This window comes from Falco rusticolus, chromosome 11 (genome assembly GCF_015220075.1).
Source record: "Falco rusticolus isolate bFalRus1 chromosome 11, bFalRus1.pri, whole genome shotgun sequence".
NCBI lineage: Eukaryota > Metazoa > Chordata > Aves > Falconiformes > Falconidae > Falco > Falco rusticolus.
Genome location: NC_051197.1, coordinates 30,758,755 through 31,245,939, shown reverse-complemented (window position 1 = coordinate 31,245,939; position 487,185 = coordinate 30,758,755). Strand labels below are relative to the sequence as shown.

The window sequence follows — 487,185 nt, the reverse complement described above, 5'->3', positions numbered from 1 at the left end:
CAAGGAAACGTGCAGAGAGACAGGTGGGCAGAGGAGAGCACTGGTACAAGCAGACAAATACATGGATCGAGGTGTGTCACGCTCCTCTGGCATCTCTTTGGAGTGGATGACCGCGGGCAAGGGCTAAGCCAGGGATGGCACGCGCGGGTTTAGACCAAACCCTTCAGGACTGACCTCTCCAGCGCGATGGAGCAGCCCTCGTGGCTGCAGCCCTTCACGTTTTCCCACCTTTCTTGATAAGCATTGTGGCCTCCCGTCTGCTCTGCCTTTTCTGCAGGGATGCCCCATCCCTACCTCCCTGCGTTCCTTCCCGTCTGTCCGTTAACCAAGTGTTGAACTTGCACCCCAAAAAAGGCAGAGATGTTTGTCCTCTGCCAGCGTCCTACGGCCGTGGGTCATTGTGGTGCTGCCCCTGCAGGCAGAGGGATCTGGTTGCTTAAAAGAAGCACCAATTCTGCAAACCCCTGGTCCTCCTGGGCAAGACGTGGTGCAGGAGCGTTTCACCCGTTGCCCTCCCACCTGCTGGGTCTGGGTGGGGGGTGGGTGGGGGCTTGGGAGGTTGGAGCACAGCCATGAACGGCAGTAAAGTTGGTCCTCTCATCTCTACTGGGCTAACGGGAGAGGTCTTGGAGCAAACCCTCAGCAAAGCGTATTATTTTTAATTTTCTTAAAAAGAGAGAGAAAATAAAAAAGAAATCTCTTAGAGGAATCAGTGTTCTCTCTTAGTGACACCCTGCTGCAGTCCTTAAGAGGATCTGTTTTTATCTCCCCATGTTCATCTCCGCCGCCTTGCCAGCTGTGATGCCCAGATGCTGTTTCAAATAACAAGGAATCGCCCTCCCGTTGCAGGTGGCCTCTGGGAGGCAAAAATGTTATGCAAAATTAACAGGGTGGGTCCCCATCCCTGCCTCTCTTTACAATTCTTTTGTAACAAGAAATCAGGAATATTTAGTTAGTTATTTCCAGGTCTGAACATGTTCCTGATACTCCTGCTCCCCAGGGACAGAACGCCCGTTGCACAGACGTGGGAAGGGTAAGGGAGGCATGGCGGCACCAGTACATCACACCTCCTATCCAAACTATCTTTAATAATTACTCTGTGCCAATAGTTGTATTGACGGGCGGTGACTCAGTTTTCCCATTTCCACTTCCCAGTTAGGTCACCCAAAGCTGGAGGATTTCAGCTGCTCTGGCAAAAATTCAGCCTCAGCTGCTGCGTGTCCCATCGCTCAGGTCAGCCCAGATCTGCTGGCGGCAGGAGTCCCATTTTCTTCTGAAGTTCTACATAAAAAAGATAACGCCAATAAACGCCTCCAGCTGGAGCGGGCCCTACAGGACAGTTTGCCTGGGAGAGTTCACCCAAGCCACTGAGCCCCAGCGCGGGTGCATCCATCTTCATTAACCCTCCGGCGGCGGGCGCAGCGCGATGCCGTGACCAGGGCTGCTCCAACTGCATTTAAGCCAAACTTGTGCAAATGCAGAATGCTCAGGGGTACCCACACATGCTTTTGGGGAGCCCTGGGCCCGTGGGGACGGCTCGGGTGCCCCGCTGGCTGCGACACCAGGACAGACCTGCTGGCAGCAGTGCAGGGCAGAGAATGAGAAGAAATACAGCCAAGCAGCTTCATCTTTTAAAAGATAAGCCCCCAAACCTTACCCGAGCATTTGTCTGCCTTCACACCCTTTGCCAGGTGCTGCCTTGCCTTCGCACCACTTTGGGGTGTCTGGGTCCCTGGGGTCTGGGCATGAGCCCTGGGGGAGGGGGATGCTCGGAGCTTTGCGCAGGGACCTGCAGAGCAGCGACTGATGAGCAATTCAGAGCTCGTGGGATTGAATTTGATGCATTTTAGGAGTTCTCTGTGGACTCTTCTCCTCACGGGTGGCAGGGTGGTAACAGAATAAATGTTGATCATTAGAGCCGTGCGTGATCCTCCCCTCCACAGCAAAAGCCCTTTCCTCATCCCAACAGTCCTCGCGGTCCGGTTTAAGAAAATTATCAAAGATGACTTAGAAAGGCATAAGGGGAAAAAAAGGGGCAAAAGATGTGCAGGAAAGGGCAAAAAGGCATTTCCAGCACCGGCGGGCTCTCACAGCTGTTTTATGTAACCAAGCACGTGGCTTTGCACGTTTATTTTCTGGCTTGACACAGGTTATCTGATTGCCAGGCAGAGAGCATCTCTGTTAAATGATGTCAATCCTCGCCGCACTAGCATTACACCATCATAAAAAATTACATAGCTGCTATTTTTGGGTAGCAGCTCTCTCCAACTCAGTGAATAAATGCATCTCCATATGACTCACTCCAGGGGATTATTAATAGACACAAAAGCAGAATGCCAAACCCCCAAGAATATCACTCAGTTCTCACATGTAGCTTTCTAGTTTCTTGCAGTAATCACACGAATACTTTTTTGTCTCAAAAATTATTATTTTTTTAAAAAAATATATATATACAGGGGAACAAATTTGCTATTCAACTCACACCTTGAAGGCTTGTGGAGGGAAAGAAAGTCTGCAGCGCTGGAGGATGCTCGTTGCAGCAGCTCGGGGCGTGCAGGGTACCACCCTCCCGCCCAGCACCACAACCAGGGCAGACCCGTAAGGCCAGGCGGTCGCTGATAACAAGGCTTGAGATCAAAGCACAGGTCTCCTGATTTACACAGAAACCATCGGGATGGCAGCGCAGCAGGGACGAAGCGAGTCGTTCTGGGAAGGAAAACTCACGGCTCCTTTTGCTGTGCGACACCAGCGGATAAATCAGTGATGGGCAGCTACTGTCAGGAAAAGACACGGCCTCCAGCCCGGAGCTCACCCCACGCCAGGGCCGGCTTCTTCGTTCAACTTTTCAGGAATTAGGGTGAAAGCCATCGGTGGGGTCCCCTGCCGTCCTGGCCCCGCTGCCACATGGAACTGCTGCGCTTGAAGAGTGTCAGCTTTGGTAATGCTGGCAAACCTTGGAAAAAACAGGACAGTTTTCTCCTAAAATGTGCTGTTGGTGTTCACAACGCTGCCGAGGCGCTGCTGTGGGCGCAGGAACAGGTGCCCACGAGGACGGTGTTACTATAGGTGGCTTTTACGAAGCAGGTTCACAGTCCCACACGTTTATGATGATGATGAAGATGGAGAAGATGGTAAGGAAGAACAACAAGATGATAAAAATGATTAAAGCGGATGTAATGGGTAGAGATATGCAGTTACACTAAAAAAATAGATATTTTTTTAATATATATATTTTTTAAAGCAAGTAAGTATCGGAAGGCCAGAGCAAGGTCTCCCGGAGCCCTCCCTCCCCCAGGCTGAGCCACCCCAGCTCTCCCAGCCCGTCCCCACAGCAGAGGGGCTCCAGCCCTCCCACCGTCCCCGCGGCTGCCTCTGGGCCCGCTCCAGCAGCTCCATGGCTGGCGGGTACTGGGGACCCAGGGCTCCAGGGGGGTCTCACCAGAGCGGAGCAGAGGGGGGGGCACCCCCTCCCCGGGCTGCTGGCCACGCTGCTGGGATGCACCCAGGGCACAGTGCTGGCTCATGTCCAATTCTTCACCCACCAGTGTCCCCAGGTCCTTCTCCGCAGGGCTGCTCTCCATCCAGCCATCCCTCAGTCCATCCTGATAGCGGGGATTGCCCCAGCCCAGGCGCAGGACCTTGCGTGTGGCCTTCTGGAACTTCATGGGCCCACTCCTCCAGCCTGCCAAGGTCCCTCCGGGTGGCATCCCTTCCCTACAGCGAAACAACCGCACCCCTCAGCTTGGTGCCACCCACAGACGTGCTGAGTGTGCACTTAGTCCCACTGTTGATGCCACTGATAAAGCTACTGACTACTACTGGTCCCCGGAGGGGCTCCTGAGGGACACCTGTGGCACAGCCACGACCCCACAGGCAGGTGCTCTCTGGCTGTATCGGCCTCCGTTGGCTTTGGCTGGCCCCTCCGCAGGCTGCGGGGAGCCCTGACCCTGCTGACATCCCTTCGCTTCGGTGCCTTCTCCCTGCAGATGCAGAAATCGCCTCCACAAGCCACTCGGCACCTCCGGCTGGAAGGCAGCAGTTCTCCATCCTGCTTGGTGTGTGCGGGGACCTGGCTGGATGCACGCTTGCAGTCATGCAGCTTTAGAGACGGTGCTGCCTTTGGAAAACGTTGTTTAACCTTTGTCGAGTTAGAAAACGTGAACTTACAGCGGTGATCGTGCCGGGTAGGCGGTTTCACGGAGCCTGGTGCTCTTCATCGGTGGCAGCGGGTGGCAGTGAATGGGGGGCACGCTGCGCCGCTGCTCCCCACAGCCTGATGTGACCTGGAGGTGCCGTAGGTTTCCCCCATGCTGGGGGGGTGAAGGCACCTGATGGGCCATCAGAGCACAAGTTTGCCAGCTCGCAGTTCAGAAAACAAAGGAGAAATGGCCAACGTGGCAAGTCACATTGGAAGAGGAGCATAAAACATGTATGCTGGAGACAAAGCCTACATGGTGTCACGGACTGTCACCTGCAAAGCTGCAACGCTAACCAAAGCTGCTGGTGGGACAGAAGTCCCAACTGCAACTGGAAATCGCTCCCTTTTGTTTAAAGCTCTTATTAAATTCATTCCTTGGTGGATGCATACATCACCCAGCTGGAAGCGTCTCCTATCCTGAAGGTCTGGCATGTCAGCCAAGCTGATGTGGAGTTGAGTCATTGCTAACTCCAAAACTGAAGTGACAGGTAATTATTGTTTTATAGTCTTGACAGAATTGAAATGGCTGAGAACCGAATATTTATCTTCAGTCTCATTTTCGTGCAATGATGGCAGTGTCTTTGGAGTTGAAACATGTCTCTGGTGCTTCATCTACCCATTCACTCGACTCATCATTCAGATTTTAAAATACTTGTGCTTCGTGGGCTCTCTTACAGCCACAAAAAGGTACGCTGCAAAAAAATCATGCAATATTGCTGGTCACTGCCTCCCTTCTCTTACAGCAGTGGCCGCTGCGTCTTGAGGCAGCACCTCGCACAACTCCACCGGCTGCTGGCAAGGTCAGAGCCCGCCCAAGTGCATGCAGGGATGACGGCATGAGGGTGATGGAGGGCGTTTGAGGGATGAAGATGTCACCTGTGCATCCAAGGTCTGAGCAGCACTGCTATTCTTGATGAGCACAAAGGGATGGAGAGGTGCAGTAAGTCAGCCCAGGTTCAGCATGGCCCGTCCGTGGCCACAACGAACTTGTGGCACAGGAGGAGACCGAGCTGGGTCTTCTGGGTCTCAGCAGAGAGACTTAATTAAACAAAAAAACTCTTACTGAAAGCAAAGGAGGAAATTAATGTTGAGTTTTGTATGGTATAGTTTTGGGGCTGAAGTCCAGTATCAGAGGAAGGTTCATGGGAAACAGCAGTATGAGTAGTCAGCTAATTAACTGGCTGCTTTGATGAACCTTTTCAAAGGTATTTGGCCAAGGTCTGCAGATGGGTTTCTCAGTTTTATCTGTTTACCCATCCATCCTCTCCAAATGTCTACACTGTTTCCAGGCTGCTCTTCACCCTCGAAACCGTAACACCTGTGAGCAGTAACATCTATCTGCACCAGGCAAATAAAGCACCTGCAGGCGCGAGCCCTTCATGGGGAGTCAAAGTGGATCCTGCCCCAGTCAGCCCAGGCTTATTTCTAAAAGGTAAATTCAAACAGAGATTAGAAGTAACAATGAAAGGAAAGGGCATTTGCCACACACTTGTTCAAGACAAGTGTTCAAGACAAGTGCCAAACCAGCGAGTTCAAGACAACATCCTAAAAAACATCAGCCACACCAGCAAAAGCCCAGAGAGCTTCTAACACCCTGCCCAGTTCTTCATGATAAAGTGGGAATCTCCACAAAATTTCAGAGAAGCCCAGTTTGCCAAGCTGTGCTCCCCAGCGGTTCCTACAGATCTTCGTTTATGTGGACATCATGGAAAATCCTGCAGTAGCCCAGCAAGTCCATCTGACCACGCATTGCTCCTGCGAAGCCTTGCTCCCAGCCAGGACAGACTGGGGTTTGCTCAGGTCCTTCGATGCTTTCTCAGAGTCCCAGCGGTGGAGAAATCACTCCTGGTCCCTTGTGCTGCACGCAGAGACCTGGCCCAGAACATCTCCTGCCAGGAGTCCCAAGGGACAAAAGTACAGCTGTCAGCATGTGAATGATGTGAAATGATCCACAGCCTTCCAAGAAGAAAAAAAGCACCAATATGATTTGGGGTTTCTTTAATCTAATGTAGGCGCAGACTCCTGCGGCTCAAGAGATGCCCTGGGTCAAGCGATGCTCTTGGTTACAGCGTGATGCTGTCGAGGCAAAGCAATGCCTTGGCACCACGGGTTGGTGCTGGCATCCAAGAGCAGGATTTCCCCTTGCCCCTGAAAAATCCAGATTCCAAATGCCAACCTTCCAAACGGAGTAGAACCAGAGCAGCACACAGAATGGCCAGCTCCTCCCTGGACCAGAGCAGCTGCAACCCAAGCACGTTAGAAAATTGTCCTAAGCCACACAACCACACTTCAGGTAGGAGGGTAAAGTCTCCTCCTGCCCGCCGTGACCGGACCTGCTCCCTTGGTGAGCTGGATGCTGTAAGGAAGGTAGAAGGGATTGGGAGGGGACACAGGTGAAGAGAAACTCTCAATAATTAATAAATAAATAAATAAATAAAGGCATCAGCTTTTCAGGTCAAAGCGTCTGTGTTGCAATAGATACAATATGGAGACAGACAGTGACTGAAGGAGACATTGCCAAAACCTCGCAAAACTAGACCGAAGGCAGAATGTGTCCCTGTCTCTAGTTACTAGTGATGGAGGCAGAAATTAGTGTCAGGTAGCCAACAAACACTTAAAACACTTTTTTTTCTTCCCCGCCCGCCCCCCACCCCCCGGAGTCCTGCTTCAGGTGGACCGTGCCCTAGGAGCACTGCATCAAACCGCTCCCAAACTGCCCCCAGTGCTCCAACGTTTGGTCGCGGCAGCCCCCAGCAAGCCCCGCTCCTTAGGTGACTGCCCACGATGACAGCGGCACAGCACAGCTCTGCTGCACCGGCTCCGTGCCCGCCTGGGATGGAGCATCCCAGCCCTTGGACGGATACGGGTCCCTGGGGATGCGGGTCCCTTGGGTTTGTATCTGGGAGGCTTTGGTGGGCACTGGCTGGATCTGGGAATGGCCACCAGCCTGATGGGAAACTCTTCCAGCTCCCCGGCTCCTCTCCTGCTTGGGGCAGGCTCTGAAGGCACAGCTCAAAGGGTTTTAGACGAAAGGGAAAAACATCCCAAGGGGAAAAGGCTGATTGTAAAACCTCTTCTCCACAATTTTCTCCAAGATCCCAGAATATGGCTTGGAGCTTATTAAATAGTGCGTCAGCCTCCTGAAGAGAAGTTTGGCCCCAAAGCATTTTCTTGGTATTTCTTTTAAAAGAAACCTGGAAAAATCCATTTACAACTAAGCACAGCGTATCGGATATAAGCACTTTTCCTTCCCTTCCTCTTTTCCATCCTGCTGAATGTATTTGAGTGGAGGAAAGTAACACGGAGGTATGGCTTCAAGGAGAGCTGCATCTTAAGCTACCGTAATCTGCTTATGTTATTATAGATCATCAGCTGCTGCCTATATATATTTAGACTTCTAGCAAAGTTTGCTAGGATTTCATAAAGGTGAGAGAAACAAAGCAGGTTCAAGAGCAACGTCCATCCAAGTGACCTCATGGGTCTGCTCGCGGCACGTGCAACTGCTTACGAGGAGGGTCAGCTGGTCCCGTTCCTTTCCCACCTGCTGCACCGCTGCCGTCAGGTCCCTGCACTTGCTCTGGACATGATTTTGCAGCAAGTTGCTGCTTAAGGCTTGAGGAAGTGGTTATACTGCTTCAACAAGCAAAGCAGACAGCTCTTCGTGGCTGAGGGGTGGAAAGGATGTCAACCCAAGCCTGAAGTGTGTAGAAACCATCTTATATTTCATAGACTTCAGATATTCAAGATTGGAAAGTCTTGCCTTCTGCTAAGTTTTGTTTCCATAAGCACGGCTCCTTTTCCCAGGTAAACAGTGAGCATCTTTGCTTTTCCATATCGCAAAGAGAAGCAAGTCTCCTGCCTGACCAAGAAGCTCAGTCAGCTGAAAACCATCAAGAAATTCCTGGGTTGTTGGTTCACCTGGTACATGGTCCCAGTAGCAAAACATGCCAAGGATTTGCTGACTTGGTATGAACAGGCAACCCCCGCCCCCTGCCCCAAAACCTCAATTCTGTTCAGGTTTCTTGCAGAAGGGTAGAGCAAACTGAAGTCTGTCACCCTCACCCCAGTCCCACCAGCAGCCTGCGGCGGTCCTGGAGCACGTCAACTCCACAGACAACTGCTGCTGCCCTCCAAACCTCCTGCCCAGCCTCATGCCTCTACAGCCAGCAGCAGGACAACCCACCCATGCATTCACAGACACCGTCACCTGAAGGTCCATCAGTGTGGTTATAATTTATACAGAAGACTAAAGCATTTGCTGCTGGTCACATTAAGCACACAGGCAAGGTGGGAATTGCTTTTTCTCTCTCACAAAGCTTCCACCGAAGCCCGTACCTTTGGTGCCATCACCATTGGCAAGGAAAAAAGAAAAAAAAACAAACCAAAACCTAGTGACTGAAAGAGACTCCAAGTACAAGGAGGCTGGTGTACTGAAAGACCACGATGTGTCTGTAACACAGGCGTTGTATGGGGAAATCTATACACGAGACGTTCAGCGTCTAGAAAATGAACCTAGGAAATGTTTCCAAAGGACAGACCCAATTCCATCACTCTTGTACCACCTGCTAAAGCTTTATGAAGCACTTCTGAGAGAAGGATTTGTGGGATCAAGCCCCAGGACTCTTTATTAATTAAAGTGTTTAAATAATTGAAAGGTGCAGGCTCTTGACTCTCCTTGGCATGGCTACCTGCTCAAGCGCTGACATAAATTATGGAAAAAAATCATATGCAAGGAGGCAGAGTTATCACCGTGAAGAATTCCTAACAGATCAAATGGCTCCGTAGCACTCCGAGATGCCAGCAGCCCTAAGAAGGATGATGTGATGGGAGGAAGGTGGCAAAACCTCATCTTCAGGGAGGTTGGGATGCTCAGGAAGAGCTGTGTGGCCAAAGCAGCTGCCAAGATGCAGCGAGGATTGAGGAAAATCAGAATTGGCTGGCAATTTTTGACCACCAACAGGATAAAGATGCACATAGTGAAACATGCCGGAGAGGATCCTTTTACATGGAAAGCTACTGAAGCGAGGTAGCGCCTGAGTTGTCCCAGTCCTGCAATCCAGCAACCACTTGACTCAAGCTGAGGCTGGCAGAAGATGAGGGGCCTGAGCAGTCTGCAGTGTGCAGGAACAGCTTCTGCCTTAAGAAGACAGCCTGCTACTGCAGCCTCACAAACGCTGCTTGGGAAGCTGCTCTTGCCGGAGGTGCTCACATCCAGTCCTGCATGGATAAGAGTAACTCCTGGGCCCTTCTCCCTGGTGGAGCCTCTCTCCCTACCCCACTGCCTGAAATCCAAAGGAAAATCCAGTGCAGGGAAGGAAGAGTGAAAAAGCTGGGCTTTTTTTTTTTGACATATTCTAGGTATGGCACAGCAGCAAGAGGGAACAAGATCTTCTGACATGGACTGACTGTCCAGCCCCACTTGGAGCACACACTGGAGGAAATCTCTTTAGTCAAGACATTCCCTAATATTTTAGAGCCTTTCAGAAGTCACAGGTGATTTTTGATGGACTTTATGACAGATCCTTTAAAGGGATCTGATTTTCAGAAGATCCAGTGAAAAACAGCCAAGGTGAAAGGGCTTTGGGCTGAGTGCCCACCCAAGTGTTGGCCACGTCAGCGCAAGGTGCTACTAATGCAACCTCATGGCCTCTTCCACAGACACAACACACATCAGAGCAATGAAATCGACACAGTACAGAAACCTATTGTCCTGACAAAGTTTCTCCATAGGATGCCATGCAAACCTGGCCCTCATATGGTGTCAAAGCAGGAAGAAATATCAGCACAGGTAACAATCTCCTTTGAAATAATAAATACAAAAGGTGTATTCTTTTCTTAAGGGGTTTTTTTTTGTAGGTTTTTTTTTTTACTCATGACAGCATTTGTTAAAAATATTACATCTGCTTTTGAGAAGGTAATATCCTCTCCATAGAATACGGAAAAATAAACTCTACAGGACACGCAACAGATACCGCCAGTTGGCACAGAGCTGCTTTAAGAGATTAGATCCACAGACTCATCAATGCAGAGGGCTGGTTTTGCCTTCCTTGTCCCCAGACTCTTAAGCATTGTGTTGTAGGAATGGTAAAAGACAAGAATACATAAAAACAGTAAAATGTTTATTTTCTTAGAAAAAAAGAGATTCAAAATGATTGTGATCACACTCCCATTCGTGCTCAGCAAAGCCAATACTGCAAGCTTAGTCCTTGATTAAGATACCTATTAAATGAAACTCTTTTTCCTCTTAAAATACAAATTCCTGCTCCTGCATCACTTCCAGTATTTCAGTGATAACATGCTTTTAATGGATAATAATTTCTCAGCTTCTTCTCAGCAGAGAAACAAGGCCTGCCACGGCAAAAACATCCCATCTCCAAAGCTTGAAATCACCAGCGTTAATAAGCACTCCGGCCCGAATGCGGACGGACAGACAGCTTAAGGGTGTTTCTTAGATGCTTGAATGTTCACTTATGGAAGCTTTGTATAACACTACCTCATCTGATAGAAAACAGGCCAGAAGCCTCAATAAAATCAACAACGTCTTTTGGATTAACTTTAAGGATTTGCTGCATATCTGGACACAGAAAAAAGTGAGAAGTTGCAACAAGTTTTAACTAGCAGCAACAAAAACAGTTCCTTACAAGTTCTTAGCAATATTCCTCATCTGTTCATTAAGAAACACTGTAACTGAATGGAGCATATAATGTGGAAATGATCTTCTTCTGTTATGTAGTGCTGTTCGCTCTAGAAGACTTCCAAAAGGTCTCGACTGGGTTGTAATCTATTTACACAGTAGTATTCCTGGTGCGAGTGGCAGAATTGGCACTATGTGACATCTTCCTCTTCTGAACAATAATCACGACCCTGTAAGGAGAAAAGCCAGATAGTTTGTAAATGACTACTTGAAGACAGGAATACCATCAGGCAAGGGAGCACTTACTAATAATACGTATCAGTTCTCTAAACTTAGAAGCCTTAAGTTCAGAGCTGGGTAGAAACCTTAAAAATAGGGAACAGAATTTGCACAGCTCCTCCAACTATTTCCGGAAGGTTTGCACGAAACCAGGATAGGAGACTCATCCCTTTCTGTCACTATCAATCTCATAAATCTCATCCCCTATACTCAATTCCAGGGGGAGTCCAATGCACTGATTTACAAAACTATTTTATGTAAAGATAAACCTTGATGGACAAAACCCTATAGATCTGCTGTGAAAACATAAATCTCCAAGGCAAAAAGCAACGAAGCACGTAATCCTACGAGCAATGCAAAGCAGCTGCTGTGAACAAGAACCTCATCTGATAACCTCACCAAGAGTATACGCAAGAGCAAAAGATGCTGTTTGTATCGAAACTGCACTTGCACAACATGGACTTCTCACAGAGCAGGCATGTCATGCCTTCCGTCCCATCCCGAACACAAGGCTTGCAGCCGCATCGATCTAGGTGTTGCCCTCGGGAAGGTCTGGAGAAGGGATGTCCCGTCCCTCACTTGCTGTTTCTTGCAAAGCAGCGAGAAGAGGACCTGACAGGACCCACTATCCTTGTTTCTCCACACAGGAACAGCTGGAGCTGAGCTTTTCAACACACAAGCTACCCACGATATCCTGCATAAAACAAGCATCTCAAATGCAGCACCAAAAACCTAAATGTCCAGGCTATCTCCCATTGTTCCCGTGTGCCAGGTGCATCACCCAAGCACTTGCATGGAAAATCCCAGCAGCTGTGCAAAGGGCTGGTGAAGGAGAAACACAAGCGTCTCAGACCTGCAATAAAGTGTAAAACCTTGACAACGCCCTGTAAGCAGAAGAGCTGAACTCAGCATGGTAAAATGGGTGAAGCTCTACTCAGTCAAGGAGGGGCACCCAGTTGCCCCACAAATCAAAATTGGTCACTGTCCTGCCTGGAAAGGGTGGGGTGGGGTGTGGGGCCAGAGAAAAAAGTAAAAAAAGAAAAGGGAGAGATGTTTCTTGATGGAGCGATCAGTTTCTTTGGGATGCACAGCTAGGGTACACATTGGGAACAAAGGCTCCAAAATGTCTCTGCAATTAAAATCCCACTGACGATGCCGGGATCGCAGAGCTCACTTTGCTGGAGGGTCCACACCCAGGAATGTGTGCTGCTTTAACAGCTCTCTGTGGCCCAATACTATTAGGAAAAAGGCTTTCTTAGTATGTTAAAAAAATAAACAAACCAAGAGTCTTATCAGCCCTAATTTCAATTCAGCAATCCCTGACCCAGAAAGAAAGAAAAAAAATACATTTTTTAGAGTAAAAGATTCTACTCAGAAAGAAGGAATGCTGAAATACTTCACAGCAAAGCCCAAATCCATCAGTTTTCTCCATGCCAGGGACCACAATACATCTGGACAAACCCACGAAACGGAACTGCTGGTGATGAAAGCTTTGTCCGACATGCTTCAGAGCTGCGAGAGTCACCAGTAGTGAACGATGACTGAGGCTCAGAGCATTTCCACGAGTCTCATTCACCCCGGTTCTCCCGGTCCCCCAGCCCCCTGACCAAGGCAGAGCCCCACGGCCCATCACTGCCCACCACACTCTGCACCAGCGGCCATCGGTGCTATTAAAGGCTCGAATGGACCCAAATGTGGAAGCAAGCCATCTTGCCTTTCTTCCCGCCCATTATTCCTGCCGTTCAGCTTCTGGGTTTGCTCTGTGGCAACCAAGTGCATCACTCCTCAAAAAGATACCAAGAAACCGCTTAAAAAGCAACGTGCTGAAAAAGTCCTTTCCATGGCATGGAAATACTGCCGCTCTCCGCGGGCTGCTGCCGCTGGACAATTTATTTCCATCTTCACGCCGGTGGCGATGGAGACACATTGGTGTCTCGGGGGTGGCCTTTGAGGCCATGGCCCTCCGTCGCCGGTGGGCAGCGACCTGCTGCCATCCCAAGCTTCCCACCACCCCGTGTGGGCGGCAGCAGCGCGGCAGCAGCGGGGGGGAGGGTGGGACTGCCTGCAAGGCCACAGAGCCCACCTACGCCTTGCTGCAGCCTGGCGCACATCCCTCCGCCCGCCCGGCCTGGCACAGCCCCGCTACCCCGGCCTGCCCAGCCAAGCCGCTGCCCAAGCCGGTAACGGCTGGAGGAGCCCCGCCACTGTGGGCTCTGAGGGGAGCGCTGCAGAGCTGGGTGCGCTTCAGCAGCGGCCGCCCCCGCCAGCGTGCCAGCTGGCAGGAAGGGGGAGGATGCGGCGAGGGACCGGGGTGGCGGGGGGGAACCAAAAAAGGCTCCCGCGACCACTGAAGCCTTCACATCCACTTCCCCGCTCCACCACAGGGCCGCTGCAACGCAGGGGAAGGGACGCGTTTGTTACACGCCAAGAATAACGTCAGAGCGAGGGCGCGGCGGGGTGGCAGCTTGCACGCAGCATTGGGGGTTTGGTTTCACTTGGGTTTTATGGCGAGTTAAAGAGGACGCTGCTTTGCTTTCCTTGGGAGAAGGAATGGACATGTCCCCCCTCCCAGCGGTGGAATGCGATACAGCCTGTGGGACCCCCCCCTGCCTCTGGCAGGTTTAGTCTATTTTGTCAGGGGTGGGAATCACCCGTGACAGCAAACACCCTGTTTCGCATGGACTCCTGCACCCACGCCAGGCATCCGACACCCACTGCCCCAGCTACGCTGCAAAGATCCACACCAACACGCGCCTGGCGTTCAATCCCAGCATGAACACAAAGCGTGGGGGGCTCAGCCCGGCAAGGTCTGAAGCATCCTGGCCCAGTACAGCAGGGTTAAGCACATACTAGTCTTTAAGCACAAGGGAAACAGCATTTAAGCCCTGGAGCAGGTGACAAACCCCCCAGATAGAGCAGCATCGTGGCTGGAAAATGAGGGGGCAGGACTGCCAGCCAAACCCTGTGCCCTGCTGCCCAGGGGAGCAGGCTCCCATCTCCAGAGGAGCCACAGGCACTGAGCAAGCAGCTAGCAACAGGAATGTACGGGCCGTCCTGTAACAGCCCTTAACAGCACAGGCTATCAAATAAGTTTTAATGGCTGAGAATGTAAAGAACTCCACTAAGGAAGATGAGAATGGGAACAAGCATGTCCAAGCCCAGGTAAATCCCGCCTTTCTCCCTCACAGTTTCAAAGTCCATCTTTCAGCTTTTGTAGATGTCCACAGAAATGCCTTAACATAAGTGTATGAATTTACGGTAATTAAAAACCCAGCCTTACGCTCCTGTCCTGCTGCTTGCACCCAGACCAGAAGGGCTCACTCCCCTGCTCTCTCCCCTTGCTGTGTCCAGAAAGCACCACCATCCCGATGCCCCTACCAGAGAATGCACCAGGGCTGATGATATCCTTTTAGAGGAAAACAAAAAAAAGGAAGAAAAAAAAAAAAAATCACAGGAAAAGCCCTTTTCCCCATTGTTGCGGGTGACAGGCCAATAAACAAAACCCCATGCCGCCCGAATGCAGAAGCCTTCCCGGTTCAATAGGCTTTTGTGCGGCTGGCGGCCTTGCCAAGGAGAGCAGGCAGCTAAGGAGATGCTTCTTCTGCCACGGCCCCGCCGCTTGGCACCAGCATCCTCCCAGGGCGGCCCTGGCCAGGAGAGGAGGAAGAGGAGGCCTGCCGGCCCGGGAGAGGGAAATGAGCTGCACCAAGCAGCCCTTTCTTCTGCGATGGCTGAAAGAGCTTGCGGGACACAGTGGCCCCTTTCAGAGGAGATGGCCGGCGCTGGGAAATGTTAGCCTGGCTCCGCGGTGGGAACCCTTTTCATCAATCTGGTTTTGTTTACAGCGCTTGCAGAAAGGATGGGAAGAAAATGCCGAGAGGCGGCACTAAATAATTGTATACTGTGCTAATTTTTGTCCGTTTCTTATTTTGTTAGAGAAAAATCAATAGAGTCATTAAGAGCAATCTACTTTGCTAATGAGTTTTAGCCTAATAATTCTGCCCTTGCATACGTTTCAGTTAGCAACCCCCCTTATTTCTAACGGCACTCTTTAGATACGATACAAGGAGCTGCATTGTGCCTTCCCCTGCATTTCATGCCCAGTTTTACTAACAAGGGGATGGAGCGAGTTGCCGCCGGGCATCTCTCCCGTGGCCTCCAGCAACAAACTGGTAACCTCCAACCCAGCTCCCAGTGGCCAGGTGTGTGGATCAACAGAGAAACTCCTGCAAATCCACCCTGACACCTGCCCCGGTGTTCAAGACCAAGTTACCTCTCGACCTAAAGCGACATCCCCTGCCACAGCAGAAACACAATGCCCCGGGCTCAGGGTATCCACCAGCCGCATGAGAGTTCATAGCCAGACATTGCTATGACAATTTTTAATCTCATTTTTTCCATAAGCATGTTTGCATTGTGATTATTTTTTATAAGCCACTGTAGCCACGTAGGAAAAAGCTTGTGATGATGGCAGTGGTGATGATACCCTCTGGTACAGCTTACCTGGATTGTTTTGATGGGGTTTTCTTAAACCACAAAGCCAGAGATGCTTCTCTTCTGGGGGTACAATCCCCAGACATAATCCTAGAAATTGCTTGTCAACTGTTCAGTTATACCTCAGCCTTGGTGTTTTCTCCTACAGTGAGACAGCTGCCTGCACACTGTGCCACAGCCTACAGTAATAACATATACTTAAAGGAGATAATTTCTGATGGTTTTTTACTGCTCCATACGTAGGGTTCAGAGAAAGCAGTCATTTCTCAGATTTTCCATGACAGCCATCATCAAATGTTTTTGCTAGCAAACACTAAATGGGGTAAATTGTCCACATTCAACACTTTTTATGTCATAGCTTTTAATTTTGCTTCTATTTGATATTTTCATGCAAGAAGGCCCCCTCAAGTCTAGTCTTGAGCCTGCAAAAACTGCGCTCAGGATTAACTCCCTGCTCTGAGCCATCCTGTTCAATTAATGAAATTTCTTCTTGGGGCATGAAGTGGAGTTTGCATGTGGTCCTGCACTATCAGGGTCCAAAAAAATTTGAGATGCAGGAAGGAAAAGAACCCAAAGGCTGGAGAATTTTTAGGAGAGACATGGTAATTCTTCTGCTGTGTTTCACAGCGACTCTTTGTGAATCCGTATGCAATATCTGACTAAATTAGCCCTTGCACTATTTGATTAGAGAGAACCAGATAACTTATTTGCCTGAATACCAATACGCATGACCTAATTTTGCTACAGTTTCTGACTGCAGCCAGCAGAACACACCAGGTGTCACACAGACAGGGATGCTCTTACCAGGACAAATTTCTATCTTCTTATTTTGAGATGGTATTTCAAAACCAGATTTATCACACTGTGATGAGTGAGCGACTTTCCCCGTCCTGGCTGCAGCTAGTGGGGCTCATTTCTCTTCTTCTGGGTATCATGCAGCAGTTCTCAGATTATCCAGTGGCTGCTGCATTTGCTTTAGAAGGGATGTGTCAGTTGCTCTCTGCTTCCTTCTTGGGTTTTCCAAAGTCATATTTCTGCCTTCATCTCTCAGGTCAGGCAAATCACTTGTACTTCTGACCCGTGTCTTTCTAATTGACTCTGGGGGTCTCTCTCCTCAAGCTTACATTGCTACTATTACCTGTTGCTCTTCCTTCGCTGGAATACATTTATGTGATTTCACACAAGCCCAATTTTCAAAAAATGACGATACCGTGGTCACCAGGTGAGCTGCCTCCTTACCGCTGCCTGCCTCTGCTCCATTTGCTTCCCAAACTCTTCACACGCATATTTCTTTTTGTCTCCCAAAGCAAACCCGTGACCCTGCTCAAAAGAACTTCAGCGAGTGTGAAACCCTGAGAGGACTCTCCACAGCTGCTGGCGGATGTCAGGAGCATTTCTGAGCCAGCTCGGGCCCCAGCCCTCGGGCCTCATGCTGCTCACAGGTGCCTTGGTCCTTCCCTTTCCTCCTCTCTCCCAGTGTGGTGCTCATCCAGCCCTGGTGGTGTGCCGAAGCTGTGCTCACCCTCTGCCACTGCACCAGCATCCCATCATCTGAAAACCACCCCACAGCTGCGCTGAGATCTGTTCAACCTTTTAAGCACCTGGTTCCTATCGTGTGGACTCATGCTGCCGCTCGACGGCAACACTACGCCGCAGTCTGTCCTATACATATAACCACTGGCTCCTGTGCTGCTGGCTGCTTAACTCTACCCAGCTACTCCCAACCTCCCACGTAACTTTTTATCTCTGGCTTCTCATCAGGTTTTAGGGGGTTTTTTCTGCTCCAGTTCTGGTGCCCCTGAAATGACTGGGCTGACTCTAGCAGCACCAGCATCTAACCCTATGTGCGAGGCTGACTTCTACATTCTCAGTCGGTCCTACCTCAGCATTCAGTGTCGAGCCGTCATTTCGTTATTCCTTCCAACAAACCCTGTGACTGAATTACTGGGATCACACACAGCTCCATACACGCAAGTTCAGCTCTAGCTCTCCAAGCAGGGACAGACACTCGCACAGAGACACAAACAGATGTCTCCCTCTGAATGCCTCACAGTGTTTTGACACCAAATTCTGCTAGACCAGTCCCATGCTCTGGGGTTGACATTCTGTTTTTTTACCTTTGGGTGGCATTTAGAGAAGGAAGTTCAGCTTCACAGGGGCAGCCAGGAATGCAGATGCGGGCTGGGTACCAGCAGGGGCTAGACTTAAGAGAGAAATTCTCCAGACCATTTCATTAAGGCTTTTTTTGATCTCCAGGATTCATAAATACTTCACATTTTCAGGTGCTAAAACGTCTGCCTATGTTCTTTCCATTCGACACTCTGATTGCAAAAAATTTATTTTAGCTGACCTTTCTGTCTATTTAATTGTTTTGCTGAGTCCAAAACACCCATTTAGTTTTCCTCTCTAATTCGTAGCGCACACGTTAAAGTTGTTACTCATTCACATTAGGTGACCTCACACCCCTTGGGATTTCAACACAAGTTGAGGGACGTTTTGCTTCTGACTGTAGAGTTTCTGCAGACACAGCCCACAGAGTCAGTGATGAACAGCATGTCTCCATTACAAATCAAACGCAACTCATGGCAACACTTAGCCCGTGAACACTGCAACATGTTTTGGGATCTCATCAACCATAGGCAATGCCCCCCACTTCTGCAGACTACTTCAGCTGTAACTGGTGAGCTGCTCTAGGGATGTAAGTAATTGTCCAACTGCTGTCGTCTGTTTCCCTGGAGAAGGGACCCAAACAATCCCCCTCATATTTTCCAATCTTTTTTGGCATTTGTGGTGGACACCTATAAAAACAATGTATTGTGGGCAAAGATTGATTGAAAAACCCAAAACTTCTCTTGTGAAGATTATTTCCTCAGACACAGGAGGTCCCCAGAAAAAGCAAATCCCATGTTCAGCTGCACATTAACACCTGCCAGCAGGTTGAAATGCATGGTCGCCGTCTTTCTCTCTTTGACAGATAAAACTGTGTGTTTCCTCTAAACAGGCAATCGCCTGATATAGAAGATAAAGTAGTACAAGAGCCCTGGAGAACACCTGTAAACATCTGAGAGCATGATCCAAACCACGAGGAGACACGGTCAACTGCATCTCAATGTGGCAGCCGGTGAATGAATGGTATTACTGTTCTGAAACAAATCTCGAAAACAAAAACTAACCTCAATTCATAATTAGATACAGCCATCAGATGGTCTGGTCTGTAGATAAGATAGATCTTTGGAAAATCCATTTCACTGTGGATTTTGTGTTTAACATTATGAACATGATGATGTCCAGGAAAAGCATCTAAATATTTATAGGGTGGATGCATTTATTCAAAGGAAATGTAGCTATATTATGGATATGTAGAAATTCTACTTTTAAATGCATACAGGTTACGCAAAATCTTACTCCTGTGAAATACTGGCATAGAAATATTCTCAGGAATCTACAAACTCCTCCTCACTTCTATTCTTCCCCTTTATCTAATATAATGCTTCCATAATTCATATTTTTTTAAAGTAGATTAACACATTTCTTGCTTTGGACAAATAAAGAGATTCACCTGCTGTAGCACTCCAAGTCCTAAGATCAGGAGTGCTGGCAAAAATGGCAGAAATTCAGAGTCATCCAAGTAAAAATTTCTCTCCTACTCTGCAGCCTAACACTACAACTCGAACAGAACAGACTATTTCAGTTGGAAGGGACCTACAACCACCACCTCGTCCAACTGCCTGACCACTCCAAGGCTGACCAACAGCTGAAGCACGTTCTTAAGGGCATTGGCCAAGCGCCTCGTAAACGTTGACAGGCTTGGGGCATCGACCACCGCTCTGGGAAGCCTGTTCCAGTGCCTGGCCACCCTCTTGGTAAAGAAATGCTTCCTAATGTCCAGTTTAAACTTGGGATGACAAATTATTGCAAATTATTGCAATTGCGGAAGCAAATATTTAGTACCAAGTATTAAATAAAATAGACTGCTCCAAAACATGAAATGTAGCGAGTATATTGGTGAGTGAACATCAGCTCAAGGCATAACCAAAGGCTGAGATCTAGGCTTGATCCAAACAGCCCATTTAATTCCTCAAGTCTCAAGTTTCCCATCTACATTGTGGTACAATCATTCACTACTATCTCACAAAGAATCTGGGATTCTCATTTGAAAGACTTGGGAAACACACAAAAGCTGCTATCGAGACAATGAGATATGCAAAGAACTAACTATTCACTTTCTTCAAAACATCTCCAGCATCGTTATTTCACTCAGCATAGCCTTGAGGCAGGGTTATCCACACATACAGATACACTATCCCTCGGAGCTGGGAGCTATTTTGAAGAGATTCAGCAAGAAATTAGCTGGGTATCCCAGATACTACCCGCATTAAGATTCCAGTTGTCTCCCACAGAGATCAAATGAAACATCAAATCACTAAGGGCATAAAACCCCACTTTGCTCTTCTTTATCCAGTAGCTCACGTATACACTGACCATTTGAGCTAATTTGCCATTCATTGTAGACTGCTGATGCACCCACAAAACAAAGGATTCTCTCCCGTACCTCCTGCAACCTCTTTACCTCTTTGATCATCTTTGCACGTGAACTATCTAATCACCGAGCGGGGTAAGGGGGATCTTGGACCACAGCCCCTCCAAGCAGTGGAGAACGTGGAGCGCTGCAACACACAGTGGCTGGCTGTCCTCCCCAAGGAGCTGGGAAACCAGTGTGTCTGCTCCCTGAGTGTATTTACTTTATTAGAGAGAGCATTTACTTTATTGCATCTTACCTTTTCAATTTTTTCATCGAGCATTCTGAAGAATTCTTGTTGGCTTTCAGAGATGTGCATGCTGAAAGGCAAAGGAACAGTATTAGTACCGACAGGATTTCTTCCATTTCTAAATACTGGTGCTGCAGCCCTGGGTCGTAAATCTTTACCACGATGAAAAATAAATCACTTTACACTTTTGTCTACAATGGCAATTTTTTAAATCTTTTTTTTTTTTTCTTCTTTTTTTTGCCCATAGAAGAACTATTGCATTTAGTTCCGTGTATGTGTGCTACACTTGGGACGGTAACTAGGATCCACATACATCCAGAGGAGACTATTCCCTTTTCCAAACAGACTGCAGAAACTTACTAGCCCACTACCTTTCCTTGGGCCAGTCAGAGCCCTCTCTGTGCCAAGGCAGGTTCTTCTGGACTGCCAGCCTCACCACCACAAAATCAGATGCCTATAACACGAGGTTAAAGGCTCGCGCTGGACGCCCTGCGTGCCTGGCTCAGCTGGGCTCTGCACTCCACACCCAGGAACTGCTACAAGCCCAGGCTGGTCCTTGCCTCCCAGGGGGTGGTCCTGACTGCTCCCTGAGCAGATCCAGCAGATTACTCCATTAATTCTGCAGCATCAAAAGGCTTGGGGTTAGTGGTATGATTTTGCATTAGTGAAGGCAGCTGGAAAATACTCGTACGTGTTGTCTGCAAAACACTGATAGTGGCACAAGACAACAGGTCCTTCCCCAGGGGGGACCTGCACGCTAAAAATACAGGAAGGCTGGACAGAAAGGAAAGGATGAGGAGACAAAGATGAGGATGCATGGCAGACGGTGCTTGGGGTGTGTCTGCTTGATTTACATTAGGGGGTGTGAGAGCCTCCTTCCTGAAATAACGCTTTCCCTCTGGGAAGGTGAAGCTGGAGCATCCTCTGGACCTGCAGCGGGGAGGAAGGAGTGTCTGGGCCCATGGGGGCTGAAGAACTCAATGTGGGACAAAAAAAAAGATGCAAAAAAGGAAGGATGGGAGACTGGTGTTAGCGTTAACAGTGATGGCAAATGGTTAGAAGGACAAACAACTCTCGGACATTTTCTCTGACACTAAAAGCTGGTTTGGCTTGCTGAATTCCCACTGCAGTCCCCTCTTCCTCAGCACGATCCTTTCAGCTGTTATGAGTTAATACCTTTCCTAAGTGCCCAACAACACGCTGCACTTCCCTACAAAGCTCAGCATTCATACTTCACTTTCTGTCAGGATGAACATATACAACGATATGCTTATGCTGGACATAAATGAAGGCTCAGTTCAGAAGAAAAGTTCTCAGAAGTGGCATTAAAACCTAAAGCTGGTAATTCAGGAGAGAGAACAATTCACCCTTCAGTGGCTGTGGGAGTGTTTGTCCCCACCTGTCTGTCTGTCTGTCCCTCAGGTTCCCACCTCCACCTGAGATGGGGAAAAGATGTCTGTTTTGGGCAGCCGACCCTGTCACCTGCACATTCTGGTGTCTCAGAGAGGGTCTTTAGGGCAGTACAGTCCTTTCAGGGTAGGTGAGCACTAAAAAGATATTCTTGCTTTGCAATATCATAGATTCAGTTTCTAAAAAGATGAGATATTGTAGTGACTCACCCCAACCATAATTTATAAGGAAACTAAATGGGGCGTGTTGGGGGAGGGGAAATGGGAGTATTGTGCTGCCATATACAAGAAAACTCCCACAGGAGGTCCTCAAGCCTTTGCAGGCCACGATCTTCAGAAAAGTTTGGCTGGGCAGTAAAATTGCCCTACGATTCAGAGATGCAGTACACACACACAAGTGCTGACACAGGGTGTGTTTTGAGGAGCCGAGTAAAACTTTACAATCTGTGGCAGGGCAGGGAATGGACAGAATTAATGACTGAACAAGTCAGAAAACCACCAAATCTAAGCAGAGTTCTTGGGTATCCCTCCACAAAAAGCAACCTTCCCCCAAAAGAAATGTGGATTTAATTTTCCTTGTAAGCAGCGCCTCAGAAAGCATGAGAACGCAGTTTCAGCTGTTTCATGGCAGGCCACTGAAACATATTTTGCCAAAAGATGGGATCTTTATCTCCAGTATCTGTACCAACTGAGTGACGAATGGACTGAGAGCAGCTCTGCGGAGAAGGGGACACTGCTGGGTGACAAACGACATGAGCCAGCACTGTGCGCCCACAGCCCAGCAAACCAGCCGTGCCCTGGGTGCATCCCAGCAGCGTGGCCAGCAGCCCGGGGAGGGGGTGCCCCCCCTCTGCTCCGCTCTGGTGAGACCCCCCTGGAGCCCTGGGTCCCCAGTACCCGCCAGCCATGGAGCTGCTGGAGCGGGCCCAGAGGCAGCCGCGGGGACGGTGGGAGGGCTGGAGCCCCTCTGCTGTGGGGACAGGCTGGGAGAGCTGGGGTGGCTCAGCCTGGGGGAGGGAGGGCTCCGGGAGACCTTGCTCTGGCCTTCCGATACATTAAGGGGGCTTATAAGAAACATGCAGGGTTTTTTAGCAACCCCTGTAGTGCCAGGTCAAGGGACAACAGTGTTAAATTGAAAGAGCGCTGGTTTAGACTGGATACAAGGAAGAAATTCTTTACTGTGAGGGTGGTGAGGCACTGGAGCAGGTTGCCCAGAGCAGCTGTGGATGCCCCATCCCTGGAAGTGCTCAAGGCCAGGTTGGACGGGGCTTGGAGCAACCTGGTCTAGTGACAGATGTCCCTGCCCAGGGCCGGGGGTTGGAGCTAAATGATTTTCAAAAGTCCCTTCCAACCCAAACCATTCTGTGAACCTGTGATTTAAAAGGTTAAATATGGTATGAAATACTACTTCTTTCATTTTATGCTTCAGGTTGCCATTACTCCATGAGTTATGAACATGTCTCAGTGTACTTGCTGGTCACAGATGTCAGCGGAGTGAGTTTTGAGGATGAGAAAATGCAGTAGGTGCCTGAGAGGTCAGGGCAGCGTGCAGGCATGAAGCCCCATGAAGCTATGGCAGGCACCGGGATGCAGTGTAAAGAGGAAGGACCAACCCCTTGGCCTCTGTCACAGACCCCCATAAAGCTACCGCTGGCTCCCTACATACGCTGGTTTTAGAGTCCAGGGTTCTAGGCAAAAAAACCTAACCCTTCCTACAAACGGGAGGAGCCCTCACAATCTGACTTCTACAGCCCACATACTAAAACTCCCTCCATTGTGAATGAACTTCTAATTTGGTACATAGTCCATGTTTTGCTTTGAAATAACAACTGTTCTACAAGAATGGTCCTAAAAGATGGATCTAATGATTTATCTATTCATTTCTGCTCTTTCAGCTGAGTAGCCCTTTTTCTACCCAATGTCACCCCTCCTTGCAGTCAGAACTGGCATGGGGTTTAGATGATAAACCTTAAAAAACCCAAATGCACATGATAACAGATATTTGCTGACTTGGAGCAACTCAAACACACGTAGACACTTTACAAACAGAAATCCAGCGGTAGGTAGGGTAAACAGCAGAGGCTTGGGCAAACAGTGGAGCTTTTACCCAACAACCTAATGTTACATTCTGTAACTCTCTGAGAAGTTTCCTTATTTTTGCAGGACTGTGATAGAAACATTTACCCTCTGCCAGTGCAACGTCTTTAGGCTTTTTGGTGAATGAAGGTCAGTTCTGATTTCTGCCAGGACTTTTAAAAATCAGAGTTTGATGAGACAATGGACCCCCTGACCCCATGCAGTTCTTTTGCCTTGGATGCACCAGAAGAGATGACCTCTCAACAGAACCAGCCCTTTTTTAGGCCAGGTTGATTAGTCTCCTGTTAGAGCATCTTAAATACATCTCTGACCCTGCTGGGAACAACCAAGCCACAGTACCGAAGTACAGCTTTGCTGAAGGGTGATTTTTACTTCCACCTCCCTACTGTGAATTTCTTTGCAATTACATCTGAAGCACGCAGGTTTTCCTTTTGAAAGGAGGCTGAATTATACTGTCAGTTGATTAGGAAATTACTAAAGTTTCCAGACTCAAAACCATGTACAATGTACTTGGTATGCAGCAACTTTAAGTTAATAAGTGCCCTGAAGGCACGGCATAAAGAACAGCATTTCTACTATTGTTCAAAATCCAAAGCAAAGCTTTATCACTTCTTCGATACCAACCCGATAGACAGCTCCATGTAATCTGTTATCTTCAATCCAATTAGCGATTAAAATGTAACAGTGATTTAGATAAGAAATGAGTTACTAATATCAGTAAGTAGCTCTGCCACAGGGGTTAAATGTTTCACGGCACATGTAACACTGACTGATAGGCACAGATCTGCGAGCAAAGGATGGAGAAACTCTCAGCTGCATCACAACCCTCGTTTTAAGACACAGCTTTACCCTTTTAATTGGAAGAAGGTTACCATTCCTAATTCCAGGCAGTATAGCTGCTAACCTAAGCCAAGAGCCAGCAAAAACTTCCCTGGGAACTTAACCGATAGTATTTAGGAACACTAATGCATATATAATTTTGTTTATGTGTAAGTTGTATAGAAAGCTGAGAAATAACACAGTATGGTACTCCTATATGGCACAGCAAAATGCATCTCACACATTTTTTAAGTCCTGCATCTTAGCCGTGCAAAGGACAGGATGCTGAAGGGATGCCAGCACAAGTGCTGTCCGGCTGTGGTGCTGGTCTCAGGATACTGGTGACCTTGCCTATTTTATTTAAATTGGGCATGGTTTTAGGGCTGCTGGAACCACCAATTGGTTTTCGCTGAGCAGTAATTGGGAATCTCACAGATACTGCTTAATCCTGTGTTTATTTGTATTATGATTAAAAAAAAAATAATGAAATTACACTTACTTTGCTCTGGGTTGATGTACTAATCCTGGGATCTCTTTATTAGATTTAAGTCTTACGTTTGAACTGGCACTTTTTTCCTGAAACACACAAAAACCACACAACAGAGATACCATCAGTATTTATTAAGCACACAAAATACAACAGGCATTTGTCATCATGGTGTCACACTGCTGGGTTCAGGCTCTTCTACCTGTACGACCGAATGAGAAAAGCTCATCAGAAATGAAATTATAGAGGCAACACAGTCAATGCAATGACCCCAGGTGGGCAATTTTTAAATGTCATGGGTTCGGTGGCTTGGGGGATTTCCTCTGGGCCACTGGGCAAAATCTGGCCAGGACATACAGTGAACAAATGCCACGCTGGCTAATAACTCTCCAGCGGTCCATGGAAGACAAGGTGTGCAGCTGTGGCTTGGCTTTTCGTAAGAGTCCCATCAATAATAACACCACCAGGCACCTTTAACAGAGCAAGGTAAAGCACTGAAAAGGTAGAGCCCCAGAGTCACCCCAGAGCTGTACATTTGCTCAGAACAGAGGCGAGAAACTTTGGTGAAAACCGTATGCAGGAAAAAGCATACATTAAACGTGCCAGTGAGGAGAGCAGCACCGGCAGGCTTGACCTGCTCAGCCAGAAAATTGGACACAAGGGGCCCAAGGAAGCAAACCAGAATATGTTCGTAGACAAGAACACAACTATGTCCTCTGCAGAGGACCCGAGCCACTAAAAATATCTTTAAAAAGGTATTGGGAGGGAAAAGAGTTTAGTTCAGAGCCAGAAGTTCCAAGGTAATGTCTTGTCCTCATGCCAAAAGCTTCCGTTAAACCAAAGCTTAATGCACACATGCATCTACCGTCTGCAAAAACCTGGAGAAGGATACGGCCCCTTCCAGACCTTCCCAGCACCACACAGTCGGGAAAGCTGCTGGTGCAGATGGGAGAGAGCTGCGTCAAATCCTACAGCTCACCCGCTCCACAAATCCCTCTCAATTTCTTAGGCTTGTCATACCCATGACAATTTAAGAAATGGAAACCCAAGAATTAGTACTTTTGTGGGTAATTTTGGTGGTTTTGTTTTGTATTATTTAGCCGTTGAATGTCTGAATCACACAACATGGTTTTTAAGAGGGCTACTAAATCACTGAATTGAAAAAAAAAAAGAAAAAAAGAGGCTGTCTAACAGTTAATATTTTAATGAATAATTCTACAAGAGTTGTAAACATCAACTGCCTCAGCATATTTAACACTGTTTAATGCATATCTTCTAATCCCCCTAAACAGAAAACGGTGTCTTGCATGAAAATAACAGTGAGAGAAACAAGCCTTTCTTCCAAGCCTTAACAAACGTGTCTGTACATTTGTTACATCCTAACAGCCAGTGCCTGCCAGCAGAACAGAAGACGAAACCACTTGCTTTCAAAGCATCTTCTAATTTTAACCACGTTAACGGGATGACATGCATGTTGTGCGGTGAACACGCATGTACGTAGCCATACAACTCATGTATGAGTTATGTATAACTCACGTGAGTGTCAAGCAAACACATTCAACTGTCAAATAAAATAAAAAGAGAAGGATAGTTCTCATGGGGTGGACACCAAAACCAGAAATCAGCTAAACCCCAACCTCATGCACCAGGTGAACCTTTACCCTCAAATCTGCTCCACCAGTTCACTTGCCACAACGCAGAGTCAGAAACTGGGTATGGTCTGCACTACGCATCTGGGATGGCACATCTGGATGGTCCAGTGGTAGGCATGTTCTGCCCACCCACTGCTTCTATCTCTGCATTCTGTCACCCTGGAGGAACAGACCTTTCCCCACCAAAAAACCCGCTGTGAATCCATTGCCTCAAAAGGGAAGGGCAGCCCTGATTTACAGCTCCTGCACTGGCAGCTGTGATAAATCACGGCAGTGCAACCCCAGCTTTCCACACCTCTGCCTGTGGTTTGGCGTCAGTGCAGCTCTATCAGTAGCTGGAATCAGCATAAATCCCAGCCCAAAGAAACTTCTGTCACTTAGGAACAAATAGAAGACACAAGAAAAATACGCACTGCCTTCTCCCTGTGGGTCCCAGAGTGATAGTTGGAATATTAAGTGACTCACATAGGAAGCGGGAAATAAAATTCCAGTTTACTTGACTTCAAGATCCCAAAGTTTGTTCTTTCCCTCCTATTGCTTCTCACAATTAACACAACTCAGTTACCTCTTACAATTCTTCTATTTAAGCAAAGACTATGTTACCTTCTCCATCTGTTGCTCAGCAGGAACGAACAGAAAAAGAGGAGTTAAGAGAAAAATAAAACCCAACCAGGTCTCAAATTGGTTCGTTGCTTTGTTTATAGCTATTACTTACGGCAGTGATATTTCATTACACTGACCAAAATATTTTTTAGTATTGGTTTTTATCAAAGCCAGTAACTCTTCCAAACACAGATAGAATATTTTTCCCCATCACTTAGAAGAAAAACAGACTCATCAGAAATTAATAGTTTGCATTCTAATATCGAGCTCACAAAAAAACCCCAAATGCTTTAACGCAGTCAGATCGATCTTCCAGGTTGACTTGACTTTGGTTGAAAGGTCACTTCTTGCAGCCTAACCTCATTATCTCCCTTATTTAACCCTCATTTCCTCCCTTATTTAACATTAAATAAGTTACTATGCATCAACAGAACCACAACTACTTTTAGAGTCCTAATCTGTTGCAAATAGAAATTAATATGCAAAAGTTTGTTTTTAATCTAGCTTTGTTTAAGAGGGATTATTTAAAGTAAATGCAGCAAAAGATGCCTCACACCACAAGCTTAAAAGCAAACCCTCAAGGATTCTGTAATTTGGGTAGCGGCATTAGCTAGTCTATAGTAAAGAGGTGAATAGTGGACATTTTACTCCCCGTTATTTTTGAATTAATCATTATCAATGTAAAGCTGTCATCCAATCAAGGTGATTTCATTTGATAGATTTGTTAATTATTGTTAATTCCTCCATAAAGGATGCACCGTGTTCAGAATTTCAGGACATTAACAGATGGCAGTGACTCTGCTGCCAGATGCTATTAACACAGCAACAGCCACTACTGCCGTTATAATTAAATATCTGTCAACATTTCCCTTGACGCTTCCCCTCTTACAAACCCATTTCTAGAGACATGTGAACTTCATTTGAAGTATTTTGCTTTTCTTCGTAAGACTGCCACAGATGGACTCAGGTAAGCTGCTAATAGTCCTTCTTCTCAACTCACTTACCACTCACAACTTACTAGAAAAGGGCTGGGTTTTAAGAGACGCTTCTGTAAGTGCAAACACACTTTATGAAGAGGCTATGCATTATTTTATGCATTTTTAAATTGATTAAATTGGCCAGGAAGAAATCAATTAAAGATGATAGCAGCAATTCTACTACCTAATTGAACGGCTAATTTTCATTAACTTACAGTCACATTTTGGTCTTTAATTATTTTTCCTCCCAAGTTACAATAATTAAAAAAATATACAACCAAATGGGGGAGAACTCCCCACAATTAGTAAAACTGGTGTAAGCGAAAGGGGAGTTCTTGCTTTCAAGGCTGTTTTTTGTTTCATTTGGAAAAGGCTGAAGTACCCAACTTGTAACTGTCTTGGAGCCACTGATGTTGAAGGTGGCATGCTCCCTCTAATTAGTATAATTTTTAAGATGAATTTGTCTCTATAGGTTTGCTACAGAGTAAAATACACTGAAGTTGGTAAGAAACACCAAAGATCCTCCAGATAGTGACCATGTTTTACTCAATAGTGGTAGTTTACAGCTGTTCAAATATTTATAAAATAATATTCCTGATTTATATCAAGACAATACTTTTATTCAAAGAAGCCCACAGAGCCTTTCAAAGTGCTTTCTGGAGCTGTGTGATTCATCACTAAAATCATCTGGGGGAAAAAATTAAGTATTTATTTCCTTTTTATACCATAAACTGCTCTTTAAAATAATTGTATCTGAAAAGAAGAAAACCAAATGCATCAGTTAGAAATGGCATGAAAGAGGAGATGTAAAATTTGAATATACCAGCCCAGCACTTTTTACCTCCCTCAGCTACGAGGACCAGCCTCAGGTAATAATACTATACATGGATTGTCTCGATGCATCAGGGTGAACAAGGAAGAAGTACTGACCTAGGCGATTTTATTCAAGTTTCCTTGCTTATACATAAATGACCTTTTTTTTTTTTTTTTTTTTGTATTGGCTTTTGGCAGGAAGAGACCTCTTCTTTCTCTAGCTACCTGGCAACAAAACCACCTGAAAATGTTATTCAGGGTAACTTTGTAACGAAGGGGCAAATCAAGCATCGCAAAATCTCCGATACTGGTCAAAGAACATTATTCTTGGATGCAATTTCATCAGAGGAATCACATTATCCCTGCCATAATGTGTGTACGTGTCTATGTTGTGCGGTCCAACAGGGGGTCTTGGGCACACTGGGTGATGAGGTGGGGCACTGTATGGATCACGTACATTGGACCGTGCTAATGCAGGGAGTCCATTCCCCTCCTCCTCCAGGGATCCTATGCATGGCATGAGGGATGATGAAAATCAGGGACCCATCTGAAGACAGAGGTGGGTGCCTGCGTGGGCTGAAGTTTGGAAACCAGGCTGGAGAAGGGGCTCGGTTTGCACCCAGCGAGCACCGAACAGCATGCTCCAGATGCACACTGGCTCCAACATATATATAACGCCAGGGCTCAGTAATGAATTTAACCTTCATGGCACACACGCAAAGAGAGACAAAGAAATAGATGTCATGCTGAGAAGACGCCTGAGAAAGACATTAACATCAGAGGCATCAGAAAAACCTTCTACCTTTCCAAAATAATTCTTTCTTAAAAGCAATCTTCTGCCAGCAATGGTTAGAACAGCCAATATTGGAACGAACTCCCCAATCTCTCCAGTACACCTCCCAGGTGGCTGCAGTCACGGAGGCTCCTGGAAACACAACTGTGACACCAGTCAGCGCGTGCTGGCACCTCTCCACTATTGACTCCCGTCTTGCCCCAGGCTCCTAGAAAACATTGCTTGCAGCCTACGGCTGGAGCTCGGGTTTAAGGAGCACCCTGTACCCGAGGCACCCAAGGCAACAGCAGTGTCCAGCCTGTCCGTCTGACCAAGCGCTGCTGTCCTGCCTCCTGGAGCACCTTGGTCTTCAGAATGAGGACTTCAAAACATGGTTACTGTTTGTGGATTTGAATGAAGCTTGAGGTTGTGTTTCATAATAAAATCTTAATCTTATATGGTATATTTTAATAAACATTATTACTGCATCAGGCCAAAATATCCTCAACTAAGCATGAAGGATTTTCCCATGATTCCATAAATATCTCCATCCCTGGAGATGTCTAATAGCTGTCTGGACTCAGCCCTGGACAGCCAGCTCTAGGTGGCCCTGCTTGAGCAAGGGAGTTGTACCAGATGACATCCAGAGCTTCCTTCCACCCTCAACCATTCTGTGATCCTGTGATAAAGCACCCCTCTTAATAAATTGGACACTGGAAAAAAAAAAAAAAAAGTTGAGTAGGTTTCTTAAATTTTATCCCCAAGTAACAGTGGGAGAGATGGAAGCCTGAAGAGTTCAGACCCAAATTGTGGCCATTCAGGCATGCTAAGGGAAGGCAGAAGCAGACACACTGACTGGCATTTATGTTGGGAAAAAAAAAAAAAAATCAGATTCCGCAAACACAGCCAACATCATGCAGTGAGTCTGCACTGGCGCTGGGAGTATAACCCAGATTTGGCAGAAAAATCCTGTGCTTTCATCAGAGGTCCACGCTTTTCTCAGATTTGCTCCAGATGGCAGGCCTCATCCTGCAACAAGATGCTTAACAGAGCCCTTCCTTCCCAGCTATTACCAGGAAATTTTGCTGTGGCAACTCCAGCTCCTGATATGCAATATAGAAGAGCAGGATTCAGAAAACACACACACACAAATATTAAAAATTACTCAAAATGGGATAAAAACAGGTAAAAAAAAAAAAAAAAAAAAAGAGAAAGGTGCAAATCCTGAGCAGCTTTCTACAGCCCACCAGAAAGGCATCCATATGCTGCAATGTGAGAAATTAGATAATGCTGCTTTTAGTGTTTATTTACCAGTCATACATATATGCATGTATACACCTATGCATCTTGCTCAGCAAGACCTGGCTTAAAGTCAACAAATCTTTCAATTGAGTGCGAGGTGGCTTTCAGCCAGGCCTTCAAAACACAAAGGAGAAATGCTTGTTGTGTCTGCACAAAATAAATATAACCTACGCGGCGATCGGATAATCCACTCAGGAAGCCAACACAGAAATTCAGGGCAACTGCAAATGAGAAGAATGAAATGACACTACAAAACAGCACGGATTACAAGGAAACTGGGTGCGTTTGGAGACCAAGAGAAAAAGAAAATGGGTACTAGCTGGGAACACGGTACAAACTCTGAGAGTGGTTTACGTGGAGCCCAATTTACTCTTCCAAGGGACGAAGCAACTCAACTCCTTGCAGAGCATGGCACTGGCTGGAGGCAGGGCAACAAACCTGCTCTCTCTGCAGGTTTGGTCCTATTTCAGTTCTTGCCCCACTGGCTCTTAAATATTGAGTTCCCGCTCCCAGGACATCTAATCTGAGGTTACTTGCTTTCTGTTCAGGTTGTCACCTGCCCTTCTTCCCCCCCCTGCCCCTTGGATCAGTTATTTGCTTATTTGGCTGAAACTGGTGCAGTGACTAATTTGTAGTTGCTTTTTAAAATGCCTTTAGGATGTTAAAACTGACGCAGGGGTGTGGAGATCATTAGAAGAACATCTAACATGGCTGTTACACCCAACTCAAGCTGCAGGATCTCAAAAGAATCTGGAAAATTCAACCAGAGGTGTAAAGTTTGTGTATGGGGGGGGACACACATGACACAGGGTGGGGGAAAAAGGGAAAAGGAAGGAAGCACATCCCTCTGGAGAGAGTCGCAGGACTTCTGCAGTATCTAAATATAGTTCACTCTCAGCCAAAGTTACTGGTCTTTGAGCTTTGACAAAGAACATCATTACAGAGCAGGGAGAATAAATGATGGGCATCTCCCTCCACTAAAGGGTTTTCAAAGGGCATCAATATTTACTAAATCTATTAGCTACAAATTTAAAAATGTCCCCATCAGCTTTTCAACTCCTTCTCCCTCCCAGTCAATATTGCACAGTCTGGACTAATTGGTTACAGTACTTCCAATTAATTCTGTTGAATAACCAAATACCAGGAAGGCTGTAGATAAACTATAATGTAGACATGGAGCAGCTGGCATGAAGACAGGAAATTAAGGCAGGTAAACAGATGAAATCACCAGTGAGGGGCGTAAATGATAAATAAGTATGCCCAAATAAACCCTCCGGGGCAACTCTTACGTGCACCTTGCCACCCTGTTCCCCTGCACAGCTCTGCAGTTTTATCACCCTGCACATCTGAATCCTCTCGATATGGCTTGTGACACCAAGGTCCATAAAAATAAAAATCTGTGCTTCTATCTGAAAGTTCCTTTCTGTAGATAGACTGATAAACGTCGAGGTGTCCCCTACAGAAAATGAGGGGTGTGATCACTAGAAAAACACTCCTGTTAGGAAATACGAGCTTTACACTGCCCTAAACATCAGGGTTTTATGGTTCCTTCACCCTCTGTGGTACTCCAAAAGGTCAGCCAGGGTGAGAAAATGAATGTTACAGACATAAATAAAGTCAAACCCCCTGTACCCATAGCGCTGCACAAAGTTTCATTTCAAACAGGAAATTATCTTGCTCCTTCAGCAGAAGTCTTCCTCACCCATGTAATAAACCACTGGGTTTCACAGAGAACAGGAACAAGAGCAGGAAGCAGAGGAAGGGACACGGCTGCAGGATTTCCAGTGGGAAGCGACTTGCAAAATGAAACTGAGGAACATCCATCCCCTCTACGAACAACTTTGCAAGAGGCTGCAAACTGTCCTTCACAGTTATATACACTAGAAATTAAGGTGACAAGGGATTGCTTTAGAGAATACTTTCTGACATCAAAAGATATCCAGAAATACTGCAAATAAAATGCCATAGACAGAAAGAAGACCTGCTCTCCAACTCTCATTAATATACCAGATCATTAATGGCTTTGGTACATCAGAAGGGTTGAAAATTTTATCTAACAAATAAAAAATAGATGGATAAAAGTAAAAAACTGCATTATTGACAACTTACAGGACTAGACTGCCTCCTGAGGAAGCTGCAGAGGCTTTAGGGCACTTGGTAACAAAAAGCAGAACTAACCTTGCTCACTGACAGGTAGGTCACTCATCTGGATTGTACAGTCACCCTGGATAACAAAACCTAGCTCAAAAATTAACTTTCTACTTATTAAGCCTGTGTCATCAATTATTCTCTCTCAATCAGCAAGCTTTTACCAAAAATACAGTTATTTATAGTAAATGTATATTACTCATGCTCTCAGTTCTTCCTGCGTGTCTCCTGAAGGCAGTTTTCCACCAAGTATAATGACATGGGAAGAGCTGGCATTAAGCACGGAACAACAAGTATTGTGTGAAGTCTGTACAACATTTAGAGCCAGGAATAAATGGTGTGGACAGTCTTGAGAGTAACCCGGTGTACTGCGCAGCCTGTCTGCAGCAGGGCATGCATCCATTAGTATCTGCTTCAAGAAGGCACTTTGTTAGAATGGCAAGCAGCTTGTCACTACTACAGTCTTTGCACAGCTTTTTATTGGGATGGTTTTGAAGCTTTATGCCCTTGAAACAAATACGGGAGAACGTATCTAGAGAATGAGATGTGCTCTGTTTTGTGGCTTTTTAAACAGCTGGGCCTACAATTTCGGCAGTTGTCGTGACTTCTAAAGCTGGTTTTCTAAAAGCAAACCCAAACAATTTCAGGCTGGTTTTGGAACATGCTCTACGCCCACCCTTTGTCAAATCAGTTCCCCGAGAGATGCCTCCACACCAGGCACATGCAAGTGAAGCCTCCTGAGATCTCCCTGTGCTGTCAAAACCAACCAAGACTGATGACCTCCCATGTGCACATATGCTACCTCGCTGCCTTAACGTTAACTTTTGGGTTATGTTTTAGGCTGGGCTCATTGAAAAGATGGTGACCATCAAACAGCCACTTTGAGGAAGCGTTAAAAATAACATTTGGTTCCCTCCACCTCCAAACAGCAGCATTTTGATGGTGTCTCCTCTTGTAGTCTGCAGTTACACTACTCACTGGCTTTTATCTGCAGGTTTGAGCAGATTATGACTTATTTCTTACTACATCCAAGCTGTTCTATAAAGTGCACTGAGATCCTCCTAGATGTTAGGACAACAAGTGTCCCCTGATTACCCAGCCTTAATGGGGAATTCTGCAGGATACATGTAAGTGACTTTTCCCCCTCTTGTTCAAACCTGAGATTTACAAAGGATGGAACAGCAAGGGAAAGCAGTGAAAGAAAAAGGCCTTCTAGGTTTGCTGCTTACAACTGAGAAGAGGAAAACCAGAACTAATTAGAAGATACGGTGCAAGTGAAAAGACACCATTAAGCCAAATGTAAACAGAATAAAATGGTAGCCAGAAATTTTGATCGAGATAACCCTGAGAAGTGACATGACAGAAAACGGAGTAGCGCTATCCATCAATATAAAAGTATTTGCAAGAGGAAGCTTTTGGGCATTCACAGCCCATAGAAATAAGTCTCAGGCATAAAGCAACTGCATAAACACAACTTTATCTCCACGCGTCCCGCTAACACGCAGGCATTCTCACACCCATTATTCCCACCATGTGCTTCCAGTTGCCACAGGCTGACATCATGGGAAACACCTTCGGACATGAGGAACACCACACGCGGCACGCTCACACAGATGGACGCTGGTGGCTAACTGCATTTCCCACTTGCAGAGCTGTGTGGCTGATGAAGGGAAAAAAGACCATACTAGTGCTTGTTCCAAACCAGCAAGAATTCCCTACAATAACCTCTCATTCCCCAGCACCATCCAAGCCTCAAATTTTTAGATTTTTGGTAGACTGCAATTATGTAAATGCCATTGCTGGAACATATTTTCAGTGTCTGTATTTTGCTCCTCTCAACGTCTGTTTTATCTGCATTAATTCTCATATTTGCACAAGGCATAAGATTTAAGACCCGAGAGAATGAAGTTATATTTTTTGCTACATGGCAAATTTCAGTGAGCGTAGGTAAAATGTACATTTTAAAGGACATAATAGTTTGAATATTATTAAATGTGACATATGTACTATGACACACGCGAGAGGTATTGTGGCTGCAGGAAGAGCCTGAAATCTGATTTATGTATTTTGTACCATCTTTTCATTGTTTTAGTTAGCCGTTATTTTTGAACAGTAGAAAGAATTACTATTATTTCACAAAGAATAAGTAGCCTGCTCACTTACTGAGTTTCCAGTCCTCAGATGTATAAGCATGGATTTTGCCTGGATTTTCCAAATAAACCTATCTGAGAGTAATACTGAGAATAGATATAATATACATCAGAATGAAAGACAATCATGAACCAGTAAAAAATTTCATAAGCTGTTTAAATCTGTAATGGAGGCTGGGTTTTTAAGTGTTTCTCCCCTCTGTGTTTCCTCGGGAAAAGAGCAGATAAATCAGCATGTCTCCTCCGCGTTAGCAAAAAAAAAAAAAAGACACCAATAAGTAAATATATTCCATCAAGGATGTATAGAAATAGCTTTGATACTTAAGATGCTGCAGATTAGAGGAAGATAACCAAGCCAACACTGGGTGAAGAACTAGCTTAAAATCCAGTTACTGTCCTGGAAATACTCATGTCCAACGTTTAAGACGTCCAATATTTTAAATCCCAAAATGACTGTATGCCTGATACGGTCTTTACCGTCCACTCTGATTTTAATGCGTCCATAATCTCACCTTCTGCATCACCTCTTCCCAAAACCACCCCTTGTAAGTGGCTGGGGACATGAAAAAGCCTCAAAATGTGCTCTGCCCTCCTTTTCCTGAAAGCAGCCAGCCTCTTCGCCAGGGAAGTGTCGATGCCAGCCAAGCGCGGCTGCTGTGCACCGGTCCCAGCAGTGGCATAGCCGTGAGACAGGCCAGCGCTGGGATATGGTGTCTGCTTGCTCGGGAAGGGCTGGCCTTGGGAAAAGGAGGTCTTTTACACCATGCAAGATCAGGCTGGCCAGGGACAGATCCTTCACTCACCCACAAAATTTCAATGGTTTCTTAATCAGAATGCAAAATAGCATTGTGAAACTCTACAACATTAGTCTCTTGAAAGCTTCACATGGTATCAACCACCACGAAAGGAAGATATTTCGAGGTATCACCTAATTGCATCACCTGAGGACATGTACCCAAACCACTTCAACAGATTTCTGCCTAACCTGTTCTCCAAACTCTTATCCTGCAGGTTTTCTCAACAGCCTGTCTTTCAGCTTGCCACCTCCCTACAAGTTCAAACGTTTATCCTACTAACATTTAAATCCTTGCCTGATGTCTTCTTGTACCCCCCAGTGGTCACAGAGAAAAACCGATTGTCATTGCTTAAAAAAAAAAAAAAAAAGCAACCTTTTATATATCAAGTGACTTGCATTTCCTTCTGTATTTTTAGGCTAAACAAATCAATTCCTTCCATCTTCCATTACAGCTTACATTTGCTAAACCTCCTATTCTTGTCACTCCCCTCTGGGCTCTTTCCCATCTGCCTATATCTTTCCTACAGAGCACATTTCCAATTTCGGTCACAGTATTTAAAGCTTCACTGAAGTCAGGATGTATCACATGTATTGCCATATTTAAGGGCAAGAGAAGCTCCCATTTTTAATGCGGTATCTCAAAACAGCGGGGTTAACCTACCGTATTCAGAGATGGCATTTCTCTGCCTGCAGCAGCCCTGAGACTCATAAACAAATGGATGGAAGGTGCATGTGGCTCTACCAACGATTTTTACTGTTGAGGTTTTCCTAAAAAAGGAAAGCACATTTATTTTGAAATGCAGGTCAGATCCCGTATTTGGGGATGAGAGAGACCAACTCCTTCAAAAAGAGGCAGCTCTTGTTCAAATCTCTCCAACTTCTGTGAGCCCTCTATATCTACTCATTTTGTTACTATAAATCATGGTTTGCTGAAATAGCATTGAAGTTTTATTACCACATATACAGGGGACATCTGTAAACTGTGCAGTCATTCTTCAAAAAAAATGAGGTAAATAAATGCTGAAGGAGAAATAAGCTGAGCTTGACTTCTCTAACGGGTATGTAAAATTTGCGGTACAAGCCAAAAAGCTGGTGGGGATGATCTGTCTTCCTGCCTCAGACCTTGGATTATTTAACAAAACAATTATTTGGTGCTAGCAGAATTATCAGAAGTAAAATATCTGCATGTTCCATGACCCACAGTCCAACAGGTCTTCCTAAAATTAACAAGTCACATGCAACAAGCAAAACTGGCGTTTTTAAATAATTTCAATGTTGCTATTTCTAGTCAAAACTACCTTTCAAGTCTACAGGTTGATTTCCAGCCATTTGCAGATGCCAAGTTTTAACACACGCTCCATTTTCTTTTCAAGTCAGGTGAGCGCAGCGATAGTACCTTTTAAATTTAATAGGGTTGTCCCATCACATAAATGTTTAGAAAATTATGGACTGCCATGTTACTACCAAGTGGTGCAGCTTTTTGTCTGAATCAGAAGTATACTCTGATGCATGCTCATAGGCACGGTATTTACAACGAGGGGAAAACTACAGTTTAGTATAAAATAATGCCTCGTTTTTCACTGCAGTCTTGTAGTATTAGCATTCAATTACTTCCCTACACTTAATTAACTCCTTGTTGAATCTTAATGTGATAATGAGGACTTTAATTCAAACCATATACCACATCAATGGTGTGATCCTAACAGCAAAAATAGATTTTATTAAAGTCACTGAAGCCCCATAATCCCTCTGCCTTTTTATAACACTATGAGCCCTATAAAAGCACAGCAGCTGCAACAGGCCAAGAATCTTCCCTGATTGCCACTAAGAACATTAACAAGTAAATCTATTTTGAAATCAAAATCAGTAAGCTGTGATTAATATTTCTCACTTGTTCATCTCTCTGGCAAAATGAAGAGCTGCAGAGCCATGCTGATCAGGGCTCTCTGCAGATCCTATAGCTATGTTCAACCAAAGACCACGTTAGGTCATTTATTCTGTCAAAATGCTCAACTTTTGACCAACCCATAGCAGAGACCCATGACACGTATTCCTTCCTTAGCCCTCCTCTGGCCTACACTTTGTAAACTGTTTAAAACAGACTAGAGACCTAGCAAGACCTAGAACATCAAGACCTAGCAAGGAGCACATTTGGCTTTCAAGCAGGCTTATCAACTCTATCAGGAACACCAACAAATAGATCATATAACTTTTACAAAAGAGAACTGGAGACGCTGTGCTTAGTGCTTAGCAGCCAAATCCGACAACTCCTACACAAAGCTTCTCAAGCTGAAGGACTGCAAAACCAGTTTTGAAACAGGGTCATGGACTGTGGGTCAGGATCACTTCTTCCCCTCCCAGTGAAATGGAGAACTGCTCTCATTCACTGACTCTCCGTGAAAAGTACAGCCTCCCATGTCACAGAGGCTATGGGATGTGATGGAGCATGTCCCTAAAGAATCATGTGCTTAAATTCATCATTAACAGTTTTCCCCACGTAAACTTCAACCTAGGCACACTTCGCTCCTGGTTCTGCAAAGCACTTACGGGCCCGTTTCATCTCACGGAGGTGCCTAAGTCTCCCTTACGGGCCCGTTTCATCTCACGGAGGTGCCTAAATCCCCCCTGGGTCAGTGGTGCATACGTCCAGAACACTGCTCTCCTGAATCACAGTCTGCACGACTCTTCCACAGCAGAAGACCACATGTGCTGAAGACTAATTTTGCAGCTATTAAACGTCACAACGATAACGAATGACTTTATGCTGGAAGGACTCTTTGTAATACTGCTATGTACGTTTAAAACAGCTGGGTAAGCCATGCAGGGAAGGCAAGCCAAAGGGAGCACAGGCGACCAGCCAGCCACAGGAACAGCATGGGGGCCAACTCAAGAAGCCTATGCCACGTAGAGGCAGAACTGACAAAAAAAAAAGCCTCCACCAGAGAAAGGAAGGGCAAACAGCAGATGGAGGACCACAAGATGGGGACACATGATGTTTAAACTTCACTCAAACCAACAGCAATTGAGTGTAATGAGAAGGAAATATGCTCCTCTCAGCCAAGACTCCTCTACTCATTCCTTCCAAATGGAACACAGGCGGTCACACATCGCCCTAAACTTGCAGCTATAAATAAGCGGGTAGTAACACTGCACTGTCCTATTAATGTTCGAGGGCCATTAAAGCCTTTCTGTTACTATGTATAGGGCTTGCTCCTTTGCCTCAGCAAACGTGATGGCCTCGCTGCGCACTGCTTACTGGTGTACTTGCCTCAAACCTGTGAGCTCTGGTGCCCGTGGTCTCTCTTCTCCAGCATATCTATGGACTTTCCTGCTGCTCACCATGCCAGGTGAGCTATCTGTGATTACACTGACCTCATGCTGAGGTGGTGCATGGCTATTTCCCCTGTCCGCTCCCTTCTGAAAGGGCATGTTAAGGAACTCGCTAACCGTCCAGTGGGTGCAGAGAACCCTCAGGACGTTGTCACGGCTCATCTGGGAAGACAAACACTTAGATTATTAGGTGGTCTCCTTCTAATCCTCAAATTCAAAGTTTAGTTTAAGCCCCAAATTCCTGAAGCTTAAAATCACTTTCAATTAACATTAGGCACACTGCTGCCAGGTCTCCCAGATCCCCCAAGGGACCCAGCAGAGCTGCGCAGCCAATTCCACGGACAGTCAGCACATGCACCCCCCTCCACCGATCAGAAATTCTGGTCAACATTAATAACACAATAGACGTTCAGAGAATATTTTTCAATATTGAAAGGTATTTATTTACTTTTTGGTAGGTCCCTCTCTTGTCAAGAGTGCAGTTTCACAGTCATTTTACGGCCATTTGGCTGAGATCTGCCACAAAACAGTCCCAGCCGCGCACTTCTGGGATGCTCCTTCTGCAGGACCAGAGCTTGTCTGGCCCTGGGAGGACCTATTAACTCACTGATCTGTCTGGACACAAAACTTTAAGTCTTTTTCCCAGGGTTCATTCACACCAGCTGACTCAAATGGCTGTTGCAGCCCACCGAGTGACAAAGCCAAAGCACCAGGTAGATGGCATGGTCGGGGAAAATCCCTCCCCGCTTTTTGGTTTCCACTGCAAATCTCACCTCTTTGGAAAGCTGCACACTGTTAGCTGTTCTCCTCTGTTCCCACTCTCACCTCGTCAACCTTTATTTACTTATGTATGAATGCCACTGTGAGCAGAACAAAGATGTCTCTATTGTAGCTGATTGATGGCTTCGCAACCACAAGATCGTCTTCTCCCTCCCCCTCCTCCTACCCATGAGGTACCTTTGCAAAGACTGTAAACTATGCAACTTGCGTCTTTGTGTGATTATAAATAGCACCCGTTGACACGGCTGAAAAGAAGGTTCCAGAGGAGAAACCATAGATCAGGAGTAAGTCCTACATCCCAAACGTACAATAAGCTGGACTTCCCAAATGAATTATGAAAGTAAATTTCACAGTGTAATTATCTTGCTGAAAGACAAAAGGGTCTTTCAGATGTTTTGTTTAAAATTATTTAACATCCAAGTATTGATTAAAACATTTTAGATCGACTATTTATCACAAACCCCAGAATACAGTGAATAATTTCAAGACAAGAAAAATAATATAATAACAAGTAACATAATTTAATTCTACACGCTGTACTCTGCCTCTTGTTATATTTGGTCTAAGCTATCAGCCTACTGTAAAAGCTGGCCAAGAATTCTTCGAGCCCTGCCAGAGCTAGAAATACTGGCCAGAAATATTTGTCATATCACAGCTCAGTTTCCAAAAAGTAAGATGTGGGACTTCCACAGCCAGGAAAATACAAGGTGCAAAGGACAATAAAAAATGGACTTATTTGGAATGCATCAGATCAAATGAATCCAAGTGCTCTTAATCCTGTAGGACTGCAGCATGACAAATACACTTCATTTAGATACCCAGTCCCCGTGAGTCAAATCAGTCTGGAAGATTCAGCTACACAACTGCTGGATGTTATTCAATTAGCATTAGGCAACGATTTCCAGTCCTCGGCAGCCCAGGCAGCCTTCTCCTTTAGAAAGCCAGACAGTTTTACCTTGGATTAAATTTATTGATTTTTCCACTGTGTATAAATAACAGTGTCGTCAGGCAATTTCAGATGAGTTCACCGACCACAGTATTAATGGATTTTGCTAATTTTTTCAAGCACTCACAAAATACAAAACAATAGTGTCTTATAATTCGGTGTAACCGCAGAGGCAGCTTCTGCAATACGTATATCTCCAAGAAAAACGTGTTGACACAGACATGCCCTTAGAAAGTTTGGGCTTTGTATTTACTTACTGTAGGGTACACTACCTTCAGCCACAGCCAGCCCTACTCATTTCAGTGAGCCTACCTGTTGCAGTTAAGGCCTGCTCCCAGGAGAAGGGTACCAGGAGGAACGATTACCTCTCAAAGAAACCATACCTCTCTGCTGTTCTATTCAGGACTCAGACCTCCGCTGAGTCTAGTCAAGGTAAGATCCGGTGTACAAATTCCTAACAAATTAGGAAATTAGGAAGAAAATTAGGAACAAACCCTAACTCTTCATCCTGTGATCAGTCACAGGTGTGCAGATGCCCAGTCTCAGGATAGCTGCTGTAAGAGCATGTTTTCCACCCACCTTACTTTCAAGCAGCAGCAATGCTCACGTATCAAAAGAGTGTATTTATCAATTTACAGTGAAAACATGCCCTGAAAACTGTCTCTGATTGGCATCAGGAAAGTTCTTCAGGTGAGTTAGAATGTAAATATGTTGGAGGTACTGATTCTGAAAGAAATATAAAGCAGGATTTTTCTATTATTTTAAAGGAGAACATGAGGAGACCCGTTTTCACACTCATTTTGATGTCACACAGTGATAAAGTTCACTGCTGACACATCTCAGCTAACTGATCAGACTGACTGAATCTGAGCTTTGACTAATACCAGAGGCACTCGATGCTCTTCATTCAGCAGCAATAAAACTTGTTCCCCAAATTCACCCTTTGGCTTTCAGTTATGCTTCACAAGCTAAGCTTGTATTTGAAGGCAAGTACCCATTCTGTAGTATTATTATTTTTAGGGAAAACCTTTACACGGGAAAAATATTGTAAACTAACAGTACTTGAAACTTGTATTAAAAAAAAAATATCTCGTCTTTTGTAAATACCGTATTTCAGTTATATTGGTTGCCATGAACATGTGAGACGCCTTGATTTTTGCACAGCTTTTGTCACCATCTCTCTGAGCATTTTCACAAACAAGTTAAGAAACCCAAGTCTGTTTGTCTAGACCTACCAGGTGAAAGTACTCCAGGGGAAGTGCAAAGCTGCTGGGGAGCCATACAGAAGGTGGCTTCCAAGGGCACATTGCTAAATTGGAGGAACAGCTCAGGTAGGATTTTGTCGGTATCTGTCCTGGAGCTGGATTTACTTTAGGAACTGGGATGATGAATAATAATGACCTAGAGACTACAACTGCTTTCCAAAACCACAGAGAGCATCAAGCCAGGAAAAATTCTGCTTTGCAGGATTCAAAGTTATCCTGACAACTTGGAGAGATGTACTGAAAACGACAGGAGATGATTCAAAGAGGGCCCAAGTGCCAGGTATTACACCTAGGCAGGAATAACCAACTGGATATACACAACATGGAAACACCAGTTTACAAAGCAATTCTGGTAAACAGGTTCTAGAAGCTTGCTGGACATGAGCCATCAATATCGTGCTCTTACAAAGATGACAAGCATCATACTGATGTAGGTAAAAAGTATAACAGGCTGCAGAATATGTGACCTTTAGCTACATGGACCAAGAAGGTCTCAGAGAAGCACAAGAACTAGAGCTCCACAAAGCATGACCATTGAGAAAACACTTCATGAACTAGAGCTGCTCAATTTAAAAGAGACAGAAGTGAGACATGGTAAAATTCTGTTCTCTGTACCTACGACTCCAGCAACCATGATGACAAACTGACTATTAACTTACAAGTTTGAATGGCAGTGCTGTTAACTATTTCACCACCCAACATTTGGATGGTGGTTTTCAACTGAAGTCCTTGTTTTGTAATCACAATATGCTTTGCCATTCCTGACAGCTATTGATCCTATTGCTAGCCCACTCCCATGACTGTTCCTGACAACTTCTTTATTCACGTAAGGCAATGAGCTTGAAGCAAGAGCAGAATAATTATTTGGTATCTCCTATCCCAGTGTTAAGTTCCTCTAAACTCAATTAGTCACGAAGAACCTCTGGCAGCACAATTTGCCAGCAAGATACACCAAAGTAATAAGCGATTTCACATTCTGCTTTTGAAGACAAGTTATTAAATTCACATACTGTACTACTTTAATCAAGAATAGTTAATTAAGCTGTTCCCTTGATATGAATTTTTATCGTTCTGCACCAGCCATACATCACATTTATAGGACTCAGACTGTGGCCACGATGCATGTTTGTGATCTGTCTTTCCAAATTAATCTGTCACCATTTGTAAACTTAAAGTGGATTCAGTACATTTTGTCTTGCCAGAAACTGTGCCAACTTTGGGGACACCAAGGACTGGAGTGTGAGTGATGCTGGAGCACCACTTTGCAAAATGGTTTCAGTGGAAAGCTGAATTACCAGTCCCTCCGTGGTTCATCATGCAACGTGACACAAAAGACTTTGTTATTATTTTAGTGCTTTGTGTTTGCATCACTCTTATTTCCTTAAGTGAACTCAGCTTCATGCTCTATGCCACTGTCATAAAATCAATTTAATAACTTACATTCGCATAGTAATCATCAGCACACATAATGCAGGAGACATATGTATAAGGCCATAAAACTATGGAGATCTGTAGTGTCAGATTATTAAAAACATTAACATATGATAGGAATCTAAGTCTAAATTTATTACAAGCAAAAATCCCCAACGATTTTCTATTACATTACCTGAGCTCAAGGACAGGCTAACGCAATGCTTTCCCAGGAAAAAACCTTCAGACACGGCAGTCACAGGAACTAGATTTGAATCTCTTCTGTTTTAAAGCACTCATAGAAGTATGATACAAAAAAAATAAATTACATCACTGTTTAGCTATGTGACTTAATCGTAAGAAAAGAGCTTTATAAAGTAAAAAAGTGAACAACATGAAAACTTGGCCAAGTTTTGTAAACCGGTGCAGGGATCCTTCACTGTGAATGCTCTGATATTATGCTGTGAGATTCTGCTAAAATTCACCCCTGGGAAAATAAGGAGCACAGAAGACAGAGGTGGAGAGAAGACGTGTCATCTCATCTAGCCTTCTGTGAATGTATACCATCGACTCACATCAAGCTGCCTATATACCCATTTGACCATTTTTATTTAGATTTTCTAAAAGGTGAACCAATAAAGTTGACATGAGGGTGTGAAAATAGCCAATTCACAATTTTACAGACAATTTTAAGGAAATACAACCAAAGGAGGTATTTTAACATGGGACTGCTGGATCCCCATCTCTATCAAGACTCCACTCAGCTGGCCCTGGAAAAGCCCCCCTCTATGGAGGCAAAAGGAGAAGCATGTAAGGGCACTTAGTTAGGTCACTTATTTTTAAAATGAAGATAGGAAAATAATCTATGGGGTGTTTTATTTAAGTGAGAAATCAAGTACAGCCAGAAGAACAGCTTCCAAAACACAACCAAGCCCACAAGGAATACATGCAAGTCCACTCGAAGAGCCTTTGAATCGGCAGGTAGCACTTGGCCCTTTTATGTGTTTTTCCCATTTAACAGTTAGATTTGTTTAGATAAACTCATAAATATCATTATTTACATAGCAAGATGGAACGGTATATATAGGGATTTTAAGTAGAGGAAAATTCTTTCATGCTAATCATAAAACGAAAGCATGCCAAACTTTAACTAAAGAAACATGTTCTAACACCGAAAAACTTTTATAATTAATCCTTGCCTTAGATCATCTCAGAAAGAGTTATGACTCTAATTAACATCAGTTGAGAAATTGCTCATGTTTCTGAAATCACTGAAACTAGACACTGGGTAAGAGACAATCTGTATCCTTTCTATCCCATGACCAATTTATGGCTAAGCCCTGACTCACCGCATTAAGTCCGAAAATATTTCTCAGCATTAGCGACAGCTCATTGCAGGCACAGGCGAAACAACAGACTCCGTCATGGGGGCGGGGGGAAATCCCCTCCAAACTTCACCTCTTTACAGCAGAGGTGAAGACAATGCATTGCTGTAATTTTTTTTTATTTTTTAAATTTTTTTTTTTGGGGGGGATCTTTTTTAAAAGAGCATTGGGGCTATTCTTAGAGGAGTTCCATGGTGTGCAGGCTGCAGCTAGCAAAGGCTTGGCTGGCAGCCAGCTCCATCCGGGTTCGTTTCAAGGCTGAGCGATGCCTTTAGCTTGGTAAAAAGATTTCTGCTTGCTTTTATTCAGAAAAAAAAAAAAAAAAAAAAAAGGATGCAGAAAACTCAATCCACTTCCCGCTAAGAACAAGCTGTACTTCGGAAAGGCATGCTACCATCTCCTTGCATCTGCCATCACCACTTCCACAGCACTGCTGAAGTCCTGTTTCATTGCTGCATGTTTTCCCTGGGAAGGAAATGAGTGTAAACATTGCTGCAGAGACAGCGTTCCCATACGGATGTTAATCCTTGGAAAAGCTGGGCAGGACAGAGTGACTTAGAGAGCCAGGAGATCTCCAGAAGCAACAAATCCCACAAATATACAAGCTGTTAAACTTGTGCATCCAGCCAAGCCTTTGTAAAATAGAAAGCACGTTTTGACCTTGACACTCACTATTACAGACTATGAAGCAGTTTGAAGCCAGCTATTTCAGAGCCCCACCAGCCACCTGAAAGGGCTGAGGATTTCCGATGTTTAGCTCAGGTATACTTGCTCAGGCAATGTGCTCTCCACGTCTAAAAAGAGAGGGCTATCTGGCAAACCCACAGCGTTACACCAGCAGAAGTACAACGTGAGCAGCATCTCTCCAACCCTGAAACCGCCCCCTGGTTCCCACCACACCTGACAGTCAGACCCATCCCTCCTCTCCTCACAGCAGCTTTGCTTCTCCAAATAGCTAAAGGAAAGAAGAAAACCAAGGGAAAAGTGCAGCTTGATGGTGTGCTCTTTCCCACTCCCCCCCAGATTGTCCCCTTGGCACCATGGAGGTCCAACATCCAAACACACTGGGGAAATAGGATGGCAGCACATCATGCTCTGCCGCATACCACGCCTTTACCCTCTCCAGTTTGCCTTTCATCTACTTCCTTGGGGTTTGGTAACTTACTCCCAGGTTGCTTCCCTGGAAATACATAGGTTTTGGAATAAAAGTGCTGGTTTGGATGAAATTTTTGGGAAGAATTGCTCATGTATGAGCCCCTTTTTGCTGTGTTTGCAGGCAAAGCAGCCACTTCTGATTCCCAACTCCTGCCTTCAGGTGCTGCTGTAAGACAAAACTACATTTAAATATATATATACACACACAATTATAATATCATTACCTTATTAAAAAGCATTGGTTTTGTGTTCCCATGCATAGACTATCCAGCAGCTTGTTTATTTTGTTTAAAGCCACCTGTGTTTGATGCTATCCCATGGAAAGATTACATACTAGATAAAGCAGCACGCAGAAGTACACCAGCCAGTGTGGTTTGCACAGATCAAGTGTAAGAGATGAAAGTGGAGCACCGGAGTGCTGTGTTTGAACTCTAATATTGCTTCTTGCTCCTGCAAGAATTTAAAGCCAACAATTTAAAGCCAGAAAAGGATGTTCTTCCCAGTGAGAATGAATATTAAGACTGTTTGGTAAGCTGCGAATTAGCTTAGTTCAGTATTACTTTGCTGTGTAAACTAGTGCTTCACATTAAAATTATTAATGTATACAGGAGATTTTTTTTAAAACATACCTGCATGTAATTCCAAACTGCACTGTCCTCTGTACACACATGGGTGTGAATTATTTTCATCCCCTTCACTTTCACAGGTCTATCACATTTCTAGTTTCTTTTTTTCAGGAGGCTGGGGCATCAGCAACATCTCACGAACACCAGGAATGTCATCAACCAATGTGTGTAGGTTATACAACCCAGCTTTCATCCACCACCAGGAATAAATCCCCCCCAACTTTGTTGTTCACTCACCTCCTCCCTGTGGGTTATCCCACAGCTTCACACCACCCTGGAGGCCTCTGCAGTGGCCACCCCAGCACCAGTAAACCCCTGGGCAAGGTGGACTGGCAGAGGCGGAGGAACACCGTTACCTTCTCAATGGTCCCAAAACGCATGGCAGCCAGAGCGCAAATGGCCAAGCGCCTTTGGAGTTCACGCCAGGTCTTGGGGAGACCTGGATTTGCCAAGCCTGTCACCCTGAGCGTGCAGAAATTAAGGGTAATGAGCTAAAGGAGCCTGTTAATACAGCTAATGCACTTCCCAGCAGCCACCTCCAGTTCTCTTTCACTTCCTCTAGAGAAGACATCATTAAATCGGGATGTCTTCTGCCCACATGTGGCCTCCGCTGCAGCACCATCCAGGCGAGCCTAAGCTGAAAAAATGCCTGGGTAGCCCAGCCCTCTGAGACCCTTCATTTCCTGGGAGGAATTTTAAAAAAATAATTAAAAAAATCCACTTAACGCCTACTGTGGTTTCCAATAATTTTGTGCAAGATATCACCATTTTCTCCATGGCAATTTTTAAATATTTACCAACTTTGTTCACATATTGTGATGAAGCACAATAAAATATCAAGCAAGCAAACACAAGATAACTGCTGCAGCAGTGGAAGATGTTCCTGCTCAATAACGATGCGAGCATACAATTGCCTAACAGGTGGAAAACTTAACAAAAACAACTATTAACAGGAAAAGAACATTTCATGCTCATTCAGTACAATAGACATTGTCTTCTGAAGATCAGTTAAATAATTGGTGCTCTCCTGCTACAACTTTTATTCCTACAAGTGCTCCTTACTCTTGGATCTTCTACTCTACATTGCTTCTAAAAGTATTTTTTTACATTTCTTACTACATAACTGGGGAAATAAAACCACACTAAAAATAATTTAGGTGATGATAAAACTCTCATATGGATTGAATAGTTGAAAAACATGGCACTGTTTATGTAAAAAAGGAGTCTGAATGTGTTTCCAAAAAAATAATGGTGCAAAATGGATTGGGGGCTTCTGGTTTTCTAATCCCATAACAGAGAAGCAATAGGACTTTCAAGAGAAAAGCAGCGAATTCTAAACTGAAAGCGCTCATTTGAAAAGAAAAGCTGGAAAACTCTGTTTTTCAAATAATGCTACTATCAAGTGCTGTTCATGGCAAAAGCTCAGACCTGCCTGTTGAAAGGCTCTGCACCGATACAGCCAGTAAAACCATCAGAATGCAGCAGAGAGACATTGGGACCTGACCCACCTCCTACCACCAACACTGGGTCTGACCACGGCAATCCCCATGGGATTAAATTGGGAGAGATTACATAAAATCACCAGACTGCTCACAGAACACCTGGAAAGAAACACTACGAGTAAGCTCCCACCTACATCAGAAAGGCCACATCAAAGTTGTTCTTAGAGCTGATGAGTGCCCTCAGCTACCGCTGCGCGGATTTAATGCCAAATAAAACGTTGGCTGGTGGGATGCTACCTTTGCTGCACAAAACCTCTGTGTTTTCCTACACATCTGTAACGAGGTGTGCATCTCATTAAGGTAGCCCCATGGGCTACTCGGGGTGCTCCACTGCTTACAGGATGCCTCTCCTCAGCTCGGGCAAGCTGAGAAGTTCTGGGCTGCAGAAAGCCCTCTGACTCTCTTCACACCTCTCCTTGTAATGTTTCTGCTCCCTTTCCCCTTTTCTGCCCCACCTTTCATGTTCTTCCCTTCCTCCTTTACCTCTACAACCTCTTCCCTGGGATGGTCATATTAATTCCTGCTTGCTTCCAGCAACCCCTAATGCAGATTCCTCTTTGGGGCTCTGGACTGCACTCCCCCAGCAGCTCTGCTAGCCACAGAAGTTGCTACCTTTCTTGCCTGTGACTCGAGAAGATGCATTAAATTCCACCTGAGACAGACATCCAACACGGATGTTAAGGTCTGCTTTGCACTAGAGAGCTGTCAAGCGTCATCTGTTCCACTGTGTTTGAGATCAAACCAGCTGTCACCAACCCCAGAAGACAGCAGAAGCAATCTCTTCCCTAAAAACATGAACAAATCCCACTGTTTCGGAACCGTCAGCCCTCACTTTTCAATCTGATCTCTGAATCTATACAAAGCCAGCATAATGCAGTGTGAGCAAGCTGAGCTCCCAGCTACTGGAAACCACTTTAAAGATGTATTTCTCTATAAAAGGCCAGGGGATCAAAGTGCTGGTGTTTGTCAAAGAAACAGAGAGAAGGAAGCATCTGCCACAGGACCCCAGCCCCTGCAGAGCATTACATCCCAAGAACTGGGTGCTGGAGGTTTTTTTTTTTTTATGTACAGCAGACATTTGACTGTCTTCAAGTCCACCTCTTTTAACTGGTCTTTCAAGACATTAGTTAGGGAAGTTCACAAAAGAAAACACTTTTCACACTGAAAAAATAGCCACAGCACAAGCAAGTTACAGCAAAACCGCACCAGCTGTAAGAAGGATTCACCTGAAACCAGCACAATGCCCCATCCCTCTAAGAGCACCATCTCAGCTTCAATAAATCAAAATTAACAGATTCACTATTGGTTTGGGGTCTAAATAGGCACATTCCATCTCTCAACACCTCGAAACTTTCTTTTTCAGGTGCAATGTTGTATCCAAACTAAAACTGAGGGTTCATTAAGGCTGCATGGTTAAATAGCCAATGGAATATCTATGGATAAATTTGCTTGTTATCTCCGTGTACTTAAATAGTCCAAAATGAGCACCTCACCAGATACGTAAATTCTGGGCCCTACATTTTCTCCACAACCACCTCAACTGAAGAAGTCCTACGTCTGAAAAGAAAGCTTCAGCAAACCCATATAATATTGTCTGTAATTACATCTGACCAGATGCAAGGCCAAACTTCTACCTCGCCACTATCAAAAGGAGGCAAGAGGACAGGAGACCGCAGCTCACCAGTGGGCAGTGGTACTCCTACCCTGGCACTCTCAGGCTAGCCGTCAGCACAGCTGCTTGGATTTGCCAGTGCTATTCTCTGACAGTGACTATCAATTTTAGGCATTTCAGTGTATTCATTCCTGCCTGTATCCACACTCTGCTCCAAAACAGCAGAATTCATAATTAACGCCTACCAGCCAATCGCTGAAAAGCAAGTACCAAACAGAGGATACAGGGAGCTTCTAAAGCTGACAACTTTCAAAATCTTATTGCCCATTTTTCTTCAAGCTTCAGTCCCTCAAGTTTTCAGATGCTCAAGCTCTTGAAATAATAATAAAAGAATAAAAAATAACTTCTACTCTAAAAAGAAAGGGCAAAAAAGGTTCCTAGTCCTCAGAGTCATGGAATAAACACTTAAACAGAAACTTCCAGAGCTTTATGTATGTTTTTAAATAACAAATTTTATATATAACCTACACATTTTGTTCAGCTGACTCATTTTCAAATGGCTGATATTGGCAGCACTGCAGCACAGGCTGGTTTACCGCAAAGTGCACAATAAGCGGTTACAGGGAGTAGTATGCATTTCTATACCTCCTCCTGGCGAGCAGCATTGAAAGTTACGTGTCCAGAACATACACACAATGCCCATGGCCTTGATAACTTCAAGGATGGTAATGACAGGATTTGAGAAATACCCACAAGCTCGTGATTGCTGGTGGGACAGTATACTCGGGGCTACGGGGAAATGTCACTGTGCCCATGTCTGCCGCTGCCAGAGCTCACTGCAGCAGCATCCGGCTTGGGCTTCAGCTGCTGGCATTTATAAACCCTGGATGATGTGGCCTGGAGAAGTCCTACACATTTCAGCCAACAAGCAGCAATGCCATCACTGCAGACTCCTCTGTTTCAGCAACAGCCCCGTATCCATCCCCCTTCTCAACAGCACCAGCTTTCCCAAAGAGGGGAAAAAAATCCCAGGCAGGAACTCACCCACTGAAATGACACAGACATGGAAAAACCTCAACCTCTATGTAAAACAATTTGCTTCCACAAGAGACGGGAATGTCTCCACAAGTTTTGCAAGAACCCTCTACACCAGACTGTAAGCTGGTCCTGAAAACTTGCTCCTGACAGCTGCCCAAGGCTCTTGGGCATTTGACCTTCGCTACTACTTTTTTTACCCCAGCAAACACCAGCAAGATTGCAATTACATGTTGCTTCTGAACACTGTTATTTTAATATGCTTAGAAAGAAAGATTTTTTTTAATCTACTTTAAAATCACATTCATCAAGAGACTGATAAATTGTATTATTCTACCTCCTAATAGAGCACTATGCAAATTTACTCAATGGAGGGTGAAGACAGAAACAAGGTCTAGTTTGAAGAACTGCACCTGCAGCACAAATACTTTTTATGTTACTTTCTGACTTGTTAAAAGTATTTATTAATAGTACCCACTTATCTTCCAGGTTTTCCAAAATTAAATACCAGAGGAAAAATTAATACTTCTTCCACCAAGACAATTTTTAATGGAATCCAGAAGAAAGAGAGTATCAATACTCAGTGCAATCATTTACTTTGATATCTATATAATATGCAGTGACCTTGTAAGTGGAATGAGCCAAAACTGTCATAAATTCATTATGAGAAACTATTCTTTGAAGAATATCACTGCAAATTTGAAAAGAAATAGGCAATATGGAAATAAGCTAATTGCATGGCATTTAAAATAACTGGCTCTAGTAACAATATCCTTTCCACGCACTTCTAATTCAGCTGCAAATGCATTTCTTCCAAAAAACATTGGAGAGGCTGGTTTATAAAAACTGAAGTGTTGAAATTACTTAGCACTGATAGGGCAACATTCATTTAGGATCTCAGACTTTGGAAAAAAAAATCCAAAGGATGAATTTATAATTTTAATTTCCCCAGGAAAAGGAACCTGGGAGTACATACAGCATAACATGCACCGATCCAGATCCTGTCAATGAAGACTGGAGGAAAATACATGTGATGAACAACTGTACACTCCCAGAGGATTTTCTTAGGCCTTGTCTTATAAAAAGCAAAAAGCAAAATTCATCTTCACTGAGTGGGGCAGCACAACATCATTTGCTTTGCCCGGTCTGTCCCAGCGCTGCTCAGAGTGGCTCTACCTGGAGGAAACGACACCTTTGCCCTTGCAGTTGCCCAGGGCAGGGAGGTTCACGGGCACCCCAGCCTGCCCACCGGCCTGGCCTGCGGGGTGCAGGATGCTGCCTCCTTTATCCTAACACAAACCCTGCCACCTTCACCAGAAAGGAGCTTGATACTATGCTCGTCACCCCTTCATTTGGTTACTTTTAATTTTTCATCCTTGGCTTTCATTTAATTATTCTGTAGCTGCGTTTTGTAGCGGCAGCTTTTGTTCTGTGGTTTATTTCTTGAACTCAAAGAGAGGAGCAGTCCAGATGGGGAGCATCTCTGCGCTGGTCTGCGAGGAGCCTGTGGGACCTGTTTCCACAGACCTCCCTCGGGGCCCCGGGATTTGGCTGATGCAGCATCTAGGCAAAGCGGATGCCTCTCCTTGTGGGAAAACGTGTGGGGGAGTAGCCTGGCTTTGCAGCCCTCAACTTCTCTGTGCTCCTCTCCAGCTCTCAGGATTACAGGAGATGCAGTGGGTGGGCAGTGCAGGAACCCCTGCACATTAGCAAGTCTCTGTGCTCATCTGGCAATGTTCACTTTGTCCTTTTATTATTCTTATGCCCCAGGAACCAAAGAAAAAGGGCATCTCTGGTGCTTTTTTCTGCTCCCAGAATGACCCAAGCTGTATTTTTCAGTGTGTTCTTGTGCTTTTCTCCCCACATGGATTCCAACAGAAGCATTTTGTTGAAGTGAGGCTTTATAACTGAAAACTGAAGGGAAAACAGGGCAGCAAGAGGCAGAGAAGTTAATATAATAGCCTCTCTTTTATATACAGAAAATATTTAAATATCCAGCCTTGACAGTGGGTAATGAAGCAATGTGATGCCATCATCCCAATGCTTGTACGTGGAGCTGACGCCATGGCAGCAGTGGGACAGGGGCCCCTGGATGATGCTGCATACAGCACCGAAAGCAAACAAGGGGTTAACACAGGATTTAACATGCCAAAACTCTTCAGGGTAGACAAAATCCAAGGAAAGCTCTTCTTTCTAGGGGCTTGAGGGCTGCTGGTCTTGGGCCTTTCTGGTTTCTTTATCCTCATAAGCACAGCATGAGCAAGTTTTGTCCTGAAACCGTGCCTTTCAAAATATGCTATCATGGCAAAAACGGCTTAAAATAAATAATTAGGAAACTACAGCCTGAAATCTTAGTATTGTAATATACATTACTATGATACTATTAATTTTTACAATGCTCTTCACCAATGTACTACAACAGTGCTGTGATAAATAGTTATGCTTTTAAAACACTGCAGTTCAAAGGTTAGCTAGCAATAGTAAGTAGCACTGGCTTTAAACACTTTAAAGTACCAGACCAATTGTATTCCCACGCTTAAATTTGCACTTGTGGTACTTCGCATATGTACAAAGGAAAACACCTCAAATACCCTCAATAAATTTAACCCCAGAGAGCAGTGGCTAGGTTATGTCTTTTAGCTAGCTTATTTCCCCATCTTTTCTTTAGCACCTAGATTGGGCAGCTTGGCAATAGAATTAAAAATATATTTTCCTAAATCGATCTGGAATTCAGACATATGCCAAAATTTGTATTGCACATTACAAAATGTTTATGATTGATGTATCTATAATACACACTTTGCATACTGCGTATAATATAAATATTCAAATAGGTATCGTCCCTTTCACATATTACATTTTATATAGTTATTACCGTTGTTTCATCCCTCATTTTCTGCAAGGCTTTTAATTTCATACACTTCATCTATCGGATACTCCTGTCTAATTTTAACATATCACTGCAGGAAACGGTAACTGGTGTTGAATACAGAGTCTTGAAGACTGAGGTTTTGCAATACAAAATACGGAGCTAACTGATAAATGGAGAACAGCAGCTGGGCTGAGAAGCTCAAGACATCGTTAGGAAATAACAGTGCACACAAGGCTGACAAAAATTACATTTGCAGGTAAGTGGAGTGGAAATTTATACTTATTAGGAAAAAAAAAGGCAAAACATTGCTCATGTTATTAAGCGTGGCCAGAGATAGCAAAAGGAGCACAGAGAGGCAATTTTCTTCCAACTCCAGCAGGAATTCATCTCAAGCTCTAACATGCAATTTCAGTATCGAGCTTCAGGACAAAACAGAGGATTATGCCCAATTGTTTTGAGGGTTTGGATAACAAAGGATAAAAATCCCAGTAAGTAGCCTTTTGTGCCAATGCAGAACAGAAAAAGACTTCTATTAGCAAAATTTACAAAAAACATCCAAAAACTGAACTGCAACAAATATTGAGTTAACCACCTAACACAAAAAAATGTAGCTTTAGGGATTTGATATTTTCAGAAGTATCTGTACTATTACAGACCATCTCGGAGGAAAACTGATACAGCTCATCAAGTCTGCCAAAGCAACGCTAAGCTGCACGAATACAACACACCTTCTTCTTTTACCTTTTCTGGCAATAAAATTTTGCAACGGAAAGCCATTAGTGCTGCAAGACTATGGAAATGAGGACAATTAAACTTGTCCTACTATGAATGTTAAATAGGCTGTTAGGATTGTATTCTGTATATTTAACATGATGGTGTGGAGCTAAACAGTGAGCCCTTTCAAACAAAAAATTAATAGATCTTTAGAAATGATAAAACATGTTACTTATTCCAGTCATACCTGCTTGTAGCAGGTATGTTTTAGAATAGATTCGGCCTTTTAAAATATTAACGCTTTCTGATTTTTAGCATTTTAGCTTTCCAGAGTAACAAACCCAGGTATGTGACATATGTGATTAGACACAATTAATTTTTGCTAATATTTAGGGCCAAAAAAACCCATCCAGATCTGCTGAGTGGTAAACTCCAGGTTGGTAAAACTCTCTTTGGTTTGGAGAAGGCATATCATAAAATCCTTAAACAAGCCATAGTCCCTCCAGAAAGATGAAGAAACGCAGGAGAGCTCACCTCTGTCCCAGCAGGGTTTTGCAGAGCCACTGTGGATCCCCCAAGGAGTTGAGATTTAGTTTTAATACCTGGGGAGTCACCACCTCACTTGGCATGTTGGCACCAAGCTGTACGTGGAGACAGCATCGTCTTGGCTGTACCTGGGCAAAGCCAGCCCGCCTGCCCTGCCTGTCATGCCAGCCCAGGAGGCCTGTAAACCATCACAGCTAGCCCTCCGCCTTCTGAACCCACGAATAACATCACAGTTGCTTATTTACCTCTGGGAATAAAAATACATCATGACCTTCTACGCACAATCATATCTCATTTGAAAACTAACACAATTTCCATGTTTTCTTATATATCCGTAACCCTACACTTGTGATTGAAAAACGTATATAGTACAAATGACTCCTTCCTTCCATCTACTAGTTCATTACAGATTTAATTCCAAACATCCCTGTTCTAGCTGAGCAGCTATTGTAAGTGCCAGCATGCAGTTTAAGTCCAGCTCTCCAGCACCTAATCCTGCCACATCCCATTCCCATCTGCAGGCTACAAGGATGTGTGACTGTCAAGCCAGGATTTTCCCTCCCAAGTGCAATGTGTTTGGCTTCATTTTGAGGATGGAGATCCCAGGCAGGATGCTCAGGAAGGTGCCTGGAGGCAGAGCTACCAGGAATGAAGCCAGGACCAGTGAGATCCCAGCAGCAAGTGCAGAACCAGAGAAACAACCTGGGTAAAGAAGTGAATCGGGCTAATGGATACGAAGGAATGGCAGGAAAGCAATAACTGACTTCGAAAGAGTCTAAAACAAACTTGGGTTTTTCACCCTTTCTTATTTTCTGCCCTGGCCCTCCTTGTCAAGAGCCTACATTTTAATTCAAGGAGGCCTTTGATTCTGCCAGAAAATGTCTTCACATAGAGCATCTTCTGTTTCACCTGGCGTACGGCCCTAGCACAGCCATTTCCATCATCACTACATCTTAGCAGTATTTCTGCTTGACAATGTCAGACTCGCTCAAGTTTTGAGCCCTGCTTAAGCCTCAGGTTGAAGCTGAGAAGATGGTGATTCACTGGCAGAGCCTAATTTTTCCCACAGATAGCCACGCTTGTACCAGTCCTTCTCCAGCTCTCTCCTTACAGGGAATAAAAGCCTGGGGCCCTGATCACAGGACCCTGGCATGAAATGACAATTTGCCTGGTGACTGCTATGTCCTCCCATTCTCTTTATCCACTTGTGTGACCTTCTTTCCCCCCTGACTTGGAAATACAGCAGTACCAAAGGCAGAAATGCTACCACATCAAAGAGCCTAAGTTATAAGGGAAGTGGTTTTATTTTCACTTGAGCAGAGATCTTTTTTCTTTTTTTTAAGCGAGACTTCAAAATACCTTAAAAAAGTAACGGTGACGATAATGAGACTGAAAAATTTGATGGCATCTGAATAACATAATTCAAGCATAAGTATCTGAGGATAAGATAACCCACACCGGAGCAGTTCCCATGGAACAGACTATAATGCCATTCAGGTTATACATCTCATCTGGGCCATGTTTCTGAAGGAGATGTGAATTAACAACCCCGTGACAATAAAGAAATGTAGGATTAAGAAACAAGAGAGGAGGGAAAAGGGTCGGTTGATTCTCCCACCGCCTTTTCTTGTTCCCAAAATTTCTGTTGCCTGGAAATGGCTGATGAGAAGACGGGATTATGTAAGCGCTTGCCAACTTTTCACACATTAAGAAAACTAAAGCCTGAGTGATGGGTAGCTTAACCCATCTTCTAAGCAGTGAAGTAAAACATGTCTACTAAGGAGAACTGGAACAGTGAAACCCCTTTAAAAAGCCCAGGAGTGACAAGGACTTGACAATTCCCAGGATTAAAAAGCTGCATACATTACAGACAATGTAATCTCCTTATAGTAAGATGAGGAAAAGGAAAATAAAGCCTTTTTGGTGTGTAAGATGGTTTTTGTTTTGAAGTATATACATCCTGTCTGATTGAAGACTTTCTTGCGTTTGTTGCCTTTTTTTTCCTCCTGACAGACATGACAGAGAGCTATACCAGCCCTCCAACTCCGTATTAAGTTATATTTTCCAACAAACCCATTGCTCCCATCAAACACAACCTGTCAAAAGTAAAAGAATAAGCACTTGCGCTGTAGAAATGCCTCATTCTAAATTTAGTTGGGCTAATACTTAGGTGCTACAAGCAAGCAGGCACCAACGAAAGTGCAAAGTAGCTCTTACCTAGTTTTGAGTACACCTTCAGCAACTGTGTCACCTCAGCAGACCTAAGCTTTCCTGAACTCTTCCTTGTTGTCATTCAAGTGGCATGTTACCTTCTGCAAATACTCTAACTACAGCTGAAGGCTAGTTTAAAATTTAACCTGCAAAGCTTCTTCCATTTTTTAACCAAACAAAGATTAGGATTGTGCTCATTCTTGCTTTTTCTCTATTTATCAACAAAGCACCAGGGTCTCTAAAATAAGCAAAAAGTTATTGCAGTCACACTTCCAATTCAAAACAAACGTGCTTACATTGGCAATAAAGCTGAATACACTGTGGATGCTGCTAGAAAAGGTGATTTTCTCAGCAATGTTTCTGAGGCACTAAACCCCAAAATCCTGCTACAAGCTGAAGTTGCACTGCCCACTGGAGCATCAGCAACGCAAAATTGCAGGTGGCAGATACCTAACCTGGAGACCGAAGCAGAAATCACATTGCCTGGTGCTCAACCACCACTTGAACAATGAGGTTAAGACACCAAAATAAACTCTGCTATTTACTACAGGAATGCACATGTAGTTGTGTAACACAAGTATGTGTGTCTAGAAGAGGGAATATAAAGTATCAGGCTGCCTGGAGCTCACTTACATCTTCAGGAAAAGAAAAAAAAAAAATATCTCAAACAGTGGATTTTTGTACAGCTACCCAATGATGGCAAAAGGCAAACCCTCAGCTGGTGATGATGGTCATGGTTCCACTGAAAGCTGCTGCTGATGTTCCCCCCTTGGTCTTGCTGATGGAGGGGAAATAAAACACAATCCTAGAGGAGGAAGAGCTGCAATGAACAAGTAGAACCAGATGTGAGATTTTGCACCCAACTATTATGATTGTGGGATGTCTTCAAAAATTTAAACTGGGAAAAGCCCCAGTCAGCCAATTACAAAATCTACATTCCTTCAGCTTTAGGAGAGAAGAAACGACTTCTCAGAAATGCCAGAAGTGACTCAACTGTGGTTTTTAAGCCACTTTAACAGCACCCTAGTTACTTCAAGGCACATTAAGTTTACCTGTGATTTCCTTCCCATAAATGGAACTATGGGCCAGCATAGTTTCTTGTGACTGCTGTGTTAAGAATATATTGTGTTTTCTATTCTGAACTGCTTTTCCTGTGAATTTTGAAATATGTAAAACCAGGAAGTGCAGAGTAAATAATATCTACGTAAGTAGGTCATTTTTCTTAATGGCAGTGCACTGCTACTTTACTACCGACTCGTTTGTAATACAGACATATACATATCAAAGTGTGTATATTTGGATCTGCAAAGGAGGTAAGTGAGTATAATCGTGGAAGCACTCACTCCAAGATCAACTAAAGCCTAATTCAGAAAGACAAGCAAGTAGTATTTCACACCTTCTATGCAAGCTTCACAGAGAGTTATGACATTCTGGAGAAAATCCTCTTGCTGCAAGTAAGCTGTAGTTTGAATGTGCTGCATGTTGCATATTTCATTACAAAAGCAGAGCCATGTTATTTCATTAGATAAGTGATAAGTTCAATCCTTACCAAGTTTTCTTGGTTCCTGGCTGCTATTTTCTGATCATCTTCTCCCCCATTTTTCATGTATTTGACCTCTTCCACTGGTTTGATCCTATACTCATCTGAGCACCAAGAAAAAAAAAAAAAAAAAAAAGAAAAAAAAATTTGAACCAGTGTACTTCAACAGCTGGGGAAAAAAACCAAACTAAAACCAAAACAGCTGACTAGAAAAGACCCTAATTAAGCAAAGCAACTAAAAATTACATGTATATCATTTCAAAGGCTTAAATGTGACTGATACCAACGAAGTTTTTTCTGACTGAAGCTTCAGTAATAATTTCCAGTTCTGGCTTCCACAAATGGTTCAGTAGCTCTCTGGTCCATGGTATAGCCTCGGCACCATGACCAGGGGATGTTCAGTGCGCACTCTCCCCCAGATCTCTAGTTTCTGTATAATATGTTCAATACAAACAAGTTCTTTGTCTCTGCATCCTCCCTGAATTCTTTTGCCAGTGTGCAAACAAGCAGCGTACAGTAGATACTACAGAGAGGAGTCTGCTCATGGACATTCCTTGCATTGAAAAAACTCCTTTGAAAAGCAATACTAATGGAGGCTATTTAAGTTAAAAGGTGGGAAAAAAAACCCAAGCAAAACAAAAAGGCGAACACCAAAACCCACTGCATTTTTTGGTGGTTTTTTTTATTTTTATTTCCCCCCCTGCACTGTTTTTTTAACTGAGCTAAAGCAAAAGGTACACAACACACAGTCATATAACAGCTTCTGGAGAAAAGGCTCCATGCTGACCAACCTCCTCTCCCCACTCCCCCTCCACGACCATTTTTCCTGCACATGAATATTACCCAGATAGAAATCCAGCATGAAATAAGTAATCAGAAAAGATTCCTGGTTTGCCCTTTATCAGCTAGGCGTTTCGGCTCTTCAAATAATAAACTCCCAGCTCCAGTGCCAGTACAGAAGTATTATCTAACATACATGTGCTACCCCACAGTGAAGTAAACGGCCACACCTAAAGCTTGAATAAAGGGATTATTTTTTCCTTCAGCAGGACAAGATGGGATTTTGGTAAAAATGATTCTTCTCTCTAGCCTGTGAATCCAATGCTTGCAGTACCAACACTGCATTTTCTCAGCCACTTTTTCCTCTAGTTATCTTTGTAGCATGTGAATCTATTGGAAAAACATGGAGTTTTGCACCCACGCTCCTCCAGCCAGGATATATAACGCAGAAGAGAAACTTTAAACCCCAAAGTTGAAAATGTTAATACAAAATTTAATGACACAGTACACTGGGAATAAAAGACAAAATCTTGGCAAATTAAAAGAAACCGCACAAACATTATTCTTTTTCTTTGGGTTTTCAAGCAATTTCTCTCACTTGCTAAGGGAAAAACAAAACAAAAATAGTTTTTTCTGTGTTACTGTATTGTTACAAAAAAAAAAAAATCTGAATTATTTACAAGGAAGCTTGTTTTCAGTAAACTGTTAACTCGAGTATGTAAGTTAAATAAGCCTAACTTGAAAACCAATCTTTTTTGAAAAAATACAACATGGTTTTGCATGTCTGTATCTATATGCTTTTTTTATTATAGAGTTTAAATAAAACTGTGAATGTATCAAATAGCAGCATCTCAGATGCAGCATCTCAAAACAGATGGAAGAATTTAAGACATTATTAGATCAGCAAATGTGAACAACTCAGAGTTGGTGGGTTTTTTTCGTTTTAAAATGTAATTTAGCTAGTCTGGAGGTGACAATTCATAAAACCAAAAAGGCTGAACACAATAAAGCCTGGGAATTAGAAGTACTTGATTGACTGCAACATCTAACTTACATTTTTCTCAATGCTACAATGATCACTGTTGTGATGAGCAATAAAACCCACATGCAGAAAAAGCATAAAACTCCCACGGCTGCATGTACAGATTTGAATAGGAAAACAGATGAGAAAGAGAAAAATAGCACAAAGGAAGTTTGCACAACCCGCAGCTAGTCCCCATGAACTAAATGAGAGAGGCATGTTCAACCCAGCCTTGTAAAAAAACCAAGTAAGGTATGGTGGTCCTGATGTGCAGTGGCAAAAATAACCTCTGAAACGTGTCTTCTGCTTATCCCAAGAGATTAACTGTGATAGAACACCGAGCGCGTGCCCTGGTAGCAGACTATCCTATGTGGACTGCATGTAAGGGATGCTTCCTTGGAAGACATTGTCTCTTATAGCAAGTGGACCAGGGCACTAATAAGCCCGATTGATAAACACTATCATCAGATTTATAAATTTATAAATGATTTATAAATGATAAAGGGTTCAATAGGATGGAGGCAAGACAGGAAGGAGGGGGTTTGTTGGAAACAATGCTGTATTTCTTCTCTAACTGATTGTAAGAGAGTGTGGCCAGGCATCGCTGCTCGGATGTCTGAGCTGAGAACCCACCATCATCATCACCATCATGACAGCCCTCTTGTAATTACTGCACCATTACTACTTACAAATCTGTGCTGCTTTTACTGAGTCAACAGACTAGAACAGTTCAGTTGGGAGGGACCTACAACCACCACCTCGTCCAACTGCCTGACCACTGCAAGGCTGACCAACAGCTGAAGCACGTTCTTAAGGGCATTGGCCAAGCGCCTCGTAAACGTTGACAGGCTTGGGGCATCGACCACCGCTCTGGGAAGCCTGCCCCAGTGCCTCCCACTGGCCATAGCCCAGCGCCCCAATCCGTCTAGATCCCCCTGCAAGGCCTCCTGTCCCTCAAGAGTCACCTGCACCCCCCGCCTTTGGTATCGTCAGCAGACTCGTTACGGTGCATTCAACTCCTGCCTCGACGGCTGACAAACATGGAACAGCCTGAGCCGAGAATGGAGCCCCCAGGAAAACTGCTGGTGACCAGTCGCCGGCCAGACGTAGCCCTGTTCACTATGACCCGTTGAGCTCTGCCCTTCAGTCAGCTCTTCACCCAGCACACCACCAACCTGCTCATCCCACAGCTGGGCAGCTGGTCCAGAAGGATGCTGCGAGGGTCAGGATCAAAAGCCTCACTAAAATCCAGAACAACTACATCCCCCGCCTTCCCTTCACCCCCTGGGCTGGTGACCTTATCACGCAAGGGTATCGCACCAGTTACACAGGCCTCTCCTCCTGCGAACCCACGCTGGCTGTGCCTGATGACTGCGTTATTCTAAAGAATAGAATAAATTCTAAAGAATAAATGCCTTTCAACAGTACCCAGTATGATCTTCTCCCTAATTTTTCCAGGTGCTGCAGCTAGACTAACAGGTCTGTAGTTTCCTGGGTCTTTCCTCACATCCTTCTTGTAGATTGGTGTAATATTGGCTAGTCAGCAAGGACCTACCCAGACTCGCAAGACCTTTGGTAGATGATGGAGAGGGGTCCTGCCATAACATCCATTAGCTCCTTCAGAACGCTGGGATAAATCCCATCAGGCCCCATGGACTTGTGAACGTTCAGCTGATACAGCTGGTCCCTTACACTTTCAGTGTCCACAAATGAAAACTGACTGTTCCTGCAGTTGTGGTCCTCTGACTCAGAGGACCGGGCAGCCCAAGGTCTACCAGGATTACTAAAGACCGAAGCAAACAAAAGCAGTGAATGCCTCCGCTTCTTGTTTGTTGCTATAGGTCAGGTGATTTATCTGATGTTTTCTTTAGCCTTTCTCTTGTTACTAACTTCAGGGGAGATCCCCCTGAATGGTGTAGGATTCATAAAGAGAATAGATGTTAGAGAATCTGTGGACACAGTTGGGCCAGGTGAGGGTAAGGATTACAACGTGACATGGACACAGGACATTTAAGGAACACTTTGAGCTGCCCAGGCATCCTGCTCCCACTCTTTGTGGTTGTGTGAATTTCTAGGCTATGCTTCCTTTCCAGCTTCAAGGAAAGTTCTCAAAAACTTAATTTCAAATTCACGGTGAATATGGGTGCAGTTCCATCAGATGTTGCTTTTACCAGATGCTCCAAGTAGCCCTGAAATGGTGGCAAAGAACTTTTCACAGATTCCTTGTGTAATTTCCACAGATATTTACAACAGTGTTAGTAAATGTGCTTCCCCCCAATACTTTACTTATAATAACTATTCAATTACCTGTGCAGCACAGCGCAGTTGGCATTAATCTTCCCTCCCTCCAACCAACTGCAGAAGTGCAGATGCCTGGACAATTCATGCCTCAGACATGCAGCAGCAAGAAAGTTTCCAAAAATGAACCAGTCATTTTGCATCACGTTTTCAGGACAAGCTGAATACACCGTGTCAACTAACAAGTCTTACTTCTGAGAAATCCACCTTCTCCTTAGAAGAATACAGAGTAAAAAAAGAATCAGGGGGTAAGAGTAGAAGACACCTGCTTCTGCACGTGTTAGTAGAACTAGTCTTTTAATACAGTGTGTCTTACCAAATTTAGCATTAATGTCATGGCTCCATTATATGGTATGTGCTTGAGCATGAGAAATCTCTACTTTTATCTCAAAAAGCAATGCAAATTTGACACAATCTAATGCTGAGGATCTGCCTTAAAGGCCAAGACACTACCTCTTAGGGATGAAGCACATCAAGGAAGAAGCAGGCTGAGTGGCCAACACTTAGGCTTCAGTGCCTAAATAAATGATTAACAGATAGGAGTACCAAGCAGCTAGCAACTCCACCAAACCCATGTGTTTTGAGCAAGTGGTGCATGTACCAATACCAGACAAAAAGGCAAACACAGCACTGGCCTGTGGAAAGCCAGTGATCAATCTAATTTTGGTTAATGAGAACAGAAAAAAGGACTGAGCCATAAGTAACTGTTACCAGATACACACAGAAATGAAGGGAATGGATCAGCAATGTTAAGTTTGAAGCAGTATTATTACTCATAAGCTCTTGTAATTTCCTATCACAGGCAAAATATTTTGCTTAAAACAGAGAGCACAAATCTAAAGTATTGGCAACATTACAGCTGACTGCAAGTCCTCCAGCTTCCCATGTATGACAAGGCATACCTGGAAACATCCACTTTCTGAACTAGCCAACACATTGAGGAAAAAACCCCACCTCTAACTAATTTCAGTAGCCACTGAACTAAGCTGCTTAAATAGATGTTAACTACCTGAATCACAGCTGACAGTTTATATTTATACCAGCAACCTTCCTGTTGTCTGAGGAGAAACAGTGAATTTTGCTCGTAGGTCTCTCTCTAGCATTTACAGTACTCAGTGACACAAATTTTACCCTTCACATTCATGATGAGCTCCTTTTTTCTTCCCCCAGATCAAGTTAAAACTGTAAAATCTCTTCATTTTTATGGGCCTGTCACAGGTCTTTTTAAGTACAGACTTGACACGCAGAACAATTCCTGAAAGCAATGGGACCACTCAATATTCAGCACATTCCCAGCCGAGGCTGCTGACTACAATAAGTGGTCAACCAAAAGGGCAACCAAAGGGTGCAAAGGAGAAGGTGGTAGTGAGCAGCTTAGCTACGGAGGACACTGCTAGCTGGAGTAGCAGAGAAGAAATGAGTCTGATGTGTAACACCTTATTCACAGATAAGACCACATTAATTATTTCAAATATACTAAATGCAGAAATTAAATTCAAATAACTATTTGCAGAAGAAAGGTCTTCTATATTAGATTATTATCAGAAGGACACAACTATATATATGTATACTTTTTTGACTAGGTGAAGATAACATTTGTCTTCTATAGATATGATATATATAAGATATGGTGTGCAGAAATCACAAATTCCGAGCTATTTATGAGATTGTTCTTGCCCTGAAGTTACTGTCACAGTGAAAGTGCTCCAAAAGCAAAAGAATGGATGTTTAAGCAATAGATGGACCTTGAAGTATGTCATGGGGTGTACGGTCTTTAATGGCTTTAAGTGAATATGAAAATTAGAGTAAAGGTATGTTGGAGGAATGGGCCTTTGATGCCTTCCCTAAAGGTAACACCTTTAGGTATTTGCATAAAACTGCTAACCAGGTTTTGCTTGATAAGGTAAAGAGTGCACTTGGAATTGAAGAATTAAAGGATGCTAAATTCACCTTTAGATTTTTACCTTCTGATTTCTACTATTATTTTGAGATATTTTGGTCTGAGTGATCAGAAATGAACCCAGAGAAATCCTGGAATGTTGATTGAGATCAAGCAGGACCTAATTAGAGTCTGTCAGTCAAAAAGACCATTAAAACTGTAAGAAGTTCAGGGTAAAGGAAATTATACAAAGTTCTATGCATATTTGCCGTGCTCTATCTTGCTAAACAGTAATATCTTTTTCCAAAATACAGTTTCACACCAAAACCAAAAGTGAACCATCTTTATGCACCTTTCCTGTACAAAACTAAAAAGCGAGTAGTGAATATGGTAAAAATCTTAGGACACTATCACTCAGTGTGGTATATCATATATAAAGAGAAATATATCTTTATGCTCCTTTCATGTGTAAAAGTAAAAGATCAAGTACTGTCTTCCATTGTGTGGTATATCATATAAAAACAAGTTTTTCAACAACTCAAATGGGAAAGGAATGGGTTTGCAAGACTAGCACAGCAAACACCAAACTGAAGAAAAGCAGCCCAACTGAATCAAAAGAAAAACAACATAAATGAACCACAAATAAAAGACAGAAATATTGTCAAGCATAACACCCACCACAAAATCCATCACAGGATATAAACCAGAAAGCAGTAATGCCTCTAGCCTGAAACTCTTTGGAAGGGCAAGGGAAGAAGAAATTTAAGTTGAATATGCTGCAAAAATTCTCAGTAGGCAAGTCTTATGAATGAAGATCCCCATCTGGAAGCAGATAATTCTACTCAAACGTGTCATCCAGTTGCCATGGCAATGTGACAAAGAAAAACAGCACTCATTAATAATGATTTCAGTGATAAATGAACATATCAACTTATAATATTGAAACAATTACTAGAGGGGAGGAAAAAAGAAAACTGTGGTTGTTCCTATGAGAAAAATCTCTTCAGCACTTCCAGACATCAATGTAGAGTGCCATTACCACAGCAACATCAGTAATGACACTATTTCTGGCTCAGTTAAAAAAGAACACCATCAGAAAGAAGCATAACTCCATCAAATATATCTGGACTCACCGTGACTTTTGCAGAAATCTTTTGTTAGACATCAACTCTTCAAAAAAAATAAGATAAGTAAAATGCTGATTTACACTGCATTCTCATTTCAGACATCTAAGGACAAACATATATGGCTCTGCTGTCATGAACAGGGAGGATGGGTGAGCCTCTATTTTTACTGACGTATCATGTACTAAACAGGAGATAATGGTGCTTGAGTCATACCACTGAGAAGAAAGTTTCTAACCACACCTTCATTTTCCTGTACATTTCTTTTTTTTTAGTATCTGTTGCCTTTCTGTTGAATGACATACCAAGATTTCTCCTTCCTCCATAATTAAAAAAATGTCTCTTCTGTAAAATATGAACTTTTTGTCTAACAGATTTCTCTGTACCATACTTATTTCTGCCAGGTGCAGAAAATACTCCTACCGTTGTGATCATGAGGAATGCCACAGATCAGAGTCACGTGCTTTCCTCTCTCAAAGACTTAAAAGCTATATTTAGATAAAGGACTGAATTGCTCTTTCTAAAAATATTTTTTAAGGACCATAAGAGATTTTGATGCGATTTAACTGAAACATGTAACAGCAGGTGAGACACTTAGATGCTAAACACAAAGCTTGCCTAACATCATCCACAATGCCACCGTGAAGGAGGAATACTCTTGAGCTCCACAGCTGCACGGGGGTATGACATGAACAGCGGTGGGCTTGACTCTAGCAAGAGCCAGGAAAAATCATTAACCACAAGGACAGTCAAGGAGCAGAATTAGATTGTTTATGTAGCTGCAGTTTCCATCATCAGAATTGCTGGTATCAAGCCCCACAGGTTAAAGTCCATCCCATTTTGGAGCACAGGAGGGATGATATGGGCTACTCTGATCATTCCAGCCCTGTTACTGTATGCAGGACTCAACTGCCTGGATACCAGGAGAAGCTATGTCAAAGATTAAAAACAACAAAAAAAGTCAACAGTTAGAGGAAGAAGTTGCAAAAAATCTTGTAAACAAATATTTCTCGAACTACATACTAGGTAATGGAGGATATCTAAGTTACCTTCTCAGCTCCAGCTTCAAGCGCTCCAAGAAAGCAGCATCTGCATGGTTCTTCTGATTCAACATGACTGTTTCTGACTTAACTGCTGAGATTTGCAGCTGCAGGGGTGGATTTCTGATCCACCTCGATGTGGGTTGAGAGTGACATTTCACTGGAGATCAACCAGCACTGGGTGAGCCACCAGTTGTCTTCCTCTGTCATCAACCCTCAAACTCTCAGGCGATTCTAGATCCTAGCGATCATGTTGGTTTTACTAACACGAACTAAATAGCAACAACAGCTTAGGAAATAAATCAACTCATTTTTCTGCAAGGACTATCTGATGATGCTCATTCAGATTTCCCAAATGAAGTTACCTTACCTTAATCCAATCTAAAATCCAGCCACTGCTGGAAGCTGAGGCAGTGAACACCACCAGATATTAAACAGAGAACAGGTACACGAACACCACACCAATTCTGCCAACAAAATACACAGCATCTGACAGAAAAGCTGTAAAAATCTGAATGTATGACGCAGATCGCAGCACATCTGGAACGACCACCCTCAAATATTTTTTCTTCTTCCTACACAATGCTAACATGTGCCCAAGGAAGGCTAACTACTGTTTCTGCACAAGGCAGACGTGACTGCTAGGGCTGAGGTTTTTTGGAGGAAAAAAGCAGACTGAGACATTCAGTACAACAAAAACCAGCCCTGCGTGGAAGGCTTCTGCAGTATTGGAAGGACACTTGCCTAAAGCTAGGCAAGACAGGGGTGGCTATTTTCTAAGCTATCAAGCAGTTCCTATTACCGCTCCATGTCACATCCAGCACTCTACGAAACATTAACTCCCTCAAGGATGATGCCTACTTGAAAAACTTCAGCAAATTCTCTTCCACTTTACCAGACTACCCCTTCCAGGCCCAAATCATGACAGCTTTCAACAGCATTCCCCAGAGGCTGACAGGTTTGACAGGAGCACAGCTCCATTAAATTCAATGGACATCATTTTGATCTTTGTTGCTGCAGAAGCACAAAACCTCATATTGCCAGGTCAACCCATCCTTCATTAATGCTGCTGGAAGTTTCCAGTGCTGTAAAGCTCTTGATCCTTCGGGTATCTCTGTCCTCTCCTGTGAAAGGCCCAGTCCAACTTCTGCCCGAGGGAGGAGGCACCATTCCAACACCTGTGATGCTGCTGCCCGAGTGCCTCAGTTTCTCCAGTTTTCTGATTTCTTTTCCCCTGATCTAATAAAGTGGCGGATGATGACGAGGCCATAACTTAGCTCCCTTGCTTCTATAGGTTTAATTTTTGAATTTAGTATGCAACTTGTAGAGGCACACTGCAGTACACGGGAGATGTGCAGCTGAATCAAGGAGATCATTACTTGGTTCCTTCTTGGCCAAAACATTCCCAAGGCTACTCTACATTTGGACCATCACACAGTTTAAGTACTGTGAAAACTATAGTCGTATGTATAATTTTCTAGCACATTATGCATAAAGGGTCACGTGAACAGAACCTGCACCAGGGGCACAGGCCCACTACAGTGTATCTGTAGGTCTACCTTAGTGGTGGGTAGGTCAGAGAAGTACCTTGGCAGGGGAAAAAAAAAAAATATATATATATATATATACACACACATATATACTGGTGTGCAACCCACGGAGTTGGTTTGTAGGAAGTAATTTTTCCGTAAAGATTTCTCCTTCATACACATTCTCTCTATTAATACCATGTGGAGAGAAAAAAAAAAAAAAGACCCCTTGCAGGGGGCTTGCACAACCTGCTTACCTGCTGGCAGGTCATGCCCCCGGGTCTCCAGACCTAGCAGGGAGGACAGGGCACTGATCAGGGTACAGCCTACAGCTTTTGCTGCTCTAGCCCAGACTTCCTCCATGCTCCCGGGGGTTACATCTTTTTATGTGAAAAGAAGTGCAGGAGATACGTGAAGAAGCAGAACATACAAAACCACTTGAGAAACAATTCTTGGGCACAAGGGGGCTCACGGATGTGTGTTTTGGTTAGGGGACGATTAGAAATCTTAGACACACACCCCCGGACCCCATGAAGAAGGCAATGCTCTGCTGCTGCTCTGCTCCATCATGGCTCCCCGACAAGAAGGTCAGGAACCCTCTGGCCAACTCCACCAATGCATCCCTCTGGCCAGGTACCTGCGGCCAGCAGCTGGTTCAAGCAAGGGGACATGTTCCACAAACTCGGAGGCCGTTTCATTACCTCAGAAAAAGACTTAAAAGTACAACCTCAACATCCTAAAATCCAGTTACCACTAAACACATGATTTCTGCCTCACTTGTCCTGTCTTCAATGACACAATCTCCAGATCTCTCAGACACCCACTCATAAATTAAAGATCTGAGGAAACTCCATACATAAGATGGCACTGAAAAAACAGCCATGTGATCGTATAATTAAAGAGTTTTGTGCACTCGTCTGTAACCAAGAAGCCAAAAAACAGTGCTGGTGGTATGGAGTCAGAGCTATTTTTCAGCTACCCCAATTTTGCTTGCTGAAAATATAGAATATATCGCATACGCACACAATTTTTAAAAACTTTTTTTTTTTTCTCATTTAATTAACACATAACTTTGAGCCAGACGCCAGGCTGTTCAAAGGAAACCATTTCTCAGGTGAAGAAGATTACAGCCATAGCACTTGGCAGGAAGGATACTCAGTAAATGCAATTATCTAGCCCACTAAAAAGATCAAATTGAGAAACGAAAGCAGGAGAGGAAACAAGCAGCAGAGAGATTAATTAAAGGAACAGACAGGAGGAAAACAAAAGGTCTGTGCCTTGAAAATACTGCTGTTTGTATGAAGGCACCAGGTAGGTTTTTGCACAGAGGCTGCACCATCCTGCCCAGCATCCCCACACCACGACAGGGGAGCAGCACAGGGCTGGCCCCACGCAGGCAAAGGAGCTGGAAATTCAGCATTTCCAATCCCTTACTACATTTAAACACCACAAACTTATTTTTAAACAAAATTGTGCAACCGTGCCCTGAAGAAAACATTTTTTGCTGCTCAGAAACTACAAAAGCAAAGCTTGAAGAATTGGCTTCACTGCCACAAACCTCTTTGTTGCGAAAGGGAGCGACAAGAGAGAAGGGGAACAGCTGGGAAGCAAACCTGCAAATGTAACAAACTACAACACAAGAAGGGCTAAAACTTCCTGTACAATTCAACTAGGTGGCAAAAACCTAGCAGGCTTGTAGGCAGTGATGGCAAGACCTCCTCAGCTGTGGAGGAGAGGCGGGTGCCATCCTCTTGCCCCTCAATGTCGCATCCTGGAAACTATCTGGATACCAACTCAAAAGTTGCCACCTTAGCCAACCTAGACAGCGCAGCACAGCCAGGTCAGAAAAGCTACTTCAACTCCATTTTACTGCTCCATTTTAAAATTCTCCCTTAGAAAGGAAAAACTACCCACCAAGGGGATTTTTTTCCAGGTTTTTCAACATCATTAACAAAGCTCCCTGTCTCTGCTAACTCTTCCCCAGCTGTCATCCATTTATGTACTCTATTGTAAAATATCTATCATTTTTGCACAGAATCTGTCAGTGACTATTCAGATTCTAGAAAAAATACCCAATTGACCATTACTGTGAGCATCCCCTGTACAGCAGTGTAGGTCCCAGTCCTTATAGCCCCATTAACTTATCAACCAATTCCTCTAGACACCAAAAACCTCCTGAACTAAGCCACCCCAAGAGTTCCCTGGAAAAGTCATTACCACTGCACACACCCAAAAATACACATATTCTATTACTGCAAATATATGATGAGGCATGTTCAGTTTCCTTGTTAACAAAAAAAAAAAAAAAAGCGCCGATTCCTCTTTACTTAACAAATAATGTCATTATCAATCAGTCAACTATTAAATGAGGTTGTTGCCCCACAATGTACGACTTCAAAAGGATTTTTACATCCTTCCTGGCATAGTAGCTTTCTTCTGTTAATACTAGTCTATCAAATTTTCACTGCTCATGTACCTCAAAGAATATTTGTAAATCCAAATCTATTTCATTTTCTTAATTGCATTAGGAAAGGGACAGAATAATTACCCAAGACCAGTAATGTACTGGAGATTCACGATGAGCACAAATGTCTTCTCATTGTTAGTATTTCTGTAAACCAAGAGGGGAGGGGGGGACTAATGCAAACTTGATTTATAAAATACAGCACACATTTCCAGATGCAAAAGATACAAAAGTTAATTACATTACTTTACTTACAGGCCATCTGAATAGCTACAAAATTAACCTATCTGAAAGATTAATATTCTACTCTGGTTACAATGTTCAGAGTTGATTTGTTATCTCTGAAAGATGCCTATTTCCCCAAATAGTATCCATGTTGCAGAAATTTTATCTAAAGCCCCTGAAAGCAAATACCTACCACCCACACGGTGCCGATGGAGGCGTATCATTTAAGCAATCAACAGTAACAATGGAACACCCTAAGAAATTCCCAGAACCGGAGCAACATCGGGCAGCAAGGGACTGCCTGGCTCACAGCCATGTCCAGTCGTGGGAGATACCTTGTTTAACATCTCCATCTCACCACACAAGCCAAGCCACAAATTAAATCCAATTCTCTGCAGCACGTAGTTGGTGCTCCTCCACGCCATCTCATACCATTAACGATCTCCTGCCTTGTCCCCACTGTCATCATGAACATAACCTGCTTATGAGACTAGAAGTACTCGCCCCTGTTCGCTGCCTGCTGTCTTGCGACCAGCTCAAAACCACTCTGTGCAAATAATACATGAACAACATTTAAGATATGCCAGAAGCGTAAAGATGACTGGGTGGAAAAGAAAAGAAAAAATAAATTTAAAAAAGCTAGTGAATTTCCATGCCTCCTCCCTTTCCCTAGGGGCAACACTTTTAAAAAGAAAGCAAAATATCAATGTGTGAGAAAAGGCAGGTTTTAATAATAGCTAGAAGAAAAATCAAAACGTGTGCTTAGAGCACTTACATTAGATAACCACGTTCTGCCTAAAAAGACCTCAAGATGCACCCAGTTCCTACAGTTAGAAATTCAATATATACCTGATGACAAAATACGGGGAATAAAATGTATGTAATTTTAATAAATACATCCATTAATACAATTCAGGAGACTTCCATGAAAAAAAAAACCGCCCCCCTTTTTTTTTCCCATTGAATAGACCAAGATCATTCCTGAAACCATGAATCTTGAAACAAAGGCGACTTCATGCTACTTCCCAGTATTGCAGAACATAGAGTGCTCTGCACCTCTGTCACCTGAACAGCTCCTTGGCAGCACTCCTGTTACAAAAGCAGAAAGGAAATATATAATTTAAGAGAACCCTAAACCCGATTCCTTTTTGCCAGAGCACCCCCTCAAACAAATAAGAAGAAAAGGTGTGTGGGCAGGGCACGATTACACCCACTCAGCAGAACCCAGGCTTTGGCTTGTTATAAGCCCACGAGGCAGCAATCTTAATATTTCCATTTTTTTCCTGGTTTTTCCCAGTATTTTCCCTTGGTGCAAGCTCAAGACAGAGCACCATCAGGCTTGGGTCTCAGACCAGGGACAACATGAGACCACCCGGTTATAGGATTTATTCAAAATACCCACAATGGCACAGTGTTTTCTAGAAGTACCTAATGGAAAAACGCCTTCTATGTTAGTAAATGGATGTTTCACTGTAATCTGAGCGCACAGCACTAGGAAGCATTTTGGCAGCTTTTTAGAAATCAAAGTTTCATAGCAACTAACTTTTCAAGACATCTTTGGCTGTGTATGCAGGGGTACACAAATACTTACTGGTTAGGTATCTTTTCCTTGTATTTAATAGGTATTTCTACCAGTAGATATTCCTACTGTAACGTAACAGCCTTGTGTTGCTGAAATGAATATGCATCTGTGCAGCTTCACAAGGCTTACCTGGGGAACTGAAGAGTTATCCCCCAGACTGAGGTTCTCTTGGCCAAATTTCAGTCTCTGGGGTTTGGGGGTCTGGGTTTTTTGGTTGCTTTTTCCCCCCCCCACTTTGTGGCCAAGTAATACAACACTTGGAAAATGACAAAAGAAACACTGTGGTAATTGAAAGTATGCAGCATTTTTACCATGAATTTTCCTTGTCTGCACCTACAGATAGACAATGAATGCCAAGGATTCTGTCTTTAAAAGAGTAAGTAAAAAAAATAAAAATAAAAGTTTGTCTGTACCATAAAATAAACTGATTTCCTTCAGCACCAAGTCTGCCAGAAAATACATCCTGGCTTCTTTCTAGTGAATACCAAAGGTGGATGTACGCTCCTATTTATAGCACACTAATGCAATTGTGAAATGCATCCCCCGTGCACTTTATTTGTATTCAACTTTGACTATATTCTTCATCGAGCTAAGCAGCTTGTAGGAAGGGTCATTTGCCAGAATAAAACTACACCAGCTGTGTCCACAGCTGATCTGCTTGCAGAGACCCTGGGGTGCCCTCAGAGCCCCCCCACCTCTCCTTCGGGTGCTCTAGCACCGACGGGCAGATTGCATAAGGTGAAAGCTTACATTAAACTAAGAAGCAGGGAAATTACAACCTGCTTGTGATTAATTTCTCCCCCAAAATGGGGTAACTGCTTCTCCACCCTGGTTCACCTTCTCTCTTCATACAATAAATCCCCACTAAAGGTGCTGAGTCTGATTACGGGCATATCATGCCAAACCCAGCTGACACCAGCCTGGAAACCCAGGCATTGCTGCAAAGCAGGTAACAGTGGCTGTACCACAGAAGGTCTCTATAAATACAGCACACTTACACTAAGTAGAATGACTTTGCAGAATAATTCCCTCATCTAATACCATGACATGGGGTTGTAAACATTGCAGGATGACTAACCACCAGAAGAAGATAACTACGGTGTCTGAAGGCTATCTAGTTAATTTATGGGCACCTGCTCTGCTTTAGGTCCAATTCTCTTGAAGGTAGGAAAACCTCAACAAAATTTATATGGCAAAGATCTGCCATCCGTCTGGGAAAGTAATCTCATTTAGGGTCTTTCTGATTTTTTTCAAAGGAAAGAACTGAAATAATAGGAGACAGAACTCCAAATACGCACTGAAGAATATCTTCAACCCCTGTTGCTCTACTGTCCTGGAACAATTTACAACTAAGCAATCTTTGAACACCCAGGTATTTAAAGAGCTGCTCTACCATCGCTTCTGAAACTCATTTTCTTCCCTGATGAATCAGTGAAACTACATGGTGAAAACCAATCTTGTTGAAAGTGGCAAGGCATCTTCTTGGAGCCTACATGAACCTTTCCAATGACTTGGATCTCACCCCTATGGACCACCAGACCAGCATTTCTCCACTTGCAAGTAAAAACAAAAAGAGGAGGAGGAGAAGGGAGAGTGAGTTCAATCACAGTCATTACATAAAGGTCACAATTAACGGATAGATGCTGTCAGGGCCCTGAGTGCACTAAGAGGCCAGTGACCAGTCTCACAAAATCCCCACTTGCACTTTCTGCCCATGAACCCAGGAGCTCCGTTTTGGCTGAGGCTTGGCCCTTCAGTTCTGCCTGTCTCTAGCGCTGCCTCTGGTCCCATCTCTTGGAGGGACCTCAACCCCACACTGTAGTTATCTTCTCTCCTGAGCAAAGCCCTTGGGCAAGCTCTAGCTTGTCCCCAGCCTTCCCCTAGAGCCTTGACCCCACTGCTCCTCACTGCACTCCCTGGATGGATCCTGGACCTGGTTCACTGCTGTGCCTGGGACCGCTGACAGACCTCACCCCCAGCACCCCAACAGTGAGGGCACTGGGGTCACCCTTGGCTCCCAGCTCATCCCTCCTCATGAGGCAACCCTGCTCCTGCCCCAGGAGAGATGCTGGCCCGTTACACCTTCTACAAAAGGCTCTTTTTATATTCTTTAGATATAGAGAGATATATTTACTGGCTAGAGGAGAATGAAGAGCTTTTTTTGCTGCTACCTGAGCAAACCCATTGCCCAGGAACAGCTTCTTCCTTATACTGCACAAGCAGTACTTTTTCCAAGAGCTATAAAGATGAGCCACTTCTATTCACAGAAGGTGAAAATACAATTTTAGTTCATGTGGAAAACACTTTCTTTGCACACATTGATCAGAAATACATGACTAGACAAAACCCGAGGGTGGGGTTTGGATTTGTTTTGGGTTTTTGTTTTTTTTAAAACCTTATTGCCTCCTTAGGGGAATAAAATAGTAAATTATTGACTTACCAAGGGTGTTCTACAGACTTAAATACATCATAAACCTAGATAATAAATGTAATTTTATTACATTTACCAGATGAACATTACACTGAAGTGGGTTTCTGTTCTATTCTTCTCTCTTACTTCCTGAAACGTGTTTAGGACTGACCCATGTTTACTCAGATAAGAAGCAGGCTAGCACCAAATTGTGTTGGAACAGTGGATAAAAAACAAAGGTGCTGTTAAACTAAAAAAAAATATCATTTCAATTGAATAAAAAAAGTGAGGAAAAGCAGAGTCCACTACAATTCCAGAAGATGCTCATGTGCTTCAGCCCTATGCTGCAATGCATTCATCTGCTTTTCTTCAGCTTTCAGGCACTGAAGCAGGATCTACTTTATGACATGAGCTGCTGAAATCATGAACAACACGAAAGCTACCCTTTCAGCAGCTCAGCCAGAATCTGAATTTAAGCAATGAAAATCTCCTCCTTTGAAACTCCATGTGATATTTGAAGTTTTGCACCCCTGAGACAGGGGGCCTACATGTCACTCACTTCCATGGAGCTCAGACCAAGCACTGCATGAAATGAGTGCCTGTGGTTGTGCCAGAGTTACTTGTTCATATTTGAAAATGTCTTTTAAAAAGGTTATTGTCTCAAAATATCCAGCATGGTATTAGTCCACTGCATGGTGCTGGTCCCTTTATCCATAATCACTACCGTCCCTCAAACGAGTACGATCTGACATTGCAGAAGCGTGTAAGGACAGCCAAATAAGCTAGAGCAATTACTATTTGGGTGCTAATCAGCTGACCAACTGAGTCAATAAAATAAATGCTGCCAGGCAAAGTCAGCTGTGTATTTCTGTGGAGCCCAGTGCAGCAAGACCTCCTGATCACAGCATGTGTTCACGGTCACCATGACTAAAGTTATATTCCTTAACCTATGGCTTTCCAGATCGTTTCAGTGCAATGAGGACAGCCATGCTTTCTTTCAGAAGAAAGGATTTCTCATTCTCAGCTTTAGTGTTTTTTCCTGACACCTGAGGGAAAGGGAGAGGTAACAGGAAGGTGTTATTCACTGAAAAAAAACTTATAATATATTTTTCTCACTCCACATTTTATCTGAAAAATTCCCATCTTCAGAGCTTCAAATGTCCAGAAAATGATTTGCAGAATTTTGTGCACAGGAACAAGGCAGGTTTAGGAAGTTAACTTGTAGTAGTAGACATCTGAACCGTCTTGCCAGGCCCATAGGTATTCTCAAGTGCCCTGAGCAACTACCCGAGACTGAATTTTTAAGTAAAAAGATACTTCTAGGCCTGCCTATTAAGGAAAGAGCCTTCAAAAGAAACTAACCTCTACAAAGGTTTGGGCACAATATTTTTGGAGATGACGATGCATATATAGGAAGTCGCAGTCCCAAATTCCCTGTGCTATTCTCTTCCTGTATACAGTGGGCATGCTTTAAAGGTTTTAATTATTTTAGCATCTTTTAACACTTCCTTCAAATCCACACGGCATACATCAAAATAAGTCAGAGCTCTGCTGTCTCGGGCAGCGGCTGAGATACCCACACGGATGAGACACAAGGAAGGAAATAATTGGTTGTCACAAGGAAGGGATTAGCAGAAGTGAGACAAGCCCACAAAACACACAGGAAGAAAGAAAACACCAACATGACAAAACTCATGACAAGCTGATAAAGATTTTGGGGTTTAAATGGTGGTATTTGTGAACACGAAGCCAAATAAAGCTACCTCCCTCCAGTCCACTTATGGCTGCTACAGGGCGGTGTATTTGTTTTGGGTGGCTAAGCTGAACTCTTCAGTTGTCCTCCCTTGACACTGGTCGTTGCTTTCCTGACTCTGCAGGCTGGCTGCTACCATGCAGGACAGGTCAACACTTGCTGTAGTTAAATACTTTAACTCTCCTGCTTAGATTTTGAACTATGGTATTTTCAAAAGATTTGGGAAGAAATATCGACAGAGCAGAAAACTGCTGGGGAAAAAAAACCCACAAGTGAGGAAGAACAGAGCAGAGATAAGGGCACGCACATCTGCAGGTGATCTGACATCAGGTCCCTCACACGATCTCTCCATGCTGTCCACCTCTAAAACAGGGAAGTTTCAAAGATGACTACACTAGAGCTCGTGAAGCAATCCGATCCTATGTGCATCCATCAGCTTTTCAATCCCATTACAATACCTCATTGCTAAAGATTTCCTTTTCTAGCATTCTCTCAGCTTCTCTGAGATAAATCAGTTTATAAACTATTGTGCTTTACATTCAGCTTTATTTAGACTAGCTGCTATTAATAACAGAAATCCTATCTGGCAATTGCAGCACGGGTATTCCCAGTTTGTCGTAAGATTCCTACCTGCCGTGTTTACTCTCACTTTTGTAAAGCACCCAAGAGCGCCATATAAATGTCCACATTAGCCTCACAGATTAATAAACAGATTCTAAAATCTTTTTCTTCCCCACAACAAGTCATATTACTAGTTATTTTCTTACACAAAAAAATTACACGTCAATAACATCTTCCCCAAATGAACCTTCCATGATTTTTTAAAATGGCACAAATAAAATTAATCTACAAGAGATGTAATATTATTAAAACATATGTTGAAATCAACAACCCTCACAGCTCTATCACGGCATTTTGTTCTTCATTGGTATTTACATTATTATAGCTCTTATGTATTGCCCTGGAAATCAGCTCAGAAGTGGAATGATGAATAAATGAAGATTTATTATTACTATCCTTATTAGATGGATTTTGAAGTCATTTGAGACCAACAAGACATAATAATCATATTATATTCAATCTTCTCTAGAACATCTTCTTGGATAGGCCTACTAACTCAATTATTTAATACATATTACAGCAAAACACAGTGTGCCTTCCACAATTTGGGATAAGATGGAAATTTTAATGTTTTGTTTTCAGTTAACCAGAATTTGTTCTTACAGAATCCATGGGGTTTATGGTAGGTTTCTCAGTTTTAAACACTAGAGTTTCAAATTTACAGTGAACACCTGGCTCAATGTGTCTGCTCAATTGAAAAAAAAAAAAAAAAAAAAAAGTTTAAAAAAAAATCCTCATAGAAGCAATGATCTCTCAGATAGTCAATAGATTTGGCTTCAACCAGCCCCCCAGGGGAAGAAGGAAAAAGCATCTAGAGGCTCTGAGGAAGAGCAGAAGCAGAACTGCACCACTCCAAGCAGTTCAGAAAATAGCCTCTGGATTCAAAGTGACATCTGTAGTCCAGCAGGGTGGATACTAAGACAAACACCACAACTCCTGAAGAAAACTTTGGAAATGTTAAGAGGTGTTCTGGACAGGCCACCTTCTGAGGACTCAGAGGGAGGACTGCAAAACAAGTACAAGGCTCGTGGCAAGCAACCTGAGTGACAACAAAAAGGTACAGGGCAAAGCTGCAGCCCTCTTGGTGCTCATGGCTCCTGCATGGCTTCTTTGCCTGCTTCTCCCATGAAAAGAAGAGGGAAAAGTGCTGATGGACTAGAAATGTGCTCATAGCAAAGGAAGTCTAAGTTGGCAATGCATAATGATGCTGTTCTGGCAACTTCTGCAACATTAACAGAGAATTATTATCCAAGGCACAGAGAGCAAGGAGCTACACAGGAATTACTTAGGTCCTTTCCACCTTTCCTTTACTCATGAAGTCCTGTACCATGAGCTTACCCCAAAATGGGAAGCTTGGAAACACAACCATTTACGCAGTTCTGAGACCAGCTCGATGTCTTCTTCAGTTCAGACATGCTGTACATGTACAGCGGAACCTCTTTCACAGCAAGAATCTGTGTTTAACTACAGCCAGACAGGTCTTGTCTCCTGCCCCCAGCACTCTCATTACAGTTACAGCGCTTTCCCATCAGTTACAAGAGTGAACCTTACAACCTTGTAACCCCAGGCTATGACTAATCCCCTTCTCTGCCCTCTGAAATTTCCACCATTATTCAACTTTGACAGCAGAGACAGTATAGAGCAGTCACAGGTTCTACAGCACTGGCAGTCCTTATTGCCCAGCTGGAAAATAAGTGCAGTGGTATCGATGACCATCTAGTTCATCCCTTAGTAGCTCCACCACCTACTTGTGGAGCTGCAATTGTAGCAGTGGAGCAAACTGGGAAAGCTCTTGAGCACCAAAGACAGAGCTCAAAGAAAAAGAAAATTCACATGCTTTGTTGCCAGTGCACTCATTTCTGGAAAAAGAGTGGTATGTAGGAAAGCGAAGGTTTTTCAGCCATGTGGGTAATGCTTACAACCATGCACTACAGAAATCCCTAAGTGCCAAAAAATAAAACCCTGCAACTTAAGGTATAGGTAAGAGCAAAACTGGGTAGACCCAAATAAAAGTATTTTCATGCCTCTCCTCACTCAAAATGACCTATTTAATGCAAAAGCAAGATGGAAAGTACAACCCTTACTATTGACACTTTCTGCCTGCAGCTCCTCTGGGGATGATGTTCAGAGAAGAAAGAAGAGTACCATTTTCATCTCAGGCGTTAGGCAAACAGCAAGGGGCAATACATGGTAAGCCACATCTTTCAGATCACGCCAGCTGCCCAGGGAAAGCAGCACCAGCACTGAAGTATCTTCCTTTAATTCCATCATTGCTGTTCCAAGTCCTTCAGGATTTCCTCCACTTGTGAAACATCTGAGACAATCTGGGCTACTACAGCTATGAAGCTCATACCTGCTACTTCTGCACAGGCACTTTATGTCAGATTAGTCCCCAGATGCGAACACTGCAAGTGTTCAGCATCAATGAACATCGTGATATATGCATACTAATATTCTCGGGATGTTATTGATGCTATCACACTACATGAGCCACCTTCCAACCCCACTTGTCTCTGTTTTTTTACTTTGCTGCCTCCTTCCCCAAATACACTTCTCTTACAGACTGCCTCCAGTTCCTTTTCCAGTATCTTCTTCCTCCACATGAACCAGCCAATTTCCCTGCCACTCACCTTGGTCTTGCTCTGCCTAGTCATTCTGCAGTTTATTTTTGATCCCTGCAGGCTGCAGAGTACTCTGCTCTTGGCCACTGGCTGGATGAGACACTTCTGTCCCTTCCCAGAAATCAGGAAAGAAACATTCAGCAGTTCTTGGCACCTGGAACTGGACAGGCAACTGCATGATGGAAGTCCTGTGGTGCTTTTTAACCTTTGTTGACTCTGTGGATCCTCCTGTATCTCTGGGAACTTACCCTGCTACAATTTGTCATCCTAGCTGAGATAGTCTGTGCAAATCTAGTACGACTACCCGCTCTCGTTGCAGGGAGCTGATATAACAACAGACCTCTGATACGGCACTTACTTCCTCCTTGATGACTAAAGGAACAACTCTGTGGAATATGTTACATGGAATGAATTTGGAACTAACAACATATAATAGTTTAATAGAAAATGAAGTGGGAAGAACAGTCTGAACTTTCAGATCTAACTTGTAACAAACAATGCAATTGCCACTACAGTTTCCAATACAGAAGAAGAGGGAGCAGGAATCTTACTCGGTCTTCTATGAAAGAGCTCTGGGCGTTTGGCAAGTCCAGAAGATTTTTGAGAAGGATGATAAATATGATGTTAAGGTGTAATTTTCTTGCCTCTCTTTTTTTATATTAAAAAATTGTGTTCAGGAACTATGCAGGGCACTGTACATGTGAAGCATGCTGCTCCCTGTTTTCTGGGCATCTAAGCATCCCGCTGATCATTTATAGGTCCTGAAAGGAGAGCAAGTAGTAAAGCCAAGCCAGGTACACTCTAGCTCACCTTTCGTATATGCCCAGTTCCTGATCTAGAGGCTTTCCCTCAGTAGCAAGGGAAAAAAAGTGGCTTCTGTGCTCATTCTGGTTACCCCTCAACAAGTTGTTTCACTCACAGGCTCCAACTCCTTGCTAAAAAAGGGAAAAGCAACGACAAACTGCGTACCTAAACTAAAGTATGTGCCAGAAAATGGTTAACAGCAGGTAGTATTCCTGACAGTGATAGGCTTCTCTAAAATAAGGGATTAACAGCCCTCAAACGGATCCCGGAATAGCTAAATGATACTGCTGACACCAGCTCAGCTCTATAAAGTGGGAGCCCTTTAAAATCCCTTCAGCCTTCTTGATCCTCTGCCTCCAGATGTTACTTTAGGTTTCTTGTCATTAAAGTTATTATCTTTGGCCCACAGCATGTGGTTAATAAAAAAAAAAACAAACACAACACCAACAAACAAACCAGCTTGAGACACACACATTGCCAAAAATTGCTCCCTCACTAAGGATCAGCTAAAATACAAACTCCTTTGAGAAACTAATAGAGCTTTTTGTTCATGACAGCACTTAAAACCTGTTTTAAACAAAAGCAACATACTGAACTCGCAATTCCAAAATCAGCATCTCCCAGGCTAGTGAAGAGCATGCACAGGAAAACAACCCATCATTTAGTACTGAAGTTTGCTGAACAACTATTTTCTCTTCAGATTATGCCTCTAGGTATTCTTACTTTGGGATCCACTGTGAGAGCAAGCTAGCCCTCAGAAAGGCTGAAAAAGTGAAATATCATTGCTTTTGAAATTAAAGGGAATTTTTTTTTCTGGTAGATGTGTCATTCCTACTACTACACAAACAATCGCTATAAAACCCACCAGAGAACAGAAGTTTGGCATACTCAATAGCAACGCACCTATTTCAAGTATAACAGTACTAAGCTTATTCACAGCTGATTTAACTTTCAGATAGCTATCTGGGCAGATCTAGAAATTTCATTTCTGAACAGTCTTCCAGATAATTTCTAACATCTTAAAAACTGAATTGCAATTTAGATCATTATCTAAAAAGCACTTAGTGTATACTAACAGAATCTGGGCGAGGGGGAAGGGTGAGAAATGAGTCATGAAGCTGACTGTGCATTTTATATCATGTCACTTTACCTTTCCTAATGCACAGGTGTGTGTGACAAGACCTGGATCATAGACCAGTCTTCCCACACAGTGAAACAGACGTTTTCATCCCAGGTTGAGAGCCTCCCAGTGAATCCTTCACAGAAGGTTACTTCTAGTTTCACTGTACCTTCAAACCCTGTTTGCTGTAGGATTTCAGAACTAATGTTTTATTGTTTTACAGGAAAACAGTATTGAGGAATTCTTTTTCTTACTGAACAGGTTTTATTTTTAGGAGAGGAGTCAAGTATTTTAGTACCTAATGACAAATATATAACAGAGAGACAAATATAAATATGAGGGGGTTGTGCAAGTCATCATCTTTGAACTAGTCCAAGGATTTGCAGAGTTAAAGACAGTGCAGTACTGTACATCACTTAGAATGTTATTTTTCCACTAAGGATTTCACTCCGACCTCTGTTTCAGGTGTCATGGTACTGTCCCTTGGAAAGGCCAGCTGCACTGTCATAGTGATTTGTTTTAACATGCATTTTCCTTTATATTTTGTGATAGGTTAAGGCTCCCAAATATACCTTCCAGAACATTCATGATGTTGGGAGAAAGGTGAAATCCTGCAACACTTACCACCAAACACATCTCCGTTCTGATAGTTTTTCCCCTTCTGAGTTTCCTCTTCGTTTTGAACAGTAGAAACATGCTTGGCGGAGGCACAGCCCATAGCTTCATTCAGACTGCTCCAGCTGGACCGAACAACAAACCATGTCTAGAGACGCACGCTCATTGTTTTAAAAATAATTCACCTTCCTGCTTGGTTGTCAAGTCGCTTTTACCTAAAGATGGCAAAAGAGAGAGAAAAATATTGACAAAAGGTAACCTCTAAACGTGGAGCTTCAAGAAGACAAATAATGGGGCTTGTGAAGAGGAGTACAAGAGCACAAGCTGTCTCCATTCTCTTAGATTGTTAAAACCATATTCAATGAACATCTGATATAGGTAGGTCACGATACAGATAGATCAATCCTGCCTTGGGACAGGAGCACAGCAGTTCAACTGAAAGTCTCTTCCAGCCCTATTCTTTAATCCGTGACTTGAAGAAAGCAACACGTGCACAAATATGTTTCCCACCCACCCAGCTATTCCCACAGAATACAGGGGTTTTTTGGAAGGAAGAAATCATCAGTATCTGCTCCTCCTGTTCCTTTTACCAATCTACTCATCAAGCCAGTGCTCTTGCAAAGTGTTTTAGTGATTAAGAGCTGCTAATTGCAAGTGTTCAGACAAAATAACCCCCCTAAATCAATTAAAGATCTTTTGTTAATAGACGTGAAAGGCAATAGCCAGCTGTATTATCTTTTCTCTGGTGTTCATTACTCTACTGAAGCCATAAAACCTCCACCACTCAAAAAGGCAACTATCCCCACTTTAAGATGGAATAACACCCCCTGAACAATCCAGATGTCACATAAACCAAAAGGAGGTAGAAAAAGCTAATTTCCAGCTGCCCTATTTTATGTAAAAAAAATAATTTAAAAACATGAACTGTTTAATTGCTAAATGTTTCCGCACTTGAATAAAAACGACTTCAAAGTTTGATGAGACATCCCGGCTTCCCTTTCCACCAGCCGAACCTTTTGGAAGAGGAGAGCAGCTACTGAAAAACGAGAACCACCCCTTTTTGCCAAGTTGTTTAGTTCAGCTATAGCACAGGATCGTACACATGATCTCTTAATTCATTACTTCTGAGCATTTACTTTAAAAGGATGTGGCTCATATTGCTCCACGCTAACCACAAGAATTGTATCTATAACAGCAGAAGGGTGCTCTTACCTAGGGATACAGCAGCATCTATCCTACCAGAAACATATAACCCTGAAGAAAATCTTTTGAGTTTGATTTCCTTGTGCACCCAGCATGAACAGCGTACCTGCCCGTGCCAAGGCAGCACCGAGACACATCAGGACACAACCTAGGAGGGCTCTGCTGCCATCCTCTGAGAGATTTCCCTGCCCATCCCCAAAGTCACAGAAACAAGGGTATGGCCAGTTGGGTCGAGAGCAATTCTGCTTCTGCTATTGCAGCCACAGGTTCTCTGATGAGCTGCTTTTGCCACGCAAGGGGAAGGACCGCATACAGAACACACGTGGTGTCTGCTCACAGACCAGCTTCCACCTTCCACCTTCCATCTTCCTCTGTACAGAAAGTGGGTTTCTCTACTTAATGAGGACGCTCCACTCAAAGCATACAAATGTATATATGCTCAATCCCTATTCTAAGCAGTTAACCCTCCCAGTCATACCTGTACGTGCATTTTTCTTTATGTTCACTACATTCCCCAACATGCCTTCTCCTTTTTTCCTTCCTCCTATATATGCACACTTGAGCATGAATTTCTAATTACCCCATCCTTCTCTTCCCCCTCAGCCACAGCTAGCCACTCACCTGAAAACACAGCCTTTTAAACCAGGCATTCTTGTTGCTAGTGGAAGGGGTGAGCAGATCCCCCGTGAGCTATTTTTTTTAACCCTATATGGCTACATGCATTATTTTTTTAAAAAGAAAAGCTAGGTTTTGCAGCAAAAGTCAGTATTAAGCTAGGGAAGCTTTCTGCTTCCTCAAACATTTGCCAAGGCTATCCTTCAAGCAGTTTTAATACATCTGCTTGTCAGACGTATAGACAAAGCTAGGGCCCTGCTAAGAAACAAATCGCTCTCAAGATCCCTCTGTGCACATCTGAGCAGTCAATACCCAGAGCAGGCCATCTCAATTACACTGCCACGTGTCATAAATACCAATACACTCATCTTACGTAAACTAGATGAGTTATTCTTCAGTTTTTGCAATGCAGTGAGGGTCGCAGCTGACAATTCATCTTCACCTGTGTCCAAACCGCACGACAGCCTGCATAAAGTAACAGGTCTTCATCTCAGTGTTGGCATGGGAAACAAGGATCCATAAGGATTTCAAGCACCAGCCACACTGTGCTTGCTTAGGAGGTAGGTCAACACACACAGAGGTGTGGGAGATGAAGAAATAGGCTGGGAAAAGGAACTGCTAACTGGACTGGAAATCAAATGTGGACTAATATTCTTAGAAGATACAGATTTGCTTAAATAGCTTTTAATAGACCAGTTGAAACAAATGAGGGGGTAAAATTAATAAAGGTTTACACCAGAGTCCCTGTTTCAGATTTCAGACAAAAGCAGGAACCTCAAGATAAGCTGAGCCTAAAGACAGTAACTCTGATCTCCGATTTAAAATATAACCAGTTATATTATCCCAGGGAAAAGGATGTGGCCGCTATGGGGCAAAGAGCAAGGCGAGACCCAACATAACCCCAGAAAAGACAAGGAGGGGTGTAGGTGGGATTGCTAACAGGCTGCTCATGGGGGAAATCACTGCACACCACAAATCCAGCATCTCCATCACAGAGCAGCTGAACTGCGCTCACAGAAGTACCTGTTGAATGAATTACACTGTTGCCTTATTCAACTATTTTTCCTCTTTCTTTTTCTGTCTGTTAGCAGGGATGATTTACAAAAGGGGAACAGCTGCTTAGTAATAAACCCCAAAGTATTTCATGACATAGCAGTGGGCTGATTTCTGGGAGGGGATTTTTTTTGTGAAGCTTATACATAGCCAACATGTAGCAAAACAAATTGCGAAATACTTATTCATTGATTAGTAGCCAGGAGGGCAATGGTCCCATCACCCAGGACTGGTGAGCTGTAGAGGCAGTCGGGAACAAAGAGATGCAGAACATGAACGCAGAAGTATAAAGCTCCATGGGAGAGGGAAGGAAAAAATACCCACAGTCAAATCTCTCCTGCAGCATCTTGGTAGCACACGCCAATCTCACTGAAAATATGGTCATGTTTGATGGCATGCTGTGATTAAAGGAAACAAACAGGAATACAGGAACTGGAAAATTCACCTTCTACATTAAAGAACAGTAATCACAGCAGTATTTGAAAAATGACACAACTAACACTTGGATTATGGAGGCAATTTCTCCTGGTGCCAATAAATTGGGCTGAGAAACCTACTCCAAAATGACCTCCAAGGTAAGTCTAACACACATTTCCAGACACGTTTCTTGAACTACTGTTAGCGCAGTGCAGTGAGACAGATGACACTGTGACACAGATACCCAAGAAAACCCAGAATTAGCAGAGGATTTAAAACACACACAAAAAAAAACCCCAAACAAACAAAAAGAGTGGGAGAAAAGCAGCATTAATCTTACAAGCGACAAAAATCCAACACCGCGATGCTCTCCAGCTTTACACTGCCCCCAGCCTCAGGGAAACCTTTCTTGCCTGAGTATTGAAGCCCACAGCGACGAGGTTTGGGTATCGCTCAGAAATGAGCTGCTGGTCCTCATTCAGTGGGCTGCCTGCAGAGGGGTTTGAGGATGTGAAACACAGTACTTCGACTGGCAGCAGAATAACACATCCGTTCCACCTCCTCCCCCACTTTTGCACAAATATAATTTTCTCTTTTGTCTTCCTGAGCATTTTGGGGGCACACAGATTTTCAGAAGCCAAAAATAAAAAGAATAAGAAAACCTCAAACCATTTGCAGTTCATGTTCACCACCCACTATCATTAATTATCAAGATTTGAGAGGCAATTTACAAGCTCCAATCTGCATAATGCTAGTGAGAAAAAGCTCTAGGCAGATCAAAAGTGTCTACACAACCTGCTGCATTTAATTTGGGGGTGAAGATTGACATCTTATGTGCGGGTCAAAAGAAGACTATAGACACTCTCAGATGCTGTACTTCATACCCCAAGTTTCTTTCAGGTTAAAGACAGGGGGGCTCCATTCTTAGAATAGAAATTGCTTTTGGAAACCTTAAGCAATGCCTTTTTTTTTTTTTTTTTTTTTTAGGCATGTCTATGTTGTGCCTTTTCATTTACCAGCTCTTTCATCACCTCATTAAACTACTCGTCATCCTCTCACCTCTTATTTCTGATGATCATGTCCAAGGCTGCATCCTTGACAAAACACATTTTACTTCCACAGCTGAAAACCAAACACTCAATAGCAAATGGAGGATCTCCAGTGTTTTACAACAAATGTATGTTAATTCTTCTATTACCACAGGTGTATTTGTTTTCAGCTTTATTGCATTGAGGTAACTGATCTCTCATCCTCTTCAGGCTGCTGATATATCTAGAAGTTTCCTTCCATGTTGACCACAGAGGAAATCAGGTTAAAATTTCACAAAGCCCTAGAGATCAAAGCAGTGAGCTTCGTACAACTATGAAAAAACCCCAAGCTACAAAGCAAAACCACACTGGCTTTTCTTATAATACAACCTAGTTCAGGCAGAACCCAAGGATTTCACTTACTGCTATTAATTACACTTATTTCCTGTAAGAAATAAGCCTATTTAATTTCCATTAGATTTCCAAAAAGAAAGCAGCAACAGCATCTTATTTTGCCCTCCATGAGGGTGGCTGGAAGGTAGCACCTAAGAGTCCCCCAACGGTGATACCCCTCTTCCTCAGCGACCCTCCACCAGGCTTTTGGGTTTTTTTTTCTCAACTGCTAAAAGGCATTTTTGAGTCAAAAGGACAGAAATTTTGCCTTTGAAGTACACCAATGGCCTAAGGAAGGGAGAAAAAAAAATAATCTTATAAGCTCTCTTTCTCCTTCTTCAAATTACTCAAACCAGCACTGCTAGTGTATAACATAGCTATATTGAAAATTAACCCCCTGAATTGATAAATGAACAGGCCAAGGTTACAGCAGAATGACAGTTCCAAGCATTCTGGAGCAACTTGCAGTGGCAGAAGAGGAAAAAGAAAAGTCAGAGTGAGTGGTGATGCTCCGGTCCTTTGAATCCACAGGCAGAACATGCTCCCCTTCACCTGTTAATACTAATAGCTATGAAACTAAGCATTTTCTCCCCTTTATGAATTGTCTTGTCTCTGCGATGCAAGATTTCTGTGTTTATTACCACACTTCAACATCCTATTGGAAACACACTGTTCCAGCCAGCTGCGTGAATGCAGCAGTAATCTCGCTGAAAGGGAAAAGAATTAGCACGGTGCTATAAAATCAATAACGCACAAGGAAACGCAAAGACAACACCCCACAGTTTTACAGCATTTTACTCAAGCTGCACTAAAAATACCATTGACAAACTAAACCAGCCTAGTTACTTAGTTGGATGGTGGAACCGCCAGTTGCGTCTATCCTCCCTTGAGAAGCCGTGCTCAGCAGAAATCACATTTGAAGCATTCACTTCTCAAAGAGAAAACAAGAACACTGCAATTTAACAGCTAAAGAGACCCAACAGAAAAACCAAAGCAGCTCACCTACCTAGTTTTTCCCAACAGGGAGGGCCTGGTTTGAATTAATGCTACTAATTCATATTATCAGGTTATTAGTTCTATTATAGAACAGACTTTGTTCCACTGAGGCTTATCTTACCTTTTTTATCAGCAAAATTAGCCTCTTATTTTCTTTTCTTTTGTTTGCAATCAGCATTTCTGCTGATCCATGTTTTTTTATGTATAAAAGCAACAAGAGATTTCCAAACAGAAGAGCTCTCAACAGCAACACAATGCTTCTAGGGAACGTTTTCTCCTTACTTGGTCTCATAAGGAAAAACACCACCAGCAAGTCCTTGGGAAGAGATTTCACAAATCCCATAGTAAAATGCAAAGGAGGAAGGGAAGGGGAATCGCATTGCTATCTTCTTCATTCACACAGGGAGAAATTAAAGTAACACCAATGTGAAAAGCCCAGCAACCCAGGAGTAAGACATGTCAGTCACAGGACCTGCCATTTTTGCTGCTTCCAAAGGAAATTAAATAGGTTTTACTGGTTTTGCTTTTTAAACCTCAAATACTTTAGAAGTAGTGATAGGAAGATTACAACCACCATTACAGAATGCAGTTCTAAGCACCTAATTATTTTTTTTTCTTGTTTCTAGGAAAATCAATAGACAAAATGTTGAGGACAGATGAGGCTTTACAAGACTATGGGCTGGCAATGCTGTAGGGTTTTTTTACCTTGCACACAAAGGAAAAACACACTGGAGATGGTATGCTGCTGGTGAGAAAGCATTATTTTCATATAATGTATTTTACCTGCACAGCCTCTTTCAAGCCAGCAGCAGTGCCACTGCTTCTCTTTACCATAGCAGGCAGTGCTACTCAACCAGAATTTCCACAGAATTAGGATGTTTATCCTACATACTTCCCCTTTGCAGAAAAAACAAGCACTTTTCATTAAAAGTAAGATCACATGACAACAAGCCGAGAACACCTTCAACATTGCCTGCTTCTATACGAACAATGGCTATAGCTGTTACAAGGCCATTACAGAACTGCAGTAAAGATCTCCGCAACACACACAAAATGTTCAGATGCGTGTTTGCTATCAAACACATTTCAGAGCCACTTTCAGAACCGGTGGGTCACTACAGTATCTCAGTCCATTGCCCAGTACTTCTCTTGTGGGTCACAGTCAGCACCAGATAATTGAAAACCCAACATAAACCAGCATGAGGGACTGGATTCAAGTCAGCAAGACCCCTTCTTCCACTGACTTTAAGTGGCTTGAGGTCACTTCCTAGAAATTTAATTTCATGGAAGAAAGATTGTTTTGTGATTTATTTCCAAACAGCTTTTGGAAATGTAGTGCTGGTGATCACAGCCCAGCCAGGCACGCTGGTGTGATGGGAGATACTAGACAGGCCTACAGAAAAGCCGGGTTCGATTCTCCTTAGTACCTGACTTTCCTGTATATCTAAGCATAATCTCCAGCACTTACCGTAATGGGAAGGGTGCCCAAGTACCTCTCAAGTATAAAGAAAACCAACAATAAGCTCTCCTATTTGATTTTACTTGTCTTCATGGTTTCAGAGCAAGATATGGTTTACTGAGCAAGATACAGTAAAACGCCCCGAGGTACAGGAACAGTGATTTATACGACATTTTGTACACGTCTAAGTACAGGTCTGAGCATCATCTCCCTTCCGAGATCTCACTCCTCTTGCTTTACCCTATTAAGAATTTAAAGATGCAGGCATTACACGTAGCCAATCAATCCCATCATTTAGAATTAGACTAAAATAAAATTATGTAGTAGCTGTAGCTGCTCCATCAACAAAATCATTCACTTTGGAGGAAAACCTTGAGAGAGAATTACCACACTGAAACAGCAGCTTCATCCTCCTGAACTCCTCCTGCCCTCTTCCCACCAGTGATGGGGGACGCACCCCCAGATGTAAACACTGACTTTGGCCTGAAGTTGAACTGTTTTCATGACTGTCCCTCTCCCAGAAATAGCAGTGGCTCAACAAGTCTCCTAAAAATGCAAAACACATACTTCTTTAGAAAAAACAGTAAAAGCACCGAGCACCTAATACCACACGTCGGTGGCATTAAACTTGCAGACTTGCACTTTTTAGACTTGGAGGTCTAATTTTTATTCGTTGTTCTTCAACACATTTCCTTTCCAAACTACTTCTTAGTCTTTCTCATGTGCTACCATGATGGTATAAGATGCTGTGCAAGATGCCACCTCTCCACCCTGTGTGGCAATGATTAGCATCTTCCAAAACTAAGTAAGAGCACCTTCTGCTCCATCATATCACAAATCCAGCACAGCTGCACTGCCCAGGAAAGGGACTCGTAGACTTCCTGAGAGCCAGGGTGTACGCAGGAGTCTCCATACCTGCTCTTCAGCCCATCCAACCTCAGTGCCATGCACCCACCCGAGGTGGTGGTGGCAGTGTGAAGTGATGCTGAAAAAGCAGAGATTAATTCTTGCTCTCCGATACCAGGGTACAGCATCTCCTGATACAGAAAAACTCCTGTGAGCCCCAAGACTGAAAGCACACCAAAAGCACCAGTGCTGTGCCACCTGGCTCTGCTGGGCAGGAAAGAAGAGGACTGGGGCTGACCTACCACCCACTGCTGCAGTGAAAAGGCAGTGAAGCCACCCCACTGCAGGGAGGAAGATTGGGGCAGGGTGTATTGCAACAAGACTGATCTATACAACATGAAATGATGGCACTGAGGGAAGGGGGCTGACGAATTAAGTCTCCTATGACCAAATCCATTTAATCCCCGTGTGTACTGTACTCCACACCAACAAATAACAGTGCACCTATGGCCGAAACAACACAAAGCTAATTGCTAATTGCCAATCCCAAAAAACTGCCAATACAACTTGCACGACCCAAAAGCAACCAGGTGACCTCTGAGGTTTTAGTTGGCATGGAAAACCGAGGGTCTCCTAGACACTGAGATGTAGAAACATTACAGCCTGCTAACCAGTCACTGAGACAAGAGATGTCGGATGGAAGCCCTGATTATTGAATCCCTGAGGTGCAGAGTGACACACAGGTTACGTGACGTCCTTCCAAACAAGCTGGACAAACATCCATCACTGATGGAGCACACTGTCAAGTACATCATCAAACAACTTTTGCCATTAATGGGTAAGGGCAACTTTGATACTTCTATGCAGTCTTGTTTCAGACAAGGTGAAAAATAGTTCCTGTGGGCTTGTGTGCATTTTTTTTTTAAGCACAAGGATTCCTAATGCAGTGATCTTTAATTGCACATTTTCAGGGTCCCGCCACCCTTTAGACCCACTATTCTATCGAAACAGCTCTATGATAAAAAGCCCCCCAGTCAGTTGACTGGGTGTTCCCTAAAAACATACACAGATGAGATAACAGACCCCATCATCTCACCTTGTCTCCAGCTGCATCAATCAATAATGACCACAAATACAGCAACAACTAATCTATCTCCCCAGATGATCGCCTTCAAATGTACAGCATGGGATTATCCCACCTCACCTTGGGAAAACTACTTTCAGTCCCTCTAACGTGCCTCAAACATATGCTCTCCAGTTATGCTGTGCTCTTTCAGCTTTCACCTAGAGACCTTTCCTTGCTCCCTAGTAAATTTGGCCAAGCAGCAAGTTTCACTGCAGAGGAAGGAGGGAGCAGCTGCAACCTAGAGGGGGGCTGCTGGATGCCTCCGCAGCAATACAGAGCCCATGATCTGCCCCTCGGGTCACTTCTGATGCATTTTTCATCCAAAGAGCTGTGGCAGGAGCTACTTCATGTGCCACTTAGGTTGAAATTAAAACAAAACAACTCAGCTATGCAGAAGCCAAGGGGGTTAGATGCTGGGGAACTGCTGCTAATGTGTCAACAAGGAAACATTTGCCATATGCACCTCTGCTGTTTCTGTACAATTAAAGCACGAAACAATTTAAATGGCCTCCTTTTTTTGGAGATGAGCTAGAGAAAGAAGAAATCTTTCTTTGCTAACCCGGTAACACTTCAATGACAAAGAAAGTGCAGCAATGCTGCTCAAAACCACAGGAGGTGGCTTGTTCAGGCCAGAGAGAAGTAATCCCAGTACAGGCACCCATTCCTGTGCATGGCTGCCCACTCTACAGCTGAAACGACAGCTACAACCTAGCTAAAAAATCATGTTAAAATTAATGATAAAAGCTAACAAAGCGGTTCATTTCATTCTTAGCTTTTGTGAACAACTGTATAGGGTTCAGCATTTCTACTGAGGATTTTTTTCACACACTCAGGAGATTTCCTAACCGTAGTCCTACGTAAATGGCACAAGTAGGAATGAATGGGATGCACACTGCAACCCACATTCCCGAAGTTACACTACTGACTGCTTCCTCTTGCTTAGCAGGGTTACTCCTCAGGATCAAAGAGAAAACAGGGGGTTTGGAGCTGAAAGCCACAGTACAAGAATGTTTGTGTTGGTACGGTGTGACCCAAGAGCCCTACATGATACCCTATACGATATTGCACTCCATGGTGCAGCTTATCCCCAGGAAACCCAAGCTGGGAGGGCAGCTATGAAAGCAGGCTGTGCTCAGGAGCTGGAGAGCTTTAGGATTCTCAGGCCAAGAACAGGGAGCCGAAAAAACACAGGCGAGAGAGGAGCTGGACTGCGGGGAGGAAAAGCAGTGTCACTGCTCCTGTAAAGCCTGTTGTGATCCATCTCCTTCTTTGATGGCATCTCCCCATCCAACACTTAGGCACGGGCACTTCTGGACATCCCTGCTGGAGGTTCAGCACTTGCAAAAAACATTTCCTTACTCCATTCCATCAACACTGATTTAGGAGCTTACCTGAGTCACAGCTTTGGGTAGAGCCTTTTCCTTTTTTTTTTTTTAATATATATTTCTTTTTTTAAAAAAAAAAAAAAAGCCTTAGAACATCACAAGTTACATTTCCCTACTCTCCATTAATGTTAACAGAGCAAATAACTGAGTTTTCCTTTCAGTGGTGACATGGTGCATTGATATGTGCATAACCAAGCCTGGATACTCAAAAAATAAGATCTAAACCACGTTCCAGCCTATAATATAAATAAATGAGCACCACACTAGCCAAAAACAATTGAAATATTTTCAGTGCCTATTAACACAGTTATAATTCAAACACAACCAGCAAGCCCAGAGCTGGAACAGCAGCACAGGAGCAGAGAAGCTGCAGACCTCCTGCTGATGATGCTGGTGTGGTGTCTGACTTCCCTGGATCACAACAAGAAGCAGCCAAGGCAGCAACAGACCTCATCACGATTAAAAACACAGAAACCACCTTCTATCTTTAAATTACCTATATTTTAATTCAGGCTGTTAGCATCATGTCCCTGTACTTTGGTCAAATGTTATGGTCCCCCAGAAGTGACCACTTCTATTTTCTATACGCATTTGGCTCCTATTTGGCATCTCACAAGTATACAGTGCTCTTGTGCTTTGACCCACAGTTTAGGGATGTATTTGAACTCAAATAAACGGTGTTTAAAACCAGTTGTGTATAAAACAAATTAAATCTTTCCAATTAGAAATTTTAGGGGAAAACGCAACAAGCACAACTTTCTATTTCATGGTGTAAACTTTTTCTGGATACTTCTTGAATTTAAGCCAAACACCATGCAGAGTAATAATTATGAAGCAATTTTTGCTGCAGAAAGAGGTTTAAGAACCACTCTGAGAACGCTTGACACCTCGCCCATGAATCCCAGCTCAGCAAAACCCCTGCAGACCTGAAGCAAAGCGCAGTTAGGTCAAGGACATGGTATCCTTTTGGAAAGATCTGTTACAGTTTGGGTGCTAGTTACGCACCAGCTGCTCATTGCTGAGCATCAGCTGGATATTGTCTCCTCTAGGCCTGACCAGCACTGATCCACCATCACAGCATTTGTTACCTGCTTCAACGCAAAGATCAGCCAGCTGAGCAAGAGCTCCACATCTTGTGGTCCACATCTGCAGGTTACTGCTCCCAGGTGCCTGTGTTGTCCTCTCTTCAAGGGACACTTGCTCCCAGTAGAGTGAGAAGAATGTCTGCCACTCCACTCAGGACACCAAGGTCACATCAGCATGTGCCCTGACTCCTCTTTGAAAGTGGTTGAATCCAAAGGTTTCTGCGGTTGATTTAATCATGACTTAAAAGAGTGACTGACCCAGCTGCTGTCCCGAAATGCACCCACACAGGATGGGTACATTTGTATTCAACCAGTTCATCCAAAGCTGGTTTAAAACCACTTTTGCAGATCAAGTGTTGCGACTCTCCAGGTCAGCAGATCTTTAGTGCAGCACCAACACATGCAAACACTGTGCCAGTGACTCTTGCACGCACAGCACGGACTCTGTGATTGCAGAAGGCATTAAATAACATTAAGTTGTCTTTGCAAAGCATGCACTCTTGAGCAACAGTGAAGATTATAAACAAATGAGTGTTGTTCACCATAAAAACCAAACTGGAACAGACTCGAAGACTGGGAACCACCCAGAAGTATTTCAAGTACTGCTCCCAACTCCCTCCACACAGCACATGGAACATAACACATCTAGGGAGGAGGAGGGGGTCATACATCAGTCTAGCTGCGGGAGCATGAAGTTTCTAAAGTCAGGGAGATTGCTGGCTTGAGGTCCTGCACTTGTGAGAGGTGTATAACTGAGTACAAACAAGCTGGAGGAAGTAATCCTGAAAGAAAACGGCAAATGAAGCCTTCTCCCACGACCCCTCACAGTTGCCTGGCCACACAATTCAGCTCTAACTGTGATTTTTCTGCCAAACTGGAACACAAATAGAAGGGTAAAAAAAAAAACCCAGCTGAAAACATTGCACCCTCACAGGAGTCAAAGTAAGAAGAAAAACCCATACAGAGCAGGAGCGGGGGGGGGGGGGGGGCGGTGAGAATACATTCTGCTCAACTGTAGGAGCAGAGAATAAATGTGTAATAAATATTTGAAAAAGGTTCCAAATACCATTGAATACAATCAGCAGGAATTGAACCGTAATAAGAATTTTTTTTTAAGAATTGTGCTGCCAGAACAATACAAATGGCTACAGGATTATAACTCTGGTGGATAGCCCACGCCAAAATACGCCAGCACAGACGTTCAAAAATGCTAAAGCTCTGCAGATGCTCACCCAGGAAAAGAAAACCTATGGGAAGAAACGTTAATTCAACACTGTTGAATTTGTAAGAGTGGAACAAACTAATAAAGGTCCCCTAAAGAAAATGGAAATACAAATCAGAAAAGAATGAGAAAAATTAGAAAAGCAAGGAGGACGTGAGTACATATGCTATGTGGCTGGTTTTGAGCACGGACTGAGCAGGCAACAGCTCCAAGGATGCAAACCCATCATCCAGGCTAGCTCTCCACTGGTCCACACTGGGCCTCTCATTCATATCCAAGGGCACAGGACAACATCGACAGACACGTGGAAATTTCACCCACTGCACCATTTTCATCATCTCAAGACCAAAAGGACAATCCCTGATTCAAGAGTATTTTCCAGTTTATTCTGCTACACTCCGAGAAAATCTTCTTTCTCATGGGGATGAATTGAGCTGGCCCTCCAGGAGCTATTTTGACTCCTTTTCCTTCTGCCCACGGTGAACTCTCCTTACAATTACTTTATTATTCAGATGCTCAAATATTGCTCCTTTTCCAATTCAATGCCCACTGCACTAAGACCTTCAGGGCCTCAGTTTATGTGATACTAGCATAAGGGTCCAAGGAACAACACGTACCTCTCCAAACTACCTACACAGCCACAAAGAACTGCTAATGCCATCTCAACAGCCTTCAAGCTTAAAATATCTTGACCTACTGCTGCTATTTGTGCAGAATCTACATGAAAACCATCACATTTCAACACTGTTTATACTCAACAGCATAGCATGTTTGGGGGTTTATGATAACCTCTCTACAAGCATGTCGTGTGGCTGTATCATCTTCCTTAGGGACTCATGTCAAAGCCTTTAGCCCTGGCACGTTTATTACTTTAATTAGTAACATAGTGTTCGTTAAATTTCATATGTATCTTTGTTTCTTCTTTATTTTGTTGTTATTTTCCATCTCCTGTGCAGCAAGGGCTAATTGCAATAACCTGTTGAATAGTCTCCATCTTCAGCTCTGCAGGTTCATGGTCAGGTGAGGTCCGGCAGGAGCATTCCATCCACCAGGATTGGCAATTCCCTTTGACAGTGAAACTTCAGCGCAGCTACATCCAAAGTCAAAAGGCAGCCAACCAACAGCTGTACAACATTAAGCTCACTGGCCCCTTTACTCCCACTTAGCTTTTTGCCATGAAAATCGCAGCTGCTTTCCTGAGAGTAAATTCTGCAGTATCTTTACAGTCTTCCTCTCTCTCTTTTAGGTCCAAGTTTGAGAAGGATTTCTTTTTAAGATTAGAAAAAGAAATAAGTTTAGGAACTGTAACAGCAGGCATGCTCTCTTAGATATGCTTTTATTATGTTAGGGAAGCAATACTGAGATTAAATTCAAGCCCCATCAAATTTGATATTAATTATGAAGAAAAATTAAAAAAAAACACACACACACGAAAATGGGAGAGCCAAACTATTACAAGCTGTAGTACTCCTCCGAAAGCTAACACTTAAAATTAGAGTTTACCAGAAGCTTAAAAGACACAAAGCCGTTCCCATCAGAGCAAAGCAAGGCAGAGTGAAGCACCCAAAAAAGCTCTCTTGCTGGGCTGCAGAGCTGACAGTAAGCCAGCCACCGACCTGAAACACAAAAACTGGTTTTAGACAGCTATGAAAAAAATCCTTCAGCCTGTGGGACAGACAGAAAGCTTAGGCATGTTTTCCTCAAATGCCAAGAAAGCTCAGCAGGCAGACTACAGTTGCTCAGCCCTTTGCAGGAGACCTGGTCACAGACATACAGCCCACCTGGCTCTGGTCTGCCAAAATCTCCCTCAGGCAAAAATCATTGCACATTTTGTAATGATATTTTTTTTCTTTTAAATTAAGGCAGCACCAAGAAAATTTTTAAACAACACAAACAGGTCCCATCCAGCTCTCTAGTCCTGGCTTTCCTTCTTGCAATGCTAAAAAAATACACAACAAAACCACACTTTTTCTTTTTCCCCTAAACAATGTGATTGCAACACACAAAAGCAGCCTTTAAACAGTGCAGATATACCGCCCCAAGTACAAGCCGGTGCTGTACAAGGTCCTACACAGATGGTGCACCTCCCTTCCAAGCCCATGAGTGTGGATGGTGATAGATGAGCAAGGAACCTGTAACTGGAAGCTGGTTCAGTGCTATTCATAAGAAAAACCACATACCTGAGTCCGGTTCCCTAGGACAGCATTTAACTCAAAACAAGATAACTGTAAATGACATCATTCATCGCACCTGTAAATCATACATTGCCTGACAACTGATAAACTGTCTCATGAAAATCAGCTTCCAGAGCAACATGCACCAAAACACCACAAATTCTTCAGCCAGTATTACTGTATTTTTCCATCCTCATGTTATATGCAAATTCTGTGCAACTGAGTTATGATACTGTAGCTGAGCACTTACCAATTATATTTTAAAGAGACTATTTAAAGGTGCCTACATCCCACTGCAAAAAACGTCACTAGGATAGAGACAGCGGAAAAGCATCAGCCCCAGAAGCTAATAAAAGGATTCTTCTCTCTTCACCTTGCTTCTCTTCAATCACAGTTTTTATAATTAAAAAATTCCATGACAAATAACCACTGTTTTGTCATCTACAGTGATTCATTTAATACATATGTCAGTGCTCATAAATAAATCATACTTCATCAAGATGAAGTTCTGATCTTCAAAACTCTGAAGATTAAATCCAGAACACCAAGAGGAGAACTTAAAGCTAAAGAACAGCAAGGACAGAGACTGTATTTCTGGTTTGGCAAGGCTTCGTGCAGAACAATGGGGAGAAAAGAACCATTCTGCCTGCAAAGGCCTTCACAGCTGCACCTTCTCCTACAACCGCATGATAAAGTACCAGCACCAACATGGAGATTCCTCTTTGTAACCATCATCTGTTTGGAAGAGCAACAAGTTTGAAAATATATTGAAATAAAAAATAAAATTTGCCACATTTTCCTGTTTTTTAAAAAACCTCTCTTCCTTTTGCTAAAAGAGAAGCAAAGTCTAAGAGCTCAGGTTTACCACATATGCTAGAAAGCTTAAAACTAAAAATAAAAAAAGCAGGACATTCTGCCTGGAAAATAATTTCACTTTCCGACAAATGGCTTGCCATAATGTAACACTCCCTCATCATGTTATTTTGCTGTGTGATAAAACTGAGGCTCTCCTATTGATGACACTGCCATCACCACCCCTGGAAGAGGTTTTTCAGTACACAGAGTCCCCACAGCACTGCAGTGCAGACAGCAAAAGCGCCTTAGCTGCAGCTTGAGCGAGGAAAGCCTGGTTTGAAACCTGCCGTACGAGCTCACGAGGAAAGCAAGCAGCACGAGAAGCAATTTTGATCAGGAATTAGGTGAAATCATCTTTATGTTACCAACACCATCCCGCCTCCTCGCCGTGAGATTGTGGGAATTATTCACTGCTTGCTGGGATGGAAGAGACCCTCTGAAGTCCCCCAAAACACCAGGGAAGGAGAGAAATGCCATGGCAATAAAGGAAGAAGGGAAGAAGTTGCTTAGCAACTCTCTTATTCTGACAGCCCAGTTGGGTGAAAGAAATTAAAAGTATAAGGGTGAAGGAATTAAACATAGAAAGTTTGTTTTCTACAGGGTTCTCACTTAACCTGAATCACATCGCTTTGATGACTTTAGTAGGGCGAAGTCAGCCTGTGCCATCCATAGATGCAGGGCAAAAATAACAGTTATCAACAGCTACCCAATGAAGAAATAAAGTAGCAAAAAACCTGGGGAAGGAAGCCTTGATCATCTTCAGGATCTGTATTGAACACACACAAAGCAGTCACTTGGATTTCATTACCCAAACGTCAACAACTCCCCCCCAGGCATCCCAAAAAGTGAGTTTCTGAGCAAGAACAAGAGATCAAACTTTAAATACAGCCAAGATGCAAAACCAGGAATGGCAATTCCTCAGGCATTTGCCAGCCGGCACGCACAGATGGCACCAGCTGGAACGGAAGCTGTAACCCTATCAGCTTGGTTTCTCCTCTCTTTTTAGGCAATCTTATACAGGCCTCTGAATTCAAAGGACAAATGATAATGTTAAGCTAAAATGTGACAGGAGGAATGACGTGGATGCTCGCATAGCCCGGGGTTTAAAGCTGGGCTTACCAATGGCTTCACATCTTCACTCTGGGCAGACCCACCTTCCCCAAAGAGAGACTCAATAAAACAAGGCAGTTACTTGATGCAAACACATATTTCTGTAGATATACTGTTTTTTAAAAAAGTATGGATTTTTGCTATTACTTGATGCAAAAGATCAATCTGTATGTGACCAGGACATTTCAGTCTATAACATAACTGATAAAAGTGTAATGGAACATGAATCATCATTTAAGGCTGCTTAAGTGCCTTATTAGGAAAAAAAGGATCTGATTTTATGTAAGCCAAAGTACAGACTCAGAGAAGTACATTAACGGATTTTTTATTTGTGTATAAAAGCCAAGCCCAGTATTTCAGAGCACAGCAGACTTTTTCAGAAGGAGGGGAACAGGTAATCCAATTTTTACATTATAAAATCCACTGCTTTTGTATTTTCACTGTGGCACTCAGCTTCCCTCCGTGGCTTACAAGTGAAAAGCCAGCCCAGGCTGGTGAACTCCCCCCTGAGCCCCAAGGATTTCACTCTCTGCGAGTGGCCACGCACCCTCACAGAATACCAATGACATGGGATGGCACATCTGGGAATCAAAACAAGAGGCTCCAAAACAGGCGAGCAGATTGCAGGCAGGAACCTCACTTTCAGCAGGAACAAATTTAATTTTAGCAAACCAAACTGAAGACATGAAATAAATAACATTGCCCAATCACTTCTCACCCGCCGCGCAGCTGGTAGCTAATGGGTATATTACAGGCAGTGTTTGAGGTGTGGAACATGCCTGTGACATTTTCCTACTCCTCAGTTTGCAGGAACACTAAATGTTTGATTTACTCAAAATTTACCAAGGAAAAGTATTCCATTTTCCATCTGAGCCAGCTAGAGGGAGGAGTAGGAAATGCTCTGGAACAATTTTGAAAATTACAGATCAATCAGACTTACAAGTTGTTTGAAATCAGAATTAATTATAGTGTTTGAAAACAACTAGAGAAACATGTCAGGTCAACAAATTCCAACCTAGCTTCAGACATGAAGCCCATGTACTTGGTTCCTTTGGATAAAGAAAATGCCACTGTTATTTGAATGTTCAAAACCCAGTGACAGCATTCTTGGAGGGACTTTATTGCAGAACCCTCCTAAGTGGCTTGGAAGGAACCTCAGAAAGCGCCACTTGGTCTGCCAGAGGGAAAAGCAGAGGAGGGAGATCTCCACAAGGGCAAGTTTATCCTCAAAAGGCTTCACTGAGTATCAGCACAAGGAAAGAACTCCAGGAATGCTCCAGAGCAAGAGCCTAACCGAGAAGAGCTGAGTGGTCCTACAGCCTGCCTGCTTTCATTTAGCCCTCATTAACTGCCCTCCAATTACACAGTAATAAACTTCAGTACTGAAAAAAGCCCTAAAACCCCACATCAGCATTCTTTATTAAATAGAGATGGGCTAAACCACATGTCCAGAAGAGAGTGACCGGGGAAGAGCTATACATGATGGGTAGCACTAAACTGTGCAAATTAATCAGGACTAGAGAAACCTGCAAAATCCCAAGGGGCCAGAGAAAAGCCAGACAATTAAGCTGCCTGGTAGCGGAATAAACTTATCTTGACAAGCACAAGGTAACACAGATTAGAAGGAATAGAAGGAGTAACATACAACTGTGACCTGGGTTTTACTGTAGACAGTTCAATGACAACGTATCATTGGGATTCAGAAAACACTGTGAAAACGTGAGCAAAAAAGATAACGTATAAAGATACGTCAGCACTGTAATGTTTTATTTCTTGCTTTCATTTCATTATTTACTAGGGCATTCTGCATACTGAATTAAAATAAATAAAAAAACTTAATCAAAACAGCAAAAAGATTCATTTGTAGTGATTTGTAGAGCAAGATGAGATACACTAGATACTCTATTTTTTTTTTTTTTTTGTAATCAGGATTATTTCTTGTAATCACCCTCACACACACTTTGTTTATGCACATGAACAGTCAACTGGCCTTACTACCAGAAGGCTTCACCCTGTTACACTGCAATTTGGGGGATCTCTCACGATTTCCAAAAATCCTCTTGAAGGCATAGCACCATTTCCTAGCAAGTTTTAGTCAGTGGAAAACACTTGGAAGAGCTGTCATGATGTGGTATAATAATACACGAGACAGTTCTTGCATATTATGTCTGTCTCATATAATCTATGATGAAAAACCCACAAGCACCTTGTTGCTGTGCACTGTTAGTATTAGCTGTGGCTCCTGTTCCCCGGTTTCTACAGACCAGGGTATCTCCCTTACCAAGATTATTCTTTCATGTTTAGCATGAAAGACTCCACATGCACATTCGATACATTCCTTCAGAGGGAAGAATTTGTATTCTTCAACGATAATGCAGCCAGCTTATGCTACAAGACAGCTCCTTGCTAACATCCCTTCATTAAGCCTTCAACTCAATGCTAAGCCTCCCATTCCATGAGTTGTTCTGTCAACAGAAGCTTTCCCTGTAAACAGGCATATTTTGTACGAGGAAGCTCAATCAAAATAACAGAGCAAGGAAGACCGATGAACAATCCTGACTCCTACACATTTACTCCCATTGCCCTACACTGAAGGCAATATATTCTTCCCTCTCAGATCACCTCCTGTTGATCCCAAACACTTAGTCCATACATTTTCACTTCTCTCAGAATTTCCTGTTTTCAAGGAGCATTGTGGACTGGCTTTCTAGCCTAGAAAAACTCCAGAGCAAAACTCTAGATCAGCTTTTTCTTTTCCTTAGACATTTTATGAAAGTCTATTAGATGTTTCATAAGAAGTACTGCTTGCTAGAGGTAGAAGCCCAGCCATCTTCAGCTTCCCTAGACACCTCTACACTTGGTTTGGAGAGAGAAATTTGTATCTTCCAACTCCTCAAGGTAAACCGGGCAAATCTAGTACAAGCTACAAATGAGCAACCAAGCAGAAGCTGTGCTAGAGACTACCACGCTCTGCGGCGCACGCTGCAAGACCATCGCCCGTGCAGTCTTTTTCCAGGCATCTCTGAATATGTGTTTGTGTCCTCCTCTACACCCTTCCCTTTGACACAAAAATGTTACAAAGGTGTACATGCGTGTGTGTGTATGTGTGTGTATATATATATAAAATATGCGTGTGTACACACACACACACACACATATATATCCTATAAAGCCAAACAAAATATTGAGAAGGCACAAATACACACATCTTTGTGTTTCAAAAACAAGGTTCCCAAAAATGCCAGCCCTTGCTGCCTCCTGTGGTGCCAGGCTCTCCCAGCTCAAACAGAATTAACAACACCCTGTGCTAGAGCTTCTGCTGGCTGGTTTTGAGGACAGAAAACATCTCTTTGTCCTCTTAAATATCAAAATTGCTTTCCAGAGTTGTTGTAAGGCAAGATTTAAAACCATTTTTCTATTAATTATCCTAACACTGGTTTTGAAAATAATTTTCAAAATCGTTGCAAATACTTCCTATGATTATAAAAGCTACATTTACTTATTACCTTTAACTTAAATCTCCAGTCACCTTAATTAATATTTATCCAAATGAGATCTCCCCCATAAGTAATAATATTGCATGGCACTTCTAAATTACAGTAAGTAGGATATTCTGTTATTCTGCAGTTTTCTTCCAAGGAGATATGAAGAAAAGCTTGCAGGGTAGGAAAGACAGGGTGGGGGAAGAAGAGCCCATAACCCTTGCAAGATGTGCACATCAAATTCCCTAAGCCAGGGACTTGCAACAACTCAACATGAATTTTAAGTAAAACTGGGAAACTTCATTTTTGACAGAAACAACGCAAGCCTTCAGACTTACGTAATTTCTTCTTGATGCCAAGCAACAGCCAGCCGCCTCTGCTAAGTTGTGTTCTGACGGTTCAGGTTAAGAAAAAGCCATGAAATGACAGCAAAGTTCCAGATGCACTATGCCAAGCAAAGAAAGAGCCACACCCTCTCAGGGTTATGCTTGCCATGCTGTCTTCAAACATGAGATTAAAAACAAAGTATTGTGAACATATTTAAGAAGGCGGGCTGAGCATCAGATCCATGTGTGAAACATGCCTTGCAACAGAGCAAGTATCTTTGGTTGCAACTAATAATAATAATACGGGTTTTAATGAAAAACACAGCTGTCTAGGAGCATCAGTTTGGTATCTGCTATGAAGAATGCTACTTTAACTTCTAAGTTTTTTTCATTAAAATGAAAGGTTTGTTATACACTGACAATATCCTTCTGGTGCAAAACAAAACGTTTCACAGTATACACTACCAAAGACTTTAAAACAGGAGATAAGCACAACATATACATGTTGAGAAACCTACAGTAAAGAACTATCTTACAGAAACTTTCAGATACTATTACTCTTAACTAACTGTAGGCTTCTCCTGTTACAGCTTCACATTACGGTGGATGGAAAAAACATACATGAAAAATAAAATAAAGATTCACTCATGCCATCCATAAATACTATCTACTCTATCCCTTGCAGAAAATAAACAGTTACTTCTAGCAAAACAGCAGGAAAGTAGTTCTACTTGAAATAATTAAAAAAAAAAGGTATTAAAGGTTTTTGCTTGCTTGTTTTCACCCCTGCTTTAAATCTTCTCTCATCTGCTGAGCAGACTCTTGTTTTCTTGCTTTAGATAACAAAAGAGCATGTGGAGTTTGATGGAAGAAGATGACTTCGCTCTGCACCTAGAAATATCTGCCTCTGAACACACATATTTAATGCTCCTGAATTTCGTTGCTTTAGACCATACCAACAACAGCCCTCCGGAAAGATGGAGAAATACTCACCCAGGACCTCCTTGATTCTCACCTGCAGAGGGAGAGCTGCAGCTACTCAGACTGTAAGGCCCTATTGGACGTTGATCATTTACAAAACTGGGTTTGAACAACCACAAACGTCGAAGTAACTTGTCTCATTTCATCAGGTACCAACCAATGCCTAACAAAGGATGCCGGTTTGGGGGTGTACAATAAAGATGAAGAGCAACCATACCACTGAATGAGGTCAAATTAAAACACTGACCCACTGTGCTAACCAAACCTACCCAGCTTACCTCCCACACCGTCGCCCAGGAAGAGTGGTCAGACTGGGATCACAGCCTCGCGCCAGCTGACCACATCCACACCGCTTCTGAAGCTCTTGAAGGAGACTTGAAAACAGCAGATGATGTTTTTGATAATCCTTCGAGACAGCTCCTATTCTTTATTTGAGCATTTCCTTAGCTTGATAATATTTTACCATTTGGTTTTAAATTTAAAATAGTTCTGATCTGAGAGAAAGCTTCCCCAAAGCCACAGCTCTCCGGACAGCCAAACCCCGACTCTCTTCAACATGATCCTTGCGTTGCTCACGACCATCACCAGAAGAGATACTACAAGCACATTACAGTATTTCTACTGTAATTACTAATTTGAGTTGTGTAAACAGCTGATACTTATTATTCCTTTTCTTACATGCAGATGATGTTGGCTTACAAAATGTCTTTCTTCTAAATATCACTAATGTCTTCCTCTTATTTCACATTTGATTTTTCTCCCTGCACCCAAAAACCCCCTTCTTTGTCTCTGCAGCCTTTCTCACTGTAGCTTTCATCACGCTCAAATGGTTCTAGGAGAACAGTTCTCACAGGTATGTGATGAGACACCAACCACACTGCAGCATAGGTATTACATGGCAGACTTTCTATGAAAATCTGTAAAACTACACCCTGTAAAAATCACCCTCTTCTAACACAACATGGGCAAGAGAGTAATTCCACTAGGACCAAAGGATTCACCTTGCAGAGAACTGCATTATATTAGCCAAAAATACTTCGAATGTTTCACCAAAAGGTGAAAAAAACCCTTGCCTTCATCCAAAAGCCTCTGATCCAACCTTGTGACGTGAAACACGTTTCCTTCGCAATGCCACCTGAACTGGACGTTTGACTAGCACTGACCCCTATAAACAGCTGCACCGTAAATCCTTGGCATTAATAAAGTTGCTTTAACACTTACTCAGTTTGCAGGTGACAGCCTGGGTCATCAAATAGATGGGCTTTTATCTTCTTGGGCCACTAAGCGAAAGAGCTCTTCTCTGAGCTCAAGATGAGCGTTCAAACCTATTTGAAACAGCTCATGCAAACCCATGCGAAGGACTGCACACACGGAGCAGCATCAGGAGCAATATTATTCCTACATGACTCTTCTCTCATGAAAGCATGGTTCCTCTGAGCATCCCTAACAGCCCAAAAATTTGCCATGTAAAAATGGAAATCTCCACTAATCCCCTGGATCAAAGAGAAGCTTAAAGATTTAAGGATTTGGCTATCCTAGGAATGATGTTCTTACAGCATTGTATACATGTTAGACCCCTTCACTTATGACTTTATTTAAATGGCATTTTAAAAAAAATAGTACGCTAGGTTTATCCTTTAAAATAGCAATGTGCTGCATTTGAAGTCTGATGTTTTTATACAAATTATATAATTACTACTTGGACAAAGAGATTAAGAAAAATTTGTAGTTTCATTGTATAAGCACAGATAAAATTTCTAAAGAAAAGCTGGCTTTCTGCCATGAAAACACTTCGTAGTAGAAACTCTCTGGGAGAGAAGTATCATGTCCTGTTCAGCTTGTAAAATACCGAAGATTCTTGAAGGTGAGCATCAGTTAAAGGTCTCAATGCTATTGCAACACAAACAGTAAGCCATAATAAAAATGGATTTTAGCAGACTAAGTAAAATGTGTTTTAACATAGCATCTTAAAAAATTATACCTACCAGGCATCACAATAGCACAGTTTATTCATTGTGCTTTATAAATAATCTCTCACGAGCCAAAAAATGAGACTATATAGTCAGAAATTAACATGAATGTAATGACCAAATTGGTTATCACCACTGACACGTAAGGGGTACAACCTTTTAATGCAGTAAGAAAGCATTTTCACTGGAAATAATGATTTCAGTGCTGATATAGCAAGCTGTGATTCTGCAAAGATTACTAGTCTGCCCTATATAAAGACATAATTGCACGAGGCATACAAAACCTTTTCAGCACATTATCCACTTTTTAAAATAATTTACATTTCAGAAAAGAAAAAGCCAAAATAAAAACAAGTTCCCCCCTCCTTTACTAAACAGCTGTAACTTCAACAGCAAAGCCAGAGGCACTCCAGTTGTGAAAAGTAAACACGTAAAAGGAATGCAGACCGGAGAATAAAAGCCCTGCACAGACAACGATAAATTGAAATTGTGAATCAAACATTTTCTCAAATTCCTGACACTACTTCAAAAGCTGGGATATGAGCTCGTTCAAGAACAGCGATGGCAGCATTTGGATTCTAGGCACAAGCAAGAAATGTTTACTGCCAGCAGTAATGGGGTTTGGTGAACAAAAAGGAGAGGAAGGAAAATACTATTAAATTTAAACTTTTTTTTTAAAGAAAAACAACCCACACAACATTTTGGGGTTCAGTATTTCCTGTATCCTAAATGTTCAGAAAAGCACAAGCCTCATACTCACTCAAAAATGTACGCATTGAGTTTATAAAACTCAGAGGACAGGATAGTAATACAGCATATGAATCTATTTAATAGCCTCTTAAATGTTTATCAGCAAAGGAAACAGTAAGAAATACAAAGAATCACCTTCAGTTTTCTCAGACTTCTAAAAAAAAAAAAAAAGTATGGCCTAGACTACATAAACACCCATTACTGTACTTTTATTCATCTCATCAAGGATTACCTTAGTTTTCTGCTTCATCTGAAACTGCACTACGACAGTGAATCCATATGGAAAAAATCTGAATACTCACAGACACTTTTCAGCATCCCTGCTCAACATCATATCCTAAAGGGCTCCCTTTCCGACAGAAATGCTTTAATTCTTACAAGTCAACCAACATGCTCACTGAAGTGGCACTCCCTCGGGGAAACATTCAAATAAGCTCTTCTATTAAATTAAAAAATACATCTGCCTGCAGTTGTTTAACACACACTTGAGTTTCTTTTACAACAGGCATCCTTCAGTATTTAAAGTAACCATGTTCCCATACTGTTCAATTATTTTCTTGTTAAATAAATATCAGACCTCTGAAATGAAGGTTAACCATTTTTGATGTACAAATTAGTATATGAAGATATTTAGGACACCACTCATATCATTAATGACAATATTGTACTTATACATAGTCTACAAGCATGGAATCCAGTAAAGAAAAAAGGCTGCAGGCTGCAAAAGCATGTTTTAAAAGGGATGGTACTGTAATTCAGCAATATAAAAATCCAAGTGAGGAGAAAACGCCACCAATATTAACTCTGTGTTCTGCTTTTTACTCTTTTAGTAACTTAACAACTACACAAGCAATTTCTTGCAGAGTACTCCTGTTAAAAAGGATGATCAGGTTTGCGCATCCTTGGCAGGACCCTGGCTGTTCTCCCTTTTACTCTGGGAACACAAGACAGTTTTGGCCAAGACCTTTTTCAAAACTATGAGAATGCCTTCCTTTGGGAGAAGGGGGGAAACCTCTTAGATCCCTTACTACTTCCTCATCCCCTTATATACGTTTTTTAAACTAATGAGTTCAGTTTCATGAGCTGTAAGCAACTCCAGATGAAGATGCACAGAGATCCAGGTCAGAATGCCACATTTATCAGCCTGCACTGGGAAATCCCTAGTATCAGGTTAGTTGGGGTCATGGATTTATGTTCAGAGTGCATAAACAAGAATGGTTACCATGAACTACCTGTACTGCACAGCTGGAACTGGGACCATCAAACGCACAGCGCAGCAGCACCAAGGAGTAAAGGATCAGAACTGTGGGCTGTGACAGAACAAGGCAGCAAATGACAGAGAAAACACATCCAGCAACAAAGAAACCTGTTCTTCCACAGGTCAGGAAGAAAAAGGCAGTGTAATTTTCACAGAGCACAATCTGAGCGCAATCAGAGGAGAAAAAAAAAATTGTCTTGTTACAAATCAGAGGCGAAAAAGTCAATAAAGCCAATTATCACTGCTTTGGTAGGCTTCCAGCCCCAGAAAGCAAATAAAGTCTTGCCTTTTTGTGTGCATGCATTTTGAATAATGAATCATAGAATGGTTTGGGTTGGAAGGGACCTTAAAGACCATCTAGTTCCAACCCCCCCCTGCCATGGGCAGGGACACCTCCCACTAGACCAGGCTGCCCCATCCAACCTGGCCTTGAGCACTTCCAGGAACTTCTCTGGGCAACCTCTTCCAGTGCCTCACCACTCTCACAGTAAAGAATTTCTTCCCAATAACTAATCTACTGTCTTTCAGCTTAAAACCATTGCTCCCTGCCCTAACACTACATGCCCGTGTAAAAAGTCCCTCTCCAGCTTTCCTGCCGGCCCCTTTAGGCACTGGCAGGCCACTATAAGGTCCCCCCAAGAGCCTTCTCTCTTCCAGGCTGAGCAACCCCAGCTGTCTCAGCCTGCCTCTGTAGCAGAGGGGCTCCAGCCCTCTGAGCATCTTCATGGCCTCCTCAGAACTCGCTCCAACAGTTCCATGTCCTTCCTGTGCTGGGGGCCCCACAGCTGGACGCAGCACTGCTGGTGAGGTCTCCTAAGGGTGGAGTAGAGGGGGAGAATCACCTCCCTTGAACTGCTGGCCACACTGCTTTTCATGCAGCCCACGGCAGGTTGGCTTTCTGGGTGCAAACACACATTGTTGGGTCTCTCTTCTCATCTACCAATACCCCCAAGCCCTTCTCTCCAGGGCTGCTGTCAGTCCATTCTCCACCCAAGCTATATTTGTGCTTGGGATTGCCCTGACCCACGTGTAAGACCTTGCACTTGTTCCTTTTGTTCATAAGGAAGGAAGATACTTCCCTAAAAAAAAAAAAAAAAAACCAAAAAAAAAAACCCCCAAAGAAAAAGAGTATGTGTGTATATATATAGTTGTCACTATCAGCCTTTACTTTCAACCACTCATGAAAACCAGCATCTTATATAATCAAATGCACTGGCAAGAAGAGATTTCATTTCAATACTACAGATGGCAATCTGAAAAGCACTGCCAGGCAGGTCAATGATATCTGAAATTAAACAAACTCCTTCACAAGCCTCTACACAGATGTGCAGGACAACACGCTATGTTTCGCAGTGCTCAGTCCCAGAAGGACTAACATACAATTATTAAGAAAGCGACTGAGAACTGTGCGCAGTTGTTCAGCCTTTTAAAGCTGCGAAGGCTGCATTCACAAATGTCTACAGAAAGAAGATCTCCAGTGTTTACTTAATTCTTGTACTTGAAAGGAAGAGTTTCAGATGACAGCAGAAGAAAAGAGACCGATAATGGGAAGCAAGAATTTGTTGGGGAATAATTCAAATGTGAAACTGTTAATTAAATATGCAAAGTACTTCCAGAAGCAGCAACGGAGAGACAAAAACCCAAATGCTGCATCTATTGTAAACAAGCGTGAACACACAAAATAAATATATCTACCTTCCAAAGTGAGATTTGACTTTCTAATCCCTTGTCTACCGATTTCAGATTTGCTTCTTTCTTAAACACATACTCTGTCAAGGATGCCTCCGCAAGATTAAGACAAGAAGTAAATATTTCGGTGTTTAGGAAAAAAAAAAATAGAAAAAAAAAAAAAGGAGAACTGTTTGTTGTTCAAGTTTTCTTGAAGTCCTCAGAACACAGAAAACAGCTTGGGCTCCTGTTTAATATGAAGGATTTACCAGTACCTAAGTAAACAGTGCTTCTTGTTACCAAACAGGCAGCAGAGAGCTCTGACAAGCACAAAAGAATTCTAGGCACAATTCACAGGGTTTCAGATAAGACAGGTGAAAGGAGGACTTGAAAGGTTTATAGCAGCTTGTGTAGGAGAAGAGAGCACAATGCATGCAATTTCATTATTACTTAAATATCTGTAGTACATAGGAGTAGCACAGGAAGGAATCCCGCTGTGCTGGACACTGGGTAAACTTGGAGCAAGAGCAGTCTCCTACAAAAAGCCTATCACTGAAGCATAAAATAGCAGATGTACAAATACTAGCACAGAGTCAAGCAGAAAACAATTTGCAATTCCTATTCAAACTAATTTTACTTCTGTTGAACCCACCAGAAATCTCAAAAAACATTTAACTAAACACTGTGACTACTATCACCCAGTCCTTATAAAATGCTGCTTGTTTCAGGCATCAGGACTGGTTTTCAGAAGATGGAGAGTACCGCTCAGAAGATGGAGAGTACCACAGTTCCCATTTTACATACAGGCAAACAGACAACTAAACATAATTGCAGCAGGTTCCAGATTAGCATAGATCAGCCTTCAGCCCCTCAATGCAATGAATCATCCTCAGCTTGAAGGATGGTTTTATAAAAGCAGAACCAGTCACTTGAGGTTTGCACAGCAAGCCTGAAGTACCAGCAAAAGGTACCATGCTCACAGAGGAGATGGGTGCGCGGGACACTGTCAGGCTCCCGGCACAAGCAGTTTTATGGGGAAAATGGGGTAAAGCCTTTTGGGGAGAGTTTTATGGGGAAAAGGGAGCTGCGGACAGATCAGGATGAATCTTACATACACAAACTGACAAGGAGAGACACGCAGTGATTGACACTGTATATAATAAACACAACTGGTAAGAGTCTAGACAGGCTTTCAGTGCGTAAATATCAAATTATATGAAACATGCTGGAGGGGACTTGCAGCAACTTCTAATTTTAAGAATCTACCTAAGTTTAAAAGAAAGGCAGCGATATCATTTCTGGCTTCTTCCCCAAATAGATTCTGCTGATTTGCCTAACCAGACAAATCAGATAAATCCTGTGGTTTCTAAACACCTTTCAAGTTTACTTTCAATAGGTAAATTGAGAAAAACTGTGGGTTTGGGGTTTTTTCCCCTGAAGAAAAAGCAGGTGAGGGAGGAGAGAGTCCCTTTCCCCCACTCATCCTGAGCGCCATCGCACAGCACGTACAGGACAACCAGGGGATCAGGCCCAGCCAGCGTGGGGTTATGAGAGGCAGGTCCTGCTTGATGAACCTGATCTCCTATGACAAGGTGACCTGCATAGTGGATGAGGGAAAGGCTGTGGTGTCGTCTACTGAGACTGCAATAAAGCCTCTGACGTTGTTTCCCACAGCATTCTCCTGGAGAAACTGGCTGCTCATGGCTTGGATGGGTGTACAGTTCACTGGGTAAAGAACAGGCTGGCTGGCCAAGGCCAAACAGCGGTAGTAAATGGAGTTACATCCAGCTGGTGGCGGTCACAAGTGGCATTCCCCAGGGCTCAGCAGCGGGTAAGACTGCAGACAACACCAAGCTGGGCAGGAGTGTTGGTCTGCCTGAGGGCAGGAGGGCTCCACAGAGGGGCCTGGGCAGGCTGGGCTGACGGGCTGAGGCCAGCTGTGTGAGCTTCAACACGGCTCAGTGCCGGGTCCTGCACTTGGGGTTGTTACGCTCCAGGCTGGGGGCAGAGCGGCTGGAAAGCTGCCCGGTGGGAAAGGACCTGGGGGTGCTGGTTGACGGCCGGCTGAACATGAGCCAGCAGTGTGCCCAGGTGGCCAAGGCAGCCAACAGCACTCTGGCTTGTATCAGACAGTGTGGCCAGCAGGGCCAGGGCAGTGATCGTCCCCCTGTACTTGGCACTGGTGAGGCCAGAGCTCGAATCCTGTGCTTGGTTTTGGGCCCCTCACTTCAGGAGGGATGTAGAGGTGCTGCAGCGTGTCCAGAGATGGGCAACGGAGCTGGGGAAGGGTCTGGAGCACAAGTCTTACAAGGAGCGGCTGAGGGAACCGCGGCTGTTTAGTCTGGAGAGGCGGAGGCTCATGGGGGCCCTTTATTGCTCTCTACAACTACCTGAAAGGAGGTTGTAGAAAGGTGGATGTCACTCTCTTCTCCCAAGTAACAAGCAACAGGACGAGAGGAAATGGCCTCAAGTTGTGCCAGGGGAGGTTTAGATTGGATATTAAGAAAAACTTCTTCACCCAAAGGGTTGTCAAGCCTTGGAACAAGCTGCCCAGGGAAGTGATGGAGTCACCATCCCTGGAGGTATTTGAAAGACTTGTAGATGTGGCGCTTAGGGACATGGGTTAGTGGTGGACATCGTAGCGTTAGGTTAACAGTTGGATTCAGTGATCTTAAAGGTCTTTTCTAACCTAAACAATTCTATGATTTTATGTAACATATTCATCAGTCTTCATTCTCATGGTGAGCTACAAAACTGAGCTGTGCCCAGAACCATCACTGTCCTGCCCAGTGCACACTGCATCGCTGTTTTTTCCCCTGAGAACAATATGAAAATAGTTTCCCACCGCACTGCTCCCAAACATGATTGCCTAAACTATTAAAACACAAAGTTAACTGCTCCTGCCACAACACTTCAGCTCTGTAAATACTTCACACAAAGCACATCTGAAATATCAATCCTTTATCATCTAACTTCAGAAATATTTTGCACGTATCAGCACTGCAATTAAAACTCCTCATGTGCTTTTGTGATGGATAACAAAACCAGAGGGCACATAGGCTACATAAATTGTTGATGAAAGCTAACCGAAAGGTTTGGGGGTTTGATCTTTCACTCAGTGAAGCGACCCACAACATGAATGCAGCTCACCCTGAACACAGGGAGAAGTGCAGAAGGATGACTAGAATTGCATCAAGAAAATTCAAACTGTAAGAATGAGAGATGCTTCCTCTCAAATCATCCCTCTCGGGTGTGAGGATAAATCACTGAGGTTTCTCCCTTGACACAAAGCCATCAGGTGTAACTCAGCCATCTCACAAGCAGCTACCTCTTTGTGCCTGCACATCTGTGCTGCTCCAACCATGGAAGTCAGTCAAGAATGTGGAAGAAATTAAATACTTCCCCGCACAGCCTGTTCTTTGGGTTGATTCACTGAAAATTCCTCCCCCCCCCCCCCCCTTTCCTTTCTCTCCCTCTTAAGAGAAAACTAGGACAATGAAGGTGTTAGCAGACCCATCTGGAAATGCTGGAATTGCTTCAGGAGGTTCCCTGATGGAGAAATACCAGCACAACAGTGAGTTCAACAATGGGAAACAGCAAACCTGAAACCCACTAAGGGAAGTCAGTATTTAAAGCAACTTAATACTTTCCATCTCCTTATCAGAATAGCACTGATGCTCTTTTCAGCCAAAGCACTTAAAAACACACACACTTCAACCACAACTAAATCGAGGGCTCAAATTTACATGCATGCCATGAGGTTCTGGTGAAAGATGACCCAAACCACTAGCAAAGGCTTTTGGACCAGCAGCAAAACCCAGCTTGCTACAAGTACTTCCGTGAGGTCTGTTCGCCACACTGGGCCAAAAGCAGCCTTATGTGTTTATTTTATTCACAGCAAGTTCATTTGTCTTAATATGTCTGACATCGCCATCATTCAACATCAGATGCCATTCTCCAGCTCTGGTCTCCTCCCCTCCTTCAGGCTTCCAGTAAAATTAGACCTTGAATTAAGCTTCCAGTAAAATAATTACAGCTGGCAGGTATTTTTCAACACTGATTTGGAAGCCAAGAAAGCAAACCAAAACAAACTAAAACAAAACAAAATCAAATCAAGCACTACTCAACTTTTCTTAGAAACAACTTGTTCTGTAGATCAAGTATTTTTACTGATGGATGGTTTTGCTCTACCACTGTTTCACGTTGCTCTATGAAATTCATAAAAGCATTGACCAGACAAATCTTAAGATAAAATAGGGGGAAAAGTATCTTAAAGTCCCTCAAAACAACAACAACAACAAAACCCCCAAACAAAACAGAGAAAAAAAAAAAAAAAAAAAGACCTGCTCAAAAACAGCGAAAAGAAAAAGGAAAGCAAAGAATAACAATTTAATCCTTTTCCAAAGCACATCTTCTACCAGCCACTGTGGGAAGAGGACTACCTTTGGAGGCTTTCTTCATATCCACAATTTCAGAGGAAAAGGCATCCTATCTCAGTCTCCTGGCCAAGAGACAGATGTCTGGGGCTGGATAGGAAAATACTGAATTTACCTCCGATAAGGACACAGCACAAATTGTTACTCACAGTTTCTGCACAAAGTAGGATATGCTTATTTAAATTCAAGTGACGTAAATTTTCAGTGAGGCAACCCAAATCACCTTCTCCATTTTTACTGGCAGCTATTTTAATAAAGCAAGCTCCCTTGTAATCAGTTGGTAACCATTAAATCATGTTGATCTTCATGTAAATAATGCTTTCTCTTGCAAAAGCAGAACTTCTTTTTGCAAATTCAGAGGATACACTGTTCCTAATAAATGATTTCATAGCTTCTGATACAGTTACCATAATTCCAAACTATTTATTTATTTCTGTTAGAAAATGTTTATTTAGGACATATTATATTATTTTGATACAGGTCAAAATGCAGTCAAATGCAACACTTTACCCTAATTTCTACCATGCCATTTCTAAAACACGCCCTGCCTGTATCACTGTGCAGATCTTTATGGGACCAGACCAACACCAAAATACAGAAGGGACCTATGCTGAGTGACTTTACTTCCAAGTCTTACGGTTAAATAACCTCCTTTCTTGCATACTACCCTTGGGAACCCACTGCTTGTTACTCCGTCATGAGTTTTGAAGACTTAGAGACACAGGTGCCTGTATCACGTAATTCGGCTCTTCCTCACTCGGAGATGAGCACATAAAACTACCAAAGTCACAGTGAGCAAGCCTGGAGCAGAACCCCTGGGCGATGTTTCCCTTCAGGAGGGAATTGCCATAGTACAGTTCTTCTCACTCACACAACCTTTTCCAAAAGTTTTGGAGTTTTGCACTCAAGGTGGTTTTTTTTCCCAGCTGAAATGTGAAAACAGAAAACAGCAACAAAATTACATGGTAGCCCTTTCTCAGTTTCCTCAGATCCCTGGCCAAAGCTGACACTATTCTTGGCATTTGCAAGGTGCTCTCCCCCCCGCCCCCCCCCCAACCTTCACAGTGGACTCAAACTGTGGTGCTCTTGATTTAAAGGTTGACTCTTTTGAAGACAGAGAGCCAAAGGACACCACTTGTTCTCGGCGTTATGCTGCTCTTGAAGAGGGAAACATTAGTGCCACATGGAAGAGTCAAAAGTGCATCTGCATTGACCACCTACGTGAAAAGAGCACATGCAAGATCTGATGAACCAAGACAGGCCCTGCCACCAAACCCTTGGGACAGGCTCTGCAGCTCTGGGAAGGCAGTAAAGCGGTAACAGGCTTTCACATCCCATGCTACTTTTTGCCATATAATACAGTTTATTTTTCTAGCCATTCCATGTGGGAATATTAGGGGGGGGGATAGTATCTATCACTCCATCAATCTGTACATCCAGGGAATGATACAAGGAAAAAGCAGCAGTTTTCACATACAGAAGCACAACACACAGGAGCCAGAGCCCTTCACTTCATTTCTGAGAAGCCTCCATCACCATCACTTTCTTTTGCATGCAGATGATATGCTAACAAGCCCTTTAGATAATTAGTCCATATATACTGTGTAGGTGTTTGCTAAAATACTAGTGCCAGTTTCCAGTCGATACAATGGGCATTCTCTCTACATTATTGCATTATAAAGTCATAGAAAGAGGTCACAAAAAATTATGAGAGAATTCCTTTTTCAGAAGAATTTAAAGTAACGTTCACCCTCTGGTTTATTTTTTACCAGAAGCAAGGCTACTGTCAGAAAGCAGTTTCCTTCTGGCATTGCTAACTCAGCACTCACTTTACTCCCACACTTTATCATTCCCCTTTCCTGTTTTTGTACTCACTGCTGCCTTCGGAGGATGATGAGTAGGGGCAAGAGGAAAACTGAAACAGGAGCCCTCAGGTTTCTGAACAGCTGCCTCGGGAAGCAGAGCATTTCACAAATGCACTGAAATGCTGATCTTTAATTTTCAGGTCAGTTAGCCAAAGATGTAATGTACAGAAAGGAAAAAGTGACGCCCTAACAACTCCTGAGGTTTCAAAAACAACAATCCCGTCCATCCAGAAAAAGCAAATCATACCTACCACTTCTTCCCCTGTCCATACCTACCATTTCTTTCTCGTCCCACACTCTTTTCAAAATACGGGATGTGTTTTAACAGCAAGCGAACAAGATTTGACTGCAAACATCTTTCACCAGCATAACTCTCAAAGCTGCTTAAGTGCTTAAGATACTCAGATGCTTTAACAAGTAACTGAACAGGACACTGTTTTGTAGATGGCTTAAAGACCTTTGCCAGGGTGGGTTTTTTTCCCCCACATATACATAGTGGAGTGGATGGATCTTTCTGGAGATGAGTCACTTAGTGAAACAACAGAATAAACTCCCACGAAATGCTGTGGAGTTTGTGTTTAACATTCTCCAGCTCCTTTTTTGGAGTATTTGGCAAGGCTCTGGCAAATGCTCCTCCTGCAGAAATCAAGCGGAGATTTTATTTGTCAGTGAAAGAAATCTCAAAGTGATTAAATATTCATTTCAGTCTCCACTTCTCTTTCTGCTTCAAGTCTGCTCCCTCCCAAAGCTGACAAAGGAGAAAGGAAAGCCACTGAGAGCAGGGCAACTGCTGACACCAAACATACAACCCAAGCTGGGTTTCCAAAGCTCCAGACCACAGGAGATGCTCAAGCAGATTTGCTGTTGTGGCTGCTTCATGCTTCTGAAGATCACCCCAGAGAAAGTGCTTGAATGTTTAGATTGGCTTTCACTTCTAAAGGGTTCAGCAGCAACATCTTTTGGCTAAAGGCCAATTAACATCTTAAGGGGCGGGGGGGGGGGGGGGGGCGCAGGGGGGGAGTGAAAGTTAAGGGTAAGCGAGGCTTTGGCACACAAGGCAAAGCAAAAGGAGCCAGCAGAAACCAAAACTAAGCCTGGAGCTTAGCGCTGCCATGGTCTATCTGTGCTATACACACCTGCTTCTCCCAAAATCTTACATACCCGTACATGCTTCCTTAAGCACAGACACCACAATAATCATTGTGATCCAATTCAATTTGCACATAAATCACTAATTAACTCAGGGCATGCAAAAGATACCAAACCTGGAATCACAGGTAGTGTCTCTGTCACCAACACTAATCCTGGAGAAATCAGGGGGCACCGGATACTTATTTGGGTAGCCGGCCTGCGCTGCAATCTGCTCTACTATATCCTCACGCATACTGCTACTTATTTAAAATCTACAATAAATATTATTATTGTTACAAATACACCTTCATTTATCACCTATACCTTATGCTACTGACAACTGTGCCTTTGATGAGAGTTACTTTTCAGAAGCGTGTGCATTTATATTATGACTGCTTTCACATCTGCACAGAGTATATAATTTCTTTTGCGTCAGCGGATACCGTGACTAAGTAGCGTTAAGAATGAAATGGGTATCACAGCAATCAATGTTTTGTGCAAGTCATCTTACCCACAGGATTTTGCACAGTCCTGTGGTAACGGGTGAGCAGCAGAAATGGGCGAGAGCTGCAGATGGGTGTCTGCAGCCACAAACCCGTATCCAAGTAGTACATGGCAGATGGCCATCCACCACTGACTTCGATACCCAAACACCATTTCATATCAGTACTAAGTGACACACAGTAGTTTCTGTGATGAAAAAATGCATGTGTATACACACATGCAAATAATCTGTGCTCTCCATTCACTTAAAACAGAATTCACTTAAGGAAAATCTTTATTACAGGTATTTCCTTACACATTTGCATTTGTCTTCTGTTTTGTATTTTTGCTTGTGTTCACATCAAATGAATAAAAATACATTCTACTTGGCTTATGAAGCATTCACTTATAAAAAATGCTGATGTGAATTTGTTTGACAGAAATGCAGAAACGAAACCGCAGAGCTCTAACCACGCACTAGACTCACACTTGTTCAACTGCACACCCAGCACAAAGGCGTGACTGAATCCGCCAATCCTACATAGATTTTTGTCATATAAACTGAAAGCAAACCTCAGCCAGGTCTAGGGTAATTAAAACTGAGGAGGGGACTTTGAAGGATGGCATGTAGTCACACGTTGCAGTACTCTCACTCATCTTACAGAACAGAGGTGTTTCAGGTAGCTGGACATTACAAACCCTCTGTGCTTAAAGAGCTGCTGGCTAATCACTTCTGTCACTATGTGCTGACCTCAGCTAAGGGAGGAATCTGATGGAGAACAGAATACATTGTTAATTTACTATAAAAATCAAATTTGGATTTTAAAAAATAGCATTCTGATTGGCTGTGCATAGGTAAGGAGGCAGGAAACGAAGAAAACTGCTACTTGCAGACTTTGGGGGGAAAAGTGCAATCTTCAAAAAAAAATAACGACTTTAAGAGGAAGTTAATTTTTCTACTGGCTTAAAAGAGACTAAAGGTAAGTTTTTTGATCAAAACAAATCATTAAGTGTATAAACATGAAAATGAGTTTTCCCACTAGCAAGCACTCATACACCATAGTCACTGAGTAACAACACACAAGGAGCAAAGGCACTCACAAAGTACTCAAAATTCACTATTTCAATTAAACAGTCAGTCCATTAACAGATGATAATCCATCATTCCTCAGAGGCTGTAAAAATACCAGCATTTCTTTTAGCACTCATCTGACAGGAAGATGAGAAAACACTGTAAAAGAAATGAAAGATAGGCAACCCTTCCTGCAACCCAAGAGAATAGTTGCTCCTTTTTGCAGGGGAAATATTTTGGAGTTTCACTGAGCTTTTACTTGTTCATCCTCATGTGCCACATAGAGGTGGCTTGCATTTTTATATCATTTCACATACAGGAAACCAAAGTACAAGTAGCACAGCACAAGCAAAAGAAGGCTCCACTTTTCCAGCCCTCTGCTCTTCCATGTGTGGCAGCAATAGGGCTTTTTTTTTTTTTTTTTTCTTTTTTTTTTCCCCGACATTTGACAGCAAGCCTCCATTATATTTCTCTGCTTTCCGGAAGTGCTGTTACCCAATAAGATCAGTGGGGGACATATGGAAACAACTTAAAAGTGTATTCCTTCTCCCAGAAGCCTGCAGTGGAACCTCCTGTCTACACGGACCCCACAAGCCCACAAAAGACTTTAAAAATCAGCTGACAAGGCAGAGTTATTCTTAACTACATCAGGTCAGACTAAAGGCCCATTTCATCCTGCACCCAACAGAAATAAAAAGTGGATACCTGGGAAAGGGTGTAGGAATACACACCAAGTAAAGAGTGAAGTCACCACGTAATGCTCTTTCCTATCCCAACCCAAGCACAGAGACAAATTTTTCCTCTTCAAGGTATAACTAAAATTGTACTGAACGCAACACAGCAAATCAACATGGAACAATCATCACGGCACAGGGTTCCTATCTGGCTCTCCTGCCCATTTCCCTGTTCCCCACCTGCCCTTGGTTGCTCCTCTCTACCTTGTGAGCTTTGGGAAGTCAACTTCCCTGACAAAAGGCATGACTCTGCTTCCCAGAACAACACCTGATCTCATCCGGAGTTTCCTTGTGCTAGCATAACACAATCAGTAACGTGGTGAGGGGAAATTTAAGAAAAGGAAATCAAAACGGGAAATGGTGTTAGCACTGGTGACAGGAAACGCCATAATAAAATCATTTTGACTTACAAGTAAAGTTAATCATGGAACTTCTTTAAAAGGTGTAGGTTTAAGTTTAAGCTTTTAGCATTTTATATATTTAGAATCTATTTAAAATGTTAAACCGATAAACACCCATGACGCAACTTTATGTTGCTTAGGAATCTGCAGATACTACACACATGAAGTTGCCCACTCAAAACCAACACTAAAGCAATTGGTCTTTGATACGAAGCCCTACCGAAGCAGGCACAGTGCCTTACCTCCATTACATCTGCTGGCCTACAAGACAGCTCCTGTTCTTTGGTGTCCTGCCAGTACTTCTCCTGTCAAATACACCATGTGCCAACACAAGTGGCAACACGAAACTCTGCAGAAATTCATGCTGGTTTGGGTTTTGTAGGTCTGCTGCATGACACAAGACAGTAAGGGTGCTGACATAGAACAGAAATACAAACAAGCCTCAACCCCACCACGCAGGTACATTAACCAGTAAAAGCTACTGAAATCATGAGAGTGATGTACTCCCACAGCCAGTATTTGCAGGGTCAGCCACTGCCCCCTCGTTCCTAACACTATGTCAGTGCCATGATAAGCCTACGATTTCTTCCATCAAGCCCCATCCCAGGTTCAACAAGTGAAGGGTCATCCATAAAATTTCATCCTTAGCCTTAGTTCTCCCCCAGAGACATATTCCTGATTAACTATAGTTAAGGTACCATGGTAAAATAGATTTTAATCCAATACAATTTCTTTCTTTCTTGTTTTGCCTTTTGCACACTTGTCTATTTACCTGTCTTGCAATTTCAAATACAAACCAGCACCGCTGAGAAGCAGCGAACTAACACAAGTGGTGACTATTTTGACATAACACCAGTTATCTAAGCAGTATGTGCTAGAAAGAAGGGTTTAGGGAACAAACAATGGATGCAGCCAGGTATCAGAAGAAATACTGTTCTTAAGTGGAATATTAACATTTCCACCTGGAAAAGATGACAGGAAGAATCAGTGAAGCGCACTAAGCAAAATCACTGCACTTCACAACTGGAATACTTAGAAGCTTTTTGACTTATCTTTAATACTTCGGAGTTGCAGAAAACCACTAAATGGAGACCAAATCCTTTCTTTCCTCTTCCCCCTTGCCCACTGCTAACAACACCACTCAGCATGATTCAGCTGGTGAATCCAGCCCAACTATATCTCACACATTAAAAGAGAAGGGTGCACAAAGAGCAGGCACTGCTTGGTGCCTCCCGCAAGAACCTGGGGTGTCACTGGCAATGAGGGGTGACCAGCCCAAGACCCAGCTTTAGGATGTGGCACTACCACCCCTGGTTACAGCCCACTGCCAGAGAGCAGGCTCTGTCCTCATTTTGACAGGCTCATTTCTTGTATTGCTACCTCTAAAAGGAAAAGCCCAGCACCCTGCATCACAGCCTACAGAAAATGGCTCTGAGCCTCTGACTCAGAAAGCTTTTATTCATAATACACACCATATGAAGAACAGGAGAAGGAAGGATTTGATCATTTCTACCGCCTTTACCATGCACCTTGAGGTAGTAAAGCAAAGTACGTGTGTGCCCTTGCACAATTTCCTTTTCAACAGCAAGTGCCTTTTGGTTTCATTAGTTCATGTCTCCTTTCCTCCTGCTCACGTTTCCAGCCTCGTGCCATCAGCTGTTTAGCTCTTCATGTTTCATCTCCAGCCCTCTACCTCACCACCTCCAACGTTTAGGAACAGACACACTACTCCTGCTCTCCATACCATTTCTCTGCTTATTGATACCAGCTCTTGATAGCAATGACCCAGAAACAACATGTCAAGGCTCTTCTCCTACCTCTTCTCTCCAAAATGAAGAGCTAGCCTACCTCACCTGCACAGCAATGCTGAGAGCCCCTGCAGTACATCCTTTGCTGGGCATCGTGGTGGGCAACCGTTACTCTGAACTTCTTTTTCAATATTAATTTTTAGTCCACACAAACCCAAGCTTCAGGCTGTACAAGGTAGGTAGGAACTGTAGGAAGGGATGGGGGAGGGGAGGGGGGGAGTTGAAGTTGGGGGACAACTGAAAGTCAGATGTGCAGGGGAGCTGTACATCTTCTAAAGAGGGCAATCAGAAAGACAGAAAGACATGTTTTCAGCTTACTTTGTCCTTTCACACATCTGTGTTTATGGCTTTAATGGTAATGTAAAGCCACAAGAATCCTTCCTCTATGGCATTTAACAGTGTTAAAAAAACACTGTGCCTCTAAACATTCAGAAGCTAAATCCTAGCCTCACTAAGCTCAAGAGTAAAATTCTCCATGACTTCAGCAGTACACAGTTTTGGCCCCAGGGTACTGAATGCAAGCACACACAGGGGCTAAACATAATCTGCACTGATATTTACATAATTTCCCTATATGTAAACAAATTAACATAGCCACAATATTTGATTGTACTTCCATCTTCCATGACCAATGAGTCAGAATTGCTTGTTTATAGTTATTAGCAATATAAACCTGCAATCAATCAGCACTCTCTTCACCCTGAAGAAGCAGGGGGAGAACAGCTACAAAAGCCATCAGGAAATAGCAAGGGACACCCCAGTCCCAAGACTGAACTCAGAACATTAGTATTTGCCATAGACAGCAACAGGAAATACTCTTCTTCGTAACTATGAATGTAAAAATAGTATTTGAAAAGCAAACCTGTTACGAGAATAGAATTAAGCTACTGAGGTTCAAGTTGATCAAAGGATTTAGAAAAATAATCCAGATTTCACTCTATTTAAATAATTGAAAAGATAAATTCGAAGCCAAGAGAAGGGACCTGTTTTTATTCTTCTGATAACAAGGCACAGAACAAGATCAGAGTCGTACCATGCTGCGTGCCACAAAAACACCGTCGCAACTGCAAGGAGTCTGAATGGGCAACTCCAGCCACAGCAGCTCCACAGCCTCTTGGGAAACAGAGCTGTGGTCTCCCAGCTCTCACCCAGCTGCATTATTCACTCTGCCATGCCATTTTTCTCCTATTCCATTAACACCTGGAAGCATGTATGTTTTTTCCTCCTCAATGCATGCTTTGTACCTGGTTTTCTGGTGCACACTTGTTCTCCTTTATACTTCTTCCCAATATTCCCTAAAACTTCCCTTTTGGGCACTCATTTCATCTAAGCCTTCCTGGTATAGACCTGTAACAAAGCAGCAAACAGGATAAAAACCAGGGGAACTGCTAAAGACAACTGCACACAGCACCAAGGGCGTACTCCTAAATTTCCAGGTAAGAACAACACACACAGCACCACAGACTGCTGTAACTTCCATCAGTTTTAAACTTTGTCCTAGAGCACCTCCAGTGACTAATCGAATGCATAAACCTACCAGACGCGCTAGCTAATGACCAGGTAGGAACGATGAACTAGAGACTGGTAAACTAGTTTGCAATCCCCACCATCAAGAGGCATACGTTACCTTAAGGGTGAAAGTCACTCCCATCTTCTGTTTTCCATCTCCTCTTTGACATTCAAATAGAGACACAAAACCAGTCCTGCAGTCTGACGATACAGAAAGGTCCCTGCATCTCCTCCAACACTGGTTTTGTTTCCCTGAACACTGAGATCAGATCAGCATTGCCACAGACAGCACCTCAGCTCAATTCAGCTCACGCTTGGAAAAGACTTCACGGATATCAAGGCTAACTCGGGGAATTCGACTTTATTGGCACAGAAGCAGCAGACTGGGAAGCTCACATGCTATTTTCTTTTTTTTCGCGTTCAACCATGCTCAGTATTTTCAAAGCAATAAAACCTTTTCAACACAAAATACAATCCAGGCGTGTTCATGAGATGTCACAGGAGCTGGCAGCAGGTAAAGAGAAAGAATGCAAAATCGTAGGCAGGAAAGAGAGGAATGGGAAATTGAACACCTGAAAAGGCACACAGGTCACCAATTTACTCACTGTGAGAATCTGTCAGTAAACAGGACCGTCCGATTCACCAGGTAGCAACCATCAAAGCAAAACCAAGAAATCTTCAGGGCCACCTCCATTGTTACCTGTGGCTTTTATTCCTGCCAATACTCAGTCACAGCCAAGATCAAAAGTGGAGCTGATCTCACACGCTCAGAAAATCCAGAGCAGATTTTTTTGGGATAGTTTCCTTGGCATAGGTAATTCACCTGGGATCTTCCATCCCACCTCTGCCTCTCACAAGGACTGCATTAACATCTACCTCCTGCTTGCAAGAGACCACATCTCAGGAACTGGCTGACACTGACTATGGCCAACAACAGCCTGTTACATGCATTTTCAAAGCATACACCAAAGCAAAAACACCCCAGAAAAGAGCTGTTTCTTCTGCATTTGACTTAAGGCAAAAAAAATACAGGAAAACAGTTATCCTGGTATTTACCCTCCACTAAAAAGATAAGGGCTGTGATGGCAAGAAACAGCAAGTGGGTTCTTCATGTGCTTTCCCATGATAGCAGTACCTCTTGGGAAACCAGGGTGGAAGAGAAGGGAGGAGGTGTTGCCATTAGGATGCTATTTTCCACAATCCTTTGACATCAGTAGGATCATTCCTACATGTGAAATAAAGGGTTTTATTTCAAAATGAGGGTGGTGATTTTTTTGTACCTTGGGGTTTCTTTTAGAGGGCAGGCAGGAGGGGAAAGCCAGCAGTAACACAACTACTTGCCTTACTCTCATTAATTGTAACAGGTGCAAAGAAATTCCTCCTCATGCATTGCAAGCCAGCTTAAACCCCAGAAAAATAAGAGTCCTCAACCTGTTGCGCTTAACAAATGTTCTCAGTGAACTTCACCTTCTTCTCTGTAGTTTCCTCTGGTCTCATGCTGCTGCCCAACCTGTTCTGCCTACAAAGGAAGGCCAGGGCAGGGCCTGGAAGGGTTTGGACCAATTTTTCACCCAGCAGCAACAGCACTATGTGCTGATTCTGCCACATTTGCTATTGCTTCAACCTGACTGCCCTCAGAAGACCAAACCCTGCAGGCATTCCACAGCCAATCTTCCCTGACTTGACAGGAACACCATCCAAATCTTGACGCTGGCATGCACCGTGCTTCTATCTGCGAGAACAGGATCTCTGCTCTCAGCCTCACATGGGCCTCCTGGCCGGCAGTCAAAGTATGGGGGAGGAAAGGCTAAGTGTTTGTTTACACCCTCTGCAGCTGATGGGTGGGAAGGGAGCTGAGAGGGATGGAGCAGGCAAAGACAGGGTGCACATCCTTAACTACCACTTTCAGAGTGGCTGAATCGGCGCCGCGTGGACGGGTATTTACTGCTGACATAGGCCTGTAATAAATCACTACCTTTCTGGAGCAACAAGGAAGTTGCAGGGGTGACTGAGTCATCCTCCATCCTGACGCCATTCCAGGAGTGGAGCCACGTACATCCCCCGGCTTTGGGCTGTGCCCATGGCCCAAAAATAGCTTTTAAGCCAAATCCTGCAGTCATCATTCAAAGCTGAAACGCTTTATTTACACTCAGCAAGAATTCAGGTATGTTTTTGACACTGCTAAGAGCAACCAGTGCTTAAGTTATTTGCTTAACAAAGGAGTCTATTTAACTACAAGAGTTACACCAAGTATGCAATGTTTTCTGACCCACATAGAAGCTAATAATTCGCATTTTATGGAACCACTTTATGTAGACAACCCATCTTAATGGCCAACAACACACTGTACAAAAAGTAATAATTGAAAAGCAGTCGTCAGCACTGTTATTTGTGTTACAGGTAACTCACAAACCTCATTAAATTGTAGTATTAAATTTCTAACGACCTTCTGGCAAGCTGTTCAGTTCAAGAGGTTTTTTTTTTAAGGTGTGAGCCTGCAGACTGGCAAGCAACTGTGGAAGAAGTACGTGACAGCTACCCAGAGCCTGTGGGAGTGCCCAGGCAAAAGCCCCCATCACAAAGATGTCAGCCTGATCCCGCTTTGGCAGAAGAAGCGACTTTGACTTCATGAACCCTCCCTCGCCCCAGCCAGTCACTTGACCGGGCTTCTCTCACAAGTTTCTACCCTAATGCCAGATTAATCCTACTTTATCCAGTCCCCAGACATCGAAGAAGCTCCAGCTCTTTTCCCTCAAATCATTGGCTTTTAAACTATTTCTGTTGCAGCACCCAAGCATTTGCTGTGGATGAGAAAAGGCTCAGAGATCAGCACAGCGGTGTAACGGCAAACAAATATTATATCACAAAGTCTGGGATTTTCATAGTCTTTATGAAATTAGGCCCCCTGAATCCCATTGTGACTCAGTGAAGAGTCAAGTGCATAACTTTCCATTGTGCTTGGTGCTTGTAAAAATCCACCAAATAAACATACAACTAAACGTAGCTCCACAAGGCTGAACATTTGTCATTCTCCTAAATGCTGTTACTAAGCCTGAGGCCTCTTATTCCATTATTTATTTATTTATTTATTTTAGGAAATAGCCTCACTCTTGCCAAAACATCAAAGATGCAGAATGCTAGTTATAGGAAAATCCACCTCAGAGTCAGCTCCTGTCGTTGGGGGAAGAACAACAAACAAACCCTATATTCCAAGCTGACAATCATCATGATCTGCCCATTAGTGTTGCGTCGCCGGTCTGTCACGCTGATGGAGTCTGTCTACTTGTGTTGGGGATGACAGTCGCTCCTCGCTGCTGACGTCTTTGCTCAGGGCTGTGCCGCGGTCTCCGGTACACAATCTGCTCCAGAACGTGCAGACTGGCTGTGCCGTTTCAAAAGCTTTCCTAGCATATTTCTGCAGACTGAAACAGGAAAATTCTGGGCAGCCAGGCGCTGATTTATCTCTGTATGAATGCCTGCGGGTGTAATTCGTGCAGCTCTTCCAAACAAAACATTTTCACTGTGATAGGAAAGGCAAACTCCCCCAAACCCAATTTGTTTGGTGGTTAATTAGTATCCTCCACTGCAACATTTGAGACAAAAGAAAGAAGTGGTCCCTCTTCTCCCATGAGCATCAAGACTTTTTAACCTCAAAGATATACCTTATCTGACATGACAAAGGCAGAACAGATCCAGCTTACTATTTTTTTTCCTCCCCCAAACAGAGGGAAAACAACAGAAACTATCTCAGAAGCTTATTCATTGGTAAGTTCTGATTTTCATTTCAGTAGCACTGGTCAGACACTTAAAATTATAGGCTCCCACACCTGAAAACTAGGTAGTAATTTAAAAACATAAATCATAAGAAAAAACAACTCTGTCCGTAAGAACTTCTGAGTGGTAAAAATAACAAGAGGCAGTATTAGAAAACCCTGGCTGGCTTTTCTTTCGCCCGCTAATAAAACAAGTCCCTGAAGTACCCATACGAGTTTCTCCTCCGTGCATTTCCATGCTGGTTGAAGGGAAGAGCCGCCAGCTCTGCTCCCTTGAATTCAGTCTGGCTTATTCAGCAGCTTCAGTTCTGCTCTTTCAGATTCCTGCAAAAATAAAGGCTCAGAAGAGAAAGCTGAGCCTCTGGGCATCCACCAGACCACAGCTACCGTGCGTACGTAACAAGCACAACTGCACTGGAAGAAAAAGAACAGTACCCAATCCTTCAGCATCACATGGCTGACCAAGATCAGCAGCCCCAACCACATCTTTAAACATCCTACTTTCAGCCCGCTGCTGAAAGCAGCTTCCTAGTGACAGAGTGCTTTGTAATTCCATCTGCCAGAAAAGACCAAACTCCTGCACATTTTGTCAGTACATTTATTGCACATCAGCTGCACTCCCTAGAAGCTGCAGCTGAGATGAGCAGGCCTGTAGACAAAATTAAGCAGCGAGATCCAAACTAGGTATTGCCAGAACAGAGAAACATCTTAGTCACCCCTCAAAGCTGATGCTAAAATGGACCTACAGACCCTTATCAGCCCTTAAGACAGCAGCATTTGATTTGTTTCACCAGCTGATTCTTCCCTCAGACTGTTCTCTGGTGGAGATGTGCAAATATTCAATATTCAGAACTTCACTGAATAGCAATTCAAAAGGAATTCTCCAAACAGAAAGGTGAACTTCAGCAAGCACGTTTCCCTAGGAATGGCACACCGACATCAGCACAAGTCAACACCAAAACCTGCAAAATTCACAGAAAATGCTGCTGCCACTGTAACACAGGGGAAGACAGCTATTCATTCGCTCCTCTGTGCCTTCCTGCTAAAACAATCTCCCTGCCCGATATCCTAAATTGCACAGGCTCCACAAATCTATAGTTAGCCATGACTCTAAAACACAGAAGTCTGTCTGCCAAACACACATAATCACATTGAAGTTGTTTTGCCTTTATTAATAAAATCTTGGGATGGGATGAGATAAAAATCCTAAGGAAAAAAGTTTAAAAGGTAAGTCCCTCCCCCTCACCGAATGAAGAGCTGTCCTTGTGTGGATAAACTCCTCTGTTGGGCAACTTGGATAAACTTTTCCTTGTTCATTATAAAAGCACAAGCTCACCAAGGTCCTTTTATGTCCTGATGTATGAAATTATTCCAGCTATATATCGTTTCACTGAGTCCAAGGGGTGAGGCTATGGTATTTATAGATACGTTCAGGGCTAGAATTTTGGTTAGCAACAACATAGTTACGGTCTCAATGCCTAACACACTTTTGGGAAAATGCCCACCTGTATATATATATCCTGGAAAATTTTTCCTATTAAATACGTATTTCAAGTGAACTTGCTTTTTGTCTTTTTCCAAACATATGCAATAAAGCCTACTAAGAAAAACAAACTGGGACCATTTCCATAGTAAGAGGGAAGACCCTGATGCTTTCAGACACATTCACTGGTTTGGGATTTTTTTTACTAGCCACAGCACTTCGCCCTCAAAAAGAGGCCTCAGTTTCACTAAGCGCATGCCACACATTAAGAGGTGAATCTCTGCAAACAACTCAAAACACAGGCAGGTAAGACAGTGCTCCACAAAAGAGAATGCATGTTCTTCCCCCCATTTGGATAACAGATGAAGAGCTCATCATGGTTTAAAAATCTATTTCTCCCGATCTCTAATCCAGAGCCCTGCCTAAAGGCTGTTCAGGACTGGACCAATACTCCAGTTAAATCACTTGGCACTGGCATCTCTTCACTCCATAACTACCTTCCTTTGAACCAAGGGATGGCAGACATGCTAGCAAAGGATGCTCTTGGATTAACACACTGTTGCAGAGATCTTATCCATATGCATGTACTGTTGTTGTGTATAGCATCATTATGTAAGTGCCTCTATTTTTAAAACAAACTGAAAACGTTTGTCTGGTCACTCTCTACTATTATCCCACCCATAAACCAGTAAGCTGAAATTCCACCCACTTTAATCATAAGTTTACAGGCTTACGGGTGGAATAACAGTAGAAATGACAAAACAAAGGTTTTCTGCTTGCTTTACAACCATGAAAATTTTACCCATTTTTTATCAATAGGATTTCAGAAGCTGCCATAATAATAAATCAACAACCTTTGGATGCCTTCTTTTAATACACCAAACAACTACCATTACCACTAGTACCAAAGTCTAGGACAACAAACTGTAACCCAGACTCCTGGTCCACTGGTACAAAAGCAAATACTGCAAGTCAATCACAGTCAAAAGATCCTGCTTCTCTGCCACACAGAGGAAAAAGTGGAACTTAAACCATGACTTTTTAACACTCATCTGTTCCTGAAGTGGTCCAGGACGGCATGTTGAAAGCTAACCTAAAGAACAAATCAAGGACCTAGTAATTGTTTTTACTGCATGATGCTGCACTTACTGGAATCTGTACCTCTTAACTTCAAGCTCTTCAATACGGTTTTAAAATTCTGTTCCCCACATCTTCCACATCCTCTAAAATGTTGCATGAGACACCTTGCAAAGATTTACTTTGGGAAGAACTTCAGACAACACTGCTGAAGTGGATCCTTGGCATACAGCAACTCTTTTGATGCCAGAGTTGCTCTGAATCAAGACTTACTGTGAACCATGTACAAGATGTACAGCTGCAGAATCACATCACTTCTTGTATTTCAACATTTTTTTTGCATGCATTCACCTAAACACAACAGCCGTAATGGTACGTATCTATAAAAGGTGATTGTAAATGGGGCTGGGAGCATACCTTACTGCAAATTTACAGCAATTACCCTTCTATACATTCTAAGACCTGTTAACATCCCCATATATAGTACTTTTCTGTGTGAAAAATCTGAAAAGGAAGATATTCTTCCAAAACTGAGATAAAATCACAGGGCAGGCACTTCAAATGGCAAGTTGTAAAACAAGTAAAATAAAATTGTTTGCAGAGTGCACAATTATACCAGACGTTCACCGACACAGGATGGTGTGAACAGTAATGCCATGAAGTTTTTCAAAACAAATAAGACGTTTTTCAAAACAAATAAGACATTTTTCAGAGAAGGCAATCCATCAGCAACTATTAAACACAACAGCCTCAATGGAACTGCCAGCCCAAAGATTTCCTAGAGTAATGATGGCTGGAAGGGTTTTACCAGGAAGAGAATGCTGTAGTTACAGTTTTCCTATCCACATGTAAGTGGCCTTATCAGAAAAGATACTGAGCTAGACAGGTCTCTAGTCTGACCAAGAATAACTGCTCTTATTCAGTTCATAAAATTGAAGACGACAAGATACCAACCGGTTAACAAATCAGAGCTGAAGGAGACTAGTACCAGTAAAAGAAATAGTCTTAAAATTACTGATTGCATATCAGATTCCACACCACCTCCTCTCTGAACGTCCTACAATAATACAGCCTTAACAGTATTACCAATTCCCCGAAGTTCCTCTTTAGATTCCAGTATACCCAAAATGTGCTTGTGTACATTTAGGCACAAATATGTTATACAGCACAAAGATCAGCCAGTAGCATAGTGATATATATTTACAAGTGCCTGTGAAATCCCTTTGCAATTAGATGCCTGCTTATATAGAATTAAACACAGTCCGCAAGGAAATAAGTAATAGTAGTAATAAAAAAAGCCACCTACTGGAGTATTTTTGAATGTGTATCCAAAACATAGTCCTGTTCCATCATGTTCTGCTGAAGGACAGAAAAGCAGCATCCAGGAGGGTACCTTATCTTTCCCTGAACAAGAGGAAGGCTGGAAGGGTTCAGGTTCCACACCAACACGAAGGCCTCTGGAAAACCGACTGCCAGGAGTCAGTTATTCCTCCTTTCCCTGCACACTTGACACCACTGCATACCGTAGTTAACGGTGGGCATGTTTCATGCTACAGTATTTTTAGAGCGAGGTCCACTTCTCCAGCACCAGAGCCCATGCGAGATCCCTGCGCCGCAGCTGCGAACTGGGTCCCAGCGAGGCACTGCGCGCACAAACACAGAGAGGCCCCTGTTGTAGCGCCATTGAACACCTACCAGGATCCTCCCTGCACTCCAGCTCCTTCCCACGCACCCCAGGCCTCCACCTCCCCCCTTCTGTATCGGCTCTCATCTCTCTCGGTGGGATCTCACCTCGGATACACCAGTAATGCCCACACCACCTACTCCTGCGCCGACCTTTGCTGGGCAGCATGCACGTCACCACCTCCTTTCTCAGCAGATTCAGGGCGACAAGCCTTAAAAATCTCTACCTGTGGCAATGCTGCTTCCACGACAACAAGAAGAAATAGCCAAATAATAATGGACCAGTTGAGGGGCTGCCAGCTTCAGCAAATGTGTCTGGAATTGTATTTTTTTATTATTTTAAAAAGCTTCCAGTTGAGCCTTGGTCATCTTTCTAGACCCAACACCTGCACTGTAATCAGCACAGCGCCTGCACAGCACCCCAGACATGATCAGGCTGCACACAAAGATGTTTGCAGAGGCCTTTACCTGCCAACTAAATGAAGCTGAAAGTTTGCCCATGCATGTGGGCAGCACCTAATGCACCACAGAAGCTCCTGGAGTACAGACAATCAATATTAAATCCATTATAATCCCAAGAAGTTTACCAAACACTTATTTACTATGTTACTGTGTCCACTCATTGTGGTTTTGTCCAGTATTTGCAGTACACTAACTGCAGCACACCTCTCCCATGTAAACACTCGCCCTAATCCACGACGTTATATATATATCATTTGTTTACCCAAAGTTGAATGATCGTTGTTAATCTGATTGCATAACAAACTACAGCAGCCTTAAATAACCAAACTGCTCTTTCCAGCATGGATTAGTCGAAATCACTCACTTCAGCACCCCACCTCTTAAAAAAGTGAAAGAGATCATGGAGAAAGAAGAAAATAAAAGCACCCAGCCACTGCTTTCACAGCCAACTACTGTGGAAGACACACTGCAGTGTGCAGATGCAATGTAGTAACTTCACACCTGGTGCAGGCTGTGAGCGCAAGATAAAGCGAAACGTTTTCAACTGCTGAACAATATTGCGCAATTAAAGTACATTCTGCTAGATCTTATTCACAGCTCCAGCGCAAGCTATTAAGCAAAATATACAGCATGGATTTTCAAAACAAGTAATTGCACGTATATAAACAAAGGCCATCATTTACATGGCAGATCCCATAAAAGCTTATCTACCACATGATGTCACACCCATAAATTACAACTTAAAGTACCAGTGCCAAAGAGCTCCTGCCCTCTCAGCCCAAAATGAACATTATTAGTATCAAACACTGCTCATCCATGACTGCACCTCTTGGAGACAGAACCCCATGAAGTACCCCCTGAGACAGAGTAGTATTTAAAGATTCTTCAGACAATGAGAAGATTTATAATTATTACTGTACTGTATTACATCACAAAGTCTTAAACAAATCAAGCTGCCTCATCATACAATGCTCAAGATAACATAAGGTTTAAACAACATCAAGCAGTATCGGCGCATTTCACTTGTACCAAAGGGCAAACACCTCCAGCCCCCATACACAGGAGATCTTCAGAAACACGTAGCCTTACAGCTATTATCAAACAGCAAGTTAGAAAAGCAAAACCAAAACACACGTATTTCTTTGAACAGACTCAGGACCATAGTTTTTCCATTGAAATCCAACCAACCAGGGCATGGGGAATGTGAAGGGCAGGCAAATGGGAAACGAATTAAGGCAAGGAATATGTTTTGGCATCTCTCGGTTTTAGTTCACCAGTCCATGATCTGCCCAAGAGAAATCAAGAGGCAGAGCCGGGGGCTAATATGAAACTGCCTATTGATCGCAGCTGGCTTTCTACAGCACACAACAAAATTCATCCCCTTGACTGATACCCACGGTGGCAGCCTCATCATGGAAGTTACAGACAAGACAGGCATATCAGCAAATGACCCTCCAACCAACACACACTGGAATACCTTTGTGGGGGAAAGCAAGCTAAGCATCTCTGCTCCAGGCACAAATATCTGCTCCTCAGAGTCCGTAGTCACCTGCAAATCCATAACAATTATCCCAGTGCCCCTATGATCTGCCTGCACCGGGGGACTACCTACACAGCAGGCCCCGCCCCAGGGAAGAAAGAGGCTCCACCGACCCTGTCCACGCCAGATGGGTCTGTGCCGTCTCCATCACGCTCAGCCTGCACCGAATTCACCATTTCTGCGCGTTATTACGAATCTGACATCACATCAGTGCAAGCACAGTCTGACATCTACAGTTAACTCGGTGATGGTGTAAGTGCCGCCCGGCTTACAGGCATTTGGTGTTGCAATTCGCTTGCTGCTGAACCCTTGAAAGAGAAGATATATATACACACACACAGAAAACCTGCTACAGAAAGCCTCGCAGTGACTTGTTTCTTCTCCATAAGGCCGGCGGAGCCGCAGCAAGCCATGTCCCTCCTCCGAGCGGGGGAACTGCAGCAGGAGACCCCCCTGCCTCACTCCGCTCCTGCGCCGCGGCAGCGCAGCACCCCCCGGAGCCAACAGCTGCCGCTCAGCCCCCGGCCCGCCTGCCCGGATGGGGAACCCTGCCCACCCTGCGGCCGCTGCGCCGCCGTGAGCCCCCGCCGTTCCCCCGCAGCCCCCGGGGCTGGCAGCACTTGGCGAACTGCGGAGGCAGGCGCCCGCTCCCCGTACAAAGCCCCGCGGGGTCATGAATAAAACATGGCTCGGAGGAGGAAGGGGGGGGGGGGAAGAGGGGGGGCGGGATACGGAGGAGAAATAAGGGAATAAAACGGCTGCGCGGCGGCCGGGGGACGCGGCGGCGGGCACGGCCCCGCGGGGGCCTCCCCGGACCCCGACGCCGGCCCGGAGCTGGGGCGCCGCCCGGCCCGCCCGCCACCGGCCCGGGCCTCCGCGAGGGAAGCGGCGCCCCTCGCCCCCCGCCCGCGGCTGCTCCCCCCCCCCGCCGGCCCCCGGGGGACGCTCACCTCAGGAGCCGCCGCTCGCAGCGGCTCTCCCGCCGCGGAGAGCCTCCGGCAGGCGCCGGGCGCGGCTCGGGGCCCGGGCTGGAAAGGACGGGGAAGCGCGGAGGACCGGGCGGCTCCAAGTAAGCGTGCGAGCGCGGCAGCGGCGACGGCAGCCGGGCGCGGAGCGGCCTCTCCGGGGAGCCGGGGCGGGCCGAGGCGGGGAATGGGCGTTGCGGAGCTGGGGGCGCGCCCGGCCGTCACGGCGGGGAGGCGGGGGGAGGCCGCGGAGGAGGAGCCGCCACGCACCGCCCGCCCCTCCCGCCGCCGGGGCCGGGTCCCGGTCCGCCCGCCGGGCTGTGAGGGCGCGGGGGGCGCTCCCCGCCTCGCTCCTCCCGGGTGAGGGTCCGAGCGGCGCCCGCCGGCCGGCCTGGGCGGGGGCCGGGGCCTGCGCGGCAGCAGCGTCCCCTGCCCGCCGCGGGCCCCGCCCCGGCCCTTCCCGCCGGGCCGCGAGGGGCGGCGTTACCTCAGGCGGCGGCGGGTGCCGGGCCGCCCTTCCCGCCCGTCGCCTCCCGCCCGCCTGCCCTCGCTCCTCGGCCCCGGCGGCCACACAGGCCCCGTGTGGCGGGCAGGTGTCCGGGGGACTTAAGACGTTTAAACGTAACAGCATGTCCTTAATTAAAGTGAAGGGTCTCACAACTGCCCGTGGAACGGTTGTAAGTTACTGCTAAAAATGTGCCCTTTCGAACGCTTTGTTTCCAACAGAACTGACAGGCAAGGATAAGGTGTTATCTTTCCAGTCATTTTGGAAATCCTTACAAAAATTTCCCACTTTGTCCTTTTCCACTGACTGTTAGGAATGAAGTCACAGTGATTATCAGGGCTGTGCTTTTTAATTACCTCACAGAAAACTTACGTGTGCAGAGGTGGAAGAATGCAGGGGTGGGACTTTTCCAGGCCAAGCTGTCATATTAACACACTGGTTTTGAAGTGCAACGTTCGTGTGAGCAGTTCGGTACCCTGAAAGGGTGACAACCAGTACAAAGGCATTCCTGCTCCCTTTCCTAAAAATCTGTGGGTGGGTTGTCCTCTCCTGAGGGAGAAGGAAGGCTGGGCACCCACCAGAGAGTATCTCCAGCATCCATGGTCCACAGTACCTCAGGGTAGGAGTCTGAGGTGGGGGAACACCAGGCATCGAGGTAAAGTCAGAGATGCAAAAATGCAGACCCCGGTGCTTTTGGTGTCCTTCTCCCACTCAGCAATGGGACAGCAGAGTGGTTCTCCACCTTACCGTGGGAGGGTTGTTGCCCAAGAACGCAATGCATGTCGGCTTTATTGCAGCATGTGCCCTGATTTTCACAGGCAAAACTGTGGGTTTGTGTTCACAGAGTTTTTCATGAAAATGACTTGTTGACTGAACAGAATTTGAGGTTGAGGTGAAACTTCTTTGAAGTTTCTGGTTATAAAAGCTTTCTCAGATTGCTTCTGCCAGGAAGTGCTACCATACGAACTAGTAAGATTCCAGCAAACCTACATTATTTTTATCACTTACAGTTTTAGTATCTTTCAATAATCCAGGCAGATGTGTTTTCATCTAAGAACATTTTTCCTTCACCATTATGAAAATAGTAAAATAAGTAACAGTTTGTTTGCCAAATCTGTGGCAAGATCCTATTTGCAGTCATTTCTACCTTCATCTTTCTAGCAATCTAATAATTTTTTCTCTGCATTAGAAATTACTATCAGGAAGGTGGACATAAACAACACCAAGAGATCCCAAAAGAGGAAATATTTTCAGCTATAGGTCGACAACTTTGAAGTTGGCCAACTTTGGTTTTCACCCTTTTCACTGCAGAGAGCCTGATACTGTTTCCAAAGACACATGGAGCTTTTACAGTGAAAAATATATGATTGCTATGTCGCTGTAAATGTGCTTCCAATAAAACAACCATAAAAGAACAGCATAAAGCAAACATATTTTGTTTAGCCTCCACAAACCTCCCTGACATTTTCCTTGTTATGTGTGCAGCTCGTTAACATTCATAATACAATTATTTACATGTAAATCTGCTTCCTTATGCACAAATTTGTTGATCAAGTCTTTGTCTACCCCTCTCATGTAATCAAAGATACATCTAAAAGCAGAAAATAGTTATTTCCCTGATTTCTTGTGTTTGTGTTTCTCATTTTTGCGAAGAGACATTGCATACTGGAGAGCTGTTTTTAGAAGCTGGACAATGATAAATAATGTAAACAATTTCTGATATCCAGAATGTTTTCGATACCAAGCATAGCCCACTCCAGCTGAGCCTGGTGTTCTGTCCCTGCCTAGTGGTGCCCAAACAGGGTATTAGTTCATTACCCCAAGAATAAATTCTGGTTTTGATATCAAAACCATGGGCTGGGGGTTGTTCCTGCAAGAAGATGATAACTTTCATCCTGACTTTTTTTGTACAGTACAAAAGAAATCAGCTTTCCCAATTCGGTTCTCCTGCTGCTGTGGGAATTAATTGACTTGGATCTGGGGGAGCCGTGGACTAAAGAGTAGCCAGATACTAATATTTGCAAAGACAAAATCATTATTATAAGAAAAAGAAAAAACACACAAGCCCCTTAAAATTCTTGGAAAGTAGAGAGGTGAAGTTAGAAATGAGTATCGAGAGAGTCAGTGGCTCCAGAGACTGCAGTTGGTTATCTTCTTTTGAAAGAAGGTCTACCTCTGGGCCAAATTCTGCCACATTGTTTTGGGACCCTTTCTTCTCTAAGGCAATAGCTTGTGTTCCCCTGAAATCCACGGGCTTGTCATCAGGGAGGCCTTTCCAAGCAGGGCTACCTCTGCCATCAGTGGGAGGTTCCTTCATGTTGACTCCAATGCAGCAACTCACCAGATGGAGCAGAGTGTGATGTGCACAATTAATTTCCAACAATGGCAGTGAGCTTTAAAGCTGGTGAGTTGGTGTCTCAAAGTCTGAAATTTTGCACTATGGCAGATTATTTGTTGGTTTGATCTACATGTTTTTTCTATTCTGATGAATCTGTTTGATTAGAGCATGCTTTTTACCTAGGTTGATGTATGTTATTTCCAATGTGGGTGCAACTGTAGGGGGAATATGGACTTGTTTTCTCACGCTTGTACTCACATTATACTGTCTTAGTGCGCTTACGTTCACAGAAGAGCATTTTCAGTACAATAACACTAGCTACACAGGGAGAGGTAAAAGTGTTACAGCTGGTGTATGTGTAGAACAAGATTTGAAGATGGGAAATGTAAAAGGGAGTGCTGGAAACAGCAATCCTCTTAGGAGAGCAGTTGAAACAGTGGTGTAGAAATACCAGTTTGGTCCGTTTATGCACACAAATAAGTTATTTGGCTTTCATCAGACTACTGCAGTGATATCAACATGTGTGTGTGCCATGCATGTTGCCGAATTATATTAATACAGCAGTGCTTGTAGTGATCTAGCTGCCTTCTTTTCTTATAAAAATGGGAATACAGTTCACTTGTCAATGCCAAAGCCATACATGTACCTGCACCCAACTTGTTATGGCTAAAAAATAAACTGTTACTTTAATCAGGTAGCTGATAATCAGCACAACAACCGCCTGTGTTCCAAGTCTGAAAATTTTTGCAAATGCCTAAGTTATCCTATTTTATTTTCTGAAAGGTACTGTTGATTTCCTCATGGTGTAATGAAGCTCTACATTTCAGAAATGGGAGAAATTAGAGAAGTCATGGGTTGGCTTACAGATATATAAGTGAAATTGCTTCACATTTTTCCCAATTAACATAAGTTCAGAAGAAAAACTAAAAAACTGCACAAACTGCTGCCAGGAACAGTTTAAAGATTGTGATTAATTGTTATCGTCTAGACCCTGCCTGGGAAACGCTAACATAAACTCCACAATGACAAATTCATTTTCCCTTTAACATCAAACTGTTTCCTAAACGTGCTAATATTCAAAGGTCTTTGTGAACATAATCTCTGGGGTTGGAAAGTCACTGTGAAAGGACTCTGACAGCTGGCATGATGAAGCCATTCCTCCAGCTGGAGGAGAATCGTGAGTTGAGGGGGCATGTACCAGATAGCTGGTGCTGCTGGATAATGAAGAGAGGGCACAGAAAGGCCCATGCTTTGTAGATTCAGTTTCCTCCCATGGATTTTCCATGTCCCATAGAATATGAAGATGTCACGTATCAAAAATTTTTACAAGATTGCAAACTTGCTAAGCTGGGTTTGATGCTGTAAATCAGCAAGCTGCTTTTTGAGCTGTTCTGCAGCTTGACAAGCTATACAGGAACAGACAGGAACTTCCCAACTCCTTTTTAATGGTGCATTGACATCAAAGTCTAGCTTTAGATATTTAAACAATTACAAATTAGTGGATGTTTATTTTACACAATCTGGCCATGCTCGTTGCATTCACTATCATTATTGAAATGGAAATGGTATTAATCTTCAATAAAGAAAAATGGATCGCAAATTCTGGGCATATTATAGAATGCGTTTTAACCAATAAAGAATTATCTTAGAATAAATAATGCCTTTGAAAACATGAACTACACTCATTCGCCTCACTGAGCAGTACACCTGTTAAGAGGGCAAAAAAGAGTCTGAAATATTTAAAAAGGGTCAAAGTTTAATCTGCATTACTTAAAGCTGCGTGATTCTCCTGCATTTCCTTTTTCACATTTTCATCATCACAGAAAAGTGCCTACATTAAAAATCTAGGGCAGAAAACAAGCCCAGCTGTAGAAGAAACCTACAGATACCCCCGGGAATTTTCAGGCAATCTTTACTGATCCAAGTTTTATATGTAATGTTTGTTTATTTACTCTTCAAATTCAGTTATTCTCTTTATACCTGAGATTGTGATTTAGCAAAATAAGGCAAAATAGGTAGATAAGCCACACACATTTTGGATTCTGTATAAAGAATAAAAGATCCATGTCAAAGCATTCAATTCTGAGGTCCTAATTCCACATTAATGTCTTAGCAAAGCTGTCTATTAATTTCAGGCAAAGGCAGAGGGAGTAAAGAGTATAAGCAGGAACATTAGTTTCCAGTTGTTCAACATTTAGATGCAGCACAGATACTGCTAAATTTAATACATTGAGTTTCTTAGCCTAAAATATGTTTTATGCTGGGACTGGAGTTGCAGGCCATGTGCCTATACTATAGCAAGATAAACCAACCAAGATCAACTTGATTTTTGTGCCTGGAGCCACAGTTTGTCAGAAATCCCCACCATCTGCTATACTACTTCTCTAACAGGGCAACGTATGATCTGAAAAAACAGGAAATTAGTGACAAGCAAGGACTGGCTGCTATGGTCCTGTTTGGGTCACCAGCAAATGATCCCTTTGACTTTCATGGTGCAGAATTGGATCCAAAGCACATGCTGAGTTACACTCATTACTGAGTTAACATCAAAAAGCCAAGAACATTTTCTTCTAGTCTACACCTGTTTCTCAGTAAAGTTATGCTAGCAGGACTTTCTGTTGAAGCCTCTTAAGCTTTAACACAGCTCATTTTGAGACTAAATTAGACAGAGAACAGCTCTACCTCCTCTTCTGGGAAGGTGGCCATCTCCTGTTGAGAGCATTGGGGGACAGTGCTCACTAGTGATTTCTTCTTCTGGCACACGTTTGCAAAGCACAGATCCACTCCTGCTCCTTACCTCCATCAGGCGTATACACAGTTTTAAGGTAAGTTAGAAAAAGGGAGATTGTCCCACACAGAGACCCTCTGTACACCACAGTGGTGTCTGCACTACCAGGCTTCTGATGACTACAGACCACATCCATTTGGACGTGCTGTTGTGGCAAATGCCTCAAAGGAGGCTGCCAAGACTTTGGCTCGAATGGGAAGGGTTATTGGGAAGCCATCCTTCATACAGGGTACTTGATGTTGAATTTTGCTGTCTGGGTATTTGGGAAATGGTTGGGTTGGTGTGATGGGATATACGAGTTGCTATGTGATGGTTCCTTGGCAGGGTGGCTGTAATACAAGAGCAGTTTACTTGTTATGATAAGATCTGAACTGCCAATGTTGAATATTGAGACAACTACATTAGGAGATAAGCATTGTTAAATTTTAAGTAAATCAGTCTTTCAGGGGCCCATAAAAATACTGTTTGCAAGAACATGAAGCAAAAACTTGTGGCTATAACAGTAATGAAGAATTAGGGGATTTTTCATATATGTTAATGCACCAGGAAAAAAACCCAACCACCAAACATTCCAAGTTCATAACTAGTTGAAAGATTGCTTCAAACAGTAAAATCTGGCTTAGGTGAAGTCATCATTTCTGTTCTACCCAAGTCATTTAACAGCATTGCAGGAAGGGACTGTACAGCGTGTGCAAGGTTAAACCCGCACACAGTTTCTATTAGATCGCGGTCTCAGGTCTCAACAACTTAGATGGGCAAACAGTGGTCCAGTTGGTAGCCTAGAGCACAGAGTGGGCCTGAGAAGCAAAGCTACATGCCATGGCTAAGAGGCCGTATTTTAACTGCTAGCACAACTTCCAATGCATGATTGGAAGAGGGCATCAAAAAGAAGTATGTAAATGGATTGGGCTGCATCAGTTTTCATACCAGAAAGCAGAATTCACTGACTTGAGAATACTGTTGTCCATATGGGATTGAAGGTCTGTTTCATTGTGCAACTTTGTGTGTGTTATTCCCTTTTAATTTCCAAGCTGAGGAAATAAAGAAGAAATATTCTTTGTCATTATGCTGCTATTATGGCAGAGAATTTAATTGCATTCAAATCAAGGCAAATTTATGATTCCCTTAGAAATTGTAACTTGGTCCAAAACACTGAGCTCTTTCGGAGTGATTGTTGCTACGCACCTTTACAGAAAATATTTAACTCACAGGAAGTGTGTATTATAGTTAATAAGGGAACAATTACATTGAATTTCACAACTTGTATAGATATGTGATTAATCACAAATGCATTTTTATTGTAATTTTTATATATAGGTTATGATATGGAGCTGTAGAGTAGGATTTGTCTGCCTTATCCTAGGCATCTCTGATCAGATGTCCATGTTACAGCTAGTTATCCATGGATCCTGTCATGGATCCAAGTCAGTGGAGAGAAGTAAGGACCTCCAAAGGCTGATTTATCTTAAGATGAAATGAGTGACCTCCTGGAAGCTCGTGTTTTGCTGGCATAACTAGCACAAGCACAGGCACCTAAGTTCTGATGTCCAAACCATGTGAGGTGAATCTGTCCTCAGGGAGCAATTCAATGGTCTTTAGGAAGACAATCATTCCATCATCATTTTTGGGAGCTTTTCCTCAATTAACGTGTAAGAAGTTTTGCCTTTCTGGCTTGCCTACTTTGCCTGTCTCCTCCAGAACCGTCATTGTGCAGTCCAGAGATACCTTGGAAATGCTACCACTTTGGCAGTAATTACCCAAAAAAGTGTTTTCATTTCATTATGCAAACAAACTCACTTGCTGCCTAGGCTGCTCAAAAGTTTCTAACTTAAAGGAAGAAGGAAAAAGTTAGTAGAAAGAAGGATGTCCCTCCCCAAAAGGCAGGGAGGATATTGCCAGCAGTCTTGTATTAATCATCTCTGTAGCTTAAAGGCAGAGAGAGAGATTAGCAATAAGAGGAATTAAAAGGCAGGTATCTGAGACTACACTTTGAAAAATCCACGAGAAAGTCATAATTGATGCTCACAGTGATTAAAAATTGAACATCACTTAGTAGTTCACTCTAGGTAAGATTAGTTTGGTCTGAGGCCAAATCAAAACTAATGTTTCCATAGAACTGTGTTAAAATATGACACACCATTTGGGTGTTATTTATGCATGTTTAAGCAGAATGAAAAAATGAGCTTTCCATCATTTTGAGCTAATGTCCAAACAATGGGGACTATTTTGGATCTAGAAATTCAGATTCAACATCCAGCTCAAAAGTTTATACATCCCAGTGAGAGGCCGTGGTGGGGCTCATCTTTGGTTAAGAATGGCATGAAAGCATTCTGGCCACTCTCAAACCAGTGAAGGGCAGTACCAAAGAGCAGTTCTGTGTTCTTTGTTTTCACAACATCCCATTATAGTCCCCTTTTTGAAATCCTAAGACCTCTGTGAAATGGGGTGGGTGCCCAGTCTTCTCACCAGCTTCTTTTGTTACTGAACAACAAGAACGGGTGAGGGGAAAGCCAACTTAGGTCCACAGGATGATGTGGGGAAGGCTGAATGTCTTGCCCAGTCTTCCCTGACTCTGTGTTGGTATAACCTGTCTCAGAAGATCTACTGGTGTCCCTCATTCTCATGCAGCATGCCAAATGGGTTGAACAGACCATCTTCTGCCCTTCCCCATCACAAAAAAAGTCCAAATTTGAGGAGGGGAGATGCAAGTTTGCATGTGAATGACCTTGTGCTTTTCATGGCAAAACAGGCAGCGTATACCCAGAAGAATGTCTGTCACCAGTGGCCATGGGGAATGGAAGGGAATCTGACCTTAGGGAAAAAAATCAGATAGGCATTTATTCCACAGTCTAAGCCTGTGGCAACTGATGTTATTGTGGTTTTGCAAAACCAGCTGAGAGTCACTAATAGCTTCTTTAAATTGCTGAGCCACAGCAGAGGCAGTAGTCAGGCACATGACTGTGAAGTGTGTGGTATTGATACCCACCCAGGTGACGAAGCTAAATATAGAGATAATGCAGCCTTTTCTGGTCAGGGGGTAAGAGATGAAAGTCTTACCGATAGCGATACAGGAAAAGAAAGAAAAGCTGCAACCTTTCTGCATCAGCTCCAACAACATCTGCAGCCTGTCGCTAGTGGAATGTGGTGCTCCAGGCTTCAAAAAGTATGGAGACATCTCCCCCAAGGCAAGTACTGCCCTGGGAGTCTGAAGAAACTATAAGCCAAATGAAATAGTAACCTACCTCCAAGCATTGTAGCAGTGTAATTTTTTACAACATACTACACCTGAGATGGTGCAAACATCTGTTACTGGGTTTGTTGTTTGTTTTGTGTCTGTGTGTGTATGTGCTCTTCAGAGAAGGGAGAGGGGAAGAACTGCCAGTCTCTGAAGTTTGCCAGGAATCAGAGGTCCAGGTGCAATGCTGAAGAAAACTTGGTTTGAGCCAGATTGAAAGAAAACACTTTAAAGATACTTAAACAAGCCTCTGTTAATATTCAGAGGTGGAGTGCTTCGTCTGGAGTTTAAAAACCCTTGCTTTTCATCAACTGTGCAACAGTAAGGGGACATTTCCCAACTTTTAACAGCTATGATAAAAGAAATGCAGAGTGTTATTTCCTCCCTCAGTCCATGGGTCTGTGTTCTCCCCTGTGAGCTGCTGTCGGCAGTTCAAAGGTGTGGAGCAAACCCAAACCTCCAGCTTGCACTATTTGTGACTTCTACTGTTGACCAAAAAGGGAAAGGTGGTTCTCAGTACCCAATGTCCATCCAGCAAAGCCTTTCAAAAATGAAAGAATATTGTGCCATCAGCTTGGTTCAAAACCTTTCTTATGGTCCCAGTCCATCTCCCTGACTCCTTCCCCCAAATATGTTTGAGTGGTCTGAAAGATCTGTTTGAATCTGAAATTTAAGAATTGGCTGAAGACAGCACGTCTGATGGTATCTGTCAGCAGCAGGCCTCGACAGTTGCTCATCTGTGGTGTTGTATGGTCTGAATGCATGTTGCCCTGTCTTCAAAGGTGGTCTTTATGCTGCCCTACTCCACAGCAGGCTTTGAGGTGTCTGGATGAACAGGACCAGACACTTCATTAGCTTGTTTAATGTGATGGAGGTGGAGGGAAAAGGCTGATCTATTTATACTCTTCCGCAGACACCAACACTTGTGACTTTAGCTGCAAGTGGAGCAGTTAAGTGAACCAAACCCAGAGTAACTAAGAAACTGAGCAAATCCTGGTTATCCGGAAGCAGAGGGATGAGTGTTTTTCTGTTTTCTGTTTCAATGAGGACAAAATCAGGCTCCTAAATGTCCTAACACATATCTCGATAACTGGGCAATGAGACTACTCGACTCATCTCCGTAGCCACCTGTGCTTCGCTACTTCCTTTCAGAAAATAGCTGCCTCCATTAATCTTATTCCATTTAACTGGATTAAGAGTTGCCTGAGTGTTATCTATATTTTCTATACTGTGACCAGAAGGGAGACTGAACACCATACATGAGGTCATTATATATTCATGTGTACAACTACAGAAGTACTGGAGGAGGTTCACCCTCACTCAACTTCTTGGTATTCAACAGGGAGAAATTTAGCCCAATAATGTCTGAAACTGAGTGGGAACATCCCCTTCCCTGCTGTGTACCAAAGGTTGTGTTCCTATAGTTCAAAATAAGATTAGGGCTTCTTTGAATATGACTAAGCATTTGCAAAATACAAGGAGCCTGTTCTTCGCTCGATGTGGTGGGGACTGCAAGGTGAAGATCAGTTTTGGGGTCCCGCCTGGGCTGTGTGCTGGGCTCGTTTGGGCCCGGCGTCAATTCCAGCCACTCAGTTTCTCAGTCCCCAGTGAAATAGGAATAAATACTTCTTGGTTCCTCACTCAAATGGTGCAAAGTTTTATTTTGCTGTATTTGAACATCATGTTGAAGATAAAAATCCCTAGCGTTACGATTTGTTTCAACATGCATGTCCTGCTAGTAAAGTGCTGCATAAAAGCCCAGCTCTCATCTCAGCTACAATGGTATTAAGAATAATCGAATGAATCAGAAATGTGAGTGGTTCAGGGCCCGTAAAAGATAGCAGATGTAAGCGAAGCCAAAAAAAAAAAAAGAAGTCTGTGTATTACAAAGTTGTATTACAAAAGACTGTCATAAAAATATATGTAGAATATTATTTGTATTGTAGGAGAAGTGTTTGGTATCCTTTCCGGCAGAAAATCATATGTAAATTACAAAATCTTTTCAAATATGTTCTATAAATACACAAACCTTGTGGGCTAAGAGATGAGTTGGAGACTGTTACCCAATCTGCCCCGGAGCAGGCCAGGAAAGTAGATCTGCTGCTGAAAGAGAAACAATTTTCCAAGATTTATAGACTATAAATATTTTATTTACCCTCAGAAGAAAGAGTCCATACTTGTAGCAAAAAATGTGTACAAAGTGCGTGCAGGGTTGGGTCCTCTTTGGTTTGGTGTGCCTGTGAAAATAAATTAAAGCATCCCTGGAAGCCAAGCAAATTCAGGTGTCCTTTAGTCCCATCCCATTCATCACAGGGAGGTACAGTGAGGTTTCCCAGGCATGTCTGGCCTGGGAGCACTGCAGTGTTCTTACACATCTGTGACCGCACAGAGAGCTTTTCAGGCCTTAACTCAGGCTGAGAAAGTACAGATGAGCCATGAATACAGAGCATTTTGATATCATTTCCAATTCACAGGCTAGTGTCCAGCATAAACTGCAAGCTGTTTCTGCTTTTTGCCTTCTTATAATTGGGTCTAATCTAGCTGAGGTATAGCATATAATTTCCAAATGCTCTGTACACTCTGAGCAATGCATAAGGGTAATGGACAGCGGTTTGGGTATGTGCATTCTCCAAGTCTCATTAGAGGTAGCACTAATATTTACTTGTTTGCATTTCAAACGAAAGAGAGTCTATTTAATAACATCAGAAAATTGGTCAATATTGGCACAGTCCAAGTGCCAAGTGGAGAGCTGGATGATGTTTTCATTAACCTCAGCACTCCCTGTAGTCTGTGCTTGGTTGATTAAGCATCTTCTTCCTTCTGCTCTACCTGCTCAGGCTGAGCCCCACAGATCCTCAGCTCCATGTGGGAGACCTCAGGTTTTGCCCCTTTCCTGCCATCCCAGCCCTGTCTGTGAAGCAGCTGATACTTGTTCATCAGCATCTACTTGATGTGACTATAAGTTTCCGTTCCTAAGATGTGGTTAGCTGGGAAGAGAAATGCAATACATTTATTTATTCATTGATACCCTTGTGAAAGCACACTATGGATTATGTTGTTTACATACTTTTCTGTGGCAGTCATCACAGTATTTTGCAGATAAAATTGAATTACTTCTTAAAATTGGTCCAGGGAAGGGAAGTGTAGCGATTCCCACGTTAGAGACAGAAAAGCTAAGGCAGAGAAGAAAGATTACTTGCTCAAGGAATTATGGAGGAAGAGTGGGAGGGAAAATCCCATCTGCTAAAGAAGGAATTAGTCTGGACTACAGGAGGCATGGGAGATGATTGAATTGCAGATGAGAAGAAGGTTGGAAGGAAGGTGAAAGCTGGCCTGAAATCTGCCTGGATGCAGGAGAGAGAGAAACAGTATTTTCTGAAATTACTCACAGGAAAGTACCTGTACATTTACAGCCAAAAGGGAAACCAGCACCTGGGTGAGGCTAGGACTCACCTCTCAGGAAACAAGGAGACTGTGAATTAGAAGGTTGTCTCTACTTGGCTCGAGCTCAGTGCTGGGCAGCATGCTTGGAGCAGAGCTGCCTGCTTACATGGAGTCTGAATTCAAGCCTCTGAGCAAAACATCCATTCTTGGTTCAATAGTTCTGTTCACTATTGAACAAGAAGAGGTTGCAAGACAGGGACACGAGAAAGAAGTCATTATTTTGCTACTGAAATTTCTGTTTCTAGCTAGTAATCATCGCTGTTTCTGCCTGTTGTATGTTACCATGCTGAAACTCATGTTGCTTTACATATTTTAGTGTTTTTTATCTTTAAAAGTGATGGCAAAATAGACCTCCAGCATGCTTCTAAGAGTTTTTATCACTCAGGGTTTTTGCACCGTGATATGATGGCAGGGATTTAGGTGCTGAGAATTACAGAAGCAATTAGACTATTCATATGAATTTAGTAAAGTTAATCTGTGCTGGACCACGTCTGTAATTCGTCTAAATTAGTTTTTCACTTGTCAAGTAATTCCCAAACAAATAATTCCCAAGCAGATTATTTCAACTCTTAAAACCAAACTTTGTGTTCAACCACCAAAACCTGCTTCTACCTCTACATCTTTAATGGTCCCATTCAGTTCTTTAGATAAAATGCATGTTGGTGTCAATAGTGAAAAAACTATGTCTAAAACCAAGAATAAAAGTGAAAGGGCAAAATTTCCCCATCAGCAATGACTTAGCAGCTGTTATCTCGCTGGGATCAGGATTTCATGGTGTTTTTAATAAAGAAATATTGCACTGGATGAGTAAAACTCCAGGCTTGTATCTTCCAACATCAGAGGAAGTTACCCATGCCTTCCTTTTAGCTGCTGACAGAGCGAATACGTCAGTGCAGGGTACCCAAAGGTACAGTGACTCTACAGGAATGAGTGAAGCCTGGTGAAATGTGAGCCAGTATGTTTTCCCTGGGGACATTTCAGATAGCTCCTATTTCTATGTGGGCTACAGACGGTGAGCGGAGATAGCGTCACAGTAGCTTTTCTGACTCGCAGAGGGCAAAGCAGAAGGCAAGTGTAAATCACCAGGACAAGGGAACTCAGTCATCTGAGTCTGGAAAGCATTTATGGCTCGTTTTTAGGTCGAGTTTTGCAAGCAAGGTTGTTTGATTGACTTGAAGAACTTCTTTGTCAACCTTGAAATACATCTAAACTAGGTTATTTTGTGCCATAAGGTGGCTGCCTGTGTTTCTAGAGCTCATATTTGTACATATCTTGGTGCTGCAATGTGCTGCTGTTCCTTTATCTTCAACTAAAAGTGAAAAGCAGGAACACTTGCCTCCCTTGTCTTTGTGATGCTGTACCTCTTCTGGGCCAGCCCAGATGTTTCCTGAGTACTCTCAGTGATTGTCCCCCGTGTCCCCTGGCATGTCTCATGACCACTGCCCAGAATGTGGATTGAAATTTTCTGTCTAAATAAATGCAGTATTTCTACTTGATGTGAAGCAAGTGTCCTTCCCGGTACCCACAACTTCCTGACAGAGGCATTTACTGATTTTATTAACAAAAACAACCCTCCCCTTTTGGAGTCAGTTTTAATTTACCTCAGCCCTGCCACAAAATTTCCTTTCAATGCCAGTGGGAGGTGAAGGAAACTTCTAGAAAAACAAAGGCCCAATAAAATATGGGTAAAATGTGGCTCTAAAGCATGTAATATTTTAGATGAAAGGCATCCTTCAGAGCAGTCCAGTGTATAGCCAGCATGATGCCTTTGACACTGCCAAGTGCCCAAATCAGCTTCAGCATTTAGATAACTCAACATCCCTCTTTGAAACGTGATGGTGGGAGAAAATAATGCAAAGATAACACATTTTATTTGCAAAGGAAAGATAGACTGTAAGACATACTCATTTTGAGACCTGGAAAAAAACCCTCTTCATAAAATTACATCTTGAGTTATCTTTATTGCTTCAGCATGCAAAAGAAGTCTTGAATGATATTATAAATGTCCTGGTGTATTTGCAGTCCCTCACCGAACTACCTGTTGGGTCAACTGCAGGTCTGTCACCAAAATTAGATGTTTTAATACAGTTTAGTTCCTTTAGTCCTTAAGGACAAAATGCCACTTTTACCCTGAGGTGTTGTTAGCATCACCCTGACCTTGGTTTACAAGCAGTTAAACTAAAGTTTTTGACCTGAGCATGACAAAACCCTGCGCTTTCCTACATCTAGGTGAGCTGTAATTCTCACCTCTTTGCAGTGACCTTCGTGTCAAACCCAAAGGGCAACTGGGTAAGCGTTGGGCAGGTGATGGATGTTCATTAGAGTGGTGGTGCAGGCAGTAATCATACTGTCTAATTTACATGTCTGCATTAGAAATCTGGTTTGCCTTGCCTCTGCTTACAGTCAGTGGAGCCTAATTCACTTGTGGTTCAGTCCAGCCAAACAATAAACTATGCTCTCTGGTGAAGAGTTTTTGTTTTGTGGGGTTTTTTTAGCATCTCCTAAGGCACCAAACCTGGATGCAGGAAAGCAGGCAGTGTGAATAACCTCCCAGAGGGAGATAAGCGCCTTGCATCAAGAAAAAAGCTTATGACACCAGCCTCCCATGAAAAGGACAGGGGTCAGGAGCTCTGCTCTTCAGATGGCTATGGTCCTGCAGGAGTGAGGCATGAGAAGATGAAGACATCAGTGAAAACAGAGGAGGGGGGTTCAGAAGGCAACACATGGCCAGGTATGAGGTAAGGAAGCTGAGAACCAGCTTAATAACTGGGAAATTATTCATTCTGAAAATAAAAAGTCCTGTGGATTCACTCCTCAGCCCTCACTGAGTGTCCCACTGTGCTTCCACACACCGGACCAAGAGTTTCTCTTGTGCCAGGCTGGAGGAGCCTGTGCAGGCCCACACAGGTGTGGTGAGGTGGACTCCAAACCTATCTGCCAGCTATCACTTTTTAATCCAATGCTGCAGCATTTTCTTACTGGGAAGAAGGGAACATGGTGAGTGAAAATACCCTTTTGCTGGTAATTTTGTATTCTGAAGCTCAGCTTATGGGTAGAAGGATCATCTGGGGGTAGAAGAAAAAAATGCAACTTCTAGTTTGACATTTTGTTCAATATAGTGGAGAAGTGACATGGGATGTAGTATTTTAGAAGAGCAAAACAAAACATTAGGCATCAAAGGAGATAGTACTGGAAGTGCCTCTGATGAACCTAGGATGATGCAACTCTGGGTGCGTTTAATGCACAAACAGGGAAGAAGGGGTCACAGTCTGCTTTGGGGAGAGGCAGCAAATGCACAGCAGGGCCAGTCTGTAGAGCCTTCATAGACAGCCACAAACTCCAAGCACGGAGAGAGCAGTACCACCACTAAGCTTCCCACCATTTCATAGGTGGTGACCCGGGTGTGAGCTCTCCCGGTGTCCAGAGGAGGCAAGGCTGGCTGGCTGGCTGAGAGATCTACAGTGGCAGCTGCAGCTCCCCTGGAACCCCAGCTGGGACTTTTGCTTTCTGAGAGCAAAACCACACCAGCATTATGACCTGGTAGGAACTCAAGTGAAAATAAACCTGGTCATCAACAAGAAAATCAGATCTGGGAAGGAAGTGTGGTGAAGGTCAAAGCAGAAGAATGCTAGATAAATTCATAATACACATAGTTTAACTATAAAGGTGCAAAAGAGTAAACTCCTTTGGGGCAAATGACAGGAGATTTACAAATCTTCTCTTGATATGCAGAAAAAACCTGAAGTATTAGCAGGAATATATTTGAAGTAGCTTAATGTTACTTACAGATGTGCCAGCTTAGTCATATTAATTAACAACTCTTTGTAAAAGGCAAAGTCACATAGACAGAAAACCAGGGAAGAGACCAGTTTTTATGCTCAGCCCTGAAAAAAAGCAAAGAATAAAAACACTGTGGAAAGAGAAGGAATGGTTTGCTGCTTTGGACATAAGCAGACCCTTGTAACAGGTACTCAGGATGTTAGTCTTTGGTCTGCTTTGTATGTATTTCATTGTTTCATTTTCAAACTTCCTATCTGATAACACGTAATGGAATATGTATTCCAGACAACTACCTCATTAGAGTACAGATTTGTTTCGTAGAAAGCCGGATGTTTTTGATGACATGTAAGAATGCCATAGCTAAAAATTATTAAAATAGCTACAGCTTGCGGCGCATGTTAACACAGAGGGAGCCTACATGAGTACGCTGTGTAAATAGCTGCACTTCCTTCCAGTGGGCTGGAAATTAATGCTTGGTTTTCTTTGCTGAATTAAAAATGTGCTATGTTAAAGATACGATTTTGCATCTTACACAATTTTATTTTCCCCATTGAACAACTGGAGAATAAACTCTTCCATTTTCAATAACGTTTTCATGTTTTCTGAAATCTGAATCCTCCTCCTTGCCCTCCCTCCGTACCACTTTGGAAGGTGGCCGTTGGGGTTTGGAGCAAGGAAAGGATTGCTCAAAGCTCTTCCACAATGTCATTAGTAATTTGAAAAATGTATTTTTAAAATCTCAGAAAGAATAGGTATTTCTGATTTAACCCTCAAATTTGAAATCTGTTCGTTTACAAACTTCTGAGTGTCTCCTGCTGTAGAAACGTGGGAGCAGCAGCTCTTTAACATCATGGAGCACAATTTTAGAAGTGTTTGATTTTGCTAGAGGAGAAATCTTTCAAATTATAGGTGCCAAAGATAATAATTTTCTGATTTATACTGTATAGATAAGTATGTATCACTCAAGTGTGAGAACAGGGAAGAGCTGAAGCATCCCCTGTGTAAGGCAAAGATACAACTTGCATTATTTTCTGTTCTTTAAGGATATTGAAGGCTATATTGTGGCAAAGAGCAGCATGTTGAATGTATGTGACAATCAGGAGCTTGCCAAAAGCCTTTCAGAAACACGTTTAGTATAGCTAATTCTTGTGATCACATGAAGTTATTCATCTTTTATCAATTCAGATGGCTCTCCTTCTGGGGACAGCCTGTCTCCCAGCTGACATTTGATGTGTACTGTGTTAGCATTGCCGCATCTCCAACAATGAAGGAAGGGTACAGTAGATTACATGAAGCGTCAGAAAGATGTTGCTGCAGTGCCACTTGTCAGCAGCAAGGGCCAGTCTGGTGACCACATCTGAAAAAAAAATCAAAGACTTGGAAGAGAAAGAGAGCTGCAAGCCAAGAGCATCAGCCTGAGCCATAGCTCCCTTTTATTCTGCAGTACGGTGCTGGCATGTTGCACCAGCAAGGCTCCCAGTCCCTTTAAAAAAGGAGATCTGTGTCTCCAGATTAAAGATACATAGATGATGAAATATGCCATGACATGAGGAGCGTGCTCTGTCGCTCCTAGCTAGCAGGGGCATTAACTGAACTCATTTCCTCCTCCCTTTTGCAGGAGATCAGCAAAAGGGAAACAGCAGCGACTTGCTGGGGCCAGGGGCAGGATGCATCCCCGGGAGGGCAGTGCTTTTTGGGGTGTGGTGTAGGGCTGGCATCGGATCCTGCCGGGGATGTTTACATCCCTTGCATCAATTTACATTACTTTCTTGCTATATGCGTTGACCCTTGAAAAGACAACCCTGCTGACTGCAACTGCTCTTGCTGCAGTCATTTAACTCTTTCATATTGAATCCAAAGAAGCTGACTGGAAGTCTTCTGCAACTGTATAATTTTCTGTAATTGATTTTTTAAATATACTGGACTTCCATACAATGACAGCAGGCCTTTGAGCAAGGCCATCAAGAAATTAAAATGAGACACAGCCTTGGCAAGTTCTAGAACACAAATAGGATATATAGACAATTGAGGAGATTAGAGAGAAATGTAATTTTGTTTGCAATGGAAAAGTGCTAAGGAGGAAGCAGAAATTTTGAGGGCTGAGCAAACCATGTCAGAAGTGAGTGTAGATTCTAGATCTAGCTAGGGCTGAATTTTTTCCTTTTGTTGTATGTGTCTTAGATACAAATTCCAACTTTATAGAAGAAAATAATTTTCTACTGTGAGGGTGGAGAAATACTGGTGTAGGTTTCCCAGAGAGGTTGTAAAACCTTCATTTTTGGAGATATCCACAACCTGACTGGCCATGGTCCCAAGCAACCTGCTGTAACTGGACCTGCCTTGACGAGGAGGTTGGAGTAGAGGGGCTCCAGAGGTCCTTCCCAACCTATGTGATTCTATGCCAACAGTAATGTGGTCTTTTTCATTTGCAAGTCAAATACTAGTAGAGGTGGATCTGTACGAAGTTTAGTGACATTACCTGTGAATATGACAGTTTAAAAGGTCTCAGCAACACCCTTTTCCATATTATCTTTAATATACTCTTAAAAAAGAAAAAATACTACTATTCTGGTTCAGTATCAGCCAGGTGAGTAGGTACACAGATGGGTACATGCTCCAGCTGGAAGCCTTGATCAGAGCAGTTGCATGTACAACCATGGCCCGAGGAGCAGCAACTAGAGCGGTAACAGTGACTCTGATTCCAGCCCCCAGTCAAATTCTGAAACAACAACCTGCCAGGAGATGACATTAATTTGTTTAGGGGGATGTCATTATATCACATAGAGCAAACACGTGGCTGCGCCGTGTCAGAGGGAAGCTGTAGGGCATCGTGGATGTCAGGTACCTACAGCATGTGGGTGGCTTCATGCTGGAGAAGGGGAGGTGATGAGCATTTAACCCTGCTCAGCATTGCTGTGCAGGACAGAATGTGAAGGATATGTTCCTCACTTAGAAAAACGTGAAGCTTTTATCTTTTCTTTTTTTTTAATCTAGTCAAAATATAATTGTAGAGATTGGAATTTGGCTGCAAAACCTGGGCTAACCTGTCCGCAAAGGCAAAGTGAACCAAGTGTTGAACCTTCGTCCTTGGAAGCATCTTTGGGCTTTTACATCATGAGATTCTGAGACTGCCCTGTCTCTTTTTTGAAGGATGCCTTTATGATTAAGCTGAAAAGTTAGATGAATTTTTAAAAATTTTATCTACTTATGCTTATATTCCTGTTAAGCCTAAAGTCAAACTGCTTCTTTGGGAGTGACAGCTCAGATGTGAGTGAAGGGCCAAACAAAAATTATGTAGAGATCTTACTTGACAAGGCCATTTCAGACAAAAGAAATGTTAAACAAATAGCCTTACACAATGGGAAATGGTGAACTTCTGCTGAACCTTGCTGATGGCTGGGTGCCAAAGGAAAGTTTGAAGCTGCCCGCATGTTCTCTTTTGGAAATATCTCTGGGTTTAATGTCCAGCATTTGTATACCATTTTAAATGGAAAATGAAGAGTGTTTAATTATCTTTCCAGAGTATGACAGCTGATAGAAATTAAAATGTCTGCCCAGAACTCCTATGCTTAACAGAGTGAAAATCCTGCATACTGGTAATTACTCAGACGATATAAACCTAGGCCATATTAAGCTGTAAACATTAACTAGGTGAGACTAGATGATTTTGCAACATAATGATAGTATCAAAGAAAATGGAAACATTCAGGTGTTACCACCCTGCGTGAGTGTTGCTTTCAAACTGCAATCTGCTGCCACAAACAGTAAAAGCAGCCATGGTCTGGGTAACTTTTCAGGATTGTCTGCTTGGCTAGGCAATGCGAGGCAAGGGCTGAGGGTAGAAGCAATGGCTTTTCTTAGGGTAGATGAAGTTAAAAGAAGCTTTCCAGCTTTCAGGACCACAAGTCCTTTGAATTTTAAAATAAAACTGCAATTTTCCTGCCTAATATAAACCAAATCCTGGGTGAAGAACATGAACTCTGCCTGTCAGGAAAAGGCTCTAACATCCAACCACCTTGTAATTACCTTTTGATATTCCAGATATTTTTTTTTTGACCATTACAGAAAAGCTGCAGTCTAATATTTTAAATATTCTGATCATTGCTATCTGCAGTAACCGCAAAGAGCAAATTACTGAAGGGATCGATCTCATAAAGAAAAATTAACTATTTGAAATGGAAAGCTGCCATCACAATCTGATGACACCAATTAAAGTTACAGAAGATGCAGCTCACTGTTTAAGGCAAAAGAAAGACAGAGGCTGGGCCAAGTTGTTTTAAGGTATGTGCTGGATTGTCCTTTTAACTCAAGATGAGCCTGAGCTTTAAGAGATCCAAAGGCAAGTGTCCTGAGGCACTGGGAGGTGCTTATGTGCAGGTTTGCATGCCACCCCAGCCCTTGTTTTTAGTAAGAACATTTCATTCTCCTGGTAGAAGAAGGAGGAATACTTCAAAAAGCTCAGAGCTCTGAGTCAGAGGCTTCTAGCCATAGCTGGCTGGAGAAGTTCACAGATTTTCTGGAATTACAACCTGTTTCTCCCCATCCCTCTTCTATGACGCCTACAAAATGCTTGGCCAGAATGAGAGCTCAGGAGCCCTCAAAACACGGCTTAGTGCGCTAGTGAAGACAGACTGACTCCACCTGCATGCTTCCCAGTCCTCCCAGGCTTTTAGATGATCAGGTCTTCAGAGTTGTGAGTTTCCTGGTTGGGATTCTGAGATGCTGCCACAAACCCAGCTCCAGGTAAACACTTCCCTGGTGCATTTGCTGGGTTTGACCTGTTCTGCTCAGAGAAATGTTTCTGCTCCCCTCACCTGCTACAAGTTCCTGGAGTGAAGAAGGGTGGCTGATGTCTCGGTTGTGCTGGTGGCTTTAGGGGGTGCCATTACATTACGGGACAGGGCTTGCTAGTCAGGGTATGCAAGTGCCAGTGCAAATCCTTCTGTGTGAAATGCCTTTGAAATCCCCAGGGGAAGCAATGGAAATCTAATAGAAATACCGATTATACAAAATTGGCCTGATGAGTAGTTTGTCTTCTAAGGAGATGCTGGTGAAAATTTCATTGTCAAATAGCAAGAGCAGCAGGATGTGTCAGTCCTTCTCATTAAATCCTCCTTCGCAGAGATGATTTGACCCCAAGGAATTGTAAAAATAAATCACAAAGCAGCTCAGCCTTTCACATGGGCCAAACTGCAGCAAGTGGCAGGTATTTTAATACAAGATGTACCTGAATCCACAGACTCCTTGCAGGATAATTGCCCACCTCCTGTACTTCAGCTGACACCAGCGGAACAACTTCCAGTGTGATGACATACTCAGAGCTGTTTTCAGGACAAATTATAAACATTTCTAGCTACAGGCTAAATACAACTTGGGTTGCCAAGTGCAGTCTCTTCCCTTGGCTTGCCAAGTGCAGCTGAATGTGAGATGTATTTATGCTGGAGCAGGAAGACCCATGAACAACTCGCCCAGCTTTCTGTCCCATTTCTCTGCAAAAACACTAATCCGTGACACAAAAATTACTGCAGGAGCTAAGCTAAACACTATTTTTCTGCCTGAGAGCCTTTTACTTAGGTGCTGTCCTACTGTGATTAACGAACATGGGCTCTTCCACTCCCTGGCCTCTCTGCCATTTACGGTGCTAAACATGCTTAGCTAAAAGTAAAAAGCTGTGAGGCTGTTTTCCAGCTGCTAGCCTTAAATTTAGTCAAATTAACGTACTGCTTCTCAGGCACCTTCTCTGTTATAAAGATTGTATCTGCCACGTTGGTCTTACTGGCTCCAGCCCATTAGCTTTAGCACCATTTAGAAGGTTCAGGGTAGGAGAAAATCCAGTTTGAGGTCTCCTGGTGCCAGCTGTTGCTGCTGAGTGTGCTGGGAGAAGAAAGGAAAGCCATGAAAGTATCTGTTTTCTTCTCTTCAGGCAGAAAACAACCATAAATTCACATGAATAACACCTGCTGAATGATAAGGTAGCTTTCAGCAGTGAAACCACGCTGGCAGCCAGGCCCAGGATATGGCCCTTCCCCACACCATGGTCACGGCAAAGTCATTACTGACCCCAATGCACTGTGACCATCAGTGGCAACTGAGGTTGTGACAGGGGTATGGGAAGAACAGTACCGGCTCTGAAGTTTTGGTGTAGTTGTATTTGCTACCACTGTCCAGAGGTTGCCCCTCCACCTCTGAATAAGCAGGTGAGCAACATTTCTATGCACAAATATTTGTAACAAAACTGAATGCTAACACATGCCTCCTGGGGAAAAAAAAATGTTTCTGAAAGTATAGACTGTACTAGGAAGGCTTTTTTACTTTGGAAGATGTTGGATATGGAAAAAGTCTGTTATCATGCCTAAAATGGATTTTCTACCTTGTTTTCTGTATCTGTTTTTTGACAGCTTTGTACAGTATGGTTTCAGGTGTCACTGTGGGACCCAGAACAGCGTGGGCAATCCAGTTTGGCTCTCAGTGTTGGCAGGCTTATTTTCTGGCTTCAGGATGGCTCCAGAGGCTAAGGTCTGCAAAACAGCTTCAGCTCTCCTCCCCTCATCTCTTGGATCTTCCCTTTCACCAGTTCCTCTCTCATGTCACCTGTGGACACCACAGCAACCACATCTCTCTTCTTTTGCTTTAGTGTCACCCAGCCAGAAGACAGCACAAGCTGCTCCCTGGAGCTTCATTCTGTGGATGAGTTGGTGAGCACATCCATAGTCAGCAGTGTCTGCTGAAGGCAATATCTAGAAGGCTAGTTCTCCCTGCTTTTCCCTCTGTGGCAGCATTAATAACATCACTTTTCTCTACGTGCCTCTCTGTTGTTACGGAATTTAGAGGACTTTTTAAGCTCTTTACTTGCTAGCTAGCTTGGGTTAAAGCTGAACACAGTCTGATGGTAACAGCCTCATTTCCACAGGAAACCAGGCTAAAAGACTTCTCGCCTGCACTTGGAAGCTGCCAGATTGACAAGCTGCCAGAGCCTGCCTGACAAAAGCAAACCTCTCCACACTTCCTCCTGCAATTTCTTTCCCATGGAACCTAAAGGTGAACTGCCAGGCCATTGATCTCACTGCAAACAAGGTATTGGCAGCAGTGGCAGGAGCTCTCCATGGGGATGAAGTGTCTGAGAATGACACACGCTGGCTGCTCGTTACATTGATCTGGTGCTAACTGGTCCCTAAATGAAGAAGAGTCACCGAAAGAGAGCCACAGGGCATATGACTTATTTTCATTAGTAGACCCAAAAAAAGTCACCCCCTCAAAAGTTAGACAAGGCATGGCATATCACAACTTTCAGCTTCAGCTCCTTTGCAGATTCCTCCAACTTTAGAACAGAACCCTTGCTTTAATCTTTAGAGGAGCACTTAATGCCAAGTCAACACGATAGCCTGTTTCTTCCTTGTTAGTCAGTGACTGATCCTGTTTCTCTGTTTTCAGCCCAGGACTGAAAGGTCGATGGCAGACAGAGCTATTAATTCCTGCCTGTGCTGGTGAGTGGCATGGCTCTGTCTGCTGCCTCGTGCTGCTTCAGCATTAACCCTCACCACCCTGCCAAGCTGGGGACTGGCACTGTGACCATCCTGTGGACAGGGAACTAAAGCCCCTGAAGTTAAAGCCACAGCTCTTTTGGTTTTGAGCATCCATCTGCATACGCTCTGGCTCTCTGGGGAGACCCTACACCCCTTGCAGCCACAGTGGCAGAGCTCTCAGTGACTCGAGCTGCAGCTATGAACAATGAGCATTTCTGTACATCAGACAAATCAAGCCAGTCAGCAGAAATCTGGGGAACCATTAGCCAGCAGCTGTCTCGGAGAAATGTGTTGTATGAAACCCAAGCAATAGTGGCAGCGGTGGCAGCTGTGGACTTTCCATCGCCTGGACCGTAAGGTCACCCCTTGCCTTTCTGCAGGCTCTGTCTCACTCTGCAACAAAGAGGAAGGGTTCCCACAGGACAGAGTTTCCATCCTCAGACAGACCTTTTTACACCCCAGGCTGACACAGAGAACATCCGTCCCATGCACCACATGAAATGCACATGTGGAGGCAAAGCCATTCATTTTCAAACCAGGTAATGTCCATAACGTAACTCAGCTGACAGCCTGACCCCACAAAGAGTTGTCCTGGCACCACCTGGGGACAAGAAACTGTGGCACAGAGGAAGTCCTTGCCTAGCTGGTGACAGCAGGAATCGGGACCATTACCCACTTCTGCAGCTGAAGTCAGTGTCATGTCAAACCACACATCAACCACACATTCCTGAAGTCTCTCTGCTCAGGGGAAAAAATGTGTGTGAGCCAGTGGCCAACGGATATGAAACTTTAATGCTGGACCTTCTGAAGTGCTTAAATTTGCAAATCTAACAGCACCAGTTTAACACCAATGTTTGTAAGTATCAGGCTTTTTAAAAGGAAGCTGAGCTCCCCACCGCACCCTGGAATCCCACCCTGTGCTCATCAGAAGCTACCTAGATGACCAACAAGGCTGAAATCCCTCAGTGTGCTGCCCAGAGCTTTGCCACATATTCTTATGGCATAGTTGATTCTGGTGGTTGTCTTGGAGGAGCTGGATAGGCCACTTTGATGTTGGCCCTCACGTCTACGTGCTGGCAGAAAAGTGATGAAAAGATGCTGTGAGAGGAGCATGTTCACCAAGATGTGGACGCAGCATGGGAACCAACAGGAGGAATGGGGGGGGCTGTGTGAATCGTCAGGCTACGAGCGTATTGGGATGGTGGAGACATGGTGGAATAGCTTACTCAACTGGACAGTGTTTGGGAAGGACAACCCGGGAGGGGGAGTTGCTCTGTATAAGAGGGCAAGAGGGCATGTATGGAGATACGCTCAGGGATGGGTCATGAGCCAGCTGAGAGCTTGTGGATCAGGGTTACTGCATAAGTGATTTTGTCATAGGTGTCAAAGAACTGTGATCAGCGGTGCAAAGTCCAGCTGGGCCAGTCACTGCTGGTATACCCCAGGGGTCAATACTGAGGCCAATCCTGTTTAACGCCTTCATTAATGACCTCAATGATGGAGCAGAGAGCACCCTCAGCAAGTCTGCAGAGGACAAGAAGCTGGGAGGAGTGGCTGATGGACCAGATGGGTGTGCTGCCCTCCAGAGGGACCTTGACAGGCTGGAGAAATGGGCTGGTAGGCACCGCATGAAGTTCAACAAGAAGTGCTAAGTCCTGCCCCTGAGGAGAAACAACCCCAGGCACCAGTATGTGCTGGGGGCCAACTGTATGGAAAACAGCTTGGCAGAAAACCTTCTGTGGCTTCTGCATCCTGGCTGGGGTGTCCTCATTGAGCCCCGATGAGGGGAGCAAATGGGCCACCTGCCTGCCCTGCGCCCCCCACCAGAAACACCGTGGCAGCTCTAACTGCATGGATATGTGCAGATAACCATGTAGATAGCTTAGATGTTACAACAATCATTTCAAGAGCTTGGCATGAAATTTGTTGCGCTGTGGAAGGGACTCAGGCTTCTGTTCAAGGGGTGCAAATGCAAACCAACAGGAGCTTGTGTGTGATCTGATTCACAGCCTTCTGCTCTTACCTTGTACCTCCAGCTCGTTTGCCTATTTTCATCCATCAAGAGATGGGATCAGGGCCATGCACCATTTTTCCATGATGCCTGTCTGGGGCGGTGAAGTCACAACAATGTTTTTTAACATTAGAAAGAGAACAAGATAATAGCTGTGCCCAGAACCCCAGGGAGATCGATTTCTCAGTGTCTACAGAAGTCTGCAAAATTTCAAGGCTTCAACATTTTCTTATCAAAAGATGGGACAATGTGTGAGAGCACAATGGGAATGGCTGGAGAACCTGACTGTTGTCAGACCCCAGTACAAAATGTGACTGAAGATATTTCAGTACATCCTGGTATGCTCTTGCAACTCTGCTGGAAACTTCTTCTTCAGAAGAGGTACTTAAGGAACAGGGTGGAACAGGAGAGTGCCCCGCTATTGATTTGCATCTGCATGAATGCACAGATTTCTATAATTACTCATTAAACAAAACCTCACTCCGCAGGAGAGATTTTTAACTGCAGCAATTAATTTATTAAAGCTACACATCGCATTAACCAACAGGGTTTATTCCTAACATGATGTAGGATGTGTGTGTAGAGCTGACTTACCTTTTCCCTTTATCACATGGAAGTGCCTAACCAACACAGAAGACAGAAATCTCGGTTTGACACGACAGTGCCTCCCTGTTGTGGGATGGCAGTGTTGTCCTCCCCCACTGCCCTGGGTGGGCCGCCTCTGCTGCGGGGGCTCAGAGCCAGGGCTGTGCATATTGAAGGGGCTGGTGGCACTGGGATCTGTCTGCAGCAGTAATTGGCAGGAACGAGGCTTTCTCTTGAATTACTCAGAGCTGTCAACCAGAAGCAAGTCTAGGGTGAGATGAGACCAAGGCATTCATTTTGGTTTAGTTTAGACCAAGGCCAAAGTAGTGGTAAATTAATTTTCACTATCCATACACAAACACGGCTCATTTGGTATGTCGAGACTTTTAGCTTTATCGTCCACTGATACTCTGTTTCAAGAAAACACTTGACAAATTGGTTGCCAAAGGTATCATCATACCATAATACGGATATTAGTAGTTGCTGAAGTCTGTGTGCACAAGGATGCTTCACAATTCACATCCTATTCTTTCCTGCTTCACTAGTTTCTGAGTTTGTTTGAGAAGGACAAATTACATGGTCAAAAATTACACTTGGTGGGTTTCATGGCTTACCCAGAAAAGTCTGTGCTCAAAACACAGCACTCAGTCCATGCGGCTGTCCCAGTAAGCAATAATCAAAAAAGCTCTGAGGGAAGCAGCTGGCTTGATTTTTATCTCGGTTTTTTAAATTATGTGTCTAATTCATGTTTCTAAGTTTACCCTCTGTAGAGAAAGGCAGAATTTTAACTGGCTTTTCCCTCTCTAACTGCTTCAGCCACAAAAGTTTCCACTGATGGAACAAATTCCTTCCAAATGCCAGCGAGCAGCCCTAAACTCAACAGCCTCGTCTGCAGCCCCACGGGGGAACCTCACCCTACGGTGGGACCTTCAGCTCCTGCATTTTAGTCCGGTGGTGCTCAGAGGAAGGAGTATTTATTTCTGCTCTTCCCCTGGGAGCTTCAGAGCCATCACTGCTATTCACAGGCTGATAAAGCTTGGCATGATGTGGGTACGTACTTCTTGGGTTTTTCCACTTGCTCTGGGTGCCTGAGGCACTGCAGTTATGTTATACCTCGCCCAGCACAGCAAGCATTTCTTTATGAGAAAAAAACAACCAGAAAAAGCCAGAAGTGTCCTCAAGTTTTATAGTCCCTGGGACAGATTTGAGCTGCGTGACTATAACTTAAGCAATTTAAATTGTGTCGTGGGAGTTAGTCTGGAGATGATCAAAGAACATAGTTGATGTTTCTTGTTCATCAGATAATACAATCCCTTTTGCTGGATGGAGACTTGGAAATGAAGGCCAGCTGTTCCTAGGGATGATGGCTAGCGGCTGGGCTGCAGGAGGCATTGGCCAGCAGAGGCACTTGCTGGGCTCAGCTGGAGGAGAAGGTGGATGGGGCACCCTCAGTCTTCTCAGCTTCCCCCTTGCAGTGATGCTGCTGAGCTCAGCCAAGTGAAATGACCTAACTGCTGGCTTACAGCGGAGTTTTCCAGGCCACTCGAGCATGGGTGCAGGCAGGAGCAGGACGCCCATGGGCTCCTGTGGGCAGGAGGACAGACTAACCAGGGGTGCTTCTGAAAACCCCACCGTGTGGCTTCCAGCAAGGAGTGCGAGGCTTGTGCTCAGGGTCCCTGCTGCTCCCTGGCTCCTCTCAGGGATGAGATTGTCAAAGTCACTGCTTTCTATTTCTGCTTTTTCTTGCATTTGTGACTGGTGTCAAGGACCCCTCAGTCAATGTCATTGCTATCTCTTTCCCTTGACTGTCTCTCAGTAATTCTCATGATCTGCCGCTGCGGGTTTGCAGCTGAAGTAATTTTCAGTCAAAATTTACAGGTGGAGAAGGATTATAACACCAAAACCAGGTTTACTGAAACAGGATCTGCTTCTAATAATTTCATTGTCACTTGCTCTAGCATTTGGGACACTTCATTGTCCAAACATGTCCAATTAGAGAGATGAAAATAGCTTTTTGTGAAGCGTTGGCTTGGGTTGGCATCTGAGCCACTACTTGTCCTCCAGCTGACGGTAACCTCAGTTCAGCATCCCTTTGTTTTGGGAGGCTTCGTGCCGCTTTCCCTACAGAGGTGGTCCAGCCTTAGCCCGGCTTGAGCTGAGCAGGGCCAAAAGAAGAGCAGGGGAGAGCAAGAACACCAAAAGAGCATGAGGGTCTATTTTCCCTTCAGCACAAAGATGGATCCCATCATGGTTAATCATAGCAGTCGTGCCTGCAAAGAGAGGTCAGAATGGACCCTGCTGCAGGTAAACAGCTGAAGTGGTGGCTTGACCCTTTACTGTTAGCAGCTCCTTGAATCAGTGGAATATGTGGACATGTGACAAGTGCCATTTTCTAGGAAAGGCTCTGAGTTGCTCCCAGATTTCATGTCTCCATTCCCCAGGGCTTCTGGAAATGGCAAATGTTTTTCTCCTGACTTTTTTAGCATTCATATGCCAGGAACTGACAGGAAAGACTGAGCACACTTTTTTTTAAATTTTTTTTACATCTCATGGACACTGTCTACAGCAGGGCGATGACTCAGGACACGAGAGGAATATCATTTTCCAGCCCGCTGGACACAGCGTATCGGAGCCCAGGGCAGTGCCAGCATGTTGATGGTGATGACTTTTGCTGCGAGGAGCCTCAAATGCAGCCAGACTGCCCCAGCCCTGCCAGCGCCACTTGTCATCCTGACCTTATGTTCCAGTTTGAGGGCAAAAGGGCCTATTTTTTCCTTTCTGTTAATTTTAAAGAGATAAATATGGTCAGTGAAGTGACCTCCTACTCCTGTGGAAATCTTTTAAGTTTAAAGCTGAACATGTGAAATTTAGCAGTAGCTCTTTTTTATTTATAGGCTGCTCATTGTTTTGCTTACCACGAGGTTATGTTGTGTGCCTTCAAATGCAACAAATTAGCACAAGGTCAGCTAGCTTTGCAAAACAGTGACATGAGTCTTTATTTTGCTAAAAAACTATTTTCGAAGGAAAAGAAAATGCTACCAGCAGCAAATAATGAGTGTCCAATGTTGAAATTTGATTGAATATAGTCTTGAATAAGGTTTCTCAAATACCTATTTTTGATTGAACAGACATCTAGGGAATTCTGGCCCCATTGAACTGGCTGGGACTGGAGTCTGGATTTCACCCTGACTGACAACTCCCAGGCCTGCGCTTTTATCGCCCAGAACATGAGCTGCGGGCAACAAGAGATGGTCATCTATAAGGAAAAAATTCTTCTTCCTGTAACAGCAGCTCTGAGGAGGTCCCAAACAAGCAGCACTGGCCAAAAATAGGCTGTGATATAAAATTGGCTTGAAATTGAGACCCTTCCTAGAACTGTCCAAAGCTTTTTATTTTCCTCATGGTGACTGCAGCACTAATAGGGCACGTTTATTAGTCTGCAGGAGGTTATTGTAATGAATGATAATGGATGTGACAACAACCTCGAGGTAACTCAGTGACTCTGAAGCTGCTCCCAGTTCTCCCACATTTGGCTATCATCCTCTCCGATTTCTGCCGTCTGCCACACAGAAGAATGAAAAAAAAATTACTTTATGAAAATTATGATGAAAATTAAACTATAAACTAGATTGCTGCTTAGGAAAGACTTTGCTTAAGGGTCAGGGAAAGGAGCATGGTTATGGTGCCTCCTTGGAGAGACACCCAAACCTCAGCCAAAAAGGCTGTGAAAGCGTGTCCATGTGTTACAGAAAGGTGTTCACAGCTCCTTTCAAGAAAGTTACAATGATGTTTTTAGATGAGATGACCAGATCACGGAACAGTTGAGATTGGTGATCTCTCCAGGTGGCTCTGAAGGTGTCTAACCCAACCCTCCTGCCCAAAGCAGGACCGGCTGGAGCAGGCTACCCAGGACTACATGCAAACAGTGCTTGAATTTCTCCAGGAATGGAAACTCCAAAACCTCTCCTGGCAAACTGTTGGTCCACCTTCACAGCGAACAACTTTTTCTTATGTTTAGGCAGAATGGCGTATGTTTCAGTTTGTGCCTGTTGCCTCTTGTCCTGGCACCACTGAGAAAAGCCTGGCTCCATCTTTACCCATTTCCATCTATTTCTAGGTAGGGTGGAGATGGGTGACGTATGAAGGTGAACCTGGAAGTTGGACCTGAGGAGGATTTATGTGGAGAACCAAAGTTTAGTTTGCTAAAATGGGAACTGTAACTGCCCTTTTGTTGGGCTGAAGCACACAGCTTTTGCTTTTGGTTTACAATCGCTGCTAGTTCATACAAGGCAAAAGGCAGCTTTGCTCCTGAAGGGCTGCTCGCTGCCCCTCTGGGTCACTCCTACAAATCACACAGGAGGCTCCTCAGGCTGCACCTCAAAGCTGCTGCTGCTGGAGATCACAGTGATATCCTGAAGCTTTAGAACTCATCTGTGACTCCATGAGAGCCCTGTCCATCATCTTTTACGTCAGAGGGAAGCATGAAAGCCTGTTTGCTAGGTCATCTGAAATAATTGTACCAGCAAGCCAAAATCTGCTCCCGTTTCCTCTGGAAAAAGCAAGAGCAGCTTTACCTGAGTTTGGATTTGCCCCAAAGCTGCTGCAGGTGGAGGTGATCCTGGGCTGAGGCTGGGGGCAGTGGGTCCCTGGCTCCCTGTAAGGTCTGGCACCTCCCATTTCCCTCTTCAGCCAGAAAAAGGCAATTTGGGAGAGCGGGTGCTCTTGGCATCATGTGGAGCTGTCAGCACAGCCCACGCACACCTCAGGGAGGTGCAGAGATGTGCGAGGAGAGACTGCAGAAACCAGAGCTATGCAGGGACTCCAGCCAGAGGTTGGATGAAGCAAAAGGGGCTGTTGGCTCTTCCCAGGCTGAGCCCACAGAGGGACTGCACAGCTTGGTAAATGCCTGCAGAGACACCACCGAGCATGGGCAATGGTGTGGGAGGAGAACGAGAGTCTTTTTGAGGGTACCAGATAGATAGCTGGTGCTAGGCTGCAAATATCTGGTCAAGGCAAAGCTCAGGGTAGATGCCTGCTTGCATACCGTGTCCTGCTAGCCCCAGAGAGGGACAGTGTCTCAACCCATCGCCTCCTAAGATGCGGCTCAGCAGGATGAAGTGATGTTCCTGGTGGAGGAGGTTAGACCAGCTGGGTGCAGCTTGCTTAGCTGTGGTGCTTTCACACCAGGCACATGAGTGAGAAAGAGGAAAGGGACCCAGGAAGCTCAATTTGTATGAATTGTGCATGGACCTCTGTGTTTGGGCTATCAGTCCTATTTATTCTGGATTTTCATTTCTCTGGGAAAAAAAATAAATTGTTCAGAGATAGCTTTGAGTAGTACTTTATCTCCTGGGTGGGTGTTTTTTCTTTGACATGGGAGGCAGTTCTGTACTCTTAAGTGACAAGCCTTCGTATAAACATAGATTGAAGTTCCATATGTTATGGAAAATGTTCCCACAGCTATGATACACACAGAGCATGGTACACAATTCCTGCTAGACCACTAGCAGAAATGCTCATTTGAGTCATCACAATATCAGGCTTTGAGCAAAGGCTACAAGGTTTGGTTCTCATGCTGAAGCACTGGGACCATTTCTTCCAGCTGGGTGTAACGAGGTACACCTTCCCAGAACTGATTAGCAGTCTTGTGTCTTGCAGATCCACCTTCTTAGTAGGTTTATCTATGAAAAAGGCTCTGATGTGAACCATCGTCACTAAACAGACAAAGAAAACGTGAATGGATAGCCATTTGTGGTGAAACAGGGTATAAGACAGTCAGTATGATGCAGCTCTTCCAGAAGTGCTCTTTGGTAAGAAGCTCAAAGCCTTGATCTCAGAGGTCATTCTCCCTGTGAAATTAAGGACTGAGCCAAGTGGCTGCAGACTGAAATCCTCTCTGTAGGTAAATGTGGTCTGCTTACCCTGGTGGGGTAGGCCCTAGATGGATGCTGGCTAAAGGATAACTTCAGCTCAAGTACTTGGTTTCAAGTGCCCAGCTTTGATTTCTGTTTTTGTGGGATCACCGAGTGCCATAAGTACAAGCAAAGTGGTTACAGAGCTCAGGAATTAAATGGATTCAGATCATCACTGTGATTTCCACGAGGGGAAAAGATTTTTGGAGCTGCACCCAGTTTTACGTAGGTTTTTAATCTTTACATGAGAAAATAAATTCCAAATGTGGAATTAGGCTTGTTCAGCTTTTTCATTTGAGTCAAATTCCAGGACAGTTGTAGTCTTGAGAAGCCTTTCCCCTTGTCTACGTTAAAGGCTCAATGTACAAATTGTTTCTAAAAATACTTGGTATTTTCAAATAAATTAATTATTTAACTTTTGCATTTAACAGTCAAAAACCATTGAGCAGCGTTGTGTGGTACAACTACCCACACCCTGCGATTTGAATCTGTTGACTCTAGATGGATACCACAGGTCCTTTTAAAATACACTGCATGCTACGATATCCTAAAAGTTCAGGTGGGTTTGAGATTGCTGTTCTTGGCCTCTGGAGACAGAAAGTAAGCACAAAATGTACCAGCCTGGGATGTACCAAAGTAGATCTGTATCAGAAAAATATGTTGCTTGCTTCTATGACAACATTGGAGACATATAAGAAATAAGACACTAAGCATCCCACACATTAAAGAGATGAAACTGCCTGCTATCTGGAAGTGACCATAAAGCTTTCTTTTAGAGGGTTAAGGACTTAAAGGGTTAATGTTCTTTATTCACATGTTTGCATGACTAAGGTGTCAGGGTGCAGAGCACCACTGAGTCTGCCATAACTTCTGCAGACTGACATCTCCTGCCATGACCCTCAACAGGGAGTCTTCAGTTGACTGTAGCTGTGGTGCCTCTGATCTAAATTTTAGGAGCCCTGGAGCATAGGGAGGCTGGGAAGAATGAGCTGATGGCCAAGGAAGGCTGTCAGCAGCCCTGTCTTCTGCTTTCCTAGTTGTATGGGGAAGAAGACAACCAATCTCCCACTCTGCAAACAAGAATATTCTTTGTCAAAGGTCTGGTGCTACAAAGTTTAAATACTATCTCTACCAAAGGTGATCCTAAAAGCAAGGTCCAGCTGCTTGACTTACCCACTTGGGACACAGGGTCAAGAGTTTGAGGTTTTTACTTTTTTCCCCTCCATCAGGGTGCTTTGAAGATAAAATGGCTTGCTTGAACCTTGCGTACTGTAAAAACAGCATAAGGGTGAGAAGAACATGAGGTAGGACTTCTGCACCCACGGAAAGCTTGTCTGAGCCTGGCTTTGTGGTAAAACTGTCTGCAATTTTCCTGACCTCCACAGGTGATCTCAGTGTCAGGTCAGGGAGGCAAAACATCTCTTGTGCCTCAACAGCATGGACCGCAGGCCCCCCAGAACCACACGCCAGCTTGGGGTTTCCCACCTTGAGGAGCTCGTTGCAGATGGGACTAGCTTAGGTGGCGGGAGATGAGGTTGCCAGGCTGCATGGACCAGGAAACCTAGCATGGGTGCTGAGGGCAAACAGGACTTGAGGTGCTGTGGGGTGGCCTTGGGACAGCTTCACCTGGGACCCCACAGTCCCCCTGCCCACAGGCCTGGGGCCCCCTCTGAGGCCGCTGAAGCTTCATGGGGGCCACAGGCTTCACAGTGCTCAGTGCAGGGCTTGAGGTGGCCTCAGCTGATGACAGGGGAAGCAGGAGGCTGCCCCAGGAGAGAACATGAGCCAGGAGCTAAGGGTACCCACAGCGACCACCTGTACCCCAGCAAGGTGACAGGGCCGGGTGACCACAGCAACAGGTTTCCAGCAGCCCCATGGTCATGGGGAGCAGGCAGCAGGTCCGGGCTGAGGTCAATGCAGGAAGGACAGATAGCAAGTCGGGAGCAAAACCGATGGCATAGCTTGGCCATGGCCTGGTGTCCTGGTTTTGGCTGGGATAGAGTTAATTTTGTTCGTAGTAGCTAATGCAGTGCTGTGCTTTGGGTTAAACCAGGGGGTTACACCTGGGGGTTCGCAGGAGACAGCCATGTGGCCCAGGTGAGGGTGGTCAGGGCAATCAAGGCCCATTAACGTCCCCAGTGCCACCTGTGGAGGAGTGGAGAAGCGTCTCTAGGTGTGACTAGACCCCTCGCCTGCACACCCCCACACAGAAGATGTTGGTAGGGATTAAAGATGGAGGTCCACCATGCTTTCCTGGTTGGGGCTTGTCTTGGTAGTTTGAAGGAGTAGAAGCTCTCTGCTGCTCTGAAGGTGACTGAGCAAGTGGCGTCCTTGGGCTGACTTCTCATTATCCTCTGCTGCAGCCCTCCAGGAGCTCGGGAGATGGGGAGGCTTGAAGGTAATGTGCTTGATCAGTTTTCTGCTTAGTCGGTGTGGTGAAGTGGGGGGTTAGTTTGCTATCACTGTATATCTTCTTAGTTCTCTTCTTCCAGCTCCGCTTGAGCCAGCGGGAGCGGTGGGAGAAGCTTCCTTATGTAATGGCAGCTTGTAATTGTGAGCTTGGCATCTGGTGGATCAGAGAAGATGAAATCATTTGCGTTCCTGACTGCACAAGGCTGGAAGCGATGCAGAGGAGGTAACTTTAATTAAAAGCAGTGGCCACAGATCATAAAGCAGCCTTATCGACTTGCAGGTGCAGCACACGGCGCTCTGGAGAGCGCTGGGCTGTGGGCAATGGGGGTGGCCCACGGCAGGACGGTAATAACAAAGCAGAGGCAAGGAGCAGTGATGGCTACTGCAAAGCAAACCTATCGACGCTGCTTCTTGCTTTCTCCCCTGGGAAAAAGACCCCTAACCCCAGCCTAGCCTGTGATGTGGCTGTCGGCACCGTGCGGGATGGGTGAGCCCGTGCTTCTGGGAGCACGCTGGGAGGCTCGTCTGTCCTGCAACCAGGGTGTGTGCTTAAGGCTTTGGCCATCAGAAGTCCCGGAGGCTCGGCTGCTCCCAGCCCAGTGCGTATGTAGGTCTGAAACTCCTCCAGGCTCCTGTTGCTTAAGCACTGACTGACCTTGGGTATTTGAAGCAGTGCAGCAGCGCTATGCACAAAAAATACTGTGCTGTGATTGTGGGGAAAGGTAGTGTCCAATCATGTAAGCCAATATAGATAAATCACTCTTTTAAAAAGTGAAGCAGCACATTAAAGGAAAGCTTTTGGCTTTCTGAGTGCTTCAGGCTAAGCCAGGCTGAAGGTCTGTATTCTGTTCCTGACCATGGATTTGCATTGCTGGGATCTGACCTGGTGTTCAGCAGAGCTCGAGCTGGGAATATGCCTTTTCCTTTCGTTAGAGATTTGAATTTGCTGAAAACGGCTAGATGTTTTATTCATGAGTATCTCCTGCAGAAGTCACAGACCAGCTTTCCTGGACTGCATTCAATGAAACAGATTTCCATATACTACGTCTATGGGGTTGAAAGGCTTGTGTGAAACTTCTGTTAGCTATGTGCAAAGAAATAACGTGAAAGTCTGAATCCACAAGAGACCACAGGATTACTAAATTCGCTGCCTCCATGAATTTGAAAATCATGAGTCAGGCCTTAGTCATAAGTTTGGGGTTTTTTTTAAATACAAAGAAGCCTCAGGGTCTTTATTTGCTAACTGGCTTGTGAACATTGCGTTCTTGTTCTCAAACACTCAGGCCATCGTAGTTGGGGAAATAAATCTATTTCTAGATGAAAAGCCAGATTCTCTTCCAGTAGCAGCCCTAGAGAAGTTGATCTTTAACTGCAAATTTTGTAACTTTTTTGGGGTGAACTGAATGTTCCTGCAGTCTAATGCTAGACTACCTAATGTGGACCTTCTCCATTTGGACTTGTGTGTGGTGCAGGTTATCACCACTAACATCAGGAACTGGTAGCTGGTTTTAAAAACCTCCCAAACTGAGCTTTGCAAAGCATGTCTGAGGGAAGAGTTGCATGAATGTCTCTAAATAATGGCTGTGAAAAAGGATGTTCCTTGCCTCCTGCTTGTTCAGGAGGAGCCAGACCTCGCACAGTCCATGCCGGCAGCAGGGGCAGAGTGGCTGGCAAAGCATGGAGGTGCCCTCTGCTCTTGCATTGGGATGACACAAAGCAGTTATTTTAATCCTAGGTCTGAACCGTTGCCAAGCTTTATTTAAAATATATATATATGTATAAAGGAAGGCAAGCATGCAAGTCATGGGAAACTTCCGGGTACATTTTAGCCATGTGAATAATGCTGCATGTGTTTCCACTTAGCCTTCACTCCTCTGATCCCCAAACCTGATACTTTGGACTGATCTCTTCACTCTGCCAGAAGCACAGTGACAAGCACGTCAGGTGCAAGTGCCTGGGGACTGTGTTTTGCTGGGGTGTTGAGGTGTTGGATCAGCTGTAGCAAGGAAAGGCCAGCACATGTAAAGGACTCAAAACTTTGAATGTAGTAAAGTTTCTTAACAGAAACCAACAGCTACCTGGCTTGTGTCCTTGCCTTCACCCTGGAAGACAACATAAGCAAAAGAAATTTTTCAAATTAATCAGTTTCTGTGAAACGCTGCCCTTAAATGTGCTTAACCATGGAAAATTTTGGGTTGCAAAGTGCCTTCTGGAGCAGGTACGTTGCGCTCGTCTGGACCTGATGCTGGATCATGTTCACCAGCTGCCACAGTTGCATTTAACCATCCAACACTTCACCTGTTTTAATGTGAATCTCACTTGCTGTTAAGCATTTTGTTTCAAAGCTGATCTCTTGAAGCCAGGTCCCTCTTTGTGAGGAAATGGTGCATCTCCAAACCAATGTGAGCTGTGATCCCTTTTGTGCTCACCTGGGTTGGGAGGTCATTATCTGAGTCTCAGGTTTCACTGAAAACATACAGCACAGCTTTGCTGCCAACCTTTTTACCTTAACAGTTAATCTCTTCTGCTGGCAACTGTTACTGTTTATCCATCCAAATTGGATGTCCCTTCCTGGAGCATGTCCCTGCTAGGAGAACCTGGTGGGATGGGGGTGGCTGACTGAAAACTGAATTAGAGTGAAATCTCTGCACCAAAAGCTCATGGGGCTAAACTATCCAATGCAGCAGTCACATTGTCAAAGACCAGGAGCTGCATTTACCTTCTCTCAGAAGGAAAGCCCCCCGACATTCAGCTTCAGTTCTCAGTGCTGGAATCGCTTTAGGAAGAGGATCAGGGATGCCACCTCTTTCAGAGCTGGCCTGGGTGTTGCAGCTCAGGGCTTGTAAAAGCTCCCTGTGGCAGCAGGTTGCCTGCTCTGCAACGTTCGTGCAGCTTTTGGGAAAGATGAAGTAAAGCTTTTGGGAAGGATTAAGTGACAACAGTGGCATCACTTGGCTGTGGGGTTGTGAGCAGCTGGGCCAAGAAGAGCAGGATCAGTGCCTGTGGAAAGCTTTCATCTGGAAAATCAAGCACTGACTCCAGCAGCCGTAATGACTTTGTGCACTGACCTCCTGGTGTTGCTGACTGTAGGAGTTCAATGTGGCTGGAGGTGCTCCCTCAAATGGGAGATGTTCCCATCCCGCTCAGGGCGAGCATGAGGGGAAACGGAGAAAGGATGAGGACGGATGGAAAAAAAGAATGGATGCTCTCTTAGCCTGTCCTAAAGTGCTAAAAAGTTTAAAATAAAATTATATGAGCTTCTTGAGGACTCAGGAGATTCAGGTAGGGCACACCTGTGCACATCATCTGGGGTGAAAGCTCTCCTAGTTCTCATTTGGTTGGGCTGTCGGATATCAGAGCTTCTGAGCTGCTGCCATCTGACAGCAGGCTGAGTCATTGGCTGTTGAGTCTTAAAAGTGCTCTGCCTTTCTGTCATTGCCTCTGTTCATATGTCTGGCTGCTTCCCAGGCGTCTTCAGGTATGGTCCTTCGAAGTGAGCAGGGGCGTTTATACTGCTTGGGTTCTCCGCAGAATGTAGTTACAGTTGATTTCTGATTCAAAGGTGGGTTTGGTTTTCTAGTTTTGAGGGGAGGTGGGTTGGTTGGTTGGTTTGTTTTTCCTCAGCAAAGGATCCAAACTTCTCATTTCTTTAAGAAAACAAATTCTTCAAGAAGATAGCAATCATTAAGATGGGTTCAGAGGCACTTGGATTCCTTGCTCACTTCTAAGGGCTCATCTGGCCAATGTTTGACCTGTTGTTTTTGAGACTCCCTGCTCAAGCATCAACAGGAGTTGCTTTTATGCAACTTATAAAGAATAGTTTCAATACTACTCAAGAGGTCAGTGGGTTTTTCCCTCTCAACAATACCAGGTGTTCCAGGGGCATCTAAAATGGCATGGATCCGTGTATGTGATGTGTTTCTTAAAGAGTGGTCGCTCCAAGCTCATTTGGGGAGAAACGAAATGTGTCTGTTAGTTACCTCTTGGGCAGCGAATGCTGAAGCTGTCCCGTGGTTTCCCTTCTGGAAAGAAGGTGAAGAGCTAGCAGGAGGGATCTGGCAGAGGTGTAACTGGCTGTGATGGCACTGGAGGAACTGAAGACTGGAAAGTCATGCGGGCCAGTGTTCATAAAGATGTTTTCTAGTACTGTTTTATTCAACGTAGACAACTGTTAAATGCTTCAGCACTGAAATAATTGATACCTGAGTTTAGTGGTACAAATATACCAAGAAATGTCTGCGTGCTGACTAATCTTAAGAAACCCCACAGTAATGGGCATGAGGTTAGTGGAGCAAGCTGGAATCCAAAACAGAGTTGCAGCAGTCACTTCTGCTTCTCCAAATGAGAAATTTTGACTCTCCAGTGGAAAGGCAGTCTTTTTTTTCTCACCTAGGTGAGTATGAGTGAGAAAGAAACAGAACTGTGTTCTCCTGCAGCGTTACCCTACTGACATTAAGAAAATGAAAATTACTTTTTTCCATCTGCTCAGGATTTTGTTTCAAAGACCACCCTGCTTCCAGTGCTGAAAGACCCTAACTTCTTCCAGCTTAAAATAATAATCATAATTTGTGACAGCCCTGTTCATTTGAGTGGTGTAGCAAAACAGCTCCTACCTCATCCCAGCTGGGGGGAAAAATGGCTGGTAGTTTTACCTAATGCAAGGTGCAATCCCAGTAAAGCTCTAAATCTCCTAACGCTCAAGTTGCAAGGCAGATGGTAGAGGTGGTCCTGTGGAAATCCACTAGTCTAATGAAAATTGCAGTTAGAGGAGAGTCTGTTGGGGGGAGGCTGGAAATCTGTTGGGATCATGGTCCGTTCCTCCCCCCATCAGACTTAGTCCATCAGTGTAGGATTTGGGGACAGGGGAGGTCCGGTGCTACTTCCCTTCGTGGAGTCACAGTTCATTACTAAGTTGGTCAACAAGTGATGTTGCTTTTATTCAGGCTTTTTAAATGTCTATGTATCTCTAGGTTTGGTGTGCAAAGTGTTCTGTGTACATATATTTTTAGTTTCTCTTTGCAACCTCTATGTGGCTTTGACCTTTGAAGGACTGTAAAGTGAATCTGTTTGTAAGAGTGCTGAGCCAATGTGGAGACACCTGGGTTTTGTTACCTTTTCCTTTTATTTTTAGGGACCTTCAGCAAGTTGCTTAGTTTCTTTTGACCTTCCTTTCTTCCTTGGTTTAAACACCTGATGAACTGAAAAAAAAATAATAATGCTGTTAGAGACTCAATAGTACTGTAAATTGTGAATGAAAAATGGGAATTACTTAGTGATAATAGATTATTAGCATAGTGGGAATGTCTTCTGGAGACTTAATGCAGGGTATCAAACGTGTCATATATTTAAAACGTACATAAAATTGGATTTTTATTCTTGCAGAACTTTTAAATGGCTCCTAAGATTAATAAGTGCTGGCTGGCTGCGTATGGGGGGCCGCGGAGACTTGCCTGGAATTTCTTTACATTTCCTTGGAGATTGTATGACGTTCATGAGGCATGAAGTCCTGAACCAAATATTTCTAGTGATATACAGTACGTTTTTTCTCAATGCACTTGTTACCAATGCGATCGTGCTATTCTTCTGCTAAAGATAAATCGAGAGTAGGGCAAAGCAATGATATCATACTCCAGTTAATGACCTGGACAACAGGCTGAGAAGGGCAGAGGACAGCCTGTTCTGCCTAGCAGGACTTGCTGCATCCCGGCTCTTGGACAGGGCTTGCATAGCCTGGTGACATGGACTATAAATGTCTGCAACAGGCCTGCCTAGGCTGCTGGGAGACTGCGTAAACAAGTCTCCAAATGCACGTGACACAAGCTTGGATATCGCTTAAGCGGTTCGTTCACACTGGGAAATATGATGTGTCTTATGAACCGTATTAGCTCACCTCTGCTTGCAGGAGGACACTGAGCCATCCTGGGGACAAGGGCCACCAGTCCTGATGCAGCCTGTCTGAAGCAAGCTTGTAAGAAAAAATAGCAAGGGCTTTCAGATCCAGTTGCAAAAATAGATGTTTCCTGTGTTTGCTCCGAGCGGGGTTAGGACGATGCCATCAGGTGCTGAGTATTCATTATCAGAGCTTTGCTTTGCTGGTGTAGAAATAAGAGATGCCTGAGAACAATCTCAGCTTTATTTCTACCTGCTGGGCAAAGATTATTTCAGAAAGAGCTTCAGACCCAGGTTTGTGTAATGACGTGCCGTGCTGACCTCGTTTGGTGTGAAGACCGTGCTGGGTGTCCCAGCCGTAGGGTCCCTGCAACCGTGTCGTCCTGGGGGGACTGCAAAACACAAGTTACTTGTTACCTCAGCCTCTGAAATTCAGGCGTAAGAGGTGGTTGCAAGTACCAAAGAGCCTAATTAGGCTTCCAAATAAATTGTCTGATGCAGATGGTGAACAGCACCACTAATTACTAATACATGGAAAGCTGTATGGGTGTCAATACAGCCTTAGAAGAGCCATTTGAGGCAGACTTCTTTTATTCCTGGGGGGTTCGTTTCCCCTGTAGGCGTTTGTTGTAAGGACTCTGCTTGCTCGGAGGATTCCAGTGAGGTTTTTAATGTCAGTATTGATTAGGGACATAGAAGGTGCATTTGATGTATGCATGAAGAGGTGCTTTATTTCCGATATCCCCTGGAGGGTCAAACAATTTCCTACCTGTGGTCAAATGAAACATCACAGCAACCAATACTGAAATCTTAATACGACCCCAGTGCTTAATTACATTTTCTTCAAACAGACGTTAAATTATAGAGACATCTACCTTTTCATGGGCCAGAAGTCACAAGTATTGCATTATTTTATTTTAGCTTATCTATACCTGCCTTGTGGTCTGTTAGTTTGTGTGCAAAAATGGTTCCCTCTGGTGCAAAATTCTCACTTGTAAGCAAATAAATGAAAGGACCATTAACAGCAAATAATCTTGTGGGTGTTTAGTTAAAGAACATTTGGAATATTCAACTAAAAAAAGCAAATGGGATGGAAAATCCTCTGAAAACTAGATGAGTTTATCTTTACTGGCATCAGTCAGCTCTTGAGTTAATAAATCATACTCTCGCCAGCTAAAGTATCTCATCCACAGTGTCAGTAGCTAAGGTATGAGGTTGTTCTATGTCAGAGGCTTGATGTATGTGCATGATGGGAATGAACTGATGACTTTGGACTCGCTAGGCATCAGAAGTCCCCTCTGGAGAGCCAAATCCAGCTGTTTTCCCAATCTCTGCCTCATTTCTGTACTTGGTTACGTGACTTGCCCTTGAGAACATTTCCTCTGAATATTGTTCATAAATATTTCCAAGAAACCAACAAACCATTGTTTGGCTTCTGTCTTCTTTTTGTTTCGTTGGGTTTTTTGGGTTGTTTTTTTGTTTGGTTGGTTGGTTTGGGTTTTGTTTTGTTTGTTTGGTGGTTGGTTTTTTTTTCCCCTGGAAAGTTTTTCAGCCAGGAACACTACTGCTGTTGGCCTTTTCAGAAGGTTGGGAGGGAGGGGGTTATTGTTTCTGGGTTTGGGCAGTTTGTTTGGATGGCTGTTGACTTTGTTGTTGTTGTCTTTCCCCTCCATTTTTGGCAGGCTGGGGAAATGGGTGGTTCCCCATTTTGTTTTTTTGACCATTTGTGAATTATTTATACAGGCAGGCTTTTGTGGGGGGGAGGTTTTCTTTGGGTTTTGGTGTTTGTTTGTAGGGTTTGTTGTATGTCGGGGCATTTTTTTTTTCTTTTGTTCAGCTTTTGCTGTTCTGAAGTTCAGCTTGCTCTTGGTAGCTTCCAAGTGGCTTCTGTGGCTGGGGGCTTCTGTAGCTGTTTCTTTTGATTTACAGTTTGATTTACAACCCAAAAGTGCTTTGCCCTTTGGTCCCAGGCTGCCTGCTGCTCAGGGAGAACAGGGCTCAGACTTGCTTTGCTCCTTGAGAAAATCATGGAGAGCAAGTCCACGTTTCTGGGCAGTGGAAGAAGGTGGTGACTGGCAATAGGCAGTGTGCATTTTCAAAGGGTTAATTAAGTGTGACCAACCTGATTGACTCTATGGATGAGGGAAAGCAGTGGATGTCATTTACCTTGACGTTAGCCAGGGTTTCGATGCAGTCTCCCCCAGCTATCCTGTATCCACATTGGGATGTTACGATCTGGATTGGTGTACTACTAGATGTGTGGGAAAACGGGCTGGATCATAGAGTCAAAGCATAGTGGTTAGTGGTTTCTACTTGACCTGAAGACTGGTTACAAGTGGGGTTAATCAGGAATCTCTCCTGGGACTTCTGCTGCTTTGTGGAGGCTGACTAGAAATCTCCTGAGGTCCCTTTTGACCTGAATAATTGTGTTAATCAAACAGACTGGTGTCAACTAGGTGTCAATGTCAAAAGCACACAGTGCAGACTGCCTATTAAAATCAGTTTTGTGTAGAGGTCTAATTGTGTTTCCACTGAAGGGATAGAGATAGACTTTGGTTCTGTAGCCGGCTTTTTTTTTTTTTTTTTCCAGAATGCACTGATGCATTTGTGTACTAGCATCCGGGTTTGTTTCTGAAATAAATTCAGTGTACACAAACTACATACACACTTCACAGCGCTTTTTTAATAAGCTATAAGAGCAGAGGTTTGCAGCCGTATCTAGAGCCTGAGCAGGAGCAATAACTCAACAGATTTCCTCCCCTTAGTCACAGTTAAAAACAGGTGAGCTTCTGCATTGGTATACACAGGAGGGATGAAGGGAAGGCAGCCTTCAGCTTCTATGCACTCATGGCCCATGGAGAAAAGCTTGGGGTGAGTTTGGATCAGCTCTGAAGAGGAATTGCTGCTTTGAAGGAAACTGTTTGGAAGGAATGAGTTGTGAGCCCACAGCCGGGTCACCTGAGACTTGCATTTGCACTATTCCTTGATTTTTAGGATCTACGTAGATGTTTTGCATAGCTCCATGGTACCCAAATAGTGTCTCTTGAGATTTGTTTCCTGAGGTACCGTTCCTATAAGGCATTAAAAAAACCAAACCAAAACCCCCAAACATGTTGCTCCATTTGCTCTGCAGGTACCTGGTGGTCATACTGAATGTTTTGTCCACCTGCCTTAGCCAATTCCCTAAAAAGCCACCCCCAGAAAGTGTTCTATCCCTAACAGATCCCTTCAAAGAGGTTTCTTCCTTTTTTTTTCTCCCCCTGCCCTCTGGAATGTAATGGGGGTCTCCAGTGTAATAAGTCAACTTAAAAAGATTGAACAAAATTTAGAACTGGTTGGAAAATGGTGAAAACTTGAGTTTACTGGATTTTTAGTTGAGCAGATTTTAAACTTGGAAGCTAAAGTATTAGGGTGGGGTCTTTTTCCTTGTTCCTTTCTGTTACTTCCTCATTCATTAAGGGTTATGAGATGGAGGGTGCTTCCTCCTGCCTTGCTTTCTTCCCCCTTGTCTTCCCAAATCCACCCTGAATATTTGGTTGGAGAAGATCTGGAAGCTGATGATATGGACTAAAAGAGTATGGCTCCTGCAAGTCTGAAAGAAGCAGTACCACCTCTCTTGCTGCACCTTCAGCCTTCAACTTCCAAGTACAGGAAAACTGGTCCTAGCCTTGTCAACAAAACCCCTGACCTGGAAGTACCAGGTTTATTTAAACCCAGTCTGCTCTGAAGCTGGTTCATCAACTCTGTCAAAGGCCACAATTCCCCATTAAACTCTCCTACTAGGTGGAGTCTGGTTTGAGTTGCCAACAGCTACGTAAACGTAGAGTCCTAAAGTCAATATAACAGCCAGTCACAGGCTCGAACAGGAACATTCTGGGCAATGAAGTGTTATTTCTTTTTTTTTCTGCAGTAGTGATACCTTAGTTGATAAAAACACATTTATCCATGTTTATCAGTCATAAACGAGACAGAAGTGACACAGTGTGGTCTGCTAGGCTTAGGTAAATCAATGTTTCAGTCTATCAGTGCTTCAATTTTGATTCTTTACAGCTTTCAACTCGCTTAGACTTACCTCGGATGGTTTATCTTCTGACTGCTTAATTTAAGATGCATGAAGGCTGATGTGGAGGTATCTGATCCCCCCATTTGGGTTCTCTGCACTGGCAGCAAGGAGAAGTTAAACCTTAACATCTGCCTCTGTTCTTCATCTGAATGAAGCCTGCCTTACCTCCAGCCCTTGGGGAGATGGTGAAGCTTTGTTTAACTGCAGTCTACTGAAACCTGCCAGTGACAGATACTAAGCAAAAGAAAGTGTTTGTGCTCAGCATTTGTTTTTTTCCACTGTTGAAATAGCTGTTTTGGTTATAAATGGTAAAAATGAAAGAACACAGTTTCATTTGTATCCTTCTGGACCAATTGCTATAGCAAACTGAGAGTCTCTTCCCATCACAAGCAGCAATTCTTACTGAACAGAAGATTAATTACATTTTCATTTGTATCTGCATCTGGTATTATATGGTATGAGGGGATTTCTGACCTAATGCTTTTTTAAGGGACTTGCTTGAAAGCCAAAAAAGAGATCTGACTCACCGTTGTCTGTGGGAGAGAGTCTGTGTTTCCACAGATGAGAAGGGGACATCTGCTTCGAGTAGCAGAAAGGAATGAAGCTCTGTCTCCTCATTCAAGAAGTGACCTTGTAGCATGAAAGTTTGCAATGAACAACTCTGTTCTGCCACATGGTGCAAGGAAGGATGGAGGTAGCAAACCTTTCTTCCCAGGGTGGCATTGCCTGTCCCAGGCTGGTTGTGGTGGACCTGGAAGCTCAGGGATTTTCCTAATTGAAGAACCTGCTCAGTAGCACCATCGTGCTAAAACTCACCTAAATTTAAAATTTAGCACTAGCAAGGATGCCTTGATTTCTAAAGGGGGCAGGGGGAACACTGGGGTGATGTCGGAGAGCAGAGAAGGTGGCACTGTTAAGTTAAAGCTGTTTTTTCTTGCATTATGTGGATGTTGAAAGCTTTACATTAAACTCAGTGTATTGTACACTTTGCAGATACATATTCTTGCATATTACCTTAATAAATCCAAATATGAGGCCGTAACAACCTGGAAGAGTCCCCAGAACTTGGACCACAAAATAGGGTTTAAAAACAAACTCATGAAGGATTGAAAAGAAAAGGCCATGGACTTGTGCAAGTCAGCATCTCAAGCCCTGTTCCTGCCTTGCAAGCTGTGCTCCTTCCCTTACCCACATTAAAATCTCCCAGCTGGGAAGAGACACTGACTTTCCATTTCTCTGGTATTTATCAAGTCATTTTTTGCTGCCCTGAAATACATTTTAAAAAAGTAAAAATGAGCAGGCAGTTACTTCAACACCTTCATGAAAGAATGCAGATACATTATAAGCTGATTTCATTCCTGTCTCCTTAAAGGGAAATAAATAGTTTGTGGTATAAATATGCAATTAAAAATAGTGGCAATTAGAGAGTGTCAAGGAATGAAATAGGACTTGCTGTGAGGTAGAGCTGGTTTCCCTTTTGTCTGTGCTTCTAATTCGAAACTCTTTGACGCTGGGATCTAATCTTAATACTTGATGCTCAGCTTCTGGCTTTGTCACACAAGTTAAACGTCATGGGCTAGACACTGATGTAGACTGAAACATGCTTCAGACCTTCGCTGCATGTTGGTGGTGCAGGGATAACCGTGTCTGTAACCCCCTATGTGCACGCAGCAGTGAAAGCTTTGGTATGAATTGGCTTTGTTTGGTCCTGAATGAAGGATAAAGATGCCTTTTATGCCTATAGGTGCCTGTGTGCATACAAAGAAGAGATGTCTGCAGGTTAGGAAAGTGCTTTTAAGCTCACCCATTCCAGTTATGGGCATTTTGGTATTGCAGGACATGGTGAAGGGTCTGAGCACCCATCTGCCCAAATCCATCCCCAGTGCCAGCTGGCAGATTGATGGCAGTGCTCTTGGTGCAGCTCAGGATGGAGGGAAGAAACTGCAGTGATGGAAGATATCCAGCCCAGCTCTCTGGAGAGCAAATCAGTAACCAGGTGCTGCTTGGAAGAGTGATATTTGGTGCAGGCTGAGACCTCACCATCGCTAAAGATCAAACGGCCCCTGCTGTGGCCCTGTTTCATTAGAGCCATTTGGTCTAGTACAGACCAGGAGCCTCTGGAGCTGCAGCTCCAATTCTGCAGCATCCTTAAGGCTGTTTTGAACTCTAAAGCACTTTGGTGAATGCATGTATGTTTAAAATGAAGTCCCCAATCCAGATGCCCAGCTACACCCCGTAGCTCAGTGCTGGCACTTGTGGCAGGCCCAGTGTTTGCCCACCGCTACCTCTATGCCATGCTTTTCTAGCTGATGTTTCAGAGCATACTAATGCAGCGTTTACCACAAAGCATATACTTCCATTACTTTTTCTCATGCTTTTGAAGCCAGCTGCTCCTTCTGTACCAGTCCATGTCCTGGGGGGCAGCTATTTGGGATGGGCAGAAGTAACAGCAAATGAAGGTTTCAAGCCCCTGCGTTCCTCAACCAGACCAGCAGACATCCAATTCTTTGTGCCCACAGCCAGCTTCAGTCACAAAACTGGAGTGCTTTAAAAACAGTGCGTTTTCTCCCTGCTCTCCATTATTTTTCACATAGACTAGAAAAATGGCTAGGATATTTTTCACATATTGTTAAGAAAATCAGGTTAAGGGCTGGCTAGAGAGGCAGCAGCAGCAGCAAGGTTCTGTCTTGAGGAGCACTTTCCATTCAGGGATCAAAGCTCAGTGCGAAGGTGCCCGACTTTTTAAGCACTCTCTCCTATCTGCAGCAAGCAATTATATTGGGCACAAAACAAGATGTTGTGCCTCTGACACATTGCTTCATCTCCGTGGCAGAGTCTTGAGCGTGACTGAAGAATAGCTTCATCAGACTTGTGTCTAGACACTATTGGCTTTTTTGCATTAGTCGTCGTACACTCAGATCCTTTCTAACAATAACGTTCACTGTGTGCTTCAGGTACTTGGTTCTATATGGATGACCCTGGACATGTGTATAACTTTTCATGCAAGTGGTTGGATGAATAGATACTGAACAGCCTGGATCTCTCTTTACCTGGGAAAACCCTGCATGAATTTTACTTACCTCCAAGTAGTGCAAATTGAGTCGAGTTTAAAAAGGATTAGGCATTGGAGGGCAGCTGGCTTCTCAAATGGCTCTTTCAGCATACCCATCCCTTCCTTGGTGGGCAAATGAACGTTAACTCAACCCTCCGAGCAACCCACGTGTCCGTGCCTGTTATCATCATCATCTTTTCTTAACTTTTGCTTGTCCCCCAGTGAGGTGGCAGTCTCCTTGGGGCAGGGAGCACAATTCACCCAGAAGAGTTTAATTACCCCAAACACCCTTTTTGTTGCTCTCAAAGGGATTTTGGCCTCTATGGCTCATGTTTGATGAAACCATGGCTCACGGGAATGACTCTACTAGCAGATATCGTGTGTCTGGGTTGAAGACGGCACCTGCAGCCATGCCAAGCTCTGGAGCTGCTCCTCACCGGCGACAGGACTGCAGATGCTGTCCTGCAGCCTCTTGGAAGCAAGAAGAAGGTCAGTGATGCTATGGTGGATGGAGAGGATACAGCAGAGCAAGCCAACAGCGAAAGGGTCGCTGCGATACTCCTGGTTGCCAACACGTTCTGATCTGCGAGTCTTAGTACTGACAATGCGAAGTTGAAGTTGCTTCTGCGCACGCAGGGTAGGCATGGGAACCAAGCAACCTTACGTACTCCTGTTTTCTCTGGTTGTCCTTATTTCTACTTGTAGGGCGGCCAGTCTTTACAAATAAATATAGGAGGCAGGCCCCCCAAGCTAGGTCATGCAGGGTGACCTCGAGCATGGGTAATGACCCCGTGAAGAGGCGGCTGTCCTCGGCTCCTGCGGGAGCTGGGAACAAGCTCGTTCCCAGGGCTGCAGCCTGGGTGGGGGCGACAAAAGACAACGCGGACGCTCTGCCCGGAGCAAACCCCAAGGCAGCACGCTGACTAATCTTGCTGGCGTGCCGGGACAGACCCAGTTAAACCAGGACATCAGGGCACGTCAATGATTCCTCCAGCCACGCTGTACTTGAGCCCTGTCCCTTCTCCAGCGTTCCTGGGGACTTTGCTCACAGCCTTGGAGAAATTATGATCCAGGCTCTTGTTTAAAAGTTTAGAAGAAGTGTATATATCTCCTGTTGTTGTTCTCTAGAGGGTTGTGTTGAAATGTCCATGCAGTGGGCTAGAAATCCTGCGAGGTTCTTCTCCTACTGTAGATCAAAAAATATTTGAAAAGAACTGAATTTCTATTTAAAGCAGTAACCTGCCTTCTGTGTGGCATCAGACCAGCAAGAATGAAAAAACAACACAGTCAGAGGCATGAGAGTTTTCTAGAAAAAGAAGCCCAATCCTTGACACTACCACCCTCCAGCTTTTTGCTGGAGTCCTCCTGCATCTCCGCTTGGCAGCCTGTGAAGTGCAGAACTGCCCCAGACCCGCTCGTACCCACAGTGGCACACTCTCTAACACTACTCGTTTACAGTTCTTCCCTAACTCTTTGCAATTCCCATGCTTCGTGTGCATCTTCTCCAGGCCCTTAGCTGAAAGCACAGCAACATCTCCTGGAACTGGGTGGCTATTGCAAGTTCAGTTGCCAAAGTGCCCTCCTTAAATCCTGATCAATTCACTCACTCGGAGAAGCTCCAGATTCATTCCCGTTGTGCAGGTAATGGGGATGACGCAGGGGTAGCCCGTGTCCAGCACATCTCCTCACCTTTGTGAGGAGGAGGAAGGGACCAGCTGTCGGAAGCTGCCTGCTCATTATTCAGATGTCCTTCAGGGAAGTTTGTCACACCTAATGAGGCAGACCACCACGTTAGGTGATGTGTTTAGAAAGAAACCAGGGAGAGAACTGGACTGTGGTGATACCACACCAAAAGAGACAGAACAGGTCTAAATGACTGGATTTAATTACCAAGGAGCTAGTCTCCTGTAAAGAAAAGCAACTGGGGGTGCGGACCATGGGTAACCTTGAAACTGGAACAAGAAGGCACCAAAAGAGGTTCTCTGTTTAGAAATAAGGTGAACTCCTGTCCTGTGTAAGAGCAGAGAGCCCTGGGGAGAGAGGCAGGTGCAGAAGGGCAATAATTGCCACCTCTGAGGAAGCACAAGAGATGGCAGCAGCGAGGCTGGGTGAGGTTTGTCTCTCGACTGCATCATCAGAGTTCCCAGCAGCTGCGTGTTGCGGTGCAGCCCCTCAGCACCCACGAAGCCTTGGGGCTGAGCAGAGTGGCAGCCCAAGCCCACCTGCAGGGTCCCTCCCTTCTTACAGAAGAAGGCAGAAAACAGCAGAAGGGAAGTGTTGCTCGCATGGCTTAGAGGGAACTGGAGGTCCTGCCATAAGAGACCCACCCAGTAAAGTGGAAGACAGTAGGTGAGGAAAGCGGGGCCCTATGGGGTGGGCTCTGGCTTAGCAAGAAGGATTTTCGACTTTGGCAGTACGTCTGTCATTTTGCAATGTCTCCTGTTGTCGTGGCAATCAGCTTCTTGCTCCGGCGCGGCCAGTCAGTGCCTGACCCAAGCTAAAGACGTTGTTCACTTGTTTCATGGTATGGCTGCATCCAGCAGACGCTGGTCACGGGTGATTTTATGCACGGTAAAATGTCCAACTAACCCACTGCACAATCCTCACTTTTTTCTCACTCTAACCTTATCAGAGAAGCTGTGTTGGCTGTGACAACTGTTGTTTAAGATGCATGTGTTTTAAAAAAAACAAACTCGCCCGAAACTGGAGGTTTCCCCCATTGAATGAGACCAGCATTCCTCCTGCTCTCATATCTTTTCAGCTGCAATGACTAGGACGAGATATCTCCAAAATAAAGGTGCCCAGTGATAGTGTCTGTGGGCAACAGGTATAGAAGTTCACACCGATCCCCAAATAATGGGGGGATAAGCAGATTCCTGAAGCAGGAGTTGCCAAATGTTTACACCACCTTTGCCGTTGAGGGTTTTGTTGAACAACTTGGCCACCCTAGGCAGGAGAGGGGCAGCGGGCAGCCTTTCGTGAGACCACAGCCTGAGGTGGTTCAGGTGCCCGATCCAGTGGGGGGGGTTGTGAACTGGTGGAAAAGCTGGTGTTCGGGCTGTGATGGTCTGATGATGGGATTCATCATGCTGTGTGAATGAACAAATCTTTCCTCCTGTGTTGCATCTGAAGGATGGGGGAAATCATCATTGCTTTGTACCTTTCTGGAGTCTTTTTTTTTTTTTTAATCATTCAAACAGAAAAAACCAAAATGTTATTGTTCAAAACTTTCATTTTGCTTTTCTGCTGAAATTCCAAGAAATGCATGTAATCATAAAGGCACCAGCCCTGCCCAGGTTGGGCAGCTCAAAGCTCCTTGACCAAGATTTCACAGCTTGAGTTTCTTGCTGCTTCTGTGCCCACTGTGCCCTGGGCGGAGGAGAGGAAGGGCTATGACTTATTTAAACATAGCTGTGCTTTTTTAGAGAGAGACCTTCTCCCCCTTGTTCTAACAATTAATCGACAGGATCATGTTACAGAAAAATATAAGAACCAGGAAGGGGAGAGCAAGGACGGATGTGAATGCAGATTTCTTGTCTGGTGCCGTACAAAGGCACTGCTTGTACTACAGCAAGCCCAGCAGCATTAGCAGCCAAATTATTTGTTTAATTTTAACTGCTATCCTTGTTGCATCTTTACCCGCTCATTAGTATTTTAAGTGCTTGTGAAATCGTTTGGTCGTATTCCTTCAGCTTTCACACATGTCTCTATTGCTATTCCTTCCTCCTGCTCTGCACCGTCACCTAAGTAACATCATTTCTGCTTCCAGATGGGTAGAATTCTCTAAAGTTGGAGGAAAACACAATCTTCTTTGCTTATTCATGCAGAGAGTGCTCTTATTTGCATGAGAAGAGATCGGGCTGTGGAGCAGCACTCCCTAAAGGCTGGGGAGAAGGGAAACTATGCTTGCTGGCAGGGAATAATGAGGCAGAAATGTAGATAAGCTAATTTTTTTTGTTCTGCAGCTACCCTGGGTTTGGATACCCCATTTGCAGCATTTAGATTGCTCTGCGCAGCTGACGTGCAGAAATTGTGGGCTGGGAACACCACTGGCAATCTCGGTTGGATTTTGCTGGGCAATTGCCTGGGTGACATACACTGCAGTTGGTACGATGCGGAGGAGGACGTCCTAATGCCTGGATTGAAAAAATAGGCATGGATTTCTGAATGAGCACGGTGACTAGTGTGTCATCATGTGGCAGGCTGCTAAATCTGGTACAGCTGTAATGCCGGCAGGCATGGAGGGAGGTACAGCAACGGGAGGACCTGTTGGACCTAAACGTGAGCCGAGGAATTTATTGAATTGCCCCCACAAGCAGGTGAACCTTGAATTACACTGACAGGGAAGCTTATATTATTCTTTCCCCACCCCCCCACCCCCCCCACCCCCCCAAGTAGTATATGGCAGTTGTACAAAAGACAAAATAAAAGCCCCTTATTTCACAGATCTCCTTTTTGGTTTTTCGCATGTACCTTTCTGTAAGTATGCAGAGAACAGCTATTAAAAACCATTTCCAGCAGGGGCAAGCTTTCAAAGCACACAGTCACCCCAGCTGCTGTTTATGAATGATGTTTGAGAGGTTCTGCAAATGGAAGAGCCATTTTGTATGTGCACAATTCTGGATATTTAGAACACAGAGGCACTTCCCAAACATTTTGAGAGAACAAAAAGTCCTTTCCCTGGCTGTTTACAGATGACTTGCAAAGAATAAGTGAGAGGTTGGAGCACAACTGAAATGAGCAGCTGCCGAGAATTCAAATAAGTGGTCTCAAACCCTGCTTTTTCCACAAGCTGAACGAGACATGTCACAGGCTGATGCTGTCCATCACAACAGTGGTGAGAAGGAAACCTTGTCTCATTTCCATTCTCCCGACTTGCTCTTTGGAAGTTGATTCTTTAAGCATTATCATTGCTGAAAGCTTTTTAGTGTTTAGGTTCCAGCCGTGATCTCATGGGCTTTGATGAGCTTTTTTGAGCTGAAAGCAGCTTGTGCGAACAATGGAATGAAGATGATCGCTTGCATCTGTATGCCGTGTTCACTGGGATGTGTCAATCCATATAATGAATAATGCACACATCAACATGTTTGATTTTCCCAGAATGGATTTCCATCTTTTGCATATCCTCAGTGGGGCAAAGTCTGACCTTCCAAATTTTTAAGGCTCTCCAAATGTATCTTCCGGAGTGATAAATTACTGTGATGAAGAACACAGGATTTCTTCCAAGGCCAGACTGGCCCCAAATCCCTGCATTGCCGACATCTGCATCCGAAAGACCTGAAAACAAAGTCACCTGTAAGGTGTCCTGTACATCCCCTGTCACCAGAGCTAATAAGATAATGCCCCCATTAGGCCATTCAAGGCCATAAAAAGAGGATTTCAATCATAGAAACATTACAGTTTCATATAAGCAGTGGGGTTTTGTAAGCTTGTTTTACTTTTCCTTGTTTGTTCATGAATTGGGAATCTCTCAAGTCCTATTCAGAAGCTGTTCGGGACATTTCTTTCTCTGCAGGTGGAGTTACTGAGCCCGCAGGAATACTTGGCTCAGACTTTACAGCAGGCAGACAGAGTACTAAAATACTATATAAACCAAAACAAAATCAAAGTAAAAACGCACCCTTCTCACAGAGGTGTTTCTGCACAGCTGGTGTAGTGTATGCAGGAGCCCTCAGTGATGCTACAAAGCTTTTACAGGGCTCATTACACTTACCTCTCTGTTGTGTTTTGAACTTGCAGAGAGAAGCTCCTTCGAACTCATGCTACCAGCAGCGTGGCAGCGATGTCCTCCCATGTCTGAAATAGTTTGGGCCTGCTCCAGGCTTCGACTTTGCTACAGTGGCAACAGCATCCCGAAGGGAGGGTGAATCAGTGGTGACTGCTTTCTCTAACACATAGTTGTGCATCAGTCTCTAATGTAAAATTAAATCTCTTTGTTGTCAGATGTAAGATATCATTTTTTTTTTTCACTGTAGCTTGCTCTGGAGTGTCAGAGTTCCTACTGAAAAGTCCACTAGGGAAAAAAAAAAAAAAACAAAAAACCCAACAAGTGGTGATTGTATTCTACTGCCTTGACAGGGAAATGGAATAAGGAAAACCTTACATTTGCATCTTTACTATAAGAGGTATTTTTTAAAACAACTTGATTCACGCTATATCAGCTCCTAGCTTCACCCATGAATTTCTTAGATGACAGAGGTTGACTAAATTTGGTCCAACCTGGGAATAGGTACCACATAATCTCTGTCCTGCAACGAACAGGGACATCTGAGAGGCAGATCAAAGTGAGCATTGCTCTGCCCTTTGTGGATGGCTTTGGGGATGTGTCTTTTTTTTTGGTCAGTAAAGACCAAGAAGAAGGTTCTTACGAAAACCCTCAGAAGCTTGAGACAAGGTAAGCACCTTGCTAAACTGAAAGGTCAAGTGGTGATGAAATAACCCTGGGGACAGGCTCGTCAGGCCAACTTCAGCTTGCTCGTGGGTAGAATTAACTGTGCAGTGGGTAGACAAAACCTTTGTCGTTGGTTGCATGTGGTTTGTGGACCTTTCTGTAATTCAGTACCAGCAAATGAAGCATTTAAGACCTGAAAACCTGCTAGGGCTCTCGTCCATGTTCTTGGAGCAAAACCAGTTTGTCCTGCTGCCTCCAGGGAGTCTGTGCTCCCATGCACAATAGTTTGCATCTGCTACCTACACATGGTCACAACTGTAACCAGACTTCTGCAGGAGGATGTGCACATATTCCATGTGTGATTTGTGAGCTGACAGAGGATGGCTGGGCTAGACTGAACTAAAACCTGCTCACGTGGTGTATGCTCATGTCATCCGTTCTTTGGATCAAAGGACTGATGGCAGAAGTGCATAATAATGAATTAACAGGGACCTGGAGGGACTCAGAAGTCAACTGTTTGACAGCAGTGGTCTGTTTGCCCATTTTTCTGACAGTTTCCCTGTCAGGCCTTATTACACAGTCACTTCCAAGTCTGAGGGATGACAAAGTGGATTAACATATCCAAGATAGATGACGTTGAAAACAAACATCTTTCATCTGCTAAGTATCCCCTTTTGGAGCCATTCCCATCCTGATGGCTGCAAGGGCCTGTTGGAGGCCGCACGCTTTCTGCTGCTTCTTTCTGCCGAAGGACCAACAGCCACTATTGGCATCCCAGAGCTGAGACAGGCACGTATCAGTTTGAGCTCTTATCCCAAGACTGCCATCTCTGCTGGGTTTCTGCTCATGACCTTGCAGCCCACAAGCTGTACAGCTGGAGATAAGCAGCTTGGAAGTGCTCTAGGGCTCACACATTCCCAACCATGAAGACATGAATAACTCATAATGCAGTACAGTGCATTAGTCGGCAAAGGATGCAGAGGCTGTTGGAGTCAGAGGGAAGGTGCTCTGTGGGCTTGAAATACCGTTGGATTGCATCCATGCTCCCTCTGAAGTCAACAGGAGCCAGCTTGTTACGCTATTAGATTTTTCTTATATTTGTCTCGGATGAACCCTAAAAAAAATTGGGTTTAGGTGTCCATGTTGAGGGCATCGATTTTGACATGTGAAAACTTGGTCTTGGGAAACAGTCACGCCCAGTGGCAGTGCGGTGGATTTATAGTAACATCTGAGCAGATCCACTGTGTGCGTTGGTGGTGTCTCCCAGACCTGCTGTTTTTATGGGGTTTGGGGTCAAACCTTGCAAGGCACTGCAGAGGCGGCCAGATTTAAGGGGAATAATATGGAGTATGGGAAACAATATATTCATTAGGAACATCAAGGAATTCCTGTGTTGCACAGCTGTGCAAACCTGCCTGGCTGACCTGGCCTGTTTTGCTGTAACGTGGTCTCCATGCTGAACCTCTTTCGTTCTCCCTTGCGTGAGGCTTCAAGAGGATGGCACAATCTGTGAGGTCTTTCTTGCTATTGGCCCTTCCACAATGTTGGCTGCAACGGTTTCAGTGCCAGCGGCCTCTCTCGCTGGCCAGGGCTGTCTTCTTTTACTCTTTTGCATTTATATGTGCTTTTCAGCTGGGATTGCTATTTCTTCTGTTCAGACAGGCTGGGATTAGGACTTTGGTTGAGCACCTAAGAGATGTATGTCAATAGGAAGAGTAAGGCTGCAAGCATTCACGTTTAGTCCCTGCAAAATACAGTTTGGAGATTTGGTCCATAGCATCTCAGCATGCCAACCAAGTAATGGCACATCAGCTGAGCTTCACCTTCGGTGAGATGCTGTCTTTGCTAGCCCAGCCCCTGGTTTGCAGACCAGCATTCCCCAAGATTTATACTCAAGGGGTCGCGAACAAAGTGTCAGGACCTTGTCCTGTTCCCTCTGTGCAGGTGGTCAAACAAGGAAGCCTGCAGGCTGCCAGACAGTGTTTGTCTGAAGGGCTTTATCAGCACAACTGAGCAGTGGGGGAGCGAGGGAAGGACCAGCATGACCTACATCTGCCGATGGTTCATCAGATAGAGGTTTCCCCACCCTAAGCTGGTGTATTGATTAGATTAGTCATGCTGATACTTGAATTAGTTCATTGCCAATCAACTTGTATTGATAAACACAACTTTAAATGCAGCTGAAGACCCAAACCCACCTACAGAGTCCAAAGACGAGCCACCAGTTAGGATTTTGTCTAAAATGAGATTGATTGTCAGTTGAGGTGCCACCTCTGTGTTTGCTGGTCATTCCCTGTTGACAAGAGGACCAAATCGGTTCATTTGCAGCAGCTTACACCCCGCTAATACCAGGGGCATGCTGTCCATCCTCCACAAAGTACCCCAAGCAAATGAAGCTCAGATCCTCACCCACAGTAATTTGTTGTAAGGTCAGCAAGAGGTCAGGACCCACAGATCTATGAATAGAGATTGGGAGCACAAGGCCATAAGTGCATTCATGTTTGTTTACATAATCTCTCCGCTGACCGTCACTTTGTCTCACGTTTCTGCTGCGACCTGATGTGTATTTGCAGGCTCGTGAGCTACGACACAAGTAATTTGCTGCAGGGTGCTTGGGACATTTCCGATACCCAGCTCTGTACGTGTGATGCCAGGGTACATCTGTGCACTGGCAGCCATCAGGATGGAAGTGCCATGTGAAATGGTTGCATTTGATTCTTCTGTCAAGGCCTCTTGTCCTCCCCCCCCACTGGCACACGTAAACCAATACCGTTTTGTAAAGACAAAGTCATCCAGGTGATGTCTAACACTTGCCTGTGATAATGCTTCTCAATACTGCTACCCACAGCTCCTCAGCTGGGACCGAACATCGTGGAAGGTGCATTTCAGCCCACTTGAACAAGCAGGCTTGCTCCAGCACTGACACTAATAGTCATTTTTCTAGACAGAATTGACATTATGAGTTGTTTGTTAATTTTCCGCTTTCTTAACACCATGGATTCCTATAGCTACAGCCTTAAGCAGCAGTGCCTGAATATAAACTACTCAGCAGTAAAATTATAACTCCATTTGGATGCAAAGCACAATCTTCTTATTGCCAGACTTTCAATCCCATCAAGAGTTTCAGGGTTACTCATGCAAAAATAACTTGTCTGCTTGAGTGAGCGTACAAGGGCTGTTCATCAGCATCATATGCAGAAGTGTAAGCGCTCGCCGTCGTGAGCTGGAGAGCAGGTTAGGAAATCTGTCTTTTCAGAGCCATACAAACCCATCTCCCGGGGAACTCCTCGTGGAGCTCAGAGCGATGCGAATGGATCGAAGCCTTAGTCCCATCTCCCGTCTGCAGCTCTGGCTCAGCTTGGTCAGACCCTCACCCCGCTCCAACAAGACAGAGCCAAAGGACATCCAGATCTGCTACTTTTGATAGTCATCCAGCGAATTCACAGCTAGCTCAGCATTTTTGAGGACATTAAAATAGCGCAAGCTTTAATGTTTTTAGTAACAGGACCACACAGAGGAACCATGGAGATGTTGGTCTTCAGCTCAGCGGGTTTCAGTCTCTTTCTATTTATAAAGAGAGAAAATAATGGTAAATAGTTGTAAAATTTGGGGAGCTATATTTGGTTATATCTCCTGCCTTTCTCATACCAGCCTTATGGAAATGCAACCTGTCCCTACACAGGCATCATAGTAAGCTACTCTTTTCAAAGCTTCTGGGCAAAAAATTAAGGGAATTGGGTAAAAAGTGCAGGAATATCCCCCACAGGGGGAGCAGCCATGCAAAAACCGGGAAGTATGAATAGTAGAACAGTGAGAAACGAGCCAAGAGTCCATGTTGTGAAGCTGCTGAAGCAGAGAGCAGAGCTATAACAGTGATGGTTTTTTTCTTTCGAGAATTTTCCTTGCTCTCCAAGGGACAGCATAAAGACCTTTTCTCACCTTACTAAGACAGGTTACAAATGGAGGTTAAGAAGAAGATTATTAAACCTGGCCACCTATGTCCACTTGAGGAATAAAAAAACCCCTTCAGAAACAAATTGTTTCATGTAAGTAGGACAATCCAACTTTTATTCTTTCCCAGGGGCTTGGTTAAATAAATACTTTTCTCTGGGTGAAAAAATGAACATTTACAGTAAAATCTGTCAGCCAGAAATGAATTTCAGTGGGCACGCTGCTGAGAGGCCATAGCAAAGCATCCCCAGATACTCAGGTATACATTTTTTTTGCTTATTAAAAGTCTGCTTTTGATATAAATAACCCCCTCTCTCATCTATACCTGTGTGTTTTTATGCACACCCACACACAGATACATATATAGAGAGAGATTGATACATATATCCGAATATAGGACTATTTATTCCTAAAACTTAGAGCAGCTTTTAGATCTGTGATGAGATGTAAATGCTCATCTCACAGGCTCTCATACCCGTGGCTGAAACATCAGGTCTGCTCCCAGCAGTGTGGATGCAAATACTGAAACACACCTGGCTTGGAGCTGGCACTGGACCTATCAGATGGCAAGCAAAGGATGTATAGATCTTGGGCCTATACATTTCCAAGTCACTCCTAGCTAAGTCATGTTTCCTTGTGAGCTGCTAAGTGGGAGAATAAGATCTTTGCTCCAAAGATACGTGCCCAGAGCACCAGGCCTTTAATTATGCAAAGAACTGGAGCCAGCTTCCTCCTGCCTTCTCAGATAAGTGGTTTCACCGAGAGATTACAGCAAGCAGAATTTGGCACCTGGCTCCGCTGGCACGAAGGGCCTTTTTTTTTTTTTTTTTGCCCACGCTGACTCCCGCCATGGAAATTTGTGCTTAGCCGAGGATCCACCCAAGTGGATCCAGTTGCCATGTCAGCAGATTACTGCCTACAAAAGACCAGCAACCCTGGGCAGAAATTTAGCATCTCCCAAAGCCTGCGAGCTGAACCATAAGGATGCTTATTTGTCCTCTTCATCCCACGTGGGAATAGCTGGCTTAAGGCCCATTTCACTCCAGTCTCTCCAGCTTCGGGAGCTGGAAAAGCAGAGAGCTAGCCCTCCTCCTCCTGAGCTGGGTGTTGCTGGAAGCTGTTGTCCTGAGGAACGAACTGGTTATGTGCGTGCGAGCGATACCTGGGCCATGGCAAATTGTGGAAACGGTCGGAAATTCAGCAGGCTCTCTAGCAGTGACTTGGCAGTCTCAGAATAACTTTCACTGTCTGGTTATTAGGCAAAAATACAGCCTGGCTTTCCTCCTTCGCAATCTTGTAGTGGCGGGTTGTAGCAGAGCAGCTGGTAGCCGAGGCAAGGGGACCTCACCCAGGGAGCAGCAGGGCAGGGCTGCTGCCAGGCGCGTCTTTGGAGCAAAGATCTTATTCTCCCACTTTGCAGCTCACAAGGAAACATGCCTTAGCTAGGAGTGACTTGGAAATGTATAGGCCCAAGATCTATACATCCTTTGCTTGCCATCTGATAGGTCCAGTGCCAGCTCTTGCTTGTGAGCAGGTTCATATCTGAATTGATCTGAAATCAGATCTATCAAAAGTGTCTTTTAAGTTCCTATGGATACAGCGAGTTGCTGTACTCGCCTGAAACGTGCAGAATATGTCTTTAGAGGCTCCGGGAGAAGCAAACCCTAGTAGCAGAAACTTGGGTGGAGGCTTTGGAAATTGCCTTGGTGTTGGGTTAATGCTGCTAATTGAAGTGAATGCTAAAGCTAATACATACTTCAAGGGGAGCGGTTACCCCAAGGGTAAATCTTGGAGATAACTGGGATACTTTCTCTCTACTTCAATGTTTACACGGAGGAAAGACTTCATAGCTGCGTATTTACTGTGACTGTACGGGAGGGAGAGTGACATCTGAAGAAACATATGCAGGCTTTCTTCTCCAAAGGAAAAATTGGATGGAGACAAAAATGACCTAAATAAACATTGGAAGATCATAGGAAGCTATTCCTTGGAGGCAGAGAGAAGGAATACATACATGCAGATTAGGGTTGTGTGTTAAAGTTGAGTATTGTTATTTGGGGGATTTCAGTGCATCAAAGGAGGCTGATATCAGTCCTGGAATAACATCAGAAGAAACATTGTCTGTGGAAAAGGAGTAGAGCGGGTGAAAGAAATTTATCTGAGCAGGCGAAGGTGCAATGGACTCGCCGGTGTTAAATACTGAAGTGGCTTCTGGCTTTTCCATGTTTTGCTCACCGGGCTTAATAGAGCATGACTTCTTTCTGCTCAGATGCTTGTGAGTGATGGAGGGATGGAAGAGTAGGCTTGGTGGGGGGGGACGGGGGCCAGGAAACTTGACAATAATTTATTGGGTCTCTGTGAGTTCAATTTTCTATTACAGGCAGAGACTAAGGTACCTGCTTAGACCTTGTATCCCCATAGACACTTGTATCTGGTCTGTCCCCATACTGGAACAGTCCACTGCTGTCAGCCCACTGTGTCGGCTCCCAGGCACGATGACAGACCTTTTGGCACAAAATCCCAGCATCGGGAAGAAATGAGGGTATCGATGGGGCTTCTCCAGCTGGCACGACCTGCTAGTTCCCTGGGGAAGAGATGCAGGAGCGTGGCAGTGAACAAGTACTGGGTGCAAAGCTCTGGGCTGTAAATACACATTGCAGAACAGGACGCGTTCCACCTTTATGCACTCAGGAGTGCATACAGTCTATTTTAAGTTCCTAAATGAATATTTTAGCTGCTTTGCAGCTGAAACATCAGGCTTTGTGGACATCTTTAACCGTTAAGATACCAGGTGGTATCCGCAGGCTCCGCATGGTTTGCTTAAGATCCCAGATGGGAAAGCGGCGCGGAGCCTGACTGCAGAAGTCCCAAATGCAGCTACACTGGATGAGGGAACTGGCTGCCTGCACATGCAAGCTGGTCCTGGGGATACTGGAAAACACTGGACCCAGGGGATGTTTGCCCTGTGGTCGGTCTGTGTACAGGAGACAACAGAAACGGTCGTGAACCCAGAGGATAATTTAGGAAGGAAAAAGGCATTGAAACAAATAAGTGATGGAATTTAGAATACTTCAAGAGTACGGATACCACAGAGCACTGATCTCAGAGTGGAATTGAAAAGGATATCATAACATGTCAGTTTCGGGGCAGAATTTAGGGTTTATTGCAAAGAAGAAAGAAAAACTCAGGGCAGAATTTGCTTGCTCCTCCCCACCCCTGTCTTTTGCTTCAGGTAAGCCTGATTACAAGATTACAAGAGGGAATGTGCAGCTTCTGAAACCATTGCAAACCACCAATGAACCACTGGAAGCTGGTGATCCACTTAGAGACCAGTCAGGGCAGAAAGAGAATAGCATCCTGAGCGAACTGCCGGCCCTCACGAGCGTGTTCTTGTGTGAAAACGGTGTAAGAACTACATACGGCTTCAAGACAGTGCTGGGTTAAATATATCATCTTCAGAGGCACCAGTGTGCTTTCTGTGTGGATGAATTTACGCTGCAAGTTACGCAGAGTGAATTAGCTTTTAAAAATAGAGCGGTGTGCCTGAATTCAGCTTGGTTCCTTCTCCCCTTCGGCTTGGTTAACGGCGCGTCAGGCGGTAGCTGGTTTGTGTCCACTGGCCCCGGCAGTCCAGGAGGGCTTGGGGTAATCATGGAGCTGTATTTTTACCTTCAGGTTCCTCCGGTTCTTGTGCCACAGCCTGATGGCACCACTGTTCTCATATTTTGGGTGAGTCACTCAGTTGTATGGGTTGATTTACCCGCCGTGGGCCAGCAGTTTGGCTTCAAAAAACACAGAGGCAGCGAGTGAAATCTGCCCTGCATGGAATTTTCTTACCTCATGGCAAAAAAACCCCACAAAACGCCAAATTCTGTCCCCACACTGATATGCGGTGACGTTCCTTTCACTTGCAGTCTGAGGTCAGTGCTCACTGGCATGCATTCTCTTCTGATATTCAGAAAAAACCAAAATGTTTGGATGGCAAGGGGTGGGGGCGTGTGACCCAAAGTGTTTGGATGGCAAGGGGTGCTGGTGGTGACCCAAAGTGTTTGGATGGCTTATTTTTGTGCAACTGCAGCTCCTGCTTGGCCAACCCAAGTCCCTGAGCATCTCTCCAAAAATCTCAATCTCTTTTGTCAGTTCCATCACTTACCCTGGCATAGCTAACATTTAGTAATATTTAGGAATACTTCTGACTGTGGGGGAAAGCTGTCCCAGTCTGGAAGACCAAGTTCAGCCCTGAGGTGCTCTTTCAGGTAGCTGCTGCCTGTTGAACACTGAGAAGGGGAAAACCAGGTTTACCTTAAGCATAAACTACTAATGAGAAGCTCTCCTGGATACTCTAGTGATCTGGCCAGAGCCTGTTGGTGGCAAGTTCAAAAAACATGTGAGGTTATTCTCAGGCCAGGGAGATACTGCACTAGAGAGAAACCTTGCAAGGACTACGTGGACCCCAGAAGTGTTTTTGGCCAAGGAGATGCTGCACGAGAGAGAAACCCTGCAAGAAACCCCCAGAAGTGTTTTTGTGTTTTGAACATAGCTTTTTTCCTTTTCCACTCTTGGCTTTATTTGCTACAGCTGCTTGTGGGAGCCCCACAGGGTCTGGGTCTGCCAGGGCATTCCCCAATACCTCTTTTAGCAAAGCCTTTGAAAGGCTTTGCATGAAAGGCGTGGAGAGAAAGGGAGATTTAGATACTTCTTACAGCCTGAAAGGCCAGCCGAGCGTGTTGCGATGCTCTGCCTTTCCGGGCTGTATTAGGCTGACACATCGCACGGTCATAAAGTGTTCTTTACGCTAAAAGAAACATGGTAAAAGTCTGTCGCTGGCTTTACCACCTGGGGAGAAACTGCAGAACTGCCTTGGCTGTGAGGTGGGAAGGTCCTGGAGGGAGGCGGGTGCCTCTGTACTTCCCTGGGGGAAATTGTCCCGTTCCCTCTTGATCTCGTGCCAGTGGTCCCAGGGCCATGGTAACCAGTCGTCTTTCCAGGGGACACTGATACCAGTGGATAGTTCTTAAGATGTCTAAGAAATAACTCTGTGCAGCCTAAAATGTTCAGCCCACCCAGAAAAAACTGAAACAGCCATAGGAATGATTTTTGTACAGATATTCTCATGCTGGATTTATTCGCTGCAAGTTTCCCCATCACCTTATTGTGCTTTTTATATACTAGTGCCGTGTTTATGCACTACCTCTGTTCACCCCATGTGTGCAGAAAGCAGCTGCTGCAATGGAGTGTGACCCAGCCTCGAGCCCTGTAGTGCCCCGGCCCATGCAGGTGGTGACAGGCTGGGCAGCCAGAGCAAGGATGGCGTCGGGGAGGATGCCCAAGAGGGGGAAAACCTTTCCATGAGTGATTGCAATGGGGAGATGTAGGCAAGGAGGAGGAAAACCTTTCCATGTGCTATAGGGGACGGGGGAATAGCTGTGGGATGCCCTGCAATAAGGGAAAGGGAATGGGCTGTGCATCAGCATCCTGCTGGCAGAGCTGCGGGCGCTGGCTGGACCAGCACCGGCATGGGTGCAATCATCCACACGCACAGCAAAAGTGCAGCTCCTGCCTCCTGGCACTCACACGGATCAGAGGCGGCTCAGCCTTTTTCCTGGGAAATGGCATTTACAAAAATAGAAAGCTGGAAATGCCACCACACGGCAGCTAAATATAGCCCCACCACCAGATGAGCTGCAGTGCTCGCTCCAACAGCAAAAGCAGGGAAAGGGGGTGCCCGGCCCCCCACCAGGGTGGCGTGGGACAGAGGAGAGGTGGCAGAGCCACCAGCCGCGGCAGGAGGCTTTGCCAGGAGGATGCTAGCTGCGAGCATGAGGTGCACAAGCAGGGGAGTTTCTCAGAGATGAAAACCTGGCTCAGTGTGAAAAAATGAACTGCAAAATGTCCCAACTTTCCATTAAAGTCATGTTTTCTTCCCTAACGCTTATACGATGTGATTAGAAGCACTAGGGTTTTTTCCCCTGAGACTGACATCTGCAGTAAAATACGAACCTTTTGCTGAGTCAGACTTTTTTTTTTTGCCAGCCCTGATGGGGGGAAGCAACGCTCCATCCTAGAGGAAAGGTTTCTCTGGCTTCATGCGGTAAATGCGGGTGGATGCTGGCAGCTGGGAGCACGCCAGGGTTTACCGGGGCCGGGGTGCTCCGTGGCCAGCTCTGCTTCCCAGGAAAGCAGAACACATGCCCAGCTGGGCCGCCCTTCTGCAGGGCTGATAATTCTGCCATCCCTAGGCATGCTCGGCATTTCCCACCTGGAAAAAACCCCTTGACTGCAGTTGTATGTTTGCAAATGCTGATTTGGGGGGGGCAGTTCTCCCCAAAGGCACAGAAGCAGAGGAGGGGGTGTGTGGTGTGACCCCTCAAAGGTACTGGTGGTGGAGGTGGGGCTTACCACATTTGCTGGCCATCAGCTGTGGTGGCTGTAAGCGCAGTGACATCTCAGGAGAGGTCCACCTTGGGGTTGGTAGCACAGCACAAGAGGGAATGTGGGGCTGTTATAGGGAGTTTTAGGATTGCAAATCTGGCACCAGGAGATCACAGCGTTCAGGCTGCTTGTGAATCCTGGGCTTGATCTTCTTGTCATCCTGGTCTTGACCTTCTTGTGCGTGTGTTAAAACAGTCTGTTAGCGTAGGTTCCAATACTGGTTTTTCCCTTTCAGTAAATGGGGAGTTACTCAATAGTCAAATCATAGAATCACAGAGTGGTTTGGGTTGGAAGGGACCTTGAAGACCATCTAGTCCACCCCCTCTGCCCTGGGCAGGGACACCTTCCACCAGACCAGGCTGCTCCAAGCCCCGTCCAACCTGGCTCTGAACGCTTCCCTCTTACCCTTCTCATCGGCACGTTACCCTCTGTTGTTAACCAAAGAGCATCCACAGGCGGCACCGAATACAGGGGTCCTGCCTTCGGGGTGCTCCACCGGAACATCAAAACAATGCCCAAACACTAACGAGCTGTAAGCATTGTAATCCGATATAATTAGATGAGGAAATTAGACAGGGGTGATGCTGCTCCCTTTTGCAGCTAGAGATCTGAGGAAAAGAGATTAAGGCCATAAGTGTGTATTAATTTCCAGTGCTCAGTTTCAGATAATGAGAGCTTAACTTTTTAATTTAATTTAATTGCCTAGCAATTCAGCTGCACTTCACTGGTTCAACCTTCTGTGGAAGCAACAGCTAAATCAAAACCCATCCACACGTCGAAGTAAACCTCACTTTAGGGGGATGAACTTCGGAGAAGGGACCTGGTCATGGCTCGTACATGCTCCCATCATTTTGGGATGGGATGTGGTTCTTCTCCTGAAGACTCAGGAGTCCTTAAGTCCACCTTGAAACAAACTCATAATAATAAGGCCCTGCATGGGTTTTTTTGTTGGGTTTTGTTGGGTTTTTTTTTAATCTCAGAGACAAATTCTGACACTTGGTGTTTCTGGGACACGGAGCTGGGCTCTGGCTGAACGTTGCCTCTCTCAGCACTTGGCACCTCAGCCCAGCAAACTGGCAAAAACATCTTTTTCTTTTTTTTTTTTTTCCATAGGATCATTTTTCTGCCAATATATGCAAACCTTATTGGGTTTTTCAACACCTACCCAGCTCTGGCGGTTTTCTGTTGGATTTTCTGTACCCTTCTCAGATGGTGGCTGCTCCGGGATTTGCAGGCACAATTTTTCTGGGGTCTGGTCCAAAAGATCTTCCACCCACAGCACATCACCTTATAATGTCCCGGTGGGATAAATACCTCTTTTTTTGCCCCCTTTCCTTCCATCAAACTTGCCCAGTGTAATGACCACGCCAGGGCATGGGACACGGGTGATGCAAGTCTGGGGGGGAGCAGCTTTTTGCAGTAAACTGGAGCAAAATATCCCAAACTCAGCCTCCATCCAAATAAACTGTAACTTCAGACATCTCCGATTGGATTTGACTTCTGAGCTTTGGACTCACCTCTGTTTGTGATGTGCATTGCTTTGATATACATCTTTATACATCTATACGTGTATATATAAACCCTGTTCTTTAATACCTCCTACAGCAGCAAGCTGTTTCTTTTTTCCCAGAGTCTCCAGATGGTGCTGAAATCTTCAGGGCTTTGGGGGTTTATTTGTTTGTTTATTTTTAGATAACTTCCCACACTTGGGCCCTCATCAGGATGCCTCAGCCTTTCCATTTACCAAACTATCTTGCTTCTAGCTTGGTTTTTGTCCTCGCTGCTGGCCCCCCCTTCCCAAGCAGGACTGTGATAAATCATCATGGTTTATTATTAGTGCTGGTGCTGAAGTTCATTTTCTAAATCTCTGTTGTTCTTCCCCTTCCCAAAATAATTTGCAATTTCCTCTGTGTTGCGATCTCAGTTATTTGCTTACCTCCACACTGGATCAAGACCAAATTTTTTGACAAGGCTTGGCTATTAAAAAAGTAAAGAGAACCGCTCATCTCATGTGCTGCTGGAAGAGTACCGCATAAATACATATATTTCTCATTCTTTTTAGGCTCCTTATTTTTTATTTGTGTGTTTTCTCAATATAACCCCACACTGTTGAATCTCATTTTGGGTCTTTAGAAATAAGTAGAACGTGCCCCTGTACCTGGGGCGAGCTGGGATGGGTTTGAGTTCCAACCCTGTTTTCCTCAAAACTTCTTTTGAGATCTAATGCCCTTTGGGTTTGTGATGGATCTTCCTTTTTCTTATGGACTCGATAAAAAGAGGAAGCCACAACCCTCCCTCCTTCAGTATTCTGATTTGTCTTGCTGAAATTATATTCCCAATTTTTTTTACACGCCCTCATTAAAGTTTTTGTCATACTTGCAGTTACATCACCTCCTTTGGGATACAGCAATGACAATATATAACAACAAACTCTGTTGCGTGCCATCCCCCAAATTTTCTCAAAGGTTGTTTCTGCAGAGGCAGCCTCATAAGCAGTTCCTCCTGTTAGCCTTGTTTTCCCTTGTGCAGTTTCTGGCTTGCGAGCTGACCTTCAGTTTCTGCCATTGTGCTTTAATTTTATCCTTACTGATGCTGCTAATTTGAGGGGAAGCTAGGCACCTCCAAACAGGAAGCTGATTTTTGCTCACCGTTCGCAATGCTCACGGCACACAGTCGAAACCACCACACCATACTGATAAGAATCGGACACCGATGGGACGCCTGCCCCTCTGGGAGGTCTCCAAGGCTGAAAACCAGCACTTCAAGGCAGCTCAGCTGCTCGGGCTCTACCAAGCCCTCCCTGGGACCCCAGCATGCAGAGGACCCTGTCCCTGGGCTGGGTGATGCCGGGTGACTGAGGACAGTCCAGCTGTGCTACAGGCTGCCCAGGGAGGTTGGAGATGGCACAGTGGTTTGTGGATGGAGGTTTTCCAGATCCACCCGAGTCAAGCCCTGAGCAATCCAGTCTGACCCCAGAGCTGACCAGCTTTGAGCAGGAGGTTGGACAGGGACCTCCTGAGGTCCCCTCCAGCCCGAATGGTGGTGTTATGCTACAGATTTATTACCTGGCCAATCTGACAGATGATAGACAGCATTTAAAGTCCTCACATTGCAAGGATTCAGAGAAAGTTTGATTTTTACACCTCATGGGATGGCTCCTACGAAAGAGCTGCAAACTTCACCCCAACCTCCAGCGACTCTCCTGTGCCAGCTCCAGCCCCCACCTGTCCTCGGCGCTGCCTTTCTCCCAACCGAGACAAAAAACCTATAGCATTAGTGAGGCTTTTCCCCCAGTTTTTGTTCTTTGATGAGCATCCGTGGGGAGAGAATTGGCTGGGTGCTGCAGATGAAAAGGGGCAGTAGCAGAAAAGGACTCCATCCTTTGCTCTCCTCTGCTTATCTGTTGGATTTGTTCCAAGTTCCAGGTCTTCTCCCCAGCACTTTTCCTAGGGTGCTCAAGCTGCCCTACATTAGCAGGATTTTGCTCTCACATTCCTAAACCCCCCTGTGATTCTGTGCAATGGGAGAGAAATCTTTGTTCACGCGTGCCAACAAAACTCATCTCCCTGTAGCCAGCGACAGAAGCCGCAACGCCTGCAACACAAACACCCTTCTTCCATCCCAGTTCTCGCTCCTATCAACCCACTAGAACAAAATGATGTAACCAAATAATAAATGTTGAAAAGGCCAGTCCCTGCAGACTCACAACAAAGGCAAGGAAAATGCTAGGCTAATTATTATCTTCCTTCCTTTGCACAGGCCTTTCTGTGAGGCTCTAGCAATTAAAGACGATGCTGGGGAACAAGCTAGATGGGAATTAGTCTGACTTGGGGAAATGACCACCCAGAGGTTTTCGGGGCTTTTGTGCCGCTATGCAAATTCCCTTTGCTCAGCTTAAACTCTTTTGACCGAATGCATTACTTTGACAACACATTTTACTAGCTGGTTTTTAAAAAACACACTTTAAAAATGTTTCCAGCTACCTCTGATCCTAGCCTGTGTTTCTCCTTGTGGTCTTGAAACCAAATTCCTGGACGCAGATGCTCTCCTGACCCTCTTACTCAGCTCCCCCAGCAAACCTGCCTTGCCAGGCGCGTGGAGCTCCAGCCGAGACGTACCGGCCAGGAGGGTAAATCGCTCGCCTGGTTATTCATATACTCCAGCCGGTTCCCTTCCTGTGAAAACAAACCTGTAATCCCAACACAACACCCATGCTGCATGAAGCAGTCTGCTTGTGGGAACTCTTTTCTCTCAGTCCCACCGTGGTGAAAAAGGGCTGTGTGTGCAGTCCTCCAAGTAACGTCTCCTTCAGCAGCAGGAGGGGCCAGCTCAGCCTTGGCTGACCTGATGTCCCTCTCAAAGGTGTTATCTGAGCCTGTGCTTCCATTTCCATGAGAAAAGGGTTTGATCAGATGGTAAAGAAGCCTTTGAGCATGTGCAGCCGCCTATTGAAGGATGTGTTTTGTATTTTGCACTCTCTGATCCCCATAGCAGCTCCTTCACACCTCTCTTCTAGGTGGGACCCACCATTCCCCAGCCTGGCCAGTGAAACCTGGATGCCCAGCACTGCACAGGGTACCTAGAGATAGGGCAGGTGCCGTGTTCCGTGCTGGTACCTACTGGGTTGCACATCTCTACTGGGAAGACTTTGCCTGAGAGGTCCTAGAAATTCCATTTGTCTTTTCACGGTCACGTTATTTGGTGGCATTTCACTGAGGGTGGCTGACGGGTTCAAAGCCTGGCTTCCACCAGTCCTAACTGGTAAGCCAAAGATGACAGCACAGAATTTGTACCCAGACATGCAACGCTGCAGGCTGGACAGAGGTATTGCCCTGGCTCTCGGTGTCATTTGTACCTTCTCACATGATATTCTATTCCTCTTTTGTATTATTTGCTGCCTTGACACTTAATTGACTTTGTGCTTGTGTTTAGTCTAACATCAGCAATTAAAATAATGAACAATACTTACTAGACCCAAGATCAACCCTTGAACAAATCTGTGAGTAACCTCCTTCCACCCTGATACTTCTCTCGATATGTACAACTCGTGATTTCTTTCCTAAACAGTTTCTCACCTATCATACTATCTCATCTCCAAACCAATTTTGCCAGTAATTATGATTGCTCTTTGTTTTGATAATTTGGCTTTAGCAAGAGCTTGGTCAGAGTATCAGCCGAGCCCATCCCTTCTCAGGACAGTGAGGATTATAAATACCTAAGTAGTAGCAACCTGGTTCTCAGGAAAATAAGTGATATATCTTAAATGCTGGAGTTCATGTGATTGAAAACTTCCTTCTACTTTCAAATCTGTTTTTTCAGGAAATTAAATTTTCCTGGGAGGATAACTGTTTTCTCTTTTGCTCTACTATTTTCTGCAGAATATAACGCATTTTTAAGCACAGCAAGTATTTCTAGTCTCTCTCAGCCCCTTCTTTCATATGATACTATGTTATTTATGTCATCTTATGTTCTTTTACATTAAAAATGATCCTTTATGGCTAGTTTCAAGCTGGATTTTCCCCTCTGGATATTTATTACCTACTTTCAAAAGACGCATGTACGACTCTAGAAGGTAGCCTGCCAGGTTCTGTGCAGGAGGTGGGCAGCTGGGATTACCACCGTGCCGGGGCCAACTTTCTAAAATTTTGTATCATGTAAGGGAGGATTAAATGGGAAAAAGCGAGGACTGGAGCAGGTCTTGAGAAACCCGCCGTGCTGGCTGTTTAGTTAGAGGCTACCACGGTGTCTAATATATGCGGAGAGCAGAGGCGAGGCCTGCTGGCGGGCTAAAAGACTCTTTTGTGGTGTCTTGCTGTAACGCTTGGCAAGGCTGCCCTTGCTTCACACCCTGCCTGCCTTGCTGAGGCACCGGGGTGGAAAAATCAGCTGCAGAGGATCCAGACAGTAGGGAGGGATTTAAACACCCCAAAGTCTTGTTCTTGTGTTTTCTAATAGATGGAGAAGCCGGCAACAATCAGTGGCCTGAACCCTGTACCATTCAGCCTAATTAAATCGTGTAATGCTATTAATAAGTGGGGAGATTTAGCGGAGCCTCTGGGGAATGCCAAAATCATGTTTTCTTTCACTCTGTCATTTAAAAATCCATGGTGATGCAAAATCTCACCCACCAACTTTCATGATCAACTTAGATCTCAGTGGTGAGAGCATAAAATGGTTGTATCAGACCAGCTTGCAGAAGAGATGCTCGCCTGTCACAAAGGAGGGGACAGCAGAGTAAACACCTCCAGAGCTGGAGTGACCAGCCCTGAGGCTGGGCTGGCTGGGAGGATGGGGAGGGCAGGGCAGCCTCAGTCCACAGAAGGATTTGGTACCCGCTGCCTGTGGGGGGGAGTGACACAGGCAGACAAACGCCTTCAGGGTGCATTTAGCTTCCATGATTTTCCACGCATCTGTCTGTGAAAACACAAAATTGCTACAGCAAAGTCACTTGCAGACCTCGGAGTCAATGGGGCTAACAGAGCTGTGGTGGCCGGTACAGCTCAGGGTACAGAACTGCACCTCGCGAGAGAGCGCCGCGCTGGGGAAGGGACCAAAACCCCGTTCCCCAGCAAGGACGTCGTGTGTGTCCCAGCTCCCGGGCAGGAGGGCGAGGGCAGCCCGGGCTTCCACAGCCCTTTGGCCAGTGGTTTGGGGAGATCCAGGCTGGACCTGCCAGCCTCCCTGAGCCCAGGTCTGGTTTTCAGGCTGAACCACCATCTCCTCAGCCTCAAGCCAGCCTAGCATCTTTGTAGTATCACGTCAGCATCCCAGAAAGGATTGTCATCGCAGGGATTGCTGCTCACAAGGGATGGTTTTCCTCCTTTTGTTTATGAGAACCAGGCAGCGGAGTGCGAGCGGAGTTTTGCAAAGCTCTGGCTTTCGCAGAGGAAGGGAAAGGCTCGGCGGTCTGTAAGCGCCCTCTGGTGCGCTTCAGCCAGCTCTGCCCGGCGCATTCATCCAGCAAGCACCCATCGTGGGGGTTCACGTGAGGGTTTCAGGGGTGGAAAGGGGGTTGACAGCCATCCTGCACCACGAAGGCAGCGCCCCCCGAGAGCCAGCCAGCCTCCCCTGCAGGGTGGCCATCAGCGTGAGACCTTCCCTCGGGTTCTTACCAAGGCTGTTGCTGGTAAATGGGATTGGTCTGGTGGATGCCCAGTTGCCACCTGGACTAGGACAGAGAAAGGTGGCTCTTGGGACACCACCTAGGCACCCCAGCAGAAGACAGGGTGATAGCAAGAAGGTCGGAAAGAAAAGGGAGCTTCCAGATAGCATGGAGAGATACGTTGGAGGGTAATTAAGGGGGGGGGGGGGGGGAAGGATACGCATGAAACATGGGCCAGGAGGGCAGCAAATGATAGTAAAAAAATGGCTGGCAAGATGACTAGAGCAGTGAGGCAATGAAAAAAAAAAAGTCATGCTAAAGATGAGCAAAGCTACTCAGCTTTAGCAAGCTAAGCTTGATGGCTAGACAAGAAACATGGGGAGAAGCTTGCAGCTAGGTGGGGACGCAAAGAATGATTAATGAGACGATAAACCATTAGGGCTATAAATGATGTCAGGTGCTGAGAACGCAGCACACAGCGTGTAGCTAAGCAGGAGCTGGGACACTCGTTAATTCACCCCAGCAAATGGGCTGTCAGTCGGGTTTGCTGCAGGTAGTGGCCGAGCCTGGGGTTCCTGGGGCTCACAGCGCCACCAAAGCATCCGAGAGACCAGAGAAAGAAAATGGAAAAGCAACCGGCTCCCTGGGATACTCTGCAACATGAGATGCAGCTGCAGCTATTTTTGAAGAGTTAGGAAACCCTAGTTATTAATAATTATCTTCATTTTTGCATAGGGGTTATTTGCCAGCATGGCAATTTGCTGTTGGTTGAAATAACGTGGGATGCTGTGCAGTCCTGGCCGGTGCTGCTGCGCCTGCTGGCTGCCTGCTGCAGCTGGGGGTGCTGAGGCAGGATCCGCACCAGGGATGCACCAAATTCCTCCCAGTCCTGCAAAACCGAGGCGTGCTGAGGTGTGATGCAGTGATGTGAAAGGCAGCAAGAAAACTGTTGAAAAAGTAAAACAGGAGGAAACGCACACGTCTCTTAAAGGAAGGGATGGAAAAGGCTGAGGCATTCAACGCTATTGCTTCAGCCTGGCAAAGTGCAATTTATCGACAGGATGATTAAAATGAGAGTACAACAGGAGTAAGGGAAGTAGAGGTGAAAGGTTATTTGGTCTGAGAACATTCGGTTAGTAGGGCCTGAATTTATTGCAGTTTATTTGCTTTGGCTAATGACTTAAGGAAGATTTAAACTGTTGGGTTATAACGGAGGACTGAAGCATCCCTGGAGGACGAGAGGAGATTAACAGTAAACCCACTGATACACAGCAGGACTTGGAGGCTAGCTGATAGAGTTTAGATTCCTGAAAACTAGTGGGACAGCACAGTAAATACCTAAGTCCCAGGGACCTGCAGTACTAGTAAGACGACTAACAAATGTATACACTGGTTATTAGAAAAAAAATTGTTTTAAATTAAACAAAAAAAAAAAAGCTTTGCTGGTTTGCTGACCCAGGAAAAAAGAAAGATTAAGATCGGTTGGCTTTAGTAATATTATTGATATTTCAATGTTGTGTCCAAGCAAAAGACCCCATGGAAAACCTTGCCGAGCTTGAGGATGGGTGCCAAGAGCTGACTCTGCCTTTCTGCCAGTGATTTCTGACAAACGGAACAGTTCTGTAGGGATGCCGAGGGCTGTTTTGTAGGGTACGAGATCCTGCTTAGGGTACGAGATCCTGCTTAGGGTACGAGATCCTGCTTAGGGTACGAGATCCTGCTTAGGGTACGGCTTGTAAGCAACACACCTTCCTCTGGTCACTGCTTGCTGGGCAGGGCTGCCAGGGACCGCATCGCTGCCACGCAGGCACACCCTGGCAAGCAGGGACAGATCATGAACTGAAGCTCCAGCATCCTCTGCTCGCCCACCTGCTCCTCACTGAGCTTACACGCAGCATGCACACAGCCACGAAGGCGTGGGTGACCCCAAGAGGAGGAGCCCACTGCCCAAACACACACATGTGCTTCTGCTCATTCAGAGTGGAAAAAGGGACAGCTGTGGTAGCCGTTCGCTTTGGGCAGCTTGTCTGCCACAGCGCATGTTTCTTGGCCGCTTCTTGCAACCACAGCTCCTCTTTATGCATCTGACAAGGCCTCCTGCTTCTTGACCAGTGGTTTTTTCGCATAAAATGTTCTGTGCACGCGTTGCGAACAGTCAGGCTGAATAGAGGACAGTTGGGGCGACGGTGCCAGGAATGCCTCAAGGAAACACAGTTTGCATAAACCAAAGCGGACACTCACTTACATAACTGGGCACCGAGTCTCGTCGTCAAATCCATGCCAAAACATCACTTTGCTTTTCTATCATTCTTTACTCAGTGGGGAAGCTTCAATGCAAATCTCTCTCTGAAGAGAGAAAAGCCTTGAAACAATAATCTACTGGAAAATGATATTCTTAAGATTTTAAAACATACCTTCTGTTGGTCAAAGGTGATCAGCAAAACGAATCAAGCTGTGCTTGGCAAATAAAACTTGGGAAAAAAAAACTTTAGAAGAGGGTACGATATAGCCTGTAAAATCTTCTGGACTGAAATAAGAGATGAGTCTGCAAAGGTGTCAAGGTCAGATGTCATGGCTTATGCTTCCACAGGTGTCTCACAAACACTTAAAGCAGAGCAGTGTTTGAATACTTTAGGCACAGCACCAAGATACTATGGATTTAGGAATTTTAATGCGCTAACGGCTCTGAGCTAATACACTTCAAGTCTCTTCCCATCTCTGTTCAGTGCCTGGAACAGCAGAGGCTGGGGCCTGTGTGCTGTTGACTTGACACACTGAAACACTTCAGCGGAACGTAAAGGAAAAGCACAGCCGGCTCTGAACTTATTTAACAACGCCTTGTTTACATTGTAATACATACGGGACAAACAGTGCAGTGAGACCATTTATTCCTCTATGGTTTTTTTCCTCAGAAATAAAACCCCACCACAATCTAAGGAGGATGGAAAAAGGCCTAGATCATCATTTCTCAGTGGGACACATGGCAGAAATCAAAGCCTCCGGACACAGTTTCTCCAACTCAGCTTCTGAAGACTGGGTAAGCAGTTTTCAGTGCATAGAAAAGGAAGCTCGAGTTACGCTCGTCTTTCTGTGCACAGAAATAATAAAATGAAGGGTAAAGCCAGGCATCGGTCATGCAGCAAACTGCAAAAGGCAGTATTTCCAACAAACTGAGGCAAATGCAAAAGAATTTGCTTTTGAGTTTAATGTGTGTCACAAATATAAATATATATACTCTGCGATGTGTAGCATTTCTTACAGCCTTCTTTGCACAAAATCAGCTCTTCTCCAGCATATACTCACACCAGGGCTGAAGGATTTGACAGCTTGTAACAAGGACAATTTACCTGGTGGTATGTAGCCTAGCAAAGTGTAAGATTTACTTTGTAGAATCAGCAGTAGAGTACACAAAATATCAATGTTAAGGTCAAACACAGCGTGTCAGGAGTCAGCACACAGGTACCCTTCAAGGCACTATGGCATCGGACCAAAATAGAACGACGTTTTAACTCCATGAGGGGAGCAAGACTGAGAAAGAGAGACGACTTCTTCCCCTTTACTCCACGACTGAAGCCCACAGATCCACGGTCTCTCCTTGCTGTACAGGAAAAGAAAGCAACCATTTTGTTTCTCACTACATCAAAACACACAAAGCCTCAGGTATGGCTTGTCCAAGTACCCTTAACAGACCGGGGTACACATCCACGCAGTTGTAACCCACCCAAGCTCAGCCCCTGCGGGGGCAGGCTAACTGCCAGAAGCAAACCTTTCTGAGCTGGTACTAGGTGGCAAAGCTTTCACCTCAGCAAACCGCAGCTTACACGCAAGGAGCTAGCTGCAAGCTATGTCACCGTTGTGACATACAGCTGTGAGAAATAACTACCAATAAAAGATGCAAAAAATAGCACCAGTGCGAGGGACGATATCAGAGTTGCTCACGTGCTCGGAGTAGCTTCCGAGACTAGTGAGGCTGCGATGGGCTCCGCAGAGCACCTGAGCACGCGCAGCAGCCTGCTCCTCGTGGATTACCAAGGGCCCCAGGTCAGCACAGCACCTCCACCCCCCCACCCCGGGCAATGGTGCTAGTGGCAAAGCTGATAGAAGACATTTTCCCCCTTACCCAAAGGTGAACACAAGAGCTCTGCGTAACAGCGCACCCTTCTCCAAGTCTGCTGGCCAAGCTGGGAGGGGTGAGCATGTGCTGCAAGCCCAGGAGCACCCCGGCAGGGCTGAGGTCTGAACAAGCCAGAGCAGCAGCTGCCTCCTTTGCCCAGCCTAGGCGCCTGCAAAACACTTGCAGGATCGGTGTCCAAACCCAACGCCCCACATCACGGAGTGCGAGGGCCTTCCGGCCCCGGGCTCTCCCTGCTAGACCATTGTGCCTCCCAGCTTATTTGGACAAACCAAGTTCAAACTCTGCAACCACAAAAACATCCACTCTAGCCATAGGGATAGCAAAGCTTAAATGGTCTTTCACTTCCAGCTTGGTTTTTTGGATTCTCTCCCATTCTTATGCCCATGCAAAAAAAGAGCTCTTGTGCTTCAAAATTTGGATGTGTGGTCCTTGGCCACACAAATGTCATGCAGACATTTTTGTACTCAATAAGCTGCTTCTGGGATGCTACTTGATTGCCAAGAAACTCCTAAGTTTAACCTGAAGATTTCTATGTGAAATACATGGAAAATTCCCATAGAAAACCCAAAAGTCAGGTTTTTTCTTCTCAGCTTACTCCAAGCTGAAGCACCTCTTGGGCAGCCAGTTTAATGAGCAAACGCTACATCAAAAAAACCCCAATAAATCTTAGAAATTACAATGGGTTTAGAAACCTGCTTGCTGCATAAAGCTAGGGTCCGCTCACAGCACAGATGACATACTTTGGTAACAGATAAAAGCGTTCGCCTGTTGTCCAGGTCCTTTTAGCCTGAAGCACCAACATCACAGTAAAAGTACGGAAAGCACAACGCGGCTATTTCAGACAGGAAGCCCAGGGAGAGGCAGGTCCCCATCAGACAACCTTACCGAACTGCGATGCAAACGCAAGGAACCTTCGGTTCTTAGGCAGCTGTCCAACCCTGTATTGGGCACAAGCACCTGGTGGTTTCTGGATCACGACCTTTAGCATGCTGTGCCTTCAGCTACGTGGGTAACGCTACCCTGGCTCAACATTTCAGGTGTGGTTGATCCAGTCACAACCAACCTCCATGCAAAGGGCTGGCCTCTGCTCACAGCTTCTTCAGGCAGATCCAGAGAGCCTTCCTTACGAGTCTACACTTAGTTCTAGTAGCCTCTGGTATTGCTAGCCAGTTCTCCCTCTGCAGAGAAAAATTTAAAGGAAGATATTTCTTTGGAAAAGTCTTTTCTCCAAAAGCAGGGGAAAGTAATTGGTCAGAAACGTAACCTGGGAGGTAGCATGAGTGCTTCTGACAGCGTTAAGACACAGACACTCAGTAAACTACAAAGCCCTTAACTTGGTATCAGTACTCATGCCAGAAACCCTTCAGATTTACCTTTAGCCAATACTTCCAGTTATGGGTAAGGATGCATTTATTCTGTTACGTACCTGACCAGATAAAAAGGAGAGACTACCTTTGGAGACATCTCACAAGTATATTTATTAGTCAGGAGCAATCACTCTCAAAGCATAACTCTTCTCATACTTCTAATGGCATTTCATTACCGTGCAGCTGCACAAGCCTCTGTTCTCCCTGAACAGATGTCTGCCTTCTGCATGTCAAGCTTTAGCACATGACTTATTTACATATGTAAGTTCCTGGATTTGTTTAGGTTTCAGGACAGTAGTTCAAGAAAAAAAAATATCTTTGTCTTAATCATTTGAAAAGCTTCTTTCTTTTCTTTCTCCACTGTTTATTGTCCACATCTTCAGTATCATCAGGAGGATCTGGTATCACAAAGCCATCAGTCATTTTATAATAGACTACTGTGGAATCTGACTCAACTATGGCCAAGGTAACTGACAGCGGGATGTTGGGATCGTCTTGTGGGAGAGACGCTTTCTTCATGATTTCTCTTATCCTGGAAGAGGAAACAGTCTGTTAGAAAGGAGCCCACAACCGCCTAACGATGGCACAAAGGTAGAAGTGCACCACTGCTATTTTTATTCAGTCTGGGTTTATTCTGCAAATTTGTCTTCAGTAGAGAAAGTGCACTATCTGTTCTAATAAAAATCCAAAGTTGTATAATCAAGCAACAAAATCCAAGAACAAAGAACCTTATAAAACATACATCTCTGCTGGAAACGGCTCAACACATGCTTTTAAGCTTTCCTTAGGTGTACTACTGTGCACAGGCCTCAGCCATCCTTCAATAACCACAATCATAGCATGGCAATCTCTAATGGCCTTGTTTTCATTAAATTAAAAACAAAATCTATCTAATTGAACAACACACGGTGTTCAATTAGAGAACAAAATAATTAAGACTTGTTCCATATGTAGAGGTAGGTCTTCCAGTCACTGTACTATAATTCTCTGCCAGACTGTGAAAGACCCAGGAACTGAAGCCAGGTTTCTCTACCTCCCTGTCTAGACGAGAAGCCACAAGACTAATGTTCTTTAAGACAGTGAGCATAAATAATGTCTTCCTTAAAAATTCAAGGCAAGGTTATGCAATTTTTCCGATTCAGCTTGTTTTAAAAGTAACATGCCAGTCACTTTTCAATTCAGAGCAGAGGATGACACTGAGTCCTGGAGTCCCTGTATTACTTTTCTGACTGGGGAGCAGGTACAGAAGGAGTGCAGTGCCCAAGGGCACAACAGTGTCACAAACCAGTGGTTTAGGTCAAAACACTTGAAGAATCACCATCAAAAAGTTTGAGCAAAATAGTTTTAGTAGCCAATACCTTTGATGGTGATTCTTTAAGCAACCTAAACCACTCACCTGTGACAAACAATAACACACCCCATAGCTCCCCCTGTGGACATGCTTGCTTTCTCCTTCACCTAAAGGTGGAAGAGGGCTCCTCTGGGATTGCCAAGAGAGGTTACACTCTGGGGAGAGGTCAGCTATGCAGTGGGAAAAATCAACCCTCGCTTCACGTGCCCCTGAGATCTCATTCACCAGAAAACATGCATTTCTGAAGTTGGGCACCGTAGTTGAAAATAAGGCTTTTTCTAAATGCATCAGCTTTTAAACTTTAATCATCATCTTCCTTCGAAATCTCTTTGATCCCTTAATAAAAGCCAAATGGAAAGCGGCAGAGAATAAGCAGCAGCCTGGAAAGCCTACGCTGTTAAGCCCGTGACCCTCTTAAGCATCCATCTGTGTTCTGAACTGTTCATAATTCAGCTTGGCTAAATTCAGTAGTGCCTTTTCTTTTGCTTTCACCACTGGCCCATATATAATGCAAGGCATGGAAATATAATACAGTTAAGTCATTCCATGCAACAGAGAGACTAAGGCTGTGAAAAGCCATATTCTGGTCCTCCTACCATCAGCACATCCCATAACAAGAGAACAAACAAGCAAAGAGATAGCGTAGTGGCCACTGGCAGGAGAGGGACACCTGCAAATGACTCTTATTTCAAGCAACTTGATACCACCTACTCTGCTCCCTGCCACCTTGGCACTGCTTTGTTTATGCGCAGGCGTTTACTTGGCAGGTGCCTCAGGCTCAGGGCTTGCTGTGGGAACACTAACTGCACCGTGGGTATTAAGAAGAGCATAAACTCAAGCCTGCCTTCCAAAGCTGCAGGCAATTCAAGGATGGAGGTGCTCTGCAACAAGGAAGAAATCCAGCACACTATCAGCAATGCCTCAAATACAGCAAGACCTTCCAGTGAAAGCACTACCTGGCAAGAGAAGGGGTCACGTGCCCGCTGGAGTTGCACCACTAAGTACCAAATGAATCACAGGTGTATAAGCAGGCACCAGGACTGCAGTAAGCAAGGACAAACAAGCTGTGAAGCGCTGTATCTCTGCGCTGGTGCTGGGCACCTTCTGCTCCTGTCACCTTCAGCCCCTCCTTAGAGGTACCTCCAGCACCACAATGTCTTGCTGTAGCTCTGGCAGATGACAAGGGCCTGGGAAAAGATTCCAGATGTCCTTCCAGACACGCTGCATGTGCACAGAGCAAGAATCCACTTGTTAACACCTTGGTAGCTCATGTCTAGAGGAAGCTCTGAGTAAGTTATCAATGGTGAGGGCAGGCTACTAGCAGAGACCCAATGAGGAAAGAACTATATCCATGGTTTTATGAAGCTGTGGATATTAATCTCTCTCTCTCTCCTGGGAATGTGAAATAGAAATAACAATAAAAAGGCAAATAAAAGGCACAACTACCCAGGAGAGATATTTTGGGACCCAAAGAAACCCATCTTGTGTTGAGCGTGTACAGCCCCATATCTGGAAGCAGACTCAGACAGTGGCCTGTATTCACCTGTCAGCCAAGGCAGAAGCTCCTTTGTATTTTCTTTAGTAACTGTCACCGTTTCTCTTCCTAGTCTGCTAGGAGGGGTGGATGTAACAGCAAGGCCTTAGATTTAGATTTCCCATCACTCATGATTCCTTCTTATACTGTCAGGCACAGACATCTGAACCTTTAATTTCCTCCCCATTTAGCAGTTAAGACTTAGAAGACGCGCCGTGATCCCAAAAGTGGCCAGGTCCTGACAACAGATGAATGACATATCTTCACACCCCTGACTTACTTTTCAGGAGACTTGAGTTTCGGGCTTTGTGCAAGGAGCACAAAGACAGGTCACTGCCTCCGGATGACCTGCTGACAGTGCTGTCCACAGAGCCCAATGCTTTCCACTGCACATGGGGAAATCGGCCTCTATCACCACAAAGAATTACAACTGCAAATGCAAGATTCTCCTCTTCCCTCTTTTCTCAACACAAGCAGCCCCAAAACAAAAGCTCTCATTCATGCATACCACAACTAGCCATAATGCAATGCAGCACATCTGCATATTAGTGAGAGGATATCTTTTAAAAGAATAAGCTTTGGAATTCAGGAAGTCTGTATCAGACGCCTGTGTTTCCTCTCCTTCCCTTAAGGCATCACTGTTAGTCTCTGCATCCAGCATGTTCACAAAGTTTCTCTGCAGCAGCAGACATTTCAAAGGAGGAGTCAGAGAACATCTGGGTTTGTGCTGGTTTCACTGCACTTGCTACCTGTCACGAACAGAAAAATAATGTATTGCAGGAAAGGTATAGGGCTTTTTCATCCTTCTGATATTTCTAACACTGTGTATTGGGGGAAAATAAAAAGTAAGAAGTGTTCTTGGCCTTCTGAAATTCAAGGCAATGCATGTTTGACCTCCTAAACAAGGCAAGAAGCCTTTATTTCAAGAGATACAGCCCTCTAGGCTACCCATCTCACACAACAGCTGCATTCAGTGACTAAAATAAACAAGAAGCCATATGTTAACACCCCCCCCCCAACAGAGCTAGCTGACTTCATTTACTAAGTTGATAGTTACAGATAAGCACCTTAATGACCAGTACATCTGCTACACCATACAAGTGATGTCAGTTATAAAAGATGGCTTTTGCTTAAGTAAAGCGTATTTAGTATTTCTGAAAGTGTCAAATATTAGAAGCCTTGGGAACAGGGGAATTCAATACATCCAGTACTTTGGCAACTCCACCAACAGTCTTGATAATGTTCCCTCACCATCATGGTGATCTCCTTTTCCTCATGAGTCACAACTGTGTTAGGACACATTCTGCAAACATTGTTCCCATTGATCCCAAGTGGTCCACAATGACTCTGGTGTTGGTTCCCTAATAGTGCAAACCCCACAGAAGATGCATTGGACTGGCTCTACCTGGTTCCTCCCTTTCAACTGGTTAGACATCAGGTTTTAGGCAGAATGTACAGACTTAACATAACAAAAGGTGCAGCTGAGAAGCAGTTAATACTGTTCTGCAGTGTCTGAATAAAAGCTCAGCAGGTTTTCAATACAGTCTCAGGTAAAGTCTGCGCTGGAAGAATGCACCATTTCACTTTGTCATCTCCTGAAGAACAGTGTACAACACAATACTCAATCACCTTAGCACATGCTCATCCACAGGCTCTGCCTTGTTCATCACCTCAGACTTCCTCATCTACAGGCTCAGCCTGCACAGGAAGATCAGGGACAGTCAACCCTATACATGCTGCTTTCTCAGGATTTATGCCAATGACTACCTGGTAAAAAAAAATAAAAGGCATCTAGAGCCCCACAAGAACACACAGAACAATGAAGCATGTGTGTTGCTGTGTGCACAGTGAGAAATCTAGGAGTTAAAAATATCCTGCAACCACTCCTTACCCTCTCTCCCCCTCCCCATGAAGAGGAGCCATTGAATGTTAAGACAGGCAACACAGAAGCTTTAGGTTTCCCATACAAAAAGTATGTCTCAAACAAAGGCACTGTGAAAGCAAAATAACACACAAACTGGGGGAACAGAGACACCAGAAGAAACACTGGAAAGTTTTATTTAAGTCCTATAAATAGAATAAGACTAATTTTTTTTTAAATAAGAATTCTCATCTGTTGTAGATCATACAATGTTTTCAGAATAGCTTGAAAAAACATCTCTAAAAACTGCTAGTGTCTGCATGTTCACTGCAAGCCAGGATCTGCTCCCACCAAGCCAAATGCAAGTAGGATTAAGCCCTCAGTTTCCACCTAAGACGCAAATTCACATTCACCTCACGTTGCAGGAGATGAAAAGGATTTCATCCCAAACACTGAAGGAGACACTATTATCCAAAAGAAGGAGCTGGCATTTCTAAAGCCCTTTGTATCAGAAAAAAAAGCTTTAGAAAAGGCTTTCTAGATACCTACAAACTACCATTGGTAGGAATTGCTTTTTTCTACCGAATAATTAGTCCTAAGAGCAGGTTTAACTTATTTAACATCATACAAGGACCACTGCAGCTAAGGTAACAGCAGGATGAATGTCATCCTGTATCTGCCTTTACTGCTGCCTTCAAACTAAATGGCAACAGTGAACTTACCTGGTCTTCTATTACTGCTGCAATTAATAGCTTAAAACCAAAACAAAACCCAAAAAACAAATTCATACAAATCCATCCAAAGAAAAGAGGGGAATTTTCCATCTTTCCCCATCTTAATTCTTTGTTAACAAAAGCCTTTCATGCTAGGTAGGCCTTCAACACATGTCAGAAATTTGTACTGTCTTTCCTAATGATCTGCTCCTAACAAAGTAACATTGACATTTTCACTCCAGAGAAAGAGACAGGTCTTCGACCGGTGAACTTCAGGCAACTGTAGCATGAGGTTTTAACTGACTGTCCAAAACCGGAAAAAGAACCGTATCATAAAGGAAAGATAACATGGGCAGCAAGCTTTGTGACAAACAAAAGAGTATTTCAGTGATATATCCCATGCAAGTACTCTGAGAAGTAGCGACAACACCGAAAGCTCAGAACAGTTTTATGGAGGTTGCATAGAGCTCCATTGAGCTGAAATGGAACTACTGCCTTCCACACCATAAAAGCCAAAGGCTTTCAATCTGCCCTTTATACTTAGATGAATAATTCATTGCAGGCTTGGCCAGCCCAGACAGCTCCCTCCCCTCCATGCAAGGCTGGGCTGGAGAGTCAACACAAGTTGGTCTCTGTAGCACTACGCAGAGATCATTACGCTGTGCATTGGAGTGCGCCATTGTACCAGACTTGTTCAGACAGGCCCCACGACAGCAGAACGTGGACAGAGGAAACCCCGATAAAGCACAGTACCTTGAAGTTGGCCAGTGCTATGAAAACAGCGCAGCATGGCTTACCATCAGGAATGCTGCTTCAGCTGTAGCTGCAGGGCAGGCAGCAGTATTAACTCAGTGCCTTGAAGTATACAGGAAGAAGCACATGATAGTGGGAGAAGGTGTAAATGGACACCACAATTTCTAGGGATTTGTTTCCAAACAACAGGAACATGGGATGATAGAAGAAATGGAAAAAAAACAACCAACAAAACACCAAAGAAAACACCACATGCCTCACTGGTCTGGAAAAGGAATTGAAATCCAAAGGAATATAAAGTCCTCTTCCATGGAGGTTGAAAAAAACAACCAAGACAAATCATGAAAAAGGGAGGAATCAGAATTCAGTGGAGTTCTACAAGACACATCAACTGTAGCATGTTCAATCATAGCACTGCATAACCAGCTCAGCTGTACAAGCTACGACAAACTATTAAGAGCTTGCATTTTGAAGCCATAAATTACATTTTCAGTGTGTGATTTACCGTATGAGTAAACTCAGTGCTTACAGCAGAAGAGCTACAGACAAAACTGTGAAGAGGATGCAAGGAGCACGTCACGCTTCCAGTGCATTTAAAATAACAATGCTTCTTATAAGCGAAACCACTTCCCATTAGAGGAAGGAAGATCTATTTCACAGACTACAGACTTAGAAGAGGATACGTTGCTTCCAGTCCTCAGATTTGCTTCTCAGGATGCTTAGCAATGTTAAAATGAACCATTTATGTATGCTTTCTCCAAAATTACCATTTTAATAAAATAACCCTTTCCCTCTTAGCCTAAACTAAACTTTGCAGTCCTCATAACCTCAGGCAACTGACTTCATCCTTCATTTCAGACACATGCATATAAAAAACAAAAAGGGCAGTGATGTATCATTTAATCTGATTGTTTATTAGTAAGATTTTGCTTAGACAATGTTATTTGTCTAGGACAGACAGCATGTAATGTCATCAGATCCAGCATCTAACTCCTTGGTCCTTGGAAGGACACACAGTTCCCTTAGATCTGGCATTTAACTCCCTGGCCCTTGGAAGGATCAAGGCTTTCAATGCTATCTAGAAGATCCAGCTAACAACAGTGTGAGCTCTCCTACCCTTGCTGAGCTTGGTTTATGCTAGTCATTTCTGTCATCTCTGAAGCAGGACTACTTGTATTTGACTGCTTCACCCCCTTCGGGGAGCCACAATTCTGGAATGTACTGACAGTCAGGTACTTGGTGTGCACCAAGGTGTAGTCTGCAGTAGTGAACAAAGACATCCCAGGCAACGGACCTATGAATTCCTCCTGCAAGTAAGAATCACTGCTAAGTTCAAAGGTGTACAAACACAAGGTTTTCCAAACCTCAGCCAGCTGTGAGTGGTTGCAGAGACTGGTCCAAGACAGACAGAAGTTGCATCTTATTCTCCAGATCTTTACTCACAGAAGATTCAGCAATCTTCATTTTAATAGCATGCATACACAGTGTGAAGCCACTTCCCAGACTGTATGAGACTACCATTTACACTGGTGGTCACGTTGCTCCAGACCTGTGCAGCCTTACACCGGCCGGGCAGGATGATCAGCATCCATCGAGCTGTTTGTACAAGCAGAAAGCGAGCTTAGTAAGCAGAACAGCTTTTGCCTTAAGCAGTTAACTGTCATGCATAAACTGGACATGATGAAATCTTAGAAGCTAAAAAACACTGAGTGGAATATTTATTTTTTTGTGGCATATTTGTATATGCCACAAAATTTTGTGGCAAATGATAAATATGGGCACCCATATTTATCATTTGCTTAGGTGTCTTGCTGGTAATTTCCACAGCAACTTTACTACGGCCTTTTTCATAACACACTCCCCTGAGTGCCAGCCAAGAGGAATCTTCAGGAGACACCTGGGAAGGCAGAGCTCGGCTGATGTCGCTTTGAGAGGAAAACCACCCCTGCAGCCCCTACCCAGGCCTTAAACAAACCCAGGGTTAAACAAAGGAAATGCTGCCCACAGACACTGCCATTTGCTATCTGCTTTTGCAGTTAGCACATTTCCAGGCCCAGCAATGAGGACAGAACATTTTCACCTTCCCAACCTGCTCTGACAACTTACTTGCAACATTGAGCTGCATTCACTTGTACTTGTATCTCTTCAGCAGGTAACAAACCCCCGAAGAATTCCTTTGAACAAAATGGCAAAGCAGCTAAGTACAAAAGCTTCCCTGCCTACCTATAACTTGGGAAGTCAAATGAACTAGGAGGGACTGGAGCATCTCCTTTACAAGGAAAGGCTGAGAGAGCTGGGCCTGTTTAGCCCGGAGAAGACTGAGAGGGGATCTCATCAATGTATACAAATATCTTAAGGGCAAGTGTCAAGAGGATGGGGCCAGGCTCTTTTCAGTGGTGCTCAGTGACAGGACAAAGGGCAACGGGCACAGACTAAACACAGGAAGTTCCATCTGAACAGGAGGAAGAACTTTTTTGCCTTGAGGGTGACAGAGCCCTGGCACCGGCTGCCCAGAGAGGCTGTGGAGTCTCCCTCTTTGGAGACATTAAAAACCCACCGGGATGTGATCCTGTGCAACCTGCTCCAGGTGACCCTGCTTTAGCAGGGGGTTGGGCTAGATGATCTCCAGAGGTGCCTTCCAACCCCACCTGTTCTGTGAGAAAATATCATTTAAAACATCAGATATATAACTAGCCTCCTGCTATCAATAATCACAACAAAATATTCATCACTGTCAGAACAAAAAGGCAGTAGTGCTGTGATACTGTTTCCCACCAACGCCTTCTGTAGGATGCCTTTTTAATGGCTTCCCTCTATGCTACGTAACATTGAGCTACATTTATTGTCTATACCCCCTGGGTTTTGCCTACTGCTCCAGCAAAGGAGCTGAGGAGTTGATGCTGTCCTTTCTCCACAAAGACAGACCAGGCCTCTCTAGTTAGTCATGACTTGCCAATGAAATGCCAAGCACGCACATGCACGTTCAATAACACAAATACAAGCATATACTATCTTCCTGTCTGACAGCGTACAGGCTTTAGATGGACTCACCTGGCACTACAGCCAGGTATTCAGCTCATTTAGTGACAATACACTCTATGTAGTTGCTCTGTAGCAAAACCTAGTTACAAGCTGTACTTTTAATCAATGTGATGCATTCACTCTTTGCTTTCCTAACACACATCCTTCCAGTAACGGATTCCATCCACACTGGTGCCAGAAGCTGAGCAAACAGTATCACCACAGTACAAACACGTTCAGAGGCTCCAAATGAAAAGCTCCAATGAAACAGTAAAAGATAGGACATACATGCAGTGCCATATCTCACTGTCATTAAAAGCCAATTTGAACATACTTGCTGGCATTGAGCCAACGCCAGAAATCAACGTTTTCAATCTAGGTGGAAACCTACTACATTGAGCAAGCACAACAACTCGGCACGTATGCACAATTTCTCAAAGATCACCTATCCTAATTTGCTGCCTTCTTTTCCCACCTAAAATCTAGTTTGAACTCTGAATAGCAGTGTGTCTCTTTCACACACATACAGTGATACACTTCTCGCAGGGAGGCTGAATTCCATTCAGCATTTCATCCTGCAAGACCCCTCAGCAACTTTCCACTGTTGTGGAGATAACACTGTACTTCTCTGCAAGACCAAGCTCACAAGAGTGACTGACCAATATTTGCAAATGGAAGATTTTTTTTCAGCATGTAGATAGCACTCAAATCCATCAATATCTATTAAGTAATCTTCTTTCCCCTCACAAACACACTCTTAGGAAAACACATAGCAGAATTAAATGGATGTCTGTTTGCAAGAGACCGATGTGTCATTTCTAAAACCTTAAAAAAAAAAAAGCAAAACCCATAGCTTGTCTAAACCACCACTCCTAGGGTGCACATACACACATCTGCTAAGTGCAATTCACTAGCTACCTACTACTTTATCAGGCTGCTGCCCACAGAGGAAGAGGAAACAGCAAACACTAGCAAGATCTGTAAAGCCAGCCCTGAGCACACACTACTAGCAGGAGCAGGAACAGAAGAAATTGAAAGATGTACTACCACATGATGCAGCTGCAATAGTTCAGGTCTTCGGAGACATCATAGGAAAGAATGGCAAATACCAGCAAGAGAAGGCAGCCATTATTGCAGAGTAAATCATACTGTGTGTTTGAGGCTGCTCTAAGGGCCAGTTAAAATATACTATAAAATTACTGAAGCAGAATTCCTCTAGGCTGCAAATATCTGAAATATCACAAAGTCATAGCTGTGCTGTCCTCTGCTTAAGAATTAGTCTTGCATGTGTAAGGAAAGTAAGCCAAAATCACAGCTCAAGGGACAGTTACACATTAGACTGGCTAAGTAAGAGGAATTTCCGGTTGAAAGTAGCCAAATTATACTTTCAAAACAAAAAGCAAGCCAAACCAAACACACCAGGCTTATCCATACATTTGACTATTTTAAAAATTCTTAGGTCCAAGAGGATTTCTTTCCTCTTAGGTACTTTAAAACCCAGTGACACAAAAAGCATTGCTAGATTTCCCAGAGTAAAAAAAACCAGCACAAGAATGTTCCAAAACATAAGCTGCGAAGGTCTTGTATTCTAACCTTGTCTCTCAAACTCATACTTTGATATCCACTGTTATCTCCTTGAGCATATGCAACTTCTAAACAATACGAAGTGTTTATCAGCAGAAGGAGACAGTTGCTGTGGGAAGCCAACATCAAAGGCATACCACTTTCAGAGACGAAGAAGCAGAGACTGATGCAGCTCAGAAAACTGAAGAAATCTCAACTGTGCATGTATGTGTGCAGCACTCAAAATAACTCTGTTCTCAGGCTGAGATACTGCTTTGCTCTGACGCCTTTGTTCCCTCCCCCTTCCCCTCCTGACCCAGTCATCAGCAGCCTGTTAAACAGATCTGTTCTTTATTTTATCTTACTGGTAATGCGAGGCAAGCATTGACCAACCACATCCTCACCTCTCGTGGCTTAATGATATGTACACAGGTACCGGCACCATCACTTGGAGACTGTCCTGTTCTTTTTCACGTGCATGTAAACATACAAGTTGCAGTTCTGCTACTCCAACATGCTTCACTTCATGCCAGTTTCTCCCTAGAAAGGTTCATCATCAATGAGAAGGACCAGAACACAAAACACAAGTTTTAATCATTCAAATATCAATTTTTGCATTTACATTAACATCTAAGGTTCCATTTTCCCTCCTTCCCTCACAGGACATTTCTCTTGAGAGATAACGACCCCATTCACCTGTCAAGTTCCCCTTCTGAGAAACAATCCTGTCAAAGAAACCCACAGGTGCAGTAGCAGCCTGCTGACTCCAGAGCTGCACCGACCGATGGTGAATAAGGATCTGTCTGACAAAGCTTTGTCTCAAAAAGGCAAAAAGACAAGAAAACTCCCCACAGATTTAGTCATCTACAGCATAAAACTGTAATCCAAATTTGGACTTTATCAGTACCGTAAACTGTGAAGAAGCAGGTGCTAAAAGCATGATTAATGATAATGCACAGTTCTTCCCTCCTACTTGAAGGGATAAAGCTAAAAGTTTTTGCTGCAGAACTACAGGAGCCTTCTCTTAAAGCCTATTAAGGCATTTTCTTCAGAGGTGTAACAATAACAGACACAGTGCTTTCTGGCCTGTAAAATCCCTCCCTTCCCTGACCCTGAGTACCACCAGCTTCCAAGAGAAACTAAAATATTTTTATTAGGCTGGCTGCCTGCCTACGCACAGTCCCTTTTCAATAAAGCTAACTTGGAAGAATTGCAGGCAAAAGTGTATATATCACATAACTCTGCTCCCCTCTTTCAAGACACCAGAAGACTACATTTCATTTGTCATAATTATTGCCAGCAGACTCCCAGATTATCTTCTCTCCTACAGGAATCCTTGCCCTTTCCAGTAAATAGCATCCTCAAAAGGGATGAGGCACACATTAGCCATTTGCTAAATGGTAATCATTATTTAGCAACTTTGACATCGATTTAAGTAAGGACTCTTTTACCAGTGCAATCATTGAACTTGTAACTTCACCTTTCTACACTCCTTTTGCTTCCCCGACTCCTCTTTTGCTGTTTTTCCATGCCAAGTGTCTTAGCCCATTTTGGCCAGCAGTTACAGGTGCAGGCATTCCAGGGCATTCACCTTCGTAAAGGCTCCAAGACAGAAATCTTGAGTGACAAAATACCATCTGTTTCTTACCTAACCGTCACTGCACTAAATTTCAGAAAGAACACCAAGGGCTTTGTAGGAAAGATCCTGCTAGCGCACAGACTTGAACAGCACCTAAAGGCAAAGATGTCTGTTGAGATGTCTATCCAGTCACGTCACTGAATTACCTTCTAAGAGGTCCAGGTATACCACAAACGCAGCATAGATTTGAGCGCTGTCAGATATGTCAAGAGACATCATATCTGTGAACTGAAACCCAAAAAGTAACGTTGGTGAAGGAAAGAAGAATTTATATTAAGCATGCACAGACCAAAACCAGAACCTGCACGGCCAGCTAAGGCACTGAAGTCTGAAACCAGTTTTAAAGACCAACAGGCAATTTAAAAAAACAGGCCTTGTTTTTGATAGTATCTTAAGAGCTCTTTTTTTCCACATTCCCCCTATTTCAGCGCTGAAGAAAGCAAGCCAAATAAACAAATCAATGAGGAATTGCAGCTATTTCTGGAACAGATCTGGCTTTGTGGAGAAGGGCTACGAATTTCACCTATTTTTGCTGCAGTAGATCAACATAAGGTGGCGGCCAAATTAAATATCTCCATGTCTTCGGTATTCTAAAAATTAAGATGAAGTCAAAATTTAAAGAGGCTCGCGTTTGCCAGTGGTGATTTCAGCGTTCACTGCCTCGTCCCGGCACTGCCCAGGCACCCACCGGCTCCCCTCACGGGCCGGGAGACCGGCCCCCTCAGGCCCGGTATGGGGGAACTCCTTATATTAAAAACTCTCCCTCCAGGCCCCGTTCTCGGGGGGGATGGGGATCAAGAGGGCCGCGTCCCCAGCGCCCCGGGCTGCCCACGATCGCTTCGTGCGCCCCGGGCCGGAAGCGCTCCTCAGAGGCGGGCGGGCGGGCGGGCATCCTGTCAGGGGCCGGGGCAGCGGGCGGGAAAGCGGCACCCGCTGAGCGACTGCGGGCCCCCGCCTCAGCGCAGGGGGGTTCGCCGCTGGCGCCCCGCCGCCCCTCAGCGCCCGGCAACCGGCGGGCCGCGGAGCTCCGCGACCCCCTCCACCGCCCCGTATAGGCCTACCGTGGGGTGAGTCGCCATCCAGTTGCCGCCAGCTCCCCCCGCCCAGCCCCCCGACTCCCGGCCGCCCGCCGAGGTGCCCGCCGCCGGGCTGCTGCCCCCCGCCGCCGGCTCCATGCGCTCCGCGGTGCAACGTGGCTTCGCTCCGGGCGGCGCAGCGGCCGAGCGCTCTCCGGCAACAGCGGCGGCGCTGCTGCCGTTCCGCTTCTCCTCGCTCCCCCGCCCCCAGCCGAGGCTCTGCGGCGCGGCCTTAAACCCCGTTTACGGCCGGGGTGATACTTATATACCTTGTCACGGTGTGTCTGCCCTTTCGCAGTCCCTTTTTCTCATTGCAAGGCCTTGTTTTGCAAGGAGGTTTGGGGATTTCAAGTATCTACCTCAGGCAGGTGGCCCAGAAAGGAGGGCCAGGGCCTGCGCCGGCCCCTGTGGGGACCTGGCAGAGGTGAGGAGGCCGTGACAGAGGCACAGAGCTCCGAGAAAAAGAAGTTTAAGGGAACAAGGCAGGATTTATAACCCAGGCACAAATTTAAGCCTGTTTGGGTTTAGAAAATTTTATACGGGCGTGGGGAGCACCTCAAAAATACCTCACATGTAGCTTCCTGAGAGGATCTCCAGGCGTAACTCATCCCATCACCACCCGCAGGTGCCACACAGACACGAAGGAATGTCCGGAGGAAGGAATGTCCGGAGCTCCCTCCAACACGCCTGGGCACAGAGGCTTTGCTGTCGTTACCAGCAGCTCCACCCCTGGAGGTGCTCAAGGCCAGGTAGGATGGGGCTTTGAGCAACCCGCTCTAGGGGAAGGTATCCCTGCCCGTGGCGGGGGGATTAGAACGACATGGTCTTTAACATCGCTTCAAACCATTCTAGGAGTCTCTAATCAGCGTGGGGCCGGCGGAGCAGCCGGTGAGGCCTGCCAAAGGTGGGCTCGTGGGGCCCTGAGCTGGGAGAAAGCCTGGGGAACAGGGGTGGATAGTGTGAGGTGGGCAGCGAGGGTGAAGCGGTGATGTCCATGTCGCTGGAGGGTGTCTGTGTAAAAGGTGGAAGATTTTAGTCTCAAGGGAAAGAGGGGAAAATGGTTGTGGGGAGTATAAACTGCAGGTGAACATAACAAAACCTGAGTGAAAGTCCCCTTGCAAAGGGAGAGAAATGCCTGGAGAGAAAGTATGAAGGGAGAAGAGTAAAACAGAAACAAAAGCAAAGAATGTTATTAATGTATGGTGTTCAAAGCTTTCATAGGCTGGTTAAGGGATTAAAATTCAAGGTATTGTTATTAAAAGCATCTTGGACTGCTTTACTTAAAAATATTTCTGACTTCCAGTGCAAATACAGTTTGCCTTATGTAAAGTGTCCCAGGTCTGGCTTAGCAGCTCCATCTGTCTTGGCACCTCTTCTGATAGATTTCAAACACTGGTTTAAATGAAGTCAGGCCTGTCTCTTGCAGCATTTTGGATAGCTTTGCGCTGGTGCCCATGCACAAAAAAAGCTGTGTGGTTTTCTTAACAGATACACAGAGCATATTGTTGGGTCAGATGAGAGGCTGCATAGCCCTCACTTGTATGCTGTGCTTGTTCTTGATCAGGCTACACGAATTAAAATGTGGCTGACCTTGGAAGCTGCCAAACAGCTACACTGGTTAAAGGAAACCCCAAGCATGACCTTGAGATGATCAGATTGATGCTGGGCCTAGTGAAAAATGAACAGTGTTGTCTTTAACCCATCTTGTTTATTGGCTTAATGATAATTATATAAGAAAGCATCAATGAAAATTAATCTATGTGTATTGAGTACCTAAACTGGCACGTGGTTTGTAGCCACAGGAAGCCATACTGGGGCCAATCTTCAAGCAATTTTGAGGAGGCTGGCCTGTTTAAAAAGCATTGTTTTAGCCAGCACTTCAATTCCCTGGGCACAAAATAAGTAAATTAAAAAAAAAAAAAAAAAAAAGAATCCAATCTCTGAGACTTTCATGGAAGAGTTGGCAGCAGTAGCCCACTTGGCTACTGGGAAAAGAATCGGGTGGATTTGTATCCTTGGAGGTGAAGAAGCAAATGAAAGGACATAGACTTGTCTATAGATGCTTGTAGATCCGTATACATTATATGCTTTATCAGAAGAGTGGATCCTCTGTTTTCTGCTGCATGGGAAACAAGTCTAAATTAGAAGAAAGCTGCCTCTGAGAGAACTTGTTACCCACAAAAACAAGGGAGTATGCCACTGCCAGAGATAGTTCTCACAGCTGGACTGTTCTTGTTTGGTGTGGATATTTAGGGGAGGCTGAAACAAATGGCCTAAAATTATTTCTGTGGGACTTATATCTGCAAAAAGCTGTTTCTTCCTCAAAGCTAGAATATTTCAACACAGGGTGGTTAATTGTCTGGTCACAGCAGGATTAGGTCTTGGCCTAAAAACCCACAGGATATAATTCTAGCCACTAAAAAAGAACTCAAAATATATGCAGGTTTCTTGGTATATGCACATAAAGATATAAGCATTTATAGATGTAAGAATGACATGACTTGTAAGGGTAACTGCTTACCTGAACTTTCCAAACTTTCACCCATGCTATGTGGATGTGAGTAAGAAATTAAGCTGAGTTGACTCCTTTCTCCTTTCCATGGAGAAACATCTCAAGTGTCAGGCATCTACTGTTTGCTTTCCAGGGTAAGGCTGGATTTTTTGTTTTGTGTACCAACATGAGGCAGCCAGCAAAGTGAGTTGTATGAGTGAGTGGAATATAATTTTGAAGAGAAAATTACCGTTTGTAGGATGCTGCTGGAGGCATTGCATTTTGCCCCCAGCAAATTGTTATGGTCCTGATGCTGTTCACAAAACAAAAAGAAGGGAGTAGTCTGTAAAGAGCTGAAGGTACTTTAGATTTCACTGAAGACTTTAAGAGCTGTACAGGCTCGCACTCAGCCTTCTGCAAACATGCTGACTGCAATAATGCGTAACTGGATCGCACCTTTAAACTTTGCTTTGCACGCAGGACAAAGCCATTGCTTTCCAGTCTCTGCCTCCTAGGTCTTCCTTTGTGGGGCGAATAATCTCCACTCGGCCCTGGCCCTGGCCTGGCCATGCTGGCTCTGGGCTGCGGGGGAGGTGTGGCCCTGCATCCCCTCACATGAGAAGGGAGCACTTGGTACACAGCCTGTGTTGTTGCATGTGCAGCTGTAGAGGCACGGCAAAGAGGAGTTACGGGAGGTGCGTGTTTTTCCTGAAGTTGCCACATAGCCTCCTAAAACCAGGATTGTGGCCCAGCTTGAACACCCAGTGGATGGACAAAGCCAGCTGCTAGCCCTCCATGTCAAGCATAATGCAAGTAGCATTAGTCCCCATGCTCCAAATGCGAGTGCTCCCGTGGGCGGCAGCGGCATTATGTGCATGAGGATTCAGCTGGCTCCGGCAAAACCCTAATCGCGTCGTACAGACCACAAAGCTGCTCCTTCTATTTGGTTGATGAATCCAAGCATAAAAGCAACATGTGGCAAACTAACCATGAAAGAAAAGCCTCATTAATGTATCATTCTAGAAGGACAATTATAAAGGTGTCGTGAAGGGCAAACAGAAGGAATATATTTTCATTAATTGTTCAGAAAGATGGTTACAAATTGCAGAAGCTTCTAAAATTTTGGTGCAGATGATTTGACCTCTGGAGATTCTTTATTGAAGTTTACTGTTTTTCCTAGGGTGGTTCTTTTTGTGTTAATTTTTTTGGGAGTCATCTGATCAGGAAACTGAGACAATGCAGCTTGGTTTGGATGATAAATACATTCTGTAAACAAAGAACACCACAGACACGAACTATATATAGAGACACTACCTGCACACAATTCACAATGAGGTCATGGATAGTTAATAAACAATTGTCTGGTTGCTAAATGTTTCCTCCTGTATGAGGCTTGCAAGCGTACAGACACCAGTGCTGCCTGCTTGAAGTGGGTTTGTTCACATTGGAGGTAAAAACCTACAGTAAAAAACAGATATGCCATGATGGGGCCCATAATTGGAGATTTCATCTTGAAACATACCCAAATCCTATTAACTTCTAAGAGCAATGATTACTATGCCCCTTTTAAGATCATGACCCAATAATTTTCATTGCTGTAACGTGTTTTATTTATCTTGTTAAATTGTCATCAGTCCATTCATAGGAGTGGTTCCGTGGCAGGCAAGTCAATGAAATAAAGGGAATGTCTTCATCTTCCAGCCACGTTCCAGCTGGGACCACCGCACTGTGCATCTGTCCTGCAGCGTGGGATGGATACAGCATCTCAGGCGGCTTTGCGCTGGCATCCCAGAGATGTTTGCAAAATACTTCTTGATATAAAAGCGCAAAGTAACCTTCGTTCCCTGACGGGGTGGGGAATAGGGTGAGATCTTACCGCAAGCAGCAAGCGCAGGGGCGTTAGCGTTACACCAGCCCTCGGAGGGCAGGCGGCCGCGGCAGCCGCACAGGGCGCTTTTAAACCCAAACCTGGGCTGACGGGTTTGTAACTTTGACCGGGACCAAAGTGAGGCAGGTGCGTGCGGGCTGCGCAAACCAGAGCGGGCCGGGGGACGAGAGGGTCGCGCCTGGGCCGCCCCGGCGCCCCGCGGGGTCGGGGTCGCGTCCTCGCCCGGCAGCCTGCGGGGGGCGGGCCGTGCCGTGCCGTGCCGTGCCGTGCCGGAGGAGGTGCGGCGAGCCGTGCTGCCCACAAAGGCCGGGTTTGGGGGCGCTGGGCCGGGCGGGCAGGCGGAGGCGCTGCTCCTCCTCCTCCCCGCGGCGCCGGGCGCGCTGCAGCGGCCGCCCCGCACTGCCGGCGCGGCTCCCCGCGGCCGCCCCGCGTCCATCATGGCTGCGTGCGCCGGGCCCCGCGCCCCCCGGCCCCCTCATCTCCTCCTCCTCCTGCTGCTGCTGCTGGGCGGCTGCGGGGCCAGCCTGCCCCCGGAGCCGCCGCCGCCGCCTCCGAGCCCCGAGCCCCAGCCCCTGCCCGAGTCGGCTCTGCTGAAGCCCACTGTGCTGCTGGCCATCATCGCCCGCAACGCCGCGCACACGCTGCCCCACTTCCTCGGCTGCGTGGAGAGGCTGCGCTACCCCAAGAGCAGGATCGCCCTCTGGTAAGGGGAGGGGCGGGGGACGATGTGAGGCAGCGGGGACCCCGGCCTGGCCCCGCCGCCCCCCGGCTGCGAGCAGAGCCCCGGCCCCCCCAGCCCCTCGGCTTCCACCCGGCTTGTGCATGGCGGGGAGTTGCGGGGGCAGCCGGCGGCGTGGCCGTGCCCGGGAAGGGGGAAGGGGCTGCCTGCGCTGCCCCGGCCGCCCCCTGGCTCTCCGGCGGGGGCGCAGGGCCGCCCTGCCTCCGCGCAGCGCAGGTAGCCGGGGCGAGGCGCGGGGGGAAGGCGGCGGCGACGCGCAGGGGCAGCTCCTGCCGTCGGGGCCGGAGAGCCGGCGTGTGCGGCTGGGGCAGAGCTCGCCCCCCGGGGCGAGGGGCGCGGGGTTCTCCCGGCCGCGGCGGTGTGCGGGCGGCGTGGGGCTACGGCTGGGAGCTGGGCTGGCCCGCAGCCTGGGGACACTGCCCGCCTGCCCGAGCGTTTGTCCGGACCTACAGCTCGGTACGGAGCGCCGGGTCCGGAGCGGGGTGCCGCTGCTTGCCCGGTAAATACCGGGCTTTGTGGGCAGCTGGTCGGGGCTTGCCAGGGCCGGAGAGCCGGCCTGCTGAGGAGGTGCTGGTGGGCATTGAAAAGGAGCATTGTTGCAAGGCTGTAGTCCGAAAGATAGATTCAAAGATGTATTCAGAAATCACAGCATGGGGGCAGCTGTGGCAATCAAGTGTGTGTCGGGATGGAGGAATTGGACCAATTTGGGAACTGGTTAATCTGCCTTTATTTATAAGGGTAAAAAGAAAAAAAAAAAGTCTTTTTCTTTCAACCTGACACAATTGTTGGGAGAAACAGGAATTGCTTGGGAGGACCCAAAAGAGATTTTTTTTTTTTTTTTTTTTTTTTTTTTGAGTGTGGTAATCCTGTAAAATAAGAAATGGTGCTACAGGGTCTGATCCAAAGTTCAGTGAAGTCAGTGGGGAGACTCCTGTTAACTTCAAAAGTCAATACAAGTTTTACTCTGTATAAAGGGATGTGGGGAAAACCACTCCTCCCAGCCACATCGCTGATGCTGGAGTGTCATTAGGCAGACAGCATTAGATGTCTCAGTGCATGCTTCAGGAACGTGCCTGTTACTGTCTTCAAGTATTCTACAGATCTTTGCAGAAAATCCGTGGCTGGTATAATCAGTGCATGGCACTTTTGTGTTTTGTTGGTGGTTGGGTGTGTGTGTTGATTTTTTTGGTTTTGTTTTTTTTTTTATTGAGGGTGTACAAAGCAGATTGTGGTATCAGCCTGAATGTGGTGTGCCACACAAACGTGGCCATGGAATTACAGGCTGGTGTGTGGCGGTGGGTGAATGAATGCCAGGCTCATCTGTGTGTAGGTCCATGATTGTGCTCTCATTTGTGTCAGTGGGAATTTGGCTGGTTTGGATTTCATTTTAGCAGATGTAGGAGTAGATACCAAACCCTACGTACAGACTGTGATTCAGCTAAGCTTGGTTTTTATAAAACGTAAGTGGGAGTTGTAAGTGCAGACCCGATCCCCAAAGTAAGGTGAATCCTGGATGCCTGTTGCTCTGCAAGTGCAGAATAAGTTTGTTGTGTGTGGTTGTTTTTTATTTTTAAATCCCGCAGAGCACTGGTTAGCTCTACAACTTTTTTAGTACATTGCTTGCATTATTCTTACTCTACTTAAGATCTCTCCGGTATTGTGTGAAAGTATTTGTGAGGGCTATTAATGAAATAACAGTGTAAGATAACTTCAAATATTCTAAGATTCTGATAAGAATATCACTCCATTTTTAAGAGGATTGCACATAGGTGCAGGTGGTGGTTAAACTGGAAAATCTGCTGTTTAAAGCTTTATAAAATGAGAATGACCAAAAAATCACGGCCCCTGAAAAGGAAGTTCTGTAGATGCACTGAGTTGCCACAGAGAACAGCACCTGTAGGGTGGCAGCGATTCTTTGGAGAGGGTTAGCCCTGTTCTCTTCAGCTCCCCAATAAAACTTGAGCTTTTGTGGAGCCAGGGATGTTCAGGGCACAACATACCCACTGAGAGGAAGCTCACATATGGTATCTATCCAGTCTCTTGAGAACAAATGAAACAATACAGTCCATTTCTGGAAGCGTCTCACATTTCAGACTTTGTGCCTGACATGAGCCTTTTCAACAGATAAATCCCGGGATTTGCCTGTATCCCTGTGCTGTTGCATTACTGGGATAGCTTGGTGTGAAGGGCGGTGAAGTGGTGGTTGTCAAAGAGTTGCATTCCTTCATTGCTGCTTATATTCTACTTCAAAGTTTTCTGGAGTAAGTCAGCGTTTTAAAATGCCCAAATGTAGGTCTTGAGAATAAAAATTAAGAACATGTATCATCTCTTTAACTCCCATATGCTCTCTGTATTGCTTGAGGGCTTAAATTCAATGGCAGATTCCTCAAGTTTGTAGGGTGGAAGCTTTATGAGTGGCAGTAAAGGGGGGTTAAGAGTCAATGTATGAGTTTGAAGCAGACACTTTCTTTTCATAGCCTATATCAATTAATCTCAATCTTTGTTAGCCAGATCCTGAGCAAAAGATATATGTGGGACAGTCTCATACTTCCTTCTTGTCTAATTCTGACTTCTTTAGTTGCTGCGGAAGAAATTGCTGGCTACTAATGAATCAAGCAGGCTGTTTGGTCCAAAGCCAACTGGCACATTGTGACCCATGTCCTTTCAGTTCAATGCTTCCTTCCTTTCTTCCTTCCCCTTCCAAGAATTAGGGAGCTGCATCCAGACCCCCTCCTGGGAATGGTCCCTGGCCTGTATTAACCCCAGCCATCCTTTTCCCGGAGAGCACTGGTGGGCATAGGCCAGATCATCCCAGGATTGTACTAATGACTTAACGGTGGAAATTCCTGTGGAACAGTACTTGGGTCTTTGTCCCAGCCCTGCTCCGCTTGGTGGGATAGACTTGGCCATAGGCAGTCTGTCTGTGAACCTGTGGTGCTGGCCACCGAGGTGGCAACAGCAAAGACTCCCTGCTTCAGCAGCAGAACCCAGCCTCCCTCTCTGCTCTTCAGCTTGGTGTTTGTGTAGCTGTGGAAGAATAGTGCTGGAGGTGACAGTTGTCCCGTCTGGTGAAGGAGAAAGGGGTCACAGCCCTCGCCTCTGGTGCTTGTGGAAAGTCTAGCCAGTATTTGGCTCAAAAATAAGTAACGCTGTGAGAAACAGGCTAGTGCCCAGCAACAGTTGAGAGCCTCAAGAAAACATGGCTGTTGGACCAAAGTCAAGCTATTTGTTAGCTAGGGAGTGTTCTTCTAAACACTCCTTGTGTGGCTGCACTTGGCATGTTTAACGGGGATGGGCTAAGCTTTTCTCAGGGCTGTGTCAGTGACTGTGCTGCAAACAGCCTAGCTGAGTCGGGGAACTTGGGCACGTTAGGCAGGCTTGCTGCATTGTTTGCATTGGTGCTGGAGAACTGCGAAGGGAGGGAAAAATGTTCTTCTCTGTCTTGGACAAAACTGACCCTGAAGTTACGTAGTCAGCATGCTCCAACTCTTTTGGGTGGTTGAGGGCTAAGGTTTGGTTTTATTTTGAACAGTAGCAATGCTGATGGTGTATTTGAGATCCATTCGATTATAGGTAAAGAGCATTTGTCAGGTGGGTTCTTCTTGGCTGTAGTGGGCAAAGTAAATGCATGTGTATTCAGCAGTTTATCACACTGGCTCACACTTCCCTTAGCCTTGGATTAACTGACAGTATAGCAAGAAAGTTGTAATTTCATCTTTAAAGACCTGCTAGTTCATAGTTGTGTGCCATCTGCTCTCTCATCTCTTACTAACCTGGGGATTAATTGCTTGCATTAAATGAGTTGGAGCTTGGAAGCAATAATTAGGTTCTTTTGTGCTTGAAAATGTGTGCCTGCTTTGCTGATCAGAGTATGCTTAATTTCAGAAATGATAATGTGAAAGATAGGCGAGATTGGTGGAAAGCTGGAATAAATCCCAGATGAGGGATCAGTGGATATACTGTAACGCTGGCTCCAGTGACTGAATGGTTTCAGCTTGAAAGAACTAGTTGTAGCTGAAAATAGAAGCTGATGAGATCAGTATAATAGTTAACTTTGATGATTATATATTATTAGTCTAGAACTAGCTGATGATACTCTATCTGAGCGTTTTCTTCAACAGTCTGCTCTTCAAATGTGAAAAATTCTACATAGAGGACAATATCTGGTAAGATGCAGGGATAATTTGAAACTTTAATGGGTGTTATTACTCACTGGGAAGTGTTGGCTTTCAAATGCACTGTGTTTTCTGTCCTTGTTTCCATCTGTGCAGTAGGGTCACTTAAATCTTCATGGTCAGGATTAATCACTTAGGAATGCTGAAGTTCCAGTCTGCTGGCTCTGTCTCTGTTGCTTCTGTCCATTGGTGTTTTTCATCTATTTAAAATTTGATCACCTGTGCTTAGACTTCCATGTGACTATTAAAACTTAGGTTTTAGAAATTAAATTTTTTCACTTGGCTTGTCATTGAAACTTGTGGGATTTAGTTTCCCATTCATATTTGTTTGGGATAACAAATAACAAAAAGTGGATACTTTATTTATAATACAGCTTTAATAACATAATCATAGACTAAGTGGGACTAAGAGTGAGATGGGTCTTGCACAACCTTGGAACTATGATTAAGATGATGTTCCTGTTGTGCAAGACGTTGCGTAGTCTTTCTTCCAACAAACTTGCATTTAGATGACTCCATGAAAAGAAGTAAAGGGAGTAAAATGCTTCCATTTTCTTGCTAGGGAAATTGGGGAAGAAAGGTTACTTATCTACACAAGATTCTTGAGTTTATTGAGACCAGAGATAGAATTCATAACTGAAGTCTTGATTCTTCTTTCTTATTGAGATCACTTTTACACTGAAATGCAGTAAATTTATGTGAGAAATGGAGAACCAGGGAAGGCTAAAGAAATGATCCCATCCCAATATCCACAATAAGTTTTGGTTGTGGTTTTGGGGGTTTTTTGTCCTTTGGGCCTGTCTCCCACATCTAAATCTTGGCAACCTTAAGTAAATGACATCAGGAAATTGTTCAGTAGAAACATTTGAAGGGAAGCCGAAAATTAGTGCTGCGCCTCACTGAGGTCTGCATGGCAAGACTTAAACTGCTCTTCAGCTAAATACTTTGCAGTTCTGCAGAGAACTGTTAAAAGAAGCATCAGCTGCATGATGGAAATTTGTTGGGTAGCAGTAGTTTCTTTATTTTTCCTATGGTTCCCACAAATTGCCAGATTCTGATGCCTTTTGATGCTATAAAACACCATTTGTTCCACACTTTATAATATATTAAGTCTTGAAATAAGTAGAAACTCTGTGAGACTGGTGAATATAATACATTGTGTGATTTTTTTTGTTTGTTTTTTTGGTCCGAATCCTGCATGCTATGTATCTTCGAAAAGGCAGCCATCTATTTTGGCTGCTGTCTTTTGGCAACCACATTTTAAGACAGGTCTGCTTCGTTACCTGTTTGTCTGTCACTTGTGTAATTGTCTACCTGATGCCTTGTACTGCAAGTGTTGTTTAGAGGCTAGATGCCAATAAAATAATATGTTGTCACAAAGAAACAGCGGGACAGAGTTGGATATCAGAGGCTGTTGTTTATTATAAGCCTTTGGATGCTTTCAAAGGTGAAGGAGAACTAGTTTTCAAGATTTTTGTAAATATGTACGAAGTAGGAATGAAAAGACCTCAAGGGGTCATCTAGTTCATTCCTGGCCAGGGCAGGATCCCACTTCATCCCTGACTTGTCTGTTGCCTGGGGTTGGGATTCTTTATCCAGCCAAGGCTGCAGACGGTCAAGGTTGTGTACTGTCATGTCTTCTGAAGCCTGTTCAAGTGTGGGAGAAGTGGGAGGCAGCTGTGGGAGTGTGTCAGAGGACCAGCTGCAACCAGTGTTGGCTGTAAAGTGCTGGAGTTAAATTGCCATTTTTTTAAGGGGCAATTTCAGTTGTACGTTCCTGGTATACAAGCTATGTCAGCTTCTTAACTTCTGGTGAATCTGGATCAGTTAGGTCTGACCCAGGGGAAGCCTACCCAATTTCTGCTGGTATCCTTTTATTACAGGGGAAAAGCCTCTTTCCTTTCACAGGGCTTCTCCAACGGGAACGTTCTGGGACTAATGCATGGATATCCTAGAGCGGTTACGGTCAGAAAGCACCTCTGAAGATTGTCTAGTCCCAACCCCTACTCAAAGCAGGCTCGGGTGAAGGCTGCCTAGTACCACTGCAGTTCAAGGTGTTAATATCTCCAGGGACAGAGACTCCATGATCTCTGGGCAGCCTGTTCTGGTGAGGCAGTCACTGTCAGAGAGTGTCTTGAAAATCACTCTGTTGAGGGTGAGTCTAGCAGAGTGGCAGGCCTTTGGGATGAAGACTGTTGTACCAATACCTTTTTTTCCTTTCTCTTTTGCATTTTCTTTCTGCTAAATTGAGCATATCTTCTTTTCAGAAAGCTGCCTGATCACTGCTAGTCAGACTCCTGAAGAAGAGGTCCCAGGTGTCTGGGCATAGCTGGAGAATGGTTGGTTCCTGGGAGGTATGGCGTGGGCCTGCTTCGGAAAGGAAAAGGAGTTTTTGCTTGGGGAACCAGAGAGGGAATAGCAGGGCAGCTAGCCCTGATGCCTGCTGGGATGTACGCATAGATTGAAGGACATTTTTGATCTTTTATGTAAAGTGTCACAACACCTGCAATTATTTATCTGAGTCCCCTGGAACGGAAAGTCTTCACGTACTGGGTCAGGTTTCTCTAAAAATAGATCCATGATACACATGGGATGCAGAACACTGGGAGCTGCCCATTGCCAGTGCTTTCTGTTATTCTTTGGTTCTGGAGGACTCCCTGAAAGACCATATGGGCTGCAGGGTGAGAGAGAGGACCGAGGTGATGCAGGGTGCTGTCTGTCAGAACCTGGAATTTCCTTCCTGTGGGATGATGTCTCAGACTTAATATTAGTTCAATATATTTATGTGCCTCTCATTTCCTTTGGTTTAGTGAACCATAGTGTACATTGATGATGCTCATTGCCAAGGATGGATTACAGCTAAATGGGGCCCACATGCATCAAAATTTCAGCCTGAAGAAAGATAGGAATAAAAAAATGTGTTAGTATTCTCTCCAGGATGGATTTTTGGCCAATAAATCCTTCAGACAGGCATGTGGCACTTCTAATAGGCTCATCTGTATGGAAAAAAACCCCACTTTTTTGTTGGTTTGGTTTTTTTTTTAATGGAACTGCACAATTTGCTTCATTCAATACCTGTATCCTGGTTTTAAACACAGAAATGATTTATTTCAGTTATATATGTGTGTGTGTGGACATGCACATCTATTTGTATATCTATATCTGGTGTCCTTGGACCAGAGTACTTTTCATTACTGTAGAATGAGTTCACTTTTCATCCTGGAAAGTTAATGGAGAACCTAATAAATATGTGGTGATTTTGAACCTTTTCCAGGTGACTATGGAACTGGTATATGCTTTCAAATGGAGTTTAGTCACCAAAGTTTTCCGAGAACTGCTTTGGTTTTGGTAATGTTTTTTGATGTAGCATGTTGATCCTCTTCTTGACAGACGTGGCACTCCTAAATAAATGGCTTAATTTTGTACTAGAGACTGAATAAGGAGTTTCAATGCAGAGGACTGGAATTGTGTTCATGCAATATTTCTTATGTTTCTTTGGGAGAGATGATTGCTTGTTCGAGACAGCTGTTAGACATGCTGGGAAATGAGACCTCCTTATTCAGGTGTGAAAGCTGCTCTGTCTTCTGCTTTCATTCTGACCAATTATTTACATAGTATGTTTCCCACCCCCCAATGTATAACTACTGTTGGATTACAGCATGAAAGTTTATAGTGTTGTTTTGGGATGGGAATACATTTTCACCAAAGTCTGTCCTTGCTCCTATTCCAGGGTTTCTTGAAACACTGGCACTGCTGGAGATGTCAGCTTCAGTGATAACCCTGATGCCCGTGTGGTAGTAGTGCATGGAAGTGAACTGCTTTCTAACTGTTTTCCTTTCATTCTGTCTGTATGCAGTGGTAGCAAATAATGCACCTCTTTTAAAGATAAGCAGGTCTTCATTTGGACCAGAAAATGTGTTTAGTTTGAGGCTGTCCCCCCTGGCTCCTGAGGATCTAAAGTCATGCTGAAGCAAAAGATAGTGGGAGTCCATGTAAACTACAGTGCTGTGGCAGGGCTCATATAAGCTCTTTTACTTCAGTTTTGGAATGCTTCGGCTCCAGCAGAGATTGATTTTTTTTTTGTTGTTGTTGTTGTTGTTCATTTTTTTTTAAAAGATTTTTATCCTTTTAAGAAGAAAAAATATGATATCTCACCCCCCCACCCCCCCGACAGGGTATGGGCTTCCCTTGATTCTAAAAGCATTGTTTGCTTCGTTTCGCTTTGATCCCTCTGCAGAGGAAAGGCTATGGGTGGCTGCAGTCTGGTTTGAATTTTGCCCAGTGGCAAAAACTAGGTTGCGTTAGCTGTGAAGTGTTAGTTTATATCCTGAAGCTGATAGCAGGTGGTTATCTCTTCAGTTAGCAAATTAAAATCTTGGTTTTGCTACGTGTTCTACAGCTGCTCTTAAAATGGATGGTGCATTGTAACTTTGAGGGTAGAATAGGAATTTAAGGCTGAGTTATTAGTATTTTCAATCGTTCTTGTCCTTACAAGGTATCTAGGAAAAAAGGCTGTTTTCTAGCATTCATACTTTGAACAGCTAATTGTGACTTCGAAGTTAAATGTTAAACTCTGACAAATGCAAATGCTTTGATTTCCCCCCAGCCCCATTCTGTTCATTGGTTTGAATCTGTGAATTACTCCCCGCCTGGCTTCAGGCAAGTGAACTTAAGCAAATTCCTGTAGTTGGACTACTTGTGCACTGTGTCACTAGATGGTCAAAACCCATCTTGTGGCAAGTGCTAGAAGGGGTTTAACTAGGAAGCATGAGCATTAGACAGCCACGAAAAGCTATGAGAAACCTTTTCAGTTCCTATAGCCTCCTATGTCTAGGAGGCAAGGAGGAACATGACCTGTAAGGCTTTGCAGCAAGACTCTTCTTCAGTCATCAGTACTTAACATTTTATGTGAGGATGCAGGAAAGTTATGTCATCTTTGCATCAAAAAAAAACCCCAAATCAACCCCCAAAAAACCCAACAACCAAGGTGTTTTGGTGAGAGTAAAAACTCCTTGTAGAGGAGCCGGTGTGGTTTAATGTTTGCTGCAGAAAGGCATGTGGGTGCATAGCATTGACCTTGGCTGCACTGTCTCGACCTGTTGCAGCTGGTTACCTGCTTTTCTTGGTGTGTGCTGGAGTGTTGTCCTTGGTCCCTTCACCTTGCTGCCTGCCAGTAGGGAGGTGACTTTTTTTGGGTAGTTATGTCTCCCAGCTGCAGCTCTGTGTGAGAAGATAAACAAACGCTGCAACAGTGACACAGCTGATGGAGAGGAGTGATGGAGGGTAGACTGGTGTACTGATTTTATATGTCCCAGGGTGCCTATTTTCAGTACTGTCTTAGGTGTGAAATCCCAGGATCCTGAGGTTTAGCTGCAGATTTGCTGCTCAGTGGAGTTTCAGTGCTGGGGTGTATCTGAATGCTATTAACTCCCCTTGAGGTTTATTGAGGATGTGTTTTTGCTCTTGAAAATTCTTCTTAAATGAAGTGTCTGTTCCTGTAGTCTAACCAGAATTTGTAATTGATACCATAACCCATAAAGACCGTGACAAAAATAGTTAAAACTAAGTGAAAAGCACAGCAGTTACATGCAAAAGTCACTACACCAGAATAGCAAGAATCCTAACAAAAAAGACATACTGAAAGCTGAACAGTCAGTGTAGGAACTGTATGACTAGTGCAAAGGCTTATGTTTTTGTTTTGGAAAACAGCCAAAGTCAGGCTATTCCTCATTTCTGCAAACTGAGGGATTAAAGAAGTTCTGGTGTCTTCAGAAACTGATGGTCTACATTTTATTTCTTACGAATTTTTGTCTAGAATTGGCTAGAATTACTGGTAAGGCCTGGGGAAAGCAGGATTGAAGTGCCAAGGTTTTGTTTTGTGTTGCTGTATTATTGGTACGGCATTATGTTGGTGTTGGCCTGGCATGGGGGATGTGTGCTGCTCTTCAGGTGCTGGGTGGCCCGGTGCAGGAGTGGAGGAGGAGGCAAGCCAGCTGTGTGTCGTTGGGGAGGATGAATGGGAGGAAAACGGGCTTCACAGAGACTCGCCAGAACAAAGATCCTGAAACCCATGTTACAAGGAAGGAGGAGCAGCAGCGAAAGATTCCCTCGAAGGACCAGTGGGTGAAGACTCACAGTAAGGGAGAGGCTGGAAACTTGGCACTCTGGCAATGCTACAAAGGCACCTTGTCTGTGGTTTTGCAATTGCAGAACAGGTATAGCACTTGGGAGAGCAGGTGAGGAGGATATCTCATCAGAGGCTGCTGAAGCTCAATCAAGTGTCTGCATGAAGGAAAAGGAGGGCGATGGTTACCAGAAGCCATGTCCTGTGGAGGGCAGGGGCGCCTACCTGCCAACCTGACCTGATGTCCCGGGCTGTTGCAAGGAGTTTGTTGAAGCTTGTCCAGCTTTCCGGCTGTGCTGCTCATCCTTGTGGTCACCAGTGGTGCTGCTGAGGTGATCCTGAGTCCTGAATGTAACAGAAGTACTGCACTCAGGGGGCCAAGTGATATTTTCCTCAGTCCTTTCGATGGGAGGAGAGGTATTTTTATTTATCTCTATTTCCCCACATGCCCCCCCACCCCCACCCCCCCCAGACCTCCCCTCTTGACTAGAATCAAGGTTGCAGTTACGGGCAGAGGCTAAAGTCTGGGTTTTAAGTAAGCCACTTTGCTTTCAGGTTCTGTGGGGCCTGCAGGATTGGGAAAGAGTCAGCATTGTACATTGTGGTTTAGTGTTGGGTTCATCCCCTCATTCAGGTTACAGTCTGGGGGAAAGGTGACTTGAAGGGCCATGCTTGTCACAACAGTCACACTGGATCAACCACAGGGATCCAGAAGGGATCCACCAGTCTATATCAATCACAGGGATCAGAAGGGATCCACGTCTATATCAACCATAGGGATCAGAAGGGATCAGAACTGAGGTTGCCGTGGCATTTGAGAGAAGAAAGCTTGAGGTGCCAGTTTTAAATGGTTTCCGGACAGATGAGGGAGGTTGTTGCTCATAACAAAAGGCCCATACATTGGTCCTTAATGTGACCTGAATTGGAAATCTGAATGTGTTGCTGGATTCTGCGTGTCTGGCAGAGTTGGGAAGAAGGTTAGTACTGGCTTGGGTGCATGGCATTTTATTCTCTGTTAGTGTATGTATGGGTTTTCTGATAATACTTTCACTCGAGTTCATGCGTGCAACTCTATAGCTTCTATAATTTGGCTTGGTTCTGTCTTTTTCAGTGCCTGCAGGTGGAGGTGGGATGTTGGTAGAAGTGAATTCCTTCTGTTCTCTTTTGCTGTATGGAACAGCTTAGGTCTGGGTTAGGTTTGGGGAGTTTCAAGCTGCTGCAGGCTGAGGTACGAGCAGATTATTCAGGTCCTGGAGGTTTAGCAAGGGTCCTGTTGCCGACAGGAGCCAAGTGCTGCATGCTTTTTTGTGTTGTTGGTGGGTACCCTGATTGTATCTGTCTTAGGGGTGAGGATGGAGAGTGCAAAGGTTCTAGACCCCAGAGCGTTCTGTAGAGCTGGCAAAATGAGGAGGCGGCCAGGGGTTGGTATGGCCTGAGGTTCCCTTCACAAAGTAAAAGGCTCGAAATTTCCTTGGGCCTGAAATGAAGCGGGCAGTCCTAGTAACCATGGGGAAGAGGCTCCAACATAACCAGTTCTTATAAGCAAGTGAGGAACAACAGAGTAGGAGACCAGCACTATGCTCATTTTTCCCAGTCTTACACCATTAGTTTTACTTGACTCACATAAATCAGTTTCTGGAAGCTGCTGGTGTTTGCTCCAAATCATATGTGCTTCTTCAGTAGGAAGTTCTGGATGGAGTTTCCATTTAGTTGTCCCTGAGGTGACTGGCTTCAGGGTTCTGGAGGAGCCTACCCAGACTCTTCTAAATAGGTTAGCAGAGAATAATAATTACTTTTGGGTCTTTCACCTCTTCAAATATTTTTTTCCTCCGTCTCTGGCTGTCAGAGACTTTGGTTACACTCATTTTTCAAAACAGTAATCTGAAATAAATTCAGTGTGTGTGACTGGAATATGAAAATGTCACTGTTGCTAAATAGTTTCTCTTAATTTATGATTTTAATTTTTTTTATTTAAAGCAGCATTTAAATGCAAATTATCATTGCTAAGTCATGGAGTGGGCTGGTGATACACATTTTATCACTCTCATCACAGACTCACTTCCCCCCTTGCTTTATTTCTCACACAAACAAGTTAGTTGTTGCTTCCACCAGAAGCCTCGTCAATGAGTTGTTATTTCAGACTAGTGAGCTCATAGCTGTCTGCTGGCAGAACTCTGCTCTGACTTCATACAAACTAGGGGTGTTGCCAGGATTTTTTGCCTAATACCTGAGCCTTGAAGGAAGCTCTGTTTTGCAGAACAAGACTCAAGCTGCTATCAGTGGGGAGCAGTTGTTTCCAGCAGCTTTGACTATAAACACTGCATCTGTCTTTTTGGATGAGCCTGTCTTTATGTATGTCATGTAAGTCTAAGGGGGGAGGACTGTGTGTTCAGAGCTAGGCCGGGGCTAAGGGAAACAGTAATTTCTTTCCTACACTCAACAAATTGCAAAAAACAGAGTGATGGTGTTGGGTTGATCCTGCTACCTGTGGAGAGCATCGATCACCTTCAGGTTTGCTGTATCGTCTGGTGCAAGGTGCATAGTTTGTAGCTGCACTTGGATTACAGGCTGCATCCTTATTTGAATGCAGACTGCCCAACCACTGCAGAGCAGGTGGATCTAAATCACAAATGATAGCAAGCACAAATTCGGTGTACCACAGAGGAGATTTGCTGAGGCGAAATGGGGTTCAAGTCTCTCTCAATTATTTTTATCTTTCTAATAGAGTGAGATCACTAAGGAAAAATAATTGCGTATTACATTTAACAGCAGTAATTGCCTGCCTGACAGATCTGACCAGCTCCTGTTGCTGCTGCAGGATGCGTGGCCAAGTTGGTTACTACACATAAGCTTTTGGGACCGGCCACAAATAAAGAAAAACATCTGGTTATAACAGTTTGGGCACACAGCTGGACCAAAACTCCAGCCTTTTCTGCTCTGGAGGATGTATTTCTTCCAAATCTAGTGAACCGACAAAGGCATGTTTCTTCCAGGTCTCTTGAACCGACAACACAGATGGAGCTATAAAGCTGTGCCAACTCTGGCATGGAAGTTTAAGAATATTCTTGGGAGAAGCCAAATAGGGAGCCAAAGAAACTGAGATTTCAGCTTGTTAGATCTTGTATCAGGTTACGTGATCTGAAGAGGTTAATGAAACACTTTAAAACAAAAGTCCTACCCTACAGGGCCCAAATAGTTTATGCTGGAATGGTTTGCGGGGTGTCTGCCGCCCGTCTCAGGTGGGTAGGTCTGGAGCCCAAGAAACAGGCTAACTGAAAACAGCAGCAGCCGTGCGGGCTCCAGAACCCTGCTATCTGCTCTGCCGGTTCTCCCAGGCAGTGGCTGAGAAGCTGGCAGATGTTTAAGGGAATGATTTCTCAAATGAGACAGAACTAGGCTTTCAGTTTTTCCATGAGGAAATTGACCGATTACCTTTATTTAATTTATTTAGAAATCCCTCTAGTGGCCAGCTGCTTCTATGACATACCAGCTCTTGCCTTGCAGATGATCTTGCACAGCCGTTGCTACTGTTGTATGGATTTCAGATGAAACTCTTGATTTCTTTCTATTTGAAAGACTTCTGAAAAAGGGCCTTAGACCGTTTCAGATGAAAACCAGAAAAAAAAGAAAGGACTTGGTGGTTTGTGGGGTTTTTTTTTTTGTGGCAAGCGGGTGATGCTAAAATCTTTGCATTAGTTTTGGGGACATGAAGTGATGCTTTACCTGTGGTGTGTCATAGGTCAGAATAAATGATCTGTTGGACACCTTTGAACATAACTTCGAAGAAACTTAATAGCTTCAGCGAATAAGTTAAAATAGCAGTTCGGTTTCAGTTTGTCTCCTTATACGTCACATCTCTATGTAGAGCCTAGTCTCTGGAAGACAGCCTGTGTCACAATAGATGAAGTGGATACACGTTTTGTAAACGAGAAAACAGTTGTTGGATGGTATCTGCTATTCCCTGATGTAGTACTGGGATTATGGTTGTTACTGGCAGAGGGAGAGCCTCGGATTGGTTTGCTGCACACTCAGCTGAGGGACTGTGGGTTCATTGAAACCTGTCACTTTCTTCTCTGCTCTTTCATCCCTACCACAGCAATGCCTTGATGGATTTATCAGGTATTCAAAAATCCAGTTTTCCAGTCTTTGAAATTGCCTCAGAGTCCCGGGGAGCTCAAATGTCCAGGCATGGGAATGCTGCCGGACAAGTGCTGTCATGCGTGCAAGGGTTGTTTGGGTCAGAGTGTGTTCCTGCTGGGACAGGCAACTCTAATGCCTGCAGATGTGTGGGGGAGTCTCTCCACTGAGGTTAGAAAGCACTGCATTTTGTGCACTTCATCCCTGTGCAATGGATAACATCTAAGCTGTGAATCTTTGCCATTGGAAATGGTTTAGTCAGGAACCACGCTCTGAAGAAACAAGGCATACGTGTATTTTATGGGGCTTCCAATTACCCAGTCAATTTACTAGGAAGTGGCTACTGAGATTAAGTAAGTGCCTGTTTCCTCTCTCCAGGCAATGAAGGGGAAAAAATTAGCTATCCTCAAACCATGTGTTTGTGGTCACTTAGTTAAAATAAATTGTGCATTTGCATTCTTCTCCACATTTATTTCCCACACTTGCTGATGCAGCCTTCAGTGCTCTGCTCTCCCTGAATTTTGCACCTCTCCAGTGATGCTTCCGGAAACCCATGCAAAGAGGACAGACCGCCAGAAGTGAGAATTGCAACGTTGTATACTGTAATGGAAGCAATCCTATATTTTGCTTAAATGTCACTTGGTTTGCATGATCCCTTTTCCTCAGCTGGGGACGAGACATGCACAGTGTTACTTACAGAAGGCTGTAGACCTATTAGCTTACAAGATCAGTGAAATAAGGAGAACTCACTGTTTTTCTTTCTCTTCTCTTTAGAGTTAATTCAGCCATCAGCATACCACCAGTTTTCCATCAGTCTGAGTCCAGAGTCATTCGTTTCCAAGAGAAAATGTGTTCTGACTCTGGCATCTGTAGTATGTCACGTGTGTTCACCAAACGGTAGCCATGTGTCCCGCACATGTGTGCCTGTGCCTCCCTCCACAGGAGAAGCCATATGGATTCCTGTATATGAGAGTGAAACGTGAGATCACAAATGACGGAGATTCAGACTCAGAAATCTTAGCTCACCCGAAGTATTTGGAATTTAAAAGAGAAATGCCTTGCTTGCACATAGCCCTTTTAAGTGATGTGGTGGTGTACTGTTTGTTCAGAGCACCATGTTATTCTGTGCTGTTGCCTGTGTGAGATGACAGGAAAACATGGGGGGGTTTTGCCACCTGAGTGCTGAGTTAGGCAGGAAAAACAGAGATTTAGCTGTCATTTCACAGCTTGCTTAGAAGCACACCCTTCAAAGTGCAAAAAGATGGAAGGCAGTTAGCAAACCAACTCAGAATCGCAGCCCTCTGATATCTGTCCCCCTTCTGCCTGCGAGGCTGGAACTGGGGAGAGATCACCAGGTCAGCAAAGGAAGCAGTCTGCTGAGCAAGGAACTCGGCAGATTTGGGTCTACTTTTGAGACACTACAACAGTAGTAAGTCATGTTTAGCACTGTGGAGGCTGGGGTGTGGGCCTCGCCTCCTCGGTAGAGTTCATCCACTTGTTTCTTAAAAGTATCTGCAAAGTATTTCTCATCCTGGAGATGTTTTGGTTCTGGTGGGGTTGGTTGGTTTGTCATCCTCTGTCCCCCCCAGTAAGGGTGCTTCAGTGCTTTAAAAAATATATCTAGAACCACATCTCCAAAAACCCAGGTCTTTTTTTTCAGTGATGAAGACAAAATACTTGGTGAAGAAGAAAAATGTTGCCTTTGAGCTTGTGAGAGTTTCTTAAAAGCAACATGGAAAAGTTGTTCTCGAGATTGCCATGGCCACAGATTTATCACTAGTCTGACAAATACTTTGTGAATGTGTTAAGTAAACTGCTCTACAGAAACTGAGTATCTGTAGTTTATTTCAGTGTGTATTTTGGAAGGAGCGTAGGCTTGTTGTATCATTCCCAGCCCTGACACCCACTCCTTTTTTGTGACTTGAGTAAATCCATTAATCTCTCTGCTTTTGTTTCCCTCCCTGTAAAATGAAGCTGTAGTACTGCCTCAGTGCGGTGCTCAGGGAGGTTCAGAGCTTTGCCGTGGATTTCAGGGGTCTCTGGGCATGGGCATGCCCTCTAACCTGTCTGATCCGGTGCCCATTTCCCAGAGGTACGATGAAGATGAGTACACTTAGCCATTCAAAGCAAGAACACTGTGAAATCTGCCTCTGGTAGAAAGTCAGAAAATTTTAATTGATAAATGGACTGTTTTGTGCTAACAAACGGGTGGGGTGGGGGGATTTGTTGCTTTCTTTCCTTCCCCATATTCAGAACCCTCTCAGCATAGGAGATAGTGTCATCTTTTCAACTGTTTCTTCATCTGAAATGTGACAGACAAAGCTACAGATGACAACTAGGAAAACTCTACTTCATATATAAAGGTTGAATTATTTTTTTTCCTGCTTGGCTGCAGTGGTTGTTTTTAATCTCCTACTTAATTATGTTTAAAACATTTTCAGCCATTTGCCAATGAATATGACATAATCCGTTTATTTTGAAGCACTGTACCATTCCATGCAATTCAGAGAACCTCCGTTTTCCAGTGTAACTGGCTACTTGAGAAAGGTTAGGCCAGAATTATGAAGTCTCAAGTTCCGTGCTGGCTTTAGCGAAGTCTAACTCTAAAATAACTTGCTGATGACTGTAATCTTTAGTTTAATGTTGGGGAAAGCAAAATTTGGCATCAATTTGCGAAGTGAAACCTGTGCCAGGGAGAGTATAATGAAACCTGCTGTGTTTGTTTGCTGAGAAATTGCAGTTGATCAAGAGAAATGTATAGTCTGACATCATTAGATGCTGCATATGATTAACTGATTGTAGGTTCACGGGTGTTATGCATTGGTTGGGCTATTAAACTGTTAAGGGGTTATTCTGGGAGGGCAGGACTGGTTGTACCTCTGGCATTAACGCTTTGTTTTGTTTTTTTTTATTCCTGATTCCTTGATCCCACAACACAGGAAGCTAAATGACTTGCATGTTTCTGGCCGTGTTCCTTTTCAAGGGCGCTCTCTGAAGCTCTGAGAATCCCTGAAAAGGCAAAAGTCTTTTCTTCCTGACCCTGTGACTAACAAGGGTGCTTTAGCCTTTGGCTAAAGTGTTAGTGGACCAAACTGCATCGATGTCATAGCTCTGGCTGGCCCCTTGTATAACCTCTGTGTGGTTGGGTGGTGGTGGAGACCAGGTTTAGTGCACATGGTGAAGAGAAGAATCTGCTAACTGTTCAGAAGATGGTCATAGAGGGAAAGTCAGGCCCCCAGATGTCAAACTTAGCATAACAGTGCAGTGAAGATGTGATGTGGCAAGGACTCTGAGCTTCATGGCGTCACTGAAATGCTTGGAAATGCAGGCTGAGTTAGTTCTAAGTCCATGAAGGTGGCATGAGTAAGTCCCTAAAGCCTGGGTGGTGAGTCCAGTATAATCAAAGATGTAGGCTTATCTGCATGTGGCTACTGAATAACAGCTAAAATCACAACCTGACTCCCAAACTTTCTCCTCTGGTGGTTACCTTCCTGATTGAGTAAACCTCTTGTCTGCTGCAGAGATGAAAGCTCTGTAGCCTTTTGCTATGTTATCATTCGGAGACAGTAACTAACCAGTTGGAACCATGTCGACTGTTTTGGTTTTGGTTTTTTTTTTAATTTTCCTACATTAGCTTTTCTGTATGGCTCTTCATAATGTTAATGCCAACTGTAAAGCCAGTGCACATGCCTTGCCTTGAATACAGATTGTCCTGGCTTGCACCCATCGTGTCCTTTCATTTCCTTACCATATGGTAAACAGCAACATCTTGGGATATACGTTTTATGATCATTTTTTAGTTGTGTGTTCAGTTTCTTTCATGTGGCTCCCATCAGAAACAGTTGTTGTAAACACCTTGGATATCTTTGGAGGAATCTGGAGATAGTGTTGGGTGGATTTCATGCCTCAGTCTTCCGAGGAGCATCTGGTACACAGCTAATTTTTGCTATTGTGTTTTGAAGTTTCTTCGCTTGTTTTTGGTGCTGTGGATCAGATTCAGGAGTTTTTTAAAAAGCAGAAACTCTTTTCCTTTGGTGGAGAGAGGTGTTAGCTCTGTGACTTTTTGGAGGGCTGTGACATTTCCCATGAGCCATGCACCTGAGTGGCTAAGAACATGCCTCAGCACATGGCAATGTTAATGGAATAAATAATGCAAATTCCTTGTATTATTGTATTGGGATGTATTGTGAAGATCTGCTATGCACAGCCTGGTGATGAAGAGATCAATCCTCTTCCTTGCCTTGCTTCATGCTGTGCTCTAGACAAAGCCTTTAATTGACATGTTATCCTTGCTTTTATAGCCTGAAGACATTTCCCTCGCTTGCAGACTTGACACTGGCCTTTTTTACAGGTTGTGCTTCCAGAAACATTGGAGTTGGTTGCCCCTTAGGACAGCTCTAAGGCTTTGTGGTCTGTGGAGGAGGAGGTGCTCTGGCAGCAGGAGGAAGGCGGCTTGCTTACAGGGTTGCTTGTGATCTAGCCCAGTGCCTGGATCCCTTGTGAAGTACAAGACGAAAAACATGGCAACTCTCCTCACACAGAGTTTGTTACAGGTCCCTGGTTGACTTTTACTTGCTGTTCTTCCTAGCTATATTTTAAAAGCAGATTCTGTTAACACTTTCCATCCCAAAGGATGCTGACTTGGTTGTTCAGAGGCTGTAGAAGAAGCAGTCAAGATCTTTGCTTCTGTTTCTATTCCTTTGTGTCTGTCCTAAATGTTATTAGCACCTGGGGTTTTATCATCCTTACACTTTCCCAGTTTGCCTGTAGGCACCCAGTAATTCACAGCCCTCCCAGGAAATCAGGAGTGTTTATTATGTGCCTGTGCCAGCCTTGTTCTCGTATTCTTGCACTGTACAAATGAACGCAAGTCATTATTGGCGTCAAAAATCATGTGAGGTTCCAGATGCACAGGTGGCTGATTGTGCTGCCTGCTAAGATTGTGCTGGGGGTCCCGCGGTAAAATTTTAGCTGGCATGGGTTCTGATGAGGGCAGTGGTGCTGATCCTTCTAGCACAAGTGAAAGGGGAATGGTATTCTGTCAGCTGAGCATAAACCAAAACACATTTTTCCAGTGGGAATGCAGATGCCTGCGTAGCAAACTTTGACTTGTGTATGATACGGGTTTTTTTTAAAGTTACCTTTCACAAACAAACTAGAAATACTCCACAGATACCTGCTGATCACAGTTTGAAAACAGCTGTTTCCAAGCCATCCTGAAGTTAAATTCCTTTGAAAAAGCCTTGCTAACTTTGTCTGCTTCTGTAAGTCTGATACCTGGTAGAACAGACCCACGTACCTGAGACTGATCTGCTGCAGGAGTAGGGAAGGAATTACCTTTTCTGGCTGGGTTTAGATTTGTCTTTGTATTCTGTATCATCCACTTCTGGTGGTAGCATTGCAGATCATAGTGGTGGAAAGAGATTCACATGCATTAAGCAATGAGGAAAAACTTAAATTCTCACAACTGCTTTTGCCTGTATGAGGCAAGCCTGGAGCTTCTGTCTCGGGGTCAAAACCTTCAAACCTGACAAAACTCTGTGTGAGAGCATGGCAAAGAGTGAGCTGGGCGTTTGACAATACCCTGCGCTTTGACAGCAGTGCTGGGATTTCTCGGTGTGTCTCTAATGATCTATTCATCTGGTACATGCTCCTGCCGCAGCCCTCTCCGTGCCCAGACAGTAAGCCCTTTTATGAAGGAGAAGTGCAGAGTCATATTTCTGAGTGCAAATTGGCCAGAGGATTTATTTGTAGTGTAGGCTCGGCCAAGTTAATTTCTCTCAACAGCTACGCTGCAAGTGAGCCACACGGAGCTGGAACAGGGGAGGTGTAAGTGAACATCAGTGTATACACTGCCAGCAGACCAGACGGAGGAGCTGGGGGCTGGCCCTCCTCTGTTGGAGGGCAGGTAGTGCAAAAGGCTAAGAGTTCTTCATCAAAACACTGATTGTCCTTCACTCTGTCTTGGTGTCTTTCATGATTAGACACTTCCATAGGATGGTGCAACAGAAATAAAACATTTTGCACTGGGCTTGTTGGCCTGCATCCCCCAGGAATGCTAAGAAAAAATCCCAGCCCTCTGGAAGTTGATGGGATACTTCTTGTCATTCCTGGAATTGCCCCGGGAGACTCTTCAGCGAAGCTGCAGTCCTCTGGCAGTCCTGAACTTGGGATGATGGCTGAGTCCAGACTTCTTCCTGTAACTCCCCTTTTCCAAGCCTTTGTGGGCAAAGACAGATTGTTGCTTCTGGTGGAATGGATATATCCCCATGGGGCATACGGAGTTTTTCTAGCTCTGTGCAGATGTTGATAGAGGGAGCCTTCGTGAGCACCAGACTGTGGAAAAGCACGAGGTCTGCCAGTAAGCTGTGCAGGTTTAGTACAGAGTGCTGTAACACAGCTACTGTCCAAAAGCCTACAGAGGTGGTGTTTTGCAAGCTGTGGCTCAGTGAATGTGTACCTGAATCCCCAAAGTCTTCCCAACCTACTGAACTGGAAGATAGCTCCTAGTATTTGTGCTGCATTTTTCAGAAATTGCCGCACATACGTGAAATGTTTTACTGTTGAGGTTTTCTTTGTGCTGTCTCTGAGCACCTGAGTATGTAGGCAGGTAGTAACTTGTGGGAGACTGGGTTTGAGGGCTTAGTGCTGTTGTCCTGTTGACAGTCCTGTTCAGCCCGCAGCAACAGCGAAGGAATTCCTGGTCCACCGGAGAGGCACAGGATCTGGATGGAAATCAACCCTGAATGCAGAGCTGACTTCAAATGTGGGGTGGCAGCTCTATTGCCTGGTTTGCACGGGGGTCTTGTTGAAAGGCTGCTAACAAAAGGTAGTGACTGCTGTAGAGCAGCCTGGGTTTATTTAAACCAGGCTAGACGTTGACCAAGTGATGGGAGGTGTGTTCTTGAGTTCAGGGGCATCAGGGACACTCATCATCATGTTTGCCCGATAGCTCTTTCATTTATTCTTGCTCGAGTGTGTTCCTTGCCCCGATGGACTATCAGTTTGAAGCCCGTGTCACTTGCAGGAAGTCTGCAGGATGCTGAGAGCACTTAACACGGCACAGCTCGTCTTTGTCCAACCGGCCGGTCCTGTTTCATGTGCTAGTGGGAGTCCCAGTTATTTGGTTACACTGAGTTTATGCTTGTGCCTTCAATAGGACAAAGTCTGATTTGAAAATGCAGCCCTGTGACTTACTGACGTGGCTTTATTACTTACGCTCCACCTGCATAGCTTCTTGAAGGGAAAGCCTGTACTTTTGGAAAGACAAATGAAAATTGTAAATTACTGAAGAGAATGAATGGCTTTCCTCAAACATCAGAAGGCTGGTGAGCTGTACTTTGAAGGTCACTGCAGGTGAAAGAAATCTGTGTAATTCAGGGACGTTTGCATTAGGCTGGTTATAGTGATGTGCAGAATGGAACTCTACAGCTTGAGGAGAGTTACAAAGCAGGTATGTTTATTGCGACGCCGGGTGCAAGGGGGATCACTCCTAACTTGCACACCGTTTCAACAAGCAGATGGGTATTTATTATACAAAGTCATGTGTATACATAAGGTTTCTGAAAATTCAGAATCTCCTCCCTCTGGCGCCTCTTCAGGATGTACTTTTCACCTTCTTGAGCAGTTACCTAAAGTTCCTGTTTATCTTTGCATACGTTAGCAGTCTTTGTTGTTTAGTTTCTGTTCTCTACTAGAGTTCTTTATACGTCATCCATTATCTAACTTTTGTTCAAGCATATAACATCTGCTAGCTAACGATTAGCCCTTCCTTATTGTCCACTCTAAACATGCCAAGCTAATATGTGCCCACTGGGCTGGTTTTAATCTATACCAGCGTGAACCCCGAGCGAGGATCCACCCTCTTTGGTGTGGGGGCCAGCTGAGTAGGAGGTCGCTGATCTACTACTACCACAATTATTTTACCCTAGTTTGTTTTCTTTTAGCAGTTAGCACATCCTCATCAGAAGGCTCCTTATTTACATTCCTGTTGGGCTCATCTGTATCGGTACTAACTGTCCCTTCTCAGAGTGCTGAGCTCCCACCTTTTGCTCTTTTTTCGGTGTTAATGTTTCTGTTATCTGTGCAGCTTCTGTCTGCAGCAGAGTTTTAGGTTTTTCACTATATCAATAGAGGTTGGGAGTTCCAGGGAGCCTGATGTGTGAATATGAAATAACCAGTGATTTTCAGTGACTACTTAACTTTGAGCATCTCCTGCTCTTCTAAACGTAGCTACTTTTCTTTTTCCAGAGGCAAAATCTTTCTGGATAGCCAAGCATCCTTTTCTACTTTGCTTGTAGGAAGAACTTCGCCTTTTCTTAGACTTCCTTGCAGTTCTTCCCTGCTTTGAAGCAAGTCTTCCCCAAATGCTGGATTTGGGTTTCGTCTCACAGAACTAGCACTCCTTGGGTTCCTCAGCGGTCTTGTTCCAGTTTGAGATGCAAATCACTGTGTTCCTATTTTATATTTCCTATGGCCTCAAAGAAAAGCTGGCTAAAAACCTTTGGGAAGAATGTCTTTATTGTTGCATATCAGCAAAGCTTTCACATGAAAGGGTCAATTATTGTGTAAATCTCACTTTAGTGTCATGGAAAAACATCCTGTTGGTTTTCAGATCACAGACCAGATTCTTGACTGGTAAAAAAAATGAGTTTTCCTTTGCTCCAGAATTAGTTTGATGTATTTCTTATTGCTGCTTGAACTCCTAATCAGTGACATGATTTAAAATACTCTGTTTCCATTTCCTATTGTCTTACAAAGTTTCTGTCAGCCTGCACTAGACAAGTGATGAAAAATCACTTTTATTTGCAACCATTTAGTTGTACAGTATTTGGATTACAATAAAAAGTGCTTCTATGTGTGTTAAAATGACTTTGATTAAATCTTGTATGATATGATTAGAATGAAAATCCATTCATAATGCAAAGGAACTAATATTTCATATTTTAAGTCAAGAGTTCCTAAAAATGTCTTGCCTGGAAAGGTACATTCTTAAACACTTTGGAAGAATGGAGCATACCTGTCTTATTGGTGTAATCCTGAAACAACTACTCCGTTATCCATTGACTGCTTTGAAGGAAGAGTGTGTTGATCCATACCAGTATTACAGTATGTCAGCAAAAGAGTCAGCTTGGTTTGCAGTAATAACATCAAGCTTTTGACCTTTAATGTAAGTTTGGAAAGGAGGTGAGTTTCAGGGAAAGGTGGGGAAGGTAAAGGGAGATACAGAGAGGTATTAGGTTTTCTATCGTGGGGTGTCGCAAAACCTACTCTTAAGTTCTGAAAATCTCAGTATTGTGTATGTAGAACTGTCAGAAGTGTAAGATATATCTCCAGATGAAAGCTGTCATTGCAGGGTAGGGGGCTGGGAGGCAAGCACTGTGTACTTACTGAGAGTTGTAGGGCATGGTTATAACTTTTGGGGGAAAAGGAAAAAAAAGAAAAAAAACCCAAACCCACCCTAAACTAAAAAAGGAGGCCGCTCAGTGGAATGACTTGAGTCTGCTTTTCTCTCCAATACTGGGTGTCTAGTGGTCTGTGATCTGAATCTTCTTAGTGGAGGCAAGGCAGACTGCGGGAACCTTGCACTCATTCTTCTGCAAGCTTGGTAAAGAGACTGAAAGCCTTTCAGATTGATTTTTTTTTTTTTTTTTTTTTTCTTTTTGGGGGGACCTTCGGTAATGTGGTACGGGCCCATGTTCAGTGTGCCCATTGAAAAAATCAGTGGTACTGGACACCTAAATTTGAGCAGACTCTGCCCTTTAAAACCCATCCATTTTTAGTTACTAGAGCCAAGAATATTTCTAAATACCAGTGCTCCTTCCCAGTGGCTTACATGCTTACATTAATTTTGAACAGCTGCATTAGCTGTTGTCTCAATTAGCATCGGTGGGAACAAGCTATCCCTTTAGAAGTTACAGTACTGTCACAATTAATTCCTCGTTTGAGCAAATTGATTTCAGAGGCTAGTCACAGCCCTGATCCTGTGCGTATGAGATTTCCCGGGCTTTCCTTAGGGGAGTTGTTCCCTTGAAGCCAAGTCTGCTTGGAAATATTCACAAGGCCAGATGCAGATGGTTTTTTGTTTCTTTTAAAGCTTTTTCTGCAGCAGGGCAACCACGGGGAGTTTAAGCAAGACAAAGTGAGGACTTGGGGTTGAAACAGCAGGAACCTCCTCTGCACTGCAAGAGAATTCCCCTTGCATGGATGCCAGAGAAGCTGTTAAACGTGGATTTTTGACTACTGGCATGAGACAGCCATAAGCAGCCCTAGCCTGATGGCTTTTCTGGGGAGATGTTGGTCCCCCCATTGTGTCTGTGCCCACCGGGCGTAAGCACATACCTCTTGTGGCACTGTACTATTGGAGACAGCCTGAGGATCTTGGAGATGAGACACCAGAAAGAGAGATTTCCTGAGGTAGTGTGGAAAGAGTGAAGACCCTGGTGTGTACGAATGTACACACTTACATACATCTGTGAATCATTCTCTCACTTGGGCTTGGAAGATCATTGAAGGTTTTAAAATTACTGCTGTTGCCAGCAAAATCTATTATCCACAAGCTGCTGAAGGGCATGGGGAAAGAGTTAGAGAAGAGATATTTGTTGCATTCCTGTACTGTGAGGTCCTGTTCTTGTACAGCTGCCCAGCCTGGAGAGTGTCGCTGCTCTTGTTACTGGCTCTGTGCTCCCACACAACTCCCTGCCACTGATCATGGCTCAGGCCACCTTTCTGCTGGGAGCTGACACCTTGGAGACCAAGTTAAAATCATTAAAACCCAAAAGAGGATGCTTCCAAAAGCCTGTCCTTAATTAAGGAAAACCTTAGAACAAACGCCAAGTCCCTATGAAGCCAAAAAGTCTTACACATACGTTGACATTTTAGCAACTTGTTTAAATGCTTGAACAGTTATTTGAACTTTGGCCTGAATGTTCAGGCCTTATTAATGAAGTGTGTGAGCATAATTGTGCTAAAATCAGTGTTGGTGTGAAAGGTTTAAATCTGTATACAGTCTCTGAACTGCATTGCTGTGAGCTAGCTTGGTGAGGCTCCTGATGTGTTATCTCCTGGTCCTACTGACACCTGTGAGATTTGAGGTATGAAATCTTGGATTAATAGATGCAAGGTAGGGCTGGCAGTCCAGGGAGCAGCACAGTTATCTCAAAGTGAGAGTGTTTCAGATGAAGAGAAAATTGTTTATTAGCTGAATCTACTCCATGGTGGGTGAGCAAGAGCCGTACCTGCCAGTTGAAGGGGGAACGCTTGAAAAGATATAGTGAACCCTGCTTGGTTTGCTGCATATTTTGGAGAAGATTGTGAGCAGGAGAACATGAAGTAGTTGACAGTAACAGCTCCACTTGCTCCTTTGTGGTAAAGAAGGGTGTTTTCACAGCTGAAACAAAACGCTGGCATTTGGGGAATGGGGCTGTACTGCCCAACTGGGTGCTGAACAGCTCTTGAGTTGTGCATCAAGCCATGCTAGGGGCTGTAAAAGCCAGCTGCTTTGGGATGGGTGGTGTGCTGTGGCCCTCAGGGGAACGGTGATAGAGCCATAGCAGGAAAGCTTTGTCTCAGGCTGTTGTAATGGTGCAGCTGCTCTCTGGTAGTTCTCCGCTGCCTTGGGACCCTCCCTCTCACTGGGTTTTTCACAAGTGTTTTGCCTCTGTCTTGTTTTGAAATTTTTTTCTTCCTTTTAGGATCTGTACCCTCTCCCAGCTGCACTGTTTCCTAGTCAAGGTAATTCACCACTGGTTCACAGTGGAAACTGCCAGTTTGGTGGTTTTTATATTTTGAATTGGTTTTCTAAGTCTGGCAGCATTCAAACAAGAAGGCAGGGAGAAGTGACTCGTCTGTTACTTTATTTATCGCTTGTTTTGGGAAATCTAAATCCAAATTTGTATTTGACTCATATTAAGACTCCATTGCTGGATTATTTTTTTTTTTTTCAGTTATTTTTGGCAGGGCTGAATTCACACCCAGAATAAGCACAGTCATCAGTCAGGGTAGCCTGTGTGACACTGAGCTCAGTTCTCAGCTCAGACCAGGGAGCTCTTTGAGCTGCCCAAAGTGACTGAAAGCTGAAGGCTTTTGCTGTTGGATCCAAACAATTTGGGGGCCTGTAGCAAGCCATACAAAGCTAGAAGTAAGTACTTGGCTGTCTGCCCTATGTTCTGTTTAGTTCAACTTAAGCTGTTAAAATTCACATACTGTGTGCTCTGTTCATTGTGTATCATTAGTGCTGTGGTAGAAAACATTGTAGCAACTTGTGAGTAGTGGCCAGTGCTGAATGAAATAGGGTGGCTTTTCTAATGCTCTGGGGTTTGAAGTTTCTGGTGTTTCCCCAGAGCATGGAGGGAGTTCTCTGTGCGGTACCCTACTGCTGCTACCTTGGGGCAGAAGGTTGCCATGAATAGGCTGAGTCCTGCCACAAGGGCTGAGCTTTCCCCTCTCAAAGCATCTGGTGGGACCACCTTTGGCTATAGCCCTTATACAGGAGGGGGGGATGCAGCTCTGCTGGCTCAGACCGAGCCATTCGGTGACAGCACTCTGCTGTCTCCAAGGCTTCTCTAGAGAGCCCAGACTAGCCAAATTCCTGTTGAGGGTTTTTGTTTGTGGGAGGTTACTTCCTTAGGAATAACTGTAGAATTCAGCATTTCGTAATAGGCTGGAAGGTAGCAGGTTAAGTGGCCTTGCTCAGCAAACAGCAAGAGAGCTGGGCCTGAACTGCCATATCCCCCTTGCATCTGTCTTATCTCTAACAAAACAGGAAAGATGAGGCTCCTGCTCTGTCTCACTGCCTCAAACGTGTGAGAACATGGAGGGGTTCTAGGTCCAGCCTGAGTGTATGGGCACCTCTGTCGGCACAAGTTGTAGAACACGGCATACAGAAATATGCTTCCTCCACCACCGTTTGTTTTGAGACTGAATGCTTTATTGCTGCTCTGTTCTGTGGAAGATGGCCAAGGTGAGCTACTGGCGCTTTTGTCACCAGTTTCTATGTTACAGTTATTAGGAGTGATCTTCTAACGGGTTTTCCATTGACTTTGGACTTTGCTTTGGAGGACAACCTGTGGGTTTAGGGCATGTGGCCAACCTGCGGCTCTTGTTTCAGTGGAACTCAATATTGGACTATACCCCATAGCAAGCCTTGGGGGTAAATTGAATCCCTGGCTGCATGCAGAGAGGAAGCAAGGGAGACTGCTAAAATACGTATCTCTTGAGTTTTCCTGGGACTTGGTTACAGGCCCAATTCAATCCTGCAGCGTGCAGAAGCTGCAGGAGCCCTGGAAAGCCATGGACACCCTCTTCGTGTGAGCCATTGTCAGTGCAGCCCCAACCATCAGCAGCCTTCTGACCATTGTCATCTGTGGTATGTGCTTGGTGGCGCGATGGGAAGGGCCCGCTTGAACCTGGCTGTCTGAGTTGGCTCTCATAGCAGTAAAGGGAGAATCCAACACCCTCTTCAAGTCTTTGAAACATTGACAGAAAGGGAAAAGATTTTCCTTATAGATCTTGCTTTTGAAAGCTGGCTGCCCCTGGTTCTGACTGTGCTTTGCAGTATACACTTGTTGAGCATGAAGTGCTTACCGGTGTTCGAAGCCCACCCTCCCTCCTTCCCTCCCTGTTTGCCAGAGGGAAGCGTTGGTACGTGTTAAATTGGGGAGGGAAATCAGTGCAGGGCCCTGGCCATAGAGTTTCCCACAACTTGTGTTACAATGTGAGCTGTACTCTGACAAACCAGAGGCACACAGTGTTGGTTTTGTCCTGTAGTACTTTTTCTATACAGATGGTGAAGGTGAAAATTTTCTCCTCTGACCCAGTGCCTGAGGTAAGTAGACCGTAAAATAGCTCGGGGGAGCAAACTGGGATGTGAAAAAGGGTGATTTTGTTTGTTTGTTTGTTTGTTTTCCCCTTCCTTTTTGGGGGAGGAAAAGATGAGGGTAACCATCAAAGCCTAAATTAACTCCCGCTTGCAAACGTAACTTGAGGAGACATTATCAGGCTAAAAATATGAGCAGTTTGTAAGAGGAACAGTTTTCCTCATACACTGCTACTCACATGTTACTTAATTAAAACAGTAGGCGCTTAATGTTGCGCTTACTTTTCCGCTATTTGTGGTACTTGAGTTTTTTTGGGAGGGGGTGCTTTGAGCAAGGACAATGAGGGCTTGTGTCCATGGTAAAACTGCTGGCTAAAGCCAAAGTAAATATTGGAGTGGTTATACTTACGCCGACATAAGACCCTATATGAACATTCTTACTCAAACTTTTCTAAAATTTAGTTTCTGTTTATTGGAAATGGATTTAAATATGAGTGGAAAAAAGCTGCCGTGTTACTGGAACAGGAGTGTCCATCTGGAGGTCTCTTCCAGTTTAATTTATTAAACTTTCTTTCCTGAAATGTGTCAGGAATTTAGATTTTTTTCCTTGTCACTCCGCTAGTCTTTCCTGGCTGTGTCATACAGGCTTTTGGTTGTAAATCTTGCAGGAGACCTTTTTTCTTTAATTAAATTCTTAAAATTGTTAATCAGCTCTTGAACGTGAAGCTGCCTCCTTTTTGGTGCAGACATAACCTTGTGAGAGAAACATGCTTTTTATCTCCTGCCTGCATTACTAGTTGCAGAGTGTGTGGGCTTTGAGTTGAGAGTTGCCTGCGAGGAATCTCTTGACCTTCATCAGATCCTGTGCCTGGGAAGGAAGAGCCCTTTGCAGTGATGCAGGCTGAGGAGCAGCTCTTCTGAAAAGGCATTGGGGGTCCTGTGGAGCTCTGGTGGCCAGCAGCCTGAATGTGGGCCATGGTGTGCCTTGGTAGCAAAGGTCAACTGCATCCTGGGCAGCGTGAACAGAAGTAAGTCAGGAGATCAAGGCGAGGGGTTGTTCCCCTCTGCTAGGCACTTGTTTGATCACATCTGGAATACCGTGTCTGGTTTGGAGCCCCCTTGGTAAAGAAAGACGTTAATGAGCATGAGCAAATCTAGCAGAGAGCCATGGAGATGAGGAGACACTGGAGAATGAGTAAGAACTGTACTCCTGGCTAGCCAGCTCATCTCTCCTTTTCCTGTAGCCTTGCACTTAGCACATCTTCTTGTAGCTTCTGCTTTGTCTTGACTGCAGAAATGTTTCAAACTGATCCACTCAAATGTGATTTGGACTTGACACTGTGCCAAGAATAATGCTGATAGACCCAAGCTCAAATAATAGTACTGTGCTCACCAACATGCTTTCCAAAAATACACAAAAAGAAAAATAGATCTGGACACTGCCTTAGTCTAAGGGCCATGTGGACTGCAAAGGTGTGTTCTTGGGGAGCTAAGTGGAGCTGGGTTAAGGTGATCCACTCTCCTCACCTTATCAAGTCCATACCATGGACCAGTAATGATCAGAGGATGTGGTAAACTTTTCCAGGACAGGCAAGTGTGGAGAGGTGATAACATCTCTTACGTGGTGTGCTTTCACCATCCAATTTACTCGCAGGGCATGCCGAGAAGACTTGTTGGCCAGTGCTGCCCCTCTCCCCCAGCGCTGTTGTAGGAGGACTTTGGGCAGTCTGAAATTGCTTTTCTGCAGGTATTGGAGGTGCTGCTTTACCTCACCTCCTGTATTTTCCAAGAGAAGCTAGCACAGGATGCTCACAGCACAGTGTCTTCGATGCCAACTTGCCCTCAGTTTATCACACGAACAGTCTCATCGCGTGGCCTTGCCTCACTGTACCAGATGTGGCACAAGTGCTGGCTGCTCTGTCCGTGTGTCTTAACCCTTCCTGACTGGCATCACCGAGGGAAAGGATGGTCAGTTTTCCAGAACTGTGCACCATGGGCAACAGACCATCGGTGGTGGTGGTGGTGAGATCTGTAGCAGAGATGGCCTTAGCATCTCGAAAAATGGATTAAAAATGGACAGGGTCCAACTGATCTGTCAATCTGAGTTAGAGCACTGGAGTTTTAACTGTATACTCGCTTCTTGAAGTCCTACAAACTGTCTATTACAGAAGAAGTGCTTGTAACAGGAAATATCCTGACGTGCCTCTTATGGCTTGAGGAGCTCTGGCTGCCAGTGGGAAGTCCTACTCACATTTTTATTTGCCTGTTTTTCTTGTGTAGGGGTTGTTATTTAAAAAAAAATAGAGGGGGGAAAAAAAGTGCCTGTTTTTCCATATGGTGGTGTTGCAGACACCATAGCTGCTATGTTTTTTCTGGGGGGATAGATGGACTGCTTCAGATACTACAGTAGGAGTACTTGCTGATTTTGTTTGATCTTAAACATGGATTGTTCTGAAACTAATAGTGATACCTGCTTTTGGGAATAGCTTGGGTTGTTTGGGGTTTTTTTTTTTTGGTTGGGGTTGTTTTTTGAGGCTCAAAGCTGGAAAAACAAAGGTTTGCCAAATTGCTAGTCATAGGGCATGTTTCATCCAGGGTGTGACAAACTTTATTGCCTTCGAGAACTTTTGGGCTTAGAAATGCTTCTGGTTGAATAGTCCTGGAGGCAGCAGTCCTTTTTTTGTGCCAGAGCTTTGTCTCATCAATGTCTGCAGGTCTAGTGGGATGTGAATTTACCTTCCACATAATGCCATTACAGCCTGGGCAGTAAAATGCCATTTTTCTTCTAGCAGTTTTCTTACTTTCCTTAGCCTGTCGGTGGGTGGATCTAAAGATTCCTCCAGGCAGCCATTCATGTGTCTCACTTCTGTCTGGAAGATGCTAGGTGTTGCGGTCTCCTGGGGGGGAGTTTTGCCAATTCCAGGAGCAGGATGGAGAACCAAAGGTGTTGGGGGGTCTGACTGACTGTTGGGAAGCTCTATCCCTAGGCAGCCATTGGCAGCAAAGGGCAAGATCAGATAGCAGCAGTCTTCAGTGTGCTCTGGCCTTCTCTCAGGATGGCGGTGTGTCCGTGCAGTAAAACTTGTGTGGTCTGACCTTACAGGAACTGGACAAAGGCGTGAGAGGAGGAGCATCCTTCAGCCCCCTTGCCTTGCCTGGGGAAGCAAAGAAGGGCTAGCCAGTGAGGGCAGCTAGCTTTTGAGGGCAGAGCTGTAGTAGCTCTGTCAGCCACTGTGTTTCAATTTTAAGGTTTCTTCTGCTAGTCGAAGTTTTGGGCTTTGTGGAGCAACTCTCAGTGATTGAGGAAACAGCCTTCTGTCATGTCACTAACTTTCTCTGAGGTTGAATGACTCTATGTTTTTTACTTTTTTTATCATGGAAACTGTGTTTCATTTGTGAACTTTGGTTTTCCATTGCACATCCCTGCAAACAGCTCCTCCACTAATACATTTTTGGCTTGTGTGTGCGCAAAGCTGGATGGAGAAAAATCTGACTGAGGCCAGGGAGCAGCCAGCACAATGCTGAGACCAATTTGACACGCACACAGCTGAAGCTTCCCCTTTCCCTCCCCAGACCATACCAAACCCCTCCACATGACCCTGCCGATCTTATGTGAGGTTAGAAGGACTGGGATGAGGCTTGTTGAGGGAAACAGGCACGTGGGCCTGACTGGGAATTGTGCGCTTAAGACTTGCCTGGACCCGGCAAAGATTGTGACATGAGATGGATTGTCACCATCATCTTCGCCTGGTTTGTGTGATGCCTCTCTGCAGTGTGGTCCTGCTATGTACTAGGTGCTGTTGCAACTCCAGCGATGACCACGAACATAAAGCAGTTTTCTTGGTTCTCTGGTATTTTAGGAATTTTGGAGCTCTTGTTTACTGTGCAGCTGGGGTGTGGGAGGAAAGCAGAACAAGACTAGTGAAAGGTGCAGTGGCTGTGGGAGGCCCAAACGAGTGTGCTGAAACAGGGGCTTGAGTGGATGAGCTGCAATGTGTAAAACACATGGAGCAAGCCTGACTTAGTGTGTTCTACAAAGTCAGCACTATGACTGTTTTAGTCTGGTTAAATGTCCTTGCAAACTACATCTACAGTGCAGTCTGACGCAGGGCCTTGGTCAAGAGCAAACCCTGAAGTTATGACTAAACCCAGCCTTGCTGTGTCGTAGAGAGCATTTAATAACAAAGAAACCAGCCTCTCTTCGCTTGCTGAACTTTCATTATTTATTGTTTTAGTAGACAAGAATAAATATTCAACAAATAAGCTTCCTGTCCTTAAGTGGTTGTGGTGTTCTGGTTATAAATAAAATCTGAATTCTTGAGTCTTTTAAAATTTAAATCAGGGTAAACCCTGCAGGAATGATATTTTCTAGTTGTATGAACGAGGAAGAGTTCATGCCCTGATGCTCGTCAGAGGATTATATGATGACTTGGGGGTCAGGTGTTTTCCTGAAATAGCTTGGAGTAGCTTTAGGGCTTGATGTGCCCCCTTTTACCTTCAGTGTGCCCTCCTCTAACCACACGTATCTCTGGCTTTAAGTAGGGTGGAGGGTGCTATGGGAAGTGCCTTTGGGTCTCGGAGCTGCAGGACAAAATAGGCAATTTATAGCAGTTGATGGGGGCTCAGCATGGCCTTCCAGTGCCCTCCTCTTACGGCCATGTTTCACACCATCTTTGCTGTCTCTCCACGGGACCTTTTGGGAGTACATATACTCCCAGAGGAATATAAAGGGGTTGTAAATTCTCAGTGGAGCTTGCTGAGCTGTGGCTGCACAAGCCGTGTCCTACTACAGAGCTGTGTGTGCTTTCCTGCCTTCTGGCCAGGAAAATCGAGCAGCCCTTCCACTTCAGGGAATTTGCTGTGGGATCTGCTGTGACCACGTGAGCAGCCAGGTGTTGGATGTGCAAAGTTGTAATCCCAGGGAAACACGTGCTGGAAAGGAGCAGCTGGGATGTGTCTTGGATCGCTTTTTCTGTGACCCAGGGGCGTGAGGATCCCAGGCAGAGATGAGCTTGTGGCTCCTTTGGGGATGCTTCCATGTGATTACTGTCAGAGATGTGGATCTGTGCATCCTGTTCCAGTTTGTGCAGCTATACTATTCAACCCTGAGGAAAAAAACATTCTTCAGATGCTGCTTTCGGGGAGGATCCAGAGGCCAGAGAGAAAGCAGGCTGGTTTCTCCCATCCCATTGTTTGAGTGCTGTTGCAGTGTTTTAATGGAATGTAGCATCTGCATCAAGCTTTTCCGCATGTTTTCACAAACTTGTAAGCTCTGTGTTGGGAAGTGGTAAGAAGGCAAGCTGCCTCTCTGGGAGCCTCAGCCTTGCTGGCTATAGCAGAGTGGGGGGAAGGAGGTCTGGTGCTGCTCCTGGTGTGTGTTGAGCATCCCTGACTTCTCCTGCTGCCTCTGTGCTCAGCTCGACCATACACAGGGCAGTGAGAGGGGCTGTGCAGGTTGCAAATTGGAGTCAAGTGGCTTTCTAGGCCTAATTATGATGCTGTAGAGCAGCGTGTGACCTGATCCTTCCCTCTGCTAGCAGCATGTTGGCAGGGGCTCTTCTCAGTGTCTTAGCAGAGCCCCTGGTCCTGGTGTGAGGGGTTCCTGGGCTGTGGTGTGAGGCAGCGCAGCCGCCTGCTCGCAGCCGGGCTGTACAGCTTACGTGGTGGGCTTGCAGGGCGATACAGCCAAGCAGAGCAAAATCTGGTGCTTCTAGAGGTAGGACCTTTGCAGTTAGCTTACCTGGGGCCGTTCGTCTTGGGATGGCCTGTCTTGTCTTTTCCAGTGGATGAACTGAACAGAGTTCAGCCCCCTATCCGCTTGGTGGTAAAGCTGCTGTGATTGCTGTGAGCAAGAGGGGAGCGGTGTGCGAGCATGCCTGCACTAAGGGGGTGCTCTGGCTTTGTGGGAAAGTGGGACTCTGCCCTGTGTCTTAAGGACTTGCACATCTGCAGAGCTTCCCTGAGTTCTGCCAGGAGATGGATGCACCTGTAAGAAATCAGTTCTGCTTCTGTTTGACTCATTTACCAGCTGGAAAAGGCAAAGGACCTAAATCCTGTGTTAACAGGCTTCCTTTGTGCTCTTGTTTTCCCAGGGCGGCCACTGACCATAACGCTGATAACACCACAGCAATCCTTAGAGAGTGGCTGAAGAACGTGCAGAACCTCTACCATGATGTGGAGTGGAGACCGATGGAGGACCCCCAGTGAGTACTGCAGCGAGAGGCTGTCTGAAGCTGTTTGGTGTATATGTCAAACTTTCTAGGTTTTTCTGGGTTTGAACCAGGAGATGTACTAAATGTCCAAGCATTAAAATGTGGATTTTGGTTTGATGTTATTGGGGGGTGTGTGTGGTTTTTTTTGGGGGGGTGGGGTCTGTCCCATTAAAATGGTGTTCTCATGGAGCCCATAAAAAGATCTCTGACTTCCATCAAGCAACTCAGGCAGAATTTCAGAGAAGGCGGCGTTTTCCATTTGGTTATTTAGCATCTGCAGCTGCTCTCTTTACATGGTAAACAAATCACATCAAAAGCTACAGGGAATAAAAACTATCATTCTTTATTTGCAAGGAAGCAGAGAAATCGTAGCCCATTCCCATAGCGTCTGTGAAACTTCTGTCTGAAACATCAAATATTCACCAAGTTCCGAGCCAGAGAACTGGATTTAATTCAGTATATTATGCCTTTGCATGACTTGTAGGAATCTTGCTTTGAAATATGATGTTAGGTGTGTTGGGCTCTTATTTGGTTGGTTTTTGTTTTTAAGATTAACCGTTCCTTGGTTTGTTCTGTTTTCTATTTCTTCCATCAGGGAAAAGTACATCAGTTTTCCCTTTCTTTGGGCTTGCTTTTATTTTCAAGGTCCTCAGTGCAGTGGTGGGGCATGTGTGGTACAAACCCACGGGGAATACTTGTTTTATTGACTTTAAGTCCTTTCTTTGCAATTGAGTTTTCTTAATCCTGTCAAACTTAGGTTTTTTAAGTTCTGTCAAAAGTTTTTGAAATTTTTAGCTCCTTCACTGGTTTATGCTGGCACTGTTTCAAAGTCCTGAATTTTTATTCCACATAGGGATCTGTCCCTAAGTTAAACAAAGATGGAAGGAAAAAGTATTTGCTTTTGGACCTGATCCTGAAAACAGACATGCACATAATTTTGTTCATGTAATTGGGCTCATGGGGTTGGGTGTTTCTAGATTTAAGAGCCATTACGGGATGTGTTAACAGTTACTAATAATGCCCAGACCCTGGGGGAATCCAGGTTGCCTTCATCTTCACCTCCTCAGCTTTGTTGGTCCTACTAGGCTTAAGGAAGCTGTATTTACAGTCTTAAAGCCTAGCAGAGGACAGATGACTTTCTACCAGAGGGTCGGATGAGGTAAATCAGCTTCAGTTCCTTTTCGGGGGTAACCTCTGCTTACGTCAGGTGAGGGCCTGCCGCAGCAGAAGAAACTCCGGGTTTCGATAGCGCTATTTTGCTTGTGGCCACGTGGTCGGCAGGACATGCTGCAGTCCTGTTTGTTCTCTGGTGCCCTGCGTACACATGCCAGCATGAAACTTGGAATCGTTCTCCCTCAAAACCTCTCCTGGGTTGCCTGAGGTAACTCTAACACTGTTTTTCTTTTGGAAAGCAAGGGAACTTTCTCTTTTTTTTTTTTTCTTTTTTTCCACTAGTGTTGTAATAGGGCTCAGAACTGGGTGCAGTCACTTTTTTTTTTTTCTTTGTTAGGTCTTACCCAGAAGAAATTGGGCCAAAACATTGGCCAAGCTCCCGATTCACTCATGTGATGAAACTCCGACAGGCTGCCCTGCGTGCTGCACGAGAGAAGTGGTCAGACTACATCCTGGTAAATACAAGGTTTGATTTATTAACTGCCCTCGAGCAAAAGCTTTTCAGGTAGTTACTTTGATATTTGGGGCTGTCGAAAAGTTTCCTCTCTATCTAAAGACAAAGTGCTCTGCAGTGAGATACTGTGTGTCATTTCTTGGTCTGATGAGCAAGAGACTTTGCAGCCAGGGAGGTATGTCCCTGGGTAAAGCCCAAGGCTTTCTTCACAGGTGTCAGGACTGAATATAGTCCTGGTGATATGTAGGCACCTGCAAGGATCCCCCAGATTGAAACATCACCTGTTATTGATGAAATGTAAGGGGAATAGTTCTGCAGGACAGTTCTGGAAAGATCTTTGGTGATGCCAGCAGCAGTTAATGGTGGCGTTCCCACAACCCCTGACCAAGGCAAGGGTTTGAGGCCAGTTTTTAAGAGTTGTTCTTGATCGTCTTCACAGAATAAACTTGTCCTGAATGTTATTTTCCCTTGCAGCTCCCTTGCCCCTGTGCTGGAGTAATTTTGTGTGGAGTCGGAGGGAAGCTTTGCATCTTTTCCCATCTCATAGCTTTGTTGTGGGGCCAGGCACCTCTGGGTTTACTGTAACAGTGATCGACCCTACAGAATCAAAACCAGCAGCTCAGTGCTTTTTGGTGGTTTTTTTTGCCAACCTAATGCCTCTGTATGCCCTGTTCCCAAGCAAGTGTCAGGGGAAGCATATAGTTTCTTCTAATAACGATTTTTTTTTTCTCTTCCCCTCTTCTTTCTCTAGTTCATTGATGCAGATAATTTATTGACCAACCCAGAAACCCTGAACCTGATGATAGCAGAAAACAAGACATTGGTGGCACCAATGCTCGAGTCTCGCTCTCTCTACTCTAACTTCTGGTGCGGCATCACTCCCCAGGCAAGTGACCTCGTGAACGGTGCTGGGTGACTGTGCAAGCTGTATTTTCAAAGGCCTCCTGCCTTGTGTCTGTGGAGCAGTGGGCATTGCTTCTCTTCTGTGGGCTTTCCCGTCTGCTTTTATAGTGTCCTTCTGAAAAGAAGCTGCTGTACCTCTGAGGCATGCAGAGGCAGTGTTGGCGTGTGGTGAAGGGTAGTTGTCTCGGCTTGCACCTGTCATAGTGGTGGCACCCCAAATCTTGGGTGGGTGTCTTTGGGGAAGGTCCGTACCTTTATAGGGAAGCTGGGAAGAAGAGTAGAGAGGATGTTGCAGTCTGTGAATGTTTTTCAGGCTTTGTTTTCTAGCTGAGCTATAGGTATGAGCAAAGCAGTACATGTTCTGCACTGGATGTGCAGGCACATAGCTGAAACTTGCTTCCTTATCTGAGATTCCTCATTTGAAAAAGTTGAATCTGGAGGAACCAGAGCTTGCTTTGCCAGAAGTGTTGGGGATTGATACAATCCCACTAACTACATAAAAAATACTGATATACACACCAGAATTGGAGATGTTTCCATATGTTTGTGTAATGGCCTTAAAACTCTCTGTACATAATTTTATACTAGCTTTCCTGTATAGTGACACTAATCTGAGAGGAATTTGCTTTTCTTTCTACAGCTCTCCATTGTGTATAGGTTATTTTTTTCACATATGAACAAGATTTATGTAGTGGGACAACATCCTTTGCATTGTATGCAGTGTGTGTGCTGAAGTGTGTATGTAAAGGGTACTGGTGTGAAGGACAGAAGTGATGAGTACAGAAATTAGTTCTATGTTACCTTTTCAGATCACATATACTGCAGAAAGTATCAGATATAAAAATGTTGTGTAGTAGAAATAGCATTATTTTTAGAGCCAAAATGAGGTTGAGCTATCACTTTACAAGCTGGTCTGTATCACTGTGGTGTGTTGACCCTGGCTGGTAGATAAGCACCCACCCAGTCACTTACTTGTTCCCACCCAGCAGGATAGGGGAGCAAATTGGAAAAGCAGAAGCAAAAAACCAAAAACTAAACCCAAAAGCAATCATCAGGGGTTGAGATAAATACAGTTTAATAAGTGAATTGGGGAAAACAAACCCCAAATAAAAAAGTGATAGAAAAACAGTCACTTACCACCAGGAGATGCATGCCAAGCCATTCCCCGAGCACCAGCTACTTTGGAAAAACTCCCCCCCACCCAGTGTTACTGCTGAGCATGATGTTATATGGTATGGAAAATCACTGTGGTCAGTTGGGGTCACCTGTCCCAGCTGTGTACCTTCCCAACCTCTTGCCCATCCCCAGCCTACTCGCTGTGGGGAACAGAGTGAGAAACAGAGAAGGCCTTGATGCTGTGCAAACATGCTTCAGCAGCAGCTAAAACATCATGTGTTACCAACACTGTTTTGGTCAGCAGTCTGAAACACAGCACTGTACTGGCTGCTGTGAAGAAAATTAACTGCATCCCAGCCAAACCCAGTATAACCACCTTGGATATGTAAATCTATAGAAGGGCAGATATATTGTCATGGTAATTTTTTGCTTTTTTTCACTCTGCCTTTGAAATGTTCTTGACTAAGCTCTGGGTAGGCTTTTCAAGACATTGAAGCTGAAATGGAGACTGTAGTTAATGCTTTTTTTTCTCCCAGGTAAGCCTCAGTAATGAGATCAGCTTTTTCACTTGTTCTCTAGTCTGCTGCTGGCATGTGTTTCCTCATCCTTCGAGGCGGCAGGATCCCAAGCTGTGTCTCTCCTGGAAAGCTTCAGAATTTCCTTCTTTTTACTTCCATGCCTGAGTCTTGCATTTCCCTCTTGGTAAAGACAAGCTTGCCCTACTGCATAGGCAAATGTGTTTAAGTTCGAGCTGCGCACACAGCTTGTAACTTCCCTGGGGCATGTGAAAAGGAATACTTCAGAGAAGCTCCATGGTCCTGCCCTTCCCTACCCTCTTGCTTTATTCCAGAAAACTAACCAGATGCTAATTATTGTCACTATTGCTGGAGTGAAACAAAGAGCAAACTCCATTCCCTTTTTCTTCTATTTACCTAGTGTAAACCATCATTCTTGCTTCCCAGTGTTAGCAAGGACACTAGTAGGGACCACAGGCAGGGCGAAAACATAACAAGTGTACTGGGTCAGACCAAAGGTCCATTGGCTACCAGCGGTTCCTAGTAGATGCCTAGGGAATAATATAAGAGCATGGCAAACAAGTAAGTGAACGATAACTTCCCCAAAATATTTTCCTAGCCTCTGGTAATCTCCTTCTCTATGATTCTTTGAGGGAGATCTTTATCTTTAAAGCTCTCGGTGATTATTTTTTATTATTATTTTATAGAAAGCACTGTCTGAAACTTTGATTTTTTTGGCACCGATGCCATCTTATGGGAAGGAGTTCCACAGTTCAGACTAACTAACTGAGTAAAAATAACAGGAAAAGGTCCTGAACTTCCCAAATTCTTGGGAAGTAAATACATAGATAAGAAACAGGGGGGTGGGCATGATGGGTGTTTACTTGTTTCAGTTTTTGTTTTAAAATGGAGATAGAAGCTTCATAGCAAAGGCGTTGTCCTTTAAGCCGTTAAGGTTAAGTCCTGAGACAGCCAGGTTTTCCACTGATGTAAATCAGCATTGCTCCGCAGGCTGAAATGGATCTGTGCCTGTGTGCACCAGCTTCAGCCCTGGCCCCTGATGTTACCTCTCCAGTAGTAAGTTTCCATCATTACCAGCATTAGCTGAGAGAAAGGAGAGGGGAAAAACCTAGCAGCAAATGTGTCTTGCAGAATTTGGTGAAAAAAAGCTGCTCAAATGAACAGGAAAGTTTCCACTTTGTTTTTTTTCTTAGTTGCTGCTGCTTGTTTTTGTGCTCACAGTCCCACAGCTTCATGCTCTCAGCCTTGCTCTCCCTGGGGACTTGGGGAGGGAGTAAGAGCTGGAGCACACCCTGAAACACCGCCTCCAGCACTGAGCAACAAGCAGCCAAACCCAGCTCCAGACAGCTTGACATTTAGTCGTCATGAAGCTAACCTAAGGCGAGCACAGCAGCAGTGCTGACAAGTTGGAGTCTTTCTTGACTACACATGATTTATGAGCAGTGAAAAGCCCCAAAACCCCACAGCGAGCGACTGGAGGAGGAAAGATTAGTTTCCAGCATCTCTCACCTGTGGGCATTCTCAGATGTCTGGTAAAGGTTGAATGTCTTAACCCTTCCTTCAGTGGGAACACCAGTAAGGTCTCTGCTCACTTGTTCCTTTTCATGAAAATCAGACCAGCTGTGTTTGAGATACCTTCTGACCATACTGTGGGGACTAGATGTCTAAAGGGCAGAGGAAAGGATCAACAAATACATAAACAGACAAATGCGCCACACCATGCCTCTACACAAAACCAGGGTAAAGTGGTTGTGCAGTGATTCACTCAGCCTTTGCTAGGATGCTCATGGAAAATATAATGTACGAGGAACTTTAACTTATTTTAGTGACTCCTATTTCTGTAAAGACCAGAATCTGCTCTGGATTCACATGTCTGGATGTCTTACTGTGCGTTAAGATTTTCTTTCTGAAGGAATTCAGTGTGTTTATTTCCAAATCTGATAGCTGTATACTTAATACACCTGCAAAAGCAGCTGTGAGCTGCACAACGTGGGTGTTGCATCCACAACGCTGGAAGGTGAGCAGAGCTCATGCTTACAGAGAAATGAGCTGACTGAAGTGCTTCCCCCAGGCAGTCTGTGGGGAGAGCTCAGGGGTGAGTATTAAACCTGCTTGCCCTGGGATGGAGGAAGCAGGGATTCTTACATAGCTGATAAAGATTGAGATGTTGCCTTCACTGCAATGAAGCAAATGATAATTTTAAATTTTTTTTAAGTCATGGTCAGAAATAATTTGCAGGTCCTATTTTGTGAGACACTGAATGTCCTTTGTACCTGTTGAACATGGAGGATGTCACAGATGCTCGTCAGCTTCCAGGATCAGACCTGAGAGTCTTATGTGCAAAAAAAGTTTTTGAAGAGCCAGGAGAAAATAGTCCAAGGTTTGATGCTCTTTTGCAAGAAAATTTTTGCAACTGTAAGGCTTGGATTTCCAATCACTGCTAGAAAGGAGAGAGAGAAGGTTGAGCCTTAGCTTTTGGGATGGAGGTTGTTTCTAAATACCCGACTGAGCCCTTTCCAAATGGGAGACACTTAAAAACCTGAGAATTGAGCATTGATCCATCTCTGCTGGGGAAGTCTAAGGGTGAGAGCTTTTGCTAAGGAGCATCTCCAAAACAGAAATCTCTTTGTAACAAGCAGCCCCCTCGTTGTGATTTCAGGGCTATTACAAAAGGACCTTGGATTATCCCCTGATTCGGGAATGGAAGAGGACAGGCTGTTTTGCTGTCCCGATGATTCATTCCACGTTCCTCATTGACTTGAGGAAAGAGGCCTCCACCAAGCTGATGTTCTACCCCCCTCACCAGGACTACACCTGGAGCTTTGATGATATCATGGTCTTTGCCTTTTCCAGTCGCCAAGCAGGTATGTCGGGAGCCTTTGCTGGGGAGGAGTCACTAGTAGAGACATGCAGACCTCTAGCTGGAGTTCACAGCCAGAAGTCCTGTGTTGACTGTAGTGTTGAGCTAAGACCCAGTTCCCTTTCCTCTTTCAGATCTAGTCAGGGATAACTAGCAGCAAGGGAGAGGCAATGCAGTTTTGAATCGGCTAGCTTCAAAGGCCATGGGAACCATTCTTGGGATGGGGGCAGTGTTTCAGAAAGAAAACGTGTGGCATCCACCCCTGGTTTGTGTCACAGCAAGACAGTAGTGAACACAGGTGAATGCTGTGAGAGCAGAAGGTATCCTTGAAGTCCATAGGTAAGGGATCTGAAGTCGCCGCTTCCAGGAGATCCATGAGGAAGGGAGTAAGGGCAAGAGACTCTTTCTAAATGTAGCAGCCCTTGCGGAAAACAAACCCCAAGTTGCTTACCTGCAGCGCTGATGAGGCTGTGCTTCACGGCAGCTCAGCAGGAATTGTCTGAGGTGTGGGGGGATTTTGTTCTGGTTTTTGGTGTTTTTTTGTTTTCTGCTTTTAAAGCAAAATCAGTGTAACTTGCAGGGGAACAATGTGGAGTCTGTGGACTGTGCTGAAAGGAAATCTCTTGCAGGCAAGAGCAGGTTAGAGCTCATGTGCAAGCAGTAAAACCTCTGCATACTTGACATTGCTTGACGTGGTATCATTGGTACTTTGGGAGAACCAGCTGAGCACAGAGAGCTGCCTTGAGATCCTTGGGGCACAGCAGAGAGAATATGTGTACCACTCTGGCTGATAACTGGGATCAGTTTCCGCTGGACAGTGGGAGGATTTCAGTTAGACCTGAGATACAGGGCTCTTCTCGGGCCAAGGCACAACCTCAGTGTCCTTCTCCTTTGTCTGGAATGGCTGTTGGTGTTGGCAGAGAGCTCTAGGTGTCTCGGAGAAATCACTGTCTCTTAAGTGCATGCGACTGCTGCTACTGCTGCTTGTACTTGTGGTGAGGATGTTTATTTAGTGCCATTTCTTTGTGGAGAGTGGAGCTGGTGGGTATTCTGTCTAAAGCAAAGTCCTGGCTGGCAGACGGGTGCGTAGCAGTGTCAGAGCTGCAAGGAGCTCCCGGGAAGGCTGCGGCTGTAATGGCCATCCCTGTGGTTCTTGGCCCTGCTGCATTGGGAAGGGGAAAGTCTGGGGCCTTACAAGGACAAAAGCACTGATGCAGCCTCAGTGGCACCAATAAACGTGCTTCGGTTCAGAGCTTCAAGACTGGTTTGCTGGCTTGCTGAGGTGAATTAATAGGGAGAAGTTGTTTGCGGGTCCTCTGAGTGATGTGCCGTTGGTGTTAGCTGTCTTCTGTTTGTAAAAGAGGCAAAGTTAAGGTGAGAAGGAAGGGCTGTTTTTGGGGAACAGACAAGCAGAGAGAAAGTGAAGAAGTATGGTTTGTTGGCAATCACTTCTGCAGAAGAGGCAGGCTGAGCAGACTGCCTTTCCTACCGTTCCCAGAGCAGCACAGCAGCCACCAGCTGTTTGTAGCTTTCATTTTAGTGATGTTTGTGGTGTGAAGGTCCTGACAAGCACTGAAAGAAATGGTCTTGTCTTGGCAGCCTAAGCAGAGCTTTTTAAAACTCAGCAATGAGAGGATAAGGGGCATCAAATGAGAAAGGAGTGGTAGAGAGGAGGCAGCAAGGGCTGAAATTAGAGCCCTTGGGAGGCAGAGGCAAGATGTGAACTCGCAGAGCACCTTTGGGGCCCTGACTTTGAGTCACGACATCAGTATGTTGGCTCCAGAGGAGAACTGAGATTTCAGTCTGGATAGCAAAGCTGGCTCCTTGACATCAGCCTGCCCTGCTTGTTCCCTCTGACAGCTCTCCCAGAAATGCAGCATCCAACGTATGTGGTAACTGCATCACATGAGCTCCAGCTGCTGAAGAAGTATTTCAGGGGTTCAAACCCATCATTTTTTCCTTCCATGCTATAACACTTCAGCTTTTCTCATGACTGATCCATGACATGAAAGGCTTTGCTTCAGCAGTCTGGCCCATTGGTCTGCTCAGATTGTTGGCTTGTGTCCTGGGCTGAGTTTGTCACCCATGATAGAAGGATGACATCCAAGTTCAGAAATGTGAAAAATGTATGGACTTTGAGGTAAACTTCTCTTTGGAGTAACTTCACTTACTTCCCTAAAGTCTCAAATGATGCTGGGTTTTGTCCAGGCCAGTGCACTTAATGCCTCAAATGAAACCGTCGATTTTCAACAGTGAATCTGCTGCTCAAAGCGATTGTTTTGTGATGCCCTAAAGAGACTGTCCTTCCCACTTCTGCTGAGAGAGCGTGGCCTGTGGGGGGAGTACGGACTCGGAACAAACCTCAGTGGGAGTGTTTTATTGGCAAGGGTGGACTCTCTGGAGCGCCTTGCACTCACAAGGTAGCGTTTAGCCAGCCAGATCTCCTGAGCTCCTTGCAGCCTGAGGCTCTGAAGCCCGACAGCCAGCCAGCTGGAAGGTCTGCTCACAGGGATGTGGGGGAAATTCGGGTTGTCTGAATGTGGCTGTGGGTTTGGGGCACGGCTGTGAATCCTGGTCGCTGCCTTACAACGGCTAATAGTAACGCACATACCTACAGCTGTTCTGTCCCTTATAGCAATCATTTGTTTTGGTAAAAAAACAGAGCTGGACAGCAAGTCCCCCTCCCCATGTTAAGGTGGCTTTACCATTCTAAAGTAGCTTTTATCCCAAAAGGAACAGAAATGCTGGCATGAATTTATGCAGATTAACAGTGTTTAAGCCAGTGGAAGATTAAGAACAGAGATCAGTGAGCCAGATAAGATTAGTTGATTAGATCAGTGCCAAATCCATTAATGTCAGCAGGTAGTATTTTTTATTCTGCCATTTACCTAAATTGCAGCTGACAGCTGAATGTGTTTTGGCAAGTAGTGTAGCCAGCAATTTGCTTGCAGAACTTAAAATGGTGGAAACACCGGGGTCATTAAAGTAGACAATTCTGCTCTGCTAAAAATACCAAGGATTAGGGGGACCAACACATGAAAGCATTGACACACCAGGTAGTGTCTGGTTTTCATTTATTTGCTGGAGGGAGGGGGGTGGTTGTACTTTTTTTTTTTTATTTTATTTTTTTTTTAAGAAATGAGGCAGTTTACATTTTTTGTTAAATCTGCTTGGCCAGTTGTATGGGTTCTAGCGGCTCTCAGATTGTGATTAATTAATAAAGGACCTGACCAGAACTCAGTGAAAAACAACGGAAATACTTTCCTTTGGCTTATCTGGCTGTAGCTTTTGAGTGCGTTGCCTGATGGGCTGTCAGGCCCTGTGTTGCCGCAGTTGTAGCGGATAGTGAGCAAAGCCTTCTTTAGTCCTGCGGGAGCAGCCAGGACGTTACCAGTGAACACTCTCAGTGGGGGTGGTGGGGGTGTCCCTCCCTTGCAAGAGTGTCTGCTCTGAGGAGCAGCTTTGCATCCTCTCCTTGTTTCACACCTTCAGATTTGGCCCCTTGGACGAGCAGTTGCAAAAGCTTTGGAGTAGAAGGCTGTTACATTACCACCTCTTTTGGAAAGCATCTTTTCTTCTTGCTAGTGGCTCTCGCTAGGGTTTTCCTCTAATCTTCAGGGCACAGTAAAACTAATCCTGGAGAGGAAAGGACCATGTTTGGTGGTAGACTTGGTGCTTCCAGGATGGTTATTGTATGTGTATACCTATTCCTCAAAGTCCTTTGCCAGCACAGGTAAAAATAGATTGCCTTTATCTTCTAGCCAAAGCAAACAGAAGCAGGAAGATGCCCGACTGCAAACCCCAGGCTGAATCCCTTGCTAGGCCAGTAACAGGCCCTGCAGCTAGACTGGTGCCTTGGGCCCCACAGCTTCATCCCGTGTGATCCCAGCAGAGCTGAGCTGCCTGGGCTGGCACCTGGCCAGCTGTGTGCTGTCGGAGCTGGGGATCAGGCTTGGCTCCTCCACGCTGGAAGAGTCGTTCTGTATTTATTGCGGTCTGACAGAGAATCCTCGCAAAGCACAGATGAAAGCTGCCATTGCCCCTTGCCACGCTGGGTTTGTTGGGATTTTTCCCTCTCCACGGCTGGCTGCTGGGATGGAGCTGCCGCTGTCTTTGCTGGGCGCGCAGGGCCGGCCACCTCTCACCGAGGGGCAGTGCTGCCCAGTCGTGGGTGCAAATGCCTCTGCCCTTCACCCTGAGCTTTGAAACCTGTGTGTTTCCCCCACCTCTGAGCCCCATGTCTCCCCTCTGGAGGCTCCCTGGGTCTCTGTGGGGTGGGAGGCCCCGCATCCCCAAGGCCACCACTGCTGCTCCTTGGCACAGCGCCGCTGGAAGCCATCGCACCGCTTGAGGCTGCCTCACTCCGAGGGCGAAAACCTGTTCCTGCCTTTGGCTCCGGGTCTGTGAAGGGCTTGTCGGGTGAGGTGCCAGGGCTGAGCAGTGCCAGCAGGGTTCTGGGGAAGGGGGCTTCTGTGGTACCCCCAGGTACCTGCAGCAGTTCTGCTGGGTGGGTCAGACACCCCTTGTGCTAAAGGCCGGTTCTGCCTTCTGCTGTAGGCTTGTTTTCATAGGCAACAGCCAAAAAAGACCCTTTCTCTGGTCAAAGGCATGGGTTCCCAGTCTCTCCTAGGAGAAAACGGATTCTGGTTAAAAATACTGCTGTCGGGGAGCGAGTAGCAATTGGTTTCATAGGAGAGGCCACTTGCTGCCAGCCAAATAAAACAGCAAATGGCAGTGTGATGTGTTTGAATTGTTTGTTTATGAAGCAGAAGTTTTCAGGACTGAGGTCCTGGCGTAAGTTTGATTGTGGCTACATAGCAACAGAGTATTGCAGAGTGCACAATCGGCTGGTAAAAGACCTGATTCTAATTTCTGTTTTCCTGTGATCCCCAGGAATACAGATGTTCATCTGCAACCGTGAACACTATGGTTTCCTGCCCATGCCCCTGAAATCACACCAAACGCTGCAAGAAGAAACTGAGAACTTTGTGCACACACTAATTGAGGCTATGAGTAAGTTGTTGTGCCCTGCCATGATGGACCCCCCCCCAGAGTTAATGTTTGTAGACCTCGCCTGCCAGCAGCCCAGCTGTCTTCCCCTTGGGAGTCTGCATCCTGACCCGACTGCTCTCATACTCTTTTGATATGCAGCGTTCCATTTTTCCACTGCTTTTCTACCTAGGGATATAATCACTTCACGGTCAGGTCAACCCCATTCACAAAATCTCTCAACTTCCCTTGATCAAATGCAAAAATGCATCTTTAATGCAAAAAGGATGCTGCAGAGCCTTGTTTTTGTCATGATGTCTGTCTGGCACATGGCTGCTGGCTTCTGCTTTGCAACGTGGATGCTTTCTGCTGTACCTGCCCCTGCACTGACTCCACATCCCAGCTCCCTGGGGCTTTAGGCCTGGTGATAAAAACACAATACATCACATTGATGCAGTGTGTATGTGAATGTGCTGTTTGGGATCTCTTCTCTCTTTCAGTCGATCGTCCTCCCATCGAACCCTCTCAGTATGTCTCTGTTCCTCTGAAGCACCCTGACAAGATGGGATTTGATGAAGTAAGGAACCTATTTTGCTGTTACTGTCTTGTCTTCCCACTCATCACCTAGAGGACCCGAGTTCTCCCTGTAGCTGAGCTTCTAGCAGTTTCCCCTGGAGTACATCATCTTTTCACATAGTTAGCTCTTCCCAATCACTCATCTTCTTGACATAAGCCTTCTACGAGGAGAAAATGCCATCCTTATTTGGGGAGAGCTGCTGAGCTCAGGGAAGCAGAAGGGAAAGGGCTCAGGGAGCGGTCTTTCCCCCTGGTGTTTGTGGTGGAGAAACAAGGCCACTCAGGTCTGTGTGGGCACTGAATACTTGCTACAAGACCCTTGATTAGAAGTGCAGGTTTGTGTACCAGGACGGTGCCCAGGAAATCTTTGGGCTTCCTGTCTTGATGATACGGATTTTAACCCAGCTCGGGAGCAGGTGGCAGAGGCAAGGCTGAAAAACAGGTTATTTAACTCCCTGGTTCTTGTGCTGTTTCCTCTACATCTGACTTCCCTTCCATTCTGTGACAAAAACTAGTCTTTTGGGAAGCCTCTTCTGCTTTCCAGTGATGGAAAAGAATGATCTCTCTCATCTTAGGGAGACACAGGAGAGCCCGGAGCAGCTGGGGGAGCCAAGTTCACAGCTGGGTTCTAGCCCAGCCGGGGTACGTCCAGGAGCGATGAAACCCATACATGCTGTCTCCTTGCCTGGGCAGCTCTCCCCCTGCCCTGCTTGGTTGCCACATATTTTTGACCTTAAGTAAAAGCGAACCAGAATGATGGTTGCTGCCACTGGTAGTACCTCAAGACCCCACAGAAATTCCTCTCCTGCCTCTGCCTCACATTGTGGAGAGAGCAGGCATGGAGGGGAGAAGGCTGGAGAGGGGTCTGCTGGGCTTTAATTCACCAGTGTCCGTGTTATTCACAGAGCCAGCAACCCCTGTGTATGCAGCTGCCAGGGTGGCAGTGGCACCGTGACCGAGGGAGCTGTGGTGATCAGGGGAGCCTTTGTTTTCTTGGTGTATTCTGCTACATCTGTTTGCATGACTTGTAAAGTCTGAACCCAATTTGGCTATGTGTATTTGAGCGTCTGTGTTTAGGACACAGCTGGTGTAGGTTTTTTCCATGTTGTCCTTTGTGGCTGTGCTTTATTTATCCAATTTATTATTTTTGTATTTGTACTGAGCTGGAATTTGATCCGCTTCTTACTGGGATGAGGTTTTGCTCCACAGGCTACAAGGCTGCACTTGTCTGCCTGGGACTGAAAAATATCCCTGACCCTCTGCAGTTTACCTGCAGATGAGGGCTTCAGCCCTCTGCCCTCCACCAGAGCGTCTGTCTCCTCAAGGCTTGGAGGGAGCCCTGCCCAGACATCTCTGTTCCGGGTACTGGCTCTCCGCTAGGCTTTCTGGCAGGGGTAGCAGTGGATTTTCAGTGCCTGAATTAATTACAAAAATCCTCTCTACCGTGTCCTTGTACTTGGATGGCGACCCTGCTGACAATCCTGAATACAAGCAGTGGCAGCGTTTATAGAGGAACATGTAGGTCAGTGTTGCCTCTAGGACTGAGGCTGGAGGTGGCCATGTGCTTGATATAAATCAGAATACCCTGTATCTCTGAAAATTATAGACTTGGTCTCCTCTCACTTTTATTCACCCTCGAAGAGCACGTTTCCCCTATGAACATTCATCAAAAGTAGTTGTTAGACAACAAGCCTCTCAACTTGCAACTCAAAAGCAACTCTTAATTTTTTGACAAATTCTAAGCAACCTGGAATGAAAAACACCCGGTGTTTTCATAAGATCTGGTTTTCCAGCAGGGCTGTTAGGCAAGGGTGGATCAGGGCTCCCTTTTTTTCCTCTCTCCCAAGCCAGGAGGCTGATGTCTTTCTCTTCTGTCCAGATTTTCATGATCAATCTGAAGCGTCGGAAAGACAGGCGGGATCGGATGCTGAGGACTCTCTATGAGCAGGAGATTGCAGTCAAGATAGTGGAGGCTGTGGATGGAAAGTGAGTTTCAGCTGGGGTTGCTGATGTTTGCGAAGAGTGGGTTGTGCATGACTGCCTGACACCATCACCTTGGATACCCTGAGCTGCCTGCTGGTGAGGAAGGGTGGGCTGAGGGGAGAGCTGAATATCACTTTTACCTACCTCACGGTCTGTTTAGGGGCAGTTTTGCTCGCTCTTTCTTCTTTTGCAATTAGTCAGTCTCCATGAGAGAACTGGGGCAGCGTGTTTCAGGCTAACGTGAAAATGATTGTTAAAATCATACTGGTTTCTTTGAACTACAACACTTGCACACAATTAAAAGGAGTCAGCAGTGAGAGTGTTTGAGAGCATTTATCTCCTGGGAAGACTGTCCATCCTAGTGCTACAAAGTTGTGCTACAGTGGTAACTATGACGGAGCCCTTTCCAAGCTTAATTTAAGGTGTGTTAAGACCCTTTTATAATGAGAAATCAAGGCAGAAATTTTTGGTCTGTGAGCTGCAAAAAGGCCTTAGGGCGATAGGAACCCACGTGCCATCTAGTGGTCTTTGAGATTTGGGTACCCATCAAGACCTCTTAGAAAAATAATCTAAGCCAAGCCACTGAAAAGTTGGTGGTCCCACAAGAAGTTGTTGGCAGAGTTAAGGATATGATTTGTCAGCTTGATTTAGACTTGTAAATCAAGAATTTAATTTTTCTCCAGGTTTTATAGCTAAACAAGTGCAAGAATTTCTTGAGATATGCTTTTTCTCTGAACATCAGCAGCATTTCCCATGTTGCCCCTGTGTCTGACTTGAATTTCCTTTTTAAGTGGTGATAGCTGTTCTCTCTCTCTCAGAGCACTGAACACGAGTCAGCTCAAAGCTCTCAGCATCGATATGCTCCCAGGATACCGGGACCCGTACTCCTCCAGGCCGCTAACCAGAGGAGAGATCGGCTGCTTCCTCAGTCACTATTACATCTGGAAGGAGGTAAGGAGTTTGTGGGTGCCTTGCAGGTCCTGCAGCCAGTCCTAGGGCAGAGCATCAAATATGATGCACGTTTCTGGAAGCGTAGGATGAAACTGTTTTCCTTAGTTTGTAGGGGATTGCACACAGGGGTTTTCTTGAATGCAGCATTCAGCTTTTTCATCTCTGTTTTCCATTTACCAACAGCTCTGAGCAAATTTTTATCAGAATATTTTCATGACTGTTTTTGCAAATTATCCGATAGACTGCTTGGAGCATGTGTGCTTATGAGAAAGGCAAGAAGGCTTTGAAGAACAAGTGGTGTTTAAAAAAAAAAACAACACACCTCTTGTTTTTTTTTCCCCTTGTTCTGCATCTGGACTGAGGCAAGTTCCAGTAACTCTGCTGACTGGCTTTTTGAAGCTGGCGTATCGTGAATATTTTTAACAGCAGAGGCCTCTGTTACCTGAGCTAAGAGATCTTGTTTGGGTGGTAAAAGCTGTAGCTTCCGCCTCTCGCTGTTCACCTGGGGAGTGACACTTGAGAGGGTCTGGGCTGCGCTGGTCAGAGATGCTGCAGTTACACAGCCAGATGTCAACAGGAGGGATTATTTGAAGTAAGGTGTGGTGGAGGCAGGGAGAAGGACTCGGTACTGAAGGAAGACTGGGCAGTGGCAGTGGTTACCCAAAGAGGCACAGCCCTCTGCCTTCAGAGGCGTTAGCTGCAGCAGCGCTCAGCAGGGCAGGGCACTGATCCAGCCCAGAGCCAGCAGGAGCGACTGCAGCACCGAGGAGTCAGCTGGACGTTTGGGCCTGAGACTTTAAATTGCCAACGGTCAGATGGGAACCTACGTGCAGGTTGTGTGTGTTCTCTAAGCTGTCAGGGCCAGACTTGGGATGCGCTTGATTGTCTGTCTTCCCAGACTTCAGCAACGCTTTCTTCCACCAAAGAGGTTTTTCTGAACAGCAGCTTTGGCATCAAAGGCTGCTGCACCTTCCTCTGAGGAGGTGGTTGCTGTGGTAGTGCCGGATGCTAACTCGTGGGTTTTAGGTGGTGCAACATCAGATAAAGGGTTTTTTTAGGTTGAGATGCTCAGCCACAGGGAATTTTCAGGACTGTTCTCACTGGCTTTCGTAGTCTCTCCCAAGTGAGCTGTGAATCTAGGAGCAGTTCCTCAGCCTCCCTACCTGCACGGTCTAGAGGGTAATGCCAGGTCAGGCTGACCCCAGCGATTTCAGGGTGCAGGCAGTGGCCCGTGTCTGCCCTTGCGATTGCTTCTGAACCCTCTTGTTTCAGGTGGTGAACAGAGAACTGGAGAAGACGCTTGTTATCGAGGATGATGTGCGCTTTGAACACCAGTTTAAAAGGAAGCTCGTGAAGCTGATGGGTGACATTGAACAAGCCCAGCTAGACTGGGAGCTTATGTAAGTACGTAGCCCGAGGCCATCTGGGAACTCCTGGGCATGCAGGGGAGGTCAGCAGCACCTGCTGCATCGGGATAGAGGTGTAGGTTAATGCTGGAGTGCAGGGGAAGGTGGGCAGAGACTTCTCAGTGGCTCTTCCCATCAGGACAGACCTGCCCTCTGTGGCAAGCTGATGCTGGAATGCCCATTGGATGCCATTACTGCCCTTTGTGGGCAGCGTTGGTTGATCTCAGCAGTGTCTGGAGCTGCTGCTGTGACAGAGGAACTGTCACGACTCAGTTCTGAGGCTTGGACTGTGTAATCTTGGCTCCCTTATGAAGTCTTTCGCAGCTATACCACCCACTGGGTTAAGGCTTGGTTGTTTGGGAGTGGTGCAGGATGGAAATCTGTGAGCCTGGTTGTGGATGGCTTCTTGGATTGACCCTTTGCCCTTCCCTGGTTCACACAAACAGTCTTGTGGTCCTAATGGCTGCAGATTCCCTTTGGTTCCAATTTCCTTGGTTTTTTCACCCTTTAAAGCTACATTGGCCGGAAAAGGATGCAGGTGCAAGAGCCTGAGAAAGCAGTTCCCAATGTCATGAACCTGGTGGAAGCTGATTACTCGTACTGGACCCTGGGGTATGCAATCTCGTTCCAAGGGGCTCAGAAACTGATCGGAGCTGAGCCTTTCAGCAAGATGCTGCCTGTAGATGAATTTCTGCCAGTCATGTACAACAAGCACCCTGTGTAAGTAGGACGCCTTTGTTGCTCAGGTTGCCATGAGCTGGGTCTGTCTTGCTGAATGTTCTTAGTTCAGATCATGCTGATGTGTCTCACTTCTGTGGGGACAGGGCTATTCCTCGTGCTATTTGGTTGTCTGCGGGAGAGCTCCTGACACAGAAGGTGACAGACCTGCTGCAGAGGGTTTATTGTCCCTACCTGGTGCAGGGCTTGTGGGCTGGTCCTGAGGGACTTGGCGCTCTCTGGTATCGGAGGCATTGGCTGTATAGATTGTGTGTGGCACTGGCTGCAGGGAGTCAGACTGCACCTCAGCCACTGCCTCCACTCCCTGGGACCTGTTTGCTCAGTGGATTGGCTTGTGTCAGTTACCAGCAGTGGCACTGATGAATGCTCACTCTGTTACTGATGATTTTTCTCTTCTCTTTAGAGCGAAGTACATGGAGTACTATGAGTCCAGAGACTTGAAAGCCTTTTCAGCAGAGCCCCTGCTTGTTTACCCCACCCACTACACAGGGCAGCCAGGCTACCTCAGCGACACAGAGACCTCTACAATCTGGGACAACGAGACCGTGTCAACGGACTGGGACAGAACACACTCCTGGAAATCCCGGCAGCAGGGCAAGATCCACAGCGATGCTCAGAACAAGGATGCCCTGCCTTCCCAGTCATCTCTCAATGCACCGTCCTCCAGGGATGAACTATGACTGCCTGCTTCCCCCGGGACTCTGTTGACAGCTGAACCTGCCTCGCACTTCAGCTTTTCACCCTTGAAAGTTGTAGAGCAGCTCTTCATGTGGTCTCCTTCCCACTGCTTCGAATGGCAAAGCACGTGATTGGACCTGACAATTAACCAAGGTGCTTAGCACAGGGTGGGAGAAGAAGGAGGAAAAAGAACAAGTGTTCCTGACCGGCAGAAAAAAGGCAGAGGTCTGAACAAAAGCCCACGCAAGCTTTTGTAAAAAAAACCAACAACCTTGAATGACGTCTTTCTACAGTTCCTCGTGTAGAACACTCTATTTATAAAGATTAATATATAGAGGTGTACAAGTGTTAATACCGTTCTGGATAGCCTGTAACTTGGCTGCTGTGTAACTCTTACTCCTTGTAGGTTTGTAGGCTTTTATAACCCTGTTCACTGAGAGAAACTGCAGGCAAGCGTTTGGGTTATTTGGTTTTGATTTTTCAGAGTGATCCCTGGCAGAATCAAGATGGTTTCCAAAAATGTTCAGTGCATTGGAGCAGCGCTTCTCTGCACTTTCTCCCTCATCACACTCCTACAGGAAACTATTGTTGGCTTCCCCTCTGCAATTTCCCCTCTGCTAGATCTCATCTAAACAGGCCTCCCAATCCACAACTGATGTCTTGGCATGGCTAAAATCTCAGATGCTAGCAGAGAAGGAGGAGGTTGCCGATCTTACTTGTGTCTCTACTGCGTGCAGGGAATGCAGGTGGAGTTGGTTTGTGTCATGTCCTGCTTCACCCCCTGCCTCAATTTACTCCTTCAGGAAAACAAAGCCTGGCAACCTATTTGCAGGGCTGTTTCATTAGGCTGTAAAACCAAGCGTAGGACTTCCAGGAACTTAAAAATTTTGGTTACAACCTGCTTGACGCTATACTTAGAAAAACCAAACAACCTGCAGAAGTGTTACTGTTGTCAGCTGTGCTGTTCTCCACAGCCTGGATAGAATTGCGCGTTACAGGACGGAAAGGCAACTTGCCTTGATACTTTTTCATGTGAGGAGCAAACTTGTCTGTTTTTTAGGATGAGTTCTGATGTACTTGCTGTTGGCTAACATGTCAGCAGAGTATGGTGGTTTTGTTTTGGTTGTTTTTTTTTTTTAAAAAAAATGTTTCTCAGAGGCCAGGTGATCACAGACTACACTGCTTAGGTTAGCTGGCACGGACCTCAAGCTGCTCTTGCAGTGGGAGGATGCCCTCCTGGACTTGCAATCTAGAGACTCACCTGCTGGCAGATTTGTGCGGTTGAGTATGTGTGGCTGTATTTTTTTTTTTTAAGTTTTTGTTTGTTTTTAACAATTACTGATCAATGTTGTGCTTTCTGCTAAAGAAGACATGTTATTATTACCTGTCAGCCGGTCTGATAATACATAGAACCTGGTGCAAGATGAGTAACTGTGAGTATTCTTCATTGGGTGGGAGTAGCGCTGGCTGGGGAAGGCCAGCTCGAGAGTTTTGCAGCTGTGTCACTCTACCATGAGGTCACTGGCTGTATAAACGTGCCTGTTGTGCAACTACTGCCTGGAAGCCGTGTTCCTTCTGCTGTCCGGGTTGGAGCAGGTGTCCATGCGACAGTGAGTATGGAGAGCAGGCCCGCCACACGCAGCTGGGGTCATTCCTCTCTAACAAGCCCTCTTGCTTCCTCCTCAGGTCTCGCTTTACGAGTGGCCAGTCTGACCAGTTTGAAGCCTGATGGCAGTTGCAGAGGTTGGTAAGAAGTTTGCTGTGACCTTCAGGAGCAGGACCGCTGTGAACTGGTGAGCATCCAGCGCATTGTCAGGTGTCACTCTGAGCACGAGTACCGTGTTACTTCTGGTGTTCCGGCACATCGTGCTTCCCTTGGAATTGGGGCTGATTTTGTAGTGGAGCTGTTTCTCCAGACCTTTGGTAATGCTGTTTGAGAGCTGGGCTGTGGTGGGAAGAGGAGCAGGGCCCCAGCTCGGCGTGGCACCCGTGCGGGTTTCCAGTCCTGCTAATGTGCCTGTGCACCTGAGTCTGGCAGAACAGCAGGGACGAGGCGGCGCTGGGTGGGTGGTCCCAGCTGGCCTCTCTCTGTAAGGGCTCGTGGTGGTAACGCTGTCTTCAGGTATGTCACCACTGTGTATCTTTTCCAGCCTCATGCACTTTTTGTTCTGTGACAGACCCATCCCTGTGTCTCCAGGAGGCCTCTCTCCCCCAGCCATGGGAGCAGACTGACCTGTGTAGCACGAGCTCTGGCTTTGCCAGCCCTCGCTCTTCTGACCTTCCACAGTCCCACTGAAGCGGTTTCTCCATTAACATTCTGGCTGAGAAGAGCTCTGTGCTCCGGTGCTCGGTGCTGGAGCGGGAAGGGACAGACACGCCGGGGGGGGCGGTGTGCCATGCTGGCGGTGCTGGGCTCCCCCCGGGCTCAGCGGTGGGGATGTGTCTGTGGCACAGCCCTTTGGCTGCTTCCCCGGGAGGTGAGGAGCATCGCTGTGTTGGCCGTGCAGGAAATACAGCATGGATTTAGTTAACTTCGATGTCCTTAAGTAGAACAGTAGCAGTTTATTAAAAACATCCTGGTAAGAGAGCAGGGGGGGTTGTTTGGTGGGTTTTTTAATGTGTGGGTTTTCTGTTGGGTAATGCTGGAAGCGAGTGATACGAGGGGCATGATGGTGGTTTCAGGGGAGCTGGGCAACAAGAATATGTGAATTAAATGAAGGGGGCTTTCAGGGCAGCCGTGGCCTCAGCCTGGCTGATGGTTCTTTTACCTGTATGCACACGTGTGCATGTGCACATACACCATTTTCTGTTTATCTCGATACGCAAGACCTGGTGGCTGGGCAGTGGTTCTACCCGCTACGGCAGGGGCTGGTTTTCCCTGTCTGTGTTTGCAGTTCCTTGGCAGGTGTTGCCCCTACTCAGGATTAACTGTATTTGGAAAAGTAGGAGCCAGTTGAAACACTTCTTGGTTTTTCTGATATTTTTCCACTTCCCATGTACTTATTTTTTTCATGACTGATCTCATGGGCTTTAAAACTAGTGCAGGTAGGAGCAGCAGCCCTCTGGCTTCGGCTGAGGCAGCTGTTTGCTGGCTGTCAGGTGTGGAGGTGCCTTACACTGGGGTTGTGCATTTGCTTGTACATCTTGGAAATGAGTTGCTGTGAGCAGAACTTGACAAGGGATAAGTAGGAATATGCCAGGCTGCTTTATGAACTGCAGGCGCTGCTTTCCCCCACCACCCCTTTTTTGTTTTTTTTTCCTTTTGGTAGGGGGTTTTTGCTCTGCTGTGGAGCATCTGCACTAAGCCCCAGGAGCCCACAGCTGATGGAAAAAACACCCAGCAGTGCCCACCCCAGTGAGCCTGGTGCCAGACCAGCAGAAGCTGGGAACAGGTTTTCCAAGGTCTAAGTAGCAAGCCAGCTGGAAAAGCAGCTTGTTCACAAGAAAGGTTATGGTGACAGGCCCTAAAAATTATCATCTGCAATACAACTGCTTGTACCTACCTCTGCCTTTGCTTTTGTTCAAGACAGGAAAAGTGCTGTTGTCCTCTCAGTGTGGTAATATGAAATCCCTCATTCCTAAATAGGTTGTATTTATCCTGAAGGAAACTGAGTAAGGTTTTGTTGTGGCAGTTTGTCTCCCTAGGTGGTTCATGTAGGAAAAAAAGCAAGAGGCAGTTTGAATTCAGGATAATCTTTCTTTTGCCTTTGCTGTTGTAACATGAGAGACCCTTTAGTAACAAAAGCAACTTGCTGTAGCTCAGGGACTCAGTGTAACCTTTGGCAGTTTTAGGAGCCTCTGCCAACGCTGAAGTGACTTGTGAACGGCAGGGTGTCCGTGTGAACGGTACAGCATGGTGCTGAAAGGCAGAAGAAGTGTCTATGCCGTGTGTAAACTCCAAACATTTGTATTGTGTGCAGGGGAGGGGAAAAAAACCCAACAAGCTAATGGTTGTGAGGCCAGGAGGAAAAAATGCCATGATGGAGACAATGGGGAAAAGAGAAACACTCAAACCAGTTGGTGGTTTTTCTTTTGGGTATTAACTTACTGCAGAAATCATTTGGTGACCCAAAAGAGAATGACTTCCTGAAGAAGTTGTAAAATTTGTCTATAACCTAAGTTACCCGGTTAGTTACAACAGGGATGTTTAAACTGAAAGCTCAAACTATTCCATAGCAAAAGCAGGTTCGCTGAGCATGACTGATGCCCTGGGATGGTTTTTGCTTTGCTGACCTTTAGCTTTCGGTAAGCTCTTGGCAGTCCTGCAGCACGCCACTGGGTTACATACGGCTCGTGATCAGCTGCTGCTACTCAGTGGGTGATGTAGGGAAGACATTTGGTTTACTTGGATGGCTCTTCCAGCCATACTGCTGAAGAAACACAAAGCCATCCCCATAAAAACTTTTAGAAATGAAAAAGTAATGCATGACAGTAATGCTGATAGTGTTACTGTTAGTGGATGCAAGGTTGAAGAGTAAAACACTACTGAAGGAAGGCTGTAGCTGAAGGGTTACACCTACAGGGAATACAGCTAAAAGGTGGTGTTGCAGGTTCTCTGGGTGACAGGGAAGGCGAGTTGTGGGAGCTGGATGAAGTTGAGAACACTTAAAACAGTAAAAGTGATGAAGAGTGACAGGGTGGGAGATGTAAAAAATCCCATGATTAACATGCAGTAATAAAGTCTAAGGAGAGAAAACAAGACTCCAGGCAAATAACGGAAAAACAGTTTTATATATAGTATCACCTAACTAACATTGCTTGCATCGGTTTTTCTTCTATTAATCTATCTAATATGACTATTAATGTAACCTGAGCAAAGTAAAAAAAAAAAAAAAGAAGAAAGCAAAGTAAAAGGAAAACCACCCTGTAGTGGTATTAAGACAAGACGTAAATCCAGGCAAGTAGTGTTTGCCTTATGACATTCATCCAAAAGCAAGTGCAGTCCATTCTCTTAAAGTTCTTTGGAAAAAAAATCCCAAATAGGTAATTTTCTGGTGTGGAACAAGTGCAAAAAGGTCTGCCAGTTGTGCGACAGCAATATACACCCTTGTGGCTTCTGCTGCCTCCAGCGCTGAGTGTTTATGTGAATGCAAAAGCCTCAGACCAGTGCTGTCAGTTGGCTGGAGGCTGGCTGGGACCTCCTCTGTGGTGCAGGCAGCATTGTATTGAGAGTTTTCTTCTCCAGTTCTATAAAAATATAAAGTTTTTCTTCTGTGTAATACTGGCACAAAGGAAAATGTTTTCTAACACAGTTGGCTTGCATTGTATTCTTAAGGCGAATGTTGCCATCCTGTTTTCCCCGCTAGGGAGGGGCTCTCACCCTCCTAGGCTAATGTGCAAAACAACAATGAAAAATAGTCCAGGCTGTCTTGTCCTATAAATACATGTCTGTCCGTCCGTATGTGGCCACAGTTCTGGATGTGTTCTGCTGTAATACTGGAAGGTAGAAAAGGTGCAGTTCTCAACCAGCTATTTCTTGTGGCCTTGCCTTCCTCACAGTGTAATTTTGCTGTGCCTGTTGCTCCAGCACCCCCGCTTGGCACTTCTGGGGAGGGTCAGGCTCCAGCAGCTCCTTATTTTCATCTGTCCCTTGGCTGAAGCTTTTTTCCGCAGGATGAAATCGAAATTCACGCAGGTGTTCATGGCGCAGAACACATTGTCGTTGCCGGGGCTCACCAGCTCTGCAAAAGAGGGACCAGAGCACGCGTTAATCTGCAGTACTGCACATCACCGAAGGAAGGCCAGGAGAGAACAGGGGTGAGCAGACTTATATCAAGAAGGTTTAGCCCGAGGATGGCCCGTATCAGTTAAACTGTGCAAACAGGTAGTAACTGCCTGTTCACAATGCCGTTTGTGGATCAATAGAGATCATCCCAGTAAGGTGCCTCCCTTACACATTTGGGACAAGAAAACATTGTGGCACTCCTGGCAAACCGATCGTGTCGGACCTTTGAGACCCTCAGGTAAAAGGAAGTATGTCCTGGTAGGAGTGGAAATCATCTCGGCCTCGCTATGGCCACTAGTGTAGAATCAGCCACAGGGGAAAACACAGCAAAGGCCCTTAAGGGGTGGCTCAGCACGCGCCGCTTTCCCGAGGAAACCCGAAGCGGTAACAGCTCACACAGCTCACGCTTCACAGCTGCAGTGGTGCAAGGGTGGCCCCAGAAGGAAGGGAGGCGCTGGGCGTTCCCCACTCCCTGTTACCCTCAGGCGCATGGCACAGTTGAGCGCACCAACGGATTAGTCAAGCGCTTTGCGAAAACACATGAGCCTGAGTGGCACCTGCAACTACCCCGTGCCATCTATCAATTCAGTAACAGAGGGAGATGGGGAGGGGAGTAGAAAGCAAGGGGGTTTACTTTCTGTGAGACTACGGCATCTCTTTTAATGCATCGCTTGGCACTTCTGGGGAGGGTCAGGCTGTAGCGGCTCCTCGTTTTCATCTGGCCCTTGGCTGAAGCTTTTTTCCGCAGGACGAAATTGAAATTCACGCGGGTATTCATGGCATAGAACACGTTGGCGTTGCCTGGGATCACCAACTCTGCAAAAGAGGGACCAGAGCACGCGTTAATCTGCAGTAGCGCACATCACAGAAGGAAGGCCAGGAGAGAACACGGGCGAGCAGACCAAGTGCACGCAGCCAGCCCCTTCCCGTGTTCTGCTGTGCCTCTGCAGCAAAGCTGCATCAGGTGGCTGCCAGGGCCTTCAGCCAGGCTGGCCATGCTTGGGGTTTGGCCTCCATCTCCTGTCCTCAGCCCCCCAGCTGCCCCTTTTTTGTGCTGGAAGCTCTGTTTGCATGGCCGGACCTGGACCTGCCCTGCTGTAAGAGTTGGTCCAAAGAGAACGATATTGTCTCAACGTTGCCAACAGTGACCTGGAGATGGAATGGGGTCCTCGTGGACACCAAGACACAAAGACCCTGGGAAGGAGAACTGCGTGGTACGAGGAGTGCTATGCTGCTCCCTGGGCCTGAAAGGAACAACTACGCTAAGGCTGCATAACCGCTGTCCAGAAGATGGATCACAACCACTGTCATAGCAATGAACCAGAAAAGCTGAACTTCAGGTGAACTTCCTTCATTATAATATCATCATAATACAAAACCACACCTCCTGGTCCCGAGCTACCCGCCCCTAAGGCAAACCACGCCTCAGGCCCTCCTCTTTGGACACAGTGGTAGCTGTGCTCACCAGAGGAGGAGCAAGGTGTGTTCCTTGGCGTAAAAGTCGGCTCTTAAGCAACCAAACTTTGGAGATCTTCCCCACCCAGGATCACGATGGGAAGGACCGGCGGGACGCTGCCTGGACCTGGGACCATAGGGGCACCTTCGACCCGTGGTGGTGGCTATAATCCTCTTTTCTTTTTCACTTCACCTTTTCTTCCTTACCTGTCACTCTTATCTATCGCACACCACTTTACAGGCGAACAATAAAGTTGCACTGTTTGATCAAAGCATAGCCCCTTGGCGTGGTTGCCTTGATTTTTTGCGCTTTGAGATCATAGTAAACGAACCATCGTGCGTTCACTGAGTGGACCGTGACACCTGACCCCTGGGGGGTCGTACGCCAGCCCCCGTGGCAGACACTGCTCTCCAGTCGCATGCACACGCCGAGGTGGACAGCTGGCACCCCACGATGTATACAGCCACATGCTGACAGACCATGATACATCATCCCTGTGCACCAGTTAGCACGGGGGCTTCATCTCACTGCCAGCTGTGACAACACATCTGTGGCATTGCTAACGTTGCTTCACGTTTTGCTCCTTCCTTCCAAATCCAGCAGAACTTTTCAAGCAGCAGCAGAGTTCTCCTTCCCTACCTTTGTCCACAGTGATGGCCTGTACAAGTTCATAATCCTCAGCTGCATCCGATTCCAGGTTGTGCTTCTGCATAGCTCTCCGGATGACAGCAGGAGCTTTGTCTTGGTTAGTGAGCTGGAAAGAGAGAGTTGCAATGAGAGATTCTGCTTATTCACTCTGTGTAATGATTTAGTCATTGACGAAGGCCTGCCCTTCTGCGGACCACTTGGTCTTGGAAAAGATTTCAGAGAACTGAAAAAAAATACGATGGGTCAGTGACAAAGTAGTAGATGCTGCCAGATACTAACCCATGGTATTTGTGACCTTTGGTGGTGGTGGTGGTTTTCTAGTTCAAGATGACAGTTACTGTACTAGAAGCGACAGCAGTAAATCGCAGTGTCTGCTCTTCTGAGCAAACACTTCAAGAGAGGAGACATACAAGTCCACATAAAGAGCTGCCCCGTCTGTTGCTTGCAGACATCAGTTAATCTGCAGTCTCCTGTGCTAAATACTTTCTTTGACATCGTGCAAAGATTTTTGGCCTTGTAACTGGGTTTACTGTCTGCTGTGGAAGTGCTGTGCAGCCGGAGCAGACACAGGGCTCCCTCCAGAGCCTTGTGCAGTCGACAGAAAGATCTGTCGCGCCAGCAGGCGAATTTGTCAGCCCCTCAGGGAACAGCTCTGCAATCTGGGGAGGTCACACCATTCAATCCCAAGGTAGCTACGCATGCTGAGACCTACCCTCCGCACCCCGTGCGTTTGTTCCCCCCTCACCCCCCAGGCCCTGAGGGACCCAAAGCGTTTGCTCGGCTGCTGAGTCTCCCTGAGCTGTGGGGAGAGATGGTGAGCGAGTCACATCGGCCACAGCCCGGCGCGCCCTCGGCTGCTGGCCCAGCGCTGCTGGGAGCCCCCCAGAGAACCAGCCTTGAGGGAAACACCTGAGCACTGGTTGCTGCTGGTCTGGCAACCTTTGCTGCAGAAAGCAGCTGTGTCTTTAAAGGGCTTGTCAGCTTCCTCACGTACAGCTCCCTCTTCCCAGAACCCAGCTCCTGGGGGGAGCTTCTCCAGGAAAACAGCACGTGGCATCTGGTGTCAAAACTCACACGCAGCTTCTGAGCTAGCGTAAAAGCTGCCAGGGCTAGCAGAAGGGCAGGAGCAGCAAAGCCTGCACTCGATCAAAACGCTTCACTTTTATCTAAAGCTTCAACCACAGGCTTTCATTTCAAGACCGGAAACCTCCACAAAGATACTATTTTCAAACCTCTCATTCATACCATGCTCCACATATCCCGACTTGTGACATTTGTCATTTTCCCTTTCAAGCCAGGTTTGATTAGTCCCTTCAGTGAACAGGGGCTTTCAACACTGAAAACACCATTTGTTTAAAGTCACCCTGAATGAAAACGTGACACCAGCAACGGTAACAGCGCTGGTCTGTTCCCGCACTACTCACCACAATGCTCTTGTACATATTGCCATTGTCGCGCTCTACGCTGATCCGAATGATACAGGTGTCTCCGTTCTGCCGGTTGTAAACGGGAGACAGTACTTGTGAGCTTCCAGGTGTCACGGAGTTGGCAGAGTCGTCGTAACAGGTTAGGATGGAAGATGGATCCCCCAAGGAAGGTCTCTCCATGGAATTGGAGGAAGAGGAGGAGGGGGAAGGGGAAGGGGAAGAAGGGGAAGGGGAGGAGAGGGAGTGGGAAGGGGAAGGGGGGCGGGAAGGGGAAGGGGGGCGGGAAGGGGAAGAAGGGAAAGAAGGGGAAGAAGGGGAAGAAGGGGAAGGGGGGCGGGAAGGGGAAGAAGGGGAAGGGGGGCGGGAAGGGGAAGAAGGGGAAGGGGGGCGGGAAGGGGAAGAAGGGGAAGGGGGGCGGGAAGGGGAAGGGGGGGAGGATTCATGGCCCTACACAACAGAAAGAAAGAAAAACTGTCATCAACTGGACATTTTGTATGTCTATACGTGTCATTCTGAGGAAGAACTTGAGAAAGCAGAAGGCACATGCAAAACCTCCGCCATCTGCACTGTGTCCAGCAGGCTGGCAGAGGTATTGCCTTGCCTCCAGAAAAAGTGAACTCCACTTGACTAATTTCACCATTTTAATGAAAACTTATTTCCAAGTTGGTGTGCTGGACACTGCGCTGCTTGTTCTGGCCTCGCAGGAGGAGCGGGCCGGGAGGTGGCAGCAGATACAGTGAGCAGAAGCAGGTTGAGTGCAACCAGCCAGTGACCAGGACCAGCTGGGGAAGAGCAGAAGGCATCACCAGCACCTCTGCTCCTGCTCCAGGTCAGAGCCTTTCCACGAGTGAAAAATACACACACGCCTCCCTGTCTGCCACTTCTTGAATAACCTTCCCTGGTTGGAAGCTGCCCCCGTCCTTCCCCTGATGCTCAGGGTTTTGCCTTTCTCTTTGTCTGCTGAGAGTATCCTCCCTGGCCAACTCATCAAACCCACCGTAACAACTGTTGCGGCTAAACAGTTTAAATGAGTTAGGGATGCCAGTATCTGGGACCTCACGCTTCAGTTGGCCCAAGAACATTTAGTACAATTTAATTTACAATAGCCATAAGCAAACCCCCAATATGACACTTTTCAGCAAAATAACCCTTTTCAGGGCTTCAGCGATGCAATTAACTGTAGTCCGCCTCGTGTCTCAGCAATATAGTAGAGACTGCAAAAATCCCAACTGGGTCACTTCCATTTTCACACATCTGCTTCTAGAGTCTCTCCATCCCACTAAAAGCAACACTCTAGTCAAGACCAGCAGAGCTGGGCAAGCGCCTCGGACCTGCCCGCAGTGCCGCCAGGCTCTCCCAGGTACAGCACACACAGCAATGAAGCCAGCCCGTACCTTCTGCTGAGACTCAGCAGGAGCGTCTGTGGCAGTGATGCAGATGTCTTCAGGTTCCGAGTGATTCAGCTCACATGACGAAACACTGGCCGAGTCTGTGCTCTCACCAGAGCTCCCACCCGGAGTAGGTTTGGGTTCCGGCTTTGTGGGTGTCCTATGGACGAGCACCTCAGAGCCTAGCAGCAGTCTAGGGCAAAAAAGAAAGCGTCAAAGCCAGTAAGTGAAAGCAGAACAGAGCTAGGCTGCGCAGAGCTGTCACGGTTCAAAAATCTTACATACTGTTTTGTTTTCCTACCTTGATTTTCATTTCCTCTGTGCTGTTGATATGGTTTGTCAAAGAGTTTGTTACACACTACCACGGTATCTTCTTGACCTGGCACACCCGCCAGCCGCAAAGCCAAAATCGGAGCTAATGCTCCAGTACCGCAAACACGACTCCTCTTTTGGTCTGTGACATGTTCAGACTCACTGGCTAGGAAATGATTGATCACAAACCTGACGTGTTTACAAACCCAGGGGATGAGGGGACAGTTAGAGGCATGGCAGCTGGCTCCACCTGACCCGCTCCTCCACGCTGCTGTCACTCCCTGCTCCCCCTGACGCCAGGCACCGTAAAACCTACTCAGTCGCCGTAAGTGAAACAGCACGTGAGAGGTAACACATGGCCATAAACTGGGCAAAGGTTTTCAAAAGGCAAATTCATCCCTGCTGACAATTCTTTCACTCACTGGAGGTGCCACAGATACCAGTTTCTCTCTAAGAGTCTGAATGCAGATGTACACAATGAGGAGATCACAAGAAAGTGTAAATTATAGGCTCTTCCTCTCCGAGACTCATTTCTAAATGCAGGTCAAGTAAATTTAAAGGAGTGTCAAAGGAAATAAGCTTGTATAATACATGAAGTAGAGAAGCAAGGTGAATTAGATGCTATGTCAGCATGCAGTTAATGACTTAAACAATTTAGAGAGGTGTCACTCACTGTTGCCGGGATGAATTATGCCAGTCTTTTCTAAAGTATTAATTTGCAAAATGCATTCAGAGCGCAGATGAAACAATTCTTTAGACAAAGACCGCACAGTGCAAACAAACTCAATACGGTAAATAACAATACTACAGCACTGCAACGCAGTCAGCAAGGAGAGAATAAAGCCTGTGCTCCACAGCGACGGTTCTTACACACAGCTCAGGCACGTGCCAAGGGAGACACAAACGAGAGGCCACCGAGAGTCCAGGCACTGTCAGCTTCAAAGCTGACGCTCTCATAACGCGACACCGCCAGCTCAGATTGACTAGTCAAAATGCTTTCCAAAAGGCTGCCCGGATATTTTTTGCGTATCAGAACCCAAAACTCTAGATTGAAAACACGCCGCCTTCTTTCAGACCCTAACCTGCAGTAGCACTGCCGTGCCGTGAAGGGCTGCTGGCTGTTCTGAGGAAACCAGGTACAAGGACCAAGGAGGAAAAGACAGTTAAGAGCTGACAGTGCTCTTCATTCGTCATTTCCCGCCTCCTCATCTTCATCGTGCCAGTGCTCTGCGGGAGACCCTTCCTGCCTCCTCCCCCGTTACGTTCAAATTTCTCACCTTTAAGATACTTTTACTTCAGTCCTTGACCTCTGCTTTCATTCCCTGCAGCTTTCCCCGAATTCCTGCTAGTCTGTTGTTTCCTGTGTCTGCCTTAGCTGCGTGCCCCTGTTCTCCACCCACCTCCTGTTTGAATCTCTGTGGTATTAGACTAAATCAGACCACGTCCCCGTGAATTTTTTCCTTCTCTAACTTGGAGGGAGTTAGGCAGATTGTTTCCATTATCAAATGCCTTTTTGCTAACCTTAATTTTCATATTAAAATCCTTCAAGGAATTTTTGCATGTGTACAGCAGATTAGATTCATAATAGGCCAGACTTACCCTCATTTACTCTGTTTTGCTACTGCATTCAGGGAAGTTATTACACAATAGATATTGAATTTATAATCCAGCACTAAAATTGTTCCCTTTTCTGACACCTTAGGAAGGCTTGTTTCTTTCTAATCTCTTTCACCATCAATAGTCCTCCGGACTACTTATAACAATCGAAAGGGACAGCTTCAGGCAGAAGTATGCATTTCTAGCTGATGGTGTCTCCTTAAAGTAACACAGTGGTCTGGATCCCCGGCCGGGTTTTTCAGCTGGTGAAATAAGTACTGCTTGTTTGATTTTTTCACGTTCACATTAAACCACCAAACACCCTTTGCCCCACCGTACTCACATGCTGAACCTCTTCACCATGCTTTTCCGAGATTTTGGTGACGTGCTACTGGTGTCAGCAGCTGCTTCAACCTCACGTGAAAGGGTGTAACTGCAGAACAGAGGCCACTGGGTTAATTTTTACAGACAATACTATTAGTTATGTATCTCCAAGTAGCAATAATCAAGAAGCTCGAGAAACCTTCAGTTATTCCCACTTCACAGAAGGTTACAAGCCCACAAAGAGGGACATAGCTCCATCTACAATTTACCACGGTGAAGGGGATGTTTCACTTCTTTGTAACAGTTTTAAAAAACTAGTGCTTTTTTGTATGACATTCATTATTTTATTTGCAAAAAAAGAAAATGTGAATCTTTGATAAGCTTACTATTTTTACTACAACTTGGTACAACGCATTAGGTATCTGTGCTTACACTCTTAATGCAGCAGAGTGGTATTCAGATACCTAGTGCAGATACTGAAATGCTGTAAATAAATTGTCTTGGGTTGGTCTTGCAGCACGTGCGGTACCGTAGAACGCGGCAGGGCTGCCAAACCCACCGCAGACACCCAGGAGACACGGATCTGACGAGCGCTCGGCCAGCTCTGTGGTGCTGTGGCTACCCGCTGCCTGCACCCCCCAGCTGAACGCTCAGCAGCTGCGTCTCGACATCCCTTAGGACGCACTTCAGAGCGTGTGCCCAGGCACACAGACAGCCCAGACACAACGGACCCTCATATGTCAGTCAGAAGCCTGATTTCCAGTCTGAAAACTAAGCCCTGCTCACTGCTCTTCTACAGCTGTTCAGTAGAAGGCAGATGTACTTCCGCTCTCCTGGAGCAGCACTGTGTATATATATATGTGTGTGTGTGTGTGTGTGTGTATAAGAGGAGAGCTAAAGGCTGACATAACCTACTCGCAGGTGGGTGTGGGGTCAGAAAAGCCCGCTTCGCCAGCGGGACTGAGAACTTACCTCTCTGCCTCAGTTAAATGCTGCTGTCTTCTGAACCACTGGATGAATTTTTGGTTTGGTGTCATGCAATAACTGTTACATGCAGACTGTAGAAGTTTGATTTGGGCAATTACTTTAAATTCCTTAAGAAAATAAATAAACAAACAGGAATTCCAATTAGAAAACAAGATAAAGTCAAATTCATTCATATACTAAACACATACAACAGATCCAGGCCAAACTTAGTTTGACCTGAAGTTCAGTTTTAGTCGAGTGACTATTTCAAGAACCAGTTTTTCAAACAATGAAGATTGGTTTGGGGTTTTTTCCCCCAGCATCCGTAACGTGCCTTGAAAAGTGAATGTTTTATCAGACACACACAAATTAGAAGACAAACACAAGGAACCACACTTCACCACTGAGCTTTTCCCAAGTAGTAACCTAAGTGTAACACCGGTGCAAACCCACCGAACAGCAGCACGGCTGCTTGTTCCTCTAGGAACAAGGGTAGCAAGTGGTCATAAATTCTTCAATTACCCTGCCCGCTCACCCTGTTCTGGCCAGACCTGCTGCCAGAGAATACTGCTCTGTACCTGGGTGGTTCTCAGGCAGCAAGCAAGGGTAATAATTAGGTAATGATCAGGGGTGTCTGCAATGGAAGCAGAGTCTGATCCTCCACAGCTTTGCACGTTGTACACTCACACTCGCACCAGGGAATCTTAAAATGCTCTCCTTGATACATGCGACTAGAACGCGCTGCTCGTCTGTAATCCCACTTGCATACACACTTTGCCAAAATAATGCTTAAAAACTCCTTGTGTTAGAGCAGGTTATAGAGTCGGGATGCAGGAACGGAGCAGCTCGCCTATCGCATTATTAGTATCCTGAGCCGTGGAGTTATACATATGAGGCAAGTCCAAGAAGTGGTTTGTAGAGCTGGGAGAGTTAAGGGAAGGAAATGGCTCCATCACAGCCAAATCCAAGTCTGCTTTCAGACCCCAGAACGGAGATTTGGCACGACTTCATTCGGACAGATGTAACCCTAGGACCTTTACTCCTACATAGCATTACTTACCTCTGACCAACAAGGATCAGGCAGAACGGAAAGCCTGATAGCATTTATTTCTCAGTCCCATGTTCCTAGTTCCCTATCTCGCAGCCTTTACCCACAAATAATTGACTGCAGCAGAAGGAAGGTACAAACGGTGCCTTCTGGGAAGCAACGGTCTCGTGCCAGCAGCTCTGATTTCGGCACATACACGTGTATGCACATACACACGTTCCCACGAGCCCCAAATGGAGGGAATGTGCAAATCCCAGATTAAATCCCATGGAAGTGGCCTGCAGCTCCTCCTCCCCTATTGCACACATGCAAAAAGTAGGCTCTGTTCCTGTGCCACCCCTCGCAGTTTGGCAGAGGCTGACAGCATTTCAGGGATCTATTCTCTCCTCACGAACTTGCATTAAAATTAGCAGCTGTTGTAAATGCCTGAGCAAAAACAAATGCCCTTGCCACGGGAACGCTCTAGAAGTGGGCATCAGTAAACTAAATATCACAGAACATTCAACTTACCTTTCGCTTCTTCTCAAAATTTATCAGGCCACCCTGTTGGAAGGAAAGAGAAGGAATCAGAGTGGAAGAGCACATGCTTAGGTGAATTTAATCACAAACAGGATGAAGTAGCAAGGCTAATGTAAAGCACAGACCTGCTCTGAGCAGTGACCTTCTAAAAATACCAGTTTCCAGATCTGGTGTAAACCACAGCACTTGTATATCCCAGTCTCCAAAGGAGACCTGTCCTTCTGGCCTAACTGGCAATCTGCCCAAGAAGAAAAGCCCAGCACAAGAATGCTCATCAAAGCTGTGGCGAGCTCAGGTCTGAAGAAACCTGCAGGGTTTTGCAGGCAAGAAACAAACAAACTTGGTTTTTGCCTGTGCTGTGAGCTTAGCAGTGAGTTTCAGAAACACCACCTGAAGGCAAAGCGCGGCCAGAAGGGAAACTGCCAAAGCGGAGACGGATGTACAGCGACCTCACGCACGCCTGGTGCGGTTCTGCCAAACCACACCCACACACACCAGCAACCGTCCCCAGCCCAGGGAGAATTTCCCATTCTTATCATAAATACCGACACCAGCACCTGCAGCCGGGCTCCTCAAGCGCCCGTCAACGGGGCCGGTTTTCAAAGTCCTTTGAAAACCTTTGAAACAAATACCTTTAAAAATTGGCCCCGTCCTCACTCTCTGTCAAACAACCAGACTCTCTTGTAATCCTTCTTCCCCACCTATGCTAGATTAGTTCCCCCTGCTTGTTCAGCTAAAGAGGAATTAAAAAAAAAAACCCAACTCTTCAATCACTTTAGGGCTCAGACGTGTCTGAGTCAGTACTGAAGCACTTCAGTGATGAGGCTGGAGAGCTGAATTTGTGATTCTGTGTATTTTACCAATTATTCCCAGAAATCTTCACACCTAAAATGCTCTTTTCAGAAAAAATAAAACAGGATAAGGGAAAGCCTAAGGTCTTCACTTTTTTCTAACCTAAGGAAACAAGACAAAATACAAGGCGCTAAGCTTGTCCCTTGAGGTAACTGCGCTCAAATTCACGCAGGATTCTCATTGCTAATAAAACTGCATATTGCTCCCTTTGTTTTGAAAACAGATCCCTCCACTTTTAAGAACTGCAGAAGCAGCCAGTAGAAGATAGAGGAACAGACACACTCCGTCCTGGGAAGGCAGGGAGGATGTTTAGGATTCAAAAAATTGCCCCAGATTACCTCTGTATAGTCCTGAAATGCTGTGTCAATCATGATGAGATCAGTGAGGAAGGTACCAAGATAAGGTACCGTGCCTTGCATCACTCCCTGCAAACAATCGGAGCAATGGTGAATTAATTGACTGAGAAATGGTAATAATTAGAGCGCTAGAATATGCCTGTATAAGAAAACGGAATAAAAGTAGTCTGCTTAACCGAAGAGTGGTCTTATAAATTGTCTTCCTTCATTGTATCATCCTCAGTATCTAAACTAGAATGGAAATGAAATTCTAAGGAGAGCAGGATGTCCTCTCGGATACTGCCAAGCGGCTCCGTATCACAGCGTTGTCACCACGCACCAATTTCTAGCAGCGGGTCACCAGGAAACCCTGCTCGTGGAAGAAGCGCTGAGCACCAGGGACGGGGCCCCTTGGTTGCCTGTGACAAGAGCAAGAGCTGGGGAACGGTCCTGGTGACCCGTGTAAGCAGTTCCTCTCTCTGCTTCATTCCGCTGCATTTTCACTTGATGACGATCTCGCACCATGTGACAGTCAAGTCAAACCAAGTCCCAGTTTTTTTCCTCCAAGTGGTGACCATTTTCCCCAGCCCTTCACTGCATTTGAACAGTAATTATTCAAATTTAAAACTTTCTAGACTGCTAGCACTTTTAGGGTTCGGGTTGTTTCTACACTTGTGAGGGAAATACTTGTTTCTATCATCCAAAAGGATCTCTATTTTTTCCAATCAAACAAATAGACAAAAAACCCCACGTTCGGCACTTTTGCCTCCCTATCCCAGATTTATCTCCCCCTGTTCTTTTAAATCTTTGCCAACTTTGAGACAAAAGCCATTTTCACCAGCAGACTGGAAACCAGACACATCTGACAAAGCAATCTCTGTAGAATTCTGCAATTTTCAAGCTGGTATGTCAGAAGCTTTAGGAGCTTGTTTAAAAGTAAATGAGATTTTTGCTCTGGGTAGAGCTAATTTTCTTTATCACAAGAATTCCAGTATTTGCATTACATATTTTACTACATAAAAATTGTGTGGTTTTCCCCATATTTCCTTCTAAAGGTAACAAAGAGGAGATCACGGAATTCTTTCTGGTAGGACAGAAACAAGACAGCTGAATATTATGAACACTTTTATGTTCATCAACCATTTATTCCCCTTTTCTATGACGGGTTTAGTGAATTTTTGGACCTGAAACTAAGGCCGAACCCTTGGCTCAGCATCGATCCTAAACAGCTGGTTGGGATGTGAAGAAGCAAGCGTGAAGGAGAGCAGCCAGCCTCTACAGCCCGTTATCCCTTTGCAAGGGACAGGGGCAGACCGGCCCAGGGAACGCAATGCGGCCCTTGCCCGTCTCCACTGAATCCTGAACTCTTTGAGCGTTCCCAGCACCAGCTCGCTGACGTGCTGGCTGCGCTGGCGCTTTGCACAGCCTTTCCCTCCAGCCTCGCCGGACGCAGGCGGGTGCTGCCGGAGGAAAAGGACAGCTGGGCTGCGCTACAACCCACAGCCTGGGGTTTACAACCTGGTTTTTTAAACCTGTTACAGCCTGGGGGCTCAGCACAGGCTTCAGCTGGGTGCAGCATGAATCCCACTTTGAAATACACAGATGTATGCATGTGTGGGATCTTTTATATATATATGCACGTTATATATATACACACACAGCATCACCTGCTTACTATGATCCGCAGCACAACAGCAATACAGCTTTGGGCGTGTATTTACTGGGACAAACATTCTGGCTGCATATTCAGTCTAAACCTTTCGGTTCACTTGCTTTGTATCAGCTAATCAATAGCGCTGATGCGACTTTTTCTTGACAGAGGGCGCGTTCAAGAGCACTACCTACTGCACACTCACGTCGTTAAACACCTTTCCAGATTTTGCTTCTTATATAATTCATTGATTAGGGCTAATTATGTTACCAGTTCGAAGAGGGGAGGGAAAGAACCCCAAACACACCATATCTTTTTGAAGCTGCAGTCGCCTCTGTGTCCTTTTCTGATTTTCTTTCAGACTGCTCTCCAGATTGGCAAATTTGGATGTTCCTTCCTGTGAGTTAAAAGGAAATTAAAGGCAATTATAGGAGGAGCTAAGTGGTAAGCTGGCATCTACGTTTGTGTAAAATAATTGCAAATATATTTGACCAGGCAAGCTAGGCCAGCAAAAATATTTGTTGTGCAAGGACATGTGTGTATACATACATGCATTAATTTTCTGGGACTCATACGCCGATTGGGAATTTTGGACAGAATCTCACAAGATGACTACAAGGGAATTTTTCTGCAAAATGGGTCCACTCTGGCCAAAGCTAAGTGCTGCTGAAAATCCTCGGAGAATTCCAATCAGAGAAGCTTAGATATAATTCATGTGTCCAGCTGCTTCTCTAAACTCTATCCTGACACTCTTGACCCCAGGATTTCAGTTTAATTTCCCAATCAGGACGGCTACAAGTAAACATTTCTGTCTTATGTAAAGCTTTGTTGTTTTTCTTATGCCACAGCATACAGATCCAGCAACTACCCTCTGTGGCTTGTTGACTAAGCAAAAAACACGCAGGGAATGAAAGTAACAGGTTTTCATCTCCACACTTCAGGCTTTTCTGGGAATGGCTAAGCTATTTCACAACAGAGCTGTCGCCTTTATTTCCCTGAATCCATACGGGATGCTGGGAGTTACTGTTGTTTTTTCCAGTGTTCAGATAGATGGGACATGAATCAGTATCAATGCCTTTTTTAAGAGGCACAAAGCAACAGCCTGCACTCGTAAAGATTCTCCCATGTCAACATTTACTTCTCTCAGCCGCAGTTCACGAACAGATCACTCAACCTGCATCTCCTTCCTAGGCTGAAAAACAGGAGCGCATGAAAAAGGAGTGTTGTCTCAATGTCCTCAAGATACCGAGAGGTAAACCTGAGATTCTCCAAGGGCAGGCACCGAAGCTCAGAGTGCAGCTCGCAGCAGAGCTGCTGTCTGGGGAGGAAAGAACACGGTGCTCCCTCCCCGGGCCGGCCAACCTGTTTCATGTGGCACTTTGTGCTACGCTTAAATCTGTGGGATGGGTAGGCAAGGTCAAAGACAGCTTCCCTAGAGAGGCTATTTATAGTGAAAGAAAACAAAAGACTTTTAAGGATTCAGTGGACATTAATCCTCCAATTGTTACAAAATGATCCAAGACGAAAAGTAGGAGAGAGGTTCTAGCTGTTCTGTGGAATTTTTCTCCTCTCACCGCTTTCCAAATGTTTTGCAAATCCACTCACAGCAGCTAGAAGGAGTGATTTGCTGGGAGCCAGAAGGTCTGGGCTCAGAGCGAGTTGTTGTTTTGCCTTTTAATATTTAGTTAAATAGGCTGTTCTGAACACACATTTTCCATCTATGCTTATTATTGTCTCACCTGCTTTAAAATTTAGCTACAGATGTTGATAAATGGATGATAAACAAAACAGACTAACAGGTTTGAGTGTGTTCACCCATCATTCCTGAGCAAAACAGTGTTTCAGATACCAAGGCAAGTGGGGAAGGTACAAATGCCAGATTAACTGGCTGGAACTGCCAAGAAGTAAACTGGTTAGCCAGTTTATAGAAACCTTTTGATGTAAACAGAAAAAAAAAACCTGCCACAAACATTCCTCAGTTTCTACAGAATATAACCTTTCCCTGCTATTCTTCCTCACTCCTTTCAAGCTCCTGAGCTGCTTGGGGTTTGCCCAGGAGAGCGCAGAAGTCAAGCTGTTTCAGACAGAGCCTGCTTTGTTGTCCATCTGGCCACACACAGAGCAGGAAGCCTGTTCCTTCGAAATTCCCAGCCCTGTTTTCTAGTTCCAAGAAAGGTACGGGATAGTCGTATAAACATCTTGGTTTAATTCCTCAGCTGAAGCTGAGTGGCATTGTTCCAGTGAAGTCAAAAGCACTACAGTGGTGCAACCCAGTTGAGAATCTCATTTGGAGCTGCCCCGCGCTCACCAGCGCAAACCTGAGCCTTTCCAGCTCTGCTCCAAGGGCGCACAAGCTAGGTTCCCCTCCTACACAGAGCAGTAGAAAGCCAAAGCGCTAATTTGTAACTCATCTCAGCAAAATTACACCGTGCAGCGCCTCTTCGCTCTGGTTGTGGCTGCAGCTCCATCACAGGTATGGTAGGGCGCACACAGCTACTGAGGTAGATGCCACCGTGCCCAGGGGAGCACCACCAGCTCCCCAGCACAGCAGCGTGTTCCGCTGGGGGGGCTCCCCGGGGTCCTGGCTGCTGTCTCGTGAACAAGTCTGCACCGAATCTGCACCGAATCTGCACTGCTGCAGCCTGGCGCTCACGGGTGTCAAAGCTCAGCCGGCTAACGCTGCTGTAGGTTCCTTCAGGAACGATCAAACCACCGCTCAGGCCAGCACAAAAGCACAGACGTACAGACCTGCCTTCCCCGCAGCACCGCGGAGGTTCTCCGTGCTCGGGGGGGACGAGCTTTGGCAGCTGGGTAGGCCAAAGGGCTGACAGCTCTGCCCGAGATCGCAAGGCTTGCGGCTCCCGCTAATTCTCACCTTCATTAGCAGCTCCCTGCTTGTCAAATAGTTGTCACGGTTTGAAAAGACTTCAGACAGCTCCTCAAACAGCAGCACTATGTCCCTGTACAGGAAAAGATTTAGGTTATTAGTAAGCCCTACATCAGATACTATGTTACTACTAATGCTGATTACAAAACGTTTCTCACAAATCATGAACAGTTGGCCATGTAAAGGGTACCACCACCAAAATGCATCCAATGAGATGCTGCACACCTGCTAGGAACCCTCCCGGGATCTTCTGGTGCTCCCAGTAAAGTCAGGCCTTATTTGACAACATCACAAAGCAATGCCACAGGTACGCAGGGTTTTGAGTTACGCTGCAGGTACGAGTTTGTTGTAAGAAAGTAGGTACATGGATACAAAGGAACAGAAAAACAGCTGTGAGAGGTATCCCAAGTATTTCATTTTTGCCCTGATCCATGCACTCTGGAAAGCTAGAAGCATTTCAGTGTACGAGTCCCATTCTCTTGCCAACACCAGGAACACAAGACAGCAGTATTTTGATCAGGAACAGGAACAGGGGGCAGCAGAAGGAATGGCCCACCTCTCTCTAGGGGAAATGCACAAGTATACACAGTGGCAGAGCACCACATTTTTTTGTTTATCAAAGGCAAAGGGAACAAACCCATTCTTCCCAAACCGAACCAGCAGAGCACCCTCTTTCCTACAGAGACACTTCTGGTCTCTGTTTGGCATGCAGTAAATGTGCCAGCTGCACAAAAAAAAATACTTCTTACAGGGGAGTACTTTATCTTCAATACAGGTTTGGATTTTGTTGTTTGTGAATATATTTTAAGGAAATGTCAGGACCAGGAGAGGATTAGTGAGAGTCTGTAGCAATCCGGACCTCCTCGAACTTCATAGGATAGAAGACAACAGGCAGGTATGTGTGCATGAGTTGTGAGTAGCTAGTCCCACGGTTTTTCAAAATAGGTTGTGGAAGATCCAATATACTAAAAAGGGCAGAAGAAACCCAGTATCCTTGAGGGCAGGTTGTCTCTTCAACGTGAAAAAGCAGTTCACAGCAGTCAGACCCCAAAAAGGGGCCTGAGACTCACAGGAATGAGAGGTTCTCTACCAGAGATGTCCATGAAGGAGCAGAATAGGAAGACTGAGAAGAACAAGATGAAAACAGTGAGCACCGAGCTTTTTGCCTTTGTCTGGGGCTAGCCACAGGAGCAGAGGGGGAGGCTTACTTTGGAACACACGCCCAGGTCTTCTTTAGCTGATAGATGGGGCTGGACTGCAGCGCTGAAATGATGGCCCTCAAGGAAGAAAAATTCTTCAGGATCCTACATGCCTGTGAAAGGAGCGGTTAGAAATACAGGAGCATTAAATGTCAGCATTACGAATACATTAGTGCTCTTCTGTTTGACCGGTGTCATGCTTGCTACACATTCTCACTGCTAAGCGGGCAGCTGTACAAATATTGAGCATCAGAAATATCACTCCCCCCTCCAGCCACCAAATATTTTATGGGCTTTTGGCACTTAAATCTTGTTTTCCTCACTTTCATGTATTTGGGGTGATGTTGCAGTGTTACAGCTTCCAGTTCTCCTAGTAAAAATAAAAGTGAAACCGAGTCCATGAAGCCAGGCTAAAAAGCATAAATGTTACACTTCTTAAAAACCTCTTTATATTTACCAATCCCTTTTACCCTTCAGGGGAAAAACCAGGCTTCGCCTCTTTGTATGTGGTATTTAAAACATAAACCCTCAATCGTCTAAGTGTCAATTAAAAACAAAGACACGCAAAGGAATAACCTGTTCTTCAAGTATGTGCACACTGTTAAAGAGAAAAACCTTCCCAGCTCTTCCAGAGTTGGGATCAAATCCTAACAGACAGACTGGTTCATAGACATTTGCCACGCAGCTTCTCTGCGGCAAAAGCTTTGATGGAAAAGGATACCGAAAACCTTCATTTTCGAAAAAATAGCAGAGATTCCTAGCAAAGCAGATGGAAGCAAAGAGGAGGGGGAAAGTCTGGCCTGTCATTTTTCAAGGAACCCCTGCAGATCTGTTGGTGGCTCATGAACCGGAGCATGGGCACCACAGACCTCAGAAACTCTTGCAAACACAAGCTCTCCCAAACAGGTGTCTGTACATGCAAATTCAGCAGCCAAAACCCGCCAATTTGCCTGTTCTATGTGGACAAGAACATACTCAGACTACAATTCCACTTCTGCAAAGTTTTATGGGGCTGATTATTACACTAATAACGCTGATTACATAAAGGAGCCTTACAGCAAAAAGAGATGCAATTTATTTCCTATGTAGGACTGAACAAATGTAAAGCCAACTTAGCATAAACAAAGGTCAGACCTTAGTATGTCAACAACTCAGTTCATGAGTTGCATTAAAATTGACTTAACAATTAAAGCCAGTACATTTACTTCCATTTATTTACTTTAAAAAAAAAAGAAATCTTTTGTGCAACTCAGGAGGCTACTTTTAACAAAGTGTGGCTTAAGAAGACTGACTGGGCAAACAGCACATGAAGCACGTTGGCAGTTAGGCTATAAAAAGACAAAAATCAACATCATGTGGTAGGGCACGCAAGACCTGAAAACTGTTCTTGCATGGTTCAGAGCCAAAGAAGCCATGTAACAGCTCTTTCTCAGAGACTGAGACATTTAAGAACAAGACCCTTCTTTCTTTATGTTCAACGTGAAATTCAGGCTGGGGAGAACACTGATTACAGGCACAAATGCTCAGCATTTCTTTTTTTCAAATACAACAGGAGTTTGGACTGGAGGATCCAATCTGGAACCATCTTGACTTAATTGTACGTTGCATAATTTAAAGCACATTAGGAATTCAATATTGGATTTTGTGTTCTCAACGGTTTAACTGACTGCAGACTAAACTTTAGCAAGCTTTTGTTAGTATATCAGAAGAATTTTTAAGACTGGTTTGAATAACTTTGTTTCATGCTGTGTCCTTCACAAGGGGAAAACCAGAAAGAATCCTGTGCAGAAGCAACTGATTTAAAAAAAAAAATTACGCATAACAGGATATTAATGATGTAATTTTTATTTATATTTTTAAAGAATATATTGTGTGAATGAAATTGGCTGCTCCTGGTCAGGAACTTTAGATCTAAGTGGAGAAGAGAAGTCTGGCAGCTAGAAAAAGTGTCTACTTTATCTTGTAAACCAAGAAACTGGACCCAACAGTCACGAACAGATAACAAACATGGAACTCCATGCTGCTAAGGTACAGAGTTAGTTGTCAGTGAATAACTGCACTTTAATGAGTGGATTATTTTCTAATTCAGGCATCAGGCTATTCAAAACACTCATTTGCATGCAGAAAGCAAGCAGCTTGCTTAGAAGTGGGCAGCTAAGTATATATGCAACAAGCTGTTCTACGTGTGCAATTATTTCGTAGAGCGTGCGCATGCATTTTTCATGTGCCTAGCTAAGACTGGAGTATTTAATTATGTGTATAAATTGAAGTAAAGGGAGAAGTCCTGAATCAACAGAGGTGGAGAACAAAGTTCTCTATCCACAGAACAAGCATGATGAGTGTGGTGCCTGTCCTGGCTTCCCCAAGGCTGCCTGCTGCCCCGCGATGATCGGACTTGCTCGCCCAGGCTGTCCCCTTGAGCTGGTACCCTCGCCACCTAAAAGATCTGCACACAGAGACCAGGAACCAGCCTTCCCGATCCAGCCACACAGGCTATAAAGCAGGCATCAGATGGTAACAGAAACGAGCCGACGTAAGTGCCCGCAGAGAGGTGAAAGGCTGCTTCCCCACACCCGCTTCCCCAACCGCGGAGTTGCCAGAGCTTAGTGCCAGGACGGACAACGCGGCCTCTGGAAGCACAGAAGTGCACGGCCAAGGTCGGGAAGCCCCTGTGTGGCTCGAGCTTTTTCTGACTGCTCATTTTGCAGAGCTCAGGAAGAATCTACTTGATCCTTAAAACAAAAGTCATCACACGTCCATAAGAAAGTGCTCTAAATGTTCCCTTCAAAAGGGCGATCTGGTTTACTGCCAGCTGCCCAGCACTCTGAGGAGAGTTAAAAAGGTTACAGTAAAATATTAAAGATCAAATCTAAGAAATCAGCAAACCGCAGTTACGTAAAGAAGGCCTGCAAAACACTTTCACACAAAGCTCTGCTACGAGATCCTCCTAGGAGCTATGCTAAGGCACGTGGGGGACAGGGAGGGGGTCTGCGACAGCCAGCATCCCCTCGCCAAGGGCAACCTAGTGACCTCCTACGATGGGGTAACTACATCACAGACAAGGGAAGAGCTATGGATGTGTATCTGGACTTCTGAAAGGCCACTGACATGCTCTTCCACAACGTCCTCCTCTTTAAATTGGAGAGAGATGGATTTGACGGGTGGACCGTTCGGTGGATGAGGAATTGGTTGGATGGGCATACCCAGAGGGCAGTGGTCAATGGCTCAATATCCAGATGGAGATGGATGACAAGTGGTGTCCCTCAAGGGTCCATACTGGGACCAGTACTATTTAATATCTTCATCAGTGGCACGGACCATGGGATGGAGTGCACCCTCAGCAGGTTCGCAGACACCAAGCTGAGTGGTGCAGCTGCCATACCTGAGGGACAGGACGCCACCCAGAGGGACCTGCACAAGCTTGAGAGGTGGGCCCATGTGAACCTCACGATGTTCAACGAGGCCAAGGACAAAGCCCTGCACCTGGGCAGGGCCAAGCCCCAGTATCAACACAGGCTGGGGGCGGAAGAAATCGAGATTAGCCCTGCTGAGGAGGACTTGGGGGTACTGCTGGATGGAAAGATGGACATGAGCAGAAAATGGGTGCTTGCAGCCCAGGAGGCCAACCATATCCTGGGCTCTATCAATAGCAGCATGGGCAGCAGGTGGAGGGAGGTGATTCTGCCCCTCGGCTCTCCCGACACCCCACCTGTAGTACTGTGTCCAGCTCCGGGGTCCTCAGCACAGTAAGACAAAGACTTACTGGAGCAGGTCCAGAGGAAGCCACAAAAACGACCAGAGGGCTGGAGCACCTCTGCTGTGGAGACAGGCTGAGAGAGTTGGGCTTGTTCAGCCTGGAGAAGGCTCTGGGGAGACCTTACTGCAGCCTTTCAGTACTTAAAGGGGGCTTGTAAGAAAGATGGGACAAACCTTTTATCACCACTTGTTGCCATAGGGCAAGGGGTAATGCTTTTGAACTAAAAGAGGGTAGATTTCGATACAAGGAAGACATTTCTATACAGTGAGGGTGGTGAAGCACTGGCACAGGTTTCCCAGAGAGTGGCAGATGCTCCATCCCTGGGAACACTCAAGGTTCGGTTGGACGGGGCTCAGAGCAACCTGACCTAGCTGAAGATGTCCCTGCTCATGGCAGGGGGGTCGGACTAGATGGCCTTTAAAGGTCCCTCCCCGCCCAAACCGTTCTACGATTCTACAAGAGAAAGGAATTGAAGCAAAGAGTAAAAATGCGTTAGAGAAATGTGTGAGACAAGGATCAAGCAGAAAGGTAAGGAGATGGGCAGGCTGGTACCGTATTGTAACTCTCTGTATTTTTTCTGATTGCTGCTTGCACACCTCTTGCCCCCTTCCAAACCCAGCTGCTTTGTATACCCGATATAAACTGTGAATAATTCAGCAGGCAAATGACCTTTCAGCCCCAAGAATCTTTCAAATCAAAAGAGTACAAACAATTACTTAAAAGTTTTTCCATGCTAAACAGGCTACTGCAGCCTGGAAGTAAGTTAGTTTTGTCTGCACTTAAACGCAGGACCTTGTGTTTACTTTACTTGCACATATACACACACCTATATAAATGCATGAAAACACAACCACTTGTGCTGTCTTCCACCACCCCTGATGTCCACTGCCACGGTGTCCATAGATGCAAGACAGGGAGCAGATGCTCACTGGCTGAGCAGGAGCAGCTGAAGGCAGGGAAGCGCACAGCCTGTTCTGACTGCGCCACTGCCAGTCCTATTCCACCCTCGTTATCCTCTGAAAACAAGCCTAACCTTCGGATGATGCCAGCCCTCACTTTACTTCTTTCACTGATGTGAGCAGTGTTTTCTTCCTAGGGAAGTGAACTGGTCGAATTTATACCTATCTTATCACAAATGTTACATTATCAAATATACGGCGCACCCCATCTGCAAGGCACAGGATCTGCCCTGCCCGTTAATTAGCACTCCCAGCCCTGTGAAGAGAGAAACATCAACCCCATTTCCATGGTGGGGAAGGAACTCGGGAGAGGAAGGGCAATACTTCATTTGCTATTACAAATAAATTCAGTCAAAAATAGGAAGAATTAGAGCTAAGATGGTCACTGGCCTGGGACCAATGCATACAACCCCCTTCTCCCCTCCCAGCTCCCTCACTCCGAGGCACCCGCACAAGAAACATTGAACAGTCTAGAACAAACGATTTACATGTGCAACGAGAATCCACTTCTCAACGATCTTGGCTCTTTGCTGTGCTTTGAGTTCCTTCCTCTGCAGGATAGTGCTGATAACACACGAAGTAACTGCGTTGAACTGGGAGACAGTGGCTTTGACGGTGAGTGCCACATTTTCTTTCTTATGCCTTTGAGACCAGATACTTCCCAAGCACTGGTGGGGCACAACTTTCTTGAAGAGTATCTGGAGTGAAGCAGAAATGTCAAAGTCAGCAAGATTCTCCTAGATCTCTACTGTCCACAAGAAGAAATGCACATTTACTAATTGGACCTAAATCTAATATGGCATTAAAAGGTAAATATTTGTTTTCTCTAAGTTTTAAATATGAACTTTAGCATACTCTCTATAGGCTTGATGCCCTAAAACAACTGCCAGCTAAAAGCCCTGGGAAAATAAGAGACACCTTTTTATCAGTTGCATAACCAATGGGAAAATCTTTTATATACAAAAATGTGGAGGAGATTGATACAGACAAACCAAATCAGAGCACTAGAGTTAAGAGCACATATACATCTTTAGGCCAGGTAGCAATATAGTCAACACGAGCTATTTCTCAGGTGTCAAATATTAAACTTTGCAAAAAAGGTTACACAATACACATTCACAATTTAAAAAAAAAAAAAAAAAAACAAACCAAAAAAACCCCCAAACGTTCAGAATGACAGAAGGAAAAAGCCCAACGAACAAAGCAAGTTTGGATAAGTAACCAGAGCTGTGTTCTGTGTCCCAACAACAGACCTGGTCTGGAACACTATACTTCTATTGACATAACTTTTAGTACATATGCTCTACATACGGCATCCATATATGTCAACTGTTCTGCCACCAGGTCTTCTGGGAAAAGAGAGAAATCTTCTGGACTGCTCATCTCCAGTTCCTCCTCTTCGTATAGGTTACAGCAGGAACTTTTAAGGAACACATCTGTCCAGGATGGAAAACACGACTTAGTCAATTTATACAGCAAACAGTGAATCAAAGCAGATGTTCGTTTACTTTAAAACATCACTGTACACATTATAGCAGAACACCCAAAGGGTCCTGTCTATTGTAATGGCTCCATGGTGCTGCACATTTTAGTGAGAAAGATGATGACCAGAAGATTAAATTGGCAAAGAAAAGGTGGAAGAAAAAGAAATAGAGAGAACTGAGCTGTTCGGGGTCTCTTACTGGAGAAGCAGCTTCATCCATTCACTAATCGTTCTTCTGAAAGAAAAAACATCACCACCACCCCAACAAAAATTCTTTATTAACATGGCAGAATTTTGCTGATCTACTTCTCAGTATTTATGCATTTTATAGTCGGGGGGTGTGGGGGGGTGTGGGGGGGGGGGTGTGTGGCAGGAAGCGCCAAAACTGCAAGGGGATGAGACTGCAGTTATATCTCAAAAATATTGCATTAGGAATGCTCTTATATCCAGATTTCATCTCCAATGTGTGGAAATTAAAGGGGATATTAAATTGCTTGGCACCCTTTGTGGCTACATGGACTATATTGAAGAGAGCTTATTCCAGCATCCCTCACCTTCCTGCTCTGGACATTTTTCCCAGAAAAGTAAATACAGGGAGCACCTACAGCATTCTGCTAAATGCTTCTCCTAAATTTACTCTGGGCAGCAGAGAAGAGGTGAGAAAGGAGAGCTGTCCTCATCGAGGGACCCAATCCAGAGCAGCAGGGAAGGTATTTCCAGATGTTCCCATGTCACCTTTTGGCTCCCACAGGCTGGGAACAAAGCCACATTAAAACACAAAGAAATATGCCCTTGTTTTCCATCGTAGAAGAGAAAGTCAGAAAATCCCTGAACATAAATCCTCTTCCTAATCCCTTTTACCATAGGGTGACTCCGTAAGAAGAGAGGGGAAAAAATGGACTTGTTGAAGACAAACAACAGAAGCGCTGAGTTTACTACTAGTGAGATTTCATTAACAAAAACAAGCAGCGTGCTTCAGAGTATGTTACACAATACTTCATACCCAGTTAAAGCAGAAGAGACATAAAAGCAACAAAAGCAGATAAAGTGATACTTCGTCATTTCTTTTTTAAATACTTCATTTTTCCTTTCTTCGTTAATTAGTAAAACCTAATAATCAACGTAAATTGCTACAGTTTTGATGCAACAAATTATAACTACAGGCTGTATCCACATTTCCATCTTTATATTCCAATTGCACAATTTATTGACAGAGATAAAGGAGATAAATGGAGACCTCTGCTCCAGTATTATTTTTCTGTGGGTGTTTTGTAGCAATACACATAATTAAAGGAATTTCTACTGAACTGTTTAAATTCACACTTTTTTCTCTCTCTTTTTCGCTATGTAACTCCTCATTTTCCTTTCAGCTCTTGGAATTCAACTGAAAATCCTCATCACTGAGTTGCAACTCTACTCAAAACCTCACAGTGCCCTTAAAGTCAGGTCCTGAAGTGCCTACGCAACATTTTCCTTTTTTCATGCTTCTTTTTCCCCTTTCTCTCTCACACTCATAAATGTGCAACCAGTCTTCTCCCTACTCTCCAAGAAGCTGGAATCCTCTTGTACTCAAGTGCCTCATCATCTTTTCAAATCACTCAGATCCATTTAGCCCTCTCCAAGCTCAGCTGCCCTCTTGACTTCGCCGAGACCGGCCACTTGCCCCTTCTGAACCTGCACTCTCTGACTCACCTCGCTTTGCATTGCTTCAGCTACAAGAATTGAGTTTTTATCCATGTATCTGGCACGGCAATCTAGCCTACTGGCATGGCTGATGGAAGCAGTAAAGGGAGGTCTGATTACACAAATCAAACTGTAGAATTAGGACGCAATTTTGTAAATTCATGGCACAACAGGACTGCTTTAGAACAATAATTATCAGTAGGTCTTGACTGCAGACAAAGAAATCTCTGAAATGAACAAAGATGGAGCTCTGATATTCCAAAACTCTCTTCTGCAGACCCCACAGGTTAATTTCATTCTCCTCCTCTTATTTTGTTCTAATTAACAGCCTCTATTCTGCAACAATTTGGAAAATGTTACCATTCGAACCGACCCATCTATTACTCAATAAAGAATTTTTTCAACTATTGCTTGAGGAAACAAATGCAGAAGCAAGGCGGCTGGGAACTTCTATTCACTTTGAACAACAGCTGAACCCAAATATAGCTCTCGTCAGCTTTCTTGTCTGACCTGGGGGAACCAAACCCAGGAAAGGATATCAACAGAAAGATACCAGCAATCCTGGTCACTTACCTGGGTTCAATAAGGAAAACGCCTGAGCCCCGCGTGGTACTGCTTTTTATGTGCGTGTTAATGACAGTTAAGCTGGCATTTCACAGTATTATGCATTGACATGGTATTTCTGGAATATCCGGCAGACATCATTTTTATGGGATGAAATAGGTTTTTTACTGCCATTTCCTTTATCCTTTATTACATGAATCATTCCCTCTCGTCCCTTTACTAAAGCTGGAAGTCGATTCTACTTCTCATTCACACACTACGTGAGCTCCCATGACTTTTCAGCTTATGCCAGAGGAAGCTTTATGACCAGGATAAGGGTATATGTCAGGCTTGACGCTGCACACAGCGTATTTGTGTTACTACAGTTCGCTATTGTTTCAGTAGATTGTGACCCCCAATAACGTAAGTTTTTCCTCTGTCCTTGGATACCAGCAGCCAGCCACTCAGAGAGGAAAAAACAGCCACAGACACTTCCTCTGGCATGATGGTAACTAGGAAGAAAAGCTTAATGACAACAAAGCTTGTGACCCAAGCTCTATTTCGTTGCAGCTCTGTATTTTGCATGTTGGTTTGGGCTTTTCTTGGGGTGGGAGGGTGTTGCAATGAGAAGACTAGCTAAAGAGCAGCTGTGTGTTTTAACTCAGCGACATGGGAAGTGCACTAACAATTAACCACTTAGCTGCCACAGCATTCTTAAATCTTTGGCTTAATATTAGAGAAGTGCTGGATTTCCTCATCCACCCTAGAATGAACAGGCACAGGCACCTATGCAGTACGACTATTTCATCCTGCACAGAACCTGCAACCTTATACAGAGATATTTTTTAAAAAAAAAAACCAAAGCAAAAAACAAACCACAAGAAAAAAGTCACTGGTGAGCCTCACAAGATTGTCAATTAGCATAAGAGTTGATGAAATGTACTCCACATAAATCCCCGTGGTACCATACAGTCTGGGAGAACAGAACAGACAGACAGAAGGGGAAGGTAACTTACCGTCATTTTCCACTTCTTTCCTTTGGAACTGCTCCAAGAGGTTCTGAGCCCTTCTCTCCAGGTCAGAGCCATCAATATTCTTCTTCAGGTAATCCAGCAACTTCAGCAAACACGGGTACTCAGGTGGCTCTCTGAAATCCTCAGAGCACTGATCAAGCCATGCTTGTAAGATGGATGTGACAGCACTAAAAGCGAATAGACAGAGAACACACTGGTTGTATACAGCATGCATTGATGCAATCATACGTATCTGCATCTAAGACAACAACAAAACCACAGAGGTATTCATACCCCATGTGAAGGCAGTATAAAGACTTCTTGAGCCAGGAATTTAATTTGTTCTTTTTATGCATGGAATCTTACTAAGATATCACTCAGATTTTACCAGGGACTTCAGTGAAGTTACTCCTGATTTGCGCTCCTAAGAGTGGACACAGTTATAGCACCATAACGCAAGCTAATCAAGAATCAAACACCTTTGAGCTATATTGAGACACTTCTATTAAATTCAGGATATCAAGTAAGGATAGATAAAGCAATTAAGGTAACAGAACAGAACAGACTATTTCAGTTGGAAGGGACCTACAACCACCACCTCGTCCAACTGCCTGACCACTCCAAGGCTGACCAACAGCTGAAGCACGTTCTTAAGGGCATTGGCCAAGCGCCTCGTAAACGTTGACAGGCTTGGGGCATCGACCACCGCTCTGGGAAGCCTGCCCCAGTGCCTCCCACTGGCCATAGCCCAGCGCCCCAATCCGTCTAGATCCCCCTGCAAGGCCTCCTGTCCCTCAAGAGTCACCTGCACCCCCCGCCTTTGGTATCGTCAGCAGACTCATTACGGTGCATTCAACTCCTGCCTCGACGGCTGACAAACATGGAACAGCCTGAGCCGAGAATGGAGCCCCCAGGAAAACTGCTGGTGACCAGTCGCCGGCCAGACGTAGCCCCGTTCACTACGACCCGTTGAGCTCTGCCCTTCAGTCAGCTCTTCACCCAGCACACCACCAACCTGCTCATCCCACAGCTGGGCAGCTGGTCCAGAAGGATGCTGCGAGGGTCAGGATCAAAAGCCTCACTAAAATCCAGAACAACTACATCCCCCGCCTTCCCTTCACCCCCTGGGCTGGTGACCTTATCACGCAAGGGTATCGCACCAGTTACACAGGCCTCTCCTCCTGCGAACCCACGCTGGCTGTGCCTGATGACTGCGTTATTCTAAAGAATAGAATAAATTCTAAAGAATAAATGCCTTTCAACAGTACCCAGTATGATCTTCTCCCTAATTTTTCCAGGTGCTGCAGCTAGACTAACAGGTCTGTAGCTCCCGGTCCTTTTTTCTCGTTACACTGACTCCTGCTTAGGGGAAGCAGAGGACGCTGCTTTTTGGCAGGTAGTCACCGTGCTGCTGGGTGCCTGCCTGTCTGGAAACAGATATGCTCTGGCACCCCTCGCCATCAGCTAGGCTGACTGTTTTCACCTGCTTAAATCCCCCGCACTGCCGGGTGCAGGCTCCGTGCCTTGCTGTCTTGTCCAGTCAGCCAGTCTGGGGTCAGTGGCTGGGGGAAAGCCCCCGTTCACCTCTCCTTGTCCACATGTATCTCTCTTTGTGTGTCCTGCCACTGCTTGCTGCCACCGCTGCTGGTGCTCCCTGCACTGCTCCAGCACCCGTTGCAATCGACAGTAACAGAAACAGCCCTCTCCCAAGGGTATAAGGTTTATCTGGGATAAAACCAACTCATTCTCTATTTACCAGCATTCATTACCATCCTGCTTCCCAGTATTGCACTGTCAAGCCAGCAAAGCAAGACTCCCAAATGACCTTGGAGTTATGCTTTGTTTAATCAGTTGAAGTATCTTTGCTTAGCTGGACCGTGACTATGTCTGAATAACTACCAGACCAGAGCAGGACAGAATTTCTTCATTCCCTTTTCTGCCAGTGGGAAAAGCTGTGGCCCAGCAAGGCTGCAACATTTGCTCTGTTACCGCTCCCTGGGACGTGGGGGGAAAATAGCAAGAAGGAAACAAGGTATTCATGGCTCCTTCAGGGTAGCAGCTCCTACCTTCAAGGTAGAGGCTAAATTAAACGCTTCCTTTGATGCCCTTCCTCTCATCAACCGCTGCTGCCAAGTCTGGGAACCACACCGAAGCTGCATATTCCTCCACACTGTATTACCATTATTCTGTATCATAACGTTATCTGCCGTTCTAGTAGAAAGATTGCCTGTTCATGAAACCTTGGGTTCTGCAAAAAGAGCGGTCTAAGCCTGAACCTAAGCCCCACGAGCACACACAGTTAGCGCGATTGCCTCATCCGTGAAGATAAAGCCCTAATCGTGGCACGTGCGGCATGGGCAGCACCATGCTGCCGGCGCTCAGTATCAAGCTTCAAGTGTCAAGATAGCTGAACCCAGAAGACAGGCTGCTCTTGCTAATCTTAGGATGAAATGCGTAACAAAAATGTATCAGCAGCATCTCGGTTTTTACCCTTAGCCCAAAGACAAGGAGGGGCTGTCAAATTATACCACGCAAAAAGGTAGCTTGGTCATGCTGGCAGTACAGGAAAAGGATGTTTAAGGACTCCAGTGCTACTGTGACCTTGTTTAGGAAAGTCATCCCGGACTTTCTTTCACATATGCAGCTAAAAAGACACCAGCTGCAAAGAACTGCCCGTGGGCAAGCCCTCTACAGAGTGAGAGGGCCAAGGGAAACGAGAGGCGATGGATCAGCGTGGCTTCCACCCTGGCTGAAACAGAGGAAAGCGATCTGTTTATTTTTTCTGATTTCTGAAGTTTTTAACCCACACCCACCTATCAGATTGGTAGTTAGATACCACGTAAACGTATGCTTACAGGAATTTCTTTAAATATTGTCTTTGTGGGAATTTTTCATCATTTCAACTTGCTTTTCTAAGAAAGTAAGACTTACAATTTATGCTATGGTTTTCCAGAGAGAACTTACACAATGTTGTTTACAAATCTCAACTAAGTGTGGAAAAATTGGAAGCAGCCTGAAAAAAATAACCAAATTTCTTCAAGTTTCAAGAAAATTCAAGCCTGGATAAAAAATAATGATCAGTTTATTTTTTTCTGCTGCAGGAAAACTGAGAGCTTTGGTTGTTCATAGCAACATGCTGGTAAATCAGCATGTGTGTTTTGGTGCAACAATTGGCGCCAGCCGTAGTGTGCATTACAGGCTGGGAAGACACAGACGGCATATCTAGTATCTTAAAGAGAATTTTGTTTACCTGGGTTGACGGAGACATTAGGGAAAAGGACTTTGGTGTGTGGTCACATAACATGACACACTGGCTGTGGCCACTGTCTCATGATCACTTGTTGTGGTGTTTAGAGTAGGACGTAACATGAGAGGGGGGGAAAGCCCCTTGTTCCAGAATAAAAGGCACAATAAACACCTAAGACTCCTGAGAAAAAGAAGTCCCGAAGTTTTCCTCTGCGACACTGAAACCATCCCTGTATTTCACATCTCTTCCAGCCCGTAGTTCCAAATGCTGTGGCAGGCACAAGAGGTGACTTACAGCTACTGCTCTCATGGAAAGCCATGGAAGATGTTTAGGAGGGAAGAAACACAGTTCTGTAGCGGCAGCAGATCTTACGAGCTCCACTGCCATCAGAAAAACAGCTGAGACGGCCAAGTGACAACAGCCCTGGTTTGCAGCAGGTCCTTAGGGCTGTGCTGCGTAGTTAGCCATGATATCAGCCCTCTGATGGCCACATTTTTCACACCTACAGAAACCTTCCCCGATACCAGCTCCAGCAACCCCATTTCCCAAGACCTTCATGCAATACCAGTACCTCATACCCTCAATGCTATTCCACAAAGAGAAGGGCCATGCCCTCGGTGAAAACCTCTAACCACGAGTATCCAGTTAGAGGCACCGATGGGTCACCTCAAAGAGCATCTGTGCCCTGCGCTCAGGACAGCCAGGCACTTCGCTTTTAAAGTTCAAACCCTGAAAAACATGGATGATGTGGCTCTGGATCTAGCACGTTAATAGCTGCAAAATGGGAAGGGACAAGCACGCCAGAAGGTCCTCTCTTTCCTCAAGGTATGAGATCACGAGAGGAGTCCAAATATGAACACGGATTTCACAGGCAGACAAGAAGGAATCCAAAAGTCAACCCAGGCAGCTCTCGTATCAGAGCTGTGTAAAAATACCAGCCCATTTGTTCTACAGGTAGGGAAACCACAGCAATACCTGGTTAACTCAGCTGCTCAGTGCCAGTCAAAATAAACCAAGAGTTAAGAAAGAGTAAAGACAGTTTCTCCCATGTCCCTTGTCTCATCTTAACCATATTGGTGCTTCCTCCAAACTCCATTAACTTTTAATCCCATACAGATCTCATTTTACAAGTCCCATCAATTTTAATCTGTTGTTTCTTTCTCTGGTATTGTAGCAACTTTGAAGTTCTAATTTGAATGTTTGGAAATCTGCCAGTAATACTATTTGGTTAGGCTTGTGGACAGGAGAAACTCTTAGAATTACAGGTCTAGAGCTACAAAAACTATTTACAACCAAAAATTAGTGTGCAAACACATTCTGGATTTCAGATTTCACTGCAAACATGAGACACAGATTGTGCAGTTTGGAAGACTCTCTGCATTTGAAAACCATTTTGGTTTTCAAATTTTCACAGTTCTGCTCAGACAAGCTTCCACCACATATGCAACAAGTATGGCCTTCAGAGTTCACTCCAGTGGTGGCCAAACTTGTTATGTGGAGCTTCAGGACCACTTTTCTCAGTCAGGACAGGTGTCACACCACAGCCAGTGCTCCACAACCACCGTGGCAAAGCCAACAGTGCCAGCCCAGCTCCACATCCCAAGGCACAAGGAAAGCCACAACAGAGAGATGCCCATAGCGATGCTCCAGAGCTCTGGCTCCATCCTCCCCTCTCCTCACATTTTTGATCACCCTCTCTAGCCCCACACATACCCAGAACACTGCATCACAGCAGCGCTTACACTCACAAACACCACCGTCCTGCGTCCACAGTATTTAAATTTCTTTTCCACCACAGGGAGGGGAACACTGCGCCTCGCTCCATGCCCTAACCTGTATTGCCTCCTGCTCCGTGGCCCTTTTCCCCACCCACATCACAAAGTCGCCACCACCAAAACCTAGGCTGGGTATTCTTTTCTTATGAACATTTACCAGTTCAGCAATAACCGGGAAGAAGGAGCCTCTCCACAGGGTAAGTTCTTCTTAAAATACTGTTCACACAGTCTTTACGCTAAGCTCAGTGTCCAGAGGCTTGGTTGATGATCACTTTCATAAGCTGAAGAATAAACAGAGTTTAAGACAGACCCAGTCTCCCAGAGCAGGGTGAGGAGTTCACAGCTGTTCCAGACACTGATTTTTGCCAGCAAGATCATTTCAGTCAAGAGGGGAAATAGGAAACAGAAAGAAGGTACCCTGTGCCCCACTGCCCTCCCGTCGCCGCCTCTGTGGTGTGCCAGGAGGGATGCTCTCCCCTGCCTTGCAGTAGCTTTACCTCTGCTGCCCTTGAGAAGAAACTCCCTGCACTCGACAGACCCAGAGACAGATAGGAACGGGAGCCTTCCCAGATCTCAGGCAGGAAAGAAACATCACAGACTACATTTTTCATGGCCTTGATTACGCGCTATAAATTTTGCCTTTCCTGCCTATAAGAAAAAAAAGCTTCTAACGTTTAACTCCTGTCCTGCCAGCCCCAGGCTCTGCGCTCTGTTCAGCAACGCTTGCGAGTTCCACACCTATCGGGAAGCCTTCCAACACCCACACCGGCTGTTCTTGAAGCTCATCTCCGAAGGTTTCAGTCTCCAAAAATCTACCTCCTGGCAGGTGGAAGAAGCGTATCAGATTCTGGGAACACAGAACTCCTCGTCCACTCCCATTCGCCCCTGAGGTACCAAAAATGCCACGAGGCTGTGGCAGCTCCAAGTCTAACACCTGTTAAGCGGAGCTAGCAGGGCACAGAGGAGATGGAAAATAAGGGCTTCGTATCACGTAGCCACAAGTGATTCACTAGGTTACACGGAAATTCTGTGTAGTCCTTTCTCAACTGGAAAGACAGCTCTAACACCAGGTCCTGAAGAGGTCTGCGTAGGAATTCAAGAGATCATTTCTTGCCAAAAAGGCAAAAGCAGTGTTTTCTTTCCTACCGCAATCATTTCTAAAGAATGAGTAGAAGGGAATCTCAACAATTAAGGAAAATAAGGAGAACCTCAGTTGCGAAAAGAGGTTAAATGACTGATTTCTTAGGAAATTAGACAGGAACATGCACAAAACTATCGGTACTTGGCCAAATGCATACTTAAGACCATCAATGGAATAATCTTTACAGAGGGCTATTCCCTCTCCCCCCGTGTCCACACAATACCTTTCAGGCTTGCTCACAGAGACTAATTTAAGCCAGCTTAACTTAATTTTCTCAGGTTTGCTTGTTAAATAACAACATGGGCACTTAAATCTCAGCTTTGAATCGGGGTAAAATGTATGTAAACTGCAAGTAAAGGTAAGGTAAGCTTCTAACACCCAGTCTATTTATAAATAACATGCTGATGAGTTCCAGCAAATGACCTGCTCTTCATTTGGAAAGAACTGGTTCAATACCATGGGCGGGGAGGGGGGAGTGGGGACAGGATGGCTTTTGCTGCCATGCATGTAAAGTCACTAAGGGAATAGCTCTCCTAGTTGTACTTTCTTTTAAGTGGAGATGCCAATCATTATTTTCCTTTGCTCTCCTAATTATTCTTTTTTGCTTGGTTCCGGTTGTTTTCATAACTCTCCCACTCTTCCATTGCTTATACTGCCCTGTGTTTGACTCCACTTCTCATGTAACCGCATTGGTTTCTGCTGTTGTTTTAGCTTAATTGGCTTTACTGGAATGAATGCTGATTGTTGCTCTCCCAAATGCATCTTAACTGCTTCCCACCATGCATTTCCCAGGCATCAGAAACTTTCAGCCAATTTTCTTCCATTTGTCTCACATTCTTTTGGTGGCTGTTCTCCTGGAGTACAATGTTTCAGGACCAGTTTTATTCTGGCAGCACTGTAACTGTGCACATTGTTTTCCAGCAGGACTGTTAACTTCAGCAGGAAACAAGACAAGTTTTCTGGCGGGAAGGTCTAAATGCACAACAAGCCATAGGACAATGTTTGTTTATCACTATGAGAAATTCCAAATGCTGCAATATTACAGTAAGTTTTGGTATTTGCTATTTTAATGCAAAGAGGAGGGGTAAACATGCAAGACATGCCATGTGGTAACTGAATGTGTTCCTTCATTTTCTTTATTTGAACTGTTTCACCCGATTGCTGTGGAATGACACAAGGAAATTTCACTTTAGCTTTGAGTTGCTTTGTCTGCAGTTTTCAATTGTGCCACATTCCAAGTGTTAATAACAAATACAGTCCATATTTTGATAATAAAGCAGATGCAACTAGGAGATGACGTTCAAGGCAACGGAAAAAGAAACCCACAAACCCAAGTATTTTGATTCATTTTTGTGGCACGTCATTCATCTGAGGGAGAGCACCACCAATCTACTCCACATCAGCAAACCAAAGCCAGTAGCAGAAGGAAACCACAACCTTATTCTCCAAGAGGAGGCTTGAAAGGACTTCTACTGTTACTGTTACTCAACCTCATTTAGGACTTAAAAGCCTCAGGACTCAGCCGTGGCATTGCTTGGAACTGCAGAAGTGAGTTTGAGGGCTTAAAGCTCTTGTACTTTTTGCACTACACAAATTGTTTCTGCTTCTCATTCAGCTGGTCCAACTCCAGTAAGAATCCTCCCTTTTGCAGTGCTAGGGATGCGAGTATACAATGTAGCCAGGAAAAAAAATAAAGATAATTAAAATCTCCATTTGAAACCTCATACTGCAACCAGGAGACCAGTTTTCTGGTTCTACCACTTTCTCCTTAACATCCTTGAGAAATATAACCTAAACTGAGATTTATAAAAGCTCCTAAACTTTCTTTGGTTTCATCAGGGGAAATGTAAACAATGGAATCTGAACATGGCCCACTGTTTACAGCACAGCATTTCCTTTTCATCGCCTCTGCCCTGGCTGGGGGAAGACGGCACACTTTTTCCTCTCCCCATTATATTTACCAACATGCCTAAAGGGTATCTTTAAAGAAAATGTGCCAATGTTAGACCTCTGGAAAGCAAACAAAATTCATCATCCATGTCCATGGACCAATATGACAACATTGTCTGCCTCTTGAAAAACCTCTCCCACAGGTAATTTCAGGTTCGTACTACTCGTATTTTTGAGTGAGGTCTCCAAGTAACCAGATTCCGTTAACATTAAACTGGTCTTCCCTGAACGCAAACATTGCAGGCAAGCCTGGACTGCCAGGCTGGATGTTTTTCTGTGTGTGTGCTGAGCAGGAATGAATCACTTCTGGGAACTTCACTGACAGAAATCTTTCAAACCCCTGGCAACAAGCTCAGCACCTTTTATTCATGAAGTGTGATGTGCTGCAGCAGCTGTCCAGGTCTCGCAAGCCCAGCAAGTCACCTCAGTGACACAGCCTCAGCACTGTTTCCAGCCTTCACAGTACTCAGAGGCATCTCAGCATCCAGTGAAGCTATTGACTTCCAAAAGCTACAAGCAGCTACAATATTTTATGCTTTTGAAGGCTTGATGGTTTTTTTTCTCTGTCCTCAACCAGTTCCAGCCAGGTCTTTAATGCCTCTATCTTCTGGGAAATAATGATTCTGCTCCTTTAATACATCACCTCCTTAAATTCAAGGAGTCTGTGGTTTGGTTATAGCTGTCTGCCAGCAGTGGATTGCCCAGAGATCAAAATTAACACAATCTTTCAGTAGGAGGAGGGAAATGGAGCACAAATTACTTGACAGGTCATTCTGCATAGAAAACTCAACCTTTTACCAGTGAGTTAAAAGTTAACTGAGGAACTCTCCTGCTCCGAACGGAGATCAGAGTGACCAGGTCCTATCGCCAAGAACATTGTTTCGCACTATCTCACAGGCAACACACACAGCCATCGCAGGAGGACTGAAGTCCCCAGGCAGCATTCGTTGCTTGGCTTGCTGATCCCCTTCCCAAAACATGTAAAGGTGCTTGAGATCCCTTGGACCTGACTATCTCACTTAAGTTTCCCGTGATTCCTGGCTGATAAGGTGCAGAGAGTCTTCACATCAGACACGAGCGAGCGAAAGTACTTTATTTTTCTGCTCTACTTTCCTTCCTCATTTGCTTTTTGCCAGGTAACACGTACCAAACCATACATTTGAAGTATACAGCCTCACTTAAAAACAAAACCATAACTGAATTATAGTACAAATTCTCTACGGTTCATGTAACGTGTACTATCATAAGGACCTCTCTTTAATTCTTAACGTTACTCATCATGCCAATAATTTTTATTTGTTTAATGGTTTCATTCCGAATTGTCACCTGCCTTCGTGTGCTATTGGTACCCTTTTCTTTTTGAAAGCCAACAGAAGTCCTAAGCTAAAAAACATGTCACGAACACAGAGAACTCTGAAAACAGCCACGATTCTAAGATGAGGCAACACCTTACCACAAAAGCATGCAGAACTGAGAAACAGCACCAGCTAATCTTGTTTATATGATGCAAGGAAGCACAAAAAGAACTGCTTACAGGAGGAGATACAGGGTCAAGTTAAGTTACTCCTTACAACTCTCTTATCAGACAATTAAGAGAGGCATGACATCGTATTTCTGGAAACACGGGTTGAAGTCCAACTCACTCAGACATTTGGCTGGAAAATATCTGACCTTTACTGGACTTTATTCTTTTGTTACTTGTGATGACAAACTTTCTGACTGATTGAAAAGTAGCAAGAACTGTGGAAAGCAAACTACTGGGCATGAAAAGCTAAGGTGGATCCTGATACTAAAAAAAACCAACCCACAAAACAAACCAAACCAAAAAAAAAAAAAAAAGCACCATACCAAACAAAGCTGAGAGTCATGCATGGCAGTTCTTTTAAGCTCACAAAACTTTTGATGGCATTCAGACCTTATTCATAACTCCAAACTGCCTGTGTAATTTAAAGTTACAAAATTACAGTACTTTTGTTTAAACTGTGTATTACTGAATGCAGTTCTAAAGCAAAGGGCAATAATAAGAAAAGCCCAAAAGACATTTTGTATTAGATGTAATTAAGTCAGGTCCCTGTTGAAAAATATAAATTTTTTGACCACTCCGGTGGCCAAAAAATGACAGGAATGATGCTTGAGTGAACAGGAGAAAACCCCCTTGGCAGAAAGGATCCGTAGAAGGCATGTTTCCGAACATAGCCAAAGTGATCTTGGGTCAGTAACAACTATATGTCACTGCAACAAGTGTGAGAAGTAATTGCTGGCTCAGCCCCAGAATCTGGAAACACGAGGGCAGGTTTATAGCTCCCACAAGTCTCTCAAACAAGGCTGTGCCACCAGTGCACTTGCAGGTTTTGAGCTACACGAACACTGGCTGGAATACTAAAATAATTTTGTAAAAAAATAATAAAACTTTATGTACATGAGGCATTTTCCTTCTCAAAATATATCACAACTCTGTATTACAAGTACAAAAAACAGAGAGAATTTCATCACAGAGTAGTAACCTGGGGGTTTACAGCACATCACACACAACATAATATTCCTCCCATGCGCACCCTAAGATTTTGCAAAACCCCCTCTCTCCTTTAAAGCTCCACGAGATATTTAAAGAGCCATAAATTCTTCTCCTGCAGTTGTTTTTAACTTCTGTAGTGTTTTTGTGTGACAAACCAGTGGAAATGCTTTAAATTGCATCCCCATTTCTAACGCCTCAAATGGATTTTTAAAGCATCTCAACTGTCATAACAGGAGTCTGACGAATGCAGAAGATCTCTGGCGACAGACCACGCGCTTCCCCAAGAGAGATTTTTCCTCTGAGAAATGCAGAGCTAATGCCAAGAAAAGACATGGCTCTACTGCTTCTTCCTCCTGTTTCTCCAAGTCATATAAAACTCATAGCGTAATTATATTGTGTTTCTGTTCTATGAGAAAAGAGGGTAAATGCAATTATATTGGAATTATCCCAGACAGGAGAAAACCTGAACTACTAGAACTACGTGTTTCACAACAGGACTACAAAAGCCAACCTCTTTTCCAGATACCATTAATCATATCTAAGAGACAAGTAGCCAGAGCAACTGAGAGCAACGGCAGGGAAGTGAATTCACATTTATACGGAATCTGTTAAAACACATATACCTGACAGATTACTTTGTTGACAACTTCATTGTTGAGTTTTCTATAAATAAGTAGCTGGGTAACAGGTATCAAATTCAGACATAAACTGTATCTTACAAGGGCCAAAGGATCAAAATCAGCTGTGCCAACTATGTTAATGAAAATTATGTCAGATAAAACTCATCAGAAGTTGTGTTACCACAGGAACAGGACCACAGACTCCGCTCATTTGTCAGCCCCTGGCTGTGCAAAGGCACTACAAGATCATTACACGCCCAGAGGGGAGACAGCATTGATGCAGCAGGAAGCGATTAGGCAGGGGGTATATGATAAACTATGGGTGTGCCAGTAGGGAAACAATTCCATTAAAAAAAAAAACCCAAACCAAAAAACAAACATGTTCCTACTAAATGCTATTTCACTTGCATGCTCACCTCCAAGTCTAACAAAAAAATTGATGCATTTTGGTCCAAAGCCTGAGTGGCACTAACATCAAGACCACTTTCACCCCTTTTCTCTCCAACTCATAATCAAGCTCCGTTGGGTCCATGAAAAAGCAGCTGAAGGATTAATCCCAACGTGATCTATGCTGGTGAAATTATCTTCCTCATCTGCAATATAAATCCTTAATCTGTTTTGCAGGAAGGGTACTGCTTTAGCTCACATCTTGTGGCTGGACTGAATGAGATAGAGGGAGGTCAAATGGGTTGCCCAAAGTTGGAAGAGGCCCCAGAGCTCATTTTGGATGGAAGTGTGGGAACCTGCTGGCTGCCTGTTACTGCCTCTGCCCACTACATAATACCGCCTTCTTGGTGCTTGGTCTTCCAAGCTGTTCTTTGATGAGCTCTCGTGGTAGAACGAGAGAAACATATTGACAGCTCTCTATTACACTAGCCAGGAAAGAACCGGGGAACTGAGCTCCCACGTCAAATCTCATGGAGCAAGAGAAACAGCCCAAATCATAAGAGCTTGTAGCTTTCTGTCCTTGCTAATAGCTAAAAAAATAAAACTAACAAGCGATACTTTGTTTCTAATGAAGCCTTTGAGAATTCTGTATCATTTACAGACGTTAATTAAGCGCTACATGTCTTCTGCAGTCAAGCAAGCGCACTCCATTGTGTTTTCAGAGACAGCCACTGAAACGCTCACAGCCAAGGAGTTGTTTTTTACTTTAGTGGTTACACAAAACAATATCCACATGGGTAACAGAAGGCAAAGTGACCCCACTCTCTAACCACCCCATTCCGAGAACGGAGGACGGAAAGGTGGTCAGTATGTCCATGGCACATTTCTGGACTGGGGATATTGGAACCGCTTTCAGCCAGACTCAAACCCCTCCTATCCCACAACACACAAGCCATCATAAAAGCACGGAGGTAAGCAGTGGGAAGGCCAGGCCAAATACCGTAGAAAAAAATGTTAAATTTGAATCAACAGTCTGCCTAACTCTCAGGAATGAAAATACTGCCGTGTATTTCTCAGTCTTGACTGGACTGTGTATCTCATGATAGAAGAGTTCAACAATTTTCTTCCACCTCAAAACAAAAGGAAACTAAAGGCTGCTTCTTCAATTACACCTTGAGAAATCAGTGCAGTGGTAAAAAATATTAAGGGTTTCTTAACTGGCAAAAGCTGAGGTAAATTCATAGAAAACTGATCTTCAGTAACGCTGACAAGAATCAAGCATCTTCGTACTGTAATCAAATATAACAATGCAGCTATGTTCTACTGCCACAATGCATGCAAACCACAGATCACACAGATGCCAAAGGACAAATGCTGATGACTTAAGGCACATTTTACACCCAGATGTCTAAAGATAAAATGCAGTTTCATATGATGTTAGGAGGATAACCAAACCACTTCCCCCCCCCCCCCCCATTTAAACAGCTTTGCTATTTTTCTTGCAATTTAGGATGACTTCATAATTCAAATTTCACTCTAAAAGCAACACTGTAAATCATAGGGGCACTAATGGAAACGATACATGCAAACACGTGGCGCCTGAGACAACCTCAGCTTCTTTCGTCTGCAGACACTGCTGTAATGCACAATAAAATCAGTCATAACCAATAATCATTTACTGCCGTAGATAAGGCAGGGGAAACAAACACTCCTTGTTTAATCAACAAAACGTTGGCCTAGATGTGTTCATCCCATGTTTAATTTTCAGACAATTTCTCTGACAGAAAGATCTCTGGGTTATATTATTGGATACGTTACGAGACAATTGATAGTTGGCCTTTACACAAGCTTGTTTAAGCAAGCAAGCAGCGTGGTGAATTTTCAAAGGGAACAGCAGCGCTGCTGCCCACATCCCCCTCGAGAGCCAGCCCCAGCCGGGGCTTGCTGTACAGTGCAAAACCTCACTTACGTCCTGAGTTCCGTGCTGGGTTCGGAGTAAATCTTGTTTCCATCTTCTTCACAGCTTGAAATCTCGAAGTTTCCATACCTGAAAAAGGAGACGGGTGTTCAGAGGAGCCTCTATCGAATAAAGGGAAATCCCAAATAGCATAATTCATATACATTTTTATACATATACTGTATAATGTACATAATGTACAAAATAAAATACGTATATATACAAATAATATACATAATTATCGAACAACCAGAAAGCGTTTCTAGCTCAAACTACAAATATGGAAGCTAACAGCTGGGCAAGATTAAGGAGCTTGAAAATTATTTTGTTTAGGAGGGGAAAAAAATTCTAAAGAGACAGCAAGGATCTTTCAACCTAATTTGTTAATTTATATGAAGCAGCCTGCACACAGGAGGCATCAACCACAGCTCCAAGACCTCTGTTCGTGCCTTCCTTCGCTCCATCCTTTTCCAGAGCATTTCCCCAAGCGTTTCTCCAATACAGCTTCTGTCTCTCTAGCACGTGCCATTCCTTCTAACTCCAAGCGTGATTTCACACAAAGTTTTTTCCAGGTGGCAAGTGCCCGCTTGTGCCAAAACTACTGAAGCAGTTGTCACGAGTGGGAATGGCCCGTGGCGCTGTGAAGGTGCCACTGGGAAAGAGAAAACCGTGGGCACAACGCCAACAGTGCAAAGCAAAACCTCCCTCCTGCAGGCAGTGCCTGTGCCTTGAAGGCAGGATTATGCGCTTGGTTCTCAGCGCAGCGCCCATTGTTCCAGACATACAGCTCCATAAAGGATTTCATGGTTCCTTACAGGCAGCTTTAACAAAGGCAGACAATTAGGCACAGCCTAGAATAAGGCAAACTGATTTTACACATTCTGTGCTCAACTAATTGTGTCAGGCACCTGCAATTAACCTGAACAGTTCGGGGAACAAGTGCAACTTTAAGTGTTTGTGCTACAACATCCTAGTAGCATCAGAGAAAGTAGAGCAGGCTGTCGCTGCGTCCAGAAGGTTCAGGTCAGAACTGTAACAAATCCATCCAGAGTATTTCAAGGGATAAAAATAAGAGGTGGTAGTTTTATGCTCTTCTAAAGTATCAGTCTAAGGCTTCATACGTAAGAATCCCAGAGCTGTACAGAAACAAGTACCACGGAATTCCAGCTCACTCTCACCAGCAGACCTGCTAGCTGGTAAAGAACCATCCAGCACCGCTCATACCGATACTCTGCCCCAGCACGGCTCACAACCTCAGAACTCCACAATCAAACAAGAACTTAAGTGTCAACAGTCTTTTATGACCAGGGCTCAATGTTGGACAATTCCACTGCGGGCAGGGAAGCTGAGGCAGAGGGACACCGAGGGCATGCACGCACAGCAAGGGACACCCAGACTAATAACGGCAAACAAGTAACCCCTCTGAGAGAGGCGGCGCAGCCACAGCCCTAAGGAGGTCAGCTTCGGCTTACTTAGCCTCGAGAGTACCGCACTAACCCCTCCTGCCGCGTCTGGAACGGCTCATTTAAAACCAGATCTTGCATCTCCAACTACATTGCAGGTGGTCATAACAAAAATTATTTGCTCCAGTTGTTACTGCATATCGGCGACAAGCTGAGAACAAAACCATGACTGCCTGAGCCCCGTAGCTTAGTCTGACCAACACGCTGTCCCCCATCCAACCCAGGTCCCTGCACCAGCGGTGGAGACTTCAGAAATCTCAGCATTTGATCTGTCCGGAACAAACAAACAAACAAAAAGGCGTAACACATGCATAAAAACTTGCAAACAGGTTTTAAAGGGTCTAAATTTTTCTCTGTCATTCTGAAACAATCCCGCTTGGTCCTATAAGGCAGCAGAAGTGTCAGAGTAGGTTTTAAGGGCTTCTTAAAACAGAAAGGGTCCTTAGGAAACTGAGGTACATACAGGATAACCCATTTTGCCATTGAAGTTTCACAGAGCTAATCCAAAATCTAACAAAAAAATATGCTTGGCTAAACTGACAAGTGGGGTAAGAACCCAGGTCTGAACACGCCGAATAACACCTCAGTCCCTCGGTGGTCACAGTGAACCACACCAGGAGTATTCACAGAAGAACCACTGCTTGCTACAAGAATGGCTGTCAATCTTGTTCAGAAATTTTTTGGTCTTATCAGTGGCCTCTGTGCTTTCTCCTGTATTCTCCCAAGCAATTTCACACCCTGCCCATGCTCCTTTTATTGGGATCAGCACTACTGAAGCTGTAAAACTGAACAGATACCTTCTTTCCCACTCTCAGCTATGCCCGAATTCACCACTTAATCCTACCTGGTCTCTCTCAGCTCTCAGCCCTACCCTAAACGCTCATTACCAGCCTTTGCAATTCAAAGTGAATGCAATTAACTATTTGAGATACTTCCCACCGCTTTACTGCAAGGATGGAATAAATCAGAGGAGCCTTAAGAACAATACTTCCAACACTTTGCTAAGCTAAAGTGTAGAGATTAACTTATTTTTATTAGAGTTAACTCTATTGGTTTCAATATTTGCTCCTGCAGACCTGTAAATTGTTCTGCGTTTCCAAATACTATAATCCTAGGAAACATCTCGTCTTACTAAGAAGACAGAAAAAGAGCATAAGGGGGATATTTAGAGAACCATGTTGACACCTCAGTGGAGATTGCCCAGGACAGAACGGAGACATGCTGCTGATTCAATGTTCATTCCATGCCATGATGGCTGCTCCCATCCTGGTGCTAAGAGTGCTTTTACTCCCCACTGCCATTTGCTAGGGAAGATGGCTAAAATACGTCTTGACCAACAGACCAAAGATATTTTTCTCCCTGCTGGGAGAAATATGCCAAGAAAGCTTCAGGTTTTGAATAAAAATTAAATTTTTATATTAATAATTTTTCAAAACTTGTCATTAATTCTTAGAGCAGAATTTATTGAGATTACTTACAATGCCATTGTCCTAGTATTGTATTAAATATAAAATCTGTATTTGCAGAACAGTAGGCATTTGCATTTAAATCCCACTAGAGAAATACATGTTGATTTTTATAATAGAAATCCGTAACACAGTAATAAAGAGCAGGCAATTTTCTGTACAAAACTGGAGAAGTATATAACGCTTCGTTATACTGCCAGATGTAAACCTCTGTCTATCTCTCAACGCAAGAGCTCTGCATGAATAACAGGTCATTAAATACGGGTTAGGAGGAGTTAATGATACATCTGATGTAAAGAACAGCGTTTCTGCAGACTTCCACTGCTCTGTTCTCACCAGCTCCTGGACAAAGAGCCATTCACTACCCAGCCTTGTATGAATGCTTTGCATACAAAAAGAGACACGATAAACAAAAGGATCCTGTAGCCCACAGAACTTTTCAGCCTTGCTTGGCATTTGGAAAGTTATAGACTCCACTCAAAGGGACTGACTAAGCAAATGAGACCAGAATGTAATGGGTAGTACTGAATATTGAAATACTGAAAAACAGAGTAGCAAATGCACCCCTGCATCTCTGTTAAGAAGGGAAGGGGAGAAGAGGAAGGAAAATACTCCTTGAATAGCTAGGAAATAATAAGGAAAGGTGGCCCTCCATGAAAGCCTCCCCCCCCCCCCCCCCCCCCAAAGCCACAAATAAGGCTTGTAAGCACTGAAACAAGCAACTTGGAAGCACAGATACTCAGCAAGAATCAGAAGGTGTTTTGAATCACAAACAGAATCATGGAAATGAAATTGCTGCTTTGAATAGACAAATCACCTGGTATGTAGGAAAACAACAGAGGAAAGAATAGAGGCTACAGCAACAACTGTGAGCCAAATGCCATATAAAGATACTGTCCCAAAACACGCGGCTCTGCTACCAAAGGCTCCATGCTTTCAGTGTCCCCTCTCCAACTTCATTTTCCTCTCCATTTACCCTCTATCCAGCCATCCTCCAGCAAAAGGAAAAAACCTGAAAATGTAAAACTAACTTGTTATTTGCTGTCATTAGCCGGCTCTAGCTCTCCCACCAAACAGCATCAATTCCCTTCTCCATAAGCTCCTCAAGACAGGGACCAATTGCTGCCTCATCTGTGACCGTGCCAAGCACAGCACGGCCCTGCTTTTAAGCTCCACTGCAAGGAACACGATTACCAGGACAAAATAAAATACGTAAGAAAGGAACTTGGACTGCCTCTGCTCTCATATGGACAGCTAAACAACTTTGGCTTCCGTTACACTTGTGAGCAGTTAATTCCACAGCGCACCCAGCAATGCTGGGGATCCCAAAGGATCTCTGCGGAAGCATCCGGCTGTATCCTCACACCCAGGGGCAGGAGGAGCTGGTCTCCTTTTCCTCTCTCCAGGAACTTCCATCCAGAGTTTTCACATCCAAATGGCAACAAGATTCTTTTCCTTTTAAATCTCCCTACCCACTTCTATCAAACAAAAAGAAAATATCAGAACATACAGTGTTAAAGGCTTGGCAGGTTTTCAAAGCTGTCTGCTGCATTTAGATGCCAGACTTCCATGAATACTAAAGGGATGTGGATGTCCAATTACTCTTCGAGAGCTTTGAAAATACAAGTCATCCCCCTCACTTTTCAACATACCAGCTTATGCTCAAGATTTTGTTTAGTTTGATTTCTACTCTATGTTAGAAGAAAACCTTTATAGGCTGAATCCAGCTAAAAGAATGAAAAGGGCTCCAGTCTCAAATTTAATCAGAAGCAAAAGCTTTAAGTCAGGGGAGGAAAGAAAAAAAAAAAAAACCCACAAAAATAAAAAGAACAGATTTATTCACTATCTCCAAAAAGTGTTACAAGTTACTCAGAGAGCAAATAGCACATCCCTGGTGTTACTACAGACAGAAGTTATCAAAGGGCCCAACGTAAAGTCCATTACAATAAGTAGCACAGCGCTAAAAGCCCGATCAGTATCTTCTGACTGAAACACAGGGAACTGCATCTGCCTTAAAATATTCTGAACTGTACATTAACAATTTAAACCTTTTCATATGCCTTGTTCGACACTTCCTGTGACTTCACTGCACTGGATGTATCGTAGGGCAGAAACGAACTCGAGCTGCGCTCCCCTCTGCCCCGTTGGTTTGTGCATGGCCACAATGACCATACCGCTGGTGACAGTGACCGTGGGAGTCACGCTGCGAGGACCAGCACCGTGAAGCTGGGCGATTCCTGTTAAATACAGGATCTTAAGTACAGCATCTCCTTTTTTTATCTGCCTCTGTCACTCAGGGAAAAGCATCTTGTCTTTTTTGGACAGAATAAATGTTTCATGCCCCAGATTCAGTTAAACACTTGCACTGCTTGGACAGGACACTCTGCAGACAACATCAAATGACCAGCAGGTATCCCCACACACTTAGGGTGCAATAAATCCAGATTTCCAAGGACACTTTCCTAAGAGTCCCAGGACTCTCTTGGTCTAATCTGGATTTACTTATGTCTAACACAGAGAATTCTGCAGCACTCCCTCTGAGGGGTGTATCCAACATAAACAGAATGCATGGGACTTGAGGGTGATCCAGCTTCCACACATAAATTTCAGAGGAAGTTGGTCGATGTCTATGTTCCTACAAAAAATAATATTCTACAACTAGGAAATGCAGATGCTGCTTCCTCCTACTCTATGTTGAGTTGGAAGGGCCTTTTTCAGTCTGGCCACATCACTGTTCTCCCTTGGACCAAACAGCAAAAGTTTAGTATTGCCACTCGTGATCCTTCCCTTACTCCACAGACCTGCTCTATCACCCAGAATAAGGAACAGGGCTCAAGCTTTTCACATGAAACCAAAAATCACAACCAATGCCAAAATCTTACTTGGTTTCTTTTGGGTTTTTTGGGGGGGTTTTTTTGTGGTTTTTTTTTTAAGAGACTGCCCTCTTCATTACTTTTTTGCTTCACTGGAAAACAAAATACAAGTACTTATAAAGCACAGGTTATGCACTGACACCCACTTTGGTCTCCATACTGTTATTATTAACAAGTATCACTAACAAGAAAGTTGCAGAGTCTTTGCTACTTGTTCTGAACTAATGCGGAGATGAAAACTAAGCCAGTTAAATTCAATTACTACCCATTTCTTTTTAATTTCTCATTACAATTTCTGTTTTTCTTCACAAGTCCGTATATTCCACAGCTGCATGTAAATCATTCCAACTTTCATAGCTTCAGTTTCATCTATATTTTGTCCCAAGCCGTAAAATTCTAGATCATCCATTATATTCAAAAAGCCATGGGAAACATCCACGGACTCTTAAACACTACACTCCTACGATTTGTGAGAGGGGAAGGAAGCGGTGACCTCCTAGGATTTCCTGTGGATTCTATCATTTGTTACAAAAGGCTGGGGATAATGTTGACAAGGCCAGGCAGCCTGTTACAACGTGCTTTCAGAGGTACACAAGCCAGCAAGACCAGAACTGGGCTCAGAAAATAAAGTTCTGTTCTATGAAGACTTTCCCCCCCGATGCTTTCTTGCCCTTTTCTGACATTTTCCCCTCTTTAAAGCAGCAGCAGAGGAGGAGGACAGGGCCAGCTTCCTTACGAATCATGCATGCTCCAGACTTGCTGCTGCTCTAAACAACTGGATTACCCAAACCTAGCTGAGATGTTGCTGCAAATACCACTTGGGCTATTTGTTTGAAGCAAAACTGCAGTAGCTAGACTTCCCTTATTCTCCCCTCGCACCCTCAAAGCCAGCCACAGAGAATGTCCATCCTTAAAGCAGGGTTTCTACCATGCCAGCACGTTAGCAAAGACCAACGGGACAGGAACTCAGTCTCTCCAAGACCCCAAGGACACAGCAGCGCACAAGTCTGGCCCAAGATCTTCCCCTCGACCAGCAGTCAACCATGCAGTGAATGACAAGCACATCATCTTTAGAAGATGACACCTGTTTTCCTGTTCATTCCTGCTTGAATGCTCAAATGAAATCCCTTACAAACCGGCTACGCACACATTGCAAAGCAGAGTTAGCCCTGTCTGCTCAATTTCTTTTCCAACCAACGCTGGTTTTTCCCTCCTCTGATACACTCCTGAGAAAATGCAAGAGACTCAGAAGGCAGACTTGCCACTTCTTTTGTGCTGCAATCCAATTGCAATATTACTGATCTAATTCCCAGATACAAAAAATATTAAGAACTTAGTTGTAGAGTTAACTGAACTAAATTGCACCAGACATACAATTTATAGAAATCTTTACTGCATGGAGCTGGCATTTTCACAGGAGCCCACAGAGTTTAGACATCTCGTGACCAATGACTCTCAGAAAACAAGTACATACTTTTTTCAGGTTGTTTTAAAAATCCTATAATTAATACTTACACCAAACAAAACAATACAGAAACAGAAACTAAAGGCCAGGATGATGAACTTCATTAAGATCTTGAGTTCTTCCCCCTCTCAAATCCCTGATCTTTGAGTACCTGATTTTAGAACCTCAGTGTTTCACTAATTTTATATATTTCTATTTTTAGACTGCTATGATCCTTTTCACTAAGGGAAAATATGGGAAGAAAACAGAACTGTGGCTAGAGGACTCTACAAACTTCAGTGCAAAAGCAAGGCTCTCAAAAGACTTTTTAATCATCCTTATAACAGCACAGCCTAACAGAGTCTGAACATCTTAAAGGCTAGTGATGAAACACCACAAAACAATCCAAACCCTAACAAGGCTAATGGATGGTAGGATGGACTGCTGTTTCAATGGATTACCCCTTTAGCCCAACTCAAGTTTAAAATGCTCCAATCCTCAATTACAGAGAGATTTAATTATTTCAATAGTCACTGAAGGGCTGGATTGACAATTCGAGAGAGCAACAGCCCTTAAGTGCAAAGGGGGAAAAGCACAAGCCGGGACACAGCAGCTGAACGTCTCTTCCCATGCCCCAGTTCAGCCAGACCCCCAGCAGCACCCACAGCTTGGCTTCTTGGCCATAACCACCTGGAGCACCCACTGAATCCAGCCAGGTGAGGTGATCAAGAGGAAAAGATCCAGACACCTGCACATGAAAATCACCTGCCCCATACAAGGGTTAGACACGCAGAGTCCCCTGCACAGAAGCACAGATGAGGACAGAACAGCCCAACAGCTGCAAGACCCCGTCCCTAGTCCTGCCTGAGGGCTCTGCACCGACCGAAGAGCCAGCCCACCAAAAAGGACCCAAGGCAGCCTCCCAGCATCAGTAACTTCTCTCCAAAACCAGCACGCACCTTAACAGATTTAATAGCAGGTTCTAAACTTGCTTGTCAGACACACAGGATCTTTTATAATTACACAGATTAAGTGCAATATAAGAATTGCTCTTTGCATAACGGTTTTCTGCCTCCCAAGGACAGCAAAAAACAACTAGATAGGGACATGTAAAAATATGGATGTGTGAAAACCCAGGCTGAATTCCAAACTCACTGCGAGCTGAACCCTCACTCTCTCTCTGGCTCAGTATGCTCTCCATAAGTATCTGCGTATTAGTCTACGCCTCTCACTGTTTTTCTTTATCATCTGTTCACAGTAGAGGGTCTTCTGGGTGGGGCTGTTGCAAACAATTCTAGGCATGTTTGTACAGTGATTTGTAAAATGAGGTCACGGTCTCAGGTGGGACATTTATTTGCATGACCGAAGTACCTCAGTAATAGAGAAATAAGAATGGAAACCACTAAAAATCAAAACTATGTTGAACTGGGTGGGGACTGCACATAAAGATGCTTTTTGGGCATTTAAACAGGATACATGAATGTACTGTAAGATAAAATAAGCTGTCTTAAGACAACTTAAGAACCTTTAATTGAGAAGCGAGATGTTTAGAGCCACCTTTGACTGAGTGATTCACATTATTTGAGCTACTCGCAACTTCTCATTGATTACAGAAAGAAAATTTCCCTAGATACACATCAATTAATACGTAAGAACCCCAAAAGAGCAGTCTGGCAACCCACCAACACAAAGCAACAAAAACTGCACTGTTAGGGGAATGATATTTAAAATAGCCATATTGGGCAAAGCATCCTTGCAAAGGCTACTATTCTAGCTATTCTAACTTTTTCTGTTAAAAATGTATCTTTATAAAGTAAGTCTTTATAAAGTATAGAATTCAGAGTGAGAAAGCTAGTGTTGTGCTTTCTAAGCATTTATACGGAATAGCAGGCATGATTTAACAGTCTTACCGTAAAAGCTATTCTTACAACATCAAGCAGTTCTCATGCTGTCTGCAAAAATTTACAACTGCATGTTCATGTGAAGTAACAGAAGGGGATAGTGAATACTTTCTCCCGTTTATACAACCCCTGTTTCAAATCAGCAGCCCCCAAACAGGAGAGTTAAGTCTGAAAACATCAGTATCAGCAAAACATAGGAATCTGTTCTAGGCATGACTTTGCAGCCCACACATTCTTTTTTTTTTTTTTCGGGGGAGCGGGGGGCAAAAGCTGTATTTATTTTCTTGTGTCGGTCCCAGTTTGGTTCCGTAGCAGTCGGGCATGGCACACTTTCCCTACCTGGTGACTATGCTACAATGAGAGTTGGGGTAAGGGCAGCATGCATTTACACATTCTACGTTTCTGCTGAAATTCTGAATCTTGTAGTATTCTTGACACCTGTTCATTGGGTTATTATACCCATCCACTAAAAGGAATGGAAGAAATTCCTGATGGCTTCCTTACGACATCCCCCTCTCGTGTAAAAGATGGCTCATTTTCCATTATATATTGGCTCTTACCGGTCAAGGAGAAGATCCAGTACTTCCTTAGCAGAAGCAAAGGCTTGGTAAGTTGACAGAAAGATGCTAACATAGGTAAAATCATTATCTCCAAAAGCTGTCACAAGGTTCTCCACCAGTTTCTCCAGAGTTCCAGATTTTATTGTCCTGATCTTGCATGTCTCATACTGGCTGACAGTATGTTCTGGAGGTAACTGGTCTTCTTCAACCTACAACGTTGAAACAAAGCACAAAAATCAGACAGAAGCCAGATCCCTGACACAGCTTCCACAATGAAACAGATTAAATTCCATCTTTTCACAGGAATAGTCCATCTTTAATTACTAATGATTTTTTCCATTTTGGTTCTCCAAACACCAAGTGCTGTATCAAATAAGGGAGGCTTTTAGTAAGTTTAGATTTATTTTTCTGACATGCTCCACAAAGTATTTTGGAGTCTGACTGCTATCAAGTTATCTTATGATCCCATCATATATTGTTATCTAAAAATAAATCTATTATCCCAGAAAGAATGATATTACTGGAGGGAAAAATAGTGGTAGTTCAGAGTCTCAATTTCTGAATAAACATAAAAACTGACCACAACTTTAGCATTAGCACTTGTGATTCCCTTGCTGAAAAACCAGCTTGGGGCTGCCACACAGAACCTAAGGTCACAAGCATGTTTGGATGTGAAACATACTTTTCTGAGGAAGGTGTCAAAGCCATCTTGCAAACACGTCCTTATAACATTTCAATTTTCTCTTACAGTTTCCATTTGGCACAATATTTGTCAACAAATCTAGGGTTTGGTGTCGGGGGTGTATGCGGGTTTTTAAACAGCATTTGTTTTTAATGCCTACAGCCTGCTTTAACTCTGAAATAACTAAAAAGTTCCTTTAAATTCTGCCACTCTTTAGAGGATGGTTCAACTAGTTTAAATACTTGTCAAATATGTGTGATAAAAAAATATTCAAAAATGGGATTATCAATAAAAAACATAACAAGAGCAAGCTAACAAAAAACTTCTCCCTACTGTTTGAGCTGGCTGTCCCTGGGGAGGAACATTCCCACCACCACCATCAGAAAGGCTGAACTCCACAGATGCAGCACGGGGAAGCGCACGGTTCCCCTTCCCTTGCTGCTGTGTAACAGGGACCAACCCGACTGATGTACTGCATCCTCAGCTGGAGGAAAACATGCTGTGATGCACCTGCTCTTCTGCCTTGGCCACAATTACAGCATGTGCATAATCACTACTGTCACACAGCACCAGCGCTAATAAAACTCCAGCAACAAAAAAGTTATTTTCCCTGAGAGTAAGAAATAGCTTCAGCCCATATGAGTGGCTGCAACCGTAAGTGAAAAGAAAAACCCTGTCAAAAATTCCCAGAGACCACGATGATTTATGTAAATAAACTATTGGAAGGTCATCTGAATGAATGAAATATCTTTTTGCAGTATAGTTACTTTTATTCACATTTCCTGAGTTTAGAAAGTATTTTCAGGCAAGTCTCGTACCTAGCTAGAATGAATGGCATCACGCAAAGGAAAAATCAGGCCACCGTGAAGTATTTCAAGACTGTGAAAAAACCGAACCTTTTAGGTTAGATCACATATATCAGTAGAAAAATACTACAGGAAATCAACACATACTGGGCATGAACACCCAACAGCCCAGCTTAGTCTTTGCATCACCAATTCTCCTGCAGTTTCAGGATAAAAACCAAGAAGTTCAACCTATTTTCATCGCAGCATTATTCCACTGCAAATTCCCTCCTTATACACCCACAGCAAGCTTTCAGCTGGGACTGCTGCGGTGGTTCTCTTCCAAATCCCAGCCTTCCCCTCCTGGGTAACGGCTTCTGCTACAGCAGGGCAGCAGGTAGTAACGGTGTATCACCTGGTCAGGCTTCCCCGCCTTACAGCAATATTTTATACAGCTCTTCTGGGTTTTGAATATTGAGTATTTATACAGAATGAGAGACTCCCCCCAAGCAACAGTAAAATACATATTGTGGGTTTCTTCATGGTTCCTTGACAAGACGTCTCAAATTCACCCCGACAGAACACCACCAGGACTGAACACGCAGTTCAGACACACGGCCAGTTTGACCGCAAGTTCTGCTCCACAAACTGCCTCCTGAGCCAGGAGTTCGAAGCAACAAGGCCAACAATATTCCAGCATTAACACACCACCTTGGTACTGAACCGAGGACATGAAGACAGCATGTTAATGACTTACAGTCACTACTGGCTCTGGCTTGGCATGCTGACAAAACGCAAAGAAAAAAATTCACCCAGACATGAGATAATTAGGAACAGATAACCCACCCACCTAATATTTACATCACTACCTTCCATTGCTTTTGAATTATTTCTACTAGATACTCCTTTTTGTTTTAAACAATACAGATGCTTTAATATTATCCTAAATCTCTGCTACCCTTGCATGAGGATATCTCATTTCCCAGCTTAACGAGGTCCAACTAACTCTTGCTGTTACATTGAAACAAAACCTGCTGTCTGTATGGAAAAAACAGACTACATGGGGAAAGAAAAAATAGGAATAATATCAGTACCCTACAGTGTTCTGGAATTCCCAATAAGTGGGCACAGGCACAGTTTCTTTGGCAGAAAAGCGCCTCTGTGTCTGTAGGAAGCCCTGGAAGAGGCAGGAGCATCCTGTAGGATCAAGACATGAGGACCTGTCAACAGGCTGTGAAGAGCATAGACACAGTAGGTAAGCAGAGGTCCTGGGAAACTCAGAGCCACGTCTCCACTGCAAAATGCCACCATCTCATATTGAGTTTAAGCCATCGAAAAGGGCCCAGAGGTTCTTTTCTGCCCAGCTGCTACAGCAAACTGGGCTCGGAAAGTGGTCCAGCCAAAACGGAGCCCTTCACATGGCAGGGTCAGGTTTAAGCCGGACAAGTTTCCCCACCTTGTTCACCCTACGGCGGCAGAAACACACGTAGTGACACAGGGAAAAACAAGCTTGGGTGCAAGATGTAAGACAGTTTCTGGAAGCACCGCAGGATTACATCTGCTCAGTCAGACTGTGAAATTACAGATGGGGTAACTTGGTCTTGCGTGGTGAACCCATTAATGCCTTTTATAAACGCAGAGGGCAATGCATGGCACTGCTGCACCGAGCCCCACTGCTACCCAGAGCAACCCCAAGGTTGCAGGGAAATGGATGAGATTACACCAGGCAAAACTTGCAAAATTTTGTTGCATGGGTCTTACAGCCGTTTTAAAGGTGTATTAGTTGTTATATACCTGACTTAGATGTGTATCTGGAATTATATATGACACCACCATCACAGAAAATTACACTACACTACATTACACTAAAAGGATATGCTGTTACTACTACCACTGTATCTCCTTGATCTCAATTTTCCCTAAGCAAAACTCGCTCGGAAGAAAAAAAAAAAAACTCAATTTTCTTGCTGACTTTTCATCTTACAATAAAAACATGCTTTTGGAAATAGCTAGTTACACAATACCCTGCTCTCAAACAGGGAATAAAGTCTGCACCACTGTATTTAACCATTAATTTTCTGTCCAACAGATTGCCCTACTCACAATGTAATGACTTATGGCTGTATTCTACTCAGTGTGTGTAAAAATCTCTCATTCACTGATGTGACTGTGTCCCAAATGAGGGCAGAATCCGCTTCCAAGATTGATACATGCACAAAATTTTCCATTAATTGCAACACTGCAACTTCCCCAAGACATCCTGTTGGGAGAATGTTTAAAAAAAAAAAACAAAGAAACCAAAGCAAAACAAACCAAACAACAACAACAAAAAAAAACCAACCACCACCCAAACTCTGAAAATCTAAAACTGAGTTTGTCAGCAAAACATTAAACTGCTCAAAATCATTTTAAGAGACTTTTTAGGGACTGTTTGTATTTGTATTATTTTAGCAATTCTGCCTGTAAGTTTAAAAGGAAAAAGGACTTGGCAGATGAGCTCAATAACAGACTTTCAGAATAAGACACTGTGGGCTGAGTTAGCATGCTAACAGGAAACTGCTCAGTCTGGATTTAATCAAGAGGCCATCTCTTCGCTGACATAACAGGCTACCCAAAGGCAAAAAAGTTTTCATGTTTGCTTATGTGTTGTCCACTCAGAGGAGTACTGTATCTACTGCTATTAAAAGATGCTCCTACAGTTCTCTGCAAATTTTGACAGTGGCACGCAGTGATCACTGTGATGTGGTACCAATTAAAGTCACCAGAAGTTTTGCATCGTTTTGTGCATCAAAACAAATGAAAGGCCCTTCAGCTCCTTCCATTCATCTCCTTCAATGTGTCCAGCAGTCTAACATGCTAGATCCCAACATCTCAAGGCTTCAGTAATACCTATTTGGTCCTCGACAAGGCTAAAAATAAACAGATATGGCATATTACAGTCTGATCTATTTTGTGATTTTTAAAGTCTCACTTTGATTCTTCAGGCAACAGATTATAGCCTTGATAACCTGCAAGCGTAACTGGTGAGCACATAGCTTCCTACAAGACAGACAATACCTTTCAAAAGCAAATATAGAAAGACTGAACTGAGATATAATCTTGCAAGTCCCTCTTTTTTGAGGTTGTGTGGGTACAGATCTAGTGTAATTCCAACATCTTTACTAAGGCTGTACCTTCAGAGGGGCCTGCTCCCTTTTAAGGTGATCATCTTACAGCTACACAGCATAAACCATTACCCACGTATACAGTTCTTGCTGCAACGGGAGAGCTCCACGCAGACTAAAACGCATCCAGGCTAAACGTTCCTTCAAACACAACCCGACTCCGAAAGCAGCAGCAGATGCCTGGTCCTGAAGGAGCTGTAGTTTGGCTCCAAGCTGGTTACAATTAAGGTCCTGACCTTGTCCCATACGGGCTGGCTCCTCCATCCACCACACACAACCTCGCTGACTCACCAGGGCATTGTGAAAGCATGAGCGAGCCACGCACACAATGGCAGGATGAGGAAAAGATACAAGTATCAGCATCATACCCAACAGGCACCATCTCTCTGCTACGGTCACCAATGCGGGGCTTGAATAAGCAGGTCCTAAGTTACAAGCAGCTTGTTGCTAACACACCTTGTTACTAGGGGTGTAAAAGCAGTACTCCACGAATCCAGTGAGACACCACGTGCAACCTTCGATACCCCATTCCCCACCAGTCCCTCTCTGCAAGAACTGGCCAAAATACACTGAGCTTTTGCCATTTTTTCTACTGACGAGAGGAAAATAAAGCAAAACCCCACATGCGCCCCAAAGTTGCCAGGTATTTCACTCAGTTTGACAGCCAAAACACAGATCTGGATGCCACAGCCTCATGGGTCAAAGGTAGAAAAGCTACCGGCTAACCTTCAATGGGATTATGAATTAATTATAAACACCATCTCCTAAATTAACGATGCATCCTAGCAAGAGGGAGTAAAGACTCAAGATAAAAAACCGAGTTCAAATTATGAATGGTAAAAAATAGGCTGCTACCCGAATAGTCACTATCTTAGAAATATCACTGGAAACAACTGCTTTTACCCCAAAAATTGCTGGTATGCAGGTTTTTTTCCAATGCAAATATTATCTGTTGAGATTCTGAAAGTGAGAATCATGGAATGAAATCAACATAATTGTTTTTCATTAGGCAGACTGGAAAAAAAACCTGAAAGGGAACAACTGAGATGAACAACAAGTAAATGAAATATCAAATGCTCTTCAGACTTAGTCATTCAAAACACTCCCACTTTAGTAAAGACTTGTTTTATTTGGAATTTCTGCAAAATTATTTTCAAGAGCACTTAACTAGTGTCTCTTAAACTCCATTTTTACTGATTTTGACAGATTTTTAAATGCTTTTGACTTTCTTTGAAACTTACAGCTTTTCCAGATGGTGAGTTTTCCACCTTAGCTATTTTTATTAACTTACTGGACAGACACCCTATGCTGGAATAAAACTGCCTGAAGTGCAGTAACTTATCAGTTAACTAAAAATAAGGCTACTAATCAAGAATGATTGTTTAATTTCACTGTTTGCCTAAAGGTGAATCAGCTTTAACCTGCTGAAAGTAGGAATAAGATGCTCTCTGTGACTTTTGGACACACACACCCTTTTTTTTTTTATATATATATATATACACATATAACTTCCTTACACACAGGCTCTCCAGCATAAACCTTTAATATTTACCCTCATCTTCAGGGGGGGTGGGGGGTGGTAGGAAAAACAAAATAAAATCATGGAATGGTTAAGCTTCTAAAGTTCCAGAAATACAAGCAGCCATAGCACCAATCTGAGAGAAGAAAAACCTAAAGTATCTTACATTTATCATGCAGTCACACATCACTTAAAGTGGCAAAACAGATGAAACAAGTTATTTGAAGAGCAACAGAGCAACTGGATTCCATGGCAAAAAACACACAGAACTTAATAATATGTCTCCAAAATGCTACATAAAACTCCTACTCACTTTAATCGAGTATTTTCATAAAGAACAACTGCAAGGATATTAACAACTTATTCGACATAGTATTTCCTTGCAACAAAGACCTTAATGAACTTTATAATTGGGCTTGCTCCCCTTAAAAGGAAGCAAGCATGATGTCCCATATGTATATTGACAGACAAAACCCACAGCAGCTGACAATCATGCTGAACTGACTCAAACTTGCACACGCTGCGCTGGCTCCCCCCATCCACACCACATGACCACTAAAAAAGAAAACTTTGATGAAAAGCTGTAATTTTGCACTGACAATGCCATGTAACAATGCACGTTAGAAAGAGCAGCAACCAGACTAAGTTTATCAAAAGAAGTCACAAGTATTTCCAGCGCAGGCCCCTGGCTGCACACATCTGTGCTTCCTCTTGCAATGCCGGCAGTGTGTAAGCGCCTTGCATCCCACCACTGTCCTCTCTGTCCTTGTCCTCCACTCTGCAGAACTGTCAGCCTGGAAAACAGCTGGCATGAGATAAAGATTCTGAATTTAAAGCAGAATTTCCAGTCTAGGAAACCACGGCTTGAAATGCAGGATTTGGGTGGCCAGAGGTAGGGTCGCTTGCAGCCTGCCGACTCCAGGCAGCGTAGATGCCTTTTTTTACCGTACAGCACACTTGGAAATAAAACGACCATGGAGCTCTCCCCGCAGAGCCCTCTCCACTTCACTAACTCCTGTTTCCTCATTTCAGATGCTGCTGAAAATCAGAATTCTGCATGCACCAAACTCAGAAGACAAAGTAACTTCATGAACACTTTCCTATGATCCCACAGCTAGGGGTATTCCTGGATTTCCAAAGCTCCACCCTTTTCCTTTCTTGCCACATAAATAACCTTTCTTGGCAGCAACCCGGAGTTTCCAGGACCAATTAATTCCATGATCATTATACAAAAGGCATTCTCACATCCTTAGAGCTCACAGCCTAGCTGGTATCTGTCTGAAGAGCTGGCAAACAGTAACAAAAGCTGTGGGTCAGATTTAGAGGTAAGAAAAGAAAAAATGGGGGGGTGGGGGGGTGGAAATAGCCTCTCACACAAACACACAGATGCTGTTGCTCCCTTAGAACCCTTTCACTCAGGCACCTTGCAGCTACTTCAAGCCACTCTGGGAAAAATAAGATACAAGATGCATACCGCGGCGCTGAGCCGTGCGCTCTCGCGCCTTCTGAAGTTATGCAAATTCAGGCTCATTTGGATATCAGTGAACTATGTGGGACTAGGTCTAAATGAAACAAAGAAAAAAGAAGCCTAATTTACACATCACCTCTCGCTGCATGCATCTAAAGGAGTCTAAGCAAGTGCATGAAGAAGTTGAATCTTCAAAGGGGTCTACATTAAAATGGCATTGTCCGAATCTTACAAACGGTGGAACTTACTCAGCCATGGGAACATATAAATCCCTCCCTCTGATTTTGGCCCACTCGAAGCATCTGTGCAGCAAAGGAATATAGCTGTATTATTCAGTGAGAGTCAACTCCTCTGAGTTTCACTATGCAGCATACCAGGTTTTTAAAGAGATCAAAAACTGCCGCAACAGCTGAGCCCCATCTCCATCTCTAGCTTTCTTGTCGACTTATGCACTTACCTTCTCGTTGCTTCCTACACACAAAAAGTTCCTCCTCATCCTGACTCTCACCTCCCTTGCTAGAAGGACTTTTAATAAAATCAAGACAAGCCCTCCCACCCCCTTCTCTTGACTTACTGTCTCCATTGAGTTAACTGAACCTGAAACATCAGATTACTTCAACCCTTTTCATTTTTGTTTGTCATGTTTCACAGTTCACCACAATCTTGTTTCACTTAACCATGCCAGGGACATATTATTTTCATAATAAATATTCCTTTGGTGGTTTTGATCGGACATTGAAGCTTAGCAAGTTCCTAATTTAAATGAGAAAAGCAAGAAAAAGAAATCAGTAAGTCAGGTAAAACTCTTAGTCACGTGCATCTTACAGTTCGAGGAATAGCTGTCATCAAATGACATTTACTAGAAACACTCTTCTAAGCCAGCAAACAAGTGTGTTCCATATTAAATATCTTTCCAAAGCCCTTCCGTATTAGAAGAGAATCACTTTCATAAAACGCAGCATCCTCCTCTCTGCAGTGCACAGGAGCACCAAAATGTCCAATCAACCAAACTAAGCAGTAAGTAAATATGCAAAATAATAAACGGCTCAGTAGGACACCAGAAATAGGTTTTATTGTCCATTTCTGGCAGTAAAATCAGCCCATTTTGTAAAATCTTTTGACTTCTGGAGACAGGGAAGTGTTACACAGTTTCTCCAGGAAGGAAGAGCTCTACGCAGAGTCTTCAGACTTGCAAAAAACAGGTAGTGATTAACTGTCAAAACCAATAAAAGCTTTTACAGGTATGGATGCTAGAGGGTCCCTAAGAGAGGGAAACGGGCAGCTGGGGCAGTTCCCCTGTGCCCCAGAAAAGGCTAATAGCAATTACTGTTTGCGCTAACAACCCTTATCTTAACTCCTTCTCCGCACTCTCACTGCTTCCAGTCTACCCTGGAAATCTGCCGGTGCCAAAGCCTGCCTACACTTCACAGGCTGAGTTACTTACTAGGAACCATAAAACAGAAAGGAAGGGTTGCTGAGCAGTGAAAACCAGTACAAAAACGTGGCAGGCAGTTCAAATAAGTAATCCTGACTATAGGTTACAATGATGGGCATACTGTGCCTTCCATCTGAGGAATACTTAAGCGGTTCAAGCTCAGCAAATATTGTATTTACATACAGAATGCAAGTCTCAGCTGTGATTATCTGAAAACACAGCATAATCAAGCAGCATGGTTCTGCTGTTCGCCACCGCAGAAGTTAGTATCCATATCTATAAAACACCAGAAAAATCAGATGGCACAGAGTCCATATAGCAGGTGTAGAAGACCACCAAACCAGCCCAAGTTTTGTTGCAACTAACGGAAGCTAAAAACAGCAATCGAAACCAGGACAAATCCATGCCTTCAGCTCAAAAGGCCAGTTCCCAGCTCAGTTCTTTGTGATGTCTACTGGGAGCTGGAAAACAAACCATCTCTTACTGAAATGAAAACTTCTCCCCAGCTCCTCCTCACCCATTTTACCATCTTCGGAGGAGTCACCTGCTAGTGTCATGCAATACCAGTCAGTCTAGATCTTAACCCGGGGCTGAGCCATCAGAAGACACCTTCACACAACCTTAGCTTTTGCACCGTCACCGAGCGACCCCAGAATGCTGTCACAAGCCACCAACTAAGGGCACAGCAAGCAGGGAGCAGCACAAACCCAGGTACGGACAAATGCTTTGGCAAAAGAATGCTGTCAAAAATCATAGCGATGTTTTTGTTAAATGCCATGACATGCCGATAGGCATCGTAAGCAGGCAGGCTGAATACACATAATGGGATTCACTTATTAGTGTGTAGATCTCCTACAGAAGAGCCAACCAAACTCTGAAAACATGGCACACATGGCTAAGGCCACATCAGCTTCCCAACTTCAAGAGCATTTCCAACACGGACACACACAGGTAGTAACCTACCTTCCTCACTTCAACGAGTTCACCAGCTTAAGCTAAACTGCTGATCTGAAAGCACTTATTAGTCCCTTTCTGTCCTTCCAGGTCTCCTTTTGAATGCAAATACTGAAGAACTTTACCCAAGGCAGACCGCACAAGATAGAACAACTCAGGTTACCTGATTCAACAACATGTGACAACACTGCAGCCTCTACAAATAATTCTTTCTCCTATTTTAAACTAATCTAGATTTCAACAGCCTGCAACATTGGACCTTTCTCCCCATGTCACCTACATCAATATCCTCCCAGACATAAAAAGCGCTGCTGCAAATATCATCATCCAAGTCCATAAATAACTCATAGTCTGCCTTGAAATCAAAAGCCTCGTCCTTCAAGCCTTGGTACACAACCCTGTCCCAAGCATCATCTCCTGGTCTCGTCCACCTCAACACTTAGGCTGCCATCACTGCATAACTGCGATTTTAATATTGCATCTCCTCCCATCTCCCCAATTCCCTGTCTTATTATTAGATGACTCTTGATTATTTTGACACAAGGCTAGACACCACAGGATTATTTCCCATTCAGCTGATTTTTGATGCCACTTCACACTGCTACGGTATCAGCCCAATGACATCGCCACCACACAGAAGCTGAAAATTCTTTATTAGCCTCATATTTAAAAGCTGCTGGATGTCAAAGATGACAGCTATTCTATGTCTACCCTAAGACATATCACAGGAAAGTGATTACACACATTTTGTTTGTGCAACAGCGATCAGTAAATCCATCTGCCATGCTTCTTTCACAAAAAATGCTAAAATAGAATGTGCTGTAATTTTTTAACAAATGCCAAGTACAGCAATGAGAAGGGATGATTGATAGTATCGCTACTACAGTCAGACAGATTTAATATGGCAACAGTCACATCATTTTATGATAATTATAGGTCAACATGACAAAATTTTATTTTGACCATTCAGAAACATAATTTTTCATTTTTCACCAGTACCTATGTTGTTGGTAGCCAAAAATTGTGATACTTTTCCTACGAAAAGTCACATTATTTTTTTCCCCTTCCAGGAATGTAATTTAATTTAATTGTAGAGCTCATCATCACTTTCTGCTCAGTCAGTAGAAACAAAGAATGTCCTGTATGAGACAGGCAACACTGCTCCACTCGAAATGGATTTAAGGATGCCACAAGTAATAATTCTGTTGCATAATAAGAGCATGAATGCACATTACATAACCCAAAATGGTTTTATTCATCCTGATTGTGTTGTTGGCTTTCCTTTCACACTGTAAAGCTTGCTCAAACAGTACACAGAAATTAAAATTATACTGACTCAGGAAATCAGCGTAAACTGCTACTGCACTCGGTGTAAACAACAAGGCAAGAGTGATGGATTTTAATAGTATGAATAGCTGGAAGATAAAACTGTACATGCAGCGAGATTAAATGCATTCTGACAGAGGAGCAAATACTTAGAAGAAGACTGAGTTAGATTTTAAAATAAACTGCACTTCAAACATAAGGTAATTTTGTGGTAGAAAAAAAACATCCAGGAAATGTTGTTACATGTTTCATAATAACTACCGTGAGCAATCCCTATTGCCAAGCTTTTAAAATCTTTTATAAAAGAAATAGGTTAGCAGTAAGTAACCAGTTTTATAATCATGGCACGAATACATACCTAAACTGCATTATAAACTTCATTTCAATGGCTGTGCTTTTTACTACCCTTTGTTTTGAAACTAAGAGACCTCTCCAGGGTGGGGCCTGAGTAGAAAAGGCAGTAATAGTAAGCTAATGTTACCTAATGCTAAGAGTTACCAGCTTGAACGTTTATTTAAGTGTTGAAGAGTCCAAAAATATTAGTTCGATCATTAGTTCGGGCCAAACTGCATATTTACTATATCATCCAGACATCACAGAGGATCCAATTATGGAATCTCTTAGGATTCTTCTCTTGTATACATACACATGTAGAGAAAGGGAGTATCTGTATGTATGTATGTGTATGTGCAGTATATGTGTGTGTATGTATGTATGTGTATGTGCAGTATATGTATGACTCCATGTGTGTCTGCATGTACCACACCTGTGACAGCAACATCCTTGTGGCAATCCTATAGGGTTCTTCTCTGTGACAAATTCTGCATTTTGTATGACGAACTGCATAAGCATATGGCGACTAAACATACTGCATACCTGCACAAATTACTGCACTCGTGTAACTGCAGCACCCGGCCACTAACCCGTCTCTCTCGACACAGCAGAAAGCAGCACGGGTCGCGTGAGCTGGCACTGAACTGGCTGCAGTCATTTGTATTTCAGTTTAAGAATGCTGCTATGTTGCAGTTAAACTGAAATCCTTAGGCAATGGACAAAAATCAAAATACACACATAATTATGTGGAAGTATTGAGTCAGAATGCAAAACAAATATAGCTTACTTGTAAGGGGGAAAGAGCAAAAAATGTCAGGCTGTAAGATAAAACAGAAATCCTCTGTGTTTACTGTATGGGTTTTTTTGTTTTGTTTGGGGTTTTTTAGGTTGTTATTTAATTACTCATCAGGAGTGAATAGCATACCTCTGTTCTTCTCTGTCCTGTTCTAACTTTACAGCCACCCGATGTTTTGTGAACAAAACAACTGGTTTTGCACAAAGAATGCAAGCCTTACGGTTTAAGTAAGTGTGCAAGAGTTCATTCACATTTTGTATGCTACGGGGAGCCAGCAGCCCGAAAGCACAGCCAGAATCAATCTGAAGCACTCAATAGGAGGAATGCAGCAGCGTAAGATCTGACTTCCAAATGAAACATGTTATTGTTCCTTATGAAACATTTCCAACATCAGCACAATGGCTGCCATGTCAAAACGTAAGACACCATCCCTGCCCTAAAGGGTTTCTACTCTAAAACATAAAATGCATCACAGGTAGAGCCAGAGATTACTACAAGCCAAGCAAACAGACAAAAGGATGCACAGGCATATCTTCATAATCATTTTCTTGCTGTATTTGCATGTAATATTTAAACTGGCTTCCAAACGCACCTCAGGAGCATTTAGTTAACTAATCTCTCTTGCGCTGAAGACAACGGTTAATCCTGAAGGGTGTACTGACTTGTTATTTGCATCCCAACACCAACAAAGCTTGGAAACATCATGAACCTCATCTAATAAGTTCTATCCACATGAATACTATAAACAGCTGAAGGACATTTCACACTTGATTCGAGTCAGAACAGCAACTCAATACGATTCGATGCAGGCAAGCTTTTATGCAAGTTTATGTGGGGCATAAACTATATATAGGAGGAAATAAAACCCTTTAATAGCTCTTTAGTATGCCACAGGCTATTTCTGCTTTAGGATATATAGATACCCAAGTTTAGATCATTGATTTTTAAGAGCCAGAAGGAGCCACTAAGATCAGGAAGTCTGAACGACTACACGAGATGTACCACAGACCTCCAGCTTGCAGCCCAACAGCCATCATCAGCTGAACGCATCTCAAAGCGTCCTCTCATTCCATACTGGTCAACGCCTCTGAGACCTTTCGACAGAAATCACCATTTATGATAAAAACATGTTCGTTTACTTGCACATGGGCTCCCTTGACAGGAAGAAACAGCTACTGACTGGAGAAAGGTGGAGCCTTCATAAGGAGGAGAAAGGCTACTGTATAAAGCAGCTGAGGGGAGGGCAAAAGAAAATAATTCTTTAAACTGCTTTCAGAACAAAAAGGTGGGAAGAACACAAGAGGGAAATAGATGAAAGAATAGAATAACATAACAGGCTCACTCCACAAAAGCATTTTAAATGCTTACACCTTATCAGTGCCACTGTGGGCCAGTAGCAGCACTGCCGGCTGTACCCACAGACCCTGTGCTGAGGACCCCTGCAGCACCCAAAGTCCCCGCAACCCACCCCACGGGAGAGGCACTCCTGGGGTCCTGCGGGAAGCTTTAGGGAGGAGGAGGTAAACTCCGGTGTCTCACCCAACACCCTTTCTCTTCACCGAAGGGATGAGAAGAGCCACATCTCTGCATCTGGCAGCAGCAGAGTGCCTTGCTCTCCAAAATTTCAACAGTAAAGACTGGACAGAAGAATCCCAGGGCACATCAGGAGGACCTTGCTCTGCTACAGAACTTTTCTTGCGTGTCCAGCAGAGTGGAAGTGTTCTCTCTCTCACAGGTCTGAATACTATACATTTGTTTTAAAGCACAAGAGTTTGCCTCTACACTCCTCAGAGGACCGAATACTGAGTGTATTACAGATGACAAAATTAACCCCCCAGAAGATCAGCTGGTCAGCTCCAGCCACAGGCTGAGCCATTAGCAAACGAACACGGAGCACAGGACCCCTCACCTGCCACACCTTTCCAAATCCAGGATAACAATTGTCCTCAAACAGGTATGCCAGGGCCATTCCAGATGAGAATTCCTGTGCGCAGTATCACATGCGGCAAACAGTTCATTCTCAGCAATGACTCCACGTTACTTTTAAGTTATGGGAGCCAAGTGGAGCAGCAGCTAAGGGACCACCACAAGTTACAGCGGTGCTTGCAGTATGCAGCAACCTCTGCACTGATGCAGAGCCGAGCTACACAGAGATGACTGCAAAAAATTTGGACATAAATCGATGGCAAAGAGGAACAAGTCAAGACTCCGTCAGACTGTAACCCAGTAACCCGACAGAGCAAAAGGTTAATGACTGCTCCCATGCAAAATGGCAGAGAGCTTCACACCTAAGGTGGAGGCTGCCAAAGTTTCATTTTGATTGCCAAAGCTGCTAAAGGGTAGCTACACTCCGATGGGCAACAGATGGCTTAAGCAACTAAATGCAGAGAAATGTAAGAGGCCAGCAAAAAAGTCTGTTGAAACTACTACCCTCAAAGGTCACACTGTGGCACACAGATCAGAGAAAAGATCTGAAGGGTTAGAGTGGGCAGAACATTAAATCTTTCAGCACAACACTTGGAAGCAGCAACAAAAAGCAAACAATTCTGCAAAGTATAAATAAAGGGTACTGAAGCAACTCAAAGGACATTATTCTTCCACTGCATAAAAGGTCTGATGAGACCACATGTAGAGAACCATACTCTGTTCTAGCTGCCTTATTTTTAAAGCGGCTATTATGAAGTTGAATGGGGTAAAGCAAAGGGCAACCCACACGGTTCCTACATTCGCAGAGTCTAAAACAGCAGGGACACAAACTTTTGTTTAACACGCAAAAAAAGTAGGATCTGAGCACCCAGAGTTCTCATTGACCAGGAGGAGGTTGCAGGAGTGCTGGAAAACAGGCCCACAACAAGCTCCCATACCATGTTGCAATATGGCCCCGACATCTTCTGGACATTAAAGTTCTCATGATTCCTTTTATGAGTGCCTGTGTTCAATCTTATTCTGCCTTGTTAAATATTTGCTCCAAACAAATTGAAACCAGAACTTTATAAACAGTAACACATAATAATTGTCATTTTAAACTAAACTAGAGGGTTTTTCCCTCTGACAATGGCCAGATGCTGAAGAGGAAGGTGAAGAAATAACACCCGTAACATGCACAATAACCAGGCTGAAGGAAAAGACTCTTCTCAGCTGCAGGAGATGTTTGGTTTATACTTAAATCACAAAAAGCTATGCGTCTTCTGTTTTAAATCTCATCTAGTATCCATGTATTTTTCCTCATTATTTATATAAATGTCTAATCCTTTCTGAATCCTTCTAAACTCAGCTGGACTCAATTACTTCTTCCAGCAGCACATCCTTCAGGTTAATTACAGGCAATGTAAAATTACAAATTTCCCCTCTGCCTTGCTTTCAAAACCACCAGACACTCCCTGGAGATAAAGCGTCCCTTCTCCACTCACTGTTTTAAATGCCTTCACTATATCCTCCTATTCAATGCCAGTATCGAGCCTCAATCCTGTGAAGATTTAACCAATGTGCTCATTGTTAAACCTGCACCTCGACCCTAGCTGCACCAAGACGCAAATTTAACAGTCCTTACCTTTTCAGTGTCTGCAAATGCCAGCAACCTTTCCCCATCTGTGGATCCCTTTTCTCGTTCACTTATCTTTGAGACGAGGGAACAAGCACCAGGAATGAGTGAGGTGCTACTGTAATCTCCTTAATAGTATTTTCTAAGCTTCACTTCATTCCCCACTTCGGCTTGGTATTTGAGCTTGCCTTCACAATTGCTGTTGCATAGTGGGCTTCCACAGAACTCTGGACTCTCAGAAGTCCAGGTCTTCTGCCCAAGTTGTTTTAATTAATTCACTTCTGGTCCTAAATTGATTCAATGTGCTGCTGTGCATTGTTAAGCAGCTGCTCCTTGCAGCATGTATGTCACATGTGGAGAAGATATCCATGTGATAACACTATGAAGCCACTTAATAAATATTACCATGCAACTCTGACAGCTAATCCATCTCCTCCTGAACTTTTTCTAATGCTTCAAAATCATCAGCAACCTCAAAAAATAGCCTTTTTAAAGTCACATTGTCCCAGAAACACTTTTTTCTCCTCTCTTTCCTACCTCCCCTGGTAACAAACCCAGGCAACAGCACTGCTACCGAGTTTTAAGTCCCACCCAAATCATACCTTTGGGCAATGTTTCACTACAACATATTTCACACAGTCTGGGCAAAGTTTGTGGCCATGCTTTGAAAGTTATTTGGATGAAAGATGCTGTAAGAATACAAGATCGTTATCATCTCACTTAGCTATGTTTTTACTTTCCTTCCTGTCCCTTAATTACTGGTGGCACAGTGCTGAACTAGCTGTGTTCAGGTGGTAGCATGAGTTCACTTTGGTCCAAGGTAGAGTGTTTTCCATAAACAGCAAACCGATTTCTATGCCCATAACACAGAATTCCTCACTACAGCTTTAAAACTTCATTACGGAAAAAAAAAAAAAGAAAAGAAAAGAAACCCACATCCTCACACATCTCAATAAAATTCTTATTACAGAAGGTGCAAAAACAAAACACAGACTTTATAGTTTGGCCCTAAATGCAAACCTACATGCTAGTGTACCACCCATGAAGAACTACAAGCCACTTTGCAAGAGCTTGTATGGCCACTGAACGTGAAAAGAGAACATTTTGGGGAGGAATCAAGGGCAAAAAGCTCTGGGAGGCTCTGCGGGCAAACCATGACAACACCCCGGAGACAACTACCAGTTGGCTGCTCAGCCCTTTAGGCATAAGGTGTATCTGTGTTAATGATGCAGATACAAAAAAAAAAATATGCAAATAAACCGTATCAAAGTATCATCCCAGGGTTCAGAAAATGTTCTGTCAAACTAGTCCACATCCACTGGATCCACAGCACACTGAGCAGCCTGCTAAGAAGGTAACATTTCAAATGCTAGTGGGACACCGCTTCCTGGTGTTTGGGGGGGGGGGAAGCAAAAAAACAAAAAAAAGGTCTCACGCAAAAAGATAATGTTTTACAATCTCTGATTCTGTCTTACTGGGGTGATAACACTAAGACATCACCACCACCTTTACCTGGTTTACAAGATACTACACACTGGCTACACAAACACCAGCACAAGCAAGGATGCATGCCGAGTTAGCAGTCATTTACTCCTTTCACACAAGGTAACCCCATTTTCTTCAAGGGGCTAGGCCATGATCTGTACCCCCTTTACAGGACTACAGGAAGCTATATTCTTAGAAAACAGATTCCTACAGCAACAGCAAAAGATGCAACTCCAAAGCATGCATTTACACACATTTTTAACTAGTTTTACTGAGGTTAAATTTAAAGCCAAGCATGACTAACAAGCTTGCAATGCTTCAGCCTCTTTCTTAAATGAAAACATCAAAACCAAAACTGTAAAACTAATGGTTTTGCCAGGTCTATTCTCTTTACAGCATCTCAGTGCAGTTCGTATGCTGCTTCTCACCGGCTTTCCAATGACACATAGCCACATCCCTTGCCAACACTTCTTCAACTCAACAAGTGACCTAGATCTTCTCGCGCTCACAAAGAAAATGCCAGTTTCCTTGCAAAGCAAGTGGATTTTTTCATTATTCCTTTCCCTTCTTCCTGAAGAAGCCAAAAGGTAACATTCAGTGATGTTAGCAGCAAGACAGTCAAAATGCTAGAATTCAGGAAGAACCTCTACCACCCAAGCAGCACAGTTTAAAAAAGGCAGGCATCCTGCTATCAGGGGAAATCCCAGTGGAGATCAATTATAGCAGACAGACAGATAGATATCCCTACATGTCACCGGTAAACTGAAAGTATGCCAAAGGCAGGTTTTCGTACACAAGCAGGCTGGCTGTGAGATTTCCGAAACGCAGTCATACGCAACCAGTGTGAGAACAGAACAGTGCCGTCTCCAGCAGCTTTTGCTGAAGAGGCCTCCCTTAGCTCTTGCTGTTCCTCTCAACAGAACAATCATTAGCACGAGATGCCTCTGCACAGCCCTATAGGAGGGGATGCTGCCCGCATCTTTCTCCCTAGCTCCGTCTGGCCTTGCAGCAGTATCCTACAGCCTTAACTCAGCGTTAATAGCACCGCAAGATTAAAGCCCTGCCACCCTGTCGCCCTTTGAATGGCTGCTTGCAATAGGTGGTTTGAAACCCAGCTGAGCGCATGACACTGTGCCGCAAAGCAAGCTGCCCTTCTAATTACGCACTGTGTATTTGGAACTGGGAAAGTAGAAGACAGTAATCTTTCAGGCTTCCATTTTAAAACTCATAATAAGGTCAGGTTTTATTTTTAAGTGTCTGTTCCACACAGTCTTTATTACTGAGCTCATGACTGCATTGAGGAGTGCTACCTGGGATGTCCCTGGGGCAGAGATGTGTGCCTGAACTGGGAAGTAAGGAGAAAAATATTCCATAAGAAGTCATTAATAAGAACTGCAATGCTATAGTACTATTATGCCCACAACTGAAGGAAAGGACAGGAGGAAACAGCTTACACAAAACCAAAAGGCAAGCTGAATGAGATGCCAAAGCTTTCTTTTTCATGACTATGTACCTGTCTATAGGCAAAATCATTCAGCTCCCTCTGAAATCTCTTGTATCTCTACTTTGTGGGTCTCCAGCAGCTGACAGGCATCTTCCACCACGCAAAATCAATGTGAGCACACACCATCTTTCTTCCTTCTCCAAGGCAGTTCCTCGGAGAAGACGGGATTTGGAGCAGACAATAGCACAACCCGATTTCTGTAGGGAGCCTGTCAGCTCCTTGGGAACTGCTTTGCTGCATCTGCCAAACAAATGGTCAGAACTACACCCTGGCCTTGGTCTGGGCGGTCAGGACAGGCTGCAGGAGCCCAATTCCAAAGAGTCTGATTTAGCCAAAAGGGACTAACATAGGCTATAAATCAGGAGATAAAACAGTAAGCTGCAGCAAGCACAACCATCAGCCAAGTCCTTGCCTGCTGGTTGCAGAGGAAAGTGCGCCTGACCGGTACACCTGGGACCAAAGAGTAAGAGAGAAAAGAAATCACAGAGCTGGCTCAGAAAGGCATATGGGAGGGCAGGAGCAGGCTCCGAGAAAATTTGAGGTTTTGCATGTTGCTAAAATGTTGATGGTTCCAGGCACCATTTAAATCTCAACCCATACTTAGGACATCAGTGTTGGAGAGAAAAAAATCTAGACTAAAACTTCTTTTCTGACATACTGTTCCAGTCAAAGAGAAGGTTATGTTCTAGGTCCTAAGTGGCATACAGATGAGTTAAACAGAAGTTTTTGTAATAATTTTCTGACTGAACTCTGCAACACGAGCTTCCTGCCAATGTATGTGACTGTAGAGGTGTTTAGAAGCCAAACTTGTGGTCACATGCAGTGTGCAGTGTGAGACAATCATTCATAACTCATTTTTAAAACACCACAAAATTCTCAGAAAAGGTAATTATCAAATAATTTCAGTGTTAAGAAAACAGAAAAATATTTCATGATGGATTTGGTACTTTGCAGCTCTTCCCCTTTCAGGATTTTGAAGGTATTTCAAAGCACCCTTCTGCAGCAGTTCATTTTATAGTTTTGGAAGAACACGTTCTGCTACACACCCAATGCTACAGCATTAAAAGACACCTTGAGACAAGCAATGTTTTGAAACAATCTTTGCCTGAACAAACCCAAGGCAGAAGTTCAGCTGCGGCCAAAAATAAAGCAGAAAGGAAGAAAAACACGTATCTAAAATCCACTCCAGACACGTACCCGATGGCTAACTAAACCGGGCAGCACCGGCCGTGAGGGAGCATAGTATTTCTCTGTTATCTGGATATTAGAACAGCCTGTGTCATCCGTCAGTAGAACAAGAAACTTGATCCTCGAGGTCTGGCTCTGAAAGCTCAGCAGCTGTTTAAGATGTGGAGACACCATCCCTCCAGGTCTCCTCGGGTGCACAGAGGCTGGGGGAGCTCCCGCCCCTGCCTGCGTTTCCCCTGACCAGCCTCAGTACAAACACCAGAGGCGGAGCGCAGGTCTCTTCCTCACTCCTTCCTGGATAAAGCATTACAACAGGAAAAACATTTGCAAGCACTGGGGAGCCCTGTTGTCTCAAGGCTCAGTCCTCACTGCTTCCCTCATTTCCTCCAGGGCTGGACACCAGCTGCCCCAGCCCGCCCTAACCCCTGGAAAGGTAAGATAAAGCACTCTGCCTGGTTAACAGGGAGGTCTACAAAAGCCACTTCATAGCATTTCAAAAACTCTTGTTGGCTTTTCATTTTTGTAATCTTCTTGTCCATCTGCCCACGCCACACCCACGCCTTTCACCGCTCCTTTCCTGCGGCACTGCATCCACTCTGTTCTTCCCACACCGCTGTTCCCTGTCGTCCAGTTCCACACCAACATTTCCTAACACCTCCCTGCTACATTTCTGCGTCCACTTCTCCATATTCCGCTTCCCAGTGTGTATCCAGACATCGCACAAACAAGGCACTCTCTTCATCCATCTCCCCCCTTCCCTGCCACACTCCCCACTCCGCCCTGCCCTTCCCTCACTGCCTCTAGAGCAATTTTGAATCTAAAATGTGACAGTGACCTCCCCTTTGCACACCGGCCTGCCCAGCAGCAGGAGAGACCAGCACCACCGTCTGCCTCGAATTAACCAAAGCTTTACAGCACACCTGTTCTTCATCAGCCCGGGTAAGACGACGGGGGACTTGCACCACAACGGAGCTGCTCCCAAATGTTCCCCTCTGCCGTCCGTCTTCTCCAGACTCTCCTCTCACCTTCATCATCCATCAGCTCTGCACAAACTCCTCCTGATTACACAACTGGATCTCTCTTTTTTCTCTTGTGACAAACCCCCACATTTTTCCTCTCAAAAATGCAGATTCTGTATAAAAACTACCTCAGTCCTCCCCTTCACTGCACACTTCCTTGCTCTTGTATCTCCACCTGGCTTAGAAACATACAATTGGAGGATCCTGTGTTCTGTTACCAAAGGAAATTGCCTTATAACCTTCTTCAGCAATTGATCCAGCTCCAAAGTCGATGCTGCCGAGTTCCTTGCTTCCTTCACTCTTGCCAGAGTGCCGCTCCACTACCTCATTCCTCTGACAATTTGAAATTTTCTTCTAATTTCTAACAGTTTCTACACCACCAGTATATAGCTGGTGTGAATGGTTCTTTTTCCTCCCTTGCACTTACTTCATTATGTTTTTATAGGTATTAATCATATACTCCCTAAATCTTCATTTTTTTAATCTAAGCTATAGTCTTCTGATTAGAATCAGACATATTCATCATTTTCTTGATGATCCCAAAAGTCTTGATAATCCCATCTCCCTTCCAGTTTAAATCAACTTTCTCAAAACCAACCAGAATTACAGACTCTGAGCCAGAACACTGCAAGGGGGTTCATACTTCCCATCTCTGCTGGCAGGAACATAAAGCAACAGAGCATCACACTGGCATTTTCTGTTTTGCATCATGCCGGTGGCTCACGTATCCTGTGATTGACTAATACACCCAAAGTCAGAAGGGATGAAGACAAAAAATATCATCCTATAGCAGAAATTATTTTAATTCATTGACAAACATGCTTTTGCATTCCGTGCTACTTAATTTCACCCCACCGCTGTTACAGCTACCCTGAATGTCAGCCTGCAGGGTATTTCCATCCTCCAGGTGTTTTCTTCCTCTGTCAGACCATCAGATTTTGTCAGCATGCTTCTGCTTGTATGTCACTGGCCCGAACGAACACGACAGCAGTTCAGTTGCAGGACTGACCCAAGCAGAACTCCCGCAGGCACTTGCCTCCAGACCAACGATCCCTCTTTCAGCCTAAGCTGCAGCATCACCTTCTTCTTCAACAGGTCCTTCAAAATACTTTGTAATTCCTCAGCCTCTCCAGAGACTAATTGTTTTCGAGTCATTTCAAGGGCAGATTTTAAAAAAAACAGATTAAGCCCACAGCCTTTCTAAATCCGGAAGATAGCTCTCTTCATGAGACAAATAGCTCCTACCTACCTAGGTCGTACCTCCCCCACCCCAATACCCCAGGCACCACTGCTCTTCTCCAGTCATACAATGGCATTTCTGACTTGATCGATGAAGTAAAACTCCTTGCTCCTTGACTATCAGTTCTTACACCAATTCCTTTCTAGTTCTGGGCTGGACACCACCAGCTGCCCAGGGTGGGCACATTAAGCTCTTAGGCAGAGCGAAAACTTGAAGACATGTGAAAGCCCCATGTGGCATCACTACTATCAACATCCAGGTTGACACCTTTGTCTTGCTTACAGAAAACAGGCAAAAATCTATTTAGTTTTTCAGGTTATATATCACGTTTAATTCTTATTGTCTCTGTGAAGCAGACTTTTTTTGTTGTTCTTATATGGCTGACAAACCTTTAGCTCTTTGTTTTCATTTGCTTTGTAAGGCTTGACTTCTGGCAACTCATATTTTAACTCTTGGATACTGCTTTCTCTGTTGACAAAGAGTTTTCCTCTATTTGTCAAAACCCAATTCATAAAAAGATCAAACAAATCCTTTTTAGATTATTCCTGCACCCTCCTCTGATAGCTTTTTCCCCTTATTCAGATGAGAAATCAAGCTAGTGTTTACACTTTTGACTTCCAAGCTTCCAAGCTCACACATTCAACTATCTGGACTTCCTGCTCCACACCAAATACTTCCCACAGTTTCTAAGTGTGCCGCTGTGAAGCCAAGCATCTCACAGACTTACCCTACTTACCCTTCTACAGAATTTATGGCAAACCCCACTGACACAGCATTACCTCTTGTTGGATCAGCCATATTTGATGAAGGAATCAGCTGGCAATAGTATCTGCTGCCTTAATACAATTCTTGCCAGTTGCCAAGAATATTCATCCAACCAGGTAAGCCTTCAACCATGCCCCCCCTTGCCTTTTTGCTATTTATATGGTCATTCATTTTCTTCCTGCTTTATTGCCTTGCACCACTCACTCTTTTCTCCCTCCATCACTGGAAGAGCCATTCTGCTAGCCTCTAGCTGTGGTGCACCTTCAGTGGACAGATCCACTGGCATATGGCACAAACGCACTCCCAGCTCCTCAAATTCTCCACCCCTTGTTCCTCTTTGCAAAGGACCCATTGAACAATTCTCATTTTAACCATGCCACAAGTGCACAAGTTTCTCTCCTGTGGTGGTCCTCTAATCCTTTCACTTGTCCGGTGGATTCCATCCCACCCAATACCACTTCCTCTTGTACCTTTTGCCTCCCATAGTCCCATCACTCTCCTTGTCAAAATCTTTCAGCCTCTCACCTCTTAAACATTCCTGCCATCTCTTCACTTACTTCTCTACCTGTTCCTTTTACTTTCTCTTTCAACTAACTGTTTACAATAGATCATTGACTGGAGTTCACCCCTTCCAAGGCCATTCATACTGTGTCAGCATTCTGCTGCTGGCAACAAAAAATCAGGTGTTTAGCAGCTGATCTACTTTTACAGCCACTGCTTTACTGTTCTTATCTGCTTCTGGCTATGGTACGACTCAGCTTGTCTCTGTTTCATTTCATGGGTACCTGGCTGTCAGTTCAAGATCAAAAAAACCCACAGAACTCTAAATTTTTCAACTGTCTCTTCTGCTTTGTTGTCTGTTCTTCATGGACAATAACACCATCTTGTCTGACACACAGGGTGCCAGCCTCCCTATAGGCTGTCTTTATGTCCTCAGAGGTAAGATGAATCTGATTTTTCAGGTTCTTTCTGTGTCAGTTTTACAATACAACCTTCTCTTTCTAGCCACATCACTAAAATTCCTTGCTGCACTCTCAAACCTTCCATTCCAGTTACCAATGTCTTTTTCTCTAGCCCGATGTAATGCCATTCAAAATGATGCTGAATGTCTACGCAAAAGTCAGCTGCAGAAAGCATTCTCCTCATCCCCTCTTTTGAGCAAGACATCCACCTATACAAATCTCTATTTCTCCATCCTTCTCTCTCACAAAGAATTCTGGCCATGTACCTCAGTTTCCATGGTCTTCATGGCTTATTCCCAATCTCCACATCATCTCTCTCAAGATTCTGGTGACCTCTCAAGGTCTATCCTGGAGACACCAAAACCCACTTCATTTGCAAAAAATGCCTTCAAGCTTTCTCTTGCTGAACCTATCGTGCTTGGGAGGTATTCTCGCTCAACATCTCCAGAAGTTATATTTGACTTTTGAAGTTTTGTTAAGACTCTCCATTGCCTTGACGTCTACAGGCAACCTGAGAAAAATCAGACTGCTGCAAAATTGATACCACTGCCTCGGATACCAATCATCAGCTGAGAACATACGTGTACAGACAAGCTTCTTTTGATATTCAGTCTGTAAGTTCTTTTTAGTCAGGATAGTGCTTTTGTGCAGCATCTACCACAATATGACTCCTCGGGCTTTTAAGATTTTGTAATACCGTAGTGCTTAAAGTCTTGAACTTCACTACGTATTTAGTGACAAAACCAGTAGCTATTCTTGGCATCCTTTCATGTCTAATATTAAAACTAATAAATTTAGTGGTTATACAAAAGCTCCACACTTTTGAAAGTTATGGAACTGCTGATGACTTCAGAAGTTACAGCCTGTTTGCCCGTTTCCTCTCTTAATTGTAGAGGTTTGAAACACAGAGAAGACATTTCTGTATTTAAATAGACAACTATTAATGGTGCTTAAACTGCGGTCTTAGGATTGACTTTTAAACAGACCGTTCTCTCAGAATGGAGCCAACCACTCAAGAACCCTGGATGGGTTCTTAGGATACAGAATTTCAAGAAAGGCTTATTAGACTTCTGGAAACACAGAAGAGCTAGGTTCATTCACTTACTGGTACCTGTACAAGAATGTATTTAGGCCAGATTTCAAGCTTCTCAGTAATGGAAGGAATTGGTAATAAATCCCAACACACTCAGAATAAATAAAACCTTTTATATTCCTTTCAACACAGGTTCCATGACATTTTCAGCCAGATCTGCATTCCTCTCAAACACATCAAATAATCTACCATCTAATGTTTTGCAGCTGAAAATCCTCCAAATCACTTTAGAATGCAGCCTCACTAAGAACGAACCGCACTGGAACCACTGGACAAACCTCCTACTCTGATACCACACAAGATTCGATCACCACATGCCATATCAAGGTTCGAAAAGATTTGAGCTTTTCAAGTCACAAGGATCCTGACCTGAACCAATAAACCATGAGAAGCTCCATGCCTCAGAGAAGGTCAAACTGCTAGGCAGACCTTTACAGGACACAAACCGACAGTGAAAAAATAACTTTTAAAAAAGTACAATATAATCAGTAACAGAGGTACTATATTTGTTACAAGGAAGGCTCAATACTTGCTGATGCACAAATAGGTTGCTCCCATACTCTTCTGTTGACCTTAAGTCTTCAATCCAAGCCTGGCTTAGAGCACCATCAAAACAATTAAGACCAATATGGATAATTCCAACAGCATATTAATTTAGTGCTATAAATTTCAAAGTGTAAAAAAACACATTGTAAACCCCTACAAACTCCGGCTAAAAAACAAAAAAAAAAAGTCACCTGATGACAATTATAAAAGAGATGATGCTTTTTAAGGCAAAACTGCTAGGGGCAGGGATGGCTCTTCATAAATAATGCTCTGGGTTAGAGGCTATTTATTGACTTTAGGACCACAGTAAAGCCATTAATAAAACAAGAACAGAAAAAGAGCTTAAAATACTTTATGTTAAGAGCTTAATGGAAACAAACAGCCCATATGTTTAAGAACATTTTTAAATAATATGCATGAGGTAGGTTGGGTTTTTTTGCTCTGAAAAACAGCAGCCTGGAAGCTGAAGTCACCAATTTATGCCTGGAACAGGTGCGGACTTCTGACACACTGCCTCCTTCCCCACAAACAGGGCTCAATTCTGACCTGGAAAGACCAACACTAGCCACAGAAAGCTAGAAGTCACTTCCATGACCTTGTCCTCCTGCTAAGATTGGCACCACCAGCTGTGGTGATGATCTCAGGAACACATACGCACTCTTCCTTTGAGAATATGACCAAGACCTGGCAAAATCCTTCTGCATACGAGGACAAACGTAGCCTAGACGGAAAAAAAATTCTACTTTTCTAAAGTATGTTCATGGGACACAGACACATTTAAAATGATCTCCACCTCTTACACAAAACCACCAGCTGTCAAATTTACAGGAGCTCAAAAATACTTTCTAATATTTTTCCTGGTAAAAACAGGAGGCAAAGATGGGAAATCTGCCACTCAAAGGAAGCAGATCTGAAATTGTCTGTTCTGATTAGAACCCTATGTACTTCTTGGAAACACGGGATGGGGAGATTCTAAGAACTGTCCATACGCAGGACAGAATTTGCTTATTTTTCTTGACTGTGGTTTCAGCACTGCTGTATTGCTTTATATCATGGAACTTCACAAGAAAATGATTTGATAAAAATCTCAGGGTAGTTTGAAAAGCCTTTAAAATACCAGCCTGCACACTACATCAAACCAAGTTCTTACATTATTGCCTTTGATCCTGAAGCAAATATATAAACATAACAAAATAATACGAAAGTTATAACCACCTCCTGAAGATTTGGCTCAAACTGCCACAGCTGCACTGATTCCAATGAAGTGAGGACATTTTATATCAGCTGGGGACTTGGCCTGACAAAGGTGAAGGCAGTCAGCAGCATGCCAAATGGAGTGCGTGTGCATTTAAGCTTATTTTACTTAGCACTAAAGCCTTCGTGCTTTGAAATGCACCTTGGTAAAACAGCACACAGCTTTAATTCTTGCAGAAATACAGACAATTGATTTCTCATCTGGCTCAGAAAGCTGTATGAAAATAAGACCCAAACTGATATTCACTCAAGTTTTAAAGAAGTTTCCACTAACTTTAGAAAAACTTGCATTTGCCAAAATACCGCGACTATTTGTTTGGGAGACCTGAGATAAGTTCCTAACAGCAGAAATGAGCCACAGCCCAGTCTGAAGTAACTGCTAAACGTTCAGGCCATAAGCTAAGATCCATATTTCTGCACTAAGTATCATCTCATCCATGGTCACAACAACTGGTCAAATCTTTTTCACATGCCATGAAAAGAGGAAGGGTCAACATAAGGAGAGGGTTATTTCAGATCATCCAGGCAGACGACTTCAGTGCTTTGGGTTTTCTTAAATAGTGAGAGCAGGCAGTGCTAAAAGTTAATATCGTAATGATTTGTGTGGAATTCAGCTCCCCGGAGCCGGCTCCAAAGTCCATGAGCAGCTTTCCAAAATGCCACCACGCCAGCTTTACTTACCTCCAGCCATCTCGCTCCTTTGTTGGCAGCCTGCTGAAACTCCACTCTTTTCAGGGTGACATGGTAAACAGCTCCCTCTTCTACCTCCTCACCCCCATCCTGAATGGTGATCTGCCAGGAAAAGGGGAAAGAAAATAAGGTAAGAGAGAAAGGCACATTTTCCCTCCTCTGCTAACCACAATCTATACCAGGTGCTCCCGTGCCTGGTGCAGAGCTGAGGGCAGGAGATGGGCTGCACAAAGTAATTGCAATCAAAGCAATGCAGGATACTCGCAGATCGAGGGAACACTGGAGATATTCTTGGCAAGCTGTCCTTTCCTGTGGTATCAAGATACCCTGACTTTCCATTTAACTATTTTTTCCTAGACTAGCACATATTTTAAATAGTTGTAGAAAGTCTTTTCTAAGGAAATAGTTTGGTTTTGATTAGCAGTCTTCTCTTGCCTCTCCCTCCCCCTCCCCGCTTTTTGAAAGCAATTAATCTCTTTGGCCTTTCATTTATGGAAGGAATTGCACTTTTTAAAAACTGCTGAATTACTTAGGCAGACAGCCTTTAAACTTTGAAGCTAACAAGCATTTAAAATACAGCAAGCCTTTATTTCTTTTGACAGGAGGGATTTAAAGCGCTTGTGGTTTGCTTTTCCAAAAACCTATTATTTCGAGCTGCAAAAAAAAACCAACCACCTAAAAAACTGTACAGAGTCGAGGCTTTAGAACTCACAAATAATAGAAAGAGGATGAAAAAAAAAAAAAGTGCAACGTCTTCCAAACTTTAAGCGAACATGTGCAGTGCCTCCCGGTTTCCCAGATGATCGGCCGTACAAAAGAGCGCAGGCGGCGGCACGGGGGGCGGCAAACAGGCGCCGGGCTGCTCCGGGGGCAGCCAGCCGGGCACGGGAGGCTGCCCCGGGGGGCGACCGGGCAGGCTCCGGCGGGCAGCGGGCGGCCGCCCCGCCGACACCGGCACCCCGCGGGCCGGGGGGGGGGGGGGGGGGACACGGGACGCCCGGTTACCATTTTAGCTTTCCACAGCAATTTCATTCTCGATGCCTTCCCGGGCGCCTCGACGGGGCACGCCGCCGCTGTCCGCCGCCGCTCCGCCCTGTCAGCGGCCCCCGCCGCCGCGGGCCGGGCCGAGCCGTGCGGCCCCTCGGCTCCGCGGCGCGGGAGGCGGGAGGGCGGGCGGCCGCCAGGCCCCGCCTCGGCCCGGCACCGGGCCCGGCCCCGCCGAGGGGCTTCCTGTTTATCGCGGGCGGCCCCGGCCGAAAAGTGGCGGCGGGGGGAGCCGCGCCTGCCCGGGGGCGCCGCCGGCAGCGGGACGGCCGCCCGCCCCGGTCCCGGCCGCGGTCCCGCCGGGAGGGGCGCGAGGTGCGGCGGGGCGGGGGGCAGCGCGGGGGAGCGGGGCCGAGCGGGCGCCACCCAGCGCAGGGCGCGACGGGCGGGGCGCCGGGCCCGGCGCTACGGCAAAGCCCTGCTGGCGGCGGCGCTCCGTGCCGTCGCCCTGCGGAGCCTGGCCAGCACTCGCCCACCGGGCAGCTCGGGCGGGAGCCGCGGACCCTCCTCCTGCTCCTCCTCCGGCCCCGCCGCGCCGGGCGGGCAGCGCTCAGCACCGGCAGGTGAGAACCCGGGGAGGCGGAGCGGGGGGCCGGGAGGGCTGCGCGCTCAGGGGCGGCGGCACGGCTGAGGGCGGTGGGGAATGGAGGCACGGGGGAGGCAGTCCTGCCCATCTGGCCTGTCCTGGCATGAGGGGACAGACCCTGACCGTCTCCACCTGTCCCACCTCTTCCCTTTGCAGAAGAGAAGGGTCTCGGACCGGCTCGGTGACCGCCTCCCCCGCCCTCCTCTCCGCACGGGCTGAGCCCACCTCGTCCCGCCGTGTCTCGCCCGGGAGCCCCTCGCTGACGGGCAGAGCCCGGTGCGCTGGGCCCGGCCCCAGCACGAGCGGCAGGCACCAGCGAGCCAACCCCAGGAGCAGCCGCCACCTGGAGCTGCCTCCCGGGCTGTCTTCAGCTGCCTGGTTTTGGGGACTCCTAAATCAAAGGAGAGAGGAGCTGACTGCACAAATTACCATGCAAGTCAATGAAAGCAGCACGAATTTAACTAGAAAATTCACATCTCCTGAACCTCAGCCCTAGCAGTCAGTATACTAACGTATTTATACCACCAATTAGCTCAGGAGCAGCACTAGTTCAGAGAGACGATCATCGCTTGCAGCTGTTAACATGAGGAAGCATACAAAAGCAAGGAACATGATTTTAAGCTACAAAACCAAGATTGAGCTATGCTGTCATGGGTGACCTGATCTGATTATTTGCTAGACTGTGCATTCAGTTTATTTGCCTCACGCTGAAGTGATCCAGAATATGCTGAGGCAGATACTGACTTTAATAATCTGACTATAATGTATTCTAGCATACAATCCAAAGTCTAGATTTTCCAAAGTCCCTTGGCTTCTTCTGTAAAACTGCACAGAGCATTCTGAACGCTCTAGATTTTTCAAACCGGTTTTCCACATCATAATTTTTAGGCACAAACAACAGAGTCTGCATTGAATTCATGTAGCTCACCCAGGAGGCACGCAAGCAGTTCCTGAACAAATTGCCCTTGAACGGGACAGACATATGTTAGCATATGAAAATGGATAGCCAGCTACAAGGAGTATAACACCAAAGCCAAATCATTACTCTGTATTGAAATAAAAGCTTTGTCACAGTATGATGATCTGATGCCACAGTAAGTGCACTGATGCTACTACCATTGCTTTGGATGGCAGTCACCAAAACATGGTGGTTATTTCTAACTACTTTGTTAATAAGAAGAAAATGGCAGTGAGTTAATAGAGTGGGAAGGAGTACACGTGGGAAGGAGTACACATATGTGGCCCAACTTACCTTCTGTTGAATCTCACATTTCAGGCTGGATCCTCAGAGAACACCTTACAGAGAGACAAGGTCAGACTTTTCATTCAAGGTATGAGCCAAGTCCTATCATGGATGGTGGTTTTGAATCTTCTCCATCATGAAGGAGAGCCAGATGAACTCATCCAGTTTAGCAAGTAACAAAATACTACACTTATTATTAATTAGATTTGCATTAGTCCTGCTTACTTAAGACTTATTTTCCAGAATGTTTTCAGTGAGACTTGGTGCCCAAACTTTGTAACATTAAACGCAGATACACCTTTATGGAAGAAAAAAAGTAAAGATCAACATCACAGTCAAAGGTTACAGGAAGGACAGTAATCAGGGATATAAATTGGTAGTATGTCAAACCGAACCGTACTTTTTAAACAGTATTTTGAATTTACACGTTGTCTCTCATCCTAACAAGACTGCAAGGACTGCACAAACAAGATGCTGTATAAACTGCACAATGGCGCACGGTCCCTTGGGGCTGCTGAACAAGAACCTGCAACGGGCACAAAGGCACCCAGAGCAGTGAGGGGAGGGAGAAATTTTGGCCAAGGTGATGAGGTCTATATTAACTACATGTATTTTATAAGAACAAAGAGCTACCGACACTCTTCTAGACTTGAAGCTGGAGTTTCATGCAGTCTAAACCACACACAGATGCTAATCGTTACCCCTAGATCTCAGCTCTGCCAACATGCACCTGAGATGGCAAATTGTTGTTACCTGGGTTTCCCCAGGATCATCCACCCTCTGCTGTCATGGGTGTTAAATGCACTTGTGAAGGCAGATACACTTAAGAGGCAGCTATTTCCAGCTCAACAGATTTCTGAGTGAGCCTTGAAGATGATACATTTACAGTGGGATATTTGGTTCTGTACTGTCCTCAGCCAGCAGATCCAGGAGGGAGCTACCAGAATTAGCCTGAAGGAAAAATTCATTGTCTGTGCTAAGAGTTGTTGCTTTTTAAGGATGAGGCAAAAAAACCCCAACCCAATATTAAAAGTCTGTCTTTTGTAGAAACCTTCAGCGTTTCCTTGATTGAATTCTTAAGTCTAGTTATTTTGTTTACTTAGCCCTTAAATTAGTTTGCATGATTAAGCTTCTAGAAACTGTTTCCATTAACTAGTTTAGCTGCAAGAGGAAAACTGCAAGAAGGCCAGGACAACGCACACTGCAACTTAGCCTGACTAATTAACTAATCTTTCTTTAGCCCCCTACCTAGTATGCCAGCTCAGAAAAACATGTAAGCAGTAGCTTTACTATAGCATGAGCTTAAAATATTCACATCAAAGGAACTAAATTCTTAAGATTCTTTGATGAACTGGAGCCTAGATCCTGAAATCAAAGTGAATTGCAGGTTCAAACCTCCATGGGACCAAGTCTGCCTCCCACAAGAATTACATCAAACATTGCATTGCAAAAAGCCCAGCAATCACATTCGCAACAGATTTTCAGTGAAAGACTGTTTATCCAAATCCTCTGCCAATTCTAATATTTGCAGTTTTCTAGTTCCTCGGAAGTCTGGATTCTATTGATAACCATCTCACTTGGGAAAAGGGTATTTGTCGGTTGGGGTGGTATCTTCATTCAAGCAGCTGACATGGGATGGGATAGCGTTTTCCAACATAGTGTGCCTTTCTTATGCCACAGTATTTTATTGCTTTCCAGCTACGCAGAGAGGTCAATTTAAATACACTACCTCTTTCGACAGACCTTGTCCATATTTACATCATCAGATCTCGTAGCTACAGCACTGCTGTTACATGGACTACAAGAAATTTCTCATGGACTGGTAGAATCTTTCACAGTGAATGAATGAAACATACTGTACCAACTACAAATGTAACAGAAGGACCCATTTTAACTCCAACTCCTGTCGTTAACTTTTACCAAAACATGCAGGTCTGTGTATGTATACATAACATATATGTATTTATTTGGTCTTCTAGAGAGAAAGGGTTGTGGTTAGTCTAGGCTCCTAAAAATCTGCTTTATATCCAAACACGGATTATTTAGTACTAGAAAGGAGTAAAAGCATGTGTAACATTTAGCTGCCATTTAGTTGCACTCTAAGACCGTTTCAAACATTTATTTGAGACCAAGAGACAGGATCAGAATGCACAAGAGAACGTGAAGACAAAGCAGGCTCTGATTAATCTAAAAGATGTTCTGTAAAGATTTCAAGGACCAAAGGAAGCATGAAAAAGAGTAAGAACAGTCTGCAACTCAGTAGAACTGCTGTTTTGCTCTTTTAACAGAGCTGATCTGTACCAGTGAACCACACTCACAGTCAACATCGTGTTAAATATTTGGCTCTTTCCAAATCATGTTCACATGCAATAACTAAATTCCTACCATGATCAAGCTTTGTGACTGCCCTTTCTACTGAATCAGAATTGTTCCTCTAATACATCTGAGTATGTATTCCCTCCATCTCGCAACAAGAAAGAAATGCAAATCCATTTGTGAATGCAAGCTTACACTTCTCACAGTGAAATGTTAGATAAAATACTTTGAGGTCTGTAAAGTTCTCAAACTGCAGATAATTGACCACTTACAGCCCAACAAGAACTTGCTGACTGTCCACAGAGAACTAAGTTAGTCACAGAGTGATGATTTTTCCTTGTTTTCGGCTGTTGCTACAGCTGGCATGCAGACGCTTTCATGAGAAGACAAAGCAAAAGACCTATAAACCAGCTGGAAATAAAGAACAGCTAGTCTTACGGCCTATGCTAGGGGCCTAACAGAAGGAGAAGAGGAAAAAGTCATCAGAGATACCCAAACAAGGGAAATATTCAGAAGAGCAAAGAAAAGGGCAGAGTAACCAGGTGATGTAAGAATCATTCCAGACAGCTTCTCCATGAGAGAACGGCATCACGCAGCCTAAAAGGAAAGAAGCCAGGTACCAGAGATCTGCATGTAAATTAGCTTCACTAGCAAAGGATGCTCAGTGGGAGATGGGAAAGCAAAACACAACTGTCTCGTTTTTTCTTTTTTTTTTTTTTTTTCCAAAATAGGGAAAATTCCTTGCATTAAGTTAGGCCATGGTTTCAAAATGTTCTTTTCAATGGCAGTGCCAGCTCAAGCAGTTTCCGCTCCCTGGTGCTTGACTGAGCCAGGGACTAGAACTGTTTGCATGTCAGATATGCTAGATTTTTCCTAGTAACCATGCCTTTGCATGAAATGTTTTTACAATAGTACCTTTTTCTTCTTTTTTTCCTTTTTTTTTTTTTTTTTAAGTGGCAACAGCTACCACTTCAAGGGCACTACCTACACATGTGCAACGGTCAGTTGGAAGAGAGGATTCCTTGAGACTGTCTTTTCATTCTGCAGAAAATACGAGAATCTATCATATGGAATGAAGCACTTCCAAAGAGACACCCCTGCAATGGATGATGCATTAGAAGCACATGCCTACTAAAGGAAATAAGTACTGTTTCTGTGAAGACTATCCCATTAATTATTATTCATTTGCTTTCTTTATAACCATATTTAGTTCTTGCTTTCCATTTATGGTGCATGCCCTCAATTTGATAACTAATAGGTGCTGCAGACTACAGTTCTTGAGAATGAAACTATTTACAACTAGATAAAGATCACTGATGAGCCACAAAAGCTAGAAAATGCAGACACTATAGAAATGCAAACACAAACCGGTTTTATATTGTGTTTTAATGACTGTGGACTCTGGCCTGTAGCTTGGCTGCAGAAAGCTCTTTACTACAGTTACCATATGAAAATCACCTGGTAGTATTCCTTGACATTGTGCATGAGTTCCTACTTTCTGCTCAATTACACAGGTAGTTTGTCAAGGAGTGCTTTAGATCTGCTTCACCTGCAGTGCGCTACAATCTCACCTACACTGAAGGTCCTTTACAGCACAAAGCACCTCAGAGGCACATAGCTCATGCAGTACAGAGGTAATGTTTTGCACATGCTGTGCGCTGATGTAAAGGGTAACAGAGGTGACCTAGGTCCTCAGTCATCTTCATCTAGAAATAAATTAATTTTGATGTTTATATTCTTTAAATTAATAAGATGCATGTCACTACATGTCAGCCAGTAAGAAAAAATGTTGGGATCAGAAATTAAATTTTAATTTCAAATCACTAACTAATCAAAGCAAAAGAAACGTTACACTACACACTGTATGTCTAATCTAGCACTGTCTGCAAACATTGTAATCCTTAATGCTGTGCAAAAAGGGAAAAACCATGTTCCCCACTAGCTCTGAACTGCATTGAAAGGTGTGACGATGCAGTAGCAGCTCGGTAAAGAACCAGATACACAAGTTCATCATAATCTGTCTTCGTTGACACTAGAACTAAATAGAGGCCTTCAAGTAATTGCAAGTACTAACCAGCTTCATTGTAAAATGCCAGAGGAAATGCAGCAGAGCTCCCATACATGAAACTAAATTAATGATTCATAAGGCTTCATAATTAACAGCGCTAAGTCAAAAAATTATGTAGTTGAGGAAGCACATCCAGCCTTCCCTTGACCTCTCATTTCACATGTGATTGCAATTAGATAGGCATGCACTGTTTCACAAACTATGCTGTCCAATAGGATATGGCATGCTTTTATATAATCTCAGATCTAGGTAGCATATCTCCTTCAGGAACAGCAAGTCCTTTGACTTCATTTGTTAAGACTTCAAAACAAAGCTGCTTGCAAAACCACAGTCAGATCACTGGTAAACTGCGCCACCTGCAACATCACATGCAGGAACAGCAGCATATTTTACTCCCTGTCCCCTGAACCTTTTGACTCAAGAGGTGTGTAAGTGCTTGTGTACCTCAGAGTCTGGTCTTAGACCTGCCCCCAGCTCAGCCTGCAGAAACCTCTCTCAGTTCTTTGGGAACGACCTGTAGGAGCAGAGGCAGTGGGCCCTAGGAACCCAAGTCCCAGCTGCACATATCGCAAAACACCCAGAAACTTTTCTTAGTTCATAAGTGCTTTACGAAATCTTTTGTTCCTTTCAGCCCCATGTGTCCCTGCTGTTTCAAAGCAGTATCTTCCTCTAGTCTCTAAATAAGAGTTTCATGAAGCTCTAGAATTGTGAATCAAGAAATCTTCACTGCATCCTTCACAAGCTTTGCAGGAAGAAACAAAACCCTGAAGAGTTTCAGTCACTGAAAAACCTGAGTACATGGTTTTCTAAGGCTTGTAACTCAGTCAAATCAAAGTCAAAACTAAGACACTTCATACTTATGGCTATTTCAATGCCAAATTTTAGTACACAGGCCTCAGCCACTCACATTGCAGAGCTGTTCAAAAGAAGGCAGCAAAAAGTCTTTATGGAAGGAAAAATAGTTTTCCAGTCTCCTCATACTCACACATGGATGAAATGTTTTCACTCAAACTTTCCAAAAAATTTACCTTTGAGCAGCGTCCAAGGGCCTCATTTTAAAACTTTCTGCAAAGAATAAATACTTTAACCATATAAAAAGGCACTCCTCAATTACAAATCTGACTGTAATTCTCCTGACGTCAGTTCCATTTCTCCCAATTTACATTGTCATGAGACCAGAATCAACTCCAGTGCCTACACAAAACTAATAAAATTATTGCTCCCTTGGAAAATTGAAAAGAGAAGGTTAATATATCCAGCAAGCCTATATACCTGTAAGAACAGTGACAAAAATAACAGGGTCATCAAAGAGCCTGGTGACTTTGGCCAGATGGAAATTTGAATCCTGTGGCAGACTCTGCGCTAGCACAGCCTGCATCTTGCTCAGCTGACACTTTAGACATGGATTATGCCTACAGTGCCCATGAGTTTACTACCCTTTCATGATAATTCAGTCATATCTAAAAAAAAATAAATGTTAAATACAACATCACATGGTAACATCACTCAGTAATTTTTTTTTAAAGATGGTAAAAACCAGGTATAGCAGGTCAAGGATTTAGGCCTGAAGGGACAGTGACTGAGGCATTCAGATACTGCATAGTGCTTGAAACAAGGCTATCTTGAGGGACAGAGGGGTATTAACAAAGTGAAAGTTCCTTATGCCATTGAGATCGCTCTGTAAACAATGGAACCATGTTCCTTTATCACATTATTGTTTCATAGAAGAATAGACAAGTGCACATATAAAGGAGAAGACAGGGAGATGGAGTTCACTGATTTCTTTCTTTTTCAAGGAAAAGACTGACTTTCCCATCTTTTACACACATATACACACACATTTCAATATCATCAGTACTGTAACCACTGAGTTTTCTGCCACAGCTCCTGGACAGCATCATAAAATAAGTCCGACAAACATGGGGAAAAGAACCCTTACAGACACTGTGATATAAATGGGTCACTTTGCATCAGATGAATTAAGGAAAAGAAAACCCCTTTCCTGACTTGTGAATCAAATGGCTCTCATTTACAAGTGTCACTCAGAATATTGCCTTCCTGTGTTTCAGATACTTTCTTTGCACCTAAGGAAAGTTTAAGAATTAAATTGGTCATGGCACAAACAGGTATTTGGTTTATGTAGCAAAACTCTAATTTTCCCTAATTGTGCTCTCATCTCCATAAACAGGCTGATTCTCCATAAGAAACTTCTTACTTTCAATACATTTACAAATTTGTTATTGTCATTATCCACCGCTTATTCCATACCGTTTACATCATGCCACACTTTCCAATACAACCTCATTAACCACTATTACCCTTCCCATCCTTTGATATAACACACAGACATCATTTCCCTAGTCTATGCACCACCTCTGTAAAAATGTCTATAAAATGTCCACAAGTGTCCACAAAACGTCCATTGAGTTCATTTAGTCCATGAACACGATCTCTTACGATGGTCACTCAGGAGAAGGGAGGTTGTGTGTTGTGTGGGGTTATCGTGTGTCAAAGCCAGCTCAGGTCGGGTCACTGTTGCACTTGCACTGCTTCTTGTGCAGCTTGTCCAGGTGGTTCCCACTATAGTCATTCCTATAACATGAAACTCAAACCATGGGTTACAACAATTTAAAGGTATATCCATTACAATCTCAGTTCGAGGTGTACCTTCTCCTGCGTGGACTTACCCTTGGGCCACAATTCCTTCAGAGGCATAGCTGCTGTGGCACAGACGTAACCGTGGCCACACACACTCTGAGATACACCTGCTCAGGCACAGACTTAGTCACGGCCACAGGGGATTTGAGGTGTCATGCTCCCATGTGGACTCATTCTCAGGTTCCTTTGATTTGAGTTCACACTGGAGTTCCAGTCTGTCCAGTACAGCAGCACAGAAACAGCAGGGATGCCCTGGCCACCTGCCAGCCCTGGCGCATCGCCATTGCTGTTATCAAAATGTTCCCGGGCCCAGCACAGTAAGATGATCAGCAGTACAGCAAGCAGAGAAAGCAAGAAGCAGCCACTAACGAGCACTAGACTCTAAGGCAAGCAAGCCCCAGGGCAAGCACAGAAACCTGCCCCTTAATAGCTAAACAGCAGTAACAGCTATACATTTGAACTAGCACATCCCAAACAAGTCTGTTGTTATCTCGAACCCTTTGAGCCCCACGTTGGGCGCCAAGAAGGTCTGTCATGGTTTAACCCCGGCTGGCAACCAAGCACCACACAGCTGCTTGCTCACTCCCCCTCACCCAGAGGGATGGGGAAGAGAGTCGGAAAGGAATGCAAAACTCAAGGGTTGAGATAGGAACAATTCAATAGCTAAAGCAAAACCCCTGCATGCAAGGAAAGCAAAGCAAGGAATTCATTCACTACTTCTAATCGGCAGGCAGGTGTTTGGCCACCCCCAGGAAAGCAGGGCTCCATCACGCGTAACAGTTACTCGGGAAGACAAACGCCATCATGCCAAATGCCCCCCCCCCCCCCCCCTCCTTCCCCCAGTTTATATACTCAGCATGTCGTCATGTGGTACCTCTGGCTAGTTCAGGTCACCTGTCCTGGCTGTGTCCTCTCCCAATTTCCTGTGCCCCTCCAGCTCTCTCACTGGCAGGGCCCAAGGAACTGAAAAGTCCTTGATTTCATAAACATGACCTGGCAACAACTAGAAACATCAGTGTCCTATTCACATTGTTCTCACACTAAATCCAAAACAGCACTGCTCCAGCTACTAAGAAGAAAATTAACTCTATTCCAGCTGAAACCAGGACATTGGTCTGTTTATTATTATATATTATATTATTGGCTAGTTGGTACTCAATCCTCCTCCTTGTTCCTGAATTACTTGCTGTAGTTCATGTTCTTTTCTAGCAAGCTTCAGTTTCCAGAACAAGAAATTGAACTACTTGATTAAATGCGCTCTCAAAAGTTCTCATTTGCAAACATAACTTTCTTTTCCCCTTCTGCCCTGTTTCATTTTGCTTTGGTTACAGATATACTGCACATATGCCTTTTATGGCCCTGTTACAGTATGCTTAAACAGTATAAATCTCTGTTGACTATGAGGATTTTCCTCTCCTTAATTTTGACACTAGAGTCTTTTTCATTTATCCTCTTAAAAAAGAAATATTTCTTCCCCTAGAAGTCTGTATCACTCTGGTATCCTTTAATCCAAGCGCTCCCCAGAGTACTCTAGGCTTAAAAATTATACCTGAATGTCTATTATTTAGGATACTGGGAGTACTTCCCACTCTATCTCAGGCCTCCCATTCCTCTGAGCAGGCTTTTGCCAGCTAGCTCTGTATTTCTATCTAACTAGTTCAAAGCCCAAGGACGTCGTCCCTCCCACACATTGAGTTATAATCAGATGGCATGTCTTCAGTTTGACTCATTCCCTTCATGCATACATAGTTTCCAGAAAGACTAAATTAAGAGTTTCAATTTAAATGCTGTTCCTACAACAAATCCTAGTAATCATACGTTTTCAACAGCATTATATATGTTAGAGATCACAATTAAAATGTCCAAAAGTAACTCTATAGCTTAGACTTAAAACATAAGGAAAATGCGCATAAAGCAATCTTGTGAACTGTGAACCCCAAGACAAAGTTTGGCATTCCGGAGTGTTATGCACAAACACAGCACTCTTAACCTCTCAGAGGTCATTAAAATAACAGGGATAAATTAATCATAAATCCTTGTATTACTATCATAGTTTATCTTATTTGTGGGGGTTTTTTATTTTAAATGACCCATATTAAACTTAAAAACTATGTGCCCTGTTATTGTGGGGCATATTTCAAAATACTCAGAAATTCCTAGACCCCGTTTTAAGATGCCTGCTGAACGCCATCACATACAAGAGCTCTTCCACATGCTGAAGACTGTTGAACACCCTGAACAAATTTCTCAGCCAGATCTAAAACAAATCCTTGCAAGCTTTCACGTAAGATGGGTGCACTGTGAGATTCTCTGGTCTCAGATCACAATGCTGTGAATCCAAGCCAACAAAGGATTCCCACTAGCATAACAGAAAATAGAACATAGGCTTCAATTCAGCTCAGAGGGAAGGCATGAGAAAGAATCTCATTTTCCAGTTGGCTTGGGCTACTCACCCTATCTTTTTCCCAGTGCTCAAGCAACACTAAGCCAAAGTTGTCATCTTTTTTTTTTCTCTTCATTGGGTTAAAAGTGAAATAACTGAAGTGAAGCAAGAAATCAGCATATCTATGGGTCTCTTGTTATCTGTGACGCCACATTCATTCTATCTGATTTCGTCAAATTGTACAGAGATTGTATTACCCTCTTACAGCCCTGGTAGACAGGCACCACTAAATCAGACCCCTAGTCCACAGCTTTCTTTTGAGTGCTGTTTAGATTTGCAGAGAGGAGCAAAGAACAAGACTATTGTAAATAAATATGTAACAATTAACATTAGAAATATATATACTGTTCCCCCTACAACCATGTCATGTGTCATCATCATACACACCACTTGAACAATTACGATTTCAGGGCTTTACTGACTACGACAGCCTTGAACACAGAAATCTCTAAATTAGAAAGGATGTCTTTTGAGTGCAGCGCAATCAAGTCCAATGCAATGCAAGGTTTGGGGAAGCTGGGGTTTGGGGGTTTCAAGTTGCTTTTCTGTTTGTTTGTTTTTACGTCCTCCATCTCTAAAATATCCCATAGTCAAACGCAACAGCCTGTACACTAGTGACTTGCCTGCTGCAGGCTCTCTGGACTCTTCCTCAGGAAATTCTTCCTTTGTCTTCTGCAAAATTTCCAGAAACGAAAACGCCGTTTCTGAACAACTTCAGTATCTGAAAACAACAGAAAGGCAGTTTTAAAATGTGGATAGGAATACATTTACTTTTAATGGACATCATGCTTCTCTCTTGTCAAACACAACAGTCAAGTAAGATCACTACATAAATAAGGAAGATGCTCAGTCATGGTCATCATACGCAGTGCCAGCCACTCACAACCAACAGCACGGTTACACACACTTGAGCCCCCTTCCCAGCTCGCTTAACTTTTTGCTTTCTCTGATGTTAGATTAAGTACCACTACTGCAGTGGCCTAAACCAGTAACCTAGATAGCACCTTGATGCCAATAAAACTCGGAATGAAGAAAACTGCTGAGACTTTTTGTAGTTTTAGCAGCAAGGTATTAATTTTCTGCACAGGGGAGATGGTTTGCACCACAGAAACTCGCTCCCAAGTACAGGTGTGAAGCAAGCAAATTTATACATTTGAGATACATGATTGCAACATCTTCTCATACATTATTAACGCAATTACAACATCTCATTGCATATTAATGAAGGGCAGAGTCTAGGCGGGGCCTGGGCAGAATTTAGGCGGAGTTTTCTCTTGGCATCAATTTTTAGAGGGTCATTCCAGCCTTCGGCCTTGCTCAGGTGGTCTCAGAGTTGCACTTTTCAACTTTCTTTCACAAGTGACCCTGCCAGGATCTTGTACATGAATCTTGGCTTGTTACCATTTTCTTCTATTGAGGTGCCTAACTCTACCTAATTTATGATTTCTAGTACCTGGTACAGTGATTTCCAACAATGGCTTAGGCCTGGGTACAGGGAGCAAGAACAGGGTGATTCAGCACTACATGCTATGGTTCCTCAGGAACCAAGGTGGGCAATCTTGTAAGGCAGGACAGAACTTCTACCTGAGACTTTTCTCAGGTGGATCTTTAGGTTTTTAGGCCTTTTTCCTTTTCAACCTCTAATTCTACCTTTCCTTTTCAACCTCGAATTCTACCTTTCCTTTTCAACCTCGAATTCTACCTCTTGACTACACTGCATATGTAAGTTCAATGCTAAGACTTCCTCAATCAGGACACCTTTAGATTAAGAAAATGGGTGTTAAACAGATTTCTGGAAGTGACCTGTTTTGCTAGGGAAGGCAAAAATGCTTCTGGCAGCATAAGTCGGCTCCAACCTTTTTCCCTTTATGCTGTTACGACTGACTCTTGCCTTCCATCTGTTGCAAACTCTGGTCTTTCCAAAGGCTATATTCTTACACTCCAGATCAGTGAAAATGCACCATTCTCTTGCTCTCAGTTATTTAATACTCATTTTTATGATCCCTCAGAATCTTTTGTCTAACTCTCCTTGTTTTTATCTCTCAGAAGGTCCTCATCTCTGCTGATGCATCTTCCCTCAGACCAATACATGCTAGAAGCTCCCAAAGGTAAAAACAGCTGCAAGATTTTTTCTTCTATATGCTATACATACACACTTAGTATAAGCCCAGCTTTAAGATGCATCTTTATTCTGATGCCAAAAATGCACCTGCAGTTTACAACAATATGACATAAAGATCCTGTAGAACACAAGCAGTATTTCCTTTACTAACAAAGTTTTAAATGATTTACAGCCTGCAATTGATGCGTATCACTAGTGATCTATAAATATTTGCTCTCACTGGTATCGACCTTCATACCTTGCCTTACATCCTTCCCATCTTCTGCCTCTTCATTTTCATTACATTCTTTGAGAAAGACTTCTACCTACTTGCAAATGTTCTGGGACAAGACAATAAAAATCCTAGCTGTGACCTTTTGGCACTATTACAATGCAAAAATAATATTGTACAATGGGTCCATAGAGTCCAATATCCAACAACCATCCCAACTGATGCCAGTCTGTTGTAGATTAATAGACTACAATCCACCTGAACAATTTTTTTCTAACATGCCCAAGCATACTCGCATAAAGAGAAATACCTCTTAATACCTGTGTCCTTGCTGCTTGGCTGCTGCTATAGCCCCTATATCACTTCCTTGAAGAATTGCTACTAGTGACTTCAGTGGATTCACTTCCAAGGGAAAGGTGACAGGATTAGAACCACAAGCTGTAAACACTTCAGTACCCTCTGGGATTACGGTGTGTTATTATTATTATTGGACCATTATGCACAGACAGCAAAGGCATTCATTTAAGGATACTAGTTTCTATTTCCAGCTCTATTACATCTATTTTTATCTGAATTCATTTAAAGACAGCATTATCAACCCAGAAACAAAAGACAGGAAGGAGATGGAAGTCCACAATGCTTGAGACTCTAGACAATGACAGGAAACAGCCTGTGTTTTGACAGTTCCCGCAATTCTCCTCCAGATTATATTTACTGAAGATATTGACAAAGTCTGACAAGCAAAATAAAAACATAAACAAAACTCCATGAAGGGGAAATCCTCTTGTTTTAAATACCAGCAGAGTGGAAAATTTTAGAGAGAATCCAGGTCTAGAACATTATGTTAGAAAAAATTTGGCTACATAAAAGCAGGAATGGAACGGTGACATGACAGTAACAAGATGTAACCAGAACAAATGATTCCATGTTCCACTTGCAGAAATTCCATTGTCTGCCTCCAAGCAAATTTACAAAGAACAAAACAAATAAAACAATCATTCAGTGTATTTTGTGATGGGTATATTAACAAGATATTTGGCTTAGGTATTTTCAAAGTACTCGCCACAGTGACAGGTGAACATAATAACTGAATGTTTTTGGTATATGAAGCTTCATAGCCAATCCAATTCCAAGATCTCCACAAGCTGAGGCAAGGAACGTCCTTTAGCTTATATATGCATTCTCAGTAATTGATACAGGAACATAAAAACCCAGCTGTACTGGAGAAGTTCAGAAAACCTATCAACAGGCAAGCCAGGCTGTAGATCAGTTTTGCACTATTCTGAACAAGCATGTAGCTTGCTGGCAGTAGAGCATTACTTAGCAAACTCAAATCCTATCCATTGTATTGGGATGACGTTAATAAAGATGTGTTTTGGAGTTTTTACATAGACAAAGATCTAGCTGAAGTCAAACATACTTTCTCCTCAGTAAAAACCAAGAAAGAACTTCAAAACTGGCCAAGGTTGAACACTGAGCAGAAGCCAACTGTTTTGTTATCCAGAGATCGGCTGGAAACACACCAATAAACAGGATGGAAGATACTCTTTTCAAGGGAATATTATAAACAACAAATTAATTGTGCAATATGTTACTGTGATCAGGAAGATGAACTGGATTGGAAATAAAAACCTAGAGTAGATAATTAGTAATTATGCAATTATATGAAAAATAACTAAAACACACCAAAAAAAATCAAGGGAATATTACATTCTTTCACTTTGGGCTGTGAGCTGAAGACTGATAGGCTCCATGGAGGAGTTCCTCCTGTAAGAAGTTACTCCATACTTGTCCACAACTGAACTGTCAGGAGCTACATATGCACTACATAGGCAATTTGTCAATCTTGGTATAGCCACAGCTGCTTTCCACATTGTAGGGGGTTTGCAGCATCCTCAAAGAATAAGCTAAAACACACAGCCTTTCATCCACAAATCATTTCCTACCTGAAACTGTCTTGCTAGAGAGGACTATTCAAACTGCAAGGCAATTCTTTAGTAATACTGCCAGCAAGAATACCAGAAAGCATCAAATACAATAAAGGAGTTTATAAAGTGGTCATCAGTGCACTGAGGACTGGAATAAACCACCTGATGCATTTCCCATCCAGCACCAGACAGCATCAGGTGGCTGTCCTGGATTAAACCTGCAAGCAAGAAGTGAAATGACTCTGTATTTTCCTCTTCGCCCAAATATGTGTCTATTATTCTTTATGGCTTGTTTTTTTAACCTTTGATTTGCAAAGCAAAATGAAACCAAAGCCATAGCCTTATTATATTAAAAAAAAAAAAAAAAAGAGAAAAAACAGAGATTTAAACTTACTGCAAACCATGACCAGACATGCATTTATCACTATAACGTGGCATGATATGTCAGTTGATAATTTGGCACCCACTTAAGAGAAAGAATTCTGCTTATTTTTTGTTCCACTAGCTAGTCCAAAACCAAGTGCAAAGTTGCACAATCCCTCCAACTTCGTTGGAGAAGCAATAGTCAGAACCAAGATTTACAGAAGAGGGAAGGGAAAAAAAAAATCTCAATCCACTTTTCTGGATAAGTGGTTAAAAAAGCAAAAGAGTTCAGCAGAGAAACACATTGCTCTTTTGCTTTCCAGGCAGGTTTCTTGCTCTTCCAAGTGGACCGCCAGACTTCATGTATTCTGTTCCCTCCCTCCCTGTCCCAGCCCTTGATGATAGTATTTGGCAGGACCTTTTAATTAAAAAAAAATCCAGACTGCCTTTGTGCTACCCCAGCAAACCTCTGGGGAAATTATGTTCTTTGCTCAGCAATTCCTGTTCAGCACAGTGCCAACACAAGGAAAACAGCTGGAGCAACTTCCTATTCTCCATTCAGGCCTGGTGGCCTAGGAACAAATCCTTACAAAAAGAATCAGAGGCTGAAACCCACAAAGAAATGCACAATGACTTCTGAAAGATTTTATTTTCGGCTCATTTTTTAAAAGGAATACATTCAGTCTCTCACAATAACACAGAACTCATTAACAACCTGATCCAACTACCACCAAAACTGTTGAAAAGCTTCCTATCAAGTGGCAACCAGAACAATTTAACAAAGAAAGCTGACCTGTTGTAAAGACTGTGCAGCCACCACCTGGGCCATGGGCTTGAGCAGCACTTGCAACAACAGCCTGAACACACACACAGCCTCCAGCACTAGCAAATAACAACAGTAATGCAAAGCAACAGATACATGTTCTATATCATCACCCAGTGAACGTGCTGAGTCTAAAGTATACATTTTCTAGGCCAGGCACGTCCTAATACAAGTGATCCAGGCAGCAATCTTGCCATACATCATGATTTTATCTCATTTAGCATTTTCCTTGAAGAACCCATCACTTACATGCAAATAATTTCCTATATTCCAATACCTCAATATGGCTCCTCCAATAACTCCTTTAATACCTAAAAAATTAAAATAATGCAAACATGATTACTTTTTAAGTCTTGTAGTTATGTCATCCTCCTATTGGGGAGGGAAGAGCTTGCCAGATGGGATTGATAATTATGTGGCTGTAACCTTAACAGCTGTCATTCAGACACATAAGGATATCATCCAGTTTAATCTGAACACCAAGAGATTTAATTTAAATCCCTTTCCACTCTGTGGAAATGCAATACTAACTATGGGGCTATCACCACGTCTCCCCAGGCTTCAAGATTATTTTGATGGACATTATTTCTTTCCTGAGAAACACAATGTATATTCACACGTGTAGGGAAAGCCAACATTTAATCCAAGGATTACGACCATGAAGTCCTGCTATTCTAAATGAGACTGCTCCTTGGGCTTTAATTTGAAAATCCATATATTACTTGCTAACTTCCTGACATTTAAATTTCAAAATGCAAAGCATCTGAGATCATAGCTGGGCTCTGGAAGAGACCCAACAGTTAAATCTCTGGAGAAGTCAGGCAAGGCTGATAATTGGGTTCAGACAAGGATATCTATTTGGTTTTTACTACACTGATACTGGATAACACTCCAGCCTTGCATGTTTCCCTTTTTTTTCAGTTTTGCTCTTTTCTTCCTTTTAAGGAAAGGTAACCTTTTTAATTGCCTCTCATCACTAATCACATCTAGATAATGCTAACTAGCTAACCCTTTACAATAGTCTGGCCTACTAATGGTTTAGTGAGGGGGGAAGGAAGAGAGCGCAGTGTTGCACCTCTAAGGCACAAGGCTTTACAATTTGAAGGTCTGTCCTTTTCGAGAGGCTGTGTCATCACAACGCTCACACTGCTTGTGTCTGAATGACAGGATAGGTCTCCTTCTTTCTCTCCTCACCTCCTTTTCTCAAATTACCATGGATTTCCTTCACTGTAACTTGGTTGCCAGCTCTGAGCGTACTCCATGGACAAACAACAAATTCCTCTGGTTCAGTCTACAGTTGAGGGATGAGGAAAGCAGTTCCTCCAACGTTATTTAGAAGAGAAGAATGGAAACAAATATTCCAAAGTAATATTCAGCCGATTATACAAATGTTGATTAACATAAAACTACATCAAAACAAAGTGCCCTGCATGTTACATACAGGGCATATGACTTGCCTGTTCCTACATGTTTAATCAAAAGACTTAAGAAAAAAAGTCATGACATGTATCACACTCAGGTTATGACTAGTTTCAGGATCAGAATACAGTGCTAGCCATCTGCCGTAACAGTATTATGGCAACAAATCTTTTACCTGTGCTAACCTGTCATCCATAATCTTTGTTGGTCTCCTATGCTTATACAAGCATGGAATACAACACCCAGATCAAATGCAGGTATTAAACAGGTATGCTAAAAAAGAGAATCCACAGCAAAACTTAATTAGTCTCCATGGGACACTGGCAATGGGGGGACTTCGGAGTCCCTCTTCAGGACTTTCTTACTGTGCTTCTGAAAATGTTTCTTATCTAGGTCACTGTTTTACCTTTTCCTGCTCAATTATTTGAGGAATTGTTTTACAACCTCCTTTGATCTAGGTATTCAGGCCAGCAACAATACAGTGCAGAGTCAGGTAAATGATATTTTAAACAACATTTAGCAAAGATCAGAGGAATTTTTCCACTTTATCATGTTACCACTGCAAAAAAAGGTGCCATTAAGACTGACAGAGCACCTACGCAACAGTAGCTCAAGAAGGCCCCCAAGACAAGCAGCTACTAACCCGTTTGGGCCTTCCCTGAGGTGCAGCAGTCAGCATGTTTGCCACATATAACTTACCCAAATACCTGAAATTTATTGAACAAGGAACTGAGAGGATGTGACAACTGCAAACCGATTCTTCATTAGACCTGAAGCTGGAAAGGCATTATGTATGCATGGAAGAAGAAACTCTAAAGCCAGAGGTTTATAAATTAGTAGCAAGTCATAAAACTCCTAATCACAGCAGTCAGAACCTGACAAGATGCTAGGAAGGACCATCCTTACTCTGAGGACTCAGGTGGCTAACTCTTTAACAACACTAAAGGAATTAGATCAGTATACTCTTTTGGCTTGATTTCCCAGGCAATCACATTGCCTGCCACCCTCCCCCTTACAACAGTGGATTCAAGTCAGGTTGAACAGAAATTTAAACTGCTATATGGTTGATGGAGATCTTCTACATCTGGAAAGGAGGAAAGGCCCTTCTAGCATCTCATTGATAAAAAATGACCCAATCTTGGGAGATACTTCAATCTGAGCACACATCTTCTTAGAATCCAGAATCAATCACAAAACACAAACTAGAGGAAAACCAGGCTTCATTAATTCTGGTCTCCATGATTGAGAGTGACTGAAAACACATAGTAGGGTGTATTTGATGTACCTCAGAAAACCTTGTATGTGGAGTTTTGGAGCAGATACAAAGAAACTCAGAGTCTTTGATTTGAAACCTCATAATGCCGATCTGAAACAAATCCATTTTGTGAGCAAAAGAATTAATGAAGCCTACTCTCCTTGTAATGAGGCTTACCACTGCTGCATAAGTAAAATCTACAACTTCTTGCTGAAGCATCCAGAAGTCACACTGCACCTATTTCTCTCAGCTTTATCACACTGGTGAGGGTTTCCCCACCACTGCATGGAACCGTGAAAACCTATACCTCCTCTGAAGAGGATGCAAATCGAACCACTTTCAGGCTCTAAAACTGAGATCACAGATGGTGAAAAAAACCAAAACCAAACCCACCAATAAAGCCACCTCCCACAAAAGTCAACCCACAGCATAACTGTGGGTCTCAAATAACTGATTTTGAAGATATCACGCTTTTATTTTAGTCCGATACCATTCCAACATAAACCCATAGCAGTAAAACTAAAACCTCGGTATCTTCTGATTCCCTCCTGAAATTCATTTGTTGCCTGCCCTTAAGCCAGTTTCTACCAGGAAAATGTAAACCAAGCTACAACCACAACTACAGCCAGACTGTAGCTTCCCAGCTGAGGCAACCTTGGGGGAAACGCATGACATCCTCAATTCCTCCTCTAGCAAGAAGGTGGTTCTGTAGGTAAGGCTGATACATTAATAATAAATGAATAAAGTTTTCCTGTCAGCTACTTGCTTAAAATGGGGGGGGGGGAGGGGGGGGGGGCATATATATACATATATGTGTGTGTGTATTTTTTTATTTCCTAGAACTGCTGCCTTCTATCAAGAGGAAACCTCACGAAGCTGTGTCATTTTCTAATTAGTAAGAAGTATCTAATAGGATAAGGTAGAAAACGTGGATCTACGCAGTGCAGGCGCATCCTGAAAAAGAAAAATCTCTTCCTATCACTTAAAGCAGCGCTTTCCCTTGTGATTGAACATATGTATTAGCATAGTAAAGCTCTTGGACAGGGCAAGTAAGTCGGGAGCGCCTTGTTCCCCAGCAAGCAGGGGTCCCTTCCCCGGCGATGTTGGCGGCGAGGGACCACAGCGGCTGGTTTTGTACAAGTCGGCGCGTGTGCTCCTCTGGCAACCGCCTCTGCGGCCGCAGGCACCGCACGCAGCCGAGGGGCCCGAGGGAACCAGACCCCGAGCCGCTGCCCGGCGGGCCCCCGGCCCCCGGCAGAAGATCCATCCCCCGTGGAAACTCAAGCGCCTGCCTGCGCCTCTCGTGAGACACGAGGGGCAGAAACGGGCTGGAATCCATCGGGTGCCCTCACTGTCCAAGGCCCGGGGGCCTTTTCCGAGCAGCTTTCTTGCACTCGGACGCTGCCGGCCCCGCCTGGCCCGGCAGCGGCGGGCACCCGGCCGGCAGCGGCACCGGGGCCGGCACCCCCGGCCCCACAACACGCCCAGCCCGAGCCGGTCTCTAACCCCGGCGGCGCGGCCGCTCGGCCCCTCAGGCGCCGCCGCGGGCTGCTCGCTCCGGGGAGCGCCGCCCCGGCCCACCCCGCCCCCTCAGCCCTGGCCAGGGACGGCGGGGCCCTGCCTTGCTCGGAACCGCCCGCGACGGGGAGAACGCCGTCTCTTCCGCCACGTGTCGCGCCGTCTCGCACCCCGCGGAGGACACGAGAGACAACCGGCACCCATGACCGCCACCGCTCCTCAGAGCACTGCGCGACCAACGGCCCCGGCGCCCCCAACAACGCAGCACCCCGGGGCCCCAACAACGCAGCACCCCTTTGTTACGCTGCCGCCCCGCCCGGCAACGGCAGCGCCTCAGCGCGCAGGGCGCGGGGGTGGTGCGGCCGCGGTGGGGGGCGGCAGCGGTGGGGGAGGCCGCGGAGGTAATATCCTTCCGCCGCCCGACAGGAAAAAAGTTCTGTCAGCGGCGGCCCCGACGACGGTTGAGGTGGGGGCTGCGGGGCTGGACGGAGCGGAGCCACCGGCCGTGCCCTGGCAAAAACCAGCTGCTGCGGTAGCTGGTCCCTACCGCCAGCGCCTGCCCCACCGGCACGGCCGTGCCAGCTGCCCAGAGAGGGAAGCGTGTGCAGCCCCGGCTGGAAGCCTTTCTTCCAGCGGGGTCACACAACAAGTTCCCTTCGCTCCCCCAGTGCTGGCTATTATAGCACTTGCATCACTGCTTGGGAAACCTCTGCTGCTTTGCTAAGGTGACACCCTGACACCCGCAAAGCGCCTCAAGATTCATTTGAGTTACGGGCTGAAAGAAGGCAGGCATGCCTACATAAACCTCACTGGCTTCGGCCAATAAATACGTTTTGTTGAGATTAGAGAGAATTTGGAAACAGCCCTGCAAAAGGAGGTGATGTTTTAGAGCAAAGTAAAATTAGGAAACCTTTTAAGAACAGATGGTTTGATTCTGCAACTGTAGCCAATAAAAAAGGGGGAAAAAAGAGCATCTGAGGCATGAAGAGGTTTTTATACAATATTGACTAAACCAGATGAAGATAATATAAGATGTAGTATTTTCTGGAAAGAACCAAAAGTCAAAATGAAGACCTTGACGAAGCTTTTGTGGAACTGGAATTGAAGCTCCTCCAGGAGCAGAGGGCTGCAGGCTCACAGACCAGATGACTCGCAGCAGTTTACAGCCCTGTACAAATGTACAGTCCATTAGTGGTTTCCATTGCTGCTGCTGTAGTGAGCTATAAAAGTTTTGGTAACTCCAAAGTCAACACATACCCTGTTTGGTCTTTTTTATTTACAGGGGGAATCGTTTCGACAGAAGAGCATGCAAGACAGCTAAGGGCAGTAGTTGCATCTGGCTTCCCAGATAAATTTACTGGCTGTCATAAATGGAAATTTTTACTTTTAACTTGCGTTTTAGCCTAAAGTCAGAGCATTACATATATCTTGATTGGCATATACGAAGAAATAATACTATTAAGAAAGATGGTGGCAGATGGACACCCTGTAAGCTGTGTAGTGACAGAGAGGAGCAGGGGCAAGGTGCTACCTGGAAAGAAGCTGGAAACTGAAGACAAAAACCTGCTGGCAGTTTGAATCCTCTTCTATACAAAGTTGGTGCTTTGGATACATTTTTTAGAAACAAGAGAACTGAGTTTAAAAAAAAGAAAAGTCTGGCTCTAATGGTTTTCTTTCTAATGAGAAAAGTCTGTAAGAACCCAAAACGCTGGCAAACTGCTTGGGTCAAAAGGGGACCAGTATAACAGGAGGGTAATACAGTCGATTAATGAGGATCGAGAGGCAGGGCTCTGGCACTGCCTAACATAATTTTTGGAAAGTTGCATGATTTTAGGAAGAGCTTCCTGTTTACTTATATTTAAGACATGGGTAACACATAGAACTGCTCTGAAATTTTTCAGATGTTAAGTTTTTTTAATCAGAAAATGGGTCATCTATTGAGTGAATGTGGTTCATTAAAAATACCTGGGGTTTGAAACATCTTTTACGCAAACTGAGAGTTTCCAGCGGAATTCTCCCTAGACTCCTATTATTTTGTCCCTGGCCAGAGGCTCACTAGTGCTCACGACTCTGGAAAGTGTAAATTGCTGAAATAAATGGGTTAATGGAGTTAACATAAAAGTGAACGGGATTTAAAAACAAACAAAAAAAACCCCAACCAAAACCTGCAGGATCTAGGAGACTTCTTATTTTTGTGAAATGTGAGAACTACTTTGTCTGAACCAAAATCAAGCTTTGAAATAAAACCAAGACTTTTTGATTTTTCAGACACCTCTTCCTTTCCTGACACAAGACAGTATGAAAACTCAGTTAATTCACAGCAAGTTATTATGGTCCTTCCTCCACCATCTCTTCCCTCTTCCAAAACAGACAACATAAACGTGTCATCCCCAAGAGCCTTCTGCCCATGTCCCTGCAAAGGAAGAAATCTCTTCAAGGGATTTCACGCTCCCATTTCATGGTCACCAAGAAAATTACACCTGCTTCTTACACACATTATGGTGGAATCCATACAGCAAAACTAAGATCTAATCCTATGTCAGACAACAAATACAAGACTCTTCCTGCCCCTAGGATTTTAGTTCCACATCTGTAAAGCACTTTGAAGCCATGAGACTGAAGGTACTACAAAGATATTAAAATATTTTTTAAATATTAAAAGAAATTAAACCAGCAGGTTTTCTTCCATGTAAAGGAACTATACCTTCCTATCACAACACAAGCAATACGTTGGGTGGAAATCCAGGTTTTCCATGACTCAGTATGACACCTGGCCCAAACCAGAAACCAGCTACATTCTTCCTGTGCAAAGTTCTATTTATTTTCTGTTTGTATTTTGACAACAAGTTTTATTCTCGTGTATTTTTACTTTCGTTGTTTAACAAGATCATTTTAATTGTATTATTTCTTAGCGGCAAAAAAATACAGATATTTGGAGTGCCCCTTCTCCTGCTAAATTCAGAGGGAGAAGGGGAAAAAACCCATCACCCTAGAAAAATAGAACAGAGAAAAAAAATTATCGCCTGTACAGGGGTGTTACAAAGCATATGGGTAAAAAAAATGCCCCTCTCAAAGAAATTGGATTGGAGAATGCAAGAGGCAAATGGAACTTTCTTTTTTTATTAATGCATCTAACCTGTATTCAGGGCGATAGTAGAAACTACGGTCATGGAAAGTGATGAGTTACAGTACCAGAGAGCAAAAAACTCCCTGTGTCCTGTGGATGGCAAGTGATACAAAACAGCGTGCAGGCTGAGAAGCTCAGAGGCAGCAAAGTATTTCATTTGTTGCATTCCAGACTGCTATCAAAATGGAGAGACGGCATTTTATAAATACAGTTATCAAGCACTGGTACATAAAACAGAGGGAGATAGGTCAGTGAGGTAGCAGCCACAGCTGTCAATGTTTAACCCTTAACCTGTATTTATACAAACACACATAAAAATATATAAAAATCAAGGATCAAAGCACCAGCACCCAACAAACACACACAAGCCATTCGGCATTGTCTTTGCAAGTGCTATTAAGAATGATCCAATGTATTCTTAAGATCTGATGAGAAATCCAGACACAGCCCTACTAAAGCATTTGAAAACCTAAGAAAAAAAGAAAACTGCAGTTCTTTAAGTATTTCCTATATCACAGTAAGATTTTTCTCCCACTCTGGGATATAAAAGCCTGAGCAATGTGCAAAAGGCATGACTATACCAGATGCACATTTTTCTCAATGCCACTCAGAAAGGAAAAAGCACCCCTTCCCCTCCCCACCCCCCACCCCCCATCTTTGAAGTGGAAAAACTTCACTAGCTTTTCCAGAAAATAATTGCATGTCCTTGAGGAACATTCCCAAAAGACCATGTCCTTTGGGACTGCAGTGAACGGACTAGGAAATCAGCAGCCCACCTCTGCCAGCTCACCCAATATGGGTAAGATCCAGCCCTCCTGTTAGCCCTGGGGGAGGGGTAATGTGTTTACACCATATTCACATCTTTTCACCACACATTCAGCAATCAGTCACATACACAGCTATTGTATAGAACAGAGTGATTCCTCTATACCATCTTGCAGGGCACTGTAAACATGCTTGCAGGAGTCAGCAGAGCAATACCCTGGAAAGAAGCAGCCTGTTATTTTGTACATAAGCAGCAACACAAAATGAAAAACCCAAAATATCCGAATACAATAAATTGTGTAAAGAACCATGTCCGTTAAAAGCAAACCAAACACACAACAAGTGCGTGTGTGTGTATACATAAAAATATATACATATGAAAAAAATGTATATTGCTTTCACCTATAAATTCTGACTCCATAGACGGGCAAAGCTGCAAGAAGCAGTACCAGGAAGCTTCACACACAAATTCAACATTGATACAGATCAGAACCACATCTGCAGTACACTGGTTAGAACATCACCGAATGGGCTGCCGGACCCTCAGCTTCCGGGCAGGACCTGCCCACTGATGGTGCTGCGTAATTCGGGGAGTTACAGGCGAGTCTGGGATTCTCCAAAGTGTCTGAAACCAGGGTGGTTTTTTTTGCAGATGTGATGCTGATCTCATCAGAGTTCTTTGATCTGTTTCTATAAGGGCCAGCTCTAGAGAGATGTGAGAAAGCTACCAATAATGTTTACATCTGGCTTATGATACAGCACATCTGGTTTGTAATGGGAACAGCTGGCACACACAAGCCATCAGGACACTGGAAGAAACTGCTGTTCTGGGGAAGGTTAGTCTTGCTGCTGACACAAAGCTGGAAAAATCTGGATTCTTTTCCTGGCTCAGTCAGTAACTCACTTGCACCTTGGTTTCTTGCTCTAGACACTGAACATAAAGGGTTCTGATTTTCTTACACTAAATACTACTGGTACAGTGACTGTGGATTTGTCTAGCTCAGAGAAATGCACATTCTACTTCATTGGCATTTATACAAGTTTTAGAAGACCTGAAACAAGGGTCATATAGCAGAACAGGGCATTGATACTTTGAAAATAATCTTTAGTCCCATTCAGAATAAAGAAAAAAATAACAAGACATTCCTTGCCCGTAAGTGTATCCATCTAAAAGAACAGCAAGGACTAAACATCCTAGAGTGTCTGAAATATCTGGAGAGAAATGTCAAAAGGGGCTGTGAGGTATTTTCAACACAATCAGAAGCAGGAAGGACCAGACTGCAGATCCATGAGGTTTAATTTGGAGAGATAACTTCACTGCTTGTCTGATCTCCATCTGCAATCTGAACCTGCTGAGGTTCACCCACCACCACCAAACATGACAGCAAGCTGAGAACACAGGAAACCTCAACTGATTTGGTCAAGAAATCACGTAGGCAACAAAATGAGGTCATGCAGTTCTTGCAGTTTAACACCGGCAAAAGGGAGAAGGGGGCAGAGAAGGACGAGGGAGGAAGTCCGCTGTCCTGTAAATGCAAAGTGTTTGTTTTCATCCACTTTCCTGTTCTGCTTTTTCCTCTCCTCATGAGCTTATCAGCAATGCAACTAGCATGAAATAACACAAAACTCAAGCTTCCCGTTGTCTTAACACCATCAATTGTATCAGGAAGCACCTCGTTCTCTCCTAAATGATTCTGATAAGAACCAGTTGAAATTGCACAATGCACGTATCTAGAAACAGGATATTATTTCATATTGCAATTTTTACTGGACCTTGAGATGTCTAACAGAATTCAGGTAGTTTACATGAGTTTTAACCAGATCAAATAAGAGAATTCAGTGCTGTACACAGAAATAGCTTCCCCTATTCAACCGGCAAGCACGTAGAGCTGCCCTGCACATATCAAAGGAGTTTGAGTGAATTCCCATCATCCATACTGAATACATCACTTTATCCAACCATGACATGAAAGAAAAAAGCTGGCTCTTTTCCCATAAAAAGGCAAATAGCGATACCCTGAAATCACATGTCTTCTAGGCAACTTCCCAAGCACACTTTGTTTTCATTGACTAAAATAATGCCTAACAATATAAATTGAAAGCAGATTTTCCTACACTATAATAGTTCTTTTTCTATTAGAGACCAGCAGATCTTAAATTGTGTTATTTAGCTAACACTCATCTCTGCGTAGTGAAAGAACATAGGTCATCCAAATAAAGAAATATGAGTGACTTCCTCCACTCTTCTACTGTTTTAATGACAAGATTAGAGACGGAACTGGCCCGAAACAACACGCTGAGCCCCACCAAACAGTTTGGAAGTATGCACCACCCAGTCCTATTTATTGGTTCTCTGATGACCGTTCTTGTAAGCAACCCCAAAAGCCACAAGGGCCAGAGAGGCTGTTTGGGATGCTGAGCCCAGAGCCCACGGTTCAAACAGGCCCAGGCACCTCTGGGTATTCCCAAAGAGCAGCAAATTCTGGCCTCCACTTTCTTGTTGACATACAGTCAGCGTTTGTCGGTCCGCCTGATCTGAATCACCAGGCAGCTAGTTTGGAAGGAGGAGTTAACAGCTGTGAGCATCCTTTTTTGCACTAGCTAATTTTGATTTGCCTGGTTTATACCATTAACAGAGTGGAGTCACAACTCAAATGGGATTTATGCCAATTATTTATATATATACTTAATTCCACTTATTTCAAAAGAAGGGTCATAAATTAGACAAGTGGAAGTGAGATCAGAATTGGACTGAATATTGGTGCAATATTCTACATGTACACAGCTCATAATTCATAGAAAAATTAAAATGAACTTTTCTGCCTGTCTCCAGACACTTATGCAAGTAGTTGGTAAAACTTTCTCTGGCCCTGCGCTTCTGGAAACCGTCCCAGCTCTGCTGATCTTCACTGAAGCAAATCTTTATACACATTAATCATTCGACCCTAAATCTCAAATTATTTTCTGAACTGAAACTTCCTAAGAATGAAATACGGCTCTTTGAGTCCCAAGAATCATCTTCACTTTAAATGGAAAGAAGATGAAACAGCATACTACTAGCAGTCATTCAGTAGCTGTTTTCAATCATTTTTTTGTTAAGTTTCTTCTTTCTGCTTGCTTCATGTGTTTTACGTGAATTGCAGCCAGCTTTGTAGACCTGCTTCATTCTTCACTCTTGTAAAAACTGACAGTTAAATAGAATCAAACTCAGAAGTATCATTCTTTTTATATATATATATATATATATATATAAGGTCCCTTCTCTTTCCATCTCTAAACTTATGGTTTAGTCTTCTATATTTTCTATCTATAAACACAGGCTCTTGGCAAGTTTGCTGCCTTTTTCATAGGTCAAGAGGAAATCTGTCCAATTGTTTGACAAACAAAGCACACCGATAACACTTTCTAAAGTAAAAAGAATTGGAAGAGTTTCTCAACGTAGAATCTGTAGTGTCTCCACATTCAACAGAATGGGAATTTAAAAAAAAAATAATCAAAAAACAAAACAAAACAAAACCAACCCCCCAAAAAACCCACCTGTGGCTTAATCTATAAATTTTCCTTATACTTTTTGCTGTCCTAAAATTTAAACTGGTCACCCTGCCTATGACATTTAAGTATTCCTTATTTGTCATTCACGTTACAGATTGCTTGCTGCTATGGGACAAATCTGCATTTCAACACAAGAGATTGCAGTATTTCTCAGAGCTCAAATATGACTAATGAGGAGACTGCCCAATTCTAACGTCAAATGGGAGCAATACTCAATCCAAGAGCCATCAGGAGGAGAGAACGCACATTTCAGGAAGAGATGAGTAGGAAGAATATAGGAAAACTGCAGTGAAGAGACAGGTGTCAGGAGGAGGAGGAATGTGATTCAATAATTTACCCGAATGGATGTGACGGTGTGTATCTCAAGGTTACGCAAAGACCATGAAGTAAAAAGGAAGACTGCTGGCTTTCCCCGCTTTATGGCACTTACAGCTTATTCTTGACTCAATGCTTTCCTTCTTTATTCAAGATGGACAGTATTCCAAAGCCAACAAGCATTTGTCTTTCATTTTCTCTGGTTTTACCTCTGCCCAATCCAGACAATTGCAATCTTTTGGTTTTTTAAATAATATTCTTGCCTTCTTTCAATATTGATTGGAAACAATCTGACAGATGGAGGTTTTGATCAGTTAACAATGAACTTTTTTTTTTTTCATTTTTATGATCTAGTTAGTTACACTTTTTAAGCCTGGGAATACAATCAAAACAGGACCAGATTTTTCCCATATGCAAGCACGGGAGTAACCTAATGTAACATACAGACTATATACAAAAATTGGCAAACCGCTATCCAAACTTTCAGCAATTCATCCTTAGGTAACAGCTGGGAAAAAAACAAACAAACAAAAAAAACCCCAAAACCAAACAAACCAACACCACTATCAATCTTTGTCCACTGAAATTCATACTCTTTTCAGAATATTTGCTGCTATTTCAGAAAATAGGGTGCTGATGATAACACGTTAAGTTTCCACTCTGCCTTTAATGCCACTAGCACAAATTATTCAGCAGTCTCCAGCTAGCGCACTGTGCACAAACTCATGAAAACCCTTATATTAGATTCAATTCCTGCATTTTCAGTTTATATTCCTGAGGAGAATGCATACATGAGGACAGTATTTTTCTAGCACAGAAGAAAGAGATCTATATGTTCTGTGTTTCACAAACTGAAGACAAAGCCGCCTTTATGGAGATTATTATACAGGAGAATAAAGCAAACCTCTCTCATTCACTGCACCCACATGGCTCCCTGAAACCTGAGCATGTGAATGTCTGGTTCTGATCATTCACCCGTGTCAGGGTGTGTAGACCATACCTTACACAGGAAAAGATGAGCAAACCCCAAAGAAATCCACAATTATTACTTGCCTGCAAATAGAACCAATAGAGTAAAATTCAGACAGCAAATACAGATACTAATTTCCCCTTCCTTCCAGTGGGCTAGAAGAAATCATGAGCAAAAAATGCTTGATAAAGTCAGGACAAGAAAGGTCACCCTGCAGATCTGGAAAAAGGACTTTAGAGAACTGCTGCTAGACTCTGCTAGATTCCAGGAAGAAGCTGAAAGAATCATCTCTTGAAAAGAAGAGGAACAAAAGATAAGTCAGAAGATGATGATGATGACAGCAGTATACTGTCGATCACCATTGCTTAGAAAACAGCTTCTTTCTTTTGAGAGCTGAAGGACTCCAAAAGCCTTGGAGAGGAGCACAATTACTTTGTCTGGCCTGGAAGACAAAGTAATAAAAAAGAGGGATGACCAGGAAACCCAGCGCAGCAGGTGGCACATGATAAGAGACCAAGCTTCACACTGCAGGATGTGTGGATTCACACCTTCCAGATCCACATGCAAACCTCACTGATATGGACAGCATCCTTCCTCTCACCCATGCCTGCAAAAACAAGCAGAAGGCTCAGCATCCTTGCTGTTACGAAATAAACCATTTCCTCTTTCCAACAGAAAAATTAGACCAACAGTTCCTTTCATGGGCTAGACCTCCACTGAATCCAGTCAAAACTGCATTTTCTTTTAGCAGGAAACCAAGGTAGTGAATTATGCTGGTGCTTTAGATTACCAGATCGTTTGCACTGCTGCAGATGAAACCAAGACAAAAGGGAAGAAACCTATGCCCTACCTGAATGAAAGATTTACAACATACCAAAGTACAGACGATCTCACTTCTGGATAGCAATGCTCATACTTAGCTCTTGAGATGGGAACCCAGCTAACAAAACCAGATCACTGCTGAAGAACCTCAGTGCTTTTCACTTTTCCAAAGTTGGAAAACTTTATCAAAGTTTGGAAGTATTCTGTGTTGGAGGGCAGATGAGCCCTTTCTCTCAGTAAAAGGGGCTTAGCTTTCACACCAGCCTCATGAAGTGCTCAAGGTTGGCAATGATACCAGTGCAAATCCTGGATCCTAATTTATTTGGGGTATACACAAAGAAATACAGGATTTGTAGCTGCCATGTGACATATCTTTTTTCTAACCTCGATTTACATTTTTTTCACCCAGCCACATATTGATCCAAATTCCAACCTGTGACAGGAACAGCAGGTACCAATTTGACCAGTCTCATACAATGTCAGCCTTCACTCTCAGCAGCCAGGACCCTCCCTCATACAGTAACTAAATCATCTTTGGCAGCTGTTACACCCTGCAAAGATTTATACATCTGCTTAACTTTATCCATGTAAACGGTCCCAGTGACACTAGCAAGAGCCCCCACACTTGTTCATTTAAACCTTATAGAATCAGGGCACTGACTAGAATTCTCGCAAGCAAATAAAATCTGAGTCTGAAATAAGTATGATTATAATTTCTTCACTTTGTGTTTTCAGGACCCCATTTTTCATGATGCTTTCTCAAGGGACCTTAGGTTCAAATATGTCTCTCCAAGCCCAGAAAATCTTTCAAGGGCTCATTTAGATGTCTGCCTGTCTACAAGTGAAACCCATCAAAAGGAACAGCATGATTCTTTGACAAGAAAACACCTGAAAACCAGTTATGGCCATTTGCCTCAACAGTTTTATCCTCATGCTGAAGAGTGACCTACATACACTATTTAAACTGAATGAACCTGAGGGTAAGTGCGTGCCTCAGGGGCCGGTCTAGCAATGGCATATTTATTTTTGCTAATCTTGGTCTAATTCAACAGCAAAATTCTATTCAATGGCCACCAGCACTTACCTAATGAAACCCAGTAATTAATCAACATCATCAGTGCAACGGATTCTGCAGAGAGCACACACCAAAGTACAAGGAGTGCTAGAGATGTCAGTTAAGACTGTTTGGTCTTCCTGATTCAAGATCATGCAGTTTCTTGTTACAGCTCTTGCCCTTGGCCATTTATTCTACTGCCCGTTGTAGCTGCTACAACTAATAGCATCTGAGCTACAAGATCACTCACTCTTTGCTGCAGTCTCCAGCAGTTATCCACAACATGCAAAAGATTTTCCTCTACTTCATGCCAAGGGGAGGGGGTCTAATTCTCAACTCCTTTAATAGAGCAAAAATAGAAATGACACAGCTGAAGTGAATAAGCACCCAGTATTGCTTAGTGGCCCTCTGGATGTTACAGTCCTAGGCCATTACACCTCTGTGGACGTGCCATTCGGCTCTCACTGGCTTACGTTTTCAAACATATTCAATTTACACCCACAGCATAAAGTTTACCCCATCTCAAGTTCACACACATAGCAGGTCAATTTCTGGTTTAAAGAATAATTCTGTAGTGGGTTCATCTGTGCAGTGCTATAGTACCCAACAGACCAACACTGCCTTCAACAAGAATCAGTAAGTTTCCCATTATTTGTATATTTTTAGCTTTCTTAAGCATTTCAGGCAATTCATTCTTCTGCTAAGAGGAAAGTTAACTCTACCCCAGCTGAAACCAGGACACCTTCTCACTCAGCTGATAGAAAATAGGCCTCTCTCCCCTCTTTTTGGCTGCTTCTGTAGGGCTATTAGCCTAAAATCCTAGAGAAACAAGTGTATGCAATCCTGCTGCCTTTCTGCGTCCTTCGTGCTCCATCCTGTGTGATTTGAACCTGTCAAACCCAGATGAGAAATGAACAGAGGTCATATATAGGGGTAAGTAAGACCCAAGCCCCTGTAGTTCCTTATGGGCTTTAGGAGGTCCACTGCCCATCAAGCATGGTGTCACATCAAATCCTCTGAGCCTACAGACAGGGTATAGCAGAATGTACTGCGTGCCCGGCGAGGATTTAATTTCCAGGATCACCATTAGCTGATCTACATGCCAATTAACAGCAGTGGAAGGCAAGCTGCTGCTCATGACACTGTTCGTTATCAGGGGCATCGTAAATTTATCAGTGGATGGGAAGATTTCAGAAGTAGCCAAACTCTGTTTTTTAAAATTCTACTCTGAATAGGCAGACAAGGGGAAAAATACTTATTTTAGATGTAAAGATAGTGAAAGGGAAATAAACAACAAAGTGGTGGAGCCCTGGAAAAATCTCTGGAAGCGAGGTGATAATTTAAAGCATTTTGAGGCTGGACACAATGGGTGAGGAAAGTCTGGTGGAACAGTTTTGTGAAGGTCTGACTTTCGCACAAGCTCGAGCAGGAAATATTCCAAACTTGGGACCTAAATCCTCTCTAATCTTTACGGCCCGGTGGCAGAATGCAAAATACCAGGGCTCTGCTCTGCACCTGCAAGACAGCGTTCCTGCAGTACTAGGTATTGCAAACCCACGTGTTAAATGAACTTGAGACTGTTGAGCATGGATTCAAGTTATGCCACAACAGCTCGGGTTTAAATTGCCCGTGTGGATGTGTTTATTAGCAGCTGGGGATAGCATTCTGCTTCTTCCTTTACTTCTTATTTTTAAAATCTTAGGACTGCACAAGAACGTCAAGTCTGTGGCTGTTTAAAGGACCATGTGACTCTGCCGTACTTTGAACTCAGATCAACTTCTTACTGAATGAAGTCATGTGTAAAATGCTTTCCAACAGAGATTATTTTGAACGAAGCTGTACTAAGAAATGTAACAAAATTTCAACACTCATATTTCAGCAGCAAAAAAAGGAACCATTCTTGTACTGAGCGCAGCACTTTGGGGGGAAGCACCAGATGCCCTCACATAAACAGAACTAGACTTGTACTAGACTGTGGAAGTAGAGCATGTTTTAGTTCAGGGAACAAAAAAAAATCATCACAGTTCCATATAATCACGCCTCAGAAAAAACAGCTTTTGTCTAATCAATGCATGCAACTTTGCTTCCAAAGGACATCTCCATAAATTACAGTATCCCAAGTTCATACCAGTAAATGTCAGTATCACGTCCAAACTGGCCACGTTGGGATGAATCAGGATTTCTGCGTGATTTTTAGCCTAAAGAGACACCAGGTTTCAGCTAATATTTGGATAAAAAGAAATTCACAACCCTGATCACTACGCTTTTTTTCCCTAGGAGCAGAACATATGGCTTGTATCCTGGCTAACTTCCAATGTGAGTAATTATGTACTGACCACATCAGTTTCCCCTGCGGTTTTAACTGGATAAAGCATTCCTCTCCAGTTCCTCCTGTGAACATTTATACCTTGTTGTGGAGCACTATTAAACAGCTACTGCCCTCTGCCCCAGAGATGGCTGCATTTTAGTAATAAGTGAAACATTTTCTTAAAGTTATCATTATATCCCTGTCCCCTCTAAATATTTGGGAGAGACAGGAGGAGTTATAATTTTAAATATAACTGGGGGGACACAGATCTGTTAACACACATTTTGTGGTCCTAACCGTATCCATTAGGCATGATCTTCTGTCTCAGAACGATGTCTTCATGCAATTAAATTGATAGATGAAGATGATATTTTTCCTAATGACTTTGAGTGTTAAAAGATCTCATACAGCATATTAAAATGAAGCATTTCTTTAGAGGATGTGAAACAGCCTGTGAGCTCACAGAGGGCTGTGTGTTGAAAAGATTACTGTTAGAGAATATGTGGGCAAGCTTTCGGCTCAAAAGCATGTGACAACCAGAAAAAGCAAAGGAACAGTTTGGGTATCTTGCTTTTATACCAGGGCATTGACTTTTGGTGTGTTGCATTTGAAGGATAAAGAGAATGAAACCAAATGAGCTACACACAACACCGCAGCCCACCATGTATCTTGGAGATCTCAAAGCGCTTTGCAAGTGGTTAGTGCCAACAGCAGGTACTGGAAACAAGCATTAGGAGAGCCGTCTCATAATGAACTACAAAACCAACACTCATCAGGTAAAATTCTTCCTCCTTCACAGTCAGGATTGCAAACACTGAAATCAAGATGAAAATTACCAAAAGGGAAAAGTCATTTGGAGTACCTTCATCTTTTATTTCCCAGCCTGAAACTGTCTGAATTCCCAATTGCCAACCTATATAAACTATTAACTTCAGCTGAAGCCTGCAGCATTTGCCAACTCTGCAGACGCACCAGGATGACTGTGACAAATTAGGCACCCTGAAAGTCAGAAGCCCCTTGAACACTTTCCCCTGCATGGGACCTAAGTGACACTAAGCAGCAGAAATACCAAGAAGAGAGCCATTTAGACCAGTCTATCTTTTAACCACTTGCTCAGATTTATAAACTACTTCGAAGATGACAAATACTACCGAGCTGGTCAGTATTACTAAATAAAATTGTGTGTGGGAATGGAATTTTTTCCTGTGAAAGAGCTGAATGATAAGTGCTTCTATTAGCTGCTTAATCCACGTGCATGTATACACACACATCCGTACATACGTGCATATATCCATCAGTTTAAAGAGATCTTGTGTAACACATTTGCACAATTTTTTCTACTTTAGAAAATATCATGCTAAAAAGGAAGAAAAAACAACTTTCTGCTTCCTCATAAACCAGAAATGGGTCCATTTTGAGAACATGATGAGTGGTCAGCTTTCTTCCATTTTTCTTAGCTTGCACTTTTTGTAAACAGCCTTTGTCTTTGCACCCCCAAAATGTGATGTACATGAGCAATGAGAAGCCTCTGCCATCTATATTCACAGATGCATTGGGATTCTGCTCCCTGGCCCTCTCTGCTTGTCAGAGCTGGCAGAGGATTCAGGCTGGTGGGACAGCAGAGCAAGCAGCCCTTGTCACAGCGCTGGAAAAGGAGCCAAAGGCTGGTACTGCGCATGTAGAAATGCACTTGGCTCGTGGGAACGCGGTTCCCATTAATCCATCAAACTGGGTAGTTTGGGGTCAGGCTCCTGTCCTGTAAGGATGTGACACTATCAACTAGGAAGGCTGAATATTTGCTGGATTTTGATCAGGCCAAGCCACCACGCAACCGAACAAACAAAAAGGCAAGTTTTAGAGGGAGATGGAAAATTTTAAATGTCTCTGGTGGCAGGGACTCTGGTGGCATCCTTTTAAAACACTGAAACAGCGCTCAAGCCATTGCCTCGATCCACAGGCCTAACATGGGATGCAACCCTGGCGTGCAACATTGCCATCGTGAGGCCGTTCCGGCTCTGCAGCAATACCAGCCACGACAGACGGAATCGGAACCTTGCCACAGGTTGCAGCTGTTTAAATTGTCTTTAATAATATCGGCAACCTACAGGAGGACTGGCGAGGCAGCGGTAACTCATACCATCCCTCTACAAACACCCCCTTCTTCGACCTGCTCTTTTTTATGGCAGGTAGCAAACGCATTTTTCATTCTCTGAGACACACCGCTACCACAATTATGTTGTGATGCACAGTACAGAGTACAACTGAACACCAAAAATGTACAGAAACGTCAAAAATTGACGAAGCATTCTTGATGTCAGGAAGCCAATCTTTAAAAGTAATCTGAATGAGAACAGCACAATGGCCAGGATCAGGAAAGAGTACCAACACAGGAAAGTACATGGAAGTTGGCACAGAGTCAGGAGTGGAAAACAAAGCAAATTAATCAAATCAGTAATTTAAGAAGAAAATTAAATACTGACAGAGGGCAAACCAATGTGGAATGCAGAAGAAAGCTGGAATAAAATACAGATTTTATTTTACAGCAGCCTTTACCTCTTCTGCAATTTTGTGTGTGGCATCCCCAGGTCATCCCTTTATCACCCAAGTCCACCATCAAGAACCTTAGCCCAGAGACAACATCCACATCAAATTAATGACTTAACTGGAATTAAACCATATTTTAGGAAAAGCTTTCCACAAGCCAGGCAGGGAAAGTCTGCTGTGCAGCAGAACTTAAAAGGCGTTTTCTCCTCCTAGCCTGGCTTCCCAACAGCCTCTCCAAGCGGTAAAAGGCAGTCTGCTACCTCCGACGTCTCAAAGGCTCTCTGTGCTTTTTCCAGCCGTGTTTCTGCCCTTTTGGAGGGAACATCTATACCCCAGACCTAGAAATATTGTAAGGCATTTAAAAATGCCAAAGGAAAAACTCGATGAAACTCATAATTCTGAAATGTTTCCAAGTGGCAGACACCTCCTCTGAAGAGGATGCAAATCGAACCACTTCCAGGCTCTAAAACTGAGATCACAGATGGTGAAAAAAACCAAAACCAAACCCACCAATAAAGCCACCTCCCACAAAAGTCAACCCACAGCATAACTGTGGGTCTCAAATAACTGATTTTGAAGATATCACGCTTTTATTTTAGTCCGATACCATTCCAACATAAACCCATAGCAGTAAAACTAAAACCTCGGTATCTTCCGATTCCCTCCTGAAATTCATTTGTTGCCTGCCCTTAAGCCAGTTTCTACCAGGAAAATGTAAACCAAGCTACAACCACAACTACAGCCAGACTGTAGCTTCCCAGCTGAGGCAACCTTGGGGGAAACGCATGACATCCTCAATTCCTCCTCTAGCAAGAAGGTGGTTCTGTAGGTAAGGCTGATACATTAATAATAAATGAATAAAGTTTTCCTGTCAGCTACTTGCTTAAAATGGGGGGGGGCATATATATACATATATGTGTGTGTGTGTATTTTTTTATTTCCTAGAACTGCTGCCTTCTATCAAGAGGAAACCTCACAAAGCTGTGTCATTTTCTAATTAGTAAGAAGTATCTGATAGGATAAGGTAGAAAACGTGGATCTACGCAGTGCAGGCGCATCCTGAAAAAGAAAAATCTCTTCCTATCACTTAAAGCAGCGCTTTCCCTTGTGATTGAACATATGTATTAGCATAGTAAAGGTCTTGGACAGGGCAAGTAAGTCGGGAGCGCCTTGTTCCCCAGCAAGCAGGGGTCCCTTCCCCGGCGATGTTGGCGGCGAGGGACCACAGCGGCTGGTTTTGTACAAGTCGGCGCGTGTGCTCCTCTGGCAACCGCCTCTGCGGCCGCAGGCACCGCACGCAGCCGAGGGGCCCGAGGGAACCAGACCCCGAGCCGCTGCCCGGCGGGCCCCCGGCCCCCGGCAGAAGATCCATCCCCCTTGGAAACTCAAGCGCCTGCCGGCGCCTCTCGTGAGACACGAGGGGCAGAAACGGGCTGGAATCCATCGGGTGCCCTCACTGTCCAAGGCCCGGGGGCCTTTTCCGAGCAGCTTTCTTGCACTCGGACGCTGCCGGCCCCGCCTGGCCCGGCAGCGGCGGGCACCCGGCCGGCAGCGGCACCGGGGCCGGCACCCCCGGCCCCACAACACGCCCAGCCCGAGCCGGTCTCTAACCCCGGCGGCGCGGCCGCTCGGCCCCTCAGGCGCCGCCGCGGGCTGCTCGCTCCGGGGAGCGCCGCCCCGGCCCACCCCGCCCCCTCAGCCCTGGCCAGGGACGGCGGGGCCCTGCCTTGCTCGGAACCGCCCGCGACGGGGAGAACGCCGTCTCTTCCGCCACGTGTCGCGCCGTCTCGCACCCCGCGGAGACACGAGAGACAACCGGCACCCATGACCGCCACCGCTCCTCAGAGCACTGCGCGACCAACGGCCCCGGCGCCCCAACAACGCAGCACCCCGGGGCCCCAACAACGCAGCACCCCTTTGTTACGCTGCCGCCCCGCCCGGCAACGGCAGCGCCTCAGCGCGCAGGCGCAGGACGCGGGGGTGGTGCGGCCGGGGGGGGTGGTGCGGAGGGCGCCTGCGCGGGGCGGTGGCGAGCGGGGCGGCCATGGCGAAGCACACGGTGTCGTCGGCGCGGTTCCGCCGGGTGGATGTGGACGAGTACGACGAGAACAAGTTCGTGGATGAGGAGGAAGGAGGCGACGGGCAAGCGGGGCCCGACGAGGGCGAGGTGGACTCGTGCCTGCGGCAATATCCTTCCACCGCCCAGCAGGAAAATAGTCCCGTCAGCAGCGGCCGCGGAGGGGGTGGGGTGGTGCGGCGCGGGCGGGGAGCGGGCGCGGCGGCTGGGGCCGCCTTTTATGGGAACATCCGTACCCGGCGCTCCCGCCGCGGAACGGAGCGGGGCCACCGGCCGTGCCCTGGCGGGGGCTGGGGCTGGGGCAGGGCGGTGCCGGGGGTCCCTCACGGCGGGGAGGGCTGGCGGGACGGGGCGTCCCTCACGGCGGGGAGCAGCGCCCCGGGCCCGCAGCCGGCTCCCGAGCAGCCCCTGTCACCGGCTGGTGGAGGCCCTTGTACCGAGCGGGGGCCTGTGCGCAGGGCTACGAGTTGCCGGAGCGGCGGGGGATAGTTTATTTAACCTGGATCCCCGTTCATGAAGCAGAGGGCCTCAGAAGTGTTCTCCGGCGCTGCAGCCGTACAGCTTCCTGTTGGCGCTGCCTCTTCCTCAGACAACCTAATAATGGCCACCTTACACCGTAATTGTGCTATCTGTTGAGGGAATCTTTGCAGCCGCTGAACCTCAAGTGTTTTCAGTCATGCACAAGCCAGCTACAGGTCTCACGCTGGCCTGGAGCTGGTTCTGTTGCTTTCCAAATATGTGGTGTCTGGTCCTTAACCGTCTGGCACAGGGAACATGATGGCCGCGCTACAGGCGGCTCTGAAGAACCCTCCTATCAACACAAAGAACCAGGCAGTGAAGGTGAAATAGTAACTGACTCGCTTACGGGTCACTCCTTAAAAATCCTTTCCTGTTTCTATAGCCCTTCCCCACCAGCCCTGCCCGGTGTACTCTGAGGAAGCCAAGGAAGCTGGTTTTAGGGTATTCTGTGGCACTGAAATGTCTGTGGTCTCCGGTGTTTTAATCTTGTTCAAAATACTGTAGCTCGGGTGTCATCTGCCTGTGTATCCTTACCTTGGTGCTAGATCAGGCTTTGTGTGTGTGCTCCTGCCAGCGCTGGTTGTGTGTGTGCGCCCTGGCTAACTCCGCACATCACCAGGTGCCCGCGTCTCATCCAGACCAAGCAGCACATAGATGTAGTTGGTACTGAACGATCAAGGAACCACGACTGCAGCAGTCACCTGACTAAGGAAACTCCTAGCACAGCCGGACCAGAAAGCTACAAAAAAGGAAGAACTGATGGTTACTGCATCCAATCGAAGCGAGGCCGTTAAAACCTCAGAAAACACAAGCACACGCCCCCTGTGACAGAATATATGTGCATGTGTTCCTGAATCTCCCCAGAATAAACCTTGAATGGCTCATAATTGCAGTGGCAAGAGGAACAGGCAGATAAGATGTGCAACTGCTCAGATGGTGAGCGCCTGCAGGCCTGTTCTCCCTGCTTCTGAAGAGTCCCACCAGCACGTTCCTGTGCTGCTCGCCAGGCCAGCTGTGGAGATTTTTTTTCACCTAGCCCCAGACCTTTTCAGACAGGTTTCACAGGAGTTTGTTTTTTCACAGCTGTTTGTTACAGATAGTGCTGTGTAAGAGATTGAACAGTGTTGTCCTTGCGTTAATGGCTTGTTTCCATTAGCTTTTTATTGATAAAGGTTTAAGAATACACCAGGAAGGCAGTGTAATCGAAGAGGGCAGAGTGACTGAATTTTAATTTTTGCCTTAATTTGTAGTTGATCTTGTAGAACTTTTATGTTTTTACTTAGTTAGATGTCTCGCTAAGCGGCTGTGGGATATTAAATGGGACAAGAAAACTAACATACATAAATTCTGTAGGAGGAAGCTGCTTGAAGTACTTGTGTAATGGAATATTCAAAAGTCCAGCAAAACCTGAGACCTTTTTTCTTTCATTCTCTAACAGTTAGTGATGGATGAACAGGAAGAGCTGCTTTTTGCTGATTACATGGCTAATCGGCACTGTAAGCGTGCTGCACATGTTCCTGGGCCTGAAATGACATCCAGATCAACTTGCAAGTCATTATTAATGCAAAATATTAATGCTGCCAGTTTTGCATCCAGTGAGCCTGGGACAGAAACTGACCGTTTTGAAAATGTGTAGCTTCCAGGAGTCACCTCTTCCAGGCTGGCCAGTGGCGTTTCCATGGCATGTAATAGTTACATCATAGTAAACAGTACAAAGGAAAGGGCTGTGGTGGTGAGGGAAGCCAGACGAGTACTTGATTCTTATAATTCCTTTGGAATGTGCTAGACCTTGAGTTTCAATATGAAAATGTATTATTTAGCCATAACTTTATTTAATAGGTGGAGAAATGCAAATGCAAGCAGAGAGGTAGAAAACCTAGAGCAGGATAAATGCGTTTAAACTCTTTTACACTGTTTATCATTGGGAGCATGTGTCTGTTGTGTGTTATTACCACAAGCTGTCTTCACAAACCGCCCTCTTCGAATGTATTTTAGAATTGTTAAAGAGAAAAAAAAATCTAGTTCAGTTTGAGAGATGAGTAGTATTTGGATGCATCTTACATGAGAATGTATGTATCGTATATGAGAATGAACATACCTCTGCCTTTCTTACTTGTTGACAGGATCGCGCAGAAAGTATTGTCCTGAAGGTCCTCATCTCTTTCAAAGCCAACGATATTGAGAAGGCAGTGCAGTCACTGGACAAGAACGGTGTCGACCTGCTAATGAAGTACATCTACAAAGGCTTTGAGAGCCCTTCTGACAACAGCAGTGCTGTGTTGCTGCAGTGGCATGAGAAGGTGCGTTTACAGGGCATGCTCTTGGCTGGGTTATCCGTGGTAGCAGGTTCTTGGGTCCGAGGCATGCTTGCTGACCCTGAGAAGAACCACCTTTCCATCCGGTAAAACTAAAAAAAACACCCCATTTGATGCTGTGAGGAGGGTATGCTCCTGCAAGCTCACAGCTGAGTAATATCCTGTGCCCAGTTCTGGCTTCTCAGGTAAAGATTCTACGATTAAATTTTGTTTTTCTGTTAGACTGAGGCAAACACAGTGGTTTGATCTGGAGATTCAAGCAGATGGAATTAGAATCTCCTTCCTAGAGGGAAGCAAAATTTGCAACTTGGTTATGCAGGAAAATCAAAGCTTGTTAAATAGCTGTCTTGAACATGAATGTGATTATCCTTCCCTGGCACCCTGAGCGCTGGTGTTTTCCTCTTAATGTTAACGGGCAGGGAGATGCTTGTTTGAGATACAGTTGGGCAGCCTTTCTGATCAGCGGGCGTTCCAACCTGTAGCTGCCTTGACCTGGTGTTAACCTGCCGTGTTTTTCTCGTCAGGCCCTGGCTGCTGGAGGAGTAGGGTCCATTGTCCGTGTTTTGACTGCCAGGAAAACGGTTTAAATCCAGCAGTGAGCGGTTTTTTGCCATCCACGGTGTGGGAAGAGCTGGTACAGAAACCAACCAAATGCCATTGCTGCCCGGTGGGCAGCGCCTGTCTCTCAGCTTGCCTTCTCGCTGCTTCTTTCGTACCTGACAAATAATGCATATCGTGATACCTTTTTTGTTAAGTTCTGGAAAATTATGAAGGTGCAATTTTATTTCTAACAGGAATATTTGGTACTCGCGAACATTTCAGTGACGTGTATAGCGACATATATAACTTCATGTTTAGGGTGATTTGCATTTGTGGATAATTGTGGCAGATTTGGACCTGACTTTCCAAGCAAATGCTGAGGGACGTAGGGCAGTGTCTTAATGCTTTTCGCTAGCCAAGCAGTGTTGTGATGCAAGATCCGTATTTGAGAAGTGGGGCAGCTATTAATATGGGTAACTGGACCATGTTTCCTTTGGTCAACCTCTGAACCTACAGCCATGAACAGGACAGAAAGCAAAGGCTCCTTTCCAGCCCCAATTATCATTCCAGAGAGCCGAGTATTTTCCTTAACCTCACATCTCACGGCCTGTTCAGGTTCCTTGTGATCAGTCAGACGCTGGGTCTGCAGTGGGAAAGTCACAGCAGCATGAAGTTACCCGTCGTGCAGTTTGGATGGTAGAATTTAAAAGGTTGATGGTCCATTTACGCTGGAGCCCAACCCAGTGAACTCTTATTTTGGGGAGCAAAAATCCTGCAGAGAAGAAAAAGCAGCTTTCACACAGCAGATCACCTTTGAGCAACTTGAAAGTGGTTTGCTTTTTCGTCAAGCACAACAAAACGGCTGCCAGGGATAATCTGAGAAACGCATACTGGTGTCCACACCATCCCTGCGGAGCTCCCATACTCTGTTTTCTGCGTGTACAGGGTCTTAAAGGATACCAGGCAGTTCACATTCCTGTTGCGTTGTGCTACAGCGTGTTAGCTAGCGGGCAGACTGGGTTCCACGCTAAGAGTACTGTAAAAAGAATTGGGAAGGCCCAGGGCATCCCAGACCACAGGTCACCACTGAAGGTTTAGGGCCAGAACTGAAAACCCTGTGTTTTACATTCACCATTTTACTGCAGTTCAGTTGTGTAAAACTGTTGGGGAACTTGTGATATCTTTGCTGTTTTTTGATATCTGCTTTTTTTTTGTAATAATAATAAAGACCAGACAATAAACAGTCACTGAACATTTACTCTGTGTCTGAAATGCCTTGGAGTTTCAGCAGGCTGCTTTTCCAGGACGGACAACAGTAAGACAGCAAGCCCTAAAACTTCAGCCCTCCGTTATTTTTCTTGATAGGCTTCCTTTCCGGTGGTTATTTGTACCTGTATGTAATGGTGACACGTGCACAGCTTCATCCAGCTAAAAAAAATCTGAGATGATTTTAGTGAGATAATTAAATAACAAAAATGTTCCAAACCAGGACTACTAGAGATGTCTCTGCCTGTGCAAAAGTGGCAGCCGCAGAGCAAGTTCCTCACAACTGTTAATGTTCGAGGCTTCCTCCAGAACAAAAGAAGGAAAAGGGTAATGGCCCAGCAAGGTGGTTGTGTGGAGCAAAACTCCTGACTCCACAGTTGGGCTTTTGTTTTTCTCTCTGCTGGCCTCACCTCCAAGAGACCGAACATTTAATTGTTGGTTTTAATAATAATTTAAGCACAGATACAGTCCTGGGCTTGTCCTGTGGGTGGGAGCCGATGGCATACGCACTCGGCTTGAACTCCTTAAAAGCCCAAGCATACGGAAACGGTGCTGGGCACCAACATCCGAAGGGCTTTGCACATTCGTTACCCCAGTCACTGCTTTGCAGAAAGGGAGCTAATGCCTTCAGCCAGCTCAGAGTGTTCCTGATGGCACCACGTTCAACTCGGGAATCGGTAAGGCAGCTTCCGTACAAGTCTCTTTCCCCTTCTGTGCCACCTCCTCCTCCCTCATTTTCCCCGGGACAGTCAAGAGACCCGCACGACCACAGCTGCCACACGCTGCCATCCCTGCGTCGTAGCTGGAGCAGCTGAGCTCTGCCACCCCACTTGCCTCGCCTTGCTGCCCGCTCCCCCGGGGTGCCCGTGGGGTGCCACGCTGCGCAGCCCCCGTGTCCTCGGGGCCTTGGTGCAGACAGAAGCTGGCGTGGTTACCCACAGCCCTTTGGTGCCCTCCTTCCCTGCCTTCCTAGGATGCTTTTTCTTGTTTAAGTGCTTCAAGAGAGCACAGGCACAACGGGAGGCAGCGGGTGCACGGAGGACCGAGCCTTGCTGGGACAACCCAGAAACGACCCAGGTTCCAACCATACCTACATGCAGCAGCCTCGCGCCTGGGCACGTCCTCACCGGGCTCCCGGGGGCTGGGTTTGGCCTCTCTGTTTCCTTCCAATCGTCCAGATTTGATGAAGACACCAATCAATCCTCATTTAAAAAAAAAAAAAAAAAAAAAAAAAGCTGTAATCCCAGATAAGTAAAAAATACTTTCCAAAACGGTATCAAAGCAGGTCAGCTACCTCTAGGTGGCATTAGATAAACGGAGGCGACCCGAGGAGGGGTCTCCCTGTTCTCCAGAGCCCCCTCGGGCTGGGCTGGGGTGTGTTCAGAAACATTTACAAAATGTATACACCTTCTGCATCGGTGTCCGGGGACGTGCTAAAGGACACGCACCGATGTGAGGGCAGCAGCGTGAGGTTTGCAGGAAGGCATCTCTTCTGGTAACTGACGGGGAGGTAAAAAGTAAAATCTAGTTTTTTAAAAAAATAATAATGGACTTATTCAAATCCCACCTTGCTCGTAGTGGTGGACCACACAAACACAACGGGGAGCGAGCCCCCAGCGCTCTGTCTGGGGGCTGTCACCAGCTAAGCGAGCCCAGAGCAGCATTAAATCCTCAGGCACCAACTCCGCCACCCCGATGGTGACGCAGAGCCTGAGCTTATCCCGGCAGGCACGCAGCGGGGGGCACCCAGTGCTCCCAGCACAGCCACAATCCCGGCATAGCACTAACAGGACCACCAGCAGTGAAGCGCAGGGATGGGACTGGCCTGTGCCACGGCGAGGAGCTCACCGCAGCCGCCACCTCCAGCTAGCAGCACTTGGGGCTGGTGGCGGCCGTCCTCAGCTCCTGGCCTCAAATCCCTCTTGTCCCCGCTCATCCTGGCAGAGCAGCCGTTTGCACCCACCCAGGCAGGGGGAGCGTTTGAATCCTTTGAGCAATATGGCATAACAGGTTTCTAAGAAAAAAAAAAAACACAGAAAGGTGGGCAAGGAAGAAAAATCCCTAAATGATTCAATTTTGCAAAACACATTTCCCTTCCTATTGTGAGAAGGAAGCCTTCAATGGAAAACACCCCACATGGCGATCAGACCTGCTCGGGGGGGGGGGACACACGACAGCACCTGCAGAGCTCTGCCAGGAAGGCTCAGCACTTCTGAGCTCGTTTGCAAACCTCCCACCGCTGCCTTCAGCTCCGGCCGGAGCATGTGGCAATGGCACCGTATCAGTCACATACTGCTTTTGTAACAGCCGAGAGAAACTGCTGGGCTCCCGCTGCCCCGAGCACAGCCCCCCCCCCCCCCCCCCCCCCAGCTCCCGGTCATCCACCGCTTGGCCAAAGAGCTCCCGTGGGCCCCTGCCTCGCTCCCCGCCACTGCAATGAGCCAAACCCCCTCGGGTCCTGTGCAGAGAGAGCTCGGAGCTGCTTCCAGGGAAGGCGCTGGACATGCTCAGCCTCCTCCGCTCCTCCCGCGTTACAGATCTCCTCCCAAACAAGGTCAGCCCCCTTGGTCTTCCCTCATTTGTAATGTTTCCTAGTGCCCGGATCAGTCTTTTTGTGGGGGTTTCCTCTCCAGAAATGATGATAAACTTGCACATGCTCTAGCTACACAGACTCAAGCCTGACTGCAGACCCCAGCTGGGCTCCGGGCACCTCTGTGTAATTCTCACCCATCTCTCGGTAACCTGCCTTTGTGCCAGATTCCAAGAATCTCCCACGGGAGGCATCACCATCACTTCCTCTTGTACGTTATCGTAGAAAAAACAAGCTTGCCTGCTAAATCAGCTCAGCATGAGAACGGGGAACAAGAGGCTCCCTCTAACTAGAAGGCGTGAGTCTATTGTGGCTTTGAGGTTGCTTGAAGGTTACGTTAAAGAGTAACGGAGGAGGAGGATAGCTGCTGTGAACATCTGCTGTGCTCGCACCTTTCACATCCCACCTTGCCGTGCAACGCAAGAAAAAGAAAAACTTGTCACAGGGGTGATCTCGCATCCTCCTCCTGCTCCCCTTGTCCCGATTTTGGGATAAACCTGACCCAGCAGTGCAACAATTCAGACAATGAAACGAGCAGAAAATCATCCCTACAATAAGGCATTCCCTGCTAGATGGGGCCTCCCGCTCCTCACAGGAACGAGAAAAGGCATCTCAGAGGGGTGTTTGCACACTCACCACGTTGTTATCCTCAGCCCCCTCCTTTAGCATCACTTCAGCTGGTTGCATTTCCCTCTGCTTTTCTGGAGGTCGAAGCGCCTCCCCCCCCCTTCCCATCGGAAGCCCACGGGAGCCAGCAGGGCGCAGAGGGATGCTGAGGGCACGCTTACACCTGGGGAACCAAAGCAAGCCCCAGGTTCAGGGATGTGCTGGGTCCTACTTTTGCTTAGAACCCAAGTCCTTGCTGCTCAGCACCTCGGGCTTCTTTCTGAGCAGGAGTCAGATGAACAAAAGCCTCCTCCAGGCTCCTCACATTATGCAATTTGCTGGGGAAGTGCCAGCAAACACACGAGGGCAAAGTCTTGCTCTTTTTAGCTCTCCCAAAATACACATTGCATCGCTGGTAGGTGCGACAGAGGCAAAGTACTTCCAAAACTACTTGGAAACCATGCGTGGAGCACCCAGCTCCAGACCTTCTGAGTCGGCAGGTCGGAGCCCTGCGGTCGCTGGCCAGAAGACATTGGACCGAGTGAGTTACCACCACCGGGGGCTCAGTGCAGCATGGCCGCTGCCCCCAAGAGCCCCAAACTCGGGCATCTCCGCGCACCCCCAGCACCAGAGCTCCTCACTGGGAGGTGGGCAGGACCAAAAGGTCCCCCAGGCTGGGCCTTGGGCTGCGCTTTGCCCTCCTGCTTGGGCGGGCAGGAGGTGCCTGCAGAAACCATTCAGCAGTGACCTCCACCAAGGAGCGCGCTGGGAGGGCACGGGGGGCTCAGCAGCACCGCTCCCCCTGTGGCTTTGCAAGCCTCAGCGTGACCTGGCCAACCCCCCAGCCGACGAAATCCTCGGCTTTTCTTGAAAAACCCAAAGAGGCAAAACCCGAAGGGGTGAGTAGTGGCTGCATGCGACCTGTGGCAGCGCAGCAGACGCTCCGTGGCGGCAGAGGTGGCCCCTGGCCACTTCCCCATCCCGTGGCGTGAGGACACTTCCTGCCCCGTTTGCGACACGAGCAGCAGCGAAGGCAGAAGTACGAGCAGAAGGGAGCTACCGAGAAGCTGAGCAGCACCACAAGGAAGGACGAGGAGAGGGGCAACACCCACGACGAGGCCGGGAACCCCCCGTCCCACTCCCGCCGCACCATGTCCCTGGTGAAGACGATCCAGCTGTGGCAAGAAGGGGTGTGCGCGGCGGATGGCAAGGACTGGCAGGCGGCCCTGGATGCCTTCATGGCCGTCCAGAACCCCCCTGCCAAAATCTGCTTTAACATCGGCTGCATCCACCTTGTCCTGGGGAAGCTGGTCGAGGCGGAGGAGGTAAGGTACAGCCCTTACGGTCGCTACTACCGCTCGCAGGCACCGGCGAGTTTGCTCACGGACCTGCCAGCCCGATGGACGCCACGGGGAAGGGAGGAATTAAGGGCCATGATCTGAGGGAAGGACTCAGGGCCTTTTAAAGCTGGGATGAAGCGTATCGCCCCCGGGCTGGTCCTGCTGAACCCGTTTCCCCCGTGAAGCAGAGGTGAAGCAGCAGCAGAGGCGCACAGCTTGCTGCTCGCCCTCCCTCTCCCGGAGAGGCGACCACAGAGGCACTAAGCTGCCAAGCGAGCAGTGGCAGATGGTTCCAGCTCAAAAAAATTAGGAGCCTGGTACAGGTTGCACCACCCAGATCCCAGCACTGCAAGGAAACGCGGCCCACAGAGCCCAGCTTAGGCCACTTGGCTAAAGCAGAACAGGTAGAATTGCTCTATGTCCTCAGGTTTTTTAAAGTTTTTTATCCCCTTTTTCCCCCACTCCTACCTCTGTGCAGGCATTCACCCAGAGCATCAGCTGCGACAAGCACCTGGCAGTGGCTTATTTCCAGCGGGGGACCGTGTTTTACCGGAGGCAGAAGTGAGTGGAAGGGTTTAAAGTTTCATTTTGGCTGCTTGTGGAGCTGCCAGCCTCCAGCTGAGGATGGCCCCAGGCAGGCTGGTACCCCAGGGGCCAAACCACCACCTCTCAAGGCAGAACAGGCTCCTGTGCATCAGCAGAGCGGTCTTGGGATTGACACCAGCCTTGGAGCATCTCTCCTCCCCCTGGGGTGTCTAAAAACACTGCAAGAGATATGAGAGACACAACTAAACTCACCCAAGTAAGGACGTAGAAGCAGGCAGATTGCCACCACGAGGTGGTGACGCCCTTGTCCTCTGCTCCCCAGCCATGAAAAGGCCATTGAGGATTTCAAAGAGGCGCTGGCCCAGCTGCGAGGCAACCAGCTCATCGACTACAAGATCCTGGGGCTGCGGTACAGGCTCTTTGCCTGTGAGGTGAGAAAGACTGGCAGTTTTGATCCCAACGGTCTGTTCACCAGCTCAGGACACCTAAGGAGAAGACAGCCAACCTCTCCTTGCGCCTTACAAAAAAGCAAGCAAGCCGGCGCAGCGCCACTACCCTCTTGGCAATGGTCCGGCTGCTCCGAGAGCTCGGTCCCTTGCTCTCATCCCTCTGGCAGATACTCTACAACATCGCGCTGGTGTACGCCACGATGGAGGACTGGAAGAAAGCTGAGGAGCACCTGACACTGGCCATGAGCATGAAGAGCGAGCCCCAGCACAACAAGATCGACAGGGCAATGGAAGCCATCCTGGTAAGGGGGGAGCGGGTCTCACAGCCACTGTGCTCGCTCGCAGCAGCCCCACAGGGAGGAGGGAGAAAAATCCCAGGGATGGAACCCCCACCTTTTACCTATGGCTTTAGCAGAGCAGGAGAGAGACGCAGCAGGCGTGGATGTTGTGGTGAGACACGAGTTGGTGAGATGAGCTCTGGGTCACTGGGGAGACAGGGATGGGAAGACCAGGTTAAAAGGACCGTGCCAGGGCTGGGGTTGGGCTGTTGTGGTGGTGGTGGACTTCGTGGAGCAAGACCTTAACCCCAGAGGGAGAAGGAAGGGGACATGAAGCAGCCCCTGCTCTCACCTCTGAAGAGCTATGACCTCTCTGTGCTACAGAAGCAGAAGCTCTGTGGGCTGGTGGCCATTCCCGTGGGGAAGCTGTTTAGACCAAACGAAAAGCAAGTGGCTCAGCTGGAGAAGAAGGACTACCTGGGAAAGGCTATGGTAAAAAAGAAATATCTTATTTATTTGGGCCAAGCCTGCGGGCTGAGGACTGCTGCTGACAATCCTTCTCACCACCCCTCTGAGCTGTTACCTGCTGCCCAGTGGGAGAGACATCTATCCAGAGATATAAGGAGCTGGTCCATGCCTCAGGGCATGGAGGGAGAGATGGCACAGAGGGATCTGGTGGGGAACAGGGACTCTGCAAGGAGAGAGGACCTAAAAGCACGTTTCTGCAGAGCACGGCCTATTTTCAGCTTCTCTCCTTAGCAAGACCTGAGGGACAGTCAGTCAGCAAGGTACTAAGGTCCCATAAGGTCCCACTGGAGCTTCAACTTGAGCCAAGATATTTTTTTTGGGGGTGGGGGGGTGGGGGGGGGGCAGGGGGCACAAAAGAAGCTATTTAACATCTATCACCCACAACCAACCTCCAGTTCTTTCCCTGCTCCATTTGAAAGAAGCTTTTTAGCTCAGATAAGTGAGAAAGGTTTTTTTTCCCATGAGGGTGCAACATCCAGGCACTGGGATACCGCCCTTGGGCTCAGGTCCCGGGATGCAGTGCCCCCTGGAAAAGGGACCACTGGCTGTGCAGGCACTGGGGAACTGGACAACTGAGAGCCAACCAGCTCCTTGGGTGCCAGGGGCACCCCAGAAACATGCACACAAACGTTTATGAAATGGCTAAATTATGTCTAAAGTCACCTATAGGAGGTAAGGGCTTGAGCTGGGCGCCTTGGCTCCCTTCAACATGGGTGATTAAAACATAAAGGGGAACCTGGGTTATAACGCCTCTAACCACGGTAACAGCGAGGCCAAGAGCTGAGAACTTACCACAGCTGAGAGGGGAGTTTTGGTGCCAGCGGCACTCAGCCTGCAGTCAAAGATGCTTAGCCTGACACCACAGCCCTTCTTGGACCTGAAGCCTTCTGAGGAACTTGGCTTGGCAAACAGCAAAGGAGGAGAAGGGACATCAGAGGCCTAAGAAGGATCTACTAGTCACCTGTCACTACCTGTCTGTCTTTGGCTCTAGGTGGTAGCCTCTGTGGTGGACAAGGACAATTTTTCAGGATTTGCTCCACTCCAACCACAGGTAAGGCACCACCAGTGAGCAGCATCCTTGGTGACAGCTCAGGAGGATGTGGGGATGGGTACCATCCCGCAGCTTGCCCAGGGCTCTGGCCTACAGTGGGTACCGAACAGCAGCATCACCACCGTGAGCTTTCTGCTACTGCCGTGGGGAGGCGGCAGATGCTGCCCCCACATCTCAGCTGCTCGCTCTGTCATCAGAAAGCGCAGCCCAAACCCAGCTACATCTGTGGCTGAGGTCACGCGGGTTCCCCCAGAAGGGAAGCGGTGGCCTGATGGCACATCCCCCACCCCCGCAAGGGCTGCGGGTGACTGGTGGCAGGGAGCTGTCTCACAGCCTCTGTCACATTCTCGAGGGTTCATCTCTCCAAGCTTGAGTGGAGAAACGAGCAGTTCTGCTTTCGCTCTTCATCACCCCCCCAGCTCCCAAAGCCCTTTGCATTTCCCGTGCCATTTTCCTGATGATGCGGCAGCACCTTCCCATCTCTAACGCTGCCTGGGAGTTTTTATAGGGGCTTTTTGAGAGGATGAGGTGCAGCACAGCCACTGCAGCCTACAGCACCGTTACACCAGATAAAATACGCTCTTCTCGATGCAGCCAAGCGCTGACACCTCGCCACAGGAGTCAGGCCTGTTTCAAGCAGCTTCTTCGGAGCGTTGATAAAAGCCTCCAGAGACCTTAAATTACTTAGGCAAGAGAGACTGTAAAGCACTAAGACGGTAGCAGGGGATTTGACAAGCACGGTAATGGAAAGGTACGGGGAAGGACAACTTAGCTGCACCCAGCTGATCTCTGATCCCTGATGTCAGCCCTCTGTGAGCTGAAACCGAAGCCACGAGCCAAAACAGGATTGTGCGTCTGAAAACCAACTGCAGGTGGAAGAATTTGGGAACTGCTCCTTGAAAGAGGCAGAGCCAGTGACATTCCCCGCAGCTCTGGAGACAGCTCCTTTATGGGGCAGGGTGGCAGAGCTGAAAACCTGCCGCAGCCAGCTGCAAAGCAGCAAGACCCCCCCTTAGGTTCAAATCACCCAGCCTGACACCAGCACGGGGAGGGAGGAACCGTGCAGGCATGACGGCAGGTGTGGTAGAAGCTGCAGGACACTTCTGCAAAGCAACCAAACCCCTCCAGATTAACAACAGTTTTCTTTTTGTCTTCTTGCTGGCAGGCCTCTGGTCCTCCACCCAGACCCAAGACCCCCGAAATCCTCAGGTAAGTTGGATGAAGTATGGATGGTGCTGCTAAGCCAGGCAGCCAGGTGCAGCCCCCTCCTGCACCACCGCAGCTGAGCATCCAGCCGGCACCCGAGACTCAGGGGGGACAGGGAATGGATCACAGCAACAAGGAGGCAGAGCTCTGGGCTCCCCCTACAAAGTAAGCCAACATCGCCCGCCTTCCTGAGCCGCCTGCTCCCGCACCCAGGGCCCTCAAAGGGCAGCCCCACCGTGTCCTGTACGAGTTCATCCCCGAGACCACCGAGGAGCTGCAGGTCCTGCCGGGAAACATCGTCTTTGTCCTGAAGAAAGAGAAGGACAACTGGGCTACGGTGATGTTCAACGGAAAGGTACTGGGGTGCGCGTGGCAGGAGGGGGCGAACGATGGGGCAGACACCGTGAGGCTCTGCAGAGGACTTGCATGGCAAGGTCGTGCTGACAGCTAAATGAGTTTCTGATTATTCTGATTATAAGCCCGCCCTGGCTTAGGCCACAGGGTTCAGTGAAAGCCACCCAACCTGCAGCACCCCACCTTGGGGCCTCGGGCTCCCCCAGGTGCAGGGCAAGGACAAGCCCAGCAGCGCGCTGCCTCCTCGCCAAGCAGTCACCACCGGGCTTTAATTCCCCCACAGAAAGGGATCGTTCCCTGCAACTACCTCGAGCCAGTGGAGCTCCAGAACAAGCTGCATATCCAGGTGAGGCCGCCCAGGAGGAGACGCTGGTCCCAGGGAGGGCAGAACCCCACACCTTCACCCACCACCTATTCTGGACCTTCCAGCAGGACCCATACTTGCAACTCCCTCCCCCTCGTAATGCTGGGGATGGTTCTTCTGGCTCACGGTCACCTTAACGTGAGCTCAGAGAACTGCAAAACCTGGTGTGTTGATGGCCGCCAGGGTGGTGGCTGGCAATGCTGGGGAGGTAAGGGGTAGCAAAACAAACCTTGGGAAAATAGCGGGGGGGTGGGGAGCACCCCAAGGCAGCAGCACCCCAGCTCCCTGAGGAAGGGTGGGATTGGCAGCACTACCTTCTTCCCATCTGGCACAGGAGGAAATCCCTCTGGAAGCCGAGATCCCAGAGTCACCCAGCTCCACCGCTCCAGAGAAGCCGCGGCGGCCAGCACCAGGTCAGTGGCAGGGCGCTGAAGGGACCGGGGGGGGCTTAGGGGTGACCCCCCTGGCAGCAGGTTTGGGATGGCTTCCTCGGCACTGCGTCCTCGCGCTTTGAGACCAGGCCTACAGCTCGTCTCCATCTCATTCTCGGACCTATCTGCGGTCAAGGACGGGGAGCCATTAAAGCAGGAGGCGGAGATGGCAGGTGCAGTGCTGAGGACGGAGTGAAATAGAGCACGTAGGTCCCTGAGGAAAGCAAGTCGCGCCGTGCTCTCAATTAGCACAGAGACTAATGGCAAAAAGGCCCTGGGGACAGGATCAAGGCAAGTGACCCAGCTTGTCCAAGCCCTGGAGTAGAAGGCTCCTTACAGGCTTCCCCGAGAGCAGGGTACTGCCATGGCTCGGCTGCTGCTGCGAGCTGGGCTGGGTTTGAAGGGGCTGTGGTTGCCCTGGGAAGGGGATTCCTGGCCGGTGCTACCCGGCGCCCCACATCGCAGGCCTGGGGCAGGGATGCGAGCACCAGGGCCACCACCTTGCTCCCAGCACAGCTGGTTCAGGATACTGGAAAGCTGAAACAAGGCTCTGCCACCTGCATCCACGCTGCCACACAAGTGCTCAGATGCGCGGTCCAAAATTGCTGTTTAAAGCTGAGGGGCACGCGGGTCACAGGAACGCGAGCTGAGCTGAAGAGCTGGGAGAAAGCACCGTCAGTTGACCTCTCTAGAAAACATCCCATGGCACTCAGAGGTAGGAGCCTGCAGCTGAGACGTGAGCTCCACGTTGCTGTAGGAGAAACCCATTTGGGGTAGAAAACCCCACTGCGCAGAGCGTGCCACACAGAGGTTCACCTGCTGCCGTTCATTCTGGCTATCGATGGTCAACCAGCCAAGCAAAATAGGAACAGGAGCCAACCAACTGCCAAGGCCCTTGGTCTGAGGTGGGCCTGAGCCAGTTGGTGGTGGGGAAAGGTGGCCCAAAAGACTGCTAACCACGGGGCAGGGCTCGCGTCCCAAGCGGAGTAGCCTTATAGGCTGTCCAGTGGTCAAGGTGATACAGAAGATGACTGTGGCTCACAGCAGTGCAGGGCAAAGAGCTCAGGGACCCAACAACCTCAAAGAGCATCTTCATGGCATCAAAAGCCATCACAGATCGAGCAGTGGGACCACATTCAACCCACAACGAGCACAGTCATGTCAAAGTACTGACCAAACGCAGGGCAGATCCTTGTGAGGGGGCTTCAACACACCTGCGTGAACCACCCTACCTGGAGGTCTGAATTTGGCTTTATGACCCCGGTGAAGGACAGGGATTGCCTCCGGCTTTTGGTGTGGACCTAGGGAGATCAGAAGAGCAAAGACACTAAAACCAGCAGCTGACATTTATTTCTATATTAAATCCACCCAGGAAAGACACCCCACCCCTAAAGCTCCCATCCCTCTTAAGAGGGAAGGTGCAGAGCCCAGACCTCTGCTCGGTGGTTGTATCTAAATCTTACAGATAAGCTGCACCACAGCTGATACTGCATCAATTCGAGGGACCACTGCTGGCTCCAGGGTTGGCTGGTGTCCACAGATAATGATGGGAGAGAGGCTGCAGGAGATCCGAACGCGTCTTTAGCAGCAATGTTTACCCTGTCCCACTTGCTGAGCCACCTCTTTCTTCCTCCCACAGACTCTGCTCCTGCTACTGCCACACAGCCAAGAGATGCAGCAAAGGTAACATCTTACAAACGCAGGCCCAGAGGTCCCGTTGGCGTCACCAAGTTGCATTTATTGCACGCTGAAAGGTCTGTGGCATGCCTGGCAGGCGCTGCAGCCCTGGAAATGGTTCAGGATTTCATCAGTCAGGAGCTTCCCCAAAACATAACAACAGGGTTAGGGGCCAGCAGGTCATCAGGACCCAACCAGGTGGCCAGGGCTGCTTTTTGGGAGTTCTCCTCCCAAAAAGGAGGTTGGAGGGTGGACAGACCTCAAATTTGGTCACCCAAAAGCCACAGTTTGGTTGCCACGTGCCTAATCTGTTACTGCGCTCCCTAAAAAGCCAAGGAGCCGCACACCCGACCATAGCTGGGGTGGCACAACTGCCGGCCTGCCCCAAGGGCAGCATGGGCTAGCAGAGATGCCTCCCTGGCCAGCAGCCAGCTGATGCCCTGAAGCTCAGATCTGGCTCAGACAACTGCAGTTTCCACATCCCAGTCCCTCTCCCTGCCCTCACCAAGCCACGTCAGCTCTGACATCCACTTTTATCGTCCGCAGGAGGCCGAAGCGGCCATCTCCAGCCCCCATGTCCTCAAGGTGCATTATAAATACACGGTTGCCCTGCAGGTCAAGCCAGGTGCTTCCTACACAGAGCTCCTGGCCATGGTTTGTGAGAAACTGGAGCTCCAGCCCGAGCACACCCAGCTGAGGTGAGGCAGTGCTCACCGCAGGGAGCCAGAGCACGTTCTTGGGGCTCCCCCCTCACCCCACACCCCCAGGTACAGGCCTGCGGAGAGCCAGGCACTCGTGATTCTGAGCGCGGAGAACCTGGAAGCAGCTTGGAGCCAGAGCAAGGACAACTGTCTGACAGTCTGGTGCGATATCACGGAGGTCGGTGACAGCTAGCTTGTCCCCCTTACCCTGATACAAAGAAAAAGCAGCCGAAAGGTGTCCTTACCAACGGATCTCCTGCCCTAGGGAGAGGGGTTCATACCAGACAGCAAACCAGAGGAGTCGCCGCAGGAGGCAACGCCGGAGGAGACTGGACCAACCCAAGTGGTAGCGCAGTACAATTACGAAGCCACCCAACCTGAAGACCTGGAGTTCCAGGCAGGAGACGTGATACTTGTTTTATCCAAAGGTAATGGTGCTGCTTCTGCAGCAGGGGAGGGACCTCCCAGCTCTGGGGAGAGTGGGGGTCTGACCCTGAGATGCCAAGTGCCTGCAGCAGCTGCTGCTCAGGTCAGGGGGAGCTCAGGGTTCCCATCACAGTATCATCAAAGAACAGTTTGGGTTGGGAGGGACCTCAAGGATCATCTAGTTCCAACCTCCCTGCTGTGGGCAGGGACATCTGTCACTAGACCAGGTTGCTCCAAGCCCCGTCCAACCCATGTGGGGCATCCGTGGCTTCTCTGGGCAACCTGCTCCACTGTCTCACCACCTTCACAGTAAAGAATTTCTTCCTAATAGCTCATCTAAATCTACTCTGTTTAAAACCATTGCCCTCGTCCTACCACCCTCTCCAGATTTCCTGTTGGCCCCTTCGGGCACCGGCAGGCTGCTAAAAGGTCTCCTCGGAGCCTTCTGTTCTCCAGGCTGAGCAGCCCCAACTCTTCCAGCCTGTCCCCATAGGAGAGGGGCTCCAGCCCTCTGAGCTCTGCTGGTGAGGCCAAAAACTCTCAGGGATTTGGTCAGATGCTGGAGGCGCTTCCTTCAGTGGAGCCCACAGGCTTCACTAGGGACTTCGAGCCCTTCCCCTGCCCCCTCCCGTCCCCTGAAGCAGACCCTTTCATGCTGGGGACCTGCAGAGCAACAGCCTGGCTCAGGCAGCCTTCACCGACACCAAGCCTCTCCTGCAAGCCGCAGTTTGCCACCCAAGCCTCTGCTCTGCGTGCTCCTGAGGAAGGACAGGCTTTTCGGCTCAGCAGCCCGTTCTGTGGAGCCGCGAGCCCCGCGGGACCCCCAGCCTGCAGGATTGCTTCAAGGGCCTCCCTCCACAGCAACTGCCTCGTGCTGCAGCAGCACAGCTCCTCCGGCTCTGCCGCCCGCCTCCCACCCCAGTGGCAGCGGCACACACACTTCTTCCAACGTATTTTCATCACGCCCCTGTTTCTGCCATCCCCTTCCCCAAACGCTTTCAAGACGGGAGAGTTTCACTCGAGCTGTGTTTAAGCTTACTGATCAGTTTGTTGGAGACTATTACTGCTCTCACCTGGCACCTTTACCCGGCTGGTTTTCTCTTTAAGGGAAGGGTACCACCTTCCATCAGCTCAGTCCTCTTCAATATTAAGTTGTAAGTGCTTCTATGAGATCGGAGGCTTGAAAACAGACTAAATGTCAGCAAGATCCAGTACATGGTTTAGAGCTGGATCCTTTCAAGCCTGCGCAGGAGGGGAGGACAAAGTTACTGTGCTTCAGCAGAAGCTGCCGGTGAGCCCGCATCAGGCGAAGAGCTGCACACAGACCTTGCAACGGGGCATCCGCTTCCCTCCTCAGCTGAGCCTCTGAGTGAAATCAAGGCATCAAGGAACAGTTTTAAAGGCAAAAAACCTACAATACCTGGCTGTATGAAGCTCTATCACTAATTTGTGCTGGCTCGCACACTGCAGCAGCAGTACAACAGCCATCGCAGTCCCCTCTCCACCGCTGTGCGGGGAAGTTTTGCTCCACACAACATGGATGACACCCCCCGACCCCCGACCCCCAAATCCTACTCTCCACTTCACAGCTCAGCTAAGTAATTACCATTAAAAAGTTGTTTCTCACCTCATTTAGTTCCCCCACAGCAAGTTTTCAGAGCTTCTAAGCTTTACTCAATCCAGGGTAGCAGAGACTTTTGGTTGGTTGTTTTTTTTTTTTTTCTTGATAGGAACATGGAATAGCAGATGAAAATACATTTTAGTTGGCATCTTGAAGAGGACACCCAAGGTCTCAGATCATTTCCTTGCTCTTCACACTCACTTTGTTTCCATTTGTCTTCTATTCAAGGCAGTTTCTATGCCCCTCAGTCTCTAGTTTGATCTACTTTTCCCACCCTCATTTGGCAGTGCATTCTTTCTTACCTTACAACTTTGATCTCTACCTCGTTCCTCCTCAGCCCCTTTCTTCCACGTTCCTCTCTCCACTGGGCTAAAAGCTTCATCAGCAGAAAACCTTAGAACGGTGATCTTCTGTCTGCAGCACATGACTGTTATTATGCTCCTGTGTATCCCTAGGGTGACAAAAATTGTGTCTATTCTATCTTCCAGTGAACGAAGACTGGTTAGAAGGCCAGTGCAATGGGAAAATAGGCATCTTCCCATCCGCCTTCGTTCAAAAGTCTAACGCTAAAGACCTGGAGATGTGATTTCAGTGCCGCTTAAAGTTGTGGATGTGGAAAGAAATTAAGAATTCAACTGCTACGATTAAGAAATTTCCATATTCATCACCGCATCTGAAAATGAACTTTAAATATTATTGCTACTTGTATTAAAAGCTTCAGTGTTCAGGGTTTTTTTACCTTTTGCATTGTTCTCTAAAACATGTACTTATTAAGAACTTGCTAACTGTCTTCCTGTTTGGAATATTCAATCCTAAAACCCATAAAACCCATGTTTGTCTAGAGACTTGCTTCGTCCCACCTGCCCTACCCTTGACAAAGCTTTTAAACACACCTGCCAGCAGCTGGGAAAACCCATGGGGTGGCAGCGCCACTTGAATTCACAGCCCTGCCCAGAAGCTATAGAACAGGAAAGGCTGAACAGCATTTGCTTCCTTAAAACACTACTGCCAACCCCAAGAGCTTAAGAGATACCATGCAGCCTCACCCTGCTCCGGTTAATAATTCACTTCAAAATCCCGGTGACTTTTAAACCCCTCGGCAATACAAATATATACATTCTTTGCCCCATTGGGAGCTGGATCTCAAAGCTTTTTCTCAGCAGCCAGAACAGCAACTCAGAAAGGCACTGCCTGGAATCTCAGCAGGTCACGCAGCAGCGAAGTTGTCCCCTTTATAAAAGCCCACACAACTTTGCTGCCCTCTTCCTTACCCAACAGGTTTGCCCCTCTCCGCCCTTGGCACTGCTTTCACCGTACCCCTGGCCACTGACAGCTGGTCCTTCTGGCATTTTACAATTACCTGCCCTGCTGCATCCTCACGCCACGCAACCTGTAGCCACAGCCAGCCACCTACAGCGCTGGGAGCGTTTTGCTTCCAAGGTGCCAAGAGCAGCAGTTTCCCCACTTCGGATCCCATCACGCGAGTTCTGCACAACCCCACTGTCCCAATAACCTAAATACCGTTTTTATTTTTTAAAAGGAACTTATTCTGAAAACTAGCCTGGATACAATGAACGCCTGTCATTCCAAAACCGGAGCATCTCCGTGGTCTTCTTTGACACATTTGAAAATATGCTGTTTAAAACCTGGCTGCAAACGAGCAACACTCCAATTTGCAGGCGGGTCAAACAGCAGAAGGATCTGTGTCATCCAGCTCCCACCACGTGTGCTCTACTGGGTTCAGTCTGCAACTGAAGAGCAGCTTTGCAAGCTAATCCCGCCCCAGATTTTTGGTTTGGCATGTAAAACACACTGCACACAGACAGCACAAAATCACGATCCAATTATCTGCACTGAGCCCATGACAGAATCTCTGCGATTTATTTAGTTCTCTTTTAGACAGACCCAAATAATAATAATAATAAAAAAAATAAAAATTCAACTTCAAACCTTCTAACTTCTCCAGAAAAATCACGCATTTTTAAAAGCCTGTAGCCAAGTTACACGGGAAATAAACACTACACACAGACCTGGATGGAGAGAACATGGTTTAATTAAAGGCAAAGCTGATTTCAGCAGCTGCAGTTCTTGCACAGACAGACAAAAAACACAAAAAAAGCCTACGACACAAACCAGTTTCTGTTGGGGGCCCCTTCCCTTGCTCCCCCAGGCACCGGAGGGCAGGACGGGAATCCCAGCCAAGTCGGATGCATTCCCGAGGCCAGATGCTCATGCACAAGTGGAACGTGCAGCTGGGACCCTGGCACTGCCGGGAGTGAGATGGTGAACCTGGTTAGCTCGTCTAGGGTGCAAGAGTCAGTGACTGAAGGTTCAAACACTGGAATGTCGCAGCTGCCTGGGTGCACAGCTCGATACACAAACCGGGAGGGCTGGAGGGAAGTACAGAGGGGTTTGGTTTGTATTACCACTGAGTGGGAATTTCACTTTTTGGACTTTTTTAAAGGAAATACAGCTTCGAAATGCAACAAAGAACAGTGATGCTGCTAAGGTGGAGATCGTGGGGGAGCTGCTCATACCCCCGGAGGGGTATCGTGTCTCCTCCGTCTTCCCTTTTTGTATTCTTTGGGGCTGCTCAGACTCCAGTGTCACTTCGGCTCCTGCATGTGCTTTGCTCTGCAGCTGACTTCCAGCTCAGAGATCCTGAATCGTCACACAAACCCCTACTGCTAAACACAGCAAACGGACATTGAGATTGTTTCCGTAACTTCCCTGGGAAACCTAACAAAAACGCTGTCCTTCTCTTTAACGAAGCTTCCAGTCTTCCTTCCCTCTAATAAATAGCAAATAAAACGTTTTCCTTTTCCCTTCTGCACCTTTTCACATATGAACAGCACTATGCTTTCTTCCGTGTGTTACACATGTGTGTCCACGGGTGCCTTGAATTTCATTCCGCAACTGAAAGTTTGGGGCTGCAGCTGGGGGCGGGGAGCGCGGAGGGACGGGTTTCTGCAGAGCTGATGTGTGCCTGTGGGGCTGCAAACACTCCACACTGTCCAGGCTGACTGTCGGCTTTACCCAGCCCTGCTGGACCCCTGATTATTTTCTGCGAGATGTCGCACGTTGGTAATGAAACTACTAGCATCCAGCAAAGATGGGAGGATGGAGAGAGAAAGAAAAAATAAAAATAAAACCCAAAAACCATTGAAAGCTTTCTACCTACCTATTAAAATGAGTCAGGCTGTGAATGCACAGACTAGCCTGCCCTTTGTGGGGCTAGCCACTATGCTACAGTAAAATGTACAGGAATCAAACATTAATTTAAAACCCCATAGCAGTTAACTTGCTTGTCCAGCAGAGTGCTGCAATGCCCCACGTCACCATTTATAGCTCAAACACCTACTGAGAGGGCGGCATTTCATGCTGGAGTCTCTAACCCACCCACGGGCTTGCCAAAGCCTTTGGGTGAAAGGTGAAGTGGTGTCAAGTGCCAGACTCTCCTTCATGAAAGTCCTTCGTTACCCCAGGAGATAGAGCCCCACCTCGCCACCCACCACCTCTGACTGGAGCAGCAGCTGGGGCTTTCATTGCTACACACTGACTACGAAGCACGTCTTGTGTACGGAAGAATTCAGTGTGATCTTACTACTGAGATAGTAATAAAGATGTTTAGGAGTAATTTCAACTACATTCTCAGTCAGCAAAGCAATCATTAATGGATTCCTATTTTATCTCCCCAAAGAGAGGAAAAGGATTGAGAAGTTCTCATTGGCTTCTCCCATCTGCCCTTCATTCTCAGCTTTTACTTCCCATGTGGCTGGGGACATGCACGATGGAGAAGGTGAGAGGCGGTGATATCGGGTCACTGAGTGAGACAAACAGCAGTTCCTCTCTCCCTCCAGAGAGCCCAGGGATGGAGAGTTCCTGATGATGTTTTCTTGCACTGCAGACGTTTTGTGCACACTCAGTGGGTCGGTGGAGCACTTACGCCCTCCTGACAGCAAGGAACAGAAGAGAGGGCTGCCACCTGCACAGGACTGTGTGGGCCAGTCCTGCAAACCCAACATGCCATGGTTTATGGAGCCTTCGTTTGCAAGGGTTGCCACCTCTGTCTCAATGCGGCGGGTTCATGGCACCTTGTCCACGTTGCTGCTTCTGCTTCTGCTGCATTAACAGCTGCTCCAGGGCTGAGGGTCCAGGGTGCATCATGGAACTGGACCAGATGGACTAAAAACAAACAGCCAACACTAGCACCTCCTTGCGTTAGAGAGCCCTGCTCTTTCAGATGAAAAAGCAGTTTTCTGTATTCTTCCTCTTCTCTTATCATTCATACCTGGCTTACCATGAAAGCTATCCAGACTTCAAAGAAGGCCTTCTAAAAAGAGGCTCCCTGGAAGAAGCTTATCTTCCTCCAGAATCCTCATTACCATAAAAATTCATCCCACATTAACGATTACTAATTTTAGACTAGTCAAAGCAAATGTTATCATTTCTTCCACTTCCGCCAGCCTGGTCTTGTTTCACAAAATATTCTAAACCAGCAAGAACTGGAGAACTGTGACATCTTCCAGCACTGGTCACACCTCCCACATTTGAATCTGCAGGAAACCCCTTCAGTTTCTGAGCTCTAATGCCCATCAATGGACTTTCTGGCCCCACAGACAAACGCCCCTTCCTGAGCACAGTTTCAGTCAAACATACCTTCAGGCTCTCCATAAGCACAGCTGAGGAGTCCTCCATAGCAGGAGGGCCTTGGGCTGCCCAGGTGCCACTGGGAGCACTGGACTGGTGCCAGCTGCTCTCCGAAGATGACGATGTTGCTGGGAGATAGTCCAGACCAAACCCTCCCATTGCTAAAACGGGAGAAAGACAAGTTCAAAGGAAGGTAGCAAAACCACCGCCAAACAACCGCCACCAGCTGGCTTCATGCGAGCCTGAAACCCAGCACTTGCCTGGCTTATCTGTTTTCCAGCGGTCTGCGACTCTCCTGTCTCTGTTGTCTGGAGTCCCAATAGGTCCAAAGTTGGAGAAGGGAACAGAATTGTGGTTATGGGTTGGAGGGGAGCTTGGCAAGCTGCTGGGGTTGGAGGAGTGAGGAGACTGGCTGGCTGGTGTCGAATGATCTAGTGATTACAAGGCAAGAGGAAAAAGGTCAACAGAAACAGCAGGAGCCTCCTGATTTTGAATTTCTTAGTGCTGCTGCAAATTCTGCCATTACCCAGTTTTCTCCAGTGCTGAAGGTCAGTGTTTATTCCCTCCATTACACAAGCGTAATGCAAATTCCTAAGTTCCAAGTGAAAATGTTTGTGCATATACAAGAACAGAAGGACTGTGCTTAATGTATACGTGTGCTTACCAGAAAAACCAAAAACCAGGAGACCGAGACGGCTGGCTAACCAAAGTGAGCTTTCCCAAGGTTTCTTGAAGAACTTTTCTCAAAAATAAAAACCCCCAATAATCTGTCTCCAAGCTTGACAAACCACTAAAAAAAATGACATTAGACCTTGAGGAGTTTTTAAGTTTACAGTTCCAACTCCCAAGTCTGTGAATGTTTTACACTTCTATGAGTCTTAAGCAATTCAGACCAGATGCCAATACTGAGCAGAAGAGAAGAACAAGCATGAAGAAGCCTATCTGCAGTCAGGACAGAATGATGACTGAAGACAAGACACCATAGCAGGGTGGCAGGAAACTATGTGGTCTTGAATGAAGAGCTGAAGGGAGAGAAAGCTGAAACCATGTGAGCCGTAAATCCTGCTAGAATAAAAGCACTTTGCAGCTCCTTCCATTTCACCCACAACAGTTATTCCTGGTTGGTTGCAAAAGTCTCAGTGCAACCAAAAATCTCATCCAGTGCAGATGTTATTTAAAATCCACTCATTTCTTAGATTCAACTAATTCTAATTCCTCCCTTCACACTCTTCTGGATTTTTAATGAAAATAAAGTCATGATCTAATAGTTACATTTTACACCTTTAAGATAATTACCAAGGAAAAAGCTGGTTTGCTTTGTAGGCTGCTTAACAGTAAAAAACCAAACTAAAACAAAAACCCCACTGTCATATTTTCTTCCACACTCTTCGGTCATACAGTTTCTTTCTCTTTCAAAGATCTACATTATGAAATCCAGTTCTTCCAGCTCTTTCCAAACAGGCAACACAAATTATATGGATCTTTGAGTTTCAGCCCTACTCACAAATGCTTGTCAGGAATCTAAGTTAAAGAGATTTCAGGATTTAATACCTCCTACAACTTTAATCCTGCTCAACCACTTCAATTAAAAACCAGGTTCTTATGCTGTATTAATTACAGAATCCCCTCATACTTCTGAGGATATATAAAGAAAAACAGAAACCTTCAGACACCTTGTCAAGCAGGTATTTTTTTTAATTTCCAGTTACATTTAACTTGCAGTAGGTTCAGAATTAACTCAAATCCTCTTAAATCACTAGATATAAGAAAAACCATACCAGGATTACCTGAGCTGGCTGGAAGGGATGGAGACCACGGAGTCCCTTCAAAGAGAGAATATAGTGAAGTCTCCTGATGGGCAACTGAAGGGGTGACTTCTGTTTTTGTGCTGGTATTCATGTTTTTCCCATATACCTCGTTGAACATGCTGTTATTTGGATATCTTTCCTGCCAAAACGTTAAGTGTAAATGTTTAGGTATTGGATTTATTTCAAATACTGACACTGTACAAAGGAAACAGTTATAGATCAATATATTTTCCTAACTCCTTTTTCACTCCCCAGCCCCCTCTTCTTTGACCATTTTATTTAACATGAAGTCCATCACATTCTGAATCATGACAGATTTCTCCTGGCTGGACTGCAAAGCTTTCACAAAAATTTTATCAAGAACCAGCTCAGTCCTCTGGAAGAGAACAGGGAATCCATCGCTCAGGAAATAAGACCCTACACACCATCACACTTTGAGATGCACCTTTTCAGTCAACTTCACAATTCCACTAACAACAGGGGGTCCCACGAACTCTGCAAGATTCAATAGTATGTCTGCAGAACTATAGCTAGGATGAATTTGGAAAGACAGCTGATAAAGGTAAAGATAATCTTGCTGATACAGACTGAAATTAGGCATCCATATGGTTTTCTTCCAGGTTTTCCATTGGTTTGAACTAAAGGATATCCCCAGATTTCTGCCATGTTAGCTAGTTTAATGGCAAGCTCTGCAGCAGAGGGCTGCAGACTCTGGTCCTCGCTTACCTGATTAAGAGAAAAGCCACTGAGGGACAGGAAAGACGATGACTGAGACATCAGTTCTGATGGTTTTTCCAGCAGGGACTTCTTCAGAAACCAAAAAGAGAAAAAGAGCAGTTAGTATTCAGTGTAATGAGCAGGAGGAAAACATACTATCAGAAACTGCCAAGGTGGTTTTGGTCGTATTTAAAACCCTCCTTATATTTTAGCTCTAGCACCCTGGAGGACAGGGAGAGCAAACTAACATGCAGAAAATCAGTAGTTTCCCTACTAACTGTGCTTAATATCTCCTAATCAACAATCACGACAGCTGAGAGTCTCAGGCAAACCCCACTGCAGAACAGCTTTTCCAATTGCAATACGCTGTCCAATACATCTAGAGGAGAGATTCCTGCCAAAAAACCCCTATGGGTGTGTAAAACCTCGTTCAAATGAGACAGGATCCTTCCTGGTGACCAGAGGACTTCCTCAAACACAATTAGACTCTTGTATGTTGCTACCGACAGACTATTTTTCAGCTTGAGAGCATCCCTGCTTCATAGACATTCTTAAAACAGAAAGAGCAGCCAAGCGCTGTGATTTTTGAGTTAAACAGTCTAAGTTTCATTCAGCATGTTCTCATTTTCACCAATGACTGTAGAGAGGAAGGAAAAAATCCACCTCCAGTGTTTAGAACGGAGATTCCAAAACTCCCCTGTTAAGATATTACAGACCATGACCTTTCCCATCATCTACATCTCCCTCTCTCATGCAGTTGTTATTTCCAGCATAATATTTCTCAGCTTTCTTTTTGGTTCTTACAATGATTAAGCAGTGAAAAAACAGTTTATCTAAAACAACCCTATTTAGGGAAGAAATAGGATCAGTTCTCATCGATACAGAAATCAAAGAAAAATTACAAAGCTCAGCTGGTGGACAACGAACACCATAGAATTGGTGAAGCCATAAGTAAAACTGTGTGTGATCCAAAATGAAAGCTGTAGTCTTGTTCCAAATAAAAGCTCTCCTGCACTCATACCAGATCAGCATGTCAGATGTTTTAAAATTTATTGTTCAAACAACCAAAACCTGAACTAGCATGTCTCTCTCTTTAACATGGTCTCGGTATCTGGAATATCTTTGCTTTTATCCTGTAAGCCAAAGACAAATAGCCCCATTTTCCTGGCAAGCAGTTTCTCGCTTGTTAGATTTTCAAAGTGACAACTCATTACTTTGAAAGCACGTTCTAAAAGGCAGACAAAATTCACACTCTGCATATCCACACAGCTTGCACAGAGAAGAATTTCCTTCCATTTATCGGCAGACAGCAGCAGTAGCAGCTTCAAAGGAAGCTGCTGAAAAAGCAGCTATTAGTTTCTTAGCAAAGGTATCTAATGAGACAGAAATGGATGTCTGTTTTGCTACTGGCTCCTTGGGATGGTGTGTCAAATAACTGAGGAATAGAATTAATCAAAGATTTTGCGCAGAGTAACAAATGACTCTGTTACTTATACTAATCTGAATTACTAGTATGTAATGAACGTGCTTGTAGCCATACTAGAAAGGCATACTGCATTTTCAGAGGCAATTCACAAATTCAGCAGCTCTAGGACCCTCCAAGCTAGTGAACTAGGAAGGTTTTAATTCATAAATGGGGGAGGAGTCGTCTGTAACTCCACAGGAGTTACTGATTACTTAGCCAGTTGCTTGCAATTTTCTTCCAAAGCCATCCTGCTCTTTTACAATCTCTTCTGCATTTAGTAGAGCAGATTCCCTCTGCTTTTCAGACATTTTTGTGAATTAAATATAATGCAGACTATAATAAGCCACAGTTTTTCTGAAGACTTCCCACAGCTGAATCTGTGCTCCCCCTTGCCCTTAATTACTAAGCCCATACAACTGCAGAAGAGCAAGTGCATTAAATGATGCACCAACATCTCTCTTGTGGACTGTACTTACAAAAATCCCCACTGTTATTCTGATTTCTGAACAAATTAGCAGGCCTGGATTCAGCCCAAGAGCTGTACCATGGGCCTTCAGCTGGTCTGAGCTCTTTTATGAAGACTAGCTCAAGGGTGAGGCAGGGAAATGGACAGCAGGGATGGGGGGGAGAGAGGATTTCCACATTTCTTGTAATTTCACAGAAGAAAGAGATGCCAGTTAAGAGTGAGAAGCAGCAGTATTACATCAAATACATACAAAGAGGCTTCGTCCAGGAAGAGAGGCGAGAGGCCCCAGCAGAGCTGGGTAAAGATCAGGAGGATTAGAGAAAATCAGCTCTTCCTCCTCCTCCAAGGCAGCCAGACTCTTTAACAGGTCCGGAGGAAGCAGAGGGGAGCTCTTGGGGTCCTAGTGACAGAAATGAGTACAGTGAGACAAGAGAAGGCAGAAAGGAGAACAGCAAGAGACAGCGAGGAGGGGCTAAGCCACAGCAGGACAAGAGCAAATAGCAAGAGAAATGCAGAAGGCGGCATGCAGAGGCACAAGGTGAGAAAAGTGGTGCAGCAGAAGTGTGCTGAAGTACACAGAAAATGCTGAGCAGAAAACATAACTAGCCACATGGCCTACCTAAAGCATGCTGGGGGCAGAGCTGCACCATCAAAATGATGGGCAGATAGTTTTTATTAGTGGAGCATGTGCTTCCTATTGCATCCATGCCAAATATCAAACCTCTTTTCACATTCAAGGACAGAGAACATGAAATCTTACAATTATTCTTCTACAGCTGACCTGTGAGTAATTTAGGTTTCAAGTAAAATGATGTTTGCATCTTCTTCCCTCCTCTATTTGTGGAATTTAAATCCCACAAGACTTATTTCCACTGCTAACGGCTGCTACACCAACGTACAGCCGACCAGACCAATGGGCCAAAAAACCCTGCAAAGTGCTGGTCAAACTCAACTTCTTGATTTCTGTGAGGGATGCTTAGAACACAAGCATCACGAGCACAGCTACTGTCCATACTGCACTGTGCTGGCGGCCAGGTAAGGGTTCCCTTTTAGTGATGAGAACAAGGCTTGGACCCTGTCTCCATCTAAAAACCACAACCTGGTATCAGGGTAGAATCAGGCTCCTGTATATTGTCTGGCTTTTCTCTCTGAAGGATAAGCCAAGGGATCTCAGCTGACCTGAAAATACTGAGCACATTTACAGAGGCACACCTGACCAAAAGTTTAAAGAGGCCTCTGTTTAAGTTTCCTTATAAACATCACCAAAAGCACTCACAGACAACTCCTGGACTGTTAATAAATAACAAATATTGCAGGTTTTATAAACGGCAACACAAAGCACAACTGCATGAACAGAAGCAAAGTATTCCGTTAATTCAACCAACAGCTAAGGAATTCGTTCAGCTCCCTCACTGTGTGGTGGGATTTACAGGAAAAACAACAACAACAAAAAAATCCAAAACAAGACTGCTCCTACCCTTCTCAATCTGACTACTACAGCCTCAGCCATTCAGTGCACTCAAGATACTACACAAGTGTTAAGAATTCATCTAAAGGGTACTAATTCAACTGCAATTATTTGGATGGCTTTAATGGTATTCATCAGTTGCCAGACAAGAATGTTCCCCAAAACTATCAGCTGCCATGTTTCTTGGCCTGGCAGACACAGTGCAAATATCAATGTCACAACTACACTGAACAAGACTTACACCTACTTGAAACCAAATCTTCAACAGCCGGATCTCACATACAGCCAACTAAAATGGAGAACTCATCGCTGTCTGCTGGAATCCCATTTACTGATACCCAGCTCCCTACTAAACAAGCTCACATAGACATACTTGGGGCTACAGGGCATTCCTGAAACAGGGAAACTCCTAGAGTTGTCAGGAGTATCAGAGTCTCATTGGTTTTCACCACTCATAGCATGGATCTTTACCTCAAAGGTCATCCTGGAGACAGCATCCTGCTCTGGGCGGAAGACTCCTTGCCGCTTTCCCCTGCGGTCCATGTTAGACTGCTGTGCCATCACCCTGTTGTCAGCCAGGCCATAGGAAGAGTCCCAGTAATATTCTGGCACCTTGACTTCTGAGGGGTTCTGGTTATATGGCTCCATTGGGAAGGGCTTCATTTTTTTCTCCAGAGGTTGCTGTTGCATCACAGGAGGCTGCAATGACTGCTCAAATAATTTGAGAGGGTCCTGGGCCTGCAGGTAATAGGACTGCTTAACGGGCATGATCTTCCCCAGTGAGCCTTGAACTTGAGGTGGGTTCCAGAGCTGCTTCGATGAGTCTGTCTGCGGATACTGAGGCAGAGACACACGATTTCACCAGCAAGCAGGAACAATTCACGTTAACTGAACACCTAACTCCATTCAAACTGTTGGTCTGGCTCGCTTGTGACAGATATTCCACAAACATTCTGATTTACTACTGATTTAACTACTGATCTATTCGCCAAAATTCACAGTCTCAATAGACATCTAATACTCCTTAGTCACACTTTACCCCAACGGCCAAGTATAATCCTTACTCTAACCCAGTACCTTATAAACACCTTTACTAAGGTACGGAGCCAGCATTTTGCTGCCCAGAACATCAGGAGGGTCTCAGCATCAAGTCCAGACATGCCAGAAGGGAGATTATCTCTAGCACAACGTGAGCATAAAACTAAGATCTGTGACAGAACTGACACTGCAACCCAGTTAGCTCACTGGAGAGTGTGGGTGAAGATTCAGATTCAGTCCTCATTACTCACACAAAGAAACCAGAAAAGCCTGAGACAGAAATACCACCTTCAATACCTTGTCTATAAACAGAAACACACAGAAAAGAGTGACCACCTTCCCATTCCAGTAGATGCCTTCCTCTCCGCTATAGAACCGTATGTTCACGCCCACCAAACTTCAGCTCTTTTCTAAAATTTGCCCAGAAGTTCACAGATCGAAATTCCACACTTACGGTCTTTAATGGCAGTTTTGAAAAGGTATAATCCAGGAACGTTAGGTCTTGAACGTTGCCATTTATTTTTAAACAAAGCTTAGCATATTGCATTAGTCTAGTTTACCTGCTGGAATCCAGAGTGGTGTGGTGGGCTCTTCCCCAGGCCCTGCACAGCTTTTGTAGGGGACTGTTGCTGCTGTTGCTGGGCCAGAGCTTGGACCTGTAACTGGCTTGCGGACTGTGCTGTTGCCTGAGCTGGTAAAGATGAGAGGGGTTGCTGGGAAGGAGGTGGTGTTTGCTGAGGTCCCTGTGTCATTGGCCCTGGTCCAGAGGGCCGTTGCTGGCTGTAAGGAATGTGGGACTGTTTCCCACCTTGCACCTGGTTTCCTGCAGGTGAATGAGCTGTGGGCTGGAGGAAGGTTCCTGGGACAGAAACACCACCTGGGAAGGTGTATCCTGTGCTCATGGAGAAAGCCACAGGAGGGGGAACAACATAGGTTGGAGGTGGAAACCCTGGAAAAGATAAAAATGCACCTTTAAGCACAATTTGACAGAGCAGATAGCTCCCCTCCAGAAAATATTTGGTGGTTTGGTTTTTCCTTTCTCCTCCTATTTTGCTCATTTAGCTCATTTAGGCCGCGAGGACCCGGAACACCAGTTTGCATACATGCACTCCAAATGTCCTCTCTCACCCTTGCACACACATGCTGTGATCACAGGGGGATCCAGAGTTTTTTCTCAGGTTCTCTTGCAATATTCCAGGCACTGGTAACAGTCAGTCAAGGGCAGTATCTGGGAGAGTCACATGTTTCCACCCCCCACCCCAGACGTCAGTCTCCCCACTTTCTCTTCCCTTCTACTTTTTTCCTTCACTGTTCTGGGTTTTTTGATGCTTTACTCCCAAAGTTCCCTTCCCCTCAAACACACACATTTTCAGTGACTAAACTTCTGGAGCAATGAACAGAAGCAGTCGATAAGTCTACTGCCTCTTCCCAGAGGATCACCAGTCTCTGGATTAATTTAGACAGAGACAGATGGTAAGCAAACAAATCCTCATTTCCACAAGATCAGTTCCTTTCCTGTAGTTCACAACGAAAACAAGTTTGGAAGGCAAGCTTTAATTCTGTGTCTCACGGGCCAGATTTTACGCTGACTTTGGAGCAGGGAAGATGTCCCTCTGTCTTATATCCAGCAACTACATGTAGCAGCTGCAGGGAAGATACAGCTTCCAGCTATTTCGTGAGCAAACATGAACAGCAAGGTATGACAGGAACACTCTACAACAAAATGGGAACACGCAATGTGGCAACTACAGCAAGTAAGACCACACAAGTTACAGCCTGAAACATGAGCACCACTACAAAAGAAACTGAGCTTTAAAAGAAGCAAGCAGTGTGATTGATCTTCTGTAATGGAGTCCCAGACACAGAGAACACTTCCTCCTCAGCTAGCAGGAGACTTTGTCATGTTTTGACTAACTACAGAAACAGCCTACCATGAAGCTCCTTGATCTCACACCCACTAAACAAGAAGGAAGGCGGCAGATTTTACGACAGACCTCGATTCTAAAGCGTAAGGAATCTTATTTATCTCATTTCAGTTCTGCTATGCCCGTTCTTTACTACTTAGTAAGACTCTCAATGTGAGAATGCATGTTCATTAAAACAGCTCCCACCTTCAGAGGCTGTAACAACCACTATTACAAGATTTTCTTTGCAGTGAAGAGTAAACCACACTTCAAAAGAATGATGTAAATTACCTGGCCGGCTAGGAAGGGGAGGGAAGGCTCCTGGGTGATGAATGGGGATGAACTGAGAACTGCTGGCCTGACTTGGAGTCTGAGTTACAGGTGTTTTCCTGGCTTCAGACACCGGAGTCTTCCTCATCTCTGTCTGGGATTTCACCTAACACAAAAAAGTAAGAAGAAATTACACAACTTCTCCTGTAATTACCCACATCATGTCTCAAGCCCAAAAATGAACTCCCAGATTGTCTGAGAGATTATTTTCTTTTCCCTAAGTAATTGGGAGAGGTTTGGAACACAGGAACCCAGTTCCCTCCTCACTGACCTCAGGCAGTTTACCCTGCCTGTCCTCAGGCACTCCTTGCCTCACAAAAGCACTCTAGGGAGATCTACCCAGAAGATGCAACAGGCTCCTTCTCTAGCGAGAGAGTGGGAAGCAGACATCATAATATCCTCAGACCATACAAAGAACTTACCATGCTGCTCAACTGCAGTGCCTTAGAAACAAAACAAAAAGTGCAGATGCTCTTATGCTTCTCCTAGGGCACTACTTCAACCTAACTCATGGTACTTACCTGCAGCACCTTAAAAAACAAACACTACCATGTTCTTCCTAGGGAACTTTCAGCCTAAGCCATTCGGTGACATATACGCACCAACTCCTGCATACTACGAAATTCTTTTGACCAAGAGCATATAAGACAAATTACAGAAGTGTTTAAACCTCTTTCAGTTTACTGTGTAACTGCTGTATGTTCTGTTAAAAGAGCTGCACCAGTTAAAGGCAGAGAGAAGAATGTAATGTAATGTTTACCTGATTCTGAGTCTGCTGCGGTCTGGGTCTTCCTGGAGAGGAAGACAGAGGGGAAGACTACTTTCCCTTTCTGTTCAGCTCAGCAGAACTGCCTGGAATGCAAGATGGAGCAGGCAGGAAAAAGACAGCAAGCAAGGAACCCGGGCAATACAGAAAGGGCCCAGGAGCAGACCTGACGCCAAGCCTCAAAGGTGATTGAAAGAGAGGGGTTTATCACAGACCAAATTTAAAAATTCAAACCAAACAAACCAAAACCGTGTGGGCTTTACTTCAACATTTAGTGCTGCTGAGTTGAAAGGAGTTAAAGGGCAGGTCTTTTCTGCCAAAATACAGTGGTAAAGGGGTAGATGCATTCAAATGTTTTCTCAAGTTTGTTTTCAAATAAATTTGAATGTCCCCATTTAGAAGTTATGGGAGAGTGGTTTATTTTTTGCATTTAATTTAAAAAGTAGATTGTAAGGGAGGTTTGGGCATGTTTTTGATTTCCCGCTAGAAAAAGTCAGGAGTGAACTCTACCTCAAGGTTCTAGCTGATGCTAAGCACCACGAATGATGCAGCCCCTGCTCATGTCACATCTATTCACTGACAGCTTCACCCTTCACCACATTCTATAAATTCAACTTATATCATGCTGTCCCTTTTTTCTGCACAGTAAGCCAAATGTTTTTATAACCCATACTGAAAGCTATGCATTCTTTTATAGCAATGTCAGAGAATTCAAAGACACTCGTCCTGCCATGGGATTTCAAAACATGAGCTCCAGTCTGCCATAAACTCAAAGCTGCCGTAGCACATTACCAAAGACTGCTTCCAAAAGCCCTCCCCCCACCCTGCATGACTTGTAGTTAACTTTTAAAACCTAAGTATCTAAAATTCATCAATCAAGACAGACAAATTTCAGTTGCTTCCACACTTCTACCTGATCTCACCTAAAAAGTGTCAACACCACCAACTACTTTCTCCTACGCAGTGCTTGAGAGAAGCACTATTTCATCACAGTGACCTCTGAAAAGTAAGTTACACCTCAAGTAAGTCTGCATTAAACTTTCCTCGGCATCTAACATTATTTTCCCTAGAGAGAAGAGAGTCAACCTATGTCACACTTTCATAATCGCCTCAGAGCACCCAGGTTTCTACTTATCTGCAAAACAGGACTGATTACTTCTGTATAATATCGCTAACATTTTTGCTAAGTAGGAGCTGCAACATTTGTAGCATTTAGGCTTTTGAAGGCAACGAACTATGGAGGAGATAAAACCTGAAGGCCAAAGCAGACAGAGCACTCACAAACCACCTAAGGATACAAAACCTACACTGGTTTCTCAGAGAGTGGGAATCAAACCCTCCCCATATTCTGGAGTAGGTCTGGATAAGTAAGACCACCAAACTATACAAACCAAAAGGCATCCAAAAGGCATTTCATGGGAATAGGTGCCATAACAAACACAGCTGATGCAACTAAAAAGTCAAAATGCATTTCTATTCAACAATAGATGAAAAGTGACCAACCACCTAAAAACATATTTTTCTACTGCTGGGTTTGCAGTAAGTTCTTCTTGAGTTTGTAAACATTTAAGACTAAGACAAGCAAATTTCTGATAAATCAGCTGGGTCAAAATTAAAATGTCTTCCCTATCCAAAAAAACTAGACATACTTCTCAGAAGATCCAGCGTATTTTATCAGCAAGTCCTTCTTTTCCAATTCAAGGGCACACATACCAAAACTGGGAGCTGTGCTCAGGCCTGCAACCACATTCCAGACTTCAACAAATAAGTAAGAAACTTGCTACTCTAACTCACCTACATTGGCTTTCAGATATCAGAATCTTGTGCGGTGACTCACAAACAATTGCCACATGGTTCTGTAGGCTACGACCCTTTTACCTGCCTTGGTAGGACCCCTGCAAAACCAACTGAATAACAATGCCAGTTCAGAACTTCCATTTTATAATGATTATGTTTAATAGCAAATAATGAGGAGAACAAGAATGAGCCAAGGGTCCTAACACCACCAGCTGGAAATATGAAAGAGCTGGTTTGTCTAGCTTAGGAAAAGAAAAAGACCTCAATTGCACAGGCCTTCAGAGCATTTGCAAAGAGGAAGACTTAAGTTACTCTGCAGACCAGTTTCGGAAATTAGTAGTAGGTTTACACAGAAGCAAGGGAGATAAAGCGCATTAGGAAATAATTTCCACTTGCAAGAACAGTGAAGAACTGACAGTTTCTCCAGGGAAATAATAGAGTCTCCACTGCTATTACTAAATGCCTCCAGACATCATCAGGCAATGGCTGAGATGCAGCCAAACCATCCAGCTACAGATCAGATCAACCCTGAAACTCTCCACCCTTATCTTCTACAACTTGATGGAAGTCAGACCAGTAAATTCACTATTTACTCACGAGGTAAGCATTTTTGTACATAATGCTCACAGAAACAGAGGAAAAAAGCATGCTTCAAAAAAATATAACTGATAGAGCAGCTGATATGAAGCCAACAGTTTTGAGCAAGCACCTGAGCACAGAGAGATACATGGTTTAAGAGCAGTGTGTCTTTCCTGACTTCCACAGAGGGCCACCTGACTGCACACACGTTACAGAGGATCTTACCTCACATATACAATTTGGTGTTTTTGCGATGTATTCAATTTGTTGAATGTGCACAAGTCAACTGAACTGAAAATGCAGAGTACCCAGTTCCTTCACAACAGACCACAGTACGAGAAAGAGCATGACTGTGATCTGGCCATGCGAACAGCCTTCGCAGCCTGAATAATTTGTGGAACAACAGACAGAAGTCTGGATTTTTTAAGAAGGTTCATACAGCAAAATCACCTTTCATTGCTCCCTGTGTTTTCCCCCCCAACAAATCAAGAGAGCATCAAGGAAAAGGACAGAGACCCAAAGATCACCAATACCTGGTCTTTGAGACAGTTGTGTTTCTATTTTTTTGGTGCATTAGCTGTCCCTGCAGGGCCCACAGCGAGACCTCAACTCTACCATACTCTATACAAGCAGTCACAGCCCTGACACAAGCATTGTACCGCCTAAGACGCAGTACCCCTTTGATCTAAAAGCTTACCTGAACTGCCACGTTCTGCTTTCCTGCTTCCTGCATCTTATCCAAGCCACATTTCTTGGTCTCGTTCTTTCTTTTATTGTTATCCTTCTTCGCATCATTCTTATTGGCTACTATTCCTTTGCTATAGTCCCGCCTTTCCCTACCTACATCTTTAGGGGGATAGACTCGCCCTTGCTCTCTGTTCATTTCCCGTGGTTTGATGTTCTCTTTGAAGGTGACCATTGGTTTTTCTCCTGTGTCACAGTTGTTGTTCAGGCTTCTGCCAGAGGACAGAACTGATTTGAGTCCAGGGCTCCCATCTGTAGATAGCGGCTCTGCAATAGATGTTTCCTGCGAGGCGAGACTCTCTTTGGCTTCACTAGGGTCCTCTAGTAATAGTTCTGGGATTTCTGTCAAAAACAACAGCTTTCCTACCTCATTTTCACACTGAATCAACCTGGAAAAGACAGAAGGGAATTGAAAAGCAAGCACATTATTCCAAATACATTCCTTAACATAACCACTCTATGAAGCAATGGCTGCTGACCCACACAACATGTTATTGGTGCTGTCAGCATCTCGTATTTATATTATACCTAATTGCCGTGTTGAATAGTGAGAAAAATAACATTCTACTCTGGTACCTGCATTAACTAAGCTTACAGCAGCAAATGAAACACCGAGAAGCTACTTGTAATTACCTTGGCTGATTATCAGCAATCCATTTGCCTGTGAAGATCAGGCGCTGCTGCCGTATCCGACGTTGCTGCCCTTCCTTATCTCCCGTAATTGCCTGGTGGCCTTTAGAAAAATCCAAGTTTCTAATTTTGACATAGGAGAGGGAAAAATAATTACACCATTACCCTCTGCAACATGGTATTTCTTTAGAAAGACAACTGGTCAGCGACACTCTACTATAAGCTGTGAAATTTCACCAGCTACTATTCAAAACATGACTGTTACAAGATGCCCGATTCACAGATATAATTTTCTGCTAAGATGCAGCTATACATTAAAGAGGTTTGGTGGTTGGTTTTTTAAAACAGAAGGCCAAAAAGCTCATCTGTGTGATGATAAAGATTACAGAACAGTTGAATGAATATGTGTGACATTTAGTCAGCATTTGTACATGTACAGGGATACAGTTAAAAAAAGAGTAAAAAACAGCAAAGTAAAATCACATCAGGAAGTTTTAATGTAAAAGTATTCCTTTCCTCACTTCTCAAATTCTTCCCTTTCAATTCACTAGTAGGAAGACTACAGAAGAAAACCAAAAAAGTCATGAGCAATATTACAAGCTCATCACTTTCCCTAGAGTTTAGCTACAATGACTACTGCAGTTGTTCTGAAAAGACACCTACATCAATCCATACAGTAGTAAGTATTCATAAATAAGATACGGTAGAGAACAGGACAATGTCTATCAAAGTAGTGGTATCAGTAAGAGTACAGTCTCCTTCAGCTGTCACCCACCTGAACGAGGGCCTCAGAGCCAAGAATCCTTGCAGCTCAAATTCTTCTGGAAGGGGGGTTGCTGGTGAACAGACAAACAGTGTAAAGAAAGCATGAAAGCACTGAGTACAGTATCATAAGTAGGTATCTCAGCAAGGTCACTACATAAGGTATAATTAACATGCTCAATTGTACTGGTCCACCCTGCAACCTGAGAGCTCAGGAATGGTAAAGTAAAGTCCGCTCAGCATGAAGAAACAGCATTTGCAAAGTATTCATATGCACTAACACTAGAAGACAACTTGCTCCCTTATTTGCTCTTCAACTGCAATTCCTCATAACATCAGGAAAAACACCATTTGCAGCGCTTTACAGCACAGACTAGAAGCATCCTTACCATTATTATTGGATAGATCTTCTTCATGCGGCTGGAAGCTGTTCAGAAGAGAAATCAGCCAGGGCCATATGCTACAAATCAGAAAACAGAAAAACCATGAGAACTGCAAAACACGGAATCTATTTACCTTACCAAGAAAACACTGAACTCTGTTACATGGCCACAGCTTCCATTAATCTCTGATTCCCAAGAAAAGGTAAAGTTTCTCTCAAGTGTCAGGGAAAAAAACCACCTCATTGGAAAAATAAAATCTTTAAAAAGCCAATTTAACATTACCAAGGAAGCCAGGCACTCGCAGCACAGTGTTCGTTACCCAGCAAGTCAGAAAGCCTGCTGTGAATTTAACCAGACAAACCTATTGCACAAGGAAACCTTCAGAGCACCTGCTTGCAATTCATGTTTCCCAGTCCAAAGCTGACTGCTTTCAAGGCACAATAAATTAATCAGTTGGGAAGCAAAACAATTTATCAAGATACAGCTGTGCAGAAGTACTTCTGTTCTTAGCACTCTAAGAACATTAGCACTCTACTGTAGCACTGAAACAGTTACCAGAAAAGTAAGATGGTCTAAGTAAGGGTTGCACTGAGTAAGACCATTAAACTAGAGGTTAGCTGGCAGCCTTGCTGCCTTGCATTGGCAATAGCAGTACAAGCAATGACTGGAAATTCTTTACAAAGGCCCTGGAGCAAATAATTTAAAAATCTCAACAATCGCTGCATAGGTGGTTAACATTTAACCACCACCAACAGGCTGCTTTCTCCTATTTTTAAAAAGCTCCAACCCAAAAGTCTAAGCATCCTTCTTCTGCTTTAGTGATGGGCACCAAGTCCATGGAAACAACATAAAACTGTTTTAGGAAGGTGCCCACTATGTTCCATGTTAGTGAAACGGATCTGCCCTTCCTCAGCAAGGCTTTCAGTCATCATCCAGCACCTGGGTTGGAGAATGCAATATGCACTCAAAAGCCTGAGGTCAGCTGCTTTCCTGCACCGCCACAGGGACTGGAAACGTTATGCTTATTCTCTATGCTAAACTAAGCAACAGCTCCTTCCCGTGACTGACAAGGAACAGAAGGAGGGAAAAAAAGAAGAGTCCAAGTCTGTTGCAACCTACAGTAAATTGCAACCTTCCTACACGTTTGAAATAATGAGATTTCATAGTAAGAGATTCCTAAAGAAGAGTGATGTAGCGACACACTTAATCTAGACCTAATATGGCTTCCACAGGGCAAGTCTGGAAAAACTCATTTCCAAAGACAACACACTAGTATTTATGTAGTCACTTCTGTCCTCAGTTCTTGCGTTCAGATTCACCTGCTTTTCTAGGCTTCCTTCCTATTTCAGATGCTTGTTCAGTCTGGGGTACGATTAATTATTCACAGGAAAATCATAAGCATAGAGTGGGGACAACTGAAAGTTTAAAAAGGAATAAGGATTATTTCTTGAACCAAGAGCACAATTAAGTATGAATTCAGAATAAGGAAGACTTCTCAATATAACACAGACATCAGGTTATTAAACAGAGACCAATAAAGGCATGTGCACGCGTGTGTTTAGTTGGCAAAGAACAACTTTGATTAGAAATAAATAGGGAAGAAATAAATCCCAAGAGAACTGAAACTACTGTGGCACATCGCACAAGATCAGCTAAGCAAGCTGCTTTCACACCATTTTTCTTATTGTGGCCATCCTAGAAAAAATACTCATCCATCTGTGTCAGTAACAGCCACCCTGATCTGAAGAAACGCCTTACAGGTCAGAAACACTTAATTGAATTGCTGTAATTCATGAAAAGTTAAAAGGCTATTTAAAAAGTTGGCGAATTTTGAGCTATTTAAGCCTAAATATACAAGATTAGAGGCAGAAGGGGAAAATCATCGCAACAATCTAGAACAGTAATGCCTGTGCTGACTTTTAAAGACATCCTCTACTAAATTCAATTTAATTCCTAGATGATAAGCCAGAAAACACAGATGCCAGTACTGCTGAAGAGACTGCTTAATGCATGAAATTAACGCAACTATTCTCCTGCTACCTACCACGATTAATCTGAGAAATCATTACAAAAGGTTAGACTAAGGGTACACTCAGTAGTTACGCTCAAGTCAGACATGGTAAAATAGATCCCCCTCATCTTAAAAAGTTACGTGCAAGCCTAAAGCCAATTGCAACAGTGAACTTGTTCATGTAGCCTACAAGTTTCATGTTTTGTTCCATGAGCTTTTTAGCACACATTCTCTATCATTTTGATGTCTGTAATATTTGTACAATCACTTTCCCCATTACTCATTTGTGGATCACCACTTATTATTACTTTATTCAATCAAATGTATCAAAAGAAAGATGAACACTCACTACCGTCTTTCATCAACCACTGCCTCCTGGAAAACACTGGGCCTAAGTTTCAGCCAGTCCATTGAAACTTTCACAGCTGGAAGAGGGTATGCAGCCCCAGAGTCCTCCTGGTAGTCATTTTGTAAAGGACACTTGCACAAAACTCCAAGAAAGGACACTAGAAACAGAGCAAGAAAAAAGCAAACAAAACCAAAAAACACCAAATGATGCAGGAATGACACATGAAAATTGATCAAATAACCTATCAAACACATCCCACCCATAAACCCCTATTTTTTAAGAGCTAGTTCTTTAGAACAAAACTGCCCAATTACTTCATCTTAATCCACCAACAGATCAGAATACCTTTTTTTTTTTTTTCAGAAGAGAGTTTTCTAGCACGAAGCAGAATCTTGATGTTTTTTCCCCACCTCTCCTTTTCAAGTGTGTCATGGCAAATGATTTTGGTAGGTTAACAAAAGCTAGTGAGACAAGCTCATTACAAAAATATTTATTCATTTATTAGAAATTATGATCTCGACTGTCTACCTGTATTATACGTACTTCCCCAGGTCAGCAGGCACACAAATCCATCAGAGCTAGCTCTGCAGCTCACACCCGTTAGGCATACAAGTTGAGAAACAGTAACCACACCAGCGTGACTACAGTGCTTTCACAATCAACTCCAGGCCAGCAAACTGCAGAAACCCAGCTATTTAGAAATTTAGGTGTTTATGAACAAGGCCAAGCTGATCATGGGCCAGATCAGGTTAAGCAAATCAGCATTATGCAGCTAGAGTCAAAAATGCTCTGCACTCCCACTTATCTCACGGTTGATATTATCAAGAGCACAGAAGCAGTTGAGGACCTAGTTCTGTCAGCTTCAACTTCAGTCTTGGTGACTCAGAAATAGCTCCATTCAAAGCTGCTCAAACCGCACTGTGGCCAGCTGCAGAGCAGCCCCCCAAGAGGGGCACTACCCACTGAAAATCTGGATCCAACTCTGCACCCAAGTTAAAATGTTCTTTCAGAACCAGCAAAAACATGCAGACTTCTGCAGGGCTTCAGACTAAGTCCAGGGCACATAAATCCAGTATTAGTCAGCACTGCTAGACATAAATGATCCTTCTCTCTTGTCTTTCTCCCATAACATCTATTCTCATCACTTACCTCACACAACCATTAAGCTAGACACCGACAGCAAATTACTACTGGATTCCATATAAAAATGAAGAAGAAATACAAAAATCAATTAGTTTTCATACTTACTGAAGAGAGCCAGTAACTGTGTCCAGCAGAGTTGCTCATCCTGGCTGTAGCTGTGCTGCTCTGTTTCATTGCTGAAGTCTCGCAGGTGATGTAGTTGAAACAGATTGATAACAGTAATATGTACTAACTGCTGAGAATTGAAGGCCTTTTGGAATAACAACCTCTGCAACAAAAGCACACGTATGATGTATGTATTTTTATATGGTAAAGCATGGACTTGAAAGGATTAACAGCTGCTACTTCACTGCTTGACTAATGCGTCTGCCCTTAAGGCAATATTCATTCGAAGTTTTATTTTCAGGTCATCTCTATTAGCACGGCACTGGGCTTCCCACGAGGACTTGGGCAGATGCCCACTGTTAAGCCCAAGGCTTCTGCTCATACACCAAGTCATACGCACACAAATCAACATCCCCTTGGATATGGTTCTCTTTCAGAGCAAGTGCAACTTTAATGTGTAATGACAGCACTGCAATGCAACTGCAAGAATTGCAGAGGCATGTATATCTACTGTATTTTTTCAGTTTTTCAAAGAAACAGCACGGAGAAGGTGACATTTAAAAAAAAAAACACCCCAGGAAAATTTAACTAGTGTGTGGTTATGTATTAAAGCCTAATTCCACATCTGACTTCATGGGTCATGGAATGCCACGGTGGACCAAAATAGCATGAGCTATTTACAACAGTAACTATGCAGTAAAAGACACCGTTCTCAGAACAAGGAAAGAAACTTAAATGGTTTTTTTGAGCACTGGGGGAAAAAAAGGAGATATCCTAACCCACAACCAACTTACCTTCAGATGCAACAGTCAGAGAGGCAAGTGGATTCCCCAGAGTAAGCAACAAGAAAAGGTTTGAGCTCCACGTTCAACCTTGGTTTTTAGTTCAGGGCATGAAGCACTCTACAGCCAACAGCTCAAACTGGCAGAGCTGTCAGCAGCAGAATCGTGGGCTTGGCTGAACACTCCTAACCCTAGGACCGTTCTCCTCATACGGAGTTAAAAATCAACCACAAAGTTAAAAGTGATTATCCACCATAAAGCCAATTTCACATCCACATTCAACCCATTTAAGTCGGAGAGTTGCTTTCTAGTAAGTTAAACCTTATGTTGCATAATATAAACAAAAAAGTAATCTAACAACAAAGCAGGGCTTGATTAGCTCTATTTTAACACCCTGGATCAGTTCAGAAAAATAAGACTGTTCCACATGCCTGAGCAATGCTCATAATTATTGACGGAAAGTATTGTGGAAAAAGCAGTACTTGTTCAACAGCCAACACCACACACAAAAAGACACACAATTACTTAATTTTGAGACAACATTAATTCCCAGTGTTCAAGCAGCTCATATTCAAAGCTAATACAATTCCCAACAAGTTTTGTGTTTCTTAATTGCAGCCCAATTCAATGCAAAAACGCAAAAATGACACTGTGAAGAATATTTGTAATTCTTTATATTGCTAAGACCAGCTTCCCCTTTTTTAATATGGAAAAGCACCCAACTGCTCTGTTGAACACATCTGTACTACCTACTCATTTTCTACAAATGAAGATGATGAAGCAGAGCTGAACAGTTAATATGCTGTCGTCTTTGAAACTGTACTACCTTGGTATAAATACCTTACAAAATTATCTTTGTTTCAATCCTTTCTGTATTGTCCAACTTAATGAGCTGGCTATATAATTAATGGGTGCACCTAGATTTTCCAGAGGAAACGTGTTCTGAGTAGTTCTAGACTACACACAAATTAAGTACTGGAACACTTTTTAAAGGCAAACCGCTGACAGGAGAGGCAAGTTGTCTGAGGAAGATTAAAAGCAACCTTAATAACCAGTGGGAATGAATGAACACCATCCAAAAAACGAAGCTCTCAAAATTACTCAGGCAACTGAGCCAAGACTTTGCAGATGAATCAAGTGCTTTTCACGGGTACCCAAGAATCGTCCAGGTTAAAGAGCACAGAATCAACAGTGGTCATTGATTTCTCCTGTATCTCTACCAGCAATGCACCCCGTGTCAAATGGGAAAAGTCCCTGTTTGCAGAAGTCAACAGAACTATCCAGTGTTAGCTGTCATACAAACTTCCCACAACTGGTTACTTGAGCTTCCTGTATTTTAGCATGTGAAAAAGTTATTATTGGACTGTAATTTCAGAACTCAGCTGCTAAAAATAACCTCCTCAATATACTAATTAATATGTTATTAGAACTAACCTTGAACTGTTCTTCCAGCTTTTCTCGAAGAGGGCTCAGCTTCTCCAAGCTTTTACTCAGGTACACATGGCCATGGAATTTAATAAAAGCCTTGATGAAGTCAGACACACTCCATCGAGTCTTCACCTCATCACGACTACATTCAGAACAGAAATACCCAACTTTAGCCTTTGGAATTAGACACAGCTGCACATAACATAACACAGTTTTCCTGTGAAGTTCAAGAAAGGAGGAATGTGCATGTAAAGCTACTTTTTCACGTTGGCACAATATGTTTATTTCCTGCGTTCACTATTCACACTCAGGAGCATCCCAGACACAAACTATTCTTTATTCCACACGTGTAAGGACTGGACGGAGATTGAGAAATTCCTGTTTCTACTACCAAATATGAATAACTTCTGGCAAGAGAGGTACATCTGGAAGAAGTCTCCTCCATCTTATCCAAGCAGAAACACATTGTGATTTTGTCTTACCTTTCCAGTGCTTTAGAAAGTGCTTTTTGTAGGTTAGTGGAGGCAGCTGGAAAAGGAAACTTCACAGCAATGCTTCTGCAGTAGTAGAAAATTGTGGTCAAGTGGTCTCCTTTGGAGGAAGCTAGAATAGCCAACTGATTATAAGGCTGACCTAACAGAGAGAAAGACAAATCGTCCGACAAGTTGTCACAGATTGAAGCATGCCAGATTGCAGATTAAGTGTGGTCACTTGAAAAGCGAGCACGAAGTGCTAAATTCTTCAACAGACAAGGTTCAGGTGCTGACCCTTTTACTCCAGCCTCATATCAGGACCACTCAAATGAAAAAGCTTCTAGATTTGTGGTGCCGTTATTTTTTGGGGTGGGGGTTTTTGTTTGGGTTTTTGTGTGTGTGTGTGTGTGTGTGTGTGTGTGTTTTGCTTGCTTTCACACATCTTTAAAACTGGACAACAAATATGGCATAAGATTTTTCTCTAAATAAGATGGTACTGTCAAAACCAACCTTTCACCACAACAGATTTTTAGCTTCATCTCTTTGGACAAAATCTAGCCCAATTTTAGCTCATGAGGCAAATATGACTGTCAATAGTCAGTCATATTTTTTGCCTATACAGTAAAAATTCCTATAGTTAGAGTAAGGAAACTTTTCCAGGTAGAATATAACTAGCTAAAAAAATTGCATTACTGGTTTCAGCAGCCTGGCTAAAAAATGATTTATCCTTCTATCACTATGTCTATGTTTTGGACCACTGTAAGACAATAACTAAAAAGCTACATCCCTGAAGTAAAGAAGCCCTTAACGTGCATGAACAAATTGAAAAATCCCATTTTAGCTACTAAACTTTGTTCACATGCCAATTTGCAATAAAAGAAAAAAACACTGGTGGTAGGCAAGTTTTCCTTAATTGTACTTCGTAACATATGAATCTAACGCAGTACAATGTAGCAGCAGTGAAGCCTTGGAATGAAGCTGTGCATTACCTTTTTTGTTTCTAAATATTCACAAAAAGGAGAGAAGTGACACAGATCAGGGAAACAGCTATTTACCAACAAGTCAGGCTTTGTTGCACGATTGTTTTTGATATTTGGGGAAGAGAGGTTTATTTAAAATCCCAAGTTTCCAACTGCCACACAAGAAAAGCAGTACCTCAAAATCTTCCTTCGAAATTACAAACCAAAAAGGTATCCCAGACTCACCGTTAGAAGGGACAAGCTGAGCTGCATGTCTGTAGTAAGACTCTGCCTGGCTGGTCTGATTCCTATAGCGAGCTAAGAAAACAACAAAAAACCCAAGCTGAGGTGTAAAATTTAACTGTCCTGCATTTAATATAACCCAGTTTATCTGAAGAGCATTTTACTATTATTTTAGAAATAAGCGTCACAAAAACATACAATTACACCAAAGAGCACAAGGATTCAATGCATTGAATTTTGAGGTGGTGTTTTTTCCTGAGACCTTATGGCACAGCTTATCAGTTCTTACACAGAAAGATGCTGTGCCAATAGCAACACAACCAGAGAACTACAAATATTTTTCACACTTCTTTGCACAATCAGAAACTAGATCAACCTTTAGGTTGTTCCAAAAGCAACTGCAGCTTCCTGTGAAAAGATAACTTTCTGCAACACATAGTTGTGCTTTAATCAATAAAGAAATAAACCCATTGAACATAATGAACTTAACTCTGTCTATGAAAGGCTGGATTTCTAATTGTTGCCTTTTTATGTAAGATTTAAAAGTTATGTTCTGAAATGGAGAAGTATGCTAGCCTGCTGCAACAAGCTTTTGTAACAGTTACCGGTTTCAACGTTTCACTATGCCTACCAGCTATAACATGATTAGTATGCTAGAAGACAGATTCTAGCAAATCACTAGAAAGCTAGTGATTAACTGTCTCCATGTGTTAATGTGTAACACACATTAGAAAAGTCTAACAGCATTACTTTCCAGACCTTTCCCCCTGCACCAACCATCAAACATACAATCAGCTACTAATTTGGAGGACACTTGCTCCAGCAGTTGCCCATCTTATGTACAGAACCCTCTGTGTGAGGGCTGAACACAGCTAGAACTCAATATCCCACTTCTTTTTCCTTCAAAAACTCACCAATATCTCCAAGGTGGACAAGGCAGTGCTGGCAGATGTAAGAGCAGGAGCTAGACTGAGGCTTCACTATGGCGCTGGTGTGCGTCTGTTTATTGCTAATGATTCCCAGCTGGGAAGACTTTACACGACATGGCAAGTCTACATTAAAAACTGTGCACAATTCCTGTAATAACTAGAAAAACAGGTCTGGTTTAGTAGCAGCTACAAAGAGTAATTAGAAAAGCACTGAAACAATTGACAAAACTAACAGAGCATTACTCAGAGTCACGACTTGGCTAAACATATTTGAAGTGAACAAGCCTAGGTTACTGTAAGTGAGACTTAAAATCACATTCTTTACTCCATGCTGCATTATTCTGCCCAAAACCATGAAGAGCAGTTGTACTCTTCTTTAAGAGCTGTGCATCCCAAACCAGTAAACAACTCAATTCCCACGATACTTATATTACCAAGCGTGTATCAGCGGAGACTATCAGAGATCTACTAATCTTGTTGGGTTTTATCTGTTTTGTTCAGGTTTTGGGGTGGTTTTTTGGTTGGTTTGTTGTTTTGCCTTTTTTTTTTTTTAAGTAGAGCACTCAAGAGGAAGACAGTCTTTTTTTATATTTTGATGAAGTGACACCATTCTCAGAAAATAATGTAAGGGAATGCCACTCATCCTCCAAACAACCTTGTTCCAGCTTAAGAAACAGCACCACCCTGACTTAAATTTTAGAGAGAAGCCAGAACAAAACCAAGTTTGTAGCCAACATAAGACAACAGCAGCTAACAGTTCAGTGCCCGAGTCATCAGTAAATATTTGTGCTAAACAGTGAGACTCTTTCAAAGAACAAGGCATCAGCTACTTGATCAAATATCTCAGAAGCTAATTGAAGGAAAACTTGAACTTTGCCATCCTAATTTGTGCTTGTGAAGTTTTTCCTAATGGACTCCAGCAAATACTGTGGAAAGTAACAGTAACCACATAGTGATGACAAGTGTGTGTTCCAAAGTGTTACAGGGTTAAAAATGCAAGTAAGAATTGACAGACTTTCTCCCAGCTGAGAATATACTCGGTCTCTAAATAAAACTGACCTGCAGCAGCGTTCTGCTTCCAGATAAAGGCATATAGAAAGCTCAGGGCTGTCAGTGGCTAAACATGCAATGGGGTGCTTTTGCTTGCTGCAGAAAAAGGTTCATGCTACACTTCCCTCCTCTTTTGCTGACTTTTGTATAGTAGATAAAAATCCCCAAACAAGAGGGATTCCATAGATGAAAGCTGGGTAAAAGAAAGGAACCTGACATCTTCCGACATGCTGAATTAGGAAAATTCATGCTTTCTTTCAAAGTTGTCACTTACACAGGCCTCACAGTTGCAGAGCACGTATCTTGCCTGAGCAAAATCTCTAGACTGAAAATGGGACAATAAGCATCACAGCAAACAGTGAAAGACAACCCAGTCTGTGGCGTCACACACGGAGAAGAAAAAATCCCTGATACACTTCAGGGGAGAACAAGGTTTTTGCAAGACATACAGTGGAGATGGTAGAAAACCCCAGGCAACCATGCCACAGCCTGTCAGACTGGCTGCTTCAAATAAAAACTTTCCCAAAAAAAATGCTGAAGGCGGGGAAGGGGGGCAGATAATCACAGAGATTCTGGAGAAAAAACTGGGGTTGTCTTGCAGATATTCAGAATCAAACTAGGAATTGATAGAGTAAGAATGACCTACAGTGCCTGTTGTAACCTGAAGACAGTGCAAACTAGCCACGACAGAAAGTCTAGTCAGACCACTACTCAAGATAGAGGATTCAGCAGTGACAATGTGGCTGAAGTGTACACCAAACAAGGAGAAAAAGGATAGAAAGGCAAATTATCTTTAAGGCCATTATCACACACTGACTCTAATTTTCCATAATCTACCAACTGAAATCTAACACTGGAAGAGAATATGGGCAAACACCCAGCAGTAAGGAATACATGAAAGGAATCACACCCCTTTTACAATCAACAGAAAACCTCACAAAAGATATTTAGTGCAAGAGCACTCAAAAGTTTTGCTATACAGGAAGAAAAGTTCCTGTAACTGAAGTTTGAAATTCTAATTGACAAAAAAACCAAACAGAATTCAGACTGAAGATGTGCTTGTAAGCTTGAGAGTCTTCATCAAAAAAATTATATGTTGTAAATGCTACCTGATACTCTTGAGGACAACCACACTACTTACGTGCACAACCGTGGTGGGCACTAAGTTAGGTATTATTTAGGAAAAAAGCTGTATTCAGGTATGTATGTAGTATGTACATAGCTCTTGGAAAACACTAACTCAATGCTCATCACTGGAGTTACAAGGAAGGGACACAGAACAAAGCACTAAACATTGCGTCATCACACATCCTTCAGTCCACCTGCATTTTGGAATTTTACACATACTTCTGTTCTTGAATAACTGGAGCTATGAACAACAATGACTTTCTTTGCTGAGCTTTAGCTATATGGGGGAAGTCTCACATTTTTAAAGATGAAAAAGAATTATGAAAGTGACCCACAATTTCATACACAGTAATGAAAAGGTGAATGGGAATTTTTGGAGAAATGGCAGAAAAAAGAACTAAGAGTACAATGAAATCATCAGTTAACATGTTTGTTGTTGGGCTTAGTGGGGTTTTTTTGTGTTACTCTTAGACATTACAATTAAAATACAGAATTCTTACCACAGATCACTGCAGAGACCAGAGTAAACGGCTTCAAGAGGGACTGGAGAGTCAATTAAAGGCTAGACCTCCTAACAGCTACATGATTCAGATACAAACTAGCTCAAGGCGGCAACAAACATACAGCCAGAAAGCAAGAGACTAGAGCAATTTTCCTGCTGCTTAATGCTGACTCTGAGCGGTCACAGCAGACTACTGAGAGACACAAAATACGGTGCTAAATGGACCTTCGATGTGACCCAAAGCAGCACATATTAGGCTTTAAAGCAGATTCTATTAGAAGGGAACTGAAATTGTTGCCATCTTTTTATAGAGCACCAAAACAACTACCAGATTCACAGAAGTTTCAGATCAATTTGAGGCTGCAGCTGATCAAAAGAAAGCACATCACCAGCTTTGCAAACACGTTCTGCCGAGAGCACCACCACCAGCAGAGTATACTGCTTGATCCAGTACAGCGATAATTTCCTACTCTAAGGGAAAAGAACAGGTTTCACCCCCCTAAAACCTATCCTCCCAGCCTTCCTCAAAGAGATGACATGCTGGTATGATACTGCAGCCCGTCTCTCATGAACGGCACAGGAGGTCTGACAGCCAAAGGTTTGTAAAGGACCCACACGCAAGCAGCGTAAGGCCGAGGCACACTTGCTTCCAGACTATGCAAATACACCACAGCCAACACTTTTTTGCAACTCACCTGTGTGTAGAAGCCACTAGCTGCCTCTAAGAACAGAGAAAGGTTTGCCTGAACTTCACTCCGATTTGGATTTGCTCTGTTTTTCGCCTGACCCTGTAGCGTTGTGATCTGATTTTTAAAGGCATGATTCCAACTGAAAACAAAAGAAACATTTCCTTTTTTCACTTTGAAAGTGCAGATGGCATAAGCAACAGGAAAGAATTGTTTAATTACATAGCATCAGACATGGAAATGAAGAATATTTAAATTCAGGCAACATTCTGATTTGAAATAATGTTTAATATGGAAGAACTACCTTTCCCTCACCTCTCATAACTAGGGAAACAGATCCTGATCCTATACAGCTAACACTGTAACAGCATTAATATTTGCTTATAATTGTTCTGGTTTACACAGCATAGTGCTCCCTCCCTGAAACAGGATGTAGGGTGTAGAAATCAGGGTTAAAAATCACTCAGTAACTGGAGGCACGGACAGGACAACCCAGCCAGCCTATTCATCTTGCTTCCCTCAGTGCTGGAAGAACCACATGCTTCTCTAACCTAAACCTGTTAGAACTCATGTCTGCATCTTAAATCAGGGAATGGACTCAGGGCCTGGAGAAAACCCAGGAGGATCCTCCCCTGATTTGTAAAGTTCTCTCCTGATATTCCTCCCCCTCCTGATACTCCTCCTCTGCCCAGCCCTACCACAGAGGGCTTAAAATGAGGGTCTTTAGCAGCTACTCAACTCCTCCTGTTAGACCTTGCTCAAAGCTCCAGGTGATTACATCAGGAAAAATCTCCTCTGTTCTGGAAACTCCACTTTAGCCCCTTCTTGCCATCACAGAAGGCTCCTATTTCTTAGCTCTCTTTCTTCCATCTGGCTCACTAAAACCCACTCCTGCATAACATGGCTGCTACTAAATTGCCAAAGGTAAAATACTAACTTATTGAATGCTCTTCATTGACTCTGCAGTGCATTCTCATGTTTCACCCACAGCACAACTCTTCATTTTAAAGCAAGTCAGACAACCATTTCATAGAATACAATCGCTTTTCTGGAAGTCTCAGCGTTTCCTCCTCATCAGTCCAGATTAAATATATACATACAAATTTATTGAGGTACTTACAGGTCCTGCTCCACTTTTTTATCTAAAGCATATTCCAAATCAGTCACTAACATTTTCTGATATAAGTCCTGTAGAGCCTGTCTGGACGTCCAGACTTCTGCTGGACCCAGCTTCGAATCTGAGCAATAAAAAAACAAAGACACAACAGTTTTTGGAATACTCAAATTTACAGTTACTCCAACTGATTTCTCACTCACCTACCAAATGAAAAAACATAGCACAGCGTAAGATATCCAATGCCAAACACCCACTTTTATCAGAGATTCATCAAAATAGTGACATACAAAAACTACAGACAGGTTGGGGAATTGACTGATCAGTCTCCTACAACACCAAAACTAGACATGAGCAAAGACAGCAGCTGGCAAGTTAAAAAAAAAAAAAAAAAAAAACAAAAAACAAAAAAACAAACACCCAAAAAAAAGACAGATAGAAGAACGTGATTCCCTGCAAGTCATTAAGCTGCAGAACTTCTTGCCACTGAACGGATTTAGAAAGATTTCCAGAGTAGCCTGAAAAAATTAGCAGAAAAGAAATCCATCAGGTGATGCTAAACAAAACAGTCCTTGAAGCCAATGCCACTGGTATTCCGGAGAACACTGTGGGCAAGTACTACTCCTTGCCGTTTGCTACCTCTTGGGTAGCCATCTGCTTTCCATCACGCAGGGTGAACGCAAACACTGCTCCGGCTATCTCGAGTTACAGAGTCCAATTTCCCTGCCTTGTAAAAGCACCTGAGCTAGGGGGGCAGGGGGGGCATGCTGCAGGAGCACAAGGGATGGTTCTCACCCAGGGAAACTGTTTTGCTGATGGTACAGCTACTCCTGCTGGGTTAGATGGATCCAGGCAGTTAATGCTCCTACAGGGACCACTCCAACCTGCTACATGCACTACACCAAGGTGGTAAGCACAGCTGAGCATAGGTCCATTATGCAAGCTGCTTGTACTGGATGGCTGATACACTCATATAAATAATTTACATTTTCCATAAATACATAGAGCTCAAAACATAGCTTGTAGCATTTCATAGCATCTATGGGCTGCACTTTCATGACATGTGGTAGCATTCAGATCAACATTTCATCACCCAGGTTTCTCAAAACCATCCAGACACTTGCTAATCCAAGTCCAGCAGTTCCTGTGGTAGTGTGGACAACAGTCTCTGGGAGAGGAGTCAGGGCATGACCTCCATCTCCAAATGCTTTAAAACACTCAAAGTCAACTTTAAAAATACGCTTATTTTAGATAAAAGAGAGAGGGGCACAGTTGTTAAAATGCTATTGATTTATATACAAAGGACAAATGTTTAATATAACATCACATACTTTCCAGAGAATTCTTAGGAGCAATAATCATAAGAAACACAAACAAAAACAGGAATCAAGTATTAGCAGCTAGGTCAACTGTGCAATTAAGGCAATTACCTGTCATGTCAGCCTTCAGGACTTCTGCCTGCCTGTAAGAACAGAATAAAACAATAAATTAGAAACAGACTGATCAAAATAATTGAATTATGCTAAAGCACATTTATGCAACAGTAAGCAGACAAAGAGAGGGCAGCTTCATAGAGGCTGCCTGCAACCTACACTGCTATAGTTTACCCCACACAGCATGAATTTGAGCTACTGTGTTTAACAGTATTTCGCCTAATCCATACCATAACAGAAGTCAACTGTTCACCCTGCTTAGCTTAAGCCTCTTTCAGAAGAATTACGAACCAAAACCTGCTTACACTACATTTTAAGCTTTACCTGGCAGTGCCATCCTGCCAACATTAATGATACCTGCTTACCTGTAACTGGGAATTTGATAACAACTTAAAGTTATCACATATGAAACGCGGTAGCCAACAGTCAGAGCAAAGCAAACTCCCATCAGTACTTCTCAGCATGCTGCTACAGCCCTCCTGCCTCTCTGTGTTGCACTAGCTTTCCTTAAGGAGAGGACATAAAAAGACTATGGCTTCCCAAATTACTTCTCTTCCAATGAAATCATGACTTTAGGGAGGCAGTTCAAGGATTTTCAAGGAAAAAAAACAACACCAAAACACATACAGAAAGAAAGGCAACTACAGGTAATCAACTACCACTCCTTCACTGAACACCCTCTGCAAACCCCCACTGCTGGTGGAGGTTGGCAGTTTTGCAAATAGAGGAACACTGGGACACAGTCTCCAAAAAATAAATATTTACAAATGGTCCTCAGTGGCTAGATGGAGCAGGCAATTGAGATGTTACAGTTAAGCACTGTGACAGCAGTACACGGAACTTCAAGGGGCAGCGCCGCTGGCCTGTCTGACTGACTGACACACAACTACCACAGGGCAGGCAGAAGCGACACTAGGCTGCCTGGTAGGGCAGAACGTGTCCCCTTGCTTTTGCTACAAATGTTTACATATATTTTGCAAAGACTGCAAGCTGTCCATACCAAAGATGGAATCCTCCTAGCATATAAAATACCCATTTCCACCTGCCTCCCTCAGCAAAAAAGCTAGGTGGAAGCTGCACTGTGACTAACATTACAGTCAGATGCCAGCTTAGGAGAGAATGGAGAGCCAGGTGAAAAGCACCACCTAATCCCTACAGAGGTTTCAGCAACAAGCACATACTCTCTCATGCCAACATGATGTTGTGGTGACTGTAAAAACAACAGTTTTTCAGGTTGTTCTGGGTTCTACCTACTGGCCACAAATTATGGGGAAGGTTTGAGATCCACATCAGGATTAAAAAGATACAACACAGTGCCAGTGTTTCACTAGTAAGATGTATGTTGGTAAATCCCTTCACAAAATTTCTATTTATTAAACACAAAAATTATCTGTAGCAACTCAGCATAGTCACCACAGTGTACCATTCAAGAAGCAAATGGGCTGCTGCAAGGGCTTTAAATAAATTAAGAATATCTTAACTGGTGCCAGAAGTAAATCTGTAGATTCCTCACCTGCCTCACAAATGTAATCTATTTCAGATAACTTTTTTTCAGTTTATTTCTTTCAAGAAAGCATTGATACATTTTTTCAACCCCTAACAACAAGGAACACTGGAAGAAGAGATAACCTATTATTGCTGACAGACAAGCAAGGAAAATTTTAGATATTGTGTCACGAGAAAACTGAAAGCCCAAGAAACATTTTCTGCCTTGCACATGTGGAGGTAATGAAAGGTGCCTAAGCAATGCCCTCCCCGGGGCTGCAGCTAGCAGGGTGGGGAAGAGCAGATCTTTCCCCTGACACAGCTAAGAGCCGACAAAGGCCAGCGATCTCTGCATGCCGTGCCTCGGGAGCCTCTGCGACGCTGACCTGCAAGTCTAGTCAAGCACAAAGCTGGGCCAGTCCTGTGATGCTATGACTTGGCAACTAGAACCACCGCTGCTCAGAAGGAAAAGCTGACTTGCTCAGGTGCTGAAGTATCTTTTTTGAACGGCCAGCCAAGTTAATACAGTTTGGCTCGCACTTTAAACATCTGCCAGTTGTGCAAACTTTTTCTTTGAGCTGAGAAGGCGATGTGTGTTGCCAAAGCCATGAATCCTACGGAGAGGCTCAGCCTGAGCAGGACACGCAGTACTGCTCCAGCAAACATGAGCCCAAAATTCTCCTCCAGGCAAGCCCTTTAAAAGCCAAGAACTGCTTCTCTGAAAATTACTTGTGCAGAACTACCTTCCACTATGTTAAGTACTAATCTTTAAAGGGGGAAATACAAATAGCACCACTATAAAGGCTTTATTTTTGTAAAGTTTTGCCTTGCTGTTGCCTGGAGAATTTAGATGAAGAATGTCTCAACCCCTGCACTAATGCAACTGCTGACAGATGCTCTGAAAACGCACAGCCCTAACGATACGGCTGGACTTGAACTTTTACCAAAAGCTTGTGGGTTTTTTTTGGAAGACAGTACTTACAAACGAGACTTTCCTGCACTTACAGAACAAGAGCTTTCTGTACCAACCTCTTCACTAGCCGTAAAGCAAACTGCTTTCCATATTTTATAAGTTTGCAACAAGCTACACTGAGAGGATTATCACTATAAATTTTAATACAATGTATAGAAGTTATTTCAATACTTCCTAGAGGCCAAAGGAATCAGTAAAACAAGCCTAGTATTAGCATGCTGTTTCTCATTTCCACCTAAACCCAACTTTTACTTAAAACAGCTGCACCTACTATGGCTAAGGCAGCATCTCCAGAGAAAAGATGCATTGCCTGTTCCTTGACCAGGCTTTATGGAAGAGCCTTCGCTGGAGCTCAGAGACCCCTAGGGAGCACAGACTGGTGCTCACTGATAACAGCAAGAATTTCTGACAGGACAAATGGCTCCTTGTATTGTCAAGCACCTTTTAACAAGCTTTTTTTTGTCCATATATTTTCTTGCACCACCTCATATTGAATTTGCATTAGAATGACTCACTCTGGTGCAAAAATACATTGCCTGCCAGCAAACTTGGTACAACTTGCTTACATATGTTATCATTTCAAGAATATTCTGAAGTACCTCCTTGCCCAGTTGGACTCAGCAATTCAGTCTTCAGGTCACGTTTCCCTGAGTTTGTTGGTTCAAAGCCAAATAAGTACAACCCACAGTTCAAAAAATTATATTTCAAGTGTCTCCGTTCGATGATATATCACCCTGAAATATCGTGATAGCTACTCTCTGTAATTTCCTAACCAAATACAAATCTAGCCCTGTGTTTAGTCAAACCTGAAACTCAAATACAAAAGCCTTCCACTCAATTCCGTAAAACAGTTTGACAGCTAAAAGAACTTCCATTCTATTAAAATACTTGAAAAGCTTCAGAACTTTAAAACACAGCAGTCAGGGCTTTCTTTTGAAGTTCTGAATGCATAAGATATATTAAAATTTAAGTACCTGCAGATGGCATAGAAAACTTTTCTTAAGAACCTGACAGTATATAAGGTCCTGTTTTGCTGTAACTTGGGAACTCTGAGACTACATTTAGCCTGGAATGAACCATTGGATTTAGCAAAGGAAGACAAGACAGGCATTGCGGTTTTCCATTTTCAAGTTTTTACCATTCTTGATCAATTAAGTTTTCCCTAAGCAGAAAAAGAGAACAAGTTGCTCCCCTTAAGCTGGTAAACACTACAGAAGGGGAACCTGACAAATGCAGGGATGTCTTTCCCATACACATTTTCAAGCATTTGAACCACCACACTGAGAAGCTGAAAGGTACGTTGAAAGATCATGTAGACCCACTTAACACTTTTACACTGGGATAAGTTTGTTTAATTTGCTCTTAAAATCCTACAAGAGAAGATCATACAACCTCCCTGGTTAACTATGCTATGGCTCAGCGATAGTTCTTTCTGAAACACCAACCTGTGGCCCCTCTGCTGCAAACCAAGCCCTCCCCACAGCACACCCAGCTACTGATCACTGCCTTTGTACAACAGCCACTTGAAAAGCCAAACACTTAAATGCACTCTGAACCATCAGTTCTCTCATAGGTTATAAAGTTGACCTTCATAAACCAAGTTTCCTAACCTTCTTATGCACCTGACTTTGAACTCCATCCATGTATCACTGAACAAACAGGTCTATTTTACTGTTGCCCCCTAAAAAAGCTCATCTGTTTCAATATATATTCCTCAGTTCTGTTATAATTCAAAGCATGCATAATGAAAATTTTTCAGTTCTGCATATACCACACACTGCACCTGTAAGAAGGCATTAGCAGTTCTACAGAAGCACACTTTCGCTAACAAGCTTCACCAAGCACAGAAAAGCAAAAAAATTTAAGCCCAAGTCTTCAAAGCAGCAGTCTTGTGCTACTCAGCTAACACCCAGTATTTCTGGAAGTGCAACAGGTCAAAGTCAAGCCTCACTTACACCACACTCATCTCATTTACACAGCGAGGATGAACCAGGCATGATCTGCTATGGCACAAGTTCTACAAAAAATGTGGAAAACCCCCGACCTCACAAAAAAAAACAAACCCAAAACCCAACAAAAAACAAACCACTGAACACAACACTCTGCTTTCCACCATGCTTAAAGGGGAACTCCACTTGGTTTTCCCCTGGCAGCCCTGAAGCATCAGCAGCTGTATCATTCCCTTATCAAATCTCAGTGACACAAATCCGCTGACACAGAATTGAGGATTTACAGTACTAAAATGGGTAATGAGTCCAGGCAGCTAGGCTTATAAAAGCGATCAGAATCCAATCACTTGTCCTGTGAATACTCTACAAACTAAAAAACCATATTAAATGGTCAGGGTAGTTTCACTCCAAGCAGGAATTTAGATTCCTGCACTTCTCCTCCCCAGAGGTACCTGCAGAAATTGAACCACAATGAGAAGTGCCTGCAGCCTAGCAAGCCTCAGCAGGTGACTGATCCAAAGGCTCATCAAGGGCATCGCCAGCAAGTTTTCCTTCTTCTGAAAGGTAGTCAGAAGATACAGAACATATACAGAATAGATGTAGGAAATTTTTCATTTTGAGTGGGGAAGGTAAATTTTCTATACCAACATAGTAAAAAAATTCAAATACACTTAACACTTGAAGCAAACTACTGTTTATTTTAATCATTCCAGTACATGGCAAGGCTCACACCCAAAAGGAACTCCAAAAGAACATCCAGCAAGTACTGTTTTAGATTTTTTCTCAAAATAATAGTTAACTTCAACAAAAATTTATAATGACTTAATACCTCTGTTTGCATTTAAGTATACCCATGCTGATTCCGGGCAGGGGAAAGCAGCAGGAAAGCACAGGCACTGAATATCCTACAGGAGATTTAGGGGGAGCTGGGTTGCTCAGAAGACCCTGAACACTGTACCCAGTACAGCACTCACATCTGGAGTTCAGCACTGAGCAAAAATTACTGTCTGATATAAGTGGCTGACAGTTTTATGGGAAATAAGCATTCTTCCTTCCATTCCCAAAAGTAACCACTAACACTTGCTAAAATATAAAGCTTTATTAGCAGTTTTTAGAGACTCACTGGGCACTAATGATTCACAGCTGGTAAACTTCACTAAAGGCTGGATTTTGGAAGATCCAGAAATAACTCTGACTTCCCTGAACTATTTTGATTTTTGACACAGCAACTGTATCTCTAACAAGGATCCATCAAAGCGAAATATTTTTATAGCAATCTTAGCATTGTACACAAACCTAGATTTTTATACCTGAATAACAGTAGCAGGGGTCTTGTGGATCAACTCCATCTTTGCTATTTCCTTCACCTATTAATTCACTATCACCTGAATATAACAGGCTTCAGACAGCAACTCCAGTTAACAGCCTGACACACCTTTTCCTGAAAGAGAAACTCGTCAGTCAGGATTTTGTAGTGTTATAGGGAGTCCAGAATAGATTTTACTTATTTGTGTATAGACTTCACCTACTCACTTGTGCACCAGATACGCACTGTTTAACAACTTTTTTAAAAGCAGCTTTATCTTTATGGAACAAGTTTTTAACGTTCCAAACTTGCAACTGTCACCACCTAATTTAAATGTCTGTAGTTTTCATTAAGTGCTGGAATCACTTGCTTTGAGAGCAGCCAGGTTTTGGTGATGTCAGCTCTCACTGACATAGCAAGAGATCCTCAGGCTATGGGTCAAGTTAAACGCTCCATGTGCCTTTGACACTGAAAGGACAGTTTTCCCAGTTACGGCAATGAAAAACACCTTCAATGGTACCACCTTACTGTCACTTTTACACATTTAAAGCTTATTATTCCTGTTCCAGGCAGCTGAAGTCAGGGTACAGCTGATTTCTTTGACCAATGGCATTATCAGATTATAGCCAGATACCAAAGTCATGCAAACAATTAATTTAGCATCAGTGTAACTGTGCAAATAAAAACAACACTTCTAAAGACATATGCTAAAGCAATGCTATCACCATCTGAACCCAAACCCTCTCCACACGGAATTCTGCTCTATTGCCTTCTTGTTCCCACCTCAGCTGAGAGGGATAGCAAGAAATGGGGACACACAATAGGTTCTTGTTTATCCCATCTTCCCCCTTTCTCCTCGTCCAGGCTCTATTAGAAGCAAGTCATAATAATCATCCTCAAAAGGCAACCACCAAAAGCAACTCTATCCAAGTTTGATCAGAACTGACAATCCTCCTCTCCAGATATGAATAAAAGTACCATTGCAGTCAGCTTCATTCAAACTCATTTTTTTCCTCCAGTTTCATGGAAGTCACTTCCTTTGTATCAAGATTTTTAAAAGATATGCCCAACAGGTAAAAGCTACCCTAAGGGAAGTTTATATGTGCTTAGTCTCCTCTGATATAAATCTACATGGGAGAAAATACAAATCTTCTACCCTGCTCAGGGTTCTAGCATTCAACTGCCTCCATCGAAGTCTCTGCTCTCCCTCTCGTTACAGCCTAGAGCTCACATTGAGCACAGGAGTGAGTCTGAACCTTATTAGAAGAGCAGTGCTGCAAATGTGAGTTAAATGTCTCATAAATGGAATCCAGTCCATAGGTCCAGTTCAGGATCCATTCAAGATCAGTAATATGCCTGTGTCTATTCCAAAGAGTTCTAAAATTTGAGTCAGTAATCTGCAAACTAAATAGCCACCAAACCTGTATTTTCCAATTCAAACAAAAATAGCTTGGAATAAATGTACAGCATCAAAACTAGCTCAGGAAAGCTCAGCTGTGTTTTCCATAGTCGCTGGTTTGTAAAGATATTTTTAAAATACTGACTGTGCTGTTTTTTTAACTTTCCATCTTGACCTACTAGTTATCTGGAATTTTATTGGAGCCATAAGGGAGAAAACTAACCTCTAAACAGATGTTGGCCATGAAAGGAAAGCACAAGAACTCCACCCTCCTTATACACCTTGTCCGCCTTCCAGGAGCTGACAGTGTGGCTCCATAGGTAACCCTGACAGTACTTTCAGTGTAGAAAAATTAAGAGCAAATTACTGAAGACTTTAATAACTATTTAATAACAATTTAATAACTATAAAAAAGGCATGCTCAGGAAATAACCAATGGATACTTGACATGTGGCACTTCTAGACATGGATATCTTCATGTTAAGGAATATCTTTAAATGAAAGTTTAACAGGAAACTGTCAACAAACGAATACTCTTATGGAATACCCTGTCTGCTCATCAGCATCCATACAGTATCACCTTTACTGCACTGGCTGACAACACATCAGCTTTGCAGCTGAACAAGTCAAAGACAAAAGGTTTTAGAATACATAATCTATCTGCATATCTCCTTGATCTTTATACTACCCGTAGGACAAGCCAGTTTTTAAAAAATAAAGCAATCTTAAATGTGTGAGGGCACAAAAACTTCCAAGTTTGCCTTCCAATCGATTCACAGCCCACTCCCTTAAAAAGATGCATATGTCCAAGAGAAAAATCATAAAGCTCTGCTTGCTCACTACCCACAATAAGGAACTTCTGGTAAGCACACAGGAGCATTATTAATCCATATGACTACCGCACTAAGTAGGATGTAAGAAGTTTGCATCCACATCCTTACTTCTTATGGTAGTTCCCACAAGGTTTTGAGATTGAGCAAGAAAAAGCAATACAATTACTTTCTGAACAAAAGAAAAACCAAACCAGAACAAAACAAAAAAACCCAACAAATTATGCCCTTGTAATATCACTGTCTTCTGCTCTTTCAAATCTGCTCTTATCAGAGTGCACACAATATCAGGTTTCAGTTGTGATAAAAATATAGTAACACCAGTATTCATTTGTTATACTACACTTCCTGATTTGGTGAAATTTTCACTTAGGTTAATGGATGGAAAATGCAGATGATCTATGTTAAAATAACATTCAACAGTTTTTGCATTATGAAAACCACGTCCAGAATTACAGGAAAATGCAGAAATCTGAGCATCAAGATCAGCTTCAGACAGATATCATCAACTCAGTTTCAGAAAGTTAGGCTATTTAAGTCCACCCTGCAGAAGCCAGACCAGCTAAGGTTAGGCAGCAGATGTCAACCCTCCCTGGACATTGTATGAGAACTCCCAGGCAAGCATAATATTACATTTAAAGGCTGGTAATTACACAGTCAGTTTAGTGCCACATTCTTGCAACACAGATAAAATATACATTCTCACCCACCTGTGGAGCTGGAGAGCAGAGCGCCTGCAGCTAGGAGCTAGTTACAAAGGTGACATACGTTTACCCCTGAAAAGTCCACCCCACTTTGCATGAAGAGAGCAATACCTGTAGCCCTCTAAGTCCTGACTTTCATGTCCAGCAGTTTCCTGCTGCCTCTAGCCTTCTCTAATAGCTTGAGATATAAAAACAAGGTATCTTGCTGATTTTCAGCGTTTTCTATGGACCCCCTTCCTCTGAAATTACTCCTCGCCCACTGGCAAACACAGATTTTTATGCTCAGGAACACTGAGAACGACTCACATTGACACAAGAAGTAATGACCATTAAAGAGTCAGTTACTGGGATTCAAGATACTGTCTTTCTTGCTAAGGAGCAGACAGAGAAAGCAAATATATTAGATGTCACCAGAGGTGGCAAAAATAAAGTATGAGTAACCCCTCATACTGTGCTTGTAGCAAGTTAACTACAACAGATACAGCGGAGTTCAGCGTTTTGAACATGCAACCTCCAACCACTAATACAGAGATCTATGTCCAGGTAGTCAAGACCTTCAAAAACATAAGGCCTAAAGCAACATTATTGATATTTAGTTATTCATTCAATAATTGTATGAAGTTGATTTTTGCCCAACCCCACTCATTTTATAAAAACGCACATTTATGTAAACATTACACAAGACACATATCTGAACACAAATGTGACAGACCCAGAATAGATATTATTTTCAATTGTCCATCTTGAAACTAAATGCAAGCCACACTCTGAAAGCACAGCTATGGCACAAAGGCTGAACACCAGTCAGGGAGAATTATATCATCCATTTATGATAATTAAATAGGTACTCAGTGCCTCATTGCCAGTTGCTTACAGGGGTCTCATTAGCTGCTCCCCATTGTCTATCAGAAACACAGAGGCAATGCTGTTCTTAAACATACTTACTTTTCAACTAGAGAATATACGAATGATTATTTTCCCCCAAAAAGTATGGAAATAAGAGAGAGGTAGAATCCTCTACCACCACAAGTTCAATGCAGTTCTATCAAATACAGTAATTTCTAACTAAAAAACCCACCATGATCATTAAATTCTCACCTCAAACACCACAACCAGCAATATTTACTACACATTTCAACAAAAGCTTAAATGTGGCACAAGGTACCAAGGATACTCAATGGAGCTGCATGGGGCTATGGTTGTTACTGAACCTCTAATGTGACTTCTGGTTTAGCAACACCCAACTCTCCCGTAGTCACCTGTATTGGTTCTCCTCAGGTGTGGGAGCGGCTCAGCCAGACCGGCTGTCAGCTACAGTAGCCAAGAGTCTATCGCCAGAACACACATACCCCTAGTACATGCACGTTACCCTCTGGGTCTGCGCTGAGCTGAAGGAGAAACCTATGGCCCATCCAACCTGCTCAGATCTAGGAAATTGTGTTAGGGTCAGGAGCGAAACAGCATGGATACACTCCTACAGGAACTGCCCCTCTCTAGGCAGGGTGCAGCTTGAAGCGTTGGAGCCCTGCTGAACACAAATAGATCTGGAGGAAAACCAACCTGGCTGAAGCAGTGCCGCTCACTTGGCTGAGCCCAGCTGACCTCCGCAGCTCTGCTCACAGCAGGTCCAAACTGCCTCCGCACAGAGCTGCGGCTGCAGCCACTGCCCGGAGGAGCCCTGCCGGTTAACCAGTAACCTACCTTTCCTGTTTTAAAAACTAATGAATTGGTTCGAAGCAAGCATCTGAGCAAATTTATAACTTTCAAGGTTAATCCTGCTTTTGGAGATTAAATGTTTTTTGATAAAAATAATCTTATTTCAAATTTAAATCTTGAGACCTTAAGACAGAGTCCTTTCTAGTTCTGTATCTAGAAAAGTTCACATGATGTTCAGCCAACTACAAACTGGTATCTGCTTTACGACTCACAAATGGAAAAATTTTGGGGTTTAGTGTATCTTTACTGAACATAAACTCCGTAGAAAACAAATCTGAATGCAGTTTTCTGAACTGCAATCTCCCATTCAATAGTCAGACCAGACTTGTTCATTACACTCATTTTACCTTCTGCAACAGCCGAGCAAAAGGGTCCATTGCGGTGGACTAACACATCCATCCAGCCTGAAGATCAAATCTTGAGGTTGGAAAAGGACCTCAGAAGGTTACGCAACCCATTCCTGCACCCTGGTGTTCTGTGACAAACATCTGAGTTCTTGTTTTTGAAATCCTCCAGAGGCAGACACCTCTAACCCGAAAGCAGCCTGTCCCCATCACCTTGCTAAACCATTTCCACATGGCACCAAATCTTGGCTTAAAGAACTGCAGTATGCCTTGGGCTCACCCACTTTGGGTCCTTCCTCCCAGCAAACATCGCCAGCCTTGCTCAACCTGCTGCTACCTTCATCAGGTGGTGAAGAGGCAGGGACCATCCTCAGACTGAGAAGACATTTTCTGAATCTTTGCCACATATTAATCAAGAAGGGATGACGCCAGGAAGCAATTCAGTATGTGACTACGCAATTTTTGGTTACTAACTCAACACTTGTGCGTTACTCGGGTTGCACAAGCCAACTCAGCCCTGGCATTTCACTTTGCAACCACAATAGCTTGGACCTTGTCATCAAATGTTTTATATAGTACACCAGCATGTCCAAAACAAATTTTAAAATAGAATTTTTTTGGCACTGTATTTCAGCATTTGACAATAAAGCCCGGAAACTAGCTGAATCGCATTGCTCTAACCACAAAATCTAAAGCCCATATGTTCAACAGCATTTTTGACCATACAGATAACACTTCCTGCAGCTGAGTCGTTAAAGGGTCAAAGATCTTCACCCCTTTGTGGTCTGTCATTCCTAAACACAAGACACTCTTGGGCCTTTCCACTTAACACTAACACAGCAGTTTCTAGTTTTATAGTTCCTGAAGAATTATTTCAGGCATAGAATCAGTTATACACGATATAAAACGTATTTTTAATAACCATCTCTAATCCAAAGTGAATTGATTTTGAAAGAGTATCCCAAAATCCTGAATACATAATGTAATGTTACAAGTAGATAAATCACTTTTTTTAGTGTTAACTTCTACCTAGTCATTTATGATGGAAGCTATCAAAATAGTCTGTAGTTGCACAAGCAGCATCAGCAAGCATTTGACATTTCATTAGAAAGATACTGGAAACACCTTTCTAGATAGTTTCAACCTTTAGAGGTTATTTTAGTCTTTGGTAACAAAAACCAGAAGATGAGTACTTCAGCTGAAGCTGGACCGAACACCTTGCAAGCCACAATCCCCTACAACTGGCCTTGCCCCAAGCCCCGTAACTCCTACAGTTTACCTCGTAACGAAATAAATATCTAAAATGAAATAGTCAGGGTATGTTCAAACTGGGTGGAAAAACTGCCAAAAGTTCATGCCTTAGCATAATCTATGCAGCATGCTCCTAAATTCATGCCTTCAATTCAAATGAATGTTGACAAAGCATATCAGGCAGCTTATCACTTCTTTTTCTAGTTAAAGATTTCACATGTATGTTCAACTTTGTCTTAATACCACCAATATGCATAAACTAAAACACCTTCTAGATTTTTATTGCAAGTTTATTCTGCGTCCTTTAATAATTTCATTTATAATTATTAACCCATAGAAAAATCTCACCTTTTTTTCACATTGAAATTACATTTCCTCTGTTTTACTCGTAAGTGCAGCTGCATGTTGGAGCTCTAAGAGCTGCTACAGTTCTCATGTTTCTACATGCTCTTGGTGGCTTTGGGTTTTTCTTAATATTAAAAAATGTGGCTTAAATCCTTGGCACACTATTTTTATTGCAATTTACAAAAAAGAGACCCACTAGTAAATTGGCTTTTTCCAGGTAACAGCTGACTAGATCAAGCCTCTATGCTCAGAAGTTCTGTCACCGCATTGGCCTCGACAAGTACTTCACCCTACTCCAAGACAGACAACTAGCATCTATTCCACAGACAAAAGTCCTGCCCCATCCTTCTTTCTCCCCCTCTTCATAGGGACAGATGATTAGCATTTTAGTTTTATTTATTATTAGGCTAGTTTGGAAAAACTACCCTGAAGACCCCTCTTAATGGCTCAAGTGAACCTCATATTAAGAGCATGAATGCTCAAAGGCACAGCCAAAACCAGTACTGACTGCAGAAGGAACCGAAGCTGGAGTCTGTCAAAGGTTCCTAGCTGGCTACAGGAAACCCTGGTTTAAAAAAAGATTATCACACACTCGCAGCTGTTTGACACATAGCAATATCCATATGCTTTCTTCAAATCACGGCGAGACCAAGGCAGGACATGGCAAAGCAAATAACCAGGAGACTTTCATTGCAACAGAAAGAATAGCAAAATTTGTAGGATTATCATAAAACAAAGGGGGGGAAATGATCTTCCCAACAGATCTAACAAAAAATCTTTCTATTTGTGACAATACCTGTAGGGAAGTTAAACTGTGATTAAATAACAGCACAGACCACGGGCGAGTCCAAAGGGGCCTAGAACAAGCTGGCTCTAAACTGCCCTTTGCTGTAGCCTGATCAAATAGGAACAACTGTCAAGGCCTCATTAAATCAAGGCACCAAGAAACACCAAAGTAAGTCTGAAATATAGACTCTTGATGCCCAAAAGGTCTATTTTACTTCATCCAAACAAAAAGTCTAATCTCTGCCTACAATTCTCTGAAGGAATTCAAGAATTTCCCCCCACATTCATTTGGCAGAATCAATCTTAAAGGTTTCACTGGGAATACATTCAGAATTAATTTCTCATTTCCTAGCAGCTAGAGAGCAGCCCTCTGAGATAATTCAGCCATATGACAAGTGGGGCCCGCACACTCAAAACAGACAATACTTCAGAGGGCGGGGATGAGGAAATAAAATAAAAATCAGCTTATACATACCAATATTAGATGAAGCAGAACAGTGTTCAACAGGGCTGAGCACTAGAGGATACTTTCAACACCACAGACAATGAAATTAAAATATAAGAAATAGACTGTTGATGTATTAGAGACATCATAAGTACTTCCAGAAAAATCACATTTTCCCTAAAGGTGGAAGAGAAAATTAACTCTAGCAGGACTCCTAAGTACCTCAAGGGTATCTCTGATTTGAGTCCCATCAGTGAAATTCAGTCTGTCGCCCACGGCTGTGTAACAATCCCAAGAGACTCCTCAGCCTTCTGGTTCCTTATGATAATCCCTTGAGTGCAGAAGCCAGTGTGAATAATCGGAGAAAAGTCCTACTGGAATACAGAAAGAAAAGAAAGCAGGCCTAAAGTTACTCAAAAAGCTCTTATTCCACCCCAACTCACAACATTACATTGATCTTAACAGGTAGCTGCTGATTTAACTCAGAGGAATTGAAATACACAGTCTCAGAACACTGTTTAAGCCACTTCCCCCTCATGTGGTTGTTGAGGAAGTCCCCAAGCTTACGATCAGAAGTTCTTCTTAAATTCAAATGGGAAAAAAAGCAGTGGCCAGACAAGTCTAGAAACATTGCCTAAAGGCAGGACTCTGAGCACGGCTGCACAAGTGAGAGCTGGTGATGTAACCAGTACAACTGTGAAGTTACATTCAACAAGATACTGCATGCAACAACACGAGCGCTCAAGAGGCACATACAAGAAGAGCCAGCAGCCCTCCCTCCTGTGCAAGAGTGAGAAACTATGGCCCATGAGTCAGCTCCACGATTCCTCGTGTCACTCCACAATAAACACTACGTTAGTCCTCTATTCTTTTAACTGCAGTAAGATAGAGTAAAGCTGCCACACCTCCCGTGAGCACAGGAAAACCTTACGTTTTACCAACCACCACCGAAATCTATGACCTCCCTAGTAATACATTGTAAAGTACAGGACCAAAGTATGCAGTTCTGCTAATGATTTGAAGGAAACAAACCTGTGGTTTTATTCCCCTCCTGCTTCTCAGCAGCTGCACAGCTTTCAAGTGAGATGAGGACAAGCCTCAAGTTCAAAGTAACAAGAGCAGTAACTAATGTCCTCCCACATATACTCTTTATACACTACAGCTGCATTCCTTAACTGTTCCTCCACCATTCCTTACTCTGAGGAGTCCACTCCTGCTAGTGAATCTCTGCTGCTGTTGTGAAGACCCAACAGCAGTGATGAAGGACCCTTAAAACTCTACAACCCCCTGCAGCTCCTCATTGAACAAAATCAGATGCTACAGAAAACTATCCTCTCCTCCCTCCCTCCCCACCATGCACTTGAACTACAGTTACTCCTCTTCCACACCGATTTTTGCTGGCTGGGCAAGGCAGGGAAGATGCCAAGGCATCCATCCATCAAGTCACTGTCTTCTCCCATCAACCCAAGTGTTCTGAACAATGACTGCAGACAGCCTTTCTTCTCAAGGGGGAAGCACCAAGACATCTAAAAAAATGCATGCAATAGCCAACATAGCAAACTGAAAAGCAGGGCAGCTTCATATTCCACACTGATTTAAATAACGTTTTAAGTTGCTTGACGTAAAAGTTAGTGTTACAATTCAGTGCCTTCAAATCAGCTGATTTGAAGGCAAAAAACATCTCACTGGAGCAGGCTAGGATTACTTGTTATGAAGCTGCTGTATGGAAGATGCACTCTTAGGACAGAAGAAACAGGTTTTACAAGTAGCTTGAATATCACAGTATACTTTGAGTACTTAAGTAAAATAGCTAAGCATTCACCAAGCAAATGTATCTTCTTACCATGCACTGAAATGAAGAAACTCAGCAAAAAAACCTCCAAACCGTGTGTTCAGGAAGAGGGCAGCCTTCTCAAAATGCTTTGGTGCAGCTTAAGTGCCTCATCAAAACTTCAGATAAACATCACCTTGTTTCACTGCCACAACAGAACCTTCTCCTTTTCAATAAAGATCAAGCTACGTAGGAATACACAGGTTTGAACAAGAACTAAATGCTAAAAGAATCATCCCTGCCATCAAAAATAAATAAATAAATACAGCTGTAACTTTACTTACACTAACCTGCACTTCTAGGTCACTGGAACACTGTTTTGCAAGTAACCTCAAGCACAGCACAAAGAAAGTGCCGTAACAGCATCCACAATCAGCTGTGTTCTGCAGCAAGAAAAAAAACCAGGGGAGAGACTCTCAGCCCAGACTGAAAACAGGGGTACTGTTTGTGACAGTGATATCAGCTACATTCTATATATTTTATATTTTTTGTATATATATATTCAATATATAGCTACAGCTATACTGTAGGAAATGGGACATTATTTACTAGTGTTATGGGTCAGTGAGCATTTTAATGATAATGAGTACTATCACTAGAAGCAGTCCTACCCTGCCCTTACTATTAGGCCCTCACTCCTGCTACACGCAACTTCACATGTGTCAGCACATGTGCGGTAACATGACAAATGGGATCAGGAAACCCACTCAGGCTAAGCTCCATAGGTAAAAAACACAAAACAAAAGAAGTTTTAACCTAGCACAGTTCCCCAGTCCAGTTCACCTGGCCATAAACTTACACCATCAAATCAGGGCTGCAGGTGAGAGGGAGAGTGAGAAACATCTGTCAGGAGCAGTTCAAGTCTAAAACACACCCTTTGTCTATATGGCCAAGCTTTTGCCATGTACTAAGCTAGTAAGGTCAAGTTCTCTCATTACTGCAGCCCTCTTTCCTCTGGCACACGCTCATACATAGTCACCTTCCCGCCAGTCCCTCCGGCAGAAAAGCGTGCCCACCACCTGCTGAACTGCACAAGCATTCAAATCCTCACTGTTAATTCCGTACAGAGAAGCAAACTCAAACTCCACGCACAGAAACGCACACGCCAGGGCTGACATGAAACTCTGCATGTGCCAGTTTACACCAGCTGAGCTCATCTGGATGACTCTTCTAACCAGCTAACTTTCATAAAGTTAAGGGCAACAACTAACTCTGAAATTTGTATCCCTCTGTAGAAGGCTGCTAAAATTTGTTCAATCCATTTGAGAAAGGAGAAAAAAAAGCCCTAAGCGGTATAGTCACGCAAGCCTTCGGAATCTAGGCTTGAATAAAAGTATCTGAACTATGATAGTGCATGCAGACAGCTTGTGACTTTAGCACAAGTTGTCCCTGGGTGGCAAGAGGATGCTCAATAATCCAAATCCTCATAACAGGAACAAGAGAGCAATAAACAGCTGACCAAAGACCCAAGGGGTATAGTGCATGTCTTGGGGCTCTCAGCAAGATGAATTTCCTTCAGCAGAAAGCTTAGAGGGAAACTGCTTAACACTTTTTTAATTGTAATTCTTTTTACTTCATAGATCATCGCAAAAAGTTTGTTCATCGGTAGTAAGCAGTAATAATCATCAATTTTATTTGCCTTTTTAAACCATTACCCTCTGCCTTAAAGAGGAGTAAGTGTTGCTAATACTAAATATTGGCAGCAATTCTAGCTATCAAATGCTAGAAACACCTTGTATGGAGAGGAAAAAAAAAACCAAAACAAAACCAAAAAAAAAAACCCAAACCACTGTGCTATGAGGTGCCTCCTGAAAGGCCAATGCAGTATTTGATCTCTCCACTACTCCTCCCCTGTTTGAAATTCAGAAGTAAATGTATGAAAGTAGCACTAAATTTCAGAACATAAAAAAGCTGGAGGGAATACTTTCCAAGACTGACTGGTCTTGTTTGGATATCGAGACAAATCAAGAAAGATGTGGATCAACTGGAGGTAGGTCAGCAGAGCCCCCAGGGCAGTCAAGGCTGAGGCACTTGTTATTTGGGGCTGGAGGAGAGGCCGTGGGAGTGGGGCTCGGTCAGCCTGGGGCAGGGAAGGCTTTGGGGCACCCACAGCAGCCACATGCCTGCAGGGAGGGGACTGAGAAGATGGAGCCAGGCTCTCTGCAGTGGCATGTGGCGGGAGAATGAGACACAACGGGTAGAAGTCAAAATATGAGAGGTTCAGACTGCATGTAAAGAAAATCTTTTTCATCCCTGGAAGCATTTAAAAGACATGTAGATGTGGTGCTTAGGGAGATGGTTCAGCGGTGGACTTGACAGTGTTGGCTTAATGGTTGGACTCCATGGTCTTAAATATCTTTTCCAACCTAAATGATTTTATGACAGTCAAGGAATAGCACAGGCTGCCCCAAAAGGCTGAGCTGCCTCCATTCCTGAAGGTTTTCAAGACCTGAGTGGATCAAGCCCTGAGCAACCTGGTCTGACCCCAGGGCTGCCCCTGCTTGGAGGAGGTTGGACAGGGACCTCCTCAGGTCACCTGAAGTCCAAGTTGCTTTGTGATGCTATGAATTCCAGGAAGCATGCTGCAGGTACACGTTTCAAGATTCTCTGTTAAGAAGTTGCATTTACTAACGTTTTCCTCCATATACTCTCAAGATAATTATTAAAAAAATAATTAACTGATTCTGCCCGTCTCACCGAGACTCGTTCTAGGTTTCAAACAGTAACAAGGTTTGTGCCTTTTCAGCACTAACAAACATCAACTCTACACCATCTTGATCAGGAATCAGTACTGGAACATGCCCATGCACAGACTGCAGGTCTAAATTACCCCTGCTCTACCCTCCTCCATTAACTGTGAAGAAACACTGCAAGAGGTGCGTCACAGACCGGCAGACGGCAAAGGAGCAACCATGAAGAGACACAGCAGATGCAGAAGTTAATAGAGCTACTGATGAGTCTTTGAAAAGAGAGCCACAATTTAAATTATTAAAACAGTCAAACCTTTAATGAAGTTGGTTATAGCCTCATCATAAGGCTACAGGAAACTACCTACTGGTTTGTCAGCACTAGAATTTCTAAGCAGTGTTCAAGCCCTGTAATTCAAGCACTTTTTATTCTATGTTTACAGAGTGCTAAAAGCCACAATTTAGCAGGGTAATGCCACATTTAACTAGTAACTGAGCTCACATCTTTGTGAAATGCAATCAAAACAGTCATATCTCAAACTGCTAAACTTTTGAATCCAAGTTAACTATATTTTGAACATTAACATATAAAATTGGCAATGAAGATCATTTCTTTAAAGTGAACGAACATGGACTAAAGCTCAATACTGTCTTATAAAAAAGGATGCACTCTGAAGTTTCTGTGGTATTCTGTTAGAAACCCTATCGGTAACGATAATTTGCTTTAGAAGTGACTACTTCTGTACCTAGCAAGGATACATGACACATTTACTGTAAAACAACTGCCTCGTGAGATTAATTTCATTTACGGGGAGTACTTGTAGATTCCCAAAGCAGCACAAATTAATGGATAGAGATTTTTAGCTAGATGAGACAAACACATTCACCTGACCAGAGACACAAACCGTGCCTCTTTTTCCCCCAAGAGATCTCTGAAAGAACATCCTGAAAGGTCTACTCACCCCACCAGATGCAATGCAAATCTTTGAGAAGAGACTCAAACAACGACACGAAAGAAGGATCTAGGAAACTAGATGGGACAGAATACATTCCAACACTCTTGAAAGGTGACCTTGAAAAGAATAAGACTAGGAAAGCAAAAATCCCAACACTTTCTTACAATGTATGAAGCTGACTTAAAAACTGACTCTCCTGCAACTTCTGAAAGACTCAGTACATGAAGTTTGACCTTCTTTGCTCTTTCTGGAAGACTTCTGTAGGAGTCTCAAGTGTTTTCTCTGTTCTCACTTTGAAGGGGCACAGTCTTTGAAGGACAGCATTCTAAAACACTTGGTTCATATACATTTATACAGAAAGCAAGAGACTGGTAGTGGAGGAGTTAAGGCAGTCCAGCTAAAAGTCCTTTCTTCCTTGCTCATTTTTTTCAGCATCTCAATTCTTGCAGAGTCATTATTTCGCTAGTTGTTCAACCATTATGTGGTCACCTTAGAAACTCACCTCTCTTCTGCCTAAACTTCAAATACACAGAGAAAAATTTCTGACAAAAAAACTTTTCTGTCCCTCCTTAGTTTTAAGACAATGAATACTAGCAGAGACCAACTGCTAATTTTCATTTGGCACAATGTTTTGTTAAGCTGCCCTTTCACATCATTATACTTTTGTCTATTTATTCCTCCATCATTACACTCGGATTGAGCATGTAATGCTACAGTAAGGAGGATGCCCTCCTCCTTAAGGCAAAGGACTAACAGAACTGGCTCTGAGAATCTGAGGCTCTATTCCCAGTTCTCTTTATGAGCTTGGGCTGCAGTAATCCGCAGCTCAAATTCTGCCCTATGCAAATGAAATAATTTAAATATACACTCTGTCTGAGGATGTAAAAAAGATTTTACAGCTTTTAAGAAAATCTTCCGAAGCTTACCCTCTACAAAGAGGAACAAACCCAAATGTTCTTTAGAGGGAGAAGGTGAAGACTGCCGACTACAAAGTGCTTGAAAAGTTTGGGAGGGGGAGCATCCTGGTTTTTTCCTTCTAAGAGGAGATAAGACTCCTGGTGACAAAGACAGGAGTCACTACTTGTAATATTTGTAATAGTGTCCAGATGCTTCTGTCTCAATGTATTAGGCACAAAACAAACAAAGCAGTCGGGAAAAAGTAATAAAGGCCCAGGATGAGCTACGGCGTTGGAGAAACAAAGCTAAGAGAAATGGGTGATTACTGCCCAGAAGCTGGCAGGCAAGGAGCATCTCCAACTTGGTGCAGCAGAATACAGAACACTAAGAAAAGAGTCTGGTGGTACAAGAAGGTGACTGGGGCAGGACAAGTGTGACTTCAGCAGTACCGCCTTGTAACAATGCAAGGCAGCTGAAGACTCATAGTCCCAGGGTAGGAGAGGTGAGCAAGAGGTTCCAATATTATTAAGACATACGCTACAGTACAAAAGGCAAGTCTTTTACTCATAGAGGACAACTAACAATAAGGCATTAAAGAGCTTTTTCTATAATGTAACAGAAAAGAACAAAGAACTTTCTAAGACAGCATAGGTAAGCAGGCTAGAAAGGAAAAAGGCTCATAAGCTTGCTATTAGCGAAAAACATCACTTTTTTTTTTTTTTTTGAAGATAAGCTTGAGACAGGATTTGGTCTACCAGGAGGAGGCAGACAGAGAGTCAAGAAAGATGAGGAGGAAGGGGAGGACTTGGAGAATCAGTAAGGGGAGACAGCTAAAGTGTTTCAGAACCCTGGATAGAAAGTGTTTTGGAAATGTAAAAAACCTCCTTGAATTCACTCTTTACAAATCCTCCCCAAGCCCAGGGCTCTTCAGAACATGCATGCCCTTTTGGCATACCTTTTCCTTTTCCACGAGGTTCTCTGGAAGGGGCAACGCATCACAGACGACACAGTATTTCCTATTTTACAGCTATGCAAAGCCACTTGTATCTCGCAAAGCTCCTTTCCAAAATCACTAGAGAAAGAGGGTTTCACACCCAAAAGACAAGTTCACCCAAAAGCCTATTGGAGTCCTGCTCATATCAGCATGTGGCATCTAGTACTCTCGACTTCAGGGACCAAGGGACGCTTCTGTTCAGCAATGCATTTCAAAGCAGCACTGCCCCAGCAGGCTCGCTTCTCTCCCAACCGATCCACTGCATAAGCCATGACAGAGGGTTTTCCGCAGGCCGCGGGCTGACTGCCGAGGGCCGACTGCCGAGGGCAGAGGCACAGCTCCTGCTGCTCCCGTTCTCCCGGAGCACCTCACGGGGCTGCGAGCGCAGGTTTCGCCTCGCCGCCGGGATCAGCCGTGGCGGTGGTTCCGCAGCGGCGGGTTAGCACGGCACCTGCTAGAAAGGGGCTGGAGAATCCCGGTACGGCAGCCGGCGGGCTCCCCTGCCCTCCCCGCGGCTCCAAGGCACCGGCTTGACCTTGCTGGGGAGCCCTGGCCGCGCCGGGCAGCCCGCAGCCCAGCGGCAGCTCAGGCCGCCCGCCCGCCGGTACGCGGCTCCGGCCCGCCCGGGGCCCCGCTCCCCGCCAGCGGCGCGGGGCTCGGTAACGTTGCGGCCGGGTCCCCCACACTCCCGCCCCGGTCACATCCCCCCCGCGGTTCCGAGCACCCCACTGCCGCCGCAAGGCCTCCTCAGGGCCAAGGGGAGCACGTCCTCCCGCGCCCCGCCGCCTCCGGGGCCGCCGGCCGCAGTGTCGCCTCAGAGCAGTCGGCGACACCCCCCCCGCCGCTCCCCGGCCGGCGCTCACCGGAGATACTGCGCACACAGCAGGCTCATCCTCCGCTGCTCGCCGCCCCGTCCCGCCGCGGGTCTCACAGCCCGGGCCGGCCTGCCGCCCCCGCGCCGCCTCCGCTGCTGCCGCTGCCGCTGCCGCCTCCGGCCGCCGCCGCCATCTTCCCGTGCAGGGCCTGCCGCCGCGGGGGAGGGGCGGCAGGAAGGAAGGGGCGGGGGTGTCCCCGCTCTGCGCTCCGGCCGGGCGGAGAGCGCCCGCGCCCCGCTGGCCCCGGCAGCGCCGGTCCCGCAACCTCAGCGGCCCGCGCGGCAGCCGCCGCCGCTCACCCGCTCGCTCACTCACTCGTTCGCCCTCCTCCCGCCGCCCCGCTGAGGTGCCCCGACCCTCCCGCCGCGCCGGCCGCGCTTCCGGGCCCGGCCCCGCCCCCGCCGCCACTTCCGGCGGCGCCACCGGCAACCCCTTCCCCCGCGCCTTCCCTCCGCCGACCCGCGGCGGCGCCCGCCGATTGGCTCCCCCGCTGCCATAGCAACCGAGGGGGCAGCGGGGCGTCGTCACGGCAACCGCGGCGCCTGCCCGCCCGCTGAGGCCGGGCCCGGGCCGGGCCCGCAGCCACGGCGTTACGCGGCCTCTGCCGCCCCGGGACCCTCGCAGCGGCAACGGTCCCATCAGATCCCCCCTTCGCGGAGCCCGGGAGGCCGAAGGGTCGGCTTGGCGGGTGGCGCTGGCCCCCGGCGCTGTGGGGGAGCCCCCGTCCCTCAGCGCGGGGGCAGCAGGGGCAGCCTCGTGCTTCCCTGGCAGAAAAGCGTTTGGCAGGAGCAGCGCTAGTAGGCCTGGGCTTCCCACATAAACCGGGCTGCCTGAACCCTGCCTCCTCGCTTGCCCACACCGAAGGACTCCCAGGATTCGGCTGCTCAGGTGTCGGGCCCCTAGGGTCACCCCACAGTGTCCCGAGTGGCCCTCGCCTCACATTCCCTCCATTATGGGGTGGGCCCCACGCCGGGGATGCGGGCCATGGCCCCGCAGGTGGCCCTGTGTCCGGCAGGTCACAGCGTGGAGCCGGGACACGGGCATGTTGGGTGGTAACCTTGCACCTCAGTACAGCAGTCTATCTCATCTAAATATTTACACCATTTACACCGTGTGGTGCAGCCTCCTGTACTGACGTGGTGACTTGTTTTGTGCTCAAACTTGTCTTTTTGGGCAGGAAAAATCCCACCGAGTTCAGTGGCCATTTGACCAAATGAGCCAACTTCAAGAAATGAGGCAGATGGCAATTTGGGATCAGATGAGCACCAAGGAGGCTGGCTAATGCACGTTGTGTTATTTGAGCATGTAAGTGACCCCAAGGACAAAATGAAAGATCATGTTTCAAAAATAAATCCCTCACATTTTTTCAGGTTGAAACAAGAGCGCGTTTAGGGAAATGATTTTCAGGGCCCCACATGTTCAAACAGAAGCCTCTCAAGGCTGCAGAATCAGTTTCCTGGTTTCAGCGCAGTCAGGGCTGGGCAGCAAGCCATGCCACCAAACCTCCCATCAAGTCCTGCGCAGAGCCTCGGGCAGGCACCGCAGCAGGGCTCGGGGCTCAGCCTCCATCCCTGCAGGCTCTGACTGCAAAGCAGGAGCAAACTGGTCTAGCGCTGAGCAAACTGGGGCTGCTCCTACCTGCTCGGAGCCTGTCCTGGGCTAAAACAGTTTGTTTGCGCAGCACAAATGCAGCTCCTAGAAGCTGTGTCTCCCAGGGCATGTTGTCCAGGACTCTCCCCAGATGCTTCATGTTGTCTACATGATCTGAAGCTTTGTCCCTCTGGTTCCTGGGCTGGCATGCTTAGGGCACCCTGCATCTTTGAGGAGACCCACCAGGCAGCACGTACTACTGCACAGATACCCCGAGTGTATCTCTACCCTTCCCAGATTTTTCCATTCATTCCTTCTCCTTACAGGGGAGTTGAATATCCCATGTTTTGCAAGCAGAAGCACCTTAAGTCAGTGCCACTTTCCCTTCTACCAGCCCCTCACTTCGAAGCCCTATTTTCAGCCAGATTTTTATTCAGTCCCGCATTCACAGTATCCCACAGCAGTGCAGTAGTGCCATGAGAACTGCTTACATCGGCTTAAGCAGCAAAAGCCAAAACCTTACAGGAACACAGGCTCCCTGTGAGCCTCCCTGCCTCCCACAGAGTTGACTTGGGATCTTCCTGCCCATTTTCTCCACCATTCTTCTCCCAGGGACTCCCCATCCCTTCTTTAGCCTTGGCCAAACAAACTGTTGCTTTTCCATCTTTTTTTGCTGGAGAGGATCACCTGCCAGAGGCTTCCTCCCAGGCAGAATGATATCATACAACCCGATTATAAGGTAGCCACCAAACTGCAAAGAGCACTCTGGTACATACTCTGCTTCATGCTCCACTGGCAGCAATATTACTGCTTAAAATAAAATGCTTAAAATAAAATTAATGTTAACCTGTGCACTTATTGCTTAAAATAAAAAGTGATTCTTCATTTTTCAGCCCCCTTTAGCACTGTGTTGGACCTTAGACAAAGTCACTGAAGCACAGGCTTATGTTCTCTGCAACTGCAGGTGCACTTCTGAGCTCAACAAGCTGGATCTGTACATGTAGGTGTTTCCAGGGCTGCCTCTCCCTGACCTCTGTGTTTGCATGTGGATAGGAGAGGGGAAATTTGAAGGCATAAGCTTGATTTGGGGTATTTTGGGCAGGGAAGGGGTGGCATGTTCTGGCTTTCTGCACTATCTCTTCAGCTGACAAACACAGGTCTCATCCAGGAGGCCACAAAATGCTCCCTCGAGGCATCACGTTCATGCCACGTCAGGCAGAAGCAAGGAGCGGGCAGCGCTGACTCAGTGGCTGTCTTGTTTGGTCTTGTCTTGGTCCAGTCCAGTTCCAGAGACCCGAGAGGTTTGCACGGGGCAGAACCAACTTCTGCATCTTGGGCAGTGGGGAACAGGCAGCCCTGGGTATTTTCAAGAGAGCCTGATGGGTGTTGTTGCCAGTATTATTTAACGCCAATATAAATTGCCCCGTGGAGCCATACCTCAGGCAGCTATATGAGGGAAGCTACGGCCCATCAGGCAACCTGCCCAGCCACAAAGTCTCCCTTTGCCTTTTCTCACCCGTCTTGAATATCTTCCAGACACAGAAAAAAAAGATGTCAGAGCCTTTGCAGGTTTTTCTCTGCTTTTCAAGGCTTTTCCTCTGAACTGTGGGGTTTTCCATTTCCCTCAGAGTTTCTGCACTGTTGGAACGGATCTGTCCATTAGGACAGCATGTCCATGAGTTTCTCTCCCCTGCCCTCTCTTTTTGCCTCTTGGAGAGCTCTTGTACATCCCACACCTCCAGATTTGGCCTCAGTTTCTCCCACAAAACTTTTTTGAGGACTTGGCATTGCTGCTGATTGCTCTGCTCTGTTTCTTCTGAAATACTCTGAACGTGTTGGTGCAGACAGCAAGGAGGCTGATTTCCTCCCATTTAAGGGAGAGGCACAAGTCAATCTCCCGTAAGTTTTGTTCCAAGACATTAGTGATGAAAGTGTTATCTTCAAAGAAGCAGTTTTCTCATAGGAATCAACACATAATTTTTGTTGTTAATGGGTCAATAACTGTGGCCTACCATTTTATTAATTACACAGCATCAGGAAGGCCCTGATCCACAGATGAGGACAGTAGACTAGAGGCACTGTGAACCCATTGAATAACCCTGGCCCTCAGCCAGCAACGCAGCCAAAATGCCCAGAAGCGAAGCTGCTCTGCTTTCCGGAGGGAAAGTCTCATAATCCCAAATGTGAATCTGTTTTACATCCTTCAGCAGCCTCTGTTACTGTACAAGCTCAGCATTTCACAGACCTTGGATGCGTTTATCAAAACATGGATCTAACCTGCTCTAAGAGGACAGTGAGCCACCATCCACACTTAACAGATAGTCACAGGAGATTTCCTCAGTGTCCTTTAAGACAAGAATGGGGAGGTGGACCAAATCACAGCCCACTCCCATCCTTCTTCATTAAGACTAACATCTTTAATTGTCCAGGAATATCCTGCAGGCATTGCAGAGTCCAAAGTCTCCTTTTTGTGTGCATAAACTCTCCCCCTGTTTTCACATACAGATGTGGCTGCTGGACAGCCCTCTGTCTCAGTGCCAAGCCTTGGCTTTTAGATCTTTGAGACAACACATTTTCCTGCTGCTCAGGGTGAAAACCTGGGATCAAGGAAAGATAAGAGTACAGCTCAACAACTGAATGATAAAATGCCAGATTCTCCGCGGGTTTGGTGATTATCTCAATCTAAATGTTGTGAATGTGGGAAATTAGCACTCAAAAGTAAATGAAGAACTTGAAGGAAGAAACAAAGGATGAAGATATCTAAACAATCTTAATTTTGCCATGTATTCATCCCTCTCAGTAATTATGTTACCATGATCAAAACGTATCTGTTGTCATCCCAGATTATACTAGTTCAATTTTTAATTGTTAGCAATGAAAGTCTTATTTTACCTTAATTACAACCTCATTTCTCCAAATATAGTCTATATGCAAGACTTCAGGAATTTTGACGGTATAGAGGTTTGTCAAGTCTTCATTTTTCTCTTGCAAATATCACTTAAAACAAAGAAAAAATTGTAAAATAGGCTGCATCTCTTAAAGAAATCCCTTTTAAACCTTATAATTCATGAAATAGTTAATGGATTTATTTTTATTTCTTTGAGAGCAAGCGCTGAGCATTCTGGAAAGAAGTACCATTTCACACTAAATAAAAGCTAGATCCCTCTTGGAAGGGGAAGAGAAAGCAGTTCCTGGGCAGCCATGCCAAGTGCCTCTGCCTCCCATTCCCATCCCGCCTAACCCTGCTCAGATCGTGACTGTGCAGATCGATCCATCCTGCACAGCTGAGCTGTAACCTCAGACAGAATTAGAGACATTAAAATGCCTGCAGAGCTAATTGCATCTGTGGCCAATGCTCAGCTGCTGAATACGGGCAAGGGAGAAATCTGTTACCAAGCTGACCTTCCCGAGGAGATATCTTGAAAAGTCTGCCCAGTGTCCTAGAAACACTGCACAGCACTTGGGATCAGTTTGCAGAGGCCACCACACCAGGGTGTTAGGTCCACAACCTCAACACATTTCCAGGAGCCCACAGGAGCTTTATCCCTTGGTGCCCTTTGGCAGCTTCTGCCAGGACGTGGTGAACCATGCCCTGAGAAGAGCTGTTGAGCTGGAAGAGGCAGTCACCAGTTGGTCCCTGGCCATACTCCACAGGCGACTCATGAATTTTCAGACCTCGGTTATAAGTCATCTCTTTCACTGGCTGCTCTTCAGTTTTGCTTCCTCCTTCCTTGTTTGAATGCCTGCTCCAACCTGGGATCAACAGACAGGAAAGTTTTTCCCTTTGGGCCAGGCTGTCCCAGCCCATGTGGCCTCAGACCTGGTCACCATGGGTTCGGCAGCTCCCTCCAGCTCAGCCAGGCTCCCACCACAGCAGCTACCCCTGAGCCTTGCCCATGTGCTTCCATTTCTGTCCTGTGTGGCTGCTCCATGATCAACTGGTTCAGCTCAGCTGGTCCAGCCTGGCCCAATCTGCCAGTCCCATCCGTCTTCCTTATATTTGCAAAATCTTTCCCTCCCAGGGGCTGGGTTTGCAGGCCTGAGTTTTGTTTGGATATATTCAGATTATAGCTCAAAAGCAGGTATAAATTAAAAACCTGCTTTTGTGGGAACCCGTGATTTTATTCCGACTGGGCCACAAAGTAAGTGCCTGCCTAATTCAAGATCTTTTGCTGCTTAATTCTCAAGGGAAGGCCTTTTTGTTTTTTAAATATGTGTTTCCACATTACAAAAATTTCTTATTCATTAATTCAGAGCTGGTATGTGGGGAGCAAAACTGAACCCCCTTGTTAGCTCTAGACAGCAAAGGCTCTGAACTATGCCAGGGTGGTTTCAGGACTGGTTTAAGCCCCTCTAACTCCTCAGCTGCACCTCACGGTCGCTCAGCTGTGGGTAACATGGCCAAGGCGAGATTTGGTTTGTGCTTGCTGGGGCCAGCAGCAGAGAGATGGGGTGGGGGGCAGTGAAAGGCTGTCCAAGATCAGGGTCACTTCCCATATGGCAGGTCCCATCTGGGATCAGCCCATGGGGAAAGGAGCCAGGAGAGATGTGAGGAACCTCTGCAGGGCCTCCATCCTCTACTTAGGAGATGCTTTTAAGCTCGGCTGCCTGCTCACCTGCCCTTGCAGAGCAGCCCTCTCCTGCTTCCCCCCCCAGGAATAATTGCCCTTTTTCCCAGTAGATTTGGGTTATTTTAAACAGTTTGCAGACTTTGAGTTTAAAAGCCTTAAGCTGGAAGGTTTCCCTTCTGCTTCCCAAGCCCAAGAGGAAAGTACAAGGTGAAGGGCAGTGCTGGGAGGACCGAGGAGCCCCCATCCCTCACCCCAGTGAACACAGGCACCACCTTCCTGCTTCTGCTGCACAGCCCCACTGCTCGTAGGACCCAGCTGTCTGGAAGGCGAAGAGCCAGACAGATCTGCATGCAGAAATACCCTGGGTGTGAACCACAGGTGATGTTTCAGGTGTGCTTCACAGCTCTAGCCTTGCTTCTCGAGTCCCACAGGCAAAGATTTTGCAGTGCTGCTACAAGCTACCTGTGTCGGGGTAGGCAAGTTGCTGTATTTCTCTGTGCTGTTTTCTTCCTCGGAGAGTAAACCCAAGCTAATCATCCCTCTGCCCTCTGTACCTGCTGTACCAGCTCTGCAGATGGCAGATGGCTGCTTGCTACCATGGGCTGGGTTGGAGCCCAAATCAGCTGGGAGTCTTAGGGCGCTGCACGGCGATCACAGCAGGGGCTGGCAGGGAACATCTGGTTGGGGCCGTTGTCTTCACCAGTGGGAAATTTGCACCCATGTGTTCAGGGAAAGCAGCAAGGAAAAGAAAATAAAGGCTGGGCTGGAAAACATTGAGGGGGGAAAAGATGAACACATAGTCGGTGTTGGAGGAGAGGAGCCTCCCCCCATGCACGCAGCTC

General features: G+C 44.7%; 9 protein-coding genes across 21 annotated transcripts; 5 read left to right on the top strand and 4 right to left on the bottom strand.

Annotated features, from left to right (window-relative positions):
* Window positions 1-10,296: 10,296 nt before the first annotated feature.
* On the bottom strand, window positions 10,297-135,250 carry C11H1orf21 (chromosome 11 C1orf21 homolog). 2 transcript variants are annotated; one of them, XM_037404513.1, is made up of 6 exons: window positions 135,024-135,250; window positions 83,224-83,429; window positions 59,338-59,432; window positions 25,199-25,275; window positions 20,384-20,444; window positions 10,297-11,062 (listed from the first exon to the last, which is right to left on the bottom strand). In XM_037404513.1, exons 2-6 carry the CDS (start codon window positions 83,315-83,317, stop codon window positions 11,024-11,026), a joined length of 366 nt encoding a protein of 121 aa, XP_037260410.1. In that variant the 5' UTR covers window positions 83,318-83,429; window positions 135,024-135,250; the 3' UTR covers window positions 10,297-11,023. The 2 variants fall into 2 exon arrangements, with proteins under 2 accessions (XP_037260410.1, XP_037260411.1); XM_037404514.1 differs by lacking the exon at window positions 135,024-135,250 and adding an exon at window positions 134,011-134,097.
* A 76,789-nt stretch (window positions 135,251-212,039) lies between these two features.
* TSEN15 (tRNA splicing endonuclease subunit 15) lies at window positions 212,040-226,163 on the bottom strand. Of its 3 annotated transcripts, none has more exons than XM_037403557.1 (4): window positions 226,031-226,163; window positions 224,535-224,616; window positions 223,154-223,289; window positions 212,040-212,485 (listed from the first exon to the last, which is right to left on the bottom strand). In XM_037403557.1, exons 1-4 carry the CDS (start codon window positions 226,070-226,072, stop codon window positions 212,281-212,283), a joined length of 465 nt encoding a protein of 154 aa, XP_037259454.1. In that variant the 5' UTR covers window positions 226,073-226,163; the 3' UTR covers window positions 212,040-212,280. The 3 variants fall into 3 exon arrangements, with proteins under 3 accessions (XP_037259454.1, XP_037259452.1, XP_037259453.1); XM_037403555.1 differs by lacking the exon at window positions 226,031-226,163 and adding an exon at window positions 225,450-225,578; XM_037403556.1 differs by lacking the exons at window positions 212,040-212,485; window positions 226,031-226,163 and adding exons at window positions 212,493-214,912; window positions 225,450-225,578.
* A 3,979-nt stretch (window positions 226,164-230,142) lies between these two features.
* Window positions 230,143-290,866, top strand: COLGALT2 (collagen beta(1-O)galactosyltransferase 2). Of its 3 annotated transcripts, none has more exons than XM_037403553.1 (14): window positions 230,143-230,546; window positions 264,927-265,037; window positions 266,557-266,674; window positions 267,425-267,559; window positions 271,888-272,092; window positions 276,982-277,101; window positions 277,578-277,654; window positions 279,533-279,639; window positions 280,455-280,587; window positions 281,860-281,987; window positions 282,507-282,713; window positions 283,135-285,019; window positions 285,096-289,166; window positions 289,883-290,866. In XM_037403553.1, exons 1-12 carry the CDS (start codon window positions 230,281-230,283, stop codon window positions 283,409-283,411), a joined length of 1,884 nt encoding a protein of 627 aa, XP_037259450.1. In that variant the 5' UTR covers window positions 230,143-230,280; the 3' UTR covers window positions 283,412-285,019; window positions 285,096-289,166; window positions 289,883-290,866. The 3 variants fall into 3 exon arrangements, with proteins under 3 accessions (XP_037259450.1, XP_037259449.1, XP_037259448.1); XM_037403552.1 differs by having other exon boundaries at window positions 283,135-285,202; window positions 285,587-289,166; XM_037403551.1 differs by having other exon boundaries at window positions 283,135-289,166.
* Window positions 288,285-367,367, bottom strand: RGL1 (ral guanine nucleotide dissociation stimulator like 1). The gene is made up of 18 exons (XM_037403558.1): window positions 367,234-367,367; window positions 366,220-366,330; window positions 338,480-338,688; window positions 328,785-328,862; window positions 315,184-315,368; window positions 311,770-311,894; window positions 310,947-311,156; window positions 305,752-305,855; window positions 304,532-304,616; window positions 301,964-302,053; window positions 300,009-300,095; window positions 298,810-298,842; window positions 297,258-297,379; window positions 296,305-296,394; window positions 294,058-294,246; window positions 292,663-292,900; window positions 291,230-291,344; window positions 288,285-289,090 (listed from the first exon to the last, which is right to left on the bottom strand). The coding sequence occupies exons 1-18, from the start codon at window positions 367,258-367,260 to the stop codon at window positions 288,903-288,905; spliced, it is 2,286 nt and encodes a 761-aa protein (XP_037259455.1). The 5' UTR covers window positions 367,261-367,367; the 3' UTR covers window positions 288,285-288,902.
* LOC119155607 (translation initiation factor IF-2-like) lies at window positions 367,266-375,608 on the top strand. The gene is made up of 4 exons (XM_037404438.1): window positions 367,266-367,323; window positions 367,413-367,835; window positions 369,135-369,189; window positions 372,372-375,608. The coding sequence occupies exons 1-4, from the start codon at window positions 367,266-367,268 to the stop codon at window positions 372,550-372,552; spliced, it is 717 nt and encodes a 238-aa protein (XP_037260335.1). The 3' UTR covers window positions 372,553-375,608.
* Window positions 375,609-383,165: 7,557 nt separating this feature from the next.
* Window positions 383,166-404,323, top strand: APOBEC4 (apolipoprotein B mRNA editing enzyme catalytic polypeptide like 4). Its single transcript, XM_037404435.1, is given in 5 exon segments — window positions 383,166-386,937; window positions 386,939-387,011; window positions 387,891-388,626; window positions 403,645-403,874; window positions 403,876-404,323. Coding segments are annotated over 5 exon segments (1,485 nt in total). The 5' UTR covers window positions 383,166-386,731; the 3' UTR covers window positions 404,116-404,323.
* A 1,340-nt stretch (window positions 404,324-405,663) lies between these two features.
* On the top strand, window positions 405,664-410,391 carry ARPC5 (actin related protein 2/3 complex subunit 5). The gene is made up of 4 exons (XM_037404852.1): window positions 405,664-405,869; window positions 406,527-406,599; window positions 408,402-408,578; window positions 409,118-410,391. Exons 1-4 carry the CDS (start codon window positions 405,727-405,729, stop codon window positions 409,178-409,180), a joined length of 456 nt encoding a protein of 151 aa, XP_037260749.1. The 5' UTR covers window positions 405,664-405,726; the 3' UTR covers window positions 409,181-410,391.
* Window positions 410,392-412,796: 2,405 nt separating this feature from the next.
* Window positions 412,797-425,398, top strand: NCF2 (neutrophil cytosolic factor 2). 3 transcript variants are annotated; one of them, XM_037404850.1, is made up of 15 exons: window positions 412,812-414,920; window positions 415,414-415,496; window positions 415,804-415,912; window positions 416,098-416,232; window positions 416,593-416,700; window positions 417,728-417,787; window positions 418,953-418,996; window positions 419,207-419,348; window positions 419,631-419,693; window positions 420,046-420,124; window positions 421,782-421,825; window positions 422,366-422,517; window positions 422,587-422,698; window positions 422,786-422,948; window positions 425,056-425,398. In XM_037404850.1, exons 1-15 carry the CDS (start codon window positions 414,747-414,749, stop codon window positions 425,151-425,153), a joined length of 1,566 nt encoding a protein of 521 aa, XP_037260747.1. In that variant the 5' UTR covers window positions 412,812-414,746; the 3' UTR covers window positions 425,154-425,398. The 3 variants fall into 3 exon arrangements, 2 of the variants coding, with proteins under 2 accessions (XP_037260748.1, XP_037260747.1); XM_037404851.1 differs by lacking the exon at window positions 416,593-416,700 and having other exon boundaries at window positions 412,807-414,920; XR_005106844.1 differs by lacking the exons at window positions 422,786-422,948; window positions 425,056-425,398 and having other exon boundaries at window positions 412,797-414,920; window positions 419,631-419,919; window positions 422,587-422,678.
* A 1,200-nt stretch (window positions 425,399-426,598) lies between these two features.
* SMG7 (SMG7 nonsense mediated mRNA decay factor) lies at window positions 426,599-480,523 on the bottom strand. Of its 6 annotated transcripts, none has more exons than XM_037404848.1 (24): window positions 480,171-480,523; window positions 458,407-458,438; window positions 456,983-457,100; window positions 455,872-456,004; window positions 452,482-452,653; window positions 451,571-451,642; window positions 450,375-450,525; window positions 449,899-450,034; window positions 447,683-447,845; window positions 446,435-446,591; window positions 444,081-444,151; window positions 443,705-443,765; window positions 442,933-443,052; window positions 442,253-442,688; window positions 438,375-438,519; window positions 436,988-437,128; window positions 436,740-436,870; window positions 435,613-435,978; window positions 433,924-434,073; window positions 431,752-431,832; window positions 431,005-431,164; window positions 429,478-429,648; window positions 429,227-429,378; window positions 426,599-428,752 (listed from the first exon to the last, which is right to left on the bottom strand). In XM_037404848.1, exons 1-24 carry the CDS (start codon window positions 480,197-480,199, stop codon window positions 428,639-428,641), a joined length of 3,462 nt encoding a protein of 1,153 aa, XP_037260745.1. In that variant the 5' UTR covers window positions 480,200-480,523; the 3' UTR covers window positions 426,599-428,638. The 6 variants fall into 6 exon arrangements, with proteins under 6 accessions (XP_037260745.1, XP_037260741.1, XP_037260742.1 ...); XM_037404844.1 differs by adding an exon at window positions 472,165-472,316 and having other exon boundaries at window positions 436,740-437,128; window positions 480,171-480,522; XM_037404845.1 differs by adding an exon at window positions 472,165-472,313 and having other exon boundaries at window positions 436,740-437,128; window positions 480,171-480,522.
* Window positions 480,524-487,185: the final 6,662 nt, after the last annotated feature.

Excerpts from the sequence above, each read along its gene's own strand:
- ARPC5 (XM_037404852.1), top strand. The coding sequence starts at position 405,727 with ATGGCGAAGCACACGGTGTCGTCGGCGCGGTTCCGCCGGGTGGATGTG. Across the intron at positions 405,870-406,526 it reads GTGGACTCGTGCCTGCGGCA|AGGGAACATGATGGCCGCGC; the intron begins ATATCCTTCCAC and ends ACCGTCTGGCAC. Across the intron at positions 408,579-409,117 it reads TGCTGCAGTGGCATGAGAAG|GCCCTGGCTGCTGGAGGAGT; the intron begins GTGCGTTTACAG and ends TTTTCTCGTCAG.
- LOC119155607 (XM_037404438.1), top strand. The coding sequence starts at position 367,266 with ATGCCTTCCCGGGCGCCTCGACGGGGCACGCCGCCGCTGTCCGCCGCC. Across the intron at positions 367,836-369,134 it reads GCAGCGCTCAGCACCGGCAG|GCTGGATCCTCAGAGAACAC; the intron begins GTGAGAACCCGG and ends CTCACATTTCAG. Across the intron at positions 369,190-372,371 it reads GGTCAGACTTTTCATTCAAG|TGGCAACAGCTACCACTTCA; the intron begins GTATGAGCCAAG and ends TTTTTTTTTAAG.
- NCF2 (XM_037404850.1), top strand. The coding sequence starts at position 414,747 with ATGTCCCTGGTGAAGACGATCCAGCTGTGGCAAGAAGGGGTGTGCGCG. Across the intron at positions 414,921-415,413 it reads AGCTGGTCGAGGCGGAGGAG|GCATTCACCCAGAGCATCAG; the intron begins GTAAGGTACAGC and ends ACCTCTGTGCAG. Across the intron at positions 416,233-416,592 it reads GGGCAATGGAAGCCATCCTG|AAGCAGAAGCTCTGTGGGCT; the intron begins GTAAGGGGGGAG and ends TCTGTGCTACAG.
- SMG7 (XM_037404844.1), bottom strand. The coding sequence starts at position 472,193 with ATGGGACTCAAATCAGAGATACCCTTGAG. Across the intron at positions 443,053-443,704 it reads GCTCTGAGGCCCTCGTTCAG|AAACTTGGATTTTTCTAAAG; the intron begins GTGGGTGACAGC and ends TGTCAAAATTAG. Across the intron at positions 431,833-433,923 it reads TTCCTGGACGAAGCCTCTTT|AAGTCCCTGCTGGAAAAACC; the intron begins GTATGTATTTGA and ends TGGTTTCTGAAG.
- RGL1 (XM_037403558.1), bottom strand. The coding sequence starts at position 367,260 with ATGAAATTGCTGTGGAAAGCTAAAATG. Across the intron at positions 311,157-311,769 it reads AGTTGACATATATGGATGCC|ATACTCTTCAAGAAAGTTGT; the intron begins GTATGTAGAGCA and ends GCTTCACTCCAG. Across the intron at positions 294,247-296,304 it reads ATGGTGAAGAGGTTCAGCAT|ACTGCTGCTAGGCTCTGAGG; the intron begins GTGAGTACGGTG and ends TTTTTGCCCTAG.
- COLGALT2 (XM_037403553.1), top strand. The coding sequence starts at position 230,281 with ATGGCTGCGTGCGCCGGGCCCCGCGCCCCCCGGCCCCCTCATCTCCTC. Across the intron at positions 267,560-271,887 it reads GGTGCGGCATCACTCCCCAG|GGCTATTACAAAAGGACCTT; the intron begins GCAAGTGACCTC and ends TTGTGATTTCAG. Across the intron at positions 281,988-282,506 it reads CAGCTAGACTGGGAGCTTAT|CTACATTGGCCGGAAAAGGA; the intron begins GTAAGTACGTAG and ends CACCCTTTAAAG.
- C11H1orf21 (XM_037404513.1), bottom strand. The coding sequence starts at position 83,317 with ATGGGCTGTGCCTCCGCCAAGCATGTTTCTACTGTTCAAAACGAAGAG. Across the intron at positions 20,445-25,198 it reads GTACATCAACCCAGAGCAAA|CATGCACATCTCTGAAAGCC; the intron begins GTAAGTGTAATT and ends TTTGCCTTTCAG. Across the intron at positions 11,063-20,383 it reads TCGATGAAAAAATTGAAAAG|GGTCGTGATTATTGTTCAGA; the intron begins GTAAGATGCAAT and ends TTCTCCTTACAG.
- TSEN15 (XM_037403555.1), bottom strand. The coding sequence starts at position 225,563 with ATGGAGCCGGCGGCGGGGGGCAGCAGCCCGGCGGCGGGCACCTCGGCG. Across the intron at positions 224,617-225,449 it reads GGATGGCGACTCACCCCACG|TTCACAGATATGATGTCTCT; the intron begins GTAGGCCTATAC and ends TTTGGGTTTCAG. Across the intron at positions 223,290-224,534 it reads ATACCTGGACCTCTTAGAAG|GGAGAAACTGGCATGAAGTG; the intron begins GTAATTCAGTGA and ends GAACCTTTCTAG.